Raw genomic sequence first — 487,587 nt, 5'->3', positions numbered from 1 at the left:
TGGGCGGAAGCACTCACTTGTGTCCAAAGCTCTCGTTCATCGCATAATTGACTCGACATGGCAAAGCGAGTGCTTATTTCGATTTACGCGAATGATGAACGGAAATTAGTACATTAACTCTTCCGACGGAAGAGCTAAACTTTAAGCACTATGAAATGTCGGCGGAGACAGGTAAGCGACAGCGCAACATATCGACGCCCTCGTAACCTATCTTCAGAGACTGGTGTGTATTCCACAAACGCATGGGTGTCAGTGGTGCAGTTTTCCGACAATGAAATGCAGCTGGAAGACATTTTGCGACCACTTGACACGGCGACTTGAAGTGACACATACAAAGTGGATCGATCGATTGTTGCAGATATTGATTTCTTTATTCAGTGGAGAGATCACATTAAATTTCAGCTCACTGGTACAGCCAGTAATAAATGTTGTAAACAGAATAACTAAATCACACAGAGGGGGAAAAAATAAGAAAAAGACATGCTGTCACCAAGTTCTTTTTACGCCCGGATCAACCGTAGCAATGATTTTACTCGCTAGGTCTACGGCAAAAAGACTAAATTGATGTAATCAGACAAAGTGTGGAACATGCAAATTCTATGCCCCCAAAAATACAAAACATATGGTAAATACAAAGTTTTCCACGATATAGAATTGTGTACAGTCATTTAGTAAAGTTCTTAGTTTTCGACTAGGGTGGAAGTAGCCCCGGCATGAACAACAGTATTCTTATACGACATGAAAAAGCGAGTTCATTTTCGCTATGTTCAAGTACTTGCATCGTGCATGGTCGTTGGAGCAATAAAGAGTCAAGATTTTATCCGGCAAGTCTTTTTTTTTTTTGCATGCACGGATCGCCTTGAATATACAGGGCGATTATAAACTGACAGTTAACAATGTCATACCTTCCAGCATGCAGTGCATACTACGGCAGGTTCACTACTTGTTTTAGCACAAAAAGATAAAAACCTGTGCGCCTACATAGTGCAAAATAGCACCGTTTTCTTTTTACGGGTATTTTAAACTTCCTGCGAACACACCACCGCTTAGTGGTGCTTAGTGTCACAGTGAACACCATCAAATGCAGCGGGGTAAACAGAAGTTGCCCTACCGCTTAATTCACAACTGTACAAAGCCTTGCAGGGCCAGCGCGTTTCGCAAGAGGCCGTAGTATTAGTCTGCTTCTATATTTAAAACGGTTCCTTCAAAGCAATTGTAATGAGCTATAGGCGGAGCTTTGCTCCTCCGTCGTAAAAGCTCGCCAACCCGGCTTAAAAGTCACCTTGTCTCCTCGCCAGTCCACGCTCGTTGTTAAGAAACAGCCATAGGGAAAAGACTAATCATACGGGCTCTTGGCACAATATCAAAGCAACACCTTTAGCGTAGCGAAAGCTCAGTTCGGTTTGAGTTTTATTTTACGTGTAGTATCATAAGAAAGCAGAATATGCGCCTGGAAAACACGAATCGCCTATTTCGTCAACAAAATATCGTAAACAGATTCGTAAACGTATTTACAATCTTTGACTATCGCGGCCGCAGCGCATTCCCTGTGCCCGCGAATGCGCTCCATACACCGTCGCTGGAGTCTTCAACATGGGCTCGCGGCTCTCTGAACACATCGTTTCTTGTTATTTTTTTTTCAGACATATTGTACGCAAACATGCAGTATCACACTTTGTACAAGAAGTGGTCCACACCGAAAAACGTCAGGTATATAACAAACTTTACGGTACACATTGTCAGCGCCACGTTGTATCTCGCGCGTGGCACAGCTGCGCCTCCTCCGGTTAAGTATAACGTTTTCAACAACAACTATTCTGCGGAATCACGACAAGGCCAGTTATAAGCGTTATTTGCGAGAACTCCAAGTCGCTCGTTGATTACTTGTCAGCTCAGGTGAGAGTTGTCAGCTCGCGTGAGCAGCGACAACGGTCCCTCCGTCCATTTTGACCTTTCCGCCGTTTGAGTAACTTGGCCATGCTTATACTTTAGCCGGGAACGCAACGTTATGAGCTACTTTTGTGGGGCTTGCTAAGCGGTGATGGCGGCAGCGTTATGCTCCGAACGCGCTGCCAGAGCTGAGCTCCAGCCTGCAGACTTCCACTGTTCTTCTTCGGCCGGCAAACTAATTGCCGACGGTGCCCGAACGAAGGTGGACGTTAGCGCAAAACGGCGTGTGCGTCACCCTTCATGTCGTCGGCGTTGTAGTCCTTACAAATAAGCGTGTCGGTCTAAAGGCAGCCTTCTTGTATTTTTCGTTGCAATCGGGTCTCTATTGCGCGCTGCTGATTTGATTCCGTATACGCCATAAAGCAATGCCATTTGCTTGGTCGTAAGATTCTGTGCGTGATCGCTTCGCTTTCGCCCACTTTGCCTACGCGGTGGTAACTATAGGAATTCCAAGCTGACCGACCCGCAGTTTAACGGTGGAAATCTTGCTTTCGGCTGTCAAGGAAACTATAACAGCGCGCACTGCGGTTGGGTACATGCAGAAGAACCAAAGACCTTATAATGTCTTGCAAGCAACGACATTCACTGAAGACGCCTCGGGAGTGAACACTTTCGATTCATAAGTCTTGCCTGAGGGAAGCCATTGATCCTGAAGTGCGACTGAACCATATGCCTTCCATGTTGGGTCTATACAATCGCCTACATATTGAACATATTATATTATTTCGTTTCTTGCGCCCCCTGCTATTAATCTTCTAAATGCCACTGCACTGTAATCATAATGCTTGATAGAGACCATGCGCAGACACTCAGCAGCGCGCCTATAGTGTAGTCCATTATGATCTATTGAGAACACGTAAACAACGTTGATGCATATGCTGTGCCGCAAAGGAGGCTCGACGTGACCAGAGGTGAAGAGCGCCGAATGATTACGGAGTTATACGCGGCCTAACGCAAACTGTCATTCCGCTTCTTGCGAGCACAACGCCAAGGCCAACTTCGTTCCGTGAGACTTGTCCGTGGGATAAGCGTCAAAGGAAGAGGCTAAAGCAGGCAGCCAAGGCCTTTCAACCATGATCTGATGGTTCAGCGAGGAAACGCACACCGCAGACTTCGTTTGGAAGAACGTGACGTCTAGTTCTCTTCATGCGCACATGCCCTCGGAAGCACGCGTACTTCTGCCAGAAGATACAAAGTCCACCGAGCAGGTGACTGGTGCTTCTGCTTGACACTTCGTTACGATGCTGTACATTTTTGTACGCATTGTATAGCAAGTGTCTTAACGTGTCAAGAGTGTACGGGCTAAAATTTTCGTATTTTCTTCTCTGTCACTTTATGACATTTCCGTCCCTTCTTGTGACAATCAAATGTTGCCCAAAGGCCGGCGACGAAAGTTTGCAGCATCTCCAGTACCATCGAATAAACAAATAAAAATCAATCTGTAGTACTTCTGACGCTCCCAAACTTGGTGTGTTTGTGTCCGTGTTGAAGGCGTGTGTGTGTGTGTGTGTGTGTGTGGGGGGGGGTTATGCATTAGCCAATTCAGACAGGAAATCCCTGGAACTCAATATTTTTTTCATGATAACGATCCACCAGATGTTGGCCGACCAATTGAACTGGTGCTGGTATGTCTCAATAGCGACCGCCCCTTAGGACCTTAACGCCAGAATATCACCTACGGACGATTGTTACAGGTTTTCATTGGCCCAAACGGGAGCATCTTTTTCAAAGCCGAGCAAAGGCGAAGTGCTGCGCTTCACAGGGTACTCGGATAACGACTAAGGACAGTCTTGTTCGCACGATTTCCGTAGGTTTCCAGCGCGCACACCAAGCGTTTTCAGGGTCGCCGATAATGTTTTCATGAACAAAAAAAGAAAAACTTTAGAAAAGCAATTGTTAGTAAAGCCATGCAATGTATGAACGGCTGCAGAGCACGCATTGATTGTGCCTGCAAGCCAGCTCGTTCTGTTTCCGTTGACTGTGCAGCGCTGTTAAAAGGTTTTGCGGGAAGTAACGTAAATGTAATCGATTGCTTTTGAGTACTTCCTCAATTACTTTCTTGGGGAAGTAATTGGTAACTGTAACCAATTACATGTTTAGTGAAGTAACTGTAATTATAATCAGTAATTTTTTTCACTAACGTGTATAAGTATGTTCTTGTATAATAAGGACTTAATTGTGTCTTACTTGGTTGTCAATTATAGCGGCGGCCACGCGGAACACTTTTTTTATTCCGATTGCAGCGCGTATGACGTCATGGCGTGAAACAAACTCTTGCCAGCGGCACGTAGAAAATACGTCAGAAAGCTCCCGTGTGATTCTCACTTTAGAGCAAGGGCGCGCAAATATCCGAAATTTCAGAAACGAATTGAATACTTATGTTTGCAAACGTGGCACATTCGATTCAAGATTATGATGTTCAATTTTTCCAAATATTTGACTATGGCCGACTATAGAGCGTAATAACAATAAAAAAGGAAAAATAATAACATGCATATCGTCCAGTGGTCACAAAGTTTCCCTTGTGCCAACCAGGAAATGTTATAACGTTTAACTTATTGCTCATCTCAAAGCTGCTCAGTTGAATCAACTTCTAGGCACATAGAATAGTTGTTAGCACAACATTTTCGATTTCGTATTTTCACTCCATGTCTTGTTCTCTTCATTTAGAGATAGAACACAGCTCGACATTCGGTTCCGCGTTCAGTATTCTCCGGTATTACGGAAATTTGGCCATTCGAACACCCTTACTTCAAAGTTTCGTTACAACAAGCTCGTCAATATTACACAGGGGGCACGATGTGCACCGCCTTCTCCACGCTTACGGAACTAAAAAAAAAAATTCAAGCGTAAACGCGCACATGTGAACGCGCATTCGCGGTGCCGCGGCCCGAGCTCTCTCTGTTTTCCAGGATAGTCCTTGGGGCGTGTAGCACATAGCGCCAGTGTGGGAACCGAAAGGGCGTCGTTGCACTTCTTGGGGGGCGACGCAGTGATAAGCCGATCCTCCGTGTTGCCCTCTCCCCTCTCTCGGCGTCAGCATCGTGTCCCTGCGTTTAGTCCAAGGTCCGTGTCGAAGCACGCAGTGGAAAACGCAGCAGGCGGTGGCGGCGGCGGCGGCGGCGGGGATGCGGAAATAAATTAAGTCGGGCATCGGTGACGCTGCTGCTGCGGCGACGATGACGACAAGGGAAGAACGGCTGCAATTCACGGAGGGCGTCACTCAGCAGTTGCAGCGGTACTGCGCCGACGGCGGCTGCCTGTTCTGGTTCAGGTCGGCTTTCTCCCATTGCAGCCGGTCGCTGTCTTCGAACTTGCCCGGCTGCGAGAGAGAAGGAGGAGGACAGTGTGAATCTCAGCGTCATCAAGCGCTGGGGAAGCAAAATAAAAACGCTTCTCTCGGGGGGGGTCCCTCCGCACCGGCAGTCCCTGTACGTCAATCTCGACCATCGGCGCCTTATATAATTTCTTGCGTTTCTCGTGACACTAACTTCCGTTTCCTTTGGAGACTGCTCTGAGTTCTACATATGTGTCTCTCTTCAATGCCGTTTATGTTTTGTAGTGACATGAAAATAACCGTATGCTGCGTCTGGTATACCGCACTGCTGAATAACTGGAAGTATGCGCTTCACGTTATAGATCCTTCCATTCGTACAACTAACTAACGCTGTCAACAAACCCGGCAATATGTTTGCTGCCAACATGTTCCAATAGATACTATAATACGTTAATCCAAGAGAATTCCTAGCGAAAAAAACAAACGAACACGAAGCCCTGTTATATAGGTGTTCACCATGTTAGGGCACCAGACAAGAGTGAAACTGCGTACGGGATACATTCTGCTGGAATTATCAAGATATAAAGGTTCCTGCATAATTCAACAACGCTGCCGTTCACGCAGCCAGTACATTGACCCTTTTCGCGGCGATCTAATGGGCGCTTCCATATTTGATCACGTGGTAATGCGTCCATTGCTTGCCTCTACTGCCTCCGTGTTTACAATGAATCCGTATGACGCCGGTGCGGCTTAGCAAACCTCTGTTTCGGCATTTACCGTAGACAGTGGCTGCAGCAGCCTGGAGTGGCAGCATTGTTGACTGACCCTGAAACGAAATAACCGCTCTTTCGTGCCCCTCTCTTACCTCTTGGTTTAGTGGAAAAAAAAAACGAATGTTTTTCGTCTCTCGTTCCGCGCCTGTTTGCTTTGCGAAGAGACCGGGAACACGCTTACGCTTTGCTCCGGCTCCGTCTGCAGGAGTATACTGTTTTCTTCTAGCCCTAATCTTTCCGACTGATATTTCGGGCCGGGGCAGAAACGCCTTGAACGTAAAAAAGAGCGTCACGCCTGCTTTTTGGGAGATCCTCTGCAAGCGAGGCCGATGCGAGCGCACCTCCATAAACACCTCGCCACCGAAGCGAACGATAACACCGAGAAGCGGGGGTGTCGCGTGATCGGATGGCGCAAATACAAGCCGGCAACCCGATCTGCACGCACCTGTGTCGAAGCACTACACCGGGCTATTGCCCACCGAAAAGTCGTGCCTCGCCTATACTGACACTCGACACTTCACTTGCTTGATGACGTATATACGGGAAGGCGCTCTTTAGATGGGCCACACATTTTCTAAGTTGCAAAAGCTGCGCTTATCGAAAGTAAAAAAAAAAAAAAAGAGGACGCTTAGCAAAGTGTTAAGGTTGGAAAGCGCCTAAGAAATAAATTTTATTTGACGCTACAGTTAGTCCAAAAATCTTTGACTTGACATCACTGACATTATCTTGACGTCACGACACAGCGAAATTTGCTGATGTGGTGACATTGTGTTTTTATAGTTTACCAGCGCGCCAGTAATATACAATGATATCGCCGAACGTATATTTCATTCAGCTCTGCGAGTATCCATTTTTTGCTGTCCGTGTCTGATGCGATGGGAAACTTCGGCCGTGTCGCAATAAGGCTAAGAATGATGACGTGACTAATAAAAAAAGAAAGTAAACGAGAGTGCTGCACGTGTTTCTTTTGACTGTGCTCGCGTGTAGTGGCCGATCCCGAGCCGATGTATCATTCACAGCATGATGCATCCACATCCGAGGTTTACCGAAACCGAAACTGGCTCGTGGAGCATAGACAAGGGCGTCCACCGCGCTCGTAACCATACCCAAGACCGGTGAATGGCGACAGCCGCATGTGGTACGGGGGCAAGCTTTGAAGGAACGCGAAGTCAATATTCGATCAAAATTTATTTCCGCCTTCTCGTTTTATCGAACGAATAACCGTCAGTATGGCAGTAAGCAACGGAATAGTCAACTTTGCAGGCATTTATATAACTATCGACTGTAGTAGCGTTCCAATAATAATTAGGTGTTGCCTCAATTAGTAACTGCGGCAAAAACGTGAAGACGGAAAACGTGATGGAACAAGGTCGATGAATCAGTGGTTAGGCAGGGCTTCATTTCGGGGTGCTGGGGTTTTGTTCTTCTGGCGGGCGTTGGTTTCAAGGGGGAATTTTATCGCCCGCTAGTTCACAAACCTCTGCTGTTGTCTCCACAGGGATGATTCCCACATGAAGCATTATGTAAGAATAACCCCTGTCCTGGCTACTCCATTGCAGTGAATCGATCAAAAAGTAAACTTATAAATACGTGTAGACGTTTTGGCTTGGACGTATATATATATATATATATATATATATATATAAGGAGAAGAACGAAACTAGCACATACGGCAGTGAACAACATGCGTGGAAAGGTGAGTAAACGAAAACCAAACATAACGCAAGAATAAGGAAAAACTGACGTAGTTGCCTTAATGCCCCTAATACCTGCCTGCCGCGTAACTCGCATTTCCTATCGACTGGCACTCGCAGCCATGCATTGCGCGCCCGGCGCCAGTCATTGACGTACTGTGTGCGCAGGCATCTCGAGAAAGCAGCTTACAGCGGCGGCAGCAATATGTGTTGCCTTTCAATCAGAGGACAAATTACAGCTCGCTGGCCCGGAGCGACGGCGACCGTACGACAGGGCCGAACGCGGTGTCGCCCCGTAATAGGCGCCATCGCGCGCGACGAGCGGCATGCCTCGAGTTCCACTCGCAGCTCGGGGGCAGCGAGCGAGCGTCGCGCGCTAGGCGGCACCGAGAAATTCGATACCCGCAACAGAGGCGGCCGATGCCCGAGCAGCAATATTAGTGGCAGTGCGCAAGTCGCCTGTCGAGGCATTGCTACCGAGGCGCTCGGCCCTCAAGGCTTGCCGGCGTCACGCCCCGTCTTTGATCGGTAATTGTTCTTGTCGGTGCGCAGCCATTAGGGCGCTGCCACGGGAAACCAGCTGGTTATACGCGTTCGTCGCCGAGGCCGCGCACTGATTAGCCCCGCCGGCGTTGCGATCACCTTCATTGTCGGGAACAATTGAGACCCACCCACCACACACACGCGCACAAACTGGCGGCGGCGATCTGTTGGATCGGTCTTATAGCCTTTCAGCCCATTCTCGCTTTCTTTCTTATAGGTTGCATGTAATCGGTCGAGAATTTCTGGCTGCCGATTAACGGTTGTTCTTTGCCGCGCTCTGCAGTCCCCCTTTGTTTTCCAGCCGTTTCTGCCCATTTTATCGCAACGTCGAGACCACCCTGGCTGAGCCTTCGCGCTTGCGGCTTATAGCAAGTTTTGTATAGCGGGTGCGCGCTTCAAAGCACGCGAGCCCATCGAGTGTATTTTTTCCAAGCGTGTGGAGCGAGTTGTTGCGGCGCTTTCGAGCGAAAACTCGGGCGCCCCTGAGGAAACCGTGCAGTACGAAAAATTGCAGGCAAAGCGAGCGATCAGTGAGGCACGACCCCCTGCTTTCGTCGGTGATAGTTTGCACAGCTATCCTTCAACGATTTGCTGTGTGAGGCGCCTCGTAAAATATCACCATTCATCACGTTGTTAATATTGTTATTATATGATTGAGTAGTTGAACATGATGCATATAAAGGTGCCGGCGTCGATCTCTCTCCCACATACACAAACCCTGCAGGCGGAAAATGTTTTCGGAACTCGGAGACGCTGAAAGAATATTTTTTTCGCGAGAATTCTCGACGCAGTCTGATCCCTTCAAAGAAGGGTATGGTCTGAGTTTTGCTGTTTCACAGAAGAATTGTTGACAGCAATGACATTACTTCTTTACTTCTTTCTTTTACGACTTCCGTGTTTCTAAACCGTTTGACGTGTAGTGTATACCTAAGAACTTGGCGGGAACGCGAAAAAAAAAAATGACGTTGATCGAACAGCACTGTTCTGTCTCGTTTCAAATCTACTCAGGCAGCTATACAATATATTGTAATTTCTTGAACTTCACCATTATAGCTTGGAACAGTGGCCGCAAAAGAAGCATTCTCGGGTATATATTCTTCAGCAGGAGCAGATAACACTGTGCGGTCTCGGCTAACCTTACTAAAAAAAATTGAATTCTCGAATTTTCCGTGCCAGAACCTCGATCAGGCACGCCGTAGTTCGGAGGGGAGGGAGGGGGGACTCCGGATTAATTTTGACCACATGGGGTTTCTTTAAAGTGCACCTAAATCTAAGTCTACGACCGTATTTTTCTTTCTTTCTTTTTTCTCTTTTTTTTATCATTTCGCCCTCATCGGAATGCGATCGCCGCGGCTGACATCCACCCCTCGACCTCGAGCTGAGCAGCCCAACGCCACACCCACTGGGCTACCAAGAAGACGCCACCGTTGATCAACTCCGAGCTGTCACCATGTAAACTCAGGGACAGTTTTCCTGACCAGTCATCTCATCAAGCCATCATTTATTTCATCATCGTAATAAACGCCCTCGGCGATGATCTTCTGTGCCTGCTGACCCAACCCTCAGGAAGCGTACCGTGCCCACACTATATTTTTCCAGTTGGCATTTTCCCACAAAATTTCGCGTTTTCGGTAATAATTAAAGAGAAAGAAACTATTATATTATCTTTCATTGGCTTGAGCCCGTTAGTGCAGTTAAGTAGAAAGTGGCTCTCACTTACTCTTATTTCATGTTATTTCCCTACAGGAAAAAGGGAATGAGAGTTTGGGATAGGGCCTACAGCGGCGGGACTCAACTATAGTATGCTATAAAAAAAGTTTTGCGGCACTTGTGCGATGTTACACTGCAAATCATTTTTCTTTCCAAACTTTTATAAATGTCTCCGGCGCTTCTCGGCATATTCGACCTTTCCGATAACATAAGAATTCAGTACGAGCCACGCTCAGAAAACCGCCCTGCGCTTGCCCACGGTGCCTCCGCGCTCCAAAACGTAGTTCCCGAAAGATGCCCGCGTGTCGAAAGAAGTTCGCGTCCCTGGCCTGACATCACGCACTTGACGCTACGTCAGCCAACGCAATCGACTGGCGTATCCATACAAATTCTCATTTGGGTTGGACGTCTGCGCGTTTGTCACTGCGTCATAAGATTATCACCGCCTACGTTGATTTCATTACTCAGACAAGGTGATAGCGCGGCAGACTGAGTATGCAGTGGCGTACGTCAGCAAATTACATTAGGACGTCAGACTAACCAAACACAGGCAGGCGAAGGGACACTAACGAAGGGAGAGGGGTGAAACACAATAACCAAGGCAGAAACAAGTAATACTAAAAAGCAAACAAAAGAGGGGGTCCTGTACTAGTGGAGTGACGATCACCCTCTGCTCCCTCTGCTCGCGGATTTTCCTGGCGAGGGTGACGAAGGCCTCCTGGATGTTGACGTTCTGCTTGCAGCTGCACTCGTAGAACGGGATGTCGAAGCTCTCCGCCATCTGCGCCAATTGTGGAGATAGAGGGGTGGTGGTGGTAAATAGGAGAGAGAATACGTGTGAGCATAGGCATTATTCCGCTTATGGCGATGATTGTGACATACAGGGACGAACATAAAGCCACCCATTGGCGTACCAACTATTTCTCGAATGGCGGAGGGGGAGGGGGGGGGGCAGGGAATGCGTCTATCATTTATTTTTATACTTAAAAGATATAGACCTATTTATTAATCACACATGATGAACCATGGAGGTCCGAAAAATAATTTTAATTCGCATTTATTTATTGCAACTACACAAAAAAACCTGAAAGTGGTGCAAGAACAAAAGGCAATGAGTGCCTCACAGGGGTCTTTGATCCCGCACAATAGCAGCAGTACAGCGCACGTAAAAATTGCACATTTGCTACAAACAATCTTGATAATTAAAGAATTGTACTTGGTGTTTAAGTCGACAGCATAAGTGCATACATGACTTGCGATATTCACAACAAGAAAGAAAAGACAGCAGATGCTTGCGACCTTGGAGAGTTACAACCCGATTTCCAGCGAAGCTGTTCCGTTGGGACAATTGCAATAATTGTTTCACTGAGTTTCCTGTAATTATGTCGCATATATACTTTAAAAATGTTCCTCGTCTATGACTTCCGTTTGAAACTTGTAATTCCCCAACGCACATGTTACTTGGCCATAGCTTTTACCATGACGTTGTCCGTCCCCCCCCCCCCCCCCCCCCCCCCCACGCACACACTCATTTTCCGCTAGATTTGATATCGGTTGAGTTAACAGTTCTCCCAGGGTAGCGGGATAAATTCTGATTTCTTCGTAAAACACCTTCATAAAGCTCCGGTGAGCTTGCATGCGTAATTTACTGCAAATGCCATAACTACCGTCTTTTCGCGATTCTAAGTACCCCCCCCCCCCCTCTGGCGAACATAACGCGCCCGTTATGTTCGCCAAATATAAACAGCGTGCCTTTTTTACCGAGGACATCACTGAAACCAAGCAGGAACGTCTTATGATGCATGAACACAGAGGGGATAAAACGACGGCTCAATACTCTGCAACGTTTCCAACTTGACCCGGAACGTAAAAATTTTGTCGCACATTGCACTTACCATGACCCCCCTCCCCTTTCCACGAAATATAAACCTGTTGTAACCTACAGCTATGTCGGGACACTGTGAAGCATAGCTGATAGCTGTCACACGCTCTAACACTTGAATACGATTTTTTTGTACAAAGACTGTGTTTGATCCACTCGCATTTAACTTCGCACAGAGTTTGCATAGCGCACCACCAATTTTAGCTAAATTTGGTCTTAGTGGCGTTTACAGTTCTGCCGGAGCAGCAGGCTCAATCCTTTCCCACTCGTTAGACTCGCTCATAAAACTCTAGAGTGCTTGCATACGTAATTTATTGCGAAAGCCCCAACTACTCATATATTCTGAAATTTACCTATACACCACCCATTACGTAGTCCTTACAGTCACCAAATATGGTTCGGTGAGGACAGCAGGCGCACCAATATATCACGCATGAAAAAGTAAAGAGAAAAAAAAAGAGGGTTCACTAATTATTCGTAGCGCTTCTAAATATGTCAGAAACGTTAAATCTACGCCACACATTGCACTTAACGTACTGCCCATTCCTCCAAAGTTTAAAATATCTGAAACGCAGAGTTCTCTTCGGACATTGGGAAACCTAGCTAGTAACAGCAGTGCGATACTTTAGAATACTTGCTCACAATTTTTTTAACGCTGTATTTGATCAACGCGCATTTACCAACGCACAAAAACTTGGAATATTGTTCACCCTGTGGTCGCAAAATTTGACCTCAGTTGTAGTTATGCCAGCGCAACCGTCTAAGTTTTACAACACTCGTAAAACAGACTAATAACGTTATATATGGACCACTTACATGCGTATTATACTGGAAAAGGCGCACTAAACCAACCATTTGGAACATTGCCTACACAGTACCCATATCACACCCCTACTTTTCCTGCAGATATAAACAATATGCCTCGTTCAGCTCACCAAGGACACAGGAGAAACAAACAACGAATCTCGTAAGATGCACAAGAACACGTGGAAAAAGTAATTATCCGCAACATTTACATTTAAAACAGTAAACTCAAAGTTTCGCAACGCATTGCGCTTAAAATTCTCCCTATTTGCAATGGAAAACACGGGGAAGGCGGGAGATAGAAATTCAAGACGATGAGAAAAACGAGAACAAGGTCCACTTGTCGAAATGTTGGCTCCCACTTTTACCTTGTTCTCGTTTCATCCCTATTTTCAAGGAATTTCAAGTCCGTATTTCATGCTGTTGTTTTAGGAGTCTGGGAAATATTTATGACAGCCTGGAACGCTTTAACGGGTAACTTTCTACAAAGGCTGTAATGAACCTAGACAGAATAAACATTTATCGCTCGTCAATCATAACAGTGCTTCGTACTTCGAATAAATATGGATACCGTGTCCCACATAGATTACCGAAAATACACCGGGAAAACAACTAAATGCCGTGTATAACGAATAAAAAGTGGGAGAAGGCGAGTATTCAGTAATTGCTTTCAGGGCACATAAGGAACCTACAAAGTTCAAGTTTTTGGTACACGTCACCAAAAGACGGCCCTCATTTTGTCAAAATATGAAATATTTGCTTTGCTCCTGCCGGAAAACAAGTAATAGTGTAGCTCTTATTTATAAACAGGCTGACAATGAAATCGACAAAGCCAGAAGTGACACATACTGTTAGAAAAAATTCCAGTTGGTGTTCTATTGGCATTTAAATGGCTCTGCACGTTCGACCAAGGTCATTTTCACGAACATATCTACGGTCAGTCGTGATTACACAATAAAGTTCGGCGGTTGTACCTGTAAGAGGTCTGACTAGATCTTTGATGGTGATAAAATACTGAGACCGTAACGCTCTGTAGGCTATCCCTGGACGGAGAGTAAATAGTTCCATCATTTGATAATCCAACCATTTCATGCCGTAAGGCACACCAGTCGCTGGGCGCGGCTGATTATAATACTTTATCCGGACTTCCCCCTCACCCGCAAGTTAAATGTAGCAAAGTGATTGTGTTTTCAAGTACGGATGTAGCGGTCCCAGAAATGGGCACAATGTAAGTAGCGCAAGCTCTACCACTTGTTAGGACGCGAACTGCAAAGCGCCAGGCCTTCTACGCAACCAACGCAAGCGTTTATGGCGGACCCCTCGTGTCGTCCGCAATGCAGCGTGCCCCGAGGAGGCACAAAAGACAATCATCGCTGCCCAAGCAGAGGATACGTAGCAGAGAAAAAAAAATCACTGCTTACGTGGTCACTCTGTTAAGAAAGAAAACTTAGCGTCAGCTGTAGTTCTGTTGGACTTCCTAGTTGCCTGCACCGCCATGCTTGCAGCTCCCGTGGACACTAGCGCCAAATTTCCCTCTATAGTAATTTCCATACGAAACTCCACGGTGGCGAGCGTTAGCGTTGACTCCACCGCGTCCGCATAGTACTTTCAATCTAAAAAAATGTTTTGTCCCTATAGAGTGTCTTCCTTTTCCCCAATTTTACACTATTCGTCATCATCGTTTCTTCGGGCAGTATGGAATAAATGTCCCTAGTAATTTAGATTTACAGCCACACGTCAATGAACCTCGAAACATAGTTCAAAATAAGTCGTTTCCACGTCACACCGTCTTCCAAGTCAGCAAATGTTCTTACTACGAACCGAGACAGCGGCGCCCACAAACTGAACGTGTCTGCACATGTCGCAGCCTCAAACTTAGCCCTCGTGAACGTGCCTAGTCGCCCCATCTATTGGCCTTCGCATAGATACGGAGCAGAGACGCTTCATACATCAAGCAGCAACACCGCCGTCGTTGGGCTGCCACCTCGTGTCCTGCAGCGAAGCGTCCGTACCTTTGTGCAGGTCAATTCCCTAAGCGGGTTTATTTAATGTTAATGGACAATTCACTTGCGACCCTACGTACGTGTGCCTTCGTGTGTCTTTTATCACGTTTATCGGGGTCTGTGTACTGCGATTATATAAATATACTGCAAATGCTGCAGTCTGCAGAAGCACATCATTTGTTTGTTTGTTTTCCTGGCTCGGCCGTTATTGCTGCGAAGAATCTAAAGAAAAGTTTTAAAGAAGCAAGAAAACAACGAAAAGGAATGAAAGAAAAGCAAATGAAAACTTGCGACAAGTCGAGAACAAGGCTAAGGAGTGGCACCAATCGACGATGCCTCGCAGTACGTATGTGGACTATATATACCTGCGAGTCCTATCACACGAAAGAAAAAAAAAACCAAATACCTCGATCGTTTTCAATTCGCCTCACGCGCTTGAAATAGAGGATCGACTTGGAAGCGTATATACACTGCCCGTTTCCACTCGCCCTTTCTTTCATTTCTTTTTTTCTTTCCGTTCCTTTTCTCTCGCTTTGTCCTTTCCAGAGACCTTCGTGACCCGAACCCTCTGACGTGCTCCTCGTTATCGCCAACCGTGCGTGCCCTATATCAGCGAGCAGGAATGCCAGTCGCGTGCGCCGAGCACGTATATAAAAGCACGGCAAACACACGATCCCCGCGCGCGTGACATTTTTTCCTTCCCCGAACGGGTATCACCCGTATATCGCGTTGGCCTCGCCCGACTGATGTCAACGCGTGCATGCGGGGGGCTTCTCGTTGTTTTGTACACAGTTATAGTTACGCAATAACTAGCTCCGAATCGATCCGCGTCGGCCGGTGTCAACGACTCCTCGACGCCGAGTTTCGAAAGCGCCGGCCCCGCCGTGTGACGCGGTGCTGGTATACACGGGTCGCACGAAGCAGTCGCGTTATTTTCCCTCGGGATAGCCGACCTTCAGTGAATTGTCAACATTCAGCGACAGCCACGTACAGCACGTGGCTGTCGCTGCACGTGCTATACGATAATCATCGAACTGCCGTTCAGAATAAAGAAACACTAAATATAAACACTAAGTAAGTCTAGATTGTTAGACGCTATAATTATTTCAACCACCTCTCAGCATTTCTTTGGTGGAACAAGGCTGCCTATTCTTAGCACCAAACTCCCTTAATTTGTTATTGTTCTGGCGTTACGGTATACTGATGAATTCGTCGCGACGTCAAAGATGTCGCGGTGTTGTCATTTTATATTATAATATTGTTTTGTTTATTCCGGCCCTATTTGTGCAATAGACCTACACAAGATGTTCGAAGCTTGCGCTTTTAGTTTTGAACGCAGCGTGCTGGTCACTTATATTATCAGCCGATTAGCGTTATCAGCTCGCCAGGGCGATGCGAACATCCATGACGTCGCGGGGTGCTTGTGCGAGAATTTCGATGTGGCGCCGCCTTCCGTCTTTTGTTTATGCGTTATTTCGGGCGCACAAAGCTTCCGCTGAAGGTAAGACGCTCAACTTTTCTCACTTCTTAAAAGTTTAATACGCCAGTTAGGTAAACTTGGTGTTTTTCCATTAGTGTCAACTTACGCATAGTACCAACCATTTAGAGACGTACAACATATGCGAACAATATTCGTAATGATTAATTGCGTTATAATTATCAAAAGAGAGAGAGAGAGAGAGTAGCTCGTTATTGAAATGCACAGAATTCGGGCGGCGCACTTATGCAGGCCCGTACTTAACATGCTACTCTGCATATGAAAGGGGATAGGGGACAGAAAAGCCCTAGACGGAGGAGGGCGGGAAAAGAAGAAGAACAGAAATGTTAACAAAATATATGATCGTTGTATCTACAAGTGAGGCAAAGGTGATGGCGTTCAACTTTCGCACTGGGTCTATGCGACATCAAACCGTATGTTTACAAACGGCGCGAACGTCTGTCGGACATCAAGCACGACGACTGAACTCTGACTTATAGAGGAGCTCTTATCCGGCAACTATCGGGTAGAAGAGGGTTCCCACCTTCTCTCCCCGGTCCTTCTCCACTTGGCGGGCGTGCGTCGCGTCACACTTGTTCCCGACCAGGACTTTGACCACTTCGGGTGACGCGTTCTGAGGCAGAGGATAAGAACAGGGAAAGGGGGCACACAGAGGGCAAACTGAGCAAGAAAACAAGGGCACGAGGGCCACTCTGCGCTCTCACACCATATATATATATATATATATATATATATGCTCCGTCCGTTGAGTAAACTTGAGTAAACTATACCAGTGTTACCAGGGTATAAGGGCACAATTGTAACACTGGTATAGTTTATCAGATTCCACTCAAGTGCGGGAAAACTTACATTGGACAGAGCGGCAGGTGCATTAATATTAGACTAAAAGAACACAAACATTTTTTCAAGACACAAATGCGAAACCACAGGAGAAATAATCGAGGCATTCCACATCAAAAGATTAGGAGAGACTTGCGTTAGCCGTGCATCTTTGTCTCTGTTAGAATACGAATTTCTGTATCTTCACAACACGTGTGGTAATCTGAATTAGTGTCTTTTTGTTGTTGCCTTTTTTGACTTCCCTACCTCCTGATATGTTTAACTGATGTCTTTATACCTTGTCATGTTCTTATGCTGCGGTTTCTTGCAATCATATATATATATATATATATATATATATATATATATATATATATATATATATATATATGTATATATATTGTTCTTTGTTTCAATAAAAATTTTGTTGATAGTTAGCGCTCGTCCTGTCTGCCTCTAGTCTGTGTCCGTGTCCCTTCGCGCTACAATCCAAGATCCTATTTAGTTCACTGCAATGCCCTTAATACATCTGCCACTAAGCAAGACAGCTCGCGACGCAGCAGGGTTGCCATCCCGATACAGCTTTTTTTGGATGACCGTTAGCTGCGTCTCCCTTCCATACCATAGGCTGCGCATTCCGCCTACACAGCAAGCGCTAGGGCAAGGGTTGCAATGACGACGGTGTGCGGTATAGCTTTATGCTAAACCTGTCTGTATGCGTCATGCCGCCATCGCTAACGTCACTAGCCTATAAGCAGGCGACGATTACATGTAGCAGATGTAGCATAATGGTAGCCGACGTGGCCGAACGCTTTCCTTTCCCGTTCTTCAGCCTAATTAATCGAAATCTGCAATAATCGAACAGTTTTTTTTTTTTTTCATTCTTTGATTTCGACCAACCACAGTCGCTACATCCCTAGACTGACGCGCGAGCTCCTGACGCCACCGTTTGGGTTCTCCCGACTTCACGTGCACCATGATGCAAGAGCGACTGACTTGCCCTCTTTGCGAACAACCTTTCAGTGTGTTCGTCCTCGATCCTCTTTACCGGCGCCGCGAGCCCAAAGAAACGCCGCGACCAAGCAGCTTTCGGGCGACAGCGCCTTCAATACAGCGGGTGCCGCCGAACGTGGGCCTCCCCCGCTATGTAGGGGGCGCGGGGAGGAGTTTGTCAAGCAAATCCCGGGCTGAACGCGACTATAAGCCTCGCGCACGAGCCGGAATGCGGATCGACCCTCGTAATGCTAAGAGGATTGGCGAGCCGCGACCAGAGCCTCTATCGCGGCGGCGGTGCAGATCACAGGAAAGGCTGCTCGCACGCGTCGCGACGAGAAAGAAAAGCGCGAGCGGAAGATCAACAGCAATCAGTCCCGGCGCCCACGCCGAGGCTGGCGGCCGCTCGAAGGCGCGCCTCCGACATTGCGTCCTCATGCAGACATTCCTGTCGGGACGTGTTGCAGTTAAAGGGACGCTATATATAAAAGCAGGAACACTGCGTGAATTTAGCGGTGATAAAGTTCCTCTTTTTCTCCCAGAACGATAGTTTCGTTAATTTCGGAGTAATACGTTGATTATTGTCAAAAAGAAAATAAAAGCCGATCTTGCATTTCTTGAATTTCGCGCCGAACCATCTAACTCCGGTACGTCAGCGTATTTTTTTTTTTTTTTTTGTCGCGAGTATTCTTTTTTTTTTCGTATTTATAGGCAGTTGTCGCTCTGAAAACGTTCTTGAAGCTCGCAATTTTTTTTCTTTGGCTCTTGCAGAATACAACACGTTCGATCTTTACCGATAAATCATTAACTGTGCCCGAGCGGACAGCTTAAGAATCGCCCACGTCACAGCAATCTGGTGAGGGAACTTCAAGGCGTCGTCGACACAAGTCTCTTAATTTTTGCGTCTTATGACTACCAAGCTTCTTCCCCATTTCTTTCTTTCTTTCTTGTATTGCAGTAGACTAAGCTACTAATACGGCTCAAATAATTTTTCTATCTAGTGTCTCGTTAAGGGCTGCATCCTTGTACAACATTGATTCTGCGCGTCGCCCCTCCATCAGACTTGGTGCGACTCGGTTTGAACCGAGCACACAAGCGCCAACGTAGGATTAAGGGCACGACAGCTTACATTCGGATACGACTTGCGCTAGCAAACGTTGTTCCAAAGAGTTTGAGTGCATGATATAACACTGCTGAGGATTGCTACACATGCATAATTCCTATTTAGGGTGAGTCACAGATAACCCGAAAGTGAACTGGGAGGCCTATACGACGTTTCGAAACGCCTTCTTGGAAACGTTTAAAACAACCTCGCGCATAACCTTTTTCTCTGCGGTAGTACGGCACCTGGACAGCTCTCCGTTTGACACAAAGAATATATGACACTGAAAAAAAGAAAGCCACCTACGTGTCCTCAGGGCGAAACAATTAACCAATTGTGACGACGATGCTGCACTGTGCGAGCCATACTTCACAGCAAATATAGAACACCAAAAATTAGGACAGGGTTTTGCGCTTACCTCTTCGATATTCCTGAACCAGTAGGACAGGTGGTTGAACGAGTCCATGTTTGTGACGTCGTACATAATTAAAATGCCCTGAAAAAGGCGGGAAAACAAAGTGACTGTGCGGTCGTATTATATAGTTAAGAGCCGCTCAGATAAAATAACCGCATTCTTCGCAGACAGAAAGCATTTAGCCTAAGCACTGAACTCATGATACTTAGCTTATCATATTAGAATGCAACCGCTCACAGCACCATAGCATCATAGCAGCTTCGCATGTACGCAGTTATTAACGAGCTGTAAAATTAGTTGACGCAAGCGGCTTAACGTACTCAAGAGACCAGCTTCAGCACAAGTGCGCAACCAAAACTACGCGTAAGTTATTGTGTACGCCGGACCCATTGCGTCGGTTATTATGTACAGGGCCATTATTTCTTTGCAAGGAATTGCAGGTCCGTTAAGTGACAAAGAACGCAAGCCAAGCACGTGTCCCGAGACTCCAAAGAAGCTTTCCAAAAAAACTTCGCACGCTCAATTTCCGTTCCATACGGAAACTGGAAGAGCCTTTCAACGGCTAGGGTAACGCTCTTTGACTCCTCAGAAACACACTTTAACGGAACGAGCACTTCAGCGCGCTCCGTGGAGGATGCACTGTGTACAATAAGCAACACACAGTCCTCAAGAGATTACATCCGAGATGAGTTATCTATGTTCAAAGTTCACGGACGGCGTGAAATAATAGGAAGGCCAGATACCGAGGCGGCACGTCGCAAGCCAGCGGCTCGGAAAACGACGCAGACGTCTCAAGTGCGCTCACTCTTAATACCGAGCGCGCGCGCGTATGCGGTCAGTCCAACACAGGTACAGTACGCGAGCGCAGCGTTTCCTTTTTCCATGTCATCAAAGAGAGCGACCAACCCCGAACGGTTTCCCCGAAGCGCGCAGAAGCTCATTCAGCTGGGGCAATTAGGCCGGCCCGTACACAAAGAAGGGACGGTCGACGGCTCGCAAGAGCGGTGCCGTTTCTAGAAGGAGGCGATGCCTCACAATGTCCCACTGCACGCGCGTGTATGCTCGTCTTAACGCACACGATGGCTTCGCTTCCGTGCTCATCGGAGCGTTCCGCCTTCCGGGTCCATCACGTAACAGCACGAGCGCAAGCGTCTGTGTAAGGGTGGTATTTAGCACCAGCCTCGTGCCCAACAACTTGTCTTGCTCCGTCATCGTGTGTATATACCCAAGGGAGCGCGTAACAGAACGCGGAGGCGATAAAGACGCTCTATACGCCTTCGGCAATGTGCACACATGCTCAAAGAGCCTGCGCATTACACGGTTAACGCCGCACGTGGGAACTATAAGTTCTCGAAGCGCCGAAAGCCGCAGAGTCAGCGCACGAGCGACTCCTTACACGCGCCGTACTCACAGTTGTGCCGCCACTGGCCGGGACGAATTGGGCGGCACGGTGTCTCGCTTCTTGGGTATGGCGTATGCGCTTTGTAGTTATAGGGTCCGGCTATAGCCGGTACCTTTTATCCGAGCTTGCAGTGCGAGTCGCTCCGCCTGACGGCGTCTCGCGATGAGCGATGAGCAAACGTTTACAAAGAGCTTTCAAGCAGGGCTTGTACAGTTGGATACTCTTTGTTCCCACAAGGTGCCCGCCTACCTGCTTCTGTATTTTTGTTCAGTTACATTGTCGCTTCACGTGCTTGTAAGAAGACCTTACGCCACACTAGCTGCAATGTAGAGAGTTGCATGTTTACGCGCAGTGGTCAGCCGTAGATTACGGAGAGAAAAACAACAATTATAGTAGTTAGGTTTTTGTGGGCGCTTCTCTGTGGGTTTACGAAAGCAGCCGGGAAACAGCGCATTCACTTGAAGCACGCACGCGCGTTGCGTGCCCTGACATGCGCGAAGATTAACGCGTGACTGTGCCAACGGAATTGATTTAAATAAGAGACTCGCGCAGGCGCGGGAAATAGCAGCGATTATAGGTAACGCATCCAATCGCAGAGTGAGTTGATTAACGTCGGTTTAAGCACGCACGGATGCGTTTCTACCACAAAACTACACCCCCTCCCATAGCAGAACATCCTCCTTGACGCCCGCCGTGGTTGCTTAGTGGCTACGGCGCTGCGCTGCTAAGCACGAGGTCGCAGGATCCAATCCAGACCGCAGCGGTCGCAAATGCTGAAACGCTCATGTACCGTGCATTAGGTGCACGTTAAAGATCCCGCGGTGATCGAAATTAATCCGGAGTCGCCCGCTACAGCGTGCCTCATAATCGGATCGTGTTGTTGGCAAGTAAAAACCCTCATTAAAAAAAAAAAATACATTCTGCTTGACAAACAACATCGTGACATGACAAGGGAAGTTCTAGCATCGAGTCGCGGTCTCGTATCTCGGAGGAGAGCTTTAGGCAAGTGTCTGTCTCTCATTCCTGTCACAGCATGCTTACGAGTGAAACATGTCCTTCGTCGTTCTGCGAGTACACGGATGCTGTTAAGGCGTAATCATTCGTGGTATATACGTAGAGCTAAGGCAGCGCGCCCACCTCTTCGCGTGTCCTGACGTCGTGATACACTGCCTTGCTCTTATTCTTGCAATCGCTGAGGCTGCCACAGCGAGCACGTCCAAAGGAATCTCGCGCAACGCTCCCGTTTATTTATATTTACTTTTGTCAGCACAGACGTGCTAGAATGCAGGGGGAAGCCCCACCGAGCTTCCAGGTTACCCCTCCGATCCCGGATCCGCCATTAAAGTAGTACGCTTCAAGCACATGCTTGACAGATCGGCTGGTTCAATTTCGCCGCAAACAACACCACCGTGTAAAAAACATTGTGAGTCAGTCAGCAGATATTCATGTAGCCGTGTAGCACGCGCAGGGAACGCTTTCACGTGATCGCAAGAGTGCATGCGCGCCATTTACAGCAATGCAAAAGTTTGTGCGTCGCATCGCATTGCCAGCGCGTCGCATTCATGCAAACAGCGGCAATCTGCCAGGAAGGCGAATCGCTTTGAGGGAGAGAGGCGGCTGACCCCGTGTGCTCTCCTCCACTCACTGGCGGAACGCAAATCGCCGGGATGTTGAGATGCGCGAATATTCGAAGTTTTGAATACGAATCGAGTACTACACGCTAAATATTCGAATTCGTGTTCGAAAAGAAACTATTCGCTATTTCGGAATACTCTAATGTAACCAAATATTCTGCAACAACTGAATATTAGTCTGGTTACTCTTCTTCGTCTTCTAAACAAAGTATCGCAAGTTATCAGAAGTGAGACAGCAAAACGGATGATGATGATCAAGATTGATGATAGTTTATTTAGTGCTTTTTTTTTTTGGAAAGCTAGTCATACAGCATGCAGTCATTCTTTCTTAGAAAGCTTATTTGCGACTAAGGTCTGAACAATTGCGCAAAGGTTCTTCGTGCTGTTTTTTACGTGACATTTAATGATCTTGCGTTTAAAATTGATCGTTTGTCCCTGATAGTTAACTGTCCTTTTTACACCAGCCCACGGGCGTGGCACCTAATTATACTGAAGTAAGTATTCCAGTTGTAAATATACGCGTCTGCGTTTGATCATTCGTATTCTATTCGTATTCGAGAAAGTTGATATTAGCCCACCTCTACAGGAAACACGTTCCATCCTGTTTCGGACGAAGTAGATGTACTACATACGCTGTCGCTTAATAATTTCTGTGATGTGCTCAAAAACTGCGGCACGCAAAGGTCGCATTCATGTGTCCACCTTCTCTGCGTCCTTGTCTATTTTGCGCGCTACAAATTTAACCACGAATACAATGTAGGTATACAAATGCAGGATTCGCCAAGAGCATTCAAAAAGTGTGCATGCGACCAGCGATATGACCGGGGGCAGTGCGGTGGAACCTTCGCGGCATAGTTTAGTAACGTCTGCTGCCGGGCTAGTTGGTAATGGCTTTTAGAAATGGTTTTAGGCGCCTGTCCGTGTCTTATTTCTTGCGCCTGAAACCATTTCTAAAAACATTTGCGGCCCTTTGCTGGCGTTCCCAAAACTCTTAAGATAATCAAATAATTGTCAACTTATGCTGATTTCTCGGTGGAGTAGAGGAACACTTCAGCAGCGACTACAGACGGAGAGAGAAGGCTGAGGTGCCCATCCTGCGTCCCCGCTCCGAACTAAATTCAACCTGATACCCAGCCCATTTCGGAACGTATATTGGAACGCTTCACAGCACTTGGGAGCCAAAATATTTACGGCTTCCACTCCCGGGCGATTGACTCCGTTATGTAAAAACTACACTGAGATCATAAACTTGGGTAGCCTATACGCAGTGCTTTGACCCGAGAGCGCGATATATCCCCTGCCTCTTGTCCTTTGTTCCTCCTCCTCATCATCATTCAGCGCATGTAGGCCAGTAAACGTTCCGAATATAGCTTATTTTTTTCTATGACTCTTCTGCTCTTTGTCACAGCATGCACCGGGAGTGCCTTACAGGAGGCCCAAGCAGACGCAGCACGTCGGAAGTTTCGCTGACGAAGAACGTGACTCACTTCTGTTGACCATAGAATTCTGCGTGTGCGCTTTATTTCTAACCCGGAACGAAGGGCTCGCAGTGACGATGAAGCCCACTACCGCAGAGGCGCTGGCTTTACCGTTGATCGAAGCGCCGGGCTCTGCGCCGATCACTGACGCGCTAGTTGGAAGAAACGCATATGCAAACGTGGCAAACTTAGTATTCGATCGTTTTCAATTTTTATACCGCGAAGTTCAAGGCGCTGTTTGCGGCAACGGCGTTTCACTGTCTGTTTGTGCTTCCGCAAAGAGAAGAACGTAACGGAAACGAATGGAATTTAGAGAACGGGGCTTTGCGGGGCCTGATGGATTATTGATATTTGTCGAGTAAAAGTACAGCTCTCTGAACCAGCGCCGCAAAAAAAAAAAAAAAAAAAAAAAAAAAATCAGGATGGCAGTAGAACCGCCCTAGTACGGAAGAAGTATATAGTTTTCAAGAGTACCAATACCACGTGGTGGCCGTGGTCGTTTCTGTAACGCATTGCCTTTCTTTTCCTAATGCACGCGGATCTATTTTCGACAAGCGTTGACGCACTGATTACATGCGCTGTGCGCACGCACAGGCTATAGTTACTTTCTATCGAACGTACTTCCTGCCTCCCTCTCTCTGCTATATCCTAGTTAAGAAATAGTAGGCAGCAGGAAGTGCTGCTCGTTGCTGCTCGTTGATATAGCTGCGAAACCAGTAAGTGGTAAACTTAGCGCCTGAAGTCTCACTCGCGGTGGCAAGATGTCCCGGATTCTACAGACGAAGACCACTCGCTTTTCGAGAGGAGCGAGGACCTTCGCTAAAGAAAGAGAAAGAAATAAATGAAGGAAGATACGCCCGTAACAAAAAAAAAGAAGGAGAAGAAAAGAAGTGGGGCGACGCCCGATGTGACCGCACCGCTTCACTTATAGATAATCAACCTTAACTCACTTAGCTTTAACTCATACAGGATATACAGGATACAGGAACAGCATCGCGCCTTCAGATCAGTCCTTGTCTTGAACCGCCGAGCGGACCGAAAAAAGCAAATCTTAGCGAGGCCTTGCGACACAGCGGCGGGGAAAACAGTATCACTCGCGGTCTCCGCGGTAGAATATCGTCGCGGTGATCAGCCTCGCCACTCTAAATATGTCCGATAAGAGCGAACGGCAGTGCAGTGGAAGCCTAAATGCGTACACATAACAGTACACACAGCTTCCTCCTGGTCTCCCCTCGTTTATTTTTGCACTTTGTTTTTTCGTCCTTTCTTGATGACCGCTGAGCATCCGGTTCTCCGAAGACGCTTGCGTCTGCGACTCCCTCGCCGCACCGGACGAGGTCTATACATAGCGCCCTCGTGGTACCGTTATCGCGACTTTTCGCTGCCCGTCCGAGCGTCGCAGACGTGCGCGCTACAGGGCGTGGCGTCGCTCGGCAGTGTGCAGGAAAGCGAATCTTATCGGCGGAAATGACGCCCCGGCCGGAGCCGCTGCCAGCGCCGTTGTGGTCCCTCGTCCATTGTCACCTGGACGAGAGTTGCCTCGTCGACGTCGTCCGCGTGACCCGGGCGGGGAAGAAAGCACCACGCGCGCTCACTCGAACGGCGGGCCCACTTACTGAGCGAGAGAGAGAGAGATGAGCTGTTGTCGAGTTCCACCCACGATACGGAAGCCATGCCGTCGACTTTGCGTCTTTCTCTTTCTTGTTCTCCTTCCCATTCCTTCTTTTTTTCTTCTTTCCTCTCTTCTGTTCTGAGACGACGAGATTAGCGCGAGTTCTGCTCGTGCAACGTGCTCCTGCCTTCAAACACGTGTTTACGACGAAGGAAATACGTTGGCATGGAAATACATTCACGAAAGGTAGCATATCCTGATTCTGCCTGCCTAAGAGTATGTATGTATGTATGTATGTATGTATGTATGTATGTATGTATGTATGTATGTATGTATGTATGTATGTATGTATGTATGTATGTATGTATGTATGTATGTATGTATGTATGTATGTATGGAGATATAAAGAAATCAGGAAATGTGCAGACATAATATGCAGTCATCTGACGCGAAACTGTCAGTAGAGATCGCTGGGAGAGGACTTCTTCATGCAGTAGACATAGTTTGGTCTAATGATGATGATGACGGCGGCGACGTCATGTATGCGTCTGTTCGTGTACGCGTGCTCACACGAATAAAAAAGCAAAAATTGGCCGAAGCTATCGGAGGATCACTGTCAAAGTTTGCGATTTCTTCCCCGCAGAACTGCTGAGGTATGCTGCTGAGGATGCACGGCCTCAGAATCGACCCGCATTACAAACCCTTCCGAGAGCACATATGGGGCGATCAGTGTTAGGTTACACAGAATTAAAAAAAAAATCTTCTGTTGCAGATGACATAATTGTAGTCCTTGAGCTGGGGTATTCAGAGGCTAATTCAACTAATTAACAAAAATCGCGAATTAACGTCTTAATTACCTTACGGCATATATTCCAATTTACGAATTGTGGCCGATAAGCTTGCAAGACGTATCCACTTGGAAGGAATTTCCAGACTGACACCAGGTTTGGAGATATGCGCCATTGCAAACTCGAGGTAAAAATGCACTGTTGGTCCACTTCTGGAATAAAACGCTCCTTTATGCTCTGGAGCACAAAAGTAGCTGGAACGCTAATGTATTTCGTCCCATATTTTGGGAAAATATATCCCGAAATTGGTGTCACCTTGGTAATTCATTTCAAGTGGATACGTCTTGCAAGCTCACCGGCTACAATTCGTAAATTGTAGAGTGCGCCGTGAAGGAAATAATTAAGAAGACAATGAGTGAATTTTCGTTGATTCGTTGAATATGTGTTTCGAATTCTCGTGCTATAGTAATGTCCGCTTCTATACGGATAATCCAGCGCAAGGACAAGAATTGCGCTACCTGGCACAGGCGACCTTTAAAAATACCGTAAGACTTAAAAACGATCACCCCGTGTATCGTGTACTAATATCATGATCGGCACACCAAGTCACCACCTTTGATTACACTGTCTTCAGGATTAGCCAAGTTTATTCAGCCAGACCACCGTCCGCGCAGAAGTCGGAGGAAGAGCAGAATTAGAGAGGTTCGCTTTAACGAACAGAGCTGTAGTTCCCAATCGACAGTCAGCGACCCTACCGAGAGCGTCTCGGTGTGACTAGTACGAGTAAGTGAAAAAGGCATAGCCTCAACATTGGGACAGCTCGATCGAAAGATGGAGCATTCGAATGCTATAGCGTATACATATATATATATGGTGAGGGAATCGCTTGTTTTTTTGTTTTTTTTTAACCGTCTCGGAGCGCAAGCTGTTCAATATAGCGCCTCGTATCTGGGTGTGGCCGGCATGTCGCATATTCTAAAGCAGAACGTGCATGGCACCGAGCACACGCGTGCAGCGGTATGGCGACGTCGACCTTGAGCCCGGCTGTCGTTCTTGGCACGCGTGTGTATAAGCGATCGGCGCTTCCTACTTTTTTGGACGGGACCGATGCGTCCCACTTTCGCCGCCGCATCGCCTTCCTATATGCCATTACTTGCAGCTGCTGCTCGACGGGCCCGATAAAACAAAACAAAACACATTTGCGTATTCTGGGACCGTGCGAACGACGTGAATTCCACTCCCCTTCGCTACGCATCGCAGATATATAGTTCCGGCTTCCGAGCTTATTTCAGCCAAAGCCCTTGACGCCAGTTAGGTCGCTTATTGAGTCTGAGGTCGCGCTCGATTTTCAGCACTGAAGCCTGTTAAGGTCGCCAGCTGCGTTCCAGTCTGGCGACAACGTACGCAGTCGGCGTCAAAAGTTTCAGGTCCGCGGGATCTGAGAAAACGTCGAACTTGCGAACAGTCTGTGACCATAACAGTAAGACCGTACGACACTATGTGGTTCGCATATGGTAATACAGGCTGGGAATCCAAATACAATATTGCATTCCCAGGTTGAGAAAATATTCGGCTTTTTTCTCGAATCCCGCAGTGCGCAATGCAAATGAGCAGCCGTGCGTTGGCAGCATATAGTTGTAATGCAGAATGTAATGCACCCTTTTCTATCGCACCCGCCGTAACGGTCCACTTCAGTTGTTCTTGCAGTCAGTAATATTTCCCCTGCTTTGAAATGCTCTTAATATAACCAAAGACCACTGGGTATACAGTCGCGAAGGTTCGGAGCCCTTATCGGAGGCCTGCGGATCTCTCGTGATCCGCGGCTTTGGAAGCATCGAGCTTCAAAGATTCGAGCCGACGGCACAGAGCTATAATAGGGCTCCCCACGGAGAAGCTTCGGCCAAGACATTCTCGGGAATGCCCTGGAAAGCAAGTGTCAACATAACAGGGAAGCCGACAACGAGTCAGTTATCATCGACTCGTTGTCGGCAGAGTGCGGCAGAAATGACAGAACTAAGTAATTAGGGCGCCTTCAGGGTTCGCCGCCACAATAAGGCCGGACAGTCTGAATCCCAGTGTTAAATGCGCCGGCCCAGGAGGCGCGTGACCCGAGTGAGGGAGTGAGTGAATAAACTTTTATTGGGTCCAGCAAAACGCGATAAAACGCGCACCCGGCTAATCCCACGACGACACTGACGGGTCTAGCCTGCCGGCCCGATCGCGGGGGACGGCCAGGATTTGGTCTTCAAAGATGGGACTTCGCAGGAGCGCGTCCCGCTCTTCCTTCGTGAACTTGCGGCCCAACTACCCGCACTCCTAGAGCGTGTGAGTAAAGCAGTTCCGTACACTCGCTCGCGAGTACAGTGGCCCATAATCGCTCCACATTGATTTCGCAGGCGTGAGATTGAGCGTCAGTGACTGACGAAATGTGTGCGTATGTACGTGAGTATATGAACGAGACTGAGTGCCGGTTAATGCGAGTACGAACGAAACCCAGTGACGATGATTTTGAGTGGACGTGCGTGAACACTACCATAACTGAATGCTGACGAGCGTGAGGTCGATGTATGGGTGTGAGTGAGTACAATGTCTGCGGAAATATTGGTGAGTGAATATATGAGTGATTGTCGGTTTATTTTGCCGACTCGTGGTTCTGTGTGCAGCCACAGTCAGCGAACCACTTCACCAAGCACATGTAAATTGCTTCTGCACGTACATAGGCCACATGAAATGTATAGTAAGGTTCGTTACAGCGCAACACAAGACACGGACAAAAGGAGGAATAAAACGACGAATAAAATTCCCTCTGTTGTCCGTGTCTTGTGTTGCGCTGTAACGAGCCTTACTATGAATCCCAACCAAATGGCCCAACTTGCCGTCTTGAGGCCAGATGAAACTCTGGTGGAAGTTCGAAGCGATTCTGAGGTTACTTCCCTTGGTTGCTAGTTGAGATTAAACGCGATCTCAGCACACCTGGTTTTCACTCCGAGCACGCCACAACTTACTCGAAGGCACGCTGTTTGGAGCTTGAGCACCTGGATGCAACCGATTACGTGTACGCGTTTACATGGACGTTTATGTCTCAGTGTAGACGAAGAGAGCTGCACTGCTGCATTTTGAATGTCCTCCTTTAGGCTGATCAATCTCAATATTGTTCACTCTTAACTTGCCCGATTTATATATATATATATAAATGCACGAATAATTTCCATATCTTGATTTTTTTTTCATTTTTTGCATGCACGTTTCCTTCCTATATTAATATTATATTCTACGAATGATACCTCAGCAGGCAGCTAGGGTTCACGTCTGATTACACGGTAGATTACGGCCGATTCTCAAACGTGGCACCCACCATCAGCGTTGTAACATCGGTAGGGTTTGAGACCGAGCTACACCCTCCCCCTCCCGCCACAATTTCTCCTCAAGCAGAAATATTCCGCCATCCCTGCGACCCCTGAAGGACTACCCTTTCGGAAAGGTTGAAGCGCAGAGGCGTCGGCCGTCGGGGGATGATTACAAGGGTGGAGCCGGTAGTTTGTTTATCATATTATTATATTTTTGCAGGATATCTTAGTCTCTCGAAGAAATATATTTCGTCCTTAGACTGCCTGGAAGTGTTTTCTGAATTTATGCACAAGATATTCGGTTTTCTCGGTGAACCACGCCATACTTGCGTCGGCGAAATCTTTGTGCATACTTTTAAAAATTTGTCATTTTTTGTTCGGTTCGGCAGTCGGAGCCAGCTTTTGCTGGACGTTCGTGCCCAATTCGATTAAAATTTTTTTTTCTGCTCAAGTACATCCAGGTTGCCTAATAATGCCTTTCAAGGCGGCCGCAATGGGCGTCACTATCCACCCTGCATCCGCCACAACGACTATGAGTCGCGCTGGCTAACACTCCCAAGGCTAGCACTGGTACATATACAGAAACTCCCAAGAAAGCGGACGGGAGGACGGCCGCCGGGGTAGCTGAATGGTCTATATAGAGCATCGCTCGCCGTTACACCGAAGACGTGGTTTCAGCTCCCACCTGCGGCAAGTTGGCTTTGTCATCCCCTGTCATTTCCATTTTCTTTTAATTTTTTTTCTACATTCCAATTTCAATTAAAAAGGAAAAAAAGAGCAATTAATTTACCGTACACCTTTCCCAACTTCACTCGTCTGTCGGCTTCTTGTGGTCGCCCTACATCAGTCACTGCCCCTTCGTTCTCTTTCCGCCCATCCCCGAAAATAATTTTCCGGGAACACTCCTGGGGCGACGTGTGCACGTGTGGCAAGAACAACAACGTCGTGGACAAGCCTCGACGCAACCCTCGGCTTGCGTGGAGGCAGTGACCGCCACCGCCTTTGAGTCAGGCGCAGAAGCCCCTCCGCAAAAAGCGAAAGGAGAGAGAGAGAGAGAGAAAGAGAGAAACGGGCGGCGGTCTGGAAAACGGGCACGCTGCCACAGCGTGGCTCGCGCCATGACGCACGAGCTGGGACCGGTTTTTTCTCGAGCACATCGTGCGCCGGGCGAAGAGTCGCAAGGACTCCCGCCCGTCCGTTATCACATACCACAGAGATAGCACCGTTGTGCAAGCATGTGCAGAGCTCCGACAAGCGCCGGCGTCGCCGCGGCCTGCTAGCTCAGTCGGTTAGAGCGTCGTGCTAATAACGCGAAGGTCGTAGGTTCGATCCCTGCGCAGGCCAAAATTTTTTTCGTTCAACCTTTTGCGTGTCGCTTGTTGTTGGACGGGCCAAATACGAAGGTTATTTTACCCCTTCATATCGGACTATCGTCCACGGGTGGAGTCACAAACGTATACCACTAGTATGCGCGGTGCTCAAAATCGTTCACACTGGCCCGGCCTGCTAGCTCAGTCGGTTAGAGCGTCGTGCTAATAACGCGAAGGTCGTAGGTTCGATCCCTGCGCAGGCCAATTTCATTTTTTCGTTCAACCTTTTGCGTGTCGCTAGTTGTTGGATGGCCCAAATATGAAGGTTATTTTACCCCTTCTTTTTTTTCTTTATTACCTTCTTGGTACATGACACAATGAAAGACATACAAAACACTACTATCGCTTTACAAGTAAAAGATGTGAGCGGTGCACTGGCCAGCTCACACCAAAGGAATAAAAGCGTTTCAGTTTGGCGAGGTCATCCATTAATGGGAGCCATTCCGGCTGTTCTTTTTGAGCCTTAAACCCATTTCTTACACAAGACACATTTTCAATGAAATACTCTCGTACAGGGAGGATAGTTTCATCTGCATGCCTAAACGCCATTCGATTTTTCCATATACTGTGTAAGCTGATAAGCATAAACATGTCCCACGGCACTTCGTCACCGCTATCTACCGATAGAAATCTTATGCCGTAAGGTGATATTGGAAGCTGCTTTCTTAAAGTTCGTTGCAAGACGTCCCAGTGAAATACAGCGTCTGTGCAGTGAAGGAACATGTGATCTATAGTCTCCGGTTTTCTACAGATTAGAGTTTGTGGACCATGGGACAAATATTCATTTCTCTTGTAGCCATGGTTTCACGGGCAGTGTGCCAGTGTGCAGCTGAAAGAAGAATGATTTCATTGAGGGCCGCACCGACATCTTTTTCACTCTCTTCAGTACATTCCCTTCAGAGCCAACACAGCATATGGAACGGTACAAAGGTATAGGCAACATAGTATCAATAAGGTCTTTATAAAGTTGTTTCCTTCTAACATCAGCAAGATACTGTGCAGAAAAGCGAACTTTCAAACACTGAAAAGCGCGCACAACCTCCCAAAGAAAGCCCCGCACCCGTACGCGTTTCACAGGGCTGGATGATACAACATATTCAGGCAGTGCCTCTTTCAACCAAATTTGCATTACCGTACGCAGGAAAGCATCTTCTTGGTCTCGGAGGAACATAAATCTTGACACAAGTTGCCTAAGAAACAAATGAGCCAAACCTAGGCCACCCTTTCCCACGGACAGAAAGAGATTTGTGCGACTTGTCCTCTCCCAACTCGACCCCCAAATGAACACTGCGAAAACTCGGTGCAATCTCTGGACGCTGGTCCGTGACATACACAGTGCCTGCAGCACATACCATACCTTGGCCACCAGAAAGAGGTTACATACTGTGGCCCGAGCAAAAATTGAAAGATCGCGGCCACCCCATTTGTGCGTACATTCATGTGTGCGCTCAGTTTCCGCTTCCAAATATTTTGCAGGTTCTCGATAGTGGTCTAGCGGTACTCCCAAGTATTTGACAGGTGACGTTGCCCACTGAACGCTCTCAAACATTTATGGCGCATAATCCCATTTTCCGTGCCAGAAACCAAAACATTTTTCCCAGTTTATCACACTTCCGGAGGCTTTGCAAAACCTAGCCGCGTCCTTCACCACTTCAGTTAGACTTTCCCTATCTTCGCAAAATATGGCGATATCATCCGCATACGCAAGTACTTTAACTTCAGTGGACAACATCGTGAAGCCACGCACTTTTTCGTTTGATATAATTTTCAGGCAAAAAGGTTCGAGATACAGTGCAAACAACAATGGAGACAATTGGGCACCCTTGCCTCACGGAAGAACGAACTGTGATACTTTCACTCAGCTGCTTATTAACAATAAGGTTTGCCGTACAACCAGCATATGCCATTTTGACACCTTCCAAGAGCACTCGGCCGACATTCACGTGTTCGAGGATACAAAACAGAATATGGTGGTTGACGCGGTCAAAGGCCTTTTCCATGTCCAGTTGCAACATGGCTACACGTTTATCAAAAGCATCACAGCATTCTAATATGCTCCGTGCTACGTGAATATTTGTCGTTATCGTACGTCCTTTAATCCCGCACGTTTGGTGCTTACCTACGATAGCTTTTATTACATTCTGCAACCTTCTGCCCAGAACCTTCATAAATATTTTATAGTCCACATTCGTGAGACTTATGGGCCGATACCCTCTGACTGACAATCTCTTAACCGGGTCTTCACTCTCCGGAACTAGGACGATGCGACTTCTTCGGAAGGACGGAGGCATCATCTGCTTTTCGTATGTTTCTTGAATTACGCTGTGTAGAATATGCGCCATGTCAGACTTAAACGCTTTGTAAAAAGCTGCGCCCAGCCCAGCCCGTGGGCAGTCCAGCAAGCCCGTGAGGCGGCGTTGAGGCAGGGCCTTGACGTTCCTCCGCGGGAGACCTGAGCCCGGGTCGCGTTAAACCTTGCCGGACGTACAAGAAAGTTGTATCCATCCATCCATCTATCCAGCCCGTCGGGACCAGGTGATTTGCCGGAGCTTAACTCGTCGATTGTGCGCTCTACGTCCGCTGCACTAATCGATGCCTCGAGCCCCAGCTTGACTTCATCCTCTAAGATAGGCATCAGTGCCAAAAACTCCGCCGCGAGGCCTCCTTCAACACGTGACTCGTGACCCAGTAGCCCTTCGTAATAATCAACAAACGCACGTTGAATAGCGTTAGAGTGACGAGCCATTTCGCCCTTGTACTCTATCGCTTTTATCTCGTTATTTACTGCATATCGTTTTTCGTCGCACAGGGACCGCTTTGTCGGCGTCTCGCCAAACCACAACCGTTCTGCACGTGCGCGTATGACCGCTCCTTTATATTTCTCTTTATCCATCAGTTCTAACTTATTTTTTGTTTCTTTTATTTCTTTTTCGTACTGGCCCGGCTGAGCACTTTCCAACCTCAGAAGCAAATCTAAGCGGCTCTGAAATTCTTTTTCGTCTACCTTGTCGCTTTGGCGCAGCGCACTCGCTCTTTCTATAGCGATCATTTTTATTTCTTCTTTAAAATGTTCCCATTTTCCAATAATGTCCCCCTGATCACCCGTTTGCAAACAGTCATTTTTTTCTTTTACTGTAAACACAAAACGTTCATCCTCAAGAAGCCTTACATTAAATTTCCATAGTTCCCAGTTGAACTTCGACCTTTTGGTCTTCGTTCATATTGTAACCATTACCATGCAATGATCGCTGAACGCAACGTTTTTAATCAAGTAGTCACTGCACATTGGGACCAGGCCAGCAGACGCATAAACCCTGTCAAGTCTTGCATGACTTGCTTGTTGGAAATGTGTGAACTGCAGACGGGCGCCTTCTGACAGAGCACTCCCGACGTCTTCCAAATTGTGCTCCAGGACAATTGCATTCAAAAGTAACGAGCTCTGGTTTCGAATGGTCGCGTTAGTAACTCTGTCATCGGGCATGCCTACGCAGTTGAAGTCACCCATCAGAATAATGTATCTGGGAGACTTCAGATAGGGCTGCACCATTTCGAAGAAAGCTTTGCGCTCATTTTCCTTATTTGGGGCATACACACACATTACGCGCCACTGTAAATCAAGATACGAAAAATCATACATCACAAAACGCCCGGTGTTGAAAACTAACAGATTCTTCAATAACACCTAAAGAATTTCGAATTAAAATGGCACACCCTCCCGACGTACCAACAGAATGACACACGCATACATTGTAACGGCTTCTAAAAGGCTCAACCATGCGGTTCGTCTGAGCTTCACTTTCCACCTTGGTCTCTTGCACTGCCACTACGTCCACATCGTTCTCAAGCAGGAGGCGACTTAATTGATACTGACGCCGCCTCGCTGCCAGTCCCCTTACATTAAACGTGGCAAATTTAAGTGCTGCTTCTGTTCTGCCTGCCATGTGCGCGACAAATTAAATAGGCCGAACGGCTTCGTGCTCACCTTCAGCCTTAATACACCGAGAAGTGAAGCTCAGCAATTTTCCCTTCTCAAGCGTTCTCGAGCCCACCCAAGAGGCGTGCTCGCTTTCTGCAGCAGGCTGGCGCAGCCTCAGCGCGCTGGTCGTCGTAGTCCTGTTGTGGGTCGCCTCTCGTCCCTTGTCAAGCCAGAAGGGAGCCATGGTTGCTACGTCGGTGTTGTCTTCGCCGGCTTTTTGTCCGGCGGGATGTTGGGCTTCGGGCGAAACGTCGGCCGGCGCTGCCCTCCCGATTTGGGGGGTGGTTCGTCGATACTCGCAGAAGAATGCTGAACCTCTTCGACACAGGCCTTGTCGTGTGTCCTCTTTGCTGGAGCACTACTCATGCTTGGTTGGACGACGTCCATGCCTTCTCCCTCCTCCTGAGGTTTTCCATGTACTGCTTCCGCAGCAGTACTTGTGCTTAGTTCCGCTGCGTCAATCTTCGGGGCTACAACAGCCTGCTTCAACGCAGTGGTCTGGTCTTCAGTCTGTGTCGCTGCCACGCCCCCCTTGACGGCATTAGGCGCTGCCTGCGGCGTATTCTTTTCTGCTGTTCTCGCTGCCTCCTCGGATTCGTCCGCATCCATGAGAAGTTCGGAGTCGTCTTCTCCTATCATGTGCCCTGTGACATTTGCGTATGGTTTGACGCACTGCGATTGGTCATGGCCGAAGCGACGGCACTGACTCCAACGGGGAACTTTGCATTCACGTCGGACGTGTCCTGAGGCATGGCACCTTAGGCAAAGCGGGGCTCTTCCAGGAACCACAACGAGGGCCTGCTCTCCAGCAATGCGTAGCTGGTGAAGCAGGTCATCAATTGTAACTCCAGGCTTCATTTTCAAGGACACACAACGCGTTGACGAACCTTTGTCCATGACTCCCTGAACGCGCCAGCATTCCTTGGCGACTTCCGTCACCGTTCCGTACGGTGCAAAGGCTATTCGCACATCTTCGTCTTGCACGTTGTACAACATCCAGTGGATCTTCATGCTCACGTCCTGGTCGTCGGGATCAATGACAATGCACCGTCGTTCTTTAACAGTCACTTCACGGGCTGAAAGCAGCTTCTTCATTCCTTCAACACTCTTGAACGTGATAGCCCAGATGTGATTCATTTGGTACGCCCCCAAGGCGACAACCTCGGGGAGCAGTGCCAAACGAACCAGTGTGTCGCGAAAATCCTCGACCTTGTAGGGCCTTGCTCTGACGTCGGCGTGCAAAAACAACGTATTTACAACAATTCGACCTGTTGGTAGCCGCGGCAAAATAACTTCATAATCCTGGTAACTCAAGCCAGCAAACCTGTTTCCACGGCCAAGCTGGGCCGCTGATACCGCTCCGTTGGAGTACACGATGCGCACGTCCGTCACGCTCGGTGGCCGGAAGTGGAATCCTGTTTTACCCCTTCATATAGGACTATCATCCACAGATGGAGTCAGAAACGTATACCACTAGTATGCGCGGTACTCAAAATCATTCGCACTGGCCCGGCCTGCTAGCTCAGTCGGTTAGAGCGTCGTGCTAATAACGCGAAGGTCGTAGGTTCGATCCCTGCGCAGGCCAATTCTTTTTTTCGTTCAACCTTTTGTGTGTCGCTTGTTGTTGGATGGGCCAAATATGAAGGTTATTTTACCCCTTCATATCGGACTATCGTCCACGGATGGAGTCACAAACGTATACCACTAGTATGCGCGGTACTCAGTATCATTCACGCTGGCCCGGCCTGCTAGCTCAGTCGGTTAGAGCGTCGTGCTAATAGGTTCGACCCCTGCGCAGGCCAAAATTTTTTTCGTTCAACCTTTTGCGTGTTGCTTGTTGTTGGCCGGGCCAAATATGAAGGTTATTTTATCCCTTCATATCGGACTATCGTCCACGGATGGAGTTACAAACGTATACCACTAGTATGCGCGGTACTCAAAATCATTCGCACTGGCCCGGCCTGCTAGCTCAGTCGGTTAGAGCGTCGTGCTAATAACGCGAAGGTCGTAGGTTCGATCCCTGCGCAGGCCAATTTATTTTTCGTTCAACCTTTCGTTTGTTGTTTGATGGACCAAATATAAAGCTTACGTCACACCTTCATATCGGACTATCGTCCACCGATGGAGTTAGAAACGTATACCACTAGTTTGCGCGGTACTTGAAATCATTCGCCCTGGCCCGGCCTGCTAGCTCAGTCGGTTAGAGCGTTGTGCTAATTACGCGAAGGTCGTACTTTCGATCCCTGCGCAGGCCAAATTTTTTTTCGATCAACCTCTTGCGTGTCGCTTGTTGTTGGATGGGCCAAATATGAAGGTTATTTTACCCCTTCATATCGGACTATCGTCCACGGATGGAGTTACAAACGTATACCACTAGTATGCGCGGTACTCAAAATCTTTCGCACTGGTCCGGCCTGCTAGCTCAGTCGGTTAGAGCGTCGTGCTAATAACGCGAAGGTCGTAGGTTCGATCCCTGCGCAGGCCATTTTTTTTTTTCGTTCAACCTTTCGTTTGTTGTTTGATGGACCAAATATGAAGGTTATTTTACCCCTTAATATCGGACTATCGGCCACGGATGGAGTCACAAACGTATACCACTAGTATGCGCGGTACTCAAAATTATTCACACTGGCCCGGCCTGCTAGCTCAGTCGGTTAGAGCGTCGTGCTAATAACGCGAAGGTCGTAGGTTCGATCCCTGCGCAGGCCAAATTATTTTTCGATCAACCTTTTGCTTGTCGCTTGTTGGATGGGCCAAATATGAAGGTTATTTTACCCCTTCATATCGGACTATCGTCCAAGGATGGAGTCACAAACGTATACCACTAGTATGCGCGGTGCTCAAAATCATTCACTGGCCCTGCCTGCTAGCTCAGTCGGTTAGAGCGTCGTGCTAATAACGCGAAGGTCGTAGGTTTGATCCCTGCGCAGGCCAAATTTTTTTTCGATCAACCTTTTGCGTGTCGCTTGTTGTTGGATGGGCCAAATATGAAGGTAATTTTACCCCTTAATGTCGGACTATCGGCCACGGATGGAGTCACAAACGTATACCACTAGTATGCGCGGTACTCAAAATTATTCACAATGGCCCGGCCTGCTAGCTCAGTCGGTTAGAGCGTCGTGCTAATAACGCGAAGGTCGTAGGTTCGATCCCTGCGCAGGCCAATTTTTTTTTTTCGTTCAACCTTTTGCGTGTCGCTTGTTGGACGGGTCAAATACGAAGGTTATTTGACCCCTTCATATTGGACTATCGTCCACGGATGGAGTCACAAACGTATACCACCAGTATGCGCGGTACTCAAAATCATTCACACTGGCCCGGCGTTTCTGAAACTGTATTATATAAGACGAGGAAGGATTAGGTACATAACAGGGCTGAATTAAACAGTTCCATTGAACGCAGCTAGGTCGCATAATATGAAGCGTAGGTAACCGGCAAGTCACCCGCCCCTGTGGCGCGGCGGCTACGCTGGTTCGCTGAAGAGCACGAGAGTTCGCTTCACGGCCGTATTCCGACAGAGCTGGAATGCGAAAACGCTCGGGTACCGTGCTTTGGGGGCACCCTTCACGATAACCCCGTGTGACTGAAATTAATCCGAAGCCCCCATTCGGCGTCTCGCCTACCAGCATTCTGGTTTTTTGGACGATAAACCCTACATTTAAGTCCAACCGGAAGGTGAAAAAGTACTTTCCTCTTTTCTTTCTCTGTCTCTCAAGGTTCCAGACTCTGCACTAAAAGCGCCTGTACATACCGACGCACAAGGCCCGCTTCATTCCGCAGGGAAAACCTGCTCCGACCAAGCGTGACAAGGGTGGCGGCGGGTGTGATGACCTTCCGTGTATAGAGAGCGGCGCCTTCGCTCAATTCGCTGTACTACACAGTCAGCGCACGCATTACACGATGCTCGCGGAGCGCGCACGCCAGCAACCCGCCAGTGCCCTCAACCCGGTCCCAAACCGACACCCTCGCTTCTCTCGTCGAGCGCTCTCCCGCCGCATGTCTTGTTCCGTTGCCGGTTCTTGTTTCGTCGCTGCGTTTCCGCACACCGCTCTCCCTCTCTCTTGCTCCCTCTTTCTCTCTGTCTCTCGCCCTCTTCCACAATTATTCGTTGTCGTTGCTGACAGTGGCACACTGTCACACAGGAAGGAGGGGGACCCCCCACCCCCTCCCGCGCAGACGGATGTCTACCGTTTCTTGCAAATTTATTTTATGTCATCCGCCCGTTCCTTGCCGCGCCTTGCTCCTTTCGTTTCTTTGTTTCCTTTATCGCAGTGTTTCATGGCTGACAGGTTCTAGCGGAAGAAGCGTGAGCGCGTTCTTTTCCCGTGTCGAGGCGTTTGATGAACGTCAGTGTTTTCTTCGCTGGGATTCCGTAAACCAATATGCGTAAAAAAAAAAAGCAATAAGAATATTAGTGATTTGTATATACGGATGCCCTGTGGTATATTTAGGAGGAAGGCGTCGAGTACGCCTATCAGTGAAACGCTGACGCAAACAAACGAAGTGAAAAGAAGGGAAAAAAGAAAAGAACGACGTCAGAAGCCACGACATTTCGTTTCCTACTAAAAGAATGGAACACTGCACTGTTGTTCGACCTATGAAGCGCTAACCGTGTTTCATCGAAATCGCGCGCTGGATCGAACGCGTGTGATCAATAACTATATTTTACATCACAACGGACCGGCGCACAACAACACAAAGACCGTGAAACACTCGGACGAAGCGGTTGACACTGGTCCGGTGTTGCTTTGCCATCCCTGTGCTGTCTGCGCGCGTGCGTGCTTTCACAATGGAGAAAGGAAAGATACTACGAGGGAGGATGACGTCACGCAGCCAGCCTTCGTAAATCAACTCTCCGTGAAGCCATCCCATTCGCTATTCCTCGCTCATGTGTCTCCGAAATTCAGCCCATCATCGCCTGGCCTCTGAGTCTTGGCTGCGTTCGGCGCACTCGGCCGATTTTAGGCGTCGCGCTCTTGTTCGGCTGCTTTGCAAAACAATGGTGTGCACATTTTCTCCCAATATGCTTGTGCAGCTTCGCTCGTTCCTTGCAACGTGCGCGTTTATTATGTCATTGAAACGAGAGAAGGCCGATTCCGAACACAACTATGTATACTGGTTGTCTGAAATAAATACGTTTCACGTTTCGAAAAAAGAAAGAACGCGGCAACAGCGGCGTTGCATGCGCCGTTCCCGTGGTCTTGTCGGAAGCGCGCGCTGAGCGCAACAGCGGTGGGGAAAACGAAAACCCATTACGACACAGTCAACGTGCTGGGCCGACTTTGGTAGGGTCCAGTTTTTATCGAGTGATTCCCTCTTACTTCCCTTCCTCCGATTTTTCTCATCTTTCTAATCCCTTGCTACTCCTCTCTCTCTGCGAAGGGGAGTCCAGCAGTCGCTTTTCTGGTTAACATACACTCCTCATCTCTCTCTCTCACTCTCTCTCCATTTATCTTTCTGTTGTGCGCTCGTTTATACAATGGAATAGCATCACGTCAAAGCCAATTCTCTTTTGAGTTATATTTTATCCTCTATATGCGTTAAACTCGTGCACTATTGTTGAAGTCCTCTAATGGCGGGCGCCAATCTCCCGAGATCGCCTGAAATAGGAATCCGAAGTCTGTGGGAGCGTCTTCAGTTTCTTCCATTCCGTGCCTTGAGTAAGCCAAAAGTTAAAAAAAAAAAAAAAAACTACGTCCTTAGGGAACTTCTTTTCTAGCATCTTGGAGGGACAGAGCTCTTCCTAAGCGTTTGCTGCTTCCTTTTCTTTTTCCTATATTATTACTTGTTTTGAAAATTTAAACACGAGAATATCCGAACAATTTTAGCCGCAGTTGATAAATAAATTCACTGCTTATGTCTGAAAGTTGATCGTGCAAAAAAATGAGACATATTCTTCATGACGATACTAAAGAAAGAAAGGAAGAAACAAACAAAGAATCGAAGAAAGACGGAATGAAAGAAGGAAGCAAGTCCTTTCTGGTGATCGTGCCTTTATTAATCATAAGCGAAGTTCTCATTGGCGTTTTAGAAGAATGCTGTTCTTGTTTAGCGACGACTCGCGAGTACAAAGCGCGCGACCAAGTTCGACAACACCTTCACCACAAAACGCCTCGCTCAGCAAATGCTTGTGGCGCTCGGACTTGTGGATCGTGCACGCAGGACTACGACAGATTGTCAAGATCACGAAAAAAAAAGAAGGAAAAAAAAAGAAACCTAGTCCACGTGCAAGCTTCGCTTTAGCAAGCAAGCAGGCCGGGACGGGGAGAAGTGTTTCAAGTGCTGAGCATGTACAAGCATATTGATGCTATACGCTGGGAACTTGAAAACAGACTCCATCGAATAGTTACAAGTACTTCATTGGTATTTCTGTCAATATCGACCCGTCCAACTACGATCGGCGAGCATGTGTACATAGGTACGATTGCACAGCACGTAGTCGCTCATGATGTCACAATACGTGTTTATCTCGCTCACGTTCATTCGCTACCTGCTGCGTATAGAACCTAACAATTGCCATGCCGTAGGCTCGCGTGGAAACGCCGGCGTAGAAATCATGCCTTTGCTGTCACACGATCGTCTACAACGTGGTTGTCGTTGTATACAGCTGCCGTCTTGTATACACACATGCGCTCGCGACCCCACACACACAACTACAACTCAATTTACCGGAACGCGTTGGTCCACCTCGTATCGTTTTGCAGAATGCCAAACAACGCTGGATATCCAGGTACCTGTAAAATGATTCGCATAACTAGGAGGAGGAAAAGAAGGAAGGAAAGGTAGGGAGGTCAACCAGGCGCACGTCCGGTTTGCGTACCCTACACAGGGAAAGGGTTTAAGGGATGAAAAGAAAGTAGAGGGAGGGAAGAAGGTACTCTCAGTGTGAACATGAGCGGTTGTCTATGACTTCCCGCCTGCAATCGGCCACTGAGGCCAGTCGATTTCATGAATCGTGCCAATGATCGTGTCGCTTTGGAAGCCTGCGACGCGTGGGACCATGGTCCAAGAATCTTTGTCTCTGAAAATAGTCTGCTGTCTAATCGGTTTAACACACCCAGAAAAACGTCATAGAGATTACAAAAACACAACACGTGCCTGAGTCGATCGTCTCTTCACAGTTGCATGAGTCACAGATAGGTGTGTTGGACATTCCGATAAGGGATGAGTAGGCTTTATATAATCCCGTTTGCTGGTACTTTCATTCGGCGCGCATATAACGTTCGTATACATATCAACAATTGTATCGGCCGAGATACGGACCGGCCCGCTATAGCAGACAGCAGCAGCCGCGCCAAATCAGGTAGGGTAAGCAAAGAAAGCTCCGCTCTGATGCGAGTGTGATTAGAGCTCTGGTCAATAGCGCGGGAATTCAGTGGTCTAACTCTGCGTTGAGAAGGTAGGTTAACGACGACGTAATGGGAAGGACAGATGGTACTAGAACGACGTACTTAGAACTAGAACTGATAGTACTGGTACTAGAACGTACAGGCGGTAATATTAAACCTTTAATTTCTGTTACAGTCAGTAGCATCAACATTTCGTGCCAATAGGGTATGCTTTGCCAGCTCACCGGCTACAGTTCACGGATTGTAATATGTACGGTGAAATAATTCAAAAAATAAGTTAATGAAATTTTTCTTCATTTTCAATTATGCATTTCGACTCATTGTACAAGTAATGTCCACTTCTTCTAGTAGCGCAGCTCAAGAACAAGGTGGCATCTGTCACAGGCATTCTTTTTTTAAATTTTGTATAGCCTAAAAAAAAAAAAAACACCGTCCTGTATGGTATTACGACAGCGAAATACGATCGTCGGGCCGTTTCTATGGGGTCTCTAAAGCGGAATTACAACGCGGGATTCTTTCAACTTCCCGCAGACAACTTTCTAAACACGTCATGACAACGTCTATGTGCAGAGGGCTAGGAGCGTTCGTTGCGAGCAGCAACTGCTCTACATTTCTCTTTCCGCTGCAAGAGATTATTTGTGTGGTTCGTCCCGCCGTGTGCCGCTTTTCACTTCCTTGTGACTTCCTTACGCTGTCGATAACTGTTCTCTATACTTACTTTCCTTTCAGATTCGCGATGCACTAAAATACACGACACTAAGGGCGTATGTCGTTGCAGTAAAGCTGAGTTAATCTACTTAACAGGGAAGCAAGAAATAGCACCACAGAACAGAAAAATAAGTTAGTAATAAACTTCAATAGATGTATACGAGCGTGTATATATTTACATGCTATCATCAACCATCTTTGTTTCCTCTCTGTTAATACTGCATGCTCTTTCTTCTCTGGTTAATTAACTTACCGAGTTTTATACGATATAGAGCGACATCAACTTTGTCTTAAACCATCACTTCAGCTCGGTACATTCTTGTAGCGAAACGTTTGCATGTATATGCGCACATATTCCCGTGTATCGCCGCGCTGCACCCTCGAAATGTTCCCGATCGAAAGCTGTCGACTGGGAGAGACTGCTGCCCCTCAATATTCTTCTCATCTTCCTAGGGAAATCAGTCCCAGTTTACGTGAGTGAGATGCGTCTGAAAGATGCATCTGCTGCGGTCTCGAGTTGCTAATCATTGGGTGGTTTTAGGGTTGCGAAGCTTCCGCGCTGCAGCTCGCATCCGGTAATATACCGCAATGCACTGCACTGCATTTGGTCAATCTTGCCGGGCGGAAGGATTTACGATACGGCAAAACTAACCTAAACGAGCCTATATATTTTTTTCAAGTTGTAACACGCAGCGTCAAGTCAGCGTTGCTGTCCACCCATTTTTCGTTTTGCTGCACGTCACGCTTCAGTCCAGGGGCGTATACACACAGCGCCCGCATCAGGTGCTATGTTCCTGCGGTAAGACCTCGCGCGGCACGCGCTCCTCTCGAAGTCGCCGACTTTGCAGCCGCGTACAAATAACGTGCGATCGGCGTCACGCTTGCCAGACGATCAGTGCGTGCGGCTCGCAGAGCGAATGTTTTCGTAAAGAAGGATCCCGCCGGGCAAATAAGCGGCTTGCATGTCGCTGGGGTGACGCTTCGGCGAGGAGATTCTCGCCCTTTGCGAGACAAGCCAACAGCACCTCGCGCCTGCCCTTTTATTTCCATGATAGCCGGCAGGCGAAGATAACACGCCAGTGCATGCCGACGTCGTGGGACACACACTGACCGCGCGCTTGATATGACCTCCCCCTCCACTGCGTCACGGAGCCGGATTCACAAGCCTCGGCTGTCACCGGATGCGAGTTTTACTGGCGAGCAATGGAGCGTGCCCACTTAGTACCGTTATACACTTTTTTTTTTTTTTCATGAGGGTACGAGAGCACGTTCTCGCTATACATGGACTGGTGTGCGTGCGTAAAACAGACGCGTTGCCAACCTAAGAATCAGTGCATTCTCAACCCACAAAACAGAACTGCGTCATTCATTCTCAGTTGCCTCCGTGCTACAACGGATAGTTCCTGAGAGACGTTAATAGTGAGCCACGTTTACCTACGCCGTAACGCCGGGGAAAGTGTAGGAACGCAATTGGCTGGCGCATTTACCCATACTATTTCTTTTCCACTTGGGTAGCGGGTTTATTGCCACGGCGTTATTTTGTTGCCAGGGGCTCTATAGTGCTCATGAGCAGTTGGGCACGTGAGCTCACAATATCCTATAATTAATCATGGCAACCCTAGGGGAGATCTGGGCGGAAATATCGCTTCCTTAGGTCTCGTCAGTGTCTTGTGTTGCCCTGTTTACTCAAGATGAAATACGTAAAGATTTATCGTGCAATTTTTGAAACGAGAATGTGCGCCCAGTAGAGGCCTATACCCGAAACGCAGTCAGGAGTATATGACGCACGCTTGAAATCGTTGCTGTCATCATAAAGGCGAAGCCTGAGCTTCGAGCCAACTCTGATTTCCCTTTTCTAATTGAGCGAAACGCAGGAATGCCATTTTTGGACAACCTCCGAGATGATTTAGATACATTTTGCTGCATTAGAAGATAAAGTCGAATTATACGACTGTACGCAGGCAGACATCTTGTTTCATGGCCTCGATGTTTCACTAAAACTTCCGAATATCGGCAGATTAGCAAAAATAAAGAAAGGCAGGCTCGCCTGCGCAGCTTTGGCATAGCTATACCATAAGCGTCACAGAACAGCTGCCAGATCTACAAATCAGTGTAGATCCGTTAATGTATGCACTCTTTCAAAACTATTTTCCCTCGCTCGGCGTAACTGCGCTAGTTACTTGTGAATAAGGTGAAACTTTATCTTCTCTTGAATTTCGTGCAGAAACGTCAGCGGCGATGCGACAGCGTGATGTCACAGATTTCGAAATAACTTAGCGTGCTTTGAATGTTTCAGCGCAAGCAAAGGTCTCTTAAACTTGCTAGCTTGAGCCTTTCGTTCCTTTAGAATTCAACGCAGTCCTTCTTTATAGATAAACAATTAACTTGACCCGAGCAGGCGCTGTCAAAATGTATGACGTCATGACGAGTTTTTGTGGAGCTTCAGGGTGGCGGCGCCACCAGTTCGTGTTTACATCTCTAGACAATGTTAATATAGCAAACCGTAGCTAGCGGAATGAGTGTCCGCTTTTGCTATCACAGGAGCGAACTTTAGTATAATACAGTATTCAGCTTAACCTCACAATCTCACAATCTTATTCAGCTAAAAATAACATTCAGCTTAACTTCATATTCATCCTTGGGGTCCCCACGTCGCTTCTGTTTTACTGCTGCGCTATGCGCAGTAACGAGACGAGGGCTGGGCTGCACCTCCCCTTTACTGTATTTCTATGAAGTAGGCGATGGTCTCGCAAGCCGCGGCTTGCGAGACCATCGATAGTGACACATTGGCAACTCATCGATAGCGACACATTGGCAACTTTGCTAGCCCTTATTTTAGAACTAAATAACTTCGAATTTGAAGGACAGCACTATGTGCAAGTTAGTGGGACGTCTATGGGTACGTGAATTGGCCCGAACTACGCCAATATATTTATGGGTCAGCTAGAAGATAAATTTTGCTAACCAGGACGTTAAAACCTTTTTATTACAAACGTTACATTGACGATGTTTTTCTGATTTGGCCTCATGGGGAACAGGAACTGCTTTCTTTCATATCTGACTTTAACAATGCCCTTCCATCCATATCATTTTCTCACATATTCTGCATCTACGATTAACTTCCTTGACGTCAGCGTTTCAGTGCTAAATGATAAACCATCTACTCACATCGAAACAGGTTACTAGTACGTCTTCAAACTTTTGTTTAAAAATCAAAGGCAATTTCGACTGCGACACAAAAAACGTAATATACATGCTTGAATGTACGCTCTGCAAAAAACGGTACATCGGACAAACAGAAGGGCCTTTCAGATTCCGCTTTAACAATCATAAATCCCACCCTAACACGTTGCCCAACCTGCCCATCTCAAGACACGTGCATCTTCCTGACCACTCATTTGATAAACTGAGAGTCACGTTGCTTGAATCTGGATTTCGTTCAAATTATGATAGAGAAGCCCGCGAATCCTTCCTTATCTATAAGTTTGATACCGTCGCGTGTGGTATGAATGAATGTGTAGGAAAATTGAGTTGCCTGTCTTTGTAGCCCGTCACTTGTCCCTTCTTCTACTAGTACGTCGCTATTCCCCTTTTTCTGTGTCTATGTTTGCTTGATAACATAGCTCATATTGAGCACATATTGACGTTTTGTTGTCACGTGGCGACTGGTTCTTACAATTCATTTCGGTGCGTTTTTATGTTTTGTATTTTAGATGATATGTTTGCAATCGCCATCGGTCTATACACGTGTCAGCTATCCTTTTAACGATTCGGATGCATTTTGTTCGCCTATTTTATTCGTTTTTCATGTAAACGTATCTTCATTTGGTTGATAGGCACATGTATATTAACTGTACTGACACCATGCAATGTATTCTGATGAAGGCCGGACTCCGGCCGAAACGTCAATAAACCGCTTCATACGCGCGTCTACATCATTGTGTATATATATATATATATATATATATATATATATATATATATATATATATATATATCTATAGATATATATCTATATCTATATATCTATCTATATATCTATAGATATATATATATATCTTCCAAGTGTTCTCACGCGGCACGCGCGTGTCCGATCGTTTAGGATGCTTCACCGTCGCGAAGCTAAATTTCAAGGCACCGCATCCCATCCGCAACGCGCACACCTTGACAACTGCCAGGCACGCGTCAACAGACCGGTTGGAGCGTCATCCGCAGATGCGCGCAGGTCGCTCCCAGAACGGGGCGTCGTGTGCGCCCCCGCCGCCTTCACCCCGGTATAGGTGCGCCCGTGCACGTGCAAGCTCGCAACGGCGCCGCGGGAGCCGACGCGGAAACGAGGGAGAGAGAGAGCAGCTCACTCACCATGGCTCCGCGGTAGTAGGCCGTGGTCAGGGTGCGGAACCGCTCCTGGCCCGCCGTGTCCCTGCACACGCAAAGGTATGGGAGGGTCAGTGGTCAGCCGCCGAAACACTCTCCGAGAAAAAAACACTTGCGGGATCTCCACGGGTGCGCATCACGGCGCAGTCCTCTGGAGCACATCGGCGGCCGCGAGGTTCGCATTGCACGTTCGACGCTCGCGGAGGCAGTGTGACAGATTGGCGCACACGCGACGGTCTCTGGTCGAGCACGGGTGACCCCGCGTGCGCGTTCAAGCTGCGAGCGCGCGTCGGTTGTTCTTGGGTATTGCGTACGTTCCGTTTCGCACTCGCGGCCATTAGCATTTCCGGAAAAAAGGAAGAAGAGTTGCCCTAACAATCAGGTGTCCTCATTGCGGGCTTGTTAGCTTTACGCATGTCGTGAACTGTCTGGCGAGGATCCTACTTCCGTTACTTGTTTCCGCGGTATGAACGATTAGGTTGATACCGCTTTCGCAAAAATTTCTTTAATGTCTAGCGAAGTCGCAGGAAAGGCTCTATATAGGGGTGTACAGACAGTACACCGTTCCATTGTTACCAGTACCGCCGACCAAACATGTGCAGTCGGGGGGATGTGGTGCTGGTGTAACAGAATGGACAACTGGGCTAGTTGGTTTACCTTGCTTATTGAAACTGGTGGCAGTAACGGCAGAATGCTAATACCATGCTAAAATAGTCTACTATATATATCGCAACAACACCGTATCACGGTTTACACGGTATCAATGGATATTTCCATAAGGTCGCCTTCGCACGGCCGAGTACGAGTGGTTTCGCAATAGACGCATTCCTTGCTTTTTTTGGTAGGGGAGCAGACAGATCATCGAAGTGAGGCTAGAGAGAAATAATTTTGTTTGTAGAAGTGCAGATATGTATGTGGTCGTGAGCTTATGCGCGTTAACCTGACGCTCTCTCTCTCTCCCTTCTCTATCTTCCCCTTCTCCCTTTTCCCGGGGTAGGGCAGCCAACCGGACTGTTGACTGGTTAACATCCCTGCCTTCCTTATATATATATATATATATATATATATATATATATATATAAATATATATATATATATATATATATATATATATATATATATATATATGCGCGCTGGGAAAGGGGATAAAAGGGATCGAAAGAGACATGGATTATAATGATGATGGTGTGTGGATAATGATAATGCTAATTTTAAGGGTCCGATGAATACTGGCCGTTAAGAAAACAGCATACCTGAGTCACATGCAGCCTTTTTAGTCGAGTTATGTCTCGCGCGGAATTCGTGTCACACCCGTGTTAACAGTGTAACGTATCTCGGGTGGGGGCCGAGGAACCGGAGTAACAAAGTCCTCCGAATAATCAAAGTGAGGCTAGCTGTGACTGTACACGATGCGGAAGGATTGTGACCCGCCTGGCTGAGTAAAACGGGAGGCTCGCATGCACGAGGCCACTTAAGCAAGAACGTACAGGAACCAATGTTAAGCTCCCGACGCTTCCAGTCTGAAAACGATTTGTCAAATACGCTTACAAACGGCAGCTTTCCGCCGTAACCGTTTTTCGCAAGCAGTTTTCTTTTGTCTCGGGGAAACTTACGTGGCACCGCCGTGGCAAACGCGCCGAAATTACGTGCCCGACCCAGTTGTATAACGCGCCAGAACTTAGCCTTTTCTCCTCCGTTTTCTTCGCTCTTATAGAACATCTGCGGCGGCAGGCATAAAGTCACGCGAGTTCGCGAAACACGGGCCCCGGGACGCCGCTTCTCCGGGAGCGCACTTCGTGACTCTCGCGACGGCTTCCTCGGGGGCACACTCCCCGAGAAAGTGCACACACAGACACACACGCACCACATGCGAGAAGTCGGTCGCGAGGGGAGCCACAGAGCAAGTGAGGAGGAAGTGGGTGCGGGACACCTCACGCCGCACCCGCTGACCGGGCAGCCAGTGGACGACGGCGTTTCTTCGCCTTTCAAGGACGGACGGCACGCTGCTGCGCGAACATCTGTCGTGGCCCGGGGGGGGGGGAGGGGGGGGAAGAGGGCTACACGCGTGCCTGGCGCACGACTGCGGGCCTGCGCGCACACATGCACGCCTCTTGACGGCACGCGCATGGTTCCCCCCCCCCCTCTCTCTTTTTCCTCTGTCTGCACTTCTGCCCAGGAGCCCAATAGTAATGGAAGCGGCCATTAAGTCCTGCCAGGCACGGGAGACAAGCAGATGGCCGAGCGGGCGACGACGCAGCGTTGTGCACGCGGCTTCTTCGAGAAGGCCTCGGGCGCGCGTGGCCGCGATTCCTTTGTTGTAGTCGGCGCACGCTTATAGTTGTACCACGCTAGATTATACACAGTGTGCGGCTACAGGAATTGCCGAGAACAATGGCCGCAATGTGCGCACGACTATGTCGCAAGCCGCAGTAAGCTTTGTTTATGGCGAGACCAAGAGGCGTGCCGTGTATATACGTGGGGAACACGGTGGTTGCGTTTGGTTGCGGCATACGGCGTTGAAATGTATCGCGCTCCATAGGCGCCGACTACGGAGGGGGGGGGGGGGGGGGGGGGCGAGCCCCCATCCTGGCGATGCCAAAGCCTTCACCCCCCCTCCTCCCCACCTAACGTGCCATTACCAGAGTTTTGTCACCCACATCATTCGAGGTTTCTTTTCACTTGCCCAGACCTTTTCACCAAAAAATTTTATTATGGCTAATGGCTTACTGCATCATTGTTGGCGCGGTCGTGCACGGATATTAATTAATACTTTGCTTTATTTCTGCAAATCCTGACAATAGGAGAACAAGCGCAATATAGATTACCAGAGGTGGCTGCCTCACCCGTATTTTCTCACTTCGACATTGTTTTAAATTTCCACTGTAAACACCATGCACATACACAATATAATTAAGTATATACACCGGACAAATTTTATGATAGTTTGAAAGAGAAGGAGGTAGCCAATTAACAATTATTACAAAAGGTATGGATAGCTTATGCCTAGAGAATGAATATGTTGCTGTATGTTCACTTCGCCTCAAAATGCTTTGCGTGCCTTTTTTGACCCTGGAAAAGAAGAAAAAACCTGCAGACTTTAGTGACCCCTTCGGCGGAGCTTTTTATCAAGGGCGTGTGAAAGGCGAGTGAATTATATGTGTCTCAGTATCACTTCTCTTTCCAATAAGCAAAGCGAACGACTCATTAAGGAAACACTTTTTATAATGTACAACATTTCTTAGGGCTGGAAACATCGTGCAATTGCATGCAGGGGGTCATAAATATATACAGCGTGTCCCAATTTTAACTGTCATGTACCATGACAAAAAAGAAAGAAGAAACACTAGTGCATATTGTTTCCAGTACAGTGGAGTAGGTGCCAGTAAATTTTTCTTTACTGATATTTAATTAAATAATTGTAAATAATAATCTAACTCGAGACGTACTATCATAATTATCAATGTGTCAATGAGGCATTGTAGGCACAGCCAATGGACATGTAACTGCTGTATCTTCAGCGACGTACTAATAGCGTGCTATTTATTTCCGACTGATATATAAACCCTGCGAAATATGGCGAATACCACGTGACTGCGTTCCCACCCGCATCATAAAGCAGCGCCCTCGAACAGGCTCCTTCTGGGTTAACCAAAACGAAGTGAAGGAAATAAAGAAAGAAAATCACCGCCCAAGCACTCCGTACAGATGGTTAACCAGCGAAGCTAAAACTTGCGGCCCCGGTGTTTATCACTGGATTAATCTTGACGGTTCATTAAACGACGGCTCAGTAGGCTGCTGGATCTTCGGTACGCAGTAGCTGCTTGCGTTCGGCTGTGCGAGCCAGTTCTTGTGCCTGGGTTGCAGCATCGGGACGGCGTAGACGAGCTCGTTCCCGGTTCTGCTCGCGGCGTTGCTGATAGATGGCTGCCTGCTCCTCAGGAGTACCTGTGACGTGTGGCCTACCCATTTCGGAACTGGAGAGAAAGTGCTGCACGCCCACTCGGCTGCGACAGAGTGTAACGACGTCACTACTAACGCAGCCAATCGAGCGCCTCTCGCTTTTTTTCTCGTGCATTCGCACGGGGTTGCGCAGGAGTTTTTGGCGTACAGGCAACAGACGGACGGACGAACGAATCGGCTAGCCTTATAGAGCTGCGCTGTAAAACATCGTGATCGAGCTAGTGCCTTATCTGCCGCGTCTCGGCCGAAGTAACACGTCACGTTTGGTGTCCGTTGGAAACAAATTGTGATAGCTGTTCTTTTAGCGTAATAAAGTGTACGGTTGGTTCTTTTTTTTTTTTTTGCCACGAAACCTATCACCACAAAAAGCGAATTGACAACGTCAGTGCAAATGTTTAAATGTACGTTTTGTTTCGTCCCAGTCACCACGACTTCCTCTAATGAGCAGACGGTAAAAAATTATCCTTGCTTTGGGAGCTGCAAATGACAAGAGGAAGGCCGCAAATATATATATATATATGCCAGTATCAGTAGACCAAACGCGTCAACTATCAGAACTGATGAAAACCTGAGACAAACCGGCAGCTTCAAGAAACAGCTGCGTAGGACTCCATCTTTGAGTCCTAGCCTTCGCACGGATATTCTAGCATTTATGGCCTCAACCCTCATGCTAGCGTGCGGGACGTGGTCGCCCATGTACCAATTTCCAAGTCATCAGTCTGGAGTATTATGAACGACGGCCTTTCACCCGTACCACCTTAACTAACACCAATGCTTGGAAGATAGGGACCTGTAGAATCGTCTAGATTTCTCGAGTTGGATCCTCACAAAAGCCGATGAGTCACCGGACTTTTTTGAAGTCAATTTTCACAAGAATGCGCTGGTAAATTTGCATAACGCGCACTATTGGAGTGATTACAATGCACACTGCGTAAAGCGCAATCAGCACCAGTACCAGTGGTCGTTCAATGTCGGGTGCGGAATTTACGCCGGTGCCACAATCGGTCCCATCTTCTTTGATCGCATACTGAACTGGATAGCGTTACGTGGACGAAATCTTCGAAGGAGTGGTGGACGCGTTTCTCAGCGCAGTCCCGCTGTCACGTCTTCCACTTCTGTGTTACCAGCAAGATGGAGCACCAGCACACAGCAGCAGCCGAGCACGAAACTGGCTGGCTGCGACTTTTCAAACTTAATAGATTGGAGGGCACGTGCCTGTAAATTGGCTAGCTAGGTCACCTGACCTCTCTCTTCCCGATTTCTTTCTTTCGGGTTATCTGAAAGATCATGCTTACATGATCGAGACGACCATCAGATTGTCCCAAGACAAGGATAACGGATGTCTGCCGTAGAATTCGTGCGTCGGTCATCAAGAAAGCCATTGAAGATGTGATAAAGCGGACTCAGTACTGCGTAGCTGCAGAGGGAGACCTATTCGAACACGTCCTCTAGGCAGCAGCTAGTGTTCAACGACGCTTACGAATTCACAAATAATAACGGCACACTGAAATCTGATGCTTTTTTTTCTTTTCTTTTTTTTTGTGGAGGCGTCTGATTGCCAATTCGGCTCATTTAAAGGTAGTTTACTTTCTTGAACGCATCGGTTTTGCCGTTTCTGAACACATGGCTCGCTTCCCCGTTTGTTTATTTCGGTTTTATTTTATTCCATGAACCTGTTTTTGCAGCACGCATACACTCCCAGGAAAACTAAAAGCGTCACTTTAATTTGGCTTTGGTCCAAAGCCGATTTCTGGCGCGAAATATACCTGCACGCGCACTCTCGATGCAGTGCGAGCTATGCCGGGATTTTTAAACATGCTATGTCTATTACATAGATTTTCACGTTTCGTGCGTGGTCAGAGCGGCGCTTCAGCCACGTTATCAAGGGGCTTTTGTTATTAAAGTGATTAGTCGGCCTTGAGAGACGAATGAAAAGTGTGATGTAGAGAGGAAGGAATAGCTGCAAAGCCGCGAAACCTGCTGTTGGTGCTCCTTCCGCACCATTATCAAGGTGATGCGTATGTTCTCTTCTTGATGCGTAGCTTCTTCGGTTTCGCGACAGGCAATGCGGTTTTTTTCAATCAGCTTATTTCAGGGCGCTGCTTTATGGATGCGGGTGTGAGCGCATTCACGTGGTATACTTTTCGTATTTCATGAGGTTCGTTTGCGAGTCGGAAAAAATTGCACGCAATTAGTACGCCGCTGGAAAGACAGCAGTTAGATGTCATTTGGGGCTGTCTGGGGGTACCTACAAATGCCTCATTGACACTTTGATAACTAGGACAGTACTTCTCGAATTAGTTAATCAATTGTAATTGTCCAATTAAATTTCAGGAACGAAAGAATTACTAGCGGCTACTCCACTGTACTGGAAGCAATATGCATTAGGTTTTCTTCGAGTAACGCAATTGCTGTTTTTCAAAGTCTCGTTGCATGATATTTGAGGCATCTCGGTAATGTGAATAAGGTCAGCCGGATTCACTCGAAATCAGAATCAAAAGCAGTCATGCGCAGGAGCGCTTATGCTCGGACTCACAGGAAAAGAAGAAAAAAAAAGACAGAGAGGCTGCAGTTTCACCGGAAAGGAGAAGTGATAGCGAAGTGATAGCGAAGTATACGACAATTACACGAAGGAAGATTACACCACCGAGAAACGCCAGATTCTTGGTGGTGGGAGAGGACTTAGGCTGTGAAATTAAACTCTCCTGCTATGAGCTCTTGTAAATTATCATATAAGGCCGTCACTTCAGTGAAGAATTCTTCGAAATCACGCGAAGTTTCTTCAAGTGCAAGACATATATATATATATATATATATATATATATATATATATATATATATATATATATATATATATATATATATATATGGGGTTGGGAAAGCTCGTCGGGCCCCAGAGCTCCCTGGAAAAATGAAAACTTCCCGCCTATGTCACGCGCATTTAGTTTGCTCGGCCTGTTGAGCAATAACCGTAAACAAAACAAACGGGGAGGGGAAAGTATAAGTATATTGAACAACAGTCACGCTAAAAGTGATTGCATTCCTTCTACCCTTCTTTCCCTCTTCAGAACTTTGCTCTGGTATTTGCGTGTCCAAAATATCTGTACAGCGACTGCGAAACCAAATAACGCCCCTCCCCCTTCCCTCCCCAACCCTCGCCCCCTTTTGAGAAAGAGAAACAATTATAAAATACTTATAACATCATCATCCCCCTTGCAGTTGGGCCACTGAGATGTATATTCGCTCCTCTTGCTACGTGGGATTTGACAAGAGAGGGAGTTTGTACGTTGTTCTTTTTTTTTTTTTCAAGCGCAGCCCAAGTCACTCAGTAACCAAGGAGGAAGTATAGTTGCCTGGAGTGCGCCGCATCAATTCGGTGAATCCATCACCCGTTACACGTTTTGGGTTCATCCGACGCTCCGTGCTCGTCACACGTCTCAACACACTGCGAGTACAAAGTACGCTGAAGAAATCGCAAGCGGAAGACTGATGAAGATGCACGATACTCTTCCTTAATCTCTCTCTTTGGCGCACGTCCACAGATGGGCGGTCGTTCTGGAGGCGTCTACACCGTCCCTCCCCAAAGCCAGCTGAGCGCGTAGCGCAGCTCTAACCGCGCAGCGAAGCGCGTAATACTCTTTTTGATGCACAAAGCCCACAAAGAAATAAAGAGGGGGCCCTGCTTCGGCAAGCAGTCGGTCAACGCGCCGTTCGAGCGCGTAGGAAGAAGCCATGGCTTCTTTCCCTCCCCCCCTTTCACGTCACTAGTTTATCTCGCGTAGAGTTCGCAAGCGCGCGTGGGAAGGATAAACGAAGAGAGCACCATATAGGATGGGCGAAAGGACGTGAGTCAGCCATCTCAATTTGCCGCCCAATGTGCTCTTGACACTGGGTCAGAGGGCGTCGGCGAGTCAGCAGCACTCTGCCACTGAAGAGAGAGAACGCAATAATGAATGTCTCGGGAGAATGAGCCGCAGAGTTCGTGCTGTGCGGTGGCCTTATGGGGTTCTTTTCTATTCCGAGGCGCCCGTCGGCGGCTGTTCATTGCACCGCTAGGGCGCGCATTCCAGCTGATAGACGGAAGCGAGCTGAGGTGGCTTCTTTGACTGGCTCGACGCTCGAGAGGAAAGTATCCAATCGTCTCGACTTAATTTTTCTTGCTTCGCGCCTAAAAGCCATTACCCGTCGCTCTTTCACAGCGTCTCGCCGTGGACTTCATTTCGTAAAGTCTGTGCTACTTAGGTGGCCGAATGTGAACCGCTGGGACGCAAAGGAATGCGTGAAAGGAAGCCTTGGCGCTTGAGAGACTCAGAAAACAAAAGATCGCGCGAGAGAGAGAGAGAGAGAGAGAGAGAGAGAGAGAGAGAGAGAGAAGACGAAGGTGAAAGCAGCGACAGCTGCTGTCCCGGCCTATCCTTGGTGATGCGTCAAGCCTCACCTGCTTCCATTCGCGGCCTCGCCGCACGTTCTTGTACGGTACGAGACAGGTGAAAATGCCTGTGGGTATATCTATATTCATAAAGCATACGTCTGTCTCCGTTATAGCAAGGCTGCGTGGTGACGCTTAGCATTACTTGGTAGATGTCACTAATCGATGAATAACCGCCATCTTCAGGAGGATGTGAAACATCCCTCGCCTGAAATGCAGTCGCTTTCGTCATGCCACTTTCCTTTATATATATATATATATATATATATATATATATATATATATATATATATATATATATATATATATATATATATATATATATATAGCTCAACTTCGTGGTTAACTTTGGTTTGTTTACCCAACAGTTTCGGTCGACCTTTTAAGGCCTTGGGTCATTCCACCTTTTATACATATAGTCCACATTCTCTCTCTCTCTCTCTGTGCGTGTGTGTGTGTGGGGGGGGGGGGGAATAGCTCGCTGCATGCTGAGGATCCCCTATGTAGTGTCCCTGCGATTTGAGTTGTCGATAAAATCGACTTCGCTTAGCAATCTGTTAGCCACCTGGTTAGCTGAGAGATGGTATAGAGCGACATCCACGGAAAGCGCGTTGGTCGCGGGTTCGAACCCCCCGCAGCCTTCCCCCCCCCCCCCTCCTCAGAGCAGGACAAATATTTATTCAATAGCGAAGCTTTCTTTATGAGAAACACACATGCTGCTTACCTTTGTCGCATCGTCCTACTCTTGGGTTGATGATGCCTGCCCCCTCTCCCATTCTTCTTTTTTTTTTTTTTTGCTTTCGTGAGATTGCCCTTGTCGTGCACCGTGGTTAATTTCAATTCTCAATTTTCCTGCAATCCGTTTGTTTTGTTTAGATGTCGTCGCATGTCCTAGAGCAATGTGCCGAACGGCACGAACATTTCGTGTGCCGGAAACTCGTCTCCTCCGTTCTTATTTCACCCGAAGGGCTGAAATGCACGCAGACCCAGAATGCTTTGCGTTTTTTACGTGCTCTCTCACGCGCGAAGCTGGATCGTGACCCCCGTTCGACCTCAGGCGTGTTCTCCGGCCACATGCCTGCCTAGCTGCGCAGGGCTAGCTACGCTTGCAGTTTCGACCGCACTCTCCCAGTGTTTCTGTGCGGGTGATCTTACTGTAGTGAACGGCAGGCCACGATTTCAGCTTTAAGACAGCAAAGAAAAATGCCAATTGAGGTTAAGTTGGTAGATTACTTCGTGTTGATTAGCGAATTTCACCGGCAAAACTGTCTCGCATGTCAGCTGTAAGACGACGTTAAAGTGAGAGACAGGTAGGAATGTCACTTTCATGTTTAACCTATATTTTTAATTCAGAGGAAAAGCAATATTGAAGCTCCGCCTAGTCAGCTGGGACTATGCCAAAACCTGTCTTCCTTTGGTTTATTCAAGGCAAATTCGGTACAAAATTATCGTACAAAGATTGTACGAGGCACTATCTATCATGTTAAGTAAACAACAGGTGTTTGTAAATGCGACGCCCGCAGCCACACTGCAGGCACCTTAGAAAAGTTGCCCCGGCAACGAGACAGGCAATATAAACAGTACCAAAGTACCGAAGGGCCACCAATAGAAAAAAACAAGAAGAAAGGACAGAAAAAAGAACACGTGAGAGCTTATAGTATCCGGGAAAATGCATATACGCACGGGGACTACGACCGCTCGCGAGTGACGGCACTGTATACTTTGCATATCTTACGCACGTCCTGTAAAGAGCCACGCCGCTCGTTCGTACATAACGAGGGTGCAGTGCATAGTGCGTCGCGGAGGGACAACTGTTCCGGGATGTTTGAACAATGAAGAGCGACAGCAGCTTGCCGACGGCGCACCCTTCCTACACAACGTGCCCGGCCGGGTTCAGGCACATATACTATATATATGGCACTTCTGCCGCGGGGCGGTTGGTGGCCTCGGAGGGTGCGCGAATTTCTCGGAAGTGGCTCGTCACACTTCGTGTACGCAATCACCATTCGCAGACGTACTTTCCATCTCGGTTTTGATACGACCGGGAAAGTTTGCCGCGATGATGCACGGTTCACGCGAGGGTTTAAACGCTGGCCCAAAAATAAGTGACTCCACTATATGCATGCAAAGGGTAACGTGCCGTGTTATATATGCAGACCATATATACGAAGCGTGCGCGTAGCGGAGTGGTGCAGTGCTTTTCGACCTGCAGGACGAAAGTTTTTTCGCAGGTCCCTGAAACACTCTGCGCTCCAATCGTCCGCGAAGTTCCATCAATTTCCGTTCTTCAGGAAAGTTCAAAGCCGTACGCGGTTTACCAATAGAGAAAATATATACTGTAGAGGGCCGTTTAAATAAAAGCCCTGAAAGTGTTGAAAATACACAAAACACCAGTACCTTCGTTGCCAATAATGACGTCGAGGAGGGCAGGAAGGCACGACGTCAACGACGACGACACGATGACAATGACTGACTTTTGACAGTATTTACGGGCTTAATTAATTGCTTATCAACGTAAAGAAGGAAGCAACCCATCAACCTAGCAGGTTTCCTGCGCAAGAACGGCTCGTCATGCTCACGTAATGGCGCAGAGGTTTCGGCGCGAGATTCTAGAAAGGAAATTTCGGCCATCTTTTAATAATTCTTCGTAGACAATTAACGCTAAGTAAATTTTCTCCGCTATAGTAGTGAAACCTTATGCGCCGAATGACGAAAATATAATTTCGAAAGGTCACTTTACCGCTCTAAACCAATTTAGTGTCACCCGTTAGTGACCTTTCAGACTCGTTCAGCGCTTGAGGACGTCAAGCAGCCGCTCATGGGATCCATTAACTTTTGCATCAAGTCCTGCGCAAAACACAGGTTCGTAGCATACGTCGCACTGCTTCTGCGCTCACCTGAATCCAGGCAGTCGCGTGGCTTTATTCTGTACTCCTTTCAAGAATTGGTACCATTGAATGTGAGCCGTGAAAGAGACAACGCACGGGGTCGCCGAGTTAAGTGGACCGAACCACTCTGTTCGACGAGCCGTGGTTAGGTAGGGCGCAACTCAGCCGGAGAAGGGGTCGCACGTGGTGCGAACAGCGCGCGCCAAGCCGGCGCGACAACTCGCCTCTCTCGCAGCTCCAAGGGGGATGCTGGTGCCTAACGAAGCACGGAAAAGTTGCGGCGGCGCCCGAGGCAGCGGATGGGAAGGCAGCTCTTGACGTTCCGCTCAATCCGCCGTAAGACGGCGCCTCAGTGTCGCGCGTGTAAACGTGTGTCCCCGTTTTCTGCGGCCCGATTGAGATCGCACCAATCGCCGAAGAACTGCGCAGCCACCTGCTGCAGAGACAACGCTTCGCACTCTTACGATTTTGCCTTGGTGCTTTTTGTTCTCGACTTTTGATATATATGTTTTTTTTTTCTTCTGGCGACAAACCTACCTCTCGACTCGTGAAGTGGCACACACGCACACTCAGCGGGCGCTATGCAGCGAGCGCGCTTTCCAACGCTTTCGATCTTGTGCCTTAAGGAATGCCGCGAGTGCCTCTCTCTCTGTGTGTGTATACACTCTTCGACTCCGGGACACGCTGGCGCACGAGGTAGGCTTAGCGGGTTTCGAGAGGTCAGCGAGATGCTCTTCTTTCGTTTTTTTTTTTTTTTTTTCAGGACGATACGCACTGTGCGTGCGACCAGAGTTTTACGCCCGAAGACGTCGTCGTGCGATTCGGTGCGCACACTCTGTCCCCGTCGTGTGACACTAAATCTGCTCTTGTCAAACGAACCGCCGACCTGAGATCGTGGCCGAAGATTGAACGCGAGAGATCACGTTCGGCCGCCTGGCGCCATCGCACGCGCGCTGTATGCGACCAGATCAATGAGTGCGCGACTTGCTCTGCGTACAGAGTTTCGTGTGCCACCAGCACGCTCCTTTTTCTCACTATACGTAGTATGTAACCTGTCCTTCTTTCTTGTTTCCAATCTCTCTAAGCGCACGTGTGTGTGTGTCCGTGTGTGCGTGCATGCGTTATGCAGTTAAAATTACTCCACCTCGTTGGTTTCTTGGTAGACAAATGAATGGGGGCAGGTTGTAATACTATACACTATATAGGTTATGGAACGTCACGGCATATATAAACGCTCGCTGTCTCTCACAAGGAGCAAGTGCACGAGTAAAAGTGGGCCGCGGTTGGCCCGTCCAATGGTCGATTAAGACAGCTGAAGCTCTGCCAGTCATCACCTATTCTTGTGCACACAGCTTTTGGAAATTCAGCCTGTATATACAGCCTTCAAAACTCCGTGATGTTTCAGCGAGACGGAGTACAAACTAATCCTCGCTGGTTACGAGGCGAGCCTTCTTTAATTATTCGTCTAAGAAACCCTTCCATGACACACATTGACGCGCATGAATTCGATACTCAACTGTTATGGGATAAGCCACACACTGGGAATGTGAGTGTCGGCGCGAATTCACGCGGGTTCATTAAAAAAAAACAGGCCAACCTTGCCACTTAACTTGGCACGTCTTGAGTCGCTCGCACACGTGCGCATTCCTAACAAACGGCGACCCACAGCAGAGTCAATATCATATTCGCCACCGACGCTGTCATCAGTCTGCTTTCGCAACACCGTGTGGATGTGAGCGATCATCTCGCGAAACAAGCATCGGCTCGCGAGGAGCTGCATGGCGGTGCGTGAGCGGCCATCACGAAGCTGTCGTAGGTGCCGTTACTATTGCTTGATGACGCAATGACGTTCGGCTTGATTATACATCGCTTTTCCTATCTTTCCGCTTCTTTTTCAAACTTTTTTATAGGAAGGGTGTGTGGTGCGTTGCTTGGGATGAGGTTCGCACAGACGCTGTATGCTTGCTGCGCAAGAGCCAAGCCGAAAGAAAAATGCCAGACAAACCTCAAAAGAGGTATCTGGGTCGCTACCGTAGCGGCAATTTCCCACGTGGCGTCCCAATGCACCTATTAGGTGGGGACGCCTTTGGGTTGGATAGAAACGCCCCTTTCCAAGCGTCGAGGTGCCATAATGGCCGATCACCTTACCGTGGGCATGATTGCACCTATTTTAGCGATAGTTACTCGGCGGCAGCGCTCGTCTGCCTCCCACAGCCTCAGAGAATGCTCTACCAGAATACCGTCTGTGATTGAACAAGGGACACCCACAGACCACGCCTATAGAGATCTCTATAGAGCCCCTTTCGAGATGTGAATCCCCACAAACAGCCGGGAACCATGCAGGCTGGGGGACATCTCTGTCCGTTACAGAAGCCGGTGGGTTTCCGGCGGCACCGGAATTCGAACCCAGTAACATCCCGCTATCGAGGCGGATGCTCAAGATCGCCAGGCCACCGCTACGGTCAAAAGGAAGTCTGGTGGTTCCGTGCCGCCAGCTTCCCATCAGGTTGGCTTCCTTCCAAGCGTCTGAAACTACCGTAGTATCTGAGCACCGGGCTGGGAGCGCGCTTGTGCCTATTTTACTGATATAGGTACCCGGTGGCACCACTAGTCTGCCTCCCACAGCAGCGGCGGAAGCTCGACTATTTCACCAAAGCTTTGGTGAGATAAGGGGGCGCTCAGAGATCTTATTCGCCCGTTCGAGATGACAACACACAGAAATAAATAAACGCCGGATATCGGAACATCTCTAGCCATATGAAAAAAAAAAAGTGTTGGGTTTCGGGCTACATCGGGATTCGAGCCCAAAACCTCCCACGTACGAGGCGTACGCTCTGCCATTTCACCACCGCAGCGGTATACAAGCATCCGTGCTCAGTTGCTAGCGAGCGTCCGTTCCATAAGCCCGGTCTCTCTTTTTTCTTTCCAACATTTTTTTCCCATTCAGTGCAATGCTCATTTACCAAATAACATTCGCCAGTGCACGTTAATGGCGCAACAAAGCGAATAGAAGAAAATTCTAAACCACCGGGAGCCACGAATCGAATTCCCAAGCTCTCAAATCCGAGATCATTTCTAGAGTGACTAAACCGTTCCAGACGGCACAGGTTGTCATTCTTGTTTTGGTAAGGTTACCTCCCCCACCTTCTTTTTGTTCTTTCTTTCTTTCTTTCTTTCTTTCTTTCTTTCTTTCTTTCTTTCTTTCTTTCTTTTGCATTACGCTGGTATGTATCCCATAGTGGTAACCCAAAAGTATTCGTAATGGTGATCCTCTGGTCCAAGTGAACTATTTGGGTAGAAAACGGCGAATAAAGGAGGCGTATCCATGGTTGTGCATTTTGGAATAGTCGGCTAGGATGCACATCAGTGAAACCACACGTCGTCTCTGCCATTTTTTTTATGTCACGTGGTCGGAATGCTGCTCACTTTCTAAGACGTGGCCTCGGGCTTCTCCCCACATGCGATAGCCACTTCCACTGCACTGTTTCCTCTTCCTTGCCTTCTGTGTCCGCCAAAACACCCACAGTGTTCACTGAAGAGAAGCAGAGAAAGAAGAAACCCGGCAGTGGTGAATCGAATTCGGGCCACGATGTTCCCCCAGGCCAGTGCATTTTGGTGGTCCGTCGAGCGAACGGCCAAACATCGCTTTGGGGGCGCACCTTCCGCGTGGAAGTGCTCCCGATGAACGCTCGATGAAAGCAGCGCGGACCGTTGCACTTGCAAAAGCCGCAAGCAAAAACCCGCCCCACTCCGTACCGCACGGCCGTGGTGAGTTGCCGTACAGAATGGGAAGCTGGTTTTCTTCCTCCAGCGCGCAAACAGAACCGCTCTTGACGTCTAACCATTAGCAGCGGCGGCTGCGGCTGCGACGGCTTTCGGGCTGGTGTTGAACGGTGTTTGTTTTTCCTATAGCCCGGTACTTTCGTATTTGCCGAAAGCACATATCTTTCGCCGACTCGGTAAAGAGCGAAGGTTCATCATGGCCGCCACCTTGACTGCATTAAACAAAGTTGTATAGACACTGTACACAAAAGATGCGTGTGTCCCTGGTATTGGACCTTCGTAGATTCCTAAACGGGTGCGAGTGACAAAGATTTCGCGCGAAGTATTGACGGAACTCGTTATCGAAGGGAGAGGAATTCGAGAAGTAATTATAACGTCTTAGGAAACGAGCAAGAAGCTGTGTGTCGAGTATTAAGACAGCGCCGAAGCACAAGAAGGAACGCTAGCGAAAGTTATAAAGGGTGCACATCAACGGCAAACGAACGAACCTGCGAGCCCTCATAAGCTGACACAGCGTCCGCTTCTGCGCATGCGAATTTATGACTTTATCGTACGTGCATCGCCCACGACAACGGCCCACTCACTCGGTGTGGCATTCAAATCCTTGTTGGGATCTGTGACACGCATTCGCGCAAGAGTTGAGGGTTTGAGGAGTGAGGACAGTGTCGTGTGTAATTTCCGCTACGGCAGTCAGCGCCCTCAAATTCGCGCCACTTTAGATCACCCGGATTGAATACCACCTTTGGTGACAAAGCAACTTGTACTGTGGCCACGTGCGTCGCAAACGCAGACATGAATAACTGTATTAACGGAGGTTCCTGAAGTCGACAGGCTTCAGTGAGCGACTGATCGTTGATGTGCAGCTCTGGATAACGCGGTACGCGGTACCCTCACTGTTTTATCTCCTTTCTTTCTTTTCATCTCTTGACCTCCTTCTCCCTGCGTAGCTGGGTAACAAATCGGGTGTGTGTCTAGTTGACTTGCTTGGCGTATCTGCCCCCCACCCTCTTTCCCCACCTCTCTCTCTCTTTCGCTCTCTCTCAGGCAGTGACCCACTCTCTCCGTCCAATCGGAGCGCGAATGGGTGCCGACGCTTAGCGCAAACGTCTCGCTAGATAGAGAGAGTCACCAATTCGAATTGGCAAGAGTCCGGAATGCAGCCGCAAAATCGTCGCAGGAAAGAACACGCAGCATAATGAGCGCAACAGCGAGAGGTCGTGCGATTAAGACGGGAGGACCCGACTTATCGATAATAATATGCTGGTCAGGCGAGCGAAGAGCGCAACAGATAGAATGTATGCACGTGTGCAGAGGAAATGTATAACTGCGAGCCGGCTTAGTTGGAACAAATTCATCTTAAAACTTTTTGTGCGCAAACAAACAGGGACGAAGAATAGAAGAAACACAAGGATGAGCGCTTTCTAACAACTGGTTTTATTTTTGAAGAACCACCTGCTTAAATATCCACAGATCTGCGCGATCTAGTCAATAGAGCACGCCTATAGCGCATATAATACACACAGATCTGCGCTGTCAAGTCAAGAGAGCACGTCTATAGTACATATAACACTTGTGATAAAAAGACGTGGACCACATATTTTGTATAGGCATAGAATCAAACCGCGAGGGAAATTGTGGAAGCACACGTGATTGAAAAACAAAAAGAAAGATGCATCAGCCATCCTTCTGTTTCATTGTTGGATAAAGAAAATTCACTTCTATCATCACATCTTTAAGCATTTTATCGTAAGTGGTTGTTTTCATGCATCTTGCCGTTCTTATGTTGACCGGGTGGCTTTGGTCCACGTATTTTTATCACAAGTGTTATATGTACTATAGACGTGCTCTCTTGACTTGACAGCGCAGATCTGTGTGTATTATATGCGCTACAGGCGTGCTCTGTTGACTAGATCGCGCAGATCTGTGGGTATTTAAGCAGGTGGTTCTTCAAAACTAAAAACCAGTTGTTAGAAAGCGCTCGTCGTTGTCTTTCTTCTATTCTTCGTCCCTGTTTGTTTGCGCACAAAAAGTTTTAAGAGGAAATGTATGCATAGCGTTTAATGAGTATTTGCAACGTGTCTGAATTGAGAAAAAAGGCTATCATCGGTCGCTTCTCATCGATGTCATGCGAATAACTACTTTTGTTTCTTTCTCTTTTCTGCTGTTACGTTTCGCCTACAACGCGCGGTAATGCCGGCGCGGATGCAACGGACGCCGGGGCTTCGCTCAAAGCGGCAGACATTTTGGCCCGTTCGACGCCGCCGCAACGCCTCCCCGCCAAGCGTGTCCAGGCGTGTTTCAGTGCCACGTGTCTTCGTATGTGCGTGTGTGTGTGTGTGCCCACGCTTGTCAAAGCGCGGCAGCCGGGGAGCGGAGCTCCCCAAGTGAGGAGCCAGCAGGTCTGTCCGTCGGCGGGTTGGCGATGCGTCACTACACTCGGCTCACCATGTCTCTCGGCTCGACCGTGCGCGCCGTCGTGGGCTCATGCTCCGCCGTCGCGTGGGCTCATCCCGTGACCTTCCTTCTGGCCCGCGACGCCGAGAGTATAAGAGCAGCTGCCCCCGGACGCCAGGAGAGAGGCTCCGATTTGAACTGTTGAGTTACGTGCTCTCCCGTCTCTCCACTTCGGTCGACCTGACCGGCCGCTCTTTTGCTATGTTAGAATAAACAAGTTGTTCTGTTACCAGTCTTCTCATGCTTTGCCGGGACCTTCGGATGCTTCCAGTGCCCCAGGCCGCCAGGCCAACGCTACCCTTGGGGCTTGCGACCCATTCGCAATAACGGGCGCCAGCACCGAGTCCCCAACAACTGGTTGCCAGCGGTGAGATCGCGACAACGGAGGCCAGCAGCGAAGAGATGCGGTTGAATGTATGCTGAGCAGCACAACGACCATCCGGGAGCAGTGCAACGAGCCCTGTGTGATGACTGGTTGCCTGCAGCGGAACGACTGCGCTGAATTCTTGGCTGCGAGGTTTGGTGAGTGCGGGACTTTCTTCTTCTGAGTTTTGCCAGGCTTTTGTTAGTGTTAGAAACAGAGCTGGTAATTGTGGTTGTCGTTGCTGCCGGGTTAGTTTGCGGCAAGACAATAGTAGGCAGTAGAGAAAGCAGCATTCAGAGCAGCCATGGATTTGAAGTCGTTGCGCAAACCGAAATTGCTGGAGCTTGCAAGAGAGTTGGATCTGGATGTCTCAGACAAACTCAGAAAACCAGAACTGCTAAGGGCTATTCTTGAGTTAGAAGCTGAGGATGACGAGCTGTCGGAATGCCTTGAGACCATTGAGGAGAGGGAGACGGCAAGGAGACAGGAGCGTGAACTTAAAGAACAAAAAGAGAAAGAAAAAGAAGAGCGCGACCGTCAACACGCTTTGGAAATGAAGCGTCTCGAGGTAGAGATAGAACGCGCTCGTAATGGAAGTCAGGCACACGGTGCAGGAGAACGAGTATTGTTCAAAATGACTGACCTGATGCGGCCGTTTAAGCTTGGAGAGGACATTGGTTTGTTCCTGGTTAACTTTGAGCGAACGTGCGAGAAGCAGGGGTTCTCTCGGGAAACGTGGCCACAGCGCTTGCTCACTTTGCTACCCGGCGAGGCGGCCGACGTAGTCGCTCGCTTGAATAGAGAGGAGGCAGAGGATTTCGACAAAGTGAAATCGAGTCTGCTAAAAAAGTACAGGCTGTCAGCGGAGGCGTTCCGTCGGAAGTTTCGGGAAAATGAGAAAGGCAGAAGTGAGTCATATACAGAGTTTGCCTACAGGCTTATGTCAAACATGCAGGAGTGGCTCAAAGAAGAGAAAGCGTTTGGTGACCACGAGAAAGTTCTGCAGTGTTTCGGGCTAGAACAGTTTTATAGTCGGTTACCTGAGAACGTGCGGTACTGGGTCTTGGATAGGCCAGACGTTAGTACGGTGGCTAGAGCCGCTGAGCTAGCCGAGGAGTTTGTGACGCGTCGGGCTCGCGGAGCTAAGGACGGTCAAAAGGGTGAATTTGGCTCCAAGTTTGAGAGGCCGAAGTTCACACCCATGAGAGCAAAGGGGGATACACGTAGTGCGGATGCGAGTGAAAGCAGTCCGACCGAACGTACGGAGACGGCGGCAACCGAAGCCGAACGCAGAAAGAGGTTCGAGACGAGGCAAGCGCGCGTTTGTTATACGTGCCAGAAGCCGGGTCACTTTTCGGCGCAGTGTCCAGAAACAAAAACAAAAGTCGTGTTTTTGTCTTTATGCAGCACTGACGAGAACATGAAGCTTCTCGAGCCTTACATGCGAGACCTCCTCGTGAACGGGAAAGAGTGCCGAGTGCTTCGCGATTCCGCAGCTACAATGGATGTAGTTCACCCCTCTTACGTAGAACCCGATATGTTCACGGGCGAGTGCGCATGGATCAAGCAAGCAGTGGAAGCTCATAGCGTGTGTCTGCCGGTAGCAAAAGTGCTTATTGAAGGACCTTTCGGAGCACTTGAGACGGAGGCCGCAGTGTCATCTATGCTGCCCCCCCAGTACCCGTACCTATTTTCGAACAGGTCCGATCACCTCCTGCGCGAGAAGGGGCTTTTGTTTGGTGAGGCTAGCGTTCAGGCCTTAACCAGATCGAAGGTTCGGGAGCTCGCTGCAAAGGCGGTAGTTGCGGGACCGACGTTGTTGAACGATGAGAAAGGGTCAGAGGCGCAGCAAGCTGGTATTCAGAGCACGCCCGAACTGAATAAAATTGAGCCTGTAGCGTTAAAGGCACCAGATACTGGAGAGGAAAGTCCCGACACGGGAAGGTTAGAAGAGCTGTCTCCAGATTTGCTCATCGCGCCTACGTCAGACGGACTAAACAGGTTGCTAAAAGTCAGCCGGTCGGCTTTGATAGCCGAGCAAAAGAAGGATGGCAGCCTAGAAAACATACGCTGCATTGTCAAGGAAGGTATCGCCAAGAAAAATGCTCGCTTTGTGGAAAGAGGTGGGGTCCTGTACCGGAAGTATCTAGACCGCAGGGGAGTGGAGTTCGATCAGCTGATCGTGCCTCAATGCTATCGTCAGGATCTGTTGCGCTTGTCGCATGGGGGTTCGTGGTCCGGACACCTAGGAGTTAAGAAAACTAAGGACCGTCTCTTGCAAGAGTACTATTGGCCAGGGTGTTTTCGGGACGCAGACCACTTTGTGAAGACATGCGACACCTGTCAGCGGGTGGGCAAGCCAGGGGACAAATCGAGGGCGCCGTTGAAGTTGGTACCTATCATTACGGAGCCTTTTAGACGGCTCGTTATTGATACAGTGGGACCTCTGCCGGTAACAGCCACGGGGTACCGACACATTTTGACTGTGATCTGCCCAGCGACAAAGTTCCCTGAAGCAGTGCCGCTTAAAGAACTCAGCTCAGTTGAGATAGTCAATGCACTACTGTCCATATTTGCGCGAGTTGGTTTTCCTGCAGAAATCCAGTCAGATCAGGGTACAGTGTTTACTAGCGCTTTGACGACAGCCTTTCTCGAAAGGTGCGGGGTAAGGCTGTTACACAGCTCAGTGCACCACCCCCAGTCGAATTCCGTTGAGAAGCTCCACTCCGTCATGAAGCGCGTGTTGAGAGCATTGTGTTTTGAACATCAGACTGACTGGGAGCTGTGTCTGCCTGGAGTGATGTTTGCATTAAGGACCGCGCCGCATGCGGCTACGGGGTTTTCGCCAGCTGAGCTGGTGTACGGTCGCTCGCTGCGATCTCCGCTTCGCATGCTTCGAGAATCATGGGAAGGCAGGGGCGACGACCCAGTCGTGGTAGAGTACGTGCTTAAGCTCCTCGAACGCTTAAGAAGGGCACAGGAGTTGTCAGGTGAAGCAATGGCAAAGGCCCAGCAGAGGGCCAAGGTTTATTATGATCGGACAGCCAGGGCCCGTCGTTTTGAGGTGGGCGATGAGGTCATGATATTGCGCACATCGCTAAAGAACAAACTCGACGTGCAGTGGGAGGGCCCAGCACGGATTGTTCAAAAACTGTCGGACGTTAACTACGTGGTGAGTCTGCCAGGAAAGCGGAAAGCACAGCAAGTTTACCACTGTAATCTGCTCAAACCCTATAAGCAACGGGAAGCAGTGGTGTGCATGATGGTAAACGTTCACGAAGAGCTTCCGGTCGAGCTTCCGGGACTAGGCTCAGTGACGAACAGGAAAGACACCGATCAAGTCATTAGTGACTTAATAAGTAAAGCATCGCTGTCGCCTGAGCAGAAAACCGAACTACACCAGCTCTTACAAGAGTTTCAAGGTCTGTTCTCTGAGAGGCCTGGTAGGACTTCTGTCCTTACTCATGACATAGAACTTACCTCCCCAGAGCCAGTACGATCCAAGGCGTACCGGGTGTCACCCCGCCAGAGCGATATTATGGAGGCTGAGGTAAAGAAAATGCTACAGCTCGGTGTTATTGAAGCAGGTGAGAGTGATTATACCTCCCCTTTGATTTTAGTTGAGGTACCGGGCAAGGAACCTCGTCCTTGCGTCGACTACCGCAGGCTTAATTCCATCACTAAGGATCAAATTTATCCGATCCCTAACATCGAGGAGCGCCTTGAGAGAGTGAGTAGCGCTCAGTTTATTTCCACCCTAGATCTTGTCAGGGGTTATTGGCAGGTTCCACTTACAGAAGAGGCTAGTAGGTATGCGGCGTTCATTTCACCAATGGGGACATTCCGTCCTAAAGTTTTGAGTTTTGGTTTGAAGAACGCGCCATACTGCTTTTCAAGCCTCATGGATAAAGTGTTGCGGGGACAGCAAGAATTCGCTTTACCGTATCTAGACGACGTAGCGATATTCTCCGCATCCTGGCCTGAGCATATGGCCCACTTGCGGGCAGTGCTAACCCGCCTGCGCGATACGGGCTTGACAGTCAAGGCTCCCAAGTGCCAGTTAGCACAGGCCGAGGTTGTCTACCTCGGACACGTGATTGGTCGGGGTCGTCGCCGCCCCTCTGAAATAAAGGTGGCCGCTGTGCGAGACTTCCCGCAACCGCGCACGAAGACCGATATTCGGTCGTTCTTAGGTGTCGCCGGCTACTATCAGAGGTACATCCCCAGGTACTCTGATACCGCGGCTTCCCTAACGGATGCTCTAAGAAAGACAGAGCCGCAAACAGTCGTCTGGGACGAGACAAAGGAAAGAGCTTTTAGCGCCCTAAAGAGCGCCCTAACAAGCCAGCCTGTGCTACGATCGCCCGACTACACAAAAGGGTTCGTTGTTCAGTGTGATGCTAGTGAGCGAGGCATGGGCGTTGTACTGTGCCAACGGGAAAATGGAGAAGTAGAACACCCCGTCCTGTATGCTAGTCGTAAGCTGACGAGTCGTGAGCAGGCGTATAGCGCCACCGAGAAAGAGTGTGCGTGTATCGTGTGGGCCGTTCAGAAATTGTCATGTTACCTAGCTGGCTCGAGGTTTATCATTGAGACGGATCACTGCCCTCTCCAATGGCTGCAGACCATCTCTCCCAAAAATGGCCGCCTCCTGCGCTGGAGCCTCGCTTTGCAACAATATTCCTTTGAGGTACGTTACAAAAAGGGGAGTCTCAACGGTAACGCCGATGGCTTAAGTCGAAGCCCCTAACGTGGGAATCAGCCTCAAAATTGCTTGTTACTGATGTTTTTCTTCCTGAGGCAGGATTTTTAACCTATTGCTTTCGTGTAGTGTTTCAAAGTGATGATGTGCTTTCTAGTGCAATTTTCCGATTTGTGGACGCGTTCTGAGTGCTGCTAAACTACTGTAAGGAACTAGGCAGCAGTATAAAAGGGGAAAGAGCCTGGCAGGGCTTAGTGAGGGTTGTGCCGTGCTTGCTGACTGAGCGGTTGACTTTCGGCGTAGTTCTAACGCCTGCCGGAAACGAGAACAAAAATGTCAACTCTCCCGAAGTCACTTTGCAGTGTCCTGTGTGAACGTGAACGTGAGAACGAGGCCTTCTCTGTGCGCTGCGCTCAAGAAATGCCAAAGGACGCCCGACTTCGGTTATGAGCATCATCGAGCGACATCCCTCCGGACAGCGGATGCAGTCCCCTGACCATCGGGATATCCTTCGCCCGGCGGGGCGGTCTGTTACGTTTCGCCTACAACGCGCGGTAATGCCGGCGCGGATGCAACGGACGCCGGGGCTTCGCTCAAAGCGGCAGACATTTTGGCCCGTTCGACGCCGCCGCAACGCCTCCCCGCCAAGCGTGTCCAGGCGTGTTTCAGTGCCACGTGTCTTCGTATGTGCGTGTGTGTGTGTGTGCCCACGCTTGTCAAAGCGCGGCAGCCGGGGAGCGGAGCTCCCCAAGTGAGGAGCCAGCAGGTCTGTCCGTCGGCGGGTTGGCGATGCGTCACTACACTCGGCTCACCATGTCTCTCGGCTCGACCGTGCGCGCCGTCGTGGGCTCATGCTCCGCCGTCGCGTGGGCTCATCCCGTGACCTTCCTTCTGGCCCGCGACGCCGAGAGTATAAGAGCAGCTGCCCCCGGACGCCAGGAGAGAGGCTCCGATTTGAACTGTTGAGTTACGTGCTCTCCCGTCTCTCCACTTCGGTCGACCTGACCGGCCGCTCTTTTGCTATGTTAGAATAAACAAGTTGTTCTGTTACCAGTCTTCTCATGCTTTGCCGGGACCTTCGGATGCTTCCAGTGCCCCAGGCCGCCAGGCCAACGCTACCCTTGGGGCTTGCGACCCATTCGCAATAACGGGCGCCAGCACCGAGTCCCCAACACTGCGTAGAAATAGCTTTTCCTCTCAGTATAGGGTGGTTTCTTCAGGAGCAGTATCAGCTCGTTAGTCATCTCTCCTTTAATGTCTTGAAACGTGAGGAAGTATCGCAAAGGCCAAAGAAAAGCTCGCGTCCCTGCTTCACCGCATCACTCCCGAATAAGTAAAACAGTAAACCCCATAGCAGCGGTCATGGTATTTGCCACAGTTTCCCCCCTCCTGACTGATCGCACAAATAGACGTCGCGATCGACTGCTCACTCGCAGAACAGGGACGTGACTTCGCGTTGTACGCACGTGCGTTAAGATCCAACGCGCCCCCTAACGACGCGCCAACAAAAACAGTAAAACGCTCACGGCTGAGCGCGCAAGCTATTAAGACCAACCACTGTGCCTCAACCTTCGATAACTTTCGCTTTCAAACTTACTATCCCTTTCCGCCGCTCAACTCGGTCACATCGAGCGCTTCTGGCCACTCTGTGCACAGAACGGCCTAATTGCTGCGCATTCGCAGACGTAGGCTGGCCGCGTCGCTCACGGTGCCCGCGGCTCGCCATCGAAGGGAGAACTCAGGCGAGCGGGCGCCTCGAGAAGCCTTTCAAGATCGAGCACAGATCAAAAGCGCGCCAGAAACACCGCGAGACCCAGAGACGCCGCGCCAGGCTCGTGTGCATAGAAACCGGCGCCGCACGCGGCCAATGCAGGAGGCCCGGAAGCCGGTCGAAAAATCGGGACCGAGCGAATTGCTAACGCGTGCAGAGAGCGCCGAATGGTCCGGTAAAGAAAGAAAAGAAAAATTAGGGAGCCAGCTGGGGTATTCCGCGGGGAGGTCGGCCGCGCTGTATAGGGCCGCACGAAATCCGGAGCAGAGCCCCATAGCGGTAACGCGGACGAGTACATGCACCGTCAAAGCCGCGGAAGTCGGCGGCCCCGCGGCGCACGCGTCCGGAATGTGCACGTACATACACCGCACATCGCGGCGGACGCAACTGCAGAACCGGCCCGAGCCTCGCCGAAATCGCAGAGACACTCGCCTCTCGCCCTCCACCCCGGCCCCCCCGCATGCCTCGCACGTTTATTTAGGCGCCGGCTAAGTAGCGCGATAAGCGGCAGGCGTCGACCTCATTGTTCGTGCATGCGTGCGTGCCTCCGAGCGTGCGTCTGTCTGTCTGTATGCGCTCGGAACTGGTCGCACCCGCGACGGCGTCGATTTATTGCGGCGACAGAGAGCGCGTTACGCGACACAAGAAAGCCGGGTGCAGAAAAGCTCGCAATTAACGGACGACGCCTTGTAATACGAGGGCGTAGTCGAAGGTGACGCGCGCCGTTTCCTTGTAAAGCGTGCGTGTAGTATAGGAACGCATGACAGGACTTCCTATATCATTCGGGGGCGCAGGTATTCCGTGCCAGCCGACGACGTCGACGCGAGTTTTCATACCATTATGTCAACAGAAGAAACAAACAAAGGTTAAGGAGCTTTCGATCAATGGTGACCATGACATTCCCCAAACGATTTCTTCAGACAGCTGTAGCTTAACACGTATGGCAACGGCGCGCGCTGTGGCAGGAGACCAAATCAACAAGGCGCACAAAGAAACGCAGGAATGCGTACAAAAAAAAAAAAGAGTTTGGGTTTTCGGCTATGCAAGGCTTGCGAAGGTGATTTCCAAACCTGCATATAACAACTACATATGGCTGGAAAGTTGTATTGTGTTTAATAACACCTTGGGATAAAGCGTTGTGAACAAAAATCATCGCTCAACGGCACGTTCCCTCACTGCTCAATACATTTATGATCTGGGACACAGCGCAGATGCTGCTCAAAGGGTCGGCATTGATGCGAAATGCGCCAGTTGCGCCAGTTGATGCGAAATGCGCCAGTATGTGTGTCCGTGTGCGTGCACGCCAGTTTGGCGCTTACAATTCTCGCCAAAGAGTTCGGACTCGCTTTCAGAAAAGAAACAAATTTTTAGTAGTAAAGTGTATTTCCACATGGAAAGCATTTGCGTGCACCCACTTCAACATATGAATCTGCACGACACAGATACACACACACACATGTATATATATATATATATATATATATATATATATATATATATATATATATATATATATATATATATATATATATATATATATAACTCTTTCGGTAGTGCCACTTGCGATAGCTGGTCGTCGCGTGGTCTAGACGTTATGTGTGTGTGTTTATATATATATATATATATATATATATATATATATATATATATATATATATATATATATATATATATATATATATATATATATATATATATGTATATTTAATATATTTAAAAAATTTTTAAATATGTTTTTAAATATATATATATATATATATATATATATATTTAAAAATAGCAAAGAAAGAAAGCAATGTCTGTAGTTTAGTTCGGGCTACTATCGTGATTCGCACGTTACCTAAAGAAATCACTTGATCAATAGTGCCTTTCCAACGGGCACCAACAAGATGGATTATTATTATTATTATTATTATTATTATTATTATTATTATTATTATTATTATTATTATTATTATTATTATTCCTCATCATCTTCTGCCTCTGTGCCTATTGCAGGAGTTACCATGAATATGTTGCGTCAAGCGATGTTGCGTCATGCGATTTTATCCCATGTGCCAGAAAATTTCCTGATATGATTAATCTTAACTAAAATTTCTAATCTGATCCTAACGTACTCGACTGAATTTCGTTTCCCTTGGCCGACCGGTATATATAGTCTTCTCTGCGCATTGTTCGACCTGTCCAACTCCTATTCATTCATCTTAATCTCATCTAGAATAACGCCTGTTGGTTGAGTCTGCGAGCCGGTACTATCCGTTAAACACATGCCTACACCGTGCCTTTTCATAAACCAAAAATACGCTCTGTAAACGGGAAATCCGGTGCAGTAACTTATGCCTTACGCAGGTGCACCCCAAAGCCGCGTAACCTCTGTCGTCACCTCCGGACCCCAGTAACTATCCATGCAACACAGTTACTACATATGGAGGAGAGCTTTTACGGTCGCGAACTGCGCAACTAGGTCACCGTTAACCTTACACAGCTGCGACCCCCGTGCGAGAACCGCATTCCTCGCGCGCCAAGAAGAAAGCGTGCTCGGAATCCGAGCGAAAATAACAAACGAAGACTCGAACGTAAGAGAGAGAGAGAGAGAGAGAGAGAGAAAGGAAAAAGAAAGAAAGAAGGCAATTCTTTGAGTCCGATAGCTCTGAATCTCTGAATCAATGAGATTAACAGTCCAAGAAAGAAAGAAAAAAGAGACAGACAAAGTTCGGGCCTTCCGTTTGAAATGCGTCTCGTATAAACGTTGCGAAGAACCGAGAGAAACGCAAACAGTCATAAAAAGGGAGCGAGCTCGTAGTCGTGCCAGTGTTCGTTATGCGGGTCGCTCTCGACGACGTGCCCGCGTCGTTCGGTGCACGTCTGCGATGTACTCGATGTCGGCGCTGCATGCGCCGGTGTTTCGAGGGCTTCGCAACGGCCCGCGGGTGGGTGCGTTATGAAAGGGGGCGCGATCGCCGATCAGCGCGTTGTTTCGGCCCGTACAGCGAGGGAGAAATGACAGAGAGAAAAAAACAAACAAAAACAAAACAAGAAAAGATTGCCGGGTCGATCGGTCGTCGGGGCCTCGTCGCCGCACGATGAATGACTCCTTGGTTGTTTATACTTTACGCACGCATCGAATAGCGATGAAGCCGCGGCGTTCAAATGCGCCGCCCGTGTCACCCAGATTGTATACGCGAAGCCCTACATGCGCTCGAGAAACGCTGCGGGACCTGCGCGGGGCTTAAACTACCAGCCCGTTTAGTTTCTCGGCGGACGTATAATGGAACTACCGTACAAGTGCGCGTGTGTGTGCATGCGTGCTAAGCTTCTTTGAAAAATTTAATTCTGGGGCTTTACGTGCCATAGCCAAGACATGATTATCAGGCAAGCCGCATAGTGGATCCATTTTCGGATCCATTTGGACCATCTGGGGTTCTTTAAGCTAGCTGCACAAAATGTACGGTGCACAGGGTTATCTTTTTTTTCTTTTTGCATTTGGCCCCCATTGAAATGCGGCCGCCGCGACGGCGATTCGATCCCGAGCCCTCGGGCTTAGCAGCGCAGCGCCAAAGCCCACTATACAGGATGTTTCACTTAACTTGAGCCAAACTTTAAAAATATGCAAATGCTACGTAGCTGGACAGAGCCAAGGTAATGTCGTTTGCCGTCGCTTAGAGGTACTCAGAATTTTGTTTTCTTCTTTGCATTCCGCCTAATTAGATAATTAGTCTTAATTAAGTAATCAACTTCTCAGTTATAATTTGTAGAAAAGTGTCTATGATAAAATTGCAGAGCAACATGAGAAACTACCGATACAGCTTTCTGTTGCTAAATACGTGGTACATAAGCGCCTTTTTTTTTTTTTTTTGAGCCCTAAAGAAGCCAGCAAATACACGCAAAGTGCCTCGAGCGGCCACTGACGTGGCGGTCTTCGAAAAGCCCCAACAGCGCGATACATGTACCATGTAAAACATTTATCATGTATGCATGTAAAACCAACTGTCGTGCACGACAGTTGGTTTTACATGCGCCCATACACGAATGTGGTCGTCGCGGTATAGGGAACCGAACCCGCGGTCTCGAAGTCACGAATGAAAACGTGGAGTGAACGATGAATCAACTTGCAGAGAACGCAGTTCGCAGAGAAGGTCCTTGCAGATATGAGATCTTGTGAAACGCGCATATACGGGCTCACTTGTAGAGCCACCGCCGATGTCGTCTATGCGTAAAAGCTATACTCATGGACAGCTTGCGCCATCAGTATCTTGGCCTGTCTTTGTGCAAGGCTAAAGTTCTAAGGAACCATTTCTTTTAAGCACTTCCTACAGGCGTGTTGCAAGTTTCGCGTTGCCACATGAAAAGGAATTCCGCGATCCGCATTTAAAATTCCCGATTCGTGCCAATTTTCTCGTACATTTTGAACCGTTTGGCTTTATTATACGCAATCATACGACTTATCGCCTATCAAGCATGGCATAATGCGGTGCGACGTGGGGGACAAGAGAGTTCATTTTGTGGATTAAGGGCGCAACGATTTCAGCCAATGGTCGGCTTCTTTCTTCTTCTTTTTTGTCATCCCTTTACTTTTTGTTTTTGATTTGTGCGAGCAAGAATGCACGACCTCGCGCCTTCATGAAAAATGAAATTTGGTCGCTTAAACATATCAGCACCCGTGAAGGCCGTGACTCGAAACCGCCGCAGCCGCTCAGTGTTTGCACGGCGTTCTGTCGCTGAGCGTGATGTCGTAGGTTTGATCCCCAGCCTCGTCAGCCGCGTTACAATTGGGACAGAATGCAATAACGCTCGTCTACCATGCTTTGGGTGCATGTGAAAGATTAATCTGTAGCCCGTGCGTGCGTGCGTGCGTGTGTGTGTGTTTGTGTGCGCGTGTGCGCGTGTGTGTGTGTGTGTGCGTGTGCGTGCGTGCGTGCGTGCGTGTGTGTGTGTGTGTGTGTGTGCGTGCGTGTGCGTGCGCGTGCGTGTGTGTGTGTGTGTGTGTGTGTGCGTGCGTGCGTGCGTGCGTGCGTGTGTGTGTGTGCGTGTGTGTGCGTGCGTGCGTGCGTGTGTGCGTGTGTGTGTGTGTGTGTGTGTCTGTGTGTGTGTGTGTGTGTGTGTGTGAAATCTACAAGGCAGGATCAGTCTGCTTGTTAGCTATAGGTCTACATATGTTCTACAGATTATCACACTCTTTTGAGCGTGTCTATGAAATTAACCTCTTGCGTAGCCCTCGCTTTCTGACCACTCTGGGCCCTTCAGTAAACGCTATACGCGATGCACGCTTACATGGGGGAGACCTTCAAACTGTTCTTTATAGGCTGAACGTTTTCTGCAGTAAATTGGTGTCGGGCGTTTACACCTTCAAGGCGCGTACATCTTTAACCAAATGCTTCCGAAAACCCACTGCTGCACAGAGGCATCTAATTATTTTAGCGAATACCAGTCCTAAAGTTTCACAGATAGCACTTCTATGGAATGTCGGCGTTATTTCGCGTGTGTGCGTGTGTACGAGGTTGAGTGCGTGATAATAATTCTGCAACCAGTCCAGCAAACACCTTAACCACTTCTGTTCGAGTGTTATGTCATTTCCCGCTGCTCTTCTGAAAGCAGACAAGAATGAATACTCAAGTGCATCCTATAGTAACGGACGACGGACGCAGGGACATAAACGGGCCCACAAAACAGCCACGAGGCCGTTCTTAGCCCAATATAATATTGCCTAACCGCGATCTAATCCACTATCAACCCGTCTGTGCTTAGGAGTTCTCGCGAGATGTAGGGAAGAAATGCGAGAAATGGCAGTGACCAAAGATGCCGCGGCGGAGATAGCGCCCTCGCCTTGTCTTCGACAAGAGAGCCCGTATATATAAGAGAGGCGCCGAACAAAAACCCGCTTTCGCATGGGGGCTGCAAGAGGAGGCGTCACCGCCGGCGCTTCCATCATTTGGCTAACAGACGGAACGACGTCTCGGCGAGTGCGTGCTTGCTGCGGAGGGATCGGACGGAGGGTCGCGGCTGAGCGTCGGGAGGAGCTTCCGCCGCGCGGGCGAACGATTATCGTCTCGAGGGGTGGAGGGAGCGACACCGCATGACGGAAAGGGCCGTGGCCGCCTCCGTGCCCGTCTGCCTGCTTACGGGTATTGGCGGTGGCAGTGGAAGCGGCGAAAAAGACAAAAGCGAGAGACAGAAGTCAAGGCGAAGAGCACGCAATGATGAGCGCACCGAGCGGCCCCCTATATGAGGGTAATCAAAACTGATGAGACGGGAACAAAGCGGCGAGTCGGCGACTCGCGGTGACCGAAAGCGGTATAAAAAGCAGACGAAAAAGAGAGAGAAATGGTGGAGAGGAGATAAAGAGAAAGGAGATCAACGACGTGGGTAGAGAATGGTGTACATGAGCCTTCATTTATCGCGGCACATCTCACCACCGCTATATAAGCACACTAATGGCTTCGTTGCTTTCCCATTAAAGTAAAGATGCACGTACAATGTGAAGCTACAGCCTCCGTCAAAGGACGATCATTGGACAAGCGAAATGGCAAAAGTTCTTGCACCGCAATAAAAATGCGCGGAGTCCATACTACCCTTTCCCTCGCCGTATTGTGATTTTTTGTTTTAGATATAACGCTCTACAGCCGGCTGTCTTAGACAGCGCGCGTAGGAGACCTCCATTGCGAAGGGTCATGTGACGCGAAAATGGTCCCAGGGACCATGTGCGCACGCTCCCCCGGACGGCAGCGCACTTGGGCACGGCTTTCCCACGGCTCCTAAAGCCATTGTCTAGCGAAGTGTATATGACGTTAAGTGTTGCTTGTAAGCCACGGAGAGAGAAAGAAAAGAAGCAGTGTTTCTTATATATATATATATATATATATATATATATATATATATATATTGTGGCAAGCAAGAAGGCGGTGGTATCTGGCTGCATGTCCATGGACTTATCAGGTCAAGTAAGGTATACGCCACGGTAAATCGATCGTTTTACCCCCCCCCCCTTTTTTTTTAAATTGATCGACAATTTATTTAAGCTGGAGGATGAGTTGGGGTTGTGCGGTTGCACATGAGCAATGGGCTACACAGAATAGAAAATATTCCGGCAGAAGCCATCTCACGATGGATGTCAACGTTAATGCGATTAGCATTGGAGCAACATAGCGGCACACTACATTGCCATCGCCTAAACGCGTCATGTGCGAAGCGTGTATGCGGCCAGGCTCCGCTCTCGCACTTCTGGAGACGCTGCACCATCTAGCGGTGCGGCCATGAAGTCCGCACGTTGCGCGTATGTGTATACGCAGATAATATTGTCTGAATATATACGAATCGGTTATACATGTGCCCCGAATATGTGTGACCTATGGCGAGCTCTCACAGACTGAGGAAAACTAAGCTTCACCTCGGCATGTTCCCTGCCGTCGAGTCAGGTGCCACACGAGGAGAACATACATCTTGACGTCAGCGCACCGGGCTCGTGTTCGCCTACTTTCGAGCGACGGCTCCGACAAAGATGTGGGAAATATAACTTCACGTCTTCCCACTCGTCGCCAGGTGTAGTTCGTACGAGTGGACGGTTGGGTTTGGTTCAGGCACGTACCCAAGGAGGGGGGGGGGGGGGGGCGGGGGGGCCCGGGCGGGCCCGGGCACCATCCCCCGAAATAAAATTAAGACGCATACCCCCCCCCCCCCCTCATCCTCGCCCACGCCACCACTTCTCACGCACATTTCTAAAGCGCCGCCAAATCAATGTTGAAACTTGGCAGCTATTCGGCGGTCAACATTTTGCTGCCTTTTTCACTCCTTTTGGATGGCGGTACTTATTGGCGTCTCCTAGAATGGGAAGGCCAGTTTCTTCACCAATTCAGTGACCGCGCGATTAACTCCAGATGCATTCAGTTGTCAATGTCTATTCAACGGTCACGCGCATCGTTGTTGCTTCGTTAGTTCAACCTTCTTCGTTCAGACTGATCCAGGGACCAGGAAAGGGATTCAGTTCGTGGTCAGCTGGTCTGTATGCGCGTGGAACGAGTTGCGACCAGTGAAAATGCCAATTGCGTTTAACCTTTCTTTTTGTTTCATTATTTCCTGGAGTGAAGGCTCGCCGCGACGCTCACAGATCGTCGGAACCATATACACGGGATATGGGTTAGAGAAGGTGGAAAATATAATAATGCGAGACAGCGTCCATCATCAGATCCTGCAATAACCCTTAAACTCATAGGCAATATGACTGTCACCCGTTAACTCGTCTGCTTTTTTCCTAATTGTACAGCTCTTTTCGTGCAAAATCGCCAACTGGAAATAATAGTCGCAAGGATTCGAGAAATTAAGCGATCTACTAAGGGAGAGAGCCAACGCAACAGCCCAACAGGAAGGAAAAGCGAAAATTAACAAATTTAACCGTTCTTTAAGAAAATATTTATGGATGAACATCTTTTTATTTACAAAGGAAGTAGAGAAAACGCCGCCAAAAGTGGAAGACAATTCCGTGTGTTCTGAATGACGCTTCTACAACTATCATTCGAGCCGCCTAACGTAGCCACTTTTCTGCTGTGCTTATGTAGGTGTTTTCCTAACCTTCCGCGGTGGGCACAGTACGTGTAGAATCGCAGCTTCCTGCGCCATACGCGGTTGTACGCGACTGGCGGCCACACATCGTTACGTAACTTCCCAAAAAACAATACGAGTCGGTTGTGGCACTTAACTTGTTAGAGCAGTAAACGAGGGGTCCAAAAGAACTGATTGTTCCGCAAATATATATTTCTGTGTAATTCTTCCAGAGCTAATTCAAAAAACGCTACTATAGTCGGATACATCTTAAGTCTGCAATGAAACCTCGCCCACGCCCTCATAACCGCCAGCCACTGTTCCTCCCGCGAGGCTGCAAATAATTCGTACTTCAGACTTTTTATGTAACCAGATAAGGCGGTAATTACAAAAGTACAATTATTAGCGCGTAATTTTATACCTTTTGCCTCTGCTATTATAGTGGAATGGCGAATGCCCAATTCTTTATTGAACTGAAATAACATGCTTTCTTCGCTACAACTATTTGTTGTGAAGTTTCACTTCAGATGGCAGTGAAGCATGAGTAAAACGGGTTCAGCAGTGAAATGAACTGCACCGCAGACTTTTGAAGAGCGAAATGCTCAGACTCCATACATTTTGTCCATGTCTGTTGCACACCTCATTGCTTCCGCCGATGAAAAGACTCTTCAAGAACAGCAGACGCTCCGGAGGTATCAAGTACGACGCCATATTGAAAAGGCCGCATGACGACGATTTTGTTTGCTTCTGTGATTGGCTGGCGGAGTAACACAACTCCGCGCGGTCCGTCTGCCTTTGGTGCCAACTGCTGATTATTTAGGTTCTATTCCACGAACGTAACCTGTATTTTACACTTTCGCTTCTTTACTTGTTCTTGCAGTGTTCTTCCTGCGCTTCTTTCCTGTGCGAGTTCATTTGACGTGGTTCTTTGTTTGCCAAGTAAAGGAGAGGTGTATCGCACAGGCGTACCTGTAAAACACACCTTATTTCATTTCTCTTTTGTGGGTTTGCGCGTTTTTATGGCGAATGGTGGGCGTTACTCACATTTGTACTAGTAAAAGTAAAAGGGCCTCCCACGAAAAAAAATCCTGGGTACGTGCCCGGTTTGGTTGCTCGCTATATGCATCGCTTTGGACCCTTTAACGGCAGTCTCGTGGGCACCGCCACCTTTGATAACGTTGTGGCGCGTCCACTGCTTGCCTCAGCTGCCTTCGTCGCCTCGGCGTTTACAATGAAATTGAATGACACCTATGCGGCACAGCGAACCTCTGTTTTTGGGGGGTACCATAGACGCTAACTAGGTGGACGACATGAAGCTTTGTCCACAGCTTCAGAGGACATTTAAGTGCTTTCTGGGCTCCTTACGCCTTGCGCAAACGGTGCGAGCACCGAATCCGGTGCGCGCACTAGAAGCGGGACTGGAAATGTATTCCAAGCTGTCCAAACTTTCCACTACAGAATTAAATCACGATCATGTCTCTTGCTGTTCATTCTTTATTTTCCAATCACTTTGAAGCAGCGGCTTGTCGTGTTTCTGACTCAGTAGCGTTCCACGGTACGGTCAGTATCTGATTGTTTATTTTCTGCCCAATCGTTCGCCGGTGTGCTTAATTGGGATAGATTTGTTCTTGCTGTGCAAATGGGCTTGGAACGTAGATGTTCTGTACTTTGTAATAGCTTGTAGCAAAGACGTATTATCGCGAGTCGCTCGCTTTTTCGGTGGACCCTCCTGAAACGTTCAACTCAGAACATTCGTGTGCAGTCGGTGTAGTCGCCGTCACCCGTGCTTCGGCGCATTGATTCAAGAGTTCACCCATTCACTTATTTTTTACACGTGGGCGATAGAGTGGTCTAAGCTTCAGCGTGAGTTGGGGCCCATATATGTACAGATAACTTGCAAGAAGCTCACTGTGCCAAAAAGCGGCGCTACTCCCTCGGTCACTGTGTAACGAGCGATATATTCACTCTTGCCGACGTTCCGGGTTTGAAGTCCTTTCTTTGGAAGTCAGTGATACAAAGCTGGCGGATGAGTAAATTTTTTTTTTAACCTCGAGGAAAGCCGTGCATCTCAAAGGGCAGGCAAAACGGGGATTTCTCATCTGTAGCAACGGTGCGTAAATTCGACCACACACATTCAATGTATTCCTAAATATGCCAATCATTGTTTCTTAAATTAAATTATGGGGTTTTACGTTCTGGAACCACGATCTGATTATGAGGCACGCCATAGTGGGGGACTCCGGAAATTTGAAGTACACTGGGTTCTTTAACGTGCACCTAAATCTGAGCACACCGGTGTTTTCGAATTTCGCTGCCATCGAAATGCGGCCGCCGTGGCCGGGATTCGAGACCGCGGTCTCGTGCTTAGCAGCCCAAAACCGTCGCCACTAAGCAACCATGGCAACTATAGTCACTGTTCTTGCAGCCGACTGCTACACAAGTCCTCCTTCTCTACCGTTCCACATTTTGCAGCCTGAATGGAGCATAGCCAGTGGCATATATCTAGACATACTTTTCCTTGGGGGGGGGGGGGGGGGGGGGCGGCGATCCCCCAGCACAGTGAGCGATCGCCCAGTTGCATTCCCGACAGTTGATCGCACAGTAGCAAGGCAGAAGCCGTAATGTTTTGGCATTCGTGCGCTTTCGCTTGAGGCAACGTGCGTCGCGTCGCCGAAAGCGCCATCTCGATCCTCTATCGCAAACTACTCCGCTAAGAGTCTAAACCGAAGTCCTTCTAAAAGCGCGAAAGACACAAGGTCAAAGAGGAGGAGTGGGAGACCACCCACTCCGTCTCTTCGTCCTTGCATGCGTGCATTGCGCTTTTACTTATAGCATTGAGGAATTACCCTTCGAAACTCGGTGTAATAGAAGGCTCATTGCCATTCCACAACACCTACAGCATTCCCCTACTATTCCTGCGACGAGCACCTGATTGAGAAACAGCCCGCCACTGCCCACTGCTGTGCTTACGGGCAAGTCGACGAGAGTTAAGGAACTGCAGCCGAGCAAGACCAATGAATAATACTCGAAAACAAGTGTTTGACGAGACCGATATACATAAAGCTTCGACTACTTCGAGTCAAGGCGCAGACCTAAATACGGGTGTCACAAAAAGCCAAAGGCGAGCGGCGGGACTGGGCAACTAGCGCCCCGCTGGTGCACACCATGCAATTCGCATCTATATACACATGTGCGGGCACGCGAGGTGAAATGCGGTGAGCACGCTCTTCTCAACTCAGGCGCAGAAGCAGACCAACCACTGCTCGACCGCCGGGAGCCATAATATACTCCATCCCACCAAGTCGTGCTGTACAGTGCAAAGCCGTGAAAGCTACACAGGTCGCGTCAGCTGTGCCCAGAGGCGAGATCCATAAGACGGCCTCTCCTCTACTGTCTACCTGTCATCTGGAAAGCTAGGAAGTACCGTATTTTCGCGATTCTAAGCACCCCCCCGATTCTAAGCTACCCCCTCTATTTTTGCCAAAACGTTAGGAAAAGAGTTTTGCATGCGAATCTAAGCACCCCCCTATTTGTTAGGAAGAGCACGTAGCCAAGGCCGTCAAACGCGCTTGCTCACTCTGGAATCATTGCTCGGCGGACCTGCAGGCACGCGGTCGATGCTTCTGTTGGACGCGTTTCGCGGCCATCTGACCCCAGAGGAAAAGACAAAGCTTCGGAACATCAATAACGACGTGGTTGTGATTCCGGGTGGCATGACGCCAGTGCTGCAACCCTTCGACGTTTCAGTCAACAAGCCCTTCAAAGCCAATCTCCGACAGGAGTGCGAAGACTGGGTGCGAAACCCTGACCGGAAGAAGACGCCGACGGGAAAGCTGCAGAAAGCGTCCCCATCAGACATCGCAAAGTGGATCTCGGACGCGTGGAAGAGGGTCCAAGTGGACGTTGTCGTCAAATGCTTGATCACAGTGCTTGATCACAAACAACTTCGACGGAACGGAAAACGACCTGCTGTGGGATACCGAGAGCAGCGGTTCAAGCGGTGCGACGAACTCGAGTGGCAGTGATAGTGACGGAGCATCCTACACAAGCGGTGGGTTCACCGTCTGCACCGATTTTTCTTTTTAATGTTTGCAAAATAAAATGTTATTTCTCGCACCCATCTCGTCGTGATGTCGCAGCGAAAAGAGGAAGGGCGGGGGGGGGGGGGGGTCATTCTAGATTTTTCCAATCTAAGCACCCCCGCTCACTTTGGGCATCGCGATCGTGAAAAAAGGGGGTGCTTAGAATCGAGTAAATACGGTATTAGTAGTGGACAGTGGGAGGACATTTCTCCCTTCAATGAAACGCGCCGCCTCTACTCGTTACTGATTAATCGACACTAGCCGCAGCTTTCGCTGCACTGCACGGTATTAGTGAGCTTCAGGTCCCAGGTGCTGCCAGCGCGTGCGCGCTATACGACGCCACGGCGAGGGCGACGGCCATGCGTTGGTGCAGCTTCGTTGCCTTATTCGATCATCGTGTCGCGGCTCGCCACGCACACCAACGTTATTGTGAGTCGGGCTGCGCCGGCTGCTATCGCCCGGGGCTTTGGCCGCGGCCTGCCAGTGTACGCGTGCGTGGCACGCTGGCACGGCCGGACCGCGCGCGCCCGAGCTGTAATTACGTCATGCGGGCCGAGCGGTGACCACCGAACGTGAGCGGCTTACGGCGCAGCGAGCGCTTGGACGAATGACCGTCGCACAGTGACTCCTTCGCTCGCCTGGCGCGACAACGCGGCGCTAAGTGCGTTGCTCTGTCGGAAGAGCAAGCGGTTGTAACGCCGCTTGGAGACGAGACGACGCCAATATAAACGAAAAATGCGCGGTGCTATCTGCCTGTGCGCGAGACACCGACGCGGGCATGTGAACGCGACAGCCAGCCCGGCTTTTTATTCCTTTGCAGATAAAGGTGTCACGGGTGTTTGACTCCCCCTTGGATTTGTCCAGAGTTGTCAATATCTGTCATGGGCGGAAGATATATACATACATATATATATACATACATATATATATATATATATATATGTATATATATATATATATATATATATATATATATATATATATATATATATATATATATATATATATATATATATATATATGTGTGTGTGTGTGTGTGTGTGTGTGTGTGTGTGTGTGTGTGTGTGTGTGTGTGTGTGTGTGTGTGCAGTCAGATAATGATACCAGTCTCTAGACTTGACACGGTGGTAACATAAATTGTAAATGATACAGGCGCATTGTGAACTGCTTGCTTAAACGTATTTGTCAGAAGAAACGCCGATTCTCCTGCGCTGTAGTTAGTACATCTTGTTCGCACTCAAAAACGACGAGTATAGGGCCGGGCCCCGTTTTCTTTCCTCTCTCGTCTTATTTTTTTCTTTCTTCTTTTCTTGCGAGTTTATTGGTTTGGGGTTCGTGGGATCTCGCTGTCTAACCACTCTCGTCGGGTACATTAGACAATTTGGGGTCTTCGAGTGCATGTAATGGACAACGAAAAAAAAAAAACGCGTCAAAATGAAGCTTGGAACAAAAAACGACGCACCAAGTTACAGCCGTGTACGAAGCAGTAGTAAAAGGGAGCTTCAAGGTACTTCGTCTTTATTCGGCACTGGGTAGGGCAAACTATGCCTTGCCTCCGAGGCGGTTCGGCGAGTCTACAGCCGTGTCCTAAGCGCAAGCCGAGCAGATAGCTGTCAACGTCGGCTGCGTTAATGCTCATCTGCTGACACGAGCCAAGCGTGCATGCTCCATCAACGAGGAAATTGCCTTTCTTAGATGACGCTAAGCCCCGCAGAGCTGGCTCTACAACGTAAGCATGTATTATGCAAATTTGAGAGCACGTTCTACTCGATTCGTCTTGAACGCAGGAGGTCGCCGAACAGGAGGTTTGTGCGACGTCACTTGCTTTCGGGCGGGGGCAGAGTTTTGTCGTCAATGAGTGCACATGCAATGTGGCGTTGCGTATACACTGGAGGCACTGTTCCCCGTTTCTTTGGCACTGTTAGTGGCCGTATTAGCTGTATTGTCCAAGAGAGTCAAAAAGATAGAAGAAATCGAGCGAACTCAGCGAATTCGCGGCAAACGAGAAGCGGGTGATTTTGGATGTATACGTATGAAGATTACGGGGGTCTGCACTGTTTCCCGTATCTTCGCAAGTCAAAGTTCAAAAATTGTCCCATAAATTTTTGGTTGAAACAACAGAGGTGTTCATTGCATGACAGTGATGAATTTCTGGCGCGTTTAAATTCCCCAAAATATATCGAATCGTCATTCTGATTGCATGGAATAATGATAACAATAAAAACAATTAACAGGCCAATTTAGGAACCATATGAACATAGGAACCAAGTATGGGTGCGCTTTTCCGAGGGTTTGTTAGTCACCGTCCCCATGCAGTGAGCGAAAAGAGTAATGAGGCCCAAAAGGCTCGACTTTTTTCTTAGTGAGAAATGAACAAAATTAAGTAGAACAACAGTGCATTTTACGGCGAGTTTTATGTCGCGTATCTCCAAACTGGCGTAATTCAGGGAATTCAGTACAAGTGGATACGCCTTGCGAACTAACCGGCTATCATTCGTAAATTGTAATATGTGCCTTAAAGTAATTCATTAAGAAGTTAATTAGTTGACTTATTTTTCAGTAGTTGAATACGTGTTTTGATTCCTCGTAATGTCCGCCCCCTCTGAATAATCCATCTCAAAGATTAGAATTGTGTTATCTGCTACAGACGATTTTTAAAATTCTGTAAAAGTTATCAGCCCGTATAGGGTACCCTAGCGTTGAGAGACGCAAACTCCATTGTAGGCCCTTTGCTTTATTTTTTATTTTTTTGTATGCCCGGCGGTTTACGTTCCCCCAAGCCTTGGGAACCTTAATCTAAAGCTCTCTAATGTTTCATTCTCGATCGCAGCGCAGTTTTCTGTTATGATCAAGAAAACTTCTAGTGTATACTTACGTTAAAAATTGCTGAAAGTATTTGTTGTTGTTGTTGTTGTTGTTGTTGTTGTTGTTGTTGTTGTTGTTGTTGTCGTCGTCGTCGTCGTCGTCGTCGATGAGAACAACGATTCAATGTTAACGGACAAAGACTAACCGCAATCCTGCCTGAGGGCGTCTAAGGAAGAACGTAGAATCTTTCCGACTTGTGAGCAGCGCCGCCACGGTTCCGACTTCTTTATCTGCATCTCTTTTGCTGTTGTTTCTTTAGATCATATTGTTCATTCATCCAATTACCCTAACGCAAGATCAATAAACAGAAGACAATCTTAACAGGCTTCTTTAGAAAATTACATTCCAAGCCAAGTGCAGAAAGCCTACAGGGCGCAGCGTCCTTGCCGAACTTTAACTTCACTTCACTTTATTACCTTAAAGGACCCCAGGATCGGAGGTATTACATAAGGGCTGGGTAATAAATATAAATGATTTAAATACAGAAGGAAAATACGTTTAAGTACACTTTCCTCGTTGTTAAATACGGTAGTTATACAGTTAAAAAATGTGGATGGGCAGGTGATTGCAGCGACGTCGTGTGGAAGGCTGCTCCAGTCCCGAGGCTGAGCATGCAAAGAATGACGAGGCAAAAGTGGTAGTGTGCGCACGTGGTCGGGTAGCTATAGTTACAAGTGCACATTAACCACGCTAATCAAAGTAGGTGTAAGTTACCTTGATGAGTGTAGCACGGTAGCGTGCTCCTTTATAGGTGGACTTAATACCATTATTTACCAGCACCGGCTTGTGACGTCACGCTATGACCCTATCTTGGCTGAAGCGAAGCCGAGTGGAAGAAGTGTAGAAAGTAGCTAAATTGTGTTACGGGGGGGGGGGGGGGGGGGTTCGTGTTCTCGAGTTCCGAAGCCAAGGGACCGCGAAATGGCAAGTGCCTCAATGTTCGACATTTAATGCAGCACAAGTGATACACGTAGCGTGTAAGCGACCATTGTTTGGGGCCGCGGATTTGATTTCAAACACAAATTACGAAATATTTCCCAACGATTCACTCCTTTAGAACTCACTCACATCATCAGAGCTGCGACTGCGTTAACCAGCTTCCCTACAAGACACCGCGCTGCACTCAGATTCGCCGCGACGCAGAGCTCTGGTAAACACGCCGCCGGGAGAAGCTCGTCGCCGTTCACGTTACGTGGTGCCGTGCTGCCATCTCTCAAGAGAAACGAGAACCTCGGCCTCCACAAAAACCCTCGCGCCGACTTCTTTTCCGCATAGCGTTCTTGCAATGCGGAGTAGATCGCTTTAGGAACAGAATTCAATTGGGGCAGCAGCAGCAAGTTTCCGGCTGCAAAGTGAACGCGCTCCACACAGAGCGGATGCGGAAACGAAGTGGCCGGTCAGGGCACCGACAAAGTAAGAGGACGTGCTTTTGATGGGCGTGCGCTTTTCACAGGGCTTTACTAGTGGTGATCCCTATAAAAGCCCAGTGACAGAATGCTGTTCTGAAGTTAACTTTTAATAAAGGCCCCTTTGTTGCAAACGTGGAAACCTAATTGTTTGCTCAAACGTCACATTTAGACATGCGTGGAAGCAGGCTCACTAAGTGGACGAAATGACCGCCGCCCCAAGTTTGTTCAGGTAGATGCTGCTTTTAATAATTTAACTAAACACACACAAACGAAGGTACGGTGTAACAGTTTCGTACGTTCATGCTGCGCCTTGGACTACAGCAATGGAATCTGAAATTTTGTACTTCAGAGGAGTGCTCCGTCGTTATTGAATATAAACAATTACAATTTTATTAAAAAAGTAAAAATAAGAGATAGCATGAAGTGATCAAACGCAATATGCTCCACTTTTGAATTCTAGACAGAGAAGTTTTTTTTTTTCGGTTATCTCTGCTGCTTTGGCATTAAAAAGAACAAACGACATTCTCTAATAACATAAAGGGGTCTCGCAGAACTATGCGGGCTATAATTAAACCGTGCAGGATAGGATTAGCTGGGGTAATCGGCGAGAAACTGGAAATCATGTGCTCCATGATACCCGAATTCGATCGCGAATATGCATCGAAATCAAATTTCCAACCACATGAAAGACATGCTAGAGAGGCTATGAATATTTAAGCGCTTTAGTCAGGCTGATCGTCCGACACAATAGTGCATACACTTGGCTTACGCCGTATCTATACACCGCTGAGTATAGTTGAGGACTTAAAGGTGAGGTATTACTCACCATATTTGTAGCTTCACCGGCACCCCGTCCAGGTTGATTATCTTCTGCTTGAAGTCAATACCTACAAGATGCAGACAAAACGCAATATAATCACTAATGACATTTTCGTTAAAGTTAGCCTTCTTTTGTCCAGCTCCACGGCTGGGTAATTTTTAGTATATATTTATTCTATGTGAAAACGAGTAGCCGGAGCCGTTTAGTGGCACCAACATCTTCTAAACATCATGCATTAAAAAAAAGATTGCTGTAGTCAGCACCAACAAAAATTTGTTTACTGATATTAGTTAGATATGCTAGAAATTTCGGCCCACCGTATCCGTGTACAATAAGACTTTGTTAATAACCTACATTAAAAACGTGTCGTCTGAGTGTATTCTATGTAATGGAGTGCACTTCGACAATGCGGAAAGAGGCGTGCTATAACCTTGTTATGCCTGCTCTAGGCTGTTATATTTCAAATTATAAACATGTCTGAGTTGTTATAGATGCCTTATAAAGATCGGTTTATTTCTCCGCAAGGGTTTGTCGGACTTAAATAGTTACTTATTAATTATAATGTGCAACTGTAAACTATACTATCTATACTTATTGTTTGAGAAATCTCTTCCTCGTTTGATTCTGTCCATGCATCACTGCTGAACAAGCTTCCGTCGTCAACTATGGTGTTGCTCCTACGCTGGCTGATGCAGGTCGCAGTGCGGTACACAACAGGCTCGCAATTAGAGTAGAGCACACGCAGCGCGGGTTACGGTATGTATCACAATGAAAAATTGGGTTCTTTAGTTTTGTTGTCCACGAATGAAAGAATTGGGTTTCACTTCACGCACTCGGCGAAGGTCAATGATTTGCAGCTTCCAGAACGCGCCCGCACTTCCCGCGGTTCACTCACTAATAATTATTCACTAATGCAAGTCAAGCACATTACAGTTTACGATTCCTTCCGGAGGGCTAGATTCAGCGAGCGAATAAAGAATTATCTATCCGTCTATCACCTTTCACATTAAGCGGGAACGTGGGCGTGGCCAATGCTATAGTCTTTTACTGACGATGACTACTATGTTTGTGCAGGTTACATAGCGCAGCGGCCCATGCTTATAACAGTTACTGCGCTAAACTCAACCTACCTTGTTAACTGACTTGTGACCGTCGTTTCTATGAATGTTTTATTTAGTTAACTACATTCTTTTATGGCAATTTCACGATTACAAAGAGAGATTATCGCAAAGAAAAAAAATATAAACTCGCATACAGAGGCAATAAAAATGAATCAGGCTGCGGCGTTGTCGAAAGGCTGAGCATAGAATACGCCGTTTCATCACTTTACCATGAACTGCGCTCGCACACTGATGCGATCTCCCTCGAAGCGGCGCTGAGTCACGAAAACATAAATGCTGTCGTCAGTCCGAATATATATGGCCCCATAAAACACTGCGTGCTGGGAAATAAAAGAAAATAGAATAAAAGGATTTACTTCAGCACCGTTCGTGTCTCTATAGACCTCGTTCATTTGAATCTTTCGTCGACGGCCATAAACTTTTTGTATTTACTTTACTCATGCAGACAAACATATTTTTTTAATTCTTCAGTTCATCCGTAGGCCCGGCCCTTCTTTATTAAGTAGTGGCTTCTTGAAGACTATCGACTTTCTTTTTGTTGCTTTCTTTGGAACAGAGAGTATGCAATCGCAGAGCATGAATCACAGGGGCAAACACGCAATTGCGCGGCAATTCGATTTGGACGTACTAAGCATATGTAGCCAGAAAAAAAGAAAAAAAAGGAAATAAAATTAAGCAATGTCATCACGGATGACGTTTATGTCCTGCGCGACAGCATTCAAGAATATATGGATGCAGTAGGCGCATTTAACGCCGAACGCTAACTTGATAACAGCAGTGATCTGGAGCAACATGGTCACCGGCAAAAAGCTAAGCAATGCACGAGTGACAATATAAGTGAAACATTAATTCGTCCCTATATCGGACGGAAGTTACTGATATAATCAACTGGATGTACGTTAATACACAAATAAGTTAGTCTGCGGGCCTCTATGCCTAATCGTAGCGATAATCGATGGCAGAAAACCGAGTGCTCCCATACTGTACTCGCTAAGCCTGCAGAATGAGGGCTTCTCCTCAGACCCTTTCTTACTGTGGGGAAGCTAGCTTTTGGGTGGGCTCTATACACGCGCTCAGACACATTGGGTCCACGTCGAGGTTCGCTGACACCTAGAAGTGGTTTTAAACATTAGCAGAAAATTCAAAGAAAACGAAAGTAAGAAGTTCAACAAGAACAAAGCCCTATTGTATACGTCACAACAGTGGTGAAAGAAGCAGTGGTATATTATAGTGGGAGTAACCGCCTGCCGCATTCAAATGTGATTGTCTAGATCGAGGCGGACGCCTGAACTATCGGGCGGATTAAATTTAAAATGTAAAGTATGAGGTTTTACGTGCGGAAATCACGATCTGATTATGAGGCATGCCTAGTAGAGGGAATCCGGAAGTTTGGACAATCTGGGGATCTTTTACGTGTACCTACATTTAAGTACACGGGTGTTTTCGCATTTCGTCCCCATTGAAATGCATCCGCCGTGGCCGGTATTCGATCTCGCGACTTCAAGCTTAGCAGCCCAACACCATAGCCACTAAGCAACCATGGCGGGTATTGGGCAGATTCTGCACAAAAGATGCTGAACAAAGGAGGATGTATTGTCGCTCATGTTAGTTGCTCCGATTCGTTGCATCCTATAGTGTAGGCATATTGCACGCCACTTTCCGCTAAAAGCCTCTCAGAGGACATGTCAGCAGTGGGCTATAGCAATGCAGAGCTTCTGAGCCCCTGAATGTAAGAAAATCTACTCTCGCGCAGACAAAGGCGCTCTCACGCGCCTGTCGACAAAAGGGTCAGGTGATGGGGAGCGTTCAATACATTGAGGTGCGAATAACTGCAAGTGTCTTTTAAACAGTATGAGAGACGCAAAGTACTAGGTGGCCGATATTCACAAGCTTTTCGTTCGTCAGTGCTGTTTGCCATTGGCCGGCCGCCTTCACTTATAGTACGTACAGCGTCAGGTTGGCTGGCATTCGCTCTTACGAAATTCTAGCGTAAGAGCTATTAATGTGATTAGCATTATTCGGATACTTCAGGCACATTTCGGTCTGGCGTTATCTGCAGTGTCTAATAAAAGATGTAGGCCAATTCCGATGGATGTGTAGTCTAAGAATGTAGACCTAACCTCTTTCGTGGTGCTGTTAAAAAAAAAAAAAAAAAACATTTAATCTCTCTTCGGTGCTGGGTACAATCGCACCCGCGTCGGACGGGTTTCTCAAGAACAGCCACCCTATGCTTTAGCGCGCTACACCACAAACGTCCGCGGGTATCGCAGGGATTAATTTATAGTGTAGACACGCACCGGCGCGTCATGCATCTCGGAGTCTACGCGAAGACTTCGGAAAGGGGGAGGGTGGCACCGGTGGATGGTGCAGCGTCTCCAGAGGGAAGCGAGGGATAGCAGCTCGACCGCAGTACGCGGTTGATACGCACCGGCGCGCCACCGGTGCAATCTCGGATGTCACGTAGTGGACTTCGCGGCGGCACCGCTAGATGGCGCAACGTGTCCAGCGCTTGAGAGGAGCCCGGCTGCAGCAGGCGTCTCATACATGACGCATTTCGGCGGTGGCAACATGGTGTGTCGCTACTGCTATTACGCCACTGCTAATCGCCTTAACGTCGACATTCATCGTGAAATGGCTTCTGTCGGATTTTTTTTTTTAATGCGGGCCTAGAAGCGGCTTAGGCAACACACAGAACGCGAACGATAATGCACGCGACGTGGTTTAGTGATCGAAGAGAAATACACTGCAAATTGCCTTTCAGATTAGCTTTTTTTTTTCTTTCTAGGACGTTACACGCAATCAACGTCCAGAAGTGTCATCATTTTCGTACACGTGCTATTCGGGTGTGACGTAATATGAAAAGCTTTTGTTGGCGCGTTAGGCACGTATACGCTCAATTTATTCCGTATTTCCACGCTTGACTATCGTGAACTGGCGCAGCACCGCTGATGCATAGTGGTTAGTCAACAGTTTCAGAGAATATGCGTTGAAACACGAACACCCGCCTTTGCTCAACAGCCTGTGTATTGACTCTACGGTTCACCGATTGCGCTGTGGCACGCGTCCTGGAACTACACTCTGTAACACAGGGGAAAAAAAAATCAGATAAATGCCCCGACGGCAAAAAAAAAAAAAAAAAGAAAGAGAAAGAAAGGAACTAAAATTAAAACATATATTGTGGGAGCTTGAGGTTTATGCATCGTGCGCACCGATTTGAAGTGTGTGCGCGTGTGTGATAATATTATTTGGAATCCGGCGACTGGGAGGCCCGGGCCTGGGGCCGCCTATATGGCCACTCGGAGCTGCTGATCCCGTGCGGCTTCCTTGGCTCGCTGGACGACTCAAAGTTGGTCTTGGAGTTCTGAGCTGAGCAGCACGGCCGACCACCGCGCCTGTAGATTTTCCGGGGAGACTGCCATTTTATCTTGGTATATTTCACATCCCCACAACACGTGTTGAAGGGTGGCTCTAACAGACTTGCATAGCTTACACATATCGCTCTCGTATATATCGGGGTATAAAGTTTTTAGTTGCACGGGACTCGCATAAGTTTCTGTTTGTAATCGCCTCCAAGTAACGGACTCAGCTCTGTTCAGTTTAGTGTGAGGCGGTAGTAATACTCACCTGCGATTTTGATAGAATTTGGTAATATCGCTAAATCTTGTTAAGATATCTTTTTTCTCTCCAGATCTCCTCCTCCGCGTTCTCCTGACCGATGGAAGTCACTCTTTGCACAGCTCGGCGAGTAAGACTTCGAGTTTCGCGGTGTGCTACCTCGTTGAGGTTGATTGCGGGAATGCCTGGAGTCGTATGCGCTGGGAACCACAGCAATTGCTATGCCGTTCTTCTCTGCGTTGGAGAATTTTGCTTCATTGACTCTGATGATGTGCCATGCCGCAGGAGAGATCCTACCTTTTGCATAATTTCTAATGGCCGCTTAAGAGTCGCTAATGATGTACTGAGCATTCGTGGAGACCAATGCTAGTGCAATGGCTACCTCCTCTGCTGTCTCGGAATGTTTGGTATTAACTGATACGCTTGTAAGGGGTTTTTGGGTGTGATCTACGATTACTGCTACGTAGCTATTTCTGTGTGGGTATTCAGACGCGTCTACGAAGGTTGCTCTGTCGTCTGACCCAAAGCTTCGGATCATTTTCTCTGCTCTACTCTTGCGTCTGCCATCGTTGTAACCTGGATGCATGTTCTTGGGTATATTTGGTACAAGGAGTTTGTCACGAATTTCTCTCGTTATCGTTCTCTTTCCCCGTATAGATTGTGGTAATTCATTCCTAATTTACTCAGTATATGCTGTCTCGTTTTGGTTTTGGTTAGTCGTTCTGCCTGAGATGTTTGTTGTGCTTCTATGAGTTCGTCCAGTGTGTTGTGGAGTCCTAACTTTAGCAAGATATCCGTGCTCGTACTGATGGGAATCCCTAGTGCTAGTTTGTATGCCTTTTTTATCAGGTTGTTAATTTTAGTCTTTTCAGCTGCAAACCAATTGTGGAAGGCTGCTATGTATGTGAGCTGACTGATTACGAATGATTGTATCAGCCGTATGATACTTTCTTCCTTCATACCCTGGTGCTTGTTAGTAATTCGTTTGATTAATCTCACGGTGTTTGTTACCTTTGTGTCTAACTTCTTTATGGTTTCCACATTTGTGCCTTTGTTCTCGATTATTAGACCCAGCACCTTGAGCTGGTTGACTATTGGGATATTCCGCCCGTTCGTAGTGTGTAGCTTGATTTCCTCATGAGCCTTGTTGCTGTCGTATCCTTTGGGAGGTCTGCCCCTAAGTGTGGGGTGGTACAAGAGAAGTTCAGATTTCTCTGCAAAGCATGTGAGGCCTGTTCCTATGAGGTGTTCCTCTACTGTGTTAATTGCAGTCTGGAGTCGTTGTTCTATTGATCCGTCGCTACCATCACAGGTCCACATAGTAATATCGTCCGCGTAGATTGTGTGATTCAGGAACTCTGTGTGATTTAATTTTTCGGGGAGTCCCATCAAGGCGAGATTAAACAGCATCGGCGAGATAACAGCGCCTTGCGGCGTGCCGGCCCCTCTTATGTCGATCTCGGGCGACGTGAACCCTCCAACGGAGATGACTGCTTTCCTATCTGATAGGAAGCTTTTGATGTAGTTATACGCCCGTTGCCCTATAGTCTTATTCGTTCGATGTTTTTCAATATGGTTGCGTGGTTGGCATTATCGAAAGCCTTTTTAGGATCAAGGCCCAAGATGGCCCTTGTAGAGCGCGTTTTATAATGCTTAAGTTGGAGCATCGCATATTGTGTCGAAAGGTTTTTGCGAAACCCTATGATTGTATCTGGGTATATGTTATTATCCTCTAAGAAGTTATCTAATCTGTTTAAAATTACACGTTCCATTAATTTTTCGACGCAGGATGTTAGGGAGATTGGTCTGAGGTTGTCGATCTCAAGCTTCTTACCAAGTTTTGGAATGAGCGTTATCGTCACTTTCTTCCATTGAGCTGGCACTTCTCCCTTTACCCAACACTCGTTTATGCATTCTGTTAGTCTGGCTATCGATTCATCATCGACGTTCCTGAGAGTTTTGTTGGTTATACCGTCCGGGCCTGGGGCAAATTTGGTGTTTAACTTTTGTAGGGCTGCGCGGATTTCTGCCTCCGTGAGTTCCTCGTCTAATTTTGCGTTTGTATTTCCGTTGTAGCTATGATAGTTGCAAGGGGGTGCCTGTGTTAAGTATTTCTGCTGTAATTCATTGAGGAATTCCGATTTGAAGTGACATTTATAAACATACGGACAAAAGAGAAACCAAACAGAACTGTGACACTGACGTTATTTCCTAAGAAAACGGGAAAACCATTCCGATGAAATGATTATGTAAGCGCTAACCTCGGTATTGCAATCATTCCCCACCAATGGCTCTGTGAATTTGAAATGCACGTTTTAAAGGGGGAAATGAAAAGGAGCTGATGATGATGATGATGATGATGATGAAGAAGAAACAGGAACATAATTGGTAGGAACATTGTCGATTCTCGTATTCAAAGGGTTTCGCTGAGCAGTGTTACGAAAATATATTGCGCCGCTTCACGATGAGAAAATACACGCGCGCTCGCTCAAGACCGCACGATCACTGTTCCGTACACAAGACTGAAAATGAAAGAAGGCTGAAACGCGGAAAGCCCTCTGCGGAGAAAGCTGCTATGAATGAAGACGCTGCTTTACCCGGGCATGTTGCCGGTGAAATAACGCCGCCGTTATAAAAAAGAATAAGAAAAAGAAAGGAAGACGATGGAGTAAGAGGTGCCTTGGCAGGAAACGGCGAAAACAAGGCCGGCACAAGGCCAGTACACTCGGAACTTGCTGGGAGGAGGGGGGGGGGGGGAGAGAGGGGAGGCGAGCGCAATCTTCTTCGGGCACGCTTGTAAAGCCTTTACTCCTCAGTTCACTGCGGTTGGGGCGGCGGACGTCACGCTACATCCCGCGGGCTCATCGAAAGTTCTATCTCGCTAGACGGGATAGGAGGAGGCAGCATACGAAACATATAGTAAGAAAAAAGCTCGCTCGCGGTGGTTGTAAGACAGGGCCGTTTCACGGCAGCGTTGCTGCCGTTATGCGCGACTGGAGAACGAAGAGGGAGCGAAGGAAGAGAACAACCGATGCTTCCCGAGAGGAAATATTTTTCACACGTATTCGTTTAACAAAGACTCCACTAACAGTTCTTGACAGTCATGAAGGAAGCTTTGTGGTCGGAGAAATAGACTGATATATGTTCGACTTGGTACACCAATGCTTGATTCTCAAAGACGAGATCTATACAAGTGCCTCGCGAGGTTGTCACAGCCGTGGGACGCGTTACGAGCGAGAGGAACGGGATGTTCTCCCGCATAAGTGTTAGGAAATTGCTGTTTGTCTTTATGTCAACATTAAAGTCCCCCACTACTAACATCGGTGTGGATCGATGGACGGTTAACGCGAGTTGCAGGAAGTGCACGACGTCTTTCGTGAGGGCGGTAGGGGCGAAGTAGGCAGCTACTACCAGCAAGCCGTTGGGCAACTTTGCGGCGCACAGTTCGCCAACTTCATGTGACGTGCCAAACATTTCGACTGGTATTGCAGAGAGACCTGTGCGCAAGTAGATAGCGACTCCCGCCGCTCTGTTGTGGTCTCTGCGAGCACCACAGCAGTATAGGAAATCTATGATTTCGAGAGGCTCTTCGGGATCCATCCAGGTTTCAGCAAAGCAAAGTACAGAGGAATGGCGCAGAATGTGATCGTGGTGTACGTCCTTGGCATGTGCGGCAAGGGAGCGTACGTTACTGCTTCGCTTCAGCCTCGCTTACTGCTGGTTGCTCTCGACGGCGGCGATGAGCCTCCGCTTCGGCGGCGCGAACGGCAGGGTCTTCTCGGCGGCGGCGCTTAGCCTCTGCTTCGGCGACGCGTACTCCTGGATCATCTCGACGGCGGCGACGGTAAGCTTCTGCTTCGGCGGCACGCACCTCTGGATTCTGACGGCGACGGCGCTGGGCCTCTGCTCTGGCAGCTCGTTTAGCAGCAGCAGCAGCAGCAGCAGACGGAGGACTTCCATCGGTCGTCTCGCTCATGGCTCAGAAAGAACTGGCAGATAATTTCGCAGTGGCGAACGGCAGCGGCAATTTCGGCTCGGGCGGTGCACATATACAGATCCGCCGCCACCGATCTGGCTCTCTGATTGCCACCGCACAGGGCGAACGGCAGCGGCAATTTCGGCTCGGGCGGTGCACATATACAGATCCGCCGCCACCGATCTGGCTCTCTGATTGCCACCGCACAGGGGTTGCATTGGAGGAGGAGCGAAGAAAGGAATTAAGTTCGAGCCGGCGCTTTGACAACCGGAGACTCGCAGGAAGAGGGGGGAGGGGGGCGGCGTGTACACCCAGCGGCAAACGATGGGGGCAGAAGCGCGCGCAGCAAGCGGACAACACGATAAAGGGAGGAGGGAAGAGATAGCAGCGACTGACTGATGCCGCTGACGCCGATAGTGAGTCAACCCCAGCTGCGGAGTTGGTTTCAGGGACAACGCCGCCGATGCCGACACAAACAATATGATACCCTCGCTTCCGCAGCGCTAAGAACCAGGTCTAGCCGTGGGAAGGTGGTCACGTATTCGTCGACGTGCCGGGGCCTACGTGAAATAACCGGCGCGTCGGCAACTGAAGAGCACCCTATCCGCCACACAAGAACAGGGGGGGGGGGACCCTTTCCTCCTCTTTCTGCATGGCGGCGACGGTGTTCTATGCAGTCACGTTATCTTGACTCTCTAGCGGCGTCAGCGGCATCCAGCGGTATCAGTCGGTCGCTGCTAGCGCTGGGGGGATGAAAGGGGGGCGGAGCTGGTTACGAGGCCGACGACAACGCCGACGACGACGCGAAACCCAGGAACGGACGCCAAAGAGCTGCGCTCTAAAAAGAGGAAATGGGCGTCTGCTCGCACGATAGTTTTGTTTCGAATGCGATCCCGCTTCCCCGCTGGCTTCCAGCGGCAGAGATTGGGAGCGTTCCTCGCAACGCCGTCAGAGATCCCCCCTCCTTCCCGCCTCCCTCCCATTTTAGTGAATTGTGTGGCTATGTACTCACTTTGCTGCGAGCGATCGCTTTATTAAGTGCTTGTCTGAGGTTGCCGCTCTTTCCATTTACTTTCTCTCTCTCTTGCTTCACGTGCTTCGTGCAGGTTATGTATAGGAGCGACGTATGTATAGGATTTCCTGGTCTTCTCCTGTTCCAAGAAGAAGTGGAATACCTGCCGCGGTGACACAGTTGCGCTATGGCGTTCCGTTCCTGAGCACGAGCTTGCGGGCACGATTCCCGGCCGCGACGCGCCCGCATTCCGAGTGGAGAGAAGTGAAAAAAGAAAAGAAAAAAATGAAAAACGCCTGTGCACTTAGATTTAGGTGCTCGTCTCCCAGCTGGTCAAAGTTAATCCCTAGTTTTGCAAGAGTGCTGTTTCTCGGGCGAGTTGGAAGTTTAAAGTTCCCCACCACGGTGTCTTCCGCGGCGCCGGAGTTGCTTTGGGACGTTCAATGAATGCAAATCTATGAATAAATGCAAATGAATGCAAATCTAAAATAACTTCTTACTTAAAGCAACGTTGTTGAACTGAGGCAACACCGAGGCTGCGCTATGAACCACGCACAAGCGTCGCTCGATCGTCGTTAATATAATTAAAGGGGCCCTAAATCAGCCCTCTGGCTTGGTGAAATAACATAGTCCGCGGGTAGTATACGCTCCTGTGAACATCTCAGCCAAGTTTTGCTTTCGTACGCAGTGCGTAGAACTCGCAAGCGGATCGCGAAGTCGCCCTTTCTCTCAAGCGCTCTTTTCAACAGAAGGCCCTGTCCTCACTCTCTTCTAGACGCGCTATTTCGTCATCGGACGCACTATTTCGTCATTCCCTTAACGGCTGCTATTGGCCGATATCTGACATCATGCCGTGGTCGGCTACATGGCGTAGATACCGCGGCCGCCGCGGGGTGCCGCCACGTGTCCACTGGCTAAGCGCACTGCGGCTCGCTGGGGATAACCGCGTTTGGCCAGTTTCGCTTATGTTTAGCCCGTCGTAGGCACCGAAGGAGGAAGTCGTGGCGTCTTTCAAGTGAAACTTGAACTGCGCACCACGGTGGCAATTAGAAGGCGGAGCGTTGTGGGTATGCTCCACTGCGCCGTAGCCTTCGCAGTGCAATGCATTGAAGATGGAACTAGAGCGCAGCAGAGGCAGTGTACGATTTCCAATAACTGTGCTTCTGCTGAACGCATCGAAGTACTTTTTCGGCAAAGTATTTCTGAAATAGCCTATTTTGACTTCAAATGCCTTTCTCCACGTCAAAAACGAAAGCAAAAGCGGTTCAGGGCCCCTTTAATGCATACGCGGCCACAAACATTTGCGGCACGTGTGTAGGCAATAATATCAAATACTTCGAGGTCTAAGCACATGTTCTACAATTGGGGTGTATGTTTTACACCTGATTGTGAAGCCTACGGGGTGCTCTAAATTTTTCAGGTTCCATGCTTAAGCCGCATAGGTTTCGAGGCTTTTCGATATTTCCGCCTTCCAAAACCTTCGTCGGCAGGTGTACTAGCCTAATAGTTTGTGTACTGGCTAGTAAGACACGTGCTGGGTGGCTGCATGACATGTAACACGAAAGCCTTTCCAGCAGCAGAAAATAGCTGCAGCTTCAAACGTTCCTTCGATAATGCGTGCCGCATTGCGACCGCTGCGCTGGATTTCGTGGAGACGTTCGTCGCAAGAGTTCACATGTGTCGTAACTCGCGCTTGTGGAGCTTATACTTCGACGAGTTGTTTTACATCGAGGATAAGTTTGACAAAGAACTTACGTATAAGCGTCAATGCAATCAATATGAAAACCTCAGTAAAAAAAGGAAAAGGAAAATCTTATCACGTGTGCGCCGTTGTAAATGCTGAAAAAATAATCGAGATATTCAGCTCAATATAGAAATTTCCGCGCAGTTCTATGAAGAAAATTATTTTAAATCCGCGCAGAAAGTTTGGCAAGAAATCGAAATTTAGAGTTTAAAAGACGTGCTGAATGGTGTGACATGCAAGAGCGCAACGACGCGTTGCCAGAACCGTTTGCGATCAGGATATCAGCAAAATAGATCAGCTGTCAGTTTCCACTGAGCAAACTCTGGAGTGTTTACGTGGAAGCGACAGGTCGCAGCAAAGCCGCTGTCGGGGGTACAGCTGTTGTGCGTCGTTATTTGGATGTAACGGAGCGAGGTAACCGGCAGTAGCAGCACTACGAGGTTTAGGGTTCAGCGTTTTCACTTAAAACCGAGAAATACAGGACAACATTATACTGAGCTTATTTGCGGGAATCCTTTGTCAATAAAAAAAAAAGAAAACAAAGAGGCCAGTGTATGAGCGTATAACGGCATACGGAAAATGAGAAGCGGGCTCTTTTGATGCTTACTTGTTGCTAACTTATAACAGAGTTCTGAACACCTACATGAGCTTAGTTTCGACTTGACAAATATTACTGCTTCACATGTCTGATGACGCAACCATCTCAATTGCACCTTACGTGTCCTACATGTTAACTAATTTTAAACTATGGTTATGCGTACGAACCATTGTTCATACTGCGCTGATGTAACGATATATTACAGCAGTAAGTATTGCGTAAGTTGTCAGCGAAAAACGACTGCGGTAGCTTTTTACCACTTAAACCACTAATCTCCCCGATACCCTTTCTAAGCCACCTTCATTTCTTACGCAACTGACCATGTCACTGCATCTTGCGCAACTGACCCAGTCTGGTCTTGTCCTTTTGCAACTGAATGTTCAATAACGTGACCTTACCACTTATTCGCTCTTAGCCGCAAGCAGGGCGAACATAAAACATGTTCCAACATTTCAAGCCTAGCATTCCTCGTAGTCTGGACCCTTTAAGTTGTACGGCCGACGAGACGCGGCCAGGGCGAGCTCCCGTGTCACGTACTCGGAGTTCCACGAAAAGTTTAGTCGGGGTCCATTCCTTGCAGTGGAGAGTGAGATACGAAGAAGGGAGGTTAACTAAGGTCGCGACCGGTTGGCTACCCTACACTTATGCAAGGGAAAAGAGAGAAATCTAAGAAAAAGAAAGAGCCAGTCAGTGTGAACACACTCGCTGAGGAATGCTCACTGACAGTCATAAGCTATCGCATGGCCCCGTCGCCTTCAAAATTTCTCAATAATGATATTGTGGATTTTCGGTATCGATGTATGCTTGGCCTAAGGTATGCAGATCTATTCCTCCGAAAGCTGTCTACCATCTAAGCGGCTGAGCGGATCTAAGCGGAGCGGATCTAAGCGGATGTGATCGCAGATCACATCGTTCAGTATCTATGGGTGGGCATGTATGGCACAGAATGGGCTCTATTCTCCCGTCACACCCGCAAGAAATACGCGCACCTTTATTGGCCATTCCGATGCGGAATGAATTAACATATGCAAATGCATGCAACGCCCCGACTAGATGCGAGACAAAGTTGCGCAGTAGCAAATGTAGCAACAAATAAACCCGCGCGTCTCCATCCGAATTCTGAGAACGCCCAAAGTTTGTTGCGTTCCGTTGTGCAAGCCTTTCTAATCGCGTTCATCCGCAAGTTGCACATACCGACCGCTCCGCGGCTGTCCTGTCACACCTCCTCTTGGCTCCCACACAAGCCGGCGTTGTCAGCTAGACACGATGCAATGTAGACTGATATGCACTATATATATGGACGCTAGTTTGACCTAGTTGCTGTCCGGAATAACGCGTTCCCGCTGTTCCGTTTGAAAAATACGATTTTAATTAGTCGGCCGAAGAGTCACGTACGCTGCTGCACATCTGTCGTATAGCATGAGTGTGACGCTCTGGCAGGAAAGCTTGTGAGCACAGGCCAGCTCCTATGTGACAGTCGTGTGTTATCTCTCTCTGTCCTTTTCATTTGTACTATACTCCATCGACAACTGGGCCAAGCTATCGCTTCGGTTTTCCGGCTAGCTGGCCGGCGGCAAGCTCCGCAACCAGCGTGATGACCAGTGTGCGTGTCCGTGCTTGGCTCTGCACTTCTCGTTGTGTTGCATCATTTAGTTACGCCTCCAAAACTTTGGTGACAGCGTATAAAGCATTCGGTGTTTATTAAAGCTGAGAGTTGCCGTAAACACCCCTGAGTTATTTGCTCGCGGGGTTGCCATATAGCGCCTGCTTGCTCGAAATATGAGTGACACGATGCTGAAAAGCTTCCAGACTTCAGAAAAGCTATAGAAGACTTATAGGACTGGGCTTTTCAGCGTGATTTGTGTCAGCTGCACGGAGAACTTGATAAAATTTAAGCCCCGAAATCGAGGACTACGGGAGGCACACATTTGCAGCGACTTCATGCAATGAAATTCCACGTCACCCGCTCTCCCTCTACATGCCCGCTGGCTCGATCTCGCATAGTGACACATGCCAGTTATTTTGAAGGCTATGTACAGCAGGCCAAGAAGTCCTGCTGATTTCACTCAGTCTTTCCCAGATACACCGATGCTACCACACATCTGGTATAGACTAGCCTCATCTTTTTCTTCGTTACAAATAAATATTTTTCGCTCTGGCTTCCTTTATTTCACCCCAACGCTGTTTCGTTACCGTGTAACGAAACCATGGCCCATGGTCTTGGGCCCATGGCCTCGCATATCGCAGCTACAAAAGGCCACAAAAGCTCTGCTGCGGTATTTGAAGGCTACTGGATTGAGTCAGCGTCTGTGATCCGGACTGAGTGACCGAACGATATACCCAGTAGACTTTCTCTTCTTCTTTTAATCTTTCCGTCCCCTTTTTCCCTTTCCCCAGTGTAGGGTAGCCAACCGGGCTCAGTCCTGGTTAACCTCCCTACCTTTCCTTTATCATTTGCCCTCTCTCTCTCTCTCTATCCTACGTTCTCTTCCCTGAAAAGCTAAAAGCAGCGCGGGAAGCGGGCTACATATTTCTACCTGTCCATATCGCGCTTCCAGGGGGAAAAAAATCCACGCACATAAATTCCAGCACAGTTTATGTGATCACGAAGATAACACTGTAAAAAAAATGCTGCAGATTCAACGAGTTGGAATCTATATACAGCGAAGCTTTGTGTGTGGGCATGAACAGTCGAAACACGAGTTTGTGCTCATTGAATGTCCACATAAAGCGACAGGAAAGGCTTTATTCAGCATTGTAGAGCCGCTAATGCAATGCCGCCACCGCTGCGCAGATGCCCGACGGCGAGCTATCTGGTTCATTTTTTTCTTTCTCCACACAGCCACTGCCGCAGATGTGCGAAGGCGAGCGCCATCTGGTGGTGATGCAAGTAACCCAGCGGCGAAGTCTCACGCATCCTACGCTGTGATTGGTTGACCTATTCGGCTAGAGAACAGCCACGCAGCGCCCAAGATCACAAAAACCCGGAGAGGTTCGCAAAGCTTCGCTTTTAAGAAAAGAAGCGAGTGACGACTGCATTCAAGAGAAACTAAAGGTCGCCATTTATTAATGCAAGGCTGTACCTCACTCTGACCTCATCGCTGACCTGACTCAGGAACTGTACGACGTCAGCAGGTGTTGTGTAACCCCACAGAAGAAACCGAGTTTTTAACTCCACGATAACGTACATATTTCGTGGGTGATACAAACGTGCAGAGCTTTTACAAAAGAAAGATATAACTGAGCTTTTCAAAAAAGGGGCTTATATATACACATACAACACCGGGAAAAAGCGGCACAGTTATACAAGTACCAGTACCATGAATCATTTGCAAGGAAGTGTGTACTGTCTGCTCATGATCCTTTAGCAGTTGCTAGGGCCCTTGCACCACGTGGGCTCCAGCAATAGCATGCGCTCTTATGTCGGACCCTCGCGCCATTCGAAAGTGTTCAAAGTGCTTGAAAATCAAATACTTGAAGCGCATACGAATATAATAGTAGGAGGTATTTGGCCTGGCATTTGAAACGTCAAATATTCACCCTTATACATATGCTCACGTTTTGACAATATTCCTCGCAAGTCACCAATACCTCTCGTGGCCCATGTGTTCGTGCGAGACGTTTGAGTTCTCATCAGTAAATCACTTATGAAACACATGAAAGTGTCTGCTTGAAACGGCTCGTGAGCGAACATGGGCACCGCACCTACTTATATTTCATCGTTTAAGACGCCCGTTTGTTACGCTCATTTGATTTTCTTTTTTTGGCGTGGTGTAACCGCCAGGGGCTTCCGAAGGGAAACAGAGATGCGACACGACAGTTAAGGACGCATATTTTATGAGCTTAAAGTTTGTGCACTTCAAATGCGGTTAAAAGACATGCATATGGCAGAGAAAGAAAAAAAGATTATCGGATCAAGTGAATACTCCACAGCGTTTTAAATCTTCCCCAATGTTTGACGTGAACGCGTGCGAGCAAATTTTTTATGCGCGCATCAAGGGCGTTGTAAACATCCCACGCGTGAAACAATTGTTACGCGTCTCTTCCAACTTGCTTTCACAGCTCGCTGCTATAGGCTATAAGCGCGCGTACAATCGTAGAAAAAAAATCGACCGCGATCGAGGCTATACTCAAACACGAACAAACGCACACACAAAGAAAGTGCAAGTAGGACGCTGTAAACAAGTCAAATCAATAAACCTGTATATCGTCAACTGATAAGCTAGAATACATTTAGTTTTCTCTCTCTCTCTCTCTCTCATTCTCGCGCTCTTTCTAAGCGAATAGCTTCCTTAGGCTTTCTATCCCCTTTTTGCGGTGTTCGGGACTTTGGCCGCCGATACAAAGGCGGTAATGCAAAGCGCACGTGCTCATGGAACGCTCTTTGAGACACAGGTGCTCTCGCTCGAGAGCTTTTGGACTTGTGAGGATTCAACGGTGAGGTGGAGCGCTTGGAAAGGTCCACCCTGTCTTTCTCCCGCCACCCTCTCCCTCCGTGGCGGCTGTGGGAGAGGAGTATGGCAGTCACCAGGGTATAGGCTCCCTTAAGGGATCCTAAAAGGGTATAGGCTCCCTTGAGGGAGCCTAAAGGAGTAACTTTAGCAGTCGCCTTCCACCAACGCTCGCGCCTCCGGAGACTACACGTATATGGCGAATCATCTGACAGGTATAATCTACTATACGGCTACAGATGTGCTTGTTAACGGTCCTGATCTCTATAGAGTTGTACAATGAAAGAACAAACGCTACGTAAATATCGTCACTGCAATCAATGTATGCCTTCAATTAAGCACATCAGTCCTTTCATAAAGCGAATAGCATTCTAGAAGCGTTCGGCTATATTCGCTTATATTGACAATCATCTTCCATGGTTCATGCAGAATTTTTTCCCCATGTCTGCTTTCGGTCATGTTTATTTTTTTTTCTGGCGCATTGTCATTATCTAAGTCTTATATTTTACCACAGTAAATTGTCCGCTGCCTTAAGCACAACAGCTTAATTTTGCTGTTCGACAGCTCGAACCTTATAATTCGCGGTTTTCCCTCTTCCGCGATGCTACCTGTTACAGCGACTGTTATACTATTTAATTACAGACACGCGACAAGTACCATACTGCCTTCAATGACAGGGATCGATGACTGAGTGCAGCTACCGGCGCAGTTTTGAATTAAACTTTTGTTTCCTCGCTATAATGACAATTTACCGAAAATACCGTCTGTTAATTTCGGTCACTACTTAAATACCTGGGCATAAGGAGCGCGCACATTGTTTATCAGCCAGCAACGTGACATTTTCCGTGCCAGGCTCAAAGCATAGCTGTCATGCACTATACTTGTGCAAAGTCCCAGTGGTTAGCGCGCATTCTCACTGCATCGGCGTACGTCGAGAGATGTCGGGCAAACCTTGCTTCTGCATGGGTTTGAAGTCCATGCTCGTAGCCGCCGATAAAAGATACCTCAAACGATACAAGCATTTAAATTTACTTTCATCTATAAAAATTCATGCAGGTACATTCGTTTACACTACGTATACGAGTATACCAGTTCTTTCGGACTTATCTCGCAGACCCTCTAGTATAACAGAGAAAAACCAAGTCAGCCACTACAGTCGAACACGGCGAAAATTCTCAGTTCGTGTAGATGACGCAACGTAGACACAAGAGTCCATCTTTTCGGGGCAGTCAGAACTAAAAGAAACATAAAAAAAAAGAAAAGGAAAAAGAAGAGTCTCCGTTAAAGCAAACAACCCTTGCGGCACACGCTTCTCGAACAGGAAGTGGTGCGAGCTGTGTGTCCGCGCCCTCGTGTCGTTCGTCCCGCGCCAGTGGACACCCCGGTCCGTGCCTGTGCGGACCGGCCGACCGGCGGCCGTCCGGCGACAGGCGGTCGTTGGCGTCGTCTCGTCCGGCCGGGCTTTTGTTATGGCCCCGTGTCGCCGGCCTTCCACGGGCCGCCGCTGATCGATCGCTCAAAGCCACGAGCACGCCCTTCTCCACCGCCACGTCCCATCCAAACCCTCTCTACATGCGTACTAGACGGCCGTCGTTAAAAAGAAGGAGAACCTTGCATACGCAACCGCCGTCTGCTGTGACTCTCAGAAAGAGTTCAGCGAAGACTCAGCCGGGCAGAACTGCGACCGGTCACTCGTGCCGTCGTCTCGACAACCGGTCGAGGCGGTGCACCGTTGACGCGTGGCACGCACCCATCGCATCCTTCTTCACTTGTGGCCAGGCAGCTTTGTGCTAGCCGCTTCTGCCGTTATTTTTTCTTCATTTCTTTCTGACGCGTCTCCCGTTATCCGTTACGCGAAGCCGAGGCCGTGTGCGCGGTAATCACTGATTGACTTCTTCACTTGTACCGAGGCAAGCTTTGTGCTAGCCACTCTCGCCCTCCTTCACTTCTTTTCTCACTCCATGACAGGTTTCTCTCTCTCTCTCTCTCTCACTCCCCTGCGAAGAATACGTTGGTCGTGTGTGTCATTGTCTGCGCAGTGCGGACCTACCTTTTCACTGCTGCGGGATAGCCTTGTGCCGAACCCATTCTTGTCCTCTCCTTTTCTTCTGCCTTTTCGTTCGTTCGTTCTTTTCTTTTTTTACTGGATCTCTCTACCCGTAAGCCTCGCGCGAGTGTACAGGAGGTGGACCGTGAGAGCTAGATGGGCCGCGTGTACGTGCGAGTCGAATCGCAACAGCGAAGGCAAGCGCGAAACCCAATTACGACTATTTCCGTCACACCGTCGCGTGCGCGCGGACAGTCTACAGGTTCCGTTCGAAATAATGACTCGAACTGGACGGAAAATGAATAAAGCAAGAAAGCAAATGACCTTGGAGGTCACGTGTCGCCTTGCACAATTGGGAGCGGAGTTCGCGAACACTTTTGACGAGGGGACAAGGTTGAGCTGTACCTATAGTGCTATCCAGTGAAGAGTGTTCATTTATTCATATTGTCCCGTTTCTTTTTCTTTTTTCGATGTCGAAACAACCGTTTTTTTTTTTTTTTTTTGCAGTCGAGTACCAAATGCGAATGGTGGCATGCGTGAACTAATATGACAAAGTTGCCATCGTCGCGGTACTATTAGAAAGAAAGGTTGAGACGAACCGCGATACAAGGCGACTCAAGGACCGTGGATGCGTCTTTAGGTTGCAACATCACGCTTTCGGTGGACAAAATCTGAAGCGACTCAGGGTGGGCAAACAACATTCGAGGACAATGCTTAAAAGACACCCGCGACCTCCCCCAAGTCCAGCCATCGCTGCTCCGTTATACTTCGCCATGCATGTTTTCTTCTTTCTTCCTTCGTCTTTACGCAGTTACGTGCGACGCGTTGGCCTTGGTGTGTCAATCTCGAGAGTAAACAAACTAGGCCGGACGAAATTTCCCCAACATTTTCCGAAAGATTGATCTACATACGTCGAGGCCGGTAGCTCTGGCTGTTCCCTGGCTCCGGGAAACGACAGATTCGTGGCGGACGCGCTCTGCCTTCAAATGTATCGTTGCCCGTGTAAACAATGATGCCCTGTGACGTCATTGTGAGCTGAGATTTCATATAGTGTGCCTGTAATATATACGTCCAGTGCAGGTTGATAATACAGGAGGAATTTTGTTTTGTGAAATGTATGCAGGAGCGCTTCGTGGATGAGCGCCTCCTGGGCCAAATTCGGCTGTCCATGTACGTCTTACAAATATGACCACGCACTGCATACAGGACGGAATTGTTAAACTAACGGTTTCGCTCGATGAAATAATGCGAGACGAAAGTCAGCTATACAGCGAGCCTCACTTCCTACAATATACGAGCAAAGAAATACATCCAGTACGCACCCATTAAACTTTGCACACGACAGTTCTTCTCCAGTGTCGTGCTTCTCTAGAAAACTAAACGAACCAATCAGCAATTGTTCGTCATCCTGCAGGGCCAGCCACGTCTGTGCCTGATCAACATGCTCACTCATTCACAAGGCTTACTTTCTCAATGACTAGCTCTCGCTCTATAACGCGCTCGCTCGCTGCTCACTCGCTCGTTCACTCACACCAGCGCTCACTCATTCACTGTGAAATTCTCGCACATAAATAGCTCATTAACTCACTCACTCACTCACTCACTCAGTCACTCACTCACTCACTCACTCACTCACTCACTCACTCACTCACTCACTCACTCACTCACTCACTCACTCACTCACTCACTCACTCACTCACTCACTCACTCACTCACTCACTCACTCACTCACTCGATATCCTTGTTTCACGGGTTAACGCACGGTTTAACCTGCCCACGCAACCGCTACGCACGCAGAGACTCTCCATACGTGACAGTCCTAAACCAAGCCGAACACTCCCAACACGTGACTCTTCGCGCCGCGCCATATGTGCCTCCGTTCTCGCGTCACGGCTCCTCAATAGCGAAGTGCTCCGCAGCTCGTATTTTATTCACGCCCCCTACCCACGCAGGCCGCGTAGCTAGGAGACTTGACAAACAGCGAGCCACGGCTTGAAGCGGTAAACGTCGCGCGCCATTCTGAGCAAGCCTTTAGAGCAATCAAAAGACGAAATGGAAACAGCTGCTGACGTCCATTCGGGAGCCTGTCTCTGTCACTTCGGCTGCTGTATACAAAACGTGTGAAGCTAACATCTGAAAGAGAGAGAGAGAGAGAGAGAGAGAATAAACTGACGGACGCTGTATACAGAGCGCGTCTCGTCGATATTATCGATAAATCTACGGCGCCCACAAGATCTATCGCTGAATCCGCCCCCACTGTTTGCCGCACGAAAACCGAGCAGCTCCTGGAAACCCTGCCCTCTGCAAAGAAGCGGCACATTTTGCCATTCCCGTTACCGCCCCTACTTCGTGTTTCCCCGAGTGTCCTCTTCCAATTTTTTGGTGAAAGTATGTATACTCGTTCGTCGAGTAATCCTTTACTCCTGGCGTTATGTATACCAGCTGTAGAGTACCCCTACCCCGGCCCCTTCCACAGCTCGTTTCTTTCTTGTTTCATCCTACTTCGAATTGCGACAAAAGACCATAGGATTTGATCGATTGTGCCGCATACACCTAAACAAACATTTGTTGCCCACCGTACCAATTACTGCGATGTCGAAAATAAAGAAAGAAGCGAAAGGTCATGCGTGCACATCATTCGCTTCATTTATTTAAGAATACCATTGTAGGTCGCTGTTTTTTTTTTCTGACTACTGATCGATACGCGAATTGTTCACTGACTTTCAATTGAGCTGAGAACGTCTATTGACATCTATGGCTGGTAATTGACGCAGAGATACTGCCCATAAAATAGTCAAACATGCAAATACCTGAAGGCTCAGCTAAAATAACAGCTTTATTCCCCCGTGGCAATCTTTTAACAAAAACCTTCAACGTGCTCTTAGTCTGACGAATCGAATTGCTACGTATATGTTGTTCACGTAAAAAAAAAAGAAAAAAAGACTGAGTAGTTTACGAAGGGTCGCTCGTCATTAACATAAGAAATCACGTGTTGAAGTTGAACGCTGTGGCGCATTATGTACGTTTCTTTTCTTCTTCTTTTCTTTACTCACGTCCCGCACGAAAGTTAAAGAAAGAAAACAGCAGCGCCAGCCTCTGCGACAGCACCAAAGCACCCGAAAGGAATGTGTCGCTCTCGTTCTATTAGTGTCATTGCGACACCGCCGCTTAGACACCGACACCAAATCGAATTGCTCGCGTTTCGCTTCCCAACGGTACAGGCCTTTCTGGAAGGATCCGATTAACTATGACACCTGTAACCATGTAACGTGAACCAGACCCCCAGTAAACAGATATGTGGGCGCAGTAACTGTCCGCAGTGTCGTCATTGAGTGGAAAGGGGAGCGGAGGGGGGAAGTTGCAATGGTGGCCGTGGTGCCGAGTAGCAAGAACGACGGGGGAGAAAAACGAGACTTCGGTTCCGGCTTTCGAAGAGTTAGGTTGCCCCATGGATCTGCGTTCAGGTTCCTTTTGATTTCTATAAATTCACCGTAGTTCCCTAATCGGTGCCTGCAGGAAATGGACTCGCATTTAAGAATTAAAGGTCGTGCGCCCGCTGTTCGCCGTGAAGATCCTTCACTCTGTCGCCCGCGAATTGGAGCTGCTTTTACGTACGCCTATTCATGCGTTCCTATAATGGGAATGGCGGACACAGTGCCAATCGTTACACATGCGGGGCAGAAGAAACTCTAAAGCACACGTTGTGCGACTGCACATCATATGTAAAGGTCGGAGACATGCCCTGCCTGTTTTATGGAAACAGCTGACAGTCGTGGCCTCGTGCGTCTGCGATATTACAAGGCCACGAAAGCGCTGCCGCACGCGCATTCTTGAGGTAGGCACCAGCTTATATGACTGCCTGTGCACGTGTGTGCACGTGCCCCCCTCCCCCCCCCCCCTCCCACATGCCGCGATTGTTTTCTTCTCCCATTCTTCTCAACTTCCACTGCTCTCTTCTCCAGAGCGTTTCAGAGAACCAGACTCAGGCTGGTCAACCTACCATAGTCTTTTCCTTTTTTTTCGCCCTTACTTGCCTCTCTAAATTTCAATGCTCACTTTTCTTTCCCGGAAGATGAGTGCATTCTAAAGCGATGTAACTGGCTTCCCTTGAGCAGCACTCTCTTGTAAAGCATGCGGTGTATCCCGCATTGTTCCCGAATGAACTTGCGCTCGCCGGAGGGTGTTTCTACATTTTCAGTGACCTATAGACTCTGCTTTACCGCGACGCCAGTTGCATGGCCTTTGACGGAAAGAACCCTGCAGTAAGAGACGCGCGTTGGTTTCAAAGCTTGCCAGGGCTTGGTCATGGTGCGCCGAAATTTCTTCCGTTCAGCAAGCAACCGACGGCGCTCGTGAATTCGAAAGGTAGGTGCAGTTATAAAGTCGGCATAAGCAGTACATTTGCACCTCTGTATGTGCGACGAACAAGTTACCTCGTTCAACCGAACGCGTCCTACCGTGAACTTCCTTGCCTACAGTCCTGTTCTAACGCTCCGGTGAGCTAGGGAATAGTTTAAGCGCAGGATCCCCGAGGGCATTGTCGGGCTTCAGACGCTTCAAAAGGCGGGCAGGTGCTGATCAACCTACGCACGCAAGAGGCAAGCTCGGTGAGCTGGCGCCAAGCGCGGCTACAGCACGATTACGAACGAGCACACGGCTTTCAAAGGTTTCATGTATACGGGTATACGGCGGGGATCAGAGAAGCGCAGGTTCTTCGGATCGGTCAGCGAGCACATGTGCTATGTAAACAGCTCAGACACACGCGCGCCCGGAGAATGGGCAAAGGGCTTAAACGTCGCCGAGGCGTTGCGGCATTTTCGATGAGACGCGAGAAGGCGCCCCCATCGAGTTATTTTCATTTTCGTGCTTCAGAAGAACAAACACTGACGATAAGCGAGCGGCAAGTGATCGTACACGTTATGGTTTTTTAAAACAAGCTCTCTCTCTCTCTCTCTCTCTTTTTTTTTTTTGCGGCTATTTCCACGTGTACGCTCAATTCTTACAAATTCTCTGGTCGCTTCCGATAAACAATAAATGAAATGCGAGCACCCCTCCCCCCCCCCCCGTGTTTTTTTTTTTTCATTCTTTTTTTTTTACACCACTGGTCGCCATCTTCCTAGTACACAAAGGCAGATAATGCACTCACTGCTCAAGCAACGGTTTTCGAAGAAGTTCAGAAATCACATATTCATGATAGTTGCTCAGTGCCTACCGCACCTTTAAAAAAACCTGTGGCCCAATCCTTTTTGTTCGTCACAAGCTCTTTTCCATTCGTCGGCCATCCTCCGCTAATATTATCCTTTGCAGTAACAATAAAAAATGATGCACTGTAAATCAAAGTTACATCGTTTTATTCCGAGGTGCTACGGACACCATTGAAAGAAAGTAAAGATGGCAGGATGATCATTGCTGTATTATCTAGAACAAGTCCTCGTGATTACATTCCAATTAAATTTCGATTTAGTGCTCAGTCATTCGTGTTGCGTTTCTTTCTTCTTTTTTTTTTCTTTTCTTCATAGAACGATTTGAATCAGCGGCTCAAAGCGCATGCACGAGTTAATTATTGGCTACATGCATTACTTGGAAGGAAGAACTACACAAGTGAACGCCTCCACACAACGAATGCTTCTGCAGCGAAATGACGTGTATAACGGAGGAGTGATTAAGTCCCGACCAAATTACCATCTTTCACATGTATTGTGAATGCCGCTGGAAACGAAGACCACTACAACGAATTCTACTTTATGCGTGTAATAACCAGTGGCAGCCAATCATGATGTTCGACTTACAGCTTCGGTCACGGTGCACACATTTATTTATTTAATAATAAATAAATAAACAAAATAAATAAATAAATGTGTACACCGTGACCGAAGCTTGTGTAAGTCGAACATCACGACTGGCTGGCACTTGTTCTTAAGAACTACTTTATGCGTAATAACCTGAGACAGTATTTACAAAGCGCTTCCTTCGTAAGTGCTCTTTCGCTAATGATATGTCCTGCATCAGGTTGTGTTGAAAATTTCTCTTACGAAAAATTGCAGCGTAGAAGCTATTTTTGTGTGAATATGGGCCTTGGCCCCAATCCACAAAGCTTTTTCGTTCTTAAGGGCTATTTGCGATCGGCCAACTGCTTTCACTAATAATATGTCCCATATCACAATTAATTAGCTGACCGCTGATCTTACGAACAGTTCTACCGTATTATTCTTTCTTGTGAATACATGTATTCTCATTCCCTATTTTCGCAAGAGAGAGAGAGAGAGAGAGAACAGAAAGGATTAATAAATACAGTAAGCCTGAACAAGACCCCGTATTCACAAAAACTTTCTTAAGTGTTATTTACATTTAGCATTTGCCGCGTAGACCTCTTCTTTATCGGGCCGATCGCTATCATAAGCAGTGGCCGCCGGAACAGCGGTCAACATGGCATTGTTTGTGAGATAAGTTCCGCGAACAACGAGTAGGGCTGAGCCCCGTTGACTACCCTGGACTCGAGGATCGAGGTTGAAAGCGAACCGAAAGATTAGCAGACAAAAAAGAAAAAGAAAAATTCGCGCAGAAACTCCTCTTGGAGTTGTCTCAGTATGTGTGAGCATTGCGCCACTTGCTCACCTCCACGCAGCCCGGTGTCGTTATCGATGTTATGAGACTTCATCCGACCAGTATAAACGACAGCGCTGTGGCAACACGAACCGCTACGGACGGCGGCGCAAGGTGAATTGATGACGCAAACAAACTACTGCAGGCGGCGGCGCGTTGATGACGTTCCGATCACTATAAGCCGTTATCACTCTTTATCGTCTTATCCATCCGCGTCAAACCATTATCAACCGTATTCCGGCGGCGGCTGCGTATGGCTGGCCGCGCGAGTCCTATCCTGAAAGCAACCTGCGATGGGGAAAGAGTGTGCCCAGTGCTGATAGCTTCGTGTGCGCTGTGTTCTCGCCGCTTTGTTCACGTTGAAGCGAGAGGAAGCACGAAGGTCAGTTCGCCCGCTGCTTCGGGTCCTATCTTGAAAGCGATCGTCTTACGTGACAGAGGGACGGATTTCCTTGTTGGGTAGGCATAGAATTGCTAACGCATTTAAAAAGGTTCACAACACACGCACACACACACACACACAACACTAAAGCGTTCATCGTTCAGCCAGTCACAAGTGGTAATATAGGCTGCATGGTGGATCTCAAGAAATGCATATTTTCGCTCGAGACAGACAGAAAAAGAGAGGGGAACAGAGCAAAGGCAGGGAGGTTAACGGGAAGAAAGTCCGATTTGCTACCCTACACGAGGGAAAAGAAATTGGAGATGGGAAAAGAGAAAGATGAGCGGCAATCGATGTACAAAACTCAGAGGAAGGTATAGCGATGGGGTCAATCAAGAGAGGAGGCGGCATAAGGAGCAAGGCGTGACTAAAAGGCTTAGGGTATTTAGCGTGGAAGTCTGTTTGCTCACATCTAAGCAAAGTGGCTTGCGATCTAGGGGGCTGGGAGAGAAAAAGGAAATGCGCTTAATAATATATACGTATTGCGCAAACGAGGACGGAACAGCGATTTCCGCCCATACTAAACAAACAGCGCTTAACTCGCAGGGGCTTTACTATGCGCTCCAGGAGCGAGAATATTAAACAAGGAAAGAAAGAGCAAAAGAGGAAAGAAGTGTGCTGAGAAAAACGCGCAAATACTAAGGCCATCTCATTTAATCAGTTGGGCAAACCAAGGCAATTTCTCGAACAATGGAGCGGGGAAGTTCTTTTTTTTTTTTTTCTCAGCACGAGAGTTTGCCAGGAGCGTTTCTATTGAGTTGATCCGCTCTCGTGACGTGGTACTGGCATCGACGGAACGTGTGACAGGTACTGGGATCAATACCCAGCACATCCACCAGCTGTCACGTTGTCTTGATGGCGAAGAATTCCACTGAGCATGGCACAAGGGCGAATCCGAAAATTGACTCTTTATTGTGCGAACCTGTGCCCACAAATACAAGTTACACTCGGGCAGAACGATATATTGCACGAGCAAGTGTGTCGACCGTCGAAGTCTGGCCTGCGGGTCAAGCACGTCGGCTGTTTATGCACGACTCGTCCAAGGTCTCAGCGTAATCGCTGGTGCTCGTGTGCCTTCCAGAATTTACAGCACTATTCGCGTCCGGCATGTAATCTGATTACGCGAGGTTCGGCGACAGCACGTGCAGAATGCGGATAGAATCGGCGACAACATTGGGGAACGTTCCCATATACAAGCAGGCGCACGCGCTTCATTTGCGCCGAGCGATATAACATTAAAATGGTTAGCAGGTGATAAACGGGGTCTCCACCAAAAGGCAAACAGGCGTGTCAGTGTAAACACCTGGCAGCGGTGTTTGTTGAACATGTCTCTTTCGGTTCTGCATCGTCAATGTGCGCGCTTTTGTAGATTTAAATATGAATTACCAATTGTCCCCAAAGTCAACATTCTGTTAAAACCAAACGCGCACTTTTTCTTTCTTCTTTCTTTTCGGCGTGCGTAGTAACTAATAACATCAAATACTAGAATGAGTCAACAGCGCCCAACGGTATAAATATTTGGTAAATGGTGTAATTGTACACTCGTGAGCAAAAGTATACGGACCACAGGATCGCCGAAAAAACAGAATTTCTTCGTAATTGACACGCATAAACGGAAACTGACGAGTGCAGTAGAAAATTCGTAATGCCAAGTTTGGACTGCAATCGTTACTTTCAAGTTGCATTCACAAAGGACAAAATGAGTTTTATAGCGCGATCCCTGGTCCGTATACTTTTGCACGCGGGTGTACGTATATAGTCATAGTGTTGTCAGATACGCAAAGATAAGGTCAAGGAAAGTAATACCGGTGTCACACGGGACACTTTTGATAGCGGTCAAGCCTGATCCGGATCGAAATTATCGACCGTGATTGGCTCCCTCGCGCAGCTTGCGCAAAGGAACCAATCGCGACCGAAAAATTCGATGCGGATCGAGCTTGATCGCGATCAAAAGTGCGCCGTATGGCGTCCGTATAATATTACAGCACTGTCGATACAGTAACATGCCAGTCAACAGGTCGTGCAGCCCATATGACCGAGCACGAAACATCAAGCACAACTTCGGACTTTAAGAGTACAGCACCCGTCATACACACTTAACTCGAACATGTCTCGATTAAGCGCATTTTTGCTTCTCCAGCGGACGCTATTTCAGATTTCTATAGTGCCTTGAATGTGCTAGCTTAATCAGTATATTTTTTTCCTCAAAATATTCGATGTTTGTTTCTGATAACCCTCGTTTTCAGTAAAATATGCGTATTTATTACTCGATGTAAGTCTGACGGTGACTGCAAATCGGTATAGCATTTTTTTCTTCTTCTAAGCTTAAAGGCGTCTGTTTAATGGGGATCGCGCGGTAAATCGACCATTACCATATCGCGAACTTTCCGCGTACTGCTAAATACCAATCGACGACTGCTTGTCGCGTCCCACGTGCCTGCTTCCGAACAAATCTCTTTTTTATATTGAACAGCAAGCAACGTATAACACGAACGAAAACGTTTTTTTTTTTTGTTCTCGTTGGTTCGTATCGCAATTCGTATATATATGCAATGCGCTTTACCACAAATCCGAAGTGCTTGTGACAGGGCGACGCGAAATGAGAAAGCCATGGGGGTAAGCACGGACGCAGCGTCAGTATCAGCGACGATATCACGCGCGTGGGCTCCAAGACGAATTGAAGGCAGCTGGCGGACGCGTGCAGAGCAACTAAATAAGAAATAATGATAATAATAATAATAGAGAAAAGGAACAAAAAGTATACGTGTACAACGCAACATGAACACCCCCTTCGTGTTCTGTCAATTCTCGTCGTCTCTTCTGAAACCCCGACAGCTCCTTGACAGTTTTCAATTTCTATCGCTTCTCCGTTTTACCTCTTCACTATCGGTTTTCTGGAAGACGGCCGCAGAAAACAGTGTCGCTTCGGATATTATTCGCGAGCAAGCAAACGATTAAATAAATGTAATCGTTATTATTTTTGTTCTCTTTCATTCCGTTCTTCACTACACTTTGAAAAGAATAAGGCGCCAAGTCGTGCCACGTGCCTCAGGTTCCACTCAAGAACAAAAAGAAAAGGAACGCACGGAGAGACAAACAAAGATGGATGAGAAAGGCTTGACCACAAGAAACGCAAAACACAACGCCGGCGAGCTGTCTGCACGACATCCAACTTCCACAGCTGCGACATCGCCGTCATGCGACCCCGAGACGAGCGCATTGTTTGCTTCCAATGTCAGAAACATGTTTTGGCTGCTCTAGCGAGATAGAGCTAGGCGCTACGGTTTTGTGTACGTACCGGTTTCCCTTTCCTTGCTCTCACTCATTTGCTTTAAATTTTTCTTTGTATAGATATGTGTGTATTTTGATTTCCCCCCCGATGGCTCGAATGTAGGTCACGTTGCAGCTGCGGGATGCCAGATAAAACTTCGTTACGCTCTTGCATTCTGTTCCCTCGCGGTAGGCAGCCCCACATTTTCATTTTCTTTAAGCAACGCGGGGTTTGTTTCTTTTCTTTTCGAGATGGCAGTTGTTTCTTAATGTTAGACTCGGAGAACCGGGAAGTCAATCAATATTGCCTCATAGTGACGCCTCGCATGTGTCGCAGATACACACTCAAAGCCACAAAACAGGAGGAGGAGGAAAAGGAGGAAGGGAGGTTAAGGAGGTCGACCGGACGCGCCTCCGCTTTGCCAACCTACGTGGGGGGAAGGAGACTAATAAGAAATGAAAAGTAAGAAAGGAGACGGAGGGAAGAAGGTACTATCAATGCGAACACGTGCAGTTATCCATCCTCTCACGCCTACAATGGGTCACTGGGGCCAGTCGATTTGATGAACGGTAGCCATACCCGTGCGGCTTTGTAAGCCCCTGCGACATAAGCCATAGAATTCAACACAGCTAGTGCGCTGAAACGATGTCGACATCGCCTACCTGCGCAGCACGACTGCATTCAGCGGGCGATTTCCGACGACGTAGTTAAATTGTTCAAGCTTCCAGCTCACATATCTACGAAATGCCAGACGGTTGCAGTCCATCTCTACAGGAAACGCGCAGTTGAAGGATCGTGTTTAGCACGCACGCAACACAAGGCAAAGCACAGCTGCTGACGCGATATTTTTTTAAAACGTGGTATTAAGAGCAGCGTAGCGTGCCTTTGTTTATCTCTAACACCTCTTTAACACCGTATGAACGCATAAGTCTGTCGATCGCGGCTGACAATAAGTTCTTGGTCTGAATTTTAACATTCGGTCTTAAAGAAACTAAGCTATACTAATACCGCTCACCATTTTCGCACACGTTTCTTTTATCGTGTGCAGCTCAATGTGTCGATGTAGTACATACAAGTATAAACTGTTTAATGGTACTGAACCGGCAGAGGTATACATCTATATATTCTCCAACACTGTGACGTATGCGATCGCATATGACGTCTTACACGCTCGAAAACAAAAGGAAAGCTTCCAGATGGATTTCAGATAAAGCCTGATTTCATAGAAAGTCGTAAATGCGTCTAACTCGCGTGCCGAGCAACCTTCACCCAAACGCTGCTGAACGTTGACATGGCCGGGCCGCTGTCGCAAACGCGCATTCAGCAGAACAGTCATAACGGTTGCTCCCCACGCAGTATAGTATAATGAAATGACCGCCCGACCTTTGGCGTTTTGCCTCCGCTCCTATTGGAGGGTACAAACTTCTCGGTTAACAATAGTGACGGCCTTGAAGACGCGCCTCGACGCCGCAAAACAGCTGGACAGACTTGAGCTCGCCTGCAGACCGCGAAACGATTAAATGCTTCTGCGTAGAGAAGCGGGGACACAATAGAAGCCAATCTGGTCCAAAACGGGAGGGGAATTCCCCACGGCGCACCGGACTTCGCCGAAAGGACGGCGCGCACCGCTGTACCGGGGTTCGCACGTACACCGCTTCGAACGCGCCGGGCCAGATGACTCATCGCCCGAGTTGTATTCTTTACACAGCGAGCACCGGGGAACCCAAGCGTTCTCTGCTTGAGCCTGCTTCATTTTCTGTCCGCTAATCCACGGCGCTTTAATCCAAACGCGATGCCGGTCGCTTCCGCGTCCCAGGCGTACGTTGGAGGCATTGTGTGCACGTTTTCGCGAACACAGATGTTTTGTATGCAAAACACAAGCCTCACTCAACAGGTTCTGTTCGAGCCATTCCTTAGCTACCTGAGCAGGCTTTACGACGAAAGTAAGCCTCCGCACTATGAACAAGAACGTTCAATAGCGCTGCGAAAGGTGGAAATCGTTCCGAGTCGTCGACCCGATCTTTGGGCTTTCTCACTGAACTCAAAAGTTCACGGGAGAAGCCCAATGTACAGGGGAGCGCAGAAAAAAATCGGGAACTGCGCGTCTGGCGCACGCAGCGGTCCGGCGAGACTTACCGATTGTGGATATATACGTGTCGTAGAAGCGCTCGTCGCAGAATCGGTGAACGATACACGTCTTGCCCACATTGCTGTCGCCCAGGACGAGAATTTTGAAAATGGCCGTGAAGTCCACCGCCATGTTGGCCCAACTGACAGCGGCTGACGCGGGATCGATGTGTTGCTCCGGGAGAGGGGAGCGATAACGAGGGGATGGGGAACATCCGGCGGCTGGCGGATGTGACGTAAACGTCGCGCATCTGCTGCCGTCTTTTGCGGCCGTTGCTTGGCAGGGCCAGGCTAGCAAGCAGAGCGTGCCATCTGCTCGTCAAGTTTTGCGTAATATCCCCCAAGAAACGCAGGCTTCAGTACAGTATGCCGTGTTCAAAGGGGAAATTGAAATCTGCAGCTGGCGTCCTTGTTGAAGCTGCAGTTGCAGTTGAAACTTGAGAGCCGCGGGAGGCGCGTCAGTAAAAACGTGCGTTCAGCGTGCGAATCAATCCCGATGCGTCGGCGGCACTGCGCTATCAAAACTACCCACATGCTGAGAATGAAGAACATTCTTTGCGGATATGCGCAGCATCACAGCCACTTGCAGCGATCTAGCGTAATATACCCGATTATCTATAGTAGGAAAATTCATGCTAATTACTTTAAAAGATTCAACCGAGTTTTTTAAACATGTCCATGACAGCAGAACAGCTCGTGGGCGATAGCGTTTCAGCAAAAATCTTTGGAAACTGCAGTACTTGAAATCAAGGAATATAGCCCAGTACAAGTATAATTTTAAAAGGGCTTTCGAGTGTGTACGACATACATCCTTTGCAAGTTCCCTTACTTTACGGAATTCGGTGCGTTGGTATCAGGTTTCTCTAGTTCTTCAAACGCAATTCACGACAAATAGTGCTATAAAAGTCAATCACAATAACGAACTGCCCCGGAGATACATCTCGATATGTTTTAGGGGTGTGCCCAAAGGGCATCGCAAGATTTCATCTTGGGAAGGGCTTCTTGTGTACATTTTCGTATCCACCTTTACGGTATTTATATTATTGTAATCATTATTACATTTAATAGGTGGAATCCCTTTTAAAAATGAAACATGAATTTCACGCAACATCTAGATGTTGCCACTAGCAGTAGTGCTCTGTATACTGTTTCTAAAGGATCATACCACAGACTCTTTAACAGAATGGCCGAGCGCATGGCCTTCAAAGTGTACTGTAGAACCTCCCCCCCACCCTAAGAGATATTACTGCAAAATTATACTCCTGTGCAGCAAGTGCTGGTCCAATTTCCATAAAATTAGCATTGAAGCAGCATGTCTCACCATCAAATCATGAAACTTAAAACACCAGAATTTTTTAAAACGATCATTGTGTACCGTTGCCCTTTTGAATTATGGTTTTGTACAATGCCCAAGCACTTGACAACATGAATGCAAGCTTGTTGCCAACAACTGCCAAGTGCATACTAGCGTGGTTGTGCACCAAAGGTGAAGTCCGTGTGCAACTTGTATCATCACCCTCATCAGCCTGGTTACGCCACTGCAGGGCCAAGGCCTCTCCCATACTTCTCCAACTACCCCGGTAATGTACTAATTGTGGCCATGTTGTTCCTGCAAACTTCTTAATCTCATCCGCCCACCTAACTTTCTGCCGCCCCCTGCTACGCTTCCCTTCCTTTGGAATCCAGTCCGTAACTCTTAATGACCATCGGTTATCTTCCCTCCTCATTACATGACCTGCCCATTTCTTGTATGCTATGTATGTATGCTTTCAACTTGTATGCTAGCATGCAAAATATATCCAACAGTGGTCAGACATCTTGAAACATTTGATCCGTTTATTATTCCAACGTGACAACAAGAGCAGTGAACACAGATGCAGACTTCCACCAGAAGGTACAAAGACTTCCACCTGAAGGTATACCGAAGTAGTTAAGCACACAAAGTGAAGAAACAGGTCGGCTGAAAATTACGCATGGCACGAGATGTTAGCCCGGAGGCCAGCCGAGCTGGCGTCCCCCAAGAACATGAATGTGGACATGGTAAACAGACTGGCAACCCTGAGGACCGTCGTTGATCACAATGCGAAAACCCTTGTCCAGTTTTTGCTCCTTGGCCACTCGCTGTGCCACATACAAGATATGGCCTAGAATCTAGAAAGTATAGAACACAAGGTAAAGGACATGAAAATACACAATTGACAACAAAGAGAAATAAAAATTCAACCACATGCTGTCATAGTTAACACAGATAAGCTTAATTAAGGCAAACACAATAATAAAATGTAGTGCCTGACAACATGCCCACACTACATTTACTTTAATCTTCCACGTGGTACTTTCTCCAGACCTCGAGCTAATTCAATGAGAGTCCCAATATATAATAACAAGCACTACATCATTAAGAATTAAGCTTAGTGATTCTGTGTGACCTTATCAGGGCTGTTAACAAGCCACACATAATACGAAAGAAAGTGACCCTGCAAATGTGAAGGCGTAATGCACCATTTTTAAGAACTGAGTGCATAACTCTAATCACAAAGGCGGCCGCATTTCGATGGGGGCGAAATGCGAAAACATCCGTGTACTTAGATTTAGGTGCACGTTAAAGATCCCCAGGTGGTCGAAATTTCCGGAGTCCTCCACTACGGCGTGCCTCATAATCAGAAAGTGGTTTTGGCACGTAAAACCCCATAATTTTTTTTTTTAACTCTAATCACAGCGTGCATGTACCATTGGGAATTTGAGGGCAAAATTATACAAGTTGCCAATTTGTATGAAACAGCAAACAAATAAATGGCAACCTCTAGCCAGCAAAATCTTTCATATGTGTGTGCATGCTGACTGTATGGCTGCCATGAATGTACATGCTAAATTAAAAGATAGGGTGTACAATGACAAGGTCAACGGATCTGCTGCAAAATGTAATTCAACATGTACACAATGTTCGACACAAGCAAATAAAAACAGGGCGTGTGCGCAAAAGTTGTGCATGCCCCCAACTGGCTTTTTTAGAATAGGCATCACGTCAATTGTCGCTTCTTGCTGTTTACAGTGTAGTCCTGTACCTGGCCAACAAACACGGCACAACAGCTTCCGCTGGTTGAGGCAAAAGTAGAGTTCAAGACTGCAGAATGTAAGTGGGTCTTGCTCATTTTGCACACAGCGGTGCTTTGTTGTAAATATGCAAATTTCCTTGAGCAAGGCTGCGGTTTCACTTACATCCTTGTCTTCTTCAGTAGCCTTGGAAAGCTGCGAAATTGCCTTCTTTGGGATCACCAAGAAATGCACAGGAGCCTGGGGGTTGATGTCATGGAAAGCTACGCACTGAAAGTTCAAAGGGAAGAAAACCATAAACGTCAGCAGAAAACACGGCTACATGATGCGCGTTTACAGGGCGTTTCAGAAACCGGCGGCCTAGTCGGGCACGCTAACCGCATAAAAGACGCACATCGGTTACGGCCAACCAAAGGAGCGCTTGCTGTCAACGACAGCGACAAATGTTAAATACAAAAGCCTTGCTCTGTTTGTCAGCATAGTGAAAATTGTTGCTCAGCGCAATAGGTGTCGAAAATAAAAATGATATCAGTGATACTGTAGGCAAAGCGAAACATGAACGGCATTAACAGATGCCCACGCGCGAGCAGTTTGTGGCTCCAGACAGGCTCTTTCCCCCCCCCCCATTTAGACCACCTGACGAAGCGGGAATGCGATTAGTATCAAACCCATCACGCGATCACAGCGAATATGAACTGGTGTAATCAAATTTTGTTTACAAACAGCGAGTTAGGCGTTAGGCCTAGGCTTCAAGACGCCGAAAGAGCAATGGTTAATTGAAATTCACGCAGAGCGGTTGCGTTGTCGAATTTATGAATAAATTTTCAAGAGTGCACATTTCTTTGCCAGTGAAGAGCGGAACGTAATATTTCTTGCTGGCCCTTCGTTACTTGACTTCACCATCGAGACCCGAGTGGACCCGAGGTAGCAGGCCAGGAAGTTTTACAAGTTTACTTACCTTGTCATCTTCGTAGATAAAGTCAGTGGGTATTTCACCTCTTATAATTTTGCCAAAGATGGTATCGCCTGTTTCTGTAGCCAGCTGCGCTTTCTGAACCTCGGTAGCCATCGTTCCTCGCCGGCTCTACCGGCAAGTCAACGTGTTCGTTGAGTCAACCGGGACGCCGAAAACAAAAGTTCTCGAAAAGTCTCCGGGCCCGCCTACTCCGCCCGCATACGTCAGAAGTGTCGCTGCGAGCGCTTAGGATGTCCGGGATTCGGCGTCTTGCGTGTCGCCGATTGAACTGGACCAAACCCTGACAGAATGTAAAAAATCATGCATATCCCACACACACAAACCCTGACACAATGTAAAAAATCATGCATATCCCACACACTGAGAATCGGTGCACGCGAAGCTTGTCGACGGCTTTCCTTACGCTCTCGGGTAGAATCGCTAGTAGAATCGCAAGTACGGGTATCACCCTAGGTTGTATGCGCTGAGAAGTACGAAACGTAACGCTTAATTTGCGCTGACGTTTATACCACAGGTTTTCCCGTTCAATTTAATGCGAGCGCCAGTCAACTTAATCCAAGCGCCAGCGATTTTAATCCGAGCGCCACTTAATTTAATCCAAGCACCACTGAATTTGATCCAAACGCCAGTGAATTTAATCCATGCATAACGGAATTCAAGAATATTTTGATTTCAAGACTTCTGAACATTTCCGAACATATTATGAGTTAATACTTTGAAAATGAAAGAGCGAGGTGAGAGACCAGTAGCTATCCTGCCACGTGACTAACGACAACTTTTGGAAGTTTTTATTTTCTACTTCGTTATGAGAGCGACACAGCAGATGACAATTCTTGAAATAAAATAGATTGAGAGGAAACGTCAGCATGAGTACGTTGACTTAATGATACACGAGATTTGGTCATGGCTACCACACCAAACAATGAGTGATTCGATGATAATCACTAGGTCCTCGCCGAGGCTTATGTCGCTCGCGAATACGATTCCCAATTCAACTGCGATATACGCAGCCTCTAATCGAACACCTTGTCATCCATACCACTAAAACACTCATGAATAACATTTGTTTGCATAATACACCTAACTGATATGGTCGAGTCACTAGTGAGCACAAGTGAAATATAATGCACAGGTCAGGCTTCTCAGTGTATTGCACAACATAACTTCATATATATGATGAAACGAGTGACTCACTATGCAGACTATAAACTCGTATGCTTAAGTCACTGGTGAATATTATTCACCTATTTTAATATCACTGAGGCAGCTTTCACTCGTGAGTGCCGTCAGTAGTTTTTAGTGATCACTAGTGGAGCTCACTGTGATGTTCTCCAATTTTCATGCAGAATAGCGTCATAGATATAAAACGAAATGTCATTCAGACTGCAATTCAATAACTATTATTTATTAACTATAGGAGATACTAACACTGATTCACTAGTGATGACGAATAACTTTGTGTAATGTGATGGTCACAGCGATCATTGGTGCACAGCGTCAATGGTATAAGTGAAAGTGTCAATAAATGAGTTTTAATCAGTCAACATTGCTAATTGACATAAGAGCCATTAATGATAACTAGAGATAAGCTCTGTTTGGTGTTCTTGTACTTTTATGTAGCATACTGTCATGCATGTCAAATAAGAACTCTTTAGTGATCACTAAAAACTCGGCAGTATCAGTTAACAGTGGTAAAATAAAACTGCTCATCTTGCTACAGCTTGATTGATACTACTGACGGCACTCACGAGTGAAAGCTGCCTCAGTGATAGTAAAATAGGGGAATAATATTCACTAGTGACTTAAGCATACGAGTTTATAGTAGGCATAGTGAGTCACTCGTTTCATCGCATTTCATTGGATATATATGAAGTTATGTTGTGCAAAACACCGAGAAGCCTGAACTGCGCATTATATTTCACTTGTGCTCACTAGTGACTCGACCATATCAGTTAGGTGTATTATGCAAATGTTATTCATGAGTGTTTTAGTGGTATGGATGACAAGATGTTCAATTAGAGGCTGCGTATATCGCAGTAGAATAGTGAATCGTATTCGCTAGCGACAGAAGCCTCTCGGCGAGGACCTAGTGATTATCATCGAATCACTCATTATTGTTTCGTGTGATAGCCATGACCAAATCTCATGTGTATCATTAAGTCAACCTACTCATGCCGACGTTTCCTCTCAATCTATTTCAAGAATTGTCATCTGCTGCGTCACTCTCATTACGAAGTAGAAAATAAAAACTTCCAAAAGTTGTCATTAGTCACGTGGCAGGATAGCTACTGGTCTCTCACCTCGCTCTTTCATTTTCAAGGTATTAACTCATAATGTGTTCGGAAATTTTCAGTATTGAAATTCAAAGATTCTTGAATTCCGTTATGCCTGGATTAAATTCACTGGCATTAGGATTAAATTGACTGGCGCTTGGATTAAATTGACCGGCGTTTGGATTAAACTGAGCGGCAAAGCTTGTAGAGTTGTAACCCCGAAGTTGGAATGATACCGGAATCGTTCCACATTTTCAAACCCACGAAATGGAATGCAATGATGGCGCCCGTCGGGCAGATACAATGGGACTGGAATGACAGCCCGAGAATCGGGAATGGAGTTGGAATAGAATGGGAACTAGTACTGTAGCGCTAAACGTTTGCTAATTATCCTGCTAATTGCTAATTATCCTAAACTAGACTTCGCGAATTTCTTACATTATTAAAAAGGTCCGTCTAGCGCAAGTAAATGTAGAAAAAGGAATAAACAAGACAGAGCGCTCTGTCTTGCCTGTCCTTCCCTGTGTACTTGTGCTAAACAAAGTTCATTTTTCAAAATGCCTTACCACCAAGCTCAAGCACCCACAATGTTCTTACATTTCAAAATTTTTACTGAATACTTTCTCATTATCTACCTAAAAACAGTTTTTTACACTTATTTTGATGACAAGGAAACTTTTCTGCATTACAAGGTTTAAGTGCATTGAAAGAGAGCAACTTTTAGGTGCCAAGAATTTAGCAATAGCGTGCTTGGTTTACAACACAATGATGGAGGACAAAAATGATGCCGCTAAAGGTTGCACCCTGCGCATCTATGTTGATTTGAAACATGCATTAAGATTTAGAGCGATCGATTGACTACTCCAGGTACAAACCCAGAAAACTTCTGGTTCTTTAAATCTGACCTTCAAGCTCATCTAAGGTCAAAGTGGGACTTGGCCTGCCACTATTGGCGGCTGCTGCGTACGCCGTGTGGGCACCCATATCTTGAAAGCAATTTGCGACGTGTACAAAGTGCGCCGAGTGCCGTAGCTTCGCAAGTGCTGTGCTTTCGACGCTTAGTTCGTGTTGAAGCAAGATGCAGCATGAAGGTCAATTTGCTCGCTGTTGCTGCCACGCCGAGCAGCGTCTCTGTGTAGTCTTGTGGAGCAATTGTAGATGCGGTAGTTGCTGACGGCACTGAGCAGCGTCTGTGTCCTTTGCCAAAGCAAGCAAAACCATGCTATCGCTTGACAAACTTGGTTCAACCGTGTCCAACATGGCAATTTTTTTTTTGCACACTGTCTGGTATCAGAAGGCACACAGACACATGCCTGAAAAACGTTACCTGTTAAGTTATACGAGGAAATACGACACCATGAAGATTGTCCAGCAAACATAATTGTTTCACTTTTCAAAGCAACAAAATAATAGTACGAGTGCAAAATAATAGTACAAAACGTTAACTGTAACATTGTTCAGGATTCAAAAATATGTTTTAGTCACGAGGCATGCAAGTGCAAGTAGTAAACAATTATGGAGAAAGCACTTCATTTACTCGAATTGGTGGAGCGGAATGGATTAGCTCAGCCACTCCAGAAGTGGGAATAGTCCAACTCTCATCATTCCGAGGAGATAAAAGGAGTGGAACTAACAGGGATTTATGCTATCTGAATTAAAGTAGGAATGGAATGGAGGGCCACACTCTGGAGGTCTCATCTACACCCTTTGAAACGAATTCAATTGGGATGTCCTTTAGTGTAATTGTGACATACTATAAGCCAGAGCCAATATGCAATCTATGTATGCGCTTCCTCTAAACTCATTGACGCTAATGTCACAACAGTTCTTCGTGGCCCCTTTCTGCACCTCAATTAAAGCCGAGATTTTCATGCAGATCTGTCGGCAGTATACGAGTGAGACGAGGAGGGCACATGCCATGTTGCAACCTGGCACTGGTGAATTGACTGTGTGTGAAAACACTCCTAGCAGGCGCATGGGCATACTTCCAAAGCTAGGTGACGCAATCACAAATTTCCATTGCATCAAAAAGCTGCTTCCCAGACTGAAACTGGAGTACATTTGGACAACTGTACATGGTAACGCGGTTTAGTGGGCACATAAATCCCAAGACTCTCAGTGGCTTTTAGTGCCTCATCGTCGCAAACGACGCCAAAGAAGTGTTCCACTGCGACATGATGAAAATGAGTGAACATAACTGGCTGGCGCTTCTGTACAAGTTGGACAACGGTAGATTTACTTTTTTGTCACAGCTATGTGTGAGAGACTCCCTAGTACGTACACTCGGTGAGACACCGATGATGAAACCAAACAAAGAGGCAAAGAATTGAGCATATGAACTAGGTCCTAAGCTACACCTGGGTGACTGTAATGCGATAGCATTATCAGGATTGCTCTACCCACGTCTGTGATTGCTCACCTCCAGGATTGACCTGCATTACAAACCATGTTGAAACCCTTGCAAGGACCTATAATGCACTTGTGTCGGGATCAGCCCCACCAAGCGACCAAATTTGATTACAAACTTCCAGGATCGGCAAAGTGGACAAAAGGAAGCTCCACTTCAATGAAACTGGGTACAATATGTGCAACCTGGGATGGGGGGGGGAGAAAAAAAAGGGCAGGGGAGGGAAGGTATAGTTACTTTGTTTAGCGCAAAACAATTGACACAAAAAAGACGACACGACAAGGCGCTGACAAGCACCTTGTCTCGTCGTCTTTCTTGTGTCCGTTGTTTTGCGCTAAACAAATTATGGGTCCACACCAACTAGCCCGCCAACGCATTGAGGGAAGGCATCCATATCTGCACATAAAGTAAGCAGTCACAGTAACACCACAGATGAAAAGTGGCTGCACGGACTTTATTATAAAATGCCCACGGCATAAAAACAACTTGCCAAAAGTTTGTTGGCCTAACCCAATGGCACTTGAGATGTCAGCTAGAACATTGACAGCTTACATCCCTACATATGCAGTTCAGGTATGACAGCATTCCTTTACCTACTGCCAAACTTGCATGGCAGAGTATCTAAAAATATTTTGACTTTCTCTTAAAACGTATTCAATACTTTTTGAACTGAAACCCTATGGCATAACATACATGGTTTAGCCCTGCCAACTGCAGAATTCGGTACTTTGTATTTCATGTTTTTATTAAGCTTGAGCAATTATACCTATCATGCTTTGAAAGATAGAAACAAGAGTGCAGAATATTCCACGAGGCATTGCAATTCACTAAAGGTGAAGAAATGTACATAACTCAAACAATGAATGCATTTATCTCAAAGGTCACTTGAGCTGTGCATGACATGCTATACAGATGTACTGTGAGGTGGAATGAAGTTATACACTCAAAAACGGTAAACAATTACCCATGTTTTGGTAAACAATGAAAGAACCACGCACAAAGAAAGAAAAACGCATCACAAGAAATTTACAGAGGTATGAAAGTGCTTGAGTTAACTATGTGACCATACAATGACTACATATGACACAAAGACACTTCTAGTTGTATCACGCATGAATAAGGCACTGTGGCAAAGGTTGTCACTGTGGTACGTCATTCTGACATTTGAAGTATGCTGATGTAGCATCTTCACCTGCATTTGCATAGTTGAATCAACAGGAAACATTCTCCCTCTGTCACAATTGCCTGCCAGTATTTGCTGAAAGACCTTAATTTTGGCTTCTTTTAGCCATCAGAAAATGTCTTCTAATAATGAACAATGACAGAAAAAAAAGAGGGAGGCAGCTAGTTTTTACTAAAGCATGGTCCCAAGTCATTCTTTCCAGCCATGTAAGCTACTGTAAATGATGGCTGGCATCACAATACGCGGACAAAGCTGAACAGTAATGCAGATAATGCAGTTGGGGATGTAGCGACTATAGTGACATTTGGCGTTTGTTCCAAATGACGTTAAATGTCAAATAGGATAAAAAAAATATAAATGTCCTTCAGCATACTATGGAAATAACTGCCACCACGACTTACTGAATTCACAAGAATTCATGCAGAGAGGAGGTTAGATTTTGGAAGGATGACATCGAAAATATGACGCCCAAGTAACTCCACCGCAGGAGTGCAACTGGAGGCGTGCTATTTGGGCCACGGAGACATACACCTCCAGTGAATTGCCTTTCAGCAGGAGCAACCGGATGATGACGACTTGATATCATCTTGAGTGGTTGAAAGCTGGTCTATTCGGAGTGTTTTTGACAATGTAAAGGTGTCCAATGATCCATAAAGTGAAGGGTCAGTGGGAATGCTGTTAAAATCCACTTGGTTTTGTCTGCTGGCTGCAGCCTTCTCTTCTGATTCAACAATGTGAAGTGCCAGCTGCCGAAACATTTCGTCAATACCTGTGAAATAAAGGCGAAGACTGAGTATCTGTGTTGTTTTAAAATATACTCGCTTTGTGCATGAACCAGTGAATCCCACAAAAGAGCACAGAACAACTACACGTCTAATGCACTTACCCAATGTGAAAAAATAAATAAATAAAAGGTAACGATAAGGAGACAGCCTTTTCGCAACACCGTTCGTCCCATCGCCAGAAGTCTCCTAGGCCTTGCAGGAAATTTTGATTATGTACTGGGGGAAGCTGTTTAGGGAGTGCTCCAATGCAATAATTAAAAGGGTTTGGAGAATTTAGTGGAGATAGAAGCAAATGATATTAGAGAGTTTTAGAATAGGGGCCCCATACGTTTTGGGGCGCCAAAGAAATAGCGTCGACGCCACTGCGCATGCGCAATACGCAAACTGCCTTTGGGTTTTGCGTTGGGAACGCTATTTCACCGATTTAGGGGGAGCCCAAATAGCGGCCCCAAAAGTTTTGCGTCGGCAAACATGGCGGCACCCATCCAAGCGACGGCTCTAACCTAGCAACAAAATGGGTTCAATTCACGGTAACGCGTGAAGTTCGCAAGCTAGGAGAAGTGACTGCAGTTATCGCTTTCTCTCAACTAGTGTGTGTTATGAAGATTGACTCATTAGACGCCGCTGATATTGAATTCGATTGTGGATTTTATGGCTCATAGGCCTAACACGGCTAAGCTTGGCTGGTGAAGGCTAGTAAAGTTGGTCTGCTCAAAACTAAGTGCAACTAATTGTTTGCTGCTAACAGAATAACCTCTAAACTGTAATTAAATGATAATACACGAAAGTCAAAATTATTATTCCTATCATAAAATGGTATATTTTATTTAATTATTTCTAATAGCTTTTCTTTGACGCCGTAGCGGCGTTGTCCAGCGCAAGACGCTATCCGTAAACGTAAAACCCTATCTAAAACTCTTCACTCCTACGTGCCCCAACGCTAACACCCACAAAGCTCTTTGGGGCCCTAAACTATTGGGGCCCTTATTCTAAATCTCTCTATTAAGCGATACCATGATTTGACAAGGCGAGCTACCCTCCCTATAAGACCGGCTCTCTTCCAAATACCTTGACCAATGTATATAAGCCGCATTACTCCCTTGCATTCTCCCATATGAAAACCAAGGCTCTATGCAATGTTTATGTCATAACTCCCATCTACTTCCTTTTACCCCACAGGCACTTTCTCTCGAGGTCTCCCGCAGAATGCCGTTTCATGGAAACTGCATCATTGCCCGACATGGCTCAACATAGGAGAGCACACATGCATGAAGTCGGCATCTACATATAGCAATCTGTACTACCCCTCCAGACGTACGAAAAGAAACAGCGAACACTACATAAATGTCCTCACTGCAACAAATGTTTCTAGTGCATCATTCATTTGATAAACCAAATTCATTTCTTTGGTTGCTTTGCTCATTTTTGTAATCAAATGGGTGCGGTGCGTTCATTGCCAAATGCCAACAAGATTTTTGAGAGGCACATGCAGTCGCACGAGAACTTTGTAGCCCCTGTAGGTTTACATGCTGTGGTTGGTGGCCGCGCTGTGTCGCGTTTAATTGCCGATTAATATTTTATTGTTTCCTGGTTGATGGCATCCAAATGTACTCTGCTTCCACAGTTCATACATATTTCAGTGCCGTATACTTGCAAACTTGTTTGCGACTACTTGCGCTATTCCTATGGCACTCAGAAGGTGCAGCTTCACTGGTAAACTAGTTTGGTTCAGAGATAAAATAGTCCTAAAATTTTTCTCCACAGCACATATTCAGAGGTATTTCTGTGTGCTCCAAGATCCACAGGATTCTCAAGGGCTCTTCATGCTGCTTCTAGCTATTTCAGCACTGCAGGCGTGCATGTAACGTGCAAAATGCTATGTGTGTGGCATAGATGTTACTGGTGGGTAGAGTGGCTCTCCAGAAAGAAAGGCGTATGAGCTTTCACTTCAACTTTTAGCAATTTTTGCGATGTACACAAGTGTAATGCTTTGCAGACAGGATCATGATCATGTGAGCTATGGACTGCGCTCGTCTGCTTGCAATGCCAAACTCTGGTGACGCACCCTTTAAAAGGACCCTGAGACACTTGAACTAATGAAGTATAAGTGAAGCTAGACAAAGTTATCACAGCTATGAGTTATTTTCTCTGTCCTTTTGTCTCCACTAGTGGACTGTAAGCTACATAGGGGAGATGGCAAGGGGGCAAGGCCCTGCCCAAAAGTTCAGCACCTCATTGGTGAGAGGCTTCGTCACGGCACCCTGTGGTGGTTGCTATGTATCTACACCATGCAGCATGCTGCTGCTATCTAGAAGGCCAAATGCAGCTGATGCACCTAAGCGCTACTCTCACTTGTAGACAAGCAGTGCAAAGATGTGATATATCTTTCTTTATTTTTGAGATTGCAGACATATATTCTACATTTATTTAACAAAAAATTTGCAACAACAATAATACTGAGAATGTTCTTGCGATCATGAAATCAACCAATGGCTGTTGATGGTCTTCACTGCTTGTGACGTAGCTGCATGACACTGCGAAAGCATGAGCGAGCGATTTTTGACCGTTTTTGACACAAGATTGTAAATTCCCTGCTGCATGCAGTGCAATAACATTTGGCTCGCATGTTCACAGGAGCCTCCTCCATAGATTGGCAACATTTTCTTACTACGATAAAAAGTGTTTCAGGGCCCCTCACCAGGTTCGGCCATTTTAAACAGACAAGCACGGTGTACACAATGCGCGCTGACGCTCACGCGGCAAAGTATTACACTGCTGTGTGCCGAAAAAACAGCTGACATCTTAAACCAAACGCTTTGTGCCCTTTTCAAGGAAGCCTGCTCCCAGTCGGAGAGTCGGAAGAAAAGAAAAATATTCTGGGTTTTTAAGTGTCAAAACCACAATATGACTATGAGGCACACCATAATGGGGGACTCTGGATTAATTTTGACCAGCTGGGGATCTTTAATGTGCGCCCAATGTACAGTACATGGGTGTTTCTGCATTTCATCCCAATCGAAATGCGGCTGCCACGGCTCGGATTCAGTCCCACGGCCTCGTGCTTGTCAGCGCAACGCCGTAGCCACTAAGCAAACACGGCGGGCGAGTCGAAGAAAACAGAAGCTAAAATATCGCAGTAGGACAAGCATTCTCGCTCCCTGCAAGCAAATCGGATGAGTGAATCTATCTATAATGAGACTGTTTGACGGCACAAACTGTACCAGGCATACCACTATTCGCGTTTCATTTGACACCGATAGCCCACAGATATGTGCTGCACTGTGCAAAAGTATGTGGACATGGGATCCTTTGATAAAGCCAATTTTCTTTTCTGCCTATGAATGTAACTTTAGAGTGAGGACTGCAGTTCAGACTTGGCATTGTGAACTTTCCAGCACACTTGTTCAATCTCAGTCCGTGCATCTGAATTACGAATGTATTAGGTTTTTTTGGCAAGCCTGTGGTTCGTATACTTTTTCTCACACATGTATGCAATACTTACACCTACACACGCACAAAATAGAAGAGACAGATCTAAAGGCATAAAAACAAATCCTATAAAGAACTAGTGAAAAAAAAGAAAAAGGCAGCTGAATAATTATCAGCAGCTTACATGTTTATCTGGTCATGAAAAACCATAAGCAATTTTGTTACGATGCTTCACCACTGTGCATCGACTAATGCAGTCCTTTTTCAATCTTCTCCATCAAATTAAAAATGTAATTCCTTATTTAAGGCATAAAACCACTTGTTTTTGTCGTTTTGTGACATGATCTTTCCATTGGCACCCTAATTTGCAGACACGTTCTGGTCAGTAGACAGGTTTTTTACTTGACTGTTATGCCATGTGCAATTTACCCAATTGCATTGTCATTTCATATTGTGGAGACAGTGATTCAGTGAGATGTTAGGCTATTCTTGATTTCTGCAATTTTTATTAATATTTTAACACAGTTTGAGAGCATAAGATTTACTTAAGTCACAACAATATGAGGTGTTCTTTTAAACACCTGTAAAGAACCTCTGTAGTATATGTAGCCGGAGGGACCTTCCATAATTCTTGTGTTACGCAACTGGACACTACGCCACACCTTCGACAAATACAGTTGAACCTAGATATACTGAACCTGGATATATAGAACCTGTGTATTTATTTTAATTTTTTTACTTATTTATTTATGGCACCCTCAAGCCTTGAGGAAATTACAGAGAGAGTGGTAAAATGGGAATCATAACAATGAAATACGAAAAATAAACAATGTAGCATATTAGTAATTCCTAATTATACAATGTTAACGTAATGTCTTGCCTGATAGTCTGCAAGTAGGACAAATAATGTAAATAAAATAGCATTTTGATAATTACTGTTAATACAATGTTAACTAACGTTGTCCTTAGTCATTTGCAAGTACGGCAAGTGAATAAAATAACACGTTAATAATTTGCAATTATATAATATTAGCTAATGCCTTATGAGAGTTTGCTGTCGACGACATAGACAATTTCAGAAGGGAGGTGGTCCCACTGCTGTGATGATCTGGGAAAAAAAGATTGACTGAAAGTGTTAGTGTTGCCTGTTTGAAATCAGACCTTATGGAGATGATCAAATCGGCTCGACAGGTAGTGAGGCTGAAAAATTAAGTTACCGTGAAGGGAGGAATGGAAATAAAGTTTGTGAAACAGTGTCAAACATGCTATTGTTCTACGAGATGCAAGTGATAGAAGAGACAGATTGTCTTTCATTGATGTATTGCTAGAGGTATGGTTATAATTTGAAAATATGAATAGAACTGAATTATTTCGAACAAGCTCGAGTGAAGAAGTCAGGTTTTATGGTATGGGTACCACACAGCTTTAGCGTATTCTAATTTAGGGTGCACTAATGACGGGTAAAGCAATAATCTTAAGGATCATGGTGCTTTGGAAAACTGGTGACATAAATAACCAAGCATGCTGTTAGGTTTACTTATGATGTGGTCAGCGGAAGGTTCCAGGTTAGATTTGCTGTTATGTGAACTCCGAAGTATTTATACGTGTTAACGAGTTACAGAGGAATTTCATTGAGATAGTAAGTAGGAAGGGTACCGGCGTTCCTGTGCATGTGCATAACTTTACATTCATTATTATTAAATTCCATTAGCCAAGATCATCAGCGTCGTCGTTGGTAATTATTTCATGCTATATCACACAATCGTCAGCAAACAAGCGAATGTGATACGTCAATGAAGAAGGTAGGTCATTAGTATAAATCAGGAAAAGTAGGGGCCCTAGTACTGATCCCCGAGGCACACCAGAGCGAACCTCAGCCAATGATGAATCATAATTATTCGCAGTAACAAATTGGTAACGGCTAGTAAGAAAACACTCAATCCATTTCAGCAGGTTACTGTCAAAGTTTAAAAGCCTCAGCTTGAATAGCAGAGGTTGTGGAAAACCTTGTTGAATGCATTGCCAAAGTCTAAAGATACAGAGCCAGCACAGGAAGCGCAATCTAAAATACAGTGTAATCTATGAGTGAAAGATATTAGTTGGGCTTCACATGAGAATGTTTTGAGAAAACCATGTTGAGCTGAGGTGAAAAATGAGTTTGAGTAAAAAAGTTAACGAGATTTGCAACTATCACATGTTCAAGAAATTTGCAACAGGTGCTGGTAAGCGAAATCGGGCGCTAATTCAGGATTGAGCTTTTGTTACCAGACATGTAATGGAACCACCTTCCCTATTTTCCACTGAGCAGGCAGAGCACAAATGTTTAGTGATTGTTCGAAAATATTAGCAAGTATTACAGAACTGAATGTGATATCGTCTTTCAAAAGTTTGCTATTAATGCTATCATAACTGGGACCTGAGTTTAAAGGCAAATCATTAATGAGCTTAGTGATACCAGAGAAATGAAGAGCTATGAGTTAATTTAATGAGATAGTTGTAGTGCTCTGTGTATGGCAGACGACTGTTCAATGAAATGGAAAAATTATTTGCAAATGATCCATTGAGAATTATTGCGCAAGTGCCACTTGGAATGACGTCACCTGATCCATCTTTCAAGGAGGTGATAGAGCTATCAGAAGATGGGTTAATGACGCGCCAAAACTTTCGGACATCTGTTTTAAGCATTTCAGTTAATGCATTGGATAAGTAATTGCATTTAGCATTTTTTAGTGCAGTTAAGTACACTTGATTAGCAGTGTTATAGGTTTCCCAAGGTGTTTTACTCGCAGGTGATTTAGCTAAGTGATAGAGATGTTTGTTTCTGTTAGATAGGTGCTTTATATAAGCATTGTACCAAGGGGTTTGCAGAGTGGAAGTGATGAGGCGATTAGGAATGTACTTTTCAATTAATAGGGGTACCTGGTCTACAAATATATTCCAATTTGACTGGACCGAATGGTTATTGAAATCAACAAAATAACATTTGAATAAATGACAAAAGTACACTGTCAATGGCTTTGCAGTTGGCTTTCTTGTAACCATGCATAACTTTTTTAACTTTTGTCCTTTTGGGATAGCAGACTTTTATACCAAATGTTAGTAAGGAATGGTCATTAATACCAGGTAAGTATGTTATAGAGGAAGCAAGATCTGGACGATTAGTTAGGATTAAATCAAGCATGTTTGCGGTGTTGATTGTTGATCTGGTAGGCTGAGTAACGAGTTGGGAAAATTAAAACAAGGAACACAATTCACAGAAATTTTTTGCCTGAGCGGAAAAAGGCTTTATGGTTGGTAGATGTGTATTTCATACTAAGTTATTAAAAGTGAAATCGCTGAGTAAGAATAACAGTGCTGTGGGAAAACAAGAAAAAAATTACGATTAATAGCATCGTGCAACTCTTCAGTGAAAGTGGCAGATAACTAGGGTGAGTGCGAGTGGTAGCAAACGCCGAGGATTATCTTTGTGTGACTGAGAGTTACGCAAGCCCATGTGGTTTCAAGTTCAGTATTGAATCATTGTCTATATCGAACAGTTGCAACATCCTCTTGGAAATCCATGCAAGAGTATAGCACTGTACTATCAATACTTTAAAACAGTTTGAGAGCATAAGCTTTACTGAAGTCACAACAATATGAGGTGTTCTTTTAAACATCTGTAAAGAAGCTTTATAGTATATGTAGCAGGAGGGACCTTCCATAATTCTGCTGTTATGAAGCTGGACACTACCCCACACCTCCACCAAATACAGTTGAACCCGGATATATCAAACCTGTGTATATTGAATTATTGTATATATCAAACAGTTGTAACATCCCCTTGGAAATCCCATGCAACAGCATAGCACTGCACTATGTGCACATCGAACTCCCGTTAAACACCCCATTATATGTATCAAGCAATGCACCCCTGCAACGGCGTATCTCTTGAGAGTGTAATCTCTTGCATCATTGGAAGTATTCCTGTTGACTGTTTTGGCAGATGCTGTCATGATTATGAAGGGCAGTACATGCCATGGAGAAAAAAATGAGCAAGGTGCATGTCTCAAATAAGAAGGGCTCATGCAGCAAGGGTCTTGTTTGCACTCTTATAATACAGGATTTGCTTTAGTAAGCTTCACCGCATCACAGTAGTGTAATACAGTGAAGCATTATGATGGCACGAAGAACTAACCGCCGTGCATGGATGCTTACTACCTGCGGCCGTTCATTATTGGAATGGGATCGCCATACTGCTTCAAGAATGCAAAATGACTCTCGGTCTGATACACACGCTCCACAAGAAATGGAACACATATAATCTTTTCAGTGGGTGGCTCAGGGCATGGGATCGGTAAATTCCTGCTTTTCATGTTCTCGGAAACTGTCCGAGATGTGCAGAGTTTTCAGATAAGCCTAGGACAGGCATATTTTACATTTTAAGTAATCAATATTTTAAACTATTTTGCATTCCCTTTAAGTTCGATATATCTGGGTTCAACTGCATGAGAAAGCTTTGTAGAACATGCCATAGGCATACACAAAGCAGAAGCTGGACAATACAACAGCCAAGATTGAACCAAAACAGTCTCCAGCTAGACTTCCGAGTTGTGTTAGTGATGTGGCTTTGAAGCATGCATCTTCTTCGTTACATACCAAACACTTGATGCCTAATGATAGTCTCTGTACACCTCACATGTATTTGAATAAGAAATGCACAAGCCATAGAGCTTCAACAGAACTACATTAGAGCTTCATTGATGCATTCCTATTTGTTATGTTCGTCTCAGCTCATATGCTCTGAAATTCCAAGCTCGTTTAATTCCCACTGGGTCATGTTTAATAATTTCCCATTTGTTGTGTTCCCATTCCCAGTAGTTATGTCAGCAGCAGTGTTGAGAGCAGCTTTTCTGCCTCATCCGTAATGCTGCTACATGCATCAGCTAATGTTATGTTTTTCCAGATTGTACATTCCTCTTCCAATGTCCCCTCCTAAGAAATGTAATGGGGTTTTACAGCAATTCTTTTAATAAGTGTGCAAAACTTCTGCAGCCAAAAGTTGATGAACAGCTGCTCTACTTCCACACAAAGTAATTCTGAAACATTTAGGGGAGAACAAAGCTGTTATAGAAATATTACCTCAAAGAAGTTATTTGTACCATAATACATGTGCCTAACATATCCACTTTTAGTGCAACAAGGGTTTCTCACTTTCATAAGCAGATGAACAGATGAATACACTGCCTGTAACCTTTCAATCATTATTAGCCTCAGAAGATTCATTAGTTACAAGCAATGATGGAAATGATATTAAGCATTTGTATGTGTTGTCAGGAAAGATGATACTAGAGTTGCTAGTTTTCACTAAGTCAAAGAATTTCTGATGAGCCTACAGCCTTACTGATGCAGTAGTTATCATGCCAAAGAATGACGACTGATAATATGTCCATTATCAACTGCTCAGGATAGCCGAATCGTGTAAACACCTCGATCAGCTTCCCCATGATTATGCGTGGCGTCAGCTTCCGTAGGGGGAACAGTTCCACCCACTTGCTGAAATGGTCTGCGACTACAAGAAGGAATCGGTTCCCGCTCGGTGTCCTGGGGTAAGGTCCCATGACCTCACATGCCGCAATTTGCCACAATGTTCGGCTATTGATCGGCTGCATGAGCTTGGGTGGTCGTTCACCATGTGGCTTCACGCGTTGGCACACGTTGCAAGAGTGGGCATAGCACATCACATCCAGCTTCATTCCAGGCCAGGTGGCAAAGCGGCACAACTTAAGGTAAGTCTTAGGGCCACTCGTATGCCCGGCGAGGCATGTATTGTGAATGTAGCGTAAAAGTGCTCCTCTCGGCGTGCGTGGAATCACTGCTTTGAAGGACTCATGTGTATCCTCCTCTGCGGGGATGTATCTCAGCAGGACGCCGTCAAGAGTCAGCAGGTAGGAATCCAACGTGCTCACAGCACTACCTGCTGTTTCGGAGCGCCGTGTATCCACAGCAATACCAGCTGCGTCCATGTGCGCGGCGGCACGGCCTTTTACAAAAGGGATCCTCCTGCTGTGCCTCTAACAGCTCCTTTCTGCTGAACACGCTCCCCACTGAACTGACGCAGTCCAAGTGGTTCACGCCTTCGTCCTGAGAAGGTGGTTCTTCCGCCCTTCCTTTGGGACCAACGCCTTCGAGCATAGTAACAGTTACTCTGCTCTTAGGCCTACTGACCGAGGAGTCACGACGGGTATTAATGTTACCCCTCCTGACGACCTCAATCATTGCAGCAATTAGTCCGCTCTCAAGCTCAGTTTAGGGCTAGGTGAGTTGAGTAGTAATCTTACTCTTCTCACAGTCAATGGGCGTGCGCGAGAGTGCGTCCGCCACAACGTTGTTCTTTCCTCTCCTGTAGCGAACGATAAAGTCGTATCGCTGCAGGAGAAGTGCCCATCGTGCGAGCTAGCCGCTCGGCTCTCCTAAACGCTTAAGCCAAGTTAGTGCAATATGATTGGTTTCGATAATGAACGGAACTCCATCAATGTACTAGTCGAACTTTTTGAGAGCGAAAATGATCGCGAGACATTCCTTTTCTGTCATGGAATAATTTTTCTCTGTGGGAGTCAAAGAGTATCTGGCAAATGTTACTGGGTGCAAGCTACCTTCGTGCTGTTGGAGCAAAACCGCTCCTAGGCCAAGGTCGCTGGCATCCGTATGTACGACAAATTCTTTGTTCACATCTGGCAGCCTTAACACGGTGCTTTCCACGAGCGCGTTTCCGAGGTTGCGCAGTGCTGCCTCTTGCTCGCGATCCCACCTCCACTGCTCACCCTTCCTTAACAGCATAGTCAAGGGGGCTTGCAGTGCAGCACAGTTTGGGATGAACTGGCGATAGAAGTTCACCAGCCCCAAAGAGCGTCTCAGTCGGCCTATATCTGCCGGTGACCGGTAGTTCAATAATGCCTGAACCTTGTCATCACACGGCAGAAGGCGTCCGCTATTCAGTTTAAACCAGAGTAGCGTTACTCGGGTTGCTGCTATCTGGGTCTTGGTCGAGTTTAGCGTTATCCCCGCAGACCTCAGACGCTCCAACAGGTCCATGAGATGGCGTAAGTGCTCATAACATCGTCTAGGTAAGCAAGAGTATAGTGCCACCTTGCGTAACCCAAGACATGATCCATTAGGTGCTGGTAAGTCACAGGCGCACCAACCAGTCAAAAGGGCATTCTGGTAAACTGAAAAAGTCCCCTGTGACAAGTGAAGGCAGTCTTCTCTTGGTCACAGGGATCTACCTCCATCTGAAAGTATCCTCTGCTTGCATCGAGCGTAGTGAAGTACTTCGCTCTGCCAATGTTGGATACGATCGAGGGAATGCTAGGAAGCGGATATGCATCCTTGCGTGTCGCATCATTCAGGCAGCGATAGTCAACACAAAGGCGGGGCGGCGTTCTATCCTCTTTAGGAACCAACACCACAGGAAAACCCCATGGGCTGTCTGACTTTTCAACAACGCCTGTATCAAGTAGTTCATCCAGAACGCTGTCTAGTGTTTTCCCTTTAGCCAAACTCGCAGGCCTATGATTGCACTTCCATGGAGAGGCGTTGCCTGTCTCAATTTTGTGCCTGTATAGCGTAGTGCAACCAGCGTCAATACGGTGTCATATTCAGTCAGAAGCGATGAGAGGTGAGCCTTTTCTTCCCCCGACAAACTACTTGAGTCGTTCAGCAGCGGGTGGTCTCGTTTGCCCCTCACTGCGGTTCACTGTGCCACTGCAGCGGGGGTTATAAGCCGTGCGGAAGGGGAGCAGTTCCCCTCCGCGTCTTTTTTCTCAGCACGGCTGGCCGGACGGCATGTTGACCCAGCCGCAACCGTACTGAGGGACCTTTTCAGGCAATCGTTGGGTCGGTCTGCACGCGAAGCATCATCGAACGAAGTTGTCTCTGACGCTTTTTGAAATGTAATGAAAGATTTCAGGGCACCACATGCTCGCTCCCTATATCCTCCGTTGCAGACGTCAACACACCCGTCTTGGCGAGGAAGTCTACCAAGAATTATAGGAACCGACAGGCCGGGAAGGTGAGCGAGGCGTTGTCGCCTTACCCATTTCTCCCACCACACCACAAGCTTAGCAGCACCGCTCACATGCGCCGTGCCGCTGGTGAGTTGGAAAGTCACATTACTCTCTCTCAGTCGGACACCGTTCCGACGGAGATGTTCACACACCTCGTCACCAAAGAGTGAAGCGCTTGCTCCCATGTCCAACAGCGAAAAAAACCTGAGCCGGGCGACTGTAACCTCTATGAGCGGCACTGGCGTGCCGTTGGGTGGTCCGAAACGACAAGCCATCAGAGCAAGGAGTTCATGTGTCTCACTTCATGCCGCTGTAACTGCTGCCAGCCATGCAGCCTTGGTCACCGTTGGCCCCACTCGTTTCCCGAAAGCGCGTGCTCTCGATTCGCAGGCTGTCTGCAATCCCGGGTGTAGTGCCCCAGCTGGTTGCACCGATAACAGATAGTGGGCCTTTGTTGGGCTTGGCGTTCAGTGCCTCGCGCCAGTTGGCCATTGTTCCTCCCCATCGACTGTACCCTTGCAGGCATGCTCTGCTCTGGCATCCTTGGGTCGGCATGTCGACCACAATTCTGCATACCTCGGCCATCGGCAGCACGTGCTGCACACATGGCATAAGTGTACGGGTCGAGAGCCCGGTCAGATAATTCCCAACCGCTTCTCAGTGTTCCGTCACTGAAAGCAACCGCACCATTTTCCCGGGAACAAGTGCAAAAAGTGTCCTCGTTCCTTGTGCATTGCGGCTCAAGTGCCTGCGACGCTGGGAGTGGAGGTCGGTATGAGGGTGAGGCATCTCCTTCCTGTATGCACTTTGCCTCTGAAGCCAGCTCATCCAAATCCCTGAACTTGCCACGTCTCAAGTATGCTGCGAAGGTGGGATGAGCTTGTCGCATGACTCTCTCCACCTTATCGCAGTTCGGAGCAGAAGGGTCAGCGGTATGATAAAGTTCGTCCATCGCCCTTACATACTCGAGCAAGGATTCATCTGGATGCTGAGTGCGTAGCTCCAACTTGCGCCACAGACGACACTGGTAATCTGCGGGCAGGAATTCCTCGCATAAAGTCACTCGAAACTCGGTCAGCGTGCGAGACCGGTAGCCAGTAAGCTGGAACCGGAGGGCAGCATGATCAGTCAGCGACACTGGTACGACGCGTTCCAGTATCTCACCATCAGACAGCCTCGTTGCCTGCTGGCAAGTCAGCATGCGGTCGAGGTATTCGTTGACGCTGAGTGAATCATGGTACCCACTGTAGGTGGGCAAGTCCACCCTCACTCTTGGTCTAGCAGCTGTGGTAGGGATCAGCAGAGTGTTCTGCACGACACCTGTCAATCTTTCCATCAGGCGCATTGCATCGCGCAACAGTGTCTGCTGAGGCTCGCCCTGGCCAGTAATGTCTGGCACAGGAGTGGAACGCGTTGAGCAAGTGTGCCGCTGTGGCTCCATGCTCTCCGCAAACTCTGGCGAAAGGTTCGGCATAATGTGCCTCACGCCTTCAAGGGTATGTCCTGCCGGAGAGAGCGCCTCATACATATTCAGGGTAAGCACTGTTCCCGGTCTTAGGGAAGGTTTGAGCACTGTGTGGCAGTTTATTTTATTTGGTACCTTTGACACATATTCAGGGAGAGCACTGTTCACTGTCTTAGGGAAGGTTACTTAAGGCAGGATACAGAGCTCAGAACTGCAACAGTGGAGAGACATAGTCGTGGTAACAGTTTTGCAGTTTCCACTGTCCCATGCAGAAGTGGGAAATAAGGGTATAAAGAGGCTAAGTGCTGTAGCTACAACTGAAAGAGTACAAAAGGAAGCAGTCTGCGGGTTCTTCTCAAAAGCCAGTGCTCTACACTAGAAATGAAATGCGAGTTAGGTTGTGAAGTCAGGTTGCGAGGCAGTCAGCCTTAATTTTATTTTGATAGCAATTATATGGCGCATTACTGCTGTCGGCGTCGCTGTCACCATGATGTTCCGTGCACAGTTCAAGGGCAATAACACCGTCGCCACACACGGTGCGCCATATGTGTGAGTGAAGGCATGCGAGGGGAGCCGACGATTTCGGCTCAATCTCGCAGTCTTCCATTGCAAGCGGTCACGCGGCAGTATCTTGAGAACGATCTGCGTTGGAGCAGAGTCTAGGTGTGGCGACGGCTTGTGGCTTTGTGCATTCTGTGTATTCTTGGCACTGAATTTGCATTGAAGTGATGGACAGCACGAAGGTAACTTCCCTCACTGCTACTGCCATGCTTCCTAAAGCCAGCGTTTTGACAGCGAGTGTCCATGGTTATCAAGTGTGGTGCGCTCCCTTCTGAAGAGTAGGCAGGCGTTGTGCCCCTTCCGGCGGCAGTTGCCAGCCTGCTCCTCGCTTTCCCTTTCCTGTTAATTGTATATATGTGTTCAAAACAAATAATAATAATAATGACACCATGCTTGTTAATTCAGTTAGCAAGCGAATGTTTCCAAGTTGGTATGGCTGACAAAAGTACTATCCTTATTTCATATGGCCGTCTGCTAATTTGCTTTCGCAACTGATGCTTTGCCTTTTGGGGAAAACTCCCAAATTTTTTATGTGCCGCCTTTTCAAGTGGCTTTATCAAACACTATACGCATTCTTGCTTATTACTTCTATGACCACAACTTAATGGAGTGCTGTCAATGTACTGAAACCTTTATGATGAATGTAATATGTTGTGAAGAAGAAGCATTTCATTGCTGTAAAAGAATGATGGAAGCCAAATAAAGAGCAAAATTTAACCATAGACATACCAACAAAATGTGTTACGAATGAAGCTGCAGTTAATTTGAAGAAAAAGTTCACCGACAATTATGATACTCCCTAATACGAAACTTGAGCGCAGTTCTTCATGTGTTTTCATTTCACGATATATTGGTTGACGCGTACAATCTGCCTCATGCAGTATGTTGCAAACGGAGCAAAGTGTGATGCGACTGCTTTTCTAACCAGGAGATTGCGAGAGGCAGCACGTACGTGACGCGTGGGCGCGATTCACAGCAGCTGCTGCAGACAGACCTCCGCTAATGCCTCGCTTTGGTACCATATATGGTATCGGTGGACATGCTTGCCGCATGCCTTATCAATGGCATCATCGGTGAACAGACGGTCCGTGCTACTCTGACACCGCGCCATCTTGCAGTGATCATTGCCGCACAACATGTGTTGCACGGCACTATGCTTTTTGCCTCACGCTTTCGCCATACCCCTTTACTCCACTTTCCGACTCTTGCTCTCTTTGTTATCGCTGTCTTTCATCCCCCACTGCGCTCCACATTCACTCTTTCATCCTTTGCTGTACTCGTTCGCTCGGTTCCCCTGAGAGATGGCGACCCTCAACACAGGAACAGGCACCTAAGAGCTGCGTTTTAAAAAGTGATGTGATATCTGCGACTATAAAACTGCCCTACAATAAACAATATTTGGAACTATAGGGCAACTTGCGCAGCATTGTGGACCTCACAACAACTGCACTTTGGCTGAGCTCGAGCCTTCACACTAAAACAATTAGCACGTTCAACACACAATTACACATGGATAAAAAAAATTTTCAGATTGAGAAAATCGTGGAGGAAAACTCAAAGGAAGGGCTTAAGTGCCTTCCCGAAACAGCAGTAGCTACGCTGATGATGAAAATGGTGGCGACAGGAACAATGGCACAATGATGACGATGATGATGGCAATGACGGCCCAATAATGACAATGATAATGACCATAACAATGCTGACATGACTCTTTCTACATCATGGATTTGGGATTGAGCACTAAATGGGAATGAATAAAGCTTTCTTTTATGGTGGCTTTTTCTACCCAGGAAACATGGTGGTAAGAAACATGATAAGTTCTGCCAAACCCCATGCAACCTAAGGGAAGTAACCATTAACAGCTGTCACTATAAAATTCTGTTGAAAGAACTTTCACAATAAGTGGGATTTGACAATGAGCTTTTTCTTGCTGTAAAGAATTACAGAAAAACAAAAGGAAATCAAGGCACTCAGATCCCAACAGCAAAGTACCCTGTGGGCACAGCCTTGATCAAAACTAATGACAAGTACGTGGTTGCAGCTGCAGCCCACCTGCGTTGCTGAGTGCTGAGCACTCAAAAAAATGGGCTCCAACGTCTCGAGCGTACTTTTCTGCCACAGCTGGGTCAACTGCACGGTGCTGCAACAGGTCACTCTTGTTCCCCACCAGGACCAGAACAATGGCCTCTTCTACGTTTCTCCTCAGCTCTGTACAAGGATAGACACAAGGCATGAATCATGAGTGTCAGCAGTGCTTTATGTGCTAAAGGCACCTTGACATATTCAACCTTAATAGCAAATCAACAAGCTGAACTTCAGTATACATGCTGTTTAAGAATACTCAAACGTCCTTTGTGTTACGTTCAGTATGCTTTCGAAATAGTCAAGCATCATTAAGGTGATGGCATCAAAGTGAACTTTCTTGACTTGAAAAGGCTAAGAATTAGATGGACGTTGGGGTTGGCAGAGACTGCCAACCACGCACAGGCACCAGAGAGCACCAAATATTGCTTTGGTCAAGTGTAGCTTTTCAGTTGTGTTAGGCAATATGCACAAGGAGGCTCTTGAATTCAGGAAAGTAGAAACTATGTCAGAACTTAAAACTGCATCGTCAGACAGATACAACGAGGGCCAGACAGAATGCAAGCTGGTAGCCTGCGCAGCATCTAAAGCTCCCCACAGCATCAGTTATAAATTGGTTTTAAATAGGCAATTAACATGGCAAGCTGGGAGAGTTGGTGATTGAACATGTTCCTAAGGGTGGGCAGTGTGACTTAGACGCTCGTATTATGTACTTCCTCGTCTTTCGTCCGGGTTACGCAGCCCACCCATAGGAACATGTTAAATAGTGACGCTGATTGTTAACACTTCCTAGTCAAATTGACACCAGTGAAAAACCTGGGTAAGTGCAGACGTATCTGCCTCCCATGTTACACCCACATAGGGTCAGTGCAAGCCTTAACATGTTGGTAACTGCGACGGTGGCCCAGTGGCGATGGCACTGGGTTGCTGAGCACAATGTAGGTCGCAGATTTGACACTGGCCACAACGGCCACATTCCGATGGGAGCAGAAAGGAAAAACAATTGTGTACTGTGCATCAAATGCATGCTGAAGAACTCCAGGTGGTATAAATTAATCCATAGCCCTGCAATATGATGACCCTCATAACCTATTGTGCAGTTTTGGGATATCACACCCCCCTAAAGAAGGTCTGTGAGCACGATGTTTGTCAACGTTCTGCCGGGCCTGCACTATTGTTGCAGTGCAATCACTGTATCACCTCACAATTTCTTCGATGATTCAAGCAGCAGTGTCTTAATGAGGATGGGGCACCTGTTTCCTTCTCAATTTCATATTGGCTTAGTTACACTAGCAGTTCAGTTCAGGGTGATGTTCACAACACAGATGCCTTGTCAATGCTGTATATGTTCCTAACTTGCTGAATGCAAGCTTAAAGCAAAGCATGCTTTGTATTCATCCCAGAGGGAGCACAGTTGTGTTTTGCTGTTTGTGCCATTACAGCATACAGAAAACAGGCATGTATTTTTTGCTGTTAAAAATGCGTTGGTATGTAATCAAGGGTGCTGATAACAATAAACAGGAGCTGACTTTCAGACCAACAAACTAGTCTCAATGCAGGTTTCACCATGTCTTGCCACAGGTTTCACCATAGGTTTCACCACAAGCTTTCCCATTCGATGCTGCTGCAAAGAATGCTGATAGTCATCTTTAGTGCATGCAATTATGGCTGGAGAGGAGAGATCCACACTGTAATGAACTCTAGTCATACGTCTTCTACTCTTGCACATTCAATTATGATAACAAGATGCCAATGTACAGAGATGTTGTAATGCACATGTAATTATAAATATCACTAAAAGGGACTAGCAAAATCCACATTATGGCTACTCTTGGTGCTCAGCAGAGGACTGCCCAGTAGATAAGCATTTTTAGTGAGGTTTGACATTAATAGGAACACTTCCAAGTGCCCTTCAAAAGTAGTGAAACTGTTCAAGTCTAAGTTCTACTCGCAGCACAGGACAACGACGCGTTTCACTTGGTTTGGTTCTCTTATCACTACAAAAGAGTATCTACAGTTGAACACTGCAATAACGAAATCGTTGGGAACAGCAATTCTTTTCTTTTTGTTATTGCGAAAATGAAGCAGGCAGACAAAAAGGTACATAAAAGAAGACTCACATTTTATTGAAAAAATTTGTAATCTTGGTTTGCCGTCCACGGCCTCGGAGAACTTTTAACACTCGATCCTCACCACTCAGAATATGTTGCATGGCCTCATTGTCATCATGCGTCGAGCACATCTCACGGGCTCGCTTGCTTGGTCACAGTTTCATTGCCATCATCGCTGTCGTCAGTGCAGGGCACGCTGCTGACTATGGCGTCATCCATTAGTTCCTCGTGGATGAGCAAATCATTGTCAACAGACAGGAAGCCGTGTATACCCAAGCCGTCTGGCAAAGTTTTGTCCAAACACCAAAGCGCATCCCAAGCCTTGCTCAGTGTGGAAAATTCGCCCGCGTCAGCTGACACACTTCTACCTTCTGCTGGTCACTCAGACTCTGACAATGCAGCTGACACATGATGGTTATTAAAGCCCACGTGTTCGAAGCAGTTTTTGATCACGCTTGCTTTTGTTGTCATCCATCTTGTTGCCATCCATCATTTGTTGCAGCAACCATTTGTAGGGCCATGAAAAGGTCCACCTCCGTAGTGCGTTTGCACTCAATGTTCAGCAGCATCCTCTAAATAAACCTTTGATGGTAGGCACACTTCAAGCTTCTGATGACCGCTTGGTAGAGAGGCTGAAGGACTGAGGTGCAGTTCGCTGGGAAAAATACCAGTCGGACGTTCGTAAAACACAATGGGCAGTGCAGTTCTCCACAAAAAAAGCACACGGACCTGCCTGCTCTTCGCATGCTCACGCTGAAGGCTTCCAGCCAGGTGGCGAAGATAGCACGTGTCATCCACGATTTTTGGTTGGCCATGTATTCAACGGGCAGCCTGCCGTGTGCCTTAAAACACCATGGCTTTCTGCTCCTGCCCATGCTTGCACAAAGAAGAATTGTTATGCGTTTCTTGCTCTGCTTGCTACCGTGACATTTTTGGCCCTTCAAATCTAGCGTCCGCAACAGAAGCATCTCATAAAACAATCCTGTCTCATTGGCGTTGTATATGTCGTGAGGGTCATACTCATCCGTGATGGCTTCCAGAGTCTCTCACATCCAATTTACTGTTTCTTCCTTGTTAACGCTTGTGCATTCTCCAGAAATCACTTTGGCGGTGATGTTGTGTCGTGCTTTAAGACGGCTCAGCCAGCCGGCACTCGCTTTAAAGTCCTCATGCCCCAAAAGGCATGCAATGTCGATGCCTTTCTGCTGCAACAATCTGCCAGACAGTCATATGCTCTTTGCACGCTTGTCCATGAACCACTTGTACACCAGCTTGGCCAACGTCTTCACAAGCCGGAGCGGCCACAGTCTTGTGCTCCATATGTGCTCCATTCTCCAGTGCTGCCAGGATGATGTCTTTGGATTTTAAAATGGTCGACAGGGAGCTGCATGGTATCCCGAACTTGACAGTGATATCCATCTTATTTTTTCCTATTGCAGCTCCCGCGATGATTTGAGATTTTTTTAAGAGCATGAGAAGCTTGCATTTCTTAACTGGAGGAGGCATTTCGCAAGGCTTACTGCTGCACACAATGGCCAAGCACGGCGAGGACAACGAGGGGTATGAAACAAGTCGCCTGGCAGCTTTTGCCAGAGTCGCAGCTGTCAAGCGGCATTGTATGGTTGCCAGCAAAAACGAGTTATACGCTACAGCTAGCCTCTAAGCAAGCAACAACAGGTGGCAGCAAGCAAGCTTCTAAAGTGACTAAAAAACATCTTTTAGCACATTTTTGAATAGGATTTCACTTTTCGATGTCATGTTGAGACCATGCGAAGAAAACTCGCAACCCGCCAGGGCAGAAGTTTTCGATCTTGCGGGGCTGCCGGTTGAAGATGTGTCGTTGTTGAGGAATATGAAATACATGTACTCCTATATACCTCTGCCGAGAACTCAGAAATATTTTGTTGATGCGAGAATTTCGTTGTTAAGGGCTTTCGTTATCGCGGGGTTTGACAGTATCCTATGCTCAAGCATGAAGCCACATGAACCAGCAAACAAGCTAGCAAGTTATTTGCACACCAATGCACAACCATATGAACTCTGTCAGATACTAAGCTTCACAAGACAGCGACAATTACACAGTGCACAAGTAACTCTATTTTGCAACATAATATATTACTTACAAACTAATAACATGCACCATGAATGACTGCAACATGGTAAGTGAAAAATTTGTCAAACCACAGATCAAGATAAATGTATTCAATATGCTAGCAAAGCAGCGTGCTGGAATACAAATGACTTTCAAGTTCAACGTGCATGTGTCTTTGTTCAGTGGCTAGATGTTCTAGTTAATTTGAGTGAGGCACAAAAATTGTGTTGTACAACTTTATTTCATTCAGGGTAAAGCCAGGTTAACTATGGAATGGAAGTAGCGTTAAAGGGTGTTAAAGAGCACTAAGTCAATTTAGACTGAAAAAACATTATTTTTAAATAATTATTTTCATTTCTTTGGTCATAAAGGGTTGATTACTGGTACACAAAACGAAGGCCAAAGTTCTCTTTCTTGAATTTCACGCTGAAATCTTGGCACCAGTACATCATTGTGATATCACGAATTTCAAATTATTTTTTCGTATTTGGGCTGTTCTCACGCAGAAGTTGCCAAAATTTGTTATGTAGTCCTTTAGCATGCAATCTGTTCCTCCTTTACTGACAGACAACGAACTAGAGGGGAGCAGAGGCTGTTAAAATCCATGACATCACGATGAGCTGGTGTGAAAACTTCAAAGCGGTACCACCACCAGTCTTTTGTTCTTGCTTCTTTCCTGGCTTAAAATGAATTCTGGGGAGTTACGAGCCAAACCCACAATACGATTATGAGGCACGCCATAGTGGGGGATTCTGAATTAATTTTGACCACTTAGGATTTTTTAAAATGAAGCCAATGCATAGTACACAGGTGTTTTTGCATTTCGCCCCCACTGAAATGTTGCCGCCATGGGTGGGATTTGATCCTGCGTTCTCGGGCTTAGCAGCATAACGCCAAAGTCAATGGCGAGTCTTTTCCTATCCAAACCTCCTCATTATAAGAGCAGCTATTTTGTTATTGCAGAGGAGTAATTTGCTTATATTCCTCAACCAAATACATTTATTTAGTGTCCCTTTAACAGCATTCATTACATAAAAAAGTCTAGCACTGAAGATGCCTGCAAACTGGCAGGATGATGATGATGATATGTGGGATTTGATAGCGCAAGGACCAATCATGGCCAAAGAGCACCAAGCAATGGTGTCATACATTTGTTGCTGGTAATGAGAAAGGGTAACATAACATATTGCAATGTGGCCATACAGTGGCCTAAAAACAGCAGCAAAATATATACATATTAAAATAATGGCAATGACTTCTGAGATGTGCGAAGAAACTAAAACATATGCGTTGAAGGAATAACATACTGAAACGTCTAAATGCCAGTAGCACTACTGCTTCACCGAGGCCCCCAAGTGCGAGGACCTGGAGGCACGTGCTCTACAAAACACTACTATTGCAGCAGCAGTTCCTGGCGATAGGCCATGCTACGAAACTCTTCGGCCTATAACTTGCAATGAACTGACATCTTGTAGAAAGTAAAAAATTTATTTTCTCTCAGAAAATGTGTCAGTACCAAGGAATATTGCTGGATGAAGAGGAATACACAGTCAATAGGCTAGAGGGAATTTTTTTTTTTTCCTTTCCGCTTGCACTTCCCGACAAGACGTGGAGGACAGTCAGTGTCTGGCCACATTTACAGCAGATAGGAGGTTTGCCACCAGTTGACAGATAAGAGTGTGCATCATACATATGGCCTATTCTAAGATGGCAGAAGATGACCTCAGTATGTCATACTTTTGTTATTGATGGCCAATTTACTAAATTCGGTTTGATTAAATGTAGTAGTTTATTGGAAGTTTTTGTGTCCCACATCCATTCCAAATAGCTTCCAAGTTTCTTGTCCAAAATTGGCTTTATGTGGCAGGAATACCCATGGAAGAGTTGCCAGCATTCATTGCAATGGATGTGGCAATTTTATCTACAAACGTGTTGCCTTCGATGTCTCTGTGCCCAGGTACCCAACATACTATGGTGAGCTGATCAGACGTACATGCTGTGCACAGGACTGAATATAGCTCCCCAAATACTGCATTTCTGTGTTTCTGGAGCGACATTAAAGATTTTACATTTGTAAACATAATGGCCTTTTGTAGCTTTGTTTTCTTGATTTGTTTAAACAATACAGCTGAAAGTATTGCATAAGCCTATGCAGTGAAGATGCTTGTTTCCAGGTGTGGGAGGTTGGATTCTGAAATGATCGGTGACGTCTGCATACAAAATGCCACACTGGCACGCAACTTTGAGGCATCTGTATAAAATTCCTGGCAAGAGTACTTTGACTGAAACTAAATAATTTGAATATGTACCTGCAGAGCATTCTTTGTTATTTTAAAATATGACTCACACTCGACGAACTTCATTCAAAGCAAATATTCATTGTTTTTAGGCACTTGTGCTTAAAATCTTTTAGGTGTAGAATGAAAGTTAATTCTTTTGTCTAGAATAATGGCAAAAAATCTGCGTCATGTGTTCACAGGTATGGGCTGTCTACTGACCGTTCTCACGGCGATCCCAGGGGCGCTGCCATGTTTGATCATGTGGCGACGCGTCCATAGCTTGCCTCAGTTGCCTCTGTGTTTACAATGGATGTACAGTCGAGCGCGATTTGAAGGTTATCGCGCGAGCGTTGACCGGGAACGACAACAGCGCCATGGCCCAGAATTCTCTGCCAAGGCGAGGGAGGTATCAGGCCTGTTTCCCTCACTCTTTTTGCTGTTCCTTCAGCAGCCGTCACTCCCTGCTGGGCTATCAGTTTCTTTCTTTTTCTTTTTTTTTTTGTTCTGCGAACAGGCAGTGATCGTAGTGCGCACGACGTATTCTTCGGTATTATCTGAAATTGGACGTTACGAAGCTGTATCTAGCCTATGTAACGTCATTGCTGCTGAGCCAGGAAGAATGGGTGACCAAGAACATTAGCTTAAGCCCGCGAAGATACGAGGTAACCAAGTCCACACATTATCGCAACAAATGGAAAGCTTAGAATAGAGAGAAAGGGCGGTGAGTTTGTCACGGGGTGATGGTTGTTGTATGTAACAGCGAACGAGGGAGAGAAGAGTGCGAAATCATGATTTTTCCTGTCCCGAAACCGGCCGCCAGGTGCCTGGAGTGCTGGGCAGGTTGACGCTCGCGCGATAACCTTCAAATCGCGCTCGACTGTACATGATGCCGGTGCGACTCTACAAACCTCAGCTTCGGCGGATATTGTATAGCCGGTGACTGGGCGGACGACACGTGAAGCTTAGGCTACAGCTTCAAAGGACATGTAAAGACATTCGGAGCTCATTATGCTTTGTCCAAATGGTGCGAGCAGCACATACGGTGCTCGTAATAAAACTGGGGTTAAAGATTTATTGCTATACTTTAACTTTCCACTTAAGAATTGAATCAGTGCCACTGTGTTTAGCTCTTCGTTCTTTATTTAGCAAATATTTTTAAACACTGGCTTGCCACATTTCTGACTTGGTAATGTTTCCTGGGCGGTCATCATCCGATTATTTATTTTCTGCCTTATCGCTCGCGGGTGTGCTCAGTTGGGGGAGATTTGTTTTTGCTGGGCACAAGGCTTCCAACGTAGATGTTCTGTATGTTGTAATAGCTTGCAGCAAATACATATTATCGCTAGTCACTCGCTTACTGTATGGACCACTAGGAAACGTTCAGCTTTGAACATTAGTGCACTGTCGGTTAGTCGCCGTCACCTATGCTCCGGCGCATTGATTAAAGTGTGCGCCATTTCACTTATTCTTGACACGTTGGCGATAGAGTGGGCACAAGTTTGCGTGTGAGTTGGGGTGGATTTGTGTAGATGATGTGCAAGAAACTTACTATGTGCCAAGAAGTGGCGCTACACCCTTTGTCCACTTGTGTATAATGAGCGGTACTCACTCGTGCAGACACAACAGGGTTGAAGTCCTTTCCTTGGAGGTTAGCACTGCAACGCTGGCGGATGCGAGTGAATCGTTTTTATCTTCGAAGGAAGCCATGCATCGCGAAGAGCCGGCCACGCAAGCAGTCCTTATATAGCAGTGGTTCGTGAACTTGGACATGCAGAATCATTCCATTGCTTAATATACCAGTCACAATTTTTGCAGCCAACTACTGCACAAGTCTTCACTCCACCGCTCCATAATTTGCAGCATGAATGGAGCATAGTGAGTTAGCGAAAACCCAGTTGCCTTTCCTCCGACAGCTGATTGCACAGACGCAGGGCAGAAGAGGTAATGGTTTCGTATTCGTGCGCTTTCGCTGAGGCAATGTGCGGCGTGCCACCAAAAGCACCATCTCATTTCTCCAAAACGAACTGCTACGCGTAAAGGGTCAATATAACTCTACACTGGGAGCTGCGGCTAGTCCTCTCTTTCACGTGAATAGAACACAGGAGCTTTTATTGGGATTTAGCGTACGACCATTTTCAATGGCCCATTTAGACGCTTTGTTCAGACCAATTTGAATGTCTTGCTCACAGATTGCGAGGTTACATGATTTGAAGTCGATCTGTACATCATCTACATATACAGAATAGGAAAAGCTCTTTGGTACTGATGAACGCGAGGAGTTTAGTTTTATGATAAAAAGTGTACAGCTGAGTACGGCACCCTGCGGTACCCCAGTTTCCTATTGTCTGGATAGAGCATTACCAATTTTAACATGGAATGTGCGATTTGATAGGTAGCCTTAAATTATGTTAAGCTTTTTCCCAGGAATACCAATTTCTGAGATGTCTTGCAATATTCCATACCGCCACATTGTATCATAGTTTTTTTTTTTTCTACGTCGAGGAAGATGGACAGAAAGAACTGTCTGGTATGAAAGAGTCGCGAATGTTTGCTTCTGTCTGAACAAGATGGTCTGTCATGGAATGGCCTTCTCTAAAACCATACCAATACAGATCGAGCAGTTTAATTCAAGGAAGTGTAGAAACCTGCGATTTATAATTTTTTCAAAGTGTTTGCGAAAGCAAGTTGTTAATGCGATGGGGCAGTAACTTTCCACTGAGGCTGGATCTTTACCTTGTGTTAAGTGATTGGGCAGTAACTTTCCACTGAGGTTGGGTCTTTACCTTGTTTTAAGATAGGTACTAAAACAGCTTTGCTCTGTACCAATGGAAGCTGCCCAGATAGTGTTGAAGAGGGACAGCGGTGCGATTCCAGTGTCAGAGTCAAGATCCCTTATCATCCTGTACATAATTCTATCAGCTCCCAGAGCAGAGCCTTGACAATTGTTTAAGGAGGCTATGAACTCAGCAATGCTAAAACGGACTCCTGCATGGTTCATTTTCATACACTTCGTGTTCAGCGACCTATTTTCTGCTAATTGTTTTTGCATAAGGAATGACTCCGAATAGTGTTCAGAGCTAGATACATGATTGAAATGTTGTCCAAGGGCATTAGCATGATCTTCAATGTTGTTGCCTTGGCCATCAACCAAAAGCAAGAGGCAAGGCTGACGGCCTATTAATTTTGTCAGCCTGTTCCGTACTTTTCCTTCTTGAGTATAGGAATTAATGCTGGAGACATACTTCTCCCAGCTGCCTCTTCTAGCAGTGCGTTGTGTTCGTCTTCCTTGGGACTTTAAATATTTGAAGTTAACGAGGTTCTCAGTCATTGGAGACTTAGGTAGCATGCCCCAAGCCTTGTTCTGTTTCTTACGCAAGTTCCTGCAATCTTTAGTAAAACTTGAAGCAGTGTGAAGAAGGCGAAGACAACAATAGAAAACACACACAACAGGATGAGCACTGTACTGCCAACTGCAAAATTTACTGAAAGATCAGACAGCTTTTATACCATGTCAAAAAACATCAATAACCAAAAGGTTGAAATGCATGTGTACTGCCTACAAGTATAGATGCTTATCTAAAAGATTTATCTCATGTTTTGTTAGGCTGAGCGATGCTGTGCTAACACATTTAGTATCCCCTGCTTTGGTAATGTAGTAAGCTTCTACAATTTCTCTTTCTTTTTTACTCTTTGCGTGCTTTAGAAACCTAGTGTCATGGAACATTGGGTTACATGAGCATTTGTTGCAATGCGCAGCTAAATGGCTGCCGTACCTATTTTTTACATTGTTTTTATGTCGCCTAGCTCTGTCATTAAAACATTGTCCGGTTTGCCCGATGGACACTTTTCCGCAATCTAAAGGTATCTAAAGTAACCAACTCACCCAAGTCAAGTTGTTGCAATCTTTGTTTCACCAGGGCGTGCACCTTTTTTTCAATGCCCAATTTCTTTATGGGATGCACTCTAATGCGCCATCAATGATAAAAGTGGTAAAATAAGCAACAACATTGTTTATACTAAAATTGTGAAGAGCATATTGAGGCATACATGCCATTTACTTAAATTGTTCCTGCTCTGCAGATGGTATTTTCCATTGAGGTGTGTGTGGGGGAGGATCATGTTCTTTCATAGTGTTAAAGCAGACAGGAAAATGATCACTGCCATAAGGGACCATAACAACATTCCATTCTAAAAAGAGTACCAATGTCGGGGATGCTATGCTTAAGTCTATGGAGCTGTATGTATTATGTGCAAGGCTGTAAAATGTTGGTTCTTTCCTATTTAGCACACAGACGCCTGAAAAAAAAAAAAAAAATGATTTGTTCTATATTATTCGGCCTCTTCCATCGGATCGAGAATATCCCCAAATTGTATCGTGTGCTGTGAAATCACCAACCAGTATGTAAAGTTCTGGCAGGGCATCTATTAATCTCTCAACTCTGTTCTATGGAGCCTATGATAAGGTGGTATGTAGAAGGAAGAAATGGTACAGCTGAATCGCGCTACAATGAAATTGACAGGGCAAGCAAAAAAATTTCATTGTCACGGAAATTCGTTGTCGTGATATTATCAAATACATAGGCGACAGTGACTTGCTGACGCAAAAAGCAAGATTTAATTCCAAAAGTCGGTCAGCTTAGCTTGCTTGCGCTTCTTGCCAAGCGATAGCACAACGCGACTCTCGCATGCCGCCACAGAGCCATTGTCTCAACGTTGTCCTGGGACTCTATACGCCTGATGGTATCCAATGCGTCCATGACCTAAGATGTAGTCGGTGGTCTGCGCTCGCGTTGCGCAGCTGTTACATCTTCGTCCGATGAAACACAGTCTTCCTGGATGCAATTCAGAATTTCTTAGTTTGTGAATTCTTCGCGCACCACCATGCACAAGTCAACGTGGATGTACTCATTGGAATGTACATTGGCGGGCACATCTTCACTTTCCTGCAGGGCTGCGCATGCAGCTGTGACTCCATCAGACGGCGACCCGTCTCCATCACTACCTTCGTTCTCCATCCGAAGTCTCGGCAGCCTGTGCAGTGAACCCAGCATGCTGGAAGCAGTTGAAGATTATGGCACTTCTCGTTGTGCACCAGGAAGGAGTGATCATTTGGAGCACTGTAAAGAGGTTCACTTTTGTTTCGCGCCCCAACTGCGTGTTCAGAAGCAGCCTTTGAATAAAGCGCTCACAGTTGGCCTGCTTGACACTTTGAATGACCCCTTGGTCGAGGGGTTGAATGATAGAGGTGCAGTTCAGTGAGAAAAACTTTAACTGCGCATTTTCCAGCTCGGCGTCCTCTATGACGTGGGCGGAACAATTGCATAAAAGTAGACAAACCTTTCGGCCTTGCCTGCCCATGTCTCGGTCGAAGGCTTCGACCCACTCTCTGAAAATAGCCTGGGTCATTCACGCCCGAGTGTTAGCTACATACTTCCCAGGAAGGCTCCGATTTCCTTTGAAGCCACGGTTTGGCACTTCTTCCAAAGACCAAAAGTGGCTGCTTGTCCGAACCGTCCATATTAGCGCACAGGACCATGGTTATTCTCTTCTTACTGTGCTTGCCTCTGTGGCAGCGCAGCCTCTTAAAATCCAAGGTCGTGGTGGGCAGCATCTCAGAGAAGAGCCCGGCCTCATCAGCATTATAAGTATCCGATGGCACATAGTCTTTCAGGATGCCTGCAAGGCTGGCTGACATCCATGCAGTAGCGCCGTCGCTATCCGGCGAAGCGGCTTTAGCACACAAAACATTGCTGATTATGTTGTGAAGTGACTTGAATCTGTTCAGACAACCTACGCTGACCTTCATGTCATCTATTCCTAGCATGCAGGCAAAATCCAGTGCTTTTTGCAACACTAAGGGTGATTTTCTTGACCTGAGTCTCCATGAACCAGGTGTAAACTGCCTTGTCCAAGGCCTCGTGCACTGGCTGAGTCCCTTTCTTGTGCTTCGCTGACATCTCTAAAGCTAGCGCTCTGGCTGTAGCATTTTCGCTCTTCAATATTGTTGAAAGAGAGCTTGCCGGAATTCTAAGTTCTTCCGTGATGACTGATTTTTTCTTTCAAGCTTCAGCCTGGGCGATAACTCAAGCCTGCTTTTCTAGCGTCAAAAACTTGGGCATTTCTTTGTCAGCTGCGACATGCTTCAGCTGACAATCCAACAGCTTCGAGAGAAAATAACGAAACGGTGTGCAATCGTTCGTTGTCAAGCGTGCACAACCTGAATACCTCGTCGCACCCTACTGGGATTTCACCTCTCAGCCACTACTTCGTATAGTAATTGGTGTTGTACACCCGAGCCATTTTCATGAAACTTTGTAGAAAATTAAAGGAGTGTGTTGCCTATGCAGAGGGGCTTTAACGGTTTCGTTACCGCGAAAAAATGGTCATTTTTTTATAGGTCTCAGAAAAAAAATAATTTACCACTACGAATAATATTCCAGCACACATTGCAGCATAGTATATTGTGCATAATGAAATGCTCTTTTCAAACACATACGTTGCCAAACAAAAAGATTCATTAGGTAAAACATAAAAATTCTTGAAAGCGCTATTTTTGCTGCCAGTTGATAAAAACGACAATAAGAACATGATATCGACAAAAACATTAATATCAAAGGAAATTCAGCATATACAATTCAAAGATAAGTAACCCATGAATAGTGTCGGAAAAAATAAATGCTCAATACACCGCCATTCTTCGAATACAAGAAAGAGACAATGACCAGTTCATCGCTCATGCCATGCGGTGAAGCACTTCCTGGATTTTGGGAAGCATAGATGTACTCCACAATTTTCCCACAAAATATAGGCTTTTTGTTCAACTTTCTGGTCCTAGTAACATGGTTCCGCCTTTTCGGCGTCTTCTGAGGATGGTTCAATGAGAAGTCTAAGGAACGTACTGCACCACTTCATCTGGAGTCATGCACCTTTTCCAGGACTGATCGCTTTCAGCGTAGCTGGGCAACTACAAGATTATGTATCCAAGCACAACTGTTTGCATTTTTGCAGATTGCCTTTATCACCTCTGCAGAGGAGAAGAATAGAAAGAAATCCCACGCCATTGTAAAGTGTCTTGCGCTGATCCGTAGTGCTAGGCCGAGATGTGCTACGGGAGGCCTTCTTGGCGGGAACGCAAGTTTCTTTGCTGCCGATGCCAGCACATCATAAAGAGCCGAAATATGCACCCTGAAGATAATCAGTACAGCTCTCAGGTCGTGAAAAAAAGATCGGCAGGTAAGCGCGCACAAGGAAGGAGACTGCTCAAGGCCGTAAAGGAAACTTGCTGGTGAACAGCTGCGGATGTCCCATGCTGACTCAAAACATAGTTGCCGTGAGTGCTCGAATCTGCTTTACTGTCAACCTCAGAATCATAACTCGAGTCCTCATCACTAAATTGAAGTGTAGGTGCAGCATAGTTTCGAGCATGACGCTTTTCTCGTGACGCAGTCGCACGGGACGATGCCATGGGAGCGAGTTTCGATAACTGCGCAGTGACACTGGCAGCACCCCTTGCGGGGATTTTCAAGAGAAGTGAAAGCAAAACTCTTGGAAACTGGTTGAAAATGCCAGGTCCACATGCTGGACATGCGGCGGACCTTCAGAAATACACTTTGGCAGAATAAAACGACTCGGACTCCAAACCAAAGCTCACTAGTGAACAGCTGGCGTCATTTTCGGTTAATTATCACTGCTGAGCACTGTTGGACAGCAAAGCTAGCGACATAATTTAGTTCTTAACTTGCTGGGTCTCATTTAATAACAAAATTTTGATGCTAGTGCGATGTAATCATGAGCGGCATGCTTATTTCTCGAGCATGGCAGAAAGTGACAGCGACGCTTTTTTTCGCTACAACATACGCACACTAGTTCGCAAAAAGGTCCGTCAAAATCACATCATCGCCGGAGCGCGAAAATTCTAAATTCGAAAATCTAATCACATGTAAAAGGAGAATTTGTTTTTCTCTGCAACCACAGCACTAAATTTGATGAGGTTTGTTGCATTTAAAAGAAAAACTCAAAATCTAGTGACTGTTTATGTGAATTTTCGACTTAGGTAGTCAATCTTTTATTAAAAATTGGCAAGAACCGAAAATTTTCATGATACTAAACTATCAAATTTACAACTCTGTAACTCGGCAATGAAAAATGACATCACAATTGTGTGAATTGCATCTAATAACACATCTAAAGCAGACAAAATTGATATGTCACACATGAATCTAAAAAAATTTTGTAATATGGAAATGCAGCTTTTGCAGAACCCTTGTACACAACATAAATTCATGTAAGATATAAATTGACATATTGAATTTGTCTGCTTTGAATGCTCTAATGGAAGCCATTTACAGAACGGCGATATGTGTACTTGATGTAGAGCTGTTAATTTGTAAATTTCGTGCCTCTATTTTTTTCGAACTTTCGTATTTTCAAAAATTCTTTTAACGAAATTCCGGCCCTAAATCGAAATTATGCTTCCAACAGTCACTAGAATTTACCATTATCTCTCAAATGCAACAAATTTCATTAAAATCGGTCCAAGGGTTATCTCAGAAAACTGTTTCTGCGTTTTACATGTATTTGAATAGGTCACGTCGGAGTTGGGCCCGAGCTAAAGCTTCCTCTTAAGTGCATAAGAAATGGCTCCAACACGTCAAAATCAGCGATCTAGAGCACAGATCACTGGTGATCGATCTGAATAGGGGTGGTAACGAAAGAGCTAAAGCGTCCAAACACTCGGCATTGGCTCAACCCCCAGGATCCCCTTTTCCCCAGACACGGCAAAGCCACACACAGTTAAACGCGGGAGGGTCCAGCCCCCTATGTGTTTGGGAAAAACTGACTGGCATTACCCTAATTCAACCCTTCCTGTCACCTGCTCTACCTGATTCTCATTTGCTCCTGGTGCAAATTGCAACACTGACTGATGAAGGTGTAGAGTTACCAAATGTAGGGATGCATCCCCAGAAATGGGGGCCTTTAGAGACTTTCTCGTTACGTAGCTTTTACATCCTTGTAAAACGCACTGTCAGTAATTCTTTGGCAGCTACTCTGGTGCACCTAAAGGCCACAGTAATTAGTGTGTTCGTGAAACATCACATCTCATATCCCAAGTTTTGTGTGGTAACTGTTGAAGCTTCATCATCACCATCGTCCTAGTTATGGCCGCTGCAGGATCAAGGCCTCTTACAGCCATCTACGATTACTCCTGACTTTCGCTAGCTGATCCCAAGTTGTGCCTGCAAATTCCTAATTTCATCATACTGCCTAATTTTCTGCTGTCCTTGACTGCACTTCCCTTCCCTTGGCACTCATTCTGAAACTTTAATAGATCGTTGGTTATCTGCACTATGCCTTACATGGCCTGCTCAGCTCCATTCTTATCTCTTGATGTAAACTAGAACATTGGATAATCCCATTTGCTCTATAATCACAATGCTGTCTTCCTGTTTCTTTATATTACGACTATCATTTTGAAGCATTAGCTTTTCTTAGCTTCTTTCTCAGTTTCATGCAGCCTGCTAGGAGAGAGGTGAGTGAGAGAGAGCATGCGACACCATGTTGCTCAGTTTTGTGCCGGTGGCACCATTCGCAGCAGTCCTCGACAGCCTGGCAGGAGCTGATTTAATGGGCAGAAGTGTGCACTTCCACCAGTGAGAGAGAATAGTTCAGTCACAATGGTGCAAAGCCCTGCCACAAGGTCACGGTTCCCTAGGGCCCCCCAAATAGTCTTGCGTTCTGTACATTACGGGCAACGGAAACCAACCCACATAGTGGGTGTGAGCCATCCACAAAGGCAAATCAACCAGCAAGCCAACCTATTGCAGCCACAGTATCGTGGATTGCCATGGTGAAAGCAGGAACCTCAGACTCCCAAGCAATACAGCGAGCTTGAGATCAGGAGTGGGAATGCCTAGCCCACTAGAACTGTACTGCCTTGCATGCCATGGAGGTAGCAGCAAGTCGACGTGAGATGACTCACCTATTTGAGCTACAGAAGCAGAAGCAAAAATTATATCAGAACTCATCTCTCGCCAACTGTCGACGGTAATGCGATTAGGATTCGAGTAATGCTGCAACATGCTGCATTTCTGAAGTCATGTTTATTTAACATATTTAGCGGTCATGCTGAGTATTCTGTTGCTTCGGCTATTTCCGACATACTCAGGTTTTGTCCCACATTGCGACGTCATTTGCTTGCCAACGTCACCCATGAGCATGGTGGCATAAATAACTGCATGACGCTGACGCTGTGATGCCGATGAAATGACAAAAAAGAAACTAAGTTGATGGAACGACAAAGGCGGTATGATGATAACGGCATGACAATGAGATGACGATTCTTAAATGATAACAGTGGTATAATGATCACATGAGGACAATGGGATGACAACAAAGACGTTATAACAACAATTGGATGAGGACGCTGCAATGATGAGAATGGCACGACGACGATGGCATGACAATGGTGGTATAATGACGATTGGATGACAACAGCATGATTACAATAGAATGACGGAGAAGGATTGATGACGATACAATGACGAAGGGATGACGTTACTGAATATGACTACAATCGGATGAAGAAGCTGCAATGATGAGAATGGCACAACGACGATGGCATGACAATGGTGGTATAATCACGATTGGATGACAACAGCATGATTACAATAGAATGACAGAGAAGGATTGATGACGATACAATGACAAAGGGATGACGTTACTGAAGTGATGACGGTAAAATGACGGCATGACAACAATGGAATGACCATGATGGCATCCCGATGATGGTGTGACAACGAATGTATGACAACAGTATGAGGACAACGGGATGATGACAATGTCTTAATTATGACGTCATGACCATGACGACATGAAGACTATCTATGGTCTCGCAATGAATGCATGATAGCGACTGTCTAATTACGACGCAATGATGATGAAATGACAATAGTGACATAATCCAGATTGTATGATGAAGGATTGACGACGATGAAATGACGAAGGCATTGTGACAATGATGGCATGACAATGGGATGACATTACTGAAGTGATGACGATGGTAAGATGACAGCATGACGACGATGGCTTGACAATGGTATGATGATCGTTGTGTGATAACGATGGCGTGAGGACGACGGCATGACAAGAGTCAGATGACGAAATTAGAATGAGGACTATTGAACAGCTGTGATGCAATCATGGCAATGGTATGAGAATGTGTGCATGGTGACGACTGTTGAGGACAATGGGATAACAATGGCATGACCAGTGTCAGATAAGTAAGCGGGAAAGCTGACAATGGAACGACTACGACGGTGGTGTGACAACGAATGCATGACAACTATATGGCAGCGATGACGTGATCACAACCTACAAATGTTTGGTGACGACCTACAAATGTTTGGTAACACTGGTGAACGCTGGTAAGCTTCCATACCACTATGGGAACTGGAGTAAACTCAGAGCACTAACAGTGCATGGACTTGTGACACATGCGTTGTTATACCAAAGTCAGAATATTCCTTTGTCAAGGTGCGCACATTTTCTTTGAGCATGTAGTATGTTCCCAGTTGCACATAAAGTGCAATTCATGAGTTTATGTTATGCTGGTATATCCTAAATGCACAACTAATGCTTACTTATGCTAGACATGTCATCAGGGGTAAAATGAAATATTCAATGTCATCAATTTCCAACCTATATTTAGATTATGTCATGCTCCTTAATGTGACACAAGAGAGTAATGTTAAGTAAAGAAAGGTTGTTGAATTACACGTCTGCACTAACAGAAACGTCAGTCTTACAGTGAGCAGAATCTTGGTAAGCAAGAACAAGAAAAAGAAAAAAAAAATGGCGTGAAGTTCCTGCATTACCTTTTTATAGTGCCATGAGATTTGGACACTGTCTTCCCAGGACTAGTTATATCAGTAACTAAGGATTACATAGCATTCTAAAAAAGCCAAGGATTCAACCTAACTAGTTTCAAGAACTTTTCTGTGTGGAAATGACTCTGTGTGGAAATAAATGAAAATACTTTGAAGTCCATTGCATCATACTAAAGTACCAACGGTGTAGTTTAGGTGCAATGTTTGAGAAACTCTCGACTTCATTTTCAATGCTCATAGCAAGTCTTCTTCAGCCAAATAAAATTGGTCTTCATTGTCCTTTTAACATGTTGAGCTGCTGCAGGCAGCTTTCTTTTTATTAAATAAACAATTTACTAATTACTCTACACACACTACAGGCTTTCTTAAAGGCCACCCTGAAGTGATTTCAACATATCATTCAAGATAATGGACTTGAAAGGCAGACTCTCACCATTAACCCACTGCTTCATTGCTTCATAGCTGCTGGGAGAGGTTATGTCGTACGCAAGAATGGCAGCATTGGCTTTCCTGTAGTATAAAGGTGCCTGCAGCATTGAAAGAAAAAAAAAGAAGAGGATTGTACTGGCTGCAATGTTAACTAACACAATGTGCAGACTTTTGTCCACAATAATCTCTGAATTTATTTTGAAAATTATAAAAAAAATATTTTTATTTTATCAATGGTTCCTCTAGTGCATATACTTTGCATAGAAACTACACATTACAGTACATTTACTATGCTAATGTATCCAGCACTGGTTCTCTTGCTCACATTCTTCACTGGTAATGAAGGCGAGGGCACATCTCTTTTTTTACCAGCTCAGTACATGGCTTACTTGTAGGGCGAGCTCGGTACACAGATACTGACACCAATATGTCCTCTCACCAAAGTTGATGTTTTTCCAGCAGTCTTCCAAATTAGTTAGGAAAATAATAAAAAATGCATTACCGCAATTTCTGAGCTAAATCTGAATGATAACAAAACCAAACTGCAAACCCCAAAAAGCAAATCCTTTTGGCTTCAATGCAGACATACCGATTAAAGTTAATAAAGAAACACACAGCAAGTCTGCAATGTCACATACACTACAAATTACTCATTTCGTGAAGGAAAACCTGGCAGACTGCTTTAAGCAGTAAACACCACTGATCTCCAAATGGCAGAGTTTAAACAGCAAATGATGACAGTCATTACAGCTGATATTCATTCATTATGCAGGCAATGTTGCACTAGCAGTGACACATATATGAAAACATTTATTAAAAAAAAAAAAAAATGCAGAAAGCGAGTGGGTGGAGCCCCTAGTCCAGGGCCCCACTGGCTTGAGCGGTCCGCCGTTCCTGGTCAAGGAGTGCTAGTTGCATCTCCCGATCCTCGCTGGCAAGCCAAGTCTCCCACTGCTCCCTTCCGGAAAGTTTGCTGGCTATTTTTGGTGTATTAATTTTGGGTGGCCTGTACTGGCAATCCCACGTAATGTGGGTGAGAGTTGGCCAGCCTTCGCACCAAGGATAGCGAACGCTGTACAGCGTTGGGTAAATGGCATGTTTCAAATAAAGCTTTGGAAATGTGTGCGTCTGTATTCGGCGCCAGTCATAAGAGTCCCGCCTGGAGAGGTCAGGGTGTGGTGGACTGTACTTTTTTCGCTCGCGCCGTTGGTGCTTAAGGATGTCTCGTGGTAAGAAGGGTTTTCGTCAGAGTGGTCAGCCGCTCGGTTGACAAAAGCACGAGCTGCGCTGTCCGCTCTCTCATTGCCCTCGAGTCCTGCGTGACTCGGGCACCAGATGATCATGTGTTTCTGCATTATGTTGGATCCTAATAGGTGAGTGGTGCTGTGTGGTAGCCTCCCGGTGAGGAAGAGTCTACATGCGACTTTGGAATCTGTAAGAGTTATCGACGACTGTCCCAGAGCGTCCTTAGTTTTATTAGCTAGCGCGATGGCTGAAGCTTCTGCGGTATTCACAGATGCAACTCTAGCCGTGGCGCAAGTCACAAGCCCTTGACCTGCGGCTGCTCCTGCGAGGGCGAGGGCTGCTCCTGCGAGGGCGTACTTGTAAGCACCACATCGAGCGACATCTGTGTAGACTGTATCCGGGTTTCCGCCGAATTGCCGCATGAACTTTTGAGCTCGAGCACTTCTACGACCCCGGTGGTATTTCGGACTCATGTTCTTAGGGATTTGGGCTACTATGATCCTTTCATGAAGGACTTTGGGCAGAGATTCAAGTTCTTCTCCCGCATACTGTGGACGAGTAGGGTAACCTATGCGGCAAAGCAATTTTCTGCCAGAGGAGATTAAGCTAAGCCTCTCCCGTTGAGATATGAGCATCGCTGCCCATAGCTCCTAGTAGTTATTGTGAATCCTGAGGGCCAGCAGGCATTCAGTAGAGGTTCCCTGTGGTAGGCCGAGAGCCGCTTCGTACGACGTTCTGATCAACGCATCTAGGGCCTTTAGTTCTGTTTTCGTGGCGTCCTGGAAAGGGAGGCTATATGTGAGACAACTTAGCACAAAAGCCTGAACGAGCTGGATCGTTTCTGTTTCCTTGAAACCTTTTCGGTGATAAGTTACTCTACAAATCATACGGGAGATCTGTTTCACCGTAGTCCTAAGGGTTTTAATGGTGTGGTGTACTCGTTTGTTGCTTTGCAGCCACAGTCCAAGGACTCGCATTTTCTGGACCTCCCTTATCTGGCTGTCTCCTAGAAAGAGGTTGACCGGCTCGTGAGTTTGATGACCTCGACCTCGGATCCTGATAAATTCTGATTTATCGGGAGTGCAGCTCATTCCGCTGCTCCGAGCGAAGGTTTCAACAATGGTTGCTGCTTCTTGCAGGATTTGTTCTTTTTGTCCTAACGAGCCGCTGGTTGCACATAGGGTAATATCGTCTGCATATAAAGCGTACCCCAGCCCGGGTATGACGTTGAGTGCTTTGGCTAAGCGTCTCATGTCGATATTGAAAAGAAGGGGGGAGAGTATTGCCCATTGCGGTGTACCTCTATTGGGCATGGGAAAAGGGTCTGAGCGCGTAGTGCCGATGCCTATTGTCGCGATGTGAGAAGTCAGGAAAGAGCGGGTGTAGTCATAGATTCTTTGTCCACAACCGATGTCATTTAGCTCAGATAAGTTCATGTGAAATGACGTGTCATGAAAACACATTTCAGAAATCTTGAAAAGGGCAAGGAACAAAACAAACTGAGGATGCATGCAGCACGCTGTCTTCTCCTACGGCATTCTGTAGCATAAGGAACACTGGTAAAATGTTAAAAACGGTGTTGTGTGTTTTAGATAGTGGCATGCCTCAGTCAGGCTAGGCATTATAAAAATAAATGAACAGGAAACATGAAAGTGGCTTTATGAACGAAAGAAAAAGAAATCAGGATGTGTGCATTTCCTGCTGCATATTTCAAAGCATTGAGCAATATATCTGATATTGACACGTGTACTTGTCTTTATCGGGTGACACGTTTTGCCGCCTAACAAATGTTATCACACAGCGCGGGACGCGCCTGCATGTATCCGAAGTTTCTGGAAAGTTATCGTTGCTTCTATCCGCTGTCTGTTGTCGCCGAACCTTGTGTTATCTGATTTAATCGCTTGACACGAATGGTGTAGAACTTTGTAGAAGGCATGCGGGTCCCAACGTTTAGTCTGGAACATTCGATGACTGCTGTATAAAAGCCGACGCGCTTGACCCGCTGATCAGATTTTCGACGATCGCCGACTGTGTTCGCCGCTTTCGTTGTGCTATAAGTGTAGCCTGTTTTGTGGGCACAGGTTCGCCCAATAAAATCTAGTTTTGCCTTTCACAGTATTGCCACTGTGTTCTTAACGTCACCACCACGTGACATCTGGTGGAGGTGCTAGTGCGTTCATGTACCGAACGCCCCCGCAAATCCGCGATCCAAGCCCGAAGCCCGAGGACAAAACGTGTCGCAATGCTAGTAATGTTATCAATGCTAGCAATGTACGTCGACGTCGAACACAAGACGTGGGACGTGGTCCTGCCGTACGTAACCTTTGCGTACAACACGGCGGTGCAAGAAACAACACAGATCACGCCGTTCAAGCTGGTCTACGGCAGGAACCCGACGACGACGCTTGACGCCATGCTGCCGCACGTAACTGACGAAGAGAATGTTGACGTCGCTAGCTATCTCCAGCGCGACGAAGAAGCCCGACAGCTTGCCCGCCTGCGAATCAAGAGCCAGCAGAGGACCGACAGCCGACACTACAACCTCCGACGACGCTTCGTCGAGTACCAGCCTGGCGACCGTGTTTGGGTCTGGACCCCGATACGCCGACGAGGACTGAGTGAGAAACTATTGCGACGCTATTTCGGACCCTACAAGGTCTGTCTGTTGTCGCCGAACCTTGTGTTATCTGATTTAATCGCTTGACACGAATGGTGTAGAACTTTGTAGAAGGCATGCGGGTCCCAACGTTTAGTCTGGAACATTCGATGACTGCTGTATAAAAGCAGACGCGCTTGACCCGCTGATCAGATTTTCGACGATCGCCGACTGTGTTCGCCGCTTTCGTTGTGCTATAAGTGTAGCCTGTTTTGTGGGCACAGGTTCGCCCAATAAAATCTAGTTTTGCCTTTCACAGTATTGCCACTGTGTTCTTAACGTCACCACCACGTGACAATATGAACTTCCTTTTGTATCTAGTTTCGTGTTGCTAGGAATATGATATCGTGTGGCAGCATGCCAAGTAGGCGTTCCACTTTTAAGCATAAAACATGCCATCAGCGATTAGGCTCTAGAGATTATATTTAGTGCAACTGTGAATGGAAGGTGTCACAGACATGTGAACATTAATTTCGTCCACTGACATTACGCTACGCTATAAAGGCTTTCAAATAGATTGGCTTATCTTTCACAGAAATGGCTGTCATGGTCTGTTCCTTGATTCACAACATCAGGGGATGACCTTAATTAAAATCAGTCATCCAGGCCAGTGTACATGTGTAATACTGTCACAAGTTTCAAACATAATGCTCACAAAGTCATTATAGGATGGTCACGTGTTTAAGGTACATGTGGTCAGCAGTCAGCTATTATAAGGTGCTACAGCTACCCCTCATTGTACTCTGGGTTCACGCGGAACTGCAGGTGGATTTATTCTTAAGCTATTTCATGTACAGAAGTCTGTTTCCACGAGAAAACTGAATGCCAATGAAAAAAAAAAAGAAAAGAAAGAAGAATGGTAAGAGAGGCTAGGAGAACACCACTGATTAAGAACGAGAAAGAAAGGCAGCTGAAGGTCCCGATTATTGTTAGTCAAAATCATATAAAGCCAACAGACAATGAAATCAAGGATAACATGGGTAACTTTCCTGTTTTTGTTTTTACTAACTGAAATGTAGAAATGATAAAGTAAAGGAAAATGAAAGTAGACAAAAGAATAACTTGCCACTGGTGGGGTCAGAATTCCTATCGTCGCATTACGCGTGCGGTACTCTTACCAATTGAGGTACCGCAGCATTGCTTTCCCACTCACATTCTTGGCTTCTATGTGTGTCCTATATCTAGAACAGGGAGTGTTAGCCAGTGCCATAACTCATGGTAATGGCGGCGGATGCAGAATGTACTTTCTACCAAAGGTGCCACTTTCATTACCCATTACTTTATCATTACTAAATTTCACACAACTGCAGATCCCATTTATAAATTTGTGACTAACAAAAATTGGGCCCCTCGGTTCCCCTTCTTCTTGTTTATCGCATAGTGGATGTATTGACTCTGGCAGCCTTCAGGTGGTATATGACAGTTCAATTGGCCAGCCGCCTGCCTCTGAAGTTCTCATGCTACACGACTTGTAGGCAGGAAATTCTACATCTACCGCTATAGCCATGAGTTAACGAGCAGGCTAACACTTCCAGGGCTAGATCTAGCACACACATAATGCCCCAAAAAATGGATGGGAAAACAGCTCAGGGTAGCTCAATTAGTAAGGGCATCGTGCATGTAATGCGAAGACGTAGGTTCCTATCTAACCTGCAGCAAGTTATTTTTTCCACTTTAGCTGCTTACTACTTAATCATTTTTACATTTAAATTAAAGAAAAAGAACAAGTAATATGCTCTATGTTTTCCTTGTATTGTATTCATTGACAATAGGTGTCTTATGATTGTGACCTCTGATTAAGGCTTCCTCTGACAGGGACCAAAAGGTTTGAGGTGGTCAACACATGTAACTGTCATGCTGGCCTGGCTCCCTGAATTCTCTGTAAAACTCGGCCCCCTAACAGGTATTTCTTGTTCTTCAAACAGCGAGCAACAAGGCAACCCCTGCGTGTTCCTGCTACTCACAATGGTCATTATTCTTTCAGCACCTTCTACACTACCTTGACACTCAGATGTATGAGAAAATCGAGGGTCATTATTAAGGTAGCAAAATTTGTTCTTATCAAAAGCATCACTGCAAAGCTACGAAGTTAAAGGAAAACCAAACAGAAAAAGTATTTGAGCTCTATCAGTAGACTACACGTATAATTAAAGAAGAAAGTGAGGGAGAGAGAGAAAGAGGGAAGAGAAAAGCTTCTTTTACTGTGACAGGAGACTTGATAAGCCAGAAAATATGTGAAAACTAAAGATGAGTGGCTACGCTGCTTTGAAGTTGCTGCATCAGCTTTCCTTTTTAATTTTAATGACGTCTGCTCGGACCTAGCACACTGCATTCTACGGAAGCCAAAGACTACATTTGGCAAGCATCAAAATATATTACACTCACAACGGCCCAAAAATAAATAAAGGTGCCTTACAATCCTTCACATAAAATTGATGTACTGGTGCTCAGGTTTAAAGTGACACTAAAAAAAATAATAGTCGAGCTAGATCAGTATATTATTCACCTAGAAGTCTACCATCATTTTCTGTGTGCAAATATACCACTTTGTTGTGTAGAAAAATTGCATCAAAGATCCTGCACTGCAGCTCAATCTGAACCGCTTGTGCCAAAATGAACGAGATCACATAACAGACACACGACCTATCTCTGTGGTGCTCTGTGTGAATCAGCCAGTGCTGATGTCACAGCAGAGGTACCACAGTTCACAACAGGTGGTGCCGCTTTGATTTTCCATTTTCTTCGTGATCTTTACAAAAGCTCTGTTTCTATAACGAGTTACAACCTTGTTATTACAGAAACCTAATCTTTCAAGTTCACTTGACATTTTACTTTAGTGTGCCTTTAAGCAAGAAATTAAAAAAATATAGTAATTGGACCTTTCTCTCTTTCCCTTCTAATAATCGACCTATTGCTGCAAAAATTAACAAATACAGAGTTTTGAAGGAATATGTCATCAGGTTAAACTGATAAAGTGTTCCTCTTTAGTGCCCTTTTAATACTCTCTGCAGTGAAGAACAATATGGTTTAAAAATAGATAGGACAGATTACCAACAAGGGAAGAAAATATATCCCCATGGAACAGATAGAAAAGAGTGATTTTCATGCTAACCGCTTTGCTTCAAAGAGTTGACCTGAAGCAATTGGTCACTGGTATGGTACCAATGCTACTATGCAGTTCATATAACAAATTGAAGCCATTGCGTGTCAGACCCGATTTTGTAAGACAAAAAGAAAACAGTAAACTTTACCATTGCTCTGAATCTTTCTTGGCCGGCTGTGTCCCACAGCTGAATCCTCACTCTGGCATTTCCCACATTCCTGGAAGAAGTAAAGACACATAAAGAAAAAATGGAGAGAAATGGGGAAGGCTACAAAACGCAATTTATTTTTTCTGTCAGCCATGCTTAATATTAAAATTGGGATAAACAGTCTCTATGGTGGACATTGTTTTTCTGAAAATATGTTTGGCCAGTAGCAACAAAACACTGTTTGTTGAAGTATAGTCCAGAAGTGTTCCTGCACGTTTCACCAAGCATGTTACATGACACAAGCAATAAACATATCCTGGACTGCTACGTGACAGCAATAACAACAACTGCAACAAAAAAAAAAAGGAAGACAGAATGATGTGTTCATGTAATTCACTTGTCACCTGTATCAACGAACAAGAATAGATTGGTGAACTGTGCTTTCATTTACTATTACTAGATCACTAGGCACAAATGATCCGGCAATTGGGGAAAAAGGAAATGTGTTGAAGATATCAGAAATAACTTAAATTAGTATTTCAGGCTCAAGAAAGGCAAGAATAGGCACCTTACATTTTAATTTTAGACAATCAGACTCATTCAATGGGAATATACTTAAATATTTGTGGCAGAAAATCACAGAATTCTAATTTGTGTTATGAAAAGTGGCACAAGCGTGTAAGAGAGCTGTTCACAAGTCCAGGCACACACTGCTGGGAAAACAGGGTGTTGCAGGATGGACGAGTGACCTATTTCAGCGGACCAGATCATTATCTTACAAAGAGCAGAGATAAGCATAAGCAAACATTTCATGTTTAGAGATCAAGTGCAATAACATTTTGTGCCAGAAGCCTCATGCGAGGTAGTGTATATATAGAACAGCCTCCTTGCAAAATTTTACATTTGAAACCCATGTGGATGTCACAAGCAGCTTGTAAAAACAAAATTTTCTAATACTGAAGCTTAAAAAAATATTAATGTAATTACCGCTCACCAGAAATGATACAAAACCCCAAATTTAAAGTTTAAATTTAAACTGAGGAGTTAAAATTATTTTTACAGGCTAAGATACTTTTTTTTATTATTAACCATATACATTGCCTCTGCAAGACAGATTAAAATATCTCACATTATGGGATGCAGGGGTAAGAAATTCAATGCAATGTTGTCTTTCAACTCTTTCTTTACGTTCTTTGTGCTAAACAAAGTCGACGCTATGGCAATACTAGTTTATTTGTAATTCCCTAAGTTCAATGTATTACCCTAACCAAACTTTCTCCCTCCCAACATGCTTTCAAATCCACTTCTGTTGCTATTTGGTTCTTGTGTTAGAACATTTCTGTATCTAGCAGATGGAAAGAAACAGCAGCAACATTCAACAACAAATGAAACCAATGTATGTTACAAAATACAATTTTTATTTGGAAACTGAGAACAGTGCCTCAACAGAAAAAAACTAGGACTCACAACCACGCATGCAGATGTATGCAATGTCAAGCTTTTAGCTCTAAATATGGCCATGCAGTGCAAGAGAACTTGTGCCAACTTACTTATGAAAGCATAATAGTGAACATACTTAAAACCAAATGAACACTCCACTGAGTCGAGAGACAGCATATCTTGCTATGTAATTTCCACTATAGGCATATCAAGGCATCCATGCTAAAATAAAGTAGAGGTTTTGTTTGAAAGGGTGCAACATTTATGCAGGAACTCAATTGTAGTGGCGTTGAAATAGAGGCAGCAAAGAAGCTTGGTATGCTCAAGTTAGCGATTTCTATGAAGTAGTGTACCTAAACTGGCAGCTTTGTAAGTTCATATCAGCTAAACAGCATCTTACAAGCAAGAAGCAAAGACAAGCAATGGCTAAGCCCTTAAAATAACGCAAAAAGCAAGCAGTCTGATGTCTCTCTGCGTATAATTATGTGTGTTTTTTTTGTGGCAGAATGTCATTTGAGTGCCACAGGGAGTGCCAGTAGGATTTGCCTGTCTTCATATTGAACACATTACCAGAGTTTTGCATTTGAAACAGGTATTTGGAACAGGAACACATATTCTCGTTAAACTGCCATCCAATGGGACACATGTACTTTGCGTGTTTGCGCAGCAGTGGGGCACAGTTATCTGCTTAACTTCATTTATGTAGAGTCCACTTTATTTTGTAGTCTCTTACATACGGCATTAATATAACGACAGAGCTTACACAGGGGGCCACAAGTGTGCGTATAAGTCAATGACGTTTGGGAGCACTTACACTCTAAGGGTTGTGAAGGAGGCCCCTATTGTTGGCGACGTCGTGCTCACAAATTTCTTTTGAGAATATCTTGTAATGATGCTCGTTTTACCAACCCCTGAAAACCAAGAAAAACATATCCAATTTGAGAATCGTTCATGTCATGTAAAAAAATAATACACAGTATATGGAGGGAACATTTAGAGTTGTGTTACATTCAAACGGTTTCGATGTGTTTCACTTAACTTTAAACTTCAACTTCAAAAGTTTACAGAACAGACATAGCAATGTATCCGCAAATCCGTATTTTCAATATTAGTGAAGTCGTTCGTGCTTGAGTCATTTAATTTTTACCAACTGTTACGCGCATGCACGCACGCGCGCACAAACACACACACGCCCGAACAATGAAGCACACCGCTTTCGCGCTACTGACGAAAGGCTGTTCATCCTGGCATCGCGGTACATGCCCTCGCGAACTTTTGCAGATGCCCGTATGAATAATGTAAGCGTAAGCCCTTACAAATCGATCACTAAGCACGCGCACCGACAAAGCAAACTCACCGCGCAACAACCGAAACAAAGGAGCTAAAAGCTGTGAAAGCGCCACAGTAGCTATCGGAGAAATGAAATGAAACTGACCTAGCGCTCCAAGTAAAACAACTTTCGCGTCGACTACCTTCGGTTCTTCGGCGGTTGTCATTTTCGCACTGCACAAGAAACCCGGCCTGTTTAGGATATCATTTCTCGGGCACCACTGCTGCGCTATGCGTTTCGCCTTGTCGCGACGACAACACCGCAGTATGCAGAACAGCAAGAACAAATACACACGCAGCGCTTACAGTCACACCCTCACTTCAACACGAGAGCGATTGGTGGCAACCAGGGCAACTGCCAAAGCAGCTGAGCCGGCTGAGCGGGAAGGGCAACGTTTTCTTTTTCTCTATTTTCGTCATAGTATAAGGTCTTTTTCGCTTCTTTTTTACCTCTCAGAGGGCTCAGTATGCCTGACTTTTAACGAATAAAGCCAAAACAAGCCTAGCAAACACGAAAAGAAACGTCAGCACTAAAAACAGTATTGACATAAAATAAGTCACTTTAAATAAAAAAGTCAAATTATAATTAGAGTGCATTATAGTTTTGATACTTTAGCAAGAACCGTAAGCTTGAGGGCAAGATACTGGCGCTTCAGTCGCTTGACAAATGGCGGGACATTCAAAAAACATTATTCCCCCGATATCTCAGCTAAATTAACCCGTAACTACGTGTAACGAACAGACGTCTAATTATATCTTCCGCTGCGCGAGCGCGCCTGATAAAGTTATATTAATGCCAGCGCTGGCAGTAGCCGTCTACGTACAAATAATGTGGCTGCGATCACGTCGTCGGTGATCTCCACGTGTCACTCGGACGTGGTACGGTTGCACACACGTGTATTCATTATGATCCCATGTTTCATACTTATGACGCATTGCGTACTCACTTCTGATCGACAGCTCATGGGTAGCTTCTATTTCGCACGACGTAACATGACCATCAGACACTATGCGCGGTATCTAGTTTCTTCGGTTTAACTGAAAATCAAGCCAGTTGGAGGCCCCAGTTCCTCTCAGATAATTTCTTCGCACCGAATCGACAGGTAAGCTTTGAGGGCACGACCGACGTTCCTACTAGCAATTCGATCACGGAGGGCGAAAGAAACGCGACAAGCATCCATGAACCCAACGTGAGAAATTGGAACAGTGGTGTCAGGCCATGAAAATATAGCAGCAGATTTCTGTTCGAGAAATCAGCAGCAATCAGTACATTCTTATGCTGACAGAAGTGGTATTTTAAACGAGATTCTTGAATGAATGAATGTGTGTTGTTTAGTGGCACAAGGGCCAGGTATGGCCAAAGAGCGTCAAGACAGGCTTAAACGAAATTCTTTCCGGCCCGGATCCAGTGTTTATTGTTAGTTCTGTAATGTGTGATCCGTGAAGCCAGTACCCCAATATAATATTAAACTGCAAAATTCATGGCGCAATGCATTGTTTGAAAAACAACACGGTGCACAGCTAATCTTGATACCATAACTACTGAAAGGACGTCTTGTTCCAACTTTCAAACCAACTTTAGAAAGGTCTCAGATGACTTCTGGTGCCTGAAGTTTCAAGTGTTTATTGTGTTTTAGACTATGCTTTAGCGAAAAAAATGAAAAACCAGATGAACATATTACTCCAAGTTCGTGTGCTGTAAAAGGCGATCGCAATTTATCAGTTATGTACAGAAAAAGTAGCAGGAGAAAAAAGCATAACATTTTGAAATAAACAGTAGGTTTCGCCAACGTTTTTTCTGGACAACGCCAAAAATCGATACATTCCGAAGCTTTATTATTGAATCACTACTAATTAAAGAAAGAACAGCAGGTCCACTGGTAAATCAGCACCTGTGACAACATTGGACTGGAAGTGTGACCACCAACAAGTTCCTTTAGTAACGTTCGGCATCCCTGATTCTGCCAATAAGAGCGCACTGAAAGTGCTACACTCCATGGCATGTCTGAAGGTGATAGCTGGTGACAAACTGACGTCACTACCCTTGGACGTTGGCGCGCCCGGTGGTCGAACGCACTTGCACCATACTGTGTATAGTTATTGCTGCAGCTTGTGTGGCTTCGCACTTGCTTGAATAGCGACATGTGCGTATCTGTGTGGAGACGCTTACGGTGAGTATCAATTGAGTGGGCTCGTGAATGGATCAGAGGAAAAATGGCTCTCGCATCTGGGAGCCCACTGACTCCAAACTTGTCGCAATCACTGGCTGGCAACATTAGACGTTATCCAAGCGTGTGCCGACTTTCAAGAAGACGAAAGTACGTATGCCAGGTCGGGTTTCGGAAAGCAAACCAAATAAATGACATGCTTTATGCGAACAACTTGCTGGATTGCGTTGTGTCTTACCTGCTTCACTTGGAACTTACCTGATGGTTCGTCCTTTATTGAGTTGCACGGCGTACTCGGACCTTCGAGCAGCGCTGGAAATATTTCGCACGCAACTAAGTCACTCGATCTTGCTATAATCTTCCTCCAGGACACTGACCTTGACCACTATAGCTATGGATGGATGGATGGATGTTGTGAGCATCCCCTTTGGAACTGGGCGGTGGCTTGCGCCACCAAGCTCTTGCGATTATACTGCCTAATGTCCTATCTAGGTTTAAAAAGAAAGAATGAAAAAACGCAATGAACTCCATGCACAACCAAATTTCCTGACCCCCTATTGTGAACTTTGCTTTTGTACGTCTCCGTTTTTTGTCGTTTCCGTACTTTTCTTCCACCAATCTTCCAATCGCCTCTTACTAATCTCTATTGTGGACATGTTTACTTTTCCCCTGCTCTCGCTGAACCCAAGGGTTTCAAGGAGGCCAGTGGTGCCTAAATTGACCGCTGGGCAGATGTCTTCACATTCTAATAAAACATTTCCCAAGCTTTGCAGCAGCAAGCACATGCTTCTTGTTCCTTCTTATATCTCGCTTTATAGGTGCGTGTTCTAAGGCATCCTGATCTCGCTTCGAAAATTAAAGAGCTTCCCTTTGAATTATCATAAATTGTTTCTTTTCTGATTTCAACTAATTGTAAACTTCGTGCACCCTCTGACGACAAACGAAATAACCTCTGCATCAGTTACATTGCGCAAGATATGCGTGCAAATGAGCTCACGTTAGTAACGCTTTGTTTGTTGCGATGCACACTGTTGCAACACTATGGAGCCGCAAACGTATTTTAGATGTTAAACTTTGGATATCCATTGAAGGACATCTCATAAATGTTTCTTTTTACAGCGAAGCTGCATATGGCTAGGTTCTTGAAAAACTTGCGTGCGTCTATCCAGCCGTGTAGATCGAGAATTTCTCCCCATAGGTGGGCCGATCTCGAAGATAGTGCAGTACCGGGCCGACCCGCGGCGGAGGTGAAGCAGGCTTTAAGTACTCCGCCAACTTGCAAAAGTAAGTCAAATATCTTAGGTGCAAATACAACCCGTGCCAGGTGTCCGGATTAGCTGATAAGAACAGATACTACACGTTGATCGACCCGAGCCGGCCATGTCTACGTTCGCACCGCCCTCTCTTTGTCGGCGTTTCCAAGCGCTTGCGTATCTCCTTTCCTTTCCTTCCGCTCTCCCGTGGTGGTGGTCCCGTAAGCGTGCTGCCCGCCAGGACCGCGAGGCGGAAAGAAATGCGAACCGTCCACGTGGCCCCGATCGCGCAAACTTGGAACGTTTCACCGGAGCAACGGCCAGGTTTCAGAGGGAGCTTGTGGGGAACCACTTTTGAGTGGCCTCTGCTGTGTGTGACCGCATGTGGTTTTTGAGTGATTGCACAACCCTTACTGCACTGCGGGACGTCGACCAACGCACGATCGCCTTGGCTACTGTGAAGCAGCATGTGCCCTCGGAGTGCGGTGAGGTGCGTGTCTTTTCTACGTGCCGGGATTCGTTAGTAAAATGTGTCGTGCCGCGTTTTGCAGCAACACGTGGGTATGCATAACCCCCGGTGCCTCAAACTCTTCCGAGGCTCAACATCGTGGAGGAGCGACTAGTCGGGCCTCGGCTTTCATTTATGTGCATACGGCGTTTGACGGACGGCAATTGACAGTTCGCCATTAAGGGGCTCACATAACTTCGCTGGCAATGCACCTTTACAGAGTGGAACGGCACTTATTTCTTTTTTCTCACAAGAGAACTTGTATAATGCCTCTTATGGTGTACACATTGCAAGTCAATGCGAAATATTATATATATATATATATATATATATATATATATATATCTTGTCCGACTTCGATTACTATCTTACGCATTTGTAACGTTGATAGCACTGCTCAATGTATCAAATTTCACTAAGCTTACCTCTTCATACTGTCTCGAAATGCACGCGACGTGTAGCTTGGACAATCCCAGGTAAAATCCGGACTGCGATATCAGCGAGATCGGTGTATAATTCACAGGAATTCCGGATATCGAAAAACAAAAACAAGAATAAAGCTTGTTGTTGCAGCTCGGTTAGTAACCGGAACTGTTCACGAATCAATCACACGGAAAATGGCGTGCACGAGACACATCTGTATACTCTGCGAAGAGCATCAGAAGCATCTGCAGCGAGAGTATTATGAGAGGGGAAAACAGAGAAGACACCTCTTGGGCAGTGGAATGGGAAGCTTACTATATTTTCGGAATCACTGACGTCCAAGGAAGATATCAAGATATCTTCGAAAAATGCGTGTTCTGAAAAGAAGGAGAGAGAGAGAGAGAGAGAGAGAGAGAGAGAGAGACAGAGAGAGAGAGAGGTTTTCTTGGCTTCATGGCCTTGACCACGGCAAACGTGTTTACCATACATCGGCAGACATGTCGATCATTTTGGTTTCGAGATCTCCGCAGGGGTCACGACCGGCGCATGATTTGGAACACCCACTATTAAGAAGTTCACAAACATAGTCTTTGTCCTGCTTTACATTTTAATCTATTCTCAGTGTCCTCGCGCACAGTACTGGAGAGATGACATTGCGGCACAATATTTTCTTCGGAGAGCACGTGATCGGACTTGGTGCTGTGATGCGTATGTCGACATCCGCCAGCCAGGGATATCAAGCACAGTTCGAGAGGCCAGCGTGTTCGAGGTGGTCGAGCTAAAGCGTGAGCGACTTTCCACGCATGTCACAGGAACACCATTCATAAAAACTAAAGTCTCGTGGGTTATTAACAACCGCCGTGTAAAGGAGGTCAATGTCTCACCCACCATGTCTATTAGTCTATTAGGGGAGTAGTACAAAACGCTTCGGAGCTACTTTGAATTACACGTACTTGATGAAAAGCGTGTCGAAATACACTCGTTCCCTTGTTCTAAAATTTCGGTTCTTCGCAGGCTTTCGTCTATTCCGTCGAGTTGCAACGTATTCACCTTTCGGGAAGATGAACGCCACTGTTGACTGGGTTCATTTGCAGGAAAATGGGGCTCATCGTGAAAAAAATCACCGGCAGGAGGAGGGCGATGGAAGTAGCAGCACGGTTATGCACATGCTGCCAAGACGAACATGATATATTGCTGAAGTCATGTTTCCGTGAGTATATGTTACTGCTGTACAACAATCTGCCATCAGCGTTAATAAAAAAGAGAGAGAGAGAGAGAGAGAGCAAAAAACAACAACATCGATATTTTGGAAGAGTTCTTTTTATACTGCCATGGAGGAAGAAATTTCACTGGGATGTTGCTCCGAGAAAGTACTGTCATTGAACTCTTGTCAAATAAGATGTTTATACCAGTGAAGTGTAGCCCTATAAAAACTCGTCATTATTCCTGGCTTCCTCAGTTTGCAGAAAACACGAGCTAAGGTCCGAATCACAGCTTTCTCTCTGGCCCAAGTGGAGCTTGCAGAGTGAACAACTTGCATGGTTGGCTGTTCTTGACGTACTATAGTTGAGACGAATAAGTTTTACAACGAAGCTGTTTATGGCTAGGCTTCCGTGCATTTTTTCTGTGCGTGTGCAAAATTCATGGGCCGATCCCTAAGATAGTACAGAGAGGGTAGGGTCCAAGCGCAATGGCACATACCCTTGTCGGCCACGGGTAGTCGGCTCCAGTAACTGTAGCGCGCCCTTGAATTACCCTTGTCACACCTGGGACCCAGGGAGGTCCCAGTCATGAAGGTAAGAACAGAGGTTTTATTTCAATGTTATTCAAAAAAGAAAAGAGTGTCAGACAAAACGAAAAGGGGCGGCGGTCCCGTCGTCCACACGAATCGAATCTTAGCCCAAAAGGCCGACCAGCGTCGGCCATGTCTACGTTCGCACCACCCTCTCTTTGTTGACAATAATGACAATAAATGTGTGCGCGTATCTTTCGTCACGATGATCCCCGATCAAGACAACCAATAAGGTCGCACCTTTCTTTCTGTCATTCTGTCACCTCTGTGTCGTGTGCTAAACAGCTTCGCTGGTCATCCACCTTCACAGAGTGGAATGGCTCATGATATTTTAATGTGCGTCGATCACATCAACCTTGATTCGTACCTTTTCTATGTGAAGTTTCTGCGCTACGTTCAAGAAGAAACCCTCGCCCCCCCCCCCCCCCCCCCCCACCCCCACGCCCGCACAGAAAAAAAAAGAAGAATGAGCCAGATGGTATCGCACGCTGAACCCGTTCTACATGTGACCCACTTCTCTGTATTGCGCGCTTGCAGTAAAGCAGAGACATACCATAGTACCAACCTATACTTGAATTCGGGAAGACGTATCCGGGAACGGCAGGGCTTATGGCGACATTTTGTGAAACTGAGATGATCTATAGTGCTTTATAGAACGTCCTTGCGTTGCACGACTCATCTCATCAAAAAAGAAAAGTTGCTTCTTGACAACACGCCGCTACTCGATAGGTTTCTTTCAAAAGTGGGTTTTAGCAGCAACACTTCTACGGGCATTGACTGAAAAGTGTCAAATGTGGCTTCATTTTTCAATCAAGACGACAACTTGCTTCTTTCTTGTCGCGCGTCTGCGCTACAGTGGTATCCGCGCCTTATTCTGTTGTATAAGTTTACGCTAGAACGGCTCCCCTGTGCTGAAGCTTTCCTTGGCTTAAAAGGTTAGGCATAGGAAACATGGACACGAGACGAAAGAAAAGGACAGCGCAGACGCCGTTTCCGTGTTTTCTACGCCTAACATTTCAAAGCACAAATGATTAACTACTAGCGGGGCTTTCTGTCGTTTCAAGCTTTCTCATCACAATCACACAAAGTCTGCAAGCAGAGAAAAACTACAGCTCCGAAGAAATCCTTTCAGGGTCCCCTTTTGAGCCTGGCTCGAAAGCTCACTGCGTAGCATTTTTTTTTTGTTATTTCAATGTGACCACTAGTGGACATAGGGCAGAGACGTCGCTCTTCAATGCACACACAGGAGCACTGCATTCCTAACAACGAAACTGGTGAAGAGGTTAACAGGCGAAGAGGTTTCTTCAGTCTACTTCCTCGGCGTCCGCTATAGTGTACTCGTCTAAGTACTCGAACACGCACGTGAAATGGGCACGGTGCATATGCACACGGACACTGCTGGCGTTCTCGGAGTGGAGCCGCTCTTCGAAGTGAGCGATTGAGAGCGAAGCCGCTCATTCGAGGCGCACACTTCCCTCCTACGGTTATATGCGCCGTGCCTTCGAGCAGGTTGTCAACACTACCATCTTCGCCGCAACGGCAAACAAGAGCCACGGGTGCTACGTCGAAGAGGACGTCAAGTGGAGACACAGGATCGCAGGCAGTGTTGTCATGATGGCAGTGAGCAATGTGTTCCATCCTACTTTGGCTTGGCCATTGATTTCTGAAAAGAAAGAAAGAGGGACAAATGCGATGTTTTATATTAAGATCGAAACAAATCTTTACTACTAATAATTAGTTATAAAGAAAAGTACATGCAGGCAGGAACTCATAACTCCTCTCGAAGTTGGGGGAGGGTTACTATGCTGTTTTTCATGACGATGCTTCGCAATATTAAAACTTCACTGAAAACCCGATACTCATAATGTCTCGCAGAAAAGTTGAAATCACTTTCGTAGAGCGGGGAGCACAGGCGGCACTAGTATACGGTCCAAGCCCATGTCGTAGCACAAAGTGCGATCTGAATTAAGAGAGTGGGCCTGTTAGGAGGCCTAGATCGCAAGTAGGAAAAAAAAATTGTTGGTACATGAAACAGAGGAAGATGGAGAACTGGCGCTTAAAGAGGTTGGTTTTTTTGCATATTCTCTTGCCTATACACTGTAAAATAATTTACACCCTAAAAAGTGAAAAGGGTTGTAAATGTGTCTATAACTCACACCCTTAGGGTCTCAATTATACAGATAACACCCTAGTGGCGTGAGTTATGGACACATTTACACCCTTTTTCACTTTTAAGGGTGTAAATTATTTTTACAGTGTACATACGGTGTAAACGCTAAGACATTTAAGAGGTCGGAACGCACCACAGATGATGTTCTTGAAGGGCCTCCCAGCCCCGGGAGCCTGCTGCGGGCCCGAGGACGTCACCAGAGGTCTCGGCACGACCCAGGAGCCGTTGCGGCACACCAGCTCCCGGGGTCCCCGCAGCTCGAACCCTTCGAGGCAGTAGTAGCGCGTCACGGATCCCTCGGACGGAGTGCGCCAGCATGTATCCTCGCCGCTCACGTTGTAGAAGCCGTTCACGATCTCTGGAGGTTCGGGCGGGCATCCGGCGTCTGCATGCGGCGTGGGAAACACTTTTATGCGCCCTGGATTTGGAAGGCTGGGCGCGCGGCAATAATCATATTGTAAGGGACCGCTTCATTTCAGCCGAGCTCGTGCTACTACCGCGAGCATGAAGCTGTGCTGCTGGTGATGATATATATATATATATATATATATATATATATATTGTAACAGATACGAAAGGCACGGACAAGAAGAGAACAAAGAGAAGACGAAGAGAACGAGGAGTTTGAGAGGCCGGGCTGCGCTGCGATCATGCTACGACCATCGTCCATCCCGTATAAATAAAACCATTTCTTCGCACAAACAGGAAGCACAAACAGTGAGCACAAACAGAACAGGCTAGCCATTAGACTGAACAGCAAGTCATCGAAACGGTCACTCAAGGATAGGTGTTTTTTTCTTTTATTTTACGTGTAGCAGAATAGGAAGGTACGCCACTTTAGGCTCGGCTACCCCGAATTTACAAATACACTACTCAGTCATAATGAGTAAGGAAAAAAATAACTGAATGAAGAAAATTTCAACGCGCATACACACACGTGCGAGTCACAAGCATGACCACAAAACGTGCTCGCCCGTTAAACAGGTGGAGCTATCAATAAACGGTGTCGTGCCTAATTTATAAATTTTAAATGTAGAAAAATGAAAAGGTACGCCCATTTAGAGCCGGCTATCCCAAAAGCGTTACTCAGGCAAGATTTAAAAAAAAAAAGAAAGAAAGTACTGCACACACGGACACAAGTCACAAGCACACAAACAGCGTCACTATGGGCAACATCGCCGTAAGGAGCTGTACAGCAACAGCCAAAAAAAGTTAATTTGAGAGAATCAATGGCCCCGTATAGCGCGTATACCGTATTCCTCACTTATGCATGCTAAAGACACTGCTAACGATCACCTGAAATTTTCATTTCGATTATATTCATATACATAGCGGTTACATGGCGTGCCATTTTTCTGAATTATTTATTTTGCCAGTACAAATCTCTTGTTTTCCTCATGGGGAGAGAGCAATCAATCTTGACGGAAGCAGTAACTGCACCAGCATGTGATACGGCCGTACATTGGCATTTGTCGTATGTTTTGGGTCTGTACATGGCATGCAGACTTAACATCTGCCGCTTCATACTACCTCGTATTGCTTAACCGCTGTACGCGAGGCCAAATGATCAAGAGATGCACACATCTCGAACGTATAGGATGCATAAACAGCATGTTCCTTTTGTTTTTTATTATGCGAATTTCCCGTCGTGTCCCCGCTGTCTGTATGCGTACGGTTCGTTATTTTTACATATCTAAGCAGGCGGCATCGGAAGCAGGGCCACGTAGTCTGCACGAATGTGGCACACACCTTTAAAGCTGGTTTCTCCACAATATAAGACAATATGAGGAGCAGCCCGCTTCGCTATATAACCGGCGGCATAAGGAGCTTGCCTTCTGTCTAATCGAAAATAAATTGAATAAAATTAAACTCCGGAAGAAGCACATAATCGGTGTTAGAGGAAAAATTTACTACTGCAACTAATTAACGTGCAGTTAGTGCCCAGAAATGTTAGTGAAAACCGTTACTAGAGCACCATTCATGCTTGTATATCAGTATTGCAAAACAAAAAGAAAAATTTTAAAGACAACAGCGCGTATGTTGACAGGGACTAGGAGGGAGACACGACACGGACAAGCGCTGTCCGTGTCGTGTCTCCCTCCTAGTCCCTGCCAAAATATGCGCTGTTCTGCTTAAGATGGCTTACCAATTGCAATTGGTAACTCGCCCAAACGGCCGTTTAAAAGAACAACATTGCAAATGAGTCGGCGTCAGAGTTTCCAGCTTGCAGTTTTGTCGTTGCCACTGCGGCTGTCGCAACAACAGCCCCGAGTGAAGTCAGTTCGAATACTTTAAATAACGTTGCGAAAAGCAAGTCGTCTGACTAACAGCAATAATTTATGTCGTTACGTTACGATACAGTGGTCACATACAATGAAAGACTCTAGCATTGCACGCCATTGCCCACGAGTCAGAAAGCTCAGTGACAAATTTTTTAAAAACTTATTCCTTTTCTTTTGCGCCTCTGTCCTTCTGTCTTTCTCTCCCCAATGCCCTTACCCACGCACAGTAGAATGTTAGCGATGTCTATACTCCGGCTGAAATCTCTGCCTTTCATTGCAGGGTTCTCTCTCTTTCACGAGAGTTTCCTCTCCGAGGACACAAAATGTTCTACCCCACATTTTTTTAGCGTGGATAAATTACATTATACGGTTGTTTCGGGAAACCTCCGTTGTCGTACTAAGTCTCTCCATCGCGTCTAAAACCCAGGCGCAAGCGAATGGGGGCGAACCCGATTTTTTAGAAAGCGTTAAATGTACCGAATAACGGCAGTGTCGGTTGCATGCGTGAACACAAGATGCAGGCGTGATCGAGCAGAAGATTGAGCGAGTTGATGGGCTTTCCAGTGGCTCAGCGCACCCAATGATCTCGCGAAAGCTATGCAACCCGTTACTTCAAATGTACTCTGCATCATTGCTTCCGCCAAGCATTGTGGAAGTGGCGCCCGAAAGTAGCTTCGCACCATTGCAGTGCAACGAAGTCGAACAGTGTCTAAAAGTGGGTGCCCCTGAACTGGCGGGCTGCGTTTCTCAAATGGCTTCCACGAGGAGAATCCTGAAAAGACCCTGGTTCCAGTTTAGCCCGGCGTGAGGTAGTTTGAAGACATTTGTAGGACTGCTGCCCGAAAACTGCAAGTGCCACTTTGTGATAGGGGGCAGCTTGTTAAATTAATGCTATGGCTGTTACATTGTGGAAAAGTCAACTACATGTAGAACGAATGAGGCTCAACCCATGTGTCGAATTCCTTGTAATCCTTTGTCACCTTGTCACCGTGTCCACCATTCCGCCAAACCGGCGCACTGAGCTGAAGCTTTCTGCGAGACAGAACCCGTGCAGCACGAAGTGTGTTACCCCGAAGCGGGGCTGTTTATTATAATCATTAGTCGCTGAACATATTCGTGTCACGTGTATGTAGTACACTTGCTTCAGAGACAGCAGCACCAGGCTAGAGAGCGATATATATACTATATATGAATGCCATTTTCACAGGCGGAGGTCCTTGTACCAAGGCCACATGCGCTGCGGACGCAGCGAATCTGTTCGACCGTTCCCGGACTCCGCGCACCTTCACATGTGCGCTGCTGGTGCTCTTTCTCTCACGGTCTTCTTTCTTTTCTCATTCCTCCCGTGCAGGGTAGCAAACAGGACGTGCCTCCCCCTCTCCCACTCATGGTTACCGTCCCTACGTTTCCTTTCTTCAGTTTCTAACCCTTTCCTTGACGAGAACATGCTACACATCCGCGACGCCAAGTGACATCGCCTGTCCGAATTAACCACATCCGAGTGTTATGTGAATATTCGGTCGGCGTCTAAAAGTTTAAATAAAGGGCGCGACATCATCGAGAAGGCCTAATATCTGCACAGCCCGGACACGCAGCTAGGTTTTCAGTGGCTGTACTAGAACGTATACGTGGCCAACGCAGTGTTGTAACTGTTTTACTGGCTGCCGTCATAGACTCCGTAGGTTTAGTCAGCATCTCCGCCAAGCCCGCGCGCCCCGTAAACTTTCAACGCCGACTGCACGCCTGCGGCCTACGCGTGATACCTTCTCGACTGCTCGCTTCACGCGCGAAAGGCGATTCGCGGGTATTAATTTCCACGTTCTATATACAGCGCAGCTGCGGTCTGGGCAAGGCTCGGTGCATCACGCGCTCAGACAAGTGGTGGAACAAGGAGATGGTCCACGTCACTCTGAAAAACGCCTCAGCGCCCGTCCGGCCGGTATACAGGGTGTTTCAGCGAACACTTTCGAAAATTCTTAAACGTTGCATATGGCAGATAGCGCAACTCTAGTTCATGCAGTGCTCTACTGGACGCTATACTTGCACAAACAATTGAAATGCATAATCGACTAATCAACAAGCAATCACTAATTCACTTTTTAACTAATTATATTATGGCCGATATTGCAATTTACAAATTCTAGCCGTGGAGTTCGCGAGGCGGACTCACTTGGAACGAATTCTCAGGACGACATCAGTTGCGAGATGTTAATTCCCGAACTTTGCGGAGAAATGCATTGGCGTTCCAGTTATTTTTGTGCTCGGACGCACAAAACGACGCTCTGTTAAGAAAGTAACTGGAACGCCAATACATTTCTCCGCAAAGCTCAGGAACTAATACTTCGAAACTGGCGTCATCCCAAGAATTCGTTCCACGTGGTACCACCTCGCGAACTCCACGGCTAGAATTTGTGAATTGCAATATTAGCCATAACGTAAGCAGGTAAAAAAAATCATTAGTTATTTTTTGTTAATTAGTCGGTTATGCATTTTAATTTTGTGTGCAAGTAATGACCGCCTCTTCGAGTAGACTAGCCCGTGAACTAGAATTGTGCTGTCCACCACAAGCAACCTTTTAAAAAAAATTGAGGGGTGTTCGCTGAAACACCCGATATATGCAAGCTCTCGGCCTAAGTGCAAAGAGCTCGTTAGCAACGAAGCTGAGTGCTCGTGACGGAAAAGAACTAGCGGCTGCAAATCCTCAGTGCAGGAAGCTCTATCTCGAAGTCGAGTGTCTTTGTTTAGCGGTGGTTCTGCAGCGGGCAGCGCCTGATATCATTGAGCGTGCTTTGTCTTCAAACATCCGCCAAGCCAAAAAGTGACAAGGGCTAAACATAGAGCTTCGCAGGAGTTACTGGCAGTGTGTGGAAGATGCCTGTAAGAGATTTCCGTTGGCGATGCTAAAAAAAGAACGGGTTAAAAGGTCAGTATACTGAAGAATATTAACTAGGGTTGCACCATAGCAAGGTTTTTTTTTTAGTCGTATCGATTAAGAACACTTGAGAAAAACGACCTTCCAATATTTCCAGCTTCTAAAAAAAAAGTGAAATTAAAGGTTCCGTGGAGTCTGTTCGGCAACAAAAGGTTCGTTATCTGTTATATGTGATTCCATTAACAACTGTATATAGACGTCAGGTTAACTGAGAAGTTTGTAAATGAGAAACAAAGGAACTTACGATCATATCATGGTGCACGATGACAATGTCAGTAATGAATAAAAGGAAGAACACGTCCCAGAGCTTAGTGCTAGTTGTACAATCTAAGGTCAATACTACAGCACCTCACATATTATTAAAGGCATCCAATCATGGTAAGATTGGCCAAATAATCGCTTTGTCTAAATAGCGACAGCGAATTCAAAGGCTGCCTAAGGCGAGACATGCTTTCACAACGGCTGAGAGCTATCGCGTATAAGTGACCTATTCCGTGCGCTGGTTCAGGAGCTAGATAGTCCGCCCAACAACCACGGTTCACCTGCATGAAAATCATTCAGATGAGTCGTTCTCCGCGTGGATTGTAAGAACTGTTGTTGCAATTTGTAGAAATACGGTCGAAACAAATATTCGAAAACTTGGAATAGTGAATTGTCGAATCGAATACCAAGGACTATTCGATTCGCATTGGAAGTTTATAGTATTCGAACGCCCCACATATTAGGTCCAAGCTGTATTATTCTCTCTCTCTCAAGCTGCATTAGTAAATTATGCTTCCGCAATAGCAAAGCGGCCACTCTTAGCGCTACAGGAGGCTTGGTAAGCCACAAAAGATGCATGCAAAATCGAAAGACGCGTGGCGACGTCGCCCTGAAGCCCCCGCGCAAGTTCGTCGTGACGTCATGGGTTTCGACAGCGGCTACTCAGGAGACAAATATCTCGAAATGCGGGACGTCACACCGACGTGCCGGCGCTGAGGTATGAGCATGAAATTGAAAAAAAAGGAGAGAAATAAAAAGGGAATGAGTTGGTATTTCACTTTCCCTAGTAATGATGAACTATTTTCCTCCAAATGAACGAAACTAGACTTATGCAAGAGGAATTCGCCAAATTGTTGCTCATTGGTGTTCCTTTAAAGCTTTACATCATGAAAAAATTGTGTGAACTATACGGGAAGGGGAGGACGGGATCAAACTGTCGTTGATTCGGACTCGCGCTTTTATTGGTTGGGTTCCAATGCTTGCCGTAGACGGCTAGGAGAACGGCTGAATAAACGGCTAAGGTAATAGCGGCCATCTTAAGTATCGAGCATGTCAGTGGTCGCAGGCAAAAATATCTGCTTTCTAACGAAACGCCACACTAACTCTCCAAATTCTGATGAATCCGGCAAGAGGGACAGCTTTGCGAAGACATAACTGACGTTAAAAAAAAAAGAAAAAAAAAAACAACCCAGGGTACTTTGTTGCCTGACCAATATGACGGCTTAGCGAAATTAATGCTTGGAAACTTGACGGAAAGTCACGCTTTCTTACGAGCTATAGCGTAAGCTATAGCATACGTTGCGTTTTTCACAGGTTCGCACACTCAATGCGTTAGAATGCCGCGACCATATGTGCTTTTCTTGGCCTTATCTTTCGACGCGAGGTATCAAGTCGGAGACATGTATTCCAAACGCGTTCCCTTACCTGGGCTCAAAGCTGTCTTCTTAAGTTAAACTAGACTGTCTTCAATGCTGGCCACAATGGGAACACACTCATTTTTAGGCAATTAGACACTTTCGTAAAACGGATGGGGATACGATAGGGCACAACTGTTTGTTCCCCAGGTTCCGTTTCATCCTAATGTGGCACCGCAGCGGATTATCTACAAGGCGTGCTCTGGTGCTCCAGACAGCGCTCAAGACTGTCCTCGCGGGAAGACATGCGCTCGCTCGCACAATAGCATGCCTGATTGACACAGGTTAGATGAATTTCCCATTCCTGACTGAATGCAGTTGCTTTTGCACTCTAACTTAGCACTTTAATCTAAGTTAAAGCGCAATTTACGACAACCTCTCCCAAAAGCAAGGGCACGGGCTTAGAACGCTGAAAAACCGTCGCAAATTATTTCTGTGAGGCTGGTATAACTCCGGGATGGGCAATATGTCCGCGTCGGCGCCTGTATAGGCTCGAAACACGCTCAACGTGATTGCCTCTCGAGAGAGCGGTTTGTTGAGGAATGAACGTAGCTGTCGGGCTCGGGAGAGAAATGAGTGATGTCGGTCGAAACCTGTCGTCTGGGAGCGAGCGCAGATGGAGTGGGATAGCGCCACCTTCTGGCCTTAACGAGCGCGCCTGACGGTGTGCCCTCATTCGATCCGCTGCTGCCCGGCCGACCCTACAGCCAAAAGGGAGCCGGCTGCTGCGACCGCGTGGGCGTGGACGACGGTTTTCTCGACGGTCCTGCGCGTTTCCCCGATTGCTTTTCATTGTGGTGTGCGTTTGCACCGTTCGATGGGTGCACTGACATTTCTCAAACCACACTCAAGGACGTCTACTTCGGTCGTGCTCATTTTTTGTTCTTTCTGTGACCATGCGGGGACATTTTGGTCGATGCATTCTCGACTGAAGTGCCGTTGAAACGATATATTTTGTGAAAACAAACAAACAAACAAACAAACAAGCCTGCCCATCCATCCACTATCTATCTATCTATCTATCTATCTATCTATCTATCTATCTATCTATCTATCTATCTATCTATCTATCTATCTATCTATCTATCTATCTATCTATCTATCTATCTATCTATCTATCTATCTATCTATCTATCTATCTATCTATCTATCTATCTATCTATCTATCTATCTATCTATCTATCTATCTATCTATCTATCTATCTATCTATCTATCTATCTATCTATCTATCTATCTATCTATCTATCTATCTATCTATCTATCTATCTATCTATCTATCTATCTATCTATCTATCTATCTATCTATCTATCTATCTATCTATCTATCTATCTATCTATCTATCTATCTATCTATCTATCTATCTATCTATCTATCTATCTATCTATCTATCTATCTATCTATCTATCTATCTAAGCAATAATAAATTAACAAAACAAATCAACCAATACAAAGTAAAAATAAAAATAAAACAGTGTCGTGGTGAAAAACGGAAAAGAAGAAACCTCAAGGTCATGCTTCGCGCTCTGGCCGAAATATATATATATATATATATATATATATATATATATATATATATATATATATATATATATATATATATATATATATATATATATATAAATATTCTGTTCATCTCACACCACCCCTCACGTTCGATTGTGGCCGCCACTTCCGTTCGCGAAGTCTATATATCGTCTCGACTTTTGTTTTCAGAAGAAACTCTGTGTGTTTGTTGTTCATGATATTATATTTGCTTCCCTAGCAGGTTCTGATGGTGATTATGAACTGTAGCTATGCCCTTTGCATCGGGAAGGCATTTGTAATTGCACTAACCAATGAAACTTAAAAAAAGAAACGATAAAGAAAAGGAAAAAAAAAAAGAGAAAGAAAAGGAAGGAAAAGGGCAGAAAACATAATCTGCGACTGATTGTCAGCAGCCGATCGCGACAGCACTCAGATCCGTCTCTGGATGGATGGATGCTATGAGCGTCCCCTTTGGAACGGGGTAGTGGGTTGCGCCACCCAGCTCTTGTTATTATATTGCATAATTTCCTACCTATGTCAAAAAAGAAAAAAAGAAAATAGGAAAAAATAAACTGCGATGAATTTCCATTAGCAAACTTTCTTAACCCCCATTGCGAACTTCTTTTTTGTACACCTCCGTTTTTTCGTCGTTTCTCTACTTCCACCAATCATCCAATCTCCTCTTATTAATCTCTATTGCGGGCATGTTTACTTTCCCCCCGGCTTTCTCTGAACACAAAGGTTTCAAGGAGGCCAGAGGTGCCTAAATCAACCAATGGGCAGATATCTATCTTCACATTCTAATAAAACATGCTCCATCATTTCCCTAGCTTTGCCCCAGTAAGCATATACTTCTTCTTCCTTGTATTTCGCTTTATAAGTGCGTGTTCTAAGGCTTCTTGACCTCGTTTAGAAAAGTAAAGAGCTTCCCTTTGAGTTATCATGAATTGTTTCTTTCCTGATTTCGTTTTTTTCTTCTTAAGTAGTTACTCGCAGCAGGTTTATTTTTCTTTGCCGCCACCCATGAGATTACCTTAGCCTCTCTGATTTTCCACTTGGCGTTCTTTGTTGCCATGTTGCTCACCATACAGGTCATACCCTTGCTGGTAAGCTTCCTAGTTTTTTTCCTCCATCTTGAATCAATGTTTTTGCTGTACAAATACCTGAACGCACTCCCAGCCCATTTATATTATTTTATATTCCTCAGTCATTCTTCATAATAAATTTTGCTGCGAGCTCTCCTCACTTCAACACTTGTCCAACCCATATCACCTTGCACAGCTTTATTTGTAGTCTTCCCGTGAGCGCCTAATGCGAAGCGTCGCACTGACCTTTGGTTTCCATCGAATCCTGATTGTAGCCCTTACTTCAAGCAAACAACCACATTTGCAAATTAAGTCCTGGAACCATTACGCCTTTCCACATACCCCGGAGCACCTCGTATCTATTCTATGCCCATAGCACCCTGTGTTTCATTATGGCCGCATTTCTCTTCCCCTTTACTACAATTGTTTTTTCCTGTGTTTCCATATATCTATTGCCTTCGTTTATCCATATACAAAGGTATTTATATTCTTTCACGCGAGTTATTTTCTGGCCCTGTATTATCACTGTCTGTTCACTGTTTTCGTTGAATAGCATAACATCTGCTTTTTAACGCTAAATTCAGACCTGAATTCTCGCCTTCCTGTTCACAGATATCGGACAGACGTTGTATATCCCTTTGCTTGTTAGCTAGCACACAACGTCGTCCGCATAAAATAAACCTGGAAGCTGCTGCTCTACTACTGTACTCGCCTGTTTGTGTGAGAGATTAAATCCGATATTACTTCCTTCTAGCGCCCTTTCCATTCTCACCATGCACATCTTAACCAGTAGTGGGGATAAAAGGCACCACTGCCTCATTCCCTTGTTGATATTAACTTTCTCATCCGTCCTCATCCCTTCCTATTCAACGCAACCGGTATTTTCTAAATAAATCTCTCTCAAAAGTTGTATACCAACGTCGTCTAAGCCTTCCCTTTCCAGAAAATCCCACAAAATCTTGCAGTCTACGTTGTCATACGCTCTTGTAATGTCTAAAAATGCCACATATAACGGTCTCCTTTCTACTCTGGATATTTCAAAAGATTGAGTAAGCACAAATAAGTTATCATCCAGACGCCTACCTATTCTGAAGCCATTCTGAAGTTCTCAGAAATTCCATTACTCTCTGCCCATGCTTGTAGCTTTAATTTCCTGCATTGCTAACCTGTATATTACCGATGCGATGGACAGCGGTCTATATGAGTGAATTCTATCTTTCTATAATTCATTCTACTTTGTCGCCAACTGTCTGGTATTTGTCTATCTTTTAGCCTTTTTGCTACTGCTTTCAAAGAGCTTGCTTAGTTTTTGCTCCTAGTTCATTAATCAGCCTAACGGAAACCCCGTCTAGCCCTGTGGCTGTGCTCTTTGGAATTTTCTCTTTGGCTTTCTTCCAGTGTTATGTGCGCCCTATACGGCTCCCTGAAATATTCGAACTGTACCATAGAGCCTTTCTTTTATGATCTACCCAATAGTTCAACGTCCTGTTTGCATGGCCGATATGTTAGATCGTCGTACACAAAACACGCCTGCCGCTTAAAGGTTGGGCAGTGTTAGTTGTTCGGTATACGATATAATTTGTAGCCCCGAACTTAAGTGTCCCGTACGTAGACTCATTGTTCTAGAGTTTTACTACAGGAATCATTTATATGCGCATTAATGCGGATGGACTGTACTTAGTGGGAGAGGAGAAGGCATTTACATGCTTTCCTTTTTTGACTCAGAGCCGTGACTACTGTTGCCTTGGCGAATACAAATCATTTGTCGAAACTTTCGCATCGGTTTGCGGCAGCCTTTTCTCCAGCCGTCCATTAATTCGCCACAAATGATGTATAATAACAGCCTGCGTCACATGCCTCAGTGGTAAACAGCGGATAATATATTTGTTTCTGTTTAGATTTGAAATTCCAGCGCGTCAGCGTGCTCGATATAATCTCGCAGCGGGGTGACATTTATTCTAACTTCGCAATTCAGTTATTTATTTCTATTTGATATTTCACGAAGCTGAATTGAAGAGAATACTACAGCTGTCTGCGTGCAGTCCCCAAATATTAGTCAGGAGCTAGGAGGCCAGAAAAGCGATTGCTGAATTGTTGAGTGCGCATAAGTCAATAGCAAATGAGTACAGACATCGGCGTTTCGATTCATCACCGCGCTGAGAGCTTATATAGGAGCGAAAAAAAGAAAAGAAAAAAAAATATGGTTTTGGCAAGTGTGCGTGAGGTACTTGCTCCCTAAGTCAAGACACCCTTTGTTAAAGCTTGCAGAATCATTTACGAGCCTCTCCCGTGGTTTATACGATGCGGCCCATTGCTTTGCTGTTTCTTGCGGCTGGTCGCAGTTTCGGCCTCGTAGTTGCGGCAGAGAGCAACGGAGTTACACTTGCGGTTGGCTTTATTGTTCCCATCGATCCATACTTAGTTCGCATCGACCGCATCGCTCTCAATCGATGTGGGAAAGCGTCAGTGCGCGCGCGCGTTTCGAGCTTTGCACTGAGTTATTGGGGGGTCCGCAGGGGAAAGGAGTTGTACTTCTTCGTGTTGTTGTTCCGTTCCACACGCACGCACACTTGCGAACTTGTGCAACGTTGGTAGCCTTTCGCTTTTGGAATCACTTCTGCATGCTGAAAGAATGATGATGTGGCCTCACCGCGAAATTTTGTATGTCTCATTTAGTGCGCCTACAGCTTGTCGTGGCCCGCCATGCTTTAGACGGTTTACATCGCCATTTACGTTCAGGAACGGTCGAGCAAGCTTTGCTGGAATGTTGCAGTATTTGAGCAGAAGTGAACGCGGGCGTAGTTGCCTTCTTTCTTTTTTTTTGTTGGGTCCTGAAGGGTGGCTCTTTGTTTACGTGTGTATTTGGATTTGATCATGAATCATGTTTTTCATGCGGTATTGAAAAACTGTGAGAACTCTTCTTTTTCTTTATTCTTATGTTTAAAGGGACCGTCTATGAAGTGTCCGTGGACATTAAAAGGCAGTTTTTTTCACTATCTACTCGTTATACTATAACAAATGTGATAAACATTATCTATTTGACATTAATTTCCTATTCTTTAATTGCATTGGACTGCCCTTCGTTCGGCTGCGACCTGCTGAAACCTTTCACTTCAGCAGTCATCATCCTTGATTCATTCACCAATTTACAGTTGTGGAGAAGCTAGAAACATATTGTACTTATTGCCAAACTTTACAATCAATCAATCAATCAATCAATCAATCAATCAATCAATCAATCAATCAATCAATCAATCAATCAATCAATCAATCAATCAATCAATCAATCAATCAATCAATCAATGTACTCTCCAAGGTCTTAGGTAGGGCCGCTGAAAATGGCAAGACGAAATAAGTCAGCGGCTGAGATTAGGGAAGGACCCAGGGAATGGAACCTTACACTAATCTTGCTTAATATAAGAAAGTATTTAAAGATTCGACGTCTGGTTATCAGAAACTTCGGATGATGAGCCGAGCCGAGATGCAGCGATAAAATAAAGAAATAAAGATAATATAAAATAAAAAGAACGGGCCTGGTGACTGACGCCATCCCTTTGTTCCAAAGGAGATGTTCATAGTATCTATCCCCATGTGCATTCCTATTTCTGTGCCTCTAATATATAGACTCTAGAGTTTGAAGTCCTCACGACGGCACAATCACTGTGGGTGGCTAAAGGTTGTAATGACGGCTACGCAGCGATTCAATCAATCAATCAATCAATCAATCAATCAATCAATCAATCAATCAATCAATCAATCAATCAATCAATCAATCAATCAATCAATCAATCAATCAATCAATCAATCAATCAATCAATCATTCTTTTTGACGAAATCAAATACAAGATGGGTATAAGTACACATTCGGAGGTACCGAAGTAACAACTGTCGGGGGACCTCCTAACAAGATATGAAAAGGGGATAGAAGGATCGTGGCAAACAGTGTCATGTTATATATTATACAATTTCTACATCAGCATGGGAAAAAAACGGTAAGAGAGAAAAAAAATTATAAAGAATATCGCAAGTATAATCCCACAGCTAAAAAGAAAGAAAATGAATTAAAGAAATCTCCAAAATAACTTGCAGAAATTCAAACGAAGATAAATGGCACGTAAAACTAGCAACGAGTAAAACTAAAACTGACTAATATTGACACTTCCGGTGGTTCTCGTGGCCATATCTTGAAAACGCTTTTCAAGCTATCATTAGTACTTTAAAGATGCCGTATTAAAGTTTTCTCAAGAAAAAAAAAAAATACAACGGATGCAGAGTTGTACCTGAACTATATGTAAAGCTACCCACAGCTGGGGGGGGGGGGGCGGTTATTACGTATACATTATGACGAGTTCGTTTGCATGCGCTCGTGTCGGTATCTACATTTTGAGGCTGTTCATTTTCACTCTCTCCGTTGCCCTTGATGAGCTGCTTTCTTTGTATAGCGAAGCTGTATATGGCTAGGGTTCCGTGCATTTTTGTTCCCCCGTGAACAAAAACTATCATCATCAATAGCTCATAACTACGTAAGCATTCATGCTCCCGTAAGCAAGCAAAAAATGCAATGGCTCATAGCGCCATAAGGCAGAGGCTACAAGCAATCAGCAAAGTGAAGTGAACAGTGCTTAAATTCTTTCTAATCACGCATACAACATACAGAACAGCATGTCGAAAACTGTCATCATCAATAGCTCATACCCCCGTGAGCAATGGCTTATACTCCCGTAAGAAAGCAAAAAAATGCAATGACGCATAGTCCCGTAAGGTTTATGGCTATTCACTTTGTGTGAATTAATTGCGATGACAGTACCCCTGTTGTCGTTGTCGGTGATTTCAATGTGGATGTGTCGGTACCGAAAAGGGAGCGGTTTACACATTCCGTGTTGCAGACATATCCCTTGCGATGCTACACCGGTCCCGCCCGACCAACCACCCAGCAACGTACGTGCATCAATCTGACATTATCAAAGGACGTGATTGCAGTTGCAAGTGAAACAATGACCACCGATCAAGACAATAAATGAGCTCGTACATTTGTTCAAAATTATGTGTCACCTATGTGCCGTGAGCTAAACAGCTTCCCTGGTCAACCACCATCACAGAGGAATCGCTCATGATTTTTATTGGTTAGGTTTTTATTTTTATTAGCGGACTCCCACCGTTAAAACAGCGCAAGCATATGGACAGAAAATAACAACCGTAACCATAAAATTGTGATATGCTCCAGGGAGAGCCGAATATATACTTACTCGCTTTAATTCCACTTCGGTGGCTTTAGGGTCAGATATTCACGAAAGACCGGGTTTAAGGGAATGTGTCCAGCTCGGGTCGTGCGTTAACGCGCCGTCATATGCATAAGGGTCGCGGCGTGCCACAATGGGAATTAATTTGTTGTTGATTAATCAATTCATACAGTTTCACACCCCGAAGCGACACGAAAAAACGCCGTAGCGGAGGCTTCGGGATTAATTTCGAATACTTGGGGTTCTTTAATGTCGCACATTAAACACAAACTGTTCTGTTTTGTTTTGTTCTGTTATACGTGAGTTGTTTTGGAGAGAATCAGGTAGAAAGTAAGTCTACTATTTGCCTACGTTATAAATAAATAAATAAATAAATAAATAAATAAATAAATAAATAAATAAATAAATAAATAAATAAATAAATAAATAAATAAATAAAACGGATAATGACGCTTATATAGATGGTAATGCCGCAACGGGGATTTCATATGCATTCGGAGAATATCATATGCCCTTTGCAGCCCACATCTATTTGATGCAGGACTTCTCCAAGTACTAAACGGTTTGGTAGGTCTAAACACTCATCTTAGTTGAAGTTTAGTCCTCAATACAGAGCATGAGTGCGTCACTTCACACATAACTGCACAGGACTACTTATCACAACCAGTGATTTAACTCTGTGTCCAACTAAAACATCTTTCATGTAATACCTTAAGCATTTTTCCGCCGTTGACTTGCTGACCACTTTACAATACCAAAAATGGGACGAGTGCTCTTTTTTTTTGCGTTTCGCATCCCATTAAAATGTGGCCTCGGCGGCCGGGAATCGAATTCGGGACCTCGCGCTCAGCAGTACTACACCATAGTCACTCTGCTCCCCACGGCAGGTATGCTGTGTTGCTGCCATTTAAATATTACACTGTGATAAGACGGGAGAGTAGGGTGCACCTTATAAACCGGCTATCTCAAATACTTTTCGTTGTTGAAGTAGCTCAGAGCACAGATAAAAAATAAGTTAGACAAACAAAAAGTAAAATAAAATGCAAACAAAGACAAAGCAATAAACACCCGAACACGCGCCCCCAATGACTAACATGCTTAACTGTTTACAACATGCCGTCGCCATACGCACCTGCCTTGCAGCACAAAAAAAGACATTCGCCATACTATAGTACATCGGAAGGAGTTTAAACAAGCTAAGTCATCCAAGGAGCGGCGTGAAGTAAACGGAACACTAAAAAAATCACAACGCAATGGTGAAAAATAAAGAAAGCGTTTAAAAAACACAGCGCAAGATACGTTTATAACAATTACAGTGTTCGGTCATATAATTATATGTTGCGCCGTGTTTTCATATGTCTGACAAGCGAACGCCGTAGGTATGAAATCGTATCTTGCACCATGTTCTTTTAAATGTTTTCTTTTTTTTTGTGCTAACAGCTTGGCTAACTTCAGCTGGGAAACGCGGTATACGCTGCTTCGAAGGGACAGACGTTTGAGCAATGCATTCTGTTTCGATGCTTCGATACATGCCGCTGCAGCAAATTAATCACTTGTTCAATCTAAGGTTGCTTCAGATAGGTTTATGAACAAACTAAGAAACACTGGAGTGCGCTGTACAGATCGCTTTGATAAAGAAAGAAACAAACCGTTATTCGGATTCATAAGCGGCATACGTCTTGTTATTGTGTTACGCTACACTGCAAAACAATTGAGGTCCTTAGCGATAAAGGGTGTACATTGGTCTATAACTCACACCTTTACACACGCGAAATAAGGGTGCAAGAGTGCGAGTTCTAGATCGATATATACTCTTATTCCTTTTTAAGGGCGTAAATTATATCACAGGGTAAGTGCTTTAAACGGCACAAAGCAAACCCGTGCGCTTTCCAGTCAACGACGCTGCAGGAAAGCGATCACACTATACCACCTGACTCGCTTGAGAACAGTCATCGTAAAGCCAGAATCGTTAATTTGCTGTTGTGCGACGAAAGAGGGCACCGTACGTTCGTTACTGATCGAAGCTCCTTTGTTGAAGTCAGTCTTCGTGATCAGGTCGTGGCGTCCCAAAATTACGAGTGCGATTATGATTAGATCGAGCGCGCATGGGCCCAAATGAATTGCACGCGCGCTCGGCAGCTCGTCCGCAAGCTGCGGCCCACGGTGATTGCGTTTTTCGTGCAGGCGTAATTACTGTCTCTGCGTTGGACCGTTCGAAGGAATACGCACTGTATCGACTCAGTGCTTGTATGTGCCTGCGCAGAGTTTATCGCTACGGTTAAGGCCATCATGTAGGAATCGTAGCGAAAAACGCCGCCTCCATTTACTTGTTGCGGCCGAATTACAAACGGCTTCGTCAATTTCGGCGAAGTGCGTGCGATAAGCGACCTTCCTTGGGATGCAGCATGCGTAGCCAGCTTACCTTGAGGCTGAGGTTGCCATGGTAGTGCCAATAGTCAAGAAATGCCTTGCGCCCCTTGACGTTACTTACGAGCTCCCACAGTATCACACGATCCGGCTTTTGGATCTGCGCTTAGCTTGTTCCGATATTCGCACGTGTTGGTACTATGAACCTCGTGCTAACAAACCACTTCTTCCGTTTCATTCTGCTCGTTCTAAGTTGGTCAAGAGAGGCATTGCTAACCTTTGCCTAAATAATGGTTTGAAAAAGTCGTGCCACCATACCGTTTCGTCTAGCTTTGCCTCTCAGTGCGAACGGCTTTCGCAAGCTGGTTATCCCGTGTCCCTACAAGTGTCAGTAGCAGAACGAATTCTGAGAGAGTTGGAAAAGACAACCAGCACGAAGATAAGCCTGCAACTACTCGGGGTAGGACAAGCATCATATTCAAACCGTCTCACATAATCTTAAGAAAATCGCCAAGCGATCGAATATTCGTATAGTGTTTTCTGCCCCTAACAAGCTTATGAGGATTTGCAAGCTCACTAATCCTAATAAGGACGCTCCTCCTATATATAGCTGTGATAAGAATCATAAAAAGAAGTTCGTTAATTGCACACATTGTGTTGTTTACTGTTTTCCACTCAAGTGCGGAAAACATTATGTTTGCCAAACTGGCCGATGTCTGAATGACAGGCTGCGCGAACATGGTTACAATGCTAAGAATTGTATTACAGCTGGGGGGTTTCTTGCGCAGCACTGCAAAACGTGTGGTTGCGAACCTGTCTTAGAGGAATGCGTCATTCTAGGTCGTAGTCGTAATCACCTCACAAGAGAAATCATCGAAGCAAAGGCTATCGTAGGTCTGGGCCATGCACGTGTAATCTCACCTTCTTTATCATTATCAAGCAATGAATTGGCGTATCTCAGACTGCTGCCCCACGCTGTCTGAATATGTCTTCACATGATTACTATCGATTTTGTTGTTTGGTTTTGTGTAATCTCTTGATGTCACATGGTTCACTGAGTGTATAAGTAGCCTTCAGTGGGAAGTTAGCGCTCACTCTGTTCTCCGTTCCCTTTCTTTACCCTTACCACCTTCCTTTTTGCTCTTTCTGAGCTGCGCTACAAGCCTAAAAAATGTTCTGAAGTCATTGTCGTCAGCAAGTTGTCATTGCCTACTGTAACACAAATACTACGACTAAGCAAAATTGGCCATTTGGTGTGAAATGTGTGCGATTTGTGGTGTTTATTTCTGACTCAAAAGTCCAGAAAAAGTGCTCTCCGAATCCTGAAGCTTGCAAAAAAAAATAAATAAAAAAGAACAATTGCGTAATTTTTACACTGCCCTGCAGCTCCTGTCAAGCGGTAGCATTTTAATTGTCTCAATAAAGCAACTCCTGCAGTTGCCAATGGTCCTCATTCAGTGAATGTTTGTGAGGGTTTGTTTTATTTACATATTTGAATCCTTCGCAACGAAGAGCTGTCACTTCGTTCAATTCTTTGTCTTTCTTTTGTGAGGATAAGAATGTATGTAGTTGTAGATGTATGTATGTAGAATGAACGTAGTTTTTTAACCTGGCTTGAAGTTGAAGTTGGGTCCGCCGCGTCTGAGATGCTCTACCGTAAAGCTAATGCCGTAGCTCGAAAAGCGCCCCACAAATTGGGACAGCTCGCTGCGACATCGTCTCAGAAATGTGTGCTTCATGGATCTCGGAGGCCCATCAGCGCCTACTAGGTAGCGCTGCGCTCGCTAGATGTCACCGCGATGCTGCATGTCATAGAGAGCATCGATACCAAGCCGGGCTGCTATGCGGCACCCTAGCAGGTCATAGACGGAAAAGCAGAAAGGTGTTCGAGACATATACACCTCGCCGTCGGTGCCATGGATTTTAATGATAACATGTTCTCTTCGTTTATCTTGTTTCTCTCTTCATTTATCCCGCTCCCTCGATGGAGGGTAGCAAACCTGATGTTTACCTAGATAAATTCTTTCCTTTTCCTTTTTCCCTATAATACGGAGATTGTGGTGTTGGTGAAAACTAATAAGTCAATGCTCGTCACAAAAAAGTGGGAAATTCAGGTCTCACTCACTCACTCACTCACTCACTCACTCACTCACTCACTCACTCACTCACTCACTCACTCACTCACTCACTCACTCACTCACTCACTCACTCACTCACTCACTCACTCACTCACTCACTCACTCATTCACTCATTCACTCACTCACTCACTCACTCACTCACTCACTCACTCACTCACTCACTCACTCACTTACCCGCTCTCTCTCTCTCTCTCTCACACACACACACACACACGCACACACACACACACCACCCAACCATGATATGATCTTATCGTTAGCTTCACCATCAATTCTCCGCTTTGCTTCGATAGCAGAGTGACTACAGTGAAGTTCTATTTCGTAATTGAAAGCCTTGTGCTTTAGGACAGAGCTAATACTGAGTATAGCGGATATACGTCATCTTTATACGCACATTACCATTTCTCTGGAAATAAAATAAATACAACAAACGAATCAATGACTGAATTATTATATTGCCGAAGGAATAAGTGAATGAATGACTGAATGGCGTGTGCAAATTCGACGTGCGCACGGAGTCTCGTTTATTTTCGTTTTATTGCGATAAAGACTTGCCCTTAAGGCATAATTCTTGGAGCGTATATGTGTATTATATGTGTGCTGTGAGGCCTGTGTCGTGTATGAATTGAAGCAGTGTTCTGTAGAATATGTTGTCATGTATCCAGCGGTCATAGCTGGTTGTCACACTGTAGCGGAGGCCGGCTTGCAGTAGGAGACGCGAGCGCTCCGATTTTAAACCAGTACATGTCCATATTAGGTGGAACGCATCAGCTCGTTCATAATCTTATCTAATGTATTTAGACTCTTGAGTGCCTCGACTGACGCAAACATCAGTGAAATGTGCAGGCTTGCTCGCCGAGTCCCGTTCAAGACATGCAAGCGCTCAGAAACACGGCGGTCTCACACATATTTGTATCAATAAACGAATCACATCAGTTTTAGCTGAGTTTCAAATGAATATATAACGAACTTACTTAATTGGTTCAATAAATGAATATTAGTAACGCGAGTGCGGTGAAACAGTTCAACAACATCGACACGGTATTTCAATGAATACTTTTGTCATTCCTCCGAGAACCGAGAGCCCTATAGCCCGGAATCAAGATTTCGGGACCGAGAATTTATTTGTAAATTTTTTTTAAGCGGACACATGGACGACAATGCGGAGGCGGAAATTATCCGCATCCTCGAGTCGTCCGCGCGTGCCTTGGTAATTTTCTCTTCATCCGAGAAGCTCTCAAGCTTCGCCATAGAAGCCGCAGTGATGGAGTTCGCAAAACGCACGCAAAACATTTTCCTCCGGCCCCTGGTCGTTTATTGAAAGAGTTGAGCGTCGAAACTACCGTAAACTTAAAGAAGATGACCTGCCGCGAGTTCAAAAAAAAATTCTCCTCTACAAAAAAAAAAAAAAAATATGTAGATACTGGAGGATTCGTTTCATATGCAAGCGTTATTCGCGCTAACGATGCCGGTATGAATGTAATGAAGATAAATTACCCTGTCGTTACGCTGGCGCCATAATGGCAGGCCAGCGTACGGCGCTCACAATTTAAACTCGATGAAACCGCTGGTTTTCTCTACGCAGTAAGGCTGTGGCTCAGCTTGCTCTCTCTCTCTATCTCTCTCTCTCTTCGACTGTATTATAGGATATTTCACCTTAATGCATGCCTGAAGACCATTTTCTTTCGGGGCTAGTGGTGTGCATACTTAAAAATCTGCTGCTGCGAGGATTTTTTAGCGTTAGAAGGAACATGAGATTGTAAGATGACGATGTTTACGTGTCGGATAAGAAAATAAAGCTAACTAATTTTCGCACTATCGGGTGTAAACATAAAAAAATAATAAAGAACTAGCGTTGAAATCCCAGAGTTGTTCCGTGTTAGACTTGGAAAAACAAAAGTACCAAACTTCGATTGCTAAGCTCCTAATGGCACTTAACTGTCCTTGCGGTTTCGATATCTTTTCTTTTTATTTTATTCTTTGTTTCTCTAAAATTTGTTCTCCTACTTGATATGTAATGTTTTGTAACACTGATCAGTATTATCTGCTTGTTTAAATATTTCCTTGTTCATTGGCATTAATGATGATATATTATGTATAAAGTGTAACAATCTTACTTTCCTGTATACTTGATTGCTTTCCGCATACATTTTGTTTATTTTCTTGTTTCTATATTGTTGCACTGTACTTTCATGATGTTCCACCAACTGAGCAATGTACGGGTAGGGGTGCCTTTGTCAGGCAGTTGCATCTGCCTTTAGCCCCTACATCCCAGACAATGTATTGTCTAAAAGCATTCAAACAAACAAACTCGATGGCTCGACAGTTTCTGTCAAAACATTTCTGTCGTGGTTATCACGGGGCCACATGCAGCGCTAATTAAGTTTTCTTTTTTCTGGGCCTCTAAATATTGTGATTAGCCTAAGTTCCCCTAATTCACGGTAGCAAGATTTTTGCGCGCTGCCAGGAGGCCTTTACGCGCTTACATGACGCTATATATATACATATATATATATATATATATATATATATATATATATATATATATATATATATATATATATATATATATATATATATATGTATACATATGTATGTATATATATATATATAGGGTGGTCTGCTCCGGACCACCGTTAGTTGCACTTCCCTCGTTGAAGAGGCAGGACATGTGTCGAGTAAGTTCCTGAACAACGTTTTGCAAGGTGGTGAACGCGGTCTATATTACGAATCCGGGACCTGAAAGAGGTGCGACGTAATGCTAACTCATTTCTCTCGCATTTACCGCCAAATAGCGACATAATTTTTCGTTTAACGTAAGCTATTTCTATATGCAACCCGACACACGGGCCGGTGGTCTCAAGGCGCTATTTGGGGTCTGTGGCCTAATGGGTAGAGCACTGGAATTTTTCGTTATAGGGAAACCTGGTTCGGTGCCTACTATCGGATAAGAAAATTCTTTTATTGAAGAGACCCGAAACGAGGTGAGACCTGTCCACCGCAGATTTCCCGGCATGAGGCAAAGAGTACTTCGCGTTATCGGGAAGATATATTGACCACAACATGCATCAAACACCTCGCACCCAGCCATGACTCTTCGCCGGCCGCCTCTTTACCTAAGCATGTGAAACAATGCCGCTGAGCCCGCGTCTAGCACCTGCTATCTATAGCTGCCGAACGCTGCAGTGTCTGATCTAGAGGAAAGGGGGGGGGGGGGGAGGGAGGTTGACACACCTTTGAACGCGAGAAATCAACCAGAAAAAAGAAAAGTAGAGAGGGGTAAGGAAAAGGCAGGAACATCTATAAGACGCTCGTTCAGGGTTGATGAAAAATCTACGTTTGATGAACGTTTTGATGAAAAACCTACGAGATTTTTCGCCATGGCTTGCGAAAGAAGTGGAAAACGGTTGTACGATTCCAAATCAAGGATCGAATTCGCACAATAAATTCCTGCGCCTGCTGTCATAGACCCGCGCGACCGCAAAGTGTTGCGACGAGCTCACCTCCGAATAGTTTGTGCGAGATGCCGGAGCGCCAGTCGGTGCCCAGGACGATGATGTGGCAGCGGAAGGTGAGGTTGCGGAAGGCGAGCCAGTCCCGCACCTGGAAGACTCGGTGCAGCCGCACCTCGTACGTCGAGTTGGCCGCCGGCTCGACGCGGTCGAACGGCACCGTGTTCAGGTAGACGCCCGTCTGGTCGTTGTAGACGCCGCAGGCCGGCGACGGCTTGGGGAACATGCCGCCGCAGTCCAGCTCCACCGTTTCGGAGCACGACACCCGGTCCGAGAACGTGGTCCAGCTGTCTTCCTTGCACGAGTCTGCGGCGGGGCAAGCCGAACGACGAGTGGACGGTTGACGTCACTGTGGGTGAAGCCGACGCGGCAATCGGAAGAGCGCGATTATTCCGTCCTAACTCAAACACTTTGCGGAACACGTGGTATGTCTATGCTGGTTATTTTTGTCTTCGTTTTTTTTTTCTAAATATGAATTACTGGGTATTACGTGTGCTAGTGAACAGCTGTGTTGCCGTAAGGATTTACGCTATCCGATGATGTTCCGGGCAAGCGACGTACTTGTTGCCAACGTTTCTCAATCAATCAATCAATCAATCAATCAATCAATCAATCAATCAATCAATCAATCAATCAATCAATCAATCAATCAATCAATCAATCAATCAATCAATCAATCAATCAATCAATCAATCAATCAATCAATCACCCGCGGGTGCGGTTCAATGGCCATGACTCTCTGCTACTCAGCACGAGGTCACTGGTGCGATTCCCGGCTGCGGCGGTCGGTATTAATTAAGGGTGAAGTGCACGAACGCTCGTATGATAAGATTTATTTGCACGTACGAAGTACAGTGAAAAGAAATCCTTAATATGTTCTAACTGACACAAAGTGTTACTTCAAACCTCCATTCGCGTTCATTTCGCAATAACAGGCTGATTATTAGAAGAGAAAAATGAAAGCCAAAGCACAATTGTTTTTAAATTTTGCGCCGAAACCCCAGCGTCGATACGTCACTGTGAAGTCACCAATATCAAAGTAAAATACAATACGACACGATACAATACAATACAATACCATACAATACAATAGCATTTTATTTTAATCAAAATGATGACGGAGGCTGTGGGTAAAAGCTGTTCCTAAGATCAGCCTGACAGGAGCCCCCATACCTCTTCTCGTGTCTTCCCGTGCTTGCGTCATTGTGGCTTAGTAAATGTCCTAAGAACTCGATAACGTCAGCCTACAATGTAGTCCATACTTACCGGTGCAAAATAAACTAGTCCTGAAGCGGAGCCATCAGAATACATGACGTCGCGGCGGCCTGGTGCGAGCACTTCGAGGCAGCGTTGCCACCATGTTATTAGTTTTTGAGTCCTTTCCTGCTCGGCAACCCTCCTTTCACGGCAAGAGTGGATTCCTTTTTAATATCGTGAAAGGGTAATTTACTATTACAGCCCTATCACTTTTTTTCTCTTTAGTCTAACTTAAAAAAAAAAAGACCCTTGGTGGTAAATTTAGCCCGCAGTCCTCCAATATAAGACACGCTGTCAAGATTCTTGTGAGCTCCAGAAATTCAGAGTGACTTCTCCGTCTATTTACCTAGTACTCCATTGAAATTCGTATTTTTTTCGCCGACAACTGAAACAAGCGTTAGTATATGTAGGCTGCTCCTTTACCATGGTTCTCATTAGCAGGCCTAAAGATTCAGTTACTTTCAGGAGTTCAAATGCGGAGAAGAAATTAGTGTTCCCGATTCTTTAGCTAAAGCGGGGACGTAATCTGTCATAAGAATTCGAGAAGCTTGAGTCAATCTTTAAGAAAGAGCTTGAACAAGGAACGAAAAAGCCGTTTGAACTCGCCTCATCAATGAAAGGACGCGTCGCCAGACGACCCGGGTATAGCAAAAACTTTTCGTCTCTGAAACAGTCTGTATTAGATATTCAAGTAATGAGATTTGAACAAAAAAAGTTATAGTCATGCCTCTATGATGAAACGGGGCAGAGTTGAGAAATGACAATCGGCGTTGAACGTTCCTTTACTGAACCTTCTGCGATGTCGCTCGTTCGTGTGTTCTGTGCTCACCACACGTGTTTCGCCTCACCTTCAGTCGCTACCTAGCGGTGGCCGCCACAATTACACCACATCACAGTAAAGAGTAACGTAAATAACTTTCACCTATTCTTAAATTGCTAATTCAATAAATCATTTGAAGGTAGCAATTCTCACGTCTGAATCACCCGATACTTTTTAATCACTGCTCTTTCAAATGTATACGCCACACAAGAAAGGACACATTACGTAATTCCGCAAGTTCCGCAGTTGTAGCGAAAAAATCAGCCGCAACGAATGGTCTTGTGTACAGGTTGCTTTTGTGCCAGTTTCAGAATGAAGGTTCTGGTCTGCCTCCTATTGTCATTGCTTTGAGCTTCAAGTGTGGAGAATTGTGTGATTTCAAACTTTGTTTCTGTTGCCGAAGCTTATAAAACCAGACCTCCCTCCACTCTCCCCACCTCTTCACTTGCAGGATAAACCCCCGTTCCCTTTCATATCTGAAAAAAAAGAAAAAAAAACAAAAAACAAAGGAGGCGACGTCGAGATGCTAGATACCCTCGCAGCTGCTTTGAAGGACGATGTGCGAAAACCTCCTTTTTTTTGGGGGGGGGGGGGGGGGGGAGGGATCCCGTCCACACAGGGATTTCACGATCGCCGCCAACCATTGAGAGCTTAGGCTACTTTGAACGGCTTAAACCAACGGAGCAGAAAGACCGACTTCCAGGCTCCGGTGCAACATTTTGCTCTGTTCTTATTGACGCTACATAAAAGCAAGAGTTGCAACGTCTCAGTGGACCGAACTTCTGCGTGTTAAAAACAAAAGAAGAAAATTTTTAATGGCATAAGATGCAACTAAGAAATGAGTGTAAAATATATATAAATAAAAGGGAGCGTGAGAAACGCAAGGTTTTTTTTTTCTTCTTTTTGACCCCAGTTATGTCAACGCTGATGCTGCTTTCAGTGATGAATATTCTCCGAGCATGTCGAAGTCAGGTTGCACAGTAACCCTCACCACTTTTCACGGATATAACGTAACGCTGAAACTGTAAAATGCTGCCGCTTCCACACATCAAACGTAAGAATATACTACCATTTTACGGAGAGGAAGGCGTGTACCAGACGGCATTAGCTCAAGAGACTGGGAATGTTGCTTTCCTTCGAAGCAGAAACCTTGCGCTGTCCGGTTGGCCATCCTGTTATAGCTTGTGCTCAAATGCGAACCTTTCTTTCCAAAATAAAGAAGTGAGGAACGCGCTGGTTTCCTCCACAGCCATGCGTCACATTTATCTGCATGATGTTTCATAAAAATAAGGGGGCATCAACTCTGTACTCATTTACTGCGACAGCAGCAGAATCTCAGAGAAGACGCCGCAACCTGAAGAACTTATATTCAATGCAACGCAACGTCTTCATCCGCTACAATATTGCCTTCTGAGGCCTCCGATAGAGTTGGAGTGGGACCACTCTAAGGGTCCGCGCGGTGCGCAGAACCCCGCGCAAATTACCAAACGCAAATTATTCGCTTCTGTCAACGTGAGTTGGCCCAACAGCAGATCACGGCCAGTACAGCGATTAGGCCACACAGTTCTCAACATCTCATTGCTAAAGGGGCACGAAATTGATTCCCAGTCATATCGCGAGGGTGAAGCTGAAAATGACTTAGCGCTACGATGACGGCGTAACGGAAAAGACGGACAGCAAACCCAGTTTCGAGATTTAGGTGGAGTCGCGGTAAAAGTTTTCAACGGAGTGTGTGACAACCAGACGAAGCGTTCGCTTGGCTACCCATCATTGGGGGTAAGAAAGAGGGGAAAATGAAAGAGAAAGAAGTTTTGTTCAGTGAAAAAAAAATATGCACCTAAATATATGAAAGGAAGAGGCGCCACGTCCCGGCAGCTTCAAGACCCACCTACGATGACGGTGAGGAAGAAGTCGTTCTGCGAAGTGCCCTGATCCGTCTCGACCTTGCACGTGTAGTTTCCCTGCATCGACATGTGTGCGCTGAGGATGGAGATGAATGACGGCGACCGGTTGCTCAGGTCGACGCGTTTGTCGAACAGGTTGCGCGCCAGCGGCCGGCGGCCCTTGCGCCACACGTAGACCTCGGCGCCGTCCTTGAACCAGAGGACGCGCCGCAGGTCTTCGCCCGGCGACAGCACGAAGAAGCAGAGCAGCGTGGCGCCCTCGCCCTGAAGCACGTACTGCGTCTTGTTGCTGTCCGACAGGAGCCGCACCTCGGTGACCACAACGCCCAGCACACCTGCGTCGAGCCGAAACAAAGCATGTTACAGTTTTATCGAGCACGGCCGCATCATCGGAGAGTACGGTAACTGATGTCTTGATCACATTGAATGATTCGGGACTAGAAAAGTAGAAAAAGCAGTGCTGACCTAACAACTTCTCACGTATTATAGTCGCAGGACATGTCGAAGCCAAGTTGCACAGTAGCACTCGACACTTAACATTAACATCGACACTAACAACACACTAACATCGACACTAACTCGACACTAACAGTAACAATCTTTTTCAGTAAAAAATGTTCACCGCCTAGAAAAGCTAAAATGCTGCTGCTGCTTTCACTCATATTACATGTGCAAAATAACAGTTTATTGGTTGCAAACACATGATCAGAACCAGTACGGTGACTTCGCGATCTTGCGCATTGCAATGATCGCTTTCTCGTCACCTGGAAACCCTGTCCCATTTTTCTGAATCTCGTTCCGCCCTCATCGCCTAAAAAGCCTATTCTTCACCGGCACAAACCTGCAGTTATCCTCCCCGTGCCCTTGCTCCTTTAAAGGGGCCCTGAACCAACCCTCGGGCTGGATGAAATAACATTAATCCGCGGGTAGCATACGCTGCTGTGAACATTTCAGCCAAGTTTTGCTGCCGTACGCGGTACGTGGAACTTGCAGGCGGAGCTGGAAGTCACCTTTCTCTCAAACGCCCTCTTTTCAACAGAAGCCTGCTCCTCATTCTCTTCTGGATGCTTTACTTCATAATAAGGCGGATCTCCATATGCGGCTGCTATTGGTAGCTGAGGTCGGCTACGTAGCATAGATACCGCGGCCGCCGCGGGTTCCCGCCACGAGTCCACTGGCTAAGCGCACTGCGACTCGCTGAGGACAAGCGCGTTTGGCTTACGTTTAGCGCGTCGTAGACACCAAAATCGCAAGTCGTGACGTCTACGTTAACATGCAAAATGAATTTGGAACTGCGCGCCACGGTGACATTAAGAAGGCGGAGCGTTGTGGGCACGCCCCACAGCGCCGTAGCCTTCACAATGCAAGGCATTGAAGAAGGAACGGGAGCACTGCGGTGGTAGTGTTTTATTGCAAATAACTCCGCTTCTGCTGAACGCATTGAAGTACTTTAGGGGCAAAGTATTTCTGAAATCGCTTATTTCTACTTCAAATGCCTTTCTCCACTTCGATAAAAAGTGGTTCAATGCCCCTTTAAGCAGGCTGCAGGCTTGGTTTAGTTGGTTGGGCATATTTAGACTAATAAAGCGAACGTAATACTTGGACACGAGAGGGGAGAATCTTCTCGAGTGGAGGAAGTCTCTTCCTGGAGATTTAAGGCCGCTGCTGCACTCACACATGCCGTCACAAGAACCAGCGTTCTAACATAGGCAGCCCATGTTTAATATCAGAAGTGTTCCACTCCTACGTCTGCACACTTCGGCCGACGTCTCTGTCTTGACTGGATAAAATTCCTCTATTTCTTTCTCATCTAACTCTGTAGCGGATGATTATCATCTACTTCTATCATGCCCTGGGCAAGGACGGTTCGTGAAATTACGCTCAGGGCCGTTGTGAGCCGACCAACCTGACAATTATGGCATTTCAGAAGCTTGTAAAATGACTTGCCCATTAGCCACCGATTAGATGAAAAAGCGACTTGTCGTTCTTATGGGGTCTGCGCAAAACAGGTCTCCATGCTTTTGTAGAATTTCATTTTTATGTTACGGCACGTGACAGCCCACGCGAGACAAGTTACTATTTTACCCCAGTGACTTTTATGCACTTTGTTGTGAAATCAACTATTTCATCACGATTGGAGACGTCTCACGCTCTAACAATGGAGACACGGCTTTTTTTTTCTCCTTCTCAGCAATTGTAACAATGATTAAATATTTCTATCGATTTCTATCTATATATTCTTATTCCTTTTTTAGTGCTTTGATATCAGTTATGATGGTGGGATAGAGGGGTCTTTAGTAGCCAAATTCTTGATTTCGCCTCAGCGAACGCCAAAAAATTAAAGAAAAGGACAAAAAAAAAACGTAGTGGGCAATAAGAAAAGGAAATGCGGAAGGCGGCAGCACTGAATCGGATATAGTGGCAAGATTAGGAAATTTATCCACTATATATTTTCCACGGTGGGCAAATGTTAGCTGTTACTGTAGTGCACTTAGAGCTGGTGCTGCAGCGATCTTAGTCCGGCTGATGCTGATAATGACAATCGTCGTGAGAGGTTGATAGCCAATCACCTAAAGGCTTTACAATGAACTGCATGTCATCGTACGGTAATTTACTGCCGTACAACGAATATGCAACGATAGTGAAGAGGGTTAGTATGCGCATCTGCGAGGTCGTTGGAAGCCAGAAGGACGGAGCTTTGGCGCGCTCACGTGCAGCCCATCATTAAATATGCTGGAAGGACAGCCGTATGGCGGTGAACGCAGACACCAGCTTGATGTATTCTAGCATATTCTTAACTCGAATTATTACGACGCATACGATACGCGTTCACTTCAGATCCTCGTATTCCCCGCCCCTCATATATATATATATATATATATATATATATATATATATATATATATATATATATATATATATATATATATATATATATATATATATATATATATATATATATACATGAGAAGGCGGCCTATAATTTTTGCTTTAGCGTACACTGTATTTTTGCTACCGATTTTTCACCACCATCATCGCACGTCAGAGACAGACTGCTTCCTCGCTATATATAACCATGGCCTCAAAGATCGAAAGCAGCGTGCAGGCAGCGCGATGCATCTCAGAGGTCATGCGACAACTCAAACACCGTGTACTCAAATTAGTCGTGTGCAGACGTTTTCCCATTGCACAGCGCCTTGTGACTATAGTCTCGCACATCGCAGCTGCAGGCGGCCACAAGAGCGCTGCTGCGATTTCCGAAGCCAACCATATACAGAGCGGCCGTCAGTGACAGCGCTTATAACTTCAAGTACATCGGCGACTCCAGTGCACATAAACTCTTCATTATTTTTTTACTTCTCTTCCTCCTTTTCCTCTTGTGCAGGGCAGCGAACGCACCTCATCACATGCTTAACCTCCACGCCTTTTATTTCATTCTTTCCCCTCTCTTTTTCTTCGTCAAATTACGACCCGCTCCGCCATCAGAGAGGCCGCGTGCACTTTTATTCGAAGCTACAAATAAAACGCTGCCAGCCCAGAGGTGAAGCATGGCGGTCAGGGCGTCGGCTGCGCTGTTATTCCGCTCTCTCCTTTTCCTCTTAGTTCATTGCGCTAATATGCACACAAGCGCCTTTTGCCCTCAGCCATGGCGTTTTTATTTTTTCCTTCCAAGTAATTTTCTCTCCTCCTCTTTTCAACATGGTTGAAGGAACTTGTGAATATAAATGGCGAATTATGAGGACGGGGTAGCGGAGCGTAAGAACGGCCGAGAAAGGAAGGTCCTTTCGGGAACAGCGTTATGATTTTCGGCGATCACATTTATGAGTAGTTCTTTTCTTTTTCTTTGTCTCGCCGTAGTTTTGCTTTTGGGCGAGCACAGTGCTCATAGCTTGATGTAGTTACACCTTCTTGCGTGCCGTAACGTTAATGAGGCAGTTACTTTGCTGACAGTAATTCTTGCAGAGAGACGCACCATTTGCTTATTGACCGGGCGCTTGCGTGTTTCTCGCTCTCTGGAGCGCGCTTGCTACGTTAAATTTTAAAATAAATTCTGGGGTTTTGCGTGGCGAAACCACGACCTGATTACGAGGCACGCCGTAATGGGGGACTCCGGATGGATTCCCACCACCCGGGGTCCTTTAACGTGCACCCTATGCAAGGTGCACGGTCGTTTTTCCATTCCAAGCTCATCGGAATGCGGCCGCGCGGCGGCCGGGATTCGAGCCCGCGACCTCCAGCACAGCAGCGTCGTGCGCTATACGCTGGGCTACTGCGGCAAAAGCGCTTGCTAAGTGGTGAAGTCTTCTGACATGAACCTTATTTGCAGGGATTATTGGTCATGTGCAGGAAATCCTGGGTTCTTGTTATTTACGACGGGCGAACGACAGAACGATATAATAAAAAGGAAAATAATCGGCAGATTCCACGCACTGAGGAAATGTTTGTTATGAGAAGCTTTCGGCAGGTAACTGGCTATCAAGCATATCTTAGAGGAGGAGGAGAGAAGAGGAGGAACGGAAGGAAAGGCAGGGAGGTCAACCAGCTATATATTGTGTAGGTGGTGTTGGGTCAAGCAGAAGCGCGTTCGGTTTGCTACCCTACTCGAGGGGAAGGACGTTAAGAAATGAAAAGATACAAATAAAGAAAGAAAGGAGAGAGAGGACGGAAAGCACTAGCAGGAACATCGTTTGCGTTTCTGCAAAGCACTGCTTGAAGGACCAACATAGAGGAGACGTTACAACCAGTTTTGTTACCACATGGGCGGTCCGATACGGGAGTGTTTGGCGTGCTCTCGTTTTTAGAAGAAACTTGCTGCTCTGAGACGTGGCGCACGCGTATAGGGCCATGGTGCAGCTGACAATTATTCGCACGTACCATTCCCGCGTGGAAGAGACTCATTAATTCGTTTTTTTTGTTACCCGCATAATTCACTTGGTGTCTGACAAGAAATACCGCAAAAGCCGAGTGGTATTTACTGCCAAGCATAAATGCCTGACACAGGCGCACGCAGGCGTGCACACACGCACACACACACCATCGAATTTTATTAGATAGTTCCTATTGGCGCGCTTTAATTGCGAGGGCAAGCAGTCTAATACAACAATTCGCCTTAAGATTTGAAAGTTGTGCTTCAGACGCCTGCTGACCCAATCTGTTCATTTCCGTTGACGCTCCGTGTGACTGTAGTCATGAATTGAAGAGGAATAAGAAGACGCCTGTTACCATGTCCATATACTTAGCCCTGTTATCAATAGGAACTTATTGGCCAGTAGCCCAACAACATATAGGGCGATATGAGAGTGGAGTCTTCCTTTCTCGATATATATATATATATATATATATATATATATTGGTAGAAATGATTTCTTGGGCATGTTAGAAGGCTGTTTTATTTGACAACAAACCGAATGGAATTTAAATCTGGGATTTTATGAGCCAAAACCACGATTTAATTATGAGGCATGCCGTAGGGGAGGACTCCAGATTAATTTCGTCCACCTGGCTATTTTAACATACCCCGAAGGCACGGGACACACATTTCGCAACTATTGAAATGCGGCCACCGCGGCCGAGATTTGATCCCGTGGCATTGTGCTTAGCAGCGCAACACCATAGCCGCTTAGCCACCATGGCGGGTACATCAAACTGAGGCTATGCGGAAAGCGCCATATTTATTATAGTGTAAGCTGTTATGGGCTCAATACAATAGCCGTTCTGGGTGGCCATGTTGTCCAACGCCGCCACCGGTGTCCGTCGCAGCCATCGCCAGGAATGAAAAAAAAATTATCAGTTTCCGCTTGGATGAAACTCGGGTCGTTTGCGCGAGAGCCAACTACTCTACTAGTGCGCCATGCCAGCGCTTGCTAGCCGCTGCGGAAACATGACCTGTACAGGCACCCTAGCGCGCGAGGAGTGATGCGATTACACGCGACGTGAGATGCGTGCCGCGTAGCGTCGATACGAGTACCCTTTGGATTGCAGTTGCATATTATTGCACTAGGTGGCATGCCATGTAGGAGTTGCATCGTATCGTGCCACTTGTCACGCGATGTGATATGGACGCCGCGTAGCGTCGATATGTGGAAACTTTGCATTGCAGTTGCGTTGTATTCTACCAGGTGTCATGACAGGTAGCAGTTGCATCGTGCAGTCTGCATCGTGCAGAGAACAGGAGAAGCCGCAGCTCGCCATCTATGCTGGGTGGGCGGTTCAGTTCGTTCCCGTGAAAACGACGCAAGAAGACTTCGCCGCGAAGACCCTCTAGTAAATTTAGCAGTTTACGACGGTCTCCTATGAAGCCACCCCTCCAGCTTACGCTGTGACTGTGGCTGCGTGTGCCGCACAGGCCTGTGTCTGTTTTTCGTGCCGCTTTTATTTCAGCATATGACTGCCCTTTGTGTGGTAGCAAACTACGTAACAGCTGTAACGGTGAACTTCACCTGACATCTTGCTTTAACTTGTAGAAGACAACCCGGCGAAATAATTGTTGCCAAAATTTGCAATAGATCAATCGTTCAATAAGTCAAGGGACAAATACAGTGGCGGCGTATATATTCAGTCGGGCATTTTTGCGCCGCTTTCTGAAACAATCTTGCCCAGCATAGACCGCGGTTCTTCAGGTGTGCTTGTCACTTAAGAGTAAAACATGTCCAATAATATCGTTTAGAGTATAGCTAGTTCATGTCGATGGAGATAGACAAACTATATGTTTTGTACTTTTGTGTGCATGTCACTCATTGCAGTCTATAAAAAGTCTCGAAACATTCTTCTATGGTCTACCTATAGACAACCAGTGGACTTTTGGCCTTATACTTTCTATGGACTAACCTGCATACATTTCGTTTTGCAATTTTCTGGATAGCGATAACTCAAAGAAAATATTCTTCTTAGAGACTTTTGCTTTTGTGAAGTATACAGGCTTTGCAGAGTTCGAAAAGGTCTATGAAAAGGCCAATACGGTCTACAAGAGAGAGAGAGAGAGAGAGAGAGAGAGAGAGAGAGAGAGAGAGAGAGAGAGAGAGAGAGAGAGAGAGAGAGAAAGTGTGCTAAGGAAGGCACGGAGCTTAACCAGAGGTACTTCCGGTTGGCTACCCTGCACAGGGGGGGGGGAGTAAGGCGATAAAAAGAGAAAGAGAGTGGAAGGGGGAGAATACGAGAAAGAGAGACAATCACAAACAAACCGCGTACACTATAGCGCGGTAGGAGGCGGCCTTAGAGTCTATCGTGAGATCCCGTAGACTGCAGGGATCTTAATAGCGTGAACAATACTTTCTGCGCGGATGTTCTTCGGGAGAACTGGCCTAGATCTTTTAGTTCTGACAGTGGACGATTTTCCAATTGGTCCATCAATCTGCACATCCCTTGCCTCTTGGCACCATAGCGCGGGCAGGCGCAGATAATGCGTTTGAGTGTCTCTTCACAGCTGCATGTGTCGCACGTGGGGCTGTTAGCCATTCCAATAAGGAAGGCTTAAGGATTGGTAAATACAACGGCTTGCCACAGACGGTACAGCATGGTCTGTTGACGTAGTGATAATCAACGTGGCAGATGCATCTATATATCCGGAAACAACGAAGCAGGCGACACATGGTGTAAACGTTCGAGTCCCACAGGGGAAAAATACAGTCACGGGGAGGTCTACAAGAACTCTATAGATGGTATGCAGAAAATTATTCTTTTAGTAATAGGGATCCTGTAGACACTACTCTATTCAAATAATATGCTCATATTCTTCAGCCTTGTCGAAGTCTTCACGTAACTTGCTCCCTTTCCGCAAAATGAAAATAGGGAGAGGTTCACGTGATCCTGTTAATCTGCTCCATTTTGTGCGCGCCATCACGATAGCTCACGGCTCCTAGGTTGTCCGACAGACAATCAGAGGAGCTCGTTCCTACCTCCACACTATTTCCCTTTTCCTTTTCCGCTTCCCGACATCTCCGTTTTTTGAAGAGTGACAGCGATGTCGACTGCTTGTGACAGCACCGGAACGCTCCGCTATATTCACCGCTGATTGCCGTACACTCCCCCTTTCGCCCAATTCCCTTTCTTTTTTTACCCAGAGCGGTTCTCGCCAGGATTCCCTGATTCTCGCTAACCATGCAGTTTCCTTTTCGAAAGGCAGCGCCTCGTTTGTGGAGCTGGGGGGGGGGGGGGGGGGTTATCTAGACTGCCGCGAGCAGCCATCCTTCCGGCTCTATGAGGAGGAAGAACCGTCGTCTCCCCACCGAGTCGACGCCATTTAGGGATCAACGGGGAAAGGCGCTTTCGTGGCCGGAACTGGGCGAGTCGTCGACGAGGAGGGTACAGCTGCAGCCAAGTTGCGCCCATACGAGCACACGCGATAGATCGCCCTCGAATGCAGACTAAACAAAGAGGCTGGCTTCAGCGCACGGAAGTTGGCTGTACAAAGCATGCTCACTTGTCCTCCCGAAGAGGAGCGAGTGTCTTGTGGCTTGTCTGGTAAGGATTTAGGTGACAGTGACCCAACCGACAAAAGCGAGACAGGAGGCATGTGTGAATGATAATGCAATGTAATGCAATGTAATCGAACAGCGCAATCGTTATGCTTATTGATGACGTATGTGTTTCTCAAGCAAGTCGAAATGATTCGTTTAGGTACGTGTAGAAAAGCAAGGAAGCATCAGCCGTTAAATCACGTACAGATTTAGGAAATAAACGAGTTTTCTATCACTCGTCATGAATGCACAAGTTTCAACTGTACACGCATCATTTGCGTTTGCGGACTTGATCATATCCATCTTGAAGGGGCAGCGCAAAACGACAAAGACAAAAGGCAGGAAACACACAGGACAGCGCCGAGGGTACAACTAACTTTATTAGAAGGCATACACACACTTAAGTACTGCAACCTACACCCACGTGCTCTCCCATCCATGGCGTCATTATTAGGGTGCAGGCAAAACGCAAAACCCTGTAATCTAATGCTACACTATGAAGCGGTTTAAAAATGCAAATTCGCTGTCATACAAATTTCATGAAGGCATGCTCACACAACGCGATCGTTTTTTTTTTTCCTGATATAGTAGGTCTCAATAATCTCCCTCGCGCATAGCAATCGGACAGCGAGGGAGATTATTGAGACCTACTATATCAGAAAGAAAAAGAAAAGGATCCAGTTGTGTTAGCATGCCTTCATTAAAATTGTATGACAGTGAATTTGCATTTTTAAACCGCTTCATAGTGTAGCATTAGATTATACGGTTTTGGGTTTTGCCTGTGCACTGATAATGGCGCCATCGATGGGAGAGCACGTGGGCGTATGTTGTAATACTTAAGTATGTGTATGTCTTCTAATAAAGTTAGTTGAGCGTTCAGCGCTCTCCTGTATGTTTCCTGGCTTCTGTCTTCGTCATCTTGTGCTGCCCCTTCAAGATGTCCAACCAGTACCAACTCGCTCAAATGTCGATTCTTTTGATTATGTCCACAAGTATTAAAGCACATAGGAGCAAACACTGTATTCTTTAAACACCATTCTTTAAAAAAATTCATCCGCCTTGGTCCTTGCTCCCACTCTGCCGACGCGACGCGCAAGGTAAACAGCTGTTGACGTCTCCTGAGGAAAGCAGTATATTTCTTTGCATTTCCCCGCAGTTTAGAGGCTTCACTCTCCTTTTCTTTCTTTTCTTTGAAAGCTCGAACGCCAAAACCATTTGTTTCAGTGAAGCCGTTCCTTCCTTCATTCTTTCTTTATTTTTGAGAGAGTATTGCTTCACGCAAAATACAAGGGACACACTTGGCAGAGTTGTATAAACCGAGGGCAGCGATCGAATCTGCTGGAATTAAAGCAGTATAAATATAAGTACAAACGTGCAATGAAGGAACATTAACGCATGTCGCTCCATACGCACGTTCTTCACAAGGGGTGGGGAGGTGAAAGCACTCCGCATTCAGGAATCCGGCATTCCTCTGCGTTGGCACGCGCGAGAGTGAGTCATGCCCGGGCGAGCATATTTCAGGCTGGGCGGAGACAGTAGGGTGCAGCGGTATGGAAGCTGACGGAGCCAGCGACCGTTAGCGATTAGGGACGGGTTGCGTTAGGTTACTTTAGTTGAAACACGTGTCTACTGCGCGCTTCTTTTACTGCTACTAGTTCAGCGCAAGCGGGGTGTTGACGGGAACGTGCACAAAGAGTTTGGCATTGTTGGCAAGACATGTTGAACCATGTCAAGCGCAATAAATAGACAAGGACCAACCAAAGGAGCGCACACGAACAAGCAATACACCAGTTTGATATAGCCAGGCTTCGAGGACGATATACGACATTTGCCATGTTACAGGGCGACCAATAAACGGCGAAACGAAATGTAGCATCGAAAAAACGGCATACAGGAGGCTTTGTTGAATCAAGCGAAGAGGTACAGCAGTATGTTTCGGCGATTTCTTTTGTGTAACCAGAAACGTCTGTTGAAGAAATGAAAGTGTGGACAACAGCGTGATTCCATGTTTGGACGGGGTCTTGTAGCTTCGCTTATGCCAGTAGCCCTAACTTACTCTGGCAACGTGAAAGCTGAAAAGGCCTGTGGAGACTTCGATAATCCAAGGACACTGCCGTGTTGGAAACGTCACCACTGGGCAACTGAGCTGTCGCTCAGTTCGGCCGCGATTTCAAGTGGGCTACACTTTGTGGTCAGTGGCACATGACTTTGTAAACGGACTGCTGAGATGCTAAATGCGTTTCTCATAAAACAGATGCCACCGCCTGAGTATGAAGTCACCGAGACGCCGCTCCCTGCTGAGCCTGACCAGCACATTTGGCCTGGCTGACCGAGACTTCTCAAGTGCTCACACTTCTTCACGTCTTCACAAAACTTCTCTTATGCAGGAGCGCTTTCGCAGTGTCCGAAAATCTTGCGGTCGCCAGACATGATTGGCGGGATAGCGAGACGATTACCAGGTTATGGCCATTGTTAGGATCGGTCTGCAGGGGTAGTGCTCTACAAAAACTGCAGGTGCTTCGGTCGATCCGCGGTGGTGGCGCCCTTCAGAGAACCAGCGAGGACGACAGCGCTAACCAACCATGAACTTCCTGCGAAGAACTGGAGACCACGGCAGCGTTAATCCACCATGCACATCGTTCGGAGAATCGGCGACGGCAGGAGGGCTGGCCGCGTTTGGCGCCCCGTGTATTGTTGCTTGATTTGCCGGGTCTTCATGGTCTCTCTGGAGCAAGAAGAGTTTGCCTAACAAAAGGATGCTTTGCGGTACGTTTTCCTCGTGCCCCAGGATTCGTCGCAGTCTGCTGACACTCGTGGCGACTACAGGAGAAAGGCAGCTGTGGAATTTAGAGGCGCCGGCTGGGGTCAGGCGTGACCACCCGGCTACGAGGACGCGTTCAACTCGGGTTCTGAGATCCAGAGTGCGTACGTGTGTATGTGAATCCTCCTCCTCCTCCAAAAAGGCGGGTCAACTTCGATGACGTTGGACGCTACGAATTGGCGGTGAACCACCGTTTCCCTCACCTAAGGATCTAGGGAGAACGGAGTGTTTATAAGCGGCTGTTTGTCGGCTGCTAGGGTGTGCTCTGTGATCCTGCTCGTGAGTTGTGTGCTCGTGCTCGACAAGCAGTGTGTTAGGAGCTTCGTGCTCGCATGTTGTATGCTTCGTCTTGCGGGCTCCATTTGGGAGTCACGCTAGACTGTCGAATGTATCCCTCGTTCTAATGTAAATATCGATAAATAAATCCCCCAAGTTCCCCCAAGTTCCTCTCCACGACACGACCGCCAACTCCGACACCATTAGCAGATGGCCAATCGCAGATGGCACTTATGAAGAAGTTTTGTGAACATAGGCCTATAGTGACAAAACTCATAAAGCCTCGTATTCATAAAGCAGTTTTTAAGCTGCAAGGCGGTTTGTAGGAGCAGGTGCTAAAGCCAATCAGGATAAGGAACATACCATTAGCAGATGCCATCGATCAATGACAAACACGTCTTACGAACGAGAAACGTTAATTTATTGCCGAAAAACGCTGCAAATTGTTGTGTTTGTGAGAGATTTTCGCCGTTAGCCAGCCGCCTTCGCTATTAGGATGTGTTCAACGTCACGGTTGCCTGGCACATGTTCTTGCGAGTGGTTAAAGCATAAGGACTTTATATGAATTCAGACCCAAATGCGCCAATGCGCCAGCTTCAACCTCGTCGTCACTGCACGGTATTAGTGACACGATGTTTAGCTCGTGCTTTGCTCTGCTTGCGTAAGCTCAATGGGGAGGGACCCGCCCCTTCTGTTGAGCTTTTATTATTTCTGTTTTTTTATCCTTCTGCAGACAGCCAACTCAGCGGTAAGCCCATTTAGCTTGATGGAATCCGATAAAAGAAACACAAGGCAGTGAAAACTAACGAAAATGTCGCATGACCGATACAGGGCCACATCGACGATAAATGAAGGAAACTGAAATAAAAGTGCAGCCAGAGACGCGCGGCCTAAGGGCAAGGAAAGAAAATATCGTTGCGTCATAATTCCGAGAATCCGCGCCTGGTGCTCTTTAGTGAGGTGATCAAAAAAGGACGATAAAAAAAAGAACCATAAAAAATAAAGTTTCTAGTCACTATGTGTGCGGGCGAGGAACACCTGCGAACAGGAGATTACGCGGCACAATCGGTTTTTCATATTTTACTGCGAATGTCTTTCTTTCTGGCTGTCAAGAAATTCAAGGAGGAAGGGACGAGCTACAAAAAATATTAATTCGGATATTCACGTTCGTACACCCCTGCAAGCCAGTATGAGCCCTTGGGCGCTCAACTAATGGTAAAAAAAAAAGGGGGGGTGGGTGAGGAAGAGACGAGAGGGCGAAAAAGTAATGGAACACAAAAAGTGCAGCCGCGCAAAGTACGAGGCTTCATCGGTTTGAGTGCCGCGTTTACAGTTCGAGCATTAAACTTTATTTCTTTTAATTTTTTTTTTCAAACGAGCACTCTTTGGTCGCCGCTTGGAGGCAACTCTTTTTGAAAGGGAGAAGAAAGCGCTTTTTCCACGATGAAATTTGTTGTCCCCGCTTTTCAAGTGAGTGTCCGCTGGCTTTCGACTTCCATCGTGGCTACGCGTTCTCTATCAAATAGAGTCGGTGCAGTCGATTCGTTCGCAGGGCCAAAAGAAGAAAAAAAGAAAGAAGACAGAGGAGGAGTGCTGTCTCATATCCTGTTAAACGTGAAAATGAAAAAAAAAATACTAGAGCGAACGCCACGGTTGATAACAGAAGAAGTCTGTGTGCGGGAGGGAAGAGAGCTTTGTTCGTCATTCTTCCCCGCAACCACTTTTCAAAGAATTTGTTTCGTATAATTTTATTTTTCTTAATTTATAGGTGAACCGAATAGTGGCTTTTATATTCGAAGCGATTTTCCTCCTACAATTTTTTGCTTGTTTCTTTTTTCTTTTTGATGTTCCGGTGAACTCGGCCGCGCGCTATTTTAACGCGACGGTGCTAACGGACTATGCTGGAAAACGGTCGTGTGAGAACTGAATTACGAGAAGCACGCAACACCAGGGACGCTTGCTCCCCAGCATGGCGCTTCTGAATCTAGCTTCTCTAAGCTCCAACTTTCGCGCTGAAGCGCTGAGGGAAGGGAAGGGGGGCGGGTATCGGAGAGTGGTTTCCCTCCATTTTGGGGAATACGGGACGAAGGAGCCTTTGCCGCGTGCGAGGGGTCCGCGGGGCAAGCGCCAGTGGGACAGTGAGTTGTGTTGATGTGGGAGGGAAAGGGGGGGGGGAGGATGTGGGTGAGTCGGGGTTGAGTCACGAGTCTCTCGGGGTTGCTTCCATTTAACGAAAATGAACGGAGAGGGCACCGCCTCAATTCATCGTTGACGAACACAGCGACTACGCATCCATTTCATTCGCGGTAACATTTATGCCCCTCGACGTGTGAGCTAAGTTGTCATGGCGTTCACCCGAAGCACCTTATCGGCGCATCCGGGTGTGTGATTTGTCACGACTCCTTTACAATCGTTAAACGCGCAAAGCCACGACGTAGAAGACTACTTGAGGACGCACATTGTACTAAGTGCGGACTTCACGCACGACATTTATTTTTCTAAATAGACGATCGACTGCGGCAGATGACAGGGTTCAGCTGATAGTTGTGTTACCACGTGCGGCAATCAGCACGGCTTCCCTGACGTCCATTCGATTCGGGCAAAAAAGAAAAGCCGCGCCATATTTACGTAATTTTGTTTTCATAAACGAAAAGGCAGCTTTTCTGCAATGCTTCACGCCCGAGACAGCAGCGCATGTATTGCTAACCTGTGGGATATGCTTGACGCTAGTACGATTTTCTTTACGCAGTGAACATGTGATGTGCACGAAATTGCTTGGAACGCAGTTGGCAACATGGGCCTAACAATTTAACTGCCGTTTCTATGATGAGCATTATCGCCATAATTTGGGAATCCGTCTACGCAAAAAAAACCAACACATGAGTTTTTAAAAGAGCCTGCTACCGAATATACTGAGCCTCACAGTGCAGCAAATGCAACACGCCTCATTGCAAACGTTAATGCCTGCCTGGAAGATAGGTGAAACGGACTCCGTACGAGTTGAAACATCAGGATAGTCCGAAACCCACAGGACGTTCGTCGCGGTGACGCGCCTGTAACTAAAGACGTCCGTAAGACTCTGATCATGTTGTGTAATCTATCATTGCACCCAGTGATGATCAACTGCTCCAGAAGTCACCACAACACATAAAACGACGCTTCTCGCCAATCAGTGTCATTTCATATTCAATAAGAGCAACGCGAACAAACGTAATTGACGCAAACACGTGTTGTGTTGTGTCTAAGTCCTTAATTACTCAAATTTGTTATTTCTCAGTTGGGTAGTACAAGCGTCAGTGTAGGCACAAGTGCTTCTGTGCTGCGCCTCCATTTTCTTTTTCGACAAATAGCTACTAATGGCTACTTCCAAGGGTTCTCTCGTCGCTACGTGGCTGCATACTTTACACGTGCCTAAAGCACCCGTGGCGCAGACCAGTTTTGACCTGGGAATAGGTTGCGTCTCAACGACCTGAGTGGCGCTCCAAGAAAAAAAAGAAGAAATAAAGAGAAAGAATAAAAATAAGTGCGGTCAAGAAGAAGAATGAGGCGAGGGGGGATGGGTACGAAACATTGGGAAACAAACTACGTAGTTTGACCGTTTGAAAACATAATATTGTGATGTTCCTGATCTGCATCAGCTTGCCTCACCACGCCCAGATTATGGCTCTAGCCTTCGGATCCAGCGCTCACATCTGGCGTAGTCCACTTCCGAGCAATTGCCGAACACACTCAGCTACGCCATCCGACCAACGAACCAAGCCTTGGTAACTCCGTCAGCCATTGCTTCCTTCCTGGCCGACGCAGTTCCCGTCACGCGATTCTCAGCACCCGTTTTCACGTGCAGCCTCCTGCTACGCCAAAGGCAAAACGGACGCTATTTCGTGAGGTTATCTTACCTTGAATTTCATCTAGTGCTGAGAACACGCTACGCTCGCGTCTGCTGCGTAGCGCTTGCCGTACTTCGAAGGAAACAATGCCGGTAGTTCTATGGGAGCATCTCGACCCCTTGGCTATGTTGCGCCAAGGCGTAGATCTTATAACAGATGAATTAGCACGCTGCGAGCTGGACCGCTGGTTCGAAAGAAGAGCTGATGCAGCGATTGCAAGCCGACATTCAGCAGCACCGCAAGTCAAAGCCCACAGTCGAAGTGAGCGTGTCCCATCCGACCGGCCCATAAACACTGCCCCTCGACCAAGGTACAATCCAGTGCCTCATTTTGCTATTCTCGCACTTACTTTTGCCCTAAAGCCACAGTGACTACACTGCCAGACCTCTAACCTTTCATCGTGCGGTTTGAGGGCTCGCCCAGTCACAGCGTTAATGGTTGACTTGAGGATGTGAACGAGTGTTCTTGAGACGAGTGCTCTGCCATACGCTTCAGAGCTTCCATCAAGCACAAAGGTACCGCACGGAACTGGCATCTCTCATTTGGAAGCTAGTACGCAACGTGGGTCACAGGGTCCGCCGATCTCAAAGACGCATTTTGCTCGAAATAGTCGCTCACCAAATGAAAAGACCAGAGGTTGAGAGTGTTGCAAGAGCACTCCGAGAGCGTGCGCCAGTATGACTTTTAAAGCTGAAAGTAATTGAGAGTTACCCCCTCACGCTTCCCGATTCCTAGAAAATTTATTACCTGCTGCACTGCCTACGCGAACCACAGATCATAGCCGCGATTGCAGCTAACAGGCCTTCAACAATAGCTGATTTTATTGCGACTTACATCAGCCTCAAGAAGAGATAACGGCATCTGCAAGCTAAAGTAAGCCCATCACCTCTTGTCTCTTTGCTGAAGCTGCTTCGAGAATTGTTGCGCACATCTAAGTCCGTAGAGCGCCAACAGCCTAATTCCGACCCCACTACCCGTTCGAGGGGCACCACCAAGAATGCACATTTTAAATATGCCTAGCGATCAACAAGAGCCACATATGCAGCTATTTTTGTGCATTACCGTGACCCAGCGTTCCGTAACGGCCAAGACATAGTTCAAGTTGCTTACCACAAATGTCATGCCTCGGGACATTTAGCATCCAAATGCCCTACGCGGTCCAGCTGTCCACCACAGCCTCCATCGTCAGGTAATCCAACCTCACTCAATGCGCAACATCAACAATACTTGCACAGTCTCCCTGTTGTACTTGACTGCTCGCTAACACCAGCGTCCATTTCACCACGCAGTCATCATTAGAGCCGGCGATGCGAAGCATTGCCTGACCCAGGATCCAAGGTGACATTCATATCGAAGACACTTGTCCCGGCTAGCATGATCATTTTGTGGACTGATCCGGCGCTTGCTGCCGTCAGTCCGCCGCTTACAAAGGTACGGTGCTTCCTTCTGGCGCTGCCTCCCTAAAAATTTCCATTGATCTCTTTACAAGAATTGTTGAAGTTGCCGTTCTTGAAGGTAGTGCGCTTCCTGTCATCCTTGGTGAAGACTGGTTTTCGGCAGCACAAGAACGCCTGAATTTTGATCGACCAAAATCTACCCAGCTGGATCATTCAGCTACGAATACTACAATCATAGCCAGTCAAAAACTCCTCCCGAGGGTGGTTAGTGCTGTGATCTCCGCTCGTTCAAGCCTTTTCCCGCAACCTTGACCTATTTCAAAAGAACGCTTAGAAACAGATCTCCTGCAGTCACCAGACCAGCCACCACGGCCAGCCTTAGCGGCCCATACTTCGCCGTCATGTAGCATCTGCACAACTACACAAGCCCTCGTAGCCAACACCGTGTCCGTGGGCATCTGTCCGCACATTCAACCAGTCAATATCGGCAGCCAACGCTCTCCTAGCCAGCGGTCACCCATTGAATATATATTACCCAACGCAGCTTTGCCATCGCTATCCATAATGGTCATCTCAACCATATTAAAGGGAAGCTTTGTTTGCCTACCATTCCATGGTTTCGCCTGTGTAAGTTAATTGATCGTTTGCTGGTCGGGTCCTGGCCTAATAGATTCACATTCGCTTTAAAAAAATGAAGTGCGTCCGGATTCGAACCTCGGCCCTTGACGACGCACAGTGCACGACGACGACGCACAGTGCATGTGTCCCAGCTAAAGCCATGCGCGCCTGCAATTTCTTCAGTGACTCCTAAAGTGCACATGCCCAACTCAAAAGCCCTCAGCGACGCGAATGTGGACAATGACCCATCCCCAGACCAGGCGCAGCCTCAGTGACTACAACACACTTTATGGCTTCCTAGCAACCTTGACAACATTGTGCAGGATCTCGTGAAGTGTTGTGTATGACATTTCAGCTGACCACCGGACTTGGTCAAAAAGACGGGGATGAGATGTGAGAGCGTGTAGTCCAACGCATTACGACGCCACCTCAGCCAGCTCCTCTCTGACGACGTTACAACGCCAGGCCTAAGCGACGTCTGAGGCGCACTTCATTCTCTTCACAACTGCCGGTTATCGGCACAGCCACGCGCTTAAACTGTGCGGTATCTTTGTGTATTAAACGTGATGATGTTCCTAATATGCATAAGCTTGCCTTGCCACGCCAATCTTACGCCTCTATAGCCATCGAATCCAGCCCTCACACGAGAGAAGTCGACAAAAGGCAGAGTGTAAACAACATCGTTTAATCAAATCTACACATGAACGAAGCAAAAAAAAAAGTTAGGAGGTCAACGAGTGCTGTGCATACTTGAACCATGGAATGGTCAGAAAGTAGGCAGGATGACAGATGGATAAATGTTTAAGTTGATACTTAAATATTTATTTAAAGCGCAGGAAATTCAATTGAAAGGGGACGCGAAGATACGAACAAAACATTTGCAAATGAAATGCCCAATGCCGCTTGGCACAAGATGCTGTAAGATGCTTGTTAGCTATAAAGTTTCAATGAGATTATTACCTGTGAAAGTGAGAGAGAAATCTTGTAGTCACTTTAAGGACAAGTATGATTGGTAGTAGCGATTCCCTGCGCGAATGTTGTGATTTCAGCAGGATTTGGTAGAACTGTAGCACATAGTTTTGCCGTGACTTGTACGTACATGACAACGTATGGATAGCATAAAGAAACTAAAGTAAATGTGTTAACACTATGCGGCATTTATTACTTTGTTTGCATTATCACTGAATACAAACGCGCAACAAAAGTACAAAATGAGAAGTCAGATAAGGTGGTGCCGAATTAACCCCCCCCCCCACCACACACACACGTTCCACATTTACGACGTTCCATTCTGCGTTTCGCATGCCACAAGAATTCGCTAAAGTGTGGAACGCGGTAGGTGGAAAACTAGCGTCGCCACTGCAACATCGCCGAATATCTTTTCCAACGCTACCTCACTTCGCGTTCATGCAAGCGCAATATAAATATTTCAACGTAGGTTCCGCGAGCAAGACCAAGACAGAGTATGCATCTCGTCTGGGGTGCAGTCGAGCAACGTGTCAGAAATGGCGCGTAGCCAATCTCGAGGAGTGCACGAGTTGTTCTTCACGCAGTCGGTCGGACAGATTCTTGATTTATTTACGGAGGCTGTCTGAAATTTCTTCATTGTTTGGCGGGCTGGTCGCGTGAAGAACAGAATTATTCGCACTTACGCCTGTCTAAAAAAAGGCGATTGCTTCATTTATTTTTCTGTGCTTGCGCTCATAGATTAAACGTATTCATGCCTACGACTCTCCTCTTCTTTCACGCAGCCTTTCTTTTCTTACTTCCCATCGACTTCGCACGTTCATATTTCTCCCGAGGCAACGACCTCCATTGAAGCCGCATTTGGCGCACAAGTCACGATTTCTTGCCGGCAGAATTGCGGAAATAAAGAAGAGAAAACGACCTACGACTGCTCATACTGTAGCAGCAAAAACTTCCCGCTTTTCTCTACGTGCACACAACGTTTTTTTTTTCTTACTCTATTTTTGTAGACAACACAAGTTAGTTGGGTCTTTTGTGACAAGGTCATGTATGTCGTGAAATATGTTGGATTTCCTCCTCGTTTTTGCTAATTCTCTACGCTGTGAGCAGAATGCACCACTACGCTCTGAGTATGATTTCTTGTGCGTCAGGTTTTCGAAACCTTTCAACACCCTCGCAATTCTCGACGATGAGCGACTGCTAGCGACAGGCACACGGCATGTAAATTTATCTTGCTATAAGGATCCGAAAGTAGAATGGCTATCCGATTCTTTAAACGAGCAATGTGAATGCCGCAACTTCGTTAAAGCAACTGCGTTTTTTAGAACGTGTTGACGTAATGTGACAGCAGAGAGGCAAACAAGCGCGACGATCAAAACATATGCTGGAGGTGACAAGTTGAGTTGCAAGTTTTGACGGAAAAATTGGTTGAAGAGCTAGCTCTATAGACCGTTTCATCGGGCGAGGAGGATAGGGCGCGCGGAGAGCCTTTCCTCCTCTCTGGCTTGGATGATCCGGCGCGGCGCTGCTTGAAAGTATTGCTGTCGCGTGCTGCGGAACGATTTCGAGATGTTTTAGATCGTACTTTGTGAAATTTACGCCATGTTCGTTCATATAAGGTCGTCAGGGAAGCCTTTCGGTGCATCGGTAACTACTGTAGGCAGAAATATGTCTTGGGGGCGCAAAAATGTGACTCGCATAATCAGCCGCGGTGTACGCGCATTATCAATCGCGGTGCATGTATGTGTTGTTTACTATTTTGCTTATATCGATTTTAATTCAACAAAGAAAACCGGCGTATCTGTATTAGCATCATTGAATGGTAAATCAGCTCACTGCCTGATCGATCGGCGTAGGGAGTAAAACATAAAACATAAGAGCGCATGCTCGTGCACGGCCAACCTAAGGCAACCATGAAACATCTAAGCGGCAGGCGCTATCAAATATTTGTGATGCACTGGCATCGTTCTCACGCATTTCAAGTGTAGTATGCTTGAAATTACCATATGTCTACGCTAGCCTTGCTGCATGAGGCCCGTGGCGCTGCTCAACACAGCGATCACTGCGGTTGGTGAGCCAGCACGATACATATATAAGCTGTGTGCTTCGGCATTGCCTTTTTGGCCTGTATGCAGCCATAATATATGAGAGGGTTCGCATAAAAAGAATGTGATGACTATTTTTTGAGCGCAAAATTTCCGTAATACGTGTGAGTACGTCGTAGAGAACTGAACGAACACAACCGAAAAAAAAATTCGGTTATCATCCTCTTTCTCTAAAAAGCAAGAGAAAACGGGCTAACGTCTCACAACGTTTATAAATATAAAACCGCTGATGCCGTATGCTTGGACCATGCGCTATATAGAGCAAAGATATCTGTAATCCAGCACCTAATACTGCTTAGGACGCTCGCGCAGTTCGTAAAAGGTCGCTTTGCTGGACAAGCTTAATTCAGACTGTATAAGGTATGCTGCTATTACTAGCCAAAACTATTTTATTCATGGGTGGAAACCTCATCCGTCCAACCAAGTAGTCACGCAATGTAACCTGCAGCGAATAGCTTGAACGCTTGTCAAAGTATAATAGCACAGCTCCTATCGTAGCAGAACGGTACCGACGCTGTTACGATCGTCGCGTATGTTTCATGGCTCCTAAACCGCAGCTTAGAAATAGAGGATAATACTGTAATAAGGTCACATTACTGATTGGAACATTCGGAAATACACAATTGATCTCCGAGGCTGATTGTAAGCTCAAATATGCGCGCACACATCGCGCTGCGTGTTCCGTCCACCTCAACACCAGCAGAAATTCCGGCCATGACGCCTTAAACCACTTCAGCAAGTCTCGCAGAACCGTTTACCATGTAGAAGACGCGCGTCATACTAAACAGAAAGCACGACCGCGAAAACAAACGCCAGAACCTGCCGCCGAGCGTATACCTGCCATGCAATAGACCGCTTTCACCCAAGCCAGTATGGCGCTGCTCATAGGCGGCGCCACTGCGTTCACAATATGGCGGCGCCTACGAAAAAACGGTCTATATGAGAACGGTTAAGGAAAAACTAGTACAAGGGGCGACATAAATTCTAGTAGAGTGAGAAGTGAACTAGCGTGGAAGGAATGAAATGAAAGAGAGGAAAGGATACAACGGCTCCTTTATGGCGTCCTTTTCGTGTTTACCATGGCTTCTGGTAGGCTAGAGTCTAAATTTGTGGGTCTTGAATGATCCGCGTAGTGTGACGTAGCCGGGAAAGCAGCGTAATTGGAACGAAGGTACTTACATTAGATATATTCAATTTATGAATATCTGGGTCTCATTTCCAAGATGACAAAAAACAAAAAAAAATTGGGTGCGCTTAAAATGTGGCTGCCTCCAAATTTGCCATTTAGACAAATGTTCCCAAGGCACCAAAAGAAAAGGTAATTATGAAGTGTTTGTTAATTATTTTTCCGAATATCAAGGTATTAACGACAAATTATATCCGCCTTGCCTAGAAACTCCGCTGTTAAAGCGCCACACTCGCTGCCTCAAAATTTTGTATGGTAAGAGAAAATGAAAAAAAGAAAGAAATACCTGTAGATTTCAAATCGCGTTTACAGATGTATGGTTTCGTAGGCTTCTTCTATAACAACGAAGATGTTTGAAAAGAAACAGGGAAACGAGCAACGTTCACTGGAAGAGAACGTTGTTTTGATGCAGGCGTGCTCCCAGATAACGCTCTGTTTTGCGATGCGGCCGTCTTTGTGAAGGAGGGTGGGGTGGGGGGGGGGTTATATTGTGGCGTGCCCTTTCACGACCATTATATGGCGCGGGGAACAAAGGCCAGACTCCGGAACGACGTCCTCACCATTTCTCGTCTTGCACAGCCAGCCAACCGAGTGCTTGCGCAAGGGAAATATATATACATAAAAACAACAACGAGATAGATTACGTACTTGTCGCGCAGAAAGTACAAAAAAAAAAAAAACAACGCAGCAACGAACTACCCGTAACCGTAACACGAAAGCCACCAGATGTATAACAACGCAAGCAATCAACATTAACAAAGAGACGTTAAAGAAGACTGAGACCGCGTTCGGAAGAAAAGATAAGCGAGAGCCATTATTATAACAAAAAGGAGCAGCGAGCCTTTTAGCCGCCTATGAACAAAAGGCTGCTTCTTGTACACCGAGCACAATTCAGGCGTATCTTTTTGTTCTATTTTTCCCGAGGAGAATAACAAAGGAAACGCCGCTTCATCTAGAAAGACGACGGCAAAAAGATTTGCTTCGCAGCGGTGGCTTACTTCTAGCTTGAGCGCCCCTGCATAACTCCTGAAATAAACGCTCGTATGGATCTAATGACCGAATCGAAAAGTTCTGGAAGCCTTTGACTCTTCTCTGCCACAAGCCAGTTAATGCCGCCACGAATGCACAGACCATTATCGTTCTGCATTCGCGGCGTTTCTGCGTCTGCTTTTCGGCGTGACTGTCGCTAAACACTTTGACGGACACGGCAACAATACGAATGGAGTTGTGTTTAAAAAATATATTACAGGTGCATTCTTGACCGTTCTTGATCAGGCACTCTTCACTAAAATTTAAATCTGAAAGCTGAGACATGTAACCTGTAAGAGATGAAAAGTTGGAATTACGTGTCGTCTCATTGTCTGCAAATACCATTTTTTTCAACCGGGACCTACGGCTCCTTAGTACCCGCTTTTAGACTCCTTTAAGTACAATGCGACAGAAGATGACGCGCGTGAGCGTGTCTGCTGTGAACGAACGATCAATCATTATGAAGCTGCGGCTAGGCTCTAATCACGCGTGTCGCCCAAGGATCGACGGGGCAAGCGGCTTTCGAATCCTGCTATCGCTTCTAGTCCTGTGAGTGACGCCAACGGCAGCAGTCGCGTATTTTATCCTGGGGTCCAAGAGGATTTGCCATAAGCCGACGTTTCACTCGGTGATTGCGTTTCGTGCGGATTGCACGGTGACTTCCATGAAGCGAAGCTCTCGCGCTTAGCAAACGGCCACTTTCGTGCTTTCGTTAACCACTAAATTATTTTGACTAATCCGGATTAGGCCGATTCCCGCCGCGCTCCGTGCTGACCACTGCTGCTTTTTGTGGATTGTACTTCCAGGAACATGCGGACTCTTGCTAATTTCTGAAGCTGTTGTTTTCGCGCATTCCGACTAGAGGTTTAAATAAGTGTATTTGGGGGACTGAGTAGGAAAAGACTAGCCGTCAACATTAAAGAGTGGCTACATCTCTTTCCTTAATTTTCATTTCAGTAAGAATAAAAAAAAAATTTCTCAACTCAGTTTTAAAATTTGTTCGAGGCTCTGTTAGTGTAAGATTTAGTTTATGTGACACAGACGAATAAGCAAGCGCTGCTTTAAACGCAGCAGCTCATCTTCATGAGCGCAAGAAATACTTTCATTCAACAATATCTTCTTAGCCATGACAAAGCAAGCGCGCAACATATAACATGAAATGATCTGCACACATCTATGCAATTATTGTCAGCTATACGAATTGTGTAGAACACGTAACACGAAGGAAGTTCGCACTATAGTCGACTCTCTACGAAAACGTAACATCACGTCGTATTGATGAAAGCGCGCTCCAAACATGTGTATGTCCTATTAAATTGTCCCGACATTATTGTCAGCCTTCTGTTTTGGCTGTATCCTATTTTTTAGACGCTCACTTCCTGCCAAAACTGCTAAAGGACTGTGGTCCTACTTAAAAGCTCTAGCAGAGGATTTACCCAAAAGCTGCCTCCCTTCACGTTGCTGGTAAGATGAAAAACGGAATTATTAACGCAGTTTAGTTACAAAAAAGAAAAGGAAAATAAATGATAGAAACGCAAAGTCACGAAAGGTAACCCTATAATCAACCCTATACGCGATTGGTCGAAAACTTTTTTGGACCCCCCCCCCCCCCCCCCCTTCGCTTGTCTGTCACGCGACGCCACAAAAACCGCTATAGCTCCCCATCTGATATGACGTGTACACTCTCATTATGCATGATTGGACTAAACAAAACAGAAAATTGTTATTTCTGATTCGACGCCCTTTCGCCATTGGCCCTCGGCTATTGGCAAAAATTTTTCGGGCTGCAGCCACTTCCCCTGCCTGTCACGCGACGTCACAAAACCCCTGGTGCACGGGGCCAGAAGGGGGGGGGGGGCGTCATATACGTCTGAAGACACCCAAAAATTGTCGATATCCTCGCCTTCCTCAACTACACCACGGGGGGGGGGGGGGGTGTTTGACAGGAGAGCTAAGGGCCCCGGGTGCCAGACGACCTAGCTGCGCCACTGCTCCTATGAACGATCAGAGCGCTTGATTGGTTTGTTCAAACAACCCTGCGGGTGACTGCCCGGTGCTTGCGTGCCCGGTGACGCCGACTTGGAGCACTGGTCATGCGCCACTCGGTCTGTGCCGGTCTCCAATCAACCTCTTTGATGCCAACATGTGCCACTGGGCATGTGCCGCTCAACAATGACGAAGTTCCTCCGACGCTGAGCGGAGTCGAGCCCACGTCAGAAGGGTTCCTTAGGGACAGCAGCCCGACGCATTAGCGGGCTGCGTCACAAGTGAACAACTGGGCGTGCGCCGATCCTCAATGAACGTCTTTCAAGCCACCGCGTTAGCGAGTTGCGTCATGAATGCACTGGGTACGTGCCGCTCTTCAATGAACGTCTCGCCAACTTGGGTCACTGAGTATGTGGCACTGAGTGTGAGAAAGGCGAGGAAACAATTTTCAGCGTTCACAGGCAGCGGGGCGCCACGCTTCTCGTCTCAGAGGCCACGTGCGGACCTATAGGCAGTGCCACTAGATGGCGCAGCCTGTCCAGAAGGAAGTACGAGATAGGAGCCTGGGTGCCGCGTGAAGCGTTTCTCATCGTACGCACGCACCGGCGCGTCGTGCATTTCGGAAGCCACTCGCAGGCTCCGCGGCGGCGGCGCCAGATGGCGCAGAGTGCTTTTAGGGAAGCGTGATTAAGGAGTCCCGCTGCAGTACAAGCCTCATACATAACTCGTTTCGACGGTGGCAATACGATGTGTCGCTATATTTATAACATACTCACCACAGAACATTTCTGACACGAGGAGAGGCCAACACTTCGCTTTCGTTTCCGTCGAAACCGCTGCTTGCTACGAGCATCGTTTGCTTCTTCGAGAGGCCGGCTCCTTGCAATCGGCTCGTACATGTAGGGAGCAACGCCGAACTCCTCAGAGAAACGCAAGCTCTCGAAATTTACCATTACCATCTCAGCAAAGCAACAGCACCGAACCCCCTTGCACCGTGCTTCATGGGTAGCGGCAGTGGTCGGTCCGGACGAACACCATTGTTGACGTCACGAGGCGCCCGACCAATCACAGGCGCAAACGAGGCGGGCGAGCTGCCCCGAGTCTGCTGCTGCACTTTTCGTCTAAATAAAATCTGTTTGCGCTTCTTTCGCTCAATTTCGATGTGATATTCGAATTCAGAGGGTTGAAAATCATTACGTACAGCTCTTCGTTCATTTTTTTCTGGAAAACCCTTCTGCTTCCCTTTAAGAGACCGTTTATAGTGTCCCTCTACATCCTCCCATACGCACTCAGTGCTTACTTTCTCCCTTTTTCCTCTTTCTATTTCCCTCTCCCCACCCAATATAGAGTAGCAAACCGGGTGCTCGTCTGGTTGACCTCCCTGCCTTTCCTGTCCTTGCTCTCTCTATCTTTCTCTCAGCGTACGCACGCACCGGCGCGTCGTGCATTTCGGCGGCCACGCGCAGGCTTCGCGGCGGTGGCGCTAGATGGCGCAGAGTGCTTTCAGGGAAGCGCGATTGAGGAGTCCCGCTGCCGTACACGCCTCATACATAACTCGTTTCGACGGTGGCAATACGATGTGTCGCTATATTTATCATCGTGAGATTACTATATTATCGTGAGATGGGTTCTGCCGCATTTTTATTTTGTTTTTTGCAGTTATTTTATTCTGCTACCGATGCATGTCATTACATTACAGAATGCCTTTGTTATTTTTTTGTTCAAAGAAGACGGACTTTAGTCGGGTGTCTATGAACACATTTTTTTCTGCCGTTCACTGATATCCAGTGCTCCATGTTTGAATGAATGAAACATGATATTTTCCGTTTTCTGATTGAAGAAATAAGCTTGTTTGGCGCAGCTGCTACCTTCAGCCGCTCTCAATGTATCCAAGCTTTATTTCTACTACACGACACTATAAAAATAAAATAATATAATAAGGAGCCTCTCTTACTAACGCAAAATGCTGCCCCGTTATGTCGCGAGCTGCGAGGAGACAGCTTGTTATGCAGAGTATAGTGATTCTCACGACTCAGTTATTAGCTGAAAAAAAAAAATCTAGGACATATAACGTGTACTTATATAAACCTCTGTAAGGTATCGCGATAACAGCGTTCTTTTGAAACGCACTCGTAAGTTGATACATGACGGCAGTGGTAGAAGGGTGCGATTTGATTGACTTGTTGAAGAACATCAACACCCTCTCCCATGCAATCCAAACCAACGATCAAAGTAATGGATGGTGCAAAATGGAACAATTCTTATTTCGGTGGAGTGGTCAAAGAAAACTAGCGCGGCAAGAATAGCGTGCATTTCCAGCGGCGTGATTGTGGCTTTCGGCTGGTTCGAGTTACAAGAAACTGGCTAACTTGCGTAATCTTGAGACTAATTACGGTATATAACTGACTTCTGGCACTTTAGAAAAGAAGTCAACACTTCCGAGTTTATAGTAATTCTTGCTACTCGCAATGCTCCCATTCACGGTGAAACCTGCTGTGACGTTGTTTACACAACGTCACTTGATAGCTTTCAGGTAAACGGCCTTGTTAGCGCGATCTCATTTTTTTTGTAACGTAGTCAGGCGCACATTTGGTTAGCTTCCTCTCCTTTCCTACTTTCTTTAAATTTCTTTCTCGCTACACCGGCGTCTCTTTCATCTTTCCGCTCTGCCTCATAGAATGGGCTCGTGTGCCTGCTTCCTCACAGGAAACACCCCTGCTTCCCACACCAAGACAGGCCGAGGGTATCTTCAAGATGATTTGCTACGTCGTTCTTTTACGGGCCCCACGTTCTCGAGCCGAGTATACCAGAAGCCAGTTCGTGCACAGCAGAGATGCCACATTGATGTTGCAGCTTCGAGTAAACAAGTACGCCGTAAAAAAAAAAAAAAAGAAAGCAAAAAGAAAAAAAAAGACGGTACTTGTCGGCGCTGCGTTTATGACACCGGGAGGTGCTATTCTGTTCTCTCTCCTTCTTTCAGCAAGCGCTCGCTTCAGCTCGCGTTTCCGTTTGATGACCGTAGGAAGGAACTTGGTTGGCGAGCGGAAGGAGCGCTCGACACGCCTCGCCGGAAGTACTCGTTTTATGGGGATATCACTGCGCGCGAGCAAGCGGGAGCTGCGTCGACTTTATTCAGCCGAGTTCTTCTCGGCGGCCTGTCGCAGACCGCTGGGAGGCAAGGGTCATTCAAGCGTCTCGATCTTCGTCGCTGAAGACACAGGTTCGAGGGTTCGATAAACTGACGAAGAGGCCCAAGTTCACAGCCCCACGCGCTACTTTCAATCAGACTGAAACTATCGCGGTGACAGAATTCTTACAAAAATACCGAAAGACGTACTGTACCTGACAGTAACAGTGCCAGTGGTGACATTTTGTTGCAATGTAATTAAGTACAGAACGCTAGAAACGCTCGCGTCTCGCACAACTACCGCCTTCTTGAAAAATAAAACGCACGAGGACAACTTCGTGATGGTTTTAAGTGGCTATACCCACGAATTCAAGCCAGTGGATGAGGATGATGATGATAATTTTCACGAGACATCGCCGGCGGGGTTGCTCCTCGTGTCTACGTCAGCTGCATGGTGCACTAGGAAGTCTTCACTATGTCAAAACTACTCATCGTTTGTTTTTACAGCGAAGCTTTTAAGGGAACTTCCACAACCATTTTCGTGCTGGGTATGTCAAAGCACATCCAGCCATACAATCTGCCTCGGAGCACTAAAATTTTGCTTCATAAGTAATTATCCATAATTATAACACAAGTTTTAGCCTATGTGGGAGCCCAAAGTGGCAGTATCACCAAGGCGTCGGTGAAAAATCGTACCTAACTACAGCCAGCAAAAATACCCGTAGTATACTTCCGACGAAAGGTGTAATAACTCGCTAATACAACTTAGCTGTTTTTGACTAGCTGGGTTGCTCATATTGGCATAAATCTGCGAAGGCTTTTTTTGTCCTCAAGTCCAAAGCTATCACCTGGGTTTCGGTGATTTGCCTTATTTGCGTGCCTCACCGCTCTGTGATCCCAGCCAGTGTGGGTTCGACATTCTTCCTGGCTAAGCAAGGTAACACTGCTTTGCATTTCGATGCTGATTGCAGCGTGGTTGAGAAGCTGCATGGAAGAGAACGAGTTTTCGGTGGGCGACGCGACGCCGCAATTGCGCCGAAAGTACGTCCCTCTACGTTATCGTCAAAGTTTCGCTGGAAACACGTTCCATAGCGTTAAGGCTTTAGGAAGCGCTCAACCAGAAAGACGGCAAAGACAAACACGTTGGTGGTGCTTAAGTCTGGAAGAACACTTTATTGATATTCTTCGAATGTTGACACGAGTGGTTGCTTTTCTAAAATTTATTCCATTTCGTCAGTCGTATAATTTTAATCGCTGTTGTGTGACAGAAAGAGAGGAAGGAAGTTGTTATAGGGAAGGTAGGCAGGTCGCCCTCGGCTAGTATTGTATTGGACCGTTATCAATTTGAGCAGCCCACCAAAATGTTTGGCCACTTCTCCGAAAGTAGAAGTATGAAACATGAGTTGCTAGGCCAATAACTTCAACAACACTCGTTTTATTCGTTTCCTTGTCTATCTTTTTCTGTAAGTTTTCTTTATTCCTTTTTATTCAAACACACAAGTTACTTCATCCGCATGTAACGGCTCGATCATACTCTTTATTTCCTTCCCTGCTTCTCTTATTTAGCGTTTACAGCGTATTTCAATAATGCATTTTTGACTGTGCTGACCGATTCTCTACTTCTTAGTGCATATGCGGCACATTCATCCTTGTCGTCTTCCTTGTTGTCCTCCTCCTCCTCCTTCATCAGCATCATCATATCATATCACGACCGTGACCACCACCGCCGTCGCCGTCATCGCTAAATCGAAGAGTGCAGAGCGGAAAGGAGCCGCTGATATAACAGGCGCAGCCGCGTAGCCGAGAGGGTGGCAGCCGTGGCACGACGCGTCGCGACGCGTGGCCGCGCTCGCGAGGTCAAGTCTGCCGCAGCGTCGGAGAGGGAATCTCCCCCGGTCGCACTCGGATCAATGGCTCGATGGCAATACACGCCTACGTCGGCCCAACGCGTATAGTGCGATGCGCCGGCGAAGATCGCCAAACGCGCCAGCTTCAGGCGGGGGAGCAATCGTGCCGCTCGCTTACCGAGGAGGCGGGGGCCACGGTGTGAGCGCCGGTGGCATCTGCGGCAATTTTTTTCGAGGAACACCCATTCCGCGAACGCACTAACGGTGTCCGTTGCTCTCCCAAAGCGCGGCCGTGTCCAGAGCTGTGGAGCTTGTGTTGTGTGGGCGGCATCTAAATTGGCAGCGCGCCGAGGATAAAGATAGAAGGAGAAAAGGTGAACGAAGGGTCGTCGTAGTCGTCGTCGTCGTCGTCGTCGTCGTCGTCGTCGTCGTCGTCGTCGTCCTCCTCCTCCTCCTCCTCATTAGCATCATCATCATCATCATCATCATCATCATAAAAACATTTATTGGTCTCTGCAGGATCTTTTGTTGTACTTGAAGAAAAAAAAACTGCGCTACAAAGACGCGGACTAAAAGAAGAACATGCACGACGGCCAGGCGCTAACTTCCAACTAAGTTGCCCATTTCTTTTGTTGAAGTCCGTCAGGATCTTCTTGGACGCTCTTGACTGGGTTTAGCATGGGTGGGGGCCTTTTTCCAGGATTCCAACGGCCTGAGCTGCCCTGCGTGCTCGCTGCACGAGACGAATTTGGTCCTCGCGGCGGTCGCTGGTCAACAGTGCCTCCCATTGCTCCGCTTGGATTTACGATTTTGGGGACTGCTCTTATAAGTTGGCATTCCCATGCGATGTGATGCAAGCTGGGCTTTTGACCGCACACCGGGCATTTAACCGCGTATCTGGTGAGGTACATTTTACTGAGTATAGTTTAAGTTGGGGAAGGTTCCTCTCTGGAGCTCCAATCAGCGGTCTCCGCCTTCGTTAGCGGCTTATATGGGGGAGGATGTCGTATCCTGGTTACCCTGTAGTGTGCCAATAAAGTGGAGTATTCATTTGGAACAGACGGTAGACTTTCGTGTGTGGATTCTAGGGGTGCTCGGATTGAAAGCCCTCGGGCTACTCTGCCCTCCCCTTCGTTCCCCGCTATTCCTGCATCTCCCGGCACCCACAGTATATTGCGTTGGATCGGCTGTGTATAAGCGTACAGCGTAGAGGAGCAGCGTCGATCGAGTATAGAACGGTGTTAGACGTGGTTTTAGGGCCCATCTGGCAATCGGAGTGCAGTCTGGTGCAGAAGAAATTATCGCAATTAATGCCGGCACTAAACAACTTGCTATACTTCTCATGAAACGCACAAATTATTCAAAATTGACGAGTCCGATCTTCTTTCATAATATCTTAAAGACTACTTGTCAGCTTAAATGAGAACCACTCCTCGTCTACAGTATGTTTAAAAAAGTGTTTAGGTTGCAATTATTATAATTTTCTTTTTTAAGAGACAGTCTTCTTTGTTCGCCGCGCAAAGGTAGTTCTGAACGAATTGTTGATAGTACATTTTTGTTTGTGTACGTTACCTGTTATCATTGGCATGCATAGATTGACCCCACCCGTACTACACATTTAGATTAGCTGTGGTAAGAGGTTCCTGTGCTGTTTTGGAACTTTTTTTGTAGTTAACCCCACAAACTGCGTACGTTATGATGTGAATAAAAATGATTGAAGAAAGCCGTGTACTGGAGCTTCGTTCGCGATTAGAAAGCTAAGTGGACTTGCTGCTGGACTAATTGAGAAATAATTTTGCAAATTTGCCTATGTAAGAAAAACGAGTGCACGAGCCATAACAAGACCATGGACGACCATGAAAGAAAACATTAACCAAGACGACGCCAAGAAAACTCGAGCGTAAACTACGCGGATGAATAAAAACACCGTTTTTTTTTTCAGAGTGATGACTTATGGGGCCTAAATAGAAAGATAACCTTTTTTTGGCAGGTAATGGCCTTTTAGAAACGAACGCATGAATACTTGCGTCAGTGTTGCCTGTCCGTGCAACGTTATACGTGCGGCGGCACCATAGAAGGCGTTCTACTGATATTACAGAGCGGTGAAAGACGTGTTAACTTCGTATAAGTTAATATTCTAAGTTACACTCAGTGAAAACGACTTACACGGTAAACTATACCACGATACTGTCTAAAGCGCGAAAAGCCATTTCACGCTACCTAAAGCCCTTCATGTGCGGATAAGTGCTTCCGGAACTCTGCGGACGAATATCAATAACTGTGTTATCGTTGCCGAAAACACTTTATGCCACCGTAAAACGCCTGCCCACGAAGCAAACGATCCGGAATAATAATTATGGCAATGCGCTTATTGCAAGACTGCAGAAGGGGACCAAATAGGGATCCGGTACTCGTTCGCGGGGAGTACATCCCGATTCTGGCCATCATCGTTGTCATAGAACTAAAGTACCTAAGGAAGCATCGCGGTAATGGTTCTTTGGAGGCAATCACGTTGTGTCGGGGAAGGCGTTGGGAAGCCCGCAACACCTTTTGCGCAGTCGATGTGTGATTATCGTCGTTTCCACGCCGGTTGTTCGTGATGCCATGTCCCCAAATGAAGCTCAGTAATCGGCACCGCACTCAACTACGACGATTTTTTTTTCGCGAACCGTTGGATCGCCCGCAGAAGGCAGTGTTGGGAGCTCTCGTCGTGATGAGCTCCGTTCTAAGTGGCCCTGCCAGCGCCGCGAATGTGATAATCGCGTTGGAGATCGGGATGCAATAATTTCGGAAGTCTCAAAAGGTTTGCATAGCTCTCATTCTACGCTACGTGTACTATAAGTGAGTGGCCTTTAATATCGGTGCCGCGAGGTAACGGCGCGGTGAACGCTCAGTTGGTCGAAGTACTGATTTAGTTAGTTTAGGCAGTTGCGATGTTGTCACCGGCTTTTGCGCAAACTAGCAGTTGTTGAATAATCAAATAACTATACAATGATGAGAAGCTCAATCTCAATCTCAACACACACACACCCCCACACACACACACACACACACACACACACACACACACACACACACACACACACACACACACACACACACACACACACACACACACACACACACACACACACACACACACACACACACACACACACACACACACACACACACACACACACACACACACACACACACACGCACGCACGCACGCACGCACGCACGCACGCACGCACACACACACACACACACACACACACACACACACACCAATTTTGTTCAGGTGTTAAAAAAGAGTTTCGCCCGAAAGGCGAAGCATAGATTGCGATAACAGATTATAAGAGCTATACGAAGTAAGGATACTGCTTTATCAGCTATATAAGCTTCTAAACCTTCGCTTATTAACTAAATTAATAAACATGGCGTCACGCGCTCACCGAGAAACATGAACACCTCTCACTCGATGACCGCGGACATTCGCTGTCAAACGCTGGCATGATGAAGCGAGGCGGCGAGGCAGCAGCAGCGAGTGAAGTGACCTTCGTGCTGCCTCTCGCTTCAAAGTAAACTAAGCGACAAGGACACAATGCTCACGAAGTTATCAGCCCTCGGTGTTGCTAGACCCTGTCCCAATCGCAGGTCGCTTTCAAGATAGGGCACAAGCGGCAGCGCTCAGCCCCGTCACACGCAGCCGCCGTCGGAGTAGAACGCAGCCCCTTCTCCCCACGGTGCCTTGCGCGCGATGCAAGACGGCTCGCTCCCTTCCCGCCTTCCTCCCTTGCGCGTGCGAGATGGAGTCACTACCCTTGGCTCATCCTCGCACGCTTTCAGTCGCACACACATCATACGGCGCGGCCACGATGTTTTCGCACTTGGATTTTATATACAACATCACGGCGACGACGACGACGGAGACACGCATGGAGTGTTCATATAATTGTTATCGCAATAAAAGAACCCCTTTTGTACAAAACATATAAACAGTGAGTATTCTACATCAGAATGAAAGCAGCCCAACGCAGACGCCATGCGCTTGACGCGAATTCTTCGCACTCCTTGTCCTAAGTCGAATGTACCGATACCAAACGAGCAGGACGACTGCACGGTCTGCAAGAGGTGACGCCAGTTCCTTTATAAATTTTGGTCAGAAAGCTGGTTCACAGCCCACCCCAAAAAGATGCCCCCGTATTGAATCTACGTTATAAGGAACCATTTTTTTTCACTCTTCCTCACGTAGCGATGCTGTTACTCTGGCGTTAATGCGCTTTTCTGTCCGGGCAAGTGGTTCATTCGGCGTCGGCCGCTCGAAGACACCTTACGACCTCAGGTACAAAGAGAGGAAAGCGAGGAACCGTTTGCTTGGTGCTTGAGGCCCGTGCCGGAGAGCTTCTGCTGGGGCGGCGAAATTCAATTTTCTTCCAGCCAAGGTAATTGAATGATCGATGATGCAAAGGCTTCTTTTCCGCGGCCAATTAGGCGGTTCGCCTCTGCGGCCCTTTTCTCGTTCGCGTTGTTTTCTTTGCTGTCGACACGAAGGTGGCACTGCCTTGTGGTCGAACCCACGCGCTGCCTGCGAAAGAGAGGGTGCTGCTTCGTTCCATTAATCTGCTCCACGTTGTGGTTCGTGCTGAAGTGAGAATCGGAAAAATAAAAGGATGGTTGCCCTGTCACATGACTAGAGCTCAGTTGCTGTCCTGTCTTCTTCTGTCTGTTCTTGTAATATTTTTCCTCCTGAAGCGCTAAACGTGTTTCGGATCATCACTTTTTTCTTTTTGATTTTGGTTACGCACGTGCGGACTTTGTGGACGTGAAAGCGAGAACACGCCGCACAACCAGAGAGCCAAGAAGAGGAGCTTAGTGAATACCTCAGTTGGCATCCACGACAGTGCATAAGTGCAGGAAACGCTTTGTAGCAATAAACCACTGGTGTAGGAGTTGCTCATGTACGAACGTTCGAGGACGGTTCAAATGGCAAATTCATAGCTCTGGTAGACGTTATTACACAGTAAGAACACATAAGAAACATCACTGGATGCAGCAGTATGCAACCCAACCTATCCCAAAGATCGATCCAGGACTGCGTCCACTAAGTGTATACTAAATTTGATAGTTCATATAATTGCAGACATCTGCGATGTCTCACGATTGATTCGAAATTTCGAGTATATAAGATCTCTAATACCGAATGAATATTCCTTTTTCTATTGAAGCATTGCATCTGATGTAGTTTGCTTCTATGATCGTTTGGCTGTGGCCGCACGCGAATGCTTCTTCCGATTTCTGGAGAGTGCCTTCTCGCAAAAAAAAAAAAAAAGTAAAGAAAGAAAAGAGAAAAGATTACGCATATAGCGGCTTTGCAGTGAACAGTTAAAGCCTACTTCCCATGAGGCATTCTTTTTTTGCTGTTTAAGTTCTCGCGCAACCATCTCAACATTCTGCTTTCAGATAAACACTTTTTCTCCCTCGGAAGCTGCCTAGCTGATTATACTAACAATAACGCTCAGTTTGTTCAAACTTAAATCGGACTAAGCTTACAGTACTTATCAATGCTTATTTTCGCACGTTTATTAGAAATAGAAACACATTTCGTATTCAACTCAATATTTCGAAGTTTGCTTTACCGAGTATAACTGTATTCCCTCTCGCTAGAAAATTATAATATTTGCGTGGAGCCAAAAATAATTTGGCAGCTAAATCTAAGTTGCCCTAAAACTTTCAGCGATTGGCCGAACAGCATTCACGAAGGGCAGGCTGTTTCCGCCTGCGCGAAATTAAACGTTCTAGACCGCCAGGCAAGGAGCGGAGAAACCGCGAAGAGAATGTTTTATTTTTTTTTCGTGGACTTCACAGTTTCGGCCGGAATTTCAGCTACAGAAAGATAATTACAGCGAGAAAGGCACGTAATGAAGGCGCCCGGACCGCGGCTCCTGTCCCAGATTCCTTCGTTCAGAAGAGACACATAAGATAAGGCGAGCGTAGGGAGGCATTAAAAAAATAAAATAAACGAAAGAAAAGCTTTTTTTTGCTCATTAGCAGCAAGACGTGGTGTAGCGCTACTTTATTTTTCGTTTAATATTTGTGGAGCTTGCAGTCAGCCGATCCTTTAATTAGTCCTTGTGAAAGAAAAATAGAAATTGCGTCTTTTTTTGTTGTTGAAAGGCGCAAATAGCTCGAGAAGAAATATCTATAAGTGAGTAAGGACAAGACAATGTGCCATGCCATCGGGCTCCCGACTTTCTTATTTTCTTGTTTGGCTTTTTTTAATCAGGAATTGAGGTAAAAAAAATATCTCACTAGCTGATGGGTGCACGCAGTTTTCTTGGCGATCGCATGGGGCTCTGTTCTTCCGGCGGCAAGAGCTGCTATCGATATTGAGGTTGAAGTTTTCAATATCCATGGCTGCGCTGAAACTATGGATCGCCACCTCTTTAGCGCGCTTAGACTGAAGGCAGCTGCGTAGGAGGAGGAAGAGATGAAAGATGGGTAAGTTGACGAGATGCATACATCTTCATTCTGTATACTGCATTCTGAATCTGTATACTTCACGACAGATCTATCAGCCAGACGTTAAAGTGCTGTGATATTTGTTTGACAGTGTAGATTGAACATAACGAAAGAGACAGACAGAGACAGACAGGCTGACAGGCGTGGTAACGCACTGAAAGGAGATGTAAACGTGTTATCTCATATGTGAGTGATCGAGAAATAAAATTTAGAACTTGTTTAAACGGCTTTACTGCAATGATAAATCGCAACACGTGCTGCGTCTCATTACTGTCCTGTTGGCTAGCGCTCTACCACTGTTATCACTGCGTTCGCACCTCGAAGCGCTCTAGCGTGAGGTAATCCTAGAAAATACCGATGCCGGGGCTGAATTTACTTAGCTTGTCTTTTGCTTGAGCTGTTTGCCACTGACCGGCTGTCTAAGCTTACAATGTGACTTCGGAGTATCGCGCATACAAGGCGGCATCAGTATGCACAAACTAAACCATTCACTTCAACTCAGACTTGCACCGGGAGAGCACCGACGCGAGGCACCTCTTCAATGTCGGCTGTCATTCGGAATTGTTTTAATGACAGCTCATTCAACACTAAATAGAATGACTGGCAGTGCTACATGTAATGTTTATTTCTGCGGAGAGAACATGGAGCCCTCGTCTGCCCCTGTTCTCGATTTGCTATAAAAATACAATCAATATCTAACGCCTTGCGGTGACTAGACCATCGTCCACTGGCCGTGTAGACTCTACTGGAACACCGCCACAACCGATCATTGTTTCATATGGCAGTGAAGGCACCTTTGTGCTTCTTGAAGTCGACTGGCTAGTGCGAGCGCCTCTGATTAGTGCTGTCCAGGAGCGTAGACACATTCACCGCGTCTTTCCTATCTGTCTGATCTTTATGTTCCTCTTCTGCCTTTTCCCAGACTAGGGTAGCCAACCGGATGCTTTCCTAGCAAAACTTCCGGCCTTTTGTTTTTCTTTTCTATCTCTCTTCGCTAACGACTGGACGGCTCCTGCTCTCACCAACTATTCTTGCTTACAAAGCTTTCTTGCGAAGCCTGATTTTTAGCTCCCCGTCACTTCTTAAAGAAAAGCTAGCCACCAAACATGAACACCTGCCATCCCAAGGCCTGAATTGGCCCTTAAAAATAATGTTTATTGCGCTTGCAATGTGTTCACAATACTGACCGGCCAAGGCATCTGGCATTCTGTGCCGCTGCGTCACAAAAATGGACACAATGTTCTGCTTTCACAGTAACGAAAGAAAATAATAAAACACAGAATCCCTTTATTACAAGGTCTTGAAGAACATCTGCAATAAACAGTCTAATTTATTCCATCTCGCAGGTTGCCTAAATCCGTGCAAGGGCAAAATGAAACTAACATAACCAGATCTCTTATGACGGCTCATGAGCTAGGCCTAGCCCTTCCCTTCCTTATGTTAGCTTCTACGTTGAACGGTGCACATTCCGCTCGGTTACCTAGCTGAGCACTGAGATTGACCGTGCGCCGCGTGTCCAGTGCCAAAGCACCAAATTTTGTCAAAGGAACGAGCGGCTGTGCAACGAGCGCCTGTGGGACGATCACAGTTCCCAAACATCGTCGGGTCGAGCCATTTCCCCCTGTCGTTTCGACGCGCGGCTGTCCGAAAGAGATGCGGCAGGAAACGGGAGGACGCAGTGCTGAAATTGCAAAGACCAAAAAGGTGACGAAAGTGCATTAGGAAGTGTCGCCATCGAAAAAAAAGTAGTAAACAAAGAGAACAAGAAATTTGACAAAGGAGTAAGAAGAGGCAAAAGCGTGAAAGAAAAATAAAGACGGCGCCGGTTCGCATTAGGGGCTGACACTTCTCTTGGGCCGCTCGCACTGAGACACGGAAATAATATATGAGGATCTTCCATCTCGCGCTGTCTGCGCGGCCTTCACACCACCCGCTCGCCTCGTGCGAAAGAGAAAGCAAGCAGGATAGTGCGGCGGTGCCCTACGCGAATCGAGCGCTGGAACTGGAAACCACGTGCACACACCGTCGTGGTGAGAGCGACACGGGGGAAACGGATTGAGGGCGAGCGACGGCGACGGGACCGGTAGGGAAAATAACGCGGCGAAGATTCACCGCAGTAATTTGGACGCGAAAAGAAATGAGCGAGGAAAAAGGGTATCATCACGTGGACGGCCGACCAGGCCGGCCAGTACCGTCTACGTTACTAACGGGAAAAGCTGGATATAAGAAAGAAAAAGCGTGGGCCCGTGCGGGAGCGGCACGTTGCTCGGTGCGGTGATAGGGAGGGGAGGGGGGTTAGGGGGCGGGCATCAGTGAGCGAGTGTTGGGAAAGAGAGCTTCTCGATGCGCGTGCTACACAGAGGGCAGCTGCGGCCTGACCGTGGTTACGGAGGAGAGGAATTACAGATGATGATTGGACACAGCCGGTCGCGGCGCTGCGCATTTGGACAGAGAGAGAGAAAAAGAGAGCTGGGGCTTGGAATAACGGTGCCCTTCTATCTAAAGCCTTTAGCGTGATGCCAGCCCCAGGCCTCGGGCTAGGGCTCGCCGGGGCAGCAGGCGGAGGAAGGAACGATCGTGCCAGTCGAAGGAGCAGCGAAATGAGCATCTCGCCGTCGAGCTTTCCCTCTCGGCATCTTCGGCGTTCCTCCTAAGCCCCGCTGTACACAAATGCGAGCGCGCGGCGTTTCAGTGCGAGTGCACGAGCCTACGCACGTTTGTGTGGCCTTCATTGGCTATGTTTGTTTCTTTCCAACCCGATCGCTTGTGCCGTCTCGTTTCTAAATTCGTTTTCGTGTTGCACGCGGAACCGAGGAATGTGCCCTCGTCGATCGATTGAGAAAGCAATCGACGCTGTCGTGAGGAACCAATATGCGGGCTTTTCGAACCGTGCGATTCCCAGTGGCGCTCGAGAAGCCCAGACATCGACTTTTCTGAGGTGCGTTTTAGGCGGCGCAAGGTTGTGTGCTCGTTCTGTTGCTTTTTTTTGTGTTCCTTGTTTCTTTGTTACGTGCGTCTACTTCTCAGTGCGACACAAGTCGCCCCGGTCCGTCCGGTTCAAGGCTGTGCGTACCGGTACAGCTACAGCACGTGGATAAATCAACCCAACTGTCACAACAAGCCTCATTCGAGAGCTGGCGTAGAACTAGCTGCTTCGATCTAGTTTGCATGAAATTGATTTTTTTTTCGTATATGCCTTCAATCTCACTGAAAACAGCCTAAATGAAAGCGTCGTCGAAGTGACAGTGCCTCTCAAACTGTCTCAAAAATCAAGAAGGAAGCTAAAACGTCGTATTGAATAAGTATTTTTTAATAAACTGAATTTGTGCCTTGACATTACAGTAGCAGGAATAATGGGGATGGTGTTGCATAAAAACATGGTGACACGTATTATGTTAGTCAGCATGCCCGATCAGCAAATATTAAGATGGCGAAAATTTTTGCCCGTGCCGAGCAACCTTGACGATCCGCATTCATAACTTCCGAGATGCAACCCTTAAACCTCTTGCGTGCGATCTGCATCGTCATCTTGCCTCATATCTTCTTACCTGGCCAAACAGTCTCAGTTCCACCTCTCGAACACTTTTCGAAATGCCTGGGACTTTAACCATTCCTGAAATATAGACGTCCCAAACTCAATATTTCTTATTGTGAATTCGCAAAGCTATCTCAGCATATTCATTAGAGCTAGTTGCCTCTCCTGAAACGTAGAGTTTTTGGTAGCGACCACTTCGGTTCAATACAGTAGTTCTTTCTATATGAGTTTACAGTGGTAGGTACTCAGAGGATTTAGAGCGATCGCTCTGCTCAAGGTTTTTCTTTAATTCCGTAGTTTACTCCGCGGCATAAAACGCGTAGTGCTTCTTATGTACACGTGCGTAACAGGCTCTATCCACTAAAGTACAGCACACAAACAAATACAAGCATATCGATGGTTGTTCTATGGGCGGTTTGGTTGTTGCCATAATTTTCACAGGTATTAGCACCTTAATGAGCGCAGTCCCTGGCGTTAGAGATACACCGCAGGGGATACGGTGAGTCTGAAACAGCAGCTTGACGAGGGCAGAAGGAAGAAGTCGAGCTGAACGTTTACCGACAATCCGCGGGCCATAAAGACGTTGCAACCGGTGTCGATGCAGTCTCGCGCGGGTCCAACTCAGCGCAACCTCCTCGCATCCTCGCAGCGGGAAAAGACGGCGCGGGAGGCCTTATTTACACACATTTATCAATGCACGTGAGGAGCGACGAAGGGTTTCCCTTTCTCAGAACGGTATGATCGCTGGATACTCCGGGATAGGCGGTAGAGGATATTATGACTGAAAGTTCGTGACTAGCCACATCTGTCAGAATGTGCCCTGGGGAGGACAAACTGGGGGGCGGGGGAGGGGAGGAGCTATCCACACATTTTGCCGCGCGTGGACTTTATCGCGACCATGAGTGACGTTTTCCTACATGTGGTTGAATTATATCTTTTAGATATTCTCACAGAGCAATCAAGCGACGCTGTATGCAAATAAAGATATTAAAACCAGAACAAAATCTGGCAGAAGGGAGGCTTATTCTTGCTCCGATACCTCCTCGAAAATAAATCACGCGGAACCTATGCTTTATAATGAACGACGATGCGCACAATTTTGTTTACTACCATCCTATTCAACGAGTAATCTCGTGGAATATTTTTTTTTATCCACCACTAATGTCACAGCTTTATTGTCAGTCAGTTGTTACGTTTATGCACTGCAACGCTTACAAGCTATGCCGAAACGCGAACTTCAATTCGTGCGGATGCAATGTGTGAGACGTACACGTAGCGATGTCACAATTACGAAGGCGATATGCGATCCTTGCCGAGGGAAGAACTGCGATGACAACAGGTGTGCCTGCACAGTAAAGTACGACACGTGTCAAGCAACATTTAGGGAGTGTGTACCTCTTGTGCCACAGTGGAACATGCCCAGTGGCACACACCGAATGGTTAAGCAAAACAAATACAGTAATCAAAGAACCCGTGTAAATATAATTATCCACTGTATTAGCAAATCGGTGTGCCTCCGAGATATCCGACATGAGATATTCTGGTTTTACGAAGGAATTGTAGTGATACGTGTCCATTCTGGAGGATTGGCCATGCATGGGGATTGGCACGTACTTTGTGGCTAAATCAACAAAAATAAAGTAAATCCAGGAGTCGTTATAAATTATTCCCCACAAAAGCCAGGTCTCTCAAGGAGCTGGTCACCTGGCATTTCATCATTGTCGTCACTGTCGTCAGCATGACTTATGCAGCACTATTTAAATATATGATGATTCTTGGCAGGGGCAGATAAAAACCGAAAGAGAAATACTCGAGGCGTTTTAAATCAGTATACAAGAGGAAGAAAAATACACCAGTGTTCCATCGATCTCTCTGAGCGATAAAGAGATAGCTTTTCTAAAAGGCTGAATTTAAAGATCAGTTAGGGCAAATGATGTGCTCATCAATTTAAAGATGTTGTACCTTGCTAAGAGCAATGCGCATGCGTTGGTGGTTTGATGTTCAAAGGTGATCCGTGTTTCAAATATATGTCAGTTGCTAGTCCAGCGTTGTGTTGTCTCTTCTTGCTGCCGTGTTTGCGTCTCGATTTTTTCGCTGGCTTTCTCAAGTGTCAGCACGAACCAAGAGATTAGATTATGGGGTTTTACGTGCCAAAACCACTTTCTGATTATGAGGCACGCCGTAGTGGAGGGCTCCGGAAATTTCGACCACCTGGGGTTCTTTAACGTGCACCTAAATCTAAGTACACGGGTGTTTTCGCATTTCGCCCCCATCGAAATTCGGCCGCCATGGCCGGGATTCGATCCCGCGACCTCGTGCTCAGCAGCCTAACACCATAGCCACTGAGCAAGCACGAACCAACTAGCCCAACAAGCAACTCTCCCACGACAGGACGGGAAAATCTTGTCTCAACGCCGCCTCGCGGGCTTGCTGGACGGCTCAGAGTTGGTCGCTGAGGTCGAAGCTGCGTAAAGCAGCGGCCCACCTCAGCGATAGGGTCTCGGAGTCTAATTCGTTCTTGCGTTGGGCGTTACATCCCCATAGCATGTGTTTGAGTGTAGTCATGTCCTGTTCGCATATCTTACATCTGTCTTCTTTGTGTACTTTAGGCAATATCCGTTTGAGGTGAAACGGGTTTGGGAACGTATTTGTTTTGTGGGGACAACAACTACTACAACAACAGGAACAACAACGACTACAAACTGTGTTCCCTGAGCCTATGTATCTACATATATCTTCGCCGAAATAACGACCTACTCAACAGCAGCCACGCAGCCACGGGAAACCCGGGAAAGTAGACAATGATGAGAATAAAAGCTTTTATTGAAAACGAGAAAGAGCTTGTGTTATGGGAAGACTGATCAGGTCCCTGGTCCGGGAGACCGTTGGCAAAAGCCGTTTCCCATGCTGTTTTGACGAGGGCTCGTTGCTCCTCAAGATCCTAGAGCCGAACAGGGCTGCCTCCCAGCCCTTCCACGTTGGCTGATTAATTATGCCAATACTGTTATTTTGCTGACAAGCCCATGCGATATAATATAAGCACGGCTGCTGGATACAGACAGACAAAAGAAAATATAGACCGGCTGTCCACTACTGTGAAAAGGGGTGCAAGTCAAGCTCGAGATCCGTGACTCTTCGTTGTCGCAACGTTTCGACTTAGTGCTTCCTCACGGCGAGGCCGGCACGTCGACGACGAGCCCTTTTTCGAGCGAGATCCCGGCGGCGTTCATCAAACGCCGCCTGTTCTTTGGCAGAACGCATGACGCGCGGCCCTCTCCCGTTCCTTCAACGCAGCCTGCTCTTCGGCAGAATGAACCAAACGCGGCTTCCCCGTCTGACGGCCGGGCCTGAACTGGCGGGAAACGGCGGGTGCGAGGCGAGCGAGCACGCAATCACAGCCTATCCCTCCCGCGGAGAGAGGGGACGCCTGTGATTGGCTCGCGCCTTGTGCTACATCTACTTCTTCATGCATATAAAACCCGGCTTACAGGGCGCGTATGATGAACCGACAGTGGCTGAATCGTACCGCAGCCGTGGTCTAGCGCTAAGGGCGTCCACCTCGGCTGCGGGAACTGGTTAGTTCTGAACCCGCCGCCGGAGACCCAACCGGTTAAGAGAAGGGGTAGAGACGTGACCTTGGCCTGACGTGCTGCTTTCCTTCTGAGGTGTGCGTCTGGGAGAGGCTACGCAAACCCCGCCTTGGGCGGTAGTCTCTATATATCAATAGTTTCGAACAATTCCAGCCTGAAAAAGTGGTCCTCAATACGTCGTGATACTGTGAAGCGATTCACTGGTCGATGCGCCATGATAATGTGAGTATTCACAGGTAAACACAGGCTTTCACAGGTTTGTTCTGTTGTGTTCCTCACCTTCGCGTGGTCGTATGTTCGTGCCCTCGCCTTGTCAAGCGCCATGAGTCAAATGATTTCCTTAATCCTGCCCTATCGTTGCTGTCCCGACAAAGTCCAATGCAGTGTCTGCAGCGGCTGTCCGACAGGAAAAAAAAAATCAGTGGCTGATACGGCTAGCGTGGTAGTCTCGCAACCCGGAGGTCGTGTCGGTGGTTCGATCCGCAGCCCGACAAAAAAATTTTATTTTCGCACGGCCTGGGCTTTTTCGCACGGCAACACCAACACCGACGCCCACACACGAGTGAGGCAATACAAGCTTCGTTTGAAAAAGAAAGGTGCGGCCTGCCGCGTGCATAGAAAACGTTGTAATTCACCGTTGCCCCACAAGTCGGGGACCGTTGTCTGGGATCAACATAGAAAATGCTTCAAGAACGCGCTTGGAGCACCGTCACCAGTGGAAGCAGACGCGTTCCATGCCTGACGGCTTGTGCCGCTCGGCCCAGGCAAGCGGCATAAATGCAACCACGGCTGAGACGTTCGCTCCCATTGGAACCTGCCTGGCGCAGCAGGCAGCACTTTTTTTTATCCAGTGGCCGTGGTATAAGTCTGCCTTCTGGCCATAAAATTTGATCAGTGCCGAAAAGACGTTGGGTCAAATGGCGTGGAGTTTAGCTGAATTATTAAAGGAAATAGTTTGTAGCCGACAGAGGTGAGTGTCTTCTGATTTCTTCTTCTGAATCACTTAAAAAAAAGAGTGCTGTGCGTTTTAAGTAACGTTTCTTTATAATAAATCACTCTGAGCACTGCGGAACACAACGCAACACCGCAAAGGATGTATCCGGCGCCTCTTATGGCCAACAACACTTGCTTTTACATTCTTGTGATTTACGAGAGTCCCGTTTGATGTCTCCCTAACGTATGCTTCTTTGCAAGCACAGCAAGGGTGCGGTAAAGCACGCTTGCAAGAAAGCCGGCGCACGCCAAGTTCAGGCCGGGCGATGGATGTTTTACATGCTTGCTTGTTCAAAGGCTTAACGCTTTACCGCTTTCCTTCACATGAAGAAGGCAAAAGAAAGAACATAACGTTTTTCCGTGTTTGTTCTTCTTGGAAGCGTAAGGGGAGACCTGACAGACTAGTGCATGTTGTTTCTACCCGAACGAAAGCTTATAGCAGCCTGTCGCTGGCGGCTGCTGATGTGTGAGAAGCGGTTGTTAACACATTCTCTCCGCTCCCACGTTTCGCAGGGGGATCAGCTGCCGTTGCCATGGCCACGCAACGTCCGTCAAAATAAAGTGCTCCGGTGACGCTGTGAAACAAGCAAAAATTGAGAGAAATGGACAGTCTACGGGTCAACAAGCGCTGGTTGCCACTCTTTCATTGCTGTTTTTAAGAGATACGCGTCGGACAGCCCACTTTTGGGCGGCATCGGCAAAAAAAGAAAACAGGAAAGAAAAAGACGTCAGCGCGGTTGTGTTCATGAGACATACATATACCTTGTAGTGCCGGTAGAATCAGACTTCTATTGGGAAATGAAACAACGAATACATATCCTCTATGAAAATGAAAAAAAACAAACAAACAGGATATACAGGACCGAAGGATTGTATTAGATGCACAGAATGAAGAGAGAGGGACAGATAGAGAGAGAGTGAAGCGAATCGAGGAATGATTAAGACGGCCTACAGAAGGTTGATGCGCTTGTAAGCGTGGTTAAAGTCCGCGTGGTACTACATTGGTACAAAAGAGAAGATGCCATATTTGCATTTCTCTACAATCAAGCGGCCCTCGCCTAACTCCTCTCTGGCGGAGTACCGGGACCACGTTAATTAGACGAAGCAAGAGGAGACACGCACGGGGAATCAACGTGTGTGCAACCATTGCCGCAGGTACACACTGCAGATTAAGTGCGACTGGTGAGTGTTTTGAGGCTTTCGTAAATAACCCATAGAACTTACTCGATGCTACTGTCCACGTGCTCGCCAGACTCACTAGATTCAGTTTGTTTGAACAATGCAACACGTAAGTAAAGAAAACCGCGTAAACTGCAACTTCGTTTTACTTCCACACTACGAAAGATCACGTATGCCAACGACGCACGAATTATCGTTTCGGTATTGCGCCGCGCACTGCTACATAATTAGGCTAAAAACAATGCATTGTTCGGTCTCTACCCTGCTATCCGAGTGTTAAACTGCAGTTTCTTCAACCAACGCACAATGCGAGAACCTAAGTGCTGTGGGCACTGATGTACTATTGTTTCTCCTTCAGTTGCGTCGGTATTACTTATGCAAATCACCAATGAAAACGTGTAAAATGTGCAAATTAAAACATCTTCTACTGTTCCTGACGGTGTGCTTCACAGGGCAACACCACATAAATGTTATTTAGAAAAAGAAATAATGAGAATTAATAGTTCAAAGTCAGAAAAACTGTTCTACCGTTCCTAACTTAAAAATACATTCGGGCAGAACTGACCTGTGATGACTATCCAAGTATGCGAATAGCCGAAACGCGTCATGTATGACGCGTGTACTGCGGTGGGACTTCTCTGTCGCGCTTTCCTCTTGACACGCTGCGCCATCTGACAGCGCCGCCGTGAAGTTCGCGCACCCCTAGTGACCCGCTCACAGTGACCCAAATTAGCTTCAAAGAGGTTCATTGAGGAGTGGAACATACGTAGCGGTACATGCCCAGCGGCACATTCCCACGTGAATTTGTGAGAACACGGAGAGCTAGTAAAATTGGCCAGTACATTGGCTTGCAGGTATTGGGCAAAAGAAAAAAAGCAGAAGGTGAAATTCGCACTCAAAATATTCAGCTGATATTGGACACGACAAATAGATACCGTCTTGAGCATACCTAATATATTTTTCGCAATCTCTCTCTCTCTCTCTCTCTCTCACACACACACACCTAACATATTTTTCGCAATCTCTCTCTCTCTCTCTCTCACACACACACACACACACACACACACACACACACACACACACACACACACACACACACACACACACACACACACACACACACACACACACACACACACACACACACACACACACACACACACACACGCACACACACACACACGCACACACACACACACGCACACGCTTTCTCTCTCCACCTCTTGCACGCAGGCAAACAGGACACAGGTGCTCGAGGAACTGTAGTACGGCGTAAGTAGGTCGGTTAAGTGACACATTGCACTTCACGAACTGCGAAATTGATACCAAACAACAAACAATAAAAAAGACATACCTTATAGAAAAATGAACGGCTGCAGTTTCAAAGCGGCCACATTTTTGTTTTACCAGACAAGGAGACGGAAGAGCTATCACTTGGAGTGCTCGAAATTTATTCAACATTATAAGGAAGCAAATGCACTCGTAGTAATCATTAAAGCGTTTAGCTTTCTTCGGGAACTAAACGCGGTATTTTCGTGTCTGACCGTTTTCGTGGGGCACCGATCCCGAAGTTAAGTAAGTCTAACAAGGTAAAACCGCACGGCAAAAACCCCGGTAAAAACACAGCTATGAAAACCGCGCTGAAAACCGCGGTGGTTCCTGTGGTAAAGGGAGCGTGCTCGCATTTTCTCTTCGTGACAGGTACCGTTTAGAGACGCTGTCGTCAAGACGCTGCAGCACCTCTGGTCGCAGACGTTGTGCGGAAGGTCCTTGAGGAATTGGCACTCGAAATACCGGTTTCCTCCAGCGTAAGGGTAAGGCACGGTGGTGAAGGGAGCAACAACAATACTGCAACATAGTGCCACAACTAACCACTTACCAAAGCATGCCAAAGGCATTTTTTGGATAAGAGCCGGAGTTGGCTCGACTTCACACCGACTGTAATATCTTCCTGAAACGCACCCGATGGCTAGGAAAGCGCTAAAGTGCGGGTATCGTATAACAAAATGATAATCAACAGGACAAGACGCCCAAACATGTACACGCTTAATCCCCCTCGTATATTATCCTCCATTTGGCTCTTTTTATTTTCGAGCAATACATCATGTGTTGTCTAACTACCCACTAGTCCAGGCTCTCAAGTTAGTAATGAGCAGTCTACGCCCAGAGAATTACGCCCCTCACACAAGACTAATAAAAGAAATATCGCTGTGTGGCGATAGCACTGCAGCTTAGTTTAGCGTAGACGTTTATTCATCGACCATTGCGTCGTGAAGCAGAAAAGGCCACAAGAGTTCGTCCCTAGTGCCCCTTTATGCTGAACATATCGGTATTCGTTAAACCAGCTATAAGGGGAAGCACTGAATTCGGTCATTCCTTCCCATGAAGAATGCCTGGCACTGCCGAAGTTTAATGGCTGCTGCTACGGCATGGAATAATTCATTTGTCCGTATCTTGAGCGACAGAATGTATGCGGCACTGGACCCTCCCCGTTCTTTGCAACTACGTCGAGTCGCCTTAAATATTGTATAGGAAAGTAATTGTATAACGTGCCGACATATTAGCAGCTACCAACACCAATCCGGTATATTCCTCGAACATAGCCTATCAAAAAGTGGCTTGTACTGCTTGCAGTACCAAAGTGGAGAAGTAAATTTCTGTAGCTAAGCAAGAGGTGTAAGGAAGCTGCATACCGCCCTTGGGTATGCGTGTTTGTATGCCATACGGTGACCTTAGCGGTGTACCAGCGATGCCCTTTATGATTCAACTCCAATTGGGGAGTGTAGAGCTCTGTCGGCGTCTACTCGCAAAGCCGCAGATGCGCGAAAGATTGCACAACGAAGGCATTCACGAGCGCGCATTCATACACGCACACACGCAGACACGCACACGCTCTATAACTCCACCCGCCAACGCGTGACCCATGCGACAAAGCGATGCGCGCGTGAACGCGCGCGCCGCAACATTGCGTCACGGCAGGCGTCCGCGGCCTGCCCCCCTCACCTGACACGGCAGCGACCAGGAGCAGGAACAGGGTGACCCAGCGACGTCGTCGAACACCGCGCTGGTTGCTGCCGATGCAAGTGGCACAGGCGGGGCTCGCGACGCATAACTCCATGGCCGGCACGTTGCCTCCATGGACGCGGCTGGCCGCCGGGTCCACAGTGTGTAGGAACTCCTTCTTCTAGCACTGGCCGTCGACTACTCCCCGCCGATCACCGCACAGCGAAACTGGGCCGAGGTCCCACCCCCAGGCAGAACGCCGTGGGACCGCGGCTTCGATCCGCGGTCGTTCACGCACCACTCGCGCACAGGCACCGCACAGGCGTCCGGGCACCGAGTGAGCAGATCGCGATCGTCAGGGCGGCGCTGGCGGCGCGCAGACGCCCTGTCGGGGCTGCTCCGTGCGCCCTCTCCTCGAGACGCGAGCGCGGGAGAAAGTGAGGCGCGCGGCTTTTAGGCGTGTCGAGGCGCCTACGGTGCTGCGCCGCGAGCGCTCTTTGCTGCCTGGTCCGCAGGGAGCTCTGTCCCTATTTTCCTTATTTCGGCTCGTTTTCTTTGCGACTCGCACGCCTGTTTCGTTCTTGTTTTCTTTTTAATATTTAGTTCGGACAACAAAGCTAGCTGTTCACGCACGGCCGAGAAACAGGCCTGGAGGATGCCCGCGCGTTTCCTCCCGTGGCCTAGCTTGCTCTCGAGCAACAAACGACGCGGCGTTCGCCCCGCGCCCCAAGTAGAGAGAAGCAAAGCTCGATCGCTCGTTTTTCTGTACCCCCTCGGTGTTCTTTCTTTCTCTTCAGGCTCGTACCTAAAGTTCAAGTGGGAGTGGAGGCCTAGTTTTTACGACTTGTCTAGCTGGGCTCCTGCGCGCCGCTTGCTGCCTTCCGCATCTGCAGCGACTCTTTGTGTGGATCGTACACTGCCTCGTGCTGTGAACTCCTACGGGAAGTGCGCCGTGTTGGACTGCTGATAGTGGAACCATTATTGTAATGGATGTCTACGCGAGTGTTGCAGACGTAAGGACAAAATGGGTTTGTTTGAGCTGGTGGCATTTTGCGCTGGTCATGTATTGCCCTTTGTTATATTTGTGGGGCCAAATCGTACTGCAGGATTACTGCCCCCGCTCTAGTTGCTGCTGGTATTGTCCATAACTTCGTAGTATGGCCTGTAACGCATCACTCAGTGATTTCCTTGTTTGTTATGCGGGATGGAGGTGGCGTGAGGAAGGCAAGAAGTCTATATACACGTGGAAGCAATGCATGATTCTTGGAAAAACGTTTTATGCATTGCGCCCACCTGTGTACAGTCCGAATGGCAAAAAAATTTAAACTGGTTAACAAAAAGTAGCAGTAGACATTTTATTAGCAGACAGGAATATACAGCAAGGATCGTAAATTTATCGGCCGCATAAACTTGTAAACATAGGCATACTAACTAAATTAAAAAAATAAACATGGTGCCACGCGCGCACAAGCCAACATGAACACATCTCTCTTGATGACCGCGGAAACTCTCTGTCAAAACGCTGCAGTGAGGAAACGTGGCAGCAGCCACGATCGAATTGACCTTCTTGCAGCCCAAGGAAGTTTAAAAAAAATTCAGTGCCCTTCTACTCTGTGTAGAAGGGTGACCAGCGAAGCTGTGAATGTGGGCTGCTTAATGGCAAACTGCACCTCCGCCGCTGGTATTGCACTACCTTCGGGACCGGTCCCCGCATGGGGACTGCTTAACGCCTGCTTAACGCCTGCTTAACGCCTGATTCACCACCGCCGCGGGTCGGTATTGCACTACCTTCGGGATCGGCGCACGTATGAAAAATTGTGGGTCTTTGTCCACGGAGACGAAATCTGCCAGAACCTAGCCATGAACGGCTTCGCTGTAAAAAACAAACAAACAAACAAACTTGTGGAGTGGAAATTATATTCTAATGCTGAAGCCGGCCACCTCCATCTTACCAGGGGAATCCATTAAAGTTGGCCTTTGGCGGAGGACAGGAAGCGTTTTGTTCTCACTTCGAATGACTTTGACTAAGGCCAAATTCGCCGTACATATGCTTCGCGATGTGTCTGTCTGTGTCGCTAGTTGTACGATGAAGCTTGAAAGTCTTGGAAACTTGTACGGGAGATTAGAGTGTCACTACTCAGCCTATGGCAGTGTTTTAGCCTGTAACAACATTTCAATTTTTTCCAATTAGTCTAGAATTTGTATTAACAGATCAAGAGCAGTTGAACTACAGCTGTTCTCCGCGTAGTTCAACAAACTTTCAAAGGTGAAGTAGGGGCAAACGCTGGCTTAACCTCTGCTAGTAGGAATCTGCGATTGCTGCCGCTCCAGAATTTCTTTTTATAACCTCCATGGTACAGCCGCACGCATCAACGCGAAGTGCACCGTGAAAACACAGCGCAGCGCGGACACTGTACCCATCGCAGATGGCTTCCAAGTGTTACAAACGGCCTGCGGGGGCTGGCGATCTACGGTGAAGCAACCTCCGAACTCTCTCAGCCAGCTGCGGCGACTCGCTTTGTAAAGACGTCAATGCGCCGCATCCACAGCCCTTCGGCGCCGGGATGTCTAGACGCGGTCGGCGGACCAAGTATTGTTAGGGGATTCGCCGTCACCGTTACGGTTTGTTTGGAGCGCAGGAACTCCTGGAAGAAGATGTTTTGCGGCGCCGTCCCACGGGCCTTAGAAATCGTCAGTCAATGGACAGTTGCGGTGGCCACTGTGCGGGGTCAACTCTGGGATCAAGAGGCGCCTGCTCAGAGCAAGGCCCTTGTCTGCGAAAACCCTCTGACCTCGGTGTGGTCAGCGAAACCTGTGCGGAAGTGAGTGTGTAAACCCTCCCCCTCAAAGGTGGGTCGACTACGGTGACTTTGGATGCTCCGAATTGGTCGAAGGTTGAACGGCCATTTTGCCTGACCTAGGGATCTTGGGAGGACAGAGTGTTTATAAGCAGCCGTTGTCGGCTCTTCAGGGTGCAGTCTCTTTCAGTCATGCTAGACTAATGAACTGTAACGTTCTCATGTAGATACTGTAAATAAATCCCATATTCCTCGTTCTCGATGAGAACAAGTCCTTCCCTTCAACAACGTCTTCAGCGTGGATGAGTTGGACGATGGCATGGGCCAGCTGCCATCTATTTCATGCCCGACCCCAACCATTACACATGATACAGCGGCCCGGCTGGGCGCGCGCGGCCGCCCGGGCCGGTCAAAGTAGAACGCGTCCCCCCCTCCCTACCCTCCACCCGAATCCTTGCGCGCGACGGAAGGCGGCACGCTTCCTTCCCGCTTTCTGCCGTTGCGTGCACGTGATTGAGCCGCGATGGCCGTATCATTCTCTCACGCTTTCACTGGCACATACAGCATACGGCGCGCGACGACGATTTTATCGCCCGTAGACTTTATACGGAACCTCACGGCGACGCCCATGCCAACGGCAGAAATGCACATGGATCGTCCATATAATTGCTATCGCAATAATACACGTGATTCGATGCACGTTAAGACGTGTATCGTCGGTGGGTTGTAGCACGGAAGATACGGTGCTTGTGCATTAGTGTGAAATTTGTGAAGGAGCAACGAAAACTTTACAACTTCTCAGTATGCACGTTTCACATCTGTATTGCGGCCACTTTCTTCGCAAGAGGTGTTCAACGGATATTTTCTCTATTTCCGTGTTTCCGTATTACCTTCAGTAGTCATTTGTGGTTTTTCGGATACCTTCTTCAGTGCGTGTAACTCTCTCGTTCTAGCGTAGAACTTGTTGCTGGGCGAGTTGGTTGAGATCTAATGAATACATGCAGAAACTGATGAACCTTTACTGACACACTGACTGCACAATATGACAAAAATGGTTGATGTAGCTTGAAGCAGACATGGTAAAGAAGGGGCCCACTGTACTAGCAATGTAGTTGAGTAGAACTTGTTGCTATGCGAGTTGGTTGAGATCTAATGAATACATAGTGCTAGATCTGATCTAATGAATACAGCGCACGACCTATCGTTTTTTACTTGCCCTCCTAAGTCTCTATTTTCCTTTTGGCGCAACAATTTATTCATTATCGCTCGTTCACTTATGGGATTTTCTCTTCGAGAACAACGCCCCAATAATGCTGAATATCTTCCTTCCAAAAGCCGAGGTACTTGGCCATGTACTCCCTCTCAGCAGCCTCGATGGTGCTCCTCAAAGACAATCACAATATCACGCCAGCTTCACCGCTTCTCGACGTCCTCGAAACTGCCATTTGACGAATGCTTATATGGCCCGTAGCTTCGCCATACGCCGCTGCCTAGTTCACATGCATTTCTCTTGCGTCTTCCGGCTACCGATAGCGCTGCACCTGGATGTTGTGCCTGTCTAAAACCGTTCAGCTTTATTAAAGCTATGGCTCGTGCCGGCGGACCGTCGCCCAAACCGAGGCGCCAATCTCACTAACGAAGTCGTCGCTGGCGTTTCAGAGGCAAATTACAGGTTGAATCCTTTCTGAATAGCAGTCAGTTACGAACCGTTAACAAACGCAAATTGATTCTGTCAGTAATGGTTATTTGGTGCGTGATACATTAGCTTTCGTTGTGCTTCTTTCAGCAGAAGTGGACAATTTAGTTAGGATTTACGGTTAGTGCCAGCTGAAGGGGGGGGGGGGGGGACGCAATCATATGAAGTGCCATGAGAATGAAGACGTTTATGCCTATAGAAGAAAGCGAGAAGAAGGCCTCAGAGGAGGAGCACTGTATGCTAATAGACCTTAAAAGAGGGCGAATTCGTTCGGCATTTAACGCTTACGCCAAGCTGACGGGCACACACTATGAAAGCGGGAAACGTAAGGGCCCAATATTTATCCTCTTACAGTTCGCGCATTCTTTGCGTTTCCTCCCGGCGAAATAGCTGTAACCATTCAATATATTTTTTTTTAAAAGCGAAGCTTCCTTTCCCTCTCCTTTGGACTTTCCCACTGCTGCTGCTTTCTGACACACCGCGACGGGGGGTGCTTCAGAGCGTATGTATGCGACGGGAGAAACTCGACTAGACTTTTTTCACCGCTTCGAATGCACACAATGCCCTGTGGAGCTTCCTGGGCATCGCCAAATCAGCTCTTGACAACTGTAATTATCCGTGAGCCCCCGCAAAAGCATTGCAGAAATTACAGCGCTTACCGTTCTACCAGCTTGCAAGTACATAGGAAAGCTAGATAGCGTGGTACAGAGGAGGGGGAGAGGAGGCAAAGAATGGGTAGAACCGACGCAGTCGCGAAGCGATTACAAAGGTATACTGAAAAAAAATTTTAGAGGCCGGATTCACAAATATTTTCGTTGATGACATTTTTCATTGGCCAGCCACATTTGTTAATAGTTTGACTGTCATTACATTTGGCTGGCGTCTGATTATACGAACTGTTCGAGCATAAGGGTTCCTTTTTACTTATTAATACCGGCCAGCAGTGTTCAGCACGCTGATGACTCATCAGAAGTACTTGGCTGGCTATGGTGCCCAAGTGCAATATTTCGTGAGTAATCTTGCTTCTGTCGGTCGCGGCTTACTTGGCGGTTGTCATTAAACCAGTATCCACATGAATAACGTTGTGCAGCTAAGGTACAACCCAAGGTGTTAAGTATGGCAGCATTTGAAGCAAAATGTTTTTATTTTGCTTGCCGGAAAAAGACACGTGGACAGTCCGCCGTGTACGTCCTGTGAGACACTTGAACACCTTATATTGGAGTGTCCCGCATTCGTCAGACAATGCGCCCTGCTAATTGGGGAATATGGACTGATTGGACTCAAGTGTATGACCCTTGACGATTGCCTGTTTCCGAGAGGGAGTGCTATTCAACGCGACCAGGCCCATAGAGCCTTGCTAACTTTCATGCAGAAAACTGATTTGACATCCCGCTTACAGACATTCTTTCCGTGTTCCTATTTTCTTTTCTCCGCGTCTCTGTCATTTGTTTATTTCGTATTTTCTTTCCTAGTTCTTTGTTTCCTATCTTCTCCTCTTCTTCTCCTCTTTTCATTGCTACCGACAGAGTAGGCCGGTGTTGCGCCCCTCTCGGTTGCAGCTGTCAGCTTGCTCCCTTCCTGTTTCCGTTGTGTGTATGTACGTTTCCCTAAATAATTATAATAATAATTTTAATAATAATAATAATAATAATAATAATAATAATAATAATAATAATAATAATAATAATAATAATAATAATAATAATAAACGAAGGCCATGGGACGAGTGAGAAGCTGAAAGAACGGTTGTGTGCATTCTATAGTTCTGAGCAACAACATCAAGGGGTGTACGATAACGCGTATAAAAGATGGGACAAAATAAGACACACAGGGACACACACAGCGCTAACGTCCAACAATGTTTATTATGGAAAACCAGTTCATACTTATACACTCAGCCAACATGAGTCACAGCTACGTGAACAGGTAAACAATCAGAGCGAAACATTTAACTGAAATTTTTGCGAATGGCTTAACATATCACTTACAAAAATGTTTCGCTCTGATTGTTAATCTGTTCACGTGGCTGTGACTCATGTTGGCTGAGTATATAAGTACGACCTCGTTTTCAATAATAAACATTGTTGGAAGTTAGCGCTGTGTGTGTCCCTGTGTGTCCTTTGTCTCGTATTTTAATCGCGCTACCGCACACCCCTTGAATATACATTACCAACAAGCCAACATTGCAACTCTCCTGAGCAAAAAAAATAAAAAAAAAGGGAACGAAACATCCAAATCGCCTTAACGTAAGCATTACTCATGATCTGCCGATTATATCCGATGTGTTCACATTAAAAAAAATTTCCCTTGAACATTCACTCCCACTAAACACTTATGTGGGGGGAGGCATGTTTAGCCCCTACAAGCTTTTGAAAGGAATTTCGATGTTCTCTTTCACAGTGCTCGAGGGTTTACAATGCGTGTAATGTCACGTTGTTGTGACGGCGAAGAACTAGATTGTGTGATAACGGCGAGTCACTATACTGGCTCTTTATAGGGCGTACCTGTGTTCACAAAAGCAAGTTACACTCGGGCAGAACCGTAGTGGCGAGCCCGTGCGTCGATTGTCGAAAATCTGATTGACGGGGGAGGCGCGTCGGCTATTTATACATGACTCGTTGAAAGTTCAAGCGTAAAAACGCGGGTACACGCGTGGAAAGTACTGCACTATTCGCATCGCGCGCACATTCTGATAACTCAAGGACAGGCGAGCTAGAATCGGCTAGAATCGGCTAGAACAAGAGCCTTGAGTGTTCTAATACATGCAAGCGCGTCTTTCGCCAAGCGATAACGTTTATATTTGTTAGCTGGTGAAAAGTGGTCAGCGGAAAAAAAAGATAAGGAAGTACACGTGCCAGTATTTCAGCCTCCTACCTGCAAACGTAAAATACGCCGTAGAAACGAATTAAACGTAATGTTACTTTAGACGCTTTTGACGCGTTTGTCCGCCCACACGTCTACTTAAGAGCGAAAGAGAAACATCGAAGTGAGCGGCAGGGAGGTTAACCAGATTGAGCCCAGTTGGCTAGCCTGCACTCGGGAAGAAATAAGATGAGATGAAGAAGAAAAATTAAATTGTGGGGTTTTACGTGCCAAAACCACTTTCTGATTATGAGGCACGCCGTAGTGGGGGACTCCGGAAATTTCGACCACCAGGGGTTCTTTAACGTGCACCTAAATCTAAGTACACGGGTGTTTTCGCATTTCGCCCCCATCGAAATGCGGCCGCCGTGGCCGGGATTCGATCCCGCGACCTCGTGCTCAGCAGCCTAACGCCATAGCCACTGAGCAACCACGGCGGGTGATGAAGAAGAGAAGTTCACACTTTGCACGGACACGCACTCGAAATCAAGTGATCATCATTTAGAAACAAACGGGGTAGGAAAGGCTGGGAGGTTAACCGGAAGAGATTCTAGTTTGCTGTCCTGCACTGGGGAAAGAATAAGAGGAAATGAAAGGTAGAAGGAATAGCGGAGAGATAAAGCAAAGGCACGAAAAAAATTGAGGAGGTGGGGAAAATCCGGGAGAGTTATAGTCTCTCTAATAGGCCACTTGAAAGCAAAAACTTCAAGAGTGCCTTGACCAATTTGTGCTGTGCCGGCTTTCTAGGAATATGTGCGCCAATATCGCCCACTCGTCAAGACGGGCCAGCGCGGTCGCGAGTGGCTGCCTGTGTGCGTTGTACCGAGGACGTAACGTGTTCAATGGTTTCCTCGCTGCCGCAGTGGTCACAGGAATCACTATCGTCCCTTTTGATGCGGAAAGCAAAGGATTTTGCAAGAACGACACCAAACCACAGTCGGCAAAGTACTGTCTGGTCTTGCTTTTTGTGTCCTCTTTTTTTGCGCTTAAAGTCAAGGTTGAAAAATACTGTTGTCTCGGGTCAGGACAGTCCAAGTCAACGACGAAGTAGAAGACAGGAGTCCAGTCGATACAGACGTGCGTTCTCCATGGAAACTAGGTCTGCTCCACAACGATTGTCGCGCATCATTCGCAAGCTCTTGGAGTTTCGCTGCTGCATCTGTCCTCGATAGCGGGATTGGTTCTTGTACGCAGTCTTCACGAGCAGATCGAGCAGCTTCAGTAGAAAGCTCGTTTCCCATTACGCAACAGTGGCTAGGGAGCAACTGAAATATGACGTCGTGTCATTGTTCAACGAGGGGATGAAGGAGCTCTCGGATTTCTAGAACTAGTTGTTCGTAGGGTCCAAGCCTTGGAGTCACTGAAAACACTTCATTTTTGAGGTGATTCCTCACGAACCATGCGAATTGCGCTACGAAAAGCAACAAGCTCCGCGGCTGTCGATGTCGCCTGGATAGATACCTTGTACCTCACAGTGGTGACTTTCGCAGAAAAATAACTCATCCTGCAGACCCGTCCACGTTGGTTGAACAATCAGTGTACAGACGGGTATGATCGTTGTATTTTTCGTACGGCAAGGGAAGTGAAAGTTTATTGAGAGCTGGTGATGATAGTTGCGCCTTCGTTCGAATTCCTGTACGAGTATATTCAGTCGAACTTGTGGCTGAGCCAAGAACCAAGGGGGAAACAAAACTCTCGCTGCAACTGTACAATTTGATGGACGCTATTCACGATAAGGCACTATCGTCTGACAAAAAGAGGCGCGCGGTCGGTCTTCTGGCAGTGAGGCGAGATAATGGAATGGGGCGCGAGCAAGGTGCCTGACGTCTGCTTAGTGTGCTTCCATAGCAATGTCAATCTTGGCTGGGTAGTCACGCGCAATTGCAAAGGTTTTGGACGTTGATATAAATCGCGGCAGCCCTAGGCAAACCCTAAGCGCCTGGGCCTGAGCACTTTCGAGTGTACGGATGTTAGTTCTGCAGGTATTGGTCAGCACTGCCAAGCTGAACCCACACCGTGGCTGAACCTCAGGTATCCGAGAAACAGCGTCCGGTACAGTTGGCATCATCACGTGTACTCCGGGGCCCAAGGTTTTTCGTCCAAGAAACATGAAGATGTGAGAGATGGCAGCCAGACGCTTCTTTAGGTACGATACGTGGGGACCCCAACAGAGGTCATGATCGATGATTACCTCTAAGAACCTGTACATCCTGACATAAGATATATTTTGTCCGTCCGTGGATGGATGGATGGCGTACGAAGTCATTGGCTTCCAGCTAGACGTGGCGAATGTACATTTTTCTGGGGAAATCTTAAGGCCTTGTTCACCATGGTACGTATATGACAAAGCCGCAGATTTTTGGAACCTAGTACGTGCCTGAGAACGTATCATGCCAGATTCTCAGACGCAGATGTTACCCACACAGATTGATATCTTCACAGTATTTGGTAGGGCGTGCTACGAGACCAATGGGCACAAGGTTGAAGAGTGTGGGGCTCAAGGCACCACGCAGAGGATTTCCAGGGTGTGTGTAGCGTTGAGAAGTTGAGCAGTCTTCGCTATTGACAAAGAGAAACTGCATGTGTAAATAACTGCGTCTTCTATGATAGAGTCGACCGCTGAGGCCAGTCATTTCCAGAGCCTCAAATATTGCCTCATGAAGAACATTTTCATATGCTTTTTCTATATCGTGGAACATGGCGACAGATAATTGCTTATGCGCCTTTTGATGTTGAACGTCTGTAACCAGATTGATGACGTCGTCAATGGAGCATCGGTGACGTCGAAAGCCAGCCGTGGCGTTTGGGTTAATTTCGCATCGTTCGACGTTCCATCAAGTCTGGCGAGGATCATTTGTTCTATCACCTTCACAATGCAACTAGCCAGCGTCATTGGACCGCATGAAATAATCTCTACAGGATACTTGCCAGGTTTGAGGAGCGGTACCACGCTGCCGGCCTTCCAATCTTGAGGAATGTTTCCATCCTGCCAGGACTCATTGAAAGTGTACAGCAGTGCACTTCGGACCTGTTCATTTTGGTGGTACAATATATGGTAAGATATACAATCTCTGCCAGGTGATGACGGCTGATAAGGCAAGTGCCGCGTCGGGCTCTTGAGTGGGGAATGGCAGATTCATGCGTGAATCCTGTGTGTCCGGAATGTAGCTAAATGTAAGTGAACTAGTGCCTATTGACTGCCCTGCAGTCATAGCACAAAAATATTCCGCTACATTGAGGTCTTGTCGGTGTTGGTGCGGTCTTGAATGGAAAAAGCTGTTGCGGAATAGAACGTAGGCATGTCGCAGTTCACCATGTTTGAGATGGTGGTTTATGGGGATCAAGGGCCCCACAATATTTTGCCTATTGCTTGGATACCAGTTTAGCTATGCGACTTTGTATCTTCTTTTGAGTGCGCCGGGCTGTCCTTAGGTCGTGAATGGACTTCGTGCGTCGGTATCTTAGTACGGCGCGACGACGGATTGCGCGAAGTCGCTCCAACTCCAGGTCGAATTGTGAGTACTTCGGTGATCACATGAGCGTGCACATACGCTTCTTCAGTTGATTCTTGCAGTCCAAAGCAGAGTCTTTTCCGACAAGCGTCCTCCAGTAGGTTTTTAAACTTCATCCAGTAAATTCTTCGTAGTGTGTTAGCCGGATGAGTGTTAAGCATCCCGTTGATCTTAAGGTAAGTGGGGATGTGATCGCTCTCATGTGTATCAATGCCCGGAAAACCGCTTGACGCGCGTGGCAAAGCGGCGTGAGACAAAGATCAAGTCCAGGCAGCTGCTGTACAATGTTCTCCGTAGAAATGTAGGACTAGCATCATTCAGCAGCAAGAGATCATGATAGGAGATAAATGAAGTGAGTGGTCGTCCCACTGCATCGACTCTTGAGTTTCCCCAAATGGTGCAGCGGGCATTGAAGTTCCCAGTGATAATCCATGGACCAGGATATGCTTTTATTGCGTATTCTAGTCTTTTTATGTAAGAGGAGATATGTACGCAGCTACGAGTGTAAAGATGAGCTTTTATTTTTACCGGTCAGGCAGAAATTCTGATTGTCATCATGAGGGTGCACAGGCTGGTCGACGTAAGGAAGCTCACGGGCAATAAAGACGACGACCTGGCTACTTTCACTGTTGCTTGAGGACGTAATGCACTCGTAGCCGGATAGTCTGCTCGGTGGGATAATTTTCGTTCGCAGATAACGTTGACTACACATCGGTTAACATGTGCAAACTGGCGAAAATCGTCCTTCAGTTGGTAACAAGCAGTCAAATAGGCTGGTGCATCTGAAGAAACACAGCTGCGCTTTGGCGGCTTTCCGCATCGTAGATGCACGAGCTGACAAGATCTCATCCTGGGGTGTTCTTTCTAAAGTTGACCATTCGCTCTTGTTCCAAAATAAAGGCTGTACGCTCTCTAAATGCAACAGTTTATTTTGACGTGAAGTCAAGGGTTACTGGGCTTCCATGCGATAACTTAAAATATATATACTTTTTGCCAATATGGAATCTTCAACGGTACTATGTGCCAACGAACATTCATGCGCCTGCTGTGAATTTCTATTTCCACGGTCAGCAAGTACACTGCCGAAGCAACAGATCTGTGCAAATGGTTCTCACTCAGATGAATTGAAAATCACTCTGACGCGTTAGCTCTTCTTATAAGTCGGCCAGCCAACCTTTAGTTTTCTTGGCACTTATGTAGAATAAACTTATTACCGGAGAAGACGTGGTAACTCGCAGCTCCCTCGCTTTTAACAAAGTTCAAATGTTTTCTGCGTTCCAGCAATTTACTGACCTTACTATACTTCAGCAAACTGCCGGACTTTGGAAGACCAAATGCAAAGACTCTCTCAAGCGTGACTAGTTTTTGTTAAAGAATGCGCCATAAATGAGTTAGCGAACGATAAGCCTGTGCGACTATGTTGTGCTTAGAGGCTGCCATCGGCCTGAACTTTCGATATAGAAATTGCCCCATGACTCGCAGACATCTCTCGGACGGTTTCTGTATCACTGAAGAAGCGAGGTTACGATCGCGCAGCGCAGCTAGAGAACAAAGCAAAGTAACTGATCAAAGGAAATCCTTGCAGGGGGAGTAAACGAAGAGAGCCGAGCGCTAACAAGAGTGCAACTAACGAGGCCGGGCCGTATAAACATACATTCGGCAATGCCCGACTTTTGCTCCTTCATACGTCCCGTCTCAGTTATTCTTTCCTCCTCACCCGATGTGCAGTCCACCGAACGTGAACAGCCAGCAGCCGTAACGGGAAGGAACGGTTGCCTGAGGTTGCCTGCTGGGCTCTTCTCGGGAAAAACGAAAAGCAAACAATGAACATACAAATGTAATCGCGGAGCTACCGCTACAACAAGGACGTGGAAGAGAACAATGCAACGAATGCAAGAAAGCCCAGAGAGTAAAGTCCGATGGCACATAAAACACGCAACCAGCAGACGAAGCGCAGGAAACAAAAGCGGTAGCTCCAGAGAAACCTCACGATCGATGGCAGCCGCTCCAAGGATGGCACTCGCCTTTATTACAAGTGCGTACTTTTCCTTTCTTTTTTTCTTACTTTTAGATCGTTTCCCATCCTTTTCTTTTTCCTTCTCGTTCTCTTCCACGAGCGCGTCCATTTGGTCTGCAAGTAAAGGTGATGGTCCCATCTTTCTTTATTTTTGTGACGCAGTCGTTGAAGCACATTGTTTCTGCGCAAAACCTTTTTTTCTTTTGCCCAGTTGTCGCCTCTGAGGGTTCGGTGAAAAGCGCGCTGAAATATTCACGACGCATCGCCACACACACACGCACACACACGCACACACGCACGCACGCACGCACGCACGCACGCACGCACTCTCTCTCTTCTTTCGTCAGGAGCCGTCAGTCTCGTTATTTTTTGTAATCGTTCTTAAAAAATAAACGGTGATATATTCTCTAAACTGCCAAGAACGCAACGGAGACAGAAAAGGTGATTCGGCAAATAATAATTACCACTCGCCTTGAAAAGAAGTACTCGTCACCTGGGGACACTTCAGTTGTGGCAGAAATAAGGACGATGGAGCACGCTTATGCACTCGAGTAGCAGATGTTTCACCGCTGAGGCAATTTAGGCTACTATATAACGATGCATTATGTTTGTTACAGTCAAAGTGAGTTTAAAGCGTGTAATGAATTCGCATTGGGGGGCTTGCCAATGGTCGAGCTTCGAAACTGTTCAAAGCAAGATTTTTTGAAGAGATTACTGTGCTTACGTCGAAATGAATATTTTTCTGGATTTAAAACTATAGCCCTGCACTGTGTTCTATTCCCACTGTTGCCTGAAAGCAAAATTCTCTCACTTGGCCGTAGAGTGGGTGGATGTATTGCGTCACATTTTTGTTGACTTTATTGTGAAACTTCTCGCATTCTCAATGACTTATAAAAGGGGTTCTGTAGTGGTTTCTCTGGAATATGTGTTTTTCCGAAACCGCACAAAAAGATGAGGTAGTGCTGGCGAAAAAGACGACGACATAATGTATTTGTTGCCAACACTTAGAATACAGAACAAGAGAGAGAGAGAGAGAGAAGGGAAGACAGAAAGGCAGGGAGGTTAACTAGACTGAGTCCAGTTTGCTACCCTACACGTGGGGAGGGGAATGGGGAGTGAAAGAGGGAGAGAGAGAACTTAGGTATAGGATCTCTACAGTCTGGCACTCAAGTCTGTTTCCCTCAGGTAGCGAAAAAGCGCTCGAACTGCTTTCTGGGCCATTGAACTATGAGGCCAGGCCCCCAAGATCTTCGCTTCCGTAAATGGCCTGTCATCCAGTCTATTTAAGGCACACTGGAGAGTCTCGCGTTGATTATCGAAGCGAGAACAGTGGCACAGAAGGTGACTGATGGTCTCTTCACACTTGCACTTCGCGCACATTGGTGAATCCGCCATTCCAATACGATAGCTGTAGGAGTTGGTGAATGCTACTCCTACCCACAGCCGACACAGCAGTGTTGCGTCACGTCGTGGAAGGTTCGCTGGTAATGTAAGTTTCAGTGATGGGTCGAGGCTGTGTAAACGACACTTAGAGTTCTGAGGTGTATGCCAGCAACCTAACGTGATTGTACGAGCGAGACTGCGAAGCTCTCTTGCAGCGTCGACTCTGGATAAAGGTATAAGGAGTGTCGGTGAGCCAGCCTGGGCACGTCGGGCAGCGTCATCGGCGAGGTGATTACCAACGATGCCACAATGTCCCGGCAGCCACTGAAATATGATATTATGTCCTCTTTCAGAAGCGCAATGGCAGGTTTCGTGGATTTGTGACACCAGCTGTTCATAATTGCCACGTCGTAAACTTCTCAAGCTCTGGAGGGCTGCTTTCGAGTCACAAAATATTGCCCATTTGTTGGGCGGTTCTTTTTCAATGTATTCGACAGCAGCGCGAAGAGCGGCCAGTTCAGAGCCTGTAGATGTCGTTACGTGTGATGTCGTAAACTTGATGACGACCGATTGAGATGGTAGAACAACGGCGCCCGTAGAATTTTCCGAGACGGAACCATCCGTGTAAACATGAATTCGGTTAGAGTATGAACAATGCAGAAGTTCCAGTGTGATCTGCTTGAGAGCCGCGGTGGTCAGGCTAGCTTTCTTCACTATTCCTGGAACAGCAAGGTACACAGGAGGCTTCTTCAAGCACCACATAGGGGATGGCGTTCTTGTTGCGGGTGAGTGCCTCAAAGACAAAGAGTGCCGGTTAGCCGCAATTGATCTGGAGAACGCTGCCCTGGGTCTTTTCTCAGGCAATCGAGCGAGATGGTGGTCAGGGACTCGGGATATATGGCGAACATGCACCCGGAGCGCGTCGATATCTATATAGGTCCTTATTGGGTGGTCTCTAGCGGTGGCAATTGTTGCCACGGTTGAAGCACTTCGAGGTAGCCCCAGACATGTTCGAAGGGCTTGGCCTTGAATGCTCTGTAGGACATGGATGTTAGTTTTGTTAGCATTGGACAGCACTGGTGTGCTGTATCGCAAGTATCCCAGGAAGAGCGTCCTGTATAGTTGAAGCATAGATGCCACGGATGTGCCCCACGTTTTACCGGCGAGAAACCTTAGTATGTGGGAGATAGAAGTAAGCCTCTTCTTCAAATATGTGATGTGGGGGCTCCATGAAAGGTCTCTGTCTATAATAACGCCTAGGAATCGGTGAGTTTTTGCGTAGGAAATTGGTTGGTGGTCAATAGAAATGGGGTACCAGGTCATGGGCTTGTGGGTAAAGGCGACTAAGGCGCACTTCTCGGTCGAAATGCTGAGGCCTTGCGCACGCAGGTACGATGATGTTAGGGTCACTGCTTTTTGGAGCCGTGCACGCACCTGGAGACGTGTAACTGCCGAGGCCCATATGCATATGTCGTCAGCATATATAGAAAGGTTTACTGTATGTGGTAGAACGTCGGCAAGGCCAAGGATTGCAAGGTTGAACAAAGTGGGGCTAAGAACCCCACCCTGAGGGACGCCACGGTAAGTGTAATGGTCAGCAGTTCGGCCATCTGCACTGTGCACAAAGAAGGATCTTTTGAATAGATAGCTCCGAATCCACCGAAACATGCGTCCACCTATTCCATTATTTTCCAGGGCATCAAGGATGGCTTCATGCGTTACATTATCATAGGCGCTTTTCACGTCGAGGAATAGTGCAACCGATATACGCTTGTGGTGTTTTTCCTGTTGTACAGACGAGACTAGGTCGATGACGTTGTCAATAGAGGAACGGCCTCTTCTAAAACCAGCCATGGCATCGGGGTATACGTTGTGGCGCTCAAGATACCATTCTAGGCGGGTGAGAATCATTCTTTCCATGACCTTCCCAACACAGCTGGACAGCGCAATGGGTCGGTAGGACGCTAGGTCAAGTGGCGACTTTCCAGGCTTCAGGAGTGGTATCAAGCGGCTGGACTTCCACCGCTCAGGAACGACGCCATCATTCCATGACTGGTTATAACATTCCAGCAGTCTGCTTCGGCCATCTTCACCTAGGTGGCATAAAGCAGCGTAGGTGATGCCATCTGGTCCTGGCGACGATGAGCGCCTGCATGAGGCCAGAGCAGCGTCCAATTCCTCAAGTGAGAAGGAGACATTCAATTCTGGGAAGCGTGTCGCAGGAACTTCACCCAGAATTTCACTATTGATGGTGACCACACTGCCCGCAATCTTCACACAGAAATCTTCGGCTATATCGACCTGTGAGCGGCCTTGATGGAGGGCTAGGGCTGAGAATGGGTGTCGTTGCTGTGGAGACGAGCCAAGGCCGCGCACCGTCCTCCATATGATAGACAGAGGCTTGCGGGGGTCAAGTGATTCGCAGAACGTCTTCCACCGTTGTTCCTCCAACCTGTCCATACGACGTTGGATTTTCTTCTGTATACGTCGAGCGACTCTAAGGTCATTAATTGACTTCGTGCGCCTGTATCGCCTCTCGGCTCTTCTGCGAATCGTTCGAAGTCGCTCAAGTTCCATGTCAAAATCCGTACGTTTTTTCGCAGATGTAAATGTGTACTTAGACGATTCCAGTACACTTGTAATAAGGTTTTCAATGGTGCCGGTAAATCCTTCTTTGCATGCCTCTTCCACCTTTGTCTTATACGTTGACCACCTTATATATGCTTGTCGGGAAGTACAAGAGGAGAAGCTTCCAAATCCATTGATAATTAAGTAGGTGGGAATATGGTCACTACCATGAGTCTCGATGTCAGAGAACCATCGAACATTTTGACCAAGTTGCCGTGACACCAAGGTCAAGTCTAGGCAACTGCTATAGTTCGCACCACGCAAGTACGTCGGACTGCCATCGTTCATAATGCAAAGTTCATGGTCGGAAGCAAATTCCACAAGTTTCCGGCCCCTGGAATCTATTCTGGAGCTTCCCCAAGCCAAGTGATGAGCATTAAAATCTCCTGTGATAATCCAGGGTCCAGTAGTTGCCGTCAGGATGTCTCGCAATCGGTCGCCGTCGAACCGACTATATGGGGATATGTAGGCGCCGATAAGGGTGAAGGCCACTTTATTCTTTGTAATGCGGAGACACACGTATTGGTTTCCATCATGAGGCTGCACTGAGTGGGGGATGTAAGTAAGTTCTGTACGGATGTAAACAATTACTTTGCTGGGTTGCCCGCACGTTGACGCCATGAAGGCTTCGTATCCAGAGAGTCTTAGCGCTTTCGACACGTTCGGTTCACATATTACCACTACAGGAAATCGGTTCGTGAAAACGTATTGGCGGAAACATGAAATCCGTGATTTAAGTCCTCTGGCATTCCACTGGAAAATTGTCGCGCTACGCACTTCATCACGGAGTGAAGGCAGTGGAAGAGCCATTGTGCTTATGCAAGATTTGCAAGCACTGGGCTCAGGGCATCCAACACTTGAACTGCGCTTCGAGCTGTTGGCGTATTCGAGTTGCCCACAAGCGTGCGAATCGCATTTATCAAAGACTTGAGCATTGTTACAATTCGGCGGTCATGCTCTGTCAGCACATCTGAGTGAGGGGTGGAGCATTGTGGTGCCTTTCCTTGTTGGGGTTTTTCCACAGGGCTTATCCTTGGCAGTGGTGGCCATTCCTCATTCACAGCAGTCTTTTCAGATGCTCCGTTATCTATACACGGTTTGGAAACATTCTGCACTGAGGTCGGAGCAGATTCAACAGCAAGAGGCTGTGCGGCACGCGTATTCTTTGTGCGGAGAGCAGAATTCCTTGATGAGCGTCTGCGACGAGAACGACGTCGCCTGACGTCAGCAGCTGCTTCACGATGGGTCGACCGGTCCCTAACCATTTTCTTCAAGATGGAGAGTTCTCGCCTAACTCTAGGACAATCCTTTGATGAGGCATCGTGGGGCCCTTGACAGTTGGGACACTTATAAGTTTTTGCCTGGCAGTTGCCTGCAGAGTGTTGTGCTGCACAGCGGGAACATATAGCAGACTTTCCACAGACGGCGCTCACGTGGCCGAATTTCTGACAGTTTCTGCACTGAAGCGGCTTGGGAACAAAGGGCCGGACAGCATGTCGAAAATGACCTACCTTCACATGCGATGGAAGGCAGTCACCTTTAAAGACAATTTTCACGCATCTGGAAGTTCCGAGACGGGCCACCTGTAGTATGTGGGTCCCATGATTGGCAGGCTTTATCAAAAGTGGTAAATCCTCGCCTGAAATGGCCGCATCAATGTCATATATGACGCCTGTAGTAGTCTCTTTTCCCATCGGGATGATGGTACGGACGTTCATGCCACCGAGAACAGTGACAGCTCGCAGAGAATCTAACGCCGACGCTTGGGCGACGTCTACCGCGACAATATTCTTCCGAGGGTTGACTCGTACGTCCTCAATGCCATTTGGCAACAGTCTCTCGAGTTCAACCGATGCAACTTGCCTGTTGAGGAACCTCATGTTGTCGGAGGGTAGCACAGGTAAGAAAAGGATGGTGTACTTTGGCGAACTTTGCGGAGTCCTCATAGTAGATGTGTCCACAGAGGCCCCAAGCATCCGCCGCTTTGCTTTCTTACTCAGGACAGTCACGTAGTCGTCGTCGGAGCTGTCGTCGCTCTCGGTCGAGTCTATCAGGGTAGCCTCGCTGTCGCTCGAGAGGCTGTTCCGCTTCCTTGAGGCTGCCGACGCGGGCGCCGCTACATCAGGTCGGAGTGCGGGTGGCTCCACTTCCATTCCCGTCGGGCAGGGAACAGTGTTCCCCGGAAGAAAGCGAGAATTACCACAAAATACTGGTGACGGAGAACAAACACTCAGCAATAGGATCACTTCGTCGTCGTCCTCCAGAATACAGAACAAATATATCAACCAGCCAATCAACTAATTAATTCTTATTGATACGTGAGGCAAGGAAGCGCTTCATGCCTGCTGAGAAAAAACTGCGACATATAGAAAGGGAAAGCTGGGTATATTAATAAAAAGAAAGGCTTATATTAAACGCAGAGAGGTCTACATGAGGAAATATTTTGTTTATCCTGCTATTCTTAACACGAGAAAGTAGAATAGGAGAAAAGGGGGGTTAGAGAAGTGATGATGAAAATGGGAACTGCGGTCCATACTCATGGTTGGTAATAAAGTGCAGACTTTCGTGGGTTTTGGGAGCATGACCCTGCAACTTGCGGATCTGGATGCGCACACACAACAACACCCACCAAAGTGTACTTTTGTACGAGTCCCTCTCAGTCGTAAAATTGTTACGGCGTTCAAGCGCTCAAGTAGCAGACAGAATCGATACAGCGCGCGCAACGGTCTCTCGTCGATACAGCTCCCGTTCAGCCCAGCCGCTAAATTCAAGCTGTTGGCCCTACGAGGTGCGTTTCCGTTTCCCGTCGTCGCGGCAGTACCAGGCGGCAGAGCCCTTCTGAAGGCCACACACAGACGCGTACGTGTGGCTTTCTTGTCGTTCCCAGCTGCCTTGTTTGTTGACAGCTTGACAAATGCACGACCGCGTCGCGAGGACGACAATCGTCCTTCTAATCAACGCTGTCTCCATCTCCGTCGATTATATGGCAGCCCGAATCACCGCCCGGTGCTCACGGCCGCCCATAGTCGTGGCGATTCCAACTGGGTCAGTTCTGCGGGACCTCGAGCTAGCCTATGTGATAGATGATGACATTCTAGAAAGAAATAGGGAAACAAAGAAAGAAAGGAAAAAACGAATAAATAAGAATGAAAAAAAAAGAAATAACGGAAGAAGGCTGAGCTCCCCAGCCGCAGCTGAACACTGATATTGTAACATCATAGTAGAGAGACGAGAAGAGGGTAAAGAGAGAGAAAGGGAGCGAGAGAGAGATAGATAGAGAGAGAGAGAGAGAGAGAGGAAAGGGGAAAGGCAGGGAGGTTAACCAGAGAAAAAGATCCGGTTGGCTACCCTACGCTGTGGCCAGAAAAGGACTAGTGTGGCTTTGAGCATGGCGACCGCCTGACAAAGGAATCGGCGGGAAATCGTCCCGGGACGCTGGGACTGCCTATTTGTTCGCCGAAGAACAGTGCGCGACACGATAAAGCAGAAGAAGCGGAGACCGAATAAGGAGGGAATAAACGAGAAAAAGAGAAGAAGCGGGAAGCACTTGGATGTGACACAAAAATGACGCAGTTTTGCCTGAAAGGCGAATCATCGATTGCGATACCAAATGAGTAGATAGATATTGCAAGTAAGGATTGTAGCTTTATCGACAGTATAAACTTGTAAACATTCGCATACTGACTAAATTAACAGTGATATAATTTGTAAGCGCGACTAATAGACGACATAGAAAGAAACAGAGACACAGAGACAGCGCTGTCTCTGCGTCTCTATTCTACGTCTTTGTTCAGTCACGTTTGCACATTACATCATGGATTCAAACCGACTAGCCCGCCAACGTCTTTTAACTAAATTAACAAGGACAGTGTCACGCGCGCACAGCTAAACATCAAAACATCTCGCTTGATGAGCGCGGGAACTCGAGTGAGGAATCTCGAGTGAAAATGCTCGAGTGAGGAATCTCGGCAGCAGCAGCGATCGAATTGACCTTTGTGCATCTTTCGCTTCAACGTGAGCGAAAGGACGCATGGACAGCGCACGCGGAGCTACCGGCACTACGCGCACAATGCAAACATTGCAGATCGCTTTGAAGAGGAGGCCCGCGCAGGCGCTTTAAATATACGGCACCCGCGTGGTCGCGTCGTAAGCAGCAGCCACCGGAGAAGTACGCCCCCTCCCCTCCCTCACCTCAGCCCCGTGCCTTGCGCGCGACAGGAGAGGGCGCACTTTCGGCTTGCCTTCCTCGCTCGCACAAGCGAGACTTAGTCGCGAGACTTAGTCGCTTTCACTCGCACATATAGCTTACGGCGCGCAGCAACGATTTTATCGCCCTTGGGCTTTTCACGGAACCTCACGGCGATGCCGACGCCGGCGACAGAAAAGCGCCTGAAGTGTGCATATATTTGCAATCGCAATAAAAAGTAAGGGTGCTTGCTATATTTCTTCTCTGTTCCGCCAATTTATTAGATAGGGGTGGTTTTCATCTGATTGCGATTTCTGTGACTCAAGAGAAAAGATCGCACATATTTTTCAAACACGGAAGCATAATAAAGCATCCGCGCTTACGCATAATCAAAGCAAGGTGTGGTAATTATAACGCACTATTTTACTGCAAATTTTTAAATCACAAAGCCGTTTGAAGCCATGAGAACGAAGTTTAGGCAAAACCGTGTACTAAACTCTAGTACTTAATACTTAACCGTCAGTATTTCCCTCTAGTACTTTTTGTAGGAATATCTACGGTCATATGAAGACAAATACGCCCTGTTTTTCCTTAATAAATCTTATTATCCAACGTATTAGGCCGATGGTCCTAAAAAAATGTATTTGTAGCATGGTTCCGAGAACTACGAGCGACCGAAGGATTACATAACGAGAGTGGTGGCTGTAAGAATTTTGCTATGCTTTATTAAACGTCCGTGTTCCAAAACATGTGCGATCGTTTCTCTTCAGTCACAGAAATCGCAATCAGATGAAAATCACCCCTATCTTATAAACTGGCGCAACAGAGAAGAAACAGAGAAGAAGAAGCAAGCACCTTTTCCCTTTATTGTGCGATAGCAATTATATGGACAATTATATGGACGTAAGTCTGGTTAACCTCCCTGCCTTTCCTCTTTTTTATTACTCTCTCTCGCTCTCTGCAATGCGCATGCATCATATCGACACCACGTAATCGAGCTGTCATCCCCTGACGTTTACATATCATACATTCTATGCTTCAATGCGAGGTGTAAGCGACCCCTGGTATTTACTTACGTGGAACTTGTCCTGCTCGTTCAGACCTCTGGTAACCGTTGACAATGCAAAGTGACAGCTATACATGAAATATGTTAAAAAGCATTCTCGGCAGGCGTCAATGGTAGTGCTTTGCCACATAGTTGTGATCGCCAAAATGCTCTCCCCGTGGTATCCACTGCCGCTAGTTATAGCATGAGACGTATTAGAACTGCGATTGCAGCGCGGTCATCGCGTTGCAGGAAATGAACGCACCAAGGCCGAGTTACGTCATGCCAGAAACACTTCAGAATACATTCTATTTGGTTGCGGCTGTAATCGCATATGAAATATTCTTTTTCTTTGGATACTCGAACAGCAAACGACGGTGCGTTGAAGCTGACAGGTTTACATTTATAATTGTTAAGCTAAAGCATGAGCAACCCTTCCCCTACCGGAAAATGAGGGTAAGCGGAGCTTGTCCTGCGTGCCGCTGGCCTTCGTCACAGTTAAGTAATGCAGAGGTAACGGTGCCGGATTGCTTCGACCTCCCGCTTCCTCAATTCGGGATCTTCTCGTTGCTGTCAGATTGCCTGGGCTCAGGCGCCTCTAACGACTGGATCAGAGGGCCGAGGCTGAACCCTTTCACTGGCGAGTTTTCACCAACCCTCGTCGAAGGCTGCCTGTTCCTTGGGAGAACGTATAACGCGTGGCCGTCCCATCCGCTCTGCGAGACTGAACTTAATGGAAACAAAGCCGGCGCGAAACACACGAAGCACTTTCCTTCCCTTTCTCTCCTCGCCGGAAGCAAAGTGGCCCTGATTGGTTGCGCGCGCCTATGCTGCTGCAATCCTTGCTAATGACTCACGCTCCGGCGGTGGCGGAACTGTCGACTCGTCAAACCACCCTTTCCCGCAGCTGATCTGTTCTGTGAGCACCTGGGTTTTTTGCGTGACCACAACGCCACCGAAACATGTGAGCGAACACAAGCTTCGCTTGAAAAGAGCCAGTGCGTAATGTCAAAACCTATCGACTGTGCACATAGCGGAACTGGAAGATGGTGCGAATCAGAAGGCGGGAGCGAAAGCAGCTCCGACGTGACAAGGCGTGAGGACAATGACGAACGTTGAGTTTGTCGACTAGTCTGACATGCGTTGTCGAGTGGATGTATAACCACGTGAGTAAACGAGCGCATTCGCTTCCTAAATTTGTAATCACTAGCATGTGTTTGGAGCCGCTGGAACATATGTTATGTGAGTGCCCAGCCTTCTCTAGCGCCAGGGCCTCTCTGGCGAAATTTTATTGCAAGCCCTGCTCCACCCAGGCAGAAACCATGCATTCCCCGAGTTGCCAGGCAAGGCGGAAAGCTCTCTTTTGCACTCCGCTCCGCTCGGCTGTCGTCTCCCTGAACGACTGAACTCCTTCCCTCCGGTGTTCGTTCTAGGCACTATTCCTGCTTGCGAACTGGCACGCCCTTGCAGACCTCTCTCCTCACCGGCCATTCTCTCTTTAATTCCCCTACCCTGTGCAGTGCGATTGATCTGTCCTCTTTCGAGGGACGGTTAGTGCACTTCCCGTAGCCCAGTTTTCACTCCCCAATCTTCGAGAATTTCGAACGCGAGGGCCACTGGTGCCGGACATTCACAAAGTGATCGAACCACGAAGTCAGAGAGGAGTTGACTTGCACACCCAAACACCGAATCAGAAGAATATCGGAGTCTAGTTCATCGTTATGCCTCCGATGAATTCGCATGGTTCGGAGACTCTCCTACAGAACTGTGGGAAGACTTAATAAATCTTTTCATTTTCCTTTTATTTCAACACACCACAAGCACCGACAGTGTTCTCTGTCTTCTCTGGAGTTGGCAACCAGGTGCGGTCGCTGCACGCTTCGACCGATCTTCGTTTTTGCTGCCGTTCCCACTCTTCTCTCAGTCCGTTCTCCATTATTTTCGGCCATCTCGCGGCTGAAGTGTCAGCTTATTAGCCGTCCCAAGTTGCCCACTCCCTTTGTCTTCCTCGCCTGCCGCACTCCTGTGGAGGTTCTGTGCGGTTACTGTGGTTGTTGCCATCGGCCGCTGTCGGGTCCCATCGCCCACCACAGCCTTCATTAAGACGTACCGATACGTAAGTTCGAAACAAAGCTAATACACGTTGCTGCTGCTACTAATATAAAAGAAAAAGCGAAGGTGGCATGCTCGCTTCGAAAATTGAGCTGGATTCCGCTGAGGCTGTGTTGCGCAAGATAGCTGAGCAGGAGGAAGAAAAGGAAGTGAGGAAAAAATTAGGTTGGTAGTATAAATGCCGGCGAAATAGTGCCTAGAAGGATAGACGGTATAAAAAAAAAAATCTAGAGAGATGAAAAAATTCACTCACTAACGCGATGCAAGCTCCGCAACTTTCAGAGGTGGTCACACAATCTACGAGGCCTTAGGTGTCGGAGAAATGCGGTTAAAGCCGTAAGCGCCTGGTACAGACTAGAATTTTAGAACTGTTTCCTCGGTCAAGGTGTGATCGTCCAGTGTGCCCAGCGTGGAAAAGCATGTAATGGCCCTCTGCGCCATCTGGGGTTTTTCTAAGGAGGGAAGGCCGATTTCTCGAAAACTGATACTTGAGCACTTTATGTAGAGCTATTAACCATAGTCTGACGCTTTTTGATGCCTGGGGGAGACGAATGGGCTCTGAGGGACACCGTATGGCGATGGGGGTCAATTAATTTTGGCCATCTTTACCTTTACCTTTGCCGTGCACTCTAAGCGCCGTGCACGAGCGTTTAAAAAAAATTTATTCCTCATTGGAATGTGTATTTCAGTCTCAGACACGGCCGGGAATGAAACACATAACCTCGCGGTGAGCAGAAAAATAAATTATTCATTGTTAACAGAGAATGAGTCGTGTCTCAAGTGCTAACAACGCATGAAACGAGAGAGGCGCCAGTGTCTTTTGAAGGAATTTAGGAATGTTATTTACAGTTTACACCGGCACACAAGAACCCCCCCCCCCCCCCCCCCCCCGAGGCTAGAGAGCGATGTAGCAGAGCCACTCTATAAAGTTTGTCTTTCAGTAAAACACGAACCTTGCTCTATCAAGGAGTTTGAATTACCGACAGGGTGGCCCTGCTTCGCGTCGAGCACTTCTGACTGCAAGTGCCTGTAAATAGTGGGAGGGGCGTCGCTGCAGACATGGGCGGATTTGTTTTCGCGAATGCTGACGGTCTCAACTGACACCGAGCACCGCATCTTAAGTACGTCACACGCCGAGCTCTTGAAGGACATGACAGCTGGGCGAGCACGAACGGTATGCGAGTCAGGACAAGGTAGCGAGACATGCAGACACAGCAATGGCTTAGAACAGAGCTGCACATTTGACGCAGCAAAATTGTATACCATTGCTTGCTTTGTTTAATGTCTTTTGCCAATCGGAAGGGCCGGAACGTGAGCAGGTAGAGGCAGAGGTTCAAAGCCAGTAAATAATACTAAGCCCGAAATGAGAAGCATATAAAATTTTAAAGCTCAACCCTCGTAGTGTTTAGGTGGTGCGCGATGGAAAGAAATAAATAAATGACACAGTGTGAAGCAAAACGATGCAAAAAAAAGAATACAACGTATTATATGGCACAAACGTGGCTTGGTGAAATTCTAGCTGGCGTCGAAAAAGTGCTATAGATTTGTCTATAAGTAATCAGTGGCTTGATGGGAGCAAGAAAATGTACGCTGAGAGAAGGGAACCGCTGTGGGGCGTGGCAGAGCACCGGACAGGATGACATGCTGATACGGAACTACGGGCATAACCACGCGTGTACGCGCCAGTACTGGCGAACATTGTTCGCCAAATGATTCGTGCCATTGGCAAAACACTTGACGGCCCATTAATTTCGTTTAGTCGTGCGGTCAATCCAACCACGAATGAGGCATTTATTTCTCAAGCTTATGCGAAAGTGAACATCTCAGGAAGTAACAATAGTGACAATGTAGAAGCTGGAAGAAACCAACATCCATGTAATGGTCCTTTTAACCCGATACAGGTGCAAAACAAACAAACAAATAAAAAAGCCAGCAGGCAGAAAGTTAGATAATACAAGGATGAAAGTATACAAGCTACATGCAGTCATGCAAAAATAAACACTTTGTCATCTGAGGCAGACTTCCCACAAAGCTTTTTGTTCATAAAGTCTTATTACTCTTGGCCGACCGCCTTCCCTAGTGATATGTTACGCTTGGGATTAGGTGTAATTTGCTCTTACGAACAATTCTAGTGTAACAGCGTTTCGAGAATACGGGCCCTAAAACGTCTCTATTCTGTTCTAGTGGTCAGAATAGAAACAAAAAAAGCATGGACACGAATAACAAAGCATATCGTACAACGCTCCCACTTCAATTACACTGCCCCGTCCCGTTTGACACGCCAGGCCGAGGGCGCACACCAAAGTACGACGACCGCCGCCCACCGGAGCCTACATGCCTTCCACGTTCGCATACGCCAAGCGAAGAGAGTCACGGAAGGTGAATGACGTCACACGCCCGAATCGACAGCGCACTGCTCCGGAGGCTAATTTGAGATGACACGCTAAGCTAGCTGGCGGAGTATTAGTTAGCTTCATGCCGAAGTGGGGCGACTCCCGTTCATTCCGACCGGCAGTGGCAGGCTTTGCGTTGGGGAGAGACGGCGGATGCGGCGAAGGCCAGCTCGTCTCACCCAACCCCCTTGACGAAAACACACACTACCCACACACACGCATGCTATCCCAGCGACTGGTCTTAGTGAATGGCGGCTTTTCGGGTGTTAGGCAGTCACACTCAGACCGGAACCGCTGCGAAGCGAAGCGAAAAATGCGCGAAGGGCGCGTTTGCTGCGTACGCCTTGGTGATCCGGGCGAAAGCCATAATGTACGATGGCCAGAGGTGCCCTTGCGCGCTCATTATGCGTCCCCTCACCCTCCCTTCACCATCGCCCTCGTCTCTCTTTTTCCGCCACCCCGACACAACTACCAAGCGGAGAGCCTTCTTTCTGCACCTATAAGGCTCGCCACTGTGGCCACAAAACGAGGAAACAAGGACGCCACCCGAACGAACGCGACTTTTGTTTCGTTCGTGTTCGTTTTCTGGTCCCCGGCTCTTTTTGTTGGCAGACTTCTGCTGATTTTTTCGGGCGCTTATGTTTCCTTTGGCCTTAACGCTTTCTTCTGCTTGTCAGTTGTGCCAGCGAATGTTAGACACTCGCCACGAAACGAGATGGCAAGGACATCGTCTGAGCAATCGCGTCTTTTACGTCGTCTATGTTTACATTCTTCTCCTCGCTCTTCTAGTTCCAAGTCTGCTGCTTAATCTTTTCTTGCCTGAACTCCGCTGCGTTCTCTCCGAGCCTTGCTCAACAACGTTAACTCTGCTGCTCCCTTCTTCGTTGTCAGTGCTCAGTCCGAGGCCGCAACCTAGCACTTGTGCGAGAGAGGGCGTAATTTATTCCCAGCGGAAACATCTCGCACTTGTGCGGACGTGAATGTGAAAAGGGGGGAGGAGGGGACACGAGTAGGGTGCGCAGTGCGGAGGGGCTTTGCCGACGCGTGGATAACTTTGTGCTGAGCAGTCATCCGTCAAATCAGCGCAGTCGTCTCTCGGAAACAAGTGCTCTCATGTCGGAAAGAATTTGGAGTCTCACTTTGAATCTCTGCGAACGCGAGACACAAAGCCGACTTTAGAGAGGCAGTTCCTCCAACTATTCTTTCGTAAGAAGGGTTTGTGCTAAAATTTAAATTTCTTCGTTGTGACATGCGATGTCAGCCGTGAGGAAAAACGAAGCCCATGCAACACTCCATGGTTGAATATCATTTTCTTTACTGTCAGCTAGTATGTTCTGACACACGTCGTTTTGCATTCGGCATTAAAGTTAATTTCAATATTCGAGTCGCGCTAAGCAGCGGTTTGATATTGTTCAGTCTTATTTCTTGCGATAAGCGTTGCTTTTAACACATATATCCTTTTACAGTATCACTACATGCTCGGAAACGCGTATCACAATGTGGAAAAACGCATAGCAGAGTATTCTACAAGTGGAACAGTGAATATTTGCGCTTAAGTTCAGTAATTTGATAGAAGATTTTGCTAACACCATTCCTTTTCAGGTGCGACATAGTTTGATACATTCGCTTGCATCCAGCGGGACGTAACGCGAAAGGAAAAGAAAAGCTTGTGGAGTGGGAATTTATGTTTCTAGCATTGATTGAAGAAACGATCACCAGTATGTGCGACACAGGTGCGATTCACTTTTGAATGTATATTTTTGGCCGCAACAGTTTGTTGTCCCGAAAACGACTTCACTTCGAACCATTGATTTCGGAAGTAGGGTACTGAAATCTTCGGCGCAGTCGCCAGGCCAACTGTTGAACTACCTGCGTCGCATATCTCTTTCCCACTCCGCGCTACCGTGACACCAGTCCACATTATGTCTCCTTGACTACCTAGACTTTTGAAAAGCGTAACATGGAGCACGGACAGATTAGAAGAGCACGCACACAGAGCTGTTTCATAATTAAACATGCTCAGCGGTCATGCCCAAATTCTGACGTTATCAAGATTGACTATTCAGGTTTCAGAGGTTCGATGCTTGCCCCAAAGTGTGAAACAGCAGCCGTGATAGCTTAGGGAGGTCCGCAGAGGCGTATTGAACCTTACTTTGCCTAGCGAACCATGGTTTCGCGTTGGTCGATTGAGTATATGTACATACATATACATAGTGAATGCATCACTGTTATGCGTCATAAAACAACATATCATGACATGAAACCTGTACACGTAATGTAGCTTCATACGCATCTCTGAAGCCCGTAGATAACTTCATGCCGTAGCGCATAATATTGGTTTTGCAGCGCAATGGCCAACGATGATCCAAAAAGCGCCACTAAGGGAGTGTAAAGCCGTTAACAAATACCGCTGTAAGATAACCGTGCTGGGCACGCAGCCGACAGAACGATGGTGGAGAATGCTATAGCTTACGGAGGAGGGCGCTGTCGGCAGAAAGTGGGAGCTTTTACATGGCAGTACAGCTCGCTTGGCCGATCGATTTGGAAAGAGTGGAAGGGAGGGAGGCGGAGAAGGAAAGATGCTACATGCGGAGCACGCAATGCGGGACCAAATCCGCGACGATGACGGGCACGTGGCAGCAACGCAAACAACACTGCTTCGATCCAATTCTCTCAAATGCGGGCTTCCTGTTGTGTTGACACTGATACGAAGCGACGGCATTGAACTGCGAGATGCTGCTCGTTGGAATTGAGGGGCGGCTTGCGGTCGGTACTTGGTGTATACAAGAGCGCGGACCTCTTTGTACTTTATGGAACGCCGCACGGCGATGCGGCTTGCGGTGTCGGTGACACCGATGGCGTCATCGAGCGTTACCAAGCTTATATCTTTGCAGCGTCGCAACACATACTCGATGTTACGACGCTGGAAAGATATATCAGTTCGCTAACGCTTTCTTTGGCTTCACGGCTACATCCTGAACCGCGCATCGTTGTGACCTCTGGCGGACGCGCCAGCGCCGTCTGCACAGTGAAGGCTTGAGAGAATGGTGATGTCGAGCTTGCTAAATAATTCGGAGGGAGGAACGTTGCTCTTGTGCGAGCCACGGGAACCGCGGGCGATACTGTGTGAACAAGCCTGATACGCATGTGATTTAGAATAGCGGCCAAAGTCCCCATATGCCCTTTTATGCAAGAGATGAGCCTGCAGCTCAATGCAATGAAACATTTCCTTGGCTGCTCTTTTGAAGAAAACGGTGGGTTATTGATTCCACATACGAGTACGTTTCGGTACCTATATATACTAGCATTCCTATTGCTACTAGTTTTCTGGAAGGCATGATCATTGCTTTGTTTCTTTCCGACACACACACGAAATGACGATGTTTCTACAAACTTAATGCTTTTAGACAACTCAGAAATCAGTCACATTGAAATTATAGCGCAGCAAAAGATTTCTGACCCGGCTGTCATAATAATGAGTATTATGACGCGAGGATACCTGAAACAGTGCATCAGAAAACTTGGTCCTCGTTTCCGAGCGCCACAACCTAAAGTAAGGAGAGAAGCGCGGTTTGTTTCTGTCATTTCTGACCCATTCAGAAAAAAAAGGTCTCCAATACACGCTGTTGAGGTGGTTGGACAGCGAAATTGTAAACGACAAATATAGAACGAGTAGCCATTGTTACGTAGGTTGAAATTATTCACGTAGAGACATTCACACGTACGGTACTTAATTAGTAGCCTAAGGCATTTCGACGGCCTGCGACTTGGCTTGCGTCGCTACGTGCGCTTCAAGCGCAAAAAAAAAAGAAAACACTGGGAGAACGACAAAATAAAAATAAAAGAATAAACGCACTCCTAAAGCATGCTTACCACGCGAAGCACGCAAAAGCGAAAATGAGGTGAAAGAATGGTGAAACAAACGATTTACAATACAGACTGCTTGCGAAGTTTTACTTGCATGGCGCAACACTCGGTGGAACTAACACAGTTTCGTGTTCGACAATTTTCACGGACTGTAAGGGGTGGTGATATCTTTTTATTGAAATAAAAATAAAAGAAAGAGATGTGGTGATGGTTACGGTGACGGTTAAAAGAAAGAGATAATGGTGACGGTTACTCCTCCTCTTATTGCAGAAATAACGGAACATCAGAAAATATATATGCACGCTGCTCTTCAGCAGTCCTCACTATATGTGAATTTCCCATAGCCCTCTCACATCACAAATCACTTGCTAGGCGGGTTCTTGTTTTACATATGAAAGTGTAGCTTCATATGCTACAGTCAAGCTGCCGTCGCCGCGGCAGCTTGAGCAACGGTAATCTTTACCGGGAAGCGTATATGCAGGGAGTGCTACGTGCGTCGCATTGCATGTAAGCGCAGGAGTGCCTTGTTATGAATTATGTGGTTCGGATGATTGTATTGAGCTTGTTCTTTATTGAAACGTATGCTGTTCTGTATGTTGATTCCAAAGAATATGTGCACTGTCCGCTTCACTTTGCCGAGTGCTTGTGCCTTACGGGGGTATGAGCCATTGAATTTACAGGTAAGAGCCATAGACGACGATAATGTTCTGCCGACGTGACGGTACGAAGAAATCTCGGGATCCAAGCCATAAACAGCTTCACTGTCAAGTACGCGTGCGTGAGGTGAAACATTCGCACCGCCACGCAGCGCATTATTGATGGCGAGACGTGGGCAGGCGTCGCGGGAAGTGTGAAGAACGTGATCGGCTGCGTCATCGGTCCACGCCCCAGTAATCGTATCCTACGCTCGCGCAGTGATTGCATTTTGTAATCAGAGCCTTATGGGAGAGCCGCGCCAACATTCCTTCTAGCCATACTTACTGTATGCTTCTCGCCGGGAGAAATGAGAGCGATAGAAAGAATTGAAATGAATAAGCGAATAAAGAGAAAACGTGACAAAAATAGGTAGGGCAAGAAGGTAAACCGAGAACCGTCGTGCATAGAATTCTCGCTATGCGCATACACAGCGAGCCGCGTTGTGCGAATGGCTGTCATTGTTGGAAATTTCTGAGGTGACTTCTTTTTTTTTTGTCCATCGTTTTTACTCCTCTAGCTTACGTACAAAAGTTCCACATCCCGGAGAGCGCTCCTAAGAGTCGTTTCTGAAGGAGCGAAAAGAAAGAAGAAAAGAAAAGACAGGCATGTTAGACAGTACACCAAATTACTCTGTCGGATTCGCTCTCTGAAATTTTCCCTACGCAGATCTGGTCTGAGGCATTTTCCTTCTTTGTATTTTTGGTAATGAGGAGGGAACAATCGAACACCTATTTTGGTTGTGCCGCCATTTTAATATACTGCTAAAAAGATTAATTGAAATTGAATTTCTAAAAATTGTACTGGATCTGACAATTCCCGTTATCCTTTTATTCAAAGCTTCGGTTCCCCAGTACAGTAACAGGAATTTTGAGCCACCGTCCAGGAATGTATTGTCGATTCCAGGTGATTGCCCCGTTAAATCTACTTTGTCACGAATATTCTAGTACATTTCGATTCAAGCCATTTCAATACAATTCAAAATTTGCGAATGAACTTTCATTTCTATATCCATTTAGCTTCATCATCGAGTGTTGGCCAATCCTCCATAGTGGGTATAAGCCATGAGTTACAAACAACAACAACAACAACAACAACAACAACAACAACAACAACAACATGACGGGCTGGCTACGCTAAGACAAAGGGATGAAAAGAATGGAAGACGATAGGAGAGACGAGATAAAATGAAATAAAGATAGCAAGATTCTGCGCACATAAACGCGATGCAGGCCATTCCATTCTTTCACATGATCAGCGTGTCCTCGAGGACTGGAGTAACGCGCTCAAAGCTTTCTGTGTCGACTATGGTCTAGACCTCTGCTTCAATGTCCTCCAACAGATGCGACTGTTCGGTTTATCTACCACGGTCGAAAGCTCTTAGAGACGCACTGCAGCGAATCGCAAAGCATACGCCTCGCAACAGCAGTCATTACACGCAGGGCTTTCGGAGATTCAAATGCGGGTTAAATGGACATTTATGAATGCCACGCCGAGCCGCAGGCAGGCATGAAGTGATGCTTCAGCTTGTGGTGTTCAAGGCTTATGAAGAAGCTGCAGACGTGGATGAAAGCTTTGGAGATAAGCATTCGTAAATTCAGCCGAGCTTCACTGCGACAAGTCCGCGTGCTAGCCTGCGAAGCCTTGTGGCTACGTCCTTTATCGACAGTGGTAATAATGCACAATGGACATCATTGTAGGCAGCTGGGGCGGTCTCACCTAAAGGTTTGGTACCAGTGATGCCGCAGCCGCGATAAATATACAGAGCGACAATGTTCCGTCTCTGTTCGATTCCATTGTTATGCAGTAGTCCGATGCCACCAACTAGTAGCTGAATAGGTACGACATAAAAGAGTGACATCAGACACTGGAGAGCTGCCTCAGAGTCACAGAACAAGGACTATGGCTGTGAAATTTTTTGAACAATGAATCCCTGAGCAACACGTATAACTGTGAGGCATGTAACTACTCGATGATGTCAAATTAAACGTTTTAAATTTCCTGATGGTCAACAGGTGGATAAGGTCGTTGCACCTGCTTAGCTCACGGATGAAAATTATAATGGTTGTAAAGCTGGGCAACCTTACATTATTGGTCGAGTGTCAGCTTATCCCATTGGAATGGAACAGCTAGGACACGTCCTGTTCAGTGGAGCGCACAGACAGTTCAAAGTACGCATGTGAGCCGAATGCTTATTCAGACGTCATTTTGAACATAATATTTGCTTCAGACCCGCTAAAATGTTTCATTGTTCGGTTTCTTACCTCTTTCTTTGGCCACATCGCTTGGGCATTTTTTTTTATCCTTCCATGCTTGCACTTTTCAGCTAGTATCGGCTTCACAACAACTGCCAAGACTACCGTGAGTACACTAAACTTTCATTGAAGCGCCTCCTTCAGGAATGCAACGACGACAAGGCGGCACAACAAGTATTTCGGTCAGGAAAAAAAAAAGGCGCAGGCCACGAAGATCTTGCAGCTACAGGCAGCGCAAGTAGACGGCAATGCGGGGGACAGGTGGCAGGAACGCTCGAGCCGCGTGTCCCTTGGGTTCCAGTCTGTGCTGCACTGCCTGTGTCCTTATAGCCTGATCCCAGTGTTGGCCACAAAAAGGTGGACCTGACCGTTCTCGCCCCGAAAGGACAACCGCGCGAAAAAACAGACCTACTCGTGTGTCGTGTAGCGTGCTACTGAGTGCGAAACGCCAATTCAAATACAGCGATGCATTTCGCATGCTTCTTGTTCTTATGACTTTTTTATTTTGTTTGCTCCGTTTACAATCTGTCAGCAACTGCGACTGTGCGAGTGGTTAGCCAGAGTTATCTCTCTATACAGTCTCGCAGCATGGGCGACGATATCTTCCTTTATAGGAAGCTCACCGGAACACAACGCCAGTTGCGAGCCGTACTGCCAAATAACCCGCCTTGCTTTTTTCTCAGGTGCTTGTGTGAACGCCTTCGACATAGAAAAATAAAGCACCACCGCCTTTTAAGGGTGCGTCTATGTTTTCTGTGTTCACACGTTCTCAAACTTTCGAGCTTATCATTTGTTTTCCACAGTTTTTCTCTGTTAGGTGGCTAAGTCGGAAACTCCGTCGTGGCTGATGTCCATGCCTCAATCTATAAGCAAGAAAAGTTGTTGACTTGTTCGTATCATTGTTGTACCTACCTAAGTTTCTGTTAACTGCCTTTTATTTTCGAAAATGCATTTTTGGGTGCATAAAATCCCATAGTCTTTATTATTATATGTGGCTCCATGCCTGCTCTGTCTCGATGCGCGCGGGCAATCTCTTCCTTTTGTTTTTATTATTATTCTAAAATGTCGAGGGAAATCACGACCGCTTTGTATTATTCCCGAGCGTGACTTAAAATGCTATACGTGCTGGCGTAGGCAAACGTGCGTGGTAATCACACGCTATCGATGCCCTGTTGCATGACGTGCCATCAACATTTTGGGATCTCTCGTGTTCGCAAAAGAAGTTAAGCGTGGAGCATCACGGCTGTACTAGAAATGTAACGAATTTTTAGAACGGCATTTCCCAAGATGAAAATTTCACCCTCTCTGTGGTAAATTCTTTCCGCTATTGTGTTTCTAGACAGTTACAACTAAAAGTTAAGACAAATAAATGACAACTGGGGACAAATTTCTAAAGTTTTTGATGCGAAAGCATCACACGGTTCATTGAGCAAAAGAGCTGGCGTCTGTCGTCTGGACTAGGGAAAAACGGCCCCTAAATTCCCACCGGCTGCGACGCCACGTCACGAGTGCACATGTACGGAGCAGAGCGGGCGAAACGGGAACACCTGCTGCCACAATAGCGCGCCAGGTGCTGCGTGAGGGGAGAGGGCGCCGCCGCGACGCCACATCACCCTCGCTCTCGCTCTCGAAAGCCTGTCTTATCCGCACGTTCCTTGTACGCACGAGCTCGCGCCTGCGTTCTAACTGCACCTCGGTAAGGTCAAATCAAGACGCGCCAAGCAACCTTAGATGGCAAGCCTCTCTGCTGTACTCTCTGCTTTATGACGTCATGCTACTTGGACCGAAATTTCCATACCCGGCGTGACGAAAGCGATGGCGTCAAAATCATCGCGGCTTACTCGGGAGCGTTCCTATTAGATTCTACGACCGTCGGGCAAGGTAGCATGACGTCACGGATCGAGGTTCCCCGTCCTTGCGCTATCTAGGAGGCATTGGCCAAGCGTCTCAACGCGCTCGCTTGCTCGCGAGGAGTTCATAACTCGAAGAACCACTCAGCGGCGTACAATTGTGCATTAATGCTGTCGCCTTCACGACTCATAAGAAGTGCTTAGGTGTCCTCCGACTTTTCCTTTGTAATATATCCTTGCCCCTTCCTCGCCGCCCTGGCTGAAACATGTCTAACATCACAATTTACTGTTTAACAAATACGCAAAGTCTTTTCTTTGTGAGATATCATTGCCATTTCGTGGCTGCCTTGGCTAAAAAAATGTTTAACATCACAATATGCTCTTTACGAGCAACTCGTAAGAACTTCTTTGCGAATATTGGGCCGTGATTAAATTATTTTCTTACAGGTGCTTCTGCAAAATGTCACCTATCTGTCGTAACATTACACAGCCAACCCTCGTCTTTTATCGCTTTTTACCGAGTTAACGTGTTCTCCTTTTCTTTCTTTGGAATGAGACAACCGCATCTCGGTAAATCCCTTTCACTTGTATGTGAAAGTTCGCCGAAGAGAGGTTCATATTGCAACTAGACGCAGTTCTTCTTGAGTTAGCAACCTTTCCCGCTTCCTCATCTCCGACAAGCGTAGCGGCGTCCTTTATAAGCTCTTGCAAAGTGCTTCTTCATGCACCCACATTTTTTTAGTCCCTGCGTACGGCTGCAAGGAGATCGAGCGCAAGCTGCAGAAGCATTGGTGAGGCGGGCTCTTCATCTCGGTTCTCTCTCTGGTTCGCCGCGGAGTTCCACTCGAGCTAAGTGGTCGTGGACACACGCACGCACGCACCCTCGCACAAGCACGAGAGCAAAGTGGGTAGAACATCGTCGTTCCCGTTTCCTTATTTTACCTCCTAGTTTCGGCTTTCGTCTTCAGGGACCACGGCTGCGGAGTAGACTGAGAGTCTTGCTCGGGTGAGCACGAGAGCAACTCTCTCTCTCTCTCTTTCTCTAAGAACGTTATTGCTTTCGCAGGTAATTGCGCGGCGTCGCTTTGTTACTTGCATCGGCCAAGATTTAGAGATGAATCCATCGAAATTCCGATTGCATCCGGGTTCTGCAAGGCTTAGCGTGTAATCCGTTGTGATGACTGAAAACACAAAGTCCGCCATCCCGGTCATAGATGAATCGAATTTCACCTTTGTTGCTGCCAGAGAACTAGGATTACATTTTTTTTGGTCGTTTAGTGAATGGTCGACTCTTGTTGGCTTGCAGCGACTTGCTCTGGATTCTGTTGGCTTTGATAGGATTTTTTAGTCACTGGTGGATAGGTCCCCACGGTTCTTCTTTTTGTGGGCTGCGGATTCCTCCTTCAATATAGCTCACAAGGGTGCGAAAAAGTTCTCCATCTACAACAACGAGGAAATCTTTTTTGCAGGTTCCTCTGCGGTTCGCACAGCCTGGTCCAAATATACAGTTCAGCTATCGCGAAATATAATGCGCGGGTTGACGATGATAGTCGCGATATTCGGCACTAGTATTTGCGCTTGCGCCTGCTACTTTTGGATAAGGAAAATGCGGTCATTCTACTTCTTCACAATAGATAAGGGCTTTAGTTAAGAAATGCAAACATGAACTGACAAATTGAGATTTAACTTGCAGTGCGCTAGTGGAGCGCAGTGTTGCGCACGCGCATTTTCGAAAATGGGCGTTGTTTGTCAACCACCATGAAATCTCTAAGGCGCTAAGTGCTGCAACTGCTTTGTACGTGTATGCGTGTAGGTGCAACAAAAAAGAAAAAAAAAATGTTGGTCTCATTCCTGCTTGCTGTGCAGTAGCAGGCCACATAATCGCATGGAGCAATTAAATATCCCGGATAAGAATGTAGCTATCTGGCTATGTTGACTGGAGTCCTGGGCTTATGTGCAGAATTTTACGTTCATGTCGTCTGAAACTGTTCCGCGCTTATCGGCACATTTTGTGACCCATCCGTTTGCCGTGCAACGAGCAGTAGCCGGTGTCAGCTATAGGCGCCAATGTCCTTATTAAAATTGCGCCATTAAAAAATATACAAAGATAATGTGAAGGAACTCTAGTAGACTTTTTGACATTGAATGCTAGAAATAGAGATATAACAAAATCTATAGCAATAAGAAACGTCGTTCAAGCATAGCCGGTCATGAAGAACAGTGAGTACAGGAAATTTAATAATGCTGTGTGTGTCCAAAAGTATTGATGTTAAACGACCGCAGACCCCGGAACGCTGGCTCAAATATTGCTCGGACGCTTAATGATGTTACTACCAACAGACTTTGAGAAATAGCTGTTCGTAGGTGACATTGTGAAATAACTGTTCGTGGGAACGAAATAAGGAAAGGAAACGTGGTCCGGCTTTGTGAGGTAGGAGCTCACGTTCTTATTGATTCGCAGGTGACGCGTTGATTTATGTGCCAGTCGATGCCGTTGAAAGAAAAAGGAACTAAATGAAAGGAAGGCGCACTAAAAAACATAACAAAGGCTTGCCGACACTGCTCCACGGCGCCACCTTTAGTGCAGTTTTGCTCACTTCTTGCTTTATTAAAAACTTTCATGCGTGTTATTTGTGCGGTCTATTCGCTGAGTTTGTTTACCTCATGCTTTTCATGTCATTGAGACGCTATCTTTGCGTCACCGAAGGCATTTGACAATCTTAATGTTGGTCTCATTTTATCGGTTTGTCATATTGAATGAAATACAAAGAAACGCGTTGTGATTGGTGACATGGAGTTAAAGTCCGTATTCAAACCTATGCACGCAGCTGACGGTAATAGTCACAGAAGCTTGGTATAACATTGGCAATAAAGAAAGAAAAGAAAATCAGAGAGATGTTGTTTACCTTCCATATTCAGTAAATAGATTATTACGTAAGCTTGTCAATACGTGGCCTGAGAGTTCTGAAAGGAAGAAATCAACATATTCAAGGAAATTTGACAGTGGGGCGCAAGGTACCGAAAGAACCACAATAACAGAGAGTCTACTGCGTCCTGTATACCTTTTCCAGCTGTTTAATTTGCTTCTTTCTCTCGAATTATTGCTTTGGTGATTTCGTTAAGGGCTTGGTACGAGGTGCACGATACTGCAGGCCTAGAAGGCGCACACGACGTCACCACAGGAATTGTATTTTTGGTGAGCGTAGGATACATGACAGTGAGTGTGTGGTGGCACCGGCACTTCAGAGGTGCTTCTTATCACCCACTACGTGCATAAAAATGTCTGAAAGTGATTACTGAAGTTTTTTTATCAAGCGATCCGTAGCGAGGTGGTGACTGCGCTTGGGGGGATAAACTTGCATGTGATCAGGACTCCGGCGGTAAGTATGTCGCAATATACGCTAGTAAGTCTTAAAACCCAACACACTCTCTCGCCTTGTGTATTTGTCTTTTTGCCTACGCTTGTTAATCCAGTCAGCATCACCTCATCTGCTTGCCGATGTTTGGAGAAGCATGCCAGGCCGTTAAGCCCGTACACCATGTCTAGTTTTTTTCTTAAAACGAGCACTTCTCTCTCGCTCTCTTACTTTGTATTGGATAAGTCGAATTGACCAGTCGTGGGAGGAAAGGCAGCAGATCTTGCTAAAAGGTCATAGTGGTGAGACAATGTCTCTTACACTATAGCGAGTGTCGAGGAAAATGTGATTCCGGAATAGAATTATTATTTGCCTTCCAAGCACAGCTCGCAGGCGCCCGTTCCAGGGTTGAGCGTAGGCGACCCTCGGCGTAACCGCGCGAACGCGCTCGTGCCACTGCTCGCGCGTTCGTCGTCGTCTTCTTCCACAGCTGGCTTCGATGTCGTTCATCATGACAGCGTTCTCATACTGCCCCAACCTCTTCGAAGGCGCTGACGTCACTGGCCCACTGACAGTCGGTGCGGTGATTTCGGCCTCAAACTATTTGCTAATAAAAACACGTATCGAGCTGCGCTCAAATTTCGCATTAGGGAGTATGGGAATCGTCGAACACTCGCTTCCTTTAGATACTCCCCTCCCTGCAATTCATTCGCCCTGTCCGTGAGAAAATCAAGCGTTTCCATAACTCCTGCTCGATATAATAACACATGCAGTCTCCTTTCTTTGCGAGCGTCCGCGTATAAGGAATTATAATTTCCGACTAAGGCGACGACGCACCCTATACCGTCGGGGAGCTTTACAGAAATCGAGAAATTTAAACTAAGCGCCGAAACCCTGGCGTTGGGCACTTTCTGCTGTTCTGGTTGTCCCACTCTCTCTCAAATTAGGCAAACTCGACGCGCTAATTACAGCGTGCAACGTTGCAAGGCACACGCGCACTTCACCAAGCGTGGCGGTAGCGGCGTGAGAGAACTGCAGGCAATGGGACGAGAATGGCTTCGCGGCGTTTCGCACTCAGAGGTGCGGCAGCGTCCTGTGAGACCAGGGCGCCGCTCCGGCTGCTGACTCGGGCTCAAGCCACTCGGAAATGCATGCAAATTGCTCGTGCGCCACCACTCTCGCTCAGCTGCTCGGGGAACGAAAGCATCAGCGCCAGTGCGTGCGTGCGAGCGTCTGTTTTGCCCCTAAAGAGAGAGAGGCTTCGGGGGAAACCTCATTACCGAGTAGGCTTGAGCGAAAAGGCAAAGTGTTGTAATTATAACGTGCGCTTGTGTAGGTTGTCTCGACCACGCACGTCACTGTTTTTACCAGCCAGGGCTCTGCTGCTGTTTCTTGGCTGAAAAAGCACACCTTTTTCAGATTGATTTTGACCACTGGGGGTTCTTTAACGTGCACCCAATGCGCGGTACACGGTTACTTTTGCCTTTCGCCCACATCGAAATGTGGCCGCCACGGCCGACATTGATCCCATGACCTAGTGCTCAACAATGCAACACCAAAGCTACCAAGCAAACATGCCGGGCTATGTTTGTTATCATAAAAAAACATTATTAAAAGAAGCATGAAAAGAACAAAGGGGACAGATGTGAATACACAATCGATAGCAAATACCACGCTGTACCAGTGACGAACTAACGTCTTCCAATTTGCAGTCATGAAGCATTTGCAATGACATTAAGATTCCATGCTAGCATAAACAAATTTCTTGTGTAGGCAATTTGTGCAAACTGTTCTGCTATCTGCATCTGTAATATTACGAATAAATCAGTAACGTGCACCTTCATCTTCCCATTTTATGTGCTGACATAAACTAAGGTGAATGTCGTGGTATGTTCGGTTCATAATGCGCGTTAACTCTGGCGGATTAACATAGACAGCTAGTGTATGGAGTTGCTAATGTAACTTGCGGACATTGGCAAGTCAACTCCTTAACCCAAAGTCCAAGGAAGTGTCCTTTCGAAGATTCTTTCAATAATCTCTGAAAATGCGGGTTGATGGTCAAGATTAATTTTTTAGGGGAATAGTTCCCGTTCCGCAACTCGCAGTAGCTCTTTGCGTGAAAGAAGAGGCCCGAGAAAGCCGCCTCATCGGATTAAGCTGGATCATTAAGGCCGTTGTTGATGCGTAGCCGGCCGCAGATAGCGTGGATCATTCGCGTCGCAGAGAGCGCCTGGAGGGAGAGTGCGCTAATCCGTTTGCGAATCTGTGGAGCAGCTCGCCACGTCATGGCTCTTGCTGCACCTTCGTCGTGGGTGTAGTGCGCCGTACACCGCCTGAAGGTGTTTGGCTTAAACGTCGAGGGTTTGGTCAGCTGGATTCGAGGTGATGCCAACCGTAACCCCGAGCCAAAGAGACATTGGTTTGTAGTATTGAAACTTGGGCCTCTTTGGTAATACACTATAGATATTATACAGCAATAGTAAAAAAAAAAAACGAGAAAAAGAAAGATTCGAATTGCTACCCGAAAGGCAGAGCATTGACTGCGAAAGCAAAATATTCGACAGCTACACGAAGTAACGTTAATAGGTTTACCGGCCGTATAAATTGCCTCAAGTGTTTGCTTACTCAAGCCAGCGTGGTGTAACGCGGGCAGAGACAAGCATGAACAGCTCTCGCTCGATGTGTCAGTGTGCCTCGATATTCGCCGCCAGGAACGCCGACGTAATGAAGAGTGGTAGCAGCGGCGAGCGAGCGCTTCGTGCTGCCTCTAGATTCAGCACGTCCGCGAAACTTTAGATTAAGCGATTTCCAGAACAAGGCATGTGAGAACGCAGCGCTCACGAAATCACAAGCCATTCGGGCTCGCCTAGCCGTTTGTATAGACGGCGCAGATTACTTACAAGATGGGCACGCATGGCGGCGCTCAGCGGCCCAGTCGCGCCACGCGTACGAATGGCCGCGCTAGCGCACTCACGACGACCTGACGACGACGGCATGATGACAATGGTACGGCGGCACTGGAATGACGGTAACCGTATATGACGAAGATGGCATTAGGGCGATGGAATAACGAAGTTGGAATGACAACACCGCGATGACGGCGACGGAGTGACGACAAAGGCATGACGGCAATGGGACGGCGACCATAGACTAACTGTACGACAGAATGACGACGATGAAACGACCCCGACGGCGTGGAGGCGATTACATGCGAAGGACAGAATGACGATGTCGGAGTGCGACGACGGCGGCGACTCGACGACGCCGGCATGATGACGATATGGTAAAACGAGTGACAACGACATGGCGAAGGCGGTGAAACGAAGACGACGGCGTGTTTATGTCGGAGCTCACGTGCGCACTAACGTGCATCACCAGCCGCCCCGGGCCGCCTTGGTTTACGCTATATCCATTGCTTGTTTCACACGATTTCCGGTGCTGGAGGCAACCATGCAAGACAGCAGTCAGCAGCCAGAACCCGAAAAGGGGGAGGGAGAAGAGGCAAACAAAGCGGCGCTTTAAGATAATTGGAGGGCGCTTAAGGTTCGCCTTTTAGGGTGGAACGCGATAGCATTCTAAGATGTTTGCGTGCTTCTCACGCTTCCCGAAAAGTTCAATTTATGTAACCGTAATGTATACTGGGAAACGCTGGCGGCGAACGCTATGCACGAAGGTAAGCTTTCTGGTAGAAACGCGGCCTCTTTCCTGGGCCGATCCCTGAGGTAGTGCACAACTGCGGCAAAGAAGTTGCATCATTATCAGGTTTATGCTACTGATTCGCATTTTTTAATTTTTAAGCCTTAGAATATTTAACACAGAAAGCATGCGCTGCCGCTGTGTTGTTTCATGACATTTGTGGGCTGTCATTTTCAAAATTCCGAGGAATAACATTGTCAAGAATGTAAGACAAAATATGAGCAACGTTAGTGAAAGGATGGGATGTCAATATAACCCGCATATACCGCATGTCAAATAGAAATGCGTTGCATATACATATACCTAAATATATACGACAATTTGCGCTCGCGGACAACTATGCCGGTGCCGACACCGAAACCAGATTTCCTGGGACACGAGGCCCTTAACGCTATGCCGTTAAAATATGTGTTGCCCGCGGAATACCTGAATTAACGCCAATGAGAACAAAGTGCGACCCAGCAACGAAGACTGAACACAACAGAGCTAAAGCTATCAGCACAAGAGCGTATACAACAAACACGAAGAGCATGAACTGACTGAATGCTTGAATCTTGCGCAAGATTCACCACGGGGAGATTTATGCTCAAGGGCGCAGTTTATTTCTTTCTTTACTGCCTTCCCATGAACATTGTTGGACTCAGTGGAGGCGTGTGAATAAACTGGTCAACAGGGGATTCCCACTACTAATCACGGCAGTGCGTTATGTGAGCTCAACGAACGCAGTTGTGGTTGTAATACCATCGCGCTACATTCCGTACCGCGATGGTATCATACTGCGTCTGAGGTCGCATAGGGACGATTAGCAAGAAACCAAACTTTCTCACAGCAAAGCAAAAAACAAAAGAAATATATACATATACATGGCAAAGCTAGGGTTTTGGTTATTTTTTTTTTCTACACCACTAAGAGCGAATAAGCTTCGAAGAAGTGAGCAAGGCCTCTAAGGAAGCTTCACAAAAGCTTCTGGCTACTTCAGTATGGACGTCTATTTTTTCCTTTAGTTCTTAGTCATTTTATTTTCTGGTCTGCACTCATATCTCTTGCTTCTGCTCGCACGACTGCGCTAAGGTGTCAGGATATGCGCCCAGCGTAATGAATGGTCATGGCGCGCGTTCCTTACTTTCCTCCGCCTTTTGGAGAGATGGAAGGCTTAACGGAAGATTTGTGGCCCTCTTCACATCCTTGTGGCCCTTATGACGCGTAGATAGGTGCGGCTGGTTATTACGCCGTGCGAATGACCTGCGTGACAAGCTTGGCGTGGAACTCAAACGAGGCGACTGCGAGCTACAACCCTGAGGGACACCGCTATGGTTCCGCTATAGTGGAGTGCGTCTTTCTTTCTTTTTTTTTGGGGGGGGAGGAAGGGGAGGGCGATGAAAGGATGGTCTGTATAAAGAGCAAGAACCACGGAATTGTTGCGAAATGACTGGAAAATATTTTTTATGCGCGTTTTCGAAATTGTCTTTTCTGATTGTCTTGGATAAACGCGCTGTTATTCACAGGGAATAGAACAGGACGAAGCACACACCACACAGGGCGCGAACTAGCAGCTGTTTATTTCAGACGAGTTATTGAAACATATTTATACTCTTGCGTTAACAAAGTGATCGCGCGTAGACAGAGAGGAGTACAAGCTAAATGCGCATTTCTCTTGCACGCCCAAGACCAAATGAGATACACTATAAGCATTCGATTTTTCTAGGGTCCCTAAACGTGCGTGTGCCATGGCGTATTCTTCACCTATAAATATTTCCATTCTGTCGCGCACATATGATAATATAGTTGTTTTCTTCGAGCTGTGGAATACGATTTCCAATCAGCTTATCCTGGACAGAGAACGTTACTTCAACTTTTTGCTAATTGGCTAACTTTTCTAATTTGCGGGCAAGTTTATGTATGTACGGCAGTACTATAGGTCTTCCTAAGCCGTAACCTGAATCATTGTCTTCCGCATTTTTTCTTACCGTTAATTGTCCTTAACAGTTTGTCATCTATCGGTGCAATCAGGCTGTCGGGGAACTGGCTATTCTTCAGTCTTTTAATCTGGACGTTTAGACTTTGCTCAGCCTTTTGGAAACAATATTTGTTTATACCTTGCATGAGGCAAGAACACGGTAGGCCTCTTTTACCTACCTTTGAGTGTGTGTAATCATATCTCATTATTGATTTTCTCCTTTAGTAAGATACATCCAACAGGTATGCTCAAAATTCACGCAGATAAGGTTAGTGCATGCCATCAATAATTTTGTCTTAAAAAATTAAAATCGTGCAGGGAGCGTAGACAAAATAAATCTTATTTTTCAGGTGAATGTTCTTGGGGTTGTAAAAGGAATGCGCATGTGCACAGTACTTGCGATTGTGGGTCTTTACGTGATAATTTTGTTAACACGTTGGTATAAATATGTTTTATGAAATCGTTTGAAAAGCGCAGTAGCCAGTAGGCGCTCTGTGTGGTGTGTGCTTCGTCACGTTCTGTTCCTGGGCATAACGGCGTCTTTATCCAAGAAAATGCATAACCAACTGGCCCCTAATTCAGCTCTAGTCGTTCCTCATGTTTATTTTGTAACCATGTTTATTTTGTAACGAACGTATTTCATCCCTTGCGGTTATTGAGTAGTCCATGTCTGCTATTGCCAGGACGCAATGGATTAGCTGAACTAAAGAAAGATGAGGAAGAAAGCAACAAAAGCAGGAAACCCTATTGACATAGGAAATGGCCATCGCCGCCTACAAGGGAACCTTTGGCTATAAATAATATCGTGCTGCGTATCACAGCTACAAACCGAAGGCTTGCAAAAGCTTCCGTCGGGTCACTTCCATGTGCTAGGAATGGCTTTGTAAGCGCTAGAGCTTTGTTTATAGGTTCTTTTGAGAGGCAGTTTACTGCCCGGTACGTTTTCCCCCATTGTTTATAATGTGCGCAATACATCCGCGAAGGGTGTTTTGGAATCCATCGCGTAACAGTTCGGAGAAGCAGTTCATTCAATGATTTGCGGTGGCATTAACTTTACTAAAATAACAATAGTGTTCATAATAGAACAAATTGCGCTGAATGTTTCCATTGCTGCTTAAACACGGACACACCAGCTAATTATTCTTAAAATATTTGAGCATAAATGCTTGAAAAGGGATAAAAATGCAGATTCTAATAAAGGAGTCAACAATTGCTGACGCACTGCGTAGCAAATGTTTTAAATCGCACAATTAGTTGTTATAACCGAGACAAGTTGCATTCAAGCCAAAAGCACATGCTTAATTGTGATTATGTACTGAAAGGCCTTTTCTACCCTGGAGGCTGCCGGTGCAGAAAGTACGCGATTGAGAAATCTCTCAACGTGCGGCTGACACCGTAGGAGAGCTGGCTCGCGCGTTTTAAGGTTTGCGAATCTTCACATGTTTTGACTCTACAGCGGACAAAAAAGTAGTCGCAGGCAGTTCGTGTGCTCAGGATTCTACGGAGCGCCAGTATATTCACATAGTGGTGTGAAGCCAAGAAGGAAGTTCGAAAGTCTGAATGACTATAGTGCTATCCATTGCGTCGTCTTGTCTTTCCGTATTATATATTGAGCTTATGAATGTTTATTTGGCTACTCGTACGCATTTTGAGCTTGGCACTTGTGTAAAAGCACGCGTGTCCTTTTAAAGATTGGTTACTCACATCTCCGAGTGCACAGGTTTTAAGTGTGGTGTGCGTGTGTGTGTGTGTGTGTGCGTGTGTGCGTGTGCGTGTGTGCGTGTGCGTGTGCGTGTGTACGTGTGTGCGTGTGTGCGTGCGTGTGTGCGTGTGTGCGCGCGTGTGCGCGTGCGTGTATGTATGTATGTATGTATGTATGTATGTATGTATGTATGTATGTATGTATGTATGTATGTATGTATGTATGTATGTATGTATGTATGTATGTATGTATGTATGTAAATGCCGAATGATCCAGAGCGCAGTTTAGAAGCAAGATTTGAGATATGAAACCATTATGCGCAAGTGGTATTGGAAGAGCGTTCTCTGCTGCAACACGTTGTTCCACTTATCAAGCGTCGTGCCCGAGTGCGTTAGGAATAACGCAATAATCTCGAAGCAGGTCGCAGCTCGCGGCTAATTCAGCATTTCCTGCACATTCGGAAGGCTTCAAAGCTTTTCCTTCGCGGAAACAACAGCGACTCGCTTTACCGGACCACGAAGGCTCGGACGTAACTCCTTGCCTGCTTTCAACGTTTCCCGATCTGTGAAGGAACTTTTGAGGTTCGGAAGCTTGCCGGGTGTTTGAGAAAACGACGTGACTCCTGTTTACACCGGAGGTTCTTCGCGACCGCGCGCCCAAACACCGGGACGTCTTCAAGTGGGCTTCCTTCAAAAGGCCGGAACATAAAGCAGCCTGACGCAGAGCCGACGGACTACGAGGGAAACGATCACTTGCGTCATTTATTTCTTCTCCCTCTTTTAACTTTTCACTGGGAAAAATGTGACGACAACTTCGTTCCGTTCCAGCGGCTCGCTTCTTCTCGCTTGCCGCGTGCGCTTGATTGGCCTTGCTCCCTTTCGACGGCGCCGTGGCAATTGGAGGCAGCCACGGTTTGGAGTTATTAATAGCGTGAGAAAAAAAAGAAAGGACGGCGGATGCGTGGAGGTTTCAGATCGACTGGATGGGCAGTCCCTATCAAAACTTTCGAAGAGAGTGCATGCGCGATCGGACTTTGCAAAACATATAGCCGATTGGAGCGGGAAACATTCCTTGCAATAGGTTCCACAAAGGCCCGCTATGCGCATGCTCAGCATAGCAAGGTGTCGCCTGGTAACAAAGACCTGCGTCTTCTCTATATATGCACATCCTTTGTCTCATTTGACTGCTGCAGTACACCTTCATGTTTACTGAACAGGTAGTCAATTTGCAGGCGTCATATATATATATATATACGTGCTGCCTGGGACCCCGTGTCAGCACTGGCGCTACACCAACAACGGAAGCTGCACTACGTTCTAGAAATCAGACGGCTGCTTCACAACTTCGTCGAGCAAGGACACGACATCACGTTACAGTGGATTTCGAGCCAGTGTGGCATAATGGACAATGAACATGCCGACGCAGCAGCACGATCTGCCTGTGAGGAGGGCTTGCAAGGCTCCATTTTTTTTCTCAAGAACAGACGCTGCAATGAAAATTCGTGTGCTTGCAAATGAAGCCATCATAAGTTTAGAGAACGCACCAAGCTTGAAGCGCACACGTATACACCGACTGGATCCGTCCCTTCGACTTTGACCCCCATCAGGACTCTCTCGACTCGAAACAGCAGTGCTTTTCCGACTGTGGCTTGGTGTCGCTTACACAAGATATTTTGCCGTCCGAGTCGGTATGGACGAGAGCGCGGCTTGCTGTCACTGCGGCGCGAGGAGACCTTAACATGTACTTTGCCACTGTCCTCGATACAGCGCGCACCGGCTGTCACTAGCGACCGCGTTGGCACACCTTGACGACAGGCCACTTTGAAACCAGTCAGTCTTGGTATGCGGACAATAACTGTCGTCGCACCGAAAGTCGGTCAAGGCTTTGTTGACCTTTTTACGTGGCAGTGGCCTATTAGAAAGACTATAATGATCCCATTCTGTCCTTTTTCATTAGTTTTTTTCACGCTTTTATTTTTGTCACCGTTCTTCTTTCCGTATTTACTGCTCATTTCCCTTCCCCTAGTGCAGGGTAGCAAACCGGAGGTTTTAGCTTTGGTTGACCTCCCTGCCTTTCTCTCATTTGCATCTCTCTCTCTTGACACGGAGCCCTCCTGCCAAGAAAGCGGAGCAAGCCGGCACACAGCGCAGCTGAGCGTGTTGGTTAAATGCCGCTTTAGTGGCCACTGACCAATAAACAATTACACGTTCTTTTGTTTAACGTGCTAATGACACGTGAAGTTATCGTTAAATATTTACTGGAGGTTATACAGAAGTTCATGTTGATGACTGGACGGAGCATACTCAGAGCGGGCCTAAGTGGCACGTCTGTAAAGATCGCCTCCCTTGCGGACTACCCGATTACCATTGCAATAAAAAAAGCCTGAAAATGCGTCAGTGAAAGTTATGTTTGTCATTGACAGATCTGGTTGTAAATCAAACTTTATGAACAATCACAGTCCAGTGTTGTCAAAATTTTCTGAAGCTTGTCGCCCAAGTGAGACAAACAGTCACTAATATTTTCTCTAGAACTGTCAAGTGGATTATGAGAACGTAGGTGTTTTGGAATACTGTAGTATAAGCTAACGGGAAGCAAATCATTTACCTAGACGTTTAATATTAGTCTAATGTCCGTGCAGGTGAAGCAATGCAGTAACTTTAGCAGCAGGGTACACATGGCTTTAACTTTACTGATGTGTTTACTATAGGGTGGGTGAATATTCGAAGATTAGAACACGAATAGCTGGTGTGTAATATTTTATTTACATTTGAAAATGAAGTATTCGGTATTTTGGAATATCGAAACTAACCAAATATTTCGCAACAACCGACTGTTCAAGTCGGGTTACTTTCCTCCACCTGGTGAACAAAGATATCGCAGATTTAGTAAAACAACGGTGAAGTTTTCGAAGCAATGCAGAAAGAAAATCGGTAATCCAAGTATTGTTTCCAGTGTTGAGGTGGAAGTGTGGCTCTGGTTAACACTGCCCAGGTTAGAACTTGTATACATACATAAATACCCAAGAAGGTGGATCTGGGAACAGCCGTTGCCGTAGCAAAATTGGTATATAATTGCGGTAATGCGCACGTTGTAGGTTCAGCTCCCATATGGAGCAAGTTGTCTTTTTTTCCTCCATTTCCTTTTAGCTTCTAATTTTTACTTCAATCAATAAATACAAATAATTTCCTTTATGGTTCCTATTTTTCTATTATATCATGGCTAAATATGGTTGTGACTAACAAATACATATGTGCAAGCGTTCTTACAGGAATGGTGCCCTTACGAAATCGGGCCCCTCGGATCCCGTTCTTTTCGCCCATTACAAGACAACCGGTTATTTTTTATTCTAGTCAGCGAATTAGTCTTTGTTGCAGTCTAGTCACGTAGCAGTTTTGTCATTACTGATAGAACCAGCGTTGTTTTCTTTGTAATAGGCACCTTTTGTGTCTATGGCGCGCAAAGACTTCGTTAGCTTTTTATTTTCCTTTTCCATACCTCCTGATATTTTTTCAGGAACTATTTATTTAGCGTTTTTGGAAAGGTAGTCATACAGCAGCCTGCCATTCTTGGAACGGTTGTTTGCTGCCAGGCTCTAAAAGTGTCAAGTGGCTATCCGTGGAGTTATTTTCATGACAGTTAAATTGATCTGCTTAAAACAATTCTAATTGTGCGTGATAGTTAAATGTGTGTACAGCATAATCATGTTACCCGATTATACCGAAATAAATGTTCATGCTGCAAATATGTCTGCCTGCGTTTGTCTATTCGACATTCGATTCGATATTTGATGCATATGCTATTTGTATTCAATTCGTATTCGAATAAGTCGATATTCGCCCACCTTGAATATTTACATAACGTAGTATGACAGTTTAACTGTTTCGTCGCCTTTAGACTGGAAGGTTACAAATACAACACGTTTCAAAAGAACACAAGTAGCGCAGTTTCCCAAGCATTAAATGCACTTATTCTACATTATCCATAAATTACTTGTGGCTCTCAACGTTTGTGGAAGGAGAACTAAATTCTGTGGAACGTGCTTGGCGGAATGTTGTTAACACGGCGATGACAGTTGCCTGAGCTTTAAACAAATAAAATACTACATTTTCGCCCCTGATGTACCTGAAAGCCGTCCTGAAGTACTGGTTGGTCCGAAACCCGTGAGAAACGGAAGCTCGTATTTGTTCAGAGGCGCGTGAGCCAACCCAGCCGTTCAGATACCTAAGCCTTTTTTATGAAGTCAATATGTCTTATTCACCTGCTGTATTATGCATCTGAACATAGATAGCATTTATTCCATTTGGTTTTGGCTAATTACAGTGCTGACACGCACGTCCAGTAATCGAATGCATTGATGACACCGCTGAACGCGCAGCGTTCAAACGCATTCAGATATGTTCGTAAATTATAAAGAGACGTCAATTTTGCGAGCACATCGTGATGGCCACGATGACGACTGTGCTGTGAAGCACAACAACAATTCGACGACTACCAATGTGAAGGCAACCGTTGTTTCATCACGGCCACGGAGCCTAGTACCGTACGGCGAGCTTCGGCCGCTTACATGTAGCTTTTGAACAATAAACGGCGTTCTAGAATGCCATTTCCGAAGCAAATTTTCTAGCTTATAAGTCGTTAAAATATCGCCAGTTGTTCGTTCAAGTCCCTAAAGAAAGTAGCTGATTGCTAAATAGAAAACTTTGTAATAAACAGACAGGAAAGTTACCATTGCTCTAGCGCCAAAATTGCTAAAACGACAACATTGAATAAATACCCGTAAATTATTTAAAAAAATGAAGCTAATCTGATTTTGTGTTTTCAAAGATGGTTAAACAATGAAGAAAATGACAACAAGGTGAAAGCTTTCACCTCGTTCTCGTTTTATTCATCGTCTTGAATTTCCACCTCCCGCCTTCCCCGTGTTTTTCGAAGATTGTTTAGGTTAGACAGCCACAACAAACACGGATGATGCAAGGCATGGTAGGCTAAACTTGTTTTGGACTGCTGCAGCGACAGCTTTCTCAGCAATGCAGCCTTGTAAAACGCGTCCAGCAGGCGGCTCGAACCGCGAAGTTAAAAAAAAAATTAGATTATGGGGTTTTACGTGCCAGAACCACTTTCTGATTATGAGGCACGCCGTAGTGGAGGACTCCGGAAATTCCGACAACCTGGGGTTCTTTAACGTGCACCTAAATCTAAGCACACGGGCGTTTTCGCATTTCGCCCCCATCGAAATGCGGCCGCCGTGGCCGGGATTCGATCCCGCGACCTCGTGCTCAGCAGCCCAACACCATAGCCACTGAGCAACCACGGCGGGTGCGAACCGCGAAGTGACGTAACCCTTAACTGCTTGGTACGGCCAGCCGAGTGTCATGTGCTACAATGCGTTGCGGCGAAGCCCGAAAGACAATCCAACTGCCCAAGTAGAAAATACGTAATAATAAAAAAATAGCACTTATCAGGGCGCAATTCTGAGAGAAAATTTGACATCAGCTGTTGTTTTGTTGGATTTACCAGTGTGCAGCCGACAGTGCCTGCTTTCAAAAGTGTGTGTGTGGGGGGTGTGGTGGAGGGGGGTAGAAGATAGCAGACTTTGCCAGTTCTTTTTGGCTGAAAAGGGGGAGGGTGCGTGCTACACCCCCTCTGGCAGACGTGCGCACAGGCAAATACAAACATACTTTCACCCCTACTTTGCCCCTAATGAGCCTACCCTTCCCCCCCTTCGGAGAGTGGGGGGGAGGCAAGTGCCTCTCTCCCTATGGCTCCCCGGTTGATACGCCCATCTCAGGGAGTTAAGTTAGACTCCCTGATGTGATAAAAGAAGTGCCATACTTTCCTTCATCCCTTTAAGGCCTCACGATCAATACTTTTTGAATAAACATTTGCATCACCGTCGTCCTTGCAATGTGAATAAAGGCACTCCCCAACTCCAGCTGCTCTGATGGCAACGTCCGGTCGCCTTTCTTGGGGCGCCTTGAGCGACGAAAAGCCCGACCCAGATTTGACGTTGCCTGGCTGTAGACTTGCCACATAACTTTGTGTGCGTCCCCCAGTGGCATTGCTTTTGCTTTTCTCTCCGCGTCCGCCTTTCTTCAAACGGTCAATTGAAATGGCATTTGTTCCTGTCCACGCGGCCTTAGAGACGCTGCGAGAGAGATAGACACGTTTGTTGACACGCAGGAAGTCAAGTGGCCAGTCGCCGTGACGCGCATTATTGTTACAGGGCTCAACTCCTCCATGAAAGTCAATGATTTATTTTTTTCTCATAATAAAATAGTTACGTCGTTCGCGTCTTAGTTTACTTAAAAACAGGTGCTAGGCTTGCGCGGGGCTCCTAACATTCTTGCCTATAAGAAAATACGACTCATTGGTCTGGAGTCACCAACTTAGTGTTTTGTTTAAGAAATTAGATTACTGTGAAATATGAGTCATAATGAGTCAACACCATTGTCGCAGAATGGTCGACTTTTGTTGCATTTGTTATCTCGACAAAAAAAGCCGCTGCATTGTTTTAAACCGACTAAACTCACGCGTACATTCTCCTTGTACTATTTGCTGAGGATCGTATAGCGCCGTCTCGCGGGAACGACTAAGAAAAAAAAAAAAGCGCCGTCATCTCTCTATTGAGGCTAGTGCTTACGTGATGAACGTAAGCGCTAAGATAGCCAGCCTGCATTCATTCAATTACGAAATTATTTCACGTGATGCTTCGATGAGATCGTTCAGGACCAATTTCATGTTGTACAACAATTGTACACTGTGCGCAAACCACGCGGAGTCAGCCGCTCTTACATCATTAATTGCAGGTGTAGGTGATGAAAACATTTGCCCTAGCAATTATTGTTGCTTTTGCGCGATAGGACACCTGATTGTCGGTTGTCCGTGTGATGTGTCAGCCAAATTGTAGCTCGATGTGGTTGGGTCCTTAGGCATGCGAACGGAACCTTATGTAGTGAACATTATTATTATTATTATTATTCGATATGAAAATGCGTATACAATGTAAATAAGGGGGGGGGGGGAGAGCAGGCTCCCACTGCTACCGAAAGCGGCTCTAAGCGCGTCTATACTCTTTAGGAAGCAGGGTATAGAAACAGAAGCTGTAGATATTCGAAAAAGGGAAGCTAAGTGGAAAGAGAGAACAAGATGAGAGATCACGAAGACTGAAGTAAAACAACGACGATGAATAGAATGTGACAGTAGGAAAACATTAATGCAGGTAGCATTAATCAGAAAAGAATATAAAAAAATTCAAAAAACATTGTCACACGTACATATATTCTGAATAGATGTATAACATATTTAACACAACACTCGCGCTTGAAAGCGCGCGCATGCGTCGCCACGTGGTGCAACACGACCAACGCTGCGTGCCTTTCAAGCTCACCGTCATGTGAAGAAGAGTAAAGAGAGAGAAAGTACCCATTATATGGTGCGGCATACTCGGAGAGCCAGCGCGCACTTCTCTGGAATTCGGCGCACGCGGTCGTAACTCAGAGGCCGGCTATAGTGGGTTTAGCTATTCCAATATTTTATTTGGATTTTTCTTTTGCTAGCCGTCACTTTTGTTTCGTCTCTCGCAGAAAGAATCAAGTCCTCATCCGAAATGCGGGAGGGCCGATCGAAAAAAATCTCCGCTTAGTACTGGAAGCCGCTGAATAATGCATTCGAAGACCAGACCGGAGACCCTCGCTTTCTTCGAGGAAGGTTTGCCTCGCAGAGAGTCATCTTTGCTCTACGATCTTTTATTTGTGTGTGTGCACTCCCGTGCACCAGAGTTATGCGGTGAATGCGACGGTTGCTTTTGTTACTGTGCGGAATACGGTCGTCTGGAACGCGGCCGACTCGATCAGGTATGTATAATTTCTTTGCGGGTACCTCGCCGAAATGAACTTCTGCCCTAACAAGACTGGCTATTTTTAATGCACGTAGAAGCAGTAGTGACTCGTTAGTCGACGAAGGAAACTCAATTTGACAGTGCCCCATCTTCTGCCGGTCGTATTCATTTGCTCGCCCGGATGCTTCGGCTTTATAAAACTATTTTCTTCTAGTGTGTTTACGGTCTCGGCTCCCCCTCCGCCTTTCTTTGTGTGTGACTGTTTTGTTTTAGTTGATGAACACCCGCTGCTCATATTGCAGGTTGCTATAGCTGACTTGCGTGCGCTAGCTGATTTTGCCGATACGGTGGTGGCCTGCTCTGGAAGTGTGGAGGAGGTTGTTTTCGCCACACGAAGCACAACGAGAGCATGAATAAAAATAATCCATTTTTTTTTCACTATTTGCTCTTGATGGAGCCGGGTGCCGAGCCTGCATGCTCTCGCGACCGTTTTCACCGGTCGGTAACTTGCAGTAGAGAGCTCCATCAAAAGGCTTCGGCATAGGGTGCCATCTCCACCTTACCCGGGATCAGGTTCGTGTATTCTTAACCGTTGACTTAATCCTGGGTTAATCAAGACCGCAAGTCGGGCCAGTTGGTTAGGATTCGTTGTAAGGTTCGTTACAGTGCAACACAGGATACGAACAAAACGAGGGTATAAAACGACGACACGGTGCTGTGTCGTCGTTTCATACCTCCCTTTTGTTCGTGTCCTGTGTTATGCTGTGACAAACCTTACACTGCGACCTCGGTTAATCGTAGTACAGATTTGACACCTCATGGCGTTGTTCACCGCAACATGTGAGCACCTCGCTTCAAACCCACGCGTACTTTCTTACGTGTTCCTTTTGTCAACTACAACACTGCTATATTTATATTGCACAGATACGGATCGATATGAGTGCAACGTTAAATTGCTCCCGTATGCATGTTGAGAAAAACAGTGAAACGAGGTGAGCAGTAAGTGGGCTAGCCGCATCTCAGTCTGCATGTACGGCCTTCTCATTACGGACGTCATTTGATTTTTTTTCTTCTTCCTTCGACGAACGCGACGTTTCTTGTTCATACTTACCGAAAAGGAGTTGTAGAAATACTGCAGTTTTCAGCAGACGCTTGTAGAAGGCAGTATCCATGGCACTTTCAGGGCGGTAAGTGACGTCAGGCCCTTGTAGCTGACAAGCTGGTGTGTTCAACGTAGCCACATTACGGTCCACCCTTTCTTTGCTCTCCTAACACAGCCTGTGAAAACAGGGTAATGAAGAGCTTTAAGGAAGCAAAATACTCATTAGCTAATATCAAAGTTTGCAGCAGTGGTTCTTTGGTATGAGTGACTCACCAAAAATGACGGGTCTGTCAGGTGCGTTCTCACGCCCCCCCCCCCCCTCTTTTCTTTTCTGGCCATATACTGCGATATCACTTTGCAATATCATTCAGCAAACGTTGCTTAAATTTCCGTTTTCGCGGGCACCAAATAGCCGACATTGTCAATTCTGATAATGACCCTTCGCAATGAAACGGTCAAGTTCATAAAAAGCAAGAGTCTACCTAGCCCTTTAGTTTCGTAGCTTTCGTTTGTTTGTAACAGCGCATTGCATAACGTGTAAATTTGTACGCCCGCACGCATCACCAGAGTGTCGCAAAAACATTTTTATCACAATTTCTTCGAACAATCCCCGGATACAATAGCGAAGGCTGCATTTTACTTTCCTGCATTACAAAAAGACGATGTTTATGAATTAGTATTTGCCTTCAGCGTAGCTTCCAACAGATCAGATTTAGTTGGGTGATCGAGTGGAGTGGTTGGACACATATATTTCTTGTTGCTCCGTTTTATTTATGTATGAACTTAGGGTCTATCAGTGAGCAAACTAACCTAAGAAAATAAAAGCTGATCAGTAGAAAAAGGAAACTTTTCTGTAGTGTAGGATGCAATGTCACACTAAAGCGTGAGGCTGGGCCATAAAGAAAAGGTAATAAAGGCGAGAATAAAGGAATTTGGAGTTCAAACGCGTGCACTATGCCACTGCGTTGAGTCTAGGACTCTCGTAATAAAAAAAAATCCACACAGCATGTAATACTCTTCTTGCCACGTTTATGAATGATGCGTGATGTTTCGCAACCGCCGCCATATTCTGCTAATGTAACGCCCAATTTGCCGCTTTTCCCGGGTAATTTAGGAAACAAAAATATTATACGCCAGAAAATGAACTTTACAGATACACCACCATACCCTCTCAAGGGTGCTTCCATGGTTATTCATAAACGCTGCTACCTTCCAACTTTCTTTTTTTCTCCAGTCTCTAGTTTGTTTTAGTGCCTGCGGGAACATATACAAAGGCCAGCGAAGCACAAAGTGGTCGGTCGCAATTTGAATAATTCAAAGTCACTCTGCAAGCGAATGAATTAAATATACAAAGAGTAGCCGAGGGAGGAGCATTACTCCCTTCTCTGGACACAAGTGGAGCGCCTCATCTTTAATCCAGAACGTCGCGGCTTCATCAAGCACAAATTAGGAGAGAGCACTTCACTGTGTGCGCATTGTGGATACCACGTGACGAGCAGAGCACTGTTGATGCCGAGCTGGCTTTCCAGGCGCTATGTATACTTGCGCGACTATGTAAGTAAAAGGCGAACAAGAAGATATGTTTTGTAAATACGTTAGTGTGGTATCTGTAGTGCTACATGCGTAAGTTGAGTTGCTTCGGAATTGGGAGAAATAACTTCGTCGGAATTTCTGTAGCTTCAAAACGCTCGATATCTAGCGGTCCATTAATTGCTAACCCCGTAGTTTTTCTGGCGATATCCTTTATTATCTTGCGTTTCGTAGTTAAGAAGGTCAGTGTCCATGAATCTAATGCTGATAATAATAGAACTCTCGCTGTCGCGCTGTCGCTATCACTAAGTGTTCAAATTGTTTTATTATATTCTCTTTATTCTAGCGTTTACCTCTCGTTAGTATATACATTATTCTGGAGTATGTATTGCTCAACGTTTGCAATTGCCCTTTGAAGGCTATAGTTGCTTAAGCGCAATTCTTACGTCAGTATATCAGAACGAAATGTTCTAGGCCAGGACTTCCAAAGGAATCACAGCAAAAGGCTACGTGGGCTCTGCCCAAGTTCGTGAGCTCTGCGGGCTTACACGATAGACTTCAAGAACGCCGCCTGCCATGCCGCTGCATGGCGCACGAGGTGTACTTCAATTCCGCTCGTCTCTCTTTCTCTTTTAATTTTAAACTCTCTTTCTCTTTTCATTCCCGTACCACCACCTCTACGTGCAGGGTAGCCAACCAGAACCATCTCCGGTTAATCTCCCCGCTTCTTTTCTATGCATCCTCGCCCTTCCTCTTCCTTGCACCAGACACCAAGTTTCCTTCGTCCAAGCCTCTTCAAGCGTGCTTGTTCGCCCGTTACAGTGTTGCCTTCGGCGGCCTCCAACATCCACTTAGAGACGCCATGCCGACTTAGAAAGCAATACGCTACCGAATGCGAATGTAGCTTGGTAGCCCAGTGGGTCGCGCGTCCGGCTGTCAACTGCACGTTGCCTTTGAGCGACAGCGTGGAACATACTTGGGCACCAGAAAGTAGAGCAACATCAAACGAATGTACCAACCACGGTGCTAACAGCTGAATTCTGTATCTCATTGCACATAGTTACCAATAAGTGGAACATATATCCCAAAAAATGTACCACTCACTTTGCGGAAGCTATGTGCAACGTATGCCTCCTTCACAGTCGGCTATTCCTTCTGTACAGCTTTCTTGAGACTGTTAAATGTGTACTACTCCTAATATAGTTCCACATAAGTTTTATTAAGTAGAACGTCTCAGTAATATCGTTACACGTAGCTTGTACCATAGAGTTTCTCGCTACAACACCTATAGGGAAATATCGGGCTGCAGCGCTGTTGTATGCACGGGAATGTCGGAATATAGTGGCTTCGGATTGGCATCGTTCCTGTAGAGCCACGACACCTTGAAGACGCGCCTGGCTAGCAGCTATCCGTCGAACACTGCGGTTCACTTCTTACCAAAACAACATGTAAGCAGCTGTTTTATCATTGCACAAAGACGTGTCTTATTGAATCATGATGACTTGTGCTTGGATGTAAAATTATTCGAAACGTAAAATTATTGGCGGGCCGCTAAAGTTGGTGGACAAACGACAAGGTGCGCGCTGGCTTTGTGTCCTTTTGTCGTCGTCTTTTCTCGCTTCTCTTCGTTTGACTATGCACTGCAGGTGAGTAAACTGCATCAAATTATGTAATACGGGTGAACGATAATCTTTTATGAGGATCTTATTTTAAGGACGCATTATCTGTGCAACCATTTCTGCGTTTCAGGTGAAGCCTCGTTCTACGCAAGCCAACACAAGCTTCGCACACCCGTACACAGTCATCCCCATAACGGAACGGCGGCCGTTGGAAAACTCACATGGAAGGTGGCGTCAGATTTACCTCTAGGTAGTATTGAGAGAAACTCTATGAGTTCTATCAATTGAGCAGAAAGTCAAGTAAACAAAGGAAGGAAGGAAAAAGTGGAGAAGGAAGGCAGGGAGGTTAACCAGTTTAGCCTAACCGGTTTGCTACCCTACACATGGGAGCGGGATGGGGGGGGGATGAAAGATGGGGAGAAGAAATAGAGGGCACATAACACGGCACACACATCGTTGGTTACAGTCTGTCACTCTTGTGCGGTACGTGACATCACTGTCACAGCCGCTTGTCCAAGCCCGTATCCGTCATAAACCGAAGTAGTCCCTTCGTCGCCTTCAGCTGCGATGTCTTCAGTCGGCGATATGTGAAAATGGTTGCAACTGACAATGGTCTATTGTCAAGGTGCGCTAGAACGGATGCCATGGACTGTCTCTGAACATTATATTCAGGACAGTCGCACAGAATGTGTTCCAGCGTCTCCTCGCAAAGACAGGCATTGCAGAGAGCGTTGTCGGCCATTCCAATGCGAAACGAGTAAGATTTCGTGAAGGCCACCCCTAGCCATAAGCGATAAAGCAGGGTGGCCTCACATCGGCGGAGTCCAGTTGGCATACACAGATGCATCAAGGAGGGCAGGTCGTGTTGATGATTGCTGCGGTTGGTCTGGCTGCTTGGTGTGCACCATAGAGAGAGCGTGATCTCCCGTGCAAGCACTTGAAGTCTGCTGGCTGCGTCGGACCGTGAAAGTGGTATGGCCTCTTCCTGTGTGTCTTCAAGAGCTGTCCGAGCGGCTTTATCGGCGTCTTCATTTCCGATGATGCCGCAGTGACTTGGCAGCCACTGAAACGTCACGTGATGTCCTTTCTCATGTGATGTATGGAGTAGGCATCTAATATCGAATACGAGCTGTTCGAATGGCCCGCGACGCAGAGCTGATAGTACAGATTGTAGGGCTGCCTTTGAGTCGCTGAAAATTGACCATTGTCGAGGTGGTTCCCGATTGACAAAACAAAGTGCAGCTAGTTCCGCAGATGTAGATGTCGTTGGGTGGTCAGTCCTAAAGCTACCTCTTTCTGGGACGACTACAGCACCGGACGAACACTGGATGTTTGTGGAACCGTCAGTATAAATATGTGCACTGTCTGCGTACCTCTCGTGTAGAAGAAGCAGAGACAGTTGTTTCAGCACAGGCGACGACAGCTCAGGCTTTTTCCCGATTCCTGGTACGCTGAGATGGACTGTGGGGCTGACAAGGCACCAAGGGGGTATCGATGGTTTAGATGCAGCGGTGAAGCCCGTGGGAAGTTTGTCGTTGTACTTGACGATAGTTTTTGAGAATGATGCTTGGTGCCTGTCTGAAGGTAGTGTGGCAAGGTGGTGATAGGGGGCCCGTGCCAAGTGTCTGATATGCGTTCTCAGGGTTTCCACCGTGATGTGAGTCTGCATTGGATGGTCCCGAGCAATCGCAATAGTTGCGTAAGTTGACGTGCATCTCGGCAAACCAAGACAAACTCTGAGTGCTTGAGCTTGCGCTGCTTGCGGAACACGAATATTTGTCTTGCAGGTGTTGTTCAGTACAGGTAGACTGTATCTTAAAGAACCGAGAAAGAGAGCTCTGTAGAGTCTCAGCATTGCGTCTACTGACATCCCCCACGTCTTTCCTGTCAGGTATTTAAACAACTGGGAGGTTGCTGTTAGGCGTCGTTTCATGTAAGCCACGTGCGGGCTTCAACAGAGGTCTCGGTCGATAATTACGCCAAGAAATCTGTAGGTTCTGACATAGGAAATGGTCCGCCCATTGATTGAGATGACATAAGGCGTCATTGGTTTGCGAGTAAACGCCACTAGGGCGCATTTTTCTGGCGATATGCTGAGACCTTGTTCACACAAGTAGCTCGCTGTCAAAGTAGCCGCTCTCTGAAGCCGTGCACGTATCTGAGGACGTGTGACTGCCGAAGTCCAGAGACAGATGTCGTCTGCGTACACTGAAATTTTGGTGGTAGTTGGCAAGTGTTCAGCAAGCCCAATAAGAGCGAGGTTAAATAGCGTCGGGCTGAGAGCACCGCCTTGAGGAACGCCATTGCTGGTATAGCGTCGCGTAGTTGGGCCATCGTCAGTTAATACATAGAATGATCTTGCAGATAGGTAACTTGCAATCCATAAAAATACTTGACCACCTAGGCCAACCGTCACAAGAGCGTCGAGAATAGCCTCATGTAATACGTTATCGTATGCCCCTTTCACATCTAAGAATAAAGCTGCAGATAAACGTTTACGGGACCTTTCGTGCTGGACATATGAAACGAGATCAACTACATTGTCGATGGAAGAGCGGTCACGTCGGAAACCAGCCATGGAACTCGGATAAATCTTGTAGTGTTCAAGGTACCATTCCAGGCGGCCAAGGACATCCGTTCCATTATCTTTCCTACACAGCTGTCCAACGCTATCGGGCGGCAAGAGGTGAGCTCTAGCGGGGATTTGCCCTGCTTCAAGATTGGCACCAGGCGGCTCACTTTCCATTCGTCAGGAACATTTCCCTCCTGCCATGAGGTGTTGTAGAGACTCAATAGTGCTATCCGTGCGGATTCTCCGAGATAGCACAAGGCTCGGTATGATATACCATCTGGACCCGGAGATGATGAGCGCCTGCAGAGAGCTAGTGCCGCCTCGAGCTCCTCCATTGTAAAAGGAAGGTCCATGCGGCAATCTCGGGAATGGGGGACATCATCTCGGGCTGGAGGATCTGGACGTGTCGCTTGGTCTACCATTCGCGCACAAAAGTCTTCTGCGACATCGATGTCTTGCCGCCCTTGGAAAAGCGCGAGCGCCTTGAATGGAAAACGCTGTTCCGGAAGGCAACGCAGACCTTGCACCGTTTTCCAAATGTGAGACAGCGGCTTGCGGGGGTCGAGTGTCTGGCAAAACGTTGCCCAACGTTCCGACGCTAATCTATCCATTCGACGCTGAATCTTCTTTTGTATCCTCCTGGCTGCCCTAAGGTCATGGATTGATCTTGTACGCCGATATCGACGTTCCGCCCGGCGACGAAGTGCGCGAAGTCGCTCTAATTCTATGTCGAAGTCGTTTCGCGTGTGAGAGATCGTCAGTATGCGAGTGGCGTTCCGCATCGTATTTTTAATTGTTTGTTCTAACCCAGAGGGTAGGCCCTCGCTGCAGGCATCTTCCATATCAGATTTGAAGTTGGCCCATTGAATCGTCCGAATGGTATTCCGTGGGCCAGATCTAGACGACAAGCCTTTGATGTTCAGATAGGTGGGAATGTGATCACTCCAATGTGTCTCAATATCTGGAAACCACTTCACATATCTGGCGAGAGAGTAGGAGACAAAAGCAAGGTCGAGGCCGTATGTCACCTTTTTTCGAGGCGTGACATACGGCAAGTAAACAAAAGAACGAGAAAAAGTACTTATGTAGGAAGACATTATGAGTGTGGAGGTGTCGCTAGTGGGCGAAGCTTTATTTTATGTCAACATATGAGGAGATTGAAGTTGAGGATGAAGAAGATGATGATGAAGGCAAAGCAAGTTTTGAGTTTTCAAATAGATTATTTGGTTAGTGTTTCCCCAGCTTTAATCGTTATCTACTATTTTATGACGATTCATTTATCCTTCAGAAGGTTGTAAAACTTAGATAAGAGAAAGCCAATTTATCTATAATAATAATTGAGTTCGAAATCTGAGCTTACACGAGCTCCATCCCTTTCTTTACCCTAAGCATTATCGTTATTTTAAAATCCTTTAGTTATTTTGCTTAATCAATGATTACTATTATTAACGCATTTTGTATCACTTATAGTCAGCTTCATTTGTACATTCATTATCCATTACTTTTAAACGGACTGCCATTCGGGTCTTGGCCTACAACATCCTCCCCTTACGGAGACACACGCGCGCATACACACACTGACGGAAGGACGGAGGGTCTGTCTCTCCCTCTTTTCCTCTTTGCATTCCTCCTTTCCCTTACTATCAGAAGGAAGTAGCAAAACGAACTTTCGTCCGGTTGACCTGCCTGCCTTTCCTATCCTTGGTTTCTCTATTTCTCTCTATCTCTCTCTCTCTCTCTAGCTCAAGTGACGTCTATTAAAGACTACGCCTCGCTCACTCGCTCCTACACCACCCTCTCACACCTCCAACAAGAGCGACACGTTGACCTCTCGTTCACCTCTCGCACTTTCGCACACGATCCCGCCGCCCTGCCGAAGGCTTTGTCACTCGGCGTGTCGTGGTACACGGGGTCGTCGTGTTCGTTAGCACACCGCAGCTGCTAATGAGATCATTAACGCGCTTTGAGAGGCCGAGCGAGAGGTGCACAAAGGGCGGCACGGTGCTTCGGTGCTCGCGCTGGGCGGAATGGTTTCGTGCTTTCGTAGCTGCTCTCTCGCTTATCGTACAGCCCGAAAACGGTGCCTAGCGGTTGTCGATTGCGTTATTTATTTACTGGTGCGGCGAATAGCAAGAACGATTATAGCAGGACGGGCACAGATTAGAGCAGTGCGACGATAAAAGATTGTAAGGATTAAGAATGAAAAATGCTATCTGCATTAAGTGGTTATTAGGACGCGTCTACTGCTAGAAATATGGAAAACGCATAAAGAAGAAGAGTAAATGTTATGAACGAAAAGCAGGCACAACACACTGTCTTTGTCGCAACCTTCAAAACTGTACCTGTTGAGGGAAGGCGCGAGATTTCCAAAGTAAAAAAAGAAACATCTGAGGTGCAGCAATCGTTTGCTACCATAGAAAGAAACAAATGCAGGTTGCACGTGTGAAGTGATGCAATGCAACAAATAGCAGCGCGCGAAGCCCAAATTGAAACTGGACGGCTTCCTTTGCAGGTGACTACAGTTGCAAGTTGGGCTGTTGATACGTCATACTAAAGATCTTAGTGAAACCGAAACAGGACAAAAGAGCGACGCCTACGCGGAAAGCGTCCTGGTTTTTATGTATCTGTGCCACTTTCCTGTCTTGAGTCAGTTGCATTAGGCTCAACGCCCTTTGCATTCAACAAGACTGCGAAATATGCCTAAGCATTGTTAAAAGTGAAAAAAGGAATTTACGGATGCCCCGAACGCATGAAAATTAGCTGAGCGACGACACGTTAACTTGATTAGAAGGCCACCCATTTGGGAATGTTCTGCGCGGTATGGGGGGGGGGGGGGGGGGGGGCTACGTAACATGCGCAAGTGCATGTGTGCTATTCCTTTTTTTTGTGCATTGCGCGCAGGATGTTTTAAAAATGTTTTGATTTTGTGCAAGTGTGGCGGCGTCTTCAAGGCTCATTTTTTATTTTGTGTGTTTTCTGTCAATTTTTCGATTTTTATGAAGTGTAAAGTGCCATTAGGAAATACGGTAAGGCACTGTAAGGAAATGCACAGTATTTATTGTTTCAAGCTATATGGTAAAGTATCATTTACACTACTCGTTTTCTCCGTCTTGCTCTTCTGGGGTCTCTTGGACATGCCCTACCCCCGCCTTTTGCCGGAATTGTTAAGCTCGGGCCCGGCGCTTGGCGACACCTTCACGATCAGTCGACTCGCGCTAGGCCTGCCGCCGCTTGCGTCGCTGCTCCGTCCTCGTTCTGCACTCGACTTCTCGATAACGAGAAGAACCAGGTACGACCATAGTGCGCACAGAACTCGTAGCAAGTTGCAGAGGAAGTCAACCCAGTGCGCCTCCGCCTTCCCGCCTCCTCCGCAACACTTCGCCTCCTCTCTCTTTCCCCGCTTCGCTCAACATCACCTAGACCTTTCTTTAGGTGGCGTCACTCCGCCGCGTGCTTTTCGAGGTGATGTTTGTGGCAGACGGATGTGTTTTGCCAGGGCTCCGTGGCGGCGACGAAATTTTTTTTTCTGCATGCTTTGAGCTTACTTCTTTTGTTGATTTGCGGATTTTTTGTATTTAAATAGTAATTGGCTAGTTTTCTTTTTTTTCATTTTTTTCGTGTGCGCGTGTGTTCTTCGTGCATATTTTGTTTTGCAGGAAAGTGAGAGCGTCCTATCGCGCCACGTGTTTTTATAGCTGCAACCACGTGGGACGTTAATTCTTTATAGCCTTTAAATGGAGCTTAAGTTGAAATAGAAGGCAAGACTATTAGATTTTAGTGGTTTACTGTATCTGTGCAGTGGTATAGAGTATATGGCTTTGGTAGGACAGTGAGCGTGGCTGCGTGTTTGAATACGTGCGAACACGTGATATACATTAAGACTGTGCGGCATTTATTGCTTCTGAAGCACTGGTGATAATTACTTTGTGGCATTTTAAGGATTTCAATTCTGTGTGTATCGGCCGTAGCTAGAAGGCACGTGCTCTGAAAGCTTCGATGTTTGCCTTAGAGAGAGTTAAGTGCAACACATGACAAGAAACACGCTAAACCGTGCAGTGTTCGGGAGGTCTCTCAAGGTAGACGAGGGGATGGATGAGAATGGAGTGGAAATCGAGTCAATCGGCAGACACTGTGATGTCGATGCTAGGCTAAAGAAAATCGAGGATTTCCAGGATGAGCTTGTGAAACAGGTCGAAGAGCGCAAAAATGAGCTAAATATGGAGTGTGATGCACAGAATGTGGTGGAAGAAAGACTTCAAGCTGCTGAGGAAAAGCTGAACAGGGCCGCCATCGTGAACGAGAATGGCAGTGACAATGGAACGCAGGCTTCTGACGTGACAGGGCAGGGAGTGTCAGCAAAGCAGGTGGAATGCGCGCAACGTGATGAAAGGGTCCCTGGAAAGAGCTGCACCTACCTTGACGTGCCCACAAAGGAAAAACAGGAATGCAGAAGACAATGCCCCTTGTCAAGTCCTAATCACTTGGAAAAGGATAACAAAGGAAAGCAGGGCGGGGACTCGGCAGTAGGAGAGAGTGAAAGGGTGATTATTGTTGGCGACTCAAACCTAGCTAGCTGCTCAGAAGCAATTGTGGAGAGGGTGAAAGGCGATAAAAAAGTGGCGGTAGGTACATTTCCAGGGCAGATATTGGGCGCTGTCATGGAGCGAGCAAAAGCAAAGCTCGCGAAAAATGCCTACGGACGCAACCTTGTCGTAGTAGCAGTTGGGTTAAATGATGTCAAAAGCTGAAAAGGGGCAGGACTAGCTCAGCGCTTTGCGAAGCGGGTAGACGATTTGCGCGAGCTGTCCCCTCAGGTGCAGGTCGTGGTGCACAGTGCCGGAGATGCCTGTACGTGACAGTAACGTACAAAGAGCCGTAGGGGGGGGGGGAGGGTAATGAGGCTTTATTGACAGTGAGCCGAGAGAAAGGTTTCGTGGTTGTAAATTAAACAAGGAAGGGAGGAGGTGTGCTGGTTTTCGACGGCGCGGGATCCACTTCAATCACAGGCTTGTGCGAGAAGTGTGCTGGAGACTTGCTGGTCGCGCGGTTGCTTTTTTAGGAGGCCCACGGGCGCTCAGGAGGCCAGTGTATGTATTAGTGAAGAAGGTCTCCTAGGGCAACCTCAGAATAGATCGCCGTCAATAACAAAAAAAGGAGGAAAACAAGAAAGAGAGCTCGCCATGCAATAAGCTACATAAGCATGCAGGGCGGCAGAAGAAAGGAAAAGTGGGCAGTGATTGAGGAGCAGGTAAATCGAGAACAAATAGGGGTATATGCCGTTACAGAAACGCACCTGAAGAACTCGGAAGAGCCGCCAGGGATTGAGAATTATGTTTGAGAAGGGTGCCACAGAACGCAAATAAAGAAAGGGGAGTCGGAATGCTCACCCATCAGGGAGCCAAATGGAAAAGAGCAAAGTTAAAATGTCAAGAGCATTAAAGGGAAAATGAGACATCCACCCAGTCGTAGTAATTTCTGCAAAGGAAACCCATACGGGTTCCTCGAAAGAAAAAGCTTCGGAGTTGAAGAAAAATACGTCCAGGTTCGGTACTCGAACCTGGGACCACCGCCTTCCCGGGCACCCGCTCTACCCTCTGAGCTAGCCAAACGGCTAGCAGATGGTAGGGCGAAATCGAACTCGTCAACAACTCTGAAGCAAAGGCAATAGTTTGACGTATTAGTTCTGCGGAAACCCGCAAGGTGGAGGGAAGTAATTACTTCCCTCCACCTTGCGAGCAGAATGAATTTAATTTATTCAGGTAAGAGGGAGAACGATAGAATTCACTCATATTGACCGTTGACCAATACATTGGTAATATACAGGTTAGCAATGCAGGCAATTAAATTAAAGCTGCAAGCATGAGCTTAGAATAATAGCATTTTGGGAGAACTTCAGAATGGCTTCAGAATTTTTGGCGTCTGGATGATAACTTATTTGTCCTCACTCAGTGTATTGAAATATCCAGAGTAGAAAGGAGACCGTTATATGTGGCCTTTTTAGACATTACAGGAGTGTATGACGACGTAGACCGCAACATATTGTGAGATATTCTGGAAGAGGAAGGCTTAGGCGACGATTGTATACAGATATTGAGAGATAGTTACCAAATAAATACCGTTTGGGTTGAAATGGAAGGGATGAGGAGTGAAGAGAAAGTTGATATCAAGAAGGAACTGAGGCAGGGGTGCCCTTTATCCCCACTACTGTTTATGATGTACATGGTGAGGAGGGAGAGGGCGCTAGAGGAAAGTAATATTGCGGGTTTAATATCTCATTCAAACAGGCGGGTACATAGTAGAGCAGCAGCTTGCAGGCTCGTTTTATGCGGACGACATTGTGTTGCTAGCTAACAAGCAAAGTTATATGCAACGTCTGGCTAATATCTGTGGACCGCAAGATGAGAATTTAAGAGTGAAATTTAGCGTTATGAGATCAGGTTTTATGGTACTCAATGAAAACAGTGAACAGACAGGGAAGAGGCCGGGTCAGGAAATACTTCGGCTAAAGGAATAAAAATACCGTAGTACATGGATAAATGAAGGCAACAGATATATCGAAATAGAAGGAAGGAGCAATAACAGCAAAGGCGAGAATAAATGCGGCCATAATAAAACACAGAACACTATGGGGATACAATAGGTACGAGGTGATCCACGGTATGTTTAAAGGTGCAATGGTTACAGGTCTTACATTTTTAAATGGGTTGTTGATTGGAAGTCAGGGGTACAATCAGAACCAGATGGCAATGAAAGATCAGTGGGATGCCACGCATTGGTCGCTCACGGGAAGAGTGCAAGAAGGGTGATATGAGCTGGACAAGTTTTTGTGTGAGAGAAACTCACAGTAAAATTGATTATGAAGAACGACTGAGGAATATAGGAGAAATTAAATGGGCTAGGAGTGCGTTCAGGTATTCTTACAGGAAGAACATTGATTCACAGTCGAGGAAAAGAACTAGGAAGCTTACCAGCAAGTATACGACCGGTATGGTAAGCAACACGACCACAAAGAACGTCAACCGCAAAGTTGCCGGTGCCGCCATCTCATGGATGGCGGCACTGGAAAAGAAACCTGCTATGAGTAATTACACAAGAGGAAAAAACGAAATCAGGAAAGAAACAATTTACGACAGCTCAAAGGGAAGCTGCTTAATTTTCGAAAGGAGGTCAGGATGCCTTAGAACGCGTAGCTATAAAGGGAGGTACAAGAAGGAAGAAGAAGCATGTGTTTGCTGCGTTAAAACTAGGAAAATGATGGAGCATGTTTTATTAAAATGTGATGGATCTACAGGAGCTGGGATCTTTCCTGAAAAAGCCGTGACCATTCAGTTTAAGACTTCTTACCGGACAACGTCGCCTGCTGCGGAGCTTGTTGCAATTCGCAGCGCACTTCACATGATTCATGAATATCTACCACGAAGACGGAGCATATTTACCGATTCAAAGGAAGCCCTGCAATGTCTCCTATCTGTTGTACGTCGGGGACCACAAGACCAACTTGTGCTGGAAATAAGGGAACTATATTACCTACTAGCAGAAAAAAGACAGTCACAGTCGTTCCAGCAAGTCGCTTGACCGGAGAAACATCAGTAGCGCCTTCATCGCCTTCTGGTGTGAAGGTCGCATCAGCTGGCGCTTCAAGATTGTCTGCTCAGGAAACGTCTGGTCATGAAGGCGTGCCAATGCCGTCACGAGCGACTGTCTCTGCGAGCTGTAGCTAGGACAATGACAGAGGATATGTTCGATTAATTCCTTGCTACCGCAACTATCACAGGTAGCACTGTCAGTCATTCCGATGCGGCGAGCAAATACATTCGTAAAAGACGCTCCCAGCCATAGTCGGGAGAGAAGAGTTGTCTCGATTCGGGATAGTCTAGATGAAATGCGTAGTCGGAGGGATGGATCCAGGCGGTGCAGTCGAGTATGTCGGAAAGCTGGCGTGTTCCACATGGATCATGTGGCGTGACGCACTAGTATGCGATGCTTTGCTGCTGCGTCAGTTCTCGATAGGGGGATGGGTTCCTCCCCGGCATCTTCGTGAGCCCTCCTAGCAGCTTCATCCCTTTGTTGCCCTTGATGCCGCATTGGCCTGGAAGCCACTAAAAAGTGATTTCCTGTCTTTTCTCTGCTAGCTATCGATATACCTGCCTTATGTCTAGAACAAGTTGGTCTTGTGGTCCACGACGTAGAGCGGATAGCAAACAATGCAAGGCTGCCTTCGAGTCGGTTAATATGCTCCATCTTCGAGATAGGTGTTCATGGATCATGCGAAGTGCGCTGCAACGTGCAGCAAGCTCCGCAGCAGTCGACGTTGTCCAGTGAGGTGTTTTAAACTCAATGGTCACAGCTTTTTTGGGAAAAATCACATATCCTGTAGATCCATCCACAGTTGTCGAGCCATCAGTGTAAATCTGAAGATGGTCCTAGTATGTCTTGTGCAGCAGGAGCAGAGATAGCTGCTTGAGAGCTGGCTACGAAAGTCCTGCTTTCGTTCGTATTTCCGGTACTGAGAGTCGAACTTGTGGGCGAGCCAAAAACCAAGGATGTGCAAGCAGCCTCTCGGCAGGCGCATAACCTCTAGGGAGGCAGTCACGGTACGCCGGTGTCTTCTGACAAAGTAAACAAGCCCTCAATAGAAATTAGTAAGATGCGATTGGAAGTTTGGTGGCAGAAAAGTAGCGAGATCACAAACAACGGAGGCGTGCAAAAACAAAGTTCCTAATAGTGGTACAGAATATTTGATGCTGGAGATTCTGTGCTGTTTTTTAAAACAGATGGGTAGGACATTAGAGAAAATAACAAGAAGCGCTTAGTGGCGCCACCCACCGTCCCGTTTCAAAGGAAACGCTCGTAGCATCCATCCACAGATCCATCCATCCTCAGCGTGCTCCTCCGTACTTTTTCCGGCACTCGCTTCCCTGACCGCGACACACATAATCTCGCCGATTTCACAGACGGCTAACGCACGCTTTTGTGCAAAAGCAAACAAACAAACAAGCAAGCAAACAAACAAACAAACAAACAAACAAACAAATAGACAAACCAAATAATTAATAAGTGAACAAATAAGTAAATATTAATCAAATAATAATCATAGCCCAAATTTAAGGGAAGGAGAGTTCAAGACAAAGAAACTGCGGTGCCCGGAATGCACTTCATATTTTAGCAGCAAATACACCTGTTGAGTGCGCAGTTGCAAGACGCGATGCAATAGATAGTAATAACAAAAAAGCAACCATCCATACAAAGGGTGTAGCTTAAGCTAAAACAATAAATATACGATTGCGAACATGACGTCTTTTCTTTTTTACTGTTACTCCCATGTATCACATATGAGTGTATGTTAAGCTTTCACGTCTTAAACGGAACAAAATATCACAAAAAGTGAAACATTTTCGTGGTAAATGAAAATCTTGACACCTTTTAGCGCGCCTTTGGAGTTATTCATGCAGTATCAAAATGAATTACGCAGGAAAACGCGACGATTATCCTGGCAACGAGAATTTCACTTAGTAAATAAACGAAACAAGTAAATGCATCGACTAAGAAAACGTTAGCCTACATAACCTTGTTTTTACGATGATATTGCTCCCACGGTTCCCTTAAATATAAGATTATTTGAAGACGCCTGCACAGTGTACCAAGAAATCTGTATCCCTAATGACCAAGATATTTTATGCACGTCACTTGAAAATGTCGAGTCAAGGTGTCTGAATTGTCAGATCAAAATTAAGAAAAAAAAAGATCAAAGAAATGCCAAAAACGGGCCAGCAGAAGCTTTTAAAACGCGCATATTCTATTAGTGGTCATAACTTATTTATTGTAGACAAATATAGATACCTGGCAATTTCAGTGATCTCAGATTTGAAATACAACGAGCGTGTTTCATACACTGAAAACAACGTTGGAATTCGTTGGAACGCTGGAATACCGTTGGAATACCAACTCGATTCACTAGGTAAGACTATTAGGTTACAAAGCTCTTCCTCGACCAAATTTAGCGTATGCCTCTATTGCTTTGGATCTCTATGCATAGATTACTAATAATGAAGAAAATTAACAACGCCCAAAGAAAGGCAGTAAGGATTATAATTCTCACATTGCATACACTTAGCACATTTCGAAAAGGCGCCCAAGTTGAACTTGGGCAAACAGGACGGAGACACGAACGACTAAAATATATGTACCTGCTGTACCATGATGAGCTTGGCATGCAGAAAAGCAAGTACTTAGAACCACTTACTCTGTGTTCGACCAGATCCAACCGCATTAGAAAGCCAAAGGAATACTTTCGTAGAACAGAATCATTTAAACATTCTCTCTTTCTTAATGTGGTGAACTTAATCAAGTTCACCACCGTTGCAATAGAATGTGAATGCGAAGCTTCTTCGCATACGTGTGCCTTTCGAGTCCAATGTATCCTCCCTTCCTGACTCAGGCCTCTGCTGAAACTTGCAGTAATCTTAAAATAAAATAAAGAAATGAATTCCCGCCATGAATTCTTGAGTCTGCGCACAGCTTAGTTTTTGTTGCGGTCGCTACTCGGTTTCGTCGGACTCAAACGCCAGGGGCCGAATTCGCGAAGCGCTTCGTTCAAAAGGCTGCATGTCATTAGCCGACTACATTCGCTAACAATTTTGAAAATGTCCATCGGCACTATTGGCTGGGATTGCTCTGGCGGAAGAACCTCCTTGAGAATAGAAATAAAATTTTTCCGGTGTTACGCCTAAGCTGCAAGGTGCCACTTATAAGCGAACAATATTGTGCGAGGCTGGCTTGGCTGACCAAACCAACGCGTATAAGCGTCTCCGTAGATACGTGAATAAAATAATCAAACACACCTGTCCGGAAGGCAGCAACAACAGCAGGTCACCAATCTTCTTTTGTTTCTTTCGGCGCTCAATAGAAAAAGACCACGAAACCACTTCAGCACGTCGGTTACCCTACTGCGCGTCAGTATTATCAGACTGCCTCCCTTCGCTGGGCACCAATAGCGTGCCTCGGCGCTTACAACGCAGTTCAAAGCCGCTACGGGCCCTCCTTCCAGCAAACTCCGCGCTTCCTTGCTTCCTCCTTCGTTTTCACTAGCGAAAAAGAAAGAAAGAAAGAAAGAAAGAAAGAAAGAAAGAGGGAAAGAAAGGAAGGAAGAAAGAAAGGAAGAAAGAATATGGCTACCTTTGTCGTCGAAGTTTCACCTGGCTTTTCTTTGCCACACCAAGACTGTCCGTAGCACGAGCTCACCCACGCGCACCTATCTGCGCCGGCTTACTCGTACGCTTCCTTTCACGTGCGCCCGTTTTAGCTGCACGGCGGCTGCGTGCCCTGGAGCTTCGACGACTCCTCTCCTGTTCGGGAAGCGAAGAGGCACGGACTGCGCCACCATCAACACGCCTCCCTATCTAACTATCCGTTTCGTCCCCCCTTTCCTCCGACTACTTACTCAGCTTCTAAATTGTGTTTCTTTTTATTTTCCTCTCCGGATTGTACCGGCGAAAGGATCTCTCCCGCACGGCGACTCGGTTGCCCATAGCTCTTTATATTATCATTATCTTTTTATTTTGCCGCACGCGGGTCTAACCTTCGGAACTTTTGCTTCAACTCTGACGCATCTTTAGAGGTGAGGCGATTTGATCCCATGCGGAGGGCTGCAGGGGCTTTCAGCGCTGCGTGAAATCCTTTCTCCCCGCGGCAACCTCGAGGATACTTGCGGTATTGAACAAGCGTTTGCTACTAGCTTTACTTCTTTGTTTGGAGAGAAAGGCGAGACGCTTTGTACCCATCTGCGTGGGACTTACGCCACTACATTTCGCGTCTTATACGCACTTTTCAAGCAGAGCTCGGTGTTGCTCTTTATCAATATATGTATTGTAACGAAGAAGAGTAGCCTGCCTGCGCCACAGCACCTTCGCTACCGGCATGAGCTCGTGGTTGCTGTCCTTCGCCGAACGCTTGTGACTATATATATATATATATATATATATATATATATATTGCTAGGTAAAAGCAATTGGTGCTTTAGTAATCGTCTCGCATTTCCTTTCTCTATCCCTCACTTGAAATCATTTTGAGCCTTATGTAGCTAACTTGGTGGACAGAAGTTTCTTCAGCAACAAACTGAAAGGAGAAGCGGAGCGTTCTGTAGGGCCACCGCTTTGAAACCACGCAACATTAAGTTGGTTTTAACTTTCTTTACGAGGAAAGGGCAATTAAGGAGTTGAAGACGAACTGAGGCATAGGGCTGGAAATGTCAAATTGAACCTCAGCGCGCAGAGTAAACCTTGGTTTTCTTGCACTGACGACGCGAAGGTCGCCATTGCGAGATCGTGGTGCGGGCCATTAGGCGGCTCCATTGAAAAGCCGTGCTACCGAGCTGTAGGAAACAAGTGCCGTACGATCAATGTGCCCCCCTTCAAAGTGTTTAGGTAGTGAAGGCCATAGCAAGATCTTTGTTTACGACTACGTTCATTTAAAAGGTCGTTTACTGATGTACCGTCCGATGCTCGTGGCCATGTATTTCTTTCTTCGAGAGTGTGGTAGAATTGCCAAAAGTAAACTCAAAATTGCTAATGTCTCCCTGAAGACTTTCGCATCAGGTGGCACTAGTTTACGATTATTCTTTCAAATGTTTCGCTCGAATCACGGCATGTATTGCACGCCTACCCACAGCCCTCGTGCAAATGCAGAGAACTCGTTGCTTCTCTGCGGTAGGAGACAGATGTGTGCGCGGCAAGAAACTTCCCCTACTGTTAACAATTACGATATTGTCAGGTGGTGGTGACGTTCAAGAACACAGTAGCAATACTGTGACAGACAAAACTAACTTTTATTGGGCGAACCTGTGCCCACAAAAACAGGCTACACTTATAGCACAGCGATAGCGACGAACACGGTCGGCGATCATCGAAAATCTCATCAGCGGGTCAAGCGCGTCGGCTTTTATACAGCAGTCGTCGAATGTTCCAGACTAATCGTTGGGAGCCGCGTGGTTTCCACAAAGTTCTACACCATTCGCGTCACGCGATGAAATCTGATAACACAAGGTTCGGCGACAACAGACAGCCGAATAGAAGCATCGATAACTTTCCAGAAACTTCGGATACATGCGGGCGCGTCCCGCGCTGTGCGATAACATTTGTTAGGCGGCGAAACGCGGCCGCCCAATAAAGATAAGTACACGTGTCAATAGATTCTCCTATCTTCCTGCTTGAGCACAAGCAGTCGCTCGCTGCAGTACCTTGCTTGAGGTCGCGCTTTTATGGGAGCGGCGGTACGGTTGGCCCACGCAAGGTACGATGTCATGCACACTATATACCTACGGCTCTCTGCAACTCCCCGCTGATAAAGTCTCAAACATTTTTTTTGAAGTGAATGTTAGGAGAGGTTGGCGCCTTTATGATGGCACCGGCTACGCCTTGTCACTTGGCAAACGAAACAAATTTGCGTAAAAAGGGAGAATAGCGACACAAAATATAACACTCAGTAGAATACCGGATCAATAAAAAATATACAGTTCAACACTACATGAGTCGCAAAGTTCTGTGCATCAGTTCAGTCCACGTACGCATATATAAAGTCAGATGTTTTGAACAGCCAAAACACACAACACATGTAATACACTGCAAGTACAGAACAGAATTATACATATTGCGTAAAAGTTGCGATCACCTCATAAACCAATTATGAACCACGAACAACGTTTATGTAACTCATTTAGCGTATTCGGATCATCTGATACTTAATATTTTCCCAAAATGTTGGTGTCCTGTAAAAACTTTTTCAGAGCAAGAAGTGGTCTTTCTTGAAGGCCCGCAGTTGGCCATGGGCCAAGTATCTTTTTTAGAGTGAATGGTCTTCTGTCTAATATAAACAAATTAGCTTGCAGTAGCGTTCTTTGTGTATCGTATTTCATGCACTCGAGAAGAAGATGATGCACATCTTCGTCTGGATGGCCACAAGAACACTGCGGACTAGAGACACGTTTTATCCTGTACAAGAAGTGTTTCGTAAATGCAGTACCAAGACGCAGCCGGTGTACCAATGTTTCAAATTTTCTGTTGTCTCTTGGAGTTTCTGGCACTGATAAGTTTATACATAGGTCTATAGAGTATAACTCCGAGTTTTTAGTTTGCTGGTCAAACCAGGTAGTTTTGCTGAGGCGACAAGAAATCTGTCTCAATATCAGATGGACTTCACTACGCAATAGGGGAAGGTTGGTTGTCTCTGCGTTATTGTGCGCTCGATTCGCAGCTGCGTCCGCTGCAGTATTACCAGGAATATTGCAGTGCCCAGGTATCCACTGAAATGCAATTACGTGGTTCATTGCGCTTGCTTTTGTAAGTTCTTTGAGCGTCTCATACAATAGCGAAGTGTTCAAAGAATTTTTCTTATTGCTCTGTAGTAATGTGAGAGCGGCTTGCGAATCGCTAAAGATAACCCATTTTTGCGAATGCTTTTCTGATCTTATGAAACGCAAAGCACACAGGATTGCAAACAGTTCTGCCATGGTGGAAGATGTCTCCCGGGATAATTTAAATGTTTGCTCTAGCGCTAAATGTGGAATGACGAATGCTGAAGTCGAGGAATTTTTATGACACGTACCATATGTATAAACGTGGATGTACTGGGGATATAATGAGTAAATTTGGAAGAGTGCCAGTTGCTCTGCGGGTTCTATGAACATGTCTCTCTTAGATATAATCCCGTCAACCGATAATTCTATTTTAGGGCATGTTAACATCCAAGGAGGGTAACTAACATCCACTTTGCATAATTCAAATCTTGGTAATAATGCTTTGTGTTCTCGAACAACATCGTGAATGTTGCTTTTGTTTCTTTCAGTGAGCGCGAGGTTTAATGGATACTTCTCGTGTTGAGTTAAGATGCGATAAATATGTCGGCATGTTTCGACCGTTCGTATGACTGGAAATGGGGGGTGACGAGCTTCAGCAATTACTAAAGTACTCGAGGTAGCCTGCGGAACCCTAAGACACACTCGTAGCCCCCTTGCTAGTAAACATTGAAGACTTTCCTCAGAAGTTTGCGATAAACCATGGAGAATAGGTGCCGAGTAAGCAATTTTTTGTTTTATGAGTGCGTTATGAACTTGTAGTAGCGAAGAGACTGATCCCCCCCCCCCCCGCCCCACGTTGTGCCTGCGAGTCGCCGAAGCACGTTTATTACTGCATTGGTCTGTTTTTCAATTGCGCGGATGTGTGAAGCCCATGTTAGCTGGCGGTCAAGAATAACTCCAAAAAATTTATGCTCTTTCACAAACACCAAAGTTTGCCCGTTAAGCCTAAGTTCAAAATTAATCAACTGTCGTCTAGTGAAAGGAAGTACGGCTGTCTTTGCGTATGAAAGACTCATGCCTCCTTCTTTTAAAAAAGGTGTCGATACTATGAAGACTCTCTTGCAGCGTTGTTTGAATGTCTTGTATATGAGATCCAGAGGCCCATATGCAGATGTCATCTGCGTACAGAGAATACTGTAGCCCAGACGGGAGTTTTTGTGGCAAGGCTGCCATGACACAGTTGAATAAAATCGGACTGAGAACACTGCCCTGCGGAACGCCCTGCGTTATGATGTGTTAATTATTTTCTCCTTCAATTGTTTCTATAAATATTTTTCTATATTTCAAGAAATTTGATACCAATCGCAGCGTTCGACCGTGTAGGCCAAGCTCTAACATACTGGCAAGAACGTGTATGTGACTTACAGTGCCGAATGCTCTTTGAATGTCTAAGAATACTGCTACTGTCACATTTCCGCAAATTCGTTTATGTTCGACGCATGTGGCAATGTCTAATACTGCACCCACTGTACAGCGATTTTGTCGAAAACCGGTCATGTGGTCAGAAAACACATTTATGTGTTCACACCACCATTTCAGTCGGCTGTCTATCATCTCCATGAGTTTCAAAAAACAGCTTGTGAGACTGGCGGGTCGTTAGGAGTCAAGACAAAGTGGAGTCTTTCCTGGTTTTAACACTGGAATTACCCGAGCTAATTTCCATGAATCCGGAAGAGTCTCTCTTATCCAGATATCACTAAATATCTCCAAAAGCGTCATTCTTCCTACTGGACCTAGGTTCTTTAACATCACATACGTAACACCATCTGGGCCTGCGGTTGTCTTTGTACGGCATGACGAAAGAGCACTTTTCATTTCATTTGAACTAAACTCAAAGTCAATTTGAGGATGTTGTGACATAAAGCACGCACGAACTTTCTTTTCTGCTAGTGTTGTCGAACTTGCAAATTGTAGGCAAGTAAACGGAATTCCTGGTCTGGATATAAGTTGACAGAATTCGTCAGCAACAGATGTTTCCGGAGTGCTTCTAGCTACAGCAAGGGCTCGGAAGGGATGACTCTGGGTAACTGGACTACTAAAAGGTCGGACAATGGACCATATTCTGGGAACTGGAGTAAACGGAGACAACGACGCGCAGTATTCTCGCCAACTTCTCTTACCTAAATTTTGTAAGCGTCTGCGCGAAGTTGACTAAACTTTCTGTGCCATCTTGTAGTCATCCAGCTTTCCACTGCGGCGGTAAGCCCGTTCTGCGCGTTTCTAATTGCTCTTAGGCATTCATATTCGCCGTCGCCGGCAGCGTATTCATTTGGAACAATGACTTGCTTTGTGCAGATCTTGTAAGACTCACACAATATATTTGCAAAACTTTGAAAGTTCGGATTTTCGCCCAATGAGTTACTTAAGTGGTGCCGAAAACTTTGCCAATTAGTATATTTTGAGTAGCGTCGGGTCCCCTCACGCCGTATGAGGCGATGTTTTACCAGGATCGGAAAATGACCGCTGCCGTGCGTTTCTATGTCCGTTGACCATTCAACGCCATCAAGAAAGTCTTGTGAGCAGAACGTAACATTTATACAGCTTGAGTAACGAAACCCCCGCAAGAACGTTGGAGAGCTGTCATTTAACACGATCACTTTTTCCGATCACTTTGCTCCAGATGACGTTATGTGCGTTGAAGTCCCCACAAACCAGCACATGTGAGTTTGCGATACCAAACACATTCACCAAGCTGTCTGCTGATATTTTGCTAGAACATTGTAGATAAAGACTGATCACTGCGACACTTGTATTTCTAAAAGATATCTTGCATGCTACGAACTCCGGTATACTTAAATCGCCCGACTGTACTAAATAGGACGGCAGGTCTTTTCTCACGCATAACATCGCTCTGCTACTTCCAGCAATGTGCGATGATTTATATATAACATAGTTCGAAAGAAGAAAATCATCTCGTACGCCTGCCTCCTGTATGCATAAAACAGGAAAGTTATGTTGAGCTAGTAGTTTGCGAAAATCAGCTGACTTATTTCGAAGGCTATTAGCATTCCACTGAAATATGAAAACATTGTTATAACAGTTATTCATTGTAAGCCTGTGGTGGAGCTGTTGGTGGTTGTGGAAGCACCAACGATACCATAGAAAGCAGTGCTTTTACCTTTGGAAGGTTTTTTGCGTGTGGAATGACACTGAGAATTGCACGCAGAGCTGTGAATAGCATGGGCAGGATCATCTGTGCCACGGGTAAAGACGCGTAATCACCAAACGACGCTGAAGCTCCATGTGTGCTCGAAGCAGGTCGCTGAAGAGCTGACTGAGATGGTCGCTGGGATGACTGGTGTGGTTGAGGCGAATGTTGAGGTAATCGCTCAGATGTTAGGTGAGGTTGCTGTGTCAATGGCAGAGGGCGTTGTTTAGAAGGTCGGCGAAGTTCACTCGAAGCCTGGACAAGATGAATAGTGTTCTCTGGAGGTGGATCGTGTCGCTCGGTTTCGGAACGTTGTCGACCTGAGTGCTTTAGAGCTGCAGAATAGTTCATATTGACCACTTGCTCTTTTTCTTTGTTGGCAGTTGGAGGCGCGCATCTTACAGCATCAAGGTTGGCTGGGGGCGCATTACGAGGAGGCAGCCTTCCGTATTCCAACTCATGTCTGCGCAACCTTGAGGCAGCTCTGCTCTGAGGGCACCCGGAGAAGGAAGCTGTATGGTTTCCGCCACAGTTGGCACACTTTGGCTGACACACAGACTTGCACTCTGAATGGTCGTGGTCTTCTGAGCATATCTTGCAGCGACGTGGACTGCGGCATTTCTTCGATAAATGTCCAAATCTCTGGCAGTTGTAGCATCTCAGAGCAGGGCCGTGATATTCTTCTACGGGATGACTCGTGAAACCTAAATGCACTCGTTGCGGCATTGGTTTGTCTTCTCTGAAATGGAGAATGACAGTTCTAATGGGGCGTGATTCTACCGCTCCGTCTTCTTGGCGATTGTAGCGTGCCTGACGACGGGCAGATGTCACGCCAAAGTCCTTCAGGAAGTCAACCAGTGTTTCTTCTGTGTACTCAAATGGCGCATGGCGTATCTTGCCAAAATTCATGGTATAAGATGCCGGAATGAATGGTTTGACTCCCAAACCAGTCACTTCGCTCATCGACAGTAGATGTCTTGCAGATGAGACTGAACTAACGTTGACAGAGAAACTTCTATCTCTATTCACGCGGAATGACTGTACTTTTTCTTTTGCCGCGGAGACAATTTCCGACGCAGCGCGGTTTGGATTGACTTGCCAGAAGTTGCGTCCTTCCTGTGAGGGTCGAAAAACAACTGGAATTCCCTCAGGCCGCTTCTTTTTATACGTTACCAAGAAGAACGGTGTTTCATCGCAGTCTATGTCTTCATCTTCACTTAGCTCATAGGTAGATATCTTGTCGTCGTCAACCCATGGTTTCTTGGCTTCACTTTCGTTTGTCTCAGCCACATTCACTGAAGGTGCGCTGGAAGGTAGGGCAGTGTTGAAAACTAGCGTCGCCAGCTTGATGAAATTAGGCGCGTGTTGTGACAATTCCGAGTGCGGCGCCGATTCTGCGGCACTCATGCGTCTAGGAACGCGCTGTCGGACATATGGCTCGTGCCGGTTTTCTTTGCTGCCAACCGCCGTGGCAGGCGTAGATGCGCTGCGGAGCGCAGCAAAACCACGCGATACTGTGCGCGATCTCCAGCACACAGGTATCCTACGGAATGTCCGTTCTCTCTGGACAACAGCGAAGTCTCAACACAGCACTGATTCTTGAAGATAACGGGAAACAATATCTCACCGAAGAAGCAGCGGCCGCTCGGAGGGACTACTTCTTCTTCTTCTTCCTCAAAAATTTCTTTTGCGCTACTGAACGTTCAGGCAGGGAGTTCTTTTTTTTTTAACAATTAGGAATAAAGTCTGGTGCAAGTAACGAAGCGCGGCTGTTCTACGAAGACTTAACGCATGACGTTTAACTAGATACGAGCCTTCTGGCTATCAATTTACAGCTGGTCCCTAAAAGTTGGGAACAGGATTTCTTGAGAGCATTATCAAACCAGTGTCTGACGATGCTCCTCCTAACCAATTTCGAGTGGGAGGAGCTAAATGGCAAGAATGGTTTTCGTCCCTTAGCTTCGTAAGACCAGCACGTGCAGTTTGCATGAAAGTGTAAGCGCACATCGAAGAACCTCATAGATAGATCGTCGCCCGGAACTTCATGCATGAGTTCCAAGGGCTGCAAACACTCTCGAACCAATGTTAGTACGTTAGAGGCTTCAGGTTCGAAGGAATTTTTGCCACACTTAAGCAAAGACAAGTAGTCATCCACATATACAAAAATTGAAAAACTTTTGTGCGCGTAACACGCGTCAAAAGCATTTCATCAGGACTGGATAAAAAGAAATCGCCAAGGATACGCGCAATACAAGATCGAATGCAAACGCCTTGCCCTTGAACAAAGGTTTTCCTGTCCCATTGGTTGTACGTCGAGTCAAGGTACTCGGTTAAAAGTTCCAAGAGATAGATACCCGGACGATGTACCCGATGCATCTTTCAAATTGATCCAACCAGTCTGCATTCAGGGGTCCCTTATGCACTCAAGCAACGCATCATGGGGCAATGAGTAGTAGCTAGAGGTCACTTATATCTGCGGAGAGGGCATAAAGATTGTAGCGCACTGCTACGTGCAACAATGGTCCCGTCACAAAAGACGACGAGGACACGCCCAGCACACTGACGGTGTGCGAGCAGTAGAATCGGGGAATTTTCTCATTAACACTCTTCATCTTACTATAATATATGAGAAGCTGAATAATTAATGAACACTAACTATGTAATTAGGCGAAGTGTAAGAAATAATCGGTGTATCTCCAAGCGACGGCAAATGACATTACCTTGGTTCTGTCCAGCTACATGTCATTTGCATATTTTTTGCAAGTTACATGGGGCACTTTATATAAATATAGTGATCCGGTTTCCAATAAACATCCTGTTGAAAGTTAGCGCTTGTGCGTGTCCTTTCCTGTGTCCGTGTGAAAAAGAATCCGCGCTAAAACACATCAAAGATGTCGTACCAACAAGTTTAGAAGTCAATCCTTGCGATAGGAATGGCTATATTGCACATCTTGAAGGGGCAGCGCAAGACGACGAAGACAGAAGGCCGGAACACACAGGAACACATGCTGCCCCTTCAGGATGTTCAACTAATACCAACTCGCCCAAATATCGAGCCTTCTATGGCTATATTGCATCTTCTTAGGTGCACCCGGAGAGAAAGGTTTACGGACCGTGGGATCTCCTAAGACGTTCAATTCCAGAGCAGCCTGTAGCAGTAACCAACAAAAGTGTGCAGGATAATGTTGTTAGCATATTGTTGTCGAGGCCCCTAAGTCAAATACCGGACTGCGTTGTAAGGTTGCGCAGATACTCAGCTTTTCCTCAGATCTAGTGTCCCGCAATAATTTGTCGCCGGATGTACCTGATAGCCAAGCGTACTGTTGGGCTAGGTGGCATATTCTTGAACGTTAGGATCAAGCGTAATAAAGCAGGGACGACCAATGATACAGGACAGGAGCGGCTGTCATGCGTCCTTCTTGGTTGAAATTAAAACTGAAAGTATTTCATATATAAAAAGAAACGGTCATTAGGAGGATCACAAGAAGATATGCACTGGACGGCAGTTTATTATAAAAAAATTTTCCCCACAACGTAGAGGACTCTGTCGCGTGGAGGCAGCTACAAACGGGCTCGTACCCGAACCTAAACGTACTCAGCAATATGTATCCCACACAATACAATGACAAATGCCACTGGTGCCACGAAAGAGCCACCCTGCATCACATAACGTGGGCATACCAGAAGATAGACGTGGTACCCGTTATACCAAACCCGAGTGCGGAGCAATGGGAGGGAGTGCTCTCCAGCGATCGCCGGGTCGACCAAGAAGGTCTGATTCGGCGAGCACAGGAGGAGGAGGAAAAATTTTACTTGCTCTAATTGGTTAGAAATTAGCGGTGGCAGATGCTCGCAGCAGCATCCAGCGGAGCCCTGGACTAAGGGCAACCGACCGTTGTGCAAGAAGATGGACGACGCCATCTGAAGACCGCAGAAGACCAGCGAATCTAGAGCTGAATCAAGTTTTTCACTCACTCACTCACTCACTCACTCACTCACTCACTCACTCACTCACTCACTCACTCACTCACTCACTCACTCACTCACTCACTCACTCACTCACTCACTCACTCACTCACTCACTCACTCACTCACTCACTCACTCACTCACTCACTCACTCACTCACTCACTCACTCACTCACTCACTCACTCACTCACTCACTCACCCCGCAACATGCTCGGTAATTATAGTCTGGTAGTATCTGCTACAGCAGATAATACGTAGAAGTTTCACAAATTTATATTGCAGGTTGAGTTTAGGAATAGAAGGTATTTGAAGTCAACCCCCAGCATAGCTGCTACTCAGGTTCCTTCATCCCAGGCAGATTTCAACAGTTACACAACGTCTTTACAATGTTAAACTCGAGTTCTCCAAATTAGAAATTATTGAATCGAATACAAACCCAGTAAGAAAATATATTCAATTCGACTAAATATTTTCAATGTTCGCCCGCGTAGTTTATGCGCTATAGGTTTTGCCATCTGAATTTTAACTCAATATATATATTGCGATCCATTGACCAGAATACGATGCACTGTATTTGCCTTAGAGATATACTTACGTGGGCACTGTGCTCAGCGTTGTGTTTGTCTAGGAGAGATATATAATTGCTTAACATCGTCAAGAAGATCCCGGTTATTTTGCACAGGCCGCCAGCCTTACGCCAAGCGGCGGTAATGAAGTTTCATTTAATCGAGTCGAAAGGCCCGCCGAACAATGCCCGCGGGCGTTTAGGGAGAGCTCCGCATCGAGGTAATTGATCCTAAGCACAACCGTTCACTCTCACAATGCGGGATACAATCATGCTGCATGTGCCTCTAACTATAGGCCGAAATTAAACCGATATCTTTGAGGCCTAATGGAAAACTGCTTTCGGTTTTATTGGTTCTCGTTAGTGTTTGAGAGGCTCGTGAAACGTGCGATTAGTGGAACAGTTGCTATGACCTACATAATTATAATTGCTGAGTGACGTTTTATATTCGATACTTTGGTTCTTAATGAACTTCCACAAATAAGTCTCGCATGGCACAAAGCGTGCTCTTCTCAAGATATGAAACAGGCTCGGCTGTCGGAATAGATAGAAAAAAAAAAAAACAGGAGGCGGATTGATGTTTCGAGCACTGCCGACTTGAGACGAAACTTTCGTTTCTTCTTATCGTGAAAGCGGATGTCTGCGATTGTTTTTGGGAGAGAGAGAGAGAGAGAGAAAGAGAACAAATATCACGGAGATAAATCATACTTTGTCTAATTTGCTATACCTTTCATGTGCAGGGAGAGATGGGGCAGTGAGAGAGAGAGAGAGAAGGCATGAGATTACATTAATTGCGTGCGCTGAGACAAGACGCAGCCTGTCTACACAGGGACGCTCAAGTCTATCGCCTTCAGCTATAACAGAGGAGCTCACTTGGCATTTTGGACTGGTGCGATGTGAAGAGATGTTCGCGGGGCCTCATAGCTTTAGTAAAATGCTGATCGTCAAGTCTGTTCTAGGCACAGCGGTGAGTCTGTGTTTGTTCGGCGAAGAGGAAACAGTAACAGTGGAGGTGATAGATGGTCTATTTACACCCGCACTCAGCGCGCATGGTTGAGTCAACCGCTACAATGTGAGAGCTGTGTGAATTAGTGAAGTGTACTCTGACACACGGCTGAAACTGCAGGCTGTTGAGAAAATTGCTTGTCCAGTCGTTTATGTATACACGAAGATGACGTTACCTGTGCAAGTTACTTTATGCGGGTTATAGGTGCCCAGTAAAGCTGAACGTTTGTTTGTGAAGTGAGCTGCCCTAAATGAGCCATAAAAAATGGAAACGACACGTACACGTACACATTTGTGGAGATAATTTGAATGCAGCGATAAGAAAATGGTCAGCATTCTGCTGTCTGTGTCTGTTTACATTGTTCCATCCCACTCATACAGTTTAGTCAGTGTTTTTTTCATTTTCGGACATTTTTGCGCTTCGTAGTAGCCGAAGAGATATCGAAGTAGCATAAACGAAATTGCGAATTTCGCTTGTTACTGTAATGGCTTCACTGACGAAGAATACGAAAATATATGCCACTTAGACGAACGACGAGTCTTGGCACATGCGGGCTCAATTTAGGAGGCAGGAAAATTTTTGCTAAGTAAAAAAAAACAAACAAAATAAACGTGCAAGTTGGCAGACGTGAAGGGCTTAGTCATTAGCATAAGAGACAACTATAGAGAAGGTATGCAAGGTATGCTTATCATCTGCTGGTATTGGATAGATACGCTGGAAATTATTCACGCATACAGTCTTGAACGAAACTCCCCTCCCAGTGTATTATTACTTCATTCTAAGTCTTCTTCGTTTGCTTTGTTCCCGAGCTAGTATCTTACTTAATTAGGAAAAGCTACGTGCATGTTTTTTTCAATGTCGGAGAAGGTTCGATATTATGCAGATTCGACAGTCTAATTTTTATGCGTCGTGCCATGATAATAAATTCAGACGTTCGTTCTTTGTCTGATAGCGATCATTTCGTACAAGTATAATATTTCCCAGAAAAAAGAATGCAGGAAGTGCTTACCACGACAGTTCTTTTTCTTTTTGTGCAAGACCACTCTGCCGGAAAGATGAGGTCTAGTTATGAGTGCAGCAAGTATTGGTTATTTTGGTGAAGGACAGGTCCAGTCCTCCAATAATAGAACCCGCGGTTCCCCGTAAAGGTGAGTTAAAGCAGGCTGTAATTGCCTGTAGACTTATAATTCCCTTTGATCTCTTATAGCGTCGTAATTTTATGTCTAAGCTAGGACAGCATTCATTAACCAAAACTGTCAACAAGTGCATTTCTCTTTTAAATTGCGGTCCGTAGACATGCGAACAGATTATCTACAGGCCTAATTTCAATAATTACGACATTACAGACTGTCAGGAAGCAATTTGTAGACTTCATACAAAAAGCTTTCATTAAACTTTTCACAGACTATAAAAAAAATGTTGCATTTTGGCCCGAAAGTAGGCATACACTGAGACAGTCAACGATTAGACTATTACATTAATTCAGACTAATAGTTTTGTGGCTAGTATAAATTGCAGTACGTATTCGCTTACCAACTATACAAGCCTGCTGTCGCGCGCCTAGACAGACACGAAGAGAGTTTTCTCGTTGACGAAGAGCACTTCCTGTCCCAACGCTGGACGGATGAGGAGCACAGGCAGCAGAGAGCACGCGCTCCTGTACCAAAGCAATTGTTCCCATGATGCCGCTCCCTCCACCATTTCAACTGTGCTGCGCCTTCAAAAACTCCGCAGATCACGTGACCTATGACATATGGCGTGCTGAAAGACAGACCAGACCATATCAAGCACGAGCATGGACCCAGCAGATACGTCGGTTCGCACTCACATGCTCATTTTTCGGGTTGGCACCCGCAGCAGGTGACGTGACCTGCAACACGGCTCGTGGGTAGCGTATTGTGAGGATTGGGAGGTCAATCCCACCATTCGTAACCAGTTGTCGAGATTGGAGTCGGGCATGAATTAGATGGTAGCTGGCCCATGCCGTCGTCCAACTTATCCACGCTGAGGACGTTGTTGAAGGGAAGGACTGCTTCTCATCGAGAACGAGGAATACGGGTTCATTTACAGTATCTACATAACGACGTTGCAGTCCATCAGTCTAGCATGACTGCAAGATAAAGTACACTGAGCAGCCGCACAACAGCGGTTTATAAACACTCGGCCCTCCCTCGATGCCTAGGTAAGGGAAACGTTCGATCAGTAGACGAGCCACCTTTGAGCGGGAGGGCTTCCGCACCAGTTTCACGGTCCGGAACACGCTTCCGCACCGGTTTTACGGACCCCACCGAGGGCAGACGGACTTCGCAGAACTCGGGGCTTACGTCAGGAATGGTGAGTGGGAAGGAGCCTCCAAAGGCGTTTCCTCGGGACCTGCCTTGCTCACGGCAGACCGAGTCGGCGGTGGCGTGTTCAGTCACAAAGCCTGGTTCGTCGAACTCATCTCGGCAATCCCACGACTAAGGGTCGAGGACGCGGCGTATTGTTCTCCGCACACAGTAGACTCAGTGACGCCGTGTGGCTAGAGGGTGGCGGTGGCTTTCCAGGAAAAGTCGACGCCGCTCTCGCACCTGGCTGGCAGAACTTGCACCTCAGCAGGCCGTTCTTAACAGTATGCGCTCGGCCGCGCGGGCCGTGCACGGACCCTCGCCCCGGGGACAACATGGCGGCGACGACAGCGTGGAAGTACCTAGGGTGTCCGTATAATCGCTATCGTAATAACAATTTTTTTCTGTAGAGACTCTACGTTGCACGACCGCCACCAGGCGCTCAATATCGTTGAGCTGAGTAACAAAACAGCAAAACACGCAATGTGCTCGTAAACGAAACCTTTGTTTTAATTAGGTCAAGCTCTAGACACATAGGTTGCTCTACCACAGAAGAGGACTTATCGTCTGCGCGACATTGTTTTCGCGCTTCTATTACCGCATTATAGCCTGCGTTTCTCTTATTCCACGTCTCTTCTACTACTGTTACCGCTGTACACGGACCAGACTTGTACACGTTACAGAAAAAAAAGTAACCGGTTGCAATCAAAATTACTTCTTTCAGAAATGTCATTGATTGCAGTTTGTCAATTATTGCCCCACAGAGGCAATTGATTACTCTTCGTTACTTCCTTTCCTACTTTTATTAACCTTACACAAATGCAGTAAATAAAACTCGCTGTCCTGGCTCGTTCAATGCTTCCTTTTCAGTGCGTCACACATAGTCTTCCTTCGCTAAGAATGGTTTTTCAAACATTTCTACCGCAGTCTTCCCTCGTTTTATTGTGGCGGCATCTGCAGCGACCCTGAAAACTCGTTAGATGTGCGTGCTGGAGAGAAAGGGCGGTGTGCAGCACACGGACACTTTGCTCACAATAATGTGCATGGTTACTCAATGCCATCGTGCTCGAGTCCGGGTCCCTCGTCAAGTGCAGTGCTTAATTGTCGTTGGTGTTAGGGGAAAGATAGGGCCGGTGAAAAACTGAAGAATTCTCCACAGGTGACTCCCTGGCATTAACCCCAAAGCGCCCGTCGCTATCAGGCCATATAAGCGTCGTTTCAATTTGTCGGCTAACATCTGATGAAACGCAACGACTCATTGTAACGGGCGCCAGCAAACGTTCAATTTCCATGAAAAAGTGGCAAAATGAAAAACGTACGTAATTTGTTATAAAGCTGCATATTATCCAGCCCTACTTATATTTTTCGTGTGTTGTAGTCACAAAAAGAGGCGAACATGAGTCACGTGTAGCTTGTCAAACAAATGGAAACATACATGCATGTGTACAAGGGCAAAAAAAGAAAACTTCTGCCCTTATCGGAGAAGGCATATATACTGCAGTAAAGGAAGATTAATTAAGTTGCAGCTCTTAGCGCCTATGAAGGCGGCTGTGAAGCGCTTCCAGGAGAGAGAGAGAGAAAGAGAGAGAGAGAGAAATTTATTATAGAAGAGAAGCTAAGTGACCAGTCTTCAAAGAGCGGTATGCAAATTCACAAGCTTGCGATGTTCAGGTGATCTAAGCGTAGTTGAAGTACGCTGACTGTGGTAAGGACGTAGCCCATGTTCATATTTTCGTCCTTTTGGACACTGTAGTTTCTGCCAAATTTAAGAGCTCAAAGCTGCATCAACTGCTAAGCTTGTTCGGAGAAATGTAACTGCGTATATGTAATTAATTATAGAAAAAAACTAATTGAATTACAGCGAGCGCTACCGAGTATACACAGTAATTGGTAAATTAAGTCGTAATTGATTAGGAGTATTTAAATACATGTAATTCTTTATGTGCAAGTCTGACACGGACAGCCGTAGTGCACCCTGTCACGCGTATTCTTGAACGTCCTTCAACTCCGACAGCGGCAGTTTGAACTCTGGGTGTGGAGCGTAGTCTCTCGACCGAAGCGTAGTAACTACGAATAAATAATGCTTCTAAGCGATTCCTGCGATGAGGAGTTAGTTGAGAAACATCCCTCCATCGGGAGGGATCTTTCTCTTTATCACATTTCACTTGTAGTCCTTATCATCATCACCATCAGCCTCTCTGCTATGTCCACTGCAGGACGAAGGGCTTTCCCTGCAATCTCCAATTACCCCTGTCTTACGCTAGCTGCGCCTGCAAATTTAGTAATTTCATCACTACAGCTAATTTTCTGCCGTCTCCTACAGCGCTTTCCTTCCTTTGGCACCCAATCTGTAACGCTTGTTTTACACACCCTGAAAGTGTCCCGCAAAAAAAAAAAAAAAAAAAAAAGAGAGACAGCACAGCAATTCCTGAGGAGCGCTTCGAAACGAAGTGACATTCATGTGTGTGTCTAGGACAATTTTATATTGCCACACGTCGAGGCAGAACAAGATCGTGCGCATATGCGTGTCTCTGTGTCTGCGTGCGGTGAACCACCACCATAGGGTGCACTACCGGTGAAGCAGGTGAGCGCAACTCAGATGTGCTAATAACTTCTCAGTTGACCGGCAAAGACGAGAACCGTGCGTCAAACTTAGCGCAATGGGAAATCGCACGCTTTCATTATTGTCTAGTCTTTGGCCTTGACCTTTTTCGGGCATTGCAAAAGGGCTTTACGTTGTTTAGTTTCCTTTTTTTTAATGGGAACGCCTAAGATGGCTGATTCAGGGAAAAAGCCGTCGCTTGCGGCTGCGAAATGGCACCCAAATTTGCACTGGCTGCGTTGCAGAGCGGTCGAAAAGGTGCGCCTACTGCTGCGATGTAGCGCCAGGTGTTGCGTGAGGGGAGAGGGCGTCTGCGGGGTGCCACGTCACCTTCGCTCTCGCAAGCCTGTGCTATCCGCGCGTTCCTTGTCAGCGCAAGCACTCGTCTGTGTTCTAAGTTCGCCTTGGTATTTGCCATGAAGAAATGATGTATAAAGAACAGAATAAACTAGTAAGGAAGAGCGTTGGCGGTAGCGCGTTTCGAACCTACGACCCCACGCTCAGAAGCCGAGTGTCTTACACGCTGGACTAAAGCAGCGCCTCATAGAAAACTCGCCTCTGCAATTTGCTTTATGTCATCATGCTTCCTGGACCGGAATTTCCATTGCAAAGCTCGGCCTGATGAAAGCGGGGACGTCAAAATCACCGCAGCTTACTCAGAAGCGTCCCCTTTAGATTATATGGCAGTCGAGCAAGGTAGCATGACGTCACGGATCGAAGTACACCGGCTTGTTGCTACGTAGGAGGCGTTGACAAAGTGTTTCAACGAGATCGCTTCCGCGTCAAGAATTCATAAGTCGAAGAATCGTTCAGCGGCGTTCAATTGGCCATTAATGCTTTCGAATTCACTATTCTACGAAGTGCGTAGGTGTACAGTGGATTTTTGTTTCTGTTGCGTTCAATAAAGCCTCAAAGTACTTGGGGGGCACATACATCTGAAAACCTGTCTGTCCCTTTTGTCAAAAGGGTGCGACACTAAGCTAGTTGATATTTCATCTTGTAGTGGAAAACAGCGCGAGATGCGGGGACTGACACACACACACCACATGAGCACTGACTATAATCTGGGGGTTCATGGGACAAACCAATACATATATATATATATATATATATATGTGTGTGTGTGTGTGTGTGTACAAGAAGAAACGGCGATAAGCAGAGAAGATGGCCAGCGTTACAAAAACAGCAAAGACTGAAAATTATTAGTTACCAAGCCACATCTGCCTATATCACGGCAATAAAAAAAGAAAAAAAAGAAAAAGAAACTCATGAGCTGCGGCCGTCTGGCAATTAATGCAAAGTGCGTGTTCACACGGGCATACTGCAAGCACGTGCAAAAAAGAAAACTCAACGAGCAATGAATGACAAACAAAAGCGTGAGTAAAACAGACATTGCGCTCAAAGAAATAAAAAGCAAAACGACAACAAAAACAAAAATAAAAGGCACAATGCGACAAGGAGCGTTGCGTAAGACAATGTATGTAAGACCGGAAAGGAAGATTAGTCTACATGACAAAAAACGCCTAGTGTCAATGCGCCACTGACTCGGTCAAATCCCTTAGGCATTCCATCGACTGCTAAGATATTCGATTTCTTTTTTCGTAAGTTTGATAGACGGTGTGCCGACACAGCTGTTGCCTTCTAAAATAATTTTTTGTGCTTCTAACACGGAACGCACGTAAGGGTCCTTAAAAGGCCCCTCACCAGGTCCGGCCATCTTGAGCTGACAAGTGCAGTGCATGCAATGTGCCCCAACGATCGTGTATGCTAAGCGTTACATCTCCACGCGCCGCGGAAGAAGCTTCAATTCCGAACCAAATGTCCTCGCGGGCGCCGCATTCCCAGCCGGAGAGTCAGCGTCAATAGCAGAAGAGCGCCTAACGTACATGGCAGTGCTGTGACGTCACTCAAAGTGACACTTTACTTCGAGGATGACATTTGTTTAATCTGTTCATTCAATAGACGAATTAAAGTGTAGCGGAAGAATAAAATGTGCACAAACCGAATGTCTGCCTGTTTTTGTTTTACTTCGCAACGCAAAAAGAGAGATGTTTTTGCGTTTCATCAGCTTGTCCCCACGTCGTGCCGCCTCACACGCAGAGAACGAAACCATGTCATTTTCTACCGTGTTCCAGCGCCGCGAGCATGTACTTTCAACCTTTCGAGTCTGCGTCATCACTCGTGATTGTGGCAATGCCTGATACCGCTAATCAGGTGTTCTCGTACAGAGCCTGCAAAATCGTCCGCTGCGCGAAACGAGACAAACGCAACAGCTCGAGCTCGATGCCGTCACCCGAAGTGCGCCACTCAACAAACATGCCAGAGAGAGAGACAGAGAGACAGAGAGAGAGAGAACAGGCAGTGCCCGTAACGTATTCTTCACGCAATCTTCGGGCACCGGTATGGGAGAACGCAGGCAAGGAATTTCGCTGGCGGAGACTAGACGGGGCAAGTTGAGAGAGTGTCTATGCTGGCGGTGACGCTCGCCTCCTAAAATGATGAGTTCGAGAGCACCTCAAATATATCAATCTCTGCTATAAATGAACTCATTTGAAAAATTATTGGGGTAGAATGCTCCCTGGAGGGCACGTAACAACTTCCAGCGTATAACAAAAATTTGCTATGCGGGCTGGTGAGGGGCCCTTTACATGACTTCAGCACTGTACAGCTTTTGCTATCCGGTGTGCGCGCACATATCTCGCTGTGGACGGCCATTATGCTTTCGCTCGATTCGTACCCATTGTAGGCGTGCTGACACAGCCTTGTGCTGAGACGTATCTCCCGGTTTGTCTTACGCAGCAACGGCCGCAAGACGACAAGTCTGTCTTTTTTCAACTTTCCGTTTAGGCGTGATATTTCGACCTCCAGCTATTTGTTTATTTCACATATTATTTCCATTTGCAAGAGTAGTAGTTCACATTTTTTTTTTATATAAAATACTTTTTATATCTCATAGTTTCTTAGCTTATATAGAATAGAAATGAGCTAGAAGAAAGCAAATACCTACAAACTATGCATTGAATTCGCCGGCTAATCCACCTGCCTGGTTTACGCGAAGCCTTTCTTGTGTGCCGGAGCAGATCCACCACATGTAATCTGTTCAGCTTTCACGCAAGGAAGCGTTAATACACCGTGTTCGAGAGAACCGCTCAGAGTGCGTATTTTGCACCCCACGTCTTACAAGGAAGACGCGAGTGACTTGTTTAACCAACTTGGCGAGGCTCCCGAATGCGTTCATGGCCAGTTCTGGGCATGGTGAATGGTTTAAGCGAAGAAAGAAAATAGAAAAAAAAAACTCAGTCACAGACTTATCTGCATTATCAAATAAACTCCAAGCCAGCACTCTCAGTGACGTCTGCAGATACTTTCCCGAAGGCACGCATATGTATGCTGTATGAGAGAAACGGTAGATGCTGCACGCTGCGTATATTTTGCGTCACCGATGTCACGTATGTTTTGATTCATTCGGCAGCCCTCCTTGCGGGCGAACTGAAATGGACTCGGCGGAGTGAGAAGCCCGTGATACAGTTCGGTTGTTTGTTTTCGTACTGTTTTCCGAACGCGTTACCACGAGGGCATTGTCGAATGGAGTAATGTGCACTTGGCAAGGAAAAACAAAATAAACGAGGCGGCTTCGGTACTTACGACCGCAGAGACGGAGCAAGTGAAATAAGAGACATGCGTCGAACACCGAGAGTGCTTTCTGCGAATTGAGACGATCGCGTGTTATTGTGTGCAAGAGCCCGCGAAAGCTGTACGCGCGGGCAAACATGTTTTGGTGCTGCTTTTACCGGCATTCTCGACTAGTCTTCCAGAGCGCAACGGCAGCGCTACAAGATAAAAAAAAAAAAAAAAAAAAACGAAAAGAAATGAAACAGCATCCAGAACGTATTTTGGGGATGACCATGTTTTTAATCATGATCAGGCTTATTTATACACATTTACAGCCGACTGTGACACGTGGTGCAGTTTTCCTTTCCCTTCTTTTCTGCCTATGTACATAACCTTTGCTGGTGCGTTCTCACAGCGTCAACGAGGCCGTATGTATGTCATATCCTCACTAAAAAAATTGCAATTTTGTCCAAAGGATTACGGGCACCTGACCAATGTGATGAGAATGGGTAGTGTTGCTGGTATTTTGGGCACGTGCAACTAACGATAGCAAGGTATGGTGTAGCGCTTTAACTTGTCGAACGGCGTTCCGACTATTTTCAGGCACGACATGGCGCGACGCATCATGCAAGGTTGCTGGGCACAGAAGGAACAGCACCCTGTCAGCTACCAGGCGTCTCACTATACGCTGGCTTGATGAGAAGCGTCGCAATCTCGAAGGTGCGCGAGATTACACCGACGGGAAACCGTTGGCTTTAGTCAGCGCTCAGTGAAACATTGGAGAAGGTTAAAATAACGGTCTGGTCTAGAAGAAGCCTAAATAGAGACGAAATCTTCCAAATAAACAGCTGAGAAAATCCTAGTCGATGCCGCTCTACAGGGTGAAACGACTTCGTGCGTTTTGTGTGCTTCCGCGTAGAACTCCAAATGAAAATTGCAAATATTTTGTGAAGTTCTTGTAGGTTAAGACGCGTCAGAAATGACACTTGTGGTAGTCTCCCCACATTCATTATCAAGAATATGTTACACTCATAGCGTGCGCAAACATGGAAAGGTGGCGACCCTGCCGGGAATGCATGTATTCCTTCACCCAATGCGTTTTTATTTGCCATAGCTGCGAAGTGTCCTTATAATGCACTGGAGGAACGCAAGTATTTTGTAGGTAAGGATACCCATCCAATATTGGCAATAACCTAAAACACCTTACTCCAGCACCCGTGCAAAAAATATTGTGCTCGTGCCCCAGTAAATTACGCATGCAATCTCTCTGCAGTCTGACTAGCTACCCGCACTTCTTCATGAATGCCCTCCTTGTAGCGTACGCACGCAGTTTGACTAGAGCTGATTAATGTATAGTAATATGAATGTTTTTTCTTATTTAATATGGCTAATGGGCAAAATTGAATACAGGTCGCAAAATGTAAGAGCGACAGTGGTATTTATTGCCTTACGGATGTGCCGACGTGGATGATATCCGCGAGATTCGGCTTCGTTAAATTTTGGTATGCTATTTTAGCGCTTTCTATTATAATGACGCCAACATTCGCACGTTCAAGAGTTCAAAAGAAGTGCAACACCCTCACAAAGCACCAAAGCACAAAACAATCTTACAAATCTCCTTCGTGCAAGCCAGCGCGTTCAGACACTTGGCCACTTAGTGCGTTAGCCGCATCGCATAGCGACAGTTTACTTCCAACAAGTGAACTCACGCATGCTCTACACTCGCCAAGGAAACATTTATCTGGCAGTGAAGGGAAAGCTACGTGAGCAGAGCTTCCGCTCATGTGTTACCGCGCCAAGTAGTCAGGCAGCGCTTGACAGCTCTTTTGGTTTCTCGGAACAGACACTGGACGAATAACCGCAACTTCCACGAGCGATGGTATAGCATTTGCTCGAACGGCGAAGAGGAAAGCAGAAGAACATTACCTCGAATTTAACAGTCCGCAGTGTGTTTTGTGCTGCTGTAAATAACTCGTTTCGTATTTTCTCTTCCCCAGCTTTAAACTAACGCGGTTGAAAACACGGGACTTTTCTAATTAGTGCTGTTACTTGTGCGTGCTTTGCATTCGTAGCTTTCCCTCCGTAGCCACAGAGAGCTGTGCAGGAATGTAGCTCGCGATGATGAGAGAAGTTACGGAACGCGTTCATCGCACGAAACTCGCTAGGCGTATTGTGCCACTGTAGCGCTCTCTTACAAGATTGAGCACATCATGTATTGTGATTGGATACGTTTTAATGATCAATAAAAAATTATGCTGATCCAGCGCACATGTTAGAATTTAGGTGAAGCGAAGCCTTCGTGAAGCGGTCAATGAAATGCGATAAATTCGACCAGTTTGCTCCTGCGTCTTTGGCGTGAAGGAAACTGTCGCGTGCATCTGTCCTCGACCACCTGCTAACTACGCAATGCGACAAATGTAATAAGGCTTGTATGCCTACTGCCGCTGGATAAAAAAAGAATGATCTCCAATACACGCTGTGAAAGTGGTTGGACAGCGAAGCTGTAAACATAGGTTGAAATTATTCCCGTGACAATATGCACATACACTTTACCTAATTATTAGCGTAAGACGTTTCGACGGCCTGCGACTTGGCTTGCGCCGCTACTTCGTGCACCTACAAAGAGCGGACCAGAGAGGAGAGGAATTTGCCACGCTTCGTATGCAGGCTGCTTTTCGGGAGTCGTCACAATACGTGACCTTCCGATGGCACTGTCACAACACGTCAGTTGCTAGGCGGCTTCTTCTTTTACGTACGAAAGTATAGTTACGTCACTCCCTGTTTCGTATGCTACAGTCAAGCTGCCGTCGCCGCGGCAGCTTGCGCCACGGTAATCTTTACCGAGAAGCGTATGCGGGGAGTGCTACGTGCTTCGCATTGCATGTTGGCGCAGGAGCGCCTTATTGTCAATTATGTGGTCTGGATGTTTGTCTTGAGGTTGTTTTTTATTGAATTGTATGCTGTTCTGTGTGTTGTAGGCGTGATTACAAAGAATGTATGGACTGTTCGCTTCATTTTGCTGAGTCCTTGTATAGCCTCTGCCTTACGGGGATATAAGGCATCACATCTGGGGGTTTGAGACAATGATGATGATAGTTTTTTGTCTACGTTACGGCACGAAGAAATCCGGGATCCTAGCCATAGACAGCTTCGTTGTAAAAAAAGTGGCGGCCTGCCGCGTATATCGAAAAAGGTGTCATCGGCCGTGGCGCCACCAGTCAAGGACTGCTGTCCGGGATTTGCGCAGGAAGAGTGCCATCAACGTGCTGAGAACGCCGTCACCCGTGGAATTCGACGCGTCCCATTCTCGACAGGTAGCGCGGTTTGGGCCAGCCAAGCGGCCCCGAATGCAACTACGGCTGTGACGTTCGCGCCCATTGCAGCCCGCCTCACGCGGCAGGCCACTCTTCTTTTTTTATCCAGCGGCCGTGGTATTTCTTAATTTCTTCCTAATTTAAGTACACTGGCCACTTCTTGACCAATCGCCTTTTGTGAGTATATTCGATTGCATTGAAATCATAATAAGGATCAACAAGTGGCGAACATCTGAAAGAGCTAGTTGGGTATGGCACAATATGTACCACCCGTTCTTTGGGCAATTGCGGGTACGCGCCATTGCATGGAAACCATTATTACTATTGTCGACATGCGGACACGCTTCTTGGCCTCGTTGTTGGAATGTGGAATAGTATGGAAATAATCATCACAACACGCAGACACACCTCTTCGCCAATACCCGTTTAGGGTATGTACCATAGCATGGAAATTGTCATTGTAATCAGCGTGCGGACACGCTTCTTAGCCGATCCTCCGATATGGGCATGTGGCATAATAGGAAATTATTATGATCATAAGAACCTACGCTGTCGTGCTAATTTGCGAATCCCGCTGGCGCACGCTCTTCTTTTTCATTGTTAAGTGACGTTGAATCTACTCGACTTTACACCAATATTTCAGGCAGAGTTATTGGCTATCATTCTAGCGATACGAAAACTTGCCTCATCTGTTTATTCAGCTGCAATCATAACCGGCTCCTTATCCGTTTGTTCTGCTCTATTCGTGCCAAATTCATCTACCATTCTCCGATAATTTTATTTATCTACCCTCCAACATTTACGCCTCATCCGTTTAGTATGAGTACTAGGACACATGGCACTCACTCTAAGCGAGTCAGCAAATGCACTAGTGGTGGCATCTCTTAAAGGCCTGGTACTGAGGATCCTGAAACCTTCTGAAAACATCAAGGCTGCAAGATTTCATTTTTATTTTGTTCAAGAAGAACACGATAAATCACTTGTATTAAATCACACCAATTTTCAGCTCCTTAGGTTCCCTTGGAACAGCAGATGGTGTTCAACAAGAAAATTTGAAGTTTCATTCACGAGAATACGTTGCCGAATACCAATGCCTAATTTTTATTCCCACAGGTCTCGTTAGGCACGTTCCCCTCAATGTTTCTATTGCAACGAACCTGAAACTATGGGACATTTATTTACAGAGTGTCGTAGGTTCGACGTGCAAAGAAAACGACTTCTAGAAGGTCCCTTTCGTCAACTTGGATTGGTCATTACGCTTGCTGGGAGGCTGTCTCTTGGGGCGTCGGCACTAGGATGCTGCAATGGGAAAGTATGTGATGCCATATTTAATTCTGTAAGTGAAAGAAAGAGACTGCCATGTTACTTTTATCGTTTTACTTTCCTCGAAATGAAAAAAAAAAATATTAACATCAAATGTACGATAATATAGCCTCAAAATCCATATCAGCGATAAGTAGTTATTTAATATCATTCTTAAATTACAAAATTATATTTCAGTATTCTTCACATTTTACCTACTGCCGCACGATTCATGGCCAATCCCTCGTAGTCGCTTACGACAACCCGACACCACTACTTACGGCCCACGACAGGTACCTAAGTAGTATTCAGACGTTTTTTTTTTTGTACCCGCCATGGTTGCTCAGTGGCTATGGTGTTGGGCTGCTGAGCACGAGGTCGCGGGATCGAATCCCGGCCACGGCGGCCGCATTTCGATGGGGGCGAAATGCGAAAACACCCGTGTACTTAGATTTAGGTGCACGTTAAAGATCCCCAGGTGGTCTAAATTTCCGGAGTCCTCCACTACGGCGTGCCAGAAAGTGGTATTGGCACGTAAAACCCCATTATATATATTCAGACGGTTTGACACTGCAGCGATTCAGGCCAGCCCCGGAGAGCGACCAGTGGCCTTGACCATACTCGACCTCCGGTGTGGCGCTCTGTGGGTTCATTTGGCGTCATCGAGCCGGGAAGCGCGGAAACCCGCCGCGCTCGACCCGGCGTTAATCTTACCCGCTTTCGCCGCAAGTGCACACGATATCGTTGCGGTGCTTAGACGGGATTCTGACTTAGAGGCTTTCAGTCGTAATCCCACGGATGGTAGCTTCGCACCACTGGCCTCTCGACCAAGCACGAGAACCAAGTGTCCGAATCTGCGGTTCCTCTCGTGCTGAGCAGAATTACTACCGCAACGACCGGTCATCAGTAGGGTAAAACTAACCTGTCTCACGACGGTCTAATAGGCACCAATAATAGGACGTAGGCACTAAACCAAACCAAACCAAATCAACGAGAAACCGACCGACCCAGGCGAAACCATGGAATGGTAGACATAGAGAGCTTCATTTTAAGACTTCCGCTTGCTCTGTAGGGTCACGACGATGGCTAAGAGACGCGTAGGTCACTGAAATCTGCAGCGCGCCTCTTTCCGTAATGCGCATTTTTGCCTTGCTGGCTCATGAATGTTTTCCGTACACTAATTCTCAAAGTGCATGGGATGCCAATATTTTCTTTTGCTATGGTTAAGCAGCCAAAACTCAAAATTGGGCCTTGTACCTTATAGCCATTCATCCGTGCTCTACACAGCCATAAGTTGCACAACAGAGCAAAAGAAGCCTTAATTTTGTTACTTCACACGGAAGTATTACCTGCAAGCCCCATTATAAGTCTACCGCTGTTGCTGAAGCAAAATCAATGGCTTTTGTAGAAGCACAACTTTTATTGTTTCGTTAACAAAGGAGCACAGCGACTATATGTAGAATGCCTCTTTGTGAAATGCGTAGAATTATTTAAAATATAATGCATAAAACTCAAGAAAATTAGCCTTCCAAAGCAGGAATATTTGTCACGCACAGAACGTGGACAATTGTAAAAACAGCACGAGAAGATTACGGTAAGCAAACAAGATCTCACCATATTATGAATTCGTGTAATGAATGCCCTGCTATACTTGAATAGGTGAATACAAGTGCTGCAGCTACAGATTTGGAATTTAATCCCGATCATTATTGCACATGAAGCATGGGGATCACTACAGAGAAATGTGGTCGTATATGAACATGGTTAATTGCAGTACCATAATTGTCATACGTTATCCTTGTGAAAGCGAAACTCTGCCTAGCCTCCCGTGTCTGGCGAGGCTACTGTTTGCAGCTGGGTCAGGAAATATCTCGGCATGTACATATTTGGCCATGTACACGAAGGTGGTATGTGTACCGAATGCAAATACCAGCGAAATGGCTTTAAATGAGGCAGCTGTTATGCTGAGTGACAAGGTAGCGCAAGCAAGCGCACCTGCGTTGTGTGTAGTAAAAACAAATTCCTACAAAACCCTTAACGCAGAATGTCGGCTTAGAGGTACCCCTAAATACGGCCTTGTTTCGCCGTAAGGAGGACAGAAGGCACAGCCATTTTTTTACTTAGGCGTACTTTTTTATCCCAGCATCAACGGCAGACGACGGGTATAGTGGTGACTTATTCACAACGACTTTCATTTATCATATGCTCTCTCTCTCTCTCTTTCTCTATTCATGACGAAACATGCGACTACGAGATCTAATCGTGGTAGTACACCAAATGCACCGCGACACGCCACGGCTGCGTGAAATGTGAGCGCCACCTACCGAGCGGTTTAACCGAAAGAGCAATGTATACTTGGCTCACTTATTTACAAAACAGTCGGCACAATATCTTAAAAGTACCTTGATCGTTCGGGACGCCAGTGCAGCTTGGACCGATGGACGTCATCTATATATCCGAACCGATGGCGGTGATGGATTGCTTTGCATTATCCTAGGAGGAACTTCCGGCTCCACAAGGGAGCTCTCCTTCAAGGTGCTCCCTTGTGGGAAGAGCCTTTCCCTAAGGCACTGCGGAGCCATTTCCTGTCTCAGGGGAAAGACCAATCGCTCAACATGTCTCCAGAGCTCATGACGAATATCTCTTAAGGCTCTGCGCGTGGGTATAAAGATGCAGTAAGTAAGCCCGTCCCACGGGGTTATTGAACTCGGCGTTTAGAAAGTTTTCTTGTGCGTCTAGAGCTTCGCGATTGCTTTCTCAGTGCGTTCGCGCCTTCCTGCAAATTTATAATGAGAGATAGAGAGAGCGAAAGCACGAAAGAGAGAGGCAGGGAGGCCAAACGGACAAGACTTTGCTTTACTACCCTACTTTGCTGATCAGGGAAAAGAAATAAAAAATACAACAAAAAGAGGAAGGAAGGGAGCGCTGTGCGCTCTGACAGATTATAACTACATGTTGTTATTTATTTATTTATTTATTTATTTTGATATCTTGAGACGCACAATACAGGTACATATAGTAATCTCAGGGATGCGGCTAAAGGCAATAGTTTGGTCGACTGGGTCGCAACACCTTAAGCAAGTTCCCACACTGCGCGGACATGAGACGCATCTAATGAAATCTGCATCTCGAGTGGCCATCGAAAGATTCTTCTACGCAGTAATGTAGAGACAAAAAGAAGAGAGTTTCACCCGAAGGGCGAAGCATTGACAGGGATAGCAAGGCTTAGCGTTGCACTTGAACTCGAACGGTATTCTAACTATACGCCGCGGGTGTGACATGCTGGCGCGATGCAGCACACTAGGCAACTTCCTGCTGGGTACAGAAGGAACAGCGCCCTCGCAGCTAGCAGGCGTCTCACAGTGCTGGCGCGATGCTGAACGCCGCCAGTGGCGCTGCAGGCGTTGCACCTCGATGGCGCACGAGATGAGACCGACGGGAATGCGATGGCGTTGTAGGGCTCATTCACGTTGGCGACTCCCAGAGGTCGCGCGATGAAGCTTGTTTGTTTGGTTGCACCATTACAGTGCGGTGGTGCTCCGGCGAAAAGTGAGAAATTGATTGACTTGGGGGTGCCCGAGCCCTCTATGTGTACATGGCATACAACAAATATTACATAAGGAATAGAAAAAGGATGGAACAAAACTGATTAAAATCCTAAGAACAGCTTCACTTTTTAGAACCCTGTAATGGAATATGAACAACTTCACAGTAAAACACAAATCTAGCAGAAATACACCGCAGTGTCAAAAAAGAAAAGGTAATTACAGCAAGGAGTGTGCTCGAATACTGAGTAAGTTTGTCGCAAAACTACCGGTCTTATAAATGGTGCAAATAGTCGCTTTGGTCGAAAAGCAAGTGTTTTGGTAAGCCGGTCACTGCTCGATCGTCGTGGTGAATGAGCCCTTAGTCAGCGCCAATTAAAATTAGATAACGTTGACTTCATGTTTACTGCCCAGACCAGAGCATGCACACAGCAGCTTAGCAGGAACGCTATACTTGTGGAAGACTTTCTGTGGCAAAAGAAGGGTAAGCTACGTGGGCGGAGCTTCTGCACATCTGCGCGCGCACCAAGTAGACCGGTGGCATTTGACAGTGGTTTTGGTTTCTCGGAAGAGATACTGAATCAGCGTAACTTCCACGAGCGACGGTTTCGCATTTGCTCGAAGGGAAAAGAGAAAAGCAGAAAAGTAAGCCAACTTCAACACTCCACCCTGCGTTTCGTCTTATGTTGCTGTTGAGGAAGCACGTTGAGGAAGAGAAAACATGAACAAAGCTGTGTCTCTCATTGTACTACGACCCACGATTGCTTGCGGACTTTATCGACCTAGCGCTGAAGCGCGCTGCAAGCGACGCCCTGGATTGATGATATCGATGCGTATTTTTATGCGAAGCATATTACTAGAGCTCAACCCAGCTCCTCAGGTGCGGCGGTGTCGCCTTCAATACCACGTGACACCGTGACGTCACGACAGAGGAGAAACGGGGCTCCAACTCGCGCCGTCGCTCGCGACGTCGCGGCGGTATATAAGCAGCTGCGCTTGTTTCTAGGTGGCTTTGGCTCAACTCTTGCAAGATGGGCTGGGTGGGAATCGAACCAGGGCCTCCGGAGTGTGAGACGGAGATGGTGGTGGTGAAAAACATTTATTGCTCTCAGACGAGAAGCACATGGAGGCACGCACATGGGCCGGTCCTTAAGGGCCCGGCCCTTAAAATACTGGGTGGAATCCCTAGTACGGGACCCCAGTGGCGTCGGCCGCTGCCCGGGCGCGCTCGACCAAGGCCCTTTGGGCCTGCAGGTCATAGCAGCCGAGCAGGGTTGCCTCCCAGTCCTCCCGAGTGGGGTTGGGGTGAGGGGCAATAGCTGGGTTAGATGGGCAGGCCCACACCATGTGGTAGATGTCCGAAGACTTCTCCGCACAGTGCGGACAACTGCCCGTGAAAGAACGATCAAAATGTTTGAGTGCTGCCGGGCACAGCAGAGTGTTCGTATAGAGACGGAGTAGAAGCCGCTCCTCCGTTTTAGATAGCCCTTTACTCGGGCGAGGGTAAAGGCTATGGCCAGATTGATAATGCAGGACAATGTCTTTAAAAGAATACGCGGGATTGAATTCGAAATCCTGATCTAGGGGGTCGAGAAAGGAAGCCCGGAGAGAGAGCGCGCGGGCGGCGGCATCGGCTGCCTCATTCCCCTCGAGACCCATATGAGCAGGAGCCCATACTATGTTCCGGTGAGCGGGGTTCCCGGTGTAGGTGCAACTTTGAAGTAGTCGGTAGGCTAAGTATGGAGCCCAGCCTTGCTCGACGTTCCGACAGGCCCCTCGCGAGTCGGAGATAATTGTTTTGGAATCAGAGTGGGTAGCAGCCAGTGAAATGGCGACCTCCTCCGCATGAGTTATGTCGCGGGCGCGAAATGTAAGCCCGTTAACTGTTTTGGACTGGTGGACGACTGCGGCCGTGTACCATCCCCCATGGTGAGGGCCAGAGGCGTCCACGTAATAAGTGCCGGGTTTCGACCCATAATGGCGGCCCAGGGCTTCCGCCCGCGCCAGGCGCCGACCATTATGGTCCTCACGTGTCATGTTGTTAGGAAGAGGGCGTACGTGGAGGGCGCATCTCCACTCGAAAGGGAGTCGCACACGCTCTTCCATAAGGGTGGTGTGTTGGATGTGGAGTCGGGCAAGGAGGCGGCGACCCGACAGTGTCTTAGAGAGGCGTGTGTATTGGTTAGTTAAGTGAGCCTCTCGGAGCTCCCGGAACGTGTTCACCATGCCTAGACCCAGGAGTCGCTGGTTGGAGGTGTTCACGGGGAGATCGAGGGCTCGCTTAATAATTTTGCGGAGGATGACTTCGAGTGCATCCTCGTCTTGTTTCCGAAGGTGGAGGTAAGGAGTCGAATATAAGATTCGACTGGTCACGAATGCATGCGCCAGCCGCAAGGCGTCTTTGCACCGCAACCCCCCGCGTTTGTTGGAAACCCGGCGGACCATGCGGCCCACCTGGTCCCCCACCTTACGGAGCTGGGCCAGGGTAGTGTTTGACCGTCTATGTTGATCAATGAAAAGCCCCAGTACCCGGACTTCTGTGTGCTCAGGAATTGGTCCTGTCTCCAGAAAGAGCTCAATTTTGGCTGTACACTTTGGTGAGGGGCGTATGTGTACAAATTCAGACTTTTGAGGGGAGCATTGCAGGCCACAGTGGCGAGCATAACGGTCCACTATGGTCGCCGCTTGTTGCAGGTTGGCCTCAATGTCTCCGAGTGAGCCCTGCGTGGCCCACAGGGTGATGTCGTCGGCATACAGCGCATGCTGCACACCAGCGACCGCACCCAATTGGGCCGGCAGGTGCATCATAGCCAGATTGAATAGGAGAGGAGACAGCACTGCACCCTGTGGTGTTCCTCTGGTTCCAAGTCGGAAGGGACCGTGTTCAGTGTCCTGGATTTTAATGTAGGAGTCACGATCTGTCAAAAATTGTCGAATGTATCTGAACGCGTTGCGTCCGCAGCCGGTTTGTGAAAGATGGGTGAGTATTACCTCGTGAGTAACGTTGTCGAAGGCCCCCTTCAAGTCTAAGGCGAGTACGACCTTATCGTTGTGGGGGCATTCGACCGGGTCAAGGATGTCCCGATTGAGTTGTAGCAGAATATCCTGTGCGGACCTGTGCGGGCGAAATCCGAACATGGAGTCTGCGAAGATGTGTTGATTTTCCATGAACTCGGTCAACCTGTCACGCACCATCGTCTCCATTAGCTTGCCCACACACGAGGTGAGAGAGATGGGGCGAAGGTTGTCCGTGTTGATGGCCTTGCCAGGTTTGGGAATGAAAGTGACCAGAGCGGTTTTCCAATCGTTGGGGAGTGGCGCGTCCCCGAGCCAGATTGAATTGATGTAATCCAATAATGACTGGTAGGCCGGGTCGGGTAAGTTAGCGAGTAATTTGACTGTAATTTTGTCCCGACCCGGGGCTGTGCCACGTTTCATTTTCGCCAGGGCTGCCCGCAAATCGTGGAGCTGGAACGGCTGATCCAGCTCAGCGTTCTCCGAACCTGCATAAGAGTACGCCGATCCGCAGGGGTCCTGGGTAGTGCACAAGTATTGGTCCCGTAACTTGTGCGCTAGCTGAGTTGTGTTGCCGTGAAAACTGTGTATGGCACGTTGTAGATGTTTATGAGTTTCTGTGCGTGTCTGCGTTGGGTCGATAAGGGCGCAGAAGAGCCGCCAGGTATTCCTGCTGGACATCTGCCGCGCCGCCGTGTTGCAACGATCCACCCAGTTGGCGTCTGCGAGCTGGGCCGCATACTCGGCCGCCCGCTGGGTGAGCTCGGCAATTCGAGCCTTAAGCTTGCGGTTATGCTTTTGTCGGCGCCACCGGCGGACGAGGCAATGCCGCGCTTCCCAGAGGTGGAGGAGGTGGTTATCCACGTCCGATACCGCCTCGGAAAGCTGAATTTTGGTTTCGGTGGAGCGAAGGCTAGAAACCAATTGTTGGGACCATGACTGGTAGCCTTGCTCGAGTATAGATGTCGCTGTGTTGTAATTTTGCCTAAACTTGGACCAATCTGGGAGTCGGGCCTGTGTTGTGGGTTTTGCTAATGGCTTGGTCCGAATTGTAGTGTTTAGGATGCAGTGGTCGCTACCGAGGGTTTCCTCTGTGTTGACCCAGTCTGCATACTGAATGTTGCGGGTAAAGGTCAAATCCGGACACGTATCCCGTGCCACGGATTTGCCTATACGGGTTGGGTGGACGGGGTCCGTGTGAAGAGTGAGGCCCAACGTTGACGCAAGCTCCGCCAACTTGCGTCCCCGTTTCTCTTCACGCCGGTACCCCCAGACTCGACTGGGGGCGTTGAAATCGCCAACAATCAAGAGGGGGTCCCGACCCGCAACTCTTAGCGCACGGCTAAAAAGGTCGGAGAATGACACATTCGGCAATTTGGGTGTGCAGTAGACATTTAGAATGTGCATTGGTGAGTCCTGTTTGCGGAGGGGGAGGAGAGTCACCATTACATGGGAAAAGTCAAGGTGGAGGTCTAAGTCGATCATATTTGCGGTATAATTTTTATGAACGCATATACAAGACGAGGGGTCCTGCTGAAACGTCGTATAGTTTGTTAAGGTGGCGCCCCTTCCTGGCTCTTGAAGGGCCACCACGGCGGGCATATGCTCAAAAGTTGAAAGGAAAAGCCGAAGGTTGGCCCGCTTAGTACGAGACCGTAGTCCTCGGCAGTTCCATTGAGTTACAGTGACAGGATATGCCAATTTAGATAAGGGGGAACGCCTACACCGAGGTTGTCCCGCCATCTTCGGATTTAGGGGTTAGAGAAGGGAAGGTAGGTGTCCCGGAGCCAGCAACCAGGGGCTGAAATTCAGCTCCTGATAGGGGGCAACTGTCCTCATCATCTTCCAGATCAATTGCTCGACGCGACGATTTGGAGGGCCGGCCGGATACATCTTTAAGAGGACCGGCCCGGCGAGACGTGCGGGGGAGATTCGCGACATGTTGGGCAATCATGGTAGGAAGGGCCTCCATAACCTTGGCAATGATGCGTTCCATTGCCGTCCCGATAAGGGTCTCGAATTTGGCGTTAAGACGGGCTTCAAGATTGGCCACAAAGGCGTCCGACGTTACCGGCGCCGCCGCGTCGCTCTCCATGGCTTCTGCTAGTGGTGGGGATTGGGGGGGAGCAGCGGTTTTAGCTTCTAAGGCTTCGATTTTGGCAAGCAGCATCTCGTTTTGGACTCGGAGAGATGCTACCAAGTTGTGAAGCTCGGCGTCGGTCGCCGAGCTAGGGGAAGGAGAACGTGGTTGGGAGGAGGAGGCAACCCTACCCGAGCCGCTCACCTGCTTTCCCTTTTTGACCGCAGTTGCCCAGGCACCGGTCTCGCCTTGGTAGTGGGCTTGCTTCCCCGATCCGCCGTGTGGGGGCGGTGGTGGCGCTTGGTCGCCCTTAGCGTCACGCCCGCTTGGGGGCGCATCCTTCTTGGAGTTGGTGACGTCACCGCGGGGAGCTGAGTCACCGCCGGTGGCGCGATGCTGCTGACGTGGCTTCTTCCTCGTCGCGCCAGGTTTTCCGCCCTATTGGCCGGCCATCTTGGTGTCGAGGCGGTACTTCGCGGTACAGTCTCTGGAGTTTGTGGCATGGCCGCCACCACAAACAGCACATTTCGGATTGCACTCATGAGGGGCCCGCAACCCTTCCACGAAAGGAGCCTGCAGTCCACACAGGCCGCACTTGTCTTGCATTGGATTTGGGCATGAATCTGCTCTATGGCCCACGGTGCCACACACGCCACAGGCAGGGATAGTGCGTAGGTAGGGCTGCACTTGGACAATCTCCGAGTTGTAGTTCACTGTCCGGGGCCTCACTTTTCCGGCAAAAGTCAGGCGAGCCTTATTGGAGGTTCCAAATTTACGAATTTCTAAGATGGTGCCATACCTCCACTGGATACCATCTTTCAGAGTTTCCCCTGTTTCTTGATTTGCCACAGTGATGACGCCGTAGCAAATTTCTTCGCCATTTTGCTTGAGATGGCCCCGCAGTGGCACGTCTCCCTGAGCCGATTTGATCACGAAATCACCAAGCAGGCGGTCCGCCACGTAGGCGTTCTTGGTGCTCGCAATGAGTATATTTTGCTCGCGGGAAAAGACGAAGTTGAGTTTCGCCGCCATTTGCGCGCCGAGGTAGGCACGCAAGGCCAGGCCCAGCTCACCATATTGGAAGGCACTCCCGATGGCCACAGCGGCTCGGGGCTTGATGATCACGACGAAATCGTCGGGTTGGAACTTGGGGAGAGGTTTGGGCCTCCATGTTGATTTAAGTTGGCGGTCCTTGGCCACACGCGAGACGGGACCGTGCTGAGGTGAGGTCGACTTGCCGGTTGTCGTTGTGGCGTCTGCCGTCATTTTGGCGTTCCGGCGCTGAGAGCGGCTCTCAACGAGACGCAGGAGATTTTCGTTCCGGAGCTGGTCCGATGTTGCCAAATTGGGTTCCTTGGCTTGAGGAATAGTCGACCAGGCCATGGCCTCCGGGTCGTAGCCGCGTTGAGGTGGGGAGTTCGCCATGTTGGTACGGAGAGCGGCGGCTTCGACGCCGGGTGCCGGTGCAGCCGTTAGGCTTAGCGGCGGCGCCGCCAAGCACGAGTGAAAGTCCGCTCTAAATTGGCGAAAAATTTGGCCCACCTGGATGAAAGTGATGTCCCTGTGTGTCGGGCAACTTGCTGCGTCCGCTGGATGCAAAATTGGCAGGGTTCGACGAATTGGTCCGTGGCTCCTGTCGAAAAATGACGGAGCCGAGGTGACATGCGTCCGAACGCTTCCGCATCTACCCGGCGCGTCTGAGACGGAGACGCTACCACTGAGCCACGAGTACGATGCTTCAAAGCGGTACAAAAGCGCCTCTAGTGAATGCGGTGTTGCCTTAGAAACGAGCTGCTTCTAAGGCTCAGGCGTGCGTCGCTTGCTCAGGCGCACATTTCGTTGCCGCGCCGAACGCTGCGTTGCTCGACGCTCACCGCGTCCAGTGCGGGGCGCGTAGTCGCTGCGCCGTAGCCCATTGTCTTACACCCCTTGGCGGGTCGACGGGAACGCTGTCGCGTTCCACTCTTGAAGGCGAAGCAGAGTAACGCATGAGTTGTTTCTTCGTCTAGCCGAACCAAATATAGCCAAGCAACAGCAGTTCACCAGGCTAAACAGTGGTTCAACAACTAAAATAAAGGCTAGTATGCTTCGCATCCTGGGCTTAACCTTAGCTAAGCCACAGCCATTTTTTTATTACTGAATTAACTTTTTCATGGCTCCAGCCTGTCTTTAGGACGTTAAGCGCCATGAATCTATTCTTTTTTATCCGAATTAGGAGTATAAAAGGTAAAGAAAGTATATGCGTGTGGGGTGGCGAAACCAGTCACGCGGCAGAGGTCGGCAGAAGACGAGAGCTTAGAAGAATATGTATGTATGTATGTATGTATGTATGTATGTATGTATGTATGTATGTATGTATGTATGTATGTATGTATGTATGTATGTATGTATGTATGTATGTATGTATGTATGTATGTATGTATGTATGTATGTATGTATGTATGTATGTATAGTGCAAAAGGCGGGGGTCTGCTCCGGACCACCATCAGTAGCACTTGGGTCATCGAAGATGCAGGACGTTTGTCGAGTAAACTTAACACTTTGCGATGTGGTAAACGTGCTTTAAATCGTGGATCCGGGACGTCAAAGAAGTGCTCGGTAACACTAACACTTTTCTCTCGTATTTACCGCTAAATTAACACTGAATTTTCCTATTTCTATATTTAAACCCCGTCTCCACTTCTCACGTAGCGTGGGAGCAGCTCTGGCGCCATAAATGATGCGTATTTTGGAGCACCGAGGTCAAACTCCCAAGTGGATCTTGATCAGAGGCTGAAAATAGAACGGCGCTGGGAAGCAGGGTGAGCGAATATGGCCAGGCTGCAGTAGTATATGTGACTCCAAAATTATTCCCCCAAATATTTTTCTTGGCTTCGTTAATATACGGCAACAAACAAGGTCTTTTGCTTTTTAGTTGCCATTGTTGTTTGCTGCCTTTTTTAACCGCGTCTTGTTCCAGAATTTGTGAATGTCAACGCTGATTTACTTTACTGTACTCAGAAAAACTAAAATGGCAACGTCTGTCACCTGTTTTGTAGTTAGTGACGAAACAGCAAATGGACACAGATAAAGAACCTGTGTGCGTACCCCTTCTTTCTTTATGTTCATAATTAGTTTACGCAATTTTTTAACCAGCACAAAAAATTTCTTTTTTTTTGTGAAATATTGGCGATGTGTCGGCCTTTCAAGAGCCAAACTTGGGGCTGACGTGTACCTATATGTGCTGCTCTTCAACAAGCCTCTTTGACGCTGGCATGGGTCACCCGGGAGTCAGCAGTGGGTAATGTGGTGGTAGGCGTGTACCGCTCATCAGGGAATCTCTTTGACGCCGACTTGAAGAACTGGGTATTGCCACTCGGTCTGTGATGCTCCTCAATGAACTTCTTTGCTACCAACTTAAGTCATGTGGCAGTAGGTGTGTGCCGCTCTCCAAGTAACCTCTTTGACGCCAACTTGGTAAGCAGGTATGTGCCACTTGTCACGTGCCCCACTACAATGACAAAAAAAAATCCTCTAAATTTCTTCGATGTTCGGCGGTATCGAAAACGCACCGCGCGCGAACTTTACGACGGCGTCACTAGATGGCATAGCGTGTGGTGTTGGATATGCGAGAGGAGCCCGGCTCAACGTTGGCTCTCTACATTGTGTATCTACATTGCTTCAAAGCTAAGTACGTTAACGTCAATATTCGTCGTGAGATGCGTTCTACTGTATATTTTTGTATAGTCATCATGTTTTTATAATTTTTATTTCCATGTCATGGCACCGACCCAGAACTGCAGGTTGGCCAAAGCAGGGGGTACAGATCGTGACACAAACGTGTTCTCTGATATGATCGCCTTGTGTTCATGATGTTTACGGCTTCCACACTATGGCACATTCGTACAAGAGGTGGTCAGCCACGAAAGCGCATTCGCGTGTTGATAATGACAATGATGATGATGATGACGATTTTCATACACTGGTACGTAACCAAAACGGGGGATTGCTGAGGAGGTGGGCGGAGCATATCGCGGCATCGCGAACTGGCTCTTTGAGATTCTCGCCTCGTGTTGATTATCGCTGCAATTTCCATAGGATGACAGAGACCTCAACGGGCGATTGGCCAAGAAGTGGCCGAAATACAAGCCAATATAAGGTTTTTCACGTTACTTGTCACAGGTGCTCGAGAGTAGACGCAGAACCATTTTTCAAGACGCAGGAATGGGCAAATATATTGCATTTCATTAACTGCTCCACGAAGCTTGGCTTCACATAGACTCCAACGCGTGTGTTGAACCTGCGTAATATTTATTTCAGTTGAATTGAATGGTATTTCAGGAGAGAAATGCCTAATACGAGAGCTGTGTTGAGCAAACATATAAAAAAAATCCCAATGAAGCTTGAAACGACCCCATGTCCTACTGACTTGACAGTTTTAAAGGGAACGAGAAGAAATGTACGAAAATTGTCCAGGTCTTTTACGCTAACGTTGTCGCCTGTTCTTTGCCCGTTCCTGGCCAAAAGTGAAGATGAGTTCTCAGTGAAGCACTGATTCTGGCCCTTCCTTCTCCCCCAAAAGGTTGCCGGTTCTTTCAATTTTGTTCTACTTAGACCCACGTCCCGCCTGAACGAAGCGTCCCAGTTCGAGAGTAGTTGAAGCCCATGGGCTTTAAAAGAGCGAACCAGCATAAATAAAACACTTTATAGTGAAATGTCGTAAAAGAAAGCAGCGAAAGAGTATTTAGGCAATATCCGCCCCGAAGACTGAAGCATGCGAATTATATCAAGTCGCTTTCATTTTCTTTTATTACGCAGGTCTGAGCGGGGATTCCTTCCGATTTAGTGTTCTCATTCAGGAACACTGGTGACAGACGTATTCTTTATACTCGTTTTGTCGTGCAACAGAGCCAGTCGAAGAGGGAATTCTCACGCTCTCGTTGTTTTTTGTGCTGGATATATATATATATATATATATATATATATATATATATATATATATATATATATATATATATATATATATATATATATATATATATATATATATAGCCTGGATAAATAACAATTAGATTGATAACATTAAATAGCTGCAAAGTGAAGAAAGAAACAAGAAGCAAAACCGGACTTTCAAAGGTGCAAAAGGCCTTTCAGCTCATTATACTCTCCGGATAGAGGTCGCTTTGTTTCCACCCCGGAAAAATGACAAAGAAGGAATAGATAAGATGAAACGCATTCATGAAGATTACTTAATGAGAAAACGTTGGTAGCGAAATTATATTTGCAAGCGTTCTTTGTCCGTACATGTCACCGCCAGTCCCCGTTCAAACTCAAGAAATTGGAGCAAGAACCAATTCCAGCGGAAGGAAACGAGCAACAAGCTGACCGGGAGACGTTGCTCTCATCAAACATTCATATCACAAGGAAAGTAAAAAAAGAAGAGTTCACTAGAAATGACAAGGAGAACAACGTGTGTACATAAATGTGGTGGTAGTACAGATCAAATTAGCAACATGCCCAGCTAGCAATGTATTTATTGTTGACTTTGCTGGCAGAAACAGATCGACGTCTGGGAGAGTTTGCTCTAGATAATGAATTTCGTGGTCTAGCAGAAAACTCGCCGTTTTATTGCAAAAGACAGGAGACGTAGAAGACGAGTGGCTGTGCATAATACCGAGTAAAATATTAATAAACAGAAGGAAAGGACTACGAAACGCGCATAAGAAATGTCAGTGTTTCTCTACAGTTAGTCTTCTACCGCATTCTTCTCTTATATTACTTGTATAAGAGGCGGTCAACAGAATGAACAATACAATTTTACGCCATGGTACCTCATAAATACCTGTAGATAAGGACATGCCGTTAGTGGACCACAATACAGTTACGTTGAAGGCGAGTTGTAGTTCATTTCCAAGGCTCATGTTAGCGCTGTTTTCTCTGCCTCCTGCAATGCCGCTCCTTCGAGTGAAAATCGACTTTAACATGGCTTGAGGAAGTAAAGATAAAGTTAATAGAGAAGTTGAATATACATTGTATGAAATTGCAGACACGATTGAATAATTATATCGCTAGGTCATGGTTTCACGCAGTCGATGCACTACGACAACTTCTAATTTCTTGTGGAGGTGTGCCAGGTGTAGAAAAAGAAGAAAAAGAAAGAACAGCTTTTAAGGGTCCCGTCGGGTTTGTTCTGGTGCCACGATGTGCGTTCTAAGTGAAGGAGCCATCGCTGAAACTGATTAGCGCACCTGACTAATTGCAAAAAAAAGAAGGAAAACACATGCGCTTGATAAACACAAAACGGAATTTAACAAAATAAGTTTGTTTCTGGCGCTCTTCACTAGGGAAACAACCGAGGATGGAAGGGACGAATAGAAGAACGTTGAAAACCAGGAGCAATCTCCCCAGGGAGGTGTGCTGAAACCATCTAAAGCAAACTAAATTTGCGTTAGGGTTTTCTTTTTCTGCTTCTCGGTTATGTTTGGTGATTTGCACAAGATTACTTAGCAACACACAAGCACAAATGGCAGCGCTCTATAAAGAAAATTAAGTGAGACATGAGCCTTCTGCTTTTTGCTGGTGATGCCCGGAGGTGAGACTTTTACCAAGTTGAGGAATAAATAAAGCAAACAAAACTAATGGCAATAAAATTGATGAAAACAAATGAATTGAAGAAAGAAACAAACGAGAGAGACCACGAATGAAATAAAATGAAAGAAGAAGCAACGTGAGGAAAGCTCGAAATTGAAGATAGAAAAAAAAATGTCTAAATAAATGTAGCTAAGAAAGGGGAGAATGAGACTTAACGAGGGAGTGAGCTGTTTGTAAGAGCTTGCTTCTCGCGTTTAGAAGAGCGCTTCTGTACGAACTATTCAACCTATAGGGAGAGAAAAAAAATCTTAAAGATTCATTTTTTTCATAGTAGATCTTTGCGCGGTCACGACATTTCTTCGCCTTGGCCCTCCACCTTGTTGCTTCAGTCGTGTGTGATCTGAAGATGTAATTTATATATATATATATATATATATATATATATATATATATATATATATATATATATATATATATATATACATATATATATATATATATATATGTGTGTGTGTGTGTGTGTGTGTGTGTGTGTGTGTGTGTGTTTGTGTGTGTGTGTATTCTTCCGGGGCTTTTACCTGGCAAAAGCGCAAGCTGAGGAAGTCCGAATTAATCTGTCCACCTGAGGTTCTTTAGCGCGCACCGAATCCGCGGTACATGAGTGTTGGTATGTTTCGACCCCATCCAAATGATCGGAGTCGAACCCGGATCCTCGTGCTTAGCAGCACAACGCCATAGCCTCTGACCCACCATCGTGCGTTATCTGCACACGTAGATTGCACATTACTGAAACCACTGAAATTTCTTGTTTTCGCATGATCCAGAGTAGACAGCTTGCGGTGTTATGTTGTCGGTGTCACTCAGCTGTCCGTCGTATCGGGATACCAGCTATATCGACGACGAACTGTTTTGTGATACAGCGCTGTTCTTTCCAGCTCCGGTTTATTTCTGTGAAAACCTAAGTTTCATCCGCTGGTCCTCGCTCCCTGCTCGGTCGTGATGGAAATGGACCAACCCGCAAGTGTTCCGGTTACGGTGGCGTCAGCGGCGGCCACCTTCAGGAAGCTGATTGGTCAGCAGAGCGACAGCGACAGTGAGGACACCTATGTTTACTCTGTCAGCAGTGAGGGCATTTCCGATGACGACTTCCAGCTTGTGCAGAACCGTAGAGCGAATAGAAGGAACACCACGACGTCCTCATCATCAAGAACCCAAACACTAAGACACACGCAGAGGCCGCACGCCAATACCATCATATTTGTGCCCCTGCTTCCTACCGTCAACATGAAGCTACTGAACAGGCAATCTGTGTCGATGTCACAGGAAGGCCTGGTGCCAAATGAAATATTAGACATTCGAGTCAACACCCGAAAAGATCTACTGGCGGTTGATGTCCAGCATGTGGCTGCTCTGACCACTCTACGCAGCGTAACGGACATCGATGGTATTCAGGTGCGCTCTTACATCCCTCTGGGATCTGACGTAGTCACCGGCGTTATCTGCGACATAGACGTCGCCATCCTTAATAGCGACTTGCCGATTCTTATCAAGCCCCCATATTAAAGAAATGCCCCCATATTAAGAAGCAAATGGCCATGTTGAAAGAGATGGCGAGAGATCATTCATCTCATGGCGAAGGCGCCGATAAAATCAGGAAGCGACGTTTCCTTCGCCGGCGCTCCTCAAGGAAGGTTGTTGCCTCTGCGACGCGCATGACACTTCCTACAACACCACCTCCTCCTCTACCGCCCAGGCCACTGTGGAAAGGTCCGTGGAAAGGACACTGTGGAAAGGACTGCGAAGAGCAAGTCCACTGAGAAGTCCACATCTTCTGAATCCTAGCCGGCTCTACCGAAACGACAGCATTCACCAACGGAATAACAGCAAACTTTTGCTGAACAACCCCCGACGTCTACTGTCGGCGATTTGTGTGACGAAGACAGGCAGGCGGCTGATATGCTGCAATCGCTAATTAATACAATGCGCATTATACTGAACAAGCTGCAAACACCAGCAGCTCGAAGTGTTCTGCAAATACTGGATGCACTAAATCCAGTGCTTGCTAGCATCGTTTAAGCATGATGGCTCGACCAATAGTCACCTACGGCACTGAAGTTAAACGAGCGTCGACCTTTCAGTGGAATGCCAGGGGTCTAAGGACCCGTATAGCAGACTTTTGCCAGTTCATTTTTACAAATCGCTTCCCCATACTGGTCATTTGCGAACCAAATACATCAACTTCACTCAGACTGCCCGGTTACGAATCTTTCGTCCCGTTCACATGCGGTGCGAGCACGAAAGTAATCATCTACATCCGCACGGATTTTACATATGTCGCTAACGCGGTAGAGTCTCATGACGACAACCAATATATCTGCCTGAATGTCCAAAAGAAGGATGTGTCATTTACACCAATTGTAGCCTACACATCCCCAGCGGGTCACTTTGACGGCGAACGAGTTAAGAAAATATTACTAAGGAACAATGGCCCCTGGGTTATCACAGGTGATTTCAACGTGCATCACCAGCTATGGGGAAGCACTAAAAGTGTCTCCAAACGCAGGAGTCTTGGCTCCTTTGCGTCCGACCATGATTTGCGCTGTGTGAATGACGGCAGCCCTACATTTCTGCGAGGCACGACCTACAGTAGCTGCTTGGACTTAACTTTGGTGTCACGGCGCTTTACCTCGGGCGTCCAATGGTTTACGGACATAGAAACACATGGAAGCGATCATATTCCAGCGTACATAAAAATTAGAGGAGCTGAGCAACGCTCCTCTACTGTCTTACGTACAGTTGATTGGTCAAGGTTTAAGAAGGATATGGATGACACATGTCGGGAAGGCCTTTCACAGACTATCGAAGAAGCAATCGCAGAGGCATTGAAAACATCCACCTGCTCGCTTACAAGGTCAGCAAGGCGAACAGATTTGGACATGGCTTTGGATCTGAGGGCTTCCCGACGCTTACAAAAGAAAGTCCAGCATCGTATGGATAAATTGGAAAACAAGCGATGGAAAGTTTTCTGACAGTCGCTTGATACCCGAAAATCGCTCTCGCACGTATGGAGAACGGTTAGGGGTCTTCGCTCATCTCCGCATCAAAGGAAGCCCTTTGCTGCTCTGGCCCTCTACTAACTCCGCTCGGAACTTCAAGTGGCTCAAGAGTTCTGTGCACAGGTTGCTGGGTCTGTGGCCGCCATTACTAACGCAGCAATGAATGACATCCCTGAGGCAGGTGTACCAAAAATGAACGTGCTATTTTCACTCGAAGTGCTCGATACTGCGTTTGCGACTTGCAGGCGTTCTTCGTCACCAGGACCTGATGGCATCACGTATGCTGCCCTATGCCACCTTGGACATGACGCACGTGATGAGCTGCTCAACTACTACAATGAGTCTTGGCAGAACAGCGCCTTTCCTAAACAATGGAAATCGAGCCGCTTGATCCCCATTCTGAAACCTGGAAAGTATCCGCTTGAGATCTCATCATATCGTCCGATTGCGCTTTCGAGCTGCGTCGGCAAAGTAGTGGAAAGAATGATTCTTGCTTGCTTGGAATGGTACCTAGAACGATTCAACATCTATCCGGATGCCATGACGGGCTTTCGTCGAGGTCGCTCGTCCATCGACAACGTCATTTACATCGCAACTTGGGTCCAAATAAAAAAAAAAAGCCTCAAGCGCCTATCGGTGGCACTTTTTCTAGATATAAAAGGAGCGTACGACAACGTCACCCATGAGGCCATACTGAACTCACTTGAAGCTGTTGGAGTTGGTGGCCGGATGTATCAATGGGTTCGAGACTATTTGACTGAGAGGTGCTTTTTCTTACAGACCGAAGACGGCCCAACTTCAGACCATTACATCTGCCGTGGTGTGCCGCAGGGTGGAGTGTTTAGCCCTATTTTGTTAAACATCGTCCTGGTAGGACTAGCGGAGTACCTACCGCGGTCAGTTCACGTCTCAATATACGCCGACGACATTTGCATCTGGGCTTCTGCGGTGACTCGACCTCAGGTACGAGCCATACTTCAGCGGGCGGCAACCATGACGGCGTCTTATCTCCGAGAACAAGGCCTCAGTGCGTCTACTGAAAAATGCGCACTGGTTGGTTTTAAGCGCAAACAAATGTCATTGTATCCTGTTTGAATCAATGGTCAAGCTGTATCCTATGTTAAGACGCATCGCTTTCTGGGCGTCATCATTGATCGCAACCTCCCGTGGAGCCCTCACTGCGTCTAGCTAAAGAAGAAGTTAGTTGCCATTGCTCAGGTCTTCAAATTTCTCTGCGGGAAAAACTGGGGCACACCAGTCCATTCTATGATGCAGCTGTACAGGGTACTGTTTCTCGGACTCCTACGTTACAGTCTACCAGTATTGTCAAATGCATGCAAGACGAACTTTCACGCTTTGGAGAGCATACAAGGTCAAGCTCTACGCACGTGTTTAGGGCTGCCTCGGTGCACCTCAACAGCAGCAATAATTGCAATCGCGGGAGATCATATAATCCAGACACATGTAGCTGTCGACTCTCTAAGAGCGCACATTCGCCATCTGTCAAGGATCCCCGACCATGATTTGGCCTCCCTACCAGCCGAGAGACCTCAAGTGACCTTTTGACGAGTGAATACCGCTCAGCAAGAGTGCATACCGACATCTTTCACACCGGCGGCGAAGCCTTCATCTCCCCTGTGGGTCGATGCGACAGCCTCAAGTGAATTCTGCTATTCCTGAAATTACAAAAAAGTCCAATCATCCATCGCCGGCTCTGAAACAACTTACGCTCCTATTACTACACCAGACGTATCATGACCACATTCATATATATACGGATGGTTCGACCTCACCCACCAGCTCAACTGCCGCATTCGTCGTTCCAGCTAGGCAGGTTGCAGTTAGATTCAAACTGTCGCACATGACTACATCTACGTCGGCAGAACTTGTAGCTGTCCATGCCACTAGGACGTACATCACTGAAGAGCCAACGGAGAAGTGGGTCGTATTTTGTGATTGTAAGGCAGCTCTTCACAGTATCAAGTATGCATTACATAACAGAACTTGCGAATAGATTATATCTGACATCAGGAAAGTGCACCACCATACTCTGGAAAGAGGGCTCCACATTATATTTCAATGGACTCATCCTCACTGTGGCATCGTCGGCAACAACCTAGCTGACAATGCTGCCCGGTCTGCCCACTAAGATACACAGACGCGTCCAACATCTTTGGCGAGGTCGGAAGCTGCCAGGGAATTTCGCCTACTTGCACGCAAGAAGTCACACGATCTCTGGAGTTCAAGTGCCTTCGATTGCGATTACATGAACTGGACCCCACGCTGCGGCTACAATTGCCATCTAGCTTTTCTTGCCACGAAACAACCTTGCTGTGCCGCTTGTGGCTGGGAGTGGCGTTCACGAACGCATACTCCTATCGTTTGGGAATGGCAGAGAGCCCGATGTGCGACTACTGTGCGTGAGAGAAAACCATCCAGCACCTATTGTGTACCTGCCCTCGCTACGATGTCCAACGCCTCTCTCTGCCGGCAACTTTACACTGACTGGACTCTAGACCGTTGACCGAGTCAATGATACGAGGACCGTGGCCACACCCGTCACTGGCTCGAAAAGCGATTCGTGCACTAGTGCAATACTTGAAGTGCACCGGCTTAAGAGACCGTTTATAGTGTCCCTGTGCATAGTCTCTCCCACACGCACTCAGTGATTGCTCTCTCCTTTTTTCCCTCTTTCTATTCCCCTTTCCCCACCCCCACTGTAGGGTAGCAAACCGCATGCTCTTCTGGTTGACCTACTTGCCTTTAATATCCTTGTTTTCTCTCTCTCTCTCTCCTATCCTGCCCTGTTATATCCTATCCTAACCTATTCTATTAAATTATAACCTAACCTAGCCTAACCTAACATAACCTAACTTGAATTAATTGAAACTTTCATGACTGGACGTGCTTTGACAGCTTTCTGGCTGTTTTTGTTGCTTTGATTACGCGAAACACATTCATCACCCTCTTTCATTTCTTTTTTTTTCATGACTCTGTATAACATGAAAAAGAAAGCCGCAAGTACAGTAAATAACTTACAGATGTTGCTGCTTGTTTTATAGCTCTTCGTTTCTACCACCGCTGCTTACCTTATATTGCGATATGCATATGAACTGTGTTTGATTGCATGATACAAGCCTATTATTGTTCAATTCTTTCTGTGCGACTGTCATTGCAACATCACCGACATTTTGATGTTTTCCCGTAGGCTTGTATTTCGGAATTGTTCGCTACCTTCACAGCGCTACGCATGTGTGGCCTATTTAAGAACTATGCGTTAGCTTTACGTGTAGCTTTGAGCAGTTTACTGTACCTCATGGAGCTGCCAAGGGCATCGTCTGTAACCTAAGAACATATCGGAATTCTTTTGTATTTTGCAACCATCGCATGACGAAGAATGAGGACCGCGACAATCTCCGCCTGCTTTGTGCGCAGCAAAATCAACCACAAGTTCAAGCAGTCATGTCACTTTCGAACAAGCACTGGTCGTTTGGAAATTCACGTTTCTAATTAAGTCATTTAACGTTAGTCTACGGGCCTAGATACGCTCCTGCACGAAAAGCGAGACACTTCGGCACTCTTGATTGCGGGTGCTGAACGACGTTCCGCTGACCTTGTACAACGCGCAACTAAAACAACGCAGCGCCGTTGAACTCCGTATCGGAGTGAGCTAAGTGGGTGCCGAGATCGGAAGTGTGTTGTTTGGCAAGTTGTATTTCGCCAATGTTTAGAAAGATAACCACCAATGAGCTATCGAAGCCATCGGCGCTTCAGGAACTCGCATTCTGTGAAAAAAAAAAAAAAAAAAGAAAGCAGCTCCCCCTTCCTCTCACCCCCTCCCCAACTCCCTATTTTGTGTATGTAGCTGAAGCCAACTCTTTTTTGCAAAATGATGCACGGTTTCTCTGGGATGAAGTGCGAGCCAGCGGGATAAAACGAAGGGGTGAAGATAGACAAGCACCCGATGGGACCGTGGCTAATGAGCCGTGTCTTGTTTGGGAAAACGCGGTCGCGCCGGGCTCAACGGTGCGAAGCCTGACACAGATGGAGCGCGTGTGGCTGGCATGCGCTGCGTTCGCGATAGCGACGTGGAGCTGAGTACGTGGTGCTGCTCGCGGTCATGAACGTCCGCTTCGTCGACTCGTGCCTTTCCCTTTGCTCTAATTATTCAGTGCTGCTGAGGACGATTTCCAGCGAAGAGATGTACTGTCCCATCCGGAGGTGCTATTCCGGGTATTGTCGCATTGAGCCATGTAATTGTCGCATTCCAGTATATTTAAACCAATCATAGAGGCCATAGCAGCTACGCGGTGAAATTAGAGTCGAGAAGAAAGCGAATTTCACAATATGGCGCAGCTATAGGCAGGTTCAGAATGGAAGGCGATCTTTGAAGTACGTTCCAGAAGGGCGCATTCTGCGTATGCTCGAGCCAGCCAGCTGTCGCTTAGCAACGGGGACGCGCCTCTCGTGCAGTGCGTGCTCTTTTTTTCTATTATTCCCCACAAGGTCTGGCACGGAGCATTCCGCCGGCGTGCAGCGCAGGTAGGCGGTTAGACAGATGCCGCGTAAGCTGTCGCAGACCGGTGCAGTAATGACGCGCTGTAAGTCAATTTATTTTTATTGTAACATGTACATATGTCAGGTTATACGGAAGTTCTTGTTCATGGCAGTGAGCAGCACATGCAGCGCGTGCGCTTCTGAAACAGGCTGTAAAGATGGCTCTCCGTTCAGGATAGCATCTCGGTTTTACCAATTTGATGCCCAGCCCGAGGCGTGACACCCGCAAGCGTACCATGCGCATTTGCCAGAGCCGGCGGTCCAGAGCTCATAGTGGCTTGAGTGAGTGGGAACGAAGTAGTGTGAGATATCGATCTTCAACTTGCGGGTTAACATTTAAAATTCAGCGCTGCCAAAAGACGGAGAAAAGGAAGTTTTGACACGAGTGCTGAGTCACCAGCGCTGATGTCATAACGACTCTTCCTTCGTATTCGATGGCAAAGACGCTGTCGGGATAACATGTACTGCGCGTAGTGCTCTAACCATGCCTCCTAAAGCTTCCTATGCAGGCAGTCGCAAGTTTGATGAGTATAGACTGGAAGCTGTGCGTGGGGAATGCGCAGATTATAAATTGTTTGGAAAGCGTATCGCTGGGAAGGCGGCCAGTCGTATAAACAAGTAAACATGTTCTCTCGCTTTCTTCGTCTTCGTCGGTTAGACGAGCGGGGTCCTGCCGGCGATATTGAAGCGATTGCTACAGGCAGACGAGTACAGGCTTAACGTGAAACTTTGTAGGAATCGAGTGGACCTTCTGGATACAGTGGGCAAAAGCGCTATAAGGATCAAAAGTACTTGTTGCTGGGATAGTTGGGGCGGGTTTCTGTACATCCTTTTCGGGGAGGCAAATTGCACCGCCACTTCTGGAAGTCGGTAATGACTCGCGAGGCACACACTGAGGACCTCTTGTATAAAGGCTGCATAAAGGCTCAAATCGACGTTGAAGTCTCCGGCGAACATCAACGGCATCGTATTTACACTGGTGCTGTCGCAACCAGGGATCAATGCCCCGGTTGCATATTGAGCGAACCTGAGCGCAAGAAAACATTTGATTTCTTTTTTTTCTGTCGCCGAGGGGCTAATGTAGACAGCGGCCAGTGCAACCTCGACGTCACCGTGCTTGAGTTGCACAACGCTTGCGTCAGAAACGGCGTCAAGCAGTGCGCACCTGACTTCGCAATATGGTGGTACGGACAACATTGCCGGTCCAATGGATTGATAGGCGGCCATGTTGTTCGTGTAGATGGCCACTCCAGCGCACCTGATGGACTGTCGCTTCCAGTAGCACACTTGTTGGAAGCCGGCTATCGGTTGCGGGACAGCAGTCGACGTCTCCGACAAGGCTATGATGTCGGCTTTCGGCATTACGCAATGCGCTTCAATGTCCTGGTGTGGGCGTGTAGACTTTCAACATTGAAGGACATGACTGAGACCTCTCCGTTCCTCGCTGCTTGTTGCAGCCTGTCGACCGTGGGATCATGACAAGTGCTTAATTTCCGCTTATTTTGCAGAACTATCTCATCACGCAGAGTTCCATCCGCGGTACCATTGCGGTGCTTAAGTGTGAAGTCATCGTTTCAATTTGTTAGGTACAAGCCTTCAATGGCGGTCGCGCGCTATAGTGCGACGTACACAAGCCGCAAAGGTTGCCTCTTATTGTAGTCGTACACCACCTGCGCATGCGTGCCACACTGTAATTTAGGTGTGGTCATTGTAGTGACTTGTACGAGATGAAAGTTGACCCTCTTGCAAGTAGCGTTATCGCACGCGTACAAAGTTACGGTCACATTGCGCTTGTCTATGGGCACCCACTGGGGCCCTATTGCATACTGGTGCACCATGGTGTGTTTCGCCTTCGTCTTTGCCACGATATTCACTGACGCATTAAGAAACTCGAGCCACAGACGTTGTCGATCGCCGTTGTCCTTGGGTGCACCACAATGGCGAACACGTCCCCACCCTAAATGACGACAAGCCGTACTATAGAGGCACGCTACGGCAAATACCTCAGTGCTTGTAGCTTGAAGTGTGCCTTCTGTTCCTCTCACACAACTGTGCGCAACCCGTTGTGGTATGCCTACGACTGCAAGCCGGAACGTTAGTGTTTGCGCTCTCAACGGTCGTGGCAGCAGCGGCAAGGCATAACGCCGTCCTGGCTCCGCTGCACCTGAGAGTGACCGCTCGTCCGCGCCGTTGTTTTTGAAGCCAAACGCACTGGGTTGCTTGTCTCGTGACTCTGGAAACCGGCCGCACTTGAGCTATCGGTACCTGGACAGCTCGACAGCAGCGGCGGATGCCGAAAGCACAAACGCGCCTCGAGTGTCCGTATAGTTGCTACTGCAATGAAAAAGAAAGAGGGTTGACAAAAAAAAGATAACTTGCCGCCGGTGGGAGCCGAACCGACATCTCCAGCATTACGCGTCCGAGGCTCGCTATCAATCGAGCTACGGCGGCGGCTATCCTACCGGCGACTTTATTGGGTGTTTGTGTGCGCGTACTAAGGGGGGATCATTTTTAAGCTTTCCGGATCAAAAAGAAAAGATCTGTTGCTACTACTGTAAAACTACAAAAAAAGTACAAAACCTGTAAATACCTGTGAAAGCAACTAATTACCTTCGTAATTTATTATGTTCCGCTCATATTGCAATTTAAGAATTAACTGTAGCCACTGAGTATGCAATGTGTATCCATTTAAATTTAATTTCCAGAATCGCACCAGTTTGGAGGTATGCGCAATGAAACTTGCCGTAAGAATCCACTGTTGTACCACTTACCTTTTTAATGAAATGCTACTTTATGCATAAAGCACGAAAGTAACTAGAACGCCCGAGTATTCCGTCCCACACTTTGGGTAATAGCTAGAAACTGGTGTCGTCCAGGAGACTCATTTCAAGTGGATGTGTCTTGCAATATCGCCAGCTACAATTCGCAAATTGCAACATGACCCATGAAGTAATTAATTCAAAAGTTAATAAGTTAATTTGTATTTCGATTTATTGTGACATAAATGTCCGCCTCTCCCAGTTCAAGGAAAATAATGATGCTAGTTGCCTCAGGTACTTTTTGAAAATTCCGGCAAATTAAAAAATGATCACCCCGTATAGATCTGGCTCTAACAGCGCCAGCCAGCGCAACTTGTCAAGTCCAATCCAGATCTAACGTTATTTGTCATGAGAGTGTTTTTGGAAGCATGTCGCGGGAGTATATCACAAATACGGCGCGCCACTGTTCTTAAGTGAACTTTCGTATTCTCCTGTCCCGACTTTTCCCAGGAGTGCAGGTCTTGAACAACACCTAGGAAAAGGAGACCCACGGAGAAACGAGGGAAAGCCGCGTAAATCTTCGGAGACTCCATGTACGTTGGCAGAAGCGCAGTTCGATTCGTTGCTAAGGTACTGCGACACTTGTTTCTTTTTGTTTGTTTGTATCTCTTTTGCGCGCGTTGCCTGCTTTCAGAGGGAGGAGGAAGTAGTGCGCCTGACAGCGCCGAGGCGTGTCGGCATCGCAGCATCTCCTGACAGTCGCGCGAAGTGTGGGATGAGCATGCGAAGCGCAGTTTTTTCTTTGTTGTTGTTGTCTTGTGAAGCTGGAATTTTCTTGCGCGCCGATCGCACGGCAGCAGCAGTCATGCAGGCTCAATGAAAGCAAGTTGCGTTCCCTCCGAGAGCTGGAGCTGAATTGTTCGGGTTGTGGTGCATAGATGCCGTTGCGGCCGGAAGTTGTCACGTCGACGACAGGATGCAAGCAAGGAGTGAAAGCGCCCACTTGTATATGCGGGTGACACAGACATTGCTTGATGCTGGTGGTGGTATCTCGTTACAAAGGATGCTCTGCTGTATCCAACTGTTTGATTTCGAACGGGCAGGAAATGGACTAGTTTGGCAATACAGCACATGTACTGTACTGGCGAATAGTATAGAAAGACCAAATATATCCAGGAATATACGTGCGGCTTCTCGCCTTCATCACATTCTACAGGACACAAAGCTGACACTACACGTTTTCTTTGGTAACCTGCACTGCAGTTGCCTGTAGTCAATGAAATGTAAAAAATTGAAAAAACTCCACAGCATCCATCTCATGATGACTGTTCGCGGTAATACATTTAGCATTAAATCAATATAGCGACACAACCTATTGCCACCGTCGAAACGAGTTATTACTGCAGCGGGACTCCTCTTTCGCGCTTCCCTAAGAACACTTGGTGACATCTAGCGGCGTCGCCGCGAAGGCTGCGCGTGGTGTCCGAAATGCATGGTGTGCCGGTGCGTGCGAGCGTTGAGAAGCGCTTCATGCCGCAACCATGCAACCACTTCTTTCTGGACACCTTGCGCCATCTAGAGGCGCTGCAAAAAAGCCTTCGCGTGGCCTCCGAGACGGGACGCGTGGCGCTTCGGTGCCTGCGAACGCTGATATTTGTTCCCTCGCTCGGCGCACACTCATTGGCACATACTCAGTGACCCATGCTGGCGAGACGATCATTAAAGAGCGGCAAATGCATAGTGCATTCACAGCGCAGCTCGCTAAAGCTTTGGCTTGAAACACGTTCATTGGAAAGCGGCGCATACTCAATGCATTTGTGACGCGACCTGCTAAAGCGTCAGGTTGCTGTGCTTGATGACCGCTTGTGGCGTGGGCTCAATTCCGTCCAGCATCGAAGCAATTCAAGGGATTTTTTCGTCATTGTAGCGCAGCACATTCCTAGTGGCACATGCCTAGTCACACAAGTTGGTGCCGAAGACATTCATTGATGTGTGACACACACCTATTGGCACATTCCCAGTGATCCAAGTTGCCATCAGAGAGTTTTATTGAAGAACAGCACAAAGCATCCGGCTCATACCTAGTGCTCCGAATCTGTGTCGGAGTTTTGTTGAAGAACGGCACCTACCGCATCCCCCATCCACATTGACCCATTTCGTAGGGAAAGAGGTTCGTTGAAAAGCGGCACATTGCCACTTGCTCAGCGACTGAAGTTGGTCCGACCGTTTATTTGGAACCCTGTTCCTTCGGCACAGCAACCCGATCCTCTACGCCATTCAACCACAGTGACCCAGGTTAGCGGGAAAACGGTTGGATACAAACATACATAGACACATAAATAGATATATAACCCCCCGTAAGGAGCGTGAAGTTCCATGAGAATGCGAAGGCATTGAAATATGGGAGAGAGTTCGCACAAAAAAAAAACTGTAATGAACCTGCCCGACATCCTTCTGCGCTTTCGGATATAGTTGGCGTACGTGATGTCCCTATTACACAAGGGAGGTACCCAATCTAATAAAGCAAAATATTGCATGCTACAGGGTCAAAGATCACCTGTTAAATGTGCATCAAGAAGAGAGCCGGCTGATCGCACTTTTCGGAACGACACACCATCGTAGATTGTGTCGTCGTGCAAAATACATTAGAGCTTACACATCGGCATACTTGAGTAAGCTGTATAGGGACGCAAAAGATTTATTTCTTCCAACTTCACCGAGGCGTCTCAGCCGGGCGTTGCCGTTAGTTGATGCATGCAAAAGCTAATTTCCCTAATGGCTTGTGGTTTCAGAACCTAAATGCGAGTAAGACTGCCAAGTAACGAATTTTTTTAGACGATACCGTGATGACGCAGTATTCAGGGTTGTTTATTCAAAGTGGGAAAAAATTAACTTTACTCCTTTCAGATTATGCACCGCGCGCGCACGCACGCACGCACGCACGCACGCACGCACGCACGCACACACACACACACACACACACACACACACACACACACACACACGCACGCACACACACACACACACACACACACACACACACACACACACACACACACACACACACACACACACACATATATATATATATATATATATATATATATATGTATATATATACATAGGTACCTAACCTCTTTCATGCCAACTCGGGCCACTGGGTATGCGTGCGAATAGACAACTAGTGAATGGACAACTTGGGCTATTCGGTACGCGCAATTGGTACACGTGCCACAGGGCATGCGCCCGAATACCCAGCTCGGGCACCTGGATATATGCGACTGGGCATGTGACACTAGGTATGTGAACGTACCTCGCCAGTCCTCCAGAATCGGTATGCGTCGCTGGGTAGGTGGACGGATACACAAGCAAAATACGAAGCAACAAGTGAACAAATCGGCATCAAAAGCAGCCGAGTGGGGAGAAAGAGGTGAACAGTAATTGGACCAGAGCATGGACCTAGCGTGGGCCGTTGAGCAAGAGAGAGTGGAAGAAGGTGCCGGTATTCAAGTGGGCTACACAGAAGTGAAGAATTTGGTAATATGGTGTGTCGCTACATTGATTCAATGTTAATCACATTTGCGTCAACAGTCATCGTCAGAGTGCTTCTGCCGGATTTAAAAGAAGATTAATTTATTGCATGATTTATTATATCGATTTTTTTTTTTTTACATTCAGCGTCTGTATTCAGAGCTCAGCTGTCCTGTCTAATCAATATTCTGTAAATGCATAGGAATATAGGGGAGAGGACGGGACCAATAGAGAGTGAAGCAAAAAAGAAGAAGGAAGCTTCAGAATAAAGAAACAGAAACAGCGTGACACAGGATAAGCGAATCAAGAGCACAGAGCGAATATAGAGCACAGGACAGAGCTCTGACTAGACAGCGCTCTGTCCTGTGCTTTTTACTTGCTCGTCCTGTGTCGCGCTGTTTCTGTTATTTATTATAAAGCCAACAAACCTTTGAACCAACCAGCCCCTTTGAACACACTGCTACGGACGTTTCCTTTAATATCTGTGCTGCCACGCGACCTCAGTGCGTGAAGAAACAGAGAAAGTGCCGTTGTCACCTGCCAGAGGGGTTGTAAATTCGCAGCTTTTTTATTATGTAAGAAATGATGTGCGTCCGACTAGTATATGAAGCTGCTGTGATTTATAAGCTTCTGCTGCTATCTGCCATCATACAGCTGCGCGACTCTTCTCTCCGTTTTTTCATCTTTTCGTAGCCTTTCTTCTTCCACCAGTGCGTGACCTCCTTACCTTTCCTTATCACTTCTCTTTCTGGTGCATTCTGCTACCAAATGTAGAGAGAATGGTAAAGACCGCATACGGAAGAGGAGAAGTTCACAGATGCAAAGGACTATAGCGAAATCAATTCCTGATGGCTCTTCTCGGGAACCTTTCCTTTCGCTTCCGCAAGAGAGTGCCGCGTCCACGTTGCTCGCGCATGCCCTCCGAACTGCTGCCACGTGCGAACTGGTGCGATTATTTCTCTTTATTCCTCCCGGCGCGACACGTTTATTCGACGTTAGTGTATTGCGCTTCAACCAAGGCACGTGCCCGGCGATCGATCGAGAACGCAGTCGAAACGACCGCGGAGGCACCAATACGCAGGCCTTGTGACCAGTGCGACTCTCGGAGGTCGGCGGCTCGACGAAGAAGCTTCGCAGCAATTTTCTGGGAGGCACATTTTTCGGGTTTAAGATCTTATTTGGCAAACATTTATTTGCAGCAAAACGGGGCAAAACTGAGTAAACAAGAACGATGGCACATTTGACGTGCCAACTTGAAAGTTTCTGCGTCTGATTGCATAAACTATCGAGGGTTGCTCTTTCTTTTAAATAAATTATTTCTCTGAGTTTCGAAAAGGGCGGTAAATCAATGTGACTGCCCGGACAAGCATCTTTTTCGGCTTTGAAAGCGCGTTGGCTTCACATTGACATGTTTAGCGCAAATTCTCGAGAAGCGCGCGTATGTTATGCGACCTTTCATTTTCCCCCGGAAAGTTGGAACGTGCTCAGTAAAATGTTCCTGTAGTCGGTTAGCGTCAAGCCATCTTTGTTAGTTTGAAAATACACTGAATTTAATTTGATATGTTTTACAGAGACGCATGGAGTGAACAAGTATTTAGTTCACGTTTTCTTTTTTTTTTAAATAAATGTGATGTCACAGGTTAAAATGTTGCAGTAGCATAGTTAGCTAAAAAGAATAACGGCCTTGTATTTTTGTTTCGCCTGACGAAATGTATGCAATTTAGTAAGTAAATAAACAATGTTGTGGTGCTGACGCGTTCTGTAATCGCGGTACTGCAGACACTAAGGAATCCCGAGAAGACTTTCTCGGGAAACACTGATCTACCAGCATGCTGTCGAAAAGTGCCTGCACCATGTGCACGCACGTGATGTTTCTGAAAAAAAATATAAAGAAGAGGGAATTATTCTTTCCCTTAACACAAATACACTTGACATACCACATTATATTCAGTGGCTTTTTAATATAAAATTTATAAATCTGTATTTCGTAATATTTATGTTATATTTGCGTGCCTGAGTTGTGGGGTCACATGCTGAGTGGGAAGTCTCATTTTTTCTATGCAAATGCTAATATGAGAAAAAAATATTCGTGTTGGTGAAAAACTGGCGTGCCAGAATCGGGGAGCTTAACTCATACAAACGCAAGTTTGTATGGAAGTTGTTTCTGGATATATTTCTACGTATATCATTTAGCATGTTGCTGTTACCATTGTCGTTGTCACATTCTTCAATATTTATATGACGCTGCTTATTTTTTTGTTTGTGAAACGTGATATCTCATTGCAATGGTACAGGGCTGGGTGTGCATAAAATCGCTTTGTATTGTGACCGCAGAAAGTGAGTGGACGTGCTACTAATGTATTAACAAAGGGTTTGTTGTAACGAAGTCTGGGTCAATAGTACAATGTAGCCGATCTCATTTGGAAAGAGTTCGGAAATAATACACTCTAACAAGTTTGGATGGCCTTGAAAGAACTCGCTGTTGGAAAGCACTTTATGTTTGGCAATACTAATTTCTTGTCCACACGATCATCGTTTCTGCCGCGACAGCTGTGAACTCCAATTTACCTTCCTTCTGTATCATTTGTATGGTACACCGATCTAGCTCATTTTTATCAAAGAATCCCCATATTGACTACGTGAATAAACAGATACCAGTGTCAGGAATTGAACCGTTTGAGAGATTTATCGCAGCAGCTGAATGTCAGAGTGACGTCAACTTACAGCCTTTGAAAAGAAATGAGTAGAAATATCTGAAACTAAAGTATTAAAACATTTGCACACCGGCCTCTAACATAAGTCAAACTACAAAATAACCATGTCAGGAAGACTAACAACATATACCACCTCGGTAATATTAATGTCATGAAGACTACATGGCGCAAGAATAACATCTTGATTGTAAAAAAAGAAATAAAAGAAAGCTTCATCAGGAACGCTCTGCAAACATCACAATATGGATGGCACCGCATAACAAGTAAAGCATTGCTTGTTGATGTTGCGAAGCTTTTTCGGTATTATGTGCAGTCTCTACAGGACTATAGAAACCGGTACGGCGCCTACTGTTGATGTCTATTATGAGCAGCGAGAGCCAGTTATCTGTCCATGTTTACGAGGATGAAGAGAAACTGAGTGAAGCGAGGTCATAGGACCTTCCCATATGATGGCATACATAGATGCGCCAGCAGCGCCAAAAGTCGTATCGAACACCGACCTTAAAATTGATGGTGACAAAGACGACGATGAGAATAGCAACATACTAAATGATATACGTAGAAATATATCCAGGAAGTGGGCTTCGGCGCCAACGCCCATAAAGACTGGTGACAAAGTGGTGCAGCCAAACCACGAGGACCTACGCGCTTAGAATACACTCAGGCAGAAATGTGACGCTGCCTACGCAGGCGATGTTGTGTGCAGCCGCTCGATCAATGAAACATGTTGTTCTGCGACGATGTCCGTGCGTTACATTGTCAATATTCTCCGTGTACCAATGAGAAATGTCTTTCCTTTTTGTCAGTTTGAGTCGTTCTTATTTACTGTTGAGACAAAGTCGATCGTAAAAGCTAAAGGGCCATTACTTGTCTTCAACTTGAAACCTAATTCCATTGCGACGCATGGACAGACGCGCGGAGACTCTTTACAGATAAGTTAACGCTTATATCCGCGGAGTGCACTTTTCGAAGGAGTTTGGATTATACTTTACTACCTAGAGCTAATACAAGCACTGAACGTTGACAATGCTAGCATTATTATTAAAACATCTTGCGTGAGCGCACACCATGCATTAGTCAGCCAGAGAAGAACGAAATGGTGGATGGCGTCACAAATTTACACTGTCATCTGATTCGTTGTTATACACGCGGACAACTTTCTGTGGCTACGTAGGGAAAACAACGGGCGCGTGGCTGCTGCACATGTGTTACCGCAGACAGCGATTTTGGTTGGTCGGAAAAGACGCTGAATCGACGCAGCTTCCATATGGGATGGTTTGGCGCTTACTCACACGGGTAGGGGAAAAGCTGCACAATAAGTAAACCTTTACACTCAGTGGTGCGTTCTCTCTTATTTAGCTGTTTCTAATAAGGTGTTTATGTTTTCTCTTCTCCGGCCTAAACTACCGTGGAAGCGCTCTCACGTGTCCGGGCTTTGCCTCGGTAGCTTTCCCTTCATTGCTACAGAAAGTTGTCCACGAGTATAGTTTGTTCGCGCAATATTGTGCGAATTTTCTACTGTTTATTTCAGAAAAGTATTTATTTTTTAGCATTTTCAGTGGCCGTGCCATTGTAATTAGAACGTCTGATCGGTGCGAAATCGAAGCGTCGGGATACATTTTTTTTTTTTTTGCGTCACGTCGTGCCACTCACGAATGAAATATAGAGTCCCAGATGAATGAACGAAGATGATCGGGCCATGTCCTTCGTCATTTCTGATGCGTTTAGTAAGAACTTGTTGTGTGTTGGCAACTTTTTTTTTCGACTGCCTCGCTTAACATTCTTAAAACGTTTGCTCCTTTTGGGGCTTGTCTTGTACCACAACAACAATAGTCATCTATCTCTCCCGCATTTCCTTTCTTTAATGCTGCGTGCCCGGTACTTTCAAATGACGAACGGCTCGCGCGTTATCAGCTTGAACTAGCATTATCAAGTAATGAGCGCCGAGTTTTCAAGAAAGGAAACTCCGCAAGCAAGAGAGATAACGATTAGTGTTGGGGGAGAAGACAAGTCCCAAAGGGTGCAAACTCCTTTAATAGTGAACTAAGACAAAGAAGTCTAATGGAATTTCGCTAAATATGGCTCCTAGGTCGCTAAAAGTGTCGTTAAAACTGTTGAGAGAATTACAAATAACGCAGACGTGTTGAAACATTATGCTATAAGTTAACATGGCGTAACAAATATTCCGACACATTTCACGTTCCTGTATACATGAACGCGAAATGTGTCGGAATATAGTGTCCGTGAGGAATAAACGGTCAAATTATTATAGCGGTAGAGCGATTACTCTTACTGTACTAATGTATTTGAAACGACGCATAATTACAGCCGAAATCCTGCTTTACCTTAAAGGGAAGCTGAAAGGTTTTCCAGACAAAATGAGTGAACATCTGTACATAATGGTTTTAAACCCTCCGAATTCGAATATCGTATCGAAATTGAGCGAAAGAAAGCGCAAATATATTTTATTCCGACGAAAAGTGCAGCAGGGGACACGCCCAGCTCGCGTGTCTCGTTTCCGCCTGTAATTGGTCGGGCGCCTCGTGACGTCAACTCTAGTAACCGACCGCTGCCGCTACACATGAAGCGCGGTGCCAGGTAGTTTGGTGCTGTTTTAGAGCGCAGCTCTTTGGCGTCCGTTCCTGGGTTTCGCGTCGTCGTCGGCGTTGTCGTCGGCCTCGTAACCAGCTCCGCCCCCCTTTCATCACCCCAGCGCTAGCAGCGACCGACTGATACCGCTGGATGCCGCTGACGCCGCTAGAGAGTCAAGATAACGTGACTGCATAGAACACCGTCGCCGCCATGCAGAAAGAGGAGGAAAGGGTCCCCCCCCCCCCTGTTCTTGTGTGGCGGATAGGGTGCTCTTCAGTTGCCGACGCGCCGGTTATTTCACGTAGGCCCCGGCACGTCGACGAATACGTGACCACCTTCCCACGGCTAGACCTGGTTCTTAGCGCTGCGGAAGCGAGGGTATCATATTGTTTGTGTCGGCATCGGCGGCGTTGTCCCTGAAACCAACTCCGCAGCTGGGGTTGACTCACTATCGGCGTCAGCGGCATCAGTCAGTCGCTGCTATCTCTTCCCTCCTCCCTTTATCGTGTTGTCCGCTTGCTGCGCGCGCTTCTGCCCCCATCGTTTGCCGCTGGGTGTACACGCCGCCCCCCTCCCCCCTCTTCCTGCGAGTCTCCGGTTGTCAAAGCGCCGGCTCGAACTTAATTCCTTTCTTCGCTCCTCCTCCAATGCAACCCCTGTGCGGTGGCAATCAGAGAGCCAGATCGGTGGCGGCGGATCTGTATATGTGCACCGCCCGAGCCGAAATTGCCGCTGCCGTTTGCCCTGTGCGGTGGCAATCAGAGAGCCAGATCGGTGGCGGCTTGACATAAAGACAAACAGCAATTTCCTAACACTTATGCGGGAGAACATCCCGTTCCTCTCGCTCGTAACGCGTCCCACGGCTGTGACAACCTCGCGAGGCACTTGTATAGATCTCGTCTTTGAGAATCAAGCATTGGTGTACCAAGTCGAACATATATCAGTCTATTTCTCCGACCACAAAGCTTCCTTCATGACTGTCAAGAACTGTTAGTGGAGTCTTTGTTAAAGGAATACGTGTGAAAAAAAAAAAATTCTGTGATAGCGCATACATGTGTTGCTCGATTTCTTTGCCTCAATCTATCGAAAAGGTGAAACAGCTTATTTGCTGCGCTCAAATTTCGCATTAGGAAGTAACGTAATCGTCGGTAATTTTTTTTCTGAGACGGTAATGGAAAATTTAGAGAGACTGCGTTTTTCTGAGGAGTTCGGCGTTACTCCCTACATGTACGAGCCGATTGCGAAGAGCCGGCCTCTCGAAGAAACAAACGATGCTGGTGCGAGCAGTGCTTTCGACGCGAACGAAAGCAAAGTCTTGGGATCTCCTCGTGTTGGAAATGCTCTTTGGTGAGTATGTTTTTTGCAAAGCGATCTACTGATCTCGCCTATCTTTCGCCGATCTAGTGAGCTCGTTTCCGGTCAAACAACTGTAGTGTTGTGTTCCTGCATGCCTCCTCGTGGAACGTAAGCGGGGATGCGATCGTCGGCATTTGTGCGCTGTCCAAAGCTGTCGGCAATCTACAAAGACGGTTTAAACGCGTGAAAAGCTTCCCGGTTCATGCAGTATGTGTAGTGACCTTTATCTGTGCCCCATCCGCACACTACTCGTAACCGAAGTCGTAAAGGCCGCGAATTCCGTCGGCTACGTGAGACGGTCGGTTTCTCGCTGTGCGCGAGAGAAGGGGGGGGGGGGGGGGGAGCGTAGCGTCCTGGCGTGCGCCGGCTTTCCAGCACATGCAAAGTCTACATTTGCACTGTGTTATGGTAGCTGCATGCAGGCTGTTTTACAACACACGTGCAAATAGAAAATTCGCGGCGCTTTGCGACGAAACCTGCGTCAAGGGCGGGAGATAAACATGCACCTTCCGTTCAGCGTGCTAACACGAAGGAGCTCGCAGTAAATCAAAATCCAGGTTTGGGCGAGTTCGTGTATTCATAAGGCCTTCCAAAACCAGTTGTCATCAGTCAGTCCGCACTCGTGCCGTCTTTGTTTTCGTTGCTCCGATCTTGTGCACGCGAACACTGACGGCACTGCGCCGGGCCTTAGACGAGCCGACTTGACTGGCAAACCCAACGCACGCATTAATGATAAATTCTGGTGATAATCGTCGTCACGGAAGTGGTTGGAGCACAGCACTGTTGTTCTTGAGGGCTTGAAATTCTTTCGCTTCACAGCAGCCTCGCACTTCGTTAAAAGCTTCTTGTTTTGTGGGAAGTAATGGAAGACAACATTGTCGCGGCCGCTGGTGTTCGTGCAACCGTAGGCTGCACAGAAAGCCGGCATGATCGGCCCACCCCTTCAGTTGATGCTGCGCACGTTTACTACCACTCTACATACACGCAGACGCACCAACAAAGGAATGCAGGGTCGATCGAAGCAGATTACGATGGCACGCACGCAGAAACAAGCACGGTCAGGCACGGTCGCGGAGGCTGCGAAGGAACGGAACACTAGTGTTGACGTCACAACACCGCGGTTTCCGGTCTCCGCTCGCATCGTCAGCGTCAGCAGCAGCGCGCGGCATTCGACGGGGGGCGGAGCTACAGCGCAATTTTAACCGACGATTACGTCGCTCCTAATTGAAAAAAAACCCCAAATTTTACCTACATGGTTTATAAGGTTCCCGCATCCGTATATGAGCGTCTTATTGAATTCGACAGACTCTTCAGCTTCCCTTTTTAAGATATTAAGAAAAAAAGTCCAGCAGGGATCAAAATACATACGGGTCACTTTAATTCGCGAGCACACACATATACTTGGCCTGCAAATTTTCTCAGTTTCAACGCTCGTTAAAAGGGAACTAAATTATGCGACATGATCTTCACGTTAACACAGCGACTACAATTGCGCGACCTTTGTAACTTTACGTTGCCTCTCCTTGATTCGCCTCATTCTCAAATTTCAGTCTCTATCGGTTTGTCCCAAAAGCCGTGAGAAACAAAGCAGGTGTGTCCACATTCGCATGGACAAGCCAATCCGCGCCGACGGGCAGTACATGATTTTGAAGTTAAGATGCGCTGTCTAAGTATATATAATATGCAGTGTTCTTAGTCTCGTCATGTAGTTTATTCTCATATAGTTTGGTAAATTATTTTACTGCTAGGCGTGCGAACGTAAACCTGTCGAACCTACGTTGTCAAACTGCAGCATCCGCAGCGTTAGGACCACTTATAAAGGATTTTATGATGTACCAAAAAGCATGCATTTAGGAATTTTTATTAATACCATAGGCATGGCAAATGGGCTCTGAGGGCGCAGATTATCATTGCTTCTTTCTGGCCACAGAGTTCACGCACTGTGTAGCTATTTTTGGTCGCATTTTTGTAGCTTTTGTGTATTACGGGGCGTTCTAGGTTGTCATTTTTGTATCGAATGTATTAGCTTCAAAGTCGCTAAAATGTCGCAAGTTGTTCTGTCATGTCGCTGAAAAAAAAAGTTGACAGTCCCTAAACAGAAAAATGCGTCACTAAACATACCACGAAGTCACAAAGTTTAACTGCAAAACCGCTATAACGGCAACGCTGGTAAGAATTTAGTTAGAGCGGAAGTACTATACCTAAAGCAGTGATCGACAGCGATGAATTAGCACCTCATTAGACGCTGTGAGGTTCGCGATCTGGCGCACCATACCAGTTGCAGGAAGTGACAGCAGGGAGCGAACAATCGCGTCGCAAACCTTAAAGCGAGCGTTCACCTTTGCCGGTAATTCATGATAGGGGCAGGGCAGGCGGGGGTGGGGCGAAAAGTTAAAGCCTCAATGAGAACTTAGGACAATAAAAATAATAAAATACAAGTAGTACTAAAACACGCTTGCTAACTTAAACACATTGATGTTATTGAAGAAAACACGTTGTGGCTGGGACAGATCTGGGGGTTCTGTATTATTGCCTAGTGGGGCCTTAGCAACTATAGCAAGTGCGGCTTCGTGATACAGGGCTGGTTTTAATTGCACTTAGTCCTTTCGACAACCGTAGAATGATGACATGGTGATAGTCACAACAGCTGAGCTATTGCTACTACAACAACGGCTAAACCCAATTCCTAAAATGAAGCATGGAGTTTCGTATAACAAGAATAACAATAAAATGTTAAGCAATCAAACAAAATGAATTTTAATGTGGCTCGCTTATGCGCGCTATACACGCCGTTATTATTATTATTATTATTATTATTATTATTATTATCATCTTGCTCACAACGTTAGGTTTTGAGGACAGTAGAACAAACGAATTAAACTGATGCAGAGACGGAGTAAAAACCCAGCTGGGTGATTTGTGGTGCAAAGGAAGGGGGCAACATGCAACGAAATGAACTTTCTAGAGTGAATAGCAAAGTATAGTATAATGTAATATGGTGAAGCATAACATATTATAGTGTAGCATAATGTAGCATATGTAGAGTAATGAGTATAGAGATATTGAATGATTGCAATGCACTAGAAAGCTTTAAACAACGAGCTAAGTGGCATGTGGCGCCACTTCGTCATAAACGCTATCTCACGTAATCAATATAGCAGTCATCATCATCAACGTCGGCGTTGTCGTCATCACCATCACCACCGAAGATTAGGTTGAATTGACCGTGGGTTAAATAATAAAGAGATGGAAGGCACTTTCCAATTACCAATGCGAATGCGCATTCTTTGCTGCTCCTGCTTTTCCAAACTTTGTCTGCGCAAGCAACGCGTGAGATGGCGACACCACGGGAAGAGAGCTGTGACGAAAAATACCCGCGGCAACCACGAGATTAGAGTGGATTAAGGTAATTAATTTAACAGGAGCGCGACGTTCGGCATCTTGCCAATTTTTCTACCAGCTATCTGCGCGTACACGCTATGGTGTTGCTTTTACTCGCCACGTTTCCAGCCACCACGGTGGAAGCAGCGCTAGGCTTGTTTACTCGCAACACTGAACACCGAAGTAATCGCATGTTTGTTCTTGCTGCTTCTTAGCCCAACGATGGCTTCATCAACAGCATGCTTTTGCTCGCACGGCAGTTTTAGGTCTCGTGCACAGGATACCGACTACTCGAGCACGCAACTTTCATGAGTCGCATTTTATGGCCCCAAGCGCAGTGCAGCATTTTCTCAAACTCGGTAGTTCTACTAGAACATGAAATTTCGGTCGCTAAAAATTAAAAGAAAGAAACATTTTGGTTGAGGAAGGTGTTGTCTTTGATTAAATGCTTATTTGGTTTGTCACAGTAAAACATAATTCTTGGGGTTTTACATGCAGAGACCACGAAACGAATATATGGCGCGTAGTAGTCGGGGACTCCGGATTTGTTTTTACCACCCAGGGTTCTTCAGCGCGCAACTAAATCTAAATACAGGCGCGTTTTTGCATTTCGCTCCCAACAAAATGCGAACACCGCGTTCAATGGGAGATTTGCTCTCCACCTACTGGTAAACTGAGCTGAATGCACACTTTAAACCTAACTTCAATAAAAGGTATACATTTACACTTATTTGAGGTTTGTGGCACACAATGCCCTAAGAAATCGTAATGCGCCCCAAATACACCTAATTTATTTGTCTGAAATGATGCTAATATAAGCCTTGAGGTAATGCGACGCATACGTGGAATGGTGCAATGTACACAGGAACCAGCAAAAGGTAAATTCAGCGCCAGGTTACATGTTACAGCATGTGAAAGAGGACCGATGGCGCTCACGTTGTGTGCATACTGCTATTACAGATCTTAAGATGTCAATCACAAGATGACCTGAAAACTTCCCACATGACAAAAAATAACCAAAGCGTCCAAGCCCATACCACGCTTAATGAGGTTTATTGTGAGAAGCTCCTCTTGGCTACAAAATGTGAAACCTAATACATTCATACAGGTTAGTCTTTAACTCTAACTGGCACCTTCGCCTAAGCACTCTTCTATGTGCAAGGCAAACAAAGAAAAAAAAGAGAGCTCTGTTGCGCATTTTGAAGGCTCTGAGAGTGACAAGGGCTTGTGACTCTCAGTTTACATTCTGCGAATGTGGTAAAACATTGACCGCCTCATTATTTTTCTTCCCCTTTTCTCACTCATATTTCCCTCTTTCGTCTTCGTCAAGTGTAGGGCAGTCATTCGAGAACGACCTTGGATAATCTCCCCACCTTTTGTTCTTTGTCTCTCTCTCTCTCTCTCTTTTGGCAGCGCAAAGCAACATGCGCTAATAAAAAATACGTGAACGACATTTTCTACAAGTTACCGTGGCTAGAGTGCCCAGTGCCATAAGAAAAACTCCTGCAAACTGCAGGACTTTGCAGAGAAAGAGGGAAAAGGAATGCTATACGCGCCGTTTCGCTCCTCGTTACAAGGGCGGTCACCTGGTTGCCAAAGAAAAAGAACTCCTCGGGTGCGACAGCAAGATTTTGCTTCAGGAGTGGGCACTGCGGCAGCAGCAAGGGCAACATGCCTAGAAATTCTTTCTGCTTCATGATACAGGTCACGGCTGTTCTACTCGGAAATCATCTGGCTGTCCACAACGGAACGCAAGACGCCGCACGTGTCGATTCGGTTATCGTGACGCACCCTGCATCAATGATCATCGACAGCTGCCGGGTCTCCGAAAGTGCACCGTTCATCGAGTCACACACTGAGACTGCGTGGCGATACAGAGGAGCGACGACTCATCACGTGACCGCTCTGAAGGCTACAAAAGCATCGCAAGAATCCTGGATCTTCAGTGGGCACTGCGGCAGCAGCAAGGGCAACATGCCTAGAAATTCTTTCTGCTTCATGATACAGGTCACGGCTGTTCTACTCGGAAATCATCTGGCTGTCCACAACGGAACGCAAGACGCCGCACGTGTCGATTCGGTTATCGTGACGCACCCTGCATCAATGATCATCGACAGCTGCCGGGTCTCCGAAAGTGCACCGTTCATCGAGTCACACACTGAGACTGCGTGGCGATACAGAGGAGCGACGACTCATCACGTGACCGCTCTGAAGGCTACAAAAGCATCGCAAGAATCCTGGATCTTCAGTGGGCACTGCGGCAGCAGCAAGGGCAACATGCCTAGAAATTCTTTCTGCTTCATGATACAGGTTAGTAGTTACCTACCTGGATATTGTTACAGAAGCGATAATCGTTATTTGCTGCTGCTGCCCTGCCCACTGTGTGTAAAATCTTTGCTAACATGTATTTATTCACTACCGGTTGATTTGCTTGTTTGCGGAGATGTTGAGGCGAACCCTGGTCCAAGTGATAGCGAAATGTTGGCTAAAATCTTAGAGGGCCAAGCCCAAACACATTCCTGCATTGAAAAAATGCAGAGAACCCAAAATGCGATAGAAAAGAAAATCTCTACTCTAACAGAGCGCATAGACAAAGTTGATAAACAACTAGAAAACCTCACGGCGCTAACCGCCAAAGTGCAAAAAGTAGAAGCAACAGTTACAGGATTAAACAAAGAGATTGTATCCCTGATGAGCAAGGTGGATGAGCTGGAAAATAGAAGCCGCCGAAACAACCTGGTTATATATGGCATAGAAGAACCACGTGGCGAAACTGCAGATGGCCTATTAAAAAAAGTAAAAGATGACATTTTCAAAGACACACTACAGCTTGCAGTCACAGGAATCGAAAGATGTCATCGAATCGGGCAGAAGGCCAAAAATAAATGCCGTCCTGTTATTCTAAAGTTTCTGGATTACCGAGAGAAGGTAGCTGTATTGAAGAGCTGTAACAAACTTAAGGGAAGTACGGTGTCAATTTCGGAAGACTTTTCCTACAGGATAAGAGAAGTAAGGAAAAAATTGTGGGGCACATCAGCTGATGAAAGGAAAAACGGATCCAAAGTGAAACTAATTTTTGATAAACTAAGCGTGGATGACGTCATGTTCGGGTGGAACGAAACTACTGGTTCACGCTATAAGTTAAGCAAAAAGGCTAATTGACGGCAGAAGCATGACGCACTGTCACTGAAAGTACTTAATGTAAACTGCAGAAGTGTCGTAAATAAAGTTACTGAGCTAGATGCATTGTTGTTGACCCATAGCACTGATGTAGCCATCCTCACTGAAACGTGGTTAACCGAGTCCATTTATGACAATGAATTTGTGCCCGCTGGATACAGCGTACATAGAAAAGACCGCGAGAGTAAGGGTGGTGGGGTGGCTATTCTTTACAACAAATCCTTAGGCATGAAAAAAATGCCTGATGTGCCTGGTGTCGAGGCTGTCTTTTGCAAAGTGTACTGTGGTAACACCAGGTATGTTATAGGTGCTATTTATAGGCCTCCTGGTTCTGATGTTGGCATCCTCAAAAACTTAAGAAAGTATTTAGACACACAAGTCAGGCTTGGGGACAAAATAATCCTATCAGGCGATTTCAACCTGCCCGAGGTGGATTGGTCAACATTCACAGCCCGAAACCGAAATGATATTCACTGTGAAATACTGATAGACATGGCCTTCGCGTTCGACTTACTGCAAGTAGTTCAAAATTACACCAGGATTCAGGGTAACTCAAAGTCCATACTCGACTTGTTTTTTGTAAGTGGTTCAATTACAGCCGAAACTTCCTGTGAGGTAATACCTGGTATCTCGGACCATTCCGCAGTATTACTAGAATTGACTGGTGCAGCAATTAAGCGTAATAATCCAACTTCTAGTTTCCCTAACTTTTCACGAGCAGATGATGTCTCTATTATTGACATGCTTTCTTTTAATTTAGATGTTTTCTCATCCTTTTCTGGAGATATAAACAGTCTTTGGCATCAATTCAAAATAATTGTAAAAGAATGCATCGACAAATATGTTCCCCGTATTGTAAAGAAGTCGAAGCGCAAAAACGCCTGGATCTCTCGGGACACATTGCGGTTACAAAGGCAACTCAAGAGGCTAAAGAAAAAAGAAAAATCTACAAACTCTTCCTATACTGCGCAGAAAATAGCGGATGTTACATTACAGCTAAAAACAAAAGTACGAACTGACAAACAACGGTATTTCGGAGAGTCCATACCTAACTTTATACGCACGTCCCCCGAGCAATTCTGGCGGCACATACGCCCGACTTCTAGCGACTGTGAAGTCTTTGATATCGAAGGTGTACAAGTAGATGACGCAAAAAAAATCTCAAATGCCTTCAATGAGCAATTTAAGAGCATCTTCACTGTTGATAATGATATTTTACCACACTTTGACGCAAACTTCCCACCCATACCAGATGTTCTAATTAGTGAAGCTGGAATTTTGAATATGCTCTTAAAACTCGATGTAAAGAAGTCCCCAGGGCCAGATAACATTCCAAACGCATTTTTAAAGAGATACGCAGAATGGGTCTCAAAATACTTGTTTGTTCTGTTCTCTAGATCACTATGTGAGGGGCAAGTTCCGGACGACTGGGGAATCGCCCGAGTAAAACCTGTCCATAAGAATGGGAGGAAACACTGCATAAAGAACTATCGTCCGATTTCCTTAACCTGTACTGCATGTAAACTCTTAGAACATATTATACATAACCACATAACGCAGTTTCTTGACAAACATCACATTTTAACAAAGTATCAACATGGATTTCGACAAGGTTATTCTACGTGTACCCAGCTAGCAGAAACTATACATGACTTTGCACTTTCAATTAATAACGGAAAACAAACCGATGTAATTTTTATGGACTTTAAAAAAGCTTTTGATAAAGTCTCTCATAAAAAGTTATTGCACAAATTAGGGACAATATTAAATAACGAGCAACTTTTAAACTGGATTGCCGCATACATTAACAATCGAAAACAGTTTGTTGTCTTTAATGGAGAAACCTCGGAAATTCTTGGTGTAGACTCAGGCGTTCCCCAGGGGTCTGTGCTTGGGCCCCTTCTTTTTCTTTTGTTTATTAATGATATCGTCTGCAACATTCCTGTCAAAATACGATTGTATGCCGATGACTGCGTGATTTACACTGAAGTGAACAGTACAGCTGACCAAATTCTTTTAAATGATGCACTCAACAAAATTGTTCAGTGGTGTGATATGTGGCAAATGTGTATAAACTATGAAAAAACAGTGTTCATGAGAGTTACTCACAAAAAAAGACCATTAACCTTTGTCTATTCTATCAACAACAGTGTTCTTCACGAAGTACCTCATTACAAATACCTGGGCCTCTGGATAACAAGTAACTTAGACTGGACTAAACACATTGATTATGTCGTAAGAAATGCAAACTGTAAGTTGTTCTTTTTACGAAGAGCTTTAAAATTTACCACTCCTGATGTCCGCATGACCGCATATAAAGCGCTTATTCTCCCATCATTAGATTATGCAGCCATAATCTGGGACCCCTTCACTAGGACTAATATTAACAAGATTGAAAGCGTACAGAAAAAGGGGGTGCGATTCTTATATAACAGCTTTGGACGTTCTTCTGTTTCTGCCCTTTTAACCAGAGCAAACTTGCCACAAATAACGCAAAGAAACCGGTCATCTAGGCTTAAATTTATGTATCAGATTGTAAAGGGGCACTATAAATTCGACACTTCAAACGTAATAACCTTTTCATCCGGGTATGCCACTAGACAAAGACACCAATTAACAATTGCTCCGTTTCGCACACGTAACAACTCCTTTAAATACTCTTTCTTTCCGCGGACAATAACTGAATGGAACCAGCTTACTAACACCCAAGTTCAACAGCCTTCACTTACCTTGTTTACATCGTGTCTAACTTAGTAGTTACCGTATGCCTTCTATTTCAGTTTATATTAGTTTATTTACTCTTATGTATCTATGTATTTGTCGGTTGCCTTTTTTTGTGTGATCTTTTCAACATTTGTACCCTCCTGCCAAAATCCCCAAAGTGGGATTGCAGTATCAATAAATAAAAAAAAAAAATAATAAAAAGATAAATCGCAGCCTCCCTGCAGTGTGCTATCGATTTACGGTGCGAAGAGTGGTGGTGCGAAGAGGATTTGCCCTCTGGGTCATTAGGCGGTGGAAACAAGAAGAAAATTCTCGAGCAGGCGCGGAGGACCACGTATTTTACGATCAGCGTCATTTAAGGTTCGTCCCCCATGTTTTCAGCGACGGAGACACCGTTAAAAGCTTTCTCGTGATTTTGGAGATCGTTTACCGACATGTCGCGTCCCGAATCTGGCCTTGTTCAACGCCCTTTTGCAAGCTTGCAAGATTGAGCTTGTCGTAGATGTACGCGAAAAGCGTGCGAGGGTAATGTCCTGTCGCTATACTTGAGTTAAAAGGAAACTTTCATTATATTCGCCTCGTTAACGAGCGTTTTCTTCTCTTTGTATATATTACTTTCACCAAGTAGTAAACAAATGTGAAAGAAAAAAAAAATGAACTCATGTTCTAGAGGGTGTTCTTGCAAGAGCAATGGGCTCAGTTTTGTATAATGATGCTTTCGGAGGCAGTCGTGTTGTCCTGCGATGATTGTGTAAATGCTAAGGAGAGACCAAGGAAGCAGTGGATTAGTAAAGAAGTTCGGCAAAGTTCCATGCTTGGAAGTCCTCTGAGTAGTCAACGAATGAATTCACTTGTTTGACGACAACGAGGACATGCTCTCACGATACATGACTCAATTTCGTGGGCGTCATGGCGCGGGTGACTGCAGTCCCACTTACTTAAAAAGGCGTGCACAACTGTGGGGAGGTGCTGTGTTATCTTACTTCTCGCTATAGGAATTCGGTGCATGTGTTGATTCTCCTCCGCTACTCCACATCCTCATTTCTCTTTCGTTGTTAAAACCGTGCTCTCTTCATTTGCTATGCACGGCCACACGATGACCTCGAAGCCATTGTGGTTTTGGCAGTCAGGTTCTTATGCCGCATGATGGGCTATTACAGGAATCATTTCGCATCCTTTCCCTCCTCCCCCGCTCTTTCTCCTCCTCATTCTCAGATTACTATCATCATTATTATTGTGATCATAGTCATCATCATCAGGTCGTGCCTTTGGACTGGACAAGGCCGGACTTATCCTTGGTGGAGCAAGGAGATCTATTCACATGTTGATTGATTTACTGATTCATTCACTTACCGACTGATTAGTCGACCGATTTATGGGGTTCAACATCTCTGTGCAGTCCCTCGGTTATAACGGAAACTCCTGTAGTAGGAGGGTTCCGGTGAACATTGTTACGACCAACTGCGATTCTTGATGCGCACCTAGATTACACATTATGTGCAATTACAGGATTATGTCTGCTTCGTCTGCCGAGCTGTTACAGATGGGTGAGTACGCTTTGAGGTTGACAGTGTTTTGAGAGTTAATAGAGCAATATTAGTTTTGTGTTTGGCTGGTTAAGCTCTGCGCCGCCAGCTGGATGCACCATGCAGGCCACTCAGGCCGCTCATGCCACTCACGTTTACACCAAAGCCCTTTCATCACAACGGTAGTAGTATGAAGGGGCGTTAGATTATGCCTCCGCCCATCCGTCAAAACGCTCAGCTCGCCTGCGGTTACTGGAATACCGGAAACGCTGGGCGCTGCGACAGAACACTCGCCATGCACGCTGCTTGGATTAGCTCTCGCTGGCTATCGACGCCTAGGCGGCTAGCAGAGAGGCTGGAGATGACTTCGCGTGCTGGCTCAAAAACAATAGGGAGTGGACGCCACGACTCCACGTCGTGACGCAGAGCCAGTGAAGGCGGAGCTTAGCCCCGATCACTCGGAGAAAGAGTTGAGAAAAAAAGCGTGGCTATAGAGAAGGGGGTAACATGTAATCGTCCACAACTCTCCTAATTTGGGACGCTTCACATAAATTGGGCCGCGAACGTTTTTACTGTAGCTGTACCGTACGCGTTTACTAAACGTGTCCAAACCGTATTAGGGGCCTTCTCAGATCACGCAGGAGAACAGGATGAGAGCTTGCCAACTTGAGGCATGCACACTCGTGGGATGTGCTCGTCAGTTCGGTAATGAGAGCAGTTGAAAAAGAAAAATGGATTCGTGCACTTATACTTTCTTCTCTCGTGAAATATTGGCTTATGCTGCATTCACAGAGACGAAGTTCACGAATGCAGTTGTTTAGGCTTGATCACGTGGGATCGAGTTCGTCGGGCTAATGATAAAGCGCCTATGCATCGAAAATGTTTGCACCTAGAGGGAGCTTCTTCTCTATTTGTTCGTCTTATATACCAGCTTCTCTGTACAGATGGGAAGCAAACTGGGTCCCTCAATGTAGCCTAACCAAGATTTCACAATAAGTGCAGATGCTTTTCACAACATCAGCTGTCTCCTTTGTACCGATGGATGAAGCGTAGTGCCCTTTATCGCATTCATTTTCATCGGGCTTGCTATTTTCTTTTCGATATGGTTGAACTCCTTACAGAGAACGTCTCTGGATCAGCCGAGGTAGTGGGACAAAATTAACGGCAGAACCACCGGGTCACAAAAAGCTGCTAAGCATTGACCATTGGATCATAGATACCAACTAGGATATTGTGGTATGATACGTTATTTTTCTTTACCTCAAGCATCATTCTTCAAGTGTCAAAGTTAAAGTGATTTGAGGTGTAGTGCGCAAAAATTTTCATGCTCCAGAACTTATACTCCGTGTCAATTTTCTACCCTACAGCTCAAGCATTCTGCCATTCTAGAGGGTGGACTTCACCAATATTGAAATTATAGCCTCAAATACCTTTCTTTTTTCATGACTGCCAGCAAACTGCTTTGTGCCAAAGACCACTTAGTTCCTACCATCTCACTTAATTAACATACTTGTTTACATTAGCAGCATTCATGTTGGTGCATTGTAAATCTTCAGTGTTACAAAATAAGTTGCTTGTTCATGCTTTCATTTCAGTTAGTATGAAGGACGCACATACTAAGCTTGCTGTTCACTTTTCTTCTTTTGTATATTGTAGGGTCCTAAAACGTAACATTACTGTATAGAAAGAACTATAAACTAAGGCATTTTCGTACTACGCCTTCCTGTGTATTGATATACACATTACGTAATGTTCTAAATGAATACTCGAACATTGTTTGCCACTCAGAGATATTGGTGTTTATTGGTGCACTGTATCCTAACACTAGACAATCATACTTTTTCATTGTAATTTTCTGTTGAACATTGTCTAACTAGATTTATAGTAGCTTCTAATATACTTCAAATAAGGACTAATATGTATTCATGTTGGCATGAGCTGTTGCTTTGGTTTCATTGCCAGTCACCTTTTTCAGGGTGTTTTCAAGTTTTCTAGTTCAGAATAAATGTATAACAAGTAAACTGTGAAGTACCTGAAAAAACAAAAAGGCTCGGCAGCAAGGGCAATAAAGGACCCTATTCGAGCAAACGGGATGCTCAAATAACGATGCATATTAAATGTGGCAGAATCGTTCGTATCAAACAGCAGCGTACGAGAATTTACAGAAAAACTGCTAAAATTGCGAGTATGACGGCATGTCGTTGTGGTATCGTGCTACCAAATAACAGAAGCACGTATTTCTTACGGGAAATTCCTGTAACTATTACGAGCTCTTATTGCGATGCCATGGAATAGAAATACAGGATTCCGCATTTTTCACGGGAAGTTACTGTAACTGTGACGGCGTGTTATTTCGGTGCCGTGAATATGAATTACGAACGTCTGTATTTTTTACGGCAAATTACTGTATATACGACTGCGCGTAATTTCAGTACTGTTAAATGAATTTAAGGAAGTCCGAAAAACTTGACGGGAAATAGCTGGCAGGCGATGCTGCCTGGAAAAATTCGGTAAATATAGTGGCGTATTTTCTACAGTGTATAGAATTTGTTTTGCTGCTGGTTTTATTGTTTGTCACTGAATTAATCATGGAAGGAAGACTTGAAAGTGGAGAAGCAATATGCGAAATGTAGGTGAATGATAAACCTGACGTGTGAAAGATCGAGAATGATTGAATCGATTCCTCGAAAAAGAAAAAAAATATCTGCGCGAAGGTGAGACTCGCTTCTTCTGCTGATCGAAATTCGAGCAGCATGTTAGAAAAAAAAAGAAAGAAAAGTAACGCAAGCAAGTGGAAGGAAGTTGCGAAGAAAAATAGGTGGCCAAGCAAGCATTGATAAATGACGCAATAGAGTACAGGGGTGTTTCCTCCAGCGTCTTGCTTACTTCTTAGGAGACGAATTTTCCGTTCCCCGAAGAATACACGCGAAAAGGAAGGTTAAGCAACAAAATACGAGCAGAGTGAGGGAAAGGCTGTTATTTGAAAACTTCCCTTGAAAAAAAAAAAATACATTTTTATATCCCCGTGGATTTGAGACATGGCTACATTCGTGGCACTCGGGTGAGCCCGTGCGTCGGCCTCCTCTGTGATGTTTGATATAACATTCCTTGGCGGCGCCTCATTGATACTGAAAATGGCCTGGCCGATCGAGTATAAGTGCTTCTTCTCCATTTCGAAGAAGCTCTACAAGGCTCAGTTTCGCAGAATGTGAAGGAGAATCTTAGAGTCGCGAGTTCTAGAGAAGACGGTGCACATTCCGTCAAGTCGCGAAGTAAGGTAATAAAACGTAATATTTACAGCTGCAGAACAGTGCTTTATTTTTTTGTCTACTCCGTGAATAAAGTAGGGCTAGATTTACAAATCCTGTCGTTCGTATTTGCTTACTTCATTGACTAGCGGCCACTTCCCTATTAACATATCAAACTTTACGACCTAGTGGCATCTGCTCTTACGAAAGTTTCGTGCGTAAGAAAGTTTTTGTGAATGCGGGTCTTGCTGTGTTCCTTCCCCACTCCGTAAAGCATGGGTGTGCACGCGCGGACGCCTTCATAGAAAAGGGAAAAAAGAAATATTTTATTTTTGACTCATGTTTTGTAAGCTCCAACGAAGATTCAGCGAGAAAGCAACAGTTCATAGGAAATAACGTATCGTCTCAAATTCAATCTTTAGTTGCAAGCGTCATAAGATTGCCCGTAAAAAAAACCCTAAATACTTTATTTTTTCCTGAAGCCCGAGCCTTGGATGCCATTTGTGTGTGACATCATTGTTTCATTGTTTTATTAATTTTAAGTTCTGAAACACTTTTGCGCTGCATGTAGGCAGTTTTTTACATCTTTCTGAGTGAAACTTTCTTGTTCTTCTTTTTTTCAGCTGTCAAATGTTTCTGTTCGCTCAAGACATTTTGTTAGCATCTACAAAAACACAACACGCGCTGCTCCACTAGTACACGTACTATAAGTGTATGTCACCCACTCTATACCCTTTGTCGCCCCGGGTGGCGTCAGCGGCGGCGACTGCATTGGACAGAGGCTCAGGCAAGCAGCCACGTTAACAGCAGGCACGACTTACGCAGAAGTCTGTTGTCAAAGATTTCGATTTTCTTCGACAAAAGAGGTGCGTTTTCAAACTCGTAGCGTTTGTGTATAGAGGTCATGCGGCAAAGTAGTCTGTCCTGTTTTGTCACAGGTTCGAAAATAGGAACAGGAGTCCTGCTACTCACAGATTATATATATATATATATATATATATATATATATATATATATATATATATATATATATATATATATATATATATATATATATATTATATTATATATATATATATATATATATATATATTTAATATTAAATATAGCGGGCATTGCAAAACTCTTCTAACTACATAGTGTCCACGCTGACTGAAATATAGAAGGACGACAGACATTCAGCCAACACGGAAGCGAAGTTTTCCATTTATGCTTAGAGCCATACTTAAAGCAATATAGAAAGGAAGATTTCTCCTTTCTCCCTAAGGTGAACTAACCGTTTTTACTAAGCACCGTTCTGGTGAATGGCCAGTCTAGACATCCCCTTCGAAACAACCGATGCCTTCGAGAAAGGGAGAACGACCGCGGCGGATGTCCTTGGGATATTGGTTTCCTTACTTAGTTAAATTTACTACTAAAAATTATGATACCCGCCTTGCTTCCAGGATTATATGGTCGTCCTCTTATTTTAAGCGAAATACAGAAACAATACCAACACTATTTGTATCAGTGTAACAAGAAATCAAGTCTTTTTTTTGCCAGACTTTGTGGCTTCTTTCAGTACACCGGATCGTTATAAAGTGCGGAGGAAGATTTATATAAGGAAAAACTAAGAGAGGAATCGTTAGGGTTGACAGTAAATGTGCGATTTTTCGCATTACAGCGAACTTTTAAGGCGAAGCGGTAAGGAACGTGAAGCCTAATGGAAGCGGTTAAATGAGCCGTGACGGCTGCAGAAGAAAGCGCTTGAAGAGATACAGATGCGGAGTTGCATCCTTCTACGCAGAAAGCGGTGCAGTACGCATGACTGAACGACACCATTTCAAGGAGTGGCGGCGCTTAAATAGGGACGCGGTTCCTGTCGTCCAGACTATCGACTCCTATGCGGATTTGTCTGGAACGTCATGTGACAGTTAGAGATCGATTTCATTTTTTTCTCTGGCCTCTGCGGACAAAATAGTAGGCGGCAAAATGAAAGGAGCGCCGTAATAATAAATAAAGCGTTTTTTGGAGAAGTGATAGTAATTCGTAATTTTATTGTGACAGCAATTATTTCGACAATAGACGCGCGTTTACACCACCATCGCCGTCGCCGTAGCGGTGTCCTGGTATCTACGGTGCACGCGCGGTCCGCCTGTGGAAGGGTAGAAGTTCTTGAGAGAGGCTTCGTGCGTTTGCCTGCAAAAACGACGAAACCCGTCGCACGTCTCACGTAACTGGCTCCACTTTGGATGTCAGATTGGAGGCACCCAAATCAACAAACATTTTGCGAGTTGTGCGTTCAAGCCTTTTGGATAAAATATATTTTGTTTCGGTGACATAGATAAATATATAGGTTGCTTTAGGAAAGACACTGTTTATTGCACATGCGGTTGACATTAAAAGGGGGAGGACTCTGGTCAAGATATTTCAGCCCTTTCTCCTGTCTCCTCTTTTCACATCGAAAAAAAAAGTAAGAAGTGAATGATCGATATCAAGCGGCTCATATCGTTCCTGTTCCCGCGCTATAAGTCTCTCATCGGCGTAGGCTTCGGGGTCCGCGGGCCTGCCGGGGTTTGCGCCCGCTGCTAATCTGGTGGGCCTCGGCCCATCATCGCCGGTCTCGCCACCCTTTCCTGGGACCTGCGAGACAGGTGTAAAGACTTGCTGCTCCGCGTGAGCGTTATCGCGTCTGAAAGTTTAGGCGACCCGCCCTAGTGGCGTAGTGGCTTTGGTGTTGCGCTGCTAAGCCCGAAAGCTCGGGATCGAATTCCCGACTGCGGCGACCACATTTCGATAGAAGCGAATGGCAAAATAATTTGTGTGCCGTGCTTTGGGTGCACATTAAAAAGGCTATGACATTGATTGAGGTCGTGGGTTTGATCCCGACCATGGCAGCCGCATTTCTAGAGGGGCGAAATAAGAAAAGGAAAACGGCAGTGCACTTAGATTTAGCGGAACATTAAAGAGCACCATGGTGTCAAAATTATTTCGGAGTCCACCAATACAATGTGTCTAATAATCTGACTGTGTTTTTTTTTTTGGCATGTACAGCCCTATAATTCAGTTCAATCGTAGTAGTTCTGCCACGATGTGATGTGTCATGTGAGGCAATGAATGTGCTCAACCCACTCAGAGGTTATGCGAAGTATTTCTCACTATTACGCCCCAAGCAAACACCTCCCCCAATGTGTTCAGTGTACTGCGCAAACAAACAGATGTGGTGCACGCAAGCTAACGTTTAAGATCAACTTAGCACTCTCATGGCGGACTAAACATTGAAGAACTCAAACGTACGCCGTCAACATCAACGCTAATTATCGTCTATCAAAGCAATCAGCACAGAAAGCTTCGCTTACATCGATTCCAGCAGTGCGCGGGATCGGCATGTTTTTTTATTAAGGGATGGCTCGAAGGCCTATTACTATAGAGAAAGAAATTTGCCACTCGGTCAAAATTGGCAACTCTAAATACCTTACGCTAGTCTTAATGCCATCCGTTAGCTGCCGCAAGCATCGAAAAAAGAAAAGTGAGATGAAGCTAACAGCCATTGTTTTATTTTGTTTCTTTCCCGCTAAAACTTTCTTAGAAAGCTTTGTGTAGAAACGAACTTATACTCTGTGACTTGTTTTTCTTGCGACACCTAGCAACAAGCTAACGGTACGCCAGACGTGCCAGATGCATACGCCATGCGCCAGACACGCCACCAAAGCGAGCTAGGCCGGTGCATGTGAAGTTCACCTGTTCGGGAACCCGCCTCTCTCGTTCTCTCTCTTTTTCTTTTTTTTTATGTATCCTCGTTTGCTGGGTTCCAGGCGTATTCTTGCGTTCCTTCTGCACTTAGGCACGGCACCGTTACACTATTGGACTACGACAAGGTGAGAGATTTTGTTTGCGCCTGAGACACATTTCAAGCAATTTAGGCGTACGGCACGGCTAATCGAGACTTGCGACGAAGTTGGCGGAAAACAGCTCGGCCGTCCTGGCGCAGTTAATTTGAGTTAATGACTCGCACTGGGAGGTATTTGCGACGCTTTCTATGGGCCCTAACATTATTGTAACTTATTTCTGTAGTTTTTGCGCACGCTCGCTGCATCTGGCTTTGTGACGAAGTTAGGGAAAAGCAGCTCGCATGCATGCAGTTAGTTTGCGAGCATGCTGCGAGTGAGTTTGCAAGTTAGTTTGCGAGTTAGCATGCGAGCATGCTGCATGCATGCAGTTGGTTTAGCGTGTGCTGCAGTGACGCTTTCTCTGACACCCAGCATTATTGTGATTCATTTCGTTACTTTTTGGGATAACTTGAAGGCACGCTTGCCGCACCTGGAATTGTGGCGCAGTTAGCGAAAAGCAGCTCGGACGTGGTGGCAGTTTGTTTGGCGTATACTGAATTATAGTGGGACAAGTTTGTGACGCTTTTTATGGTCCCGCAACGACATACGTATTCTTTCGGTCCTCACGCTTGTCGAAAACGCGACGAGCGATTGTTTAGAGTGATAGCACGGTAGTGTGTTGCTTGCGCCAGCAGAACGCACAAAAGATAACGCCGAGGAGCTCAAAAAACCAGGAACTTGTAATTCGAAAAATTCCTTTGTCTGAACGACTGAAAACAGGCTTTGCACCCACGCATTTACCTCGATGGCGAGTAGAAGGCACTCTGCGAGCATCTAGCATGGTCTGCCCGAGAAGTTGTGTTATGGCAACCTATGTGTACGTAGCGTACCATCGCGTCGGCTGAGGCTAAGTTGTTTTGGAAACGCTCAGTCGCCCGTGTATTTGTTCTCTCAAAGAGCAGGAAATAATGCCTGGGAATGGGGGAATGCTTGGAAATCAGATGTTTTCTCTTTCGTTTTATTGATACGATATAAGAAGATGTTCAGGAACAATTTAAGGCGCCGGCTACTCTTTAGCTGTTGAATAGGTCTATAGCCTACAACATACAGGGTTCAAGATTACATATCAGATGTTTTCTTCATATTTTATGGTATTGTTTGGGATGAGTTGGGTCTTTTCTGCGCCATGTACTAAAAACGAATTGCTTTTGTAGGTAATGCCGCCCATTCGCCACTTTCGCACGCTTCGCCTCTACACGCAGTATTCTTATAAGGTCCAAATACCAAAATGACACATGCTTGTAATTTACTTTCTTCAGCCGATGCCGTCCGGTGGAGCTTCGTACGGGAATCACTGCTGCTTACCTAGTGCCGCCACGTTGGATGAATGCAGAAAAAGCCTGGAACAAGCATTTATATGGAGCAAATAAAGATTTCCCGATTCCACAAGGCGTGTTGCGTCTACATTATGAAACTGCACGTGGCACATATTCGATTGAGGCTTGTAGAGATAATTCGCAATCATTTTTACTAAATAATAAAACAATTCTGCGCCAAGACAACCTGCGATTAAGCAGCAGAAGCGAAAAAAAAATGTCGTGCCGATAAGCGCAGCCGGCGCAACGCGTTCCAGCTAGCGTTCAAGACGCGGGCGCCCAAAACCGAAGAGTGGTTCAGGTATTAATGCAGGCGGCTTGGTGCTCTAGAGTCGATACGGCCGCTGGGCTCTATGGGAGCGTCCGCTCTTGTTGAATTTCTTTCTCTATGCGATTACGTGGATTAGGGAGTAGGAGAGATGTTTATTATATCTAAAGGAAAAACTTACTTCAAAGGGTTTAGTTTGCACGAGTAGTCTTGAATGCTCTGGGAGCACAATTAAACAAAGAAGATTACTGACCATGTCCACATGTTTGCACAGCGCAAAAGACGAGGACTGAAGGAAGTCGTCGTCTTTTGCGCTGTGCAAACAAGTCGATATTGGATCACCAACTCGCCCAAGCTTCCACCTTACTGACCATGACTATATTGATTTTATTGCCTCATCTTCTTTCGCGCCATACGTCGTCCAGCGCATCACTTATTTATCCTAGCTGCTAATAAATGTCTGGTGGCGTGGTGGCTCAGTATCCTAGAGAAACTTTCTTAAGCCCGTATACGTGCTAATTTTCTGTATGGATTACTGCCCCCCCCCCCCCCCCCCCCCCGACTGCCTCTAAAAAAGATCTATTGTGGAAACCACATAACCTCAACGGCAAACACTGAAAGTGCGCCGCGGCAGCTCAATGGCCATGACGTCATGCTGCCGAACACACCAGTTCAGGCCATAGATTCAAGGTAGAGGTGGCTGCAATCCTATTAGAGTAGAATGACAAACCGCTCGGGTACCACGGTTTGGGTGCACGTTAAAGAGCCACAGTTGGTTGAAACTGATTTGGAGTCCGCCGCCTTCGACGTCTCTCAAAGCCTCTCGGCACGTTGAATTCCATAATTTTAGAAAATTTAGCGAATGGAAGAAAGTCTGCCATAGAAAGGACTCCAACCGGGCGGCTCTCCTCGTCTCGGTGGAATACACTCGGGCTGTTTGCTGTCCTCCGGCCTTCGCAAATGCATATAACGGGAACGGCCCTCCCGTTTCTTTTTGTCTTTTTTTTATTGCTCTCTCGTTCCAGCTCCTTTCCAGTGCCCGCTTACTCCATACCTGTGCAGGCTAGCAAACCGGAAACTATAGCCTAATTGGCCAGTATACCCTTCCCATCTTTGATCTATCTCTCTGCCTAAGCAAAAGGCGAAACATAAGTTGGTGGAATATATGAGTGTCTGAGAGAGCGAAACTCACCACACATTGACACAAGTGCCTTTGGGGCTTGGTAGCTGTGACCTTTAAGTCGCGATCATTATCGCGCATAAGCACTCGTACAAACGTACCGGCATATCGCATTGTGTGGTTAACAGTGTGATGCACAATACTTACAATATTCTGACCACAATATGCAAAGCGCAGAGAGGAGAGGAGACGACAGGAATGGTTAACTGTGAGACGGGAATACGAAGATTGGAGAGGAGGATAGGAAAAGGCAACTACCGATTTCCCCAGGGTGGGTCAGTCCGGGGGTGTGTCTACGTGAAGCCGAGGCCAAAGTGTTGCGTTGCCGCTGCCGAGAGGCCGTAAAGGTCCAAACACCCGGCATTGGCTCAACCCGCAGCATCCCCTTCTCCCCGGACGCGGTTAAGCCGCGCACGGTCAGGCGCGGATGGTTCCAACGCTCGTGTACTCGGGTACGCGGTGTCGCAACACACCAGCCGCCTGCTGACGCAGACGCCCCTTCGGGCATTTTCAGGTTTCCGGTATTGTTTCGCACATTCAATATTTCAACCTGAGAAGATTTAGCCTAAAAGGCAAGCGCTGTCGGTGTTTTGTTTCGTGACATTTGTTTAGGGCTGTCATTCCCAAAATTTCGAGGAATAACTTTTTTTTTTACCTTCTCTTGCATTCTTCAATAACATTTTGCAAGAATACACGACAAGGTACGAGCAATTTTAGTGATAGAAATGTGGGGCAATATAACTCGCATACAGCGCATGTCATATAGGAAGGCGTGGCACATGCATATACCTAAATGTATGCGGCAACGTTCGCTCACAGGACGCCAACGCCGGTTTCGACGCCAACACCGGATTTTCTGCGACGCGGGGCCCTTAACGCTTTCGCGTTGAAATGCGTTGTTCTAACCAGTACTCATCCTGCGGAGAATTCCAGCGTTCTCCCTGATCGCTGTTGTTACAATTACCGCCGCAGGTGTGAACGCATTGGCTTGCAGCACCACTTTAACAACTCGCAGCTCACTGGCCTGCGCTTTTATTTAACTATCTAGCAGTCGTTCTTCATTGATGCGACTTACATGCTTACAGAAATAGGCCGCGACTATGCTACATATCTAGATGATGAGAGAAAGCGCGTCAGTGTCTTCGTCACAATCCGCCATGTCGATCACGTTGCTTTTCGACCAATTTTTGAATTCCTAATGTGGAAGTCCCTCTTGGTTATTGACGTAACCGCATTATGAGATTTTCGGATGAATACCACCGAGCTAAAATTAGTTTTTTTTACAATTGCATACATTTTAGAATACTTATGACACGTACTGTGACGTTTACTGTGCGTTGTATATAAGTATTCGACGCATCGCGATGGCCATCGTTTGCAAATGACATTCTCTTCTGTCGTGTGCCAGCGAACAGTAACTAATTACATTAGATGTAACGAAAGTCATTAAATGCAAATGACAGTACAGCGTCTCGTGTGACAGGGGTAATAGAGGTTTTGGAGGAACGTAAGTCACATATATATAAGTCAAAACAAAGGAAGTAACTAAAGTAAATTTGTTGACCAAAACAATAATAAAAAATTACTGACTAGCTGTAGAGTGCGGTGTAATTAACCAGTAAAATATTCTAATTCAATTTATAAGCGTGCTATAACGATTTATATCGTCTAAATTACGCACATTTCTGTTAATAACCGTTGACGAACGGAAAGGTAAGCTATACATCAAAGCCGGCTGTCACGATACACGGGTAAGAAACTGAAACTGCCCCTCTTACCATATAACATTCTCACACACACAATAAACACGACGGCATAATAAGTAAAAAAAAAGGAGAAAAACACAGACAAAGCCGCCGGTATCAACAAGAAAAACAAAAACAACATTCATGCGGATCCAACGCACACGTTGTAACCTATGGGAAGGGAAACTTAAGTCGAGCTGTTAATTCAATACTTTACAGCTAACGTGGATGCTTACAATTGGCTGATGACAGGTGTAAGCAAAGTACGACGCGCGTTAAGCAACATTTAAATTTCTTGTGCCTCTTGTGTCAGGGTGCTATTCTGCATGACTGGCCCACACGGAGCACACCCCCAGCGGCACGTACCGAATGGCTAAATCAGAGAAAGTAAATTGAAAAATTCGTGAAATATAATAAACCACTCTATTAACAGATTGGGGTACGTTGCAGATATATGCGAGCCGTAACTATATTTTTATGTTTCATGCAGTAATCGTGCGTAGTGGGCCATGGCCATTCCGGAGGATTGGAAAATAATCAAATGGCCCATACTGATCGGCGAAATGAAAGAAAATAAAGAGAACCAAAGAATTCGTAAACTATAATTAACAATTACGTTCACAAATCGGTCTGCTATAGATATCCCTTTGAGCAGAAATTATATGCACCGGTTTCATGTAGGAAGTATTTTTTTTTTGCGTAACGCGGAAATGAGCTGGGCATATTTGACCAGCATAGAAGCTTTACATGCGCATATTCGTGGACACCTTCATACAATATTTGTATATATATGCACATATGTATTCGCCAAGAGAGCAGCCACGGAAAGGAAAGTATGGGAGGGTGCGATAAACAGTCAACGCCTTTGTTACTTGCTCAAAGAAAACCATGGTTGGTTAAAGAGTAGAGATCTTAGCTATAAGTTTAGACGTTCCGCGTGTCTGACCTCCTGGCGAGACTGTGCGATACTTTTGTGAAAGCCGCATGACATGTTGAACGCAAATTTTATGGTGAAGTTTTCGTGGGAAAGGTAAGGTGGATAAAATTGTGCAGACGACATCTGCATCGAAGCAGAAGTAAATAGGGTAAAATGAAATCCCAAATCGGGAAAAGACTAACAGAAATAGAATTGCGAGGGCTAATAAATAAGAAGACAAGTTATCCTGAACCTATCGCGCTCTCCGTGATATTGCACAAGTTCCAGAACGCGGTTTCGAATGCGGAAGTTCAAACTCTGCGAACACAATAAAAAAACAGCGAATGTTTAGATAGATTTCAGCAAAAATATGGAGAATGAAACGCCTCGCTATGACGTGAGAGTGCCCTAAAAATCTTTTTTTTTTCTTAGCAGATTAAGCAGGACGTCTCTTGCCCGGAAGCAGTTGACGTACACTTGAAGACGTATTCTGCGCATACAAACGAGACAAAAAAGTCATGTTTCTTACCAAACCGTTGGGGTCCAGAAAACTTAGGCGGATGTAAAGCCTTACGACCTTTGACAATCTGCGCACAGCTTGAACGCGAGCACATTTAACAAAAGAAGTAACTGCAAGGGGGAGCTTGACTTTACGTCGCAGACGCACTCTGAAAGTAGTGTTACCAGACCGTGAGAGATGTTGGATATAAAGCGAAGTAAAATACAATAAATAAATAAAAAAAGAAGCCCAGAGCAAAGCTTACTCTGTTGGCATGCGACGCGGTGCCGGGATTAGAGCCAAACACGTTGCTTAGAGAAGCGTGCAAATGCTACTGAAGACTAAGCAGGGCACCGTGGCGAAGACGGCGATTTCTTTGCGAATTCTTGTGCACGTGTGACGACACGCTCTGAAGCGGCGAAGCTGTGACAGTGGACGGCCCACCCAGCATCTCTGGTATTCGCCGGAAATCCCCGGATTGTGAAGGAAGGCTCGGTGCCAACGTTGGCAAACGTCGCGTTGAACAGAGCGAGGGTTTACGAAAGAACGGCGTGGCTGAGCTCACTTCCATGCAGATTCGTGGCTGCCGGGAAATGCTAATCCCTCAGAAGCGGTCCGAAAACACAGTGCACAGGGAAAGAGAGTTTGCGGGAAAAGAAAAAAAAAAGAGAGAGAGAACCTGTTGGCAGTGCAAAGAGTCGACCAAACTGTATGCGAGACTAAAAGGGCAGTCGGATGTGCATGACGATGAGGTTTAATTAAGAGTTGTGTGCGTCATATCCTCTTGCAGGAAAATGTCAACTTGGCAAAAATGCCAGGAGAGATAGAGAGAGAGTGTGTGCGTGTGCAACGAATAAGAGAAGGAAAACGAGGATTTCAGGTGTGCAGCTGGCTGCCTTCTACTGGGATAAGGGAAAAGATTATAGAAGATGAGGAAAAAGAAGTATATGAGGAAAAAGAGAAAACTCTTCGATGCAGGTTGTGGACATCTGTGAAAACACCCAGGGCGGTGGGGCTCTTTCGTGAAGGCCCGATACGCAGAAAAGACTTAGCTGCTGCGCCTTTGAAGTCTCACGGAATCACGTCAGTGGGGTCAGGAATCCAGGAACTCTACTTTTCAAAGAATAGTGTTCACGAGTTCATCTAGAGTGGTGAACAGTATTCTTCTATGCGAGCTAAAGCGAAATCCCGGAGGAGAAAAGACTAGATTGCCTCTCATTCCTCACGAACCTCACAATGAGGGGTGCAGTTTGTCACAACCATAAAGGCGTATTTATTTGAGAAAGTCACGCGAACCATGGATCATATAGGACAGATGAGCCACCAAAAAGTAATGTGCCCATTTGGGCAATCCTTTAATTCTTAATATATATATATATATATATATATATATATATATATATATATATATATATATAGCAACAAAAGCTGAAATTTAGGGACAGCAGATGAATTTGAAATACCCGCGTATGGCGTAACTAATACTAGGGTTTAATTACTTATCTTTTCATTGAAATTTGCGCATAGGGTTTTAGGAAATTTTTATTTAGAAGCCCCAACACCGTTTCTCACAAGCGATACTTCAACACACTGGCTTGATCGCTTATAAAACACGTCGTATGAATGCCTTCGCTGCAAAAATATGTAAGGGTCAGTAGTGTATTGCTTTGCATAGATTTTGATCAGCTTAAAAGGTAATGTCGCGTTCAAACTCGTACGTGAATGACATTTTCGCAAATGGAAATCTCACTCAATCGTAATAAAGCTGTGGTCCAGTGAGATCGCAATATACAAACGGCACACTGCAAGGTGTACGAAAAGAATACACTAACGGTTACAATCGTCTCTAGCGGTAAATAGATAAAATTTTGTTGGCAGTACCAGGTTCCGGTAGTAGTTCTCTTCATTATCTTAAAGAGTTGTCTTTGTTGAATTTTCTTGCCTACATTCCTGAAATTTGATATGCCTGCTGGCTCTAGTATTGTTGTGTGACTCTTAGCGTCTTTTAATATACGTGCTTCCTCTAGGCTACAGAAACTCCACGAAATTGCTTTATGTTTCATGGCTAAATCTCATCTCATTCGGTGCCACCTTTTTCGGCCAAGAGTGTTGCTCCTGTTTTGCTTGCACGGGTCGGTCGAAGCCCATCGTGACAGTTTTTATTCAACATCTTCTTCATATATTTCACAAACCCCCGTGTTACTAACAAAATTCTGCAGGAATCTCCTTCTAGCATTTCCAGCGACATCTGAAGCCTTGCCCGAGGCCGATGAGATTGACTTAAACATAGCTCCTTCCTTAAATGCCACATTACTGTAGTACCTAAAAGCCCTTTCCTTATAGAAAGAAGCTGTGTAAACAGGGGCATAAAATAAATCAAATACTTTGACGTGATTTCTGTGAGAATTCACATGCTCTCGTTAGAACCATTGTTTATTTCAGAAGTATTTATGTCTTCCCTTCAACCGCGTCCGATGAGAATATGTAATAAAAGAATTCGAACTGAATTCGCCTCGCCTGTCACGACCGAAAGAACTTGTTGGTTTGAATGAATGACGATTCCGAACTAGACGCTGAAATTAACTGTAATAAGTATTATCTGCGACTAGAAATCATTATTTAGGATAAGCGCTAATCAGTTCCGTAATAAAACATTCACAGCTTTATCATATCTTCTCTGAAGAGAAAGCTTGCAACATGTTCTTACGCCTAAATGATTATATGGGATGATGTTTCGTAAATAGGGCACCCGCTGATTGTCTTTCTCTAGTAGGGAAAGAACAAGGCTCTTAAATTCAGCAGTCAGATAACGTGAGCAGTTACGCATTCAGAACTTTAAAACATTCAGCCTTTAAAAGGCTCCTAAGCGGAGCATGAGCCACCGACATTCAATAATAATTCCGCTGAGAACACGCGGGTCATTCCTAAAACGTTCACAACGATACGATGATTACCGGTGCACTCTTTCATCTAGAAGATTGTCAAGTCTTTGCCAGTGGGGAGGGAAGTTGCAAAAACAAAACAAGCAACAGCGTTGACTTTTAAAGTATGGAAAGTTGTGCGCGCTGCTGCATACGGGGGCCGCAGGTCCGACCAACGCATACGTAATTCGCAGGATCTCGCTTTTGAGACGGCAAGCTTTAGGCACCGTCTCTGAAGCAGGGTTCGCGAGTGGGGACTAAAACCAGGGGCCCGTTGAGCAAATGGTAAGCGGGGAAGAGCGGGGTTGGCGCAGAGACTATAATTAATGAGCAGTGAAGCCGCGCAGCCTCCCGGCCTGCATGACGAATTAGCCTATACGAAACGGGTGATGGCGGAGCCGACCGTATGCCTCCCCAGCCCTCATTACTTTGACTTCGTGGCCGATAGTTTCAGGCCAGAGCATCCGGTTCGCACTTTAAGCTGCGGAGTTTAATATTCCACGCGCGCAAGTCTCGTGTGAATAACTGATGGTCGCCGGCTCCTTGCTTTTTCGTAGAAAGTTTGACGCACGCACGCACGCACGGTCCTGAACGTAGCAACACAAGTTTTGAATGTGGGAACTTCAGCAGCGCCATTGTCGCTTTCTACTTAGCGGGTAGGCAGTCGAACGTCTCTAACACACCCACGTATATATCTTCCAGTATTTTTACATATGGCTCATCTACACCCTGATTCCGTAATGCCTCCATGACTGCTGAGGTTCCGACTGAATCAAACGCTTTCTCGTAATCAATGAAAGCTATATATAAGGGTTGGTTATATTCTGCACATTTCTCTATCACTTGATTGATAGTGTGAATATGGTCTATTGTTGAGTAGCCTTTACGGAATCCTGCCTGGTCCTTTGGTTGACAGAAGTCTAAGGTGTTCCTGATTCTATTTGCGATTACCTTAGTAAATACTTTGTAGGCAACGGACAGTAAGCTGATCGGTCTATAATTTTTCAAGTCTTTGGCGTCCCCTTTCTTATGGATTAGGATTATGTTAGCGTTCTTCCAAGATTCCGGTACGCTCGAGGTTATGAGGCATTGCGTATACAGGGTGGCCAGTTTCTCTAGAACAATCTGACCACCATCCTTCAACAAATCTGCTGTTACCTGATCCTCCCCAGCTGCCTTCCCCTTTGCATAGCTCCTAAGGCTTTCTTTACTTCTTCTGGCGTTACCTGTGGGATTTCGAATTCCTCTAGGCTATTCTCTCTTCCACTATCGTCGTGGGTGCCACTGGTACTGTATAAATCTCTATAGAACTCCTCAGCCACTTGAACTATCTCGTCCATATTAGTAACGATATTGCCGGCTTTGTCTCTTAACGCACACATCTGATTCTTGCCTATTCCTAGTTTCTTCTTCACTGTTTTTAGGCTTCCTCCGTTCCTGAGAGCCTGTTCGATTCTATCCATATTATAGTTCCTGATGTCCGCTGTCTTACGCTTGTTGATTAACTTAGAAAGTTCTGCCAGTTCTATTCTAGCTGTAGGATTAGAGGCTGTCATACATTGGCGTTTCTTGATCAGATCTTTCGTCTCCTGCGATAGCTTACTGGTTTCCTGTCTAACGGCGTTACCACCGACTTCTATTGCGCACTCCTTAATGATGCCCATGAGATTGTCGTTCATTGCTTCAACACTAAGGTCCTCTTCCTGAGTTAAAGCCGAATACCTGTTCTGTAGTTTGATCCGGAATTCCTCTAGTTTCCCTCTTACCGCTAACTCATTGATTGGCTTCTTGTGTACCAGTTTCTTTCGTTCCCTCCTCAAGTCTAGGCTAATTCGAGTTCTTACCATCCTGTGGTCACTGCAGCGTACCTTGCCGAGCACGTCTACATCTTGAATGATGCCAGGGTTCGCGCAGAGTATGAAGTCGATTTCATTTCTAGTCTCACCATTCGGGCTCCTCCACGTCCACTTTCGGCTAACCCGCTTGCGGAAAAAGGTATTCATTATCTGCATATTATTCTGTTCTGCAAACTCTACTAATAATTCTCCTCTGCTATTCCTAGAGCCTATGCCATATTCCCCCACTGACTTGTCTCCAGCCTGCTTCTTGCCTACCCTGGCATTGAAGTCGCCCATCAGTATAGTGTATTTTGTTTTGACTTTACCCATCGCCGATTCTACGTCTTCATAAAAGCTTTCGACTTCCTGGTCATCATGACTAGATGTAGGAGCGTAGACCTGTACAACCTTCATTTTGTACCTCTTATTAAGTTTCACAACAAGACATGCCACCCTCTCGTTAATGCTATAGAATTCCTGTATGTTACCAGCTATTTCCTTATTAATCAGGAATCCGACTCCTAGTTCTCGTCTCTCCGCTAAGCCCCGGTAACACAGTACATGCCCGCTTTTTAGCACTGTATATGCTTCTTTTGTCCTCCTAACCTCACTGAGCCCTATTATATCCCATTTACTACCCTCTAATTCCTCCAATAAAACTGCTAGACTCGCCTCACTAGATAGCGTTCTAACGTTAAACGTTGCCAGGTTCAGATTCCAATGGCGGCCTGTCCGGAGCCAGGTATTCTTAGCACCCTCTGCAGCGTCACAGATCTGACCGCCGCCGTGGTCAGTTGCTTCGCGGCTGCTGGGGACTGAGGGCCGGGGTTCGATTGTTGTATTCATATAGGAGGTTGTGGCCAAGTACTGCACCAGGGTGGCCAATCCTGCTCTGGTGAGAGAGTGCGTTACCGGTTCTGGTCACCGGGATCAGGCCGCACTCCAGGCCTGTTTGTGCAATTTTCTCAACACACGGTTTTTTTTTGTATTTTCCGGTGGAGAATAGCGCGGCACCGGGATTTGTGTGCTTGTGTACGAGTATGTGAATACATACTTTCCTCGCTCTTCTACAAATGGGCTCCGTTTCACCCCTTGCCTTTCCGCATTTCTGTCTGGCCTTACCCCTTCCCGAGTGTAAGGTGGCAAACCGGACGCCTGTCTTTCGATTATCCTCGGTGGTTTGTAATCTCGTTTCTCTCTTTCCCTCTATCATGCTGCGTTGTTACAAGATTACTGAACTGAAACCACTTGCAACCACTGAAATGCTCCTTCATAAAAATAACACAAAATAAATGCGCCTTCGTATTCCAATTAGCTGTCTATAACGGAGTGACAAGCAAGAAGGACAGAAAAATGTTCGCTAAAAAAAAAAAAAAGACATCCCGTGATCGATTCGCGCCGACAAAGCAACCACGTTGTTTATTTTTTTCCATATATGCAACAAATTCTCCATCAGTGCGTACAAAGCAACGCGTTGTCTTGCTCGCTCATCTCCGCGACGAATGCTAAGGGGCTCCAAGAAGCGGCATGATCTTAAGCTTTTATTCGCAGTTAGTTTTGTTTTCTTTATCTCGCTCAATGCTAATACGTGTCGCACTCAAGTGCTGTCCTCTCCGCGGGCAATACGAATTACGGCCCGCTCCATCGTCTGAGTGTCTACATGCATCTTCATCGCACGAAGCCTGAAATAAAGCGGCGCCAGCCCAGCATTGAGAGTGCGCAGCATCTTTCTTTCTATACGTTCTTGTCATTTCACTTTTTTTTTAGTCCGGTGGTGACCCCCTACGTTCTTTTTTTCAAGCGTCTTGCGTTTTAAATCTTTCTGCTGACGGCGCTCTTTATTTGGTTCCGAAATTTATGCTTAATATAAATGGTGAATTAGTGTGAGTGGATGGCGAACCATAAATATGCTGAAGGTCCTCTCGCAAATAGCGTCATGATTCTAAGCCGGCTTCTCCGTCCTGGTCGCTTTTCTTATGCGCCCTGCTTTGCCGCTGGTCTTGACCGGAGGAACACCATAAACTACGTTCCGTGCTGCTCTCTCGCGGACTGCGGGCGTAATGAGCTAGTTACTTCGCCGACGATAATCCTTGCATAGAGGCACTCGATTTTTTATGAATAACAATACTCATATTTCTTTCCCTTTGTGCATTACTTACATCGTGTTTTTTATGCTCTCGTCTTCTGACATTGGATTTCGCTGTAAGGATATATATATCTTGTACGCTACGCGTTTACTTGCGTGTGCGAGCTGGAGCTTTGAACCTCAAATCGATGCATGTAGCAAAACGGCAAAACTGTTTGCAGAAAGAAAGAAATTCTAATAAACAGAAGAATATTCAGGGAACATAGTCATTCTAAAGAAGAAAGACGGCATGAGATTAGGAACGGGTAAGCACGTATGAAACGGGGAAAATACATCGTGCGCTATAGTAGCGTTCTTTTATCGTTAATTACGCGTTTGTCCCCGAAACGTCGTCTTTGTCGCGACGTCGACAGCGGCGCGTGGACAGTAGTTCCTCCTCTTTTGAGAGCGTTACCAAGATGGTGTTGTTGTGTGCGTATGAGTGGGAAGGAGCGTTGAGGTGTGGGAAAGAGCTTCGGTGGGGAAACGTGCTGCCACATAGGGAAAGAGGGATGGAAGGACCGTAGTGCATTATGCAGGGTGCCCGCGTAACTTGCGCCAAACATTTAAGATATTCAAATGCCACGTAGCTGGACCGAACCAAGGTAATTCGCGGGCATTTGCATGTTTTAAATGTTTGGCTCAAGTTGCGTAGGACGCCCTATATATACTCAGAGAATGGTTGACGTGAAGTTTTATTTGTTGTGACAGCTATTAAAGGGACCCTGAAACGATTTGGACAATTGTCTACAAACGTACTGAGTCGTTAGAGTAGGTCTTTCTGATCATTAATTGACACATCTTAGTGTTCCGGGTAAACCGTGTAATTTATTATAAGGTATTAAAAATGCACATCGCTGCCGATCGCAGCATACTGCTCTGCGGAATTTTAAGCCGCCCCTACCGATATGACGGAAATCACCCTTATGACGTCAGTGGGGCGAGCTATCCGATCTGCTGACCAGGGCGCGTGATCAACAATTTTTCCAACTTTATCGTAAACAAACAATGTTTGTAATGGTTGCAATGTTAGTTAATTTGTTTTTATAAAAAGAAAGTAACATGAAGAGAATGCACACGAACAATTTTTCAGTACACCTAAGCGCTTCCGGCACACAGCAGGTGTCGTCTGCTTGTGTTACAACGTGCTCCGTCTTTGACGAGAGCTCCGTCGTCAGTGTCGGTCTGTCTTTTCGCGAGCGATATGATTCGACTTTGTTGGGTTGTGGACTGTAAATGTAGCGACTGGCAATATGTCAAGCTGGGACATCGTGTCCCCTCTGCAAGCCAGTAGGCGAGTGGACTGGCTGCAGCGCATTAGACTGCCACTATCCGATGGGCGCCAGGATTTGCGCAATTGCGGCCGTCACTTTACACCGGAAGATTGCTAACGCAATAGCGTTTCGCGAGTCCGGTATTAGGGTAAACGCAAGCGCAAGGGGAAAGCGCCTGGCCGTGTCCCCTTGCGTGTCGTTTCAGGGGATGAACAGAAGCGCAAATGTGAATGGTCTGCACGGTGCAGCCACCTGGTGGCATCGAGCCCAACCACACACAGTAGCAGTAACAAAATGTATTCTTCTTTGCTGCTGGTGTAAATTTTTCGCAGGAGCGTAATCGTTAACACGTTGTTTTTGTAAATGTTTAAAATGTTTTACTCTTGGTTAGAGCAATATTAGCTCTTTCTTTGGCTGGTTAAGCTCTGCGCCACGGTTGGCTGGACCGTGGAGACCCATCAGGCAGCTCACGTACGTCTACGCTAAAGTTCCTTCATCAGCTTGAGTTTATGCCTCCACCATTACGTCGAAACGTTCTGCCAATGTGTGATTACCGGAATACCAGACACGTTCGGCGCTACGACAGAATGCTCGCAACGCACGCTGCTTCGATAGCTCTCGCTTGGGGTTGACGGCCAAGCCGCTAGTGGAGACGTTTCGCGCGGACGGGGGCGGGCTCCAAAACAACCGGAAGTGCACGATGTGACGTCGCATCGTGACACAGAACCAGTGAAGGCGGAGCTTAGCCCCGATCGCTCGGCGAACGAGTTGAGGAGGAAAAGCATGGCTAGGGAGGAGGGTAACTTGTAATCGCTTGTAGCTCCACTAATACGTAACGCTTCACTTAAATTATGGTGCGAATGTTGTACTTAAGCTGTACCCTACGCGTCTACAAAATTTGTTTCACGGGCCCTTTAAAACAAGCTGTGGTCAGCTGCATTCACGGTGTCTCGCCGCAAGCGCGTTCTCTCAAGAGCGAGCGCGCTCTCCATTCTATAACGTCATCCTTTGTTTGAAGCAAGAACATAGAAATTGTAACAGCGCAACCACACGCAACCACAAAGTAACGAGGACGAGACACAAGCGCTTGTGTCTCGTCCTCGTTACTTTGTGGTTGCATGTGTTTGCGCTGTTACAATTTTTATGTCAAGTATGCACCAACTCACCCAGAAAGCAGTTTTAATTGAAGCAAGAAACCCGCATGTTTCTTCGAATCAGCAAACGCAAAAGAAAAAGCATGCGCACGACAGACATTTAAGCAAAAGTATGCTTTGTGAGTATAGTGCAAAGTTTGCTCAATTTTTACATTTTCTTCGACGAAATACTTGGTCGCTTGAGAAGCAACCGGTGGTAACGCGAAATACCGTGAAAGAAATAGTCTGCCCTTTAGCTACGGCCATTTCTGCGTAGGACAAACGGGGCGGTGTATTAATCAGACGCTAATGGAACATAATAGGTCGTTAACCAGTGGTTCGCCTTCTAATCTTGCCTTACATTGCCAAGACTGCCAATATTGTAACTGCACGCCTGAGTTAGATGAATGCGCGATATTGCACAGACATATGAATCAAGATACGCGTCTTATGGTCGAGGCATGGCATATCAATAACGGTGGAAGTGCGTGCGTGAGTCAGCCTTCGATTACCTTAAGTAACGAAGAGATCAAATGCCTTAACAGTTCCCTCTCACGTAGACCGGCACGTGTACCGGAGTGACACGTGGTGCTACCATCCAGAGCATGCGCAGATCAGTTTTGTGTCTTTCTTATTTCGCCTCAGTGTTTCTTTCCATTGATAGTGGGCGTTGGTGTTGTCCACTTCTCTTGCGTCCGTGTCTGCCCGCCTTGCCAATTCTCTGCATTATGAATCTTTACCAACTAGCACAACTTTCTGTCGTTCTAATGCCCAGATGATTGCTGTGTTATGTGAGCTGAGCGTAGTTATCCATATGTGTTTAGATCGATCACCGCACTCGTGTTTGCCACGTCGCATGAGACATGGGCGGATTACCCAACCGTGTTTGAACTGGGTGCACATCGGACATGGATAAATTATATCGGTATCGACTGGACCAGCTGCATTATCAGCATGGCAGTAATTTGTAGTTTGTTCGCTCGCTACGGCGAATGATAAAACAGTAAAAGCGCCACAGTACACCAGAAGAAAAAATATATAAGCGCCAAGCTGTCTAGATGCTCTGTGCAAGACACCTTTCAAAAAATATTGCGCCACTTTTAGGCTGTCACTTGAAACCCTGGGTTCGCGGTACCTTGCTGTCGAGAATGCTATGTCAAGCTGACAACGCGCATGTCGTTCGGTACCTAGAAGCCCCGGACGCGCAGCATTAAAGACAGCAAAGATAGCTGAAGATTATCGTTTGGGGACAACACAAGCCCCAAAGCGTGCAAACGTTTCTAAGTCTGGATACAAAGAAACCGCGGGGGCAATAGCGAATACTACGCTGCAACCAGGTACCGACGTCAGTGCCCATCAAGATAAATATCTCTTATACAATGCGCTTCTCTTTGACAAGAGAAGCATTGATGCACTGCACGTCATGTCCATCACATGTGTCTCTTATCACACGCTTAGTGAACAGCAAGCTGCGGAACGGCGTACATGCTCTTTTTCACGCCCCGCATAAAAAGTAAAACCGAGTACACCGTCAGGAACAGGAAAGCGCGTGGTCCCAATTCATCGCGACAAAGCGTTACCGCGGTGGCTTATTATCGTGTTTTTTTTTTTCAGTATAATTCGGTTAATCTTTGAATATCCGCCAGCTGGAAGTATACGCTGCGTTGTGCTTGTTTCTTTGTCTCTATTCCGTTCGTAGCTAGTTTTTGCACATTTACTGTGAAGAGAGAAAGACAACAAACGCAGGTATGACCAATGGTAAAAATGCATACAAGCTAAAAACATGAAATCTGCTGCAGCCCCAACTTCAGAAAAAGAAAATGAGAATCATCAGCTGCACAAAGCGCGTAATGGAGCCTGTACAGCCCTTTGACACGGCGTCATTTGTAGTAGATGCCATCCAGGCTTATTGATTACGCCGACAATAACAAAAGCTTGGCGATTCAAAAAAGACAATGGAGCTATAATTATCGCCGGGCAGAATATTGTTCCCCTAGTTTGAGCGACCTCTCTCGCTTTTTTTTAAACGACCCATGGAACAGATAGCACAATGCAGACTTAGAAGAGATGCTGGTCCATTGTTGGCTCAAGGCCGTTATTGAGAAAAGGGATGCACATATTTGCGTTTTTTTTTCTTTCACCAGTGTTCCGATCAGCCTGATAGCGTTGATCTCATATATACGGGTCGATCATTTTTCAAGTTTTCAGGATTCTTTAGGAATGGCCTGGGGCACGAGAAATCGAAACACATATTTAAATTATTAAGAAAATATCCCTAATTATCTTCCTAATGAATTACTTTAATCTAGATATTGTAATTTACGAATTGTAGCAAGAACCATCCACTTCAATGAAACTCCAGGAAGACACCAGTTTCGAGATATTTCCCAAAGTGTGGGATGAAATACATGGGCTTTCCAGTTGCTTTTGTGCTTCAATGTATAAAAGAGCTATTTGTTAAAGAAATAAAGGGAACAAGAGTGCATTTTTTACTGCAACTTTGATGACACATATCTCCAAACTTGTGTCATTCTTGAAATTCATTCCAAGTGGATATGCCTCGCAGACTCACCGGCTACATTTAGGAAATTGCAATAGGGGCCGTAAAATTATCAATTTAGAAGTTAATTAGTGCATTTGTAATTAGCTGATATGTGTTCCGATTTCTCGTGCACGTCCGCTCTTCTAAATAATCCCGCTCAAGGACTAGAATTATGGTTTTCTACAACAGGCGATATATTAAAACACTCTGGTTTATTTCCCTGCGTGCATATCGACCTATGCAATTGTACAGCTTACTTCACGACTCTCTAAAGCTGGAAAGTGGCGCGCTTCTGTGCGCATTCGAGCCTTCCTTCTATACAGGAGGCGCCACTGGTTAAGGCGCGACTTTGTTCATTAGCACGTGGTGTAATATGGACATGCCAGTTTCTCCTACTGGGGCTACTAAACTGCGCGACAAAGAATCGTATAGTAAACGACAGGCTCGAAACGAGACAAAAGCGACCACCTTCACAGCAAAGGCTCCTTTGGCGTTTAATCAGGTGAAGCATTGACAAGCTGGAGTTACTAAAAGCAATGACGAGCGAGAAGCACGAAAAGCGACGGCATCCCGGCTTGGTAGCGCATGCTCGGAAGTACGAGGCGTATTCTACCTCTGCCTATTGCGCTTTTTACGGTTGACGACGCAAAAGAACGTGTCAGCGCAGTTGCTTCGCTCGATACAGCTATGACAAGAGAAACGTATGACGCTTGAAGGGAAACGCGTTTCACTAACAGCGCTCCGGACGGGTACCGGTAGAGTAGTGCCATACGAGAACACTGGCGGTTGGTCGGCATGAAGGAAATGGGGCAAGGCTTCGGAACTCACCAGGAAAACGAGGTTCAGGGTCTGCCAGGTGATGGCGGATCCTGGCAGGCTCGACAGCTGCCTTCCACCGTTATGGTGGTCGGAGGCCGACAGAAAAGTCGGGCCACTTCTCTCTCCACGTACAGTAGGCGAGGACCAGTAAGCCTAAGTGAGAAAGAGTGGAGATCGGGGATGATCCATAATGCCAACGTCTTATGCACATACATATATAAGGTCAAAAATGAGCTCACAGATGGTTAGGAGTCTGTAATACGAATGTATAAGCGTTTGCTGGGGTGAGAGAGAAAATAATGCTTTGTAGACATGTTCAATTTTGTCGCCATTTTTGTTTTGATTTAGCGATGACGGTCTTGCGATCACTGAAGAGATCTGTATATGCTGATTGTCTTGCTTAAAATTGTGTCTTTGGAAGACGACGTCGATGCGCGTACCTGTAGGTGTGATGACGTGTGCCGGTGCTGTGGGAAGTTCCAGCATCTATACTATCTATACTAGATCAATACTATCTAATTATCCTTAATCAAATCAGGGTTGCTAGCTGAAATGTTGTAGTCTCCGACGAGAAGCGTTCGACACGACGTCCAAGGCAGCAATGCACTGGTGATGTAGGATACAACCTGTGAGGTGGCGGCACTGGGACAAGTTGATTGTCTAGTTGCCCCGCATACATCTCACCCACGTTTGCAGATGTCTCGTTGAAGAGGTCCAAGTATTTCACGTGTACGTGTTGTTCTTGGTAAATTAAGATGATTACGACCTCCTATGTTCCTAAGCGGAAGGAGCTGAGGAGTCTTGGGAGGATATCTTGAGCCATTGGTTCTGGACAGATGAGGTACTTGATTGAGGTACTTGGTGCTTGCGAACCGGCTGCAGTCACGAGGAGCCCAACGGAAACATCGAGAGGTCGTTGTAGGGAAACAACAACGACAGTATCGCCTGGTCACGCCGAGATACGGCAAAGAGATTTGTATTGAACCAAAACCGCTCGCCCACCGAGCTATATTAGCCGGAGGGCTTGTCCAGAAAGTTAGTGGATCCCTTAGTTGCGGCGTCTGCCCCGACTGGTGCATTTTTTTGCCGACTTGGGCGCCTCGCTTCTACCTCAGTGGTTCGAGCCACGGGATTGTGGCGTGTAGGACGTTGTGCTTCTGCTTCTGCGGCTCGAACTGCAGAGTAATCACGGCTATGTAGCCTTGCGTCCGCTTCAGCGGCTCGAACCGATGAGTTATCTCGCTTAGTCGCCTTGCTGCTGCCTACGCGGGACGCAGGGCATGAGTGTTTGGCGAGCTTGGCGTCCCGACTCCCAATGTCGAGTTCGTTGGATCGCCTGGGTGCCCGAAGGTATTGCTTACTCCATGACATTCGACGATACTGTGCTGCCACAGTATCGTCAAATGGCAGCAAGACTGATTGGTGTGTTGGTTGGTTTGCTTTTGTGAATGACTCACAACCACTATGGGCGACTGGTTTCCGCGGCCCGTGTTGCTTAAAGCCCCTCTAGTGGTGTGCGAAGGGCAAGGCCATCTGGTGGTGTTCAAGGAAATCGTGACTTTGTGTTTGGGCTTTGCGTCACCACGACCAAACTGTTTCCTATCATTGATGGAAGCGCATGCTTCAACCAATGGAAGCTCCTACAGGCGCGCTGCCAAAGTCAGCGCCTGCGAACACCACCAACAGCTCGAACCTCGAACCTCGAAGAAAATGACAGAACTTACGGATAAGGTACGTTTAGATGAACCAAGAAGTAACTTTGACCTTGACTGCGAAATTTCGTATACCTACAAAGAGATGATAATAGTGAAACGTAATCCCTTATTTGTATTACGTGGTGCATAAATTGGCGTTTACACAACGACCGCAGTTTCAACGTTGTTTGCGCAGAAAATAATGCTTTCTTTTTCCCCGAGCTGAATTTCTCCCGGCTTTGAGCACTAATTCGTCACAAGGGCCTACAAGTCCTTACAAAACAAAGGAATAATTAATGAAGGCAGAGCTGGATCACTTCAATCGTATTCCTTCGTCTAGAGCTACACGTGGCGCCATCTTCTTCTCCCAAGCGACGCCCAAGGCCCAAGCGACGCCCAGGCGACTACTGAGGTCCTCCCTTTCTAGTGATATCACGAAGCGAAACAGCGTGTACAAGGGTTTGTGCTTAGGGCTGACTGGCTGTAGCAGAATTTTACGTTGTTGAGCTTAGTCACCCAAAAGAGCGTAGGCCCGTTTTATTTCAAGGGCCATGTGAAAATTACCAAGGGCTGCGTGAAAAAAGAAAGTGCAACTAAAGGGTTTTTACGGGTGACAGAAGCCGCGCCACTAGGCTGAACATTTCATTTGGTACGCGTTACCTCTACGTCCTCTGCCATATAAAGATGGCTTGCCAAGAACATGGAGATTGCCTGCCGGCTACGTGTGGGCCGTCAAGGCAAAGGCAACGTATTTTGCAAGTGCAGCAGGCCCGCACGAAATGACGACTGCCAGAACGTTCTGCCAGACAAGATGAGGCATCTTGCCTCCATCTCCAACGAAGCGCAGCGCAAAGAGATGTGGAAAGAAGTGATGAAAAGAGCACGAAGGAAAACAATAATGAAGACTACAACAATGGTGGAAAGCGGCGAAAGAAAACAAAGGTTGTAAGATAAGGAGAAGGCCATGGTCGACCGTCAACAGAAAGTAGAGACAATTAAAGCAGCAACAAGGGAAGAAAAATGATGTTCTGCTGGCGCCGAATCGTATCAGAGTCGACATGTTTTCGTACTCGCCGGCGCTGGGAGTCGCAAATAAAAAAATAGAAATACCAGGATTCGCTGTCTCGCGTTTCTTGCGGGGCGCCTGGGCCTGTTCGCTCGCACGCTCACCTATCCGAAACTAAAAGAGAAAAGTGTTCACTGCACCCGGGTGAGCCCAATACGATAACGCGAGCGAGCTTCGCACGAGCTTGCGAGCGGCAGCCAAAGAGGGACGCCGCACATCGGCCCGGAGTGTGCACGCGTGAGCGGATTGAGGGCAAGCGACTCCAATCGGGAAGACGGACAAGCGGATAGAACACGGCGAACATCCAGCCGCCCGAGTTTCTTTGGCCAAAGAAAGCAAGGACCAGGGGTGGGGGGGGGGGGGGGGGGGCTATCATCGCGGGAGCCGCCCCGGACCGATTCGGGGTAATGTGCGACTAAACCGAAGAACACAGGCGAGAAAAGAGATCACGGTTTGCAGAGGAGCTGCGCACTACTTTATGCTGAAGTACGGAAGGAGAGAGTAAAAGAGAGAGAAGGAAGAGAAATGTTGCTTGTGGGCGGGAGAGCGGGGGGGGGGGGGGGGACTGGAGGCGCTGTCTCTCTTGATGGGCATGACAGACTCGTCTGGTCTGACACTGGTTGCAGCGAAGAGGAATTACAGATGATGATTGGCGACAGCCGGTCGCACTACGTCACAACAAGCAGGGACGAGGTGAGCATGGCTTACTTCCAGCGCCATTCCCTTGCTATATGCGTGAACGCCCGACGCTAGCTTGGGCAGTTCCCGGGGCAACGCAAGGAGGACCTATCAAGCGAGGCATACACGCTGTGAAGTGAGCGCCTCGATTGGAGATTTTTTGCTCCTGGTGGCATCAGCATTACTCCTGTCGCGTTCGAAGTGAAATGCGCGTTTCCCTGACGTGAGTGCATGAGCTGTATGCGAAAGCATGACACTGTCACCACGTTCGTGACTTTCTTTCGTAATTGTTTCTTTTTCTATTTTATGCTTGACGCCAGCAACTCCTGCGGCTTTCCTTTTATTGCACCGCGTTTGACTGGAAGCAGGAAAATGTGCTGCCCCGTCGATCGATTGAGAAAGCAATTGACGCGATCGTGAGGAACCAATATGCAGCCTTCTGAACCACGCATTTTGTCTGTCTTCTGGAAACGCCAGTACGTAGAGCTTTCTTTCTTTTCTGTTTCACTCCTTGACGGGGGGTAGTGGGACCTGCGAGTGGCACATTCGAGGCTCTTCACGATAGCAGGTTTCTTTCTTTTCTGTTTTTTTTTTAACTTCTGGCTTTCCTCTGCGTTTGCGTAGCTGATGCGACGTTCCCTGGCGGATGAGCATACATACTCGTATCGACTCTCGCGAACGCTTCAAAGTTAGCACTATTTCCTTCTTGTCTATCGACCTCCTTCTTCTCCTTCCGCAACTGTACGGCAGCAAACAGAATCTTTTATTCTGGCTAACCTCCCCGCATTTCTCCTTCCTTCCCAATGGCTCTCTCGCTCTCTTTCGACGGTAGCTGCAGCCAGAAGACAAACCACTCTAACTCTCGGCCACCAGAAGCCTTCTTCACGCGCTTGATGTTCTCGCCATCGTCTTTCATGATTTTCCAGAGATATTTTCGCGAGGTAAACCATGTGTATTGCTTGAGACAAAACCAATGTCAAAGCATGAGTCTGTTTAGAATTGTAATTTATTGCGCTCTACCCGGCGCGGTAGCTTAGTGGCTCGAGGCCGTGGACCGCGCGTGAATTTTAAATAAAGAAGGTGTTTAAAGTTATTCCGCACTCCCCTCCTCCTCCCCCTGTCTTCTTAGGCGTGCCTCATAATGAGACCGTCGTTTGGGCACGTAATATCCTAGACTTCATTTGAATTTACTGCGCTCTCTGTTAATTGGGCAACTAGGCAGCCAATACCATCCGCAAACAACGTGTTGGGACTGTGGCGCACCGTAGCGACAGCAATGTTAAACACACGCCGCGTTCTCTTCTAGAATGCTATTCTTCAATGTGGGCTCTTATCGATCGCCTTTGTCCTCCCTGTCGGGCGTGCAGTCCACTGAGTGTGACCAAGAAACCGCCGTAGCAGAAAGGAACACCGCCAAATATTTTTGCGCGCTATCTTCCGTGCGGGAGAGAAGGATAAAACAAAAACAAGGAAACACGCGGATGGTAACTGCTCGAGAAGTGAAAAGAGCGTGACGTAAACAGAGCCGAAAGAAAAATGGTTGACGCCACATAAAGTGCACACAGGGATAAATATAGCGTAGAAAACAAAACATGGGCGACGGATGGTGACCTCGAGTTCAAAGCAACCCAGAGGATGCAGCATCCGACTTTATTGCGAGTGTATTTTATTTGTCGTTTTCGCACTCTGTCCTTTATTTTTCTGTGTCATAGGGCACAGTCGAGATGCGATGTTAAATGTGTAGACATTGCTTTTACGTAACCGTTGAAGTTATGCTGGAAATTATCCGATCCTTTTTTTTTTACCTTGCAACCTTGCACAGCCAAAGGTTAGTCGAAAAGCGTTGTCAAATATTCACGACTATCCTTTTACAGTCGGCCTCGGAACCCGGGATCAGAGTGAATGCTTCTATGCCCTGGTCAAGTCGCTCAGCGCAGAAGCGTCCCTACTGGAGGTTGAAGCTTCCTGTAAGAGGAAAGCAACGTATTCCTTAGTTTCTCCGCTTCATCCTCCAATAATGACCACTTGGCCACTACGCTTTCAAGTCAAAATAGAAAAATAAAAAAAGGGCAGGAACAACGCCCACAGAGCTCACTCGAAATAACCGTCAAGCTACACAGCAAGTGATTTTCGCCTCGGCTCACTTCATCTATATATATGCAAAAAAATAAAGGCATTCGTCTCCCATGTGTACACGTATTACTGCTAAGACGGCTCATATGATTAAGAGCTCGTACATAGTACATAATTATAGCCGTTTGCGTTGATCATGAGCATTTGAGCACTTTATTAACATTTTATTTGGAAATTACATTGTCTTCCTAGACGTCAAGAGCCAGACCTCTGAGAAACTTTTCTGTTTAGGCCTGTTTAGAAAAATATATTACTCTACAGAAAATTGAAATAAATAAGTAGCTTTTTAGGAACTTCGCAGAGTAGGGAGGCCTATATAATATCGTATTGACATCACATAGAGTAATTGGCCAAGACCCTACCCCGGCGTTCGGGACCGAGAGGGAGGCTCTGTACGCCTCCTACCGCCGATGTGCCTTGACATTCACCACCCTGCAGTGCCTACTCTTCCCCAATGCTCACAGCTCCATCACCAAGCGTGCATTTTCGGCATTGATGGAATTCTGTGGAGCAACACACCTCAGAGCGCGGCTGTAGGCCCCGCGAACGCTTAGCTACATTGTCTCTTTTTTTACTATTCCGGTCTCTCTCTCCTTTTCACTTCCGGTCTCTATCTCCTTCATCTTTTTCTCCCCATACCCCTTCCCCGTGCAGTGCTTTTGAGGTGTCCTCCTGTGAGAGACAGTTACGGCACTGCACTTATCTCTTCCATTTCTCTCTAAAGATCACTTCACACACAAGGCCCTACACACTGGTACGCCTAAGAGCTGGAACTATTTGCAGCGTGGATTCTCGAGCATCTAGCAATAAGCACGTTGAATCAATCAATCAATCAATCAATCAATCAATCAATCAATCAATCAATCAATCAATCAATCAATCAATCAATCAATCAATCAATCAATCAATCAATCAATCAATCAATCAATCAATCAATCAATCAAAGCTCTTTATTAAAGTGCCCAGGAACAACCTCGAGGGTATTAGTGCTGGCGCAGAAGAACAATGCTCGCGCGCGCGCGCACGTACGCGCACGTACACCCACACCCACCCACACCCACCCACACCCACACCCACACCCACACCCCCACACCCACACCCACACACACACACGCACACACACACTCACACACACAAAGAAGAACAATTTCGCGAATACAGATTTTAACAGAGCATAAAATGTGTACGCGAAGAGAACGCGAAGCAAAAGTGGAGAAACCGAAAAAAAGGATTACACGATGACGGAACACACAACAGATATGAGAGTTTTTGTTCAGTTATTGAAATACTACTACTACTACTACTACTACTACTACTACTACTACTACTACTACTACTACTAATAATAATAATAATAATAATAGGTGTGAGATGCAGCTAGAGATCCTAGGTATCCAAATAAAGAAGCTGGCTTTATTTGCAAGTGGGTGAAGAGCTCTCACTCGAGAGATTCCTGCTTTCCTTATACAGAACACGAAGGCTTAAATATCACTGCTAGATACTCGAGCAGCTGGACGTGTTGATTAATGTAACTACCAGTAGGCGCTACATTGGCGGTCACGGTCCCAATAGCTTGAATTGTTGTGGTTGTTACCGCGACACGTGAATTTTCTGGCATTTACCGCGTACGCGGCAACTTTCCTTCTTTAACCACCACAAAATCAAGTGGTAGCGAGTCACTCACTCTTGCATGCGTAGTTGCGCGCGTACGTATTCGCAGAGCAACTGATAACTATTTAAACGAGTATTTTATTCAGCTTCAGATAACTGAAACGAAAATCAGCGCTACACAAAAGCTGGAAAGAACGAGAGTCGGCGGTGTAAAGTTTGACCAAATACAAAAATTATACAAACCGACGACCCCAATACATGCGCATTCAGAAAGTCCGTCCGTTCCGTCACAGGCTAAAACAGCGGCTGCTGCGATTCGTTGCAACGAAAGCACAGAGTAGAAGCTGCCGAACAGTCTTTCACGGCACTAAAACAACCTGCGTGGTCCGCTGCAGTTCGGAGCACGGGGCCGTATTTCAGTTGCAAAATATGTGGTACTGAAAACTTTTACGATTATTTTTTTTCGTCCTTTACTGCAGGCTATCTTTGTTTTCTAACTCTGAGAATCAGCAAGTTTTCCACGGAATCCGGGCAGCCCCAGTGAAAATCTCAGCTGAGACCTATACGGCAACATCTGAATAATGCATTCGATGATCCGGTCGTTGCACCAATGCTTCTCCTGGGAACGTTTATCTTGGAAAGCGCTGTTTCCGCTCCACGTTTTATTCTTTTTTGCCGGCTTGCTCATTGTTTGTCGTATAACTTCTTCGGTGAAAGAGCCGGCTAGTTGGTTACTCCTGTGGTAACAGTGATTACAGTACCTTGGCGACGAACTTAAAGAGAACCAAAGAGATCATCGTGGAAACGGCTGGAAACGGCAGGGATTACACAGAAAAGGCGCACCCTGTGTTGTTCCCTTTCGTTTTCGTCCGTTTGCACACTCGTCACAGTCGTTCCTGTCAACTTCGGGACGAAGATACCTTTTTCTGAAAGTGAGAGGGAGAGAAACACTTATTCGTTGTGACGCTTTGTCTGTATCACCTTCCTAAATACACTTTGTGATCATGAAGATGTCAGTGGGGAAGCATGGAAGAGCAAGGAAAAGGGAAAGCCTCGGTGTTCTATCAGCGTTTCCAGTGATGTCTGTTGACGCCCAATTTCAACGACGGCCACTTTTCCTAGAAAGAGACGAGTACTCGTGTCGAAACGCTGGCACTGAAATGAGGCTTCGCCTCCATCTGTCATCGTGCAGTTCATTTAACTAAAACGTCTCGGGCACACTATGAACTGTTTCGGGTATTTGGGGCAATGGATGTACCACACTTTAGTTCAACCTTGTTCGGCCCAAAAGAAGATGTGCCGAAGAAATGAATTATTATTTGTTTTGGACACATATACACATGCACACAGGTATCAGGAAAGGGAAAGCGAGGAGCAGGCTGGCAACTGCCACCGGAAAGGGTACAATGCCTGCCTACTCTTCTGAAGGGAGGTGACAGCAACACAGAAATGGAAGATAGGAAGGAGGGGAGGAAAAAGGAAAGAGGAAAGGAGAGCAACAGTACAAATCTAAAGACCAAAGTAGAACACTGCAACAGGACAAATATAAAGACTAAAGTAGAACTCTGCAGCCGGAATTAAAGTGACGCCGCGTCGAACAGCCTCCACAATTATCGACCACATCCGTGGCTAGTTCGCTATGCGGCTAATTGCGTTCTCCATGATGAGACGCCAAGTAAAGCTGCACGTAATCACCGTTTCACCGGTAGTCGGTTCACAATGTACACTATAAGGTGTTTGAACCCGCCACCTCCCATCTTCGAAGGAAGAAGCGTTAGGGTACAGTACTGATCACACACAGTAGGGCCGGTCACTGAAGGTCACGCTACTACAGAATGTTGAATGTTCATGCTACAAACGTGAACCTAAGTTAGTTAGTTCTATAAAGGTTAGTAGGGCGCAATGGGCCTGATCACGTTTAGATCCGTGAGTAACGCGCCCTTAATGCAAGTGGGTGATTAAATTCCATTTTGCCACTCCTTTGTAGCTCCAGGTACGTTGGCTGAAGGCAACGCACCTGTAATTCTGTGTGAACGTTTTCTTGCCCATTTGCGTCTTGCGGCTGTAGCTTCTTTTCATCTTGGAAACATTTGTCAATATCTTCAGAAACGTTTTGCTTTGTTCGTAGAGGTTGAATTTAAGAGTATTATCAGAAACTAAGGCACAAAGTAGAGAGAGAGAGAGAGGAAAGGCAGGGAGGTTAACCAGAGGCGAGTTTCCGGTTTGCTGCCCTACACTGCGGTGGGGGATATCGGGGTTGTAGAGACGACAAAGAGAGAGAGGAGAAAAAAAGGAACAAGAAAAAGAAGGTGAGGAACAGGTAACAGGAAAGGCGTACCAATCACAAGTGGGCATATAGGCCGGTCGATCTCAAGAAGCGCAGTAGCGCTTGCACGGCCGTCTGATCCGATATTAAGAGGAAGCTTTAGCTCGGGCCCAACTCCCACGCGGCCTATTCAAATACATGCAAAACGCAAAAACGTTTTTCTGAGATAACCCTTGGACCAATTTTAATGAAATTTGTTGCATTTGAGAGAGAAAGTTAAATTATAGTGTCTGTTGGAAGCGAAATCTCGATTTAGATTTTGGATTTGGTTACAAAAATTTTCACAAATTCGGATGTTTGAAAAAAAACAGAAAGAATAGAAGCACGAAGTTTACAATATTATAGCTCTGCATCAAGAGCAGATATCGCGGTACTGTGAACGGCATCTATTATACCATTAAAAGTGGACAAATTGGATATGTCATTCTATATCTTACATAAATTTGTTACGTTTTTTACAAGGGTTCTGCAAAAGGCGTATTTTCATATTACTAAATGTTTTGAGATTCATGTGTAACATACGAATTCTGTCCGTTTTAGATGTGCTATTCTATGCAATTCACAGAATTGTATTATCAATTTTTGTTGCTGACTTACAGTGTTCTAAACTTGGTTGTTTCGTGTTTTGAAAATCTTCTATCTTTGCCACTTTCTAATAAAATATTGATGACCTCAATCTGAAATTCGAAACGACAGTCACTAGATTTTAAGTCTTCCTTTCAAATGCAACAGAACTCGTCAAATTTGGTGGAGTGGTCACCGAGAAAAACGAATTCTCCTTTTACATGTATTTAGATAGGATCCCCCGAGCTGAAGCTTCCTCTTAAGTCGCATCGATGTTTCAGCATTCTTTCTTCCGACAGAGGCTGGTGGTCCAACTGGCTCGGCACGACGGAAAGCGATTGTCTCTGCACACTGCACTGCGGGCACTGGCAAAGAACATGGCGAATTGTTTGAGTGTCGCCGCAATGGCCACATGCTGCGGTGTCGCCCATCCCTATGCGCAACGCGCAGGCATTGGTAAACGCGACGTCCAACCATAGCCTACTCAAAAGGGTCGCGTCTCTTCGGGGGAGTCTTGGTGGAAGTCGGAAGCTTAAGGTTGAATCCTGGGTGTATAAATGGGCGTGCATAAAATGTGATTCATTGCACTCTGATGTAGTGCATTGGCGTGCAAGTAGGCAGAGCATCTTTGCAGCACCTGTCCTAGACAGCGGGATTGATAGGCGGTTGTCTTCTGCATGAGCTGAACGAACAGCTTAACCGGCACGTTCATTGCCCATGGTACCACACTGACTTGGTAGCACTGAAAACTAATTTAATCTTATTTCTTCGTCATGTGGTATGTGGCCTCTGCGATCTCAAATACCAGCTTTCGTGCGGGCCGGGCCTTAAGGTCGGCAGTAAACATTGCAATGCCTTCTTCGAATCGCCGAATATCGTCCATTTGTGCGTTGGTTTGTCATTAATAAGGTGTAATGCGACTAGAAGAGCTGCGAGTTCTCTGCCATCGACGTTGTCAAGTGAGATGTTTTTTCAACTTCATAGTGGTGGCTTTTACTGGAATGACGACAGCTGTGGTAGAGCTCTTCAGCAGGACGGAGCCGTCGGTGCATATGCGGGTGTTACCGGTACTTCTCATTTAATAGGAGTAAGGTTAGCTGTCTAAGAGCCGGAGATGACACATCTGCTTTTCTTCGGACGCCAGGTATTGTCAGGTTGATCTTCGGTTTATTGAGGCACCAAGTAAGAGTCGGAGGTCTCGCGGCAGGCGTGAAGCAAGATGGCATAGCCTCACGATGTGTGGATACCATTCGGAGAACGACGCACGTGATCTCTGTGTAGGTAGAGAGGCTAGATCGTGGCAAGGAGTGCGGGCAAGGTGCCTTACGTGCACTCTTAGTGCTTCAACTGTGATGTGCCTCTTGATGACCTGGTCTGATAAGATGATAGTTGCCGCCATTGACACACTTGGAGGAAGACCTCGATAAATCCTGAGCGCCTCAACCTGACCGGTTTGAATAATAGGTAGGCTTGTTTTACTTGCGTTAGCCAATTCTGACAAGCTGTACCGCAAAAAGCTGAGAAAAAGTACCCTATATAGTTGCAGCAAAGCACTTTTCTTGAGGGCGACTGGCCTATGTAAAGGTGTTTGACTCACTCAGGCCCTCCGCGTGCGTGCGCGAGTTCACCGCCCGCTTTCCTCCCCATCCGCTCCCTATCTCTATCTTATCTTTTTATTCCCCCTTTTCCGTCCCCCAGAGAAGGGTAGCCAACCAGATGCATTTTTGGTTAACACCCCTGCCTTCTCTCTTTATTTCCTCCTCCTCGTTGTGGACATTCCGCAGGTCTTTCCAGCGAAGAACTTCAGAAGGTGACAGAGGCCTTTCAACCGCTTCTTCATGTACAATACATAGGGGGTCCGTAAGATATCTCTGTCATTTATGACACCCAACAATTTGTAAGACCGTACAAATGGTCGCATCTGCCCATTTTTTAACACACGGTAGTGCGTCATGGGCTTACACGTAAATACGACAAGTGCACATTTAGTCGATGAAATCTCCAGGCCTTGATTGCGGAGGTAGTGCGTAGTCTGAGTGGCAGCTTTGTGGAGCCTTACGCGCAGATTTAAGCTTGTCACTCCGGACGCACAAACACATATGTCGTCCACGTGCATCGATAGTTTAAATGTTTTTGGAAGGGGATCAAGGTAGGGCTCAGTACGCCGCCCTAGGAGACGCCGCAGTAGGTGTAATGTATAAGAATGCGGCCAACCTCCGTGCTCACAAAGAAATATCGCATAGAGAGGTAGCTGTGTATCCATCTCAATATCCGGCCACCGAGGCCTACCTCTTCGAGAGTGGCGAGGATGGCTCCACGTGTAACGTCGTCGTACGCCCGTTCGACGTCGAGGAACAAAGAAGCGAATATACGTTTTCATTCTTTTATATACTGTAAACCAGCTCGACGACGTTATCAATCGATGAGTGGCCACGTCGGAAGCCTGCCATGGAATCTGATTAGACGTTGTGGTATTCCAAGTGCCACTCTAGGCGTCCGACTATCATCCTCTCCATCACTTTGCCCACACAACTCGCCAATGCAATCGGTCGAAACGATGAAAGCTCCAACGGAGACTTGCAAGGTTTCAGTAGCGGAACTACGCGGCTAGTCTTCCAGCTTGGGGGAAAGTGCGCCAGTTAGCCAGGATTCATTATACATTTTAGGCAGAACAATCCTGTCCTGCTCACCCAGATGATACAGGGCTTTGTTAGAAATTCCGTCAGGTGTTCGTGAAGATGTACGTCTGCACAAAGCTAGCGCCGCCTTGAGTTCATAGATTGAAAACGGTAGATCCAAGCGGGGGTCACGTGGTGGCGGGAAGCTGATGGAATGTGATAAGTTGTTGGAAGCTGTGAGTTGGCCGGATAATCTTGCACAGAAGACTTCTGCGACATCAGTATGTGGTCGCTGTTGGAAGAGGGCCAGTGCCTTGAATGGGGACCGCTGTACGGGTGGCGTCCTAAGCTCTCGCAGCTTCCTCCACAAGTGCGATAGGGGCTTACGAGAGTCTAACGATTTGCAGTAAGCAGTCGAGCGATGTTACTAAAGTTTATTTAACTGGCTCTGGATCTTCTTTTGTGGGTGTCTAGCAGTCCGCAGATCCTACATTGACTTCATGCGTCGGTATCTACGTTCGGCATATCCAAGTCGCTGTAATTCTATATCAAATTCAGTGAATTTCGAAGAGCACATTACAGTACGCGTATGGTCCTTCGCTGTTATCTTGATTGTTTCTTCCAAATTATATAGTAAATTATCTTGACAGAGGTCTTCCATAACAGACTGGAATTTCGGCCAGTCGACTCTTTGGATTGTATCATTTGAGTTAGAAGAGGAAAGTCCTCTGATCTTGACATACGTGGGAACATGGCCACTCTCGTGTGCTTCAATGTCTGTAAACCATCCAGTACGCTTGACGAGACTTTGTGAGACGAAGGCCAAGTCAAGACAGCTGCTGTATATGGAGCCGCGTAGAAATATAGGACTGCCGTCATTTAAAACCGAGAGCTCGCTGTCGGAGGCGAAAGATGACAAGTCTGTACCTTTCGCATTGATTTTCGTAATCTTTTGTAGTAAAATCTACTTCATGGTGATAGGTAGGCGCCCACAACAGTAACGGTAAGTCTTTTCTTCTTTACTGTTAAGCATACGTATTGTTTACCGTCATGAGACAGTACTGGCTGAAGAATGTAATTGACGTCACGACGAACAAACACCATGACTTTGCTGTTTTCACGAATAGTTGGCGACATAAATGATTTATAGCCGGATAGCCCGATTGAGTTCGAAAAGTTTGGCTCGCAGATGATGATGATGGGAAACTTAGCTTACACGGATCATCGGAAATCGGCGGTGCGTGTACGCCATGGCTTACCATAGCGTACACCATGGTGAGCCATGGTTTACTCAAGGGCTGCCAGCACCGGACATAGTGCGTCCAGTACTTCCAGTGCAATACTGGCTGACGTTGTGTGCATGTTGTTCAGCAATGCGCGAATGATATTCATTAAGGATCTCAGTAGCGATACCCCTTGTTGATTTTCATGTCGTTCCTAATTTGATGCAGCAGCTTGCTGCACAGGATGAGGCACTTGCTGTTGCTCTTCTATAGGTCGTCTACTAGGAAGCGATGGCCATTCATTTGAAGAGAGACGTTTCGGAGTTTCCTGCCGTCCAGCGTCAGCGTTTGATGCGCTGGGAACTGCAGGTGACGTCGTTACATGAATAGGTAACACATCTTTCGAAACAGCCGCACTCGTACGTGAGGACCACTTACGGTCCTCACGTATGAGTGTTATGAGGTCTACGCACTGTTTCATCGGCCTTATTGTGGTTTGAATTGTCCCTAACGATTTGTTTGAGCCCAGAAAACTCTTTCCTTAACTTCGGGCAGTCTTTGGAAGAAGTATGCGTGCGCCTGGACAGTTAGAGCATTTTAATACAGTCGCACTACAGTTTTGTTTTGAGTGGGGTTCGGCTCGAAGTAATATTTAAAAACACAAATCCATATGGCACGTTAACACTTGAAGGCGACTCCATCGAGTCTTTGTGATACGACAACAGCCTAGGCAGAACATACTTGTATGTATACACTCCTAGGAATCAAAGAGAGAAATCTTGCTGTTTGTTTAGGAATTATTTCTTTAATTCAGAATGCGTGGATTTGGTTACGCTGTTATATACGCTGAGTTTTACTGACGTCATTTTGCACGCGACAGTCATATCATGGCTATAGCACCTTATGTTGCTTAAGCGCTTCGGTATTCGATAAACGGCGTCTATCTTTACTGCGTAAGATGGCGTCGAACAACTTAGTAAAGTGGTGTCGACTTTACTGCATTTATGTTCCGCGTCGCCTCATAAAATCACGTTCCAGGACGGCCATTCTAGTTTCTTTATGATTGCAAATGTATAGTCGAGATGTGCTGCATTTTTTTTTCTTTGCAGGCTAGCCATAAAGGATGGAATGTCTGACCGTGTGACCAGCGTCATGCAGTTATGCAACTTCACGTTGCAGGGCTGTGCTTTAAGAAATAAAATTTTTTGTCTGATGCCATGGTCTCTAAACATTTGCACTCGACTGTACACGTACAAGACTTCCGACATCTACAGATTATGAAGCAAAGCAGAGTGTGTGTGAAAGTAACTGTTTTTAACGCGACAGCGTTAAGGAGCTCGTGTCGCAGAAAAGCCGGTGTCGTCGGTGTCGACGTCCGCGGCGTTGGCCGTGAGCGAAAAATCCCGGCAGGCAATTCATAAATAAAAACAACTTGCAACATGGGCTGCGTGGGAATCGAACCAGGGTCTCTGAAGTGTGAGGCGGAGACGCTACCACTCAGCCACGAGTTCGATGCTTCAAAGCGGTACAAAAGCGCCTATAGTGAATGCGGTGTTGTCTTAGAAACGTGCCGTAGAAAGTTATATTGTGATGTCTATCGGTAATTATGAGCATGTAACTTACAGAAGTTGCAGTTACACGAGTAGCGAAGTACGTTTCCGCTACATTTCTTCTGCGCTTTCCGCACACGCAGAGCCATCTTGCGGCAAACACAGAAGATCCCCTCCTCTCAATGTACGGCGCTGCCCCGACAGGTGGCGCGCCACGCACGTATTGGGGCTGTGCGGGGACCAGTGCGAGGTGCGTCGCGGCCCCGACTCCCTCTCCCCTGACGACGCTTCGCCGTGCTCTCGCACGGGTTGCAGAATCAAGCGTCCTGCGTCCTTCCTTTCTTTAGATCACTATCTATACATCTCTCTGCCCGTGCCGATCACGACGTTTGGCTGGCGTAGTTCGTTTCCCCCTCCGAGACACCGAGTTCTTTGGTTTGTTCTGCTTGCTCAGGCGCACGTTTCGTTGCCGCGCCGAACGCTGCGTTGCTCGACGCTCACCACGTGATTGGTGGGTGCAAAGTCCGATGCGGGGCGCCTCGTAAGTGATCGCTGCGCCGTAGCGCATCGTCTTACACCCCTTGGCGGGTCGACGGGAACGCTGTCGCGTTTCACTCTTGAAGGCGAAGCTTAAGCGTCCTCCAATTTTTTGGAACACAATGTCTTCCTTGGTGAGTTAATCCAACTTTTCTGTATCGGGAGTATCTGTTCCTAGCCGATTTCCTGTGCCGATCCCGGAAATAGTGCCATCAAACATGTAGGGCGATCCTGGCGGTACTGCAGCCTGAAGTCGTTCTCGTGGGCATGGGCAAGCTAAATTTGTGGGCCGAGGCCGAAGATGGCGCATTCAAGAAATTTAAGCACTTGGACGCTCCTCGTACTCCTTTCATGCGAGGGGTAACTCGATAGAGTGCCGTGTGCTATGACTCCGCTGAATGTTCACCCACAAATCGCCCAGAAAGACCTTGTCTATTATCTACATGAACTAGAGGTTGAATCGGCTTCCCACTTTCTTTTAATATATCGAAACATAGAACGAATCACGCAAATCGAAATAAAAGCGCGATGATGCAGTTGCTGCCGGTGGGAGCCGAACCATCAAACTCCACCTTCCCCGTATAATTCCCTACTAATAAAGCTGCTGCGGCTATGCCCTTGCCAATTTCGACGGACACTGTTGTTTGTGCACTAAGATTATATAGCCTTGGAAGCGTTAACAAGTGCCACTCATGGTCGTAGCGAATAGTTCTCCATACTTTCGCAATTCTTCTCGTTCATGCAAGCCATTTCCAGCACACACAGTGCTTCTGCTGCTCGTCCAATCGCGAGGAATTCTCTAGCGTTATTTTCCTCGTCGCCGAACCGCCAGCGAGCATGCTTCGCTGAACGGCTGTATTGACGGGAGGATTAATGTCACCGGGCTGGCTCTCTTATCCAGGAACTGGTTTGAGCATTTTGTACCATCCACGTACAATCGATGTCACAGGGTGATTGTTTCTTTCACGCTTGTTTCCGGCAGCCTACAGCACCTTCCCTTGAACCCGTAATTTAATCTACTTATTTTATGTAATTATACAATACTGCAGACCAGCACACATTCAAGCAGGTTAGAAAAAGTCGCAGTTTTGCCCGAAAGACGAAGCATCGATTGCGATAGCAAATTAGTGGACAGCTATACGAAATAAAGATAGTAGTTTTACTGGTCGTATAAGCTTGTAACCATACAGATACTAACTAAATTAAAAAGCATCATGTCACACGCGCACAAGCAAACATGAACAAATATCACGCGATGACCGCGGAAACTCGCTGTCAAAACACTGTAGTGAGAAAACGCGGCAGCAGCAGCGAGCGAATTGACCTTCGTGCTGCCACTCGCAGCAACGCGAACTAAGCCGCGAAAACACAGCGGACTCTGTACCCATCGCAGATGGCTTTCAGGTTGAACCTCCTCCCCCCTCCCCCCCCCCCCCCCGAAGCCTGGCGCGATGGAAAGCGGCGTGCTTCCTCCCCGCTTTCCTCCGGTGCGTGCGCGAGATTGAGCCCCGATCACCGGCTCATCCTCGCATGCTTTTACTCACGCATAGAGATTACGGTGCGCGGCGACGATTTTATTTCCCCTGGACTATATACAGATCCTCACGGCGAAGGCAGAAATGCACCTGGAGTGTCCATATAATTGTTATGGCAACAAAACATGTTACGAGATGGAAATACATACAATATAAACGGTACAATAGCACGAAAATTTAGAATTAAGAATGTCTAACACTACAAGAAAAAAAAAATCCGAAGTCACAGTAAAACGTTTAAACTGTGTTGATTTTGTGTGTTACACTTCATACACCGGCTGATAAAAGGTCGGACTTTTCGGGAATTGAATTCCGCTCAGAGATCCACCTTGTAATAAAAATACATATATGCTTCATTTGCAGGTTCTTCATTCGCCAGCCTGTCCTTGTTCCCTCTATAGTTATTTGTTGCTAGTGCTTTCTCGAGGGGTGGGAGTATTGTGTAACAATGCACGGATGGACGTCGTCCGAAAGAAAAGGGAAGTGATGAGTAAACGCAATATTCGGGCGATCGCCCGAATGTTGCGCTTAGGCCAACATTTTGGCCTAAGCCCCGAATTTGCTTCTTGCGCCACACGATTGAGACAAACCTGCTAAACAAACCGTGGTTTTCATCGTGAGTTACAGCATGCATGGCAAACTTCCTCTAACGATAAGCGAAGGCGGTAATCATTAACAACTAAAACGCAGGACACGGACCAAAGATAGTGTTGAAGATGCTATTTAAACGAGAAAAAATAAAATAAAAATACGTCTGACTGCAGCTCTGCTTCGCTATACCTGCAGTCACTATGCGAGGGAAGGCGCTCTATAGAAAGAGAAAATTGAGGTAAATGACGAGGAGACCCCCGTGGTCTGTTTCTTCGCTGGTCTTGCCTCGTGGTCTGCTACTTAGTGATAGAAGCCTCACACTCCGGCTTCTGACTGCGGCGTAACGTGCCGGAAATGTATGCAAATCACTCGTTTAACGCCCTTTCTCGGGTGGTACACGAGTGGTGCGCTTTCCTTTATTTAGTGCTTGCCTCAACGGTAAGGGAGTATTACGAAGAGAAGTGGCTCTTGCTGCGAAGTGCAATAAATTTGGCGTCCAGAAATTTTTACTGTGTTTATTTATTCTTGGTACGACTAGCAAAATAAGTTATTCGAGGAACTTGGCGATAGTACCTCGCGCCGTCAGACGTTCACGTTTGGAGCGGTGTTCCATTCATTAGAGGCAAGCTGTCTTCTTTAGAGAGGACTACTAAATTATGACGTTCAGTGACTGCTTTTGCCTTCGTTTACGCCACTGCTTCTTCCTGTATGCTGTGAGCACACTTGTACGCACTCCCCCCCCACCCCCCCCCTTGCCCACCTTGCTAGGTGATGCTGTGTGCTATGAGATAGAAACACACTATGCTAAATAAAAGAAGACGCATGTATATATAAAAAGAATCTAGTAAAGTGTGTAGGTTCAAAAATATATTGTTACGTAGGAAGACGCAGACGAAAAGCTATGTACAAATATATTTACAAGGAAAATACGCTGCGCTTGGCCAAGAGGCAACAGCCCGCGCTAGCTTCTAATCGTCGTCGTCGTCTTCACACTGCTGGCCTTTCGTGATCGCGCATATTGTGCCGTAGCACTACCCCCGGCTGCAAAAGCGCCGTCCCGGAGCGACTAAAGATCGGACTCGGAAGCAGTGTAGTAGGCCTTGAGCCTACTGACGTGTACGACATCACTAGATGCCACAGGAGAGGACGAGGTTGAGGCCACAGGAGCAATTTCGTAAGTCACAGGCGTCACCTGGCGCAGCACGCGGTAGGGCCCTGTGTATCGCGAAAGGAGCTTCTCTGAAAGTCCGACGTGACGAGAGGGCGACCACAGGAGCACGAGCGCACCAGGTGAAAACTGTACGTCACGATGGCGGGCGTTGTACTGACACTGCTGAGTGGTCTGTGAGGCCGTCAGTCGAGCACGGGCAAGCTGGCGTGCATGGTCAGCGAGGGCGATGGCGTCGCGCGCATACTCGCTTGTTGAGACCGCAGCAGGAGGAAGTGCCGTGTCTAGGGGCAAGGTAGGTTCGCGACCGTACAGTAGATAAAAGGCAGAAAATCCGGCGGTGTCGTGCCGGGAAGAATTGTACGCAAAGGTTACGTAAGGAAGGGCAATGTCCCAGTCGTGGTGGTCCTTGGAAACGTACTTGGCCAGCATATCGGTAAGAGTACGGTTTAACCGCTCTGTCAGGCCATTGGTTTGAGGATGGTATGAAGTAGTCAGTTTGTGTTGAATGGAGCAGGAACGCACAATGTCAGCGATAACTTTCGAGAGGAAGTTTCGACCACGGTCAGTAAGCAGCTGTCGCGGGGCGCCATGAAGCAAGATAATGTCACGCAAGAGAAAGTCCGCGACGTCAGTGGCGCAGCTGGTAGGGAGAGCCCGAGTGATAGCGTATCGGGTGGCGTAATCAGTCGCGACGGCTACCCATTTGTTCCCAGAAGATGACGTGGGAAAGGGACCGAGCAGGTCTAATCCAACACGAAAGAACGGTTCCACAGGGACGGTGATCGGCTGGAGATGACCGGCAGGTAGCACCTGAGGTGTCTTCCGACGCTGGCAGGGATCACAGGCAGCAACATAGCGTCGAACGGAGCGAGCGAGACCAGGCCAATAGAAGCGGCGGCGGACGCGGTCGTACGTGCGGGTTACCCCAAGATGTCCTGAAGTGGGTGCGTCATGCATCTCAAAGAGCACAGTCTGTCGTAGCTGTTTTGGCACGACAAGAAGAAGGTCAGAGCCGTCAGGGAGGAAGTTCCTTCGATACAGAATGCCACCCTGGAGGACATATCGGCGAACGGATGCGTCGGTAGGTGTAGAGCGCAGACGCTCGATAAGTGCTCGCAGCGATAGGTCTCGGTACTGCTCATCGGCGATGTTACCGAAGGCAGAGACAGAGAAAATGCCGTTGGCGCTACTACTGTCGGCGTCGTCAGGCTCGTCGACCGGGTAGCGAGGCAGGCAGTCAGCGTCCTTGTGCAGTCGGCCAGATTTATAGGTGACAGTATACGAATATTCTTGGAGGCGTAAGGCCCAGCGACCAAGTCTTCCTGTAGGATCTTTCAGTGAGCATAACCAGCAAAGCGCGTGATGGTCTGTGACAACGGAAAAGGATCGGCCATATAAGTATGGGCGGAATTTCGCAACCGCCCAAACTAGGGCCAGACACTCACGCTCAGTGATGGAATAGTTGCGCTCCGCGGGTGAGAGGAGCCTGCTGGCGTAAGCGATAACACGGTCGTGGCCACGCTGGCGTTGTGCCAGTACTGCTCCAATTCCGTGACCGCTGGCATCAGTACGGACTTCGGTAGGCGCAGAAGGATCGAAATGGGCCAAAACGGGAGGCGTTGTGAGAATGTCGATTAGATGAGAGAATGCAGAGGCCTCGTTATCGCCCCACTGGAAAGGAGCGTCTTTTTTCAAAAGGTCGGTTAGTGGTCGTGCTATGGCGGCGAAATTTCTCACGAAACGGCGGAAGTACGAACAAAGGCCGATGAAGCTGCTCACATCCTTGACACACTTCGGAACAGGGAAGTGCGTAACAGCATGGATCTTGCCTGGGTCCGGTTGCACTCCGTTCGCGTCAACGAGATGTCCAAGGACGGTAATCTGGCGACGGCCGAATTGGCACTTCGATGCGTTGAGTTGCAGACCGGCTCGCCGAAAAACGTCCAGGACTGCTGAGAGGCGCTCGAGGTGCGTAGCGAACGTTGGGGAGAATACGATAACGTCGTCCAAGTAGCACAGGCACGTGGACCATTTGAAACCGTGAAGAAGGGAGTCCATCATGCGTTCAAAAGTGGCAGGGGCGTTACATAGACCAAACGGCATCACTTTGAATTGATAAAGACCGTCGGGTGTGACAAAAGCAGTCTTCTCGCGGTCGAGATCGTCCACGGCAATCTGCCAGTAGCCGGAGCGAAGGTCAATAGAAGAGAAATAGCGAGCACCGTGGAGGCAGTCAAGGGCGTCATCAATCCGAGGTAGGGGATACACGTCCTTTTTGGTAACCCTGTTAAGGTGCCGATAATCCACGCAAAAGCGCCATGAGCCATCCTTCTTTTTGACCAGTACTACAGGTGACGCCCATGGACTATATGATGGTTCAATAATGTTCTTGGCAAGCATTTTGCGAACTTCTGCGTGAATAACTTGACGCTCAGCTGGTGACACTCGATACGGGCGGCGATGAATAGGAAGGGCATCGCCGGTATTAATGCGATGTTTGACAGCTGTAGTTTGAGCTAAAGGACGATCGTTAAAGTCAAAAATATCGTGGTAGGAAAACAGAACGCGGTAGAGTTCACGAGCGTGCTCGGAGGGCAAGTCGGGGGCAATCATTTTCCGTAAGTCAGCGATGGTACAATTTGCCGACTGCGATGGTAGAGGAGTATCGGATGAAGTGTCGTCTACTGCAATGGATGCTACTGAGTGATCCTCGAATGAACAAAGCTGGGCCAAAGACATCCCACGTGGCAGCACTTGTGTCGTCAAGCCAAAGTTGACCACTGGCAGGCAGACGCAATTCGCCGTAATAGATAAAACTGTATGGGGTACTGTGATCCCATGTGTAAGGAGGACGTCTTGCATAGGAGCCGCGATGTAGTGACCGTCGGGGACTGGTGGGGATGACACTAGGTCAACGTAGGTCAGTGCCGAAGGTGGCAAGCGAACGAAGTCGGCGGAACTGAGGCGACTGGGGTGTGGTTCAGCAGGATCCAGAACAGGCAGGTCAAGGCGGAGAGTACTGGCGGAACAATCGATGAGAGCAGAATGTGCGGAAAGGAAGTCTAAGCCGAGGATGATGTCGTGGGGACAGTGGGCGATGACTGTGAATAGCACGATTGTTGAGCGATCGGCGAAGGAGACGCGGGCGGTACACATACCAATTACGGGGGCTGTTCCGCCATCGGCGACACGGACAACAGGCGTCGTGGCGGGCGTGATAATTTTCTTGAGCCGGTTACGAAGGTCAGCGCTCATTACGGACAAATGCGCCCCAGTGTCTATGAGAGCAGACACAGAAACACCGTCGACTTGCACGTCAAGAAGGTTCAGATGAGTGGGCAAAGTCAGTAGAGGATTTGGCGGCGTAGGGAGCAATGCAGCGTCACCTCGAGGCGCTGCATCGTCTAGTTTTCCGGCTGGGAGCGGCGTCCGAAGGGAGTCGGCGAATAGGAGCGACGGGGCTGGGGAGAGCGAGATTGTCGTCGTTGGGGCGAAGGCGAACGAGAATAGGGGCGGTTCGTTGCAGGAGAATCAGTGGCGGCATTATCGGAGCGTGCGGCATAGGGACGAGAAGGGCCACCTGAGGGGCGAGAGTAGGCAGTATAAGTAGGCCGGCTCGGGGAACTCCAGCGACTACGACAGTGCCGAGAAATGTGCCCGATTCGATGGCAGTGGAAACAAATAGGCTTGTCGTCAGCAGTGCGCCATTCAGATGGGTTGCGGAAACGTGGTGGGTAAGAAGATGCGGGACGGGGCGAAATCGAAGAAGCCGGGCGGGTATTAGGGCGATGGGCCGAGCAGATGGTGTGAAGACCCATGTTTTCAAACTCCTGGCGGACAACTGCCTGGATCAGTGAGACCGTGACTGCAGATGTGTTGGTGGGACTGGAGTCGAAGGCAGCCGGATAGGCGGCCTCGATCTCACGCCGGACGATCCTGGTAACATCGGCAGTGTTGTTGGGACGAGGAGCGTCGGCACAGGAAGATGTCGCTGGGGTGTTGGGCAGACGGGCAAACTGCTGGTCAATACGTCGGCTTTTGGCGAGTTCCAGGCGGCGGCACTCTCTTATAACAGCATCCACCGTCGCTACGTTGTTGCAAACGAGCAAGTTGAAGGCGTCATCGGCAATGCCTTTGAGGATGTGGGAAACCTTGTCTGACTCAGTCATGTGGGTGTCAACTTTGCGGCACAGAGCCAAGACGTCCTGAATGTACGTGACATAGGGCTCTGTTGACGTCTGCACACGGCCGGAAAGCGCCTTCTGCGCGGCAAGTTGTTGACCGTAGGGGTATCCGAACAAGTCTCGAAGCTGTGTCTTAAGTGAATCCCAACTGGTGAGCTCATCTTCGTGCGTGCGATACCAAACTCGAGGTGTGCCACCGAGGTAAAAGACTACGTTGGCGAGCATAATAGTAGGGTCCCACCGGTTATTGCGGCTGACGTGTTCATACAGGCTGATCCAGTCATCGACGTCTTCCCCATCTTGGCCCGAGAATACGCCAGGATCACGGGGAGCGGGGAGAGTGATGTAGGTCGTCGAAGTGGCAGCAGGTGTCGGAGCCGGCGGAGTCGGGTTGTCGTCGCCGGGAGCCATGAAGGAAGGCTCGACGTACCGTCCACTGCGAAGCTCCGTGACGAGGTACAGGGAACGTCCACCTCCACCAGATATGTTACGTAGGAAGACGCAGACGAAAAGCTATGTACAAATATATTTACAAGGAAAATACGCTGCGCTTGGCCAAGAGGCAACAGCCCGCGCTAGCTTCTAATCGTCGTCGTCGTCTTCACACTGCTGGCCTTTCGTGATCGCGCATATTGTGCCGTAGCAATATAATAAGCTAAAAAAAATTTGCGGTAAAGTACAGTCTGTATGAAAAGTTTATGGAACACGGGACCTCGGAAATGACTTAATATCTTTGCAGCCTTAGCGCGTAGCCTGACATTCAGATTTTTCAGCGTGTACTAGCATATGCCACCAACACTGTCTTGCGGGTTTAGTGGCCGCGGTCACAAACTGCTCCAAAATTCACTTTTCTTTGTTTTCTTTTTGCCGAGCCAACGCTTCGTAATCTTATTATGAGGCACGCCGTAATGGAGGGCTCCAGTATAATTTTGACCTCCCAGAGTTATTTAACACTGACATAAATCTACAGGAGAGTTTTTACATTTCCTGCCAATCGAAATACTCCGTAAACTTTCGACGCAGACTGTACCGGCCGAGAGAACCCCGTTGTGAACGCCGGAGCTACGGTACAGGTTATAGGCGGGGAAATGCAGTATTCGCTTCCCCTTACTTTTCTGCCCTAGCCCCGAAGCAGAGACGCCAACTGCTGGTGACAGCGCCGAAGGGTGTCGCACTTTTTTTTGCTGACGTCGCGATAGCTTAACTGGCTTTCGTCAGAGTTCCCCAATTTTCGCCAACGGGGCAGTTTCTCGTTTCTTGTCTGTCTGTATCGCCACAATGTTCGGCGCAAATCGTGCAAGAGCATCAATCGCGAAGCATGAATGAACGAAAGGAAGAAAGAAAGAAGAAAGCCAGAAAGACAGAAAAAAAGGAAAAGCAAGAAAGAAAGCAATGAAAGAAAGAAATTTCTTGCCTCTCCCCGCCAGAATGCAATTGTTCGGGGTTGGGTGCGGAAATTTAGTTGCGGGCGGAACTTGGCAGCTGGGGCGAAGAGGGGAGACATCAGGGGACGAGCCAGGATGACTCCTTTATGCGGGGGTGAGACAGCGTAAATCGTTGCTTTTTGCGGCAGCTCAGCGCTGACTCCTCCCAGCGCGCGTCTGCGTGGCGAGTACGTGGCCCATTTTGATGATTGAGCAAACAAGTCGATGAGGCGAAAGGTCTTCACACGAACATGCAAATAAAGGACGGGCACGAACTTGTGTTACACAGAGTGACCTGTGAACAGAGAGAAAAGTAAGTACACCGTAACGAGACGTGGAGAGGCGTATGAAGAGGTCGTGAAGTGGGAGGTATTTTGATTTGAGTGCACGGACATGTGGAACACAAAACAGAACTTATTGGTCCGAGCTCCCTAATTTTTCTTCATTGGCATGGCGGGTGCATCAATTTGGCGAATGATGACCGAGTACTAGAGCCAATACGTCTTTATGGCACCACTGCATCAGGCATCGTAGTTGGTTGGCGGCACACAGATGTTTCGTTTTCACGTGGCATCTCTATCTGTCTTTAACATTGCTCTTAAATGCAGCAGACGTAGGGTATATATCTAGAGTGGGTACTTGCAGTACCTGGCTTTCCTTTCAGACTTTAAACATGATAAAGAAATGCCTAACGTTGCTTTCTGAAAATTTTTGTTCCGTAAACAGCTCAGAAATAAAAGAGGATTTTAATATACAAAACGCAAGAAATCCCAAAAAGGCATATAGCGTGCAAAACGCCGAAAAGAACGAAGCGCAGCTCTTTTTTAATTTTTTTTTGTAGCCACTTGGTTTTGCACTCACGACATAGCATGGATAAAACTACTTTGTAACTTGTTTCGGAGCCTTGCACACGAGAACCTACTCAAAACAAAGCACGACGCTAATCTTCCTTCGAGAAAAGGCTTATGCGCAAAACACCGGAGAAAGCTCGCGGTGCGTTATGGTATAGGGAAACCTTGCCACTACTGAACACAGAAATCATTGTAGTAGAATATTCAGTGCTCCCAGTGTATCTAGAAGGAGATAAAATTGACGTGTCAAGTGTAAACAATTTCTTTGGCACAGGATAACTGAAAGTGATAACAAAACTCGAAAAAGCATAAAAATGAGCACGCAAACACTGACAGAATGATGAAAAAGAAAAAAAAAAGAACGCAAGAACATTGGTAAAAACCAATAAACTGACGAATGGTCGAGTTGGGCAGGCAAGTAAAAATTGAAAGGCAGTTTAAAGCGATTGCAACCGTATCAAATGTACTGTGCATGATGAAGAACCGAAATCAAGTAATCAAGCACAAAAAGCAAGGTTGAAGGCAGCTATATTTTTCAGAAGTCCCGAGCCGCGTAAGAAACGTCATTGCGAAGAGGGCAGATGGTTTAGAAACAAGCGCAGGCAAAAAAGAAAGGTCTGGTTTGTTCTCGGCTCAGCGATGACCGACGGGATCGAAAAGTTCCCTTTGGAACACCTGCCCCGGACCCGTTTCCCCACCGCGAATGGCGTCGCATCGTTCGCTGTGTTTGACTGCTTTATCCAGATCTAAAACACTACTAAGAGATAAAGCTGCAGAAAGCAGGTATATAAAAATAGTGCTGGTGGTAGCTTACCCTTGTCCCGGAGCTCTCGCCGGTCGATGCAGGGGTTCGGGGTCAGAGCACCATTTGCTTGTCTGTGGCACAAGGTATGTACAACGCTCAGCACATTTGTCTAGAGCGCGGGAGCGCTACGCTTCGTTGTTGGTCCACCGCAGGGGCAGCTTGTTCTAGTCGGCTTGCACTCCTTTTGAGCATGCGTAACCAAGCCGGCCGCCCTGTGCTGCTCGCGCTTCTTTATATTCATCGTATTGCGTAGCTCAAACTTAACTAGCCTACTCAAAGAAGAGAGCCACAGCACCGGTTAATCAAGCGCAAAAAGTGACGTTTTATCACCACGCATGTATCATCATTTACCGCGGCGGCCATCAACATTGGCCGACAACTTTCTTTGGCAGCGCATGCGCAGGAAACAACGCAGTTCTCGAACCAGAATTGCGTACGACAGAAAATGCCGACACACACTGAAGTGCACCGTACTCGCGCTCTAGAAAAGTTTGTTGGGGACTGTATCCGCGCTCTGTGATTCCGAAGCTTAACGAACTGTCATAGTTACTCCTTATGGAGGAATGACAAGAAGGGCAACTGAGGGGCTCGTATTACGGACTTATTTCTAGCTTTCTCTGCAAGGAGCCTACTGAGTAACATGTTTGCAGTACTGCGTTGTGCATCGAATGCTCTAGTATTTGGAGGAAATATGTTTCTCGGTGAAACAGAGTTATGCACAGGGAACAACGCCGGCCTCTTAAGATAACCACCGGAAGATATACTGACGACAGATTTCACATCGCTCTCATTCACGCTTGAATGGTCACTAATTTGAGTCTTCCATCGAAAATTTCGGCTGCCCACGTTCCAAAACCTGATTTCAGAGGAATGAGGTCTTGATTTGGGTACAGGATTCATGCGATAGATAAATAGCTCTTAGTGCTTGAATGTGACGGCGTTAGGCATGCTGGCGCTCTTAGAATGACAGAGGCGCCGTGAGTTTTTGAGCACACAATTATGTGCCGCCTATAGGATGGCGCTAGACTGTTGTTTCGGCTTAAATTTGATGAAAAAATGTGATTTTGACATTCATGGCGCAATATGTTTAGTGCACGTTTCGAGAAATTTTGGTGCAGAAATATTTTACAGTGAAGCTGTTTATGGCTAGGGTTCCGCGGATCTTTCGTGTCCATCGACAAATCTGCGTGTTTAAAACAGCTCGCCAATTTTCGTGCAAGATCGCTTGATTATATGCAAAAGCTTATAGGTCTCATCACTTGCATATGCATATTCAGTAGATTAGTTATCAATAGGCACCATTTTCAATGTCAGTGGACTCTCATGGCATGGCATGGCAATAACTTTATTTTGGCCCAGGGAAACTAGGGCTCGAGGGCAAAAGCCCCCAGGCTAAGTCAGTGGCTCCGCCCACGTAGGCACCGGTAGGCCAAAGGCTTTCCCGATGTCGTGACCTCTCCGGACCGCCAGGAGTTGATCTTGGACGACTTCGCTGGATATGCGCCGACTCCAGTCCTCCGCACTGTTGAGATCCGAAGCCCTTTGGTTGGGGCACAGCCAGAACATATGATCGAATAGACACGGAGTGTGTCCACAACTTTTGCATTCCGCGGGAAAATTCTGGTCAATTTTGTTAAGCACAAAAGGTGTGGGATAAGATTTAGTTTGAATCATTCTTAATGTGACTGCCTGCGCTCAGTTGAACTTCTGACGGGAGGGGGGGGGGAGGAGGAGGAGGAAAAAACTTCCTGACATCCTTATTGTGTGAGGTGATCTCGTGAAAAGTACTAAGTGGGTCTTTGTAGGAGCCACAGTCATCCTCGAGCAGTTCCTGATCTGATGCGCGACATGCGAGATCTCGCACAGCAGAGTGAGCTTGCTCGTTAGGATTGCAGCCATTGGGGCTGACCGAGTGGCCCTGATGAGCCGGAAATCAGACTAGGTGTGAGCTATCCAGTTGCTCGTAATTATGAGTATTAAGACTGTGTATAAGTAACTTGTGCGCTTCCATTGAGACGACGCTGGCCGAGTAGTTCCTAATAGCTGTACGGGAATCGGAGAAAACCGTGGAGCTTCTCCTCATTGTAATTGCAAGTGCTATGCTTGCTTCTTCGGCGGCATGAATTGAACTCGTTCTTAGTGATGCCGCGCTTATTAATTTACGGTTCTCATCGACCACGGCAATAGCTTAACGGTTGCCCGCTCCATAACTAGTTGCATTGACAAAAAGAGCTGAGCTTTGTTGTTGGTGCAGTTTACCCAGAATGGTTTTTGGCCCTGGCGTCCCTTCTGCCCTTGTTGTGGACAGGATGAATATCTCTAGGTACGGGGTCCGCAAGTAATTGTGTCTCCACCTCCTTGGGTATTTTGAACTTAGAGATGTCTCCTCCTCGAGGCTGTATTCCAGGTATCTATTTCTTTTTTGCTTGCTTACGGAGGTATGAGCCATTCATTACCTTACGTGACTTACAAATTTCTCTTTGGGCAGGCATAGAAATGCTTAGGCATTTAATAACAGAGGTGATTCGAGAATGTGTGTGCATACCTAGAGTCACGATGACCACCGATCACGACAATAAATGCATATCCAAGTATTGAGACGTGCAAGCTTTTGCATAAAAAGAAGCGAATGATACGAACATGGTCCTATTAAGACCACCGACTAAGGCACAGCGATCAAGAAAATATGTGCGCGTTCGTGTGCCACCGATCTAGAATGTGTGTGTGTGTGTGCGTGTGTGCGTGAGTGCGTGCATACGCGCGCGCGCGTGTGTGTGTGCTGCCGATCAAGGCTCACTGATCATGTGGACGAGTGTCATCCGTGTCTGTGCGCGAGCGTTCGTATGCGCCCGATCAATACCCCCGATCAAAATAAAAGTGTGTGTACGTGTGTCATCCTTCGGGATGACCACCGTCACCGCTCAAGAGAAATAAAATTTGCTCATACCTTTGATCTAAATTCTGTGTCACCTCTATGTCGTGTGCCCAACAGCTTCGCTGGTAATCCGCCTTTAGAGTAGTGGAATGGCGTGTGATCTTTTTCCTTCACTTCATCACTACTGACATTTCCTTTGTCTTCATTGCACTATGCCGATGTCACTCAGGTTTGAGTGGCATGAATCGTCTTTACAGCGAAGCTGTTTATGGCTAGTTCCCAGGGGATCGATGTCCGCAGACCAAAAACCGTGGGCCGATCCCGAACACAAAGCCTCCTCCACCTCCGCCAGGCTGACTCCTGGCGGAGGTGAAGCCGGCTTCAAGCACTCCGTCATCTTGCAAAAATATGTTTAATATCTTGGGCCCACGTACAACCTGTATCAGATATAAGCTGATAAGGACAGATACTACACTTTGACCCACGTCAGCCATGTCGTCGTTCGAACCTCCCTCTCCTTGTCGGCGTTCGGAGCGCTTGCGTATCTCCTTTACTTTCCTTCGGCTCTCCCGCGATGGTGGTTCCATCAAAGCATTATGCATGTCTAGATTCCTGCGGCTCTTCGGGGTGGCTATCCCGTCGTCCGCGCGAATGTACATATCAAAAATGTATATATAAGTATAAGCAAACGAGGGTGTTTGTGGGGAACAAATTTCGTGTGGCCTGTGTTGTGTGTGACCGCTTGTGGTTTTCGAGTGACCCCACTATACCATTACTATACAGCGGGACGTCGACCAACGCACGATAGCCTTGGCTACGGTGAAGTAGTGTGTGCCCTCGGATTGCGGTGTGGCGCGTGTCTGTTCTAGGTGCCGGGATTCGTGACTAAAAGGTATGGTGCCGCGTTTTGCAACAATACATGGGTATGCATACCCCACAGTGCCTCATCATCTTCCGAAACTCAATATCGTGGAGGAGCGACTAGCCAAGCTTCGCCTTCCATTTATGTGCATACGGCGTTTGACACATGACCATCGACAGTTCACCATTAAGGGGCCCACATGCTTGGCTTCGCTGGTCATCCACGGAATGGCACTGAATTTTCATTTAGCAGGCAACAGGCTATGCGTTTAAAATAAAGCCACAGCTTTATGTTTCCTTTGAAAACGAACCGGTCCTTCTATATAAGTCAAAGGCATACGTAACTGTAGCCATTCCTAATTTATACTTCGGCATGTCGTCTGCTTTTTTTCTGTCTTTCTTTCTCTGCGAAAAACATTAAATATTCAGTATTACTTCTGCTCTTATTCTTTATTTTGCTGCACAATGTGCTGACCAGGTCAGACGAGTACACTGTCACCATAAAACTATTTTGAAACCTTGAATTTTAGCTGCCAATATCATGATGAGGCAGGCCGTAGTGAGGAACTCCAGATTAATTTTTAACCCCTGGAGTTCTTTAACGTGCACTTACGTTCAAGTATATTCAAGAATGTGTTTGCATTTTGCCCCGATCGAAATGCAGCCCCTGCAGCCGGGATCGAACAACTCCGAGCAAACAAAGCACTAGATTACAAAAAAGCCATACTGAAGTTCTGTGAATACCAATAGAAGCAACTCTTGTGGTGTTCTGGAATTTCGAGGAGGGCACACATTACCATATGGAGTACAGCTCGTTGCTTCAAGCGTAGGGGGGCACGTCACTTTGAAAACTGTGGAAAATGCTTCTACGCGGCCGTCGATGCCTTTTGTAGGTGGACAAGAGCTTGCCACTGGGAAAATGTAAGCAAATAGCTAAATATGTGCTTAATAGCTAAATAGCTGAATATATGCGTACTCAGCAGCCATTGCTCGTGGAGGGTCCCAGGATTATTGCAAAAAAAAAGAAAGCTCTCAGGCTATTTGGTGACCTTTATTCTTGATCATGCAATATAGAACACAAGTGCCCTCCATGTTCTGACTCGTTAAAATTGGCTTGAGAGCTACGATAGCTCCGCCACGGTAACAACACGACATATGTGATTATACGAATGTGACTAGCACACGAAAAGATGGATGGCTGCAGCCTACTAATATAAGACTATATCGGATGCTGCTAGAGCAATTGTGTTGGGAGAGGCATTGAATATGTTATTGTGGTGGGGATGGTGCCTTTAAAAAAACAGGAGGAGGCCTGCGACAATTGGAGTGCCAACATGACGACCATGGCTTGCCAGAAGCAGCGCCATGTTCGCTTTTGCTACGTGCATGCCGCCGCCATATGTTGTTAAAGTCGCACCTCTACTCCGTCGCTTAGATGGCGCACTTGGCATCCTTTCTTCGGGGAGCTCTGTCTGACCAAAAATGCTGGACATGGATTTGACGCCGTCGGCTGGAATTTGGTTTAGTTTTGAGATACTTCTTTTTCTTCTTTTGTATACAGTACTCTCCAAAAGACACCATTGGAAATGTGTTCGTCTTTGTCACCGCGGCTTAGATAGAAGTCGCTGAAATCGTGGCGTCAACGTTTCAGAAGAGCCCGATAAATCGGTTTCCACGCTGGAGGCGGGCCTTTCATAGCACTGATTGCATGCCATGGTAGCTGCTTTCTGCGATATTTATGCTTGTTTAAAGTGTACATGTCGCCCAAATTGAGACTAAATTGAAGATTACCTAATTACATTTGACACAATTGCGATTCACCGGAATTTTCTGCATTTTCTATTGTGTACCGAACAACTCTTTCTTAAATATCCAGTGTGGTCACCGGAACAACTTGCCCCTTGATATTGTGTGTGGGGACATATCGTGCTTCAATCCATTTAACCAGACATGTCTGTACGATATTTTGATGCCAATATCTACACAGACAGAGCTATAGGATGTGAATGGCGATACGTGTGGGTCGATGTTGACTCCTTGGCTCGCAGGATGGCTCCCAGCTGGCTGAAATACATCCTATTCCTTCAATATTTCCTTTTGTTACCAGGTGCCCTCTTGTTACCAGATGCACCAGACTTCTTGGAAGGTGGAGTCTACCTGCAGCAAACAAAAATCTTCCTCTCCATCCGTACTTAGTATTAAAAATTAACCAATAATACGCGTTGAATTAGTACAATAAATAAAAAATAAATAAATTCTATTTGGATTCCAGGCTTCCTGTTAACTCACAACCTCTGGTTGTCAACTATTTTATGCGATTAAATTCCCGGTTGACATTATCAATGCTTTCTGCATTGAAATTATTCTGTGGGAGCATTTACAACAGCTTTACTTTCCGTATAATTCGAGACCCAAACAGCGTGGAATTCACTTTCGAATTGGAAAATGAAATATTGTCACCGTAAAGCCGGCGTTTTTCGGTCAAATGATCGCACACACCACCGCTTTGTTGGCCCTATTATATGCCCATCTACACGCCAGTACTTTGCTTCGTGTGAGTTCTGTCAACGTCGAAAGAGGCGCACCCCTTCTACCTAGTGGTCCCCTAGAGCTCTGAACATCGCGTATGCGGCCTTCTTTCGCGTTGGCCTTGACTAGGCTGGGCGACTGTCTAATTTTGGGAATAAAAGCGGGCCGCCGTTGCAAACGATTATGCCACATGGTATGCGACCACGCGCGCCCTCCCGATCAGCTGTGCGATTGACGTCACCGACCTTTTGCCGGGCCACGTCATCCTTCATCACGGCACTACTTAACAACTCCTTACGGACAGAGGCCCCCAATTTATATCCAAAATGATCTCCGGCATTCTCGGATCGTGCGCGACCCGGCACTATAGCTTATCACAGCTTACCACCCCCAGACTAAAGGGTTAACCTGACGTTTGAATTGCATGCTCACAGATACGTTGTCGATGGACGTTTCTTCCAACCACCACGATTGGGACATGAGCCTAAGATTCGTGACGTTCGCTTACAATTCATCCCGCCACGATGTCACCGGATTCTAGCCCTTGAATTTGTGGTTCGGCCGCGATTCAGATTTACCTATGAACACCCTCTGGGAGCAGGGTGTTCTTCTATACTTACCACCAGTGACTATGCCCAAGATGCAATTTCCATAGCTGAGCACACTCGTTAGGTTACCCGCCAGCGATTAGTCACTTTGCAAGCACGCGACAATACACTATAAGACAGGTAACGCCGGCTCAACTGTTTTCGGCCAGGTTCCCTCGTCCTCCCCTGGGCTTCAACGCACTGGTTGGGGCTCTCCGTAAAACTACTGTCACTCCGCACTGGTCCTTACCGCGTTCTTCGCCAAGCCTACGAAATCGCACCTCTCGTCCCCACCACAACACCTACACGCCGCCCGTACATAGTGACGTTGTGCACGCTGTGCACGCAGTGACGATCTTCCTTGATGTGAAATGGGCGTCCGCTAGTGCCACAGCTGAAGCGTACTCGATTCATTGAATGCTGTCGGAATCGGCGGTCGAATTTTTGAGTGGATCCGCTACCACTTGACGAGAATGTACTTTTATGTGCAGGCAGAAGGCGGCCGCACTGCCAGCTACGGTGCATGAAGTGGTGTCCCACAGGGTGGTGTATTGAGCTACACTTTATTCTACCCAAGTAAGAAGAAGCTCTAAACAAGCATCCGAACTGTCACTAAAGCATTGCATAACGTATAAAGGTGGGAACATTTTTGACAAGGTTGACAATGGCACCGGGTCGCATGGACGCTAGCAAGCGTCGTGCCGCAACAGTGCGTGTCGCCGCGGCGCTGCCGAATTTAGTGTAATGGCGGCTAAGGTGGCCGTAGCCGCTTACTGAAGAAGTGCGGTAGCGCAGAAATGCAGAGTCTCAGCGTCAATACGGAAAGCGTTAGAAACAACTCAACGACTCTGCGCACAGCAAGGAACTACAGCAAGGCACTCACGAGCACTACCAACAACAGTCAATACGCCATAGCGCTGCCGCCCGACAAGGACGTTCCGGGGAAGACCACAATGCAGAACAGGCGCGGGAAATCCAAGCACGTAATACCCAGCATCACCGGGAACAACGCGCCGACACCCGACGCCACAAAGAAGAACATTGCATAACCCCCTCAGAAAATGTAGCGGTGGTTTTGCAACAGCTTCGCTAAATTAACCCTAATTCACCTTTAAAAAAACACCAAAGTTCGTGCGTTTGCCTGCCATCAGTGGTCGAGGGTTCGAGTGCCTTAATTCATTCTACCATAACTCATTGTGGCTAATTCGCCTATATTAACACGAATGGTAGTGGTTTCGAGTTCGACACAGTGCAATAAATGCCGTGCAAAGTGAATCTACACTGTGGCATGAAATGAGTTTCGTGTGAACAGTAACAGAACACGGTGATTACAGGCACGGCGCACGTGACAAATCGTCAGGCGTTTTGTCGTCTTTACTATCGAAGCGGCTGGCGCCTCTGAATGGAACTCCGAAGGCACGACGCCCTTTCACGGTTGCGGTTTCCCTGTGCATCCAAATCGACATGTAGGTTAGCTTTCGCGCACGTAATTGATGCAGGCTGCTACCGCTAGCACTTGCTGATGACCTCGAGCTTCAGCCACACTTGTCTTTTGTGACGTCCTTTGCCGGCGGAAGGACTGGCGCCATTCAGAGATATCGTGGTGTCAAATCCATTCCATTATCCAAAGTACCCACACCGCACTTTGTTACTGTATCGTAAGCTACCTTAATTGTCGGCTTGCGAAGTGTCTTTTACTCCAAACTGAGGTGGTCAAGCTTGGTTTGGAACTTGACCACCCCTTCCCCCAAGAAAAAAAAAAGGTGATGCTTGGCCCACTCTCATGGCGGCCATTCGCCATGTGGTGCCAGAAATGCACCTATTGCCTTCGGGTTGGAGAAAATTCGATGTTTGTCTTCAACCCGAATGCGTCCCCACCTCAATAGATATTTAAGCGAGCTGCTCGAGCACTTTTGTTTATTTTACCTGTGAACAAGGCTCCCGTGTGGGAGCCGAAACGTCTTCTTTTCTTTTAAGTCTTTATTTGGTCGGCGAAGTGCCCCGGGTTTTTGTTTACCTTTTAACCATGTTTCATCCCGACCAGACGGGCTTCCGTCAAGCACTGAACTTCAGATACATTTGGGGCGTCACATGGAAAATCGCCGCCATAGAGTGGCATAAAAACCACATTTTTTGTGCTCACGAGGGTTTACACCCAAATTTAGGGCTCAGGCCCCTTTCCCAAGCGTATCACCCCTGAAGAAAGCCGAACGTCAGGCAGGCACACACTTGTGCCCATTTGAGAAGCAGTGGTTGCCCGGCGACGGTGGTAATCGAACCCACAACCTCCCTTTTGTTCTGGATTATGGCCAGTGTCCTTTGAAACATTTCAATGGATATATGGTTAACCTAAGCTAAGAAACGTTGCGGTGAAATTATTTGATCTTGAACATCGCCCACACAAAGGGAGTTTATAATAACTCTGAAGCTAATATATTAGGCTTCCCACGACACCTTTTGGGCATTTGATCTGTCAGATTAACAGGCATCTGCAGTTAACCAAACTGACTTAGCAAATTTTATCTTATGTTTCAAGCTTTAGAAATTTGAGTAAGTTTCTCATAAAGGAGTACATATAGCCGGAGTGACTACGGAGGTTGTTTACAGTGTAAGATCAGCCTTGCAGTGAAGCAGTGCGCACCGAAACAGAAGTTCGTTGTTCCACACAGTAGACTATGCCACGATAACAAAAAAGTGCGGCCTCTCGCCTTCATCCCAAGCACTGTCCTGCGCCGCGGCGCCACAAGCCGGGGCCTGTTATCTGGGATCGGCATAGAAAATGCGTCAGAAACGCGCTTGGAACGCTGTCGCCCGAAGCGTCCTGACCCCTGCAACTAGCTCCGTTCGGCCCATCCAAGCGGCCGAGAATGTAACTATACGGTTGTTATGTTCGCTCCCATTGCAGCCCGTCCGACGCGGCAGGCCTACTTCCTTTTTTATCCAGCGGCCGTGACTGTGCTCATTTGTTTAACATTGGTGAAACATCTATGGCGCATTCGATTGGCAGAGCAGGAGGGGAGGCATAGAGCAGAGCAGCGCGAGTGCAACTGCTTACACCCCCATTGAAATCGTGTTCTACGTGTTCCAAGAGCAGGTGCGAGAGCGATGGTGGATCACTTGACGGGATTGTTTATCTTCCCGCTGTGATTATCAAGCGAATTGCAGTTTTTTTGTTCTAGGGTTCTTTTTTTACAGCGAAAGCTGTATATGACTAAACTTGCGTAGGTTTTTCGGCGTCCGGCAACAGAAATAGACTTAGATTTCTAACAAACCCATACGGGCGCAGTGCGGCGGCGCAGATGTCAAAATGCGGAACAGAATAGCGTGATGTCAAGGATATCGCAGGAGGTTATAGCCGACAGGAGAGGTATCGGCGCTAAAAACAGCTGCGTTATCGATGGGGTGGACACATATAGGTCGTACACCCAAATAACAGCATGCGCACGAGGAGCCCCGGAGGGAACAACAAAGAGAATGTAAACAGCGCCGGCGCGAAACGACCACCGACGAAGAACGGTCCCGCGATGCTCAACGAAAACGACAATCGAGATCCCGGGCACATCCAAAGGAGCAACGACGCCAGACTCGCAACGCAAAAAATGATGACCATTCCACTCTGCGAATGGCAGCGAAAGCACATTGCTTTTCGTTTGAGAGCTTTGACTGTAGTCAGCTTTCGCTGCCATTCCATCTTCACAGAGGGGAAGGGTTGCCTTCTTTTTTTTTTACGCGGGAGCAGCTCAAAATGCTCTCGGGGTCGACAAACTTCTGTTCTGCCACTGGACCACAGCTCTTCTGCTCCTGTTCGTCTATTGGAATGTCCCACCTGTCTACTGTGTATATTGTGGCATAGCGGCAGTATATTGTGGCATCCACCCCTTTCTCTTCTCATCGTTGTTCTCAGCAGCTGTTCATCCAGGATAGCTATGTCCTGCAGCCCTTTTATTACTTTGACTCGTAGAGATTGATGCCACCTATAAAGAGCTGCGTCATGCAGTTTCCGAGCTAGAAGGACGCAAACGACGCCGCGCCGAAGATGGCTCGACGTTGCTATGCTGTCCATCCAGGATAAACTAAGCAACGACGCCTGAAGCAGATGCGAGTCGCTACGCAAAAGAGTCGCACTAGATCACACTATGGCACAGCAACGCGATGAAGCAGAACGCCGTCGATATGCCGCCAATCAGAGGTGATGCCCGACAGAACCTACTAGAGCAGAAACGACCGGCAGAACGACAACGTATCGCCGCCAATCGTAATGTGCTGAGACACGGTTGCAAACGGCGCGCTTTGTTTCGCGGTGCGCGTAGTAAAAATGTGCTAAATAGTATGGTGCGTCGCTAAAACGCTTGAACGTTAATGGTATTAACGCCAACAGTAATCGCTCAGATGGAATCTGCAGGAAATGTTCTGTATTTGGGAATAAAATAGACAGTTTTCAAGAAGAATTGTGCAAGCAGAGACACATATTTTGCACACAACAACGATATAAGCTCAATAAATTAGAAATAAAGCCACCTCAATAAACATGTTTGCAACGACATAATAATAATAAAAAGAAACAGCTGTCGGCGCTTGTGGAAACACCGATGTTTCGTGACCGAGTGCAGACTTCTCCGGATCTCACTGGGCCCTCGGCCAAAAGGATACGTCAAAGGAAGCACGTTGAGGAATACTGTATATCACCCGAGACAACCATGTGATTATGCAGGATTAAGCTAATTAATTTATCGGTGCCAAGCCGAGTTCGACTTTTCTGCTTCGCATCTCCTTACATCATCTGCATCTGTGTACATTAAACACGTTGCTTTTACCTGTCGTGTCCGTCTGAGAGAGGAGCAATTGTTTTTCTTGCTAGGCACTTACGCCAAAATTATCGTGCTTTAGCCGTGGAGGCATCATAAACTGCAATCGCGTTCCGCTGGTGATTGCTTTACCTCACGCCAGTTCTGACCTCTGATAGTGCGCGCGGCGCTTAGTAGGCTGCTGATAAATACGATTTGCACGCGTAGAAGATGCAAGCGCCATAAATTGTAGGATGCGTGCTAAAATGCCACATTACATCGTTTGTTGTTACGAAACTTCAGATTTTCGTTCGATTTTCGTACCTCTATTCGTTTTCTTGCTCACACGTACTTATGTGTATTTCCTTTATGCAGGCGAGGTAGGGTCAGTCGAGAATTACGCTGTTTTGGCAGGCCTTGTTTTACGCGGTTTTGGCGTGCCCTCACCCTCTTATATTCGTCATTCCGTTGTAAGGTGGAAAGCGAAAGACAACCGAAAATTTTTACCCCCTATTTTCACACACATTAGGTTGGTGCTAGAGGTCTGAGTGCCGGAAGATACCGGGAAATATTTTTTATTCGTAATCATGCTCGACGCGGCTCCCACGATCGTATTACATGCACGATGGCGGCCAAACGCCAGCAGCTTGTTTTCGTTTGCACGCATTCCAGAACAGAGTCTCGACTAACGACAGTATGGCGTGACGAACTATTGAGAACACAGGCTTTTATGCAACCTCGTTATCGGAGGATGGAGTTCCGCCTGCGGGAAGTGGCCTGATGGAAAAGTCTGGAAAACACTGCTCTCTAAGCGGTGATGCTGATTTTTGGACGGAAACATTCAAAATTCGATATTGCAGACAATGTTTTGCTTTCCTTAAAAGGCACTGATGCGTAGCGAAACGCAAGCCACGAAGTACAAAGCTCTTATTAAAGGGCCCTTAAAAAAATATTGGGTGATTTCAGACTACAAAGTATTTTTCTAAAACTCTAATTTTCTGTATTTGGTTGCAGGAGGTAGATTTCTACAAGCGGAAATGGAGGTCAAAGTTGCATTTCTCGAAATTTTTTTCGTGCTTGAGCAGACTTGCAAAACTGTAACTGCAAGTGAAATAAGTGTAACGAAGTGATGATGATGAACGCCAGCGCGCCTGTCAGTCAGAGTGACGCCATTGTATCTCGGCCACTGTGACTCAGAAGTTCTTGAAATTCGTTAAAATCAATCTGACTACTTAGGAATACAATGTATAGCCCCGTCCTTGCTCATAAGAAATTAACTAGACCCGAGCAACCGGTCATCGAAATTTACGAAGCCAAGGCGATCTGGTGGGGGGGCACTTCATCGCGGCGTCCCCAACCGTCTTCTTCTTCTTTCGCGTTCTTAGCGGCGGACGCGTAAGCGTGACGTTTTGGTATTGCGGAATGGCAATTTACTAGTACTGCTTACAAAGCATTTCCTCTTTCACGTCCCCTTTACGGGATTTCAAGATTTTTGTCTTTGTCCGACCTGCAGAACTGTATATGCATCAGGCCGAAGTGGCATTCGCCAGTCCTAATCTTGATGGCCACACAACCAGTCAGGGCAGTCACAAAGGTGGGCTCTTAGGACTGAGAGCACAACAGAGAAAAGTGACTGCTTAACCGGACAGTAACATCACGTTCTTAAAGTTTACATCCATTGTTCTTAGATTGCCACGTAAGGAAAACACACCCAAAGAAAAGTAAAAATGCAGGCAGAAACCATCGCTCTTTGACGCTCATTATGCTGACTAGTCGTCATTGGCGTTTCTTTCTTTTCGTCATTGTCAGCTTCCCCATCGTCATTGTCAGCTTCGCCATCGTCACAGGCGAAAAGAAAAAAGAACTTTGTCTACAACCGCCCTAATCAGTGCAGGAATGTACGTTGGGAACACTGGCCGCTGCGCTATGAGGCGATGGGAGTGACGGTAATAGAGCACGGTATTTGGCTCGACACATGCTCTGATAGTGGTGGCGCCTGCGCATGTAATTCGGGAAGCCCGAATGAGCAAAACTCTGCAATTCAGTTCAATTTTTAAACTAAATTTATTTACAATTTGTACAAAAATCATGAACCATTCCACTCTGTGAATGTGGTAGACTAGCGAAGCTGTTTAGCACACTAAATGGAGGTGACACATAATTTTGAACAAAGGTACGAACTCATTTGTTGTCTTGATGGTTGGTCATCGTGACGAAAGGTATGCACACTCATTTATTGTCTTGATCGGAGGTCATTATTTCACTCGCAACCGCAATCACACTCTTTGATAATGTCAAATCGATGCACGTACGCCGCTGAGTGGTTGGTTGGGCCGGACCGGTGTGTCATCGCAATGGATATGTCTGCAACACGGAACGCGTAAATCGTTCCCTTTTCGGTACCGACACATCCACATTGAAATCACTGAAAACGACAATGGGGGTAGTGTCATCTCAGCTAATTCACTCAAAGTGAGTAGCCATGAACCTTACAGGGCTATGAGTCATTGCATTTTTTAATTGCTTATGGTGGTATGAGCCATTGGTCACGTGGGTGAGTGAGTGAAGAAACTTTATTGCAGGTCCGGCGAGGACGCGAACTCGTCGCGCACCCGGCTAGTCCCACGTCGGGACCGGCAGGTCTATCCCACCAGCCCGGTCACGGGCACGCCGGACAGCCAGGATTTGCTTTTCTAGAGCGGGGCTACGCAGAAGCGAGTCCCACTCCTCCTTGGTGAACTTGGGGTATGTCGACCCGCACTCCCAGAGCACGTGCGCTAGAGTGGAGGTCTGCCCGCAGGACGGGCAGGCGTCGTCGCGATACACGTCGGGGTAAGCCTCGTGGAGAACGGACAGACACGGATATGCGCTGGTCTGTAGGAGTCTAAGCGAAACGGTGTGCGCCCTATTCAACTTCGGGTGAGGGAGTGCAAAGACCCTTCTAGACATGTAGAAGAATTTATTAACCTCGTTGTGAGTGAGAGCGTCTCTGTGGCCGTAGGGAGGAGGGGAGTCGTCGCCCCTTACAGAGGAAGCGCGTTCGGTGAGGTCACGCGCAGCCTCGTGAGCAGACTCCTCGACGTGCGGGAGAGCACCATAGACCGACCCTACGTGAGCGGGTAACCAGTGGATTGAATGATCCGTTTGAGCATAGGGACTCGATCTGCTAAGAAGACGAGCAGCTTGCTTGGCGGTGCAACCCTTTTGAAATGCCCTAACTGCCGTTTCCGAATCGCTATAGATCTCGGACCCACGACCGTCTAGCAGGGCGAGGGTGATCGCGGCTTGCTCGGCGACTCCGGGGTCTGAAGTGCGAATGGGAGGCGCAATTGGAAATCTTGCCGCTGGAGTCGACCACAACGACGGCAAAGGTCTTCCCATCGCTGTACTCCGCGGCGTCGACGAAGCTTGCTCTAATGTCTCATTGATTGATCTCTTTGGGGATGGCTGCTGCTATGGCCTTGCGTCTGCCCTCGTTGTGGACGGGATGGATGTTTCGGGGCACAGGGTCTACTTCGAACCTGTCTCGAATGCACGTAGGGATCGGGGTACTGACCATCGGGAATCCCGCAGGGTGATAGCCCAGCTCCTCGAGGATGCATTTACCTGCCGCTGTGCGCTCAGGCGAGTTAGCTGCGTGCGTTCTTGGGCTTCGGCAATCTCCTCGGTGGTGTTATGCACCCCCAGCTTGAGGAGATCCTCGGTATGGGTCCTGATGGGTAGCCCGAGAGCCCTCTTGACAACTTTGAGGATGAGAGCGCTGAGCTTGTCTCGCTCCGCTCTGAGCCAGCTGTACATAGAAATTGTGTATGTGAAGTGTCATAGTACGAAGGCATTGATCAGTTTGAAGAGATTGTTTTCTTTTATGCCTTGGTGTCTGTTTGCAGTTCTGCGAACGAGGCGGAAGGCGTTGTCCGTCTTTGGGATGATCTTGCGGAGAGCCATTCCGTTCCCGCCGGTGAATTCGACAAACATGCCCAGGATCAGAATAACGTCGACCCTGGGTATCACCCCCCCGTCACAAGTTCGAAGACTGGTGCTGCTTTCGGAGACTGGCTTCCAATCTTTGGGTCTGCCTCCTTTCTCATTTCTGTAAAGCAGAAGCTCCGACTTGGCGGGGGAGCATCGAAGTCCGGTGGGGCGGAGATACTCCTCGATCACGTCGATCGCCTCCTGCATGGCTTCTTCGACTCTGCCCCGGCAGCCGCCGGAGCGCCATAAAGTGATGTCGTCGGCGTCATTACGACAGTTTTCGACATGCTGATCTCTATGTTGTGTGCATGATTAGAAAGAATTTAAGCACTGCTCGCTTCACTTTGGTGAGTGCTTGTAGCCTCTGCCTGACGGGGCTATGAGCCATTGCATGTTTTGCTTGCTTTTGCTTACGGGAGCATGAATGCTTACAGGAGTACGAGCCATTGATGATGATAGTTTTTGTCCAAGGACAACAAAAACGCATGGAACCCTATCCATATACAGCTTCGCTGTAAAACTGAGGGTGGGAAGGAGTGTCGACTGCTTTGCAGGACGGTAATGATGTCGGTAATCTTTATCGCATCGAAGATATTCTTGACTATTGTGTCTATTGTCTATTGAGAGAGAGAGAGTAAACTTTAATGAGAACCAGCAGTTTAGTCGGCTGGGCCTAGGCCTCTCACGATGGGACGTCGAGGTCTTGCCTCTTCGACGCTTCGTAGGCCTGATGAGTCGCCCGGAGTTGGTCATCGAGATGGGAGCTGCGCAGGGCGGCGTGCTATCTCGACGAGAGGGCCACGTGATTAAGGTCTGGGTATTGATGTTTGCACTCCCATAGCATGTGGGGGAGTGTTGCTGATTGAGTTTTACAGATCTTACACGTCTGGCTCGGGTAGATCTCGAGGTATAAGAGGTGATAGCGTGTGATGGAAGGGTATGTATTGGTCTGTAACAGGCGAAGGGTGGTTGCCTGTGCTCTATTTAACTTGCGATGAGGGGTGGGGAAGGTTCTTCTTGCGAGGTGAAATGACTTCACAAGGTCGTTGCATCTTGTAAGGCGGTTGTGTCCTGGCGGGTGCACCTGCACCGTCTCCGGCACGGTTGACTACTCCTCGTGCTACGGAGTGTGTAACCTCGTTGAGATCGGTGAGGTGCGGGGGAACAACGCCGGCGTGTGCTGGAATCTAGACGAGGGTGATTTGATTTTCAGACGAAAGTGGGGCCGTGATGTAGTTGTTCATTGCCACGCGAGAATCGCTCAGTATGATGTGAAAGGCTGGGTCTGGAGTGTGCAGGGCGATGGCCACTTCCTTGGCCGTCTCGGCATTTTGGGTAACGATGATGGCAGCATGTCGGAGCAAGCCACCTGCTGTGGTAACCGCCGCAAAGCGCCGTCCATCTTGGTATTCAGCTGCGTCAACGAAGGAGACGCCCGCTGTGCTGGCATAAGCTTTGATGAGGGAGGTAGCTCGTGCCTTCCTGCATTCTTTGTGGTGGTCTGGGTGCATGTTCTTGGGAATAGGGTCGGCGTGTATCCATTGCTGAATGTCGCGTGGCATTGGGTGTTTGCCTCCATGTTGGCGGTGGTAGGTGTTATCAAGCTTGGTTAGAATGCTGCGGTCCCTTTCCGTGAGGGTAAGCCGCTCCAGTTGGGATCGACGTTGCGTTTCGACTAACTCGTCTAGCGTGTTGTGGATACCTAATTGTAGAAGAAGTTCCGGGCTGGTGTGGTTGGGTAGTCCTAAGGCCAGCTTATAGGCTCCTCTGATGATGATGTCCAGTTTAGTCTTTTCAGCTTTGTACCAGTTGAGAAAGGGTGCAACGTACGTAATGTGACAGATGATAAAAGATTGGACAAGCGGATGAGGCTTTCTTTCTTCATACCCACTCGTCGGTTGGTCACTCATTTCAGCAGTCTTGATTCATTAGCGGTCTGTCGAAGTATCTTGGAGATAGCCGTAGAGTTAGCTCCGTTGGCTTCTATGGTCATACCAAAAACGGGAATGCTAGGGACCACGGGTACGGGTCTGCCATCCCTCAGGTGGAGTTCAATTTCCTCGTATTGGCGTTTAATCATGGAGCCACGTGGTGGGCGTCCACGGAGTGTGGGACGGTATTGGAGAAGCTCCAACTTCTTAGGGGAACTGTGGAGTCCCATGCCTTGAAGATAATTTTCTACGATGTCAATGGCGTCTTCTTGGGCAGTTTCGATTTGTCCGTCACTGCCCTTTGCAGCCCAGATTGTAATTTCGTCGGCGTATATGGCGTATTCGATGCCGTCGAGTTTTTGTAGTTCTTGTGCTAAACCGAGTATAACCAGATTAAACAGTATTGGGGAAATGACAGAGCCTTGCGGTGTGCCCGTGCTGCCGAGAGAGAGTTCCTCGGATAGAATGTCTCCGACCAGCAGGAAGGTGTTCCGATTGGATAGAAAGTATCTTACGAAGTTGTATGTGCGTTCTCCAAGGTACTGAGGTAAAATTCTTTATGTCACACTCGTGGAAAAAAAAGTGTCTGCAGCACACAAAAGGCGTAGGTGAGAGTGATGATGATAAGCATCTAACATGACGCATGCCCGCCATACAGAATGCTCCGAGAATCAGGCGGCGGGTGGCAAACAGCATGGAAAACATCGAGGGTGTCAATTCCAACAACGACATCGCCACGACAAGGTCATACAGATTTGACATAGTACGTCACTCTATTCACAGCCACCTCTCGATATATATTAGCATTGCACATGGACAGAGAAAAGATTTCGCCCAAACCTCGTTTGTAGCCCTGCCTCATTTCCCTCGTGACATCAGTTGCTGAAGAAATTTAGGCTTCAGAGGAGTTGACGGAAAAGCTCTCAAAATCAACATAACAATGACCCGCTGCCGTGACCTTCAAAACAGCTCCTCGAACCTGAAAAGCAAGAAGTCTTCACTGCATCACCACCTGTGACTTAAACGTTGACTTACATAAACACTCTATATTCAAAAATTGTGTAAGAAAACTGAATATTTCAAGATCATCTCAAGTGCCACGCTGCCGGAGTGGCGGCCCGATAGGTACCTGGATGCTATTCTGCAGATTAATGGAAACATAAAATGCGACTGTTTTACAGAAATTCTTGAAACTTGTTGAACTGAAAAGAAGGCAAGCTCACCACTATAAAAAATAAAATAAAATATACGAAAATAAACGTGATGCACCTAGGTAGTCGGAATCAAATATTTTCAATAACAAAATGTTGAAGCTCTTCCCAGAAACGAAGTATTAGCATAAGTCATTGTGCAAACAGCTGTGAACTATAAAGCTGCACATTTGAACTGAATAAAGCTAGCCTACTTGGTCGTGGAGAGTCTGATAGTGCTAAAAGTGGTCCACGCATTGGAACTTCCGCAACTTACATATTACTATAGTATACACAAAGAAATGAAAAAACATAGGAAAGAAGATAGTAGAAATTCTTTATCTATACACTGTTTTCTCTAACATGAAAGCATTCATAAATATTATTTGAATATGATTTTAAAAATTTAATTCCTATGTTTTATAAATTAGTACATCATTATATGCTCCCAACCAACAACCACTTGATCGCTGGCTTCTTGTTCATTTCCACTAGTGGGTGAGGGCAATCGCTTGAGGAAAAAGGACAAACGCAACCACAGGAAGGTGGTCTTCACTTCGGGAGAATGCGGCTGTCGCAGTGAATAAGTTTAGAACGGAAGGAATCGATGAAGCTTTTTTTAAATTTTTTTAAAATTGTATTGCGTTAGTTTGAGTAACCTTTATATTGACGGCGTTGTTAACAATGTTGTATATCAGCTAAGTCCTTTCTTGTCTTCATCCATAATAGTGTACATAAGTAGCATTGCAAGTGAAGAAATGATAGCTTTAAGTAAGAAATCCAATGAAAGGAAAAGAAGAGTTATGTTATGCTCGACGGAAGATGTATACTGATGGAAAACAAAGCCCAACAATCTGATTCCACTGCTTTCAAAAACGGCAAACCACTGCGACTGATATCAGGTCATTGTAAATCGTTCTCTTGTGCCTCTTTACTCAGGAGATAGCGTACTTCATTGAGTGCAATGTGTGCCCGTTATGGGCTCCACTGTAGTGCTGGTACTGAACAATGTTGTACTTGCCTGTGGACCTTCTTTATTGTCCTAAGGATCTGTCGATTTTTCGTATTCTTAAAAATCTATTTTAATCTATAGTTTTTGTGTGCGGTAATGATATGCATGTTATATTTTGGGGATGACAGGCCCGGACTGTTTTAAGCACTAAGAATTAATTAAAAGTGCTCATTAGTTTTCTGGATTCTCTGGCGGTGACGGCGACGAGGTAGGACCCGTCATCTGAAAGGGAGAACTGGTGCGTTAACAAATGCGTTTTCTCGCTCATCAAGGATTCTCCAGGGGACCATATACTGCACGAGGACGGCCGCAGATCTGTGTTGCCGAGCGCATTAAAATGACCCGGAAATGTATGCAAATTTCCCGCTTATAGTCGTACATTTAAATCTGTCGCGGTGGTTGAAAGTGACTGTTTTCTTCACTTTATCTCCCCGTAGGAAACTTAAGAACCACGGGAAATTATGGCGAAGCTTTCTTTGCCTACTTTGCCGAGTTTGGCGTGACTGGTTTGTGGGTTTTGCTGGGTCTGTCCTCATCACTGCGATTATATTTGTGGATATACAAAGGTGTTATATACGATTGGCCGGCACCGGACATAGTGCAAACCGGCAACGGGAACGGGACAAACCGTGGCGGCCGCAGGGGGCAGGTGTTGCACGCAAACGCGAATGCGAGCTCCGACACAAACACGGCGTCGCCGTTATGCCATCGTCGTCATGCCGTCATCATCATGGCTTCGTCATCATGTCATCATCATAATTCTGTCATCGTCATTCTTTCGTTGTCATTTCATCGTCATCATGGCTTTGTCATCATGTAATCATCATAATTCTGTCATCGTCATTCTTTCCTTGTCATTTCATCGTCATCGTGGCTTCGTCATCATGTTATCATCATAATTCTGCCATCGTCATTCTTTCGTTGTCATTTCATCGTCGTCATGGCTTCGTCATCATGTCACCATCATAATTCTATCGTCATTTTTTCGTGGCCATTTCATCGTCATCATGGCTTCGTCATCATGTCATCCTCATAATTCTGTCATCGTCATTCTTTCGTTCTCATTTCATGGTCATCATGTCATCATCATAATTCTGTCATCGTCATTCTTTCGTTGTCATTTCATCGTCATCATGGCTTTGTCATCATGTCATCATCATAATTCTGCCATCGTCGTTTTTTTGTTCTCATTTCAGCGTGATCATGGCTTCGTCATCATGTCATCATCATAATTCTGTCATCATCATTATTTCGTTGTCCTTTTATCGTCATCATGTCGTCACCATAAATCCGTCATCGTCACTCTTTCGTTGTCATTTCATCGTCATCATGGCTTCGCCATCATGTCATCATCATATTACTGTCATCGTCATTCTTTCTTTGTCATTTCATCGTCATCATGGCTTCGTCATCATCGCTTCGTCATCATGGCTTCGTCATCATGTCATCATCAATATTCTGTCATCGTCATTCCTTCGTTGTCTTTTCATTGTCGTCATGGCTTCGTCATCATGTCATCATCATAATTCTGTCATTGTCATTTTTTTGTTGTCATTTCATCGTCATCAAGGCTTCGTCGTGATGTCATCAACATAATTCTGCCATCGTCATTCTTTTGTCGTCATTTCATCGTCATCATACGTCGTCGTCAAGGCGTGTTAATCATGCAGTCATCGTCATATCGTCGTCATCGCGACCCAGTAATCATGCCATCGCCATTGCGTCGTCATCATGACGTCGTCGTCATGGTATCGACGCGATGTAGTGGTCGTTATTTCGTGGTCATACCGTGTTCATACTAACAGCTTTGACATTCCGTTGCCGTCGTGTCGTCATTGCGGCTTCGTCATACCATCGTCTTAATTCCAGCATCGTCATCCTATTGTTTGTTTGTTAACAAACAAACAAACAAACAAACAAACAAACAAACAAACAAACAAAAAACATACTGCTCATCTACGGTGAAAGCACATAAATATTCCAATCTAATTTCGTGCATTTTTGCTTCAAGGTCTGTTCCTTGTCTTTTCATCCGGCGCGGTGGATCAGTCAGTAGTTGCGACGTTCTGATGCCCAGGATGTGGTCCCGGGTTCGACCACGCGCCACGGCGTCAATACTTTAATTCTAACCGAATGTAAAAACGCTCGTGTATAGTGAACATTGCATGCGCGTTAAAGAACTTTATCAACTCCTAAATAGAGAATTCGGGGCCGTCCACTACAGCCGCTGTCATGGTGCCTGTGTTGGTTTAAGATCTTAAACGTGATCGATAAACGTAAGTCTTCTGCCTGTTTCTGTTGGTGGCTTTGAGCCAGCTCCTTCTGTGTTTTCTTCACAGAAGGTTTAGAGTGTCCTCTGTGTGTGTCTTTTGCACAAAGAGGGTGAAATTATGGTCTGGAGAGACTATGCTATTGTACAGCCCTGTATAGAATCGCCGTGCTTCGAGACTGCGAAGACTCATGAGCACATTTAATGCCATAATGAGTTTAAAAAAATTTAGGCAAATATAAACACGTTACATATGCGCGCAGCTTTTAAAATTTTGTCATTGTTTACCCCAAAAAGCATTATTTTTTTTGCAGCGCCAATTACCGTGTTTTAGGAGTATCCGGCCTCGTAATTAGAAAACTTCTCTTACGAAAGTGGAAGCCAGGGTATGCCATTGATGTTTCTATGCGCGACCTCGTTATCATGCCATCAGTAACATAAGCAGCGGGTCCTAAAACACAGGCCAATGAGAAAACTCTTACATAAAAGAATCATTCGTGAATACGGGTCCGGACGTGCAGGAAGTGCTTATAATGCTATGGGGTCCGCGCTTTGCCACTCTGTCGCATCTTTGTTCAGTGTTCATCCACTTTTCTGCAAAGCCTACCGTTATCTTCTTTTTTTCCCTCCTTATTAAAGGTGAAATATAATGCGCTTGGCCACAGGTAGGACCAGGTATCCCAAAATCATATGCAGGAAAAACAATACAGGCATTAATCAGAATGCCAATACAAAAACAAGTTCAAGAAAGCCTATTACATAACGCGAACCACTAACAGAGCAAGTACGGGGACGATGAAGGAAAAAGAAAAGAAAGAATGTATGACTACGAAAACAACATAAGCTCGGACGGGTGTTATCAACATAGAGAAAATAAAGAAAAATGCCCATTAACTCGCGGTATTAAGCAATTTATAAATTACCTACCTGTCTACGAGAAACTTCTCAGCCGTTGCAATCCTGAGTAACGTCAATTTATTGTAATTCGACCGAACGACACTTCCCTCCACCTAATTAGCTCAATAACGCTGCCATACCACACTTAAAATAAAAATATAAAAATAAACGAGTTTGGAGCGTGTTCTGCTTTGGTCAACTGCTCGTTTTCTATTCTTGACAATGTACAACGGGCTTTTAAAAGTATTTGGCTGCATTACTTTTTTGGAGAAATATAAATGAAACAGCAACGCGAAAGGCGATGATATATCGGAGGCAAAGAAATTTATGGTATCCAATAAAGCTGTCATCAATATGTCATGTGATCCAAGTATGTGCGCAAATTGTCGCTCTGGGCGGATGAATCAGCCTTTCATGTTGCGCTGATGATCGATTTGGTGGTCCTATCGTGGGCAACTGTCGGCCAGACAGTTGTGATGTATATTTACTTTACGTGTACAGAGACTTTGCGAGAGGGGCATTTGTTATAACGCAACACAGCAGGAAAAAAATATGTACGACGTAATCCGCATAACTTTCAGCTATTCTGGCGCAAGCATTAACATAAGGAAAACGACATAATACTATGGTTGTTACAGATTTCACCATAAAATACTTTCGTTTACGAGAATGAATATCCGTGGGAGACATGCAGGAGCAATTTGCGTCCGCAGAAAAACTGTGCAACTGATGTTGGGATAAGGTACTGTCGTTTTTATTTGTTGCTTTATAAAACTGATAAATAGCAGTGCTCAATTCTATTGTCGTCAGTGCCAAACTAAATTCATCTGCTTCATAGTAACGTTGTCATATATGCGAGCAGCTTTACTAAATTGTTCCATTGAATATGGTTCCGATTTATTTGTTTGCGTTATGACTCTTGTATTAGTACATCTACCTTAATTTTATTATCTACATGTATACTTCTATAATACTTATTATGTAGCACGTCGTGTGTAAATTCCGCATTTACTGGCGTTCCTCGTCGTATGAGCTAATTTATCGCAATAGCTGCTATGAAAACAAGAATAATTTCGGCGAGTATCCAAAGAGCAGCCAAGCAATCTATCTTTCTCCGGCCAAGAATAGCCATGAGACAAGCAAGGACACGCTCTTAAACCCCTTCCGTTGCTTTCCGGTCAATTTAGATTAATTGAGGTATAGAAGCTCTCAGTTTGGTGTCAGTTTCGTGAAAGTTTCTTCCGCGCAGTGTCAATTTAGGGTTCCAATTAAAAATTTCCGATTAAAACTACACGTGCACGGGACAGCATGCAAGCAAGCATGGATAGAACTGGACAGTAGTTGATGCCTGACTGCAGCGGGATGCACCTGCGGTATTCACGCATGCTTAACCCATGCAGTATCGGGTGATGTAGCTCCGGCGTTAGCTCATCACGTGACCGATTTGGCGCTCTGAAGAACGCCTGTTTATGAGCGCTCTTGCGTTGGCCAGAAATAACGAACAACGTGACACTCTAAGCGCGCGGAAATCATTTAGTGTCCTGAACTAAAGTCTGCTTCACTTACAAATCGCATTTAGAGTCCCCCCCCCCCGCCCCCCTCCCCAAATCTCTAGCACAACACCTTTGTCACAGACTCTTTTGTCAGACTTAGAGGCTGCAGGTATTTTTTTTTAAATGCGACATTCGACAGCGATTCTTTACGGGGATACTTCAGTCCCAACAAGAAACATTCACCTTTCAGGAGCGTTAAGTGGTCTATGCGTCAGCACATAATCAAAATAAAGTACTGGCAAGGGAAAGCACGTATTTTTCACCAAGCATTTGGTGATTTAACCATGTCACTTTCAGAGCCCAATAGTTACGACACTACATATTGATTCGTAGGGTTTAAGGCCACAAGGCAACAGCGGGGATACGAGAGACTCCGTGGTGGAGGGCTAGGAATTTTCGGCACCTGGGTTCCTTTTAATTTGCCCCTAAAATATAAGTACACGAGCGTTTCAAATGCGAGAACGTTTGCTTGGCTAACCTACCCCACTTTTCTTCGGTCTGCCCATGTGGTCTCTATACGGTGACTGCGTAAATATAATTAAGAAAGTGTAGTCACGGCGGGCAATCGAAGCTGGGCCCGCAGGGTGATAAGCGAGTACCTATGATCAGTGCCACATCGAATACAGCGAAGAAGCGTGGAATACGCGCGACAGTAGAGCGAAAGATGAGCGCCACCTTCGGCGATGTCGACGCACATGCGCGGCTTGAGCGTGATTGTTCAGAAGGTCTGCAGAGACGCGCAGTACATTTGGTTACAAAAGCGACAAAGTCAAACGTAGGAACTCTGACCCTCCACTATATCTGTTGCAGACTTGTACGTAACAAATTACGTGTAACCGATTACTGGTAATCGATTAGGTATTTTTTTGGTAATTTTGTGATTTAACGATTACTTTGTTTACTCGGTAACGCTTCCTGTAATTCAATTACTTATTTCAGTGACCGATACAGTATCTCATTCTACCATAACATAATCACCCGCCACCTACGTTTCCCTGTATTTCACACTTCCCCTTTCCCCAGTGAGGAGTAGCAGGCTACAGACACGCTCTCCAGGCCGACCTTTCCTCCTTTTTCTTTATTAAGATCTACTCCTCCTCCTCAGCGATCGATTGCATGTAACCCGTTACATTTCTGACGTAGAAAGCTTGACAGGTGACCCAGTTTTGAGAACATAAATTTTGCGAGAACAACAGAGTGTAAATGAATGAAAACCTGCTCATGGGGTTACCTTTTTGCCACAATGAGCGTCCTGTAGCTACGCCTAGATCACCTGAACATGTCGGGCTTGCTTATTTGCACACTTCTCTTGGAGGCCCGACCTCTGGGCTTTTCTCATATAATCAGTTTCTCTCCCTTTATAGTTGAAGTGCTTATAGGCAACGTTCATAGGTGATACGAGCTCGTGCATTCTTGTGTCTCTCCGCCTTGTACTGGTCAGTGCGCTGGTTCCCCAACAGGGTACGGTGACAAGAGCTGGTGCGTAATTGTTCTTCGCTTAGTTGTCTGTGACTTCCTTGATTTAGACAGAAGTGCTTGGCAGGTAAACTGATATCGTTCTGTTTGATATTACGTCACCTATTTACAGCTATGTTGAGGATTGTAGCACTCGGACAGTACCTCTAGGGCTGAATAATATGCACCATTGTATTAATTTACATTAAAAATGTGTACATCGTTTCAAGGAACCAGAACGTTTGCTGGCGTCCGTTACAATTAATCGTTTGAGTCTAAATGGCTAAGGCGTGAAGGGCGCCGAGAGGATCAGACATTGGCCGACAAATTGAAATGGCTCGATAGCGGTGGCCACTTCGGACGTTGATGCCAACGGATCACAAGATACGCTTTTTCATTTTTTCATTGGCCCTGTCACAAACGCCTTCCCGTAGTTCCGGCGTTAATGAACCGCTGTGTTTCATAGAAAACCAAGACCCCAGCATCGCGACATTGAGTTAGCACAATCGTCTGAGGAAGATGTTCGTATACGTTATTACAGAGCCTTTCTCTCCAGACCACACATTGAGCGAGATTTCAGTGTCGGTGCCAGATGTGTTCACAAGAAAACGAGGCATGATTACCGAATAACATATCGGAAACGCATACTTAGTGAAAATACGCGTAGACAACGTGTGAAAGGCCAGCTCGCTCTATTTACTGTATTTGTGCAATGTTAAAAATAGAAGAGGAGAAAGTAATGGTAATGTAATCAATGACTTCTAGTACTTAATTAGTTACTTTCATGGGGCAGTAATTGGTAACTGCAATCAACTATATTTTCAAAAGAAGTAACTGTAATTTTAATCGGTCACTTTTGTTTTTTGTAACGTGAAGACATCTGATCGGTCGTAATATACCTTGAACAAAGTATGCGTGCTATCCGAACGGCTCTTGGTCGATCATCGTGAATGAGTTTTGCTGCATATTGTTGGATTTCTCCGGCATAAAAATGCGACAGCCATGCTCGGGAATCTAACTCAAGACCTTCCGCTCAGCGACACAGCGCCCGCCACGGCGCTACCGCAGCGGGTATTATGCCCACTTAGCGCTAAGTCAGAGAAAAGTCAGTGCGAAGTCAATGAGAAGTAAGTGCAAAGTCAACGCCCAGTCAGTTGTAGCTGCTGCGAAAAAAGAAAAAATAACGCGGGGCAGCTACAGCTCTGATCAGTGTTACTTTCCCATTACATAGAGTTCTGAAATCCATTGAGACCACGTGACGCGTAGCGCTGTCGCGCAAGAGTGAATGTCCGGGGAAAGTGATCGATAGAGAACAGAGCCCCAGCACTACGACCGGCTTTGGTGGAGCGCTCAAAATTGCCTTGGACATTAGCATAGCCGTGAAGATGGGAAGCCCTCGAAGAGTGCCGTCAAAATCACACCGGCAAGACGTGTGCGCGTCAGCAGTGAGCGGCGGGAGATCGATCTGGCGCCAGCTCCAACTTCTAAAGTGCTGCACCGTAGTAGTGAGCTTGGATAGTAGAACAAAAAATCGGGACGGTTGGGAGAAGGAGCAATCGCCCGTTTAAAGCACGAGCAAATGAGCTGTGACGCAGCGGCTGAAAGATACGCCCGCGCAGCTCTAAGCTTAGCGCTTTGCGGCGTGCGGCGGCTCTCACTTAAGCCCACAGCGTTCGTCGTGAAGGTGCGCCGCCGAGGAAATGGTTTGTGGAACGGATACTGTTCGCTTTGACGGCTGATTTCCTCGAGCCTCGCTCTATTTTCCTGCAGTTCATACGGGTATACCTTAGGTACCGTGTTCGTAGTACTTCTCTATGTGAGAAATTCGGAGAATAATAATGATAAAAAAGTGTTTCAGCAGCTACTCATTATGGAAGGCGAATAGATAAAGGCGAAATTATTCCTTTTTGCTACTGCCTCACGCACAGACTTCTCCGACTCGAATCAGCTCTTCTCTGTCAGTTTAGTTAGGAGTTACCTTCACGAGAGCTTATTCAGCACCTAGCTAGATACCTATTGTGCAACTGTCCTCGTCTTGAATGACGACGGCTACAATCAATGTGCAACACTGCGGTGACGAGATCCCGTGAATCTATGTCAAGGGAAGTTTTCTCGAAGTGGTTAAGTAAATGATATAAAACGGAATGCGATGCCTAGAATTGTCTTTCAAATATTCAAAAATCTACGCTTGTGCGTCTCGAGGAGGAGCATAGAAAAAAATTCAGATTCCGCAGAAGATATCGTACGGCTTCACACAGATGTTCTTTGGCTGTAAAGGGCATTTCGGTTAAATGAGGAGATGTAGGATTAAAAATAGCGAAAGAAACAAGAAGTTGAGCAAAGGACCAGATGAAAAAGCCTTAGTTTCGCCCGAAAGACGAAGCGTCCATTACGATAAGAAATCAGTAGACAGATATATGAAGAAATGATAGTAGCTTTATTGGCCGTATGAATTCGTAAACATTCACTTACTGACTAAATTACAAAGCATGGTGTCACACGCCCACGGGCAAGCATTAACACATCTCACACTCTAAAAACTAGCGAGAGTATCACACAAGTAAAGGGGCTAGTTTACTCTTCAAGGCATTGGTTTACTCTAGTAAAATGTCGGGTCCAGGGAAGTGCATTGCTGAGTCTGTAAGCAACGAGAAAAGGAAATGTTCTTTATGCTCTGTCCTTCTGGAAGAGAGTAGAATGCCCGTTCCACTCTCGCGCCAGTAGAGAGCAAAACGTAGCTTATAATGCTGCTTCAACTGCAGGAGGGTAGTCTGGAACATGTCGATCTACCATTCATGCACGCAGAGCGCAGGGCAGACCGTTTTTCTTGTAAGAGAACGGGCAGCCAGCGCACAAACGGGAGCAGAGATCAGCGCGCACTTTTTAACCCGTTACCTTGGGTCCAGCGGAAGGCAATTGAGCTTTCGCGGCATGTAATCCAGTCACAAAAAAAGTCGCAGTTTGGCCCTAAAGGCGAAGCATCGATTGCGATAGCAAATCAGCAGACAGCTATAAGAAGTAAGGACAGTAGGTTTATTGGGTGTGTCAACTCGTAAACATTCGCTTACTAAATTAGCAAGCATGGTGTCACGCGCACAGGGAAAGATAAATACATCTAACTCGATGAGTGCGGACACTCACTGCCAAAACGCTGGCGTGAGGAAGAGCGGCAGCAGCAGCGAGTGAAGGGTTGCATTACGTTGGCCTTACACGAGCACTCTTATGTTTTAGTTATTATGCCAAGCAATCAGACAGTGAGAAGATTTTCTAATTCACACTGGCGATTCAGAGACGCCACTGCTCTGCGTTGAACAAAAACCGATGCAGCCAAAATAGTTCACCAGGCGCGCATACACCACGGCTGATGATGTGCAGCCAAAATAAGTTTCTGCATACTGTAATTACCGCTGCACGGAAAGGCTACGCAATTGTTTCTCGATGACCTCGCACGTACTGACATACAATAAATTTTACGGAGAACCAGCTAAAAGATCTGTAAATCGTTCGACAGCATGCTACGTGCAACACAACAGAGCAACACAATCCAGAGAGGAGGAAAGGCTCGCCGCGCTGCCTTTCTTCCTCGCCCGATGAAATGGTCTATAGTCCTAGCGTGCTCCCAATTTCACGCAAAGCTCTGCAAGGCTAGGCGGCGTTCGTATGTCACTTGTCGCCGCTATTACAATTCAAACAAAGGAGGAAATGCAAATGAAGATTGAATAATTTATCTCCCGTGAAAAATGGTCTCGATGAAGCACGGTGAACCACAAGTTTGGGTTAAGCATGCCTGATTTGTAGGGCACCGTTCTGAAGCGTGGAGGTGAGTCGTAGCCTGGGAATTGATTATGACGCACTAAAACGAAGGCGTGTGTGTGTGTCTATGTGCGTACGGGCAGTGGAGGTATAAGGTTGAAGAGAAGGGGTGGTAACCAAGTTGCAACGAAGAGATAGTGAGAAGCCAAGGGACGATTTTAATTAGCTGCGAGCACCGCAGCTTCCACGTTAGAACTGTGCTTCACAAAGCGGGATGCCTGTGACGCGCTTATTTGAGGTGGCATTTGTTTGTGCCTGCGCCGACAAATGCCAAGTTGTATCGGTGGCACCGCAGGTGAGTACCTCTAGACACAGTCGCTGCCAGCATCAGCTGTTGATTGTGAATCTGAAAAAAAAAACGGTTCAACTGGCGTCATCAAACTCAATCTGAATTCGGCTCGGTCTGCGCCTAGTGTGCTTGCTTCGTCTTTCGCGCTGTTCCCTTCCAAGAACCACGTGAACATGCAGATTTTCAATACGATTCGCATTAGACCTTATTCCACTGCATTTTTTCCCCTCATCCTTGCTTATAAATTTCGCAATTTCTTGTGTACGCGCACCGAGCGACAAAACAAAAGTAGCCGACGCCGAATCCCCAGGCGTCAACATCTCGTTAAAGAAAGGTAATAATAAAAAAGGAAACTGTCATTTTTTACGCGGAACAAATTCCTCCCGTGTGGAAATTCAATAGGGCGTATTCGTTATTCGTTCAACGTTTCTTTTTGTCTGTGTTGACGGCACTAGTCTTTCTTTCTTTCTTTTTTGCGCAGTATTCCGGAACACCTCGCAGCCGAGTGGTCCTTCTGCCTGTACGCAAAGAGCTTTCCAGGGTCCGATGTTTTTGTCGAACTGTCCGCATGGGTCTTCATTCGACGCTTGAAGTTAAACGGCGTCAGCCCCGCGCGCTGAAGAAGCTATGCAGCCGAGATGCACCATCGCTCTTGCTGCTATTGGTGCTTCTTCCTTCTTCCTTCCTTGCCTTTCGGAGCATCGTAATCTTAGTCGTGTATGCGCGCTCACCCAATGGCTCTGTATTCTTCCTGCTCGATATTTCTTTTTCTTTTTCATTCCAGCGCTCTGTCGGCCTTTCACGCGCGCACTGCGTGAATATAAATGGCGTATTAGAGTGAGGGCCCGCGAGAGCGTGAAAATGCCAAAGGTCCTTTTGCAAACAGCCTTATAATTTTTCATCTCGGCGAGCTCTTTTCGTTGCTGCAAAGTTTCGCTGTTCTGTTATCCTTTCCTTGCTCAAGGATAGAAGACGCAGCGGCGCGAGGTGAGGAGTAACACGTTAAACTCGCTGAGGGGGTGATACACGAGTTTGGAGGGTAATGAAGGAGTTAGTTTGCATGTAGTAATTCTTGGAGATGAAGGCTGGACCCGCCTGTCAGGAATGTTGCCAGCATTTCCCGCTGTTTTGCACGTGTTGTTAGCTACTTTGTAATGCGCGAGGACACGAATTCCGCTGTAAGAATAGCCTGTAGTGGTTCGGCTGCTTAAAAAAACATTATCAGAACCTCCACGAACGTGAGATAAGAAGTGCTCATTCGAATGTGCTGAATGAAAGCGGTCTCTCTTAGAAATAAAATAAATGGTACACTTTTTTCAACCATGATAGAAACTGACTGTCAGAACAAGGAATGAGTTATTAGGTGAGAAAAGAAAAGAAGAAACGGAAAGTACGCCGTGCTCAATCTATTCAGGAATCGAAGACACCTCAAATAAAGCGAACAAATGAAACGTATAAATTATCTCGGCTAAAGTTTGCTCGTTCCTAAAGCACCCGAAACGCCAATGCTAAAGTTAAAATTTAGCTCCTCTTGTACACACGCGTGTTATTTGTTTTTTTTTTCTTCTTCGCACTCTATGCGCTCCTCCGGAAGAGGTAACGCCGCGTACAGGCAATCGATTCAGGAGAAAGAAAAAAAGTTGAATGAAACTGAAGATGTTAGCCCTAATATATGCAGGACTTACAACTTCGGCTGAGGTACTTTTCATATGACATGAAGCGGAAAAGACCACAGGAGGAGGAGAAGCTAAAATAAAAAAATAAATAACATAGTTATAAATTAACCAATGAAGCCCTGCCAACTAAACAAAAGTTCAAAGAATGTCTGCAAGACATGACTGTCCTAGACCCTCGTAAACTTAATAGTCTCTATTTGCCCATGTATACAAAGCAAAACCCTCGATGCTCGCCACGGAGACAGTGACAGAGCGTGAGGTCAACGCAGTGTTTTTTTTTTTACTTCGAACAGGTTAAAAAAAATGAAGAACCTGACCAGCTCTGCTGACTTTTACAGAGAAGTTACTGATGCTGTACTACGAACGCGCTGCTCAAGGCCTTCAAATGCTGCAATGGTTACAGGAAGATGTTTGCATCATAAAGACGAAGAGAATTAAAGCTATTAAAGACTGTCAACAGTCTTCACGACTGCAGTGACCTCAAAAAGTCATGTTCTTACTTTTAAACTGGTGCAGTGACAATAAGCTACTCTTACATGCCTCCAAAACTGTCGCATTATGTTATACGTGAAAACACACCTTGTGTATATTTGTTACACCCTTCGGGATACCCCGCTATCCGAGGTCGACAAAATGAAAGATCTTGGTGTGTACTTTGAGAAAATGCTATGCCTGTCTTCAGACGCTGAATATGTGAAACAGCATGCCATTTGCAATCTTGGGATTGTTTGCCGTATATCGCATGACTTCCACTGCATTTCTGAAGTTATATTCTACTGTGGGCCTCCTACTACTAGAGTATGTCTCTGTGCTTGGGGGCGGAACACGTAAATCTAATTCTGACCTTGTTGAATGCTTTCAGTATAAATTGATATCTATATTCAGCAGCACTTTTGCCGTTCGGGCAACCATAGTCGAGCCCTCTCAGATATACCTAAATTCGCGCCTCTAAAATCAAGGCTCATTAGATTAGACGTTTTGTTCTTCATTGAGGTGGCCCATGGTATTACACATTGCGCAATTACTATTGATCATGTACACTTTTGTGTATCAGGCAGCATTGCCTGAGTGTATCAGGCAGCATTCCGC

The 487,587-nt window shown here is 46.7% G+C and overlaps 5 protein-coding genes, 1 long non-coding RNA gene and 11 other non-coding genes across 19 annotated transcripts; 10 read left to right on the top strand and 7 right to left on the bottom strand.

Moving 5' to 3' along the window:
* Positions 1-341: 341 nt before the first annotated feature.
* LOC126531040 (ras-related protein Rab-8A-like) lies at positions 342-120,753 on the bottom strand. Of its 2 annotated transcripts, none has more exons than XM_050178420.2 (7): positions 120,580-120,753; positions 89,570-89,630; positions 47,490-47,550; positions 19,467-19,544; positions 16,658-16,747; positions 10,597-10,728; positions 342-5,272 (listed from the first exon to the last, which is right to left on the bottom strand). In XM_050178420.2, exons 1-7 carry the CDS (start codon positions 120,701-120,703, stop codon positions 5,174-5,176), a joined length of 645 nt encoding a protein of 214 aa, XP_050034377.1. In that variant the 5' UTR covers positions 120,704-120,753; the 3' UTR covers positions 342-5,173. The 2 variants fall into 2 exon arrangements, with proteins under 2 accessions (XP_050034377.1, XP_050034378.1); XM_050178421.2 differs by having other exon boundaries at positions 10,615-10,728.
* Positions 30,995-31,068, top strand: TRNAI-AAU (transfer RNA isoleucine (anticodon AAU)). Its single transcript has one exon. It is a non-coding gene; the product is annotated as a tRNA-Ile (tRNA).
* TRNAI-AAU (transfer RNA isoleucine (anticodon AAU)) lies at positions 31,225-31,298 on the top strand. The gene has a single exon. It is a non-coding gene; the product is annotated as a tRNA-Ile (tRNA).
* On the top strand, positions 36,582-36,655 carry TRNAI-AAU (transfer RNA isoleucine (anticodon AAU)). The gene has a single exon. It is a non-coding gene; the product is annotated as a tRNA-Ile (tRNA).
* Positions 37,029-37,102, top strand: TRNAI-AAU (transfer RNA isoleucine (anticodon AAU)). Its single transcript has one exon. It is a non-coding gene; the product is annotated as a tRNA-Ile (tRNA).
* On the top strand, positions 37,252-37,325 carry TRNAI-AAU (transfer RNA isoleucine (anticodon AAU)). Its single transcript has one exon. It is a non-coding gene; the product is annotated as a tRNA-Ile (tRNA).
* On the top strand, positions 37,482-37,555 carry TRNAI-AAU (transfer RNA isoleucine (anticodon AAU)). Its single transcript has one exon. It is a non-coding gene; the product is annotated as a tRNA-Ile (tRNA).
* TRNAI-AAU (transfer RNA isoleucine (anticodon AAU)) lies at positions 37,706-37,779 on the top strand. Its single transcript has one exon. It is a non-coding gene; the product is annotated as a tRNA-Ile (tRNA).
* TRNAI-AAU (transfer RNA isoleucine (anticodon AAU)) lies at positions 37,931-38,004 on the top strand. The gene has a single exon. It is a non-coding gene; the product is annotated as a tRNA-Ile (tRNA).
* On the top strand, positions 38,161-38,234 carry TRNAI-AAU (transfer RNA isoleucine (anticodon AAU)). Its single transcript has one exon. It is a non-coding gene; the product is annotated as a tRNA-Ile (tRNA).
* LOC140218398 (uncharacterized) lies at positions 97,357-104,728 on the bottom strand. Its single transcript, XM_072288116.1, has 2 exons — positions 104,724-104,728; positions 97,357-97,990 (listed from the first exon to the last, which is right to left on the bottom strand). The coding sequence occupies exons 1-2, from the start codon at positions 104,726-104,728 to the stop codon at positions 97,384-97,386; spliced, it is 612 nt and encodes a 203-aa protein (XP_072144217.1). The 3' UTR covers positions 97,357-97,383.
* A 1,633-nt stretch (positions 120,754-122,386) lies between the features above and the next one.
* Positions 122,387-124,781, bottom strand: HINT1 (histidine triad nucleotide binding protein 1). The gene is made up of 3 exons (XM_050178424.3): positions 124,583-124,781; positions 123,790-123,894; positions 122,387-122,721 (listed from the first exon to the last, which is right to left on the bottom strand). Exons 1-3 carry the CDS (start codon positions 124,691-124,693, stop codon positions 122,557-122,559), a joined length of 381 nt encoding a protein of 126 aa, XP_050034381.1. The 5' UTR covers positions 124,694-124,781; the 3' UTR covers positions 122,387-122,556.
* LOC129385045 (uncharacterized) lies at positions 122,728-132,657 on the top strand. The gene is made up of 2 exons (XR_008612580.1): positions 122,728-123,703; positions 132,428-132,657. It is a non-coding gene; the product is annotated as an uncharacterized lncRNA (long non-coding RNA).
* LOC126531038 (uncharacterized) lies at positions 129,716-176,005 on the bottom strand. 2 transcript variants are annotated; one of them, XM_050178417.3, is made up of 6 exons: positions 175,651-176,000; positions 175,030-175,126; positions 172,776-172,845; positions 165,628-165,721; positions 146,798-146,953; positions 129,716-131,232 (listed from the first exon to the last, which is right to left on the bottom strand). In XM_050178417.3, the coding sequence occupies exons 1-6, from the start codon at positions 175,709-175,711 to the stop codon at positions 131,012-131,014; spliced, it is 699 nt and encodes a 232-aa protein (XP_050034374.1). In that variant the 5' UTR covers positions 175,712-176,000; the 3' UTR covers positions 129,716-131,011. The 2 variants fall into 2 exon arrangements, with proteins under 2 accessions (XP_050034374.1, XP_050034375.1); XM_050178418.3 differs by having other exon boundaries at positions 131,139-131,232; positions 146,854-146,953; positions 175,651-176,005.
* A 2,900-nt stretch (positions 176,006-178,905) lies between these two features.
* On the bottom strand, positions 178,906-179,091 carry LOC126532591 (U2 spliceosomal RNA). Its single transcript, XR_007599830.1, has one exon. It is a non-coding gene; the product is annotated as a U2 spliceosomal RNA (small nuclear RNA).
* A 3,446-nt stretch (positions 179,092-182,537) lies between these two features.
* On the bottom strand, positions 182,538-259,447 carry LOC126531026 (uncharacterized). The gene is made up of 5 exons (XM_050178389.2): positions 259,104-259,447; positions 210,583-210,933; positions 206,609-206,923; positions 183,992-184,243; positions 182,538-183,351 (listed from the first exon to the last, which is right to left on the bottom strand). The coding sequence occupies exons 1-5, from the start codon at positions 259,216-259,218 to the stop codon at positions 183,248-183,250; spliced, it is 1,137 nt and encodes a 378-aa protein (XP_050034346.1). The 5' UTR covers positions 259,219-259,447; the 3' UTR covers positions 182,538-183,247.
* Positions 259,448-457,985: 198,538 nt separating this feature from the next.
* LOC126532513 (U2 spliceosomal RNA) lies at positions 457,986-458,174 on the bottom strand. The gene has a single exon (XR_007599808.1). It is a non-coding gene; the product is annotated as a U2 spliceosomal RNA (small nuclear RNA).
* Positions 458,175-487,587: the final 29,413 nt, after the last annotated feature.

Source organism: Dermacentor andersoni, chromosome 5 (genome assembly GCF_023375885.2).
Source record: "Dermacentor andersoni chromosome 5, qqDerAnde1_hic_scaffold, whole genome shotgun sequence".
Taxonomy (NCBI): Eukaryota; Metazoa; Arthropoda; class Arachnida; order Ixodida; family Ixodidae; genus Dermacentor; species Dermacentor andersoni.
This window is presented reverse-complemented; position numbering and strand designations above follow the sequence as displayed.

Bases quoted from the DNA above. Each gene is read 5' to 3' on its own strand.
- LOC126531040 (XM_050178420.2), bottom strand. From the start codon at position 120,703: ATGGCGGTGGACTTCACGGCCATTTTCAAAATTCTCGTCCTGGGCGAC. The intron at 89,631-120,579 runs GTAAGTCTCGCC...TGCATCTTGTAG, and splicing joins CACGTATATATCCACAATCG to GTATTGACTTCAAGCAGAAG. The intron at 5,273-10,596 runs GTACAGGACCCC...TCTCTCTCGCAG, and splicing joins GGGTGATCGTCACTCCACTA to CCGGGCAAGTTCGAAGACAG.
- HINT1 (XM_050178424.3), bottom strand. From the start codon at position 124,693: ATGGCTACCGAGGTTCAGAAAGCGCAGCTGGCTACAGAAACAGGCGAT. The intron at 123,895-124,582 runs GTAAGTAAACTT...TTGAACTTTCAG, and splicing joins TTATCTACGAAGATGACAAG to TGCGTAGCTTTCCATGACAT. The intron at 122,722-123,789 runs GTAAGTGAAACC...TATACTTTCTAG, and splicing joins CTACTGAAGAAGACAAGGAT to ATTCTAGGCCATATCTTGTA.
- LOC126531038 (XM_050178417.3), bottom strand. From the start codon at position 175,711: ATGACAACCGCCGAAGAACCGAAGGTAGTCGACGCGAAAGTTGTTTTA. The intron at 146,954-165,627 runs GTGAGAGTCTGC...ATCCTTGTACAG, and splicing joins AATGAAGCAGTGGGTTAATG to AGCTGAGGAGAAACGTAGAA. The intron at 131,233-146,797 runs GTGGGCTGCAGC...TTTATTTCACAG, and splicing joins CTCAGCACTCAGCAACGCAG to GTATTGACGAAATGTTTCGG.
- LOC126531026 (XM_050178389.2), bottom strand. From the start codon at position 259,218: ATGGAGTTATGCGTCGCGAGCCCCGCCTGTGCCACTTGCATCGGCAGC. The intron at 206,924-210,582 runs GTGGGTCTTGAA...GCCCCGCCGCAG, and splicing joins CTTCCTCACCGTCATCGTAG to ACTCGTGCAAGGAAGACAGC. The intron at 183,352-183,991 runs GTGCGTTCCGAC...CTTTCTTTTCAG, and splicing joins CTTCAAGAACATCATCTGTG to AAATCAATGGCCAAGCCAAA.